Source organism: Pholcus phalangioides, unplaced genomic scaffold (assembly GCF_987345545.1).
Source record: "Pholcus phalangioides strain wild (caught in Gottingen) unplaced genomic scaffold, Ppha-v1.0 ptg000042l_1, whole genome shotgun sequence".
Taxonomy (NCBI): Eukaryota; Metazoa; Arthropoda; class Arachnida; order Araneae; family Pholcidae; genus Pholcus; species Pholcus phalangioides.
The window spans coordinates 22,618,698-23,195,413 of record NW_028301628.1 but is presented as its reverse complement, the minus strand read 5'-3'; the positions used below and the strand labels follow the sequence as shown (position 1 = coordinate 23,195,413).

At 35.1% G+C, this 576,716-nt stretch overlaps 2 protein-coding genes across 3 annotated transcripts; one reads left to right on the top strand and one right to left on the bottom strand.

Moving 5' to 3' along the window:
• The first annotated feature begins 86,270 nt into the window (after nucleotides 1-86,270).
• Nucleotides 86,271-87,578, top strand: LOC149064671 (uncharacterized). The gene has a single exon (XM_089254619.1). It carries the CDS (start codon nucleotides 86,271-86,273, stop codon nucleotides 87,576-87,578), a length of 1,308 nt encoding a protein of 435 aa, XP_089110745.1.
• Nucleotides 87,579-152,650: 65,072 nt separating this feature from the next.
• LOC149064670 (teneurin-m-like) lies at nucleotides 152,651-416,813 on the bottom strand. 2 transcript variants are annotated; one of them, XM_089254773.1, is made up of 33 exons: nucleotides 416,309-416,813; nucleotides 308,720-308,808; nucleotides 289,577-289,639; nucleotides 252,373-252,553; nucleotides 240,571-240,634; nucleotides 234,327-234,514; nucleotides 234,145-234,237; nucleotides 233,574-233,860; nucleotides 231,321-231,432; nucleotides 231,094-231,198; nucleotides 229,196-229,390; nucleotides 225,144-225,353; nucleotides 220,013-220,198; nucleotides 219,572-219,721; nucleotides 218,125-218,335; nucleotides 216,369-216,395; nucleotides 212,189-212,308; nucleotides 206,552-206,840; nucleotides 203,864-204,131; nucleotides 198,986-199,126; nucleotides 197,348-197,597; nucleotides 196,982-197,217; nucleotides 195,428-195,582; nucleotides 192,895-193,599; nucleotides 184,621-184,957; nucleotides 177,074-177,339; nucleotides 170,844-171,152; nucleotides 167,194-168,539; nucleotides 163,031-163,290; nucleotides 160,668-160,863; nucleotides 158,699-159,054; nucleotides 155,595-155,898; nucleotides 152,651-155,486 (listed from the first exon to the last, which is right to left on the bottom strand). In XM_089254773.1, exons 4-32 carry the CDS (start codon nucleotides 252,485-252,487, stop codon nucleotides 155,621-155,623), a joined length of 7,455 nt encoding a protein of 2,484 aa, XP_089110899.1. In that variant the 5' UTR covers nucleotides 252,488-252,553; nucleotides 289,577-289,639; nucleotides 308,720-308,808; nucleotides 416,309-416,813; the 3' UTR covers nucleotides 152,651-155,486; nucleotides 155,595-155,620. The 2 variants fall into 2 exon arrangements, with proteins under 2 accessions (XP_089110899.1, XP_089110900.1); XM_089254774.1 differs by lacking the exon at nucleotides 289,577-289,639.
• Between the last annotated feature and the right edge of the window lie 159,903 nt (nucleotides 416,814-576,716).

The following is a 576,716-nucleotide window of genomic DNA, read 5'->3' as shown; positions in this document are numbered from 1 at the left end:
TCTGGTGCACGGCAAAGTCCTTTTTCCTTGCCTAGCTCCGGGGATTTTCGTGCTACAGGTGTCATTCCAACGCTATTTAGTGTGTTTCAGTATGGAGATCGCATTCCAACACAAAAAACTTGGTGTTGCCATTTGATATTTTCGAAATTTCTCACTGTAACCGTAACTGTTAGAGTGGCACTGTTGTTTTCCATATCATTCTTGAGCGCATACCTCAAAATACCTTATGCCAAAATTTCATTCAGTTTCTGTGAATGGTATGATAGTTAGGGACCCATATGTCGGGGTAGTTTTTTTATAAACACCCCGTATAATTTTTTATTTCAAAACAGAAAAAAAATTAATTATGTGAACTGGAAAGAGAAAACAAAATATGTTAACAATGAAAATTTCAAAAAGAACGCAGGGAACCTTAACAATTTTAACTAACCGTGTAGGAGACATCATAATTATTATATCAGTATCTATCCTCTCCTTCTTTGGACTATGAAACACTATGATAAACAAAAACTTCCCCACCACAGTACTAATTATACTCCTTTAATCGAAGAATTCAAAAATGAAAAATTCAGAAAAGAATTCAAAAATGAAAAAGTCATAGCTAATGTCTAGGGCTCTCATCAGGGAGGAGGGTGGGGGGAACACCCTGACATAGACTTAACACAGAACGTTTCTGAGAGCATTCTTTGGCCTTCATAGCCTAAATAGATGCTCGATCCCCCGACGTTCTGCTATATATGATTATATATATATATTAAAATAAATAAATATATTTTAAATATATACTGTATATAGTAGGAACAATTTTACTTGAATTCTGTATACAGTTCCCGCTATATCAGAACTTTACTACATGCAAGGCTAAATTTGATCTGAAACTCTAATCCCTTCAGAGATTCCTGTATTTTTTGTTGTAAACACGTATTATATGATTTTTTTACATGTTTTTGCTCTTGTGAATCATTAAAGGGAATAAGATTGCCATCGCTCAATGTTCAATATATCTCGATTTTAGAGGTGGCATATTTGATGGAAAATGAACCACAAAAGATCATTACATTTTTAGATCTTCTTAACGCGATGACTATTTTGAAACCACCTTGATTTTTCTCTCATAAGCTGAGAATACTAGAGAGAGAAAATTATATATATATATATATATATATATATATATATATGTATTTTTTTTTTGTAAACAATTAAAATACTTCTGACTTTTTTAAATGTTGATGTATAAATATTTGTATTTTGATTCATAATTTCTATGTTTTTTTTGTAATTGTATATTTGTCATATTATTTCATGTGACATATTCTTTTTGTTTTAATTAGCTTACAGTCAGTCTTTTTTGCAAACAATATACTTTTCCCCTCTCCCTACGCACTTTGCAACCTTTGGTTTAATTATTCTTTTTTCTCTTTGTACTCAACTTCGTATTTTTTTTTCTCTTCGATGTTGCCTTAAAACTACGTATTTATTTGCAATGCAAATTTTTTTACAAATTCTGGGGCTCTTTCCTAAATGAATAAATTATTGTTGTTACTATAGTAGGAACAAAAATTGCACAATGAAATATCTAGAGATATGAAGATAGAGAATCTAGAAATAGCTAAAATAGCTTTTCGAATGACAAAATATATATACACAAAAACGAAATTATTTCAAGAGAAATATAATAAGGGATGGAATTTATGTAAGAGTGGAATGGACCTTATGCTCGTCGTCGAAGGAACTCCAAGCATCTTTCGAAAAAAAAGTAGGTTTTTCTGAAAGGTGCCTATGCCTAATTGCACTAAAAATCCCAAACCCATGTTCCCCGACGCACAATAGTTCATATAACGAATTTAACAAGAAAAAAATATTTTCTTAAAAACTGATGCATATTTTTTAAAAATTCTTTGCGATCCATGTGAAAAATGTAGTTCTGCACATGCTGAGAATTTAAAAACAAATAATAATAACGTTCTGTAATTTTAAAATCATTTTAAGGCGATTACTCTGGTTTTTTTTTCTTGCAATTCTCTGAAATTTAAAGCCAAAATTACTTTTTCTAATTAATTTTTTTCAGTGTTTCTGATATTTACTATTTCTTCGATTGGTTGTACTCAAAATAATGAAATATTGAAACACGTAATGGTGCTAAAGTATTTTAAGCGAAATACTACAAGGAAAATACTTGTTTTCGGAGCACTTAATCCAATGTTTGCATGCAAAAAGAAAATCAAGCTTTTTATTCTAAAAAAATGTCTCCAAAAGTAAAATATGTGAAATTGCAAAACCTAATTTGTACTTTTGATTTTGATTACTGATCAGATATTTCACCCTAGAATGGAATTTCAAACAAAAATTAAAAGAAAACATTGGTTATACCACATATCCGTTAAATGGGAAACAATTCAAATTCAAAGCAAAAATATACCAAGAAAACTCCGAATAAAATTTTCTTCTTTTCCGAAGCCAGAGTATAGCGCCCAAGGCAGCTGTCTACACATAAGTGGAAACATTATACAAATAAAGATAAGAACAAAAAGAGAGAATATAAGGAACAATGAGGAGGTCATTCTCAAGCGGAACCCCCGACATTGTAAAAGACAAGCACAAATGTTTCTGATGATGGCAAGCCATAGAATGACTGAAACTACCATCCGTTCCCCCGACATTTTTGCAATAACAAGCTTTGGAAGTCCAAAATAAGGGACATGGACCTCATTTTTAGAGAGAGATTTCTCATTCAGAGAAATGATGCATATACGGTTAAGTAGTGGTATGTTTTAGTGTGAAAATCATGCTTTTTAATGATTTTTATTTTTTTGTCATCTCGATATTGCCGCCCATGGTAGTTCCACCTGCAGTACCCTCTAGTTTCGTCCCTATATGTACACAAAAAAATTGCATTTCATTTATAATCTTATATTTTCGTAAAAAAAAAAAATTACCATGCATGTAATAAAACGTATTCCAACTCATGAATATCCCTGTAAGATTACAAAACTTTACTATTCAGGACACAGATTGAATTTCAAACATCCCCCCTCCCTGAAATGGATTAGAAAACGCACTCAATCTAGCCGAATTCTACTTGCGTTTTATCATGCCTACTCTACATGATATAACATTTTTTTTTCATCTATTCCTCAATAGAATAAGAATGGATTGATAAAAGGACTGTACGATACCTCGCATGTATATCTGTCCATCACTCACATTCCAGGCTTATTCCGTTTTGTTATTCCCTTATACGTCCTTCTCATCTCTCAGACTTATTTGAAGTTTCCTTTCCTGTTCATCTTTCCTCCGGATACCAAACAAACAGGATTTCAGACTTTTCCCAGAATTACATACGGAAAAATGAAAAGATGCTACGAGATACGGGAAAATATCAACAGTAACTTCATACATAAGTTATCAAATATCCATATTTTCCCTAGATTCTGTCCTAATTATCAATTATTTGCATTTTACAGGATGTTCCTTTAGTTCGTAAATAGTTTTTAAAAAAAATCACAAAAATTGGATAAATACTTGAATGCGATTTGTAAAAAAATACTCTCACGGGAATATATATTTCTTGGCATAAAAAAATATGTTCAAATATTTGTCGCCAATGGACGGTCTAAACCAGTCCGGCAGGAGTGATTGTGGGCGAACCTTACTTCAAACTCTTCTGTATACGAAACGTTCGCAAAGCTTCAGCCGGTGGTTCGTGGCTGAGGTGAAACAACTTCACCACAAATGAATTATAAACCAATGCTATCTCACAATTGTCTTATGTAAGCACTAATAACAGGAAAATTCAGAAACGAGCTGTAAATCGTGCACCCTGCATTTTAAATAGATCATTTCCATATCTGTAAGGATTTGCTTTCCTACAGCTCCATCTATCAACAATTTTTTAATTAAATATTTTTCTGTAAAAGAACAACAACAGCACCAACAATTTGTAAGAATACAGGCGCTCTTACAACTTTCTCGCTTTAAACGATTGTCTGGTTGCACAAAATGATCGCGTAAGACGAAATCACGTGAAGTGAGTTGAATTTAACATGGGGAAGATAAGGTTAAAGAGTTTTCTTCAGAAAAGTACAGGAAAAAAATGAACCCAACTTTTCCAGCAGCAAAATAATTTTATTCCTGAATGAGAATAAATTAAATATTAATATTCAAACTTAAATCTCGTCAATTTGGGCAATAGGAATAAATTTATTTAATACGTTTTACTTTTCTCTTTGTCTTCATTAGTTCTAATTGATTCTAATGAATGTGGATGTTTTCTTTGTGGTGTGATAGGGGCCTGATAACATTTTCAATGTAAGTAGTCAAGATTCAACTGAAAAGCGTCTCTGTGAAAACTTTTGAAGCAAAGCTAGAGAATTATGAATATCTCGCAAATGTAACAGTTCTAGATTCACTAGGATCATTTTCTTTGATTAAAGTTCTGATGGCATTGTCGGTGTGTTACCACAAGTTGATCTTAGTACGATCTGGTGGCATAGATTTGAGCGTTTCTTCCATATTTGCTTCATCTACATCAATAAATCCAATGGATTTTGTTATTTTAGTTATGTCGTATCTATAATTTTCAAGTCCATTTTCAGGGCTAAAATCACACTGAAGACTAAACTTTGCGGGTCGTGGTTTTTTAAATCAACTTCTCTAAATAGCTTTATAATGAAATCTCGTAAAGCGAAGGATAATCGTATTTTTTTTCGCAAACTGCGTTAAAATATACAAATTCCTTCAATTTTTATGAATTTTCAAACTATTTACGAATTTATTTTACACACTGTATATTAAACATAGACGCTCTCAAGTTAATATTATAACTCCAAAAGAAAAAAAAAACACTAATTAATTTCAATGATGAATATAATAACTGCCGGAATTTAAAACAAAAAATTATTGAATTGATATGTATTTTCAATGATTGAGCAAGATGATATAATATTTATTTTTCGTATTTCAAATCATAAAACATACAATGCATGAGAAACCCCTATATAATTCTGTAGAGACATTAAACGGAGAGAATACACATTCAAAATTCATTAAATTCAAAAAATAATTTCTTACACAAACATTTTTCGTCAAAGCTACTGTATATTGAATGGAAAATTAATATTTAAAATTTATATCAAATATAGATAGCAAATATGAAAAGCTTATGATTTATATAAGCAGATAAATGGGGATTTATTTAGTTATCGTACACTATGCACTTCTCTTAAATATATATTATTTAACTTTTGCCTGATAAATTGAAATTTTATTCCATTTGAATATAATTTCTATGAATAATTCGATATTCATTCTCCAAGACTTTCTATTTTTTAACTATTATTATTTTTTTTAATGTTTCGAAAATTATCCATAAATAAAAATATTTAGATATTTGTTACCAAGTGATTGAGCTGAAATATTAATTGCAAATTAGTCTTAATAAGGCAAATACGATATTTCTCAATGCAAATAAATGCCTGTCTTTTACTTGAAAAACTATAAATTTTTATGATTGTTCAAGCTCATACATTTTCAGTGAATTTCATGATTTACAAATTGAGTTCATTAAATGTGAGTACAGTATATAGATCTATTGATTTACATGATTCTTTTTTAATCACAAATATATCATTTATTTTGTATATTTCGCTAATTTGGTTCGATGTTCAATGAAAATATTGTTTTGAATAATTTCTAGAAATTTGAATGTTTTGTATGATTTAAGAATATATGCAACATTGAAAATATTTTCTTCTGACGTTATATTCGGTAAAATGATAACGATATTTCATTTCTGTAAGGAATATCCCGATTTATAAATTTTATTTAGCACACAAACACCTATCAGTACAATCATCTGTATTGGTGGGCGCTTTAACGCATATCTCCAGATTTTCGTTCAGAAGGATAATAATGCCCGTAGGTAAATTCGGATAATTTTCGATAAAAAATACCACGAAATTGTCGCCAAGCCCATCTAAATATTTAAAAATTTTTAGAAAGTTCCTAAAAGCAGTTTAAAAAAAGTTTCCCGCAAAAGATAATTTTATAATAAATAATTATAATAAATACTATATATAATAAATTATATATAGTAAATAATGTTTCTTTATATATAGTAAATAATGTTTGTTTATATATAGTAAGTAATGTTTCTTTATATATAGTAAATAATGTTTGTTAATATATAATTTCAAAAAAATGTTTTCAGAAAGTACCGTAATATTGAAATATATATTTTTTCTTTTAAAAAAAGCATTTTTCCTTCGATTCAGCCATTGCATTTTTAATTATTTCTGAAACAACATCCACATCGATAAATAGTTTTATTATTATTCGAAGTAAATTATCAATTGAATATTATAGGAAGTAAATTTAAAAATAAAATGTGAATAAATGAAATTCTTTGTTTGTGTTTATAATCGTGAGAAAATCCACATTTTACCGTTTTCTAACAACTCATATCCTGAGAGTACACGGATAAACAATTAATTTATTAAAATCGAAGTTCTTGTTGTTTTGTCAAGTAAAAAGAAATTAGTTAAGATAATAATTAAAAGAGATTATGAAACATCTTCGTAATAAAGTCATCATCAATAGATTATTTTTATTATTTTAAATATTTACTTAGCAGATTTGTTTCCAAAAGGTTTTGTGGAAGATTTAGAGAATTACGTTGCGCCGTTTAGAGAGAGAGAGTGAAAAAAAATTAATTAATTCTAGTAAATAATTGTAATTCATAAGCATTCCATGTAGTATTGATTCAATGTTAAAAATGTCATCATAACGCTAAGTAATTACCCATTAAAATATGTTTTTTTTCTATATTTTTGTGTTAAAATTCATTCAATTAGTAACTGTTATTTTCTTTTATCATTAATTACTTTTAGTTTCGGCTAGTAATAAATTGTATTATTGTCCATTAGTATACATGATAATTCCAGTAGGTATGCAAATCTGCAAACTTTCGTAGCGGTACATGGACGTTAGATACGGTTTTCAATTTAACTACGCTAATTTGAGGCTCATGACCCATGTGGCTGACGCATATCTTTATATCTGGTTCGAAATTCTTTCTCTAAACGAGGGGTTCTTAAACTTTTGTGTTCCATCCACCCCTTTACCATTAAAATGGAAGCCATAAACCACCATGCAAAATATTATCCAGTATGTAGCAATTAATGCTGGTCCAATTAATCGATTAATCGGATCAGTTGGTAATCACAGCTAAAATTTTAGTTGATTTAATCGACTCGATCGATCTTGCTATTATTCGATTAAAATTTTAATTACAAGTATGCAATTTAACTTTGTTCAATTTGACGAAACCAATTAAATGTCTTAAATGACGTTCGTATGCATAATACTTCAGATATGTGTGGCCATATTTGAAAATACAGCCGAAGTCACTTTTTAGAATCACGGAAAATGTCATCATTCAGGTATTGTTATCACTTTTGTAAACTACGGGACAGATCAATAGAATATTTAATCGATACGGATTTAATTACGATATCAACACGGGGAGCAGTTTCGCCATTAAATAGTGTTTCGTGAAGTGTATGTGTGTTGCTGCTGCTCCTCTGATCCTGAACGAGTTTCCTGGGGGGCGTCGCGCTGAGCAAAGAATGTCACTGCATAGTGATTGTTAGGAATTGGACTTCACCCGGTTATATACACATTCAACTGTTTACTTGAGCATTTTTTCTTTCGTTAAAGGTTCCATAAGGAATAGCAATGTGGGTATCTGCCGGGTATTTTAAGTTCAAGTCGAACTCTTTCTGCCATTACAGTATCGGGGATATTTGACCATTAGGAGATTGCAGGTGAATATTTGCCGCTTTGCGGTCTTGTATTCAGAGTGACGGACTCGCGTCACGAGGGCTCGGGCTCGAACTCCTCTGGCAGCACTGCGGTAGCCCACTTGGTTTCCTGAGGTTCCCAACTTTGAGGCGTGGATACACGCTGATCTCCCAGTTGAAACAGTCTCGCCACAGAGAGCAACAGACCTAGAAAATGGTACCAATATCAAATCATTACACTTTTCTTTCATAGCTTCAAAAATATATGGCAACACTAAAATTTGCTCAGAAATATACATATGTACTCGGTAAGGTACAAAATGTGTAAACGTCCGGAGCAACTAATTCGATAGTAAATTACCCATGCTGGTATACCGGAGCTGTGTGTGCTAGGTTTTGAAAGAACACAGTTACTTTTGGGACAACAGAGTCACAGGCAAGGAGTTACTCACAAAACATCTCAAGGGTGAAATCGCTGTGGTTAATGATCGACAGGGCCAATCGTCAGTTAAATTATCGCTAGTCACCCTATCCATAACTTTACTGCTGTTGGTGCAAGAAGTTTATTGTTGTTAAAATATAAAAAAATAACTTTTTATAAGACAGCCTTTTTTTTCAAAAACCCAATTAGAAGGTTGTTTCCCTATCTATCCTTAGGCCAAAATGTCTCTAAGTGCAATATTCGCAGATATATTTGAAATCAAAAACGGTGAAAAGTTGGGAAAGAACAGCATAAATGAGAGAAATAGCGTTGTCCGTTAGTTCACAACTTTCCACCGATTTTTTGAATTCAAACATCTCTACGAATACTGCACTTAGAAAAGCTTATGGAGTTTATTTATTTGGTTACGGAGTTTGTATTTTATTTTATTTTTTTCGAAAGCGAAACTATAGAACCTCTTCCACCATGAATAACGTATCTGAGTTCTACACGGTATTTGGATACTTTTTACAAATTGGAAGTATGAATCTTGAACCAACGGTTTGCCACTAAAATGGGACAATTGGAATTATCGGAATCACCATGTATAATACTGAGCATGAAATAAAATGTAAATAATAAGTAGTGGTTTAAGGATTTAAGCTCATGCCCCCCCCCCCCAAAACCTCTCCAAGTACCACTAACTGATTATGAAATTAAGGAATTTAATACTGTGTTATTCCTTTTCAGGGAAATCGATTTGGGCGGAAGTGTGCACGTGAAATTAATCGCTTTCATGCGTATTTAGTGATGTACGTGAAGTTGGGCCTGTCACCTATATTCCAAATTGTAAGTGAAGCGTAATGATGGAATATTTGTACCGTCTTAGGGGTCTGTCGCTTACTGTGGCGAGATTTTTTTAACAAGGAGATGATACGGCCCTGATTAGAAGTCAACGAAATGCTGGTGGCTCAGTCGTAATTTATGAGATTTCTTTTGGCATTTTTGAAACTTTTTAGATCTTTCTTCATCGCGAAATATCAGATAATCTACAAAGTGGTGATTGTGTCCACTGGGGGTCTTCAAATTCAAAATAATTGACAGTTTTGCTATTTTTTCTTCTGCAAATGCTGCCAAATTCGATGTTGTACTGTTGCATAGAAACCAGTTTCGCTATTGATGAATGGTGATACTTTCCGCCTGTGTGCTGATTGTATCGGAGTTATGAAGTTGAGCAATATTTTTAAAGAGGAGCGATACAAATGGATAAACTGAAGCATAAATCACAGTTGTCATATGATCTGCCTTCTCTGATTCTGGAAATAAACGGTGTCCGCGATTCTGGACACGAGATTAAAGAACTCTGTCATATCGTGCACTAGTAGAACAACTGCTCGACGGCCACTTCAACACTCGAAATCGAATTATAGAACAAGCACCTTCGGACACAATGGAGAAAGGACTACTCAAGTCATCCACTGCCCGATTTATTAACAGTTTTCAACGAGTTATTCAACCACTGACACATTTTCACAGGCTCTGGTCAGTTCCATGTCTCGTAGTATAGGAAAAGCATGAATAGAGGAGAAGTTCCAAGTATAAACTACGTGAAGTCTAGGCCGGCTATATGTACCTCCTTTTCAAGATTTTTTATACGTTAATACAATAAAGAATTTATGGATGAAGAGATAGGATGGAAAAAAAATCTTTAAAATATTCCCTGCATTTTATAATACATTAAAGGATAATAATGAAATTAACAAAATAATAAAATTAACAGATGATAATGAAATTAAATAAATAATTTCATTATTATCTGTTTGCTAATTAATAAAGTAATTAGCAAATAAATAATAATATATAATTAATAATTAATAAAAGTTGTAAAAATCGTATTTTTCGAATTGGTGGTCTAAATATAGGTCACCCATATCGTATTTGGAGAAATAAACAAAAAAAAAACACGGTCAGCCTTCTCGCTAACAACACTCATCTAGTTAGGGCCCCCTCCCTCGAAACATCCCTCTGTCTAGTGCTAATAAGATGTGCAAGACCTTCTCCTTCACCACAATGTGATAATTTCATGCCTTTGTTGCAGGACCATATACTAGCTCATTCAACAAGTAGCCTTTACCTAGACCGTAGCCCATATTTTGATCTATTTTACTAGGTAGGTATCCTTAAATCGGTAAAACATCAGTATTTTCAAAGTGAAACGCTTCTTTGAACTCAGTATAAGTTCAATATTTTTAATAATAAATTGAAAAAATTATATCTTTGATTTTCAGCTCTGAGAACATTCTCAATGTTTGATCAAAATAACCTAAAAATGGATGTTTCAAGACAAGGAAAATGAATGAGCTTATGATACACAAACGAACCATTAATTTAGCTCTTCAAAACAGGGATGTTAGAGTTTCATTATTTTTGTTTCACTAACATGCAAACTTGTTTTTATCCAATTTTTTCCATTCCATGTTGTTCTCTCTTTTGCTTTTTACTCCCCATCCCAGTTTTTACTTCTCTCTGCGCCTCTTTTTCTGCCGTCCACGAATAGAACGTAATTGAGTTTCTTCGTATGTTCAGTATCATCGTGATTGATATCCACTTACTCATGGAAACACACACAACCCAGGAAAAAAAAAATTCATCGTATTCTTATCTATGTTTTTTTATTCTTCTTCCACATTTTGATCTTAAAAGTACATCTGAAGAGATTCCCAAGATAACACAAGTAAAAGAAAAAAAGAAACGGAATGAAAAGTAATGTCGAGTTTTAAACGTCATTGATCATTTTCAAACCAGTAAATACCAAAGACTTTTTTCCTCCTCGATGATTCTTTCTGTTCTCTCTCTCAGAATGTAAATTTTCTATCCCTACATCGATTTTTCATCGATTTTATTTATTTATTTATTCATTTTTATTTTGGGATGTCAGATCTAGAAAAAATTAAGAAATATACTTTTCTCTCGGAAATAAAGTTTAATAAATAAAGTTAAATAAAATAATTAAGTTTCTTGCTGTTGAAAGTGCATGGACTCTTAAATGTTATTATTAGATCAGAATCATATTTTATCGTTTTGATTAGTCATTAGTGAAAACAATAGAATATTTGGATCTATTTTTGTATTTTGAAGACTGATAAAAGTTTTAATAACGACTTACCATGAATTTTCTCTATCTTTTAGAAATTGATTTTTTTCACCTTTATTTTTCTTTTTTGTGAATACTGAGAGCTTCCGAACTATAGCAACAGAGTTTTAAAGGTCCTAAAACACACCTAAAGAAACATTTTCCGACATAGAATGCGTAATTTTGTTATGTACCATCTATTTTTGCTCATGCTAAATTTTTGTTCTCTGACGGCGCTGCACCGCAAATACAACAGTAAATGGAAATATGCAAATCTATATCTTTTAGAATGCAGGCTGTTCGATTAAAAGGTTCATTTCTGAATTTTTCCTGTTATTGGTGCTTTTACATAAGTTTTTTTATTTTTTTATTACGATGTCGGCCATGGATGAAGCACTATTGGTGAAGTTGTGTTACTTCAGCAACGAGTCCCCAGCTGAGGTTTTACGAACGTTTCGGACACAGAATGGATTGAAAAAAAGTCCAGATCCAGTGACCCCTGTCGGGAACTTTTTCTTCTGCATCAAAAGAGATGGCCTTTCGTAAGAATAACATTTTCGCAAACGACATTCAAATATACAATTTCTTTCTTTTTTTCTAAATGGTTTTTTAAAATAACTTAAAAATTTATCGGACATCCTGTACGGCACACACTGTTTTTTATACGATCACTTCAATTCTCCTTACCCTCTAACTCAGTGTTTCCAAAAGTGGGCAATATCGCCCCCTGGTGCGCGATGGAATGGTCCAAGGGGGCGATAGAACCTACTAATTCAACATTGGATCCTATGGGTTTACTTGAGTTGAGGGGCGATGAGAGGAAAAAATTTCTGATGAAGGAGGCGATGGAACTATCTAATGAACTAAGGAAATGCTAATCCCTTTACGCACCATTATCTAAGTTGCATTGATGAAATTATTTCAGGTAGGAAGGATTTTCTGTGCACCGGCTTCACTATATATATAATCGTGGCTTACTATAATATTTACTTAAACCGTAAAAATTTGAAAACACCTAAGACTGATTAAAAAACGATGAGGAAGATACATTTTTGACAGAGCTGATAGAGCAGTATAAATTCTGTACAGTAGGTTATTGCGATCATTTTGTTCAAAAGCGGAAAGTATAATTCATAAGATAACATATAATAGTCATATATCTCCATCAGGTATAGTATCATCAATTTAAATATGTATAGGAAAAAGAAATATGTAACATGGAAAATATAGGCGAAAATACCGTACAATGATACTATGCACTAGTATCAAGAATGATATAAATATTCGTCTTTTTCTTTTTTCCTTCTACCGAAACACACAGCATAGATATTTATCTTGATAAGATAGGTTCGTGGGATTTTTTTTATTTTTTATTCTGTATCATTTCTTTTTCACGTAACATTATTTTCGATCCGTATAACCAAAATAAGAAATTATTAGACAAAGTAGGCTGTATGCTGCCTTTCAAAGTTCCGAGTTATCTTCCAAAATGAAAATATGGCGCTTACGCTTTCCTGATTTATGGAGACCCTTTCGCCCTTTCTGTGTATAGCTTCCTTGATATTATTTTTTGTTATTACTATACATTTACTCCTATTTATATCTCATCCGTTATCCTGCTCTCTATCACATTTCTTTATGAGATGGGTACTCAGAAAAACGATCCAGGCATCTTGTCTTTTGAAAATCTGGAATGGCTCATGATAAAACCCAACATATTAGGATAATATATTGATGTAAGTAAATTTTTACCTAGGTTAAATTCTTACTATACGCTACAGTAGGGGGCTTTCAACGTATAGCCCGCGGGCCACGATGTGGCTCTCAATTTTTTTTTTTTTTTTTGCAGTAGTCCACCGACGAAAAGGCTTAAAAGTTATATAATTCATAGAAACGCTGGAAAAAATTCTCAATGTAGGATGGCATTTCAGAATTGGTGAAAGAAGTAATCTCAAAACTACTCTTAGAAAATCTTCCAGAACTAATTTAATGGGAGAACGATGAGAATTATTGAAATATTTATTTTTAGAATTAATGATATCCATTTTCAATGAAAAAGTCCCATCACAATTAATGAAGATCTATATTCAATGAAGAACAATTTAAGAATTAATGAAGGTCTTATATATATTCCATGAAACATAACTTCAGACTAAAAAAATTATATTTCCCAGAAATGGAAAATAATTTCAGAATTAAAAAATAAAATTTCTTGGAATGAAAAATAATTTCAGAATTATTGGAGATCCATATTCAATGACAAAATAATTTAAGATTTAATTAAGATCCATATTCAATGAAAAATTCGCATCAGAATAAATGAAGATCCATACACACACATAATCCATATTCAAATTATTTCAGAATGGATGGAAATTGGAAATTCGTACTTACGGAATCAGTGTCGTAACTAGGCAGGTGTCAGAAGGGGCCAAAATGCAAATTCTTGCACAGGAATGGCTAGTTACAGTACTGTATCGAATAATGGATCAGTGTGGAGAGAAATTCCAGAAGTAGTGAAGGTTTATATTTTGCGTAAAAATAATTTCAGAATGAATGAAAATTGATATTTATATATAAAATATAAAAACAATCCGGAAGGGAAAATAAAATTCTCAAATATTATAGGGTTCCCCTGTTTGAATCGTTGGGTCTTGTTGGCCCACGAACTTCACGAAATTATCTTTATTTTGGGTCGCAATGTTTGAAATTTTCAAGACCCTTGCTGTAGAGCGGGTACAGAAAGTCCTTACCCAGATGTTTTTCTTCTCAACCGTTGGTCTTAAACAAAAACTTTCAATTGTGAAAATGTTTTGAACGAGATCAATATTCATAATATGATGCTTTTACATAAATTGATTTTTGAAGAAAAAAAGACAAATTTAAATTAAATGAAATAACTTTGCTGCGCATTTCGTATGCCGAAATTAACGAATAAAAATGATTTGATGAGTTTGTTTGCTTACATAGCCTAGCTTGGATACTCAATACTGACGTTGCTCACGGAGCTCGTGGTCTGTATGAATAAATGAGGCCAAAGGCCCACTCGTCAGAAAGGAGGCAAGGGTGCATCTCACCCCAACAGGCTGGACCGCAAGAAGCCTAATCGAAGTCCATAAAACGGCCATAATATCCATCAAACCTAGTTGGGCTCCAGGATCCACGACCGGCCTCAGACAAAAAAAGATGGTATCAACGCTCATGTAGTCGGGCAAGGTGGCTCTGCTTCAGCGAAATGACAACAACAAGTCAGGCCGAGATGAGGGCCCTGCACGTGGAGCCTGGACTATTTCCTCGGAATTTATCAACCCCTTCCACCATTCACCAACGGCTCTACTTTCGCACGCATTTCAACTCTTTTCTTGGCAGCTTTGTGTTCACTATCTGTGTCTACATGGCTCTTCCGCCGCTGTACATGCCTAAATGCACCACACGGCTGTTGCTGTTGTAAATATTTTATTATATCTGTTACATAGTTCTATAGTTGGGCTGTTTTGTATTAGTATTATTATTATTATTATGCCTAGTTTTGTGTTGTTATTATTTTTTTCTCTCTCTCTTCTTTTTCTTTCTACTTTTTTTTCCCTCTCTGTTGCCTTGCTTTCCCTACCGGACTGCATTCTGGAGATTTTTTCCCCGGCACGCCCTCTAGAGCAATGAGCTGGTGTGACAGAGCGTTGTCGTACTCGGTTCGTTCAGTTCAGTTTGTTTGTTTTACCCGAATGTGATGTTTGAATCTGACATATGTAAACAGCATACTAACTGAAGTACCAAGATAAACGTTACAAATCTGTAGGTAACGCTTACCTTGGAATGAAAAGATATGCATGAATGTGCAGTTTTCTCACACATTCCTCAAGATAATTTTTGTATCTTCTATTACAATTTTGTGACTTTTATATCCCATTTCATTATATTTCAGCAAGGTGGTTTGTGTGGTGAAAAATATTTATTTTACTCACAAAAAAAAAAAAATATATATATATATATCCAGTAAACATGATTATATTTTTCTGTTGCTCTTACCGTCAAGTATGTAAATTTACATAAAAACTCCACAGGGTAAACTCCATGCAAATGTGGAATTTCCCCTTTCAATTTTCGTGTAATTATATTTGCTATAATTTTTTTTCTAAAATGAATAAATAAGGGAAAGAACAAAATGCGAAATTTCCTTTTTTTTTGCGTGGAATTTGGAATATTTTTTGCATCCCTATGCAAACATCATGAATGAAGTGTATATTAATTAAAATTTAAATATTTGTTAATTCTTTCAGTGAATTATTTGCATGAAATTTATAAAATGAGAAGAGAAATCTAATTCTTAAAATTAAGTGAATTATACACAATTTTTGTTTGTTATGCGTTTTTGTTTTTAGAAGAAATAATATATATATATATATATATAGGATTGTGTCATATTTGCATTAATGTTATTTTTTTTTATCTCTAGAAAGATTCCAATGTGTATATTTACTAAACTGTATATTCTGTGCTTCATATAAATTATTTTATTCTTTACGAAATTACTTCATCAAGCTTACGACACACCTAAAGCAAATACCATTGTTTATAACGGCTAACCATAAAAAATGCCATAGCAAATATTCGTTTAGCACAAAAAACAGTATGAATATTTCAATTTTAAAATAAATTGTACGAGCATCACACATAAGAAAAAAAATGGTTGAAATAATATGTATGTCGCTCCTTGAAGTAGTTGATAATAGGTTTTACTAGGAGTTGATAATATAGGTTTTAAAATGATTGCAGAATAATTGTTTTATATTTCATTTACGGAATAATAATCAAAGGATTAGAATGCTATTCTTTGGAAATTACTTTCTTCTGTTTACGTAACAATTTTGTAGATATTAATTTATTTTTAGATAATTTTCAAGTCTATTTGACATGATGGTTATTTTCAACTATTTTCCTCTCATCATTTACGTCACACCACAGCCATTTTCTGCACACTAAGGACTAATTAGACTGGGATCTACATTTTATTGCCGATTCCGAACGGCAGCTTTTTTTCACTCTGTGAGAGGTTGATGCACTAACCCCTCGATGGTGGACTCCCTGCGGTAGCAATATTTTTCCGTGGTCATGTCACCCTTTTTGTTGTATAACCCTGTGTCAGGAAAGTTTTCTGACAAGGACGAACCGGGTATCGAACTCGCGACACCTCTAAGCATTATTTGGTACTTTATGTGAGTATCTTATCGACCTGGGCTATCACGCCCTGTTTTCCTCTCTGCAGATACTTCTGATTAAAAATGATTCTGACTGTTTAATAAAAATTTCGCTGATACTACTAAATAACCCATGCACCTCTCGTCCGCATTTCTTAGCGTAAATACAAATTTCACGGTATTATGAAATATATGAGTAATAGGAGAGGTTTTTAGGTACCGTTTTAAAAGGACTTCATCAAAAATTTTCTAGATATCTTCGATGGCCTGCTTTAATTTAGAAACTGTACGAAAGCTGATATTCACGTAAACCTTTCAGGCTCGAGCATTCATGTCTTGGATTTTTGAAAATGTTTTGTCATTTTTGATACTCAAAAAATGCATTAAAAACATAAATGTCAACAAACCATTACTTTTTTTTTTCAAATTTAGAAGCAGTGTATATTCGTCTTCACACACAATGTTTTCCAGAATTTTATTGCTAAATTCTTATGTAATAAATCACACTTATCTCGAAAGTACTTTCTCCTGAAATCCATATTAAAACCCCCAAAAGTTAAATTTTAGGTGATGAACTTTGATGGAAGCTCCCGCCTCCGCTCTCCAAAGTTCATATTCATTATACAGGGTGGACAAAATGTCCGTAGAAACTTTAAAAATGAATAGAAACCGGAAAATTAACCGAAATAAAAAAAAGTTTGCAGGGTTACGACTTGATGGGTCACGGGAATTTTTTTAACAGGGAAAAAAAAACAGCCGATAGGTGGCATTGGCACGAGCGACTTCGGTGGAAATATGCAAATAAGAGGGTTATAAGAACTTGTGCTTCTAATCCACAACCAATTCGCCGTTATCAATCGTGTATGTGGACATGCTGCACCCTGCCGTTGCTGGATTTGTGACTCGCCTGCAATGTGTTATTACCTGTGCTGGTGGTCATGTGGAACGCATAGTGCTTTAATAAACGATTTGGAGTCATTCTGTTCGTTACTTGCGTATCTTTTCTTTGTGTCGGTCAGCGCCACCTATCGACTGTTTTCTCCTGTCTTAAAAAGATTCCCGTGACCTAGCGATGCTAACCCTGCAAACCATTTCTTATTTCGATGGTGTTCCGGTTTTTATGGATTTTTAAAGTTTCTACACACACGGACTTTTTGCCTACCCTGTAGTATTAACTCAAAACTTTTACACCATCCTCCAAGTCAGGGACTAAATCCTTGAGGTAAGAAAAAAAAAATCTACTATGAGTAAAAAGTAACCCACACATTTGTGACACCAGGGTATGAAAGTGACATACCATACTAACAAGGCTTCTTAAAACATTCTCCATCGGCTTCGAGTCAAACTGTCATGTTGACCAGTATCTTCAATCCATTGCACTTTCTGAATAGCTAGAGATTGTGGGACGCCTTTGTTGATATAACCGTAGCCTTGTCGTGTTCAAAAACGCTAGGCAATTTGTATCAAAAATTCGATGAATATATACTGCACACACACAGCTCCTATGGAACGACTTGAGAAAAGAGTCGACGATATTTTAAATCTACAAATTCCATGGTATTGAGACACGTCAGTGCCCATGTAGCGTTGTCTTTGAAAATTCGACGATTTCACCGATGTTTCTTGTATACAGGGTTTCCTGTAAGTGCTAATGCGGACTTTATCTTATCAACCATCTGTCGTAGAGGTATGACTCCAGTTTAAAAAAAAAATGTTCAAAAGGCGTTCAGAAACTATCCTGGAAAAACAGTGAGCTAAGTGAAAAAAAACAGAGAATAACAGAATAAAAAAAATCTAAATTTTTAAACGGTCTCTCTGTCCTCTGTTTTTGAATTAGAACGTAGTTGCCCTGTCTCTTCTGAGGCCAGCAAAGACATTAAATGTTGAAGGACCAGACACGCCCCACTGCAAATCCCTTGGGCCGGGATTACACTATAAAAGTTTTGATAAAAGTACTTTTATAAAAGTTGAAATATGCAACTAATAAGAGCATTGGTAACATTCTAGCAAATGCAATCGATCACCTTGTATCGATCGTTGTATTTTTCTAGTTTTATAAATGAACTTTTATGAAACTTTTAGAGTGTAATCCCAGCCTTAGAAAGATATCGAAGTGTTCCCGAAGGATGGATGTGTCCGGCAATTTTATTAAATAACACGTGAGATAGAGCCGCTTCCGACCAGACAACAAAAGTAAATTGAGTAGTATCTTCAACAATCATCCATGTAACAACATCGTATACTCGGAACATAATTATAGATTTAAGCAATTGGGGGGGGGGGTTGCAATAACTATGATTGATCTATAAATTCCGCATTCAACAACCACTGACCGTCCCTCTGCACCGGGAGGCAAGCAAAGACAATTCCAAGTGTCTAATTTTAATATTCAAGTTCAAAAATCGGAGAAAAGTTGGGAAAGGATAGCATAAAATGAGGGAGAGGGGCGTTTCCCTTAGTTCTTGCTGTTCTTTCAAAACTTTTCTCCGATATTCGGAACCGAATATCTTGCTGAATATTAAACTTGGAAACATGGATTTTCTCCTGTTGGCCTCAGGAGATATAGGGCAGCAACTTTCTGATTGAAAGTCATGGGCAAAGGAACCGTACAGAAATTAAGATTTATTATTTTGTGATGCACTATATTTTCACTTTCAGAACTGGTGAAGGTTAATTTTTGAATGTCTTTTAAACATTTTTTAAATTGACACCTCTACGACGGATGGTTGATTAGATAAACGCCGCATTAGCTCTTACGGGACACCATGTATGTGGTAAACGATACATAGTGTTTGTCTACATCAGTGGTTTCCCAACCTTTTTTTGGCCGTGCTCCATCATAGCCTCCCACCAATGTTACACTGTCAGTGCCGTTAATTGCGTTTTGGCAGGAGAAGACCCCCCCCCCCACCCATGAAAATTCACAGTTCATAAATTCCAATTCAAAAATTGACAATATTATTTATTTATTTAATGCTTTGTATCCTTAAATTTTGCGACACGGGGACTTCGCCCCCTCTAGTTCTGCTTGTTTCTCATTTTTTTTTAATTATTGTTATTTACAAAGTAAAAAAAGTCCTATCCACGTGGAGGAAGTCAATAAATATATAAATAAATACTTAGTCAAAAATGCAGTGGTTCTTAACCAGAGGTCTTTGAACAAACTTCAGGGATGTCCGTCAGCTTGGATGAGGGAACAATTAACTTATTATTTTTTACATTGCTACGTATAGAATATTATTTTGTAACTGGGTCTCTGCCCTTCATTTCTCTTCTTTTTTTCGGCACACAGGGATTCACGGATTTCATCTTACTGTCACAAATTGTCCGTGAAACGCAAAAAATTAGGAACCCCTGGTTAAAACCTTTCCAAAGAATACATTGCGAGAAAAATTAAAAGAAAAGAAGTCATCAAAAGATTCAAAAGTATAAATTCGAACTGATTAAATATGGTAGGAGTTCTGAGAAGTTCCAAACATTAACAAAAAAAAAAAGAGAGAAACTCATTCTCAAACTGTCTCCCTTAAAAGTCAAATTTCCACCTCATGGGGCACGAGTCCCAAGTTGTGAATCACCGATCTAAATATAAGAAATTATCATTCCACACACAGTTGAAACGTAATCCAAGTTCTACTGGATGGGGGGAAATAAATATATATTTTTTATTTTTTCTTAACTTATTAAAATCATTGTTTTTAATTGTTGTTAATTTTAATTTGGCTTGAATTACAGTGATTATAAGAATATTATTGAAGGAAAACAAAGTAGATAACAATGATTGGGAATAATAATCTGTAATGCAACGAATTTGATACGTACGCGCTTCTACTTACGGACAGGTTACTTTTAAACCAGTGATTCCCAACGTGGGTGTTAACTCCCCCGGGGGGGATGCGATAGAATGTTCCAGGGGGTGGTAGAAGCTACTGGTATAACATAGGATCTCATGGGGTTAGATTGCGTTGGGGGGCGATGGGAGAAAAAATTTCTGAAGAAGGGGGCGATGGGACAAAAAAAGTTGGGAAACTGTGGTTAAAACTATCGGATCTAAGTTTAATTTTTATGTCACAGAAATGTGCTAATTATCATTTATCATAAATATCTACATATGAGTTTTGTTTCAATTTAGCTTATCGTATATGGCCGTCCAGGTGTGTCATGCGACATTTTACGTCATTGCACACATTCTGGCATGTATGGATTCGTTAGAGATTCCGCATGGACTGCATGTTTGCTACAGCAACTTGACCGTCCATGCACCTCGTACATGTATATGTCGGAATGTGTTATGAGTATACGTGCGACCCCTAACGCATTTATGTTGTCAGAATTGCGATTCCATGCTTCTGAGTTCTGGATTGATTTAAAAGTTTGTGACGTAACAACTCCCCGTAGCGGCTCCGGATGGCGTTTGCTCACATATGTTCCTGTGTCGTTTTGGATTGTTATCGTATGACTGAACTGCCCTTTCGGTTTGGCGATGCTTTTCTGAATCAACCATTAAAAAAGAAAATGCGGAGGTGAATACTGATTTAAGTGTTGTTTCACATGATGAGCAAAATAATGACAGTATTTCTATGCCAACATTGTAATACTGAACAAAAACGGTGACATGACCACAGAAGAAAATTGCTACCGTAGGGAGTCCCACATCGAGGGATTAGTGTATCAACTTCTCGATGAGTATAAAGAAGGCTGCCGTTCGGAATCTGACGATAAATTGTTATTCCCTGTCTGATTAGCCCTCGTGTGCAGGGAATGCCCATGGGACAACAAAATTGATTGCAATGCATGTTACGCATGTTTTACTTTACCAATTAATATTATTCAGGTTGTTACATTGTCGACAAAATCAGAGGGGTGATATAAGACATCAAAAGGAACAAAAATTGCCATAGAACATGCTGTTGCAAACCACGTTTCGTCGGTAAAAATCGCAAAAATACTTATGAAGGGTGTGACGCCGAGTGGGACAAAAAGGCTAATAACGGGTATAAAAAACATTAATTTGACAGCATGATGTCAAATAAATGTTTCCTCTACTTATTATTGGTCTTTTTGTCCCACTCGACGTCACACCCTTAATAAGTATTTTCGCGATTTTCACCGACCAAACGTGGTTTGCGATACCATGTTCTATGACAATTTTTGTTGCTCTTGATACCTTACATTGCCCCTCTGAGTTTGCCGCCACTTCAAAGCTACAAACTCATAAGCTCTCCCTATAGAGATTATAAAACATACGCATAATTTCAGTACATACATTATGTTTGTACGAAAAGTCGACTTTATTGTCCAAAAAGAAGAAACTATTATCAAGTCGAACGAACAAATTAACATTTTCTTAGAAATATTTTGTTATCTCACATTCAACACACTGAATTCCAACACGCAAAAATTCGATTATAATTCTATTTTGTATTTATATTTTAGCATAATATCTGGAAAAATTTACCTTGAAGGCAGAAATACGATCCCTTTTTTTTGGAGTATGAATGACTGTATTTGGGATATCAGAAAAATAGTGAATGCGATAAGCAGATGAAAGTTAGGACAGAAAAAAAAATTACTCTGTGACGCAGATTAATTAATCTCGTAAGTAAAGGAGCATAATCAAAACAAGAAAATAAATTTGCATGGAATGAGTAAGATATATATTTTTCACGAAATATATGAATACGATGGAGAGCGAAAAACAAAAATCATATTTTGAACGTACGCTTCGAATTAAAAAACAAAATAATAATAAAAAAATGGTAATAATAATAATAATGTTCGAAATCTAATTACGTGCAGCGAGGTGGAAAAAAATGACGGAATTAATTTGATATTGCGCACTGTTCTCCAGAAAAGTCCATGATCCTTTGAGTGGTATCTGAAAAATTAGCCTCTTTTTCGTAAGGTTCGATTTCCATTTTACGCTGGAGAATTAATTATTTTATTTATTCCATTATTTTTTGGATCCGATCTTCATCCCTCATCATTGGAAATATTGAATAAACTTTCACCTTTCTTGAAGTGGGTTCGATATTAGTTTCCAAATTTACAGTGAATTTGTAATTATATATGAAGTAGTGCTCGCTCATAATTATTCCTTGATTTCATATGATGATAGATCATTTCAATGATCTTTTTGATAGACCTGCTTCTATTGTGGAAGTACGGGTATAGAGTGCGGTGCCATTATCTCCTGAATTTATTTTTTAGCTTAATGCGTTCCTAATCCAGTGAAGAATGCGCAGTGGATTTTTAGTAAGAGCGTCACGGGTCGATTCGGTGGTTGTATTGACGATCGTATCAGTAAAAGCCTGTAGATCTGCCTCAATTTCAGCAAAGTTGCCACCTGTGGAGGAAGGCAATGTGATTCTCGCGAGCTTATGCTTAAATGAAGGCCAAATCAGAATTTTATTTGGCTTGTGTATGAAGGGGATAATGAAATCCGCTTCTAAGAAAATGGTATTGTGATCTGAACTGAGAATGGATTGCACACATCAACCGACATTGCGAATGTGAGATTCTTCATGAGCACTACGTCTGGATTTTGGCCGGCCTGATCAGGAAAGTCAGTGGGTGCGTTTGATGCGAACAGTTGAATGCCTTTAGGAATGCAGAAATTCTCTAGAACTCTACCCTGTCTGTTTCTGGAAAAATAATTCCAAAGAAACGATTCAGCATCACAAAGTATCACAGGTTACGAGCAGTTGAAGAAATCTGTGAAAAAAAGAATATCAATAATGTTATTAGGAGGCTTGTAGCAAACTTCAATCCTAACCTTCTGATTATTGACATAAATTTCTATGGCTAGAACCTCGCACTGAGTGGAAGCTGGCAGTTGAAGAATTCCATAGTTGATGTATATTTTGGCATAGTTAGTTACACCACCACCTCTGCCAAAACTTCTGCCGTATACAATCATAATTCGCTATCTTGGTAGTGTGATAAACGCGGAGCCAGTTCTTTCCCAGAAAAGCAATATGCTTCCCCTCAGTGTCAAAGATCTCTGTGAACTGTCATATAGAAACTAGGATTTGGGCGTTCCAAGCCATGATCTTAAAGTTGCTCAACACTATGACTTCTAATATTGACAGACTGAGGTAGATGCATTTTGTCAGGACGTATCAAGTCTTTAGACTGCTATAAGCCTCCCTGTTCGATGCTGCTCCGTATGCGCAGGATGAAGAAGATAAGAAATTATTTGTATGTGATAGTTTGGTGTTTGTATACGTTGCGCACCGAATTTGTTGCACTTATAAATTTTAATTTGTTGAACTTATAAATTTTAATTTGTTACACTTATTACACAATTTAATAAGTTACACTTATTTGCCAATTATTAGCTCAGATAATTGACAGTTAGATTCTGTAATCGAATATGGAATTCATTCTTGAATTTTGATACTTCACTTCCTTCGGACTTAGCTCTGTAAATTCCAAATTTCTGTTTAATATTATACCTACCTACCTAATTTTGTCGTTTCCTGGTCCTCATGGGCAATCGAACGACTTACTAACTGCCTCGACGGGCATATGAAGAGAAAGACAAAATTGTGCGTGTAATGTGTTTCGTGTAGTGTGTGTAGTGAAAATGAAAGAACAGAAAGATGAGACAAATTCCGTAACGTCCATATCAAAAGGTTGCAAGAATGTCTTTAATTTAACCGAAGCACTAGTTAACACTCATTCATTCAGCACCAATCTCACTACCCGAGCAAGGGAACCGCTCCACGCTCGGAATTCAAAAAGGGGAAAAACAACTTCAAAAAAATTAAAAAAAAAACACACACATGCAACCACCACCACCATTGGGTGGATCATCAACAGAGGATGGTAGTCTCAATCTAAAATTTTGCTTACTTATCGATCCTGGAATCATAACTATGTCGAATCCTTACCATATCCATAGACAGTGCGGGCAAATGTGCTCATGTTAATGCAAGAATTATAATAACAATTTGCTCTCATTTTATGCAATAGGGACAAATAACATAATGAATCAAAATACACCTAAAAATCATTTGTTTGCGTAACAATCGCACATTTACAATGAGTCCAATAATTGAATGAACGTTAGCAACATACATTTTACGCAGAAATACATTTTTTTATATGTCAATTTTAAATATATCTATATATATATATATATACACTTTTAAAAAGTCTGTAAATTATACAGATAGGTAGTTTATCCCCATTTATAAATTTTAATTTCTTTTTTATTCTTTAAATGTATAATTCGGTAATAAAAATGTAAATATTAGGACATTGTATTCAATTCTATATGATATTTCGCTATTGATGTCTAATAGATGGCGCAGTATACATGCCACAAAATACGTTTCGGAACTTTTCGTTTCCTCGTAGAAATTTCAAAAGAGAAATGGATATTCTACATTAGAGACGATCGCATGACCACTGTGACCAGAATGATTGGTATGGCTGAGATAGTAATCACGAGAAAGGTTTGCACAATACTTTATCCAAATAAATCGAACATTTTATCCCTTCCCGTTGTTAGCGTTTTATTTTGTGGATAGCCGGACAATGAGATGGTATCTTTTTAATCAATATAGTTACATATCGATGTTCGATAGTTTCCGGTGCTATGTTTTTGCTATTTCCGTGCTACGGACGGTATTCCTGGGAAAAGAGGGGGGATGACAAAGTAAAAGGGTCTTTCTCTATCTCTTAAAACAACAAGAAATTCCTCCACTCTTCTTATCTTTCGATATATCGAGACGCCCGATCCTTTCTCCTCGATTCCTCTAACCTTCCGACATGTCTGGTCGTTAAATACGAGTTTGCTACCAAACAGATCATTGAGCAAAAGTCAACGACAAAAGTTTGGATAACAAGTAACTCTATGTAACAAGGGGCGGCATATAGGTAGACAAACATATAGGTTTTGTCGATTTCTTAAGAGAATCTCTCGGAAGGAAAAACACGGAACAATAAGAATTCATTGGCATTCTTATTGTTCCTATTATTTTTCTTTCTCATCTTTATTTGAAGCATTATATACTGCATTCATCATACATTTATTGCTCGGTAATAACTCTGAAATGAGGTCAAGTAAATTTATGCAACATGAAACCCCTTGTAAATCCACTTGAGACTCGATGGAGGAAAAAGGAAATGGCGTCTTATTAACGGATTCTTAAATTAATTTTCAGCAGTACGCATTCCTGTCGTTGCTACCGAGAATTCTTCAATCGAAGATTATCGGAAATGATAGATATATTTCAAGGAATTCTCACATTTTCTCTAGAACAAAGATTTTCTCTTCCGAAATTCAATATCTCTTTCTGTTTTCTTCTTTTTTAGGCCTCTCTTCCTTCTGGAGAAATTGTTTCATATGTTCACTATTTCTCTTTCAGTTGCCGTATACGGTATAATGGAGAGCTCCAGATATAAGCTTCTAAGCTTTTAGAACTGCAATAGAGATTTGGAAGAAATTGGATTGTACAGGGCGATTCAAATTGTTTGTCCACGGGACTGACTGTGTAACCGTTCACTTTAGAAGTATACTTCCAATTATATAAAAACGTTTTCAAAATGACATACAGTTTCTTTAAATGATGTTATTTTTTGGGGCATCGCGCGTACACGGTGGCATCTTTGGGCTATGGGCATCTTTCTCTCAGTCAACCTCGTCGGGCATTTTGCTTGTTGCGGCCTTCCATTTGTATTTGTATTTGTGTAAAAGAATGAAAACATTAACTTTTTATGTCATGTGCTAAGAAACCAAATTAGAGAGTTGCTCTTTCTTCTCAGAAAAAAAAAAATCACATTTCTATGTACAATATTCGATTATATATTTTAAATACGAAAAACCAGCAAAACTATCGGAAAACACTTTTTAAACCTTATTAATGCTGTTTTTTTCACAAGTTATCTTCAGATTTTGAATCCAAATGTCTCAGCGAATATTTACTTAAAAACGTGGGATTTTTTTTTTTTTTTGTTGGTTTTAAGGAGAGATGGGGGAAACAGCTTTCTAATTGGGTTTTTAGCGCGCGGGGACTGTATAAAAATTAACAGGGACGTATAAAAGTTAATGTTTTCATTTCTTATGTGTACGATTCCTCGCAAAAATTACGTCATTTAAAAGAACCGCGTGTCATTTGAAAACTTTTGCCAATTAGAAGTCTATTTCTAAAGTCAACGGTGACGAGGTTAATCCTGCGGACAAACAATTTGAATCACCATGTATATGTTTGAGTCATAATTTAGAGATAGCTAGTGTCTACTGCATTTCCGTAATTTTGGCTGTCCCAACTATTTTATAAAATGTCCCGTTTTTTCCTTTATTTCCAACGGGGCTTACTCAAGTTTTTGGAATCAAGAACTGAGATTATTTTCATGTCTTGGAGTCAAAATTATCGCAACATAGTGGACATGATAATTAATTATAGTCACATAAAAATGTTTATCCTACATAATTATTTGTCGAACATTCAAGTTTTTTTGGTGAATTTTACATTTTTACCCATTGCAGCTTGCTGTAGCACTCTAATTCCCGTAATTGGTGATTTTTCCGCAATTTTATCGACTGTTGCCAACTTTGTTTGCCTTTGAAAATGTTTCTAGATGTAATTGACAACTTTGTTTGTCTTTGACAATTTCTTTTGGATGTAGTTGGTAACATTATTTGCATTTGAGAATTTTTTATGGTAATTGGCAATGGTTTTGTTTGAATCACAATTTGTCGTATTTTTATGAAGGAAGTATGATCGTACTAGGTATTTCCCGTGTTGTTGTATGCGTATTGATACTTTTATACAGGAGCAGCTGCCGCGGGACGGAGGTTGGGCGTTCACTGCTCTAGACTAAGTCAGGTTATATTTCCGTTTTCCTCTTAAACACTGATGGGACTGCCGACGAGAGTATATACAGAAGGCGCTATCTATCAGTGGTTGCTTCAGGCCCGATAGAAGAAGTGTTTCTCTCTGCCGATCCCAGAGAGATTAAACATGCGTATTTGATGATAGTTTTCATGGGGGGGGGGGGGTAGACAACATCTTAGCACTGCGCAAAAGACTACTCTGGGGACCTAAAAAATAATAATAGAAGGACATTCATCTTCGCGGAATATATACAGGGATGTTATAACTGTTTATAAAAAAAGCACATTTTTTAAAAGACTTGTGCATGTTGATGAACGGATGCCAACGTGTAATCGAGTAGAGTGGAATCGGACTAGTGCATCAAGTGATATTGAAATAAAAATCATTAACTCTACTTTAACGGGGTACTTACTACTTGCAAAACTAGTTTTCATGGGCCCCCACTCGTGGCCTGCAGGCGATGTGCGTCTGTGCACCTGCCCATGTTCCCCCATACCTTTCTATTTATATATCATTGCAAGTGGGAAAGTGTGTGTGGGTGAAGTTGTATGAGGGATCCTGCTGCTGGTTGGCTTGTGGCATGGTGTGGGTGGTTTGCTGGTCTTGGACGTCATTGGATTGGATCTCCTGAGACAGACCAGCTTATATCTCCTAGTGGGACAGAGCGGGGGTCACGGTTGGTCTGGTGGCTATTCTGCTTTCGAACAATACTACTGCTTAACCGTACACACACCTCGTAAACATTTGTAACGCATTGATTACATGAAAGAACTTGATGTGTGTGCATGTATACACATGCGTGGCCATAACATATTTTTGTTGTCAGAGTGAAAGTGCTTAGAGATTTCTCTCACTTGACGTGCAGGTGAGTGGTCAGCACAGTGTGAACGTACCTACAGAAAAACCATAGGTGGAATTCTATATCATACTCATTACCACGTGTCTCCACCTCACATCAGGTATTCTGTGAGCATTTGCTTTATGCCATACTGATGCTACCATCTGTCGCTCGTATTTTGAAGTTAAAAAGCAAATACCTACATTTTTATGTTACTATAAGTATCGTGTTAAAGGACTGCGTGCTCTATGCGAGAGACTTTTTTTTCAATGGTAGACTGATTCACATTCAGCATACGAGTTTCGAAACCGCAGAAAACCGACTTCACGTTCACGTACTGTACTCTCATTCACTCCTAATATTATTCAAACTCAGACAAAATTGAGCTGGACGTTGGTACTCTGACGTCGGTGCTAGATTTCCCTACTATGTGATGCAATTTCTGGCTTGAAAGTTCACTATATACAAAACTGAAAAATCATTTCGGACATTGAAAATTTAATTTAAAAAATTAAATCTGACTAGCAACATGTTTGTAGAACGAAAAAATAAATCTTAAAAGTCAGTCCAATCTCAAACCTGAATTCTACGCATGAATGCGAAAAGGAATTCCATAATCCATTTCTTTGATAGATAACAATTCAAGACGCATTCGGCTGAACCCATATACTTCAATCACCATCATCACCACAGCGGGCACAACAGGATTTCCAGCACGTACTACAACAAGAAATCGAAAAGTTTTCGGACATATCCGGTTTCTACTACTTTGCGAGAAATATTTCGGGCATTTTACACGTATTTCTATGGGAAAAAGGAAGAGGTATGTAATAAAAGAAAAGTCTTCTATACTCTCATAGCGTTTGAATCTCGATAACTGAAATAAAATAAAAAAAAAATAAATAAAATTGTGTATGGAGAGAGAGAGGAATTTTCTAGAAATCAAAATGGATTCTTTCTCCATCTTCTCTTTTCTCTGCATACCATTTTTTTTTATCTCTCTCTGTTCTCTTATTTCTTTTTATTTCTCCCTCTTCTCTATATGCTTCTTCGTGTTACGTTGCTTTGCCTTGGGCTCAAGAAATAGCGAATTTTCAAGTGAAAAGAAAAGGCGAAACATAGGAAAAATGGAATTCCGAGAGAGAGAGAGGAGGGAAAAAAAAATTCCAGGGGAAAAAAATTGACTTTTTTCTCCCTTTAAATTCCTTCTTTCCTCTTTCAAACTGAATTTTGTGCTAAGTGATTTGGCCGCAGCACCGATTTTCTAGCTTTGCGTGACTGGCAACTTTTGACTTTTTCAATCGGTTCCATGTACGTGTACCTACGTGTGTGTCTGAGCTTCAGATTTGAGTAGTTTCTTTTTAATTCTGGAATTTAATATGGGGAATCGTTTATTCGACGATGATGACGCTATCTTGAAACTCGCATTAATTAATGTAGTGCGATATGTTTGAGGATTTTTATGAGCCTCGGATTTTCTGTTACTAAATTTTCAAACGTTTTTTTAAGATAATAATACTCTCAACTACAAGTAATTTAAAGGGTGTGGCGTAAATTCGTAAATCTCGTTCAAAAATTCCTAAAAATTGAAGGAATTGGTATATTTGAAAGCGGTGTGAGAAAAAATTACTCTCACAAAGAGGGCATTTGGTTTTGAAGAGAAAGAAACAGTTCAATTTTTTGTCGATAGCGGGTCCTGCGCGGAAGTTTGGTAGGAACGATCGGACCTTCGCCTTTCTACAATCTCTACTGTGTCTGAAACGTCCGCAAAGCTTCAGCTGGATATTCTTGGCGGAGGTAAAACAACTTCATCAACAGCGATTTATCTACATTTGTCAGCATCACAATGAAAACCAACCTTATGTAAGCACCAATAAAAGGAAATGAGCTGTACACCCTGTCTTTTATGCGACTCGGATTTGCATATTCCCACGTAATTTGCTCTTGTACAGCGTGCTCTATCGACGGAAATCCAAACTGAAACTTTTTCTGTACCAAAAAAAATCCCCATCGTGAGAATTACGCAAACCGCGTTCAAGTGCACATCAATTCTTTCAATTATTTATGAATTTTAAAACTATTTACGAATTTATGGGACATCCTGTACATAAAAATGCTGGTTGTGTATTCGAAGTTGTCTGTTTCTTAGGTTGTGTGTACAGTCAACCGGTTAACACGCCACTCCGCTTACCGGGTCACTTTTGGGAAGTCCCAATTGTTCTCAGGCAGGAATTGGCACAGCTGTGGCTCCACTCCGTTCAACGAGTCACTCCGCTTATTAAGTCATATTTTTGCTCTCCCAAGAGTGACTCATTAACGAGGTTTGACTGTAGACCTAACTAACCATCAGAAAGTTATGAAACTATGCGAACGTATTAATGAAGTAATACGGGATGACCGTGTCCGTGAAAGAGACCTGTCAACAAAGCACATTCTTGTAATTGCACAGGTCTCTTGAAGAATAGTCGTCATCGATTTAATGAATATACGTAATTATTGATGGCATTATAGTTATCACTATTATCTTTAATTACAGCTATTAATCCTCCAATTTTAATGATAAAATAATTATTTTCTTGCTGTTGAATGTGTTTCTGTGCTGATTAGATGTTTTGCGTTAAATATTTACCCAGTATTTTTTTTTTTTCCTCCCGTGAATGACATGGTATATCTTCAGAACCGAAAAATGGTTTACCGCCCTATCGATCAAAGTACATCAAGGTTTCTCTTCCGGTTTATCAGCTGCAACTACCTCACAGCTCTTTCGTCTCATAAGCCCTTGAACAGCTTTGACAACTCGGTACACTTTTGTTAACTAACACCAGTAATTAATGGTTTTAATTAGCAAGGCTTGATAAACATAGGAGGAGGAGGAGGAAGGTTTGCGTCTGTACTTCTTCTCTCGCCCTTTCCCTCGATGGTTGTGGAACGAAATGTCCAGTGATGCGTAAGCAAATCAAGTAAAAGCCGAAAATTAGAGTTTCCTCTGAGGTGAAACGTTCGTTAAAAGAGAGATGATTTATGGGTGTTCCGTAAAAGGGGGTGGGCGAGAGAAACCACAATATCATCTAAATATGCAATTAATATGCAAGGAAGTTGCATGAAGAGTCCCGTAATTGATTGGATCCATGATACGCTTGTAATTAAATTCCTATAAGGACGTTGAAAAGGAGCGTTTTCGGTTAGGTTCTGTCCATAATGACCAATCGCCTGCGAAATGTTGACTGGGAAATGGGAAAATTAAAATTGTATGCTTAGTTAAGTAACACCACAAGGGTGAAGAGAGTTATTGATGATTCATTCGCATAAGAATTTTAGTTCATTGCATCATATGGACATAAAAATTCACTCCATACATTTGGATATTTATGAATTAACCGCTATTTATATATGTTGAATAAAAACGTGTTCAGACTGTTACTTTTCTCTGAAACTAAAAGAAAACATAGTAGTTTTACAGTATTCCTGTTTAACTTCAATTTCTGCTTTATTTGACTTAAAATTCATTTACTTAAATTCCTTACACGTTTTCTTATAAAGAAAACGCTAACGCTTTTTAATAGATGTTCTGACGTTTACAACAGATATCCATGTAATTCAATATTTCTTTGTTTACCTACCAAAAATTTAATTTTTTTAAATTTGAGGGGAAGCATGACGTTCAAATGAAAAAGTCTTATTCCCGTATATTTCGTGCTAAAAATGATTTTATTATATTTCTTTATCACTATAATAACAATTTTAGGTCTCTTAGTTTAAAAAATATGTGTTTCAATGAGATTGGTGCCATATTTAGACACCAAGAGGCACCAAACTGGAACGATCATTTTTTGCCTCTGCGTCTCAAATTTCACTGAAAAGCACTTATTATTATTATTATTTTTGCTCTGCAGGCATATATCAATGACTTGTAGCATGCATTTTGCTTTATGAGAAATCATCAATGAATAAAAAAAATATAAACCTGTTTTTAAGGCATAAATTTGCAAAGTTTTCATCAATTTCAACTTTTTTTTGCAAAAAAAAGATCACGAAATTAAAGTCACACACTTTTCGCGGTCCAGTGGTTATTTCTCGAACAGTTGGTTTCAGAAACAACTTTCAAATAGAAAAAATATTTCAAATAATGCCGCCCATCATCTTAAATGCCGTTCAAATGAAAATAATAATAATAAAAGTTACAAAATTTATATGTTTATATAATCTCCCGTCTTTAATTTTCCAATTCAAAAGTTGATTCCCCGTCTCTCCTGAGGCAACAAAAATTTTCCATGTTTCTTAACGCAATACTCAATGAGATATTTGAATTCAAAAAATATCAGAGGAAAAAAGGTAAAATAACAGATTATATAAAATAATGGACACGCCCCTTCCTCTCTCATTTATGCTGTCATTTCCCTTATTTAAATTGATTTTTCAGTTCAAATATCTCAATGAGCATTGCACTCAGAAACATGAATTTTTTTTTGTTTGCCTAAAAAAAGACAAGGCAAGAACTTTTTAATTTGAAGTTAGGGAACAGGGGTGCGGTATAAAGATCTAAATTTTGTAACTTTTATATAAGTAATATTTTTCATCTGATCTCCGCATTTAAGATGATGGGTGACATAATTTGAAACATTTTTTTCCCCTAATTGAACGTTGTTCCTAAAACCAACTGTTCAGGAAATAGCCATTAGACAACGATAACCATGGATACCTTGTATTTAATGTATGTATTAAATAATTTGAAGCATTCAGAGTTCATTCTTTCCCAGCAGACATTCCTTTGTAGAATACGAGAAAACAGCAATTAAATTAAAATTTAGTTTTATCCGAGAAAGTTGTGTTGAAAAAAGTGTGTAAATTTTAATCTTAATGGTTTGGAGAATCGTGAAAAGTACTCACGATGTGTGAAAACTTTTAATAGAGCATAGTATATACAATACAAAATATATACACACATTTGAAATGAATGAGTGGTTGAATGATGATATTAATGATTTTTTTTACTGGAACATTGTTTTTGAGTCATTTGAACAAATTAGAAGGTACGAAACCTCCTAATGGATATAAGTACGACCGAAACAACGATAATTATATACAAATTTTCGGATTTTTATGGCTTCAATATAGAGAAATATTATTATAATAATACGGATGCATTATCACTCTTATTCAGTTTGTACGAAAGAGTGTGAAATCGTACTTATACAGTTTTTTTTTTAAACATTAATTCACATGAAAATTGAAAAAAAAGTGGTAAAGAAGAAGGAAAAGTAATAATAATATATATAAAAGAATATTTTTTTTTCACTGTTCAATTTATGATGGCTTTCACACGCTATCAAAGCCGGAGGAAAAATGTTGCCAACCATAAAAGAAGAACGTTTATTAAAATTGCCCAATATTTTTCGCCTTTCTCATGAGAAGACGAAAAAAGAAAAGCCTGAAAAGCATTTCGACCATTTCTTCTGTGATATACAAGCTAGTATATGTTATGCGTTAGTGTTTTTTTTTCCCTTCTCTATTTTTTAAGATGGAAAAGTAGAGTTTTTTCATAAAAATTTCTTACTGCCCAAAGCATCATTTTCTTCATGGAAAAAAAGGAATTGAGTCGGTGTTTGGTTCTTGTGAATTTTTTTTTTCATATATTTTTAAGGGTTTATAAAATAGTGAATACTTATCACAGCGTTTTGAAGAGAAAAATGGAAGTTCTTATATCTCGTATAAAAATGGGTCTAAAAAAAATGTATTTTCACTTCGAGTTCTATATAAATGGCAAAGTAATATTGCTACAGATGCCTGGATATCTTTCCCCTCTTTTTTTTGCCTTGTCATAAGAAGCACTAAATCTAAATTTTTGTTTCTGTATATCTGTATATATTCTCTTATCTTCTCAAACTATTAGAGCATAAATTTCAGAGTTAGAACTTCAAGATATATGAGAATTATATATTTTCTATCTTTGAATCTATTTTATGTCTTTTCAGAGAAGAAAAGAAATAATATGGTAGTATACTGCATGCATATAAAAACTTACTTATAAAGATTTATCTTAAAGTTTCGTGATTAATTATATTTTGTTGCAAATGAGAGATATTTCAGTATAATAAACCATGAGAGATTGTTTTTGAAAAATTGAAAATTAATATTAAAGTATTGAATTTTAAAAATATAGTATTAAGTAGAGTCTTAATTGAAAAATGCGTTTATATATAGCTGTTTTCAATCATTTAACTGTACTTATAATAGTAATAAAAAATTAAATAACCAAACATATTTCCTCATTTCACATACTTTAAAGATGCTACGGTATTGTACTTAGTAATTGGATTTCAATGCTCTTCATACGTTCATTATTTTCTTGCCGGATACTCAGTTGATGTTATTATCATCTAATATAGGGATTCGGATATGTAGATGAAAATACCAAAAATTAAAATCATGTACGTTATCCTGAAAACGTTTTTGTTATTCGATGTAAGACGAAACGGCGATTCATGACGGTTCTATCGGACACCCAATTTTCAATTAATTATATCATATAATTAAAAAGAAAATTGAAATGGAAGAGAAATTATAAGCAAGGATTATTTTCTCTTCTAATATTGTTCTCCCGTCTAGACAGAAAAGTTTCATGGAAGAAGCAAAAAAAAATTAATGAGAATTTTGCTAAATATAATTCAAAATCATGATAAAAATTGAATTATTTTCCTATTTTAAAATGTATAGGTGAAATTTTCTAATTATTCGCTTGTGTGTAAGAATATATATAGAATTTATATTAGATGTTATAGATAGGAAAAATTTAATGACGTTATGAAAAGTATAGAAATATGAATTCATTTCAAGAAAGAAAGTATTGTATTTTAAAGAAAAAACATGGGACCTTGTGCTTTAATTGCAAAAATGTCATTAGTATCAACGAAAATGTGGAAAATCTGAAGGTGCTTTTTCCTTTTGAACAATTTTGAATGAAATCACACACAAAAATATTTCATTTAAATATCCTATGTTATTAAATTCTTGACAACCATTCGAATTTATTACATCCTCATCAAGTACAAATTTTTAAAAATGTGTACGAAACTTTTCATAACTTTTTGGGATGCTTCGTTTTTTTTATGATTTATTGCGTTTTTCTGTCAATAGAATGAAACATAATTTATCACACATTTCTTTTTTTTTAATAAGTTATTTTACTGTTTATTCTAAGTCTTTATTCTACTGTTTATTATTTTACTGTTTTTTAATAAGTTTACCGTAATTTTTATTATTTTATACAATGCATGGAGTTCATGTTTACACAAATATTGAAACAATATTATTAACATGTGTTGCTAAAAATGTTTCTTCCCATATTTTACAAACATAACTCATCATTCTGAATTATAATTCGAAGCTGCTGTAGTTTGTGCTATGGTTGATTTGCCGGATGTATGCGCGGAACTTCCCGTTTGACAACCAACCTTCGTCCTCTCTCTGAAGAATACAATGTACAACCAACAATAATAAAACTTGAAATGGAAATCAGATTTTGTGGCTTTTTCCCACAGACAGCTAATACAGTATATGTAAGATATTCGTCAACTTTCTGAGTCAACTTTTCTAGCTGTTATAGTCTGTCTGGTTGATTTCACAAATAATTCGCGGAATTTTGATAATCAAACTTCGTCCTTCCTCTGAAGAAGACAATGTGCAACTAACAACAATAAAACTTGAAATTGGAATCAGATATTGTTGCTTTTCTCACACAATACTTTCATCACTGAATGTTTCTTTCCACGGTAATTTTTTAATTTCCTGTCATCTGCTGTTGACTTTCAGAAAGATTTCTAATTTCATAAATTGATTAGCAATTTAAATTTGATTATTTCAAACACGCTAACCGAATCGATCAGCAACTTCAACAGTTTTAAATGGAACCAAAATAATTCTACCGTATCTAATGTCATCGGAAATAGACAGTTCTCAATATATGTACGATGTATCGCGACGATGACATTCCACATTTATACAATTCCAGACGGGGAAGGAATGGAATTTAAGCTTTAGTCTTATTCGTAGAACACCCACAGTTGGAAGATACAACTTAATTTCCTGCAAGTAGCTCTCATCAGCATATAAATTAAATTATCAGCTTCGATTCTTCATGGGATTCGAATTACTTCCTGAAGATCTGCAGCATCTCTTTCTCCCAAAAAGTAGCATCGTGGATATAGTTCTTCATTTGTTTTGCTTTCCTTTAAGTTTGCTTTTATTTCTTTTTCTGCCCCTTTTATCTTACCTAGGGCCTATCTTCGGCGATTACTTGAAATGCACAAAGAAAGTCTTCTCTCTAATTTATGCGATAGATATCGATTTGCGATTTTCCCGAGCAAGAGAAAAGTCCCTGGAAAACTTCGAAAATTTTGGAAAGGAATTTAATCAGGTGAAGTGTAAGAGAGGAAATCTGTCGGAAGCTGGCCCGTCTTGCAGTATTCTCGTATAAGAAATCTTTTATTTTGTTGTTTTCTCCTCCTTTTCTACCTTCTCAACACCTTTAATTGCGTTTCATGCTCGTTCATTTATATTTTTACTAATTTGTTTGCTTGTTTGGGTCAATGAGAAAAGAGAAAACAAGAGATAAAGTATCTCCAAGTACGATCCCCTGGAATTCAATGCTATCAACAAAAGTCTTAGAATAAATCGGGGGATACTTAGTAGGAAAAAGTTAGGGCCGGGTTCAGTGCTTTTAAGCTCTTTCAATCATTCTTTACGGATAGATTAGCTCTTAGAAAACGTATAATGACCTCTGCTGCAGTGAAAAGACAGCTGACATTTCGATTGCTTGAAATTAGAATTATTTTACCCAAAATTTAAATGTATTTCAATTTTTTTACGTATTTTGTCTCAACTCACTGAACGAAATCTACATTCCACATGGCTTTATCTATCGTATGCAACATGAAGCCAAGAACATTTTTAGTATGTGCAAACATATTTTTCACTCCATGCAGCTCATATAGACCTATATATTTGGATTTAAGAAACATATTTTATCCTAGACCAAATTATTTCTGAGATGTGTTCATTTTTTATTATAAAATATGTATGGATATTTTTCGCAGTTTGGTGACTGACGCTTTGTTCAAGTACTTTTTCATGCACATTTTTGACGAACATGTTTTTTTTACAAATCAAAAGTTGTAATACACGACTGTACACACAACACACACGCAGTGCCATAGTGTTTGCTTTTTATTTTGTTTACACAGAAATTTCATTTCTTATAGCCTTTAAAAAATGAAATTTTGATAAATTTTATCCTGAATTTCGATCTCTATTTCTTTATGATCATTAACAGAAATATTTTTTTTAATTATAAGGAAAATGATTCATTGTTTTTTCCGAATGGTACACGGGGTTTCTCAAAATCACAATTATTAAATATTTTAATGAAATTATGTCAATTAATTTACATTAATTACAAAGAAACCTATGCTATAGTATAAGTTAATATATCCATTTTTTTAAAATTTCTCAAATATGTTATTTAACTGATTAATATGCAATTTGATTATAAATCGGAAGGGCAGTCAAAAATGTAATGTCAAAATAAAATATTTATTATACAGTATATATATATATATTATAATTATATACAGTATATATTTATTATACAGTATATACTGTATTTATTATACAGTATAAGTATGTGTGTTAAATAATCTGATGGCGAATAATTTTTAAACCACGTGACTTTATAACAGCATTTATTTATTTTTAAAATATAGTAGGCCTGTGTGTGCGTGCAGTCGGACACACACCACTCTAGTGACAAATAATGAATATTTGACTTAGACGGGCTCCGTCTGTAAAAGATTATATATAGTGAACAAAATTCTCGGTCCCTCGTAGTTAGTTAAAACGTGATTTGACTGTGTGTGTATATGGCGTGTTAAAAAAATATTTCTATATTACAGTTATTTTCAGAGATACTAAATGATATAACCACAGCATGCAGCCAGTCTCTTGCATAGTAAAGTTGGCTTACAATGAATCATCAGATCTCAAAACAAGGCTTAAAGGTCCGTCAGATTTCTCATATACTGTATGTAAACTCAAATTTTCAATTTCTTAATTTTTTAAATTCTTCAAATTTTCAATCATCAACTCAAAATTTTCATTTTCTCAAATTTTCAATCATCAACACAAAATTTTCATTTTCTCAAATTTTCAATCATCAACTCAAAATTTTTATTTTCTCAAATTTTCAATCATCAACTCAAAATTTCAATTTTCTCAAATTTTCAATCATCAACTCAAAATTTCAATTTTCTCAAATTTTCAATCATCAACTCAAAATTTCAATTTTCTCAAATTTTCAATCATCAACTCAAAATTTCAATTTTCTCAAATTTTCAATCATCAACTCAAAATTTCAATTTTCTCAAATTTTCAATCATCAACTCAAAATTTCAATTTTCAATTAAAGTCAATATTTCATGTAGCTATTTCGAATCTCCAAGAGTATAACAAATCTGATATAACAAGCTTTACTAATATATTTAATTGAAAGTTTGGAATTTTGCGTAATATCAAAAATTTTGATATATTTTATAATAATAATAATATATTATATAATAATAGTTTGATTAATTTAATAGAAACAGGTTGGGTTGTATTTTGTAGAAAAAACAACCAAACTGTGCAATTATCCATGTTTCTGAAGAAAGAATTTACCAATATATTTATGTTGCTGCCACCTATCATTATCACTCACTCCTTTTTTTTTTGTTTTGTTTGAGACCATTTCTGTACCTGGCAACTGTAATTTCAAAGGCAGAATTATCTTGTTTTCAACAAAACAGTCGAAGAAGCATTATTTTCCTGGCGATGGAACGAACATCGGAAAATAACCGAAAATCAGCTAATGGTAACTTTAATCGCATAGCTCCATCTGCAGAAATAATCTCCTTCAACATAACAGAGTGTAGTTTTGTTTTTTAGAATAAACAAGCGTATCGGTTACATTCGAGCGAATATAACCAGCAGGCCTATTGATTGTATTTTTTTTTTTTTTTAAATTTTTGTAAAAAATAATTACATCAAACGTTTATCGTGTAATCCCGTCCTTTGTCATAAAAACAAAGATGAAACATACAAGTTTTCAGAGAATTGCATTCTACGGTATTTAAAATCAGTATATTTTGCAGTTGAGTAAGTGCAAGACAAGTGCTTTGTTTTTCTTCTATCAGAACTGTATTTTAAATTGTGTATTTTTCATATTAGCTTAGAGCAGGTAGGTGAAAGCAATAAAAACATTTGCACTGTTTGGAAGCAACCATAATTTTTGTTTTTATCAAATTTTGATGGAGATTACGCATGCATGTATGTTTGAAAATAATAATAATAATAAACATGTAGGCGCACACAGACTGACAGGTAACTGCTTCAGGGCGCAATTGTCTTCCCTGGACAGGAGAAAAAAAATTTACAAAAACCGAATAAGTGGGGACAGCACTATTGGATGATAAAAATTAAGGCATGTCATCGTAGATGAGGACGTCCTGCAACCGTGGATCCGCCCAAATTCATTTTATCGGAAGCCATCAGCATAAATGTTATCATTGAGAACATTGATTTATTAAAATAAAATAAATGTATTAAATGCATTGAGTTCGACCCTCCCATACATAACATTTTTATAAATTATGAGAGCATGTTAGAAGCGGATTTTTAAGATGCAGCTTCATGTTATTTAAAACGTCATCATCGAGTTTCATCTCTTTGCATATAAGAATATTTCTCAATCTTTATCACAACAGCGGGATTTTTTTTTAATACGGAGTATTTTCTTCTTTATACGCGATGTTAAGGATGATGTTGTTTTTGTTGGATGTGCTTAGATTTGTTTTTGCCTCTACGGGACAAGACGTGATCCATCGGAAAGTAATCTATCATTTGGAAGTACTTTTGACTTTGAAATAAGTTCACGTTCAGTTGTAATGCGCTCGATGCATTAAACATGAGGGCGAAAGCTTTATTTTCTTTTCCTCTCTCTCTCTCTTCTTATATATACAATTTTTTTTCTACTGCACTACCTCCAGAGTACTCAGGAAGTTTGTCTTCTTTTTTTTTCTCTCTAACATATATATCTTTGAAGAAATAAGGAGAAAAAAAATAAGGGATAAAATAAGTCAGGTAAATAGGATGGTTTCTCAGCAATTTTTTTTTATTGTAGAGCTTAAAAAGATTGACAAGAGATACTTATGAAGATCAAACACTGATCAAGCTAAGATATTACTCCTTTTCTCTCTTACGAGTGGTATGAGTACTTTATACTGTATGCTACTATGATACAGAAATGTTTGAATTGTATATTGGAAGAAATATTTTTGTTTCCAGAAATTCTTAAATGCTTTGCTGTCTAAATCGATGGAGAGAATGTATAAAAAGAAAATATCATTGAAGTTAACGTTTCTAAATTGAAACTTATGATACACGTGATATGTATACGTCACTTTTGATAAATCGGTGATTATTCATAGTCGCCGGTTAAAATGCATAATCACCAATCGCCTCGGTATGTTTGATAAGTTTTTTTCTACATTAACATTTTACCAGTGGTAACGCATAATTCTCGAATGAAGTTGGTATGATAAATATGTAAGAAATTATGCTAAAATATATATTTATATCAATTAAATTCCAAACACTCATCAGTATCTCATGTAGATTATGAGGACACTGCGCAAATATTGCCATCCTAGTTAGAGTAAATAAGTGTGTTAATATAGAAACGCCTTAATATTAGTCTTGTAATGGTAGCTTTATTCACATTTATCAAAATTTTAAAACATGATCAACATCACTGTACCGAATTCCTTATCTGACTGCAGTTTGAGTAAAATGACTGGTAAATGTAAGTAATTCATTGACGATTTATCATATTTAGCATTATGAGCTGAAAATCGTACATAATAACTGGTAAATATGATAAATTTGCGAAATTTATAAAAAATACCAAAATGATCTGTGATTATGCTGGTAACTTTGAATATTGAAGGGCCGGACACACCCCGTTTCACATCTCGGAAATGCATGATAACAGGCTATCATGAATATACCTCCAGATTTGCACTGTTATCGAAACATAAAAATTAACTTTTCATGATAACACCCGGTCATCAACAACCCAACTAGAAAGTCATTGTCCTGTCTCTCTCCCCATGCCAACAAAAAAAAAATTCCACGTTTCTAAGTGTTGGATTACTCAGAGATATTTGAATTCAAAAATCGAAGGGGAATCAGGAAAGAACGAATTTGGGAAAGAAAGAATCCTCCGATTTTTAATTCAAATATCTCTGCGACTATTGCACTTAGAAACATGGATTAATCGTCATAAAAATTGGTACACATTCTGGAAACGACATGGGGTTTTATTGAAACCATTGAATATAGTTACAAAATGGCCAACAGATGGCGCTGAACATCTTTCTGATCTACGTTCAATTATTAATGTGGTGGAAATAACTGCACTTTTGTATCTGCAATGTAAGACGAGTAGTTTGCACTTTGAAACGGATACTTTGCTCAAAGTATACGCTTTTATAGCGAGATAGAGTAATTCCAACGGAAGGATGTTGCGCAGAAGAATGTCATAGCAACAGTCTTGGTGAAGAACGTGTTGATATTACCAGTGCTGTTTAGTATACGATGTATAGCAGTAGTACTGAAAATATGCTAATTTTACGCATATAAATAATTAGCCGTATAAACTTTTTGGCTAAAATATTCATTAAGTGTCATTTATTTCATTAATTCTTCACCATATTCAAATCGAAACCACGTGCATTTTATCCATAAAATTACCATATTTTAAAAAAAGTACCCCTAGGAAGTCACACACAGTCGCCTTAGAAAAATGACTAGTGACATAATGTGATGCACTACATTAAGTCACACTGCACAGGTAACACTGCATATATGTTCTCGGGGATCCATGATGTTCTTAACTCAGCCACCTCGTTGGGCAATTTGCCTGTTGTGTTGTATTTGTATTTGTATATATTTGGTACAACACTGTATATATATTTGTTCAAACTCCCTACTCACTCCAGTTTTGCCAAGAGGCTTGCGTGTACTTGCTTTTTTTTTTGGGGGGGGGGGGTGAAAATACAAGTATGCTAATCTATCTAAAGAATAGGTACAGTATTGGAAGCCATAATAAATAATGTCAACGTAATGTGTTGCCTCATCTTAGAACCATTTAGCTTACAAGCGCAAACAAGTTTAATAATACTTGAATATAAACAACCCTAGAATTCATGGGTTGGAGCATGTCATTATTTGAACAAGTTACGATCGCGGATATTGTCTGTCGTGTGCACGTTAGAAAAATACTACATGTGACTATGAAAAATACGTAATATGTCAGTTTTGTATGACAATCCCAATAATACACTGATGACTATGTAAATGCATATTCAATTTTGAAACATTAAAAACATTTCTGATTGTGTTCGACAAGTTATTTTTTTTTTTCAAATTTCTATCGGAACAATGAATAAAGATGGTTAATTTAGGATTAACATTTGTATCATTTGAAACGATTTCAACAACCGTAATAATTACAGTTTTCAAAGATATCGAGTAAGTTTCCGAATCAATGTGCAGAAATGCTTTCCATTGCCATTTCGCAACCGAAAACCATCTAGAGTTTGGGCAATCACAAGTAGGATATAATAATATGTTAGAAATTAATCAGTCGAAGTAGAATTTCCATAACTCACATGCCTTAGTTCACAGACTAATGATGATGATTCCAAAACACGAGGGTGAATCATTACTCCTATTAATAACTGTGTAATGTTAGTGGTGGGGTCCTAGGAAAACGCCAATTAAAATAATGGTGTTCAGGGGAAAGACAATGATTCACCAGCACCAATCCAAAGTATTAAAACCAATTACATTTATATATATAGACAGCGAGTTGTCTTCCGACTATAATTACGACCAATTCTCATTGTAAAATATTTACTAAGAAAATCACAGGGTATTATTACATCTGTAAATGGCGTAAAACTTGGGGATAGGAATTGCTGAATACGCGCATTGCAAATTAGCATTTATTTGAATGCATTTTTTTTAACAATAACATCATAAATATTGCCTTGATACGAGGAAAGATCAATTATGGCAACTATAAAATATCTTTATCATAATTAAAGTACAGTCGACTTCGCTTAATCGGGTAACGGAAAATCTGATATCCCGCTTATACTGATGAAATCCTCTGAAACCAAAATTTCTCCCGTAGAGAGAATGTTAAAGTTCCCCGCTTAATGTGACTCATTCCATAACATATCGACTAAAAAATAGAGGGTTAACTGCATGGCCGACTCCGATTTTCTTTTCAAATTCCGCACATGTGCATGCGGTGTCAAGGTATGAGAATACATAAATTTTCAATCACCTGCTCCTCGTATTTCAGGAGCTACATAGATTCCATAGAGTCGGTGTCACTCGGTCGTCACCATCATCACTGCTGCTATACGAGAATATTTGTGTTTTTCCACTTATACAAATTTACTCAGGCAAGTTTTCGAAAGTGTTAATTGCTTATTGGATATTTTGAAGCTAAGCAAAATCTACGTCACAAATGTTGTATTTCATTGTGCTGTTCTCATTTTTATCTTGCGAATTTCTCCGATTTAGATGGAACGCTATTTTTTTACAGATGATATGTCGGGTAATATGGAATACAATAAGAGTATTATCTGAGTTGGGCTAGAATATTTCTCCAAGAAAGCTTCGTAAGATAGATGAAGAAAGGACTGGAAATAATGTGTCCTGTTATATGTAGCCCTACCCCCACTGCCCCTGTTTTGGGGCAGCATAGGAAGATTCCATTCGTGACTCTTATAAACAACCTATGGCACCACCACATCATCAACTGCTGAAATTTTTATTTTTCCTTACCATAGATTCATTAAATCTTGTTTTGTTTTCGATTGATTCGAATTAGTTCTTGTCTTCATTTTGAACCTTTCTATTCCATATTGTCCCACGAAAATAATTTTTTGAACGTCTTTTCCCTAAGTTGTATTATTCATTTTTGAACACGATACATTTGTCTATGCAAAGGAAAGAAACAAAATTTTATAGTAATACGCGAGTTTCAGGTTTCTCTACCATGCTTCAAATTGGAATAATCGAAAAATCAAAAGTGTTATTCCATATTACCCGAATTTACTATATATTTTCTCAGCCACCTCGTTGGGCATTTTGCCTGTTGTGGCGTTGTGTTTGTATATATTTTCTATCCGTCTTTGGCATTGTTGTCATTTTGAAAATTAAAAACTTAATATGACATGAATGTCGCTCTCCACTTGTTAATACAAGATATACGGAAGACTGGATGTTGTGAAGATATTTATTATTTGAGATGTTAATTTTTTAAGGAAGGAAAAAATCGAGGGACATGGGTTCGACTCCCGGTTGAGGTAGAGATGAGTTTTTTCCTTCCTTAAAAAATTAACATCTCAAATAATAAATATCTTCACAACATCCAGTCTTCCGTATATCTTGTAAAAACTTAATATCTGATATTTATTTCATTCTGCTCTGATATATTTCTGCTCGGATAATATGATACGTATATATATAGAGAATATATTTTTTCATATGAAATCTATGCTACAGTGTAAAACTGCAATCTAATTGTTCCCCCACATAATCTGATATTATGTGCCAGATCAGTTTACAGATTTGCCCCCAGTTAAGCGGGGCCGACTTCACATGATTATTTTCGTGAATTTCACAGTAACACAACTTTAAAAATAATATTCAAGTACAATATGTGTGGCATTTCTAATATTACTGTCGTGGTTAATTCGGTACGGGTTTCGTAAAATGTCTTGTTTTTGGACCTAGCCTTTTACGCTAATTTTAATTTTGACAAATGCCTCTATCATAATTATACATTCGTTTTATTCGATAGGGTGTCGTCAACGTTTCTCACTCATACGTCCAAACCATGTTCCACGGTAGTAATAACGTAAATGAATTTTCACTTTGTGATTGAAGCAGCACAGAATGCGTTTTATAATATGATTGAAAAATATTTCATTAGATTAATTCAAATACTCTTTCAATTTTAAAGATAATTAGAATTTGGTATATTCCAACATTATTTGAAATTGTGTTTAAGTTATCACGAAATGCTAGTAAGTTAGAATTTAATATTTAAATTCGACAATAAATTTACTGAAGCTCTGCATGTGTTACGGTAAATGGTATAAATCCGGGTTTTATACACGATAACCGATTGTTATGCATAATCTCATAGCATTTTGGTAAGTTAGGTAAATTTGTATAAATTTATCGCTTTTACTGGTGATTATGCATAGTATCCAAGAGCGTCGTTGGTAAATTTCACAAGTACTAAAAAGATTATCGCTTTTACCGGCGATTATGCACAATACCCAAGCGTCGCGTCGTTGGTAAACATGATGAATCGTACTTTATGGTATACTATAAATGATAATGCATTCATGTATTGTATCATTATATCGGGGTACGGTCGGAAAATTTGTTATCATAATAGTCATTCGATTTTTTTTTTCATATTCATCAAATTGACCTACCACACTTGATTCTTATGCATAATCTCCGAAAAAAAAAGGATGGACTATCAAAAAAGTGATAAATGTATCAAACTTGCCAATACGATTGGTAGTTTGATAAATTTTTAACCTATCTATCACATTTACCGTAACATATGTACCGCATTTCAAACATTTTTGTATCAGAATATTTTCTTTATCTTTACTATGTCCCCCATAATGAAAGAATATCACTAAATTTCTAAGATCTCTCTATCAAACTGAAAGTAATTAAAACTTATAATAAGCGTATAAATGCGTATAAAAATTATAATAAGAGGAATCTGGCCTTCATTACATTGGGTAATCAAATCTGGAGACTACTGCATCAGCATATTTTTTTTTTATTCTTAGCCATTTGAATCGGCATTATGAATTCTCAGTGCAGTAGGTAATATTCAAAAGCGTTGGTGGTAACCTCATAAAATCGGTGAAAGTTTAGTATTATCAGCAGCCGCTGTGGTGGCCGAGTGGTCATAGTGACGGACTCGCATCGCGGGGACCCGGGTTCGAGCCCCACCGTCACCACAGTGGTGGTCGGCTGAAGTTGGTTTTCTGTGGTTCCCAACTTCGAGGCGCAAATGCGAGCCGATCTCCCCGTTAAAAAGTCTCGCCACAGAGAGCAACAGTCCTACAAACAGCACAAATATTCAGTCACTACACTTCACTCACTTCACTTCTGAGATATAGATGGCAGCACTGAAAAATCATACACAACACTAGATACGCACTCAAATTGTTAGGTACACGCACTTACACTTCCGGCAAAACTCACTAGGTAGTAAATTGCCTATGGCAATAGACCTGAGTTGTGCTCGGTTTGAAAAAAAAAAAAAAAAAGTATTATCAACATTATTTGGTATTGATCAGCAGATTCTACGAGTTATTTTCCCTTTTTAGTTGGTGAAAACTTTAACAGGCAGGGCACTCATATAAAAATTGTCATGTCCTGATCTGTCTGCAGAACTAGACGAGTGTGAATTTATCACGAAAAATCGCATAATTTGAGGTCTTAGAGAACTGCCAGTCATTTAACACACACACTAAGCGTATCAATAAAAGCATACCAACTAAATTTGTTTCAGTTACAACAATTTCTGAGCATTAAAAATTTTATCATTATATTTCCAAATCCTATTATAACAGTGATGCTTTTAGTTCTGATTAAAAAAAAGAAAAAAAAAAACCCCGAGGATATAAAGCATATAAAAATATCATCAATACAGCCAATTTTAGTTTAATGCATGAAGAAATTCATTAATTTAAAAATATACTATGTATGCAAATCTTTGTTATGAAATCTTCAAACAATAATAGAACCATTCATTCTATGATAAATAAAAATTATTTGTAAATCATTATAATGCAAACGATCTTTTTCCCCATAAATTTCCGTACGAAATTCCAAGAAAATATTCTTTAAAAATGAGTATTTCTTCAGTTTAAAACGAAATAATCTCAAAATATTAGGAAATGAAATAAAATAGCAAATGGTAACTTATTCTTTTATTATGTGGAAAAGAAAAAGACAGACACGTCATCTATACTTGAGAAATATTATTTTTTTGTAGAAAATATTTTCTCTCAATACACCACCGTTGTTTGGCGTTAAATTCTCATTTGATAGATTCATGATTTTTCAAAATTTTCTCATGCTTTCAATGCGGTTTAATTTACTCTAAGTTAATAAGTATTTTTTAAGTAATGTATTTATATATATTTTTTTTAAATTAAATTAAGGTAATTTTTCTTAAAATAATTTTATAACTTTATTTAGTTTATTTTCAGGTTTTGTTAAATATTAATTCCTTTGGAGGTTAAAAAATTTGTTCTATTACCAGAATATTAAAATTATTTTCTGGTGTTTTTAATTCCAGTATATATCTCAATTATTATTATCCTTTAATAATAATATTACTATAATGTTCATAAAAATTGATTTAAACTGAATTAATAAATTATTATTTCAAATGATTTGTCAGTAATTAATTTTCATATCATGTGTATCATGCAGTTTGGGGCCGTTCAAGTATTACGTCATCATCGATGGGGGGGGGGGGAGGGGGGTTTCCGATTTGCTGACTTTTGATGACAAGGGGGGGTTTGGATAATGCTTGCGTCATCAACCCCCCTTTATGAAAATATGAGTTAGGATAGAGAGGGGCAGAGCTGATGACGAAATTTTGCTGACAGTGGGGGGGGGGGGGGGTCAAAAATGGCTAAAAATTTGCTTACGTAATACTTGAATGGCACCTTTTATAAAAGTACCAAAATTTTCTGCGTGTAATCCACGTGTGATAATTAATTGTGCACATCTGAAGGAATGAAAAATTATGTTTATGACGTTTTTGTGGTAATATAGATATTTTTTTGTTCACTTCTATAAATGTATCAAAAATTCTTTTTTCAGATTTATTATTGAATATTCATTTGTTTTCCTTTCTCTCAGAGAGAAAAAAAACGCTGATCAGTTAATACCCAGTAGTGTGTATTCTGTACTAAGAAATTTCGATGCTTTACCGTATACCTCGGCTAACGAAAACCATTCATTCCAGAATCACATTAGTTAATCGAAACGTCATTTCCTATATGTTTCTATGGAAAAACGCTTGATTAGTTCCAGGTTCGGCCCGAAATATAAAGATAGTCTTTTTAAAACTCCAAAGAAATGCTCTAAAAAGACAAAAACTGACTAATAGATAAAATAAACAACTTTAAATTTAGATAAACAAGAATCTACAGGAACATGAGAGATGCTCAAGATCTCTTTATTTTCCACTATGTACAGAACCAACACCAGCTTCAGTAGACTAAACCCACTCGACTTCGTAAGTGTCCCCATCCATTTGCTTTTGGTCAGCTCGTTTCTGTGTCTGATACATGGGGATAAAAACAATAAGCTCCTAGAACGTCCAAACTGTTGGGTTTGGTGCATAGGACCTTGCAATGAAAGTACAAGAATCCATCAGCATCCTCTGAAAACATAAGGCTTTTTTTGCAATCCGTTTTCTATAAGTTGAATCTTCCATTTTACATGAAATGGTTCAAAAAATTTCAGATACAGAGTTTATAAGTACATATATAAAAAGCTAAGAAATCCAAAGTGTAATTGGGATCTAGTGACAGCAATTCTGTTGATGATTGACGTGGAAATTGAGCTCACGATGCGATTGTTTTATATTAGTAGGAACATTCATATCAATGAATACGTTCGTTAGACGAATCCGCATTCGTTTGCCGAGGCAGAAAAGTCGCAAAAAATATCTTCGTTAGCCGAGGCCTTTGTAAACTAAGGTATCACTAATCGGTGGATTATACGCAGAAAAGTACTGTACAACAATGCATATCACATTAATGAATGTGATTGACACAGGGAGCCGTTTTTGTGGAACAATGATCATTTTATTCTCACGGGGGGGGGGGGCAAATTATATATCGAGGCATTATAAATTCATATGGATTATATCAATCAATATCATCATAAATTGATCATATATGATATTGTATACTATTTTTAAACGATGGGGAAGAAAAACAAATGTTTCAAATAACTCATTTAGGGCCGTATTCACCGACATGGTTTAAACTGTAGTCACAATTTTTGGATAAGAGATCGACACGGATTGATTAAATTCAGGTTTTTAACCACGCTATGTTGATCTCTTATCCAAAAATTGGGACTACAGTTTAAACCATGTCTGTGAATACGGCCCTCACGACACGGTTTTTGATGGCTACTTTTTTCAAATTAGTTTTACAGAAAATTGGTTATAGATTTTTTTATCGCAGTTTATGAGATTGGCCACAAAAAATTATTCCCACAGGTTTATATTTTCTTACTGACGGATTGGTAAAAAGAGATGGCGGGGATGTGCAATATTTGAATTCTCATAGGGAAAGGAAATTCTCACAGTCCAGACATTGGAGAAACCTCTTACATAAATTTTGTTTAGAAGAAAATGATGTCTCGTTCAGGAACATATGTGAATTTTTTTCCTAAAATACCTCACGGCATCCCTGACGGATCTCGAGATCCGGGAGGACCCGGGTTCGAACCCCACCGTCGCCACAGTGGTGGTCGTCTGAAATTTGTTTTCTGTGGTTCCCAACTTCAATGCACGAATGCGAGCAGATCTTCCCGTTAAAAAGTCTCGCCATGGACAGCAACAGTCCTACAGCAAAAAAAATTATTCAATTATTACACTTCAGTCATAGTGAGAAAAATTGATGGCAGGTGGAAGCACTGCACACAACAAGCATTACACAGAAACAAACTATACATGCACACATTCCAACATGTACCAATTCGTTAGAAGTTCCGCAGAGGAATATGGACTAGGTGCATGTGTGGGTTCAGTAGTAACGGTCATCTCACATCATTTCTAAGATGCAGAAAAATATAGCAATGTGGCGGAAAATATGCGGTAATATGATGCAATATGAATAAATGATGATAAAGTAACCACATGATGAGTAAGAGATGCTGAAGATGCAATGCATTAATAGTGATGCGATTGATGCTATATGGATATGATAATGATAAATATAATAATAATAGTGAAATATTCAACTTGAGGTTAAATAGGGAATATAATATGTGTATGCTATGATGTATTTACAATGACGTATGCGAGTGTATCAATTCTGGCAGTACCACACAAAAAATGGAGAGAATATTAGTCGTATAATACAACTATATGTCAAAGATCCGTAAGATTTAGTGTCTCAACATTTGGTCTAAAGTTTTTGAATAAATATCTTTCTTTTTGGTATTGTATATGATGATTTCTTATAAAGGAAATATTTTATATACAGCGTAATGCGTAATACGAATGCGTAAATATTTTAGAAAAATGAAATGAATTGGCATATTTAAATGCGATTTGCGAAAAAGTTATTCTCACGAAGAACTTTTTTTTGGTGATTCAAAAAATAGTCTAGAATTTTGTCGATACGGGACGCTGTACGATAAGTTCATAACAGTAGTGTCCTGAAACTCCGACAGATACTTGAATCTTTCTTGAATCTCTTCTGTATCCGAAATATTCGTAAAACTCCAGTCCGGAAAAACTACTTCACCAATGTTGATTTATCCATCGATGTCAATATCACAACCAAAACCTTAAGAAAGCGCCAGTAACAGGAAAATTCATAAATGAGCTATTAATCGAACACACCCTACTTTTATAAAAGACTCTGATCTGCTCATTTCCAGTCATCTGCTTCATGTAGCCCCACCAATTGACAAAAAGCTGAACTAATTTTCTTTTTAATGTACCAAAAAACATTACCCCCGCCCCTTCGTGAGAATAACTCTTATGCAAACCGCATTCGAATACATCAATTCCATCAATTTTTATATATATTTTAACTATTTAGGAATTTATACCCGGTATACCTGGTATATCTAAGTAGCTCAGTATGTAGCTACTCAGATATACCAGGAAAAAAATGATTCCCGCCTGTGTGTTTATTGTTTCTTACTAGAGTGTTAGTAAGAAGAAATAAATGGTGACGATGCAATACTTAAATCCTCGGAGGAAAACACAGTCCAGATTTCGGAAACCTCACACACCACACATAAATGTTCTTTAGAGGAAGAAGAAGAGGAGATTGTGTGCTGCTGGCGAATGGAACCTATTTTTTTGAGTTTTCGTGAAAGCTTCACCGAGTTAAACGACATAAACAAAAGACATGTTTCCAAAAACTCCAGCTATGGAGTAGATTCCGCACTTAAAGGTAAGAGCAGATTTATATGAAGGTTTAAGTGCAGGAGCAGTTCGCTACTACGTAAAAGATTTTATCACGCGAAAATTGATTTACTCCACTCGCGCAAAATACATTTTTATTTATTTATTTTTTCATCGAATTCTTTCTTTCTCGTTCTACTCTTTCGGCATTTATCGAATTTTTCCTTCGGTTCCCTATTGAAGCTAATGTAATTTAGGTGCCAGAGCTCTTGGAAATATCCCGCGTTTCCTACCGCTTTCATCTTGGAAAGGATAAAACATATCGCTATTATATATATTCAGCAACATTAATACATTTATTTATTTATTTCAGTGTCTTTAGCTACCCCCCCCCCAACACCCCGTAATTTTCTATTATATTGGATATCGTACTTTCTATTGAATCTTGAATAGTGACAGAGTATTTATGTGTGATGCATTTTCTGTGTGATGATGGGAATTGCATTTGCTTAGCATACAGTGTATGTGTACGTATTATAGTAAAAAACCCTCTTTTTTCGGACAATCACGTGACAAAAAGAAAATTGTCTGTAGAAGAGGAAGATTCAAAAATTTACCGTGTTGAAACAGTAATACGTACGGTATAACCAATAACTTAAATGGTTCAATATTTGAAAATGAACCAAATTCTGACTATACAAGTTACATTCAAAGTCGTGAAAGTACATAATTATTGCACAGATACACAATTCATATTATAATAGACTGTATTATATGAATATAGAAATATCCTCTCCATTTGTCAATACAAGATTCATCGAAAGACTCGTTATTTGTGGAGATGAAGATTACAAGGAAGAAAATTCATCACTTCCCCCCACGGGTACTCGAGCCCCGGCGTCTCGCTTGCCGGACGAGTGCTCTACCATCTAAGCTATGGAAGCAGATAGAATATAAGTCCCCGTGGGGCCAGTGATGAATTTTCTTCCTTGTAATCTTCATCTCCACAAATAACCAGTCTTTCGATGAATCTTGTATTGACAAGTGGAGAGGACATTTCTATATGCATGTGACCATCTGGTTGGCCTATGTCCTTCACGAGCTATTAGTTGATTGTTGACGCCGTCCATTACGGTGCCTTTCAACATAAATATACGCTCCAAGGTTGAAATATGCTATCTGCTTCCATAGCTTAGATGGTAGAGCACTCGTCCGACAAGCGATAGGCCGGGGTCCGAGTCCCCGTGGGGGCAGTGATGAATTTTATTCCTTGTAATCTTCATCTCCACAAATAACCAGTATTTTGATGAATCTTGTATTATATGAAGTTTACATACTAAATTTACATCTTTTTAAAAAACTTATTTAAAGTTTTTTTTTTTTTTGCTGAGTATTCCAACTCCATCAAAATGTATTTTAACCTGCGGAACAAAATCCAATGGCTTTCCGTCATTGTGTTGTACAGGAAAATGTATTCAACCCGTCTAGTATAGATCCGGCGATACACAGTTTTAAGATTTAGCATTAAGAAAAGTTTTTTTTTTTGGTAATTCATAGAAGATATTCGTATTATGTTGGATATTCAAAAATACATTCCCAATCTGAGAGAAATCACTATTTCTTATACTTAAACAGTTCACATTCTCATATTAAAGCAAGTTATGAATAAAGGTAATTTATCTTTTCTGCAAAATAAAATTTCCTATCCTATATCAAGCTAAAAAAATTAATTTTTGATCGGGAATTAGTAGAGTTTCTAATGGAGAGAGTTTACTTTGAATTTCTGCGATCAATTTGCAATTTGTTACGGAGGTTCCTATGCGTAAATGGTTATGATTCCTTTTTTATGTAAATGTTGCGGTTTTTCGTGATAAATTTGAATTTACAAGGTGTCCATGAATGAAGTTACTCTGTTCTGAGTTATTTGCAGCCGTAACTATCTTAGAAAGTTATGAATCCTATAAAATGCATTGTAGAAATGATAAAATGAGGAGAGTGTAAAATGCATACTTGAAATATCCACCAGAAGGTGTTTCCTGATAAGGATAATTGTACTCATGCTGGTTTTTAGAAAAAGTTGCTCTCATCCAAGTAGGGTATATATATAAACGAATTTCTTTCTTTTTTTTACAAATAACTGGTGTTGAATGCACAAGAACGGCGCGGGTCTAACCGGTGAAAACCGTTTGCTTAGGAGTAATGGAAACCCCTGGCTGACTTATCCGTCAATCTTGACTATTGCATGACGTCGATATTATTGTGATTTTACCTATCCCGTTTGATTTTTAACGATTAGACATAACTTTGAACGAAAAACTAGCTTCCCCCCCGCTCCAGGATGGGAGACAATGAGTTCGCTCGGCGCTCTAGGCACCTTAGGTTTATCTAGTGAATGATCGTAAACAAAAATATCTGCGTAAGGAACTACGGTACTTATGCAAAATTTACGACGAAATAATCAGTGACCTGAACTTCCTAGTGTATGCCCTGCTTAATCCCAAACTTTTAAACAACACTACTTCACCGTACATGTACCTCGTAAACATCACTCTGCAGAATTCCTAATTAATTAGTTAGGTGCAGGAACACATGTTGTGCGTATGTCTCATGTTATGTTTCATATGTATACTTAATCCATGTTATACTACTGGTGCTGCCATCTGGCATATTTTTTAAGTATCGTGTTGAAGGTCTGCCTGCTCTTTGCGGAGAGACTTTTTTCAAATTGGGGACCGTATCACTTTCCTGCCTCGAATGAAAACTACAGTCGATCCCGCTTATATCGTTCCCACTTATAACTTATTTCCCGCTTGGTACGATAATGTTTTCGTGGTCTCAACTATAAGGAGAATTCTTATTAAGATTTCCCGTTTAAAGCGTTTTCCCGCTAACAACGTTTTTTCCGTGTTGATTTTTTGCAAAACGTTACAAGCGGGATCCACTGTATGTAACTGGACAATTCTGATTACCGCGGCCTATATTTTAATATATTGAGAGTATTTTACAAGCTGAAATAGTGTAGGAAAACATTCATTAGAGGAGAGAAATTCTAAGTTTAGTTTTTAATGCTAGATAAGACATTGTTTAGTTGAATATAACTGGAGAAAAAATAATAATCCGCCCCTCAATCCTGCAGGAGAAACACACACACACACAGGCTGGATGGTAATAATGATATTCAGTTTGGACCCATGGAATTCTCTAGCTTTCATGGTTGAAAAGAGCACTGACCAAAGCAAAAAAGAACTCGATCTGATAGCACCAAAACCCGAAGAGGGCAGCAGCAGCAGAGCGATAGAAAGGACAATGGAGCCTTGCCTGCCTGTGCTCTGGAGGCTCGCCAGAATATGTGGTCAATGAATAGAATACTGGCAGTGAGTCTCTCTGGCTCCTAACTTGATGGAGTGCTCTTAAAAGACGTAATGCGAGAAAGAAAATGCTCTTTAACTTCTTTTTTTTATTATTATTATTCTATTATTTATCTTTTTTTTTCCATCTCTTTTATCTTTTTTTTTCCCCTCGTCCCGTCTCTCACGGTCTTATCTTTCGCTTATTTCTTTCATCGTCATCATCTCTTTATCTTTTTCTCCTTTTGCTCCTCCTTATGATAGTCTTATACTTGGATCTAAATCAAGCTTTTCCTCGGTAAGCGAAAACATTTCTCTCAATAGAAAACTTAGTCTTTTTCTTATTTATTCTTATCGGGCTGGTGGTTTTTATACGCTGGCTAAAATTCTGGGTAATGAGACGGTCTCCCGTTCATTTTTTTTTGGTCTCTTGTCACTGATACACCAGCGACCGCTACATTATAAACACCATAGTAAAAGAGAGGTAATAAACAACGGAAGATACTTCAACGGATATTTGCGGCATCCATATGTTTTTACTGGAATAAATAACATGCATTTTTCTCTCGTCCATTAAAACATCGATTAATTTTAAAGATTCAAGGTCGCATATTGTTGAAGGAGCATCCTCAATCGATGTCTATACAAATCAATGGATGCCGATTATTGGCCTATTCGCCGTATAATATGCTAATCTGATTTGACTCACAGTCATGCAATTCACAGGTAGAAAAATTCACCGACGGCAGTTCGTCACCAGCGAGTGGGTGACCGAGTGATTTAGCAGGTGAGTGGATGGTGGTCGCGTGGTTCGTCACACCGAGTCCGTCACCATATTGTGACGGACTCGCACCGGGAGGAGCCGTGCCCGAACCCCACTTGTGCCACAAAGGTGGTTGGCTGAACTTGATTTTCTGTAGTTCCCAACTTCGAGGCACGAGACCAAGCTCATCTACCCATTGAAAGTCTCGCCATAGATAGCAACGTCCTACAAGGTTATGAATATTCAATCATTAGACTTCACTCACTTCACTTCTGAAATATAGATGGCAGCACTACTGAAACATATGTGCACTTCGTCCATATTCCTCTGCGGAACTTCTAACGGATTGGTACATGTTGGAAAGGGGGCGTATTGTGAGCATATGTGAAGCTTGTTTCTGTGTAATTCTTGTTATAGTGCTGCCTCCTATTTTTCGAACTATGAGTGAAAAGTGATGATTGAAGATTTTACTGTTGTAGGCCTGTTGTTCTCTGTGGCGAGACTTTTTAACGGGTAGATCGGTAGAGGCAGAGGTGAGTTAACTCATCTATGCCTCTACCGGCTTGGATTTGCACCTCGAAAATGGGAACCACAGAAAACCAAATTCAGCCGACCACCACTGTGGTGACGGGGTGTTTTGAACCCGTGCCCTTGCGATGAAAGTCCGTTAATATGACCACTCGACCATCACAGCGGAAATAACTTATCTCTGCCTCTACCGGGAGTCGAATCCGAGTCTCTTGTTAGATGGCAGTACTACTACTACTAAACCACACATGCACGTCATCCATATTCCTTTGCGAACCTAAAAATCAGACACATCATCAATTGCCTAGTCACTTACGTACTCGCGCTTCCGTCAGAACTCACTCGGTAGTATATTGCCCATGGCGATAGACAGAAAATGTGAACGGTTTGAAAGAAAGACATGTGAGTTATTGTGCGAGCGACTGAGTGACCGAATGAATTGGTGAATGATCTAGTGTTCCCGAAGTGCATGTCGTGAACCCTTGGGGGGGGGGGGGGTCGAAGTAGATTCTCCAAAATGAAAACGTCCGAATAAGAAATTTATTTGTCACAACTTGAGTAAAAATGTTCCAAAACTTGTAAATACCTCGACTAAATTGAACAGATACTTTCCATAAATGTATAATGTACTGTAATTTTATCAAACACAGAACGATGTGTAGTGTGTGGATGTATTTGGGAAATATCTAGATATTTTAGATTATGAAAAATTAGTGATGCTAGTGTGATGTTTATGAGCCTCTTTTTTGATGAAGAAGTGAAGCCACTGAAAATTTTTTGGGAGGGCTTAAGAATATCTGGAAGAGGGAGGTGGGGTTTACACCGGGTAGTTGCTACAATAGGAAAATAATTCTGTAGTTGAAAAAACAATTTTGTATAATTAAGCAAGTGTGGCTGTGCAACAACCATGAAAATGATATGAATATTCAAAAAAAAAAAAAAAAAAGAAGTAAAATACATACAATTATTATTCCTTCGGAAGAAACCCGAAAATATTCTTTGACTGGGCCCCCTTTAGTAACACTGACCCTGAGTTCGGTAACCAACTCGACCCCATTACGACGCGCAAGATAGGCATTCCGTCTTACTTTGAGGCTCTGTTGATGACTCGTTAAGCAAGAAACACTATGTATGTTTGACAAACTGTATGGCCCCTCTAAAAACACGAAATTCAGCACAAATTAGTGGGCTTCAGACTACATTGCAATAGTAAAGAATACGCATTATTTCTCAAAAACTAGACCCAATCCATCAAAAGTAGCGTCAGTTTTCAAATCAGCATCTCAAAAATACCTTAAAAAAGGTTAAAACTTCCTTGAGAATTAATTAATTTAGAGAGGATTCGAAACATCATTAGCGGTTTAATCGCCGAAAGGCTGAATGGACACTTGCTTTTTTGTTGAATTCTATTTCTAGAAAAACCGCCGCACACACGTGAAACATTTCGTCGTAATTGAACGCTATAGCGATCGATAGCAGGAACGCTGCAGGCTTACTATCGTAAATATCGATGATAGCTACATAATATACATATAAACAAGTTTTGTTTTATTTTTCTATTAAAGAATTAAAAGATATTCATCCTTATCGTATTACACTTTTTTTTTAATTTCTTTGTCCCTTCATCGCCTTCCTGAAATTCATTGTTTTCTTTCTTCTATTTTTCAGACTTTTATTACTGAATATTTCTGCTTATTTATACGTCGTTTTAGCCATTATTTCCCCGTAAAGTTTTCATACATTTAGCCCCAACTTTTTTTTTTCCTATAGGATCTCATTAAAACGTGGAGCTCCTATTGTTGTCCCGAAGAGGGGAAAAAAATCACTTCAATAGACGAGTTTCAGAGATTTTCAGCGCACAGGAAAAAGGTCATTATTTTGTCTGGAAATATTCAAAATTATTATTTTTTTAATTTTTTTTTTCATACGTATTATTAGGGAATTTACTTTTTTTGTGTTTGAAGAAAATTATTTCACGGCTATTCAAAAAAAAAATCATCAAGAAACTTCTAATTTGCAATTGACTTTTATTTCTATTATATCCGTAAATATCAATGACCTTATCTTTTATGCAATTTTTTTAGATTATTGTATCTCTCGCAATTTCTTTCCCAACAAATTCCTTCTTTTGTGTAATTTAAAAAATAAATCTGTTCCGGTGTATTATTATTCTGAAATGTAAATACTCGTTATTTATATGTAATGATTGCATTCTTCAGATTGTCTATACCGTTTGTGTAAAACGTTTAACAATAGAATTTTCGGATATCTTTTCATGAAAGTCAATTTATGAGCTCCGTGCAACAAAAACCTCAAAATTTCCTAATTCTTAACAGATGAAATATACTTAAGGAATATCGGGCATTGATGTACATGGTGTCCCATAAATTCGTTAATAGTTTAGACGTTGATAACAATTTAACGAATTGGTATATTTCAATGCGGTTTGCGAAAAGTTTTTACAGGAATAAATGAGGGTAAACGACTGGTGGATTAATCACTTTTGGGGAAAATGTTTTACCAACGTTTTGGACATAGCAAAGATTGAGGAAACATTCAGCTCAAACACATGTGATTTGTTTTTGGAACGCTCTCTATCGACAGAAATTTGAAGGAATTTTATTCCTCTACCAAAAATAAATATCTCCCTTTGTGTGAGAATCACTTTTTTCTCATACCGCATTCACATATACTCATGGTCCCCACAAGGGGTGGGCAGGCAAGGCTCCAGCCCTGGGGCACGGGACGATTTTCATTATTTTTTGTTTTTTCACGCTGTAAATACATCATAAGAGAGCCCGCAAAAGATCCCAGCCTAGGGCCCTACTCCAGGATGTGGGGGCCATGCATATACTTACCGTATTTTACCGTATTACAGGAAAAAGCGTGACAGACCAGAGTACCGGGAATCGTAATAACAGTCCCTACATTCTTAGTAACACAAGAGGCACGCCAGTGATTGTTTACTACGAGCAAGAAAGATAACAAAACGTCACGAAGAGTTTTTGGTGAAACAATTTTGAAAGTCATTAACGAAAAATGAAAGCATTTTTTAGTGAATCAGTAAATGATAGCAGGAACTAGAGCCGTAATTATTGTTATTTTGATTCACCTGAACCTCATTTCATTCAATGAGAAAAAAATGAAAGCGTTTTTCAGTGAATCAATAAATAACAGCAAAGATGGGTGAAAGAATCGCGGATATGTTTGAGAGGGAATCGAAGACACAACCTTTGATATGTGTGTACCATGCTCGAACCATTGCTCCAACTGGGGATGTTGGATTCAAGCACAATTAAGTATATTTATTGTTAAACGTCACTAGCAAAGACCACTATGAGTGACGTAATTGATCATCACTGATTTTGCCAAAACACGATGTGCTAAATTTCTATAATGTAGCTGGGAATGTAGCATTTGTTTATAAGCTGCCGGAATACCCTATTTTCCAGCATGCCGTGAAAAACGAGTCACCCACCCCCCCCCCCCTCCCAATTCGGAAAAATTCTGAAATAATTTTATTCTAAATATCCATTGAATTATCTGAATGCATAGCCTGATCCTGGTTAATTAAAACTCGTTATTCTAGGCGTGCCGAGAAAGGACCAATCCCCTAGGACAAGGTTACCAGATTTATCGCCGATTCGTCGAATAGAGATTGCCCACATTTGTTCGAATTAAAGAATGAAACGAGCGCTCGTGGAGAACGGGTATCGAATTAATCTTGTCAGCAGCAACTAGGCAACAAGTTATTCCGATGAGTACACTTGTGCGTCGTAGACTAATGAATTGGCCCGAAAAGAAGTAGCTCAGCGGATTCAGGTCCGTGGACCGTGCAGAACTTGTAAAAGGTGCACTGCGGTCAACCTATAACCCTAGAAATGTTATCGATTACTTGGCGGTTCCAGCGTTGCCAACGTTGTTTCGAACTCAATAATAATGTTTCAACCCAAGGTTCTATTGCAAAAGTTATTTGTCTTGACGTGTACAATCCCTTCTAGAAGTCTGTCGGTGGAGTTCCGGACCACATTGTAGTTTTCAGCAGTCATTCAGGAAAAAGTTTAGATTTTTTTTCTGTTTCTTAAACCACCGTGCAAACCGATAAATTTATAACTAATGGTGGTGAAAACTTCCCAAGTTATATTAATCGTTTTAGTGATTCTATCTGATAGCAATCTAATTCAATAATTCATCAGTAGCGTCTAAGTAAGCCGTTAGAGTCCAAAGTAATCACTTGCTCATGCTTTCTCGGCAATTTTTTTTTTGGCGTGCTTAACAACCCCTCAAAGTTTGAACCATCATCTGTATCATTGTATTTCTATGAAAATACTCCGATTAATGTCAGTGTCTTTTCTCAAATACTGATTGTATATTACATAGGGTGATTCCAATGTCATGGGAGAAAACTTTAAGATGTGATAAAGAGAGCGCGTTCAAGCCCTTCACCAAAAGTAAATATCATGTTTTTCTAACGAATTCCCTGCAATGAATGCAATCAACCGTTCGAGGGTGCAGGGTATTGTAATGTGCTAAGCCTAAAATTCTACTACAAGTAATTATGCCACTCAATCATTGAGTGGCGCAACATAAACTTGATGGCCCTTACACCAACGGAAAACGAACTCCAATCCGATCCAAAAGTTTCATATGCATCCTCGAATGGTTTTTCAGCATATGTTGCAGCAAATCCGTCAGAAAAATATGATATTCATATTTAGCGAGGTACCGTTGAGCAATCTCTAAAAACACCCTCTAGCCTTTGCTATTGCGATTCAACCGCACGTTCAAAAAACTGCTTGTTTAGGTGTCTTATATTACGTCTTAAAGTTTGTCCCATACGTTTAAAGTCACCCTGTATTTAATTTCGTATTTTAATAGACTATTTAGTTTGAAATAATTGAGAATAAAATTATTTTCTGGTAGCATGTTACATTTTACAAATATGTCATTCTCGTAAAACTTGCGTGAATTCTTCGAATTTCTCATCCGTGAGAACATCCTTAACAAAATCCTCTAGAAAATTTTCTACTTCAGAGATTTACACTTTATACTTATGAGAATATTTAGATCCAGAAATGCTGGAATTTGTTTTTTCCCCCCTCTAACTTATACTTTCTTCTTTCACACATGATTTTAAGCATTGAATAAGTCTAGCCGCGTTACATTAATGATAAATGTGACACTAGTTAACAGAATTTTACCAGAATTTTAACTAACACGCTTCCATAACTCTCCTCTCATTTTTCTTCTCTTTTTTTATGTGAAAGAAGTAGTATCTTGTGATGATGAAGAGGTTAGAAATGTGGTTGGAGAGAAAACTCATAATGAGGTCTTGTATATATATATATATATATATATACAAGATACATTCAAAAAATGAAATTTCCATAAAAATTACAGTGAGACATTAAGTACAATGTCCAGTTCTTTCTTTGTTAGAAACAGCATATGAATTACAAAAATATTTTACATAAAGATTGTAATTTTTATACAAAATGTCTTCTTTTACGGAATCAATGTAGATTTTTCTTCAATAAAAGTATACTTTAAAAATTTTATGAATATATTCAGTAAAATAAATGTTTATATTATGTGACATGAATGTCGCTCTCCACTTGTTAATACAAGATATACAGAAGACTGGATGTTGTGAAGATATTTATTATTTGAGATGTTAATTTTTTAAGGAAGGAAAAAACTCATCTCTGCCTCTACCGGGAGTCGAACTCGTCCGGCAATCGAGGGACCCGGGTTCGACTCCCGGTAGAGGCAGAGATGAGTTTTTTCCTTCCTTAAAAAATTAACATCTCAAATAATAAATATCTTCACAACATCCAGTCTTCTGTATATCTTGTTTATATTATGCTTGAAAAATCATATCATCATTAATACTGATGCATCAGAATTTGATCAAAGGACGGGATTACACTATAAAAGTCTAACAAAAGATGTTTTACAAGACTTGAAAAAGGAAATTAAAACAACCAATAAGCTTATTGGTTACATTCGAGAGAATGTAGCAAACACACTCAATGATTGCATTGCTAACACATTTTTAAGTTATAAACGAACTTTTTTAAATGTTTTAATAGTGTAACGCAGGCCTAATCAAAAGATTTTACCAGAATTATTCTGATTTAAATTCTAGAAATACAAAATTTATAGAGGATGCTACATATATTCTAGAGGAATCAATTAAGTACTCCGGAACTGTGTCGAGGGTGACAGAAATAATATGTGAATGTGCGACTGTAGCTCCAGTACTCTGAAATTGTGCCGCTGGGATGTTTAAGCATGCCGCTGGTCACGGGTAACTTACTTGATCTAAAAATGTCCTGCGGGTCACTTAAGAGATCTGAAAATGTGCCGTTGTCCACTTAAATGCGCTGGAACTGTGTCACATGTCACTCAAATGATCTGTAAATATGCTGCGTGACACTCAAGTGATCTGGCAAAGTGCCTCCAACCACTTACGTGCTTCTCAACTGTTCCGCAGGCCACTCAAATGATCTTTAAGTATGTGGGTCACTTGAATAATCTGGAGATTCACAGCGGCCCATTTAAATGACATTGGTATACTCCACGGCACACATAAAAGGAGTTGATTTCATATATATGCTACAGTGAATAAGATAAATGTGGTTGTTATGCATAATCGACGAGCATTTCCGTAAGTTTGATAAATTTCCCAAAATTTGTTACTTTTAGCGGTAATTCTGCATAGTACCCAACAGCCGTTGGTAAATTTGATAATTTTACCTCGATTTTTAAAAATTTGAATTCCTAATAGTAGCACAGATCCATTATGCTATTCACTCTGCTCTATATGTGTGCCACCAACATAGATATTCTATATAGTTTGCCTTGGACAGAACGCACTAATCCCTTAAGGCACAACAAAAGGGGACCATGTACTGTATGTTGTGCCTGTATGTTTGTATATGTGTCATGCTGTAATTGCTTTGTGCATTTATGTACTGTATATGTGGGTGTTAATAAATTTCGGTTTCAGCTTTCAAATTTGCCTATATAAATCACTTTTACCGGTGATTATACATAGTACCTAGTAAATTTATAAAGTACCAGAAAATTATTCCTTTTAATAGCGATTATGCATAATACTGAAGCATCACGTCGTTGGTAAACATGATAAATAATAAAAAATGATATACAATCGAATCCCGTTATAACGAACTCTAAGAGACCGGAGAAATCACTTCGTTATAACGGAAATTCGTTATTAAGGAATTCCAGGTTTTTGCATTGTTTTCATGTAAACGTATCTGGGGGATTAGAAAAGTGTTCATTAAAACGAGATTTTTTCGCTGTAACGGTATTCGCTAAAATGGAATTCGACTGTACTATATATGATCATTCACACATGTATCATTATATCGGTGTACGTTCGTAAAATTTGTTAATTATTATATCGGGATCCGACTGTGTATTCATCACATACTAGAACCATTTAGGATTTTTTTTTGAAATATTTATCAGTCACCAACTGCACTACGTCTTATTATGCGTAATCACAGAGAAAGACGATAAATTTGACGATATAAGTATTTATCAAATTTACCAAGGGTACCTGCTTTTTAAACGGTATTGTTTGCGATTCATTTATCAAACTTCCGAAAATTATTGGTAGGTATGTATATATACATATATGTATTTACCATAACCTATAAGTATATACCGTATATATTTTACCGGTTAGATAATAACCGGTTATTATGTACAATAACTGATTTATTACATTTACCGTAGCATATAATTATATATTAAGAAAACACCAACGAATAAAGCAACTACAACGAATTTAATTTGCCATATTCGTTGGTGTCTTCTTAATATTCTTGGGCAAAGTTAATCAACACTTCCATATAACTGTATATGTTTAGAAAATACAAAATTTTCAGAAAAATTATAGTGAGACGATATAAAGAAATGTTCAGTTCTTTCTTCGTTCAAAACAACACTTGTACTGTAATTTTGAATTACGGAAAATTTCTTCTTTTATGAGACTCGTGTAGATTTTTCTTGAATAAAAGAATACTCTGGAATTTTTTTTGAGTACATATAGAGTGCAATAAATTTTCATATTAATGCTAACGAAACCATATGGAACAATAATTAATATGTATAGCTGGTGAGTTACCATTTTTGTTTGTTTCATCAGAAAATATACCAGAGTTATTCTGATTAAAATGTTCAGAAATGAAAAATTTATAGACTATGCTACGTGAAGAAACATTCTAAAAGAAAATTTCCAATTTATTGGACTGACTACGGTCCCAGCACAAAGTATTTTATACTGCCTTAAGAAGATTGTTCGAAATTTTTTGTCAGTTATCGGTTATTTCAAACACTTGCGAAGAAGCGGGATTCCTATATTGACTGCAACATGTTACGGTAAATGTGATAAATCGGTTATTATGCATAATAAACAATTGTATAGGTAAGTTTGATAAATTTACCGCTTTTACCGGTGATTATTCATAATACTCAAGGGTCAGTAAATAATGTCAAAAAAATGATTACTTTCAATATAGTACATGATAACATATGCACACCTAGTAAATTTGATGAATATCTCAAATTTATTGCTACTACCGATGATTATGATGCATAATATCCTTGTGTAGTTGGTGAATTTTACAAATACGAAAATAAAAATTCCTGAATGAGTCTGGTATAGTTGATACATGTACTATGATGGGTCCCATGTAATGAATTTAACGATTACAATCGTGATCCATGATTAAAGATTCGTTGAATCGTAGAATTTGCTATATGGGAGTTCGTTATATCAGGATATTGTCACGAAAAGGTTAAAATGGAAGTTCATTATGTCAGGGTACGATCATAAAATTTGTCATATGAAACTTTATTATATCGGAGTACGATCGTAAAAACAGTTAGATAAGAGTTTTTTATATAAAGGTCTGATTTTAGAATTCTTATAGGCGTTATATCGTGGATATTTAGAAAAATTCAGTCGGAAAATCCGGTGATGAGACCGATTTATCATATCTACCTATATGAAATCCCAATTATGCAAAATAACCGGCAAATGTGATGAATTTAGAAGGATTTATGATGCTCACGTTCGACTCTTGGGTATTATGCATCATCGGCGGTGAAATAAATAATTATTCCAGCATTTATCAAACTGGTCGTCAACTTTATCAATCTTATCAAAATGGTCCGTAATTACGCATAATAATCGGATTTATCACATTTACCGTAACATATGAAAATTTGTGTATAGCACTGCTTTGTTTCGACTTAATAATTGTCGCGTTTAAGCATCCTGTAGAAGGAGAGTGAGAGTAAAATAACAAATATATTTCTTGGGAGAAACACCTAATTAATTAAAAACGAAATATTATATTATTCTTTTTCAAAAGTATTTTCAAAATAAAAATCAATTAAATAATCAAATTTCAAAAGTTCCCAACACAGGAGACTAGCGCTTGCACGTTCTTAATGAGACTGTTTCCTTTCAAATTAAATGCTAGAAGAATATGAACACATCTTAAAATTACAACCGGAATTTTTTTTTAAGAAAAAAAAAATTTTTTTAGATAATTATTGAACAACCGAAAAATTCCAACTTTCTTCTAAAATAACGTGTTTTTGATTCTAATGATGTCTCCGAGGAAATCGGAAAGAAAGTTTCTCATTTTTGTAATTAAAACACGATTCATATTTCAGAAATCGCTTTATATTTGTTCCCTTTTAATTAAATGTTTGAAACATTCTAAATGCATTTATTTTTTTCACTTAGATACAGATTTTAGATTTTTTTTATTATCAAAGTGTAATTTATTAAAAAAATTGTTAATTTATTAAAATGTCATTGTACACGATGTCACACAAATGATATATATTTTTTTTACATTTTGATTTTAAGATATTCTTTGGAAAATTGTTCGGAAAAAAAATAGAAAATAAAACAATGATAATAAACCTCTGATTAGAAATGTTATACTATTAGCAAAAATACAAAATAACGAAATTACCGTATTTATTTCTTGCTGTCAATAATCAATAAATCTACAGGATCATGAAAAAAACCTAGAAAACTAGACCGTACATACACACAAATTGTCATTCAAAGAAATAATTTAATATTATTAATGGAATTTGAAATGCAAAAATTTACATTTAAATCCACAACATTTATTTTACGATCTGTTCTTTTTTGTAACTCATTGTTGTTTCATTCTGAAAATTTATACTCCAGTTATATACTGAAATAATATATTTATATATAATTAATGAGATTTAAAAGAGATGCAATATATTTGTAAACGATTTTTCTTCCTTTGTAAATTTCTACGATTTAGATTAAAATTACATTAATAACAAGAATGAATGTTTTTTTAAATAGTTCTAAAGCTTTTTCTTAATTAAACTACGTAGAGTTTCTTTTTCTTCTTTAATAAATAGTATCATTCCATATAAATAAAAACTATTTCGAATTATTCAATAACATTTCGTTTTTATATCCATAATGCTTGAAAATAATTTATTTCGAACAAAAACATAATCATAATATTATTAGATTTGAGTAATAAAAATATAGGAACATTAGAAAATATAATACATATATTACTGATATGCATATATATTATTCACAGACTTATATAATCTATTTTGGATAAAAAGGAACTTGTTAATTAAACAATTATTCACTTTTTTCTTATATTAATTAAGAATCTCTACTACACTCGACGAGTTAATGTGTCAAATGCAGATTTCATAAGAAATCTCCATTTTTTCCCAAGAAAAAAAAGAAATCATACAAACTTCAGTTTTTAGCATAAAAAGAAAATAACATCATATGATAATAAAACTCTATTCTAGTTCCTTTTTTGGTTCTTTTATATGCATATCAAGTTGCTCTTTAATATATTCCAGCAGTTCTGTACCGTCTGAAAGAAAGGAAAAAACCAAGATGTGAAGCAGGTAATTGGACTTGTTAATTAAAAATGTAATGACGTCTTACAAAACCAAGACTTTAAAATTATTCCTCCCTCGGAGAACATTATAATTCTTTTTCAAGACATTATATATTTTTTTTACTTTATTTTATTTTCGGTTCTCTTTTGATGATTTTACCGGGTTCATTATTCAAACAAGAAGTGCGTGCAGCTCAAGAGAGAACATAAAAGACTAAGAATAAAATATATAGAAATAAAATCTTAAAAAAATCATAGTATCTAAGAAAAAAAAAAGAACTGAACTGCCAACGGGTCTAGAATTCATTAATTTGCTTCTTAATCCTTTACTGAACTAAGACAATGAATTTCAGCACGGATTTAAAGTGGGATTTGATTTTTCTCTCGAAGAAAATGAGAGAACCCAAAGAAAAAATTAGAAAATTGTGAAGCAACAGTGAAGTATTTATATATTCTTTTATTTTTTTTTTAATGAAAGGGTTGAAGGAAAAACCTTAAATTATGACGTGTTACGTGTTTCTTTTTTTTTCCCTGTGGGAATTATCATTAAGAAAAGCATAATGTTACGCGTTTAATTTGATGCCTCAATACATATGCATACATTTGAGATGTGTTATTTAGAAATTATTTTTTATCTTATATATATATATATATGTTTGGTAATGATCCACGTCAAAATATTTTAGATGAAGACATGAATTTGAGGCTGAATAAAATGGAATAACATAAGAGCTGAAGTAAACATTGAATAAAATCACTTATCTAAACGTCATATCTGTTTTTCCCGAATATTGACAAAAACTATTACGAATTGTATTAATTCCTATTAAATTAATATTGCTTCTAATACTGAGTAAAGCTATTGGAGCACTTGGAGCTATACCAGTCAAGGGGATGACGTCTTATACCAGTATTTTTTTCCAGTTTTTCTAACATTATACCCGAATTGACTGTATTGAAAGCCTTGCTAATGTCATTAAACACAGATTTTACGATTATTTATATCGTTTAAAATGTAATCCATCAATTTAGTCATAACTATTTCAGTGTTCATCCCCCTCCCGAATCCAAATTAACAATGAGAGTAATAATTAATAGATTTCATATAGTTATTATATGAAAGTGCTATTATAATTGTATTGCCTTACCCACATTATAATTGTAGCGCAACTCATATTCATTAGTATCTACATAACTGGTATTATTGAGAAAGAGAGATACGTGGGTAGTTATCTGCTTTGTTACCATTTCTATACATGGGTGAGAGCGACAAATAGATTTTTTGAGTTCGGTATGAAAAATTACAGTACTTCTTAGGGATTTGTTAATCAAGTAAATTATAACTGATGGGTGATGACTAGGGTTAGAATTTTTATGCTCTAAATACTTCTAAAAAACGCTCTATAAAATATGCATTTATGATCTTACAAAACTGTAAATATGCCCTATAAAACGAAAAATATATCCTAAAAAATTTCCCGCTCCAATAACATTAGTTTTAGCAAAATAATATAATAATGAGAAGATATATTATAATAATAATATGATAATGAGAAGATATATAATAATAATAATATGATAATGAGAAGATATATAATAATAATAATATGATAATGCAGTCTAAATTATTTTGAACCACTACTTATTTTGTATATGAACAGAAATTCTTCGGTTTACTCACTAATCTCATCGAGCTAAAATTTCCCTCAAATATTTCCCTTTTGGTCAAGTTTTCCCTCCAAATTCATAATTAATGTGCTGCCATCTATAGGTAAAAATGTCTAGCCAAGTAGTGTATGTAGCTTTAGAAAAGCACAAAATTAAAAATAAATAAATAATTCTTTTTAATCTGATAAGTCTCAAAATTTTCTACAAACACTCGGAAATTCCATATTTACTAATTTTAGCAAATTTTCCTCATGAGCTACCATCACCGACAGCGATTCAGATGATTAATGTATTTACAGCCACACACCAGTGTCGTTGAAGGGCTAGTATTATTCTGCTCTAACAATTCAGTATATCATAGGTGATTGGTTGAAAAATCAGAATTTCGGGATTCTGTATTAATCTCTCTCTCAGCAACGTCGTTCCATTTTTTTGGAATCTTGATAGCATAAAATTCCTAACCCTAAGAGCTCTCGTCAAAGGTGGAAAACGCAAAAACCAGTTTGAAGCGAGATTCGAATAGCGACGGAAAATTTACTTTTTATCAAAATCTGATACATGCAAAGTATGAGTTAAAATTTTGAAAATATGCTCTATCACGTAAAAGTAGCAAAACATGCAAAAGATAATAAATAAATAAAATATGCAAACACACATAGACATCCGAACCCTAAAGATGACACTATATAACCTTGAAAATTCTTGGTGTTAAGCCATCATTTCCTGTAGGTTTAATGTCATTTAGTGACTTGATGGAATTTTCGAGCAGTGTATATAATCAATTGAATTAATCTTAGAATTTCGAATATGTATAAAACCCTGCATACTTATGTTCTTTTTCAATGCATAGTATCGTGTTATTAATGTGTTTCATTGTTAAATTCGTGTTCAACATGCCGAATTACGTAAGAAATGGCAACTTTTATTTCTGACGCTTTGCCAAAATTAGTTTTCCAGTGCCATTTAGAGAATTTTTCAAGATGTTAATGCAGCTCATAAGACTTTTTACCCAACCTATTAACATCAATAAATGACTATTGAAGTACAGAGACCGGCATTAAATGACCTCAAATAACTTCAAATGGGTACCATCAGGAGAGCAGACATTTCACACGTAATGTCCGAAAACCTGATGTTTATCTCATGAGGGCGAGAACGGCGTAGAGAGAGAGAGAGAGAGAGAGAGAGAGGGGGGGGGGGTGTTCTCGTGTTTTACATAACGTAAACAAAGAGCTTAAAATTATCAAATTTTAACGTGAGTGGTTTCATTTCGATTCCGGAGGCCACCATCGCTGGTAACTGTTCATCAAGCTCGAGAGTAAATTTCCCCAATTTTCCTCCACCGCCACCGTTTCCCACCACAACGTGAATTATCTGATATTGGCAGCTACATATTCGCAGATATTTCATTAGTTCTGCTAAAGTGACATTAACTACACGCCCGTTCCTTGTTCAAATGCGTGTCGTGACACTACTCATACGAATCGAATTCCAACGTTCGACCGACCACTTCAATCTTCACCACTACCAGCAGATTCCCCCCATACCTTTAATATACAGTCAGTCGCGTACCCTATACTTCATCTAGTATTTCGCGAGTTGAATATGAATAAAGCGTGGATTTTCCAAACGCCTCCAGATTGAAGCGCCACTCGTTCGTCTATTTCGCCCATTCCTCTGTCTGTCTGGTATACGTATGTAGGTATACACTTATATGCATACCACCCTCTTGCACGATGTGATGAGCTAACCGCATGCATGATTGAGACCTCCATACTTGTGCGTATTGCCAGTTGAAAACGGATGCAGAGATGAATTGTTCGTGCACTGCATGCTTAAATAGGTTTGATACCCATTCCATTACCCGTCCTATCAGAACCGCGTAGTGAAATCGATTCGAATGGAAACCTGAAATATTCTGTTTTCATTAATAAATCCGCATCATGTGCGCGTCTTTAAAAGAATATTGACATTCCCCTTATATGAAAATATTTTACATTTATAACGGGATGTTGTTGAGCAGATATTTATCAATTTCATACCTCACCTTCAGTTCACTTTTTGTAATATCAGTATATCTGGAAATACTGTGTACCAAGAGTGCACAACCTAAACGGTCCGCAGACCATACATGTGCTATTTCTACAGTTTGTGGGCCAGAAACTTTTATATATAGGGTGATCATATAGGGTTACATATATATGACTTGTATTTTACGGGACATTCCGTTAATTTTGGCAGTCTCAATTTTTTCATGAAATATGTCCCGCTTATTCCTTTATTGAACTATAAAAAACTTACACATCTATAAAATGGAGATAATGGCCATATTTTTAATGACAAATTATAGTATAGGCTATTTATTATGATAGCGATTTTGTCATATCCATCCACCGTTATTTATGAAAAAGCATTTTTTTTTTCTCATACACATACATATAAGATGCATTGAGTGCACATGCATATACATGAAAAAAACAATTTTAATCATTTTTTCCCAGTATTTTAATGAAACATTTCATTTCTTTCTCTTGTGTACCGTGTTGTCCTCTTTTTGCAAACAACAGTAATCAGGTATCACTAGAGTGCACTTGATCACCTAAAACTCCCCTTTATTACAGATGTGAATGATTCCCATGCAGCGAGTTCTATGTGAAAACAAGATCACTCCAAAATTTCTTTACTTGTAAGGAGTTACAAATACTTCTTTCAGTTTTTTCCGATTTAATTTCCGATAAAAAATATTTCAATTTCGAGAAACCAATGTCAGATTTGTCCATAGCCTTCATATTTTCCATCGGGCCCAGGGACGTACGCAGGAATAACTAAGGAGTCACAAGAGGTTTGAGGGGGGAACGAAGGGTTTCACGCAAGAATTTTCTTCCTGATAAATTTTTAGTTATTAAGGTTTAAAATCATTTAAGTTAACGGAAATTAATTAAATTAGCTGCTAAAGGTCTTTCGATATTTTATTGTATTTAAAAATATTAAAAAATACTTTAATTTTTGATCGTCTTTGGTGGGACATAAGCCCCCCATGTCCTATGCGTGCATCTTTGATCAGCCTCATTTCATAGAAAAGTTTGGACGACACAAATAACGTTGAAATCTCGTATTATGCGGATCATATGGGGATCTTATATATTCCAGTTTCTGGCCAGCGAGAAGTATAAATATCACATATCTCGCTCGAAAACGGAAAAGGTTGTGAACCCCTTAATATACATATCTTGATTTTTGAGGAATTTCACGGCAGTTATCTTGTTCATTTTGCAACATAATTTAACTCATGCTCCAGATTCGAATCCCGTTGGCAACTCGGTGATGGTCGGTTGAAATTTGTTTTCCAACTTTTCGAGATGCGAGTGCAAGCCCTTCTGCCATTTCAAAAAAGTATTTCCACAGAGAACAGGCACACCCTCAACCCAATACTTAATGTGAAGATTGAAGCATTGTCCGTCTTCACTACAAACTATGGAAGTCAGGTGGAAAATCCAGTATTACACGAAAAAAGCGTAACTCTGAAACCATATAAATACGTTAGAGCCACGCATTTACACACACACAACACGTTCCTGAATGTAAACAAATCATTTGATGTGCATGCAAGGTAAAGTATTCGCAGCGTGTACAGAAATTTTGAGCCTTCTTTATTTAGAACGTCAAGACTTGTAATTACGGAGGCAAAAATTTACGACTCATCCGAAGTTTCTGGACAAAATAAACTAGAGTGGGAGCCATGTTTTGGTTTGGTGGTGGACAAAATAAACTGACGAAAATAAGTGTCTGTGTGACGAACAACATACAAATATCGCAGGTTCGTAAAAAATTGAGTCCCAAACTTTATTTTCAAACAATTAAGAAGTGAGACATCATTTACCATAAACTAATTAATGAACAAAATCATTAGTTTCAAAGTACCTCCTCACAGATATTGGTACTAAGAAATAATCCTTACAAGCAACTAATCAACTCCAGTTACCAGCAAAATATTTAGCAACAAACTTTATCTGAAATACCCGTGATCATTTAAGCAATCTTTTTATATAAGCTTTTTAAACATACATTGTGCATACATTGAATATTAAAGGACCGGACACACCCGCTTCCCATCTCAGAGTGATACCGAAGCTTTTCCGGGAAATGGGTGTATCTGGAAATTTATTATCTTACGCATACAACACAATGTCATTGCCGATCATTATGGTGTAGGAAAAAACAGAGATTCAATTAAACAATACGTTTCACGCCGATAAATGTTTAATTGAAATGAAAAGAAAACCGTGTTATGTACTGAAATATCGTATAAGATATCATGAAACGAAGTGCAAAACCAATGTCAAAAAAATGTATGTAAAATATTCGAGATATATTAAAAAATGTGTGTAAATATCGAGATATACATCAAAAAAGATGATGCTGCTATCAATATTATAATATGCATACTTGAAACGCAAGGATAACTTAAAATAAAAAAATAAAAAATATGCATGTAATTAATTAACTTTCTATTCGACTTTCTTTTATCTACCTGATGCATCATTTGTGCTTCAGGCACTTTTGAAGAACAAGGACGGAAAGATAAAAAAAACATTGTCCATGTCTTTTGTTTTATCTTCTGAATTTTCTCATTTTCTCTTTTATTTTTATTTTTTTCAATCTCTACTCCTTGTTCTGCGAAATTCCTCTTATTCCAGATTTCTCTCATTCCTTTTTTTCTTCTTTGTTCTTCTCTTTCTCGATCCCATCTACGATTAAGCAGTCAAAGGGATCAGAAAATGAGATAGCAAAATCGTTCTTAATTGCTCTCAAGAGAGATCAAAAGACTTGTTACAACAGAAAAGAACATTTTTCTTTCCAACATCTCTTTATGTTGTTTTTTTTTGTCTTTCTCTTTGAATTTCTGAAGTTTTATCTCCCTTTTTTTATCATTTCTTATGTACGTGATTTGCTGAGAAGTCAATTTTTTATATTTTTGTCTGTTTTTTTTCAATAATTCTGATTTAATATTTTTTTTAGCAATTGTCATCTTTGTCTGTTCAACTTCATCAGCATCTGTATATCATGTGAAATTTTTAGTTACATTTTTTTAATACTTATAATGCAGAAATCATAAAGATGTAATGAACGATTGACCTCATGATATTGATTATTTTCGTCTCAAATAAGCATACATGATTAAAATATCAAGAGTCTTTTCATTTTCCATTATTCAATTGTACATTCTTTCATAGTGTCCCAAACCTCGTCGTCCGAGGCAAAGAATCATCCCTCTAATATGCGTTTTGAGAGGTCAAAGACAGTAAGAAATCACTAGTTTTGGACTCGAGTGGTTGTTCCAGTACTTAAGGGAGAAATTTGTGAGGAAACCAATTGTCTGATAGAACTCATGTGGATGGGCATTGCCATTGCACAACATGATAAATATGTTTGATATTAGGTGGCATTCTTGATGGCATGACGTCTCAATGTTTCACATTGTGAGTGACTGCTGAAACCGATGATAGAGAACTCAATCATCTGTTTTTAGTCACCGAAAAATCGGGGTATGGTGTGTCATTACATGGCTCCAAGCTTCCCATGAGAATCGCCAAAACTTTATATGCCTGACATGGCATATAACTTGAAATAATAGATGTCCAAAGCAATTACAAAAAGAAATAAAAGTAACAAAACATTCGCAATAACAATAAATTTACAAAACAGCTCTCTGATATCGCCGCTACGCGACCAGAAGCCTCATTCAGCGCCGTTGTGTGCTTTTCAGCCATGTATCCACATTGCCAACAAGCCTAACTGCCGACCAACGGGACTTCGTTTAAGGAGTCTGCCACTTGAACCCCTTCTTGTCCAGCGCGATTGTCTTCGTTTTACGAAGTTGTCAGCTAACGAACTTCGTGTCGCATTACTTTTAGGGTATCTAGAAAAATATTCTTTACTGTTGCAAAAAAGTCATTAATTAGTAAACATATAAAACATGTCAACCAGTATTTTTGTGCATGAAATTGCATTGATATGAATTATAAAAAGTAACAAAAGATAACACGTGCTATATGATGACACATTTTGTTCATTTTCATGCTGCGTACTGTTTAAAACCAATGAATAACTTTAATTAAAAAATTATAACAGATAGTTATTTCATAGATGGCAGCAGTTCTGTATTTTTGTGATTGATATTTTTTCTGATATTTTTTGTATGTGGAAGAGAAATGCTGCATAAATATTTTCTACAAATACAAAATCAATAGCAGAATTTTTATCGCTCACTTTTATATGCTGTATAAAAGGGCATATAATATATAATTTTAAAAAAATGTATATTATATGTTTACGCTTTTATGCAAAAAAAGGAATATTTTCTATTCTCCCGTATACATATCATCAGGATATAATATTTTGCTAAAAAATAGTAAATTTGTTTCCCGTTTTTCAGAACCACCCTGTCGAAGTCTTTCATGAGCCCTGTTTCCACATAAGGCTGCTAAATATTAAGACCGTGGAAATGTATCGCAATAGATTGACTACACATTTGCATCATGGCTGCCGATGAAAGCATTTCTATGAAATCTCACGCATGTGTGTAATAACCTCCATAATTGTCCATTCATAATTGTCGATATAAAAAAAAAGGTTCTATTTATTTTATATGCCCGCGTCGAACATGCGGTCGTGAAAAAATGCATGCTTGTTCGGGATTTTAACATACTTTGGGCATGCCGGGCATTAGATTTATCCAGCCCTGATGTGGATATTCATCTGGATAACTGGTAGGTAGAGATACGTGAATATTACACAAAAGAAAAAAACCCCAAATTAAAAAATTTTCTCATTTGTCTGCAGAAATGAGAAAAATTTAAAAAATATAGAAGTTTTCAAATCAACAATTTTGCGTTCATTCGCAAAACAAGTTTTTGATAAACATTTTGCCACCGCTGTGGTGGTCGAGTGGTTATAGTGCCGGACTCGTGATGCGAGGATCCGGGTTCGAACCCCACAGTGGTGGTCGGCTGAAGTTGGTTTTCTGTGGTTCCCAACTTCAAGGCGCAAATGCGAGCCGATCTCCCCGTTAAAAAGTCTCGCCACAGAGAGCAACAGTCCTACAACGGTAAATCATTCAATCATAACACTTCACTCACAGTTAGTAAAACTGGGGGCAGATGATAGCACTACACATAACAAGCATTACACAGAAACAAACTTTACGTCAGGTTGCACTACACGTACACGCACATTCCCGCATGTACCGATTCGTTGGAGGGTTCCGCGGGGGGGGGTGGTGTAGCAGTAGTAGGTAGGGGATCCATGATGTTCTTAAGTCAGCCACCTCGTTGGGCAATTTGCCTGTTGTGGCGTTGTATTTGTATTTGTATCTGCAAAATAAGTAAAAAAATCAATTCATTCCGTAAAAATATTTTTCAAATCACAAATTTCGCATTCATCCGCAAAAACAAATTAAACTAACAACACATTTTTTAGGCCTCTATTTCAATTACGTGGCAGTGTATTTAAGTACTGAACTTAGTTGGAAGTTCTAGAATTGAAAGTGTTCACCCAAAAATTAGTGTCTATTACCTTTCCAGAAAGTATGTATTTTCAAAATTTCACGGGAAATTGGTAAAATCAACGTATCGCATTTATTCATCCGATTAATTTCGCATTTATGACATCTATTGTGTAAATACGAAAATTACGTATCCCTACTGTATGGTAACTCGAGTACAGTCAGACCTTGGTTTTGTTCACTGAAAATTTGATCAAAGTTAACATTGAATGATAATGAAATCAGAACAATTTATATGCACACCACATCTGTCTATAAATTATTTTTTGTATTTAAAACCATAGATAAGACGTAATTTTTGAAAAAAAATATTCCAAATATTTCAGTTTTTCAGCATGGATTTAATCAAAAACCATTTTTTCCTATTGCGTTGCCAGATTTATATGGTACTTATGATTGGAAATATTTTCTAAACACACGTTTATTTTGAACACAGTTAAGGTTTCTTCGAATGCGCGCGGGGGTAAATGGGTGAATAAATAACATCCTAAATACAATTTGAAGAAATTTAAGGGCTTACTTTCGGTGATGGATTCTCAAATATAAATGTGTATAAAATCTCCCCCTAGAGATACCGGGTTCAACCCGAAAGTACTCGAGAATTTCCCATGCACTCTACAGCAACAACAACAGCAGCAGCAGCAACAAGGGCTTTTAGGTGCAAGCCACACCCTAAATAATTTCGACCGCGATTTATGCGGCCATAAAAGTGAACATAAAAGCTAGAAAACAGTCGCTTGTGGGAATTTCTGGCCGACCCTCAGCTGTAAACATTCGGCGCCCAACTCTTCCTAAATGCGCCTATAAAAATAAAAAGGATTCAGATCATTAACTTCCTACAACCGAAGTCCCCTCCGTTTTGCCGAAGTACAGCCGAGATGAACATTATCGGGGTCTAGGATGGCTGGAATAAAATCTCGGGTTTAAAAAGAAAGTTTAACATTTATAGTGTGGCAGTTAACCGATATGACGAAGTAATTAATGAATCAGAAACTTCGAAGTGTTGAAACTACAAAAATGGACCACATATTATATTTGCGCCCAATATACACTCTTGTGAACTCTGACCTCTTATTAATAGAAATCATTGAGAGCTCGGTTACAGATCTGGCTCGACCAGAATAGATATTAAGTATTATGGAATCAATGTCGAAATGAATTTTGGGATAGAGTTAAAAAACGATTGTGACGACACCTCGGCTGCAATGTCAATAACGGTCTGTCGCAGAAGTTTGCAGTGATGGTCACTGATGATGGAATAGCTTCTAGATGGTTGCTAAAGCATGTTCCAATAAATGTGATCTACGGACAGAAAATATATATCTCAGAAATATCTATCTATCGATATATCTATCAGAGAATATCTATCTGATCTATCTCAGAGAATATTGCACTTGGAAACGTGGGGTTTTCTTTGCTGACCTCAGGAGAGAGAAAGCAACAACTTTCAAGAAATTAATTCCCTCTCTGGTGAGTCAATACTAGGGAAACACCAACGTGTGTAGACCCAAAATTGCATAAAAGGAATCCCGACTAAACGCGTTTCGAAACTATATGAAGTTTCTTCATAAGTAGTAAAGAAAGAATAGTGAAAATACTCCTTATAACGCGAATTTTCACTATTTTTTCTTTGCTACTGATGAGGGAACTTCATATACTTCCAAAACACGTTTAGTCGTGGTTTCTTTTTGCAATTTTGGGTCTACACACGTTGGTGTTTTCCTTGTATTGATTCCCTTGGCCATGATCGTATAGTGGTTAGGACATTGCGTTGTGGCCGCAATAACCCAGGCTCGAATCCTGGTCACGGCACCACTATTATATCGTGAGTTTAATACGAAATTTTTCATATTGCGTGTTAAATAATGCCTCATGTCTAAAACGCGGCCGCAGATGTAAACGAACTAGTTTCATTAGCACGACATATCATATATTACTAGGAAATTATGAACAGGACATTGCGAAAATAATAATATCTTTTCAATTCGAGAATTGCAATTTAATTTTATTTATTTATTGAAAATACTTCGACACGGTGCATTACACTAAATTCGATACAATTTATATTCAACATGGACACTCTCACTCCAATTATACACACAAAAAAAGGTCACACAATAATTATATACATAGTTTGAATCACTCACCGTCATCTCAGGGCAAGGTTTCCTTCTTGCGTCCCCTACATTTGAGGGATCTCGACCCGGGGTTACGAGGAGAGAGAGTAAATTAACGACTCTTCAAGCGCGACATGTTGATCGACCAGCTCCCCGCAACTCTCTCTCTGGCCTCGTGTGTTCCCAAACCAAGTAGGTGAAGACTTCCCCTATTCGACGAAGGCAATCGCCTGATTTCTGTAAGGGGTTTTCATTGGCCCAGAGGCACAATGTCTGTCTGTAGAATTATGATTGTGTTATGCAAGAAGTACTTATTCGATGTTCAAGTGCGTCTTAGAAATCCCTGGCGAGGGAAAGGAGAGCACACGTGTTGCATCCCTGTATGTATGATGTGTGGTTTGTGGTTTCTCGATGAGAAGGCGAGAGGGAGAGAGAGTGTGTGTAAGGTGCACTCGTGACAACAATTTTTTAATTGGATTTTTGAGGACAGAGTATCCGTAGGAAAAAGTAATTTTTATATTTTGATAACTATACAACCCCTTGCCACGCGAATGGTGTATCTGTGCACTACACGTGTTATTTGGATATATATATTTCTCTAATTCGAATTACGACTGTATGGTCAATGGCTCTCCAGTAAAATGCGTAAAGGAGAATAAAATAATCACCCTATATAATATCATGACTTTGCAACACACACACGAATAAATAAATTCATATACATCACTTTTTTTCTGTTTCTGGCAATGATGTTTTCTGACAGTGACCCTTGCGGGACTTGAGCCGTGTGCGGTTTTAGTTCAATTACGTTCAGGGGTTCTTTGAAGAATGGCAGAAATGCTGGAAAAATTGTATAGTTTAAAGGACCATTGCAAATGAGATTATGACAAGATAAACATTGACCAATGTAGAGAAATTGGAATACCTGTCTGATTCTAACGTCATGAAGCAGAACAAACAATAAAGATGAAGTCGTGAGTGATCAATAACTTTTGCAAAAATCAGAATAACTTTTTTCATGGTATTTTCTGACTGGTCATCGTGTTGAAATTAGAGACAAGAATATGCGTTGAGAAAAAACTTTCAGAACAAAAATTATGAATTGAAGCAAAAAGATTCAGAATAATTATATAGATTGAGAAACTTTACAGAAGAAAATTATTCATTTGGAGAAAATCTACTGGGAAATATTGCTGATATTGAGTAATTTTTCTGAAAAAATTTGTTCGTATTGAGAAATTATTTAGAGAAAAATGTGTGTTTGCACTGAGAAAGCTTCTGGATATTTGGTTATTAGAATTATAAAATAAGTCTTCAAATAAATGAAAATTCAATCCAAATTTTTCTACACCACACAACAAAATACTTCATGTATTATACACGCAATTTTTAACGAAATTACTTCAAGAAAATGCTATTTCGATAGAATCATGTTTCAAAGTGTTCGATTAACTTTATTCATGGACCCGATCGTATTACCTATTCCATTTCAAAGCAGGAAGAAAAATCCTACTACGATAAAAATTGCATTAATTAGGAATCAAAGGGAAGTAAAAGTACATGAAACTAAGAAAAAATAATAATCCTACCATTCCTACGTATGCATTTAAATTTCTTTACTTTTTTGCGAGTTTCTCAGATTTTAATTATAATTATACGAAAGAAGCATCGTTATTTTTCACTGTCTTTCAGAATTAAGCATTCAACTTTGTATTTTAGTTCTCATAATTAGGAGAAGTAGGGGAACAATTCGCGAAACTTCAATCAAAATTATAATAACACAATTTAAAAGGAATAGCGTTACAAGTACTTATAAAGAGATAGGTTAAAGGTAAAAAAAAATTGAAGAAAAAACAGTGAAAAGATAAAGTAAAAACGAGAAGAGAATAATTAAGGCTGAAAAGCGGCAAAAATGTTCCCGCTATTATTTCTTTTGTTCTTGTCGGTTCAACGTTAGTTTCAACGGGAGATGACTGCAATTAAAAGCATGTTTTTTCCCTGGAAACATTTTACGAGAGAAAAAAAAACATGTATATAAACACATAATTATAACGTGTATTCTCTCAGTAATAAGCATTAAATTACTGTTTTGTATCGTATTTCAAAGTTCTCGTGTCTTCTCGTATGTGATGCATCTTGCATGTTCATTATTGGCCTGATGCAAAAAAGAAATGTTCTGAAATATTGTTACGTAAGTTATGGAGAAATTAGAGGAGAATCTTAAGAATACTCATTTCAAGATCTTTGGATGTATTTGTATACAATAATAATTAGTAAATAATGCTGATAACACGAAATTGTTGAAGAAACGTCGTTAGAGCATATTCTAATTAATGTGATCTATGAGTAACGAACATTTGTTTTTTGTAGAAATACTGAAAATATTTCGATATTTGGTATTGTTAGATAGAGCGGATCGTCATTTTAATTTTCACTTTGCTAAGCGGTCGAAAACATCCTTGTTTTCGTGAACAAATATGGTTTCCTTGATGTTTATAATAATAATAACAACAACAATACATGCGATTATTAATCATGGTAATTACAGGAATATGCATTTTCTACAAAAGAATGAAATCATGTAAAAAAAACGCGAAATTCTTATTGAATGCAAACCGTTTGTTAATTTATTGTCAAGTCTCTTTGAATGTTGAGTAAAGTTACACAACCAATTTACTATGTCTGTAGAACTGGCTCCTTTACACCGTACATACTTATGCGGTGAAGAAGAATTTACATGCAAACTTGCTTTTATAATATATTCCCGATTCTATTTATATTATTATATTTAAATATTTATATCTATTTAAATCTACCTTATTTATGAATTAGTTATTTATGTACATTTTTTATTTATCTATAAAAAATTTCCATCTTCGTTTTATTATATCATTTTATTTCCATGTATTTCTACAGTATTTATTTTCCATTACTTATATGAAAAGCAATGAATGATTAATCATATCGTTCAATTAACTCAAGCGATATACTTTGTAAAATCAATATTAACTTTTTATTCAAGAAGTAGTTTTTAAGTAACCTGAGTTTGTGCCAGCATTAATTTCATAAATTTTTGTGCCAGTTGATGTTGATTAGTGCTGATGATAATTGGGAAATTGTAGCTGTTGGGGTTACATTAGGAAATGAGGAGAATATCGCTCAAGTGGATTTGCATCTGCGACATTTGTCAATTTGAAATCGTGTTTACCAATAACTTGCTTTAGAATTACTTTTTATTTTTAATTTTCTATAGTTCAATCCATAAAATTGTATAGATTTTTTTTATACAAATGTGGGCGCTGGTCTAGCATCTTTTTAATTGAAGCAATACATGAGCAAAGCAGTTTAATTAATCAGAGTGGATTTTTTTTATTTAGTTAAAATAGTTAATTATGAGTAAAATATACGTTTGCCTTCATCTTTGAATATAATAAAATTATAAGAACGTAAAATTTTGAATAGTTGATCCATTAAATTTTATTTCGATTCCCCTTAATTTGGTGCGGCTTCATAAAACTCTCTGAACATGTAAAATTCCAGGAGTTCTCAAAAAATGACACCAACAAGAAATCAACTCTTTCTAGATAATGGAGTAATGTGCGTTAATAGTCATATTTTGAACTGATATGACACGCGACCACTACTAAACCAAACATATACCTCGTTCATATTCCTCTATGGAACCGTTAATGAATCTGTGCATGCTGAAATGTGAGTGTTAGTGTTGTGAACATAATGTGAAATTTGTTTCTGTGTAATGTTTGTTATAGTGCTGCCACGTGCCATCTATTTTTTGATCCACGAGTGGAGTATAATGACTGAATATTTGTACTGTTGTACGCCCGTTGCTTTCTGCGGCGATACCCTTTAATGAGAGATCGGCTCACATTCGCACCTCAAAGTTGGGAGACAGAGAATATCAACTCCGGCCGACCAACACTGCACCTTCTTAGGGTATATAATGGTTTTTTTGACCATGTATTTGCCATGTATATTCAAATACCGTAAAACTCCTCTTAACGTTCAACCATCAGATGAGGTCAACCCTGTTTTACGGCCAAATAACAATATCCCTGCAAAAAAGCCTATTTAAATGACGTAATTCTAACCCCCCTGTTTGACGGTCACCTTCAGAAACGGTCACAGACACCATTTTCATCATTCGTTATATTGGACTAAAACCCTGTACGGACACCGATAGCTTAAATTTAGGTTGGAATTATGTTTACTAGATGGCAGCAAAAATTTAATTATTTAATCAAGTTTTTTTTTATACTTGGCTACTTTTAAATGAAATTTTGGCCTGAAGTTTGTTAATTTTTGACACTTCTGATGTTCTCTCGTTTAGTATCAGAAATCACGTGTTGCTGATTGTGCTCCTATACTTTACATTATTGCCCGATGTTTAATATGACCAGCTCTAGTATAACCGTCGTTCTCTATCACTAGGATAAAAAATTGATGTTTGGAATACAGTGAAAAATGTAAAATTGGAGTTCGTGCTATAGCAATTCAATGCCTTGATTAAATACATTTTCCTGTAAACGAAATGACGGAAAGTCATTGGATTAAGTCTTTCAGCTAAAAATACATTTTGAAGAAGTTGAAATACCCAGCAAAACCTACCACACTACAACTGATCAATTTTTCCCAAAATATGTTAATTCAGTATGTGAACTTGGTATAATACAGTACATCTTTTGTAATTTTAATTTCCTATCTATGCAATAAATTATGCATTTTCATGACTTTAAAATCATCTCATCACTGTCAGAATTTCATTCATATTCAAATAAAAACCATTTGAGGTCCTTTTTACCCTAGATGAATAAACTTAAATCAGTGTTGTTCAGTAACTAATTCTGTTGGTAGTCTATCAGACGAATATAAGTTATCTAGGGTTAATGCTCAATTAACACGGGAGCACCTCTTTTAGGGACAATTTTTGTTTGCGTTGCGGGTGTCTTCAAAAGAGGGGTTTTACTGTAAATACGTGACCGCAGAGGTTAAAATTTGAAATAATAAAAATGGAAGTTATAATATATGTAATAATTATGTGCGTGCATTTCTTTCTAATATTTGTGAATATAATACTAATTTATATCAAAATTGTGAAACCGATTTCAGGATTTCAACAATAAAAAAAACGTCGAATTTATACTTATTTTCATAATCAGAAATAATTCGACATGACAACACAATTTACAATGCATGGTTAATGTGCAGCTCTCTATCCCTCTCTATATCGTCTCTAAAATTTCTATATCCCAAGTGTATAACAAGGCCAGAATTATAGATCACACGTACCCGAGCCCAAATTGCAACAAAACTTAACCGGAAAAAGTTTGAGAATATATTGTGTGCGTAATATGTGATTAACAATTACTTTTGTTCGAATAGTGTTAGTTACACACCGATCTTTTAAAATGATTCATTTTTATAATATCGTTGAAAAATGTTTGATTTTGACATTATTAACTAGTCATTAATTTTTTTTTATATAATACGATATTTTAGTCCCACGTTGTCGATATAAAAGGGTATTAGTTCCGCATTATTAACACGTCATCTTTGGTTACGCATAGTTTAAATACATATCAAATATAGAAAATATCAAAATGAATGTCGCCAACAAAAAGCATGAAAGCCCTAGATTTAATGAGAAAAATATTGTGGAAAAAAAAACTCTCACTGTGATTTATAAGCAATTTTCAATGAAATTTTCCAACCAAAGAGGAGAAAAAAAAACCTCATCATCCAGAAAACACCAAACTTTGATTATAACTTCAGATGTTCTGCGTTGTATAATTTTTTTTTAAAATCACCAGGGGAAAGAAACGGACGGAAAAGAAAACAAAGTCTGAAAACTTAATTATTCATGAAAGAAATTGGACCCCCCAATACACGGCAAAAAACGAGTAAAAAAAATCATGTTTCAAAAACTTAAATTAAGTTTCAAGTCTAGTTAATTAGAAACGTGTTGATGCAATACGCAGTGGCATAATCCAGACATTCGATCGAACCGCAAGTCATTTTACGGCTTCATTTTACGTGTAACAAATTCCTTAAAAGAGAAAAAAAAATTATGAAATTAGTTTGAGCACGTTTCAAAAATTGTAAAAAATAAAATAAAATTGAGCATATAAATTGGAGCGCGTCTAATCGAGGAACCATCATGTGTGTGTGGGTGTTTTTTACCGATCAAGACCGTCCTATTCTGAGTTTGTAAAAAAAAAAAATATTACACAGTTTTCCAATCGTACCCTTAGAGATAAATTAGATCAACTTACCAAGAAAGAACGATGAAAACGCGGGATTCTCAACTAAAGTTAATCCATTTATCAGTCCTATAGGGAATAATACTATTAACGCGCTTTATACTCCCTACTTATTACTTTGTTCCCGCCCAAGTGGGGGGTAAGAGTAATTTCCACTTTTTTGGAAAATATATAAGCTCCCGGCAGAAGAGGGGAGGACATGCTATAGTGCTTTTGGGATTCAGAACGCGTGGGTTTGTGTAATAAACTGTGATCTCAGTAGATCCTCTATAATAGAAATACATGAGAATTCAATTTTTTCATTAGAAACAAGTCTTCGCCCATAGTGTTAAAACCATTTTTAACAATGTATCATATACTTTTATCTCCATAAAAAGGTATAAATATAGTTAATAAGTGTGAAGTTTTGGAAAGCAGGTGGAATAAGTCTCAGATACTCAAAGTAGAATGACTAATCATGAATCAAACACAATTAGAAAATCCTGAAAAATTGTAATATATTTTGAAGGATTTCGCTTTGCTGATATAAATTTAAACCGAAGAATATAAGAAATAATTAGATTATTAACGCAGCAGAACTGCGGTTGGAAAATGAATCATTTAAATGAAAATACGCAGTCATTTAAGTATTTCGATTTTTTTGTTAATTATTGGGACCCACGTAAACAATTTCTCGTGTTCCACAGAGTACGCCACGAGGCTTATAAACGCAAGTAACAGTTATTTGTACTACTCAGAGAGAAAAGTTAAAATACAGCGTAAAACAAAAATAAAGGATATGAATCAAATCATCACACTATATGTACAATAACAACATATGATGCCACTTTAAGACGAAATGCACTACCAATATATGCCGTAAGATATTAATGCGAATAGGACAAAAAAAATTTGATTCTTGTATACAAAAATTCACAATACACATGAATAGATAAGATATAAAAAGTGCAACCACACATAATTATGAAAATATTGGAAAAAAAAGTTTAATGAAATATACACTGAAAAGCCAAAAAAACTGGTACTGCCTAATATCGTGTAGGGCCCCCGCGAGCCCGCAGAAGTGCCGCAACACGACGTGGCATGTACTCGACCTACAGTTATTTGACGGACAGATCTATCGTTAATGATAATGGGAAAATACATAAATACAACACTGGAGTGCCTCAGGGGTCGGTCCTAGGGCCGACATTGTGGAATTTGGCTATCAACGAACTTTTAAAAATCAACCCGGGAAAAGATGTCAACATACAGGCCTTTGCCGATGATATTTTGATAATGGTCTCTGCGGCAGTACCCAAACACTTTACAAAAAAGACAAGACATATACTCATGAAAACTCAAGAATGGGCTGACATCTTTGGACTAAAATTCAACAAAGAAAAGTGCGTGATTTCGATTTGTAAAGAAAAGGGGAAAATTAAAAGCGTCCCATCAATCAGATTGGCTAATTTTCCCATTGTATACAAAACTAGCTTTAAATACATGGGAGTAATACTGAACCGGAATTTCACATGGAGTGATCATGTGCACTATATCAAAGAAAAAACATCTACATCACATCACGAATTGAAAAGAAACTCGAGGGCAACATGGGGTACGAAGCCGGAAGTTTTAAAGAAGATTTATTTGGAGGCCATAGAAAAGAAAATAATATATGGTTACGAAGTATGGTTTGAAGACAAATCAACACATAATAACAAACTTCTTCAAATACAAAGGCAATTCTTGTTAGATATAACGAAATGCTATTCGACGGTTTCGTACGAGGCGTTGTTCACGCTAGCAGGTATACCTCCAATCAACCTTACTCTGAAAAATCGAATAAGATGGTATAATATCAGTAAATTGAAAGAGTCTACACAATTTGAAGAACAAATTATAATGAACTCTCAAATACAAGAGCCAGACTGCTCTAATATTCCACCATGGAATAGAATCAAGATTGAATGGGACGAAAATGCTAAGGACAATAACACACATTCTTTTTATACAGATGGCTCTAAAATGTTAAGCAGAGTGGGCTGTGCGTACACGTACTATCATGAAAACAAAAGAACATTGGAAAAAATGTACAGATTGTCAGACAATAGTACCGTCTTTTTGGCAGAATTATTGGCAATATATAATGTGGCAAAACATATCCTTGGAAATAAAATATATGAGGCCCACATATATACAGATTCAAAATCAACTTTATGTGCAATCGGTAACCCAAATTACAAAAACAACAGAGTGCTCATAATGCAGAAGATCTTTAAAAAATTTAATACAAAACTACATTGGGTTAGAGCACACCACGAAAACATTAAAAATGACTATACTGATACAAAAGCAAAACAAGCCACGCAAAAAGATGAAATAGACATCAACAACAAATATACAAAATCATATATTCGACAAGTTATCAAGAAAGACATCCTCAAAGAGTGGCAAGAATATTGGGATGATAGCAACAAAGGAAGGGTCACATATGCTATCTTCCCTAAGATTAGCACCACAAGAATTCAAGGAGATTTTTGTATAAATCAATTACTCACGCAACATGGTGCCACAGGAATTGCTCAAGCTAGGTTTCATGGAAAGTCCCCAATGTGCATTTTCTGCAACAAAGATAGTGGCACCACCCAACATCTTATATATCAATGCAAATATTGGGAAAGCGAGAGAAAGAAGATAAACTTCACAAGCACTAACATTCCAATTACGGCATTGATTAAAAACCAAAAAACAAGAGCCCTTCTTTCTGGTATAATGGACTTGGCAGTGCAAAGGTACTTAGGAACAGAGTGAAATGTTCCCGAGAGAAACAAATAGATTGAAAAGTGGTAATCGGGAGCACCAAATTCCTGCTCGCGGGTTGTTAATGGTGTTGCCCGAGTTTTGTAAGGTAACCTCGGACCAATGGTGCTCCGGGGATATAGAATGTATATAATTTTAACATGTGGATTGAAAAGTGGTAATCGGGAACACCAAATTCCTGCTCGCGGGTTGTTAATGGTGTTGCCCGACTTTTGTAAGGTGAATTGTTAACCTCTGACCAATGGTGCTCCGGTGATATAGAATGTATATATTTTTAACATGATTTTTTTTTTTTGATTGAGAAAATAAATGCTCCCTTCGGGGAACCCCCGTATGGCGAATCACATTCGCCGGGTCGGGGTAAGTAACTCATAATGTCTGAAGTAGTGCTGGAGGTAATTGACATCATGAATCCTGCAGGGCTGTCCATAAATCCGTAGGAGTAACAGGGGGGTGGAGATCTCTTCTGCAAGGCATCCCAGATATGTTCAATAATGTTTATGTCTGGGGATTTAGGTGACAAGCGGAAGTGTTTAAAGTCAGAAGAGTGTTCCTGTAGCCACTTTGTAGCAATTCTGGGGTGTCGCATTGTCCAAGTCCGTCGGATTGCACAATGGACATGAATGGGTGCAGGTGATGAGACAGGATGCTTACGTACCTGTCACCTGCCAGAGTCGTATCTAGACGTATCAGGGGTCCCATATCACGCCAACTGCACACGCCCCATACCATCACAGACCCTCCACCAGCTTGAACAGTCCCCTGTTGACATGTTGGGTCCATGGATTCATGAGGTTGTCTCTATACCCGTACACGTCCATCAGCTCGAAGCAATCGGAACCGGGACTCGTCAGACCAGGCAACGTGTTTCCAGTCCTCAACAGCTCAATGTCGGTGTTGTCGGGCCCAGGCGAGGCGTAAAGCTTTGTATCGTGCAGTCATCAAGGGTACACGAGTGGGCCTTCGGCTCCGAAAGCCCATATCGATGATGTTTCGTTGAATGGTTCGCACGCTGACACTTGTTGATGGCCCAGCATTGAAATCTGCAGCAATTTGCGGAAGGGTTGCACGTCTGTCACGTTTAATAATTCTCGTCAGTCTTTTTCGAGGCTTAGTTCGTCCTGGACTGGAGTATGCGGTAAGGTTTTGGAGACCATACCTACAGAGGGACATAGACTTGATTGAAGGGGTGCAGAGAAGAGCTACGCGTGTCCTTATTGGCACACAGGGCTTGAGTTATGAAGAGAGACTTCATTTTTTGAATATGTTTACATTGGATGAACGCAGGTGTCGAGGAGATATGATCGAAGTGTTCAAAATTTTCAATGGGATGGATAGGATGGACCATGAGCTTTTAGTACACCGCCAATCAACTGCTTTTACAAGGGGACACCAGTATCGATTGGTGAGGGACAATGCAAGGTTATGGTGTCGCAGGGAATTTTTCTCTAATAGGGTTGTTAATAAATGGAATAGCTTACCCCCGGAGGTAGTAAATTGTAACACAATTGACACGTTTAAAAAGAAATACGATAAACATGTTGGGGTAAATCGAGAAGCTATCCATTCTTAGAATAAGACAACCATAAGTATTCTTTATGGGCATTGTATAATATTTTATCATGTGTATATATTGTTTATAATTTGTGTTAATTGCATTTTTAATGGGGTTGCTGTATTTTTTAAACATATGACATCCATATTTTTATGGGCATCTTTTTATCAGCCACCTCGTTGGGCATTTTGCCTGTTGTGGCGTTGTATTTGTATTTGTATTTGTATTTGTCGTTGGTCCCGTTCTTGCATGATCTTTTTCCGGCCGCAGCGATGTCGTAGATTTAATTTTTTACCGTATTCCCAATATTCACGGTACACTCGTGAAACGGTCGTACGTGAAAATGCAAATTTCATCGCTACCTCGGAGATGCTATGTCCCATCTCTCGTGTGCCGACTATAACACCACGTTCAAACTCACTTAAATCTCAATAACCTGCCATTGTAGCAGCAGTAACCGATCTAACAACTATGCCAGACACTTGTTGTGTTATATAGGCGTTGCCAACCGCAGCACCGTACTCTGATTGGTTCCATATCTCTTCATTTACATGCCTGTACCAGTTTTTTTGGCTCTTCAGTTTAGAATATGTGGAAAATAGCAGCATAAATGTATTAAATAAGATAAGCAATTCAAAAAAAAAAAAAAAAACAGCACTCACGAAAGAAAATAAGAATGTACGCAAATGATTATATAGGTACACTGATATTGCATTACTGCCAAAGCCCACCCAAAGTTGGACACTTCACGAACTGACCGGTCCGGTTGAACCGGCTAATGTCGAATTTCGGGCTGCGCTTTGTCGGTCCCTATATGTCGATCCTTATGTATCCCTATAAGTGGATCTCTAAAATATCGATGTTCAGATTCCATATAGTGTTAGGGTTGCCATACTAACCCATAATAATTACGGTTAGCTGTGGCTAATTATAAATGGCCATAATTGTCACCCAAAAAATACGCCCACGTGGTGGTGATCCGAATAATAGGGATCGATATATAGGGGCCTGCCAAAGCCCGATGTAATCCCGAATTTCGGACATTAGCCGGGAGAGTTGAACTCTGGAATTTAACAGTAACATATACACAAGTAAAAACAAAGGAGCCAAACTATTTTTTCACAATGATTTTATGTACATTCAAGATGAACTGCGAATGATCTGCGAAACGAAAATGGGTGATAGACAAGCCCAAGTGGAATCTAAAACACCTTACCAACAATGTGTTACCGTTTTCAAGTTATTGTGGAAGGGAAACGTGACAAGACTGAAAAAACCCCGATTTATGCAGTTTGTGAATAACATACATGCAAACTGGGAACATTTGAAAAGAGCAGAAAAAATTCTATTAGATGTCACCCATTTCCATTAGAATATCTGTATATAATGGTGAGCTACAGGCACTGAAATATTGGGGATGTTCAAAACTGAATTGTCACCTAAATTTTAAATTGTCAATTCGCAAACAGCCTTCTAGATATAATCGATCAAATTTGCCAAAAAATTTTCCATTCCACCAGCTTCCGAAAGAGCCTAGAATAAAGCAAATTGGTCATCTACGTCAGGAGAAATCTAGTCGTATGTTTGCAATACATCACTGAAATTTGCGTTCGTCGATGTAATTTTCGTTGGTTTTGGCGACAATTCGATTTTTAACTTTCCGATCTCCCATCGTTGTATTACGCCATTAAGTACCGATATGATATATACAGAGGTAGTGCCACCTTATAGGGCTTTGCATGGTATACCACAAGCCCTATACTAAGCGCCCATTGCCATCTGCTCGACCGTAAATCAGATGCATATCAACATTCGTGTAGTCAGCCATCCGGTACTCATTGAAACAGACAACTAACTGCTACACGAGCTTACTACCGCAATAGCGCTAACTTAACTCTGCTAAATTATGTGTCCACATGAGCGTGATACTACACGAGCGCATGCGTTTCGCAACGCTGCTTACGTCAGATATGGTGAGCGAACCCATGAACGCATTCAGCGAATAACTGGCATCCACCTCTCGTCTCTTCTGGATTCAGAGCCTGAATGCGTTTATTGCGATTTTCACCCTATCAACGTGGTTTGCTACGCCATGTTCCATTGCAATTTTTGTGCTTCTTGATGCCTACTAACATTACTCTGAGTTTGTCGATTCATTAGCACCCTGTATACATGTAAGAATTAAAGAAAAGAGGTATGGTGAGGGAGAAAAGAGAAATCTTTTTTTGCACCTAGTTTCTTTTATTTTCTTATCTATTATACTGTGTTTTAGTCTTTCATTTGTTATTTTTTCTTGTCTAGTTTTTGTTCTACGTTTTTCTTCCCCTCTCCTTCTTTTCCTTTTTCTAACGTGCGGTTAGGTTAGGCACCTCTGAATTCAGATCCTGCATGCGTTTTTCGCGATTTTCACCCTCTAAACGTGATTTGCGACGTAATGTTCCATCGCAATTTTTGTTACCAAGAACCCTCTGAGTGTGTCAGCCTATTAACAGAACACCCTTTATATTACGATAAATGTTATAAATTGATGATTATGCATAATTGCCCGATTTTTATCGGTTATAATAAGCCCAGAATTATCTCATTTACAGCATAACATATACATTGCATAATATCCGTTGATATTCCTGTTCATTTCATAGGAGTTTCCAATTCCACTCCCAACTTCGAATAGTTAAATCAGTAATATTCTTTACAGATCAATATATATATACAGTATATATATATATATATATATATATATATATTGCATCGTTTGTCAATTTCACAACATGTACAAAAAACATAACTGGATTTTTTGAATGGAACTTCGTCATTTAATATTTTGAACTTTGATCCGATTCTCGGAAACGAAATTTCTAAATCATGTATGCCTGGCACCTGCTCGGAAAAAATAAACCAAAAAACTTAAATAAATATTTAAAAAAAAAGCAGAGGAAAAGTTTTTAGAATGCATCCCAAACCTTTGTTTTACATCCCCTGGAGCTCAGGGAACAAATTGGATGGATATACTTTTTGCCAAGGAAATAAAACAAGTTTTGCAGGAAAAATATCCTTCAGCAGCTGATTGCTCTCGGTATCGGGAATTTGCTTCTAGGATTAAGGGAGAGAAAAACAGAAATTTCATCTGGCAGAAAAGGGATTTTTTTCCCCCCTGTCCTATTTTCTTTTTTCCTTTCGTCCCGAGAGGGGGAAAAAATACTATAGTAAGGATAGGATGAGAGAGGAAAAAGGGGAAAAAAATCTATGTATATAGAAAAAGGCTTGAAAATATTCGGTCCGTCTTTTCATTAGCCGGAAAGCACATGGGAAAGGAGTTGAATGACGTCCGACAAGGTAAGGCCATTACAGCTATCGCTGCCATTTTCGTGGTCGAAAGGAGCTCGAAACATTGAAGTATTGCGACTGAGACTAAGAAGAAGAAGAAGAGCTGTGTAGAGATCTTCTAAGAATGTCACAGTCGTCGATCCAGAAGAGTTTAATTCGAGTCGACGTCTTAAGATGCGATTCCTCTTTTTTTCTTGAGAGAGAGAGCCGTTATTTGAAGTTTAAAGGAAAGTGCGTTTTACTATATCACGACAAACATGGAAAACCCAATTTTATCTTTACGCGGTGTAGTATAAAGAAATACCGTCTGAGAATGCGAAGGAAATTTGTGATAACATTTTCAGAATATATGTATATAGTCTTCTTTTTGCTGTAAGTTGTTAATTTGATTCTGAGATGTATGTACCTAAACGAGAAATTTCTTCTGAGTAGTATAAATGGAATGAGATAAAAATTTTGTTCACAAATTTTCGTAAGGAATGATCCACTTAGTAGGATATTAGACGTACAGGGTGGTGCAGAAGTTCGTGTGTCACAAATAAGTTAAAGATTCATCAAGCAATGTAAAGCAGGTAGACTTGATAAAATTATTAAATGTTTTGCTCTCGCATCAAATATATCTGTAATAATGTCTCAACGACTTTCCAAAATGCATTAATTAATATGAAAAGAATCTTAATAGGCAACAATTTTCCTCCGTACATCCTCACACCAATAACTTCACTTCAAATCTGACCGCCAACGTTGGGATAAATCACATGGTACTTTCACCATGGTGTACTTTCACCTTCTGCAGCTACTTTTATTTGAATTTTTATATTTTCTTTTTTTTTGTCTGCAACCATTGCTTATAATATTTGTCTGGACAACAAAAAATGTTTTGCCTATATTTTTTCTTTTGATTTTTATATAATTATTGAATTCAATGATACAATATCAGAACGTCGGGGATCGAGCATCTATTATTTAGGCTTTTCGAGCTTCAAGATGATCTCAGAAACGTTCTGTTAGGGTGTTCGCCTGTGATTAGTGCCCGAGATATTGACTTCGATTCATTTCATTTTGAATTTTGTTCAATTTTCATATAACGCTTTCAAATTCCAGTTTTTTTTCATTATTAGTTTTGGTTTCAATTCTCCATATATATATTTAAACAATTAATTTTTACAATATATATTAATTGTAAAAATTACATTTATTTACCGAATGAGGACCTTATATGATTTACCGTAAACCTACTTTTAGGAAAGAAATTTTTCGTAAACATTTTTATTACTCCGAAATTATATAATTCACTACCACTAGAAATACAAAATATACCCTCACACGCGACATTTAAAAAAATCATTATTCAAAATATTAATTCTAATAGAAGATGTAGACTCTGATTTTGACTTTTAGGAGAGGCAATAGAATTTATTCACTTTAGTTGTGACGCTTTAATTATGTATATTTTTCGATTGAAAAAAAAAAATTGTTCTTGTTTGTGTTGTCTATTGTATGCGTGCGAGTTTCATTTTTTTCATATATTTTTTATCTAATCTTTGTTCATTTTACATTTCTCGTCATGCATTAAGAACTGTGTCTTTTTTGTGTATGTTTGTTTTTCCTTGATTTTTTACCTTTACGTTGTTTTTTTTTATTATTTGACATTGATAGTTTTGTCTCATTTATGTTGTATGTGTCTTCTTTTGAATGTTTCTGTTTATGTCGTATGTTTCATATATTCTATTCATTACTTGTCATGTAAATTTTCAGACATCCGTACAGGCATTACAGCCTCTGGATGATAAATATGTTTTAAGAAACTAATCTAAATGTTTGTATGTTGAAAATGAACAAATTTGATTTGATTTGATTTATTTAAGGGATTATGACCCATATGTGGGGGGAGGGGGGGGGGTTGAGAAATGATGGGGTCACATTGAAAATTTCTTTCAAGACGAAGAAATTTGCATTTGAAATTACTAGCAATTATCGTGTCAGTATATATATACAGTATATATATTTATTTATTTATGCAAGATCATTATTGTGATCATACTCACTTGATTCTACTTATTAATCAAATATCCATTTTCTTATTAATCAATAGGCTTTTTCAGTGCAAGAAATGAAATCCAATTTCTGGTTTATAATACCGCTGGATTTTTTGCTCACCGAATTTAAGAACCTGAGCGTTTGCATTGGTTTTTGTATCGAAAAACATGATCTACAAGAAATTTACCCTGAACATTACCGAATAACATTCGAATATTAGAAAATAAATAAAAATAAAATACAGCTCGGAATTTCTTCTGAGCATCCATCTTAAAAATATATATACATATTTGTAGAATTAAAACAAGCATATATAATTCTATTCTGAGGATATACGGCAATATGTTGATATTTCGCCCTTTCTGTTGCACCACTGTATCAGAAAAGTTTTTGACAAAGACGATACGGTATCGAACTCGCGAAACCTCTAAACCACCCTTCGGTACTTTAGGCGAGTATCTTATCGACCTGGGTTACCGCGCTCCGCCGATCACTTTACAATGCATTGAAGTGGGTTTTACCATTTCGAACATTTTTCGGAACATTTCTGCTGTGGCCGTAACCGCGAAAGTTAGGTTTCAGTCTTCCATTTCAGTTTCTAGTCCATATTGTTGAAGTTACTTATATCTCGAGCTTCATTTGCATTCGTCAATTTATCTTTGCGGCTGCAATTTAGGTCTCCTATTCCGGTAATTTTATCTTATGACCACCCTGTATTATTTCATTTATTCCCCCCCCCCCCAAACTCCGATACAGTTACGAAACATTTCTCCGATACATTTCTTATTCAGCGAAATATGGTGTTTCTTCTAGTTTTTATTTATAGAAACATCTTGAAACTACAGGTTTCTGTAGCTTTTATTTGTATCGTAAGATCACGTATCGTGATTCAAACTATAAGTTTTTAATATCACAACGGAATTTATGATCAGCAAAAGTCTCCTTTCAAAGAAATAGAACAATTCTTTCTATACCGGGAAAAACAATTTTCTTCGAGATAAAGCGAGATTTTACTGATGCAATTGACATTCTATGTACCAAACTAAAAGAAAGCTTCTTTTTTTTTTTCAATCTCCACGATTACAAATACCAATGAGTATGATTGGGAAGAAAATCAGAAATTTCTCATACTGCTAAGCCATCTGAGTGCTTGACGAACTGGGAGGAAGAAATAGATGACAAAAAATCGCTAGCACTTAATTGCTTCCAGATTGCTCATATTGTCTACGGGATTGGGGTAGGAGGGAGGGGGGGGGGCTCTTAACCTTAGCTGCACTTAATGGCCCTTAACCTGCTCGCATGAAGTACAAGAATAACATGGAAAGGAAGGATGATGATGATGCTGATCATCATCATCATCACCATCATCATCCCATGCTCATTATCCTCCATAACAATGTATTGTATGTATATATTTATAGCATAACGTTTTTTTTTCTGCCTGTCTGGCTTTGGACGCCGATGTTCCCAAAAGTGGAGGGATGTTCCCTTTTAAACATTTTCTTCCTTCTATCCGGGGGGCCCCCTTCTACCTCATCTCTACAGGTCATTAGTAAGGATTTACGGTCCCATCGTGGGAAAAGAAGAGGGGGGAGACCCCCCTCGCAACAACATCACTTTGATCACGTGTTTGGTTCACACCATGAAAATAGGGTTTTCCTCGCGCGTGAAATATGAGTTAGAGAGCATGGCTAAAGTAAGTGAAAAGGAGTGTGTGCGAGGAAGTTCCGACATACGCGTGTACATCTCCTAGCACATGCCTTGGCTCTATCCATTAGACCTAGGAGAGGAACATGCAGATAAAAGTTGGTTGCTTTTTATTATTATTATTTCTTTTCTTTCCCAAAGACCTCCATTATAACCTCCGGTACTACCCCATCAGCACAGTTCCGGAGGGAGTTTTCACTTTGATGTATTGCAGGTCCCTTCGGGGTATCTTCCGCTAGGATGGTGCTATCTCTCTCTCTCTCTCTCTCTCTTCTTTGAACTCAGCTTGCAGTATCAACAAACGGTGTTTCTTAAGAACTAGCGGATCGTTATTAACCGCTAATATCCTTAGAATATGGAATTATGTATAAGCGTGTTATGCGTATCGATTGTTGTAAGCACACTAGTGTGATAGACAGAATGGTACAAAGCATTAGCTGTATGAATGAGTTCACCTTTAAGAGAACCTTTGGGGTTTCTCATTCATAGCACCGTCCTCCCATCAGTCAATGGAGTTCTTGTTGCTACTAATGCCAGTGCGGGAAACATCAGGGAAGTTTGAATTATTGACTTTGAACACTGAATTAACACCGAATATAACATTACATTTTTTTTTAATTCCCTTATGTAATTTTTCTATGAAGTATGCATTTTTTTCTCTCGTTCATAATACTAATTTTTGAGCTCCATTCTAAAACAAGAAAAGAAAAATAATTAAATTAGAATTTCCGATTTGATATTTGAAATTTAGTAAATATTCATAATTAATATATTAAAATCTACTCCTTATTAAAGTATTTCGATAGCATTAACAATACAGTTAATGAGAGATAAACGGCTTTTTCTCAACCCAAGATATCAAGGAAGCAGATATATAATTCTGGATATTATGCTGAGATGAACTCGAAAAGAAAAGTAATCTTATCTTCACCGGGACTCGAATCCAGGCCCTCTTGCAGATCGGGCAAGCATGCTACCATCTACCCCACTGGTGACACGACCCTGTTCCCTTATTTCACTCTCTAACATACAATTATTCCTACGAACGGTCAAAGGAAGAACAAAAGGCAAGACTGCTAAAACAGCGTAAATTCAAAACTATCGGAAAAATGGAATAATTTTGAAGCGGACAATCAAGATCCGTCTTCTTGGAGAGAGATATCAATATAGTTATTAATAAGAGATGGTAAAACTGCTTGTGTGAGGTGAAGAGGGTGCGTGAGCCAGATCGACCGCATTTTCCCTCACCCTTTTCATACATATGTACCTGGACTGTGACGTGCATTGTGCTTCCACAAATGTTTAATTTTTACATTATTTTGTGGTTACTATATATATTTTAATTTTTCCCCCCATTTAATTTGAAAAGTGTTCTCATGTTTGATCAGGTAGGGTGGATGGATTTGATGGGCTGAGGAAGGTGTTGCTACTTTTCCAACACATACCCTTTACGTTAGAGGTTCCGTAAGGAATATTAACGTGGGTATCTGTCTGGTAGTTCAAGTTCAAGATCGACCGCAGTTATTTCAAAGGGACTTCAGTGAATTTGCCCAGTTTTCCGAGTCTGTGTGGCACAGAGTTCGAGAAAGTAAATTTGTGGTAGACGGTTTTTCATACATTTTTAGAATCCAATAAATGACGAGTTGGTTAAACATTCGAGTGGCAATTGGGCGGCGACCAAGCTCAAGTCTAACAAGATAACCAGGACAATATTTGCTTACATTTAGTAACTTTTTGAGAAAACTCGTATGAACCTTTTCCAGCACCAACCCTTTCCAACCCTTCACAGCTATTAGCATAAAAGAAACCCCAAACTCTCCGGTGCAGCATTACATAAAGTAAATCGTACAAGGCTGTCGAATAATTTGAATGCCACACACACAGCAGGAGTTTTTGTAGCTACGCAATAAAGTCAAGTAGTTGTTTCATAGCCATAGCCGCGAAAGCCTGTTTAATCATGTATTTAGCTGCTATTGAAAATTTTCCTGAGGATGAAAAAGGGAGACCGAGATAGATATATAGCTACGGGTTGTTTGGAGTTGAATGTTACCCCAGAAAAAAGTTATTAGTCGTTGCTGCGGCCAGACTCTGAATGCAATGATTTTGGTTCTTTTTAGGTTAACAGTAAGGTAATTAGATTCAAAATATGATTTTTTTCTGTATCTGTAGTTTTGAGTCGCCATCACAGTATCATCCGCTTACAGGAGGATGTTGAGTTCGGTAGAGTTGTTAATTGAGATGCCATGAATATGAGGTTGACAAAAAGATTTTTCAATGTCAGCTAGAAAGAAGGAAAAGGGTGTGAGAGGCAGTTTCTCACCTTGCAAAATTCCCCTGGTGACTGTGAAAGGATCTGAAAGCTCATCGGTGCTTCTTAGTCTTGCTCGGGTATTATTAAAAAGCAAATCGTAAATTTTAATTATTTTATGGTTCATTCCTAGGTCAGAGAGCTTCCATCACAAACTGCTTCGATTAGCGGAATCGAAAGCTTGACCTAGGTCAACGAAATACGCAAAAACTTTGCCAGCGAGCCTTCGAGGATGGATTTAAACCAGTGTTTCTCATCCTTTCTGAACCCAAGGACCAGAAAATGTCTGAAACGGTTCGATGGGCCACTTGCGTCCCGTATTACGGGACATTTCAGTATTTTTAGTGGTTATGAATTTATTTTTATACATTTGTCCCGTTTTTTGAATTACGGTTATATTTATATTTGTATTATTAACTAAAACCGTTAATAAACAACGTTTATATAACTTATGATAATTTTGGGTATGAATACAAATATTCATCTCACATCATCAAGTTAAACTGTTTTCCCTCAATTTTTCAGCAATGTTAACTACAATTGGGGATTTCACTGACTTAATCGGGTGATTTGAACGTATCTTTCCGCCGAATTTTGTTTAAAGTGATTTGCAGCAACCTTTTATTTCTCCACCCTTCACCCCATTTTGCAGTAATTAGCAAATTTTCTTTGATGAGGTATAATGAAACTAAGCATTAAGGTACAGTTTTTATTTGCGCATCCATGTATGAATATTACTATAATATCAATTACAACAATTGCATAATTTTCCATCCAGTTAAAACTGAATTATCAAGTCTGCCTGCAGACCACCTTCGTCGCGGACCACACCATAGGTTGAGAAACACTGCTATAGCGTATATCGGCAAAGCGCCAATGCTTAGCGAGATTTTGAGCTGGCTTGGCGTGAAACCCCAGAAAGACACTCCCACTCGCAATGTCACACCGGAAAGTACGCGCGCCCAACCTCAGTCAAATTACGTGCATAAAATATATTTATTTTAATAAATAGTTATTACCACCTAAAGCATAATCAACTTCCATACAGTCCTCCAACACCCATCATCAAGCACATCCTAGAGATAGAAGGTCTCTGCAGTCTGTTTGTGACGTCAATAATTAGTCTATTTTCCCCCTCAGAATATTCAGGGGAAAAAATTCCCTGCTCGTGCCAGTATTACGTTGTGAGGAAAAAAATGATCGGGCTCAGAATTGGCGATTTCTATGCCCCACATCCAATCACTATGCGATATTTGTGAGCCAATCAGGAAGATTCTACGCCAAAATAAGAAGAAACAATATAGGATGCTGTGTTTCAAAATGTGGCGAACTTGCTGGGTAGTCTGAATGAGGTTTATGGAAAACAATGCCCAGGCCTTCTATCTCTAGGAGGTGCTGCGTCACCATGGTAAGCTGTTACGTTGAACGTTGTTTCTAATTCCCTCAATTTGATGTGGTTTTATGCATCTCTGAACAAGCAAAATTTCAGCATCTCTAAAAAAATGACGCCAAGAAGGAATCAACTATTTCTAGATAATAAAAAATGTGTGTATGTAGCCCTATTTTTCACTGAAATGACGCTAAAAAAGATGAACTTTTCTAACTCTAGATAAAATTATAAATAGAAAGATAAATTTTTTGGTAAAATCGGTTTTTCGACCATGTATATGATACATACACACTGGACGATACAGAGTTAAGTGGAATGGAGGTGGTGGTCTCTTTCAATTATGTTAATTTTGCAAACATTTCTGTACAACCATGAGAGCGGGAATCCAGCAAGTTATTTTACTCGTACTATTTGCCTACAGTTTCATTCGAAATACAGATGACTGGATACCAAGCAAAGATAATTCGACAGAAAAAAGCCGCATCCCTCTGTGCGGGGAATCAAACCTACCAACCCCACACTTTCTGGGCGAATGCTGTACCATTGAGCTACAGAGGACAGACGTTTCCTTTCCTAAGAAAAAAGGAACGCGGCGGTCTTAGTTAGGAAAGTAAATGTCTAGCTAAATGGTGGAGCACGCTCCCAGAAGCCTGGAAAGTGTAAGTTTGGTGGTTCGATTTCCCCCCACAGGGGAATGTGATTTTTCTTTCCAATTATCTTCACTTGGTATCCCAGTCATCTGTACTTCGTACAATTAACGGAGCGGTTCATCGTTTCGTTCTACAGTTTTATTATTTGGGTACATAGTCTTCTTTTGCTGCTGAACATGATTTTATTAAGCGCTAACTGCTTATATTATTAGAATATGGAATTATGTAGGAGTAAAGCGTGTCATGTGTATCGATTGTTGTAAGAACTCTAGTGGGATAGACACAATAAGAGATGCAAATTCGTTCTCCCATTCACCATAAAACGTTAGCTCTATGAATGAGTTCACCTTTAACAAACACTTTGGGGTCTCTCATTCACCGCTCCACCATATCAGTCTCTCAATGGAGCTCCTGTTGTTACTAATGTCACAATGACATGTTCCTGATGATAATTCTTGAATCAAGCCTGCGTTAACGGTATGTGTCTGCAAATGGGAAAGGGTTCGTTGTAGTAGAACCCACTTTATTACTTTAATATTTTATCTAGCACATAAATTAATAAAGTAACTACCACAACACTTGACACATGCGGGCACTGAAATATTTCTCAGAGAAATGCATGCAGCAAGAAGAGAATTAGGTAGCAGTTGTGAAAAGAGAGAAGTAATAAAGTCAGGTAGATACGATACACAATAAATAAGTAATAAACTAAATATTCAAGAGAATTCTTCATCTAATCAAAAAACAGAAGGGAATTTCGATATTGTTATTTATGCTTATCATTTGGTTTTAAGGTGATCATCTTAAGATTGTCCTCTACATATGCTCAACTCTATTTTCCAAATCTCTTTATTTAAAAGAAATATACTTCAATGAGCGATAATAAATAGTTATGTAGCTCTGAAGTACCTCTATCCATGAAAATATTAGAATTTCTAGATACGCATTTAAATTTATACCCCACGAGTATTTTTGTACAAATTCAATTTATACCAGATCTAATTTATACCAGACCTCCAGGCAGAGTTCAGGTTCGTACATCACTAACCTCTCCACGTGTTAAATAAGATTCATTATACGACGAAAAATATATTTCGAGTCCAAGTATAAATAAATTCCATACAAAACCTAAAAAATAGTAATAATGATAAGTATCGGTTTTCGCATATGTGTGGTGTTTCTTCGACCCCCTTTGGCAATACTATATATAAAAGTAGAAATAAATGTCTTAGCTTGGAAACGTGAGGAAATGAAATACTTCCCGGAATAATAGGTAAAAATGTGAATTGGGAAAGGATACTTGGTTATATCCCTGGAGAGAGAGAGGAAACAAAAACAACCAACGGAAACAATGAAAATCAATAGGACGTTGTGTCAGCACCGAAGTCGTTATTTTCCAGTCAGATGGACTTGGTTAGTTAGCGAGTCTCTACTAGTCTCTTTTTTTATATTTCGAGTACATATTTCCGCTATGTGACTTCTATATCCTTTTATACCCATCTATACATATATACAATATTTCCTCTCGACACTCCAAATAAAAACTCCCACATAAAGACACATTGGGCTGTTCGTATATCCTCAGGCCATGGCCGTGTGTTCTTTCGCCGTCAATTAAAGACTGATATAGAGTCCATATTCTTATTATCGGACAAAAAAATATATAGTTGGATGGTCTACACTAAATTTGTTCTCTATCATTTCTCTGACACCGTGAGAGGTTCTCTCTCTCTCTCTCTCCGGTATCGAACCGGGAGCAAAGAAACACTCTAGGAAAATCGGTATAGGGGGTATATAAAACTAAGAGGAAAGTATCGAATACCGATAGCAGGAATATTGATTATAAAATTTTTCTGAGTCTAACTTCGATATTTTCTTGATTAACCACAGGGCTGTTCATCATGGTCCAAAAGACGCGATGAGGTGGTTAGTATAGCAGGAGCTTCAATTATTTCAGATAAGCATTGATTCTTATTCTTTTATTTCACCTCTCTATCTCTCTCTCTCCCTCCTCATGGCTAATATGATAACAAGTCCTTTTGAACGGAACAAGCTTGTTTGTTTCCTTGCATTTTTACCCTTGGAAAAATCATTAGAAAATTTATGTTATGTTGGGAAACCGTTTCTCTGTGCACTTGAGAATTACTTATTTATTTTTTCTTCAGTTTGGGTAGCAAACTTCGATATTTTTCTTCAGAAAGAACACACCTCTATCATGGGAGATTGGATTACCGTAAAGCTCATTATTTTTTGAAGGACTTTTCTGGATAATGAAGGGAATTTCACGTCCGTGGGTTGCGATGTACGTGAGCAGTCAAAGCGTGGACATTAAGCGATTAGTTTACGTGCGTCAAGTCAGATTTTTTTAAAGAATTCTCAGTAGATTAAAGCTTAAATCCGAGTGAAGGGATGAGGACAAGATAATGATGATTATAATTGGAGTTTTCTGGTTGTTTCGTTCTTGAGTTTAATACCGGTTTTATTTGAATGATTTAACAGCAATGAATGTGCTAGTAATAACCATAAATGTCCTTTACTGTAACTTTTAATAACAGTCGTTTATTATTAACCAAATTTGGAAGTTTTCCCCAGGCGTTCGCATTTCTTAAGTCGAAATATCTATACTTGCATATTACAGCAAGGTTGTCATTGACGGCTCGGTTAGAATCCGTTCATCGAGAAATGGAATTAAACTTCTAAATATTCATTTCTTTTTTTTACATTTACAGCTATCGATCAAATATCGATATCAGGAATATTGATTATAAAATTTGCCTGAGTCTAACTTCGATACATTCTTGATTAACTACACGGCTGCTCATCATCATGGTCCAAAAGACTCAATGAAGTGGTTGAGTATAGCAGAAGTTGAACGGAACAAACTGGTTTGTCTCCTTTTATTTTTTTATCCTTCGAAAAATAATTAGAAAATTTGTCATGATGGAAAATCATTTCTATATGCACTTGCGCATTTCTTTCAGCACATTGTACCCTGTACATCCAGAGATTGATTGAATAATGGGAATGATATCGCAGGCCATCGCCTGGCAAGAAATACAAGTTTTCATACATGGACAGGTTCAATCGTGAACATTGCCAGCGAGTTTCAGCTAATGTAATGGAAATGATATGTGTCAAATGAAACCAATGACATATACCATAAAATCAGTAATAAGTCAATAAAAATCAGCAGTTAATGTATAAAATTTAATTCATGACCCTTTCAGACCCTGGTGCCACAAACGTGTAGGTTGCTTTATCTCACTGTAGAATTTTTTTTTATTTTGACCACAATCCCTCTAGTCCTGACTTAAAGGATTGTGCAAGTGTTTAGTTAGATATATGATGAATATAAACTTTATGGACTTCCATCAGAGAGAACTTGAAGATGAAATTTAGGGGGTTTTCAAGATGTTTCAAAGAGAAAGTGCCTCTGACAAACGTGTGATTTATACCATAAAATTCAGCAATAAAATTCTAGAAAAAATTGTAAGTGAAGATGAATATACCTTGTAGCTTTTTCACTGAGAAAATTTGAACGAAGTCAATTATTTCTTGCAAGAAACATTCCCAAAAAATATTTGAAATATTCCAAAAAATGAAAGATCGGCTCTGAGACAGTTGAATCAATAAAAAACAGCAGTAGATGAAAAGATAAGCTGTAAATCAATGAAATCGATAAATAAATTAATTTCAATAATTACTTTGTCCTACTATTAGTTAATGGTTAGCGGTTCTTGTATGCATAGAATAAGCAATATCATCAGAGAGATGAATTTACTATGCCAAGCTTTAGGAAGTAATCTGTTCTCCTCCGAGAATATCCTCTTGGATACATGCCTCAAGCGCACTCACCCTGTATGCAAGAGAGCCGCTGTGGTGGTCGAGTGGTCATAGTGACGGACTCGCATCGCGAGGATCTGCGTTCAAACCCCACCGTCGCCGCAGTGGTGATCGGCTGAAGTTGGTTTTCTGAGGTTTCCAACTTCAAGGCGAAAATGCGAGCCGATCTCCCCGTTAAAAAGTCTCGCCGCAGAGAGCAACAGACCTACAACGGTATAATTATTCATCATTACACTTCACGTACTGTGAGTTGACAGAAAAAACTCATAGTTTTAAAAATTGATTGCAGTTGGCAGCACTGCACATACGGCCCGGAAAATAAGAACATTGCTCCACAGATACCCGAACATCAAAATATCATGGATAAAAGTGCATGCGGGTATGTGGGGTAATGAGGAGGCCGACCGCTATGCAAAGGAGACCACAAAGAATGACAGCTTCACAAATGAAATCCGCTTGCCGGCTTCCGCTGCCAAAGCCAGGCTATGAGGAGACATTATGATGAAGTGGCAAATAGCCTGGGATGATCCGGAGGCTTCGAGAAGGTCCACGCATAAGATCCTGCGTCGCGTGAAAACGTGGAACAGCAAGTGGTGCAGAGAACTGATTATGTTCGTTATTTGACACGGCCCGGTCTCTGTTAACCTCCGAAGGTCCAGGTCCATCCCCAATGATCGCTGCAGCTGTGGTGAACTAGGCACAAAACTCCACTACGCCACATCATGTCGTCACACCAAAGAGTTCCATCTAAGAACTCCCTCGGAAGCCATGGAAGCAACATGGATGGCCAATGCCCTAAAAAGACCGGAGCCGACAAGAAAACTGATCAAACTTGTCAGATTTCTACGAGAAAACCCGGACAAGGCTAAGATTATCGGACCGGACTGGGATGAGGAGAGGTCCACCACCATCGCTGTGGAGCCAAGACGCTCGGCCAGGATGGCAGGAAGGCATCAGCGATACGCCGAAGACTCAGACTCGTCAGACTAGGTCTGACTATAAACTTGTCCCCTGACCAAGCTGAACCCGGTCAACCCAAAAAGTCCTGCGCTGAGGGCCTTCGGTGAACGTCCACTGTACAGTTGTCTTCTCCCCCTTCTTTTATTTATCTGTCATCATGTTTGTATATATTGTAATTAATCTAGAATTTTCTTTTGTCTGTTCTTTTTTTTTTTACTTTTTTTTAAATGTATGTATTCTATGGAAAATAAAGTTCCCCGACACCACCCAGCCCCTTAACCGGGACAAGGGCTGATATTGACGAATGTTGACAGAGCCTGGGTGGTGTACGGTTTAAAAGTAAAAAAAAAGGACTGCACATAACAAGTATCACACGGAAAACAACTTCACGGAAGGTTCACTATACATACACACACATTCCAACATGTACCAATTCGTTAGATGTTCCACAGAGGAATATGGACGAGGTGCATGTGATGTCTGATTTAGTAGTATGCAAGAGAACACGGTTTAGATTTCCGGAGGGGAGCTAACTTTTCTTCCTGGAGGTTCATATCAGTATATAGCAATCAGATAAATCAAAATATAATTAGTTGCCGGTGTGCGTGTTTTTTTTTGTTTTTTTTTTAATTGGGAACCAGAAAACCTTCTGGTGGTTCCTTACTAGAACGTCATTCAGAAATTTTATGAGAATATTTATAAGGTACATCTTTCATAATGATAGATCAGAGTTGTGTGTGTGTGGCAACGCGGAAAAAACAGTTTATGTGATAATTTTTGCGTTGCCACGGCGATTTCTATTCCAAAAGGACGACTTCCATACAGACTAGCCATTAACGTAGATTCGAACTGACGTTTGGTACGTAAACACTAGTCCCACTCAACTGCAAGGCTGCCTGCTATTTACGGCTCATTCATCTTCCGTTCATTCATTGATAAACAGAATTCAACTCCTACGATGCTCAATCATTTCCATTTGCAGCTATCAAATCAAACAGAGGAAATGAAACCTTTTCCCCGTTAAGAAATTCCGTTTGATGTATCTACGATTGCAAATCAGCTATTTGTGAGAAATAATTGGAGATATTTTCCGATACGGAGTATAAGGAGTCAGTTCTTAAGCTGCCATCTTCTATTATCCGGGAATTTTGTAAATTCAATTTTCTCTTCTGAATTTTTTTTTCGATCCCTGGATTTCCAAAAAAAAAACGACAAAATAAATAAAAATGTTTTTTCTCTCTCATCTGATATAGTTTTTTTTTCCTCACATGTTCGGAATGTTATTCGTCTTCTAAGTGGATGTATGTTTCGTTCGCGTAGTTTTCATATGGAGCTAAACAGAATCCTTTAGAATAGGTTTAAATTTATTATTTCGACGTGCCTTATATCTCCGAAAAGTCAATTCCTTATATGTTTATTTATTTATTTAGTTTTTTATTCAGCGTTTCACAAAAGGAATAAATACGGAAATAAGAAACATGGCGATAAGAGAAGACGAGAAGAAAAGAATTTCCAGAACAAGGAGCGGAATTCATCCGATCTTTCAGAATACCGACGACCGAAAAAAGGCGTTTTCCAAGATGTTGTTCGTTTAAATTGAATTCTACGAATACAACATGAAAACAGTTGTGAGATTTTCTTTTACTTTGTTAGAAATTGTAAAAAAAGGGACTTTTGTAAAACAAACACACACACACATATATATATAATTTTTTTAAGTGAAAGAAGAAAAGTGTGTGAACGACATAAACATTTTTTTAGAACTCTCTCAACTTAAAACATCAAGCTTGCACATGGAAGAAATAAACTTCACACATAAAATAATTCGATTTTGACTTTTAAAATTCAAGTAGGATCAGGAATGTTAACGCTTCGTCTACTGACCGTATTAGTACCAGGTTAAATATTTTTTTATGTACTAATTAACTGTTTGAAAAACATTACTTGTTTTACTTATTTGTCTTTAACTAGAACTGAAATGCCTACCTAATAATTTAAATAAGGATTAGTTATTAATATCATTATGTTTTTATTTCTATTCTGATTTTTTTGTAATTTTTTCTCATACTATCTATAATCCGGTAGATCAAGGGTTAAAGTTCAATGCTTAATGCATTATTTTTGAAAAAAAAAATTCATTAAGCATTGAACTTTTACCCTTGATCTACGAATTACTTGAATAATTCATATAAAATATTCATCGTGGTGTACACACACACATCATCATCATTCTTAAATACTCATCATTGACCATGATTGAAAAATTATTTTTTGTAAATAATAGAAATTTTCACGTCGTATACTTGATAGGGATTTCATTACCTGTAAGTGCTGTAAATTCTTCATACAGTACGAGTGATTTTTCAATTATTTGAAACTGATTGAAAATTAAGCCCAAATTTCTAAAAAGCTTTTTGGACTGATTTTATGAGTGAAATTTCTCAGTCGTTAATATATCTTTTGGCAGAAAGACTCATAAGAGATTTCTGAAAAGTGATCAAACGTTCTGTGCTGTTAACGTTATAAGGCGACTGTTGTTGTTTTCTCATAATAAGGTTACCTAGCCATAGTATTTAGATAAGACCGTCCATATATTTTTATATATACCGTTTTACCCGCATTTAATGCTGTTATTTTCCAACTTCCCCCAACTTTTTCGAATTCGAATATGTCAGTGAATGTATATTGCATTGACAATGTGAATTTTTTTCAGTTGGCATCAGGAGACACACAGGGAACACCTTTCTAATTTTGTTTTGGGGCACACGGGAAAAAAGTAGTTATTTATTTTAATAACTATTGTAGTGACCTTATGTTCTTTGAATAGTGAGCACTCATGATGACAAGCATAAACAGAAATTTATTAATAAAAAAAAATAAAATAAGAACGTTAACATGACACGACGATCCTACTCGATCGCTTTTCCACACACTCCCTCTCTCTGTTTATTTTCGAATGTCCAATTTTGTTTTTGCAACCTCCGGTCTCCTGAGGCTTTTCTTCTTCTTATGCTCTCGAGCCTTATACGATATTGTTTCGTCAAGGTTCTCAACTGAGAGATGCGCTACAGAACACTACAACTATACAAACCCCTTGATACATGAATGTAATATCTGAGTACTGCACGTTATTTGAATACTTTTTCTAATTAGAAGTGTGCCTACAGGATCAACGGTTCGTCAATAAAAAGTCATAGCCCCATGTTTGCTATGCACCCCGTATACATGAGGTCCGTACTTTTATAAGACATATGAAATATCCATATACTGTTTATATTTTCTAAATATTGTACAAATTGATTGTCTTCAAATCAGACAAAAACTCTGATTGTAATTTCACATTGCATTATTGTATTACTCAGAGAAAAGACGGGGACATTAAATATAGCTGGGTTGGTTCATTTTCCGCTGCAAATTGTGTGGCTGCAGTTGTTTTGGCATAAGTTTGTTTCGGACGTGGTAATGATAGGTTAACGTGGTGATGTTGGGAGCCGAGCAACAACTAGTGATAGACTGATGTAGTTTATTCCTATCAATTGAAATATGGGAGTATGTACTTCTCCTGTACTATAAATATGGTAACCGTAAAAAAATTGTGGTTTATTCACACACACTTTTCTTCGCAGTTTATGGAAAGAATTTCGATTTTTTTGAAAAATTAAATCGCCAGTGACATTTCTACAATAATAATCCCTTTAAATATTTAAACATTGGTTAAACATGGGTATCAAGTGACCAACTAGACCCTATTTTCGAGAACTCTGTTTTAAGAAAATTAAGTTTACCTACGCATAAGATCAAATCTTATCATTTTAGTATCGAAATTCCAATCATTCATATTTCTCTTCGGTCACTTCGTCGGAAATATTCGATAAGCAAAAAATATCGCTCCATGTCAACGACATCAATATTGAAATTTCAATAAGAAAATGAAAAACTTTAATTGCTATTTAGAGCTGATTTCAAAATTTTGAATCAGTACTGACGAAAAATTCTTTTCGTGCCTTTTTCTTTTATTCTCTGTATCGAATAAAATAGATTTTAATTGATTTTATCTCTTTTTAAGCACAAATGAGGGATTTACTTTTTTCTCAAGCAATTAAAAGAAGAAGAAAAAGATTTTCTGTTTTAGTGTCTTTATTTTCTTTTAGAGAAGATAGATGGCACCTACAAAAATATTAGAGTTTGGGCCTTTGGCTTGCTAACGAACTATTTTTTCTGCACCCAAAAAAAAGGACAATGACATATTCTTACCCCACTCAATAATTAAGTCAAATCATCAAATAGTGTTTGGAAAGTATGCAGCTTTATTCGTCTATGACTGATACGAGCAGTTCAAAGGTTTGTCTTTATGATTAAACATTCAATTATAAATGAGCCATTCAAAGAGTTATAGAAACATACACCCCATATATACTAAGATCGATTTTCATTATCAAGTCTTATTACCAAGAGAACCATTTGATTTCTATGAATGATAAGCGCACCCAGACTGTTAGATACCCACACTCTAACTTCCGGCACAACTCACTTGGTAGTAAATTGTCCATGGCAATAGACCTGCGTTTTGCTCGGTTTGAACGAGAGAAATAAAAGATTTCTATGAATGAACAAATCGAGATTGCCGTTTGTTCAGTCTGTTTCACTTTACCTTACTGAATACTCTTCAATGACGACCGTTGGTCATTCCCCGTTCTACACTGCAATAAACTGCCATGAAAAGAACCTTTTCAATGTTAGAATCACTCTTTCTCTAGAGCTTAATAGGTCAGCTGTGGTCATAAGATCCCAACCTCAATACTTCATTCTACTTTTTTTTTTTTTTACTTTTTCATTTAATTTTTTCCCTTCTATTTCATCCGGGACAGAATGACTTGTATGGACGTAAGAAAGAGAAGAGAAAAAAATTACAGTGAAGCAGTTAAAGAAAATTGCTTCGGGAATTGACCACATGGCCCAAGCGAGGTAAAAGTCGTTTACTTTCAACGCTGTGCGGGAGAGGGGGGGGAACTACTATGGGGGCGTATATAAGGAATGTATGTTGGCCGTGCGGTCATCAGCGTCCAGATCCGGCAACGTCCATTGCTCCCTTATACTCTTGTACTTTCCGTTTCTTTTTTTTTTGTGCCAACCTCTTGTCTCTATCCGTAGTGCTAGTAAGATGTTTATCCTGCATTTTATTCCAGGGCACGCAAGAAAGCATTTATCTACGCGGAGGATTTAGTATAATCACTCGTATTTCGTGGATCCACTTGCCTATTCTGTCACAGTATATTACTCTTACGAGCTTTAGTGTATTTACGAAACTAGCTCGTAGACAGGTTCGGGATTAGCATCAGTGTGAGAGAGAGCCTCCGTTCTTTCCTTTTCTCTATTTTTTTTTCTATAAAATTACCAGTTTTTTTTCCTCTTTTTTTTTAGATTCTTCAATCCCATGCGATTTCAGTACTATTTTCGGTCTTAAAATACTAAATAGTTGGTGTAATGTTAAAGCTTTTCTCAATTGGAACAACAGAAACGGACACTCTCAAAACTTGACGAGAAATTAAATGCCCTACAATCCGTGTCGAAATTATTGTATTAACTCAACAACCACAGTAAAAACAATTACTTTTAATGTAATTATTTAGAACTAATTCTGGCTAATTTAGTTCAGTACACCAGGGGTGTACAGCAATCGGTTCGCAGACCAGAATGCAGTGTATATACTGATCTTGTAAGCTGCATTTTATGGGCTATTCCCGTAATTCCATGTGTATAAAAATAACCCGTCTTTTCCGTCTTTTCGACGAAGCTTACTTGAATTTTTTTCCTTACTGAAATAAAAAACCTTACAATATTTTTATAACATATAATACAATTATTCGTACTATATTATTATTACAATTATGACTATAATTATCTCATAATTGTTTATTATATAATCATTACATTATCATAAAATAAATTATGACAATGTCATCATGTTATAATTATTTTGGTATTTAGTCATATACAGTAACTCCCCATATCAACTTGTTGTCACACTGAACGTTTTTTTCGTGATTTTATAAGTTGTGATTTAGTGCTTTTAGTTAGTCCTGTTCGATTTATGGTGCCTTAGTGCTTCATTTCCAGCATTGGTGGTTTTTAGTGGTAAATAACAACTTTACATACAGTTACACGGGTTTTTCTCAGCCCAATATATCAAAGAAACAGATATTTTCTGGCTTTTATGCCGAGGTGAACTCGGAAAGAAAATTCATCTGTTCTCCGCCGAGACTTGAACTCAGTTACACTCTTGCATTCCGGGTAAGCATGCTGCCATCTACAGAACTGGAGACACGACCCTGCCTTTTCTATTTCACGCATTGCGGAGTGAGGCGCTGAAGTTGAGGCATTAGTTGCCTCTCTTAAGTTCAGCAACTGCCTCAATGTGGAAGGGTACATGAGAAAGCCCAATTATATCAAGGAAAAAAATATTTCCAGGATTTCGTCGCATGCCACAGTGTGCGGCGTAAGGAAGGCAGGGTCGTGTTACGAGGGATATAGATGGTACCATGCTTACCCGGAATGCAACAGGTTTTGGGTTCGAGTCAAGGTAGAGACCAGATGACTTTTCTTTCCTAGTTCACCTAGGCATAAAATATCTGTTTCCTTAATTTTACATTTTACTTTTTGGGGAGGAAATTGGTGATGTGTGCCCCGTATGGATTCTGAGTTCCTGTATTTTTCTCGGGGAAATAAGGTAAGTATATATTATGTTGAATACTATGTTGTGTGTATTCGTACTTTCCCTTCGAAACGCATCTCGCGGGCCGGTTGAAATTCCTCGGCGTTGGCCCTCATGGGTGAGGTGACATAAATTATACCATGCAATACACCATCGCATGAAAGTTTTATTTATATCCGAACGTTAGAAGGAAATATTTATAGGATAATCGAAAAAATAATAATAATCGCATTTGCATGTATCAGATGCTCAAGAATTTGCGCAAATAGATTTGATAAATCTACCCTAAAAATATCTTAAAAGTACAGTATATGTAATACAAACTCGCGTAAGTAATTTGATATGCACATCTCCATTTTACTTATTTCCCTATAAAATTCTGAAAGTTCTCATTTTCCTTTATAGCCCATCCCTCATAAAAATGAGCGTCTAAACTGAAATTAAAGAATGCTTTGAATTACTAAACATAAAAATAGAGAACTAATTTCTATTTATTTTATCGCAAATTCTATCGATAGTACTAAGTATTTGACAGAATTGATTCAAAGCAAGACTAAAAAAAAGACATGCCATACAGGAAAAAAAAAGGAACACTTCCGTATCACAGGAAGATAAAAGGTGCAAGGATATGTCTTTACAAACTCTATCCGTCTTAGATATATCTATCAAAAGGTATATCATGAACATTTGGTCTCAGTTCAGTTTTGGAGGCCAAAGTCGTGTCAATGCTATTTTTCTCCTCGATCCATTTTCTTTCGTGTTTCTGAATCGAATTGAATGAAACCAAGTATTTATCGGAAGATAGATGACTCAAAATAAGTAAAGGGAGGCTTAGATTTGTGTGACATTACAGTTTGGGGAAAAAGAAAAAAGTATATAAAATATATATATAATAAAACAGGGACTAAAGTTTTGCGAAAGTAGAAAAGGAGAAAAAAAAATAGGGAATATAATGTTGGGCGTTTGTATCTAATCGTTTTTCATCTTGGGACTATACCGTGTGACAGATCCGTTAGGCCGCCCGACTTCTTTTTTTCCCCAAAACTAAATTTCTTTTTTCCTTTACGATCTTTCAATTCCCGTCGATAGCATTAGCTGGAAAGTTTTCACTTGGGGACTATTAATCATTTACACAATCATCATGATAAGGATGAAGATCCTTTACTCGTGGCGCACGGTTGTAGGTGTAGTCCTTGAAGCCATTATCCACGGAATGGTTATTTCTCGTTTATCTTTCTGTGTACGATTAAATACGTTTATTACAAGATACGTTTATTAAATGGTATGAAATGAAAAAATAAATAAATATTTCTCGCGAAACGAAACGAAAGTTAAAATTGTTAAAACTTAGAAATATCTACATTAGGGATGCACGCACATCTTTTTCAGTCCGCCGGCTGGATATGCGGTGATTCTATCGCTCGTGGGACAGAAACTTGTAGGTCTATATATAAAGGGTGACCATAAGACCTATATATTTCCTTATAAATGTCACGTTTTTTTTTCTCTTACTTTAATTTCTGAAACCAAGAATCAAGATAATTTTCACAACACCTGTAATTGTCAACTTTACTTGCCTCTTACTTTTTTTTGGCTGTAATAAACAACTTCTCTTGCCTGTAACAATTTCTTTTGGCTTCAATAGGCAACTTCTCTTGCCTGTAACAATTTCTTTTGGCTTCAATAGGCAACTTCTCTTGCCTGTAACAATTTCTTTTGGCTTCAATAGGCAACTTCACTTGCCTTTCATAAATGCATGTACCATTAGAAAATGTAACAGGCCAACGTAATACTATAACTGATTGCCTCGCCAAAAGCGTGAGTAAACCTTGAGATGTGTAGACTCGTTTGACCCTAGATATGTCTAAGAGGTGTTTGCACCCTCAGAACACGTAGAGAGAGAGAGAGAGAGTGCGCACCAAGACGAACTGAGCCTCAGGAAAGCGGAAGAGTGACTTTAAGAGAACGCGAAGCGATATTTTTGAAAATGAAACCGAGCATTCCACTCTTTTTTCAGAAAATTTATGCCGCTCGTTAATGAGAATTCCCAAATCAGTGACCCTAGTTGCATCCGGGATAGTGGCACCATTCAACTCGTAAGTGAAACGTGGGTTGTTCGATCCAATCCCAAAATGAGCGACCGTAAACTTCTCAACGCTAAAAGACATGCTCCATTCATTTGTTCACTCTGTAATCCTGTTTAAGTTGGTCTGGAGCTACTCTCTACTCTCTATCGCTTTGATTCCCGACTAGCCCCATTAGCTTCACGTCATCTACGAATTCGCTAATAATCCCCTTGATACCCTGATCGAGTTTATCGATAAAGTGAAAAAAAATTCACGGATTCAAGGACATTCCTTGAGAGACTCCACATATGACATCTGTTCAATCAGAGAATTTCCTGTTCACCATAATCCGTTGTGACCTATCTCATAACCACGGTTCTATCCAATTCAGCCTTCTGGAAATCAAGGTAAATAACTTCGACGTTTTTGCGTTTTCCGAAAGCCTTAGTCATGTGATCATAGAAGCAAGGTAGTTTGGTCACACATGACTTCCCTTCCTGAACCCATGCTGGGTTTTCCTACAATACGTTATTCTCGTCTATCCACTTCATTTAAATTATCCTTTGATAATAATTTCCAACATTTTGGAGAGGGAGCTCGTCAAACCCACTGCATGATAATTGAGCACGGCTTCTCTCTACTACCGTTTTTTTGATCGGGCGCGGTAGTCCGGTCGATAAGATGCTCGCCTAAAGTACCAAAGGATGTTTAGAGGTGTCGCGAGTTCGATACCCAGTTCGTCCTTGTCAGAAAACTTTCCTCACACAGGGGTACAACAAAAAAAAAAGGCGACTTGACCGCAGCGAAAATTGCTACCGCAGGGAGTCCCCCATCGAGGTGTTAGCGCACCAACCTCTCGATGAGTATGAAAAACAAGCCTGCCGTTCGGAATCGGTAATAAATTGTAGGTCCCGGTCTAATTAGCCCTCGTGTGCAGAAAATGACAGTGGTGCGACAAAAATGATCAAATGATGATCTACTACAGTTTTTAAATATCGGAACCACATTAGCAAGCTTCCAATCCCTTTGGACGATACCCTCAGCAGCATTATTCCTGTAAACTGTGCGAAAGGCCCCAACAATTCATTAGCGCATTTCCTGAGGACCCTAGAATAGATATTATCTGTTCTTGGTGCTTTGCTTGCACATAAATGTTTTAGATGTTTTAGGACTTACACATCTTCCACACCTGAATTCCGTTGAGGTCTTTGTCACCCCCATGCCACAACAGTGTTTGTATATCGCCTTCACCATCAAAAACTGAAGCGAAAAAGTCATTGAAAGCGCTACACATACCTACATTGCTCTCTACCCTAGACCCACTTATCGACAGGGTGGGTCAACTGTAATCTTTTGCATCCATTATTGACGTACATGAAAAATAATTTTCGGTCAGAGATAAAATGTTATCTGCCAACTTAGATTCAACTTTGTTTTCCTATCCCTTTTTTATCGCTGTCTTCAACGCTCTTTTTTCGGCAAATTCTGACAGGTCACCACTTCCACTATTGTATTGTCTGAATGCCGTCCGCTTTTCAAAATAAAGACTACGCAAATTATCAGTGAATCAGAGTTTGTGTGATGAACAAACCCGCTTTTTACGAAAAAAAAGGTATGGCATCGTGCAAAACAAAAGAGAAATTTGTTCTGAATTCTTCCCACTGACTAACTGCACTCACTGATACCCTAAAGTAACCCTTAACTTTCCTTCAATGTTCGAAGTTGATCTTCGAAAACAATGAGCCATTCCTCTATTGTTCTTGTCAACGAAGAAGCTTCACAAAAGTTAGTAACCCGATGATCCCTACAAGAAAAGTTGTCTCCAATTGAAACCATGCTCAACAAGATCCTCAGAACTAATGAGAAGCAAGTCCAAAATATAGAAGTACCCATAGTAGCTCTGATTCCTACTAATACAAGAAATTATAGAGTACCAACTTAAGGAAATATCTCTCATATTGATCGATAGGTTCTCCCAATCGATACCCGGATAATATTTCCGATTCACGCTTAATAGTACCGATTCTCGCAACTATTTCTTGATGATGCAATTCTCGCAACTATTTCTTGATGATGCAATTCTCGCAGCTATTTCTTGATGATACCGATTCTCGCAACTATTTCTTGATGATATCGATTCCTACCAATAATCGCTGGACGGTACCAATTCCCACCAAAGAGTACACCAATTCTTTCTCAATGGTACCAATTATCGCCAAATAGTCCAACAATTCTTACTGATGCGTTCTCCCGGGAGTATCCAGATATGGATCGGGAAACTGAAACTAGTCTTTCGAACCAAAAAATTAGGTCACCTTCAAAGCGCAATATACAAAATACTTTCATAACGACAAATAATAATTAAAAAAATCAATATGAATTCATATGTAAGCGCTAAAAATTGTAATTCACTCTAATAAAATTTTAATGTTGTTTATTAAGGATTAATAATTTTTAAATATTAAAAAATAATTTTTATCCAATTTTATTATTATTTTTTTTAATGTTTTCTTCAAAAACTAGAACATTATGGTACATTTTCAAATTAAATTATAATTTTGTAATTCAATTAAACTAGAATATTCTTTATTTTAATAAAAAATATTGAGCCATTCATTGAAATTCAGACTAGTATAACAAAAGTAAATGAAACGCACACACGCATCACATATCAAGAGAAATAATTAGTGTATATATAAAAATATTTTTCATGAAAATATTCAGAATCTTGCAACTATCCTCACAGATAAAAATAAATCTTATCGAATTATTCTTATCCGATATAGTTCCAATGAAATGAAAAATAATATTTCAAATCTTCCAGTAAAACTCCAGCAAAAGTTTCACATCGCTACCTCTCAATACCTTTTTAATGAGAATTATATAAATTATTCCATCATAATCCACGAAAACAAAAACTTATCTTTCATCTAAAAAAAACAACTTGGATATTTTGATGCATTTCACAGTAATTCAATTTGAGATAAGGATAATATTGTGTAAAACAGAATAAATTAAGAGATAATTGGAATTTTAATTCGTATGCAAAATTCATCTGACACCTCTAGATATATGTTTATAATGAAAAATTAATCATTTTCGATATTGGCGCAATGATGACATGAAAGACTGCAAATATATTTCATAAAAAGTAAGCTTGATAAATGCGATAAAATTATCATTGGGTGCAGTCATTGCTCGTTAAGTTCTTCAAATATGAGAACCGGATAAATTTTTAAAACATAATCAAATTATGAGACCACATTGAAATAAATTTTTAACGTGAGGAATTTACGTTAATAACATTCAATAAACGAGATGGAGACAGACATGAGTGTGTGTTATCTTTAATTATATTCTGTTATAATTCATTCCTTTTTGAACAAAAAATGTTTAAACTTTTCTTTTTTAACCATAAGAAGTCTCAATTCAAATTAATCGGCTTAGTGCTCATTAAGAATCACTCGTATAATGAATAACGGAGAGAGAGAGAGCACCTCACCAGTACATATATAACTTTTTCTTAATGGTTCTCTGTGATATAACGGCCACGTATAACGGAAAAAGAGAGATAATCAGTTTTAATGATGTCACGGAAAATTTTTAATGCATATTAAAGTGCGGCATCGCAAGAAAATTTTCCCCTCATCGAATCTATATAACAATTTTCGAGCCGGAGCGAGAGCCAAAAGCGTAGCAGCAACGGGCCACTATTCAATGCGTTATTTACTGTCAATTAGTGAATACCTCAGGGAGGTTGTAATTAAATTTCCATTCCCCCTCTACCGTTACCCACCTTCTTCGAGTCTCGTGCTCCTTCCGATTCCCCCTACTCCCAAATCCATCCATTTCCAATGGCATCCGGAAGCTGTACGTTGAAGTTAATTAGCTTTGCTTGTCATATGAAGTTAATTAGGTATTTATTCGCGCAGTATTCGTCTCTCTCGCTCTCTCTCTCTCTCTCTCTCTCTCTCTCTCTCTCTCTCTCTCTCTCTACCACCTTTTGCACAACACCTCCAACTCGGGGCTCCCGATCCCGGTTTCGTAGAAAATGGGGGAGAAATCATGGTTATTCTTCCCCCCCCCCCTCTTCTACCAACTCTACCTTTCCTGACATTGAAGTCACGTATACGGCACTTCTAGGAGCTGTGCCACACACAAACGCTTCGGTTATATCTGCTAACAAAGCCCTATACTACTACTACTGCTGCTGCTGCTGCTACCGCCACAATCAACTCGTCTCGCCGTTCAAAATTTTCGTGAGATTCGCGAATTTCACGGCAATTACTATTCACACCAAGGTAAACTTCAATTCCGCTATACTCTGGGACATCTGCGATATCATTAAACGCCATATTCCGTTTTGTAGTTGTTCAGAGAATGGTTTTCTCTTATTCAATTTCCACTCTCATTAAGAGCTTGATGACGGATACGAAATATTTCCCGTCGTATATTCTTGAAAATAAGTTATTGGAAAATTGTTTGTGACATAAATGCACTTATTCAACGGAAATAGATATTTTTAAGAAATTATCTCTATCTACATTCCAAGTATCCTTTTGTCCGGCAGAGCACATGTGGGGTCCGACAGATTACCTCCTTCCTCAAAAAATGAACTCGTCCCCTCAATCCATGTACGCGAGTGCTTGTAATCCATGTGCGCGAGTCTTTCTTAAGTAGCTGAGCTAAAGGTCGTGAATATTATGGTTATTTTTAGAAATACGTCTCATTTTGTTCGCTAATTCGTTTTTTGACAACGGAAACGAAATGATGAAAGCATTCGTTTCTGGTACACCAATGCGCTTCGTTACGTAATTTCGAATATATGTCTCAAAAAATTAGTTGAGAAATGATTGCTAGTCCTAAGAAGAAAATATGCAATTTTAGACTATTTTAAAAAATGCGTAGGTGAAAAAAGAAAGGAACGACAAAGTAAGTGAAGAAGTAATTTTAACCCTTTACCGATTCTTTAGGGATACTCGGAGGTACGTGAAAAATAGCCTATTTTTTCTTTCTGAAATGGACTCGTCCAAACTTTTACTGCTCACCAAACCCCCTATGGGGCCATTCAAGTATTACGTAAGCAGATTTTCAGAAATTTTTGACCCCCTCCCTCCTTTATGCTGATGTAGTACTTGATGTACAAAACAATAGTCAGCTCTATCATGAAGCTTGAGTGGAGCTTTTAAAATCCATTTGATGGGGCATCTACGCTTGTCTTTCTCGTTCCCGCACCTAACGAGTTGTCAATCATGCGTCCCAGCCCTTTCAGAATAATCTCTTATATACCCATGCCCCTCATATCGGACGTCTCCGGCCGTTTTGACAGCTTGCTTGTAAAGCCGCCTACGGCCGGTAAAGTGTTAAATAATAATAGAAATAAATCCATTACGCTGCATTTTAATAACATTTTCGGACCCGGTATTCACAAATGAAAAAGAGAGGGGTGGGGGGGGAGTCTTTTTTCTCATTACAGAAATTCTAATTTTTATCGGGGAGCTCTAATTTCACTGATAAAGCATTTTCAATTTGGGAAGTCAGGGCCGGAATCACTTAAGTTGAAAAATCCATGACTATACCGAAAAAAAGCAGCCACCCTCCCTTGTTTGCGCCCAACCCCCACTGGATCTGAAAAAAAGAGATATTACAACTAAAACCAACAAAGGAGTCACATCGGCCATGTTCGTTGTTGAGTCCGAACAAGTAAAATGTCACGCATGAGCCGATGGGAATGGAGGCTCTCAAAAGTTGACCTAACTCACCAATTCTTACCATAATTGTATAGATCTTAATTTTTTAAGGTAGCTACAACAGGAAATACTCGAGTTGTTCGAAACGAAAGATGGACAAACCTGGCGACAACTTAAATATTTGATATAGTGACAAAGAGGTGGCAACAGTGCATGGGTTTTCTATTCATACTAACAGCATAGAAAACGCAATCAGTCTGAAACGCTTCTGTCGAATAATTACGTAGCAGTTGTGTATGATGGAGAGGTTCAAGGAAGTAAAAACGTGGCATGATTCGATTTATATGAATTAGAAGTCATTCCACAAATGCGATTGATCGGCCGGTAAATAAAAAGTTCTTTGTGGGTTTGTGTGTGTTCGAAACGCCGCACTGTAGAGGTTTTTTTTTAGTTTTTGATATAAGATTATCCTAGCATGAAGTAAGAATGTCAAAATGACCTTTTTATTAAATGAAGACGAATCTGTCTTCTTTCGTCTTGGTGACACAAAATGTCTTCGTTTGAAACTTAACCACTTCGTTAGCAGCAACTCGAAATGGTGACATCTAGTTATATAGGGAGCAGTATAAACATCCTCTTTATAACTCCTTGTATTCAGCAAATGATTTCACTAACTGAAATAATTTTTCATCGGAACTGAATCACACAATGTAATTAGGCTTGCTTAAAAGCCCACAACATGAAAAGAAAATAATGAAAATCACGCGACAGACAGAATAAACCGGTCGAGTTGCTCGCTTCCGAATTCGGAGGATAGATGGAAACAATATACACATAAATAGCATTCCTCTGAACCAAACTTCACGTTAGAACTTTGGTTCTGAGGTGCAATATTATTACACCGCATTTTACCTATTCATACACAGCAGCGCATTCCGCAACAAGTTCCGCAGAGGAATATTCACGACGTGCATGTGCATTGTTAGTTACAATGCACATGTCCATGCTTGGACGAATCCATTACACACCACACAGTCGCCAAAATATTCTCCTTTACTCAGCTGACCCGTGTCTGAAACTGGTTGTTACGTTTCGTGCCGTTACACAAGATGCAAAATAATGCAGTACTGCCAACTTTCAGTGACTCTGTCAAATATTTTTGTTCTTGTTGGTTTTTTCTGTTTCAGCTGAACCTACGTAGAAAACATTTCGGCATTAGCACGTCCAGAACCTTCTTAATTCTGATTTTTTTTTCATTATTTATGCGCATCATGTAAATTGTATTTCATTATTATAGCCTATTCAGCAAAAACTATTTCGCTTATTTTCTTGACTAACGACCTAGAACAATTTTCTCACAAACGTTCAGAGGAAGGGAAAAAAAAAAAGATATCCAAAGGAAACGGGTTAGGCCAAGAAAGAGAAACGATTTTTCAAAAGCGATTAGTAAGACTCTATAATCGATAAAGTTTTCCGCCATTAATCGTCATCATTCATCCTCTGCGAAGGCACTTGCAGATAAATCAAGTGCTTATCTTCCTGTGGAAAACCGAGAGACAAGCCGATGGGCGCTTTTGAAGGAAAAATTGCTATTTGAGGATCTAACCAAAGTCACAGACGAACAACTGTATAAGAGACACGGTAACCACCCTTGATAACTACTGATGCCAACGAAGAAAATCTGATCTCGAAAAAACTCAATACTAATGGTCTATATATATTTTTGTCGTATTATTTCGTAAAGAAACACCGAGGCATGTTATTAAGGTTTATGAATAATTAAGGCACCACGGAAAATCGAAATAGTACAATAAATGAATCATGAATCCAATCAACTTTATACCATTACTACTTTGCACTTAATGGCCAGCAAAGCCACCTATAATTTCGAAATTCATCATGGGCTATGAAAAGCTAAGGAACTGGTATCATATTATCGGGATATTCATAGATCACTCGAGTAACCTGCCGCAAAGTGCAAAGTTCCAGATCACTCAGGTGGCCTGCGGTAAATTTATGAATCAGTTCCGTCACCTGCGGTGTTATTCAAGATCAATGTTGCCCCATTTAATAAAGTTGCCCGCTACACGTTTTCAAACCAATGAAGTGGCCCGCGCAGCGCCTAAACGGTGAACACCCTTAGGCTACGGTATGTGAAGTTGAAAACTTCGCCGTTATATATCTAGAAATAGAGTTTCAAAGTTTTCATGGCATCTGCTATTTTTGCAGAGAAGAGATCACGATGTCATACCTTAAGTGGAGCAGCATTGCCGGTGTTAAATTAAAAGTCATTCTTCTTAAAAACCCGTTTTAAGAAGTTTAAGAGTTAAAAAATAGTTTAAAAACTCATTCAAGAAACGCATCTTCATAGTGCTGCAAGTGCTTATTGTACAAAATTCATTTTTTCTAGCCCAAAAAATAAATAAATAATCAAAATTACTCAAATTTTTAATTTTATATATATATATATATTTATATATATATATAATTAGAAGGAAATGAAAAAATACAGTATAAAATAAATGGAACAATGAGGAGGTCGTTCTCAAGGGGGAACCCCCCCCCCCCACATTGTTCCAAGAAGCAAAAATGTTCCTGATGATGGTAAGCCAAAGAAATGCATATAATTACCATCAGTTCCCCCCGACATTTTTGCAAAAACAAGCTTTGGAAGTCGAAAAAGGCAAATATGAGAAAATACAAAGATTGAAAAAAACTAGAAAGACACGAAAAATACATTAGAAGCACAATATTAAATGAACACCTCTACAAAAGTGTGTTCAAAAAGTTGGTAATAATGAAAAACTAGACAAAACATTATTAATTTTAATTTTTTTGGGAAAAGCATAATTCCTATTGTCTATTCCTTTTAATGGTCTTGCTATTTTATTGCAAGTGCAAATATTGTTATATTCATTGAGCAGCAAGTACTTATAATATAACTTGCAAATAATCGCAAAGTTATTAGCTGCCTTATCAATGACTGCAATAACAAATTTTTCTTGAATGTTTTTAATGCCTACAAAAAGTTTTTTTAAATTTGCCGAAATATTTTTTCTGAAATTCTGGCCGATAACGATGTAAACTTAGATTGTTTTTGATGTCGTTGAAAATATTGAATTTCATTTCTTGGAAATCTTCAACAGGCCAAGAATATTTACGACAAACGTCGGAGGAAATCCTGATGGTAATCCTATGCCTTTCTTTGGTTTACCATCATCAGAAACATTTTTGCTTCTTGAGAACGACCAATTGTTCCTCATTGTTCCATTTATTTCACTGCATTTTTTAATTTTCTTCTAATTTTATAACTTCTAGTTATGTGTATATAGCTGCCTTGGACGCTATACTCTGGCTTTTGAAATATTTTAATTTTTAATTTTTCAACACATTTGGTTTTGAAGTCAGTATTTCTTTTAGAATGTATGTTACGTATATATATAATAACTCAAAAGGAAATTATTTGAAGAAAAATGAATACAAGATGGAATTTTATGGGAATGGAATAGAACCTGTGCAGTGGGTCGTCATCGGGGGGAACCCCATGCATGGGTCGAAAATAGTAGATGTTTCTGAAGGGTGGCTATGCCCGAATGCATTAAAAATGCCAACACTTGTTCCCCGACGCCTGCATTCTCAAAAAAACATGTTGGACGAAAAAATGACAATGAAAACAAAATATGTTGAAGAATACAATACTAGAAAAATATATATAAATACCTTTAGATTATAAGCAAGATGAAGCATGAGAGAAAAATATGAACAAAGTTACTGCAGAAATCACAAGGAATATTTTACAGAGATTACAAAAAATGTCGAAAAATACATTATGAATTCCAAAATCTTGTCAAAAATCTAGTCTAAAATCACCGGACATACCTTGTGAATGGGGAAAACTGTTGTTGGCTTGAAGATTTTTTAGAAATAACGTTGAAGAAGGCGATGGGAATACTGTTGCCAGATGCAGCTTTGGAAAGATTGAGGAGTGCTGTATTGAATTCCTGTTCATTATTTCAAATGTGTCAGAATCTACAGATTTCCGAAATGAGTGTGTTTTTGAATGTTTTGGTGTTGATATTTGAATGTCAGTGGCTTAAACAGCACTGGCTATAATTAGTTATATTTATATTGCTTATATTTATTAATTTATTATGCTTATATATTAGGTTTTTTCATGAATAATACATAGAAGTATTAACCACATTTAGAGAAAGGCCAACCAATGACCATACGTCAATCAGAATGAATCTAAGTAGTCAGGAAAAATATATATGATGAATTTCCCTCTAGTGCTCTGAATGAGTTTATTGGCACTTTCGCAAGATAGCAAAGGCTTTGTGCATGCAAATTAGACAGGGGGACGAATTTATGGCAGGGGACGGATTTCGGACCCTTTCCCTTATCAAAGCATTCAAAGTGAACGCATGATTTTCATTTACACAAAAAATTAAGGGAAATACAGCATTAATTTTAAAGGACCAGATTGGATTTACAATTTAAGTTGAATTTTATGGAACCATCAAACTGTTTCACAGTAAGTAGGACCACAGTGTACTAAAAAGGAAATAGGTGTTTTACTAAATTTTGATGTGAGTTAACAAAGTCAATGCCTGTATGCGTAAATCCGTAGCCCGACTTACGCGAATTCGACTTAAGAAGTTATTTTGGGTCCCGCCTATCACGTAACTTCGGGATATTGCTGTACATGCGTAAAGGTAAGTTTCGAATTTTCTTCGAATGTAAAATTCCGTAGGGTAAAATATGAAATCTGAGTTTACTCAGTCCTCCTACTCTTAAAGAGATTCTCATTCTTAAGTGAAAACGTGATTTTTAGAGACATTTTTTTTTGGTTTAGCTGGAGAGGAGAAGAAGCTTCTTCTTGGTAGATTCTGCACGGGCACGGAATCGAATTTAGTTTGCTTTTCTTTTCATCAGTGGGCTTCACACCTGCTACCCCATGGTGAGTAGGTGATTAAGAATTCCAGTCTTGTCTCGGTTACAAGCGATATCGATTCCCCCTCAAGTTTCTTTTCCTCCCTTTTCTCTTACTTTTACCAAAAAAAGCCTTCGAGGTGAGATTGTTATACGTGTTGTGATGGCAAATAGAATGTCCGGTGCTCAGGAAAATAATATGAACTCGTGTCTGAGATTAGTTTAGATTTTATTGTGCCGGTTTGGTGAACCAGTATTCACGCAAGCATGTCGCTGGAAAACTTTTATGTCACTTCAAAAGAGTTTAAGATATTTGTTGGGACTTTCGCATGATTGTTGTCCCCTCCCAACCCCGTGAAGGGCTTATGATGGCGGTCATTATTTTTCTGCATTATGGTCAGAAACAAACTGGCAATATCACAATTCATCTACAGCAGGGGTGCACAACCTCTAGCCCGTGGGAGAAATGCGACCTGCTAAGGGTTTCCGTCCGGCCCGCAAATGATGCAAAAAAACGTATCAATGCATACAAATACGAATACAACGCCACAACAGGCAAAATGCCCAACGAGGTGGCTGAGAAAAAGATGCCCATAATAGATACGGATGTCATATACAGTTGCCCCCCCCCCCCGAATTCGCGGGGGTTACGTTCCAGGGGGTGACCGCGAATACGGGAAATCCGCGAATAACCGAAATCATAGTTTTTTCTTGTATATCTCGTTTATTGAACAGCATGAGAAAAGCAGGGTAACGAAGAGGTATAAGGGAATGTAAGAGAGGTTGCAGAGATGTTTTCTGAAAGAATATTGTGATTTGTGTTTGCCGTTTCTTCTTCATATCATCAAGTATGTCGGAATGTGATGACAAGGCTTCCTCTACCAATTTTACTACATGTGAAGAGCGTACCATAGAGGGATCGATCTATGTCATGAAAACAATCTATTGCTGATTTGAACATGCGAAGCCCTTCCGCTACATTACTAATGGTGAACTTGGCTTCTAATTCTTTATATTGATCTTCCTCTGGTACCGCTTCAGTTTCAGGAGCAGTTAACAGCATTATTTCCTCCTCGGTCAATACCTCTGAATTGTTATTAATTAGTTGTTCGCCTTCTGTATCCATATCATTGACCCCTTCTCCACCCACCTGTTTCGCTAACCTGACAATGTCTTTTATAGTCTCTTCAGTTGGCTCTGTAGAAATGGTTGTGTCCTTTAGCGCACATTGTCGCCAAAGGCTAATCCAACTGTTTCTCTCTTGGGAGCTGTCACGGCTCTAGTGATGACAGTAATGCCATTAGCGAGCCATCCTAAACATGCACAACTCAAATTTTGTAAACAAAACACATGAATGACGATTTCTGAGTGTTGCAAAAATAAAATTCAATGAAGTAAACAAAAGCCGCGAATATGGAAGCCGCAAATACGGGGGCCGACTGTATTTCAAAATAGATACAACACCATAAATGAATAGGCCGACCATGTTTTTCTCATTAAAATACGGGAAATAGATAGCCCTACGTAATATCACCAATTATCGCAAAAGAATTGCAAGTTACTGATGCGAGCCCAAAAAATTGTGAAAAGCAATCAAAGTTGTCAGTTACAGCCAAAAACTGTCAAGGGTCAGTTACAGATAGAAAAATGCAAGAAAAGTTGTGAAGAACAATAAAAATAATGTGTCAATATTACTGGAGTATCACCATGGCAGGAAATGGAAGACTACTGCAAGTCCCAATGGGTAAAAAATTCAGGAAAAGAAGAACGTAAAAATGTTTGACAAATTATGAGAGATGGATATATTTATGTGACTATATATAATTACTATAATTAATTACGATGGAGTCAAAATTACTATAAAATCATTTACAAGTTTTTTGTGAATTTTATTTTAATTCTTAATTTGGAAGATTTTGGCAAGCTTAGTTGAAAATAAAGGAAAGAACGCACCATTTTTTTAAATAAAAAAATTGGATTGGCCAAAGATGCAGGAATGCCCCTTAAAATGTGGAACATGTGGTCACCTAAAGCCAACACATTCTGGCGCGCGTATCAAAAAGGTTATGCTCCCATAACCTATAGCAAGTAGAATGACGTGAAATTTCACAAGGGACTGAAGAACCGTGAAAGAAGAATTACGGGACTAATGGTGAAGCCGATTCATCAAGGAATTATTTATGTCAAATATTGAAAATTGAAATTTGTTTTCCAAAGTTCTTATCACATCTATATTTATAGCAATAAGTTTCTAATTTAGTTAAATTTTTTGTCGATAGAGGGGGTGAAAATATGGGAATGCAACCCACCGGAAATATGCAAATCAGAGAACCTGTAACTGCTGAAACTTTACGAATGTTTCAAAAACGAAAATAATTGAAGAACGGTTCTGCGAAATGTATTCTGTGGTTTGCTTTGGTATAGCAACCTCTATCAGCAAAACTTTGAACTAAATTTTATTTCTGTACGATTATCTGGATTTTATACGTCGAAAACCATCTGTATTGATTTTAATGCGTATTATATATGCAATAGCGTTATTATCTCCGCAGCTATTTCCTTGATTGGAAAGAGAAATAAATATTTCGAAAAAAATTACAGAAAAGATTTACAGATAACGTATAGATAATAATAAAAAATTAATTTTGTTTTCCTACAAAAAATTGAGTTACAACCCTTACATATTCCGAATAATATAATATTCACTGAAATTACACTCAGGAAATTACGGTACTCTGTAAGTACCACACGCCCTTAGTGTTTCCTTGATTAAATTTGCCGGCGACCCATTGCGTAGAGACTAGGTTACTCTCCGCAACTGACCACTTCGGCGTCCAGTAATTTTCGTTTTGTTCCCACGCAATTACCTGCGACCCTTGCGACCGTCGTTCCGACCAGCTAATCTGTAGCTTCCGTCGGGGATTAAGAAAGCAACGGAATTGGTCACCGAGATATCTATGAGCAGGGGGCAGGGCGGCTAAGGAATAGGTTAGCCGCGATGTCCTTCCTTATACAGGAAGCTTTTCCGAGATTATGAGGACCACCATTCTAATAAATCTGTTCGGATGTATGTTATCCGACAGAATATTGGGTGAATTCCTTAAAATATTGAAATATCTACTCAATTAATATTGTACGTAGACGTATTTGAAAGTTACGGAATACTAAAATTAATACGTTATTTCTATATTTTGTGCTTTCGTGCCTTGTAGCGCACTATGCAGATTTGCAAATCGGTGTAAATAAATAATCAAAGCAATGTGCCCATTTTCCTGTCCCCTAGCAGAAGGACTGACCAGCGCACACGTGCTGAACCCATGTCCCGCTGGACAAATGTGGTCCCGTAATCATCTGATGTGACCCGCGACCTCAAACCTAATTCTGTAAAAATGAACCAAGTGGAATATTGTCAGATCATTTAAGTGTCTTGCGGTTCAATTTCACATCACTTGTGAGTGGCCCGTCTTAGATCATTTAAGACACTCGCGGCACATTTACGTATCAATCAAGTGACCCGCCGCACATTTATATATCCTTGACTGGCACGTAGCATATTCACAGAACACCGCAGCACAGATACAAAGCACTTAAACGATCCGCGGCACATTTATAGATCCCGTAGGATAGTGGGTCTCAACCTTTGTTATCCCGCCGACTATTAGGAAATAAATGCGGGAAAAATCACATTTACAGAACATTGAGGCATATTTCCAGAGCACTTTAGCGACCAACGCCTCATTAAGTGCTTAGATCACTAAATGACCCACGGCATAGCTTTAAGTGGCCCGCTGCACATTCCCAGATCATTTAAGTGACCCGCCGCATGGTTACAGATCACTTCATGACCGGAAGCTTATTTACAGAACACGCTGGTATAGTTCCAGAGAAAGCGACCCAAGGGTCATTTATAGATTACTTAAATGTCTCGCAGCACAGCTTGAGATCCTTCAAGTGGCCCGCAGTACAGTTCCAGAGCAATTAAACGAACCGCGGAACATTTATAGATCACCTAAGTGAGTTTCGGCACATTCCCAGATCACTCAAGTGACCCTCCTCCCCCCTCCTAACCAGATCATGACCTGCCGCTATGTCTCAATGAATAGATTTCAGTGTCTCAATGAACAGGTGGCTGAAGAAGACCTAGTACATTCTGGAAAACTTAAGTGAGCCCCGACACAGTTCCAGATCACTCAAGCGGACCGCGGAACATTTAAACATCACTTAAACAACCTGCGGCGCTTTTCCAGATCAGTCACTTAAAGTGACCCGTGACACGTTTTCAAATCAATCAAGTGGCCCGCACTCCGCTAAAGATTGAAAACCTTTGGAATAGAGCATTATATGCTTTGAGAGTACTCCTTCTGAAATAGAAGTGGTCGCTCGTCAATGATTTCTTCACTTTCAGTAACGGAAAGGAGGTCGCACTGAGCCAAACCTGAGCTTTACGGAGAGGGGTGGATGTGACATTAGTTGGATACGTGACTCTTGCAGAAACACAGTTGTTCCTGACGAAGGGTGAGCTCCTGCATTGCTATGATAAAGCAGACCCGGGGGTAAGTCTTTGTCTTTGGGCTCCTACGACGGACCTTTAAGAAGAAAAAAAAAGAACATGGCTGGGGGAACAAACTGATGTGCAACATAAGGCATTGATCGCATTTCCTTCTTTTCAATGAATAGGAGGATAAATTGCGAGTTTCTCAAAAAGAAGAAACGGTCATTTGGTGGCCTACACTTTATGAGTACCCCACTTTCTTGGCTCTTTATCTGCAATGAGCCAAGCGTGAGCACGTGTTTTTGTAAGTACACCTTATTAATGGATCCAAGTTTTGCCACCCGTGGTGATGCCCAACATACGTTTATAATCACTGTTGTCAAATTTTACAATTATAAATTTGCACATATCTTCGGGGGAATGAGACTTGAATAAATGCTCGTGGGCTACATGAGAAAAATGCGTTAGTGAAAAATCACATTCATTGCTGCTGCTGCTGCAGCACAACCCAAGACGAACTACTTTTCTAGTACAGTAATTGATTTTACAGATCCTCCCCCCCCCCTATAATGCAATACATGGCGTTTATTAGAATAGCGGATCAGCGGGAAATTGTTACCACATTCACTAAGTACGAACGGACTAATATCATGACATTTACAAAAAAGAATGAATTTATGGTTTTATCAGGACTTCGGCTTAAGTTATCAATTTATTTTCGTCAAAATTTTTTTTTCTTTTTTTCATAATTTGAACTAATGATGGCACAAAGTCATTTTTGAGATAAGTTATCGTTATCAATTTCAGAACTGTGTGGTCAAAAGGCTCCCATATTGACAAAAATTTCTGTACTTGAGTTTAGAATGTCCTAATCGGGCCGTAAAAGCCACTATGATTCATGTACGAGTAGCGCTACTTTCGCAATAGCTTTGCTTTAGGAGAAGGCATGGGAAAAAAGTAAAAACAAAATCCCTTTCTTCAGAGTTCAGACCACATTCACAATTCCTCGGCAGGAAAGAAGACTTCTGGGTGTTTGGAACGCACCGTGCATTATGGAAAGTGCCGTAATTTGTGATCCTGAGAATAATTTTAAAAATAATCAAAATTTTGAAACCTGCTATGTTGGGAAGAAAAACGGAGTTGTGTCCCGTTCCGACATGTCCCATTCGACCAAATGAGATATATATGATCATCGTACTTGCATCAGGGTTTTTTCTTATCCATCGTTTCTTGCTATCAGAAATTCCCGTGTATACCGATATAATCGTATAAATCGCACTGCATTGGTCCTCCACGAAGAAAATTTTGATGGGGTCAACGCTATGTGAGGTTACACAACCTAAACAGAAAATACTAAATTTTTAATGACACGTAAAAATTGGGAATGTGGTTCTTGGAGTCCTAATTCGAAGCTATGGGAGGCGCTTCCCTTGATCTTCACCTCTTACAGCAACATAATTCCGACTGATACCAATGAAGTCTCATGAACCATCCCGGTCTCTGCCCGGTGGCCTAAAAATGAGATCTGATAACATTCGAGAGAAAGCATGCAAATGTGTAGGCAGGCATTTCCAACCAGGCAAAGGGAGGGATCTCTAAAAAAGTCACTGCGTCCGAGGCTCCATAATGCTCTTAAGACGGCCTTGCCTAATACACTAACTAATGATAAATAATAATTTAGGAATGCATATGCTCAAGGACTACTACTGACCGTACACGCACCTTGTAAACATTTCTCTGGGGAATTTCTAATAAAGTGGTCACATGACGGCCGTATTCACCAACACAGTGTAAACTGCAATTACAGGTGAAAGGATTGAAGATCGCAACGGATTGGTTAAATTGAGGATTTTAAGCAATCTGTGTCGATCGCTAATCCTTTAACCTGTTATGATTTTGAGACGTGCTGCCATCTGTCTACAGATTTGTTGTTTCTTTCATATTATTTTTGCCTGTTCCTATTATGCGTGAGTTTTAAATGTTGGAGGCCTAATCTCTGTGAAGAATCTTGAGGCAAAAATTTGATATTTTGTGCTTTAAATATGAAAGAATAAATTAATGGGAAACATTAATAACATAACATTAATAAATAGCACACACACACACGTATATTGAATTAATTGAAATTAAAAATTGAAATTATTTTCACGACGCCTCCAACATTTTTTTAGTCTGTGAGGTTTTCTATTCAGCTGTAATTGCTTTTGTTTCGCTATAATTAACAACTTTACTTGCATTCGATAATTTCTCTGAATGTTATTGCAAAACATCACTTACGTTTCACAATTTTTTGTGATGATTTTTGATATCCCGAGCAGATCTCGATTTCTTGTATTTTTATGAAGAAAATATATGATCATTAGAGAGATACGTAAATTTCGCAATTATTATTCGTAATAACGAATTCCAAATGAAAAATTTCACATTCGTTCACAAAAAAAAACAACTCTCAAATAAAAAAAACATAGTTCAAATCAAAAATTTCACATTAAAAAGGAAAACCGGCCGTGTATTACCGTAAAATACTTACAGGGTGATCAGCGAATAAGCCCTTATTTCAAAATTAAATATCTCTACAACAAAGATCAATAGAATTACGTGGTGAACGGTACGTTTATTAGCAAAACTGTAAGAATGTTGTACAGAAATTACGAAAATTTAGTTTTTTTTTAATTTTTTAAAATTTAAAAAAAGAAAAAAAACTGGAGATTTTGGGGTTTCCAAAATCCTCATTTGTGTGAAGAGAAACCACTGCATTCGCCTAAAGTTACTGCATGGGCTGCGGTATGTGAGGATTTTCGGAACCCCAAAATCTCCAGTTTTTTTTTTTTAAATTTTAAATTTTAAAAAATTAAGAAGAAAACTAAATTTTCGAAATTTCTGTACAGCATTCTAACAGTTTTGCTAATAAACTCACCGTTTACCGCATAATTCTATTGATCTTTGTTGTAGAGATATTTAATTTTGATATAAGGGCTTATTCGCTGATCACCCTGTATTTCAATTATGTGCTGTATATAATTTTATTTTTTCCACGAAAATGTCAATAATGCATATACTATGCTATTGCTACGTAAGCTAGTTTACACCTCGCTTATATCATGCACGTCGGTTGTTACGTACACTTCTCGAATCACCTGAGGGCTATGTATAACCGACTGTATAAAGTCCTGTGTCCCCTTAACATCTAACAGAATGTGAGAGGGGGAAAGAAGTGATTTTTGTTGTTCTTTTCAAGCACGCTCACAAGAACTGGCAAAAATTACGGCATTCCAATTTGAAAAAGTTTAAATTATCGAGATTTTTTGGCGAAAAAATAGTAAAAATTCAAATTTTTAGTATTTATTCGTCAATATTGGCAAATTTCGCATTTTTCGCGGTTATTTCGTAAATACGAAGTTTACGTAGACCTAATGATCATCCTAGGCTTTAATAGTGTTTGTTGTGTGTGTACTTTTCCACCGAGACACATTCGCAGGCTAGATGAAACCTCTTCGTCGGCTTCATTTGGCCCATGGGCCGGTGGTTCTGTACGCGTCTTGTATGAGGGTACAAGTTCTACGTAACTCTAAAAACCATTGTCGATTCGACTATTAGCATTCCCCAAATGCCCAAAAGGAATGAACATTCACTAATACGTTCGTTACGGCATTCTGCAACGTTAGCACTACTCTCGAAAATTTTGCTGATGATCGCAATGGGCAAGTGCGTGCGGTCCCTCTGTGCCACCCCCTCTTTCACTCTATCTTACGCATATTTCCTATGGATGGTGGACGTATTATATATATAAAGTGGATCAGAGCCGTAGGAGAAATTCAAGCTTCGAGAAAGGACTTGCTCCACACGCAGTTAATTTAGCTGCTGCCGAAGTGGTGTCCTCCTCCGCCTTTGGTGACAAAAGCCTCCTTTCGTATAAGGAATGGAAGGAAGGGGGGGGGGGGACTATTGGTAATTCATCCTCGCGCGTGGCAGTAGATATCATCTCCACCGTATAGAGAGGGGATAGAATTTAATGAAGTGTAATATGATGTTAATGCTTGTCACACTGCCCATTCGTGCCAAGTTCTCGGCTGCTGGATGGACGTGGCGCGATTTATGGAACTCGGTGGTAGGGGATATAAGGTGAGAGAGCTAGCTCTCCATTTCCTTCTAGTGCGCCCCCCCCCTCCTCTCCGGGACCTGTATTAAATGCTTCGACCGCGCTTTTCTAATACGAAGAGCCTGGTTGCATGGAGGGCACACGAGGGTGTGGTGCCTGTGAAAATGACGCATTCTCCCACTTTGATTAACCTAGAAATGGGACCACGGTTCTGTTACCCGCCTAGAACTATTTACATGCTGCGCTCGGGTTCATCATGCGAACGTACCGCTGCTACGAGGGTATATAATGTACAGGCAGGGTATCGAATTTTCCAGGTGAATGTGTCTTGTTTGACTTGTTAAGGAGTCTGACATGTTGGACAAATGTATTAGTTGCAAGTTGGACAATTGTGCGTGTTCATTATCTCCGCAGAGAACATTAATGTTGGTGCTTTCGGTTATTACTTCAGTCATTTTGGTACTGATGCATTTAAAAATTTACAGGATAATTAAATTTTCTGCTGATTTAAATCAGCATTATCACTTAGCCTTTAGAATATGGATATTTGAGAAATTTTATTGTTTCTAAAAAACATTTTTTCCGTTATTCAGATGGACATCGTAGTGTCTATAAAGGTTCTTATTGTACAGGGTGGGCAAAAAGTCCGTAGATACTTCAAAAATTCATAAAAACTGGGAAAATACCCGAAATAAAAAAGGGTTTGCATGGTTAGCATTGCTAGGTCACGAGAATCGTTTTGACAGCAAAAACCCCACTCAAAAACTGCCGATAGGTAGCGCTGGCATACACGAGTCAAAGAAAAGTTACGCCAATAACGAACAGAATGTCCCCAAATCGTTTGTTACAGCAGTATGTGTTCTCCACATGACTACCGCCACAGGTCCACGTAAAACATTTTCACCAACAAAGCTTTATCCTTCGAACTCAGCAACCTTGCTCACATATACAGTTTACAACGTTGAACTGATTGTGGATTAGGAACGCAAGTTCTCATAACCGTCTCTTTTACATAATTACACCGCCAAAGTCGCTCGTACTAGCGCCATCTATTGGCTCATTTTGATTTTTTTTTCCTGTCAAAAAAAATTCCCGTGACTTAGTGGTGCTAACCCTGCAAACCGTTTTTTATTTCGGTTAATTTTCCGGTTTTTATGAATTTTTAAAGTTTCCATGGGCTTTTTGCCCACCCTGTATGATCCGAATGAATTTAGACATTGATATTTATGGTTGTAATATATGAAATAATATTGCTAACAATCGCTATAACCACGATTATCAAAATCCAATTTATCGGTTATCAAAATCGGATGGTTTTTTTTTCTTCGTTTAGTTATTAAACGAATATCATTCAAGTAAATGCAGTTAAATCTCAATATAACGATATTCTTCGGACAAAAACAAATGAAATACATAAAAATGTCGTTTCAGAGAGGGATTTATCGTTACATCGACATCTCCCAACCATGCTTGATGAGTAACAGTTTCTAACAGCTAAACGGGAAAGAATTTTTTCACGATGGATATTGAATAAGAAATTTCAGCAATACTTAATGGTTGAAAATTTTCAACAGTGCTTAATGGGTGAAATGTATCTAACAATAATTAATGAAAATAAAAACTGTGAGTAATGTTAATTAATAAAAATTTTCAACAATGCTTAATGGGTAAAGATTTTTTCAATGCTTCGGTGAGAATTTTCAACAGTGCTTAATGCGTGAAAAGTTTCATCGAGATGCTTAATGTGAGCAGTTTTTAACAATGCTCAATGGAAAAAAAATTCAACAATGCTCAATTGAACATTTTCAACAATTCTTAGTGGGTAAAAATGTTTTAATAATGTTCAGTGGGTGATCATTTTCAACAATTCTTAGTGGGTGAAAAATTTTCATTCACACATATATTATTTACATGTTTATTATTATACTGGTAATAACATTCAAAAAAGTCATACGTATCCCTCGAAATATACAGAAGAAAAATTAATTTTAGAATCACAATATACTTTGTAATATAATTTGTAATGAGAAGAATTACATGGACAAAAATGTAGTACACGGTATATAATTTATATAAACTATATTTTTCTATTTAGTTTGAGATACATCAGACATATATTTTGAAACAATACATTACCAACTGAATAATAAGCCCCGGATTTCATCTGTACTTATGTATCACGTGACAGAATAAATTCTAGCACCGTATAATCAATGACCAACACCAAAAAATAATGAACAAGAAAAGAAACATTTCGGTACATTCCCGAATAAAATTAAGTTAATTCTTCCCCCCCCCCCTCCATCTCAAAAAATAATAATGATAACATTTGTAACATGGAAAGAGTGTTGTACTTTAAATATATGTATGCATGTACGTACCCGACGTAAAAGAAGAAATAATATTTCTCTATTTGATGTGCGTGACTAATGATACAATTCCACTACGAACGACAATCGCTCTGTAAAGTTCTCTCCTTCCACTGAAATATTTACGTTCAAAGTCAGGCAGTAAAATCTGGCTTCGTGTTATATGTATGGCCGTTAACAGAAAAGGCTATTTAAATATTCACTACGTACTGGAAGAAAAGTGTAGGTTTGGGTACATCTACAAGTACGGCGAGCGCGAATGAAGGGTGAACGCATAAATAAATAAAATATAATAACAATAACAAAAAAAAAGGAATAATAAAAGACGAGTGCTTCTGGTAGAGAACATTAAATGCTAAGATTACTGGAGGAGCGAAAGCACATCGCTTAACAACTGCACGACCGTCAGATTTATTTTCATTGCGCAGAGCATTCACTAAATCACCGAATCGCATTTTCCTCTGGAGTATTTGTAAAGATTTCTCCACACTGTTGGGAATGGTCGTAGGAGGGAAAGTAGAGGGAATCATGTACTGAGCTTCAGAACAAGAAGAAGCGCACACACACGCACTCACAAATGAAATTTAGTGTTTATGTAACATTCCGACTGAACACTTCGAAATTTACACTTTCTCTTAGCTTTAATGGTGTTCACAATGGATGTATGTATTCTCTACCCCCCCTCAACTCCATTTGGAATTCTTATTATTATAAGGTTTAAAATTGTATTTACTCCGTAAGCCCGGTCTTGAAAATGATTCATTGTATAGCTTATCCGACTTACAGTCATAACAATAAGTTATGTTATACGCTTATTTATGTATAAGTACTTTGTTATGATCTAACCTTATTATAATCTTACTGTGTGAGGTGGGATATCTCAGTGAGAACATTGAGTTATGGACGTTATAGTTTTGTTGCAAGATAATTATTTAATTGGTATTTTATGAGCTGTTCATAAATTCAAACACTCGTCGTGTCAATTTCACTTGTAGCAGGGCCAAATACAGTCCATCTCAAAAAGTTTAGGTAGTGCATTTTTCTGAAAATAACAGGAAAAATGCGGCGAGTAAAATTAGCACCTTTTACTAGACAATACCTGACGTATTTCTACATTTAAAGAAAAAGTTATTGTATTCAAAAGTCATAATATACTTTCGGCAACTGCTAAAACCAGGAAAAAATGTAAAAACAAAATAAATAAAATAACGGTGATCACAGGTCACTGCGCATGTTCAACCTTTAAAAAGCATCGTGTTAATATGCCATACAGACATGGAAAAATGAAAGCAACATTAATCAAGAAATGACACATTTTTCTTCACTTTTAAAATCAGCTTGTAACAAACATTCAAAGCAAAAATAAAAGTTTGACTTCAAAAAAAACTTTTTTCAAACAAAGAATTATACTAATGTAAATTAGGCCCATCTAAAGCAAAACTTTCACATGAGTATGGAATCAAAATAGTTCGAATAAATTGAAAAAGAATTAGCAGAAGCAATTGATACAAAAAACAAAGATTGATTTTTGTTTCTCTGTAAGACACAAACAAAAATATATTTCGAAGAGAATTATTTTGCATGTGAAAATCCTCCGAGTATCGATCGAGTATCATCGCATAATAGAACTCATGTATATTTTATAGTTGCATGCATTTATACATGTATATACGAATATATATCGAAATATCTATCGTCTCATTAATTACGCATTTACCAATAAAAAAAAATCGAAATACTAAATGAAAAAAAAACATCGAATGAAAAAACGAAAACTTATTCAAGATTCAAGAGAACAGCTGGAAAATCGAGAAAACGTTATATTGAAAATTCGACAAAAAAAAAATAGAATATTTATGATGATTGTTATTTAATGTTCCAATTTTTTTTTCTTCCCTCATTTCTTTATTTCTTTCTGTATATTTGTATTCCTAGAAATGGAAATTTCTAGATTAAAACATCGAAAAACACTTTTCAACATCCGGATAGATTAAATGTTAGAATACTTTCTGCGTCAGTTATGACATTTGTAATTTTATATTTTTCGTGTTTACTTTATTTCTTCGGAAATTGCGAATTGAAATTTACATACTTTGACATGCTAGAAAATAAAAGTGATAATTTCTATGCTTGATTGGATTAACTATAGTTTCGGTAGGAAATTTTCTGATATAAATGAAATGCATATTTATATGATTAGAGTGGAATTTGTCTCTGATTATAATGTTTTCATATGACAATTAACGATTTGCAAGAATTTATCAATTCTTGAAATTCCACGCCCTCATGACAGGATTAGAAATGATTTTGGTTAATTTGAACTTGATAATTTTTTTTTTCCTCCCGCAATGATGTAAGAGAAGCATCGATATGACATCCTCCCGTTTACAGGATTCTCTTTAAATTCTCTATAAATACCGAAAAGTAAAAAAAAAAATTGAGTGGTTCGTTTAAAAAAAAACAAAAAAACATTCAAGTAAAATATACAAAATATTAGAAAAAAGAGCGAAATTTTCCGATGTGATGGTTGAAATTTAAAAAAATTGAATTTTTATAGGACCGCCAATTAAATTCGCGACCTCTTCGATCAGCGAACTTTACGGTTTTGTCAGTGACGCCGGAGAAATTCACCAGGTAACAACTGAATTACAAAATTTCCAGCTATCAGTACTGCAAACGATATTTCTCAATTTTTGAAACATTTTGAAGTCCTGATAATCGTGAATGAAGAACTTCATTCATCGATGTGTCAGTGAATATTCATTCAATCGTTATACGGTTAAATTACTTCCAGTATAATAAAAAGATACACACAGATAGTAATAAGTTTCCGTTTTTTTTTCGGAGTGGGGGGGGGGGGGGGTGCCTGGATTTTATGCTGATACGAACCTTAAAAAGAAAAGTTTGCTGTCCCCTCCAGGAATCGAACCTGGTTCCTTTTGCACATCGGTTAAGTGCGCTACCCATATACCATAGGTGCAACCTTCCTTTCTTTATAATGGAAACCAATAGCCTACTGCACTATTAATTAAGAATAGAAAGTAATTAAGAATAAGAACGGGATATAAGAGGAACTTTATTTGGTTTTATTCCCGGAGGACACATCTAACTTTTCTTCGGGTGGGAGAGGGGAAAAAACCGTCTTTCCCTTTATATTACAAAGGCTGAGAAACTATCTCCATCGAATTTTTTTGATTCCGAGCCGTATAAAATTTTGAATTTCTGAATTTTCCTCATTGGTCAGGATTCAACTATCTCAGAACAATTATAATTGTTTTCTGATAAATTCTCATATTGCACTTGATTTTCAAAACAAATCAGGTACATATTCCTTTCAGAAAAATTCGGAGAAAAGACAACTATTATGACTAAACGCCTATTTGAGGATTGGTTTTCCAAAGTATAGATGGTGATTCGTGTTGATCAAATTGATTCTATCAATTATTCGTACTAAAACAATCAGCTTCATTTGTGACTATGAATTGCTAACAATTAGTATGGTGCTAATCTTCATAAACATTTGAATGTTTTTTTAAGTAAAAATTAATCATAAAGAAATTTGTTAAGTTAAATTTATTCAAAGAACACAAAATTTCAATAAACACGAATTATAATCATTTTAAGTTATTTGCTTCAATGAAACCTTAAAAGCACATGATTTAGAATGAAGGAAACACATTGATACGTTCATTTGAAGTTTCCAACATTGATGAGTTAATGAATGATGAAATACCGGAAAATGTTTCTGATATTGTAAAATTCAGCATCCTGATATACGACTCAATGGATATTTTTCTATGTCTTCAAAATATAATGAAAGAGTAAATAGTAGCATGCTCTTAGATAGTAATGAGCTCACATAACGATTGAAAATTTATAAAAATTACAAATACTGAAAAATATCATCGAAAGAACACGGATATAATGTGGCTTTACTTGTTACTTTCATTCAATTTTTATTTGTAATATAGTATAATAACCCTTTGGCTCATAAATTACCTGAACTCTTGCAATTAGCCAGATATTTCTTTACTCAAAAGTAAAAGTCATGACTCATGACCTTTCTGCAACATCCTGTTCGTTAACAAACATCATTAGCAAAATGAAGACTCGTGATTACCATTAGAATGATACGCTTAGGGGAAAATATTATCTTTATTCTTCCCACCGAATATATCAATAAAGCTTCGGTGTATTCTTCATTCCAATTTATTCCCCCGCTCATTTATGTAAATGAAATATTAACTTGAAAATGATATCTTATATACACGAGTAATTCACTATTCCAAAACCGTCCTCAGCTATAATCTCGATTCCCGTGGTTTCATGTGTCCCGCTCAAACATGAATATTTCACCACACATGAATTAACATTAAAAGACAAGACTCTTATTTAACGACCAAAAGAGATTCCGAAAACACACGCTAGATTAAATTTTGCTTCCTTTTACGCCACTGCACGCGCATTATAAAGCGAAAAGTTCGCCCACACACCGTGGATTCTACCTCCTTTTTAGCAATTAAGGTTGGCCTGCAAGGCAGAAACATGAGTATATATATATATTATACAATATTTTTCTCTCATCTCTCTCCCACACTCTAATGTAGTTTTCCGGGTGACGCATGTCACCGTGCAGCACCACCATCATCATCATTGTGATCAGTTAAGCGAATAAACTCTTAGTCCGAAGAAAATGGCGTAATGAAATATTCATTATTTAATTGGAGCTAGTAACTTGTAAATGTTACCTAATTTGAATATGGTAGTTAATTTATGTTTTTAGTGTGACGTAAACGCTTTTATCCGTCTTAATATAGTTAGGAAGTTGCTTTAAGTGCTTGCCAAAAACTTCCTCGTAATCTTTTACTTTTTTTTGTTGATTCCCAAACAACTTTTACTTTTTACTTGTTTGGGAAATAATTATAATAATAGTATTCGGATATTTTTTGAAGTGAAATTAAGAAAGAAACCACCACCGAAATCTAATTGTGATGTATAATTGGAATTTCTAGGAAATTATTAATTATTGACATGAGAATAAACGTTTGATGTGTCTAATTTTTTTCGGATAATTATTATTGCATTTATTTAGCCGATAGGTAGCGCTGACATACCTTGTAAAATAAAATATTCGCAAATAACGAACAGAATGTCTGCAAATCGTTTATCACAGCAGTATGTGACCCACATGACCACCACCACAGGGAATAACACATTGCAGTAGAGTCCCAAATCCAGAAACGGCAGAGTGCAGCAGGTCCGGATGTGTACATGACACCTCTCGGCGAATCGCATCTTTCAGTTCCGACAGATTCAATGGACAGGATCGATACACCTGGTACCGTACCGCTCGTACCAGCACCACCTATCCTCTGTTTTTCAGGTTTTTTCCCTGTCAAACAATTTCCGTGATCTAGCGATGCTAACCCTGCAAACCGTTTTTTATTTCGGTTATTTTATTGATTTTTAAGTTTCTATGGACTTTTTGCCCACCGTATATGTATATAAATATACACCCACCCACATAGGACCATGATAAGTATTTTAGTACAAATCACACATTTTTATGTCCTTGGTTGATTTGTTATTTAATTTTTTAAATATGTCCAAGAATTCTTGTCCAACCTGCACCCTGTACAATTTATATACATTTTATTGCATAATTTCCATACACTAAACAAGCATTTTCGTTCTCACGGATAGTCTACGAAATAACTCGTAAGTTGCAATTTAACCAGATAAGTTCAGTATAATTAAACGCTAACAACCAGAAATCGAAATCCCAAAAGTCTTAGAAAGGAGTTTGAGAATATCAGAATATAAAATCGGATTGAACCGCTTTTTACTTTCTATTCCACGTTAATTTTCGAGAGTTCAATTTCCGAAATGTGATGGGGTTCGAAGCTTCAAATCCATCACGGATTCAACTTCGTCTCCACTTCATATCTTCCTCTTAACCTTATTATTCTAATGCCTTTCACTGATTTTCCAATCTGTCGTGAACTGAGAAACAGGCAGGAGTGGAAGACATGTGGGAAGGAACCTGTCCATGATACAAGATTTCTCTCTTTCTCTCTCTCTCTCCCCCACCCCGTCGCTCCACAGTGGAAAACCTTCCTCATCCAACATCTCTAAAGACAAGTTGATCAATGGAGCAACATTTCCCAATACGGATTTATAGCAGCCCAAAGTTAGGGTGGAATGCACATGGGAATCGACAAGATCCTCTCTCTCTCTCTCTCGCTCTGCTCCTCTTCTTTACAACTACCTCCACCTACCATCATCTCAAATCCAATTCAATGTGGTTTCTGACACACAGAGACTTTAAATGGGAGATTACCAAGATTTTCCTCACTATTGGGTGATGGGGGGGGGGGGGATCACGGTGAGCAATCAATTTGCAATTATAAAGTTCATTTGTAAACGAAACAGTTTCGATTTCGTTTTACGGATGCTTCGTTTCACCTCTTGTTTCTATCGCGTAATTAATTGAGTTTTCAGGAATCGGTTCCGCCGATATTTCTTTGAATAGATTTTAAAAAATCGTTGGAGCTTTCCATAATGAATATTTCTGGATCTCGTTGTCAATTTCTGTATCAGAACTTGAAACAGAGAATTATATATATATATAAAAGTAAAAGCTTTTCTTAGTAAGGATTTTGTTTTAATGCAAGCGTACGATCATGATCGGGTAAAAAAACTTAAATGGGTGGGAACTATACAATTTAAGTATGAAATAATTCGGCTTGTTCAGTTGCAAAATGGTCAGATTAATATCAAAAACTGTGTATCATTTATAACGAAAAAATCAGCAATTTCGCAAAAAGAAGTCAAATTTTATCCTGTGCAGAGAAAAGCTCAGACATTTTCTCTAGAACTCTTGCAAGAGTTCTTAGGGGTATCTAAATTTATCTAGACACATTCACAAAACATATCCGAGAACCATACACATACGAGGAGCGGTTCAAAATTAAGGGCCGATCACGTATTAAAAACGAATGGCAATACCGATTGGTTCGCGCATGCGTAGCAGCATTACTTGGTTTGCTGGGAATGTAACCGCCGTATTGCCGTCTTTGGCTGTTGTCTGCCTTAGCAAGACATTGTGTTAAAATGAGTGCGGTAGTAACAAATCCACCCTGTGAAATTCTATCAGTGATTAGATTTCTAAACGCAAGAGTACATAATGTTGCTTAAATTCACCGTCAATTGTGTAAATTTGAGCAGCATCATGTTCCCAGTTTGTCACTGGTGATAGAACGTGGATTTCATACGTCAATGCTGAGACGAAACAACATCCCATGCAGTGGCGTCGTTCCGGTTCACCTAAACCGAAAACATTCACACAAATCCAGTATCAAAGCAAAATCACGGCAACTGTATTCTGGGACCAAACGGGTGTGCTTTTAATTGATTTTATGGAACCTGGAACAACCATTACATCATAAGTACATTGTGAAGCCCTTTCTAAACTGCGCCGTGAAATTCAAAACCGACGACGGCAATGCATGCTCAGGAATTGTTCTCCTTCACGATAATGCACGTCCGCACACGGCTGCACGCACTATGGGAACAATTCAAAAATTCGGATGGGAGATTTTTCAATAACCACGTTTTGATCATCCCTCTTAAAGCTCTGATCTCGTCCCCAGTGACTGGCATCTCTTCCGACATCTCAAAAACTGGCTTGCGTCTACACGTTTTGAGAAAAGTGAGAAATTGGAAATCTAAGTGCAAAACTGGCTGAAATCCCAGGCGGCGAATTTTATGCAAAATGTTTGAAGAAGCTTGTTTCACGATATCAAAATTGTTTGGAACGACATGTAAATTATGTAGAAAAATAAAGTAATCATGTAAATTTTTGAAACAATTAATGAATTTGTCATTTTTTTCAATTGTTTTCATTTCATTACTCATCGCCCCTTAATTTTGTATTTTGTACCGCGCTTCGTAATTCGTAATATTTTTTTTCTCGAAAAACTAAGAATAACCACGTGAATGTTAATCCACTCCCGATTAGCATAAAACGATCTCTGTGTAAAAATATGCGAATTTTTCACGCAACGCTGAACACTGGTGTATCCCTAATAATATATCATTGGGGTAATATCTGCGTGCATTTTGATATCCATCCCCAGAACTTGACACCATCGCGGAATGCAATTAACAGTATTCTTCGACCACTGGTCTGTGCGAAGGCCTGTCAGTCTTCGAAATATTTTGTCCAATTCATCTACCCACTACATATAATTTTAGATTTATTAAACAAAATACCGTCTACATAATTGAAAAGAGAAGTCAGGATTTCACAGCCGGAGTTTTTAATGAATTTCATACCTTTCGGATGGTTATGCCGTGTTCCAGGACTCTTGGACACGGAACACGGCAGCCTGGAACACCCGAAAGATCTGAAATTTACTACGTCTACATATTGCTTGAGTATTTTTTGCCAGTACTCAAACTATTTTTTCTGTTCATGTACTTTATTTTTTCAGTCCACAAATAATTTATCTTATTCATGTATTTTCCCCGATCCACAAATTATTCCTCCTATTAACGTATTTTTAGCCTGTCCCCACATTAGTTTTCATGTTAAAGCATTTCATTCAGGGAAAAACAATTATTTCTCTTGAGAAAATGAAATTTCCTGGATGTTATGCCGAAACAAATATTTGGAAATAAAAGCGATTTGTCTCCTCCGGGAATCGAAACTTAGTTTATTTATGCCGAATATTAGTTTAGGCATAACATCCAGAAAATTCAATTTCTCAGTATATTTCGGGCCGAAAAAATATCATTTCTTAATTATTTCTTGTTCATAATTTTTGTTTTTTTTTCTACCGGTTGGCAAGTGATTTCTCATATCCCCCCCCCCCCGTCCGCAAATCACTTCTTCCCTTTATGTGTTTTTGCTGGTCCGAATATTTTCCTCTTATTTATATATTTATTTTATTTCTTAGCATTTATTTTTTTGCTGTTCTCAAACTGTTTGCCTCATTTATATATATTATATACGGTCCTCAGAATATTTCTTTCATTTATTTACATTAATTGGTCAGCAATTTTTTCCCCCATTAGTACCGCATTTTCAAGGAATTTGCAATTATTTAAACCTGTCCCAGCAGTTGTAAAATGTTGTAAAACTGATGGTTGAATTAAACCGGTGTGTAGCATGGAAATAATTAATATTTGGTATAAGTGCGTATATTGTTCATTTTTATGGCACACAATTGGTGTGAATGCTTTATATTTTATGCTGCAAACGGTTTAAAACCCCGACAACTACTATCATTCGAAGAATTATAACAGACAGCTCTGTTTTAATAGCTAATCGATAGGTGGCAGCAGAAACCCTAGCTGATTGCTATGCATGCGAGAAATCCTAGGCGTTTCTCACATGCATGATAATAGATTTTGAAATAGTATAATAAATAGAAGGTTTTACGTAATTTTCCTTCCATTATTTTTTCCTCGAACGCTCTTAAATTATTTCTCCCATTCAATTCGGCCAGTGAAATTGTTCACTTAATTTCACAAGCAGCCGCTGTGGAGGTCGAGTGGTCATAGTGACGGACACGCTTCGCGAGGACCCTAAATTACCAAAGAAAGTTTAGAGGTGTCACGAGTTCGATAACCGGTTCGTCCTTGTCAGAAAACTTTCGTGACACCGGGGTACAGCAGAAACGGCGACATAACCGCAGAAAAAAATTGCTACTGCAAAAAGTCCCCCCATCGAGGAGTTAGTGCACCAACCTCTAGATGAGGATTAAAAAAAACAAGGCTGCCTTTCGGAATCAGCAATAAATTGTAGGTCCCGGCCTAATTACCCCTCGTGTGCAGAAAATGATCATGGTGCGACAAAAAGGATCAAATGGTCGTTTGAAAAATATATGGCAGCACTATAGCAGGCATTACACAGAAGCGAACTTCACTTTAGGTTCAAAACGCGGACACCCAAATTCCCACATGAACCAAATCGTTAAGTATTTAGTAGTAGTTGTAAAAGGTTGAAGAATACTTCACTAGACAGACCAACTTACTTCATACTCATCATGCATATGCAATTTTTTGTTCCTACATTAGGGACTGGGGAATTACATTATCAAGAAAAAATCAAAGCACCGCAGAATAATTCCTCATTCTAAATTTATGAAAAGCAAAACAAAGTCATCAAATTGCAAAAATACTTGTATATCTAGTTCGTTATATTAAAAATCAATAAAAATAAATGAAGATTTTAGTTCAGGATTTGAAAAAAAAAATTCAGTTGATAGTAGTAACTACGTAAGTTCAGGTGGAATTACTATAAAAAAAAATAGGTAGAGACAAAAATGAAATCAGAAATAAAGTAAATGAAGATAAAAAAATAAGATAAAACCAATAAAAAAACGGGTTTTCGAAAATTCTAGAAACGTTCAAAAGTTCCACCGTTAAGTATAAAAACCGTAATTGGTTTTTAAAAACGCAATAAAACTTCCATTCAACTATCTTCAAGCTGATAAACCTTAAGAGACATAACAGTTCTAGATATATCTTAGGTTATTAGGTAGAAGGAAACGGAACTGTAAAAAAAAAAAAAAAATCGGTCTCGTAACGACCATAGCCAGTACTAATGTTAATTTAAGCTGTCACGAAGCTCACCAGGGAATGAAAAAAAAAGGAAAAACTATATATATTTGTACTGCAATACTCTCTGATAAATTTCACCTCGCACAAGGGAATTACTTTAATAGTTCGCGTCATCATATCAGGTGCCCTACGTGGTACAATTACTAATACCTCCAGTTTACGCATCTAACACAGAAAATGACTATAAAAAGAGTAAGGGAAATTGATGGCAAATGGAATGACGTGATGAGAATTATGTTTAATCAGGACTGCTATCATAAAAATATTTATAGAACGTGGAAAATCTGACAGGGGATCTGACGGGATTTATATATTATTATTACAATCGGGAAAATAACAAAAAAATAATTAAAAGATCTAGCTGATAAAAATAACCATGCTCTTACTGTTTATATCTAATAAAAATATCGGATAATTTACAATGATCAGCCCGGATCAATTCTAGCTATCTAACTCAGTGTTTTCCAGCCTTTTCACAGCTGCGAACTGATGGAAGTAGTTGAGAACTTCAAAAGTATTTCTGCCATTTCAAATGGAATTGGGAGAAATACTTTGATGATCGGTATATATATATATATATATATATATATATATATATAGGCAAAAAAGAAAAACACCGCAGGCAAAAACAATTTGTCGGCCGGTATAAAACTACAAGCAAATAGTGACACTATTTTGCGGACTGGCCCAAAATTACGCAAATAGAAGAAAAAATTTGTGGACAGCCGTGAAACAAATACCACAAATGCAAAAAATGATTTTCAGACCGGCAAGAAATAATGAAAATAGGAGAAATAATTTGCTTAACGGAAAAAATAAAGCAAATAGGAAAAAATATAATTTTAAGAGAGCCACAAAATAAATACCACAAATATTAGGAATAATTTTCGGACTGGTGAATAGTAAATACCGCAAATAAAAGAAATAATTTTCAGACTGGCAAAGAGAAATAATTGGCGGACAGAGATAAAAAATACCTCAAATAGGAAAAACGGTTTTCAGACTCGGTCTGACTAATCAACCAAATCACACTTATAAAAATAACTATGTGCATTGAGACAGTCTAGCTGTAAAAATAATCATGATTTGAGGCTCTCCAGCAAATAAAAATAATCATGATGTGAGCCTGTTCATCTTAATCACCTGGTATCCGCTGATTGTATGGCACCAATCTGGATTTTTCTTGGTGCCCATGGAAAGGTTATACAAAATGCTATATACATGGTAATTCAAACCTCAACGTACAAACTTTTAGGGGAGGTAGAAAACACAAAAATAAAACATATAGGAATGTATGACTGGAAACTTCAACCTGATCAGCTGAAAGATAAACGAAGATGCAGAAATGACTAGCCAGTAATGGGTGGAAAAACTCCTTATTTAGCGATTCTTTACATGAGCACAGTACGCGCACACGTTAAGTTTCACAACAAGTACTGAATATGTTTACCATCCAGTTATGCAAAAAAAAAAATTGTGATTCTGTCCTTTTTTTTTGTAATTCGGTTTTTTTGTTTGCTAACTCCCCTAAAAGTTTGTACTCTGAGTTTTTGAATCACCCTGTATGTTAAAACGAGTTAAAACCATATTATGGATAGTAAAGTGGCCGACTTTGACGATAAAGTCTGGCATTTTCACCAACCACCCTGACGAAAAATTACACATGCACCGCAAGGCGCATCAAAGTCGGGGATATAAAATATTCATATGGTGAGATACATTGTCAAGCTAAAAAATAATCATGCGATGAGCTGATAGAAATAGACAAGATAAGATGATAAAAATAACCATGAGACGGGACTATCTAGCTAATAAAATAATCATGCTATCAGTTTCTCTAAGGAATAAAAATCTTCCACTTGAGAGACCTGAATAAAATATGTATTTACAATCTCAATAATAAATAACGTCCATTTCCATTCATCGCACGTTTCGATCCGGAAAAATTTAATGACAATTTCAGTAAAAGATATTTTAAATAAAAATATATTATTTCATATATATAGTAAAATATTGTAATAGTCAGATTTTTGAGATTCTATAAAAATTCATCTGTTAAACCTCAACTCATTACAAAGAGAATATACAGATAGAAATGCCACAACAGGCAAATTGCCTAACGAGGTGGAACTTGTTTTATTACATAATGCTAAGGAAAACGGTTATCAGAAAATTACTTCTATATTTTCGTTCCAATATTTACAAAAGGTCATTTATGTTTCTTCAGATTTTACTGGAGCCAAATTATCCTGTCTATATTGCACTCGATTTATAACAGATAAATATACACAGAAATCCCGTAAGACCGAAAAGAACCAAAAAAATAACAAAAACCTTAAACATCTTAAGATTTAGCAAAATTTTTCAACCCCCCCCCTTTTTTCGTTGTAAAATCCCAAAATAAAATACCGACAATAAAAAAAAATCGGAATAACGGAGACGAATTCTTCCATTAAATACCGCGTATCGTTCATACTAAAGAAAGAAGTAGAGCAAAATAATTGCTTCTAAATGCTCTAGGGTGTTTAACATTAGTTGAATACGAAAACAAAAATTATTCCGCGTGTAGAAATCTTGTGCAAGAAAAGGAAAAATATATATATTAATCTTACTGAATCCTCCTTTTCTCCCCAAGAGATGTTCTTTAAACGAAGTATATGTTTAAGGGGGGAAAAAATATATGTCTTACAACGGAGAAATTGAGCGGGTTTAGGATAAGGATGATAATAATAATAATATAAAATAAAAAAAAAACAGAGATAATAAAATACATAAATAAATGGAGGAGCAAAGAGATAAATCATTTCCACCGCATATCGTTATCAGATGAAAACACTGTAAACAAAAGAAAACTGTAAAAGAAAACAAAAAAGGAAGAAAAGTTTACGCGGACCTTAAGGGGTGGTGCGAAAAATACTATCAAAAGGAAATGTTTTAAGAAAGAAGACAAAAAAAGAGAAGATAATAAAAAAGAAAGAAGTAAGAGAGAGAGACTTCGTAGAAACGAGAGAAGTACAATAACATACCATTATCTTTATCGCTCATCTTCCTAAATTGCTTTAACGCCCCAATTTTCCTCGCTCCAGAACCTTTATCTGAGCCAAAATGGAAAAAAAAAACAGCTAAGGAAATCAAAAGAGAAAATAGAGAGGGAAAGAAATTCCAAAAAAGTAAAACGGAACTTAGAAACTTAGTGGGGAAAGAAAAGATGCGGAATTTTAGGAGGAAAAAACACGATCCTAAGTTTTGCTATGAATTCAGTGACTTGAAATGAAGACTTGATTAGGGCTCGAAATATCTTTTTTTTTTATCAACGATTCCCTGGACAAGAAAAAATAAGGGGATGGAGAGAAATAAAGAAAATACTATGTTTTTATTTGAAAGAAGAATTCCTAGAAAGTTAATATATTAGAAATTATATACCAAAGAAACGGTGAATATTTTTTTTCTTAGTACAAATGAATCTGTTTCTTTATTTTTATAGTCGTTTTCTTTACACTCTATTTTCGCACTAGATTCTAGTCGATACAGTAGAAACATAGCTGCAATCCATATGGAATGCCTATTCATAATTAAGTATTTAAAAAATAGATATTAATTAAAAATAAGTATTATTTTCAAAATAAGGTATTGCTTTTAAAAACAAGAAATGGTTATTATTAAAAAAATGATAATATCAAAAATTAACAACTTAAATTTTATGGTAAAAGTTTAATTTTTTAATACAAGTTAGTCACATGAATTCATTTACATGTGTGTGATTTATGAAAAAAAAATATTTTGGGGTGAGTATTTATATAATTCTACCTACTCTTGTAGATTATATTGTATTTATACTGTACTTAGTCTAGAAATATTTTTGGGACGATGACATAGATTTAACACTTTAATTAATTTGGCAATATATTGCTTTCGAAAGCAACACGTGTTTCTTATATTTTTCAATTAAAGACATTTTATATTTTGAGCTCGTTTCGGCATCGATGCTTTCATAAGCAACTCCTAAAACTTTATTTTTTTTCTGAGGGTTGTTCGTGAAAATTACGATAATTACCAGCACAATGTAACTCAAGGGCACATATGTCTCCACTGGACAAGCCAAGCAAGAACGATTTTTGGCTCTAGCATTTTGGAAGGAAATATTATGTGTGGAGAAGATGCAATTACTGTTCATTCTTCAACAATGACAGAAAAGTAAGTTGTCAATTGATAAATAACTATTTCAAACTATTCAAATCTATGAAAATAATTTAACCCTGAAGTGTAACATCTCGTATTCTGTTTTACATATTGACAATATTTTTTCCCCATGTATTAGTATTGATGGTACCTCATTCAGTTTTAAAATAATCCATAAAAATTTTTCTTCTATATTTCAATGCTTGTTAATCAAAGGTTTGAAACAAATTACAGAAAAATAAATATAACGTCCGAAATATTAACTCAATTTATATTTTTCTGGAAGAGTGAAATTCATACTTGTTGATAGTATAAATGAAGAGAGTTTGAAAAAATAATTGAGATTGTTGAATGAAACATTGATAAAATTAATGTTTGAATATTTATGAAATTATGTACAGGGATATATGGGGTTTTAGTAAGTTTATATACATTCACTATGACATCGCTGTAACTGCGTCGCAATAAGATTTTTTCTTTACAACAATAGTTTTGCATGGTACAAATTATATTGTTTCCGGAATAATTTATCGTAACTATCTCGCTTCGACCTAGAGTTTGGATACAATGAGGAAGTTTCGTTTCACGGGGAAATCAAGATTGGAATTGATTGTTTTCTTGCTATTCCCCCTTCTCACCCTTTAAATTAGAGACATCGACCATAAAATTCATGAAAAAAATTCCTATATATATTTTCTGTATTTTCCCATTTCTATAGAAACAGCATTGAAATTAGACTTAGAAAACAAAAGATTTGAAAAAAAAAGTTATCACAAAAATGATGTAATGAATGACATTTTCGTTTAATTATTAAGTTTGAAATCACGCTCAGGGAAAAAAATCAAATGCTTTCATGTAAGAATAATAATCAATAATTTATATAAAAGAATAGGGAAAATAAATGCGCACAGTGTATAAAAACGCAATAAAGTACTCAAGGAATCGCTCTTGATTCGTCCAAAGAGAGTAGTAATATTTTCTTCTAAATCATAAAACCGCTGTTCCGAAATGGCAACATTGGCCGTTAAAATATTGAACTACTAAACGATCGAAATTTCCCACACATTGTAAGAGTTTTTTTAGCAATAAAAGTCAATATACGGAGTAAACAACTTCGCATACCTGATTATTATTCCATTCCCATTTTTTCTCAATTTAAATTTCTAATTTTTGATCAATGTATAAATTGTGTTTATTACTGTGATCAAATTGAATTTTTTTTTCAAAGATCAACAAACATGAAAAATATGATTTCCCCAATTTGAATTCGTTCTGAAGTATGTTATTTTAAAAATAATGAATACTTTAATGTATTTTTTAAATCAATTTTTAACATTAATTAGTATATTGTCACTTATTCACATGAATAATTGCCAGTATCATCATGGGCGTGCGAAGTTACAAAAATTTCATATATCTCTCTACTTTCATGTAAATGTGAAAGAAAACCACAATTATACCCTTAATGTTATTCAAATTTGTCTACAATGTATTGATATTTAATTAATTCAATTACTGGTTTTAAAATTACCAAATGAATATTTCTAATGGTGAAAGGTTTTCTATCTTTCTATTTTTGTTGAAATTCAAAAAAACAACTTTTATTTATTATTTTTGGAATTTTTTTTTTAATAACATAGCATGTGTGTATAGAGTATATTAATAAACTTTAATTTTCGAAAACAAAATATAAAAAACTAAATAAAGTTGATAATATTTATTTTAATACATTTATAAAAGAAATTCAATATATCTTATTCAAAAAGAGTACGTTTTTAAAGCCAGTAGTCCCCCCCCCCCTTATTTTAATGAGATAAAGATATCGACATAGTTTAATTGAAAGTTCATTATTTAATATTTTCCTTTACAAATTTAAATACGTTCTCATATAAAACTAATTATATTTTTTTAACATAATAAAAATGAACTAGCTTATGAATTTGAATTTTTTTTAATCAGGAAAAATTGAAATGATATATTTTAATGAAACTCAAAGTTAATCCAATTATATATTATTTTAATAATTTAGTACTACCAATATGAAGGAAATATTCACCATAAAAATGGAAGAAAATTACCAAACAACATTTTTTATTATAAAATTTTAATTTCCAATATGTTGCTCCGAGCTCTAGTATGAACTAGAGCCTTGAAGAATCATACATGAATGTATAGATATATATATTTTTTTTCATATATACATATATGTGTATGTATGTATACATTATTTATATATAGAGAAGAAATAGTGCTGAAGCTCGCTCACATTTTTTTTTCACAAATAATTTGAGCACACATTCCATTAAATTGTGGTTTCAGTCTTTCATACGAAGAAGGCAAGAAATGAAAAGCACAAATTTTCTCATAAACGCACCATGAAAAAGATTATTTCTTCTTTTTTGCGAAAAAGGTACGATAAGTATCTCGCTCGTAAGCATTTGTAAGAAAAACGTGTACATTCAGAGTACATATAACACCATGTACATCCATAAGTATTTTCATTGGTCGTTCATTACATCTTGTTCACGTATAGATAGAAATTGAAAATGATCTCGAATTCAGAATATGAAATTCTAATTTTATCAATTCAGGAAAGACGAGAAATAGCAATTTTTTTTACAAAGACTACATACGCACCGTGCAATTAATGTATATTCTGAGAAGAGATAACTCTTTTTTGCGTCAATTGTTTTGTGTCTCAATTATAGAATAATAATCCCCCCATCTTCTTGATGCCCCCCTGTATGATGCATGATATGAGTATAGAGAGGGTACTTCACACGAAAGATTTCAGAAAGAAGACTGGTTTTAGAATTTAAAAAAAATGAAAAATCCAGCTGATGTGATTTTACTATACTAAATTTGCAATTGGTAAAAATGTAAAAACAATTAAAAAATATTTTTTATTGTTCCTCCAAACAAAAAAAAAATCAACTAATAGAATGTGCCCCTTTTATCGTATTGTACCAAAGTTGTTCGTAAAATATTTGAATATAAATTCCTCGAAATACTTTATTGGTATTTTTACTCTTTTAATTTTTTACGACAAATAAAACATATTTTTCAGGAATTTCAGTATGTAAAACGATTGGCAAAAATCACGAATTCCAACTATCAATATCGTCTATGAATTTTCATCCAAATTTTTCGAGGTGAATTTGTTTCCAATTCAATCCAATCGACATGTTTTTTGATGGCAGGCCATATCAAGTTTTTATTTGCTCTAAGATTGCGTATAAAACTGAGGGAAACCTTCGATGCCTTTTAGAGGATTTACCTGGAAAAGCTTACTTGATATTTGTGTGATGGTCATTTTCCACATAATACTTTTATTTTAGAGCCATTAATTCATTTTTTATTAATCTGGAATGTTTTTAGTGAAAAAAAAAATCTATGATTTCCAGAATCCTGAATGATTCTGGAAATCCTTTTCTATATTTTTCCATTTTCTTTGAAGGAATTTTATATATGATTTTTTCTCGACGAATGGAAGTTATTCGTTGAGATTTCTACGGGAATGGATGCATATAAAACTCTTTTGTTTCTTTACCATCTCTTACAAATGAAAGATTTTTTTTCCAATATAAATTATTTCACATATCTTAAAATAATAAAAACTCTAGAAGAATAGAAAAAGAAATCATTATTGCTGCCACATAAGCAGGTAATTGCCTATGTTTATCAAGTGTTTTTATATTTTAATCCCCATTGACTCCACCCCTTGAATTTTCTAAAATAGTTTTAGTATACCTTCGTAAAATTGTATCGTCTATCACGACATTGTTTTAAATTTTTCAGCAAAATTAATGATTTTTCAAATTCATTGATTGTCATTTTTACATTGAAATATTCGATAAAATCAGAATATGAGGCTCTCCAGATGTCATTTAAGAATAATTGGTGAAATCGTTCAAAGATATTGACTAAGATTTATATTCACTGAATGCAAACGAACAAGATGTAATGAATTTTATTTATAGTTATTTCCAATTCAAATACGAGAAATACATCTTCCACAATGCAATGTCACTTATAAGGATACGACTTCACATCGAAATGGGTATAAAATTTAATACTCTGAGGTAATTCGAATATTTTTTTTGTGTCGAATGTATAAAATCTGACACCTTAGAGACATTGACGCATTTATCAAAAGAAATTATAATTATAATGAAATAAACACGAATTTACAAAAAGTTCTCAATGCCAGCGTATATACTGCCGAATATTAAGATTTTTTTTATTTCACAGGAGGAACATACAGAGCTTGTAATATCGCTTGTTCCGACACAGCAATACTTCAAGGAAAAATAGTCACAATCATATCAGCACGTAGGTCCATTTACATATGCTGTTGTTATCAAAAAACAAGTCGAGTCTGAATCACACTGCAGCATGAGAAATGCTGATTGTGAATGTTCGACAGAGTTACATGGTGACTCGATTTCCGAATAATTATTTACAAAAATTCACGGACCATGACGGACGAAGAGTTCACAATAGTATTATGGTATCGCATTTGTGCGTTCATTGAGAATTCGGTGATTTGATCTGCAGCTCGAGGTTGTTTTTTGCCTTTGGGTATATATACACAAATATAATCGTATATATCATTATATTCATTAAAGGTAAAATCAACCATTTTCCATGGTAAAGTTATCACGTTGAAGGGTTAAGAAGACGAAGTAAAGGGCGTACTCCAGGGTACAGCACTGTGTCCAATCCAATATATTTTCTTTTAGGCCATTCACTAGACGTGATTTCCGATATGAATCCACACTTATACAGAGAGATACGATGAACTTATGAAGTTTTCTTAACGCACCGAACTCGATTGATCTGTTGATCGAGAGACGTTGGACAGATCCGCAGATGGCGTCAGAGAAGCGTGAGCCAAGGATGGACGGAGAAATGTAGTTGATGTTTCTTTGATGACGATGATATTTTTTCCCTAAAAATTCGATACAAGGAATATCGGTAAAATATCGATATAAGATAATAGATCTGTTTAACAGGTTAAATTGAAAATCAATAAAAAATGCATATTCTTTTTTTTTACCTCAAGTGTTATTGAATGTTCGGATTTCAAACATCCGTGTATGCCGTACCAGCTACTAATTTTCTGAAAACCACCGTCGTTGGATCGTCAGCCAATTGGAAGTATTGATCTGTATCGTGGACGCTGGTACCAAAATAGCTCGTTACTGTGCCTTTCTCTAGGAGTTCTTTTGTCTCATCTGCTGTCCATTCCTTGCTTGTTTTGCGGCCACTACGGATTCGATCTGCTTCCATTTGCCAAGCTTCATCTACCGCTTTTCTACGAGCATGTCTAACCAGTCTTTTCCTTTCCTCAGCAGAATTTCCTGGGAAAATTAAATTATAGCGAGATAAAGAACTTCGAATTAACACAAATATAGATGTTAAATTAATCAACGATATCAAGTTGTTGGCAATCTATGGCCTTGATTATTGATCAGAAAGCTGGCACGTACTTTCGAAATGTTCTAGTGATGCTGAAAAGAATAGAATGCACCGCATGGGTATAAATCTCATAGCAATCTATAAGTATGTCATGAATGTTATGTGGGCCGGAGTCTTTTCAATCTTTACTGAAAAAAAATATTCTAGATAGCAGTCACGACAACGGTGCTATCCGTTAGACATTCCTTGAAATTCGTTAGACTTCTCCCCACCAAGCGTTTTCCGCTGAAATTTCCGAACAATACGGGATTTTCTTCACACCGCCCATGATTGCGGTTTTATGTCAAACAAAAACACTTTTATTAACTCTTTTACCTTAATTACCTTACGCTGCGTCTAGTTCCGGACGCCGTGGGAAGCGGGCTTTATTCGTTTATCACCTTTTACCCAGATAACACAAAATCGCAGTACGATTTCGGTTAAGATTTCAACAAAACATAAAATTCCCCAGTGATGACTTCCCGAAATATATATATATATTTGCTCTACCAATGTTTTTCCTATATATTCATTGTGTTGCTTTTTGATCTATAGTTAACGGCAGGCAACCACGAATCGGAAACTTCAATTTTAAATAATCTATATTTGAAGACTAACAGGAAAGTGTTTGATTTTTTTTTTCTACAATAGCAAGAAAAATATTTTAGTTAAATTATGTAGTTTTACAAAACTTGTTTGGACAGCCATAAGTTTTTTCCAAACTGTAAAAATTTAGACCCAAAAACAATATGCTTAAAAATACATTTTGTACATGATCTACATAGATTAATAGGAAATGTAAGATATCACATAAAAGTTCTATTTCCTATGCTTTTAAAATATTCCAATTGATACTTCAAAGGATCATGGGTATTTTGGAATCGAAAGAAATTCCCCCAAGAAAAAAAAAAAATTACTCAGTTCAATTACTTTAAAGTAAAATCTTTGAATAACCAAGCAATGAAATCAATCAATATTCTTTTCTATTCACAGTCTTCGTGAGTATCCGTAAGTATTTCGCGGCTCTCGATAAGGGTTTTACGCTGAAGAGGTAATATCTTGAAGGAAATGCGTTACCACATGTATAGGGGGGGGGGGCTTAACTCTCTATATAATAATAATAATAATAAAATTTTCAATGAAAACATTAATTTCGATAATGGGATAATACAAGAAAACTGCATTAAGGAACATTGTTTTTTTTTTCCCCTCATTTCCCTATAAAACATTTTTTTAAATAAAATTTTGTTGATTTTAAGTGAAAAATGATGTAAAATATTGGAATGAAAGCTATATTTCATCATCCCCGTTTATTATGTATTTTTGAGATGGACGAGTGTAAAATCTGGAGGGAAATATTACCAAGTTTTTGGGAAGGATTATTAACTCCTTGATAATCGAAAAATATGAACGCAGTAGACTCTCGCTAATCCGACACATATTCGACCAGGGTCTGCAGATTAACCGAAATCGCCGAATTATTTAAAGTCGATTTGAAAAAAGACCATTAAAAAAGTGCAAACTTCTGTGCAAAAACATACAGGGCAGGTGTGGCAAGTTTCCCTTTGTTTTATATATTTGAAGAAAACGGGCCTAAAAACGCCGGTTTACTGAACGGGTCGGAGTAGCGCAGGGACGGACTATCGAGAGCCTGCTGCAATCATATATTCCGTTCTATCATTCAAACTAAGGTGACCATATGACCCGTATTTTACGAAACGTTATTGGATATTTTCCTGTAATTATGGCAACCCTGACATTAAAGTGTGTCCAATTTGTACATCGTAAAAATGGCTCATTTTCTCCCTCATTTACAACGCAGTTTTCTTTAATCTTGAATGAAATAAAAATAATTTTGATTGGTTACGACGAAAGCACGAAGTAAACCAGTTTGCAAATTGGCTCGGCGTCACGTGTTGGACAATTTCGCTGTAAATTCACCAGCCAAAGTTCGATTTTCTCTGGTTTTCGAGCTTTAGCCAGCTAGCTCGCGAAATCGTATGGAGTAATCATCCAAAATCGGAGGACATAGAAGTATGACTTCTTCCGAAAAGCAGTAGACCAGATCAAAATATTATTTTCGCAATAATCACAAGAATGAATATTATCTAAAAAATAATCACGATCATGAATATTATCTTCACAATAATCACGATAATCAATATTACCTTCACAATAATTACGGTAATGCATATTATCTTTACAATAATCACGATAATGAAAATTATATTCACACGTTAAACCAGAAGTGACAGATGTTCGTGGATCCTAACGGACCGTCTTGCATCAGCACATCGAATTTCGGCCAAGAATCTCCTGCCGGTTAATTGGACTTTGGCCGCATGTTTCGGCCAGTACGAGAAATGGCGCTCAATTCACAAACTGGTTTGACTTCCATGTATTACATTGCGATAACAAAAAAACGATATCGCATATAAAAACACTTCATGAACATTTTTCGTGAAATACGTTTTAATTAACTGTTATGTGCAGTAGCCCTTAATTCCCTGCAAACTTAGGAATTTTCAGCAATATTTGGCAACGTTTTACAAGTTTGACAACTTATGGTGAGAATTGGCGACTTGATCTTTTTTTTGTAGTTATTTAAGATCCTCTCTCTCTCTCTCTCTCTTCGTATTTTGCTTACTGTAAATCGGAAGCATTTTATTTGATAATGGGGAGTGCGTGTAATGTAACACTTACCTCCATAGCGTATATTCAGCAACAAAGCTGGGCTACGCAGCCTCAAATCGACGTGACTGTCACCGGCGTGCATGGTAACGTTGAACATGGTTCCGAGCCTCTGCAACTGATTCCAATCCTCCTGGACTCTCTTCTGATCACTCTGAACCAGATAGAATGAATCCTGTCCGTGTAAAGAGAAGTGCAGGTCGACGAACTCCGTGTCGTTGAAGACTTCGGTCATGACGTCTCTGAGTATTGGACTTGCCTCGCTCAAGATGTGGATGAACGTACGACCTTCCGTTGTTGACATTAATAGACCATCGCCGAGTACGGAAGGTAAATTGGCGAGTTGAGGCTTGATTTCTGGATGGAACCTGTAGAAATAGCAAATATATCACTCAACTGATATAGCTGATATAGATCTTTCGTAAATAATTTCCCTTCCGATATCTAATCTGAAAAATTCGATAATTTTTATGAACATTCAATTATTTTCAATTATGTTTAATCAAAAATCATTGAACATCCATAAAAAATGATAATTGAATATTCATCCATCAAAATGATGGATCATCGCACACACAATCGATATTCATCAACCGTTTCAAACAACAATCGAATGTTTCTAGGAATAATCAAATTTTCCGAGAAATAATAAAATGTTTCGAGGAATAATCGATATTTTTAGAAATAATTGTTTTTTATGGATATTCTACTCGACTACTTACCTAATTCAATAATTTTGATGAATATTCAATAATTTTTATGAATATTCAATAATTTTTATGAATATTCAATAATTTTTATGAATATTCAATAATTTTTATGAATATTCAATAATTTTTATGAATATTCAATAATTTTTTATGAATATTCAATTTTGATATTTTGGTTGAATATTAAATTATTTTGGTTGATACCAAATTATTTACCCAATTCAATATTTTTCAATTCAAATTATATTTTACACAATAACTATCAAATTCCGTAAGTTTTATGAATATCTAATGATTCATTAAATTGAATAATTTGGATGAATATGCAATATTTTTCTACTTCGCATATGTTTCGGTCAATATTTATATTTCTTAAGATTAAATTCAGTATTTTTAGGATTATTCAAAATTTTTAGATAATAAATTCAAAATTATTCAGATAATTATTCAAAATTATTCAGATAATTATTCAAAATTATTCAGATAATTATTCAAAATTATTCAGATAATTATTCAAAATTATTCAGATAATTATTCAAAATTATTCAGATAATTATTCAAAATTATTCAAATAATTATTCAAAATTATTCAGATAATTATTCAAAATTTTTAAATAATCAATATTTCTGATGAATATTCAATAATTTTCATACGTGAACATGTGGCTATTTTTTACTTCTAAAAATATCTTTTGCTTTTTTGTGCATAATGGAATGATGATTAAAACTATAACTTTCATTATCAATTTATCAAAAACATCCTAGAATAAATAACAATTTATTTTCGAACCCTTTAAAAAATTAAAAAAAATAACACTTAAAAACACTTTAATTAAACATGTGTTTTTTATATATTAAAATACTTTTACTGAATTTTCTTTTGAAACATTCCCATTAGTTTTATTCTTTAAAATTATTTTGGTAAATTTATCAATTATAACACGGAAAGTGTTTTTTCAATACCACTTTAAATCCTGAATATTTATCATGCTCACAATGTAACATCATACTTGTGTACACGGCTCAAAGTATCAGTTTCATTTTATAAAAAAAAAAGGTGAAAGAATATTTGTACAAAACAACTTTCTTTTTTCATATACACATGACGTTTCCGGAGGAAGAATATGAATGTGATTTTGATCCGAGAATCTTCTCCCAGACATATTCAATTTCGCTCCGAAACTCACATGCAGATAGAAAATGAACAGCTCAGCATTTCAGAGAGAGAAAATGGATAAAAGGTTCCCCAGAGTTGCATGTTATATACTCACTTCACCTCTGGCAAAGGGGAATTGCTGAGCCGTGCGAAATTACGCATCACTACTTCGGCCGAGCAGCTCAACCCGGATATGACAGGAAGGCTTTCTATGAATTGAGTCGAACACTTGAAATCTTTCTCGAACAAGTTTGGTGGAACGAGGTAATTATCCATGCTGTACCCGAATACAGAAAGCCATTGGGGCAAACCTTGTTAAAACGAAGAAAGAAAAGAAAAGAGTTACTTTTTTTTTGTCATTCAATGTCACTTCTAATGCACATGAACGAACTTATCGAGGAGGTTTCACTCTCTATGTTTCACTTTTGCTACTATGGTGCAGAGAGTTTCAAATATAAATGGAGAAACTCTTCAAAAGGTGTAAAAAGCGCAAAGACGAATCAATAGAGAATGCAAGTAGGCAAATGCTAACTTCAAGTGCTAGTGTACAGACAGAACGAAAAATGACAAATGGGTGGACTATAGGGGGAGAGTTGCAACTTCCCGGACGCCAAATTTTAGGTGGGAACATAAAACATCGTTGGGAAATTATCGTATTTTAAAGTGGTAGGGATGGCGCAATCTGTTTGCTTCTGGAGGCAAAACAATATAAAAGTCTTCGTTCCGGCCTTGCTTTTGGAAAAGAAAATGTATTCGGTTACAATTGTGACCAGGATGGATACGAACGCTTGTATCTAGTCCCTATGGGGGATTCATACTGCTCGTGTAACTTCTTGAGCTCGCGAGTACGCAATGGCAAGCAACGAGATTGGCTAATTGGTAATTTGTTAAGGTGCGTCTACATATGCGTACTACACGTTGTTCTTGAGTGGTTTGCTAAACTCTTCATCAATGTGTAAAGTTGTCACGGGATATTTAATTGCGAGCCAAGCAACACGCAGTTTACGTGCAAGTCAAACGTGAGACGACCCCTCGACAGCGGGTCCATGGAAGAACCTCGTGGTACTGTTGTCGCAACTGGTTTGTCAGCAGAGCAAACAAATAGGGTACGCAGATGCACCTTGGACATTTTTGGGAACTTACCACCGTGTCTCGACCCATCTCAGCAGCTATAAGGTTCTTTGAACATTCAAAAAGGTTACCATACGCTAGTCATTTCATGTACCCACAGAAGCAGTAATTTGTGTGTGTTTACCAGGCTCCAAGCAAGATGTCTGTACGCTCCACATGAGTGTACGACTCGAGGCTGGTCGACATCGACGATACGATTCTCAAGTTCGAATTTCCATGTGTGCGTTGTCGGGTTAAATCGGCACTCGTCTTGTGTCTTGTAAGATTTTCATTACTAGTCGTTAGTTCCACACATGTATGCACATTAGTCCTCATCGCATTTGCAAACTCAATCTCCTTCGCGTAACGCAGTGTGGTCTGGGTTAGAAAAAACCAGGTGTTCTTCTCTCTGTGTGTAAGTTCAGTGCTCTTCGTGTCTGTAAACTCGGCGTTCTTCCTGTTCATAAACTCAGCCCTCTTCCCGTTTGTGAACCCAGTGCTCTTTAACGTTTTAAACTGCGACCTTTTCACAGTTTTTCAACTCCGTCCTCTTTGCATTTGAAATCTCGGTCTTCATGTTCGTGAATTCAGAATTCCTGCTACTTCAGATGATGTTTTTCTAATTACAGTACCGTGAATGAATTCACGAACAGTCTCGCAGATCACGCGGATGTCATTTGTGTTCCTGCCTCTGGAAAGATAACTGAATCAGCAAGCCTACAGAGGCCGATATGAAAATATCATACGAAGCAACGAATGAGACACCGAGCGACTATATCTAACATGGTATTCCAATTTTAAAAAAATGTATTTAACACATAGTTGTAACTTTTTACAGAGTCATATGTTAGGACTGTTATGTTTGAAAACGTTATTGAAAGTGATGAATATCTGCAGCATGCATCTTTGTAGTATCGGACATGGCGGATGTTTTAGAAAATGCGACAGCGATTCCATGAATACACGCTGTTTACCCTGTGTTGCTTCTCGTGATCGCGTTTTTTGAGCAACGTCTTTGTCTTAGAGCATGTCAAAAGCATATTTTCGGCAAAAAGCAGTCCATTGCCTTACGTGTCCTTGTCCCATTACTCATCCTCTCTACACACTAGCACGTGACAATAGCATTTTCGAAACTGCATTACAATAAGATTTCGATTCGTTTTTGTGCAACGTAGGCTACCCATTATAAAAGTTTGCAATGTACTTTTGAAACACGCTGTACATTAAGATATTATAAGTATCTAACAAGTAGTTCATATTGTATGTATTGCTACTACTACTGGTATGTATTACTATTAGCAGTTTCTGTACATAAATGATGTGTATGTGGGCTGAAATATACATGATACGGTGTTTTTCATTGCTTACCCATCATCAAATGATCTCTTTTGTTAGCCGGTGTTACGGGATCGTTGTTCATGAATCTATAAAGGTGTATGTTGTGCGGTGCCTCCAGAAAGTTCATGACATATTCCCATTTCGGTGTCAGCCACTGAGCGCAGTTCGGTTCATAGACACGTCCTTCGAAGAATACCAGGTTCGTGTGAATGTCCCTGATGCCTCCAAGAAAATCAATATGTAGTAGCAGTGACGGATTGCTGTCTGAATGGATTTTACCAAATGGTGATCTGAAGTTTGATGAAAACATAAATAGTTATGAGTGAAATACTTTGTACTATATATACATACTATGAATACTTTGTACTATATATACATACTATGAATACTTTGTACTATATATACATACTATGAATACTTTGTACTATATATACATACTATGAATACTTTGTACTATATATACATACTATGAATACTTTGTACTATATATACATACTATGAATACTTTGCAACGAAAAAAATAAAATAGGAATTACTAAAGCATAAGTTTCGTGTCAAAAGGAATTTCGTCACGCATTACGTGCGACCACCAAATGAAAAAAAAAAATGCTGCAAGCTGCAGACCAAATATATACAGCTCATTTTGCAAAGGTGAATCGTGGTACCGTATCATGCAGTGTTTAATGTGAGCGATGCCACTCTGCAGTGAGATCTGACATTGTGCGCTCAGAGTATAACAGTGCACATTGGAAGAGGGAGTATTCCAAAATAAGAAGCTGTATGATGCAGGGATGGGCAAATTTATTGCCCGACATAGAAACAAGGCAGGTAAAAAAAAATTGAATGGTCGTGTACATTTTTTACCACATGCCCGACGCGGGCACGTACAAAAATAATTGAACAATTTATGCATCGACGATACTGCAAGTGTCACTGCACATGCGTGAAATTGCAAAGAAAAGTTTTTTTGGCAGTCATAATGCAAATCTGTAATCAAAACATTTTGATGTATTTTCACGGTCTTAATATTTAGCAGCCTGGTGCGATCATAGGCTCTCATATGCTGCAACTGGGCCGTTCTGAAAATCTCACTTCTATGTATATATATATCCTACTGATATTAATGGAAGCAGAGAGAAAAAAAAATCTTAGAATAAAAACGCATTATTGGCATATAAAAAGGTAAAAATATATTTTTTTCCAAACAAAAATTATATGGCCCTATTATACAGCATATAAAGTGTTTGTAAAAAAAAAAAAATTCTGCCATTGATTCTGAACAAATTGTAACAAAAATATTTATTCAAAAAATCGTCAACAAATAAGGCTAAGGAAATGCTAAAAAATTCCTAATGCATTCCGACACGCTTCGTGTGTGTCACTTCGACAGTGTGTCGAAATGCATTAGGAATTTTTTAGTATTTATTGGTATTTGTCTTATTCTTTGACGACTTTTGTGAGTATTATTAGGCAAAGGCATCTACATTTATGCCGCATTTCTCTTCTACACAAAAATATCGAAAAAAACAAAGAAAGAGCAATCAAACACAAAAATATTGTACATCTATCAAATAATAACTAAACTATCGGTTATGATTCTTTTAATGGAGTCAGCTTGTGGATTTTAAATCAGAATGCAACATGAAAACGAACAAAATGTGTTATGATATCATATTTCCTATCCTTATGGGCTGGGAATCTGCCAAAATTCAATTCTGATCTGGTGATATCGTATATTATTTGTTTTATATGTTACATACCAGTGTAAATTCCATGCGCCCAAATACCGGTTCATATATTTTTTATGTTTCATGTCATCTCATGAAAAATAACCATATCAGTTGATATTTGGCGCATAAACTTCATACCGATATGCAGAATTTAAAAAAAAAATCCAATTTTAAATCCAACAAAATCTTGTTCATTTTAGTTCAGCGCATCGATTTCAAACCAACAACCATTTTATTTTGAGAATCTTAACGAGATACGTTTGATATTATTCATTAGGTGACCTTTGAAGATCGGACACACCCCGTTTCCCCATCTGAGAAAGATATTCATTAGGTGACCGCAAGATTCCAGCTTAAAGCAGTTTCTATTATACCAAATTAAGTAAAAATGTATGAAATATAATAAGTCAGAAGAGGTCAAGAGGTTTTGTTCAAATTTTTCTTTCACCGGTTCGCGAAAAGTTTCAGTCAAATACAGCAATCTACAATCACCGGAGGGTTGAAGAACACTGAACTAAACCGTACCCAGTGCCAATATACAGTATAATCTACAGGGTGATCAACGAATAAGCCCTTATTTCAAAATTAAATATCTCTACAACAAACATCAATAGAATTATGCGGTAAACGGTACGTTTATTAGCAAAACTGTAAGAATGTTGTACAGAAATTTCAAAAATTTTGTTTTTTTTTAATTTTTTAAAATTTAAGAAAAAAAACAACAAAACTGGAGATTTTGGGGTTCCGAAAATCCTCATTTGTGTGAAGAGAAACCACTGCATTCGCCTAAAGTTACTGCATGGGCTGCGGTATGCGTCATGTGTGCTAACAAATTGTTCCAAAACTGTAATGTAACGTTCAGTAGTATTCGTTTCTCGCACGAAGAAGGGGCCGATAATGCCTCTGGTGCATGCCGTAGCCCATGCAGTAACTTTAGGTGAATGCAGTGATTAAACTAAAATTGCAAGACTAAATTTTCAAAATTTCTGTACAACATTCTTACAGTTTTGCTAATAAACGTACCGTTTACCGCATAATTCTATTGATCTTTGTTGTAGAGATATTTAATTTTGTAATAAGTGCTTATTCGCTGATCACCCTGTATCTTACACCTTACAATTCGACACTAACAGCTTCTGAATTTTTTTTTCACGATGTTCCGGTTTTAGTGAGTTCTTGTTTGACTCCGGTTTTTATCCCGATTATTCCCAGTTTCTCAGTCGCATGTGATCTGTCTAAGCCAGCGGTTCTCAACATTTTTTGACCCACATAGCCCTTTCCAGTATACAATTTCTATGGCGGAGCCCGTAGGCTTTTTTTTTATTTATTCATCGAAGTTACCGACTTATTTTTATTATTCAAAAATATTGATAATTATTTTTTTTCAAATTTACTGTTTTTTTTATTTTCCTCGAGCGGCCGTGGAGCCCCTCGGAGCACCGGTTGAGAACCGCTGGTCCAAGCTATTCCAGGCCCGTGCCTGCCTACGTGCGGCCCAGTACGGAAATTGGCTACAATTGTAAGAGCGGTGATTTTAACTAGGCCCAACAATGCGGAAAATAAAAATTATCGGTATGACTAGTAATAGATTTTTAACCACATTCCTTTCGAATTTTTGCATTGCTTTAAAAATTTCAATTAAAAAAATTATATCACTTTTGATATATTTTTATGCAAATACGTGTTAATTTGTTTTTAAAACTTTTCAATGTAAGTAAATTCAGTGATAATATAATAATCGGTGTTATGCTGCCATATGCAATCAACTTTGTTGACCATGAGTGAAGTGTAATGATTGAAAGTTTTATACAAATACAAATACAAATACAACGCCACAACAGGCAAATTGCCCAACGAGGTGGCTGACTTAAGAACATCATGGATCCCCTACCTACTACTGCTACACCCCCCCCCCCCGCGGAACCCCCCAACGAATCGGTACATGCGGGAATGTGCGTGTACGTGGAGTGCAACCTGACGTAAAGTTTGTTTCTGTGTAATGCTTGTTATGTGTAGTGCTGTCATCTGCCCCCAGTTTTACTAACTATGAGTGAAGTGTTATGGTTGAATGATTTACCGTTGTAGGACTGTTGCTCTCTGTGGCGAGACTTTTTAACGGGGAGATCGGCTCGCATTTGCGCCTTGAAGTTGGGAACCACAGAAAACCAACTTCAGCCGACCACCACTGTGGGGTTCGAACCCGGATCCTCGCATCACGAGTCCGGCACTATAATTGTATGTAGGCCTGTTGCTCTCAGTGGCGAGACTTTTTGACGGGGAGATCGGCTCGCATTAGCGCCTCGAAGTTGGGAGACACAGAAAACCATTTTCAGCCGACCACCACTATGGCGACGGTGGGGTTTGAATCCACGTCCTCGCAATGCGAATCCGTCACTATGATTACTCGACAACCGCAGCGGCTAATACTGATAAATAACCTTTTTTAAGAAAAAGGCTTCATACCTGTTGATTTTCTTGACGATCTTTCCCTCTTTATCGAAGACAGCAACAGGAGATCCTAAATGATCACTAGCCACAAAGAACTTTTCGGAATCCGTGTTCTCGACGTACATCAGGTGGTTGTTGGTGTCATAAAACAAAGAATAAGTCACCCTGGAATTCGCGTAATGAACGTGGGTCACCTTGTTCTTAGAACTCCTATCCGTGTAGAAGAACTGCGTGACGTTGTTGAAATTCTTCATGGCTATTAGACGGTCCTCTGCGTCGTAATAGTAATTAACATCGTAATTGCCAGGGTTCACGGCACTCACAAGCTGTGACTTGGCATTGAAGGTGAACATTTCGCGACCCCTCGTCACAACGAAACCTCTACCGTCGGTTTCGTAAACATCTCTATCGTTCAAAGAAACGGGTCGGTCTCCGGAATCATATTTGATGGTTATTCTTTCCTGGCCATTCCATATTGAGTTGAGATTACCGTTCGCGTCGTAAAGAAATCGACTCGAACTTTTCGGGCTCGATACTTCGCTGAGAAATCCATCGGGGGTGTACGTATAATTCGTCACCTCAGTGATGGATTTAGGTCCGAGTTTGGTATGAGTCTGGTATACCTTCCCGATATCGTTGTAGAAAACACTCAGCGAGAAGACTTCCGTATTCCATAGTGTCACAGCCAGCAATGATACGAATCCAAAGGAATCATGTCCAATGGTTTTAGAAAACTGACGTTGCTCGTCTTGTATGAAGATATTATTAACTTTCGGCCTGTGAACGATGAACTGCTGTATTTGCTCCAGCGCCATAGATGTAGCACTGTATCTATACCGTGCATCTGTGACCACTTTATTACCAACCTCAAGTTCGATAGTGGTCGATGTACCTTCGTACTTGTATTTATATTTCACGTGGCTAAACCTAGATTTCGAAGTGAACTTGAAGCGCTCTTCGCGGACAAGTGTGCCCTGGTACCGATATTCGTCACGTAGCTCCAGACCCGGGAAGTTCTTCACCCACGATTTGACCAATGTCTTCTGATCAACATAAGTGAATTCCGTCTTCTCACTACCGCAGAACACCGTGATTAATCTCCGGCTCTCGTCGTAGGAGTAGATCACACGCCCTTGGTTTTCCGGATAGAGCTTCGCCAAGATCTGCCCACTGTCGTCAAAATGCAAAACGTAAGGAAACTTCACGCCTGGACTAAGATATAGGAACTTGTAGAAACCAAGAGAAGTTTGCATGGCTAGTTCATGCTTGTGACCATTAGGAGTTATTATAGCATGGAGACCTCCGGCAGTGTCGTACTGTAGGACGTACCGGCTCCCACTCGGCAGTATCATTTCACTAGGCTAAAGATAAAAATATAAATATTTATTTTTATACACACAAAAAACAAAACAATTTTCAAAAATATACACATCTTATTACAGTAGACGCCACTTATTAATATAACGGATAATGTTATCATTGGAGTATTGTTATCACTTTCGCCAAGTGAAAAACATCAATGTATGATAAAATGAAAAAAAATATATCGTTATAGTTATCGGGGTTATTCATGGTATCTTTTTTAATCATTATCAACCTGCAAGACAATGTCGAAAGTCAAATGGTGTATCCCCGCCCTTGTTTATGTACATTTCCGAACACTGTTCACAATGTCTTATTCTAGCTGTAGTTCGTATTCTCTATAATTCATTGTACGTATAGAGCTACTTTGGCAATGGCTTGCCATTATTTTAAATCACACAGTAGAGACAAATGTGATGTAAAATAATACGTCCTTTCTTCACTTCTTGGTCAATTTCTTTCAGTTTTACAGTTATTTGGCGTAAAGGCTTTCTTAGAGGATCTGTGGGAACTTATCGTCCATCAAAAAAAAAAATCGCAATTCGTAAAACACACACACTAGATAATGAGAAACTTATTAATGTCTGAATAATAAAACCTGTAAACTATTTGACCCGCGGTACATTTAAACATCACTTAAGTATCCCGAGGTACAACTATACATCACTTAAGTGGGCCTTTTTAAATCGCCACTGTGTTCAAGATATATCCATCTAGCATTTGTACACCCAGGAAAAGAAAGTATACACATATTTTTCCCCACCCACAGAATTCGGGGAAAAAAATTCCATTGGAAATCAGCTTGAGAATTATTTTTCCCCATAGCGAAATGCGCACTTTTTTTTCCCCCTACTCCAAAGTGGCCGTATTTCGGAAATCGTTGTTAGGATGTTACTTGTAATGTTAAGTATATGGGACGCGTTCGGTTCCAACAAAATTCGGCCGTTGTTCGAAGATGACCGTCGGAGGAGGTTTTTCTGTAGTTCAACCGTGATCTAGGGGCTATCAGTTAGTTCTGCCTATAGTGTCAGTTTTTTAAGGTTCATGCTGCGCCATAATTAGAAAATAAGGCTTACTCGTTATCAAGTCATCCCGCTTATGAAATAATTTCTATTCAGCCCCTGGGGTAAAGTTATACTGAGAGCAAATTAAACTAAGGATATCCCGGACACGTATTCACAGTGATTTCCCACCCAGCATCAGTCCAATAATCTAAAGCATATAAATTGCCCGGCATGACATGGCCTTTTGTTTCATCTAAGCATTCTCATTTGGAAGCTGCAGATGTTAACAATATCGGTTTCTACACCCACAGACGGTAGATGGCATACTAATTGTCCAATTCTAAAAGAAATCACGTCAACTGTGCATGCGCGCACACATTTTTATAACATTTGTGATTTTTTTTATCATTTTCACATCAACTATTTCTCTAAATAAAGGAAGCGCAATCTCCGACCCAAGGGCCAAATGTGGTTCACCAAGTGGTGCAATCTGGTCCGCGGGAGGTGTTCCGTAGAAAAGCATCAACACACACAACACGATACTGTTATCACTAAAATATGACCATAAAAATACTCGAAATCTGTATCCGTACTTAACATCACCAGCTATCCCCAGAAAAACGACAAAAGAGTTGACACTTGTAGGAAAAAGACAGCGAAACTTTTATACACTTTTGCAAAAAAAAATAAAAAAATGTTGAAAATACGTTGCCAATTATAGACAAAATATTTTCAGGGGTAACTAAAGATGCCAAATCTCATGAAAATTTAAAAAAAACAACAGAAATTGCATTAAATAAGAAGCTACTATAAAAGAAGTTGTAAATAATTAAAATGTAATCCTTGACTTTGGTAAAGAAAAAAATGCAAGTTAGCTTCGACGAAAATACGGGAGTAAACGGGACATTTTATAGAAGAGTAAGAATGACAAACATAAGTGAACATCCCGTAATACGGGACACATGGTAACCGTATGTATACCAGTTTCTGGCTTAAACTTGAACTACCAAACAGATTTACCCACGTTGATATTTCTTACGGAACCTATAACGCAAAGGGTATCTGTTGGAAAAGTAGCAACATCCTCCCCAGCCCATCTAGCTGGAGAGCGATATCAATTCCGCATATTTGGCCCGCGGACTGAAAAGGTTGTGAACCCGCGCTCTAAATGATGTCTCAAGTAGCAGCGGCCATGCAAGTCTAAAGAAAGGAAGAGACTGGAGCCTGTGCCAAAAAATAGACTCCAGACGTCCAAAAAAAAAGAAAAGAAAAGAAAGAAAGCAATGAAGTTTCGCTCACCATGTCGATGACTTTTTTGTCGTATTTGTACATGACTCCATCTCCTTGAGAGCTCTTGACGGCGACGAGTCTCCCTTGTATGTCGAAGTCGTAGTTTCTTCTCATTCTTCCTCTCTCCCATTTGGTCAGTCGACCGAATTGATCGAACTGGATTTTGACAGGGGTGATATTCTGCGGTGACTCCCACAATACAGTCCTGGCGTTGATGTCGTAGGTCGCGGTGACAAGTGGCACCTGATGACGGTCGTAGATCACTTCCGAGTTCCGTTCACGGTCGAAAACCACGCTGAAGATCAAGTCACCGTTTCGCTGTGAGGAAATTGAAAAAAAAGAAAATCCTATTTATCACTTGCAGTCAATATTTTGAAAGCCAGAGTATAAATACAGAACCCCACCATACAGAAAATTGGCAAAGCAGATTGTGCATCATTGACATGCAGCTGCTTGGATCAGCTTACATGTTACGATAAATACGGAAAATATGTCTATTATGTATAATCGAAAACCATTCTGATAAATTGTACAAATTACTTTAAATTTATCACTTTTACTGGTGATTATGCATAATCCTCAACCGTCGTTGGTAAACATGATATATAGTACTAAAATCACATTTGCTGTTATTATGCATAATAGTCATTTTGTATTGGTAAATAGGATCAATCGGTTCCATATTGCCCGTGATGATATACAGGGTGTATACAGGGATATACTGCGGAGGACGTAAATTAGCGCTATTGCGGTAGTAAGCCCATGTAGCAGTTAGTTGTCTGTTTCAATGAGTATCGTGATGGTTGACTACACGAAGGAAGATTACGCTGATATGCATCTGATTTACGGTCGAGCAGATGGCAATTGGTGCTTAGCACAGCGGATGTACCAAAAGCAGATTAGGCGTTGTCCGTACCATATTACTTTTGCCACGATCGAGTGCTTCCAGGAATCGTTTTGACATCGTTGTGGACTGCGCAATGACGTCGGCGGCCACAACTTCCAACAACTCTTGTAATAATTAATGAAATAAATCTTTTGGTAGTTATTATTGTACTTTTTTGTCGTTCCAGCGGCATAATTTTAGATTTATTTCTTTCATTAAATTTTCAATTCACTTCTTTCATTAAATTTTCAATTCACTTCTTTCATTAAATTTTCAATTCACTTCTTTCATTAAATTTTCAATTCACTTCTTTCATTAAATTTTCAATTCACTTCTTTCATTAAATTTTCAATTCACTTCTTTCATTAAATTTTCAATTCACTTCTTTCATTAAATTTTCAATTCACTTCTTTCATTAATTTTTAAATAACTTCTCTCGTTAGTTCTAGAAACATTTTGTGAACGTCAGTAACAGGAAAATTCAGAAATGAGCAATTGATCGTACACCCTGCATATTATAGTACTCTGATCTGCACATTTCCAGTGATTTACTTTCGCGCCGCGCCCTCTATAGACTTTTTAAAATCAAGATTAGCAAAATTTGATTTTTTTTTGTACCAACCCTTTCAAAAAAATAAAACTTTTCGCAAACCGTATTCAAATATACCAATTTCATCAACTTTTACGAATTTTCAAACTATTTACGAATTTATGGGACATCCTGTACCTTTTTTGGATTTATTTAAGCTTCTTTATCATCAACAATTTAATGTATATTATATCATACAGTAATCGAGAATTTTAACGTAAAAATGACTTTATATTCCTAATTCGGTTTAAAATGAACTTCAAGTTCGAGTAATTTAAAAAAGAGAGAAAAAAATATTTTTTCCGTAATCATAATTTGTCATATGAAATTTCACAGATGCCAATTTCACATACTTGCCCATTAAAAAAAAATGTTCAATAAATAATCGCATTTTGCAATTTTAAAAGAAGAATAAAGAAAGGCTTTTTTCCTCGAGAAAAGAGGCATTACTTGAATGATTACTCGTTATAAATTGTCGTTAATCAATAAACTAGTTGTAAAAAAAACATATATTGCCTTAAAAAGAAAGCATTAAAGTAAGTGCTGAAGTATAAAAAAAATTATTCACATACATAAGAAAATGCACTTTATAATTCACGTTTTTTTTTTTCTAATGTGTACTTAAAACACATTAAAAAAGGTAAGATACACTCACCTCAACAACATCGAATACGTACGCACTTTTTTTTTTGTTGTTCCAATATCCACGTATCGAAAGTCGATTGATATTTTCCAGCAGATAATGCAGTATTTTGTTGTGTTTTTTTTTTTACTTTTCTCTCTTTTTCCCACATACATATACTCTACAAACTTCCCTCTCGGTTATCTGATAACCTACATAAGTTCATCTTTTGTTACTGCCATCGCTATTCCGCGAGAAAAAGAGAGACGATTGAAAAGCAACTAATCGATCATGTACTGTCAACGTGAATATCAGCAAGTGAAGTAATCAATATATGGCTTTCAATTTTTCTCCTCATTTTTTTTTATAATATGAAATTGGTTTAATTCTTATGCTCGTGATACTCAAGCGAAAATGAACAAATACATATGAACCTGATAGTGCGTATTTCGTTTTCTTCTACTGACAGTGCACCCCTCTTTTGCGGACACCGATGAGACTAAAATATTTGTCCTTATAATAGGAGGGTGGCCATTAATCAGAGGTTTGAAATGCATGCTTTTATTATACTAGAAAAACTAGTACAGTAAACCTCGATAAATCGTCACCCACAAGTTTCCAGAAATTATGACGGTTTCAGCGGAGTGACAACTTAAATGGAGTATCGTCAGTTTCAACGTTTATAATCTTAAAATATTATTATAAACTTAAAATATTATTATAAATTTAAAATAATACACCATTTATCAAAATATGAATTAAAACTACAATATTAATAAAATTTATAGATAATAAAAGACATAAAACGAATTTTTGAACTTTTTAAACGTTTAGTATTCAACTAACTGCATTATAGTTAAATAGACTGGTAAATTTACGATTTATACCAGTATTTTTTTTTTATTTACACTAATCAGAGCAAATGTTACAAATAGTTAGCATTTCTCTGCAACACAGTTTAATGGACATTAGTTATTTATATGCATGACACATTTAATTTCAGTGATTTGAATTTTTCATAAGTAGTGGTACAAATATGCAAATTTTGACTTGAGGGGTCCCTAGGCAGGGCAAAACATATATTAGCCTTCTCAACTGGAAAAAAATATATATCTGGTTTACCAACAAAGATATTTTGTTTAAATTGAAGCCCTATATTAATGGAGGCTCATGCAAGAATTACGTCTAGCTGGAACAGTCCCCAAACGTTTCAAGTACTTCTATCTTTTTAGTCGAAAAATGAACTTTTTCGGCGCCACTATCTTTTTTTGAGCTGTTTCGTTTCGGTATATAAGACTTTTATGGTCGACTTCGAACATATAATAGTGTTGTATCAAAAGCTTTTTCTTCAAAGGAAATCATAGAAATCATCCATTCCTCTTTCTCAAACTTTTCCATAGTGACGAGTTAACCGAAATTAGTGACTAGTAACCGAGGGTTTAATAACATTGTTATCTAATGAAGCCAGACGAGGCCGAGCTAGAATGACGACTTAACCAGAGTGATGACTTATTAGGGTGACGACTTACCGAAGTTTTACTGTATTTGACTGTAAAACAGGGATGTTATCGTATATAATGGGTGATAGTTAAGAATTTAATTTCTTCCGTGACATTCACAGGAAATATATTAATATATTTGTTAAATCTTCAATGATTACTTAATTCAAAATTAATTTCCATTATCATCATGATAAATCAGACAAAGGTAATTTTCCGCGCTTATTAATCAAGCCGTCGTTATCAGCCGAACAGTTTCACTAAAAAAAATATTATAAAAATCCTTATTTTAATCATTATAAAAGCTTCGTTAATAGAAAAAAATAATAATAAATAAGCATAAAAATAGCAAGTTGAAAAAAACGGACATTTTATAAAAAAAAAAGGGAACTCCAAATTAAAAATGGATCTTTTCATTCATTAGTTAGCATGAAATATGATTCCCGACTATCATATCTAAATGTCAAACCTACACAAGCTCAAAAAAAATTCTTTAAAAACTAAAATTAAAAGACAAAAAAAATTATTCTTAAGCCTGGAATTGTCTTGTCATCCTCTTTTTTTTTTACTAATCCTACGTAATAAAAATATTTCTAGAACATTTCTTATATTAATATTACATTTTTTTCTTCTTCTCTTTCTTTCTCAGAAGAAAAGTGAACATGAAAAATCACGTCTTTAGAATTGAACTAGAAATAGAGAAGGAAAAAGAGAACACTTTTGATAAATTATCTGAAATGATTGTAGCTGGAAGAAAAAAAGGAGAAGGTTAGCCTACTTTTTTACAGAATCCCGTATTTTATTTTCATCTAAATTTTTAAAAAATATATATTTTTTACCTTTTCTTTCTTAAGGATATATATGCTTCTTAAATTTTATTCTGTTAAAGCAAATTAAATTCTTAAGGCAAAAGAAGCGGGATATGGAAGAAGAAAGGTGAAGTGTAAGGAAATTCTGGATGCAAAAAGGCTTTTTTCCAAAGACATTTTTCTCTCTATACTATTCATATTATTTCTTTCCCGCCTTAAGTAATGTCATGTTTCCCCACAGGGTATTTCATTAATAATTTTTTCCTCCTCCCTTTTTGCTTCTGTAGGAATAATATATGACTGTTCGGCTTTATTCGTATAAAAGCTGAACTTGAATAAATAAATATTGATTTATTTCTCGCGGATGGGAACAACAGAAACAGGAGAGAAATGAGAACAGGAATTAGAATACATAAAATATGTGGTATAAATATTATACGAACCATAAAAGATTGTGGAACAAAAAAAATTTGTGTATATGGATTCTTTGGATTCCGTAAGAAAATAATTTAGAATTTTCTTTGATATTTTCTTTTGATCGCAAACGAAATATTCAGTTCTAATGGAATAATTTATATTTACTTATACGTATATGTACATAGAGTAAGGACTTCTATCGGAGTTGTGCCAAAATAGTTAGTATATGGATACTTAAAATATATTCAAGATAATGTGACTGAATTTAATTAAATGTTGTTATAATAAGTAACGAAAGTATTAGTTATAAAATAAAGTAATTTGTTTCTTGAATTGTTGTAAAACATACACGAAAGATTGTTACGAGATTTGCTTCGAAACATATTTTTTCAATTCTAATATGAAAAATATATTTGATGTATTTTTCCAATACAATATGAGTTTTCAATAATTTGCAGTCCCGATATTCCTTTGCATATCGATAATGATCAACCCAATTGCCTTTGCATTCATCTGACATGGCCCGCATTCTCAAACTTGATTTTGTAGAAATGAACTAATCGACACATTTGCAGATGACATTAGATACTCGTGGGGCTGCTCCAAATCACACGTGGTACATTTCGAGGTCATTTAAGGATCCAGCGGCATATTTACAGATCAATCGAATGACCCACAACACAGTTTGGGATTAATTAAGGAACCACGCCATGTCTACAGATCACTTGAGAAACAGTTAGGGAGCACTTTACCCTTTTAAGCAGTAATTACAAATCGCTGGAACCCCCCCCCTCCCCCCTTCAAAATGCCACATATTTTTTAAAAATAAAGTAAGATTTCTTCCAATTTTTCAGAAGGTGCGAACTAAGGGATGCAGGGAAAAGTCTTTTATTGAGAGATCTACTTTGCAAAACATGTGGAGATGTCAATTCTAAAATAATAGGCTTTTATGGAGACGATATATCTCGCCATTGCCACTTAAAAACTTAAGCGACTCGTGGTGCAGTTTCATATCACTCAAGTTACCCGCGGCATAGTTCCCGATGACTCAAGCAGCTAATGACACACATACAGAATATTAGAATTATTTAAGTGAATCGCAATATATTTAAAGATCACCTAAGTGATCTGCGGCACTGTTTCAGAGCATTTAAGCGGTCCTTGGTTAAGTCTCATATCACTTGTAACCCGCGACAAGTTTTCAAACCGATGAAGCGGTCCACTCTCTCTTAACTGTTGAGCACTCTTGATGAAAGTAACATCATCCATATCAATATTAAAATGCAATTTCGAGGCAATAGTTACTTCAAAACCAATTGGTGAACAGGAAATTGAAACGTGTAAAACAAAATTATCAGCATATAAATTCATATGTGTATATTTTAGAATAACTGAATTTGTATTTAATGATACACACCTTGAATTTGCGACCGACACGGGTTATTCGACGATCCCGGGATTTGCCCTCGGCGTGTACGAAATAATGCCATTCCAAATATTGGAAACTGTCGTCACTGAGGGCGATCCGTACTCTAGACGGGACGGGGAACATCTCGCTGGAAACTGGATTAGAGCCAGACAGAACAGGATTAGGTACAGTTTCGACATCCACTTTGCTGGAATCTCGTCGCACGACTGTTAAGCCGCCATCCGGGTGTTGAGTTATTCTCTTCTCCGTCGTACCTGCGCATAATCAAAACAAAATAAAAATTCTTGTCTCGAAACAAAAAGGTAGCTGTTGCCATATTCCTGAATGCTATATACTGTATATGTTACGGTAAATGTGATAAATCGGTTATTATTCATATTCGCAAATTGTATAAGTAAATTTAATGAATTAATCGCTTTTACAGGTGATTATGCATAATAACAAAGTGTCGTTGGTAAATTTGTGCAAAAAAACTGATTACTTTCACCGGTGACCATACGAGCCGCTGTGCTGGTCAAGTTTATTTATTTATTTATTTATTTATTAATTTATTTATTAGTGGACATAATGACGAACTAACATCGTGAGGACCCGGGTTAAAAACCTCACTGTCGCCACAGAGATGGTCGATTGAATTTGGTTTTCTGTGGTTCCCAACTTCAGTACCTACCTGAAATAGAAGGCCTACACAAACTGCTCTCGTGACGTCACGCAAGTACTTCATCCCCACTCAGAATATTCAGAGGAAAAAAATTCCGCTGCACGCGGTACTATCATCGTTATGTGGGGAAAAAGAACTATCGGGCACAGAGTTGGCGATTTCTGTGCCCCCACATCCAATCACCGTGCGGTATTTGTGAGCCAACGCGGAAGATTCCACGCCAAAATAAGAAGAAACGAAATAGGATGATGTGGTTCAAAATGTAGCGAACTTGCTACATTGTCTTATCGGTTTACTCTCATGATGTGATAAATGAACTTGCCAACCCGTGCGGAGGCCTGTTATCTATAAGAGGCGAATGTGATCCGATCTCCAAGTTAAAAAGTATCGCCACGGAGAGCAACAGGTCTACAACGATACAATTATTCAATCATTACGCTTCAGTGATAGTTCGAAAAATTGACGGCAGATGCCAAGCTATACATAACGAGCATTACACAGAAATTATTTTCACGTTTAGGTTCACAACACATACGCACACATTTCCCAGCATGGCCCAGGTCTTCGACCACCTGCTAAAATCTCTTCATTGGGACAGCGGCGGACCATGATCTGGCTACAGGGAGGAGGCGATTGTATGAGACATTCATGACACCCATTATACCGAAGTTTGATCGGTAAACTTGATAAAATGAAAAACAAACAAACAAATGGGTCTAGTATGTTTGTTTTATATAGAAGGACCCCGATATAGCCAACTCGCATTTAATGAATTTCACGAGTTTTTAATTGAAATCCTTATTGCATGATCAAATATCGGTTTGTTTGAAGAATTTGTTAAATAGTAGTTTTTATATCAGGGTACGATTGTAAATACTGCTAAACACCTGTTTATTATATCGGAGTACGTTCGTAGAAGTTTTTGGATGATGTTTCATTATATTGGGGTGAGGTCATAAAATTGGGATAAGCGATAAGCTAATAAATGAGAAAGACGATAAGCGCTAATGAAATAGGAAAAGCGATGGGATAACCAATTTGTGAAGAGAAGAAGGTAGAACGAAAGGCAAAGGTAAAAAAAGAAAGGATAGCCAGTGAGAAAAGTGAAGGGATAACGTACAAGGGGATATACAGTTTAATCCCGTTGTAACGAATATCATTATAGCAAAAATCTCGTTCTAACGAACACTTTTCTAATCCCCCAGATAAGTTTACATAAGAACAATGTAAAAACCTGGAATTACTTTGTAACGAAGTGATTTCTCCGATCTCTTGGAGTTCGTTATAACGAGATTCGAATGCATATGAGGGGTAGGATAACATATGAAAGGATAACTTATAAGCTCCATCGTATTGAACCCAAATTGAAATAACATCGATGAAAAACACAATAAACGCTGCAGTACTGATTATATAATGTGTCCTTATATTGAAGCTCTTTAGAAGCGAGGTTTATGAATGTTATTCATCGAAATCACCTTCGATCGCCACTTGCTGAAGCAATTATACGACGTGTCGTTATACCTGCGGTAAATTTTAACGGAGTTTGACTGCATCACGATGATTTTATTTTAAACTTTTTTTTTTCCAAAGAAATCGGAAAATATTTTCCTCTTATCTCCGATTTCTTCAAAAGAAAAGTTTATACACACACATATATTTCTGGAAAAAGAAAGTAGGGAATAGTTTGAAATACCACCATTTATATCATGTTCCGAACATATATATATATTTTTTCCGTTCATACAAAAAAAAGACATATATGATGGCTTTAAGGGCCACATGAGCCGCTGAAGACCCAGATGAAAATCCTGAATTATATGAGCTTTTTCAAGCTATATTTCTCCTCACTGACAGCCATAGTGATAAAGCACCACACATTTCATAGAAAAATAATATTAAAAAAAAATATATATATAATTTTTTTCCCCGGCATATAACTGATTTTTCCGCTATTCCGTTGAAAACAGAAGCGACCCTATATCCAGGACTCGCTCCTTTATTCCTTCTACTCCCGTTCCTGAAATATGTACAAGCAAAACAGATGGGTTGAAAGAAAAGAGGGCGATTGTGTTTTTATACTGAGGGAAACAGACATAAAATATCCGCCTTATATTACCCGTGATCTCACTATATTCTCTGAAATTTTTCATGTTTTCTGCAAAATTGTCTCTCGAAACTGTATAGCCAGTCAGTCTAACAAGGCACGATATAAATCCTAGGTCTACATCCTGGAACACGATCCTAAAAACGTTAACATAAAGTTATTATCAAGAGATTTATGCTATGGTCTTCCTTTTTCTTTTTCTGCCGGATGCAAAAATTCTCCGGTTGCCAATTATTATCTATCATATCTCATGGGAGATAAAGTAATATTTCAATATTTTTTCGGAGGATTACTGATGCATTTTCGGGAAATATATTTTCTCTCCGTTGCACGTAAATATTTTACATCAAATGTATATTTTCATTCAAACACGTGCACGTTATTAATTGTTTTAGAACCTATAGAATGTGGAAGATTCGAGAATCTCGGGTGAATTGAAATACATTGTATGATAGAAGGGGAAATAGAAGTTTTTTGTGGCCAAACATGCATGTTTTTTTTTCCAATAAATAATATATGACAAGATCATTCATTAGCTTAAGTTTTTAAATATTGACATAAATTTATTGCGCAATGTTTTTTGACAAGAAAATGTGAATAGAAATGAGTAATGGCAGCTATAAAATTGTTCTTCTCTTGAATCAAAGATTGTCCGAGATCTTTGATCTGAAATCACTTTTAGTTTGTGACCCCCCGCCACCTATTCGCTGAACACACACAAAATAATAAGAGCACGCACTTGGAAACCCTGATATACGCTTGAACTAAACTCGCCATAACGTAAGTTTTACGAAATCGCATCGTATGAAATTGTTGAATTATGAATTTAGATCAAAACCGGGCGCGGTAGCCCAGGTCGATAAGATACTCGCCTGAAAAACTAAAATCCTTTGGTAGTTTGTCAGAAAACTTTCCTGCCAGGGGTACAACACAAACGGCGACATGACCGCCGTTTGTGCGGTACCGCAGGGAGACCCTCCCCCCCCCCATCGAGGAGTTAGAGCACCAACCTCTCGATGAGTATAAAAAAAAAGCCTACCGTTCGGAATCGGCAATAAATTGTAGGTCGCGGTCTAATTTGCTTTCGTGTGTAGAAAATTACCTAGGTGCGACAAAAATGATCAAATGATCGAGCAAAACCTGGTGGACACGAGAATATGAAAATACGCTGAGGCATCGAACTCTCTGAAAAGTTTGAGTGAGGTCCGTACTGCTCATAAACAATGGGTTTGAAAATACAAATACGAAGTGAAAGGAGGGAAAAGAGAAAAAGTTAAAAGTATGTGTGAGAGCAAGCACACTTAATTGAGCGACTCGACCTGCGCAATCCGAAAATGTCTTATAACAACGTTTCCGAACGCATGGTCCCCCGACCAGAGGTGTTCGTGAGGATTACACAGATAGTCCTAAGGTGTACTTGAAGATTTAATCATGAATGCAAATACAAATACAACGCCACAACAGGCAAAATGCCGAACGAGGTGGCTGAGAAGGCTATATTGCATGATTATTAATTATTTTTATTCTTAATAATTAATTGTTTAATTGTATACCACGGATATCTTTCACGTTGGTTCGAAATTAAAGAACACATATAATGGGTTTGTATACGCCGACTCTTGATTTACATATTTTACTTGTTCATAGTTTCCCGAATGTTCAGAAACGCTGACTTTCAGAATTCATTAATGACCCATAGGTCATCAAAGAATCCTCTAACAACAAGTATATTCGGATAAGAGTCATAGGCAGGGCTGTAACTAGAATTTTTGCCGCCCGGGGCAAACATTATTGAATCGAATTCTACAACTTTAAAATTCGATAATTTTATAGCGGTGTTCTTTGTTCCCACCTAAAACTGCCACCCCCTAAATTTTGCCACCCGTTAAATTCCCCCCGCCCCCCTAGTTCCGATATAGGTATTTGAAAAATACGTGGATAAACACACACACACAAATTGTCTTAAAAACTTCAAGCAGTTAGTTTTTCTTATACTGCACTCTTCGTCATTTTCTTGTGAAGTTTACTGCCATTATTTTCCAAATATTTTTCAATGTCTTTTAATGCTTTGTCCGCCCCTCAGACAGGCGAGCCTGCAAGATAACGATAAGAAATCTCTTTCCTACAAGACATACTTTATCGCAACTCATTCGAGTCAATGACCATTATTAACTGAACGATGAAGTGAAATATGCTAATAAACAATATAGCTATCATGCTTCACGAATTTATTATTTTCCCACGACGATGGTTACCTCGTACGTGCTAGGTAATAAAATTGGAAGGGAAAATAGTATCCCCCCCCCCCCACCAGTGCTCGTCAAGATGCTTAATTCCCAAAAGTATCCAGTTTTACTCATATTCGTTCAGGAGAGGGAAAAATACTCCTTCAAATTTCAGGTAATTTTTTGATATAATTATTACTCTGTTTTTTTTTTTTCGAAATATGAAACCCCTCAATTCTTACGAATGTACCCCTTAAAATTTCGGAATTGGGGGGGAGGGGGGGGGGAGGGGGGGAAGTGCTCTTGAAAACTAGATTTTCGGATAATCTAGTTTTGAAGAGCAATGTTCGGATATTTTAGTGTATGCCACATACGATCACTAATGCAAGTTTTCAAAGAAAAGGTGGGACATGTGACAGTTATTTAAATAATTAAATATATATCCAAACATGTGCTAAATTTCATGTTTTTCGACAAGATATTTAATCCCTTTACGATCACGAACGAAATATTTCGTCCAAACTCCAGTGTAATTCTATTAAATTCTATCAAGTTCTCTGTATATTGTAATCCTTTGAACCGAGGTTTTTCTTTTCTTTCCCGTTTTTTCCATACTCCCTGTAAAGGATTTTTCCAACACGTGTAATGTATCCGAGGATGATGTCACTCTCCGCTATCCATACAAAGGCTTTTAACAGCTGGCTGATGCGGAGATATATTTTAGAAAGAGAGAAAATTCAATGCCCCTGCGGGGAATCGAACCCCCCCCCCCCGTTCTTTCACATTCCGGGTGAAGGCCCTAGGCCACTAGACTGCAGAGGCAACGAATATCTCAATCTTTTCTTGGAGCTCGTATGCACTGAATGGGACCGTACATGGACCGTCGGACCTAACTCAGGCCAAAGCTCACACAATTGCTGACAATGCCACCAGATGACCACTAATTGTGAGTTTGGCCTGAGTTAGGTCCGACCGTCCATGTACGGTCCCGTTCAGTGCACACGAGCTCCAAGGAAAGATTGAGATATTCGTTACCTCTGTAGTCTAGTGGTCTAGGACGTTCACCTGGAAAGTAAAAGGACGTGTGTTCGATTAACCGCAGAAGTAGTTGAAATATCTTCTTTTTCCAAAATATATCTCCGCATCAGCCACGTGTTAGAAACCTTTGTACATATAATGCATATTTTTCACCCTCACCCTAAAGAACACGTAGGGTGAAAAGTGGCATCATTCACTAGAAAAAGAAAAATGTATAATAATCTCGCATATATTATATTGTTTTTTCTTCCTTCATTTTTTTATACTTTCTTTTCTTTCGCCTTCATCCTTTTTTTTTTTCTAACGTGCAGTTAGGTCAGGCCAATGTTTTATCATATCGGATTTATATAGAGATATTTATATGCCGATTCGTTAAATAGAGATCATCCGTGTGTGTTGCCAAAAGATCGAATGTAAAGGGGTTAAGCAGTATGTACTGAATCATCAATTGCTGTTTTGGCAAAAAAAGAAAGAAAAATAAGTCAAGAATACTTAACAATAGAATGCAAGTGTCCTTGAAACAATCCCAAACTGCGCATCCATTTTCGGAAGATAAAAAATTCATTTTAAAAGGATCCAAAAAGCATCCATTAATTCTCATCTTCATAATTTCCAAGTTAAAATTGTAAAAATAAAACACAAAATGAAGTATAATTTACAAAGAAAATTTTCAGACCATCAGTTACAAAAAAAAAGAAGGAAAATTCTAGCAAGAAACAAAGTTTCAAGGTTTAGAAGCTCTCCAAAATAATTGAAAAACAGTCAAAAAAGAAGATAACTGTAACTGCGAACGCCTATAATTGTATAGTTCTAAATACGCCTTTTATTATTATTATTTTGCAAGCGCCTGGAGGATTTTTCCAAGCAAAATATTTTTGTTTCAACTCTTCTCGCCTATCAGTTTGTTCCTTTTCCACTTCCCAACCTATTTCCTGGTATATATATATACCTTTATTTCTCCTTTTTTTTTTCCTCCTCTACCTCCTTTTTCCGGTAACAATCCAGAGGATTCCAGCAGCTTAAATCCGCACAGCGGGATAGATAACTGTGTGTGAGTGGAGGTTCAGAAGGTATTTTTTGCTATTTTTGTAGTTTTTGCTTGCTCCTTTTCCGGTCGTTATCACAACTTCCTTCTTCAAGCTCCCAAACGAAAAAGAACCAAGGGGAGGGAAAAAAAAACAACATGGTCCAGGGGAAAAAGAGGAAACAAAAACTTTCTAAAATGGAAGGAGTTGTGTTCGGACGGAAGATCCAAAAGAAAACAAGAGATAGTCTTGAGATTAGAAGAGGAAAAAGAGACGTAACGGGTGCTTATAGGGTATATAGATATATATGAAGGCCGTCTCTTTCTCTGACGTAGGTGGAAGCAAACAATAAAACCGGCAGTACAGTATAAAAAGAACGAAAATGCGAAGAGCAAACAAGCGCGACGCTTTAGTTGGTGGCACAAATCGTTATATGTAAGAAATAGGGCTTATAATACAGTAAGTAGTGTGACGCCTACCGATCTTCGTGGTGACGTCGGATCCCTTTATCAGCAGGGAAACTGGATTCTTATCGTCTCTGGTAATGGTCACAGAAGCTCCTTTTAGAGACAGATTGTAAGTTAACTTGATGGTCTGGCCACTGGGAGTGATAGACTCTGTCAATCTGCCGTATTCGTCGAAGTTGTAGACGTAAGACCTCCCCGTGCTGTCTTCTTTGCTGCGCAGGAGGCCCGTGCTGCCGTGGTAATCGAAGAAAGTCTTGAAGTTGGAGGGTGTGGTGAAGCTCTGTAACATCATCATCCGGGACATTTCCAAGCGACATTTTCCGCCCTGGGTGTTTTCTATCGTATTTACCTGGAAGGAAAACAAAATGGATAGAAAACAATTCAGTTTTATCCCGAAAATATTGGTGCTTTTTTTAAAGGTTTATTTACATCAAAGTAATATATATACACAGTCGGATCCCGTTATAACGAATTCCAAGAGACCGGAGAAATTACTTCGTTATAGTGAAACATTTCGTTATAAAAGAATTCCAGGTTTTCGCATTGTTTTTATGTAAATTTATCTGGTGGATTATAAAAGTGATCGTTAAAACGAGTTTTTTCGCTATAACGGTATTCGTTAAAACGAGTTTTTTCGCTATAACGGGCTTCGACTGTATATATATATATATATAGCCTATACAGGGTGAATGTACTATCGACCTCCCAATAATTACACGCGGGATTCCTTGTGAAAACTAATATAGAAAGTGTTTACAGTTTTTGATTGGACCAATAATTATTGGTTCAATCAAATTGTAGGGATAATAGCACTTTAAAAATTGCTTACGTCACTTACAAATCCTGAAAAATTCACCGAACGTACACCAAACTCGTCACTTGGCGTTTTTGAAGCTGAAATAATGCTATTAAACCTGACAGAAATCAAGCAAGTCTAAGAAGTGCAAACCAAGTGTATCTGACTTGCACTTTTCCTCAAGAATTTTGATTTGACTTAAGGAGAGAGAAAATTGACACATTTTGGTAAAAAATATTTATTTGTGGAAAAAAATTCAAATGGAACTCATTTGAGTAACACTATATAACACTCCGCAAACCTGGTGATAAATTTGCAAATATAGTGGACGAAGGTAGCATGAAATAATGAGGTTATAGAACCACTCTACACGAACAGAAAACTTCTAATTGGCGAAGTAAAAAAATTCAGCTTTGTTTCTAACGGGATTGCATATATTTCAGTTCATTTTTTCAATTAGTTGCAGCTCACTGCAGAGAGACAAATTTATTGTCGTTGGGTTTCTGGCGCGTAACCGCGTGTTACAAAACTGACACGTCATAAAACTTTGGATCGACTTAAATTTCTACCTTGCGTTGTGAACAGAGGGTAATCCCCCCCATATGGAGTTTATACCATTCTTTTTCATTTTGTATTTTATTAGCTACTGGAGAAGGAACTTAATACAGTTCCGAAACGCGTCTTGCTGGTTTTTTTCTCTTCACATTTTTTATTTACTTTCGTTATTTTTTTCTCACCCAAAAAAAAGCAATTTATTTTTATCTATACGGGCCTATAGGCCTATTAGGGTGAATCGAAAAAGTATAGGAATTTTTTTTTTTTTTTTGCGAAATTACTTTTGGCATGGAGTGGGAAAGTTGTGTCATGGGTATATTAGTTTCCATATTTTTTTTATTCAAATTCATTCATATCTTCCGGTGCCCGAAGCACTCAAAAAAAATAGTTAAAAATTGAAACTTTGAAGAAAATTTATAAAAAAAAAATTTCGAAATTACTTTTGGCCTGGGGTGGGAAAGTTTTGTCTTGGATATTAGATATTATGAAAAGGCAAAAAAATTAGTAGGAATTGAAAAATTTTAAAAAATAGGAAAAATATAGATTTTCGCCTTTTCATAATATCAAATTTATAATTTGGAGTTATGTGTATAAAGCAGCCTTTTTTGGCGCTATACTCTGACTTTTGAAGTTTTTCATTGAAATCTGGGTTTTGTCAGTTGCTCTTTTAATGCATACTATATATATATATATATATATGTTGCATAATTTTTTATTGAAATCCATTCATATCTTATGGTGGCCCAAGCACCCCAGATATAGTTAAAAATTCACACTTTTAAGGAAATGTACTAAAAATTGTAAATTAATGAAAAAATAATTACAAATTTTGCAGAGTATTCAGGTATTAAAGTATAAATTTATAAATAATAATAATTTTATAATAATACATGAAGTGTAAATTTAAAAATCAAAAGCAATAAATCGTAAAACTTATAAAAATTGAACTTATATAATGTTTTTTTTAATTTTATTAATTTGAAGATTTACATATTTGTAATGATTTTTGGTATTAAAATGTTTGATATATTATATATATATATGGCTTCTTGATTTTATCCTATTGAATATGATGCCGTGTCTCTACTCCATACACACTTTCCGACGCCTCAGACACAAAGCAAGGTCATCTTTCAACTGCTTGGATATGGCGTGAATATTTTCACCATTCCTTCCAACTTTTACTATACTAATTAAATGTATACGTTTAATAATAAACAATTTTCCATTCTCTGCCTATACTATTTTCCCTGTGAAATCGATTATTTTACTGAATTAAAACTACTATGCATAAAAATCGATTTTTTGGCAAATATTTAAGTTTCTTGGGGCACTGGAAGAAATTAATTTAATTTGAAAAAAATGATATATTTATGATAGCATGCTTAAAAGACAATTTGTGCACCCCCACGCCGGTTCTTTTATCCACATTTTGATTTTTCGATCCACCCTAATGTGCATGTTATACTATTATTATTTATTCAGGGTGTCCGATAAAAAAGTCCTAACTCTTTCTTTATCTCACCAACCATTCGTCGTAGACGTATTAAAAAACATTCAAAATGTGATCGGAAATCACTATGTACCAGTTTTAAGAGTGAAAATACAGTGTGCCACATGATGAAAAAAAAACTTAAATTTTGATACGGTCACTGTGTCCCGAAAAAAATTATGAAAAAGAAATCTATGTTTGTATGTGGGATATTCGCTGAGATATTTAAATTAATAAATGAAAAGAGGGGGGGGGGAGATTTATCTACACAATGATTTATCTGTTAGTTTATGCCGTTTTATCCCCCTTTTCCCTCTGATTTTTTAAATTCAAACATTCCACAAGGAATTATTTCGTTGGTCAAAGAAAATACATTGATGGACCGGTAAAATCCCGCTCCGTATCTCCAGGAAGAGGGCTCGAATCGTTTTCCGGAGGGAATAAGTGCAAGGCCGAACTGGTGGGGGCGGGGAGGGGGGGGGGCGCAACTGTCCCGAGCTGAAGTTTCATGTGGGAAAAATAATACTGTTCTAAAATTATTCAATTTTAAAGTTGTGTTTTCGGCAAAATTCCTTGTTACTGTCCTGAATAGGTGCATCCGAAAGCCCAAAAAAGAAATTGAATCCTACATTAATGAGAGACCCTCAGAAAGAGACAAGCAATAACTTTTTAATTTGATTTTTCAAGTCAGGGTGTCTATACATGGGAAAGAAAAATAAGGAAGATATCCACATTTTTCTAATTCCCCTGTGTTTTCAAACTCTCGGAGTATGCGGTGATTTTTGAACAAATTATGATCGTTTTTCTTTAAATTGGATCCATTCTTATACGACGAAAGGTAAATTGGGTAAAGGCAGAGTTAGGACTTACAGAAAACCCTGTGTGCCTCTCTTAGTTTTCTTAGATTTTGGCAGAATGATAGCGGCGGGAGTATGAGCTGAAACAATCTCATCTTCGGCACCCCGATACACAAATTAAGGTTCGGACAATGAGTAAACCGGACATTTATAATCCGGCATTCGTGGACTCATTGATATCAGCTTTTTTTTTTTTTTAATGGGAAGCATAAACTCTTAAGAAAAAACTGGATTACAGGGTTCCACTAGTGCCACGAAATGTGTTCCGGTGGAAAATTACCGATACACATAACACAATATATGATTTCACTGATAACATTCCCTCGATGAAAATATGCAAAATCAATATCCTTAAGGAGGAATAAGAGGCATCGCCAATTATGACCAAAAAATGGTCATTTGTCACTTTCAAAAGGTGTCATTTATCATTGAAAAATCGCCAACAGAGAGGAAGAAAGCGCTACCACTAATCTCAATGGATCTAAACGCAATTCACTCAAGGAAATGTTTAGTTTAGTTTGTCAAATATGTGAGATGGATACATACTGTATGTAGCTATATAATAATCACACTCATAGTTTTTAGAGAGATATAGATGGCTTTTTTCTCAGCCAGACATATCAAGGAAACAGTTATTTTCCGGATATTATGCTGAGGTGAGCTCGGAAAGAAAAGTCATCACGTCTCCGCCGGGACTCGAACCCAGGCCCTCTTGCATACCGGGCAAGCATGCTACCATCTACACCACTGGAGACACGTGAATCTGCCTTCCAAATTTCACGCACTGTGTCGTGAGGCGCTGAAGTAGAGGCATTAGTAGCCTCTCTTAACTTCAGGAAAGAAAAGTCAGCGCCTCACGACACAGTGCGTGAAATTTGGGAGGCATATTCATGTGTCTCCAGTGGTGTAGATGGTAGCATGCTTGCCCGGTATGCAAGAGGGCCTGGGTTCGAGTCCCGGCGGAGACGTGATGACTTTTCTTTCCGAGCTCACCTCAGCATAATATCCGGAAAATAACTGTTTCCTTGATATGTCTGGCTGAGAAAAAAGCCATCTATATCTCTCTAAAAACCGTCCCACCCGGGGGCCATTTCCTGAAGTTAAGAGAGGCTACTAATGCCTCTACTTCAGCGCCTCACGACACAGTGCGTGAAATTTGGAAGGCAGATTCATGTGTCTCCAGTGGTGTAGATGGTAGCATGCTTGCCCGGTATGCAAGAGGGCCTGGGTTCGAGTCCCGGCGGAGACGTGATGACTTTTCTTTCCGAGCTCACCTCAGCATAATATCCGGAAAATAACTGTTTCCTTGACACTCATAGTTGTCATAAATTTAAATACTATTTATTATTAATTAAAATATTATAAATAACTGTTCGTTAGAGCCCCATTAGAAATAACGAGAGAACGAGACATTTATATCGAAAATGTCGCATGTCCTTTTGTGACAGGGTGCCTGCCCTTCAGCTCCGACATAAAGATTTAAATTCCTCCCTTTTTTTGTTGCACAGCCTAACAATTTCAAATAATATCCTGTTCACGAGAATATCCGCAATACGAACCAGATTCGATGCCTTAGAGCTATCATGACCCAACGGAAAATACAGATCGTATGAAAAATATATCTATTTCTCATCATTATATAGATGCATCTACAAATCGATAATGCAATAACAGATACATTAATGCATAGCCTGCATTATCATGACAAAGCATTCTCTCGAAACACTGGCGGCACAGGTCCGTTGCGTGAAGTACGTATAGATCCATAAATTATACTATAGTGATTTGCCGTAACACAAACCGATATATAGCAACCCCCAGGGATCTTATTTCCGCAAGTGATTGGGTAAGGTTGGTTAATATCGATCAGGAACATACCGTGATAACGATGGGACCCACAATAGCATGAGGCAGAACCATGAATGCATTGATGGGAATTTAAATGCGTCGGGGAAAGTATCATCAGAATCCATGATGTTACCTGGATGCTTACAGTGCATATAGGTGGAGGTGTTGGAACGGACTAGTTGTTTAATGCTAATTTTAGTCGATCTGAGACATTGAGAAAAGTACACCGATACTCATTATAGCCCATACCTTCAGCGATTCACTTATAAACCTCACACGAAAAGGAGGCAGGCCACTTTACCGCACACCAACTCCGGTCATATATCGTGAATATATAACCAATGGAGTTGAGTGAGAAATGAAGGCTCCATCTATCAGTGGTCGCTCAGGACTTGTAGATAAAGAACTTGATCCTGATCTCTTTGATCGGGTTCGACCCCGTGTACCTTGACGGTAATCGTCATAATGGGACACACGCATCTTATCACTGTACCACTCGGGAACACGAAGGAGGCTGGATTGCCAATTTTAGGCATTTTTTTCCGTTCCTGCCTCATAATGAGCGGCCGCTGTACGGTTGTGTGTGTGGGTAAACTCACGTTGCAAGGACACTACCTCATCAAACTCCAAATCTGGCCATATGGCAATTTACTGCCATTAATGAGATGGATTGGAAATGAAGGCGCGGTCTATCGGTGGTTACCTCAAGCTCGTTAGGGAAAATTTCTTATTTATATCCTTCCTTGGGTTTGAACCTGGGGCCGTGACAGTAACCTTCACGGTGGTAGACGGGCATCTTACCACCATGCCACTCGTGCGCCAGGTTCAAACACTGTCTGCGGCAATGTGGTAGTCACCTGAACTCTGTTTTCTACTGTCTTTAAGGAGCGAATGCGAAATAGTCTTTCGATTGAAAGTTCCTCCGCATCGAGCAAGTGGCTCAAAATATGGCAGACAGATATCAACACCTGTAGAACACGAAAAACTTATAACTCTGATAACAAAACTACGTTGGGTCACATAAACACTCATAACAGACGTTCCAGCATGTGCCAATTCGTTAGAAATTTTCCAGAGAAATGTTTACAACATGCATGTACGGCTGAGTAGTAGAATACACTGAGTGCTCACCACCACTTGCGCCCGCCTACGTAAAACATGGTTGTATACTTTGCCTCGGAGTATGGCCTGCCCAAAGCATGATGCCACCAAGTTGATATGCCGACTCTATTGGTGTATGCATTCAATAACTTCGCGATGGTGACGTTCACTATTTATGAACTCTATTATTCGAAACCCTACCTTCCTACCACTATGGTGTCATTGACCATACGCCCCCTGCTAATTCACTTCATGGCACTTGTTGTGCCCTTTCTCTGTCATTTCACTATTCCAGAACGGCTGCAACCAATTATGTCAATACCGTAGTTATTAATAGAGCTTATATTCAGGCACAGACAACCATGTTGTTTCCGTACGTAGACGTGGAGGAGGTGTATCACGCTATCTTCTTCAACAGGACTCCAGTCCTTGAACCCTCCTTAGCTAAGCATGGAGAAGAAATTTTACTTTCGTCATGGATCAGTCGTAACTTTCGCCAGGGCTTAAATGGGTGAATAGATGATACAGAGTAGTGCAAACTCCCAGGACCGTCTTTGCAATAAGAAAGGACCCTCGGACCTCTACTGATTATACCTGCCACTCAGTTTGCGTACTCACAAAGAGAATACAGACTTTCACGGTTGATGCCATTGAACTTTCAAAGCCGTAGCCGGGATAAATAAAAGCGTTTTATCTACATCTATGGTAAACATTTGGCGCAGTGGCGACGAAGTTATCTACTCAGTCGTATCTGGTATACCAAGGAGATTACTCCGTCGTCATTAACGATGTCGTCGTACATGTAGACAACACTTAATTCAATTCAGTTTGGACAACGGCTCTATAGAGTCCGGAAAAACGTGTTTTTTTAATACTTACTGTCAAAATGTATTAAAATACCCCCTACCCTTTATTTCTGCAGTTACTGTATGGTCCCATGCGTTAAGACGTTCCTTGCACTTTCTGGAAAGGACATGAAATTCTGGAAGGACATTCTGGAAGGTCTAAAAGACAAAGGGCAAGCACACGCTTAACTCGATACTTAGGCCCACATAACACGAATACTGAGGCCCCCTCTGTTCGGTAAACGAGGGAGCAGTCCCGTCTGTTCACTTTCAGTTGCGGCAACGGCTCAACCTGGTTGGCAACTTTACTTACTATGTCTTTTTTCTGGCTATATTTGACACTTTAACTTGCCTTTGGCAATATTTTTGGCCATCAATAGTGACTCTATATGTCTTTGACAATTTTTTCGGCTGTAATTGGCAACATTATTTGCCTTGATTACTTTTTGGTAATATCTCCTATTTGTATGAAATAGATATAGTCAGCCTAGGTATTTATCGTGTTGTGAGCATTCATACATTTCTACCGAAATATTTCTCGCAAGCCAGATTTTACTCCTTGGCGTGCCTCATATGGCCAGCAGGCGCACCCCTCTTCTCTGGGGTCTGTATGGTTCTCCAGTATAGTCCAGTTAGACTGCCCGCGTGAGTTCATCTGCAAGCATCAGGGAAGCTGCCAAGACTGGCGTCTTGGTAACTATTTAATGAGCATTCAGTGCATACCGTAATAACTCAGCCTGATACATATAAATACACACTAACCTAGTAACTTACACGAAAACGATGGCTTACCTGATTGCTGTAATCCCTGAGTATATAGATCTTATTCCCTGCGGCATCAGTCACGGTGCTCAACTTTCCGAAGCTCGTATTCACGTTGTACGAAAACGTGTATATGTCTTTGCCACTCACTGTATTCCTCGTGGCGATGTGCTGTCCGTGACGGTTGAAGACGTATATCTCTTGAGACTCGGGCGAATATATAGCGTACTCGTTATCCTCGTTCAGTTGCGGCAACGATGACGTAACGGACCTTATCCTAAGGTTTCCCTGATCACAGATGTGCAGTCTACCATCGGGCGAGATCGTGATCGACGATATCGTGCTGAGCTTCGTCGTCAGCGACAGAACGTGTTCCTCGTCGAAACACGAACACGACGCCTCGAGACAACTGCATTTCGACTCACCTCCGGCTACGAGAGATATCCGTCCGTCGGATCCGATCATCCGGACGCGGTTAATTGTCTGGGAATCACTCTCGGCGATGTAGAGGTCTCCGTTGGGTGCGAATGCGATGCTCTGAGGGGAGTCGAGGTAAACATCTGTCGCAAGGTCACTTTTCTCGATCCTGGACTGAGAGGGACATTGCAATGATCTTCCGGCGATAACCTTTAGGCGGTTGTCCGGCGTCACTCTCAACACTAGGTGGTCGTCCAATATGTGAAGAGAATCGTCAAGGGGATTTATGGCGAGTTCTGTTGGCCAACGCAAGTTAACCTTAATTAGGAGCAATAAGAAAAAATCCGAAAATTAATTTTATAGTTCACATTAATTCACAATAATTTTTTTTGAAAAATAAAACAACGGTTGTTTTTGAAGTTTGTAAATAGTTAAAAATTTATAAAAATTTTAAGATTTAGCAATCATAATTGAATTCGGTTGAAAAAAAAAAAATTTGAGCTGAATAAAATTACTTGTAGTTTTTGGCAATAGAGTGCGCTGCGCGAAAGCGAATCACTGAAAATATGCAAATCCTATAAATTACAAGTACGATGAACTCTCATTTAATGATTTTTCCCGATCTAAAACTGGTTCTTGGAAACAAAAGGTTTCCATTGTGATGTTGGCATTGATTGCTGAAGTTGCTTTACCTCATCCACGAATCGTCGGCTGAAGCTTTACGAACATTTTGGACACAGAAGGAATTGAAGAAAGGTACTGTGACGAAAGTACTGTGTTTCTCAGCCACCTCGTTGGGCATTTTGCCTGTTGTGGCGTTGTATTTGTATTTGAAATTCTATTGACAAAAATTTGAACTAATTTTTTTCTGTGCCAAAAAAATCCCCCTTCGTGCAAATAATTTTTTTTTTTTCGCAATCGGCATTAAAATATACCAACTTTCAGGTTTTATGAATTTTTAATCTATTTTATGAACTTATGAAACACCCTGTACATAAGTGTCTAATCGTTTTACCATGCTTTGCTTTATTTTATTTTTTGTAGAAGAACAATATGCGTAAAATTAGAAATTTGTATTTGCAATATTAGTAATACTAGTTTGAAAATGCGAAGTACATACACAAAGCAACATTTTTATGGTTTAAACTTTTTATCAGGAGTTTTTTTTCACTTAAATTGCGTTCTTCGCTCTCTTCACCTACTTTGTCAGATAGTGAACTACAAGACAGTGCCCTAGTAATTAACAATTAATTGTTCACTTATTCCATCGTTGCTATCTGGATTGTCGTGATTATCCCGCTAAGCTGCTAATCTAGATAACAAGCACCGGGTCTGGTAGCCAAAATGACACGTTTCTTCACTATATTTCATGTAGGGACCAGTGACTAGTTTTGAGCTAATCTTTTGAGGCATTATTCGGAAAATCATGCAAGAGAGAAAACGTGCATTGAGTCTGATCTTTTGAAAACATGGCGATAATGACCTTAAACACAGTTACTGAAGGATGGAAGAAATCCCCACGTGCGGTAGTTGAAAGGACGGGTGCACTCAAGTCCGAAGGGGGGTCGACTGGATCCCGAGCGTGCTGCTACGCCAATTTAAAAAAAAGTTCTGTTTTTGTCATAACGGATTCAAAACGGAAAACCAAACTAATTCGAATTTAGAACCTTAAGGAAAATATATAATAATAATTTCATAAGCCTCATAAATGACGTCGACGTACACGTTAGTTCATTTGATGTACAGGGTATCCCCGAACTCATAGACCAAACTTTAAGGGAAGGTGAAATACACATAAAAATAAGCAAGTTTGTATTGGAATAAAGAGTCGTAAATGGCATGTGTTAGCGGGGAAAACACGAAATACTGAGTAAATGAAAAAAGTTTTTCATTTACATAAAAACACCAAGGAAATACACTTGTTGGATCGCCTGGATAAAGAGTATTTTGATATCTATGTCACATTAGTAATCCCGTGTGAAGACGACCTAATAACTATGTAGACGCTGTTGAATTGCTCCGTAGAGACATCTCAAAATCTAATTTTTAATTGTATTCGTATAGTAAAAAAAAGTGCTTATTAAAACCAAAACATCATCATTATTTGTTCATTCATTGATTCATTTGTCGTAATAGATATCTATACCTGAGGGAGCGTCAGAGTTACAGAGCAAGGAATCGGCCTCCAACTCTTGTGAAAATAGTCTCCCACGATGGTGTGGATGATATTGCGACTGTCGACCATTCGTATGTTGGTCCCATCTGCAATGTACATTTCGCCCTTCGATGTAATTGCTATGCCTGCAAGGAAAAAAGTGACATCGGGTCATTGACAAATTTGATTCAAATGTCTGTAACGGAGAATCAATTTGGTTTCCGTTCCCGATCATCTCGTCAGTACAATCAGAAATTACCTTAGTAATACAGTCGAGGCTTGATTCTACGAAACTCCAATTTACGAACACGCTCTTTCGAACTGGTTCTCTGTCCCGGACAGTATGCAATGGAGCTGATGTTAAAATCCATCTATCATCCAAATCTATTTTACGAATTCTCATTTCTATTAACTATATATTTTACGAATATTGTTTTTCTTCCACTATTTTTTTTAAGTTATTTTATTCCTCCAGCCTCCTCAGAATTTGTTGCAATCAAATGTAAAATTGAATTCGGGTGTCTACTTCTCGTGAGAGTCAATCACCAACATAAAGGTGTTTTGCGAGCACGTGACAGGAAGGGTCCAATTTTTGGAGGGGGGTGACCATTAATTGAAGATGTTTTGACAACATAATTCACTTTTAGTGCATTATGATTAGATAAACTGTTGGTTACAGGAAATGATATAATTAGGTTACCGGCGGGGCCATTTATAAACCGAATAGATGAAACTCTATTTCATCCAACCGTTTCGCTCGTCTCTTTCTTTTTCGCAGTGTCACCAAAATGGAAAAGATTTCGCTTGGCAGTGGATGAAAAATATAACAATTTGAAAGAAATTAATGTGTGAACACTTTCAAAGACAGAAATTGCCAAAAAAAATACGGATTCAAAAAATTTCACTGAGTATTCAAATCGGAGATCAGCAAAAGATCGTTTCTGTGGCAAGTAAGTTCCAGCCCCGTTCCGCCATCATGAAAATATTCCAGAGAAAAGCGATATTCGCTTGAAATGTTATCCTTTATCATTTCTATGGAATCCTGTATTCACCAAAATTTGCGATGAAGCAAACAAAAATTAGTGATTTTTATGGAAATCATCACTATATAAAGGTGAATGACCAACTCCTTTTTCTTTTAATTTCCCACATTTTTTTTTTTTTCATCGCCTTTCCCATTAACGAGCTTTCGATTTTACGAACTACAGTAATTATTTAGTCCGTACGGGTTCGTAAAAAACGAGCGTCGACTGCACAGTTTTTATGAATTGTTCTGTTATGCCGTAGAAATTTTTTTTTTAATATTCGGATAAATTATTACTTTTCTGCACATATTTCGTTATACTACACAGAGATATAGAGGGATATAAGGTCCTATTTCCATAAATAACAATGATATTCACTTTATAAAACAAGCAAGTGGTACACACAACAAAAAAGACCCTTTAAACTTATCTCCTGTAAAATTCCCCATTTGTGATATGGTACCCTTTACCTCCGGCACCCAGAATTTTTAATTATAGTTTTTATATCTGAGGTATGTACCTTTGGGATACGCAAGCCTGGCATCACCGGCCGATCTTCCATCACCGCAGTTATCTTTATCTCTCGGAAGACATTTCTCGCCGTTTCCGACCACAGCCTCCGTGTTGTTGCGAGGATTGAAGATCGATTTCATCGTGATTGCCCTCAGTATCTGATGGCGTTCCGGATCGGAAATGTATAGCTTTCCGTCAATAGGGCCGACCGTTAGATGATAGCTGTACGATACTTGTGCGGGACTGCATAGAATATGAACACAAAGAAATAGACGTATTTTATTGCTCGCGTGTTCAAAGGAAGACATTTCCTGAACACACACACACACACCCACACATCAATCCCCTACACATTCCTAAGAAATGTACTTACCTAAGTTCGACTAAAGTAGAGATTTGTCCATCTGTTGATATCTTTCTGATCAAGTTGAAATCTCCTACGTATATAGATCCATCTGGCCCACTGGTCAGTGCCACCGGTGCAAGCAACCTCTGATTTTTAGCTGGTCCGCTGCAGCGATCGCATTGTAGAGGTCTCTGCTGCCCGTCGCCCGTGGTTGTGAGCAATAACTTTGGCTTGTTTTTCAGATATATATTATTGCCATCACCTTTCTGTAGGATACCTAAATATCGAAAATAATTTTCAATACGTTGATAACTATCGTGACACTATCTATAACTACTAACACACTATCGTGTGTGTCCTGTAAGTACTACGTAAATTTGGCTGAACGAATATACTTGCTAGAAGTGGATGACAAGGATCAAACCGTGTTCTACTCAAGGCCCACAGTTATTGCAAATGGGTGTGGAAATATTTTATAACCTAATACAGGGTGTCGGGGCTAATAAAATAAAAGCTCATATTGCTGCACCAATCGGGAATTGCTAAAAATTCATTATCCACTATCAGGTCCGCGTATGCGCCCTGTCAACAAAACAACTTGCTTTACAACCCAAAATCAATGTAGTTTTTCCAAAATCAACGCTATTTAAAAAAAAATGTGGCAATATTTCTTTCTTCACTGTTAACCCTTTAAGCGGCAGTGGCGAGATATATCGCTTTGATAAAAGCCTCTTATTATTTTGTGTACTTCCCAATGAAAAATCTTTCCTCTCTACCCCTAAATTTGCACCTGTGGAAAATCGGAAGAAAACCTACTTCATTAAAAAAAATAACAATTTGCAGGTGGGGAGTTTAGTGATTTCTAATTCCCTTAAAGGGCTGAGTGAAGTTTTTTCATTCAAAACAAGGAAAAAAATGGTTTGCACAGCTTTGGCTTACTTGTTTGCTTTCAGGATTGTAGTATTGCTATCAGCTTAAAAACAACAAGTTGTACGTTTGGTGCACATTCGGTGAATTTGGCAGGATTCGAAAATGACAAATTTTTGATGAGGTATAACTCCGTAATTAGTGGTTAAATCAAAAAACTTAAAACTCTTTTCGAATATTATTATTTTTTCACAAGGAATCACGTGTGTAGTTATTGGGCAGTCGACAGTATCCACCCTGTAGACATACATTATTCAACATTTGTTAACTCAAAACTTCGGTGAATGCATGTGACACTCTTCATATGAAAGGTGTTCAGACTGTACGTCGACGCATGCATCTGCGCACCGTGGAATGTTCACCTGGACATGATCGAAACCGGAGTGCCCGGAAAAAAGAAACCATTCAAGTCTACTTCTGCAGAAATTGCAGTTCGATAGACCAATTAACTCATAAGGCTCTTAAAAATAAATTCAAGGCTTTCACGTATGATGACAACAATTCAGTTTCACGTTTTCCTCTTCAAACAATGGGTCTTAAAGGCTTTTCCTTTGCTGTCAGGATACTTGTTCCACAAAGTTTATTTTATTATTTTCTCGTTGCACCTTCTTATATCTGATTATAATAAAAAATGTTTCACAAAATATCAATCCAGGTGGGAAGCAATAACATGGAAAAATGTAAGTTTCTCTTCTTTATTTTTCAATACCTAATTGATTCAATTTCAGAATAAATTACCTTCATGGAAATTGTATTTGTGATGGATGTCCAAGTTCCACCCGCCAATGTCCGATACGCTCATGTCGTGCCCGCTGACCTGTGTGGTTTGTACTTCCCATATTGTCTTCGGACAACTTCGGTACTCGTATCCAACGTACACTAAAACGAAAATTGAAAAAATATATATATATTAAATGGATAGGCTACACAAATGGCATTTAATACAAATATTTTTGTTATTGATTTACAACGCGGTTAATGTTATAGTTATTGTCTGATACTACGGGGGACATTTTCCTTTGAGTAAATAAGTTTAAATATTTGAGTTAATATATTAATATTATTAATATAAATTCATTAAAAACTTAAATATTTTAGTTCCTTTTCCTTTCGGTTGACTAGATTCAAATTTCTTTTTCCGAGAGACTTTCTCTAGGGAATGTATCGAACATACCGTACATAATAAGAAAAGTACTCTGATCCGTATTAGACTGTTTGATTCCTCAGAATGGTGTAATAAATAAAAAGAAATCCAAGTTTGTTTTAGAAGAAAATGAAAAAATGGAAAGATTGAACATTTTTTGCAATCAATTATGTGGAAAGAAAATCCCCGTCGTTTTATACCAACTCCAGTTTACCATACATTGTGTTCTACCTAACGGGATGTATGCTCACCTAACTTGCAAACTCGACTTTGTTATATACTCGACTTTGTCTGCTATAATTATCAGAAACTGTTAGACCCGATGTGATCGCATTAACCGGCGTGTACTGTACCTCCGTATCTCATTTTTACATATCTAAACAGAATATTTTCTTTTACGAGATACGCTCAACATAATGAACCGGGGTTCACTCAGCGAGTACCCTTTTCGTGATCGGAACCCAGTTGGTTTTCAAAAGTGCAGGAACAAACCACACTTCCTTATAAATAACACTACAGTATACCCATGAGAGAAAATATTATCAAAATACACTGTTCCGACGTGTTCTTTATTTCATTTTTCGAAGGAGGAAAAAGAGCGATACGTTGGAGAATCGTTGCACGGCTCGACACGCAAAACGTGTACACTGATAAAAAATGATGGACGAAAAATGAGGAAAAAATTGTTAAGAAAGGCAAAAAAAAAAAAAGGAAAAAGACTAAAGGAAGAAGAATAAGAAAAACACTCGCGTGACCGAAGCTTTTCATGGCGCGTGGTCCAGGCCGTTGATCTCATTTGTCAAAGAATTGTCGATCGTCCAAAAAAGAAACTGGAGCAGGGAAGAAAAAAGAGAGACAAATAATAATTTCTGTACCATACCGATGGGTCGGACAAGATTTTGACAGTTTTGACATTGCCTGTCAAGACACGCGTCTGACCAATTACTGTAAAAGCGGCTCGTGTTCCGTCCACTGCGGTCACATATATTTATTTTTTCTTATCCATATTATTATTAGTGTTATTGCATCTTTTCTTCCTTCTCTGTTCCACCGTCCATCTTTGTTCATATATAAATACACCGTAATGAATTGGTGTAAAGACAGGCGGCCCACCAATAATATGAATGAGTGTCTTTACGTTTTGACATCACTTTAATAGAGGCTGTCAACCCTTTCTTACTCGTCTTCCTTGGCTTTGATAATGATGGGTTAGCGAGACGATACATCCGTTTTTGGTGATAGTTGGCGATATATCACGGGGCTATATTTTGTTACAAGAATAGGACGGAAAAAGTAGGATTCGAGCAAAAAATAAGCAAATTAATAATAATAAAAATTAACGATATAATGGTTTCCAGAATTTATTGTGAAATTCAGCGGTTCTTTAAGAATAGAACAGTCATTGTTGGTCGAACTTGTTTGAATAATCATCGCTGCGGATGTTTGGGTATTAGTTATCAACATTGCTAATACTCGAGAGTTGGTTATAATCAATGCGCACTTTCAAGAACAAGCCATCATTGTGGTGGATTACCATCTTTGTGGATGTTTAAATGTCCATTGTCAATGTTAGGGATGTAAAATAATTTTATTATCTTCGTTTTATACGTTGGTGAATGAGTTATCAATGCTTAGATGTTTAAGAATCAGTTTCGTCATATCGACAAATATTTACATAATCAGTTAGCATTACAAATACAAATACAAATACAACGCCACAACAGGCAAATTGTCCAACGAGGTGGCTGACTTAAGAACATCATGGATCCCCGAGCCATTTTTTTGGAGGCCCTACCTACTACTGCTACACCACACATGCACGCCGCCCACAACCCCCCCCCCCGCGGAACCCCCAACGAATCGGTACATGCGGGAATGTGCGTGTACGTGTAGTGAAACCTGACGTAAAGTTTTATTTATTATTATTATTATTTTTTTTTTTTTGTGGATAATGAATCGTTATCATCGAATAAGAATCTGTTATCATACTGCAAATGGTTAAATAATCAGTTATCATTGCAGAGAATGAATCAGTTATCGTCGCAAAGAATGAATCAGTTATCGTCGCAAAGCATGAATCAGTTATCATTACAGAGAATGAATCAGTTATCATTGAAGAGAATGAATCGGTTATCATTGTTGCCGATGTTTTAGTCTGTTGCCAAAGTTACGGGTCTTTGAGAATCGGTTACCGTAGTTATTGGTGTAAATCTTTGAGAATCTGTTATCAATGTTGCAAATATTTGAGCATATTATCACCATTGGGAAGGAGTTTTCATGTTGTGAATGTTTTCGGTTAAGTTGCCATATGAACGTCGTGAATTTCTCAGAATCAGTTATCATCGTTTTGATTTATTTTGTATCGGTTATCATCGGTGCGAGCTTTTCAGAACAAATTATCATCGTTGGGAATTTTTCAGAATTATTCTTCCCTGTTTCGGATTTTTCAGAGTCAGAGTCCGTTTTCATTGTTGCGAATACCTGAGAGAATCTCTCTCTCTCAGTCATCATATTTTCAAATACCTGAAAACAGTTTTCATACCAGAATCAGTTATCACGGCTGCTTTTTTTACTTACATTCAACTCCATCGTTGCAAATGTTTTAAATTCAATTATCATCTTACGGACTGTTTTAAATTCATTTATCTCATAAGATAGATAATATAATTTACATTATATGACATCCTCACTTTAATAGAGGCTGTCAACTCTTTCTTATTCCTCTGCCTTGGCTTTGATAATGATGGGTTGTTAGCGAGACGATCGATGCGAATATCAGAAAACCAGTCATCCTATTTGGTAATACCTGAGAAACTGTCATCACATAGTGGCTTTTTTTGCATTCAGTTATTATCTTAGCGAATGCTGAATATCCAGTTATCCATCAGAGAGAGAATGTTTAAGTATCAGTTGCCAATGTTGCAATTCTTTAGAAAATTACGATCATATTTCAAACTTAAAATTTTCGGAATGATTGATTATGACAACAGAACCGAAACTTTATTGTATTTATCTCATCCCATCCTTAATCTTTTCAAACGACAATAAAATATACCAGCGATTCTCAACTGGTGCTCCGTGTGCACTTCCTAAGGGCTTGGTGGCCGCTCGAGGGAAATAAAATAAATAGATAAATTTGAAAAATATAGTCAAACTCACTTTTATAACAACATCAAAGATTCAGAAAAATTTTGTCGTTACAACCGAAGTGGCGTTACGACCAATGTCGAAGTTTAAAGACCTTTTAAGTATGAAAAATATAATCAGATGCAATCAAGTACTGTGCACATGAAGTTGTTTTATTATATTCATGGTGATGAACATGGTTATTTGATCAGGAAAAATACGGGAAATCGAGATCACAAATACGGCGGATCATCACGGATTCTCGCTAAAATGTTACCAGTTGTTAGACAAATCCACCAATTCCTTAAAAATAAGCATTATCAATGTCGGGTTCGTTTTCAATGACTGATTGCCACAATCATAAGCACTGCCACTTTTATATATAATACTTGGTTTAATCATAATTTTTCACAATAAACATTAAACTATTAACACGTCCTCTTCGCTTACAGCGAGCCTTGAGTCCACAGGAGCCACTCTCTAACTGAAAGCACACCAAGCTTCTTTCCTCTTCTCCGTCGAGGGTCTTTCTCTCCCTACCCACGCTTTCTAATTCCATCATGCCTCTTCCCGATGGGGGAAACCTTACAGTCGAGATATACTGTACAACAGCAAGTCTGCAGTGAATTAAAATGCGTTTCACAAGAAAGAAGAAGTTGAACAAGGCCAGGGTCGTCTTAACGTCATCACAGGCCCACGGGCAAAGGGATTTGCGGTTCTTTACTTGACTAGGAATACCTACTACCTAATTTCACACTCACAGCAAAAAATTTGACCAGATCTCATTTTCACGTGGCTGTTACCGCACTTGAGGCACTAGGATCGTGACTAGATAAGCCCATGTGTTGAGACGGCACTGGACATGGCAAATATGTGAGATTAATATTGATATTTATAGTCATAATTGCCACATAGACACGCATCCGTCCACCCTATTTTGGTAACGGGAATGACAAAGTAAGCTTTGTTGAAATATAAGAGGCTTTTTAATAAGAAAAAATGTCAGGAACGACAGATTTTACGAAATTTTCCGTGTGGGTATCATTTTTATGCTAATAATTATTATGTTGAAACTGAATAAAACGACAAAAAATATGTCGTGTCGTTATATCCTAGGTTGTTCCGTTTTGATTGACGTTATAACCGAGGTCCGTTAACTTTAACGTCCATTTTGAATTACTGAGAACCACCAGTTACTGAAGTTATATACGAGTTGTCATTAAAACCCAAGCCGTTATAATCGAGTCTTACGGGGCTCTGCCATAGAAATTGAATATTAAAAAGGGCTGCGTGAGTCACAGAAGGTTGAGAACCGCTGAAATAAACGAATAACTTGGAACGCTTACCCGTCGCAGTCGCAACGCCATACACCTTCTGCCTGTACACATTTCTCCTGTTCCAAGCGTAAGTGTATTTGATAGCCGGATCAGCCTCGAATATTTTCTGAAAGAGGATACCTTCGATTGATATCCTGAGATGTATCAGTTTCAAATCTTCCGGGATCGTGTCCGGTGTTAGTTGTAATTGTATAGTGGACAAATATCCTCCGGCTCGGCTACTGTGGTATACCAGATGTATGTCTGTGCCTGGTATTGAAAGGCTTTCCTGTATTACCTGCGAGAAATAATTGGAGAAACATGAATTTTCGTGTACATCATTTTTATCATTTTCGAGGTATTCAAGTAGCTAGGAAAATACCTGCGTATATCGCATCTCAGCACTGTTAAAAATATCATTTCGAACCATATGCTTTACTGAAAAGTCACCGAGTATGGCAATTTATTATGAAGAAAATGCAATTTCATGATTTCTTATCTCATATAAGTAAAAAAAAAAAATTTATATATTCAGAAAGATTAGATTTATGTAGTGTTACTTGAAATCTAAAAAAATTACGTACACGAGGAATTACCCAATCCCTTTGAAAGAATATATCTAAAGCACACACCAGTGTAGTTCTTCAGCATCACTTACGGGAATCGAGAGCTTCCTCAGTGAATAAAGTCAATGTATGTGTGTTACTCGAGTTTCCTGTACGATTTGAATATTTCTCATAAGAAACTGCAACGTGAGATCAGATGCTGTTGTAAACAGAAACTTGTCCTTTTTTTCCGAATTCTTTTCTTTTTCGTCCTTCAACATCTACTCGATGTCCCACAAGGACCTCATAGTCCTCGTCTCCTTGAGTGTTTCCTCTATCTAGTTGCACTTCACGGAAGTCACGGTGAGAGAGAGAGAAAGGAACAACTCTCATGTTTATTCAATGCACGGTGTTTTGTTTAGGGGTAACTTAAAACTCTCTATGTGTGTATGTGTGTGTTCATGTCGAGACGACATTCATGTCAGAGTACTTTCACCGTTTCTCCAGTCAATTCGATGATAAGAACTCAGTGTGCGTCTTATTTCCATCCATTACAGACAGGAGCTCATTACCCTTTCAATAACGAGTGGTATATTTTTATTTATTATGTTTTTTTCATCATTCAGTTCAGGTTTATATTTTTGTAAAATATTTACAGCAAAATTTAGGCTAGAATAGCTCAGGTGGTTGAACATCCTACCAGAAGTCGAGAGAAAGTTTCATGTCAAGTGCCAATTGGTTAGATATACATTCCCGATTTACCTTAAACTTTTCTGCTTCAAAAAGGAAAGGAAGGGGAGAAAAATCCTCTCAAGAGAGTAAAATAGAGAATGCCGGCAATCACAGTTATGGGTATCAACAGCCCTAGATTTATTCTGTGAGCAAAAGATGCGTTACCTATACATAGAAAGCATTTTGACGCTGCTCAGTCAGTCTCACGATGGAAATGACTAATTTGTACGGTAAAGGAAGAGATAACCAGTAAAATAAACGAGCTTGTAGGACACTGTAGACAATAAAATTATTTCTTAAACACAGGTATCTTCGACAGCGAAAACAGTAGTGCCTATCGAATCACTAGAAAGTGTCCAACCCTTATCTGTACTCTTCAGATACTGGTTAAGACCTGCTAGTAACCCCCATTTAACCAGGCAGCGTAAACGTACGGTCCAACAGACCCCCCCCCCCCTTCTTATAGAAGGAATTCATTTTCTCAATTAACGCACGTGAACTCCTTCATTCTCCTTCATTCAGTAGATGCACTTTAGCTAAAAAGTGCTATCCAAATATCAATGTCATCCTGATCCCGACCGGGTTTTTTGAATAAGTGAAACAAGACCAGAACTCATTAATTGCTTCTATGAAGATGAAATTTGGCGGTAAAAGGTCATTTTGGCATCATTTCAAATGACGGAAACAAAGACAAAATACGTGAAGTATTTTCCTGGGACCATTACACTGACCTTCAGAATAAGAAAGAAAATTTATTTCAGTGTAAGAAAAAGAAACCTTGTCAGAATAAAAAAGAAAACTTGGAAAGAAAAACTTTACTTCGTACTTCGTAAGAAAAACTTGTTTCAGAGTAAGGATGAAAACTTATTTCAGAATATGTCTCAAGTTGGCTAAGAACTATTTACTGATCCCCGTAGGTACACCGGTGAAACACCAATTTCGGCAGCTAGAAACGCCGTCGTCGAAAAAATCCTCGAAGACAAGGAGAGAATAAGGGATAAAATAATTATCAGCGGCCATGACACTGACTTGCAATTAATGTGACAGATCAGCTGAACAAAGAGAAGAACGCGATTCATTCAAACGAATAAAACTCTAGATAAGTTCAAGTTTGTGCCTTTGGAATTAACAATGCACAAATTCATTTCTCAATACTTTAATATTATCACTAAAAATAAATATTCGAGTTTGATGGTTCCCACGCGTATCCATACGCTCGAGTTGCCACCCAACTCAAATATTATCATTATCCTGATTTGAGTTTGAGAATAGATTATGAGAGGAGCGTTGGATGGGGGGGGGGGGGGGGCGATCATCTTTTAGTAATATGCATTGACAGTGCTCGTGAAAATTATAGTAATCTAACTGTTAAAAATTTAAATACTGAAACAAATCTTCCCTGGTGACCAGCACATCCGTGAATTTGTTTAATAATTCTTACCTGTGATTCAGCCAAGACGAAGTTTCTTTCAGGACATCCTCCTTGGAACCCGTGCTTCCAGGTCGCGAGAACCACCGGCTTCATGGTATCATAGTCGTGTTGAGTACACACAGGGAACGGTTTCTGATCCGATTCCGCGGGTTTGTCTTCCTTCTGCATCCTCAAAATGACTTTATCGATGACTACGATCTCGTTCCATGGGACCATCACGGTCACAGTTTTCGGAAGGAAAGGATCTCTCTGGAAATGCAACTCGACGGCACCACCGCCGTTCACAAGTAAATCGAACCTGTAACCATATCATTATGTGAATGATACAGAAATGGGTCCGAAACTTCATGTATAGATCACACTGTACATCTTGTATTTGATCAACATTTAAGGATTGAATATGCAAATAAATTTTACAAGTGACTTTTCTATAGTCTGTGACAGGTAGTACTTTTAATTCCACTGAAGTAGGCTACTTAATCGGGCATGCACCTCGTCAATATTCATCCGGGGAATTTTAAACGAATTGGTACAAGGTGGTTATATAAATAAACTGATACTACTCAGACGTATGTAGCACCCATTCTGATAGAGGTATTTAGATGAAACTTGGATATATGGACCATAGGGACGAGAAAGATTCAATAAAAAATAGTTCGATTTTTGACGACCAGGTGAAAAGTTGGTGCCTTTTATCACAGTTTTCCTTTTTATTTTCCTCATGGGTCCATATAATTTACATTTCTTGTTTCAATGAAATGTGTCCAACACAGCGAGAGATACATAGGTCGGAGTAGCGTCAGTATAATTGAGCTGAGTTAGTGTCAATTTAAATATATTGACACTACTCCGACTCAGTATTCGTCAATACTCATCTAGATGAGAGATTTACGCATCAAAATTCAATTTTATTCCTCCAAATTCCGTCGAGGAGTGAAAGTACTCCTTCAAATTATAGAGAAAATTTTAATAGGTATATTTTTCTGTTTTACATCAAAAAGATGTCCCAATTTTTATAAAACTTCTTCCTAAAAATTTAGAAGGAATGAAATTACTTCTCAAAATTATTTTTTCTTATAACACTGCTCCGACCTATGTAACGCTCTCGTTGTGGTGGACGCATTTCCTTGAAACTTGGTGCATTCGTTACTTTGGGAAAAATATAACTGTGCGATATAAAAAAAGCGCCACTTTTTCTCCTGGAGGTCAAAATCGAACTATTTTTTTCCATTGAATCTTCTTTTCCTCCATGTTTCATTTATCATACCAAGTTTTACCAAAGTACCTCCACCAGATTTTTCCCATAGGTAAACATGGGAAGCCAAGATCGTGCAGCAACCCCTTTAAACGCTTTACCGGAGCCAAATTCAAAAGTTTATCCATCCGTGTTTTCACACGAGCCTTGGAACTGGTTTGTTTCCCGAAAGAGCAGTTTCACTGAAAGTAAAATGGATTACTGATTTACTTTTTCTTATCTCAGATGCTTTGAAAAACCACCTTCGTCGGATTTAGAATGTTTTTGTAGCCATTTCTGAAAACTATAATTTTTTATTCCAGCAAAATCACCCTCATTCCCGCAATTTCGACTAAATACTCCAGTTTATTGATGAGCCGCCGTAGGCCGATATGAAAAATTTGTTTTGTACAAGATTTATTATTCATTACTTTTTCGAACTCCGAAAAGCTATCTGCTCTTGAACCATCTAAAAACTAATTTTCTGACCACTGAAGTAAAGATTAAATTGAAAGCCGACTTGCTCGGCTTCAAAATCGTACAGCTTGCGACGGATTAATATCATTGTATGACTGTAATCAGTTCTGACATAAAATCTTGTACCCTTAAAGTCTACCAGAATTCGTTAAAATCCGTCTAGTCATTTCCGTCCGGGAATCTGCCAATGACTGATCAACGTTTGCCGATCCGTCTCCTGCACAAAATCTGTGTATCCTTTCAATCTTCTCATTCGAGACATCTAATTTCTCTACACAAAACGTTATTGTCTCTTCTAGCTGATCCGGCGATTCAGTAGATTGCTCAGGAAAGCGGAAACCCCCCCCCCCCCTATTATTTCTCCGAGAGCGGTTTTCATTCTCGTCTACTTTTTTTGATATATATAATATCGCACCAAATTTCTCTACATAATCTCCCGCATCACATCTTGAATCTGAAGTTGCTGAGACCGCTCATGATTTGCAGCTACAGATCAGATTTCAGCCTATCCAGGTGATTCTTCAGTTCCAATACATTTTCTTCCAATCTTTATACGCACTCCATGAGGTTATCCACACGATCAAGCATTCAATTCAGGAATGCCCTCCCGCATGCCAAAATCGTCTTGAAAACTCAGCAACAACTGATCATTGATCAAATCTCCATCCTCTAAGCGCGAGGTTTTCCGTAAAAAGTTCCAATTATCGGCTACAGGGCAAAGAGTTTTACCTTAAGTCGAAAGGGGGGGGGGGGGGATGGAGAAAAATTAATATTCCTTTGCTTAGAAATAACCAAATTACGTAGATCCAAACTATTATTCATGTGTATAGTATTTTTCCACCTTATAAATTATTCAAGAACATTCTTTGAAAATTCAAACATCCGGACATTCAGTCTTTTGACACTAAATGTGAATTTTTCACTAAATTTGAAATCGGTAGATTATTTAACAAAACTAATTATATATATATATATATATAAGAGAAAAAAAATCAATTTCCTTTGAGGCTAAGCCACGATTATTCGATTCTGTAAATGAGCCTCGAGTATTCCCATTAAATATTAATTGAACACCACATGATGTTTTAATTTCGCTAAAGTGAGATTGAAAACTCATTGTTAATTTACCATTCAGTGAACGACATTTTCCCCCGTAATATCATAATTTCATTTCCAGTTTCTTCAGATGCGTTATTCCCCAAGCGTATTCGTCATAAAATGTTATTTCCTGAAGAGATATGTCGTTGCTCTCTTTTCTTTTCTTTTTTTCAATTGTTTTCCGTTTATGGTAAGATGGTTTTCTTATTAAGTTAAATGAGATTCGTGTATAAAAACTGTTAATTGTAGATAGGAATAAATTGGAAGTAATTATTATTTCACAATCTCAACTGCTCCTTCCTTATTGAATGAATTAAAACTGATGCAATATTGGTGTATATTGAATGTTCAAATTATTTATGTTGATTTGGTACAGTAAAATGAGACTTCGAAGAGCTTTAATGTTTGCATTCAGTGGGAATTAAGGAAGTTGGCTTGAAGTTGAAATGACTATTTCATTTTTTAGAGCTGGTTATAATCATTGCGGTTATAAAATATTCATTTTGAAGAGTTAGATATAATAATTGTGAATTTTGAGTCATATTTTTTATTCTGGAGTTTTGCGAGCCACCTATCATAACTGCGACTGTCAGTTACCATCCTTAAGGATTTTCGAAAATCTGTTATAATCGTTGTGGATGTAAAAGAATCTTCTATCATCCTTGTGTATGTAAAATAATATGTTGCTCTCATTGTGGATGTCGAAGAATCTGTTATAATCGTCGTGGGTGTCAAAGAATCTGTTATAATCGTCGTGGGTGTCAAAGAGATTTTGTTATCATAGTTTTCTATGTTTTAGAACCAGTTATCAATGTTTAGTATGTGGGAGTCATTGATAATCCCGGCCGATTTTTTACATCGAGATGTCATTCTCGTGGCGAACTATTTAGAATGAGTAATCAACATAGAGATTTCCCAAAATCAATTAACATCTCTGAATGAAATATCATCAGAAAACAAATCTCTCATCTTGACAATTCGCTTACAGAACGTTTTGTCTTCACTTCTTTACTTCTCTTTTAAATATGAGTGAATTTTTGACACGCCTTGAGTGGGTTTAAAAAATATTTCGCCAACTCATTTGGTTTTGAAAGATCTCTAATACGCTAATATTTCTATGATTTCGTAAATATAAGCGTGAATAAAAATCTTGAATAGTAATGAATATGTCTAGTTAAATTACACAGGACGTAGTAACTGATATATTATTTGGGAATTCCTGAAACACATAATATCCAGATATAAGAGTTTGCTTATAGAATATATATCTGTTACAGAATATATAGTCTGTTTTTAGTATCAAATATTACTATATATTTGATACCGAAAACATAGCTATATATACTTGTATTATCAACAGGAACAGCCAAAGTCCTCAAAGTCCTCTCCTACTCCTTCCCAAACTCGTGTTGAAACTCCGGGTTAACAAATATTCGTTGATACACGAATCGTGAATTAATGTATCGGTTTTGAATCGTGACTCTGGTGGAATCGAAGGGATTCGCTCCGTGTGGTTTGCGTTCAATGCGTATATGCTGTGTGAAGATTGAATGGCTGGAAAACATTCCAGCATTATTTGTTTTATCGGGTGGAAATCGCTGTAACAAATAGTCCTATGCGTTTATGGGCTGTAGTACCTTTTTAGAGATGGGGGAGGTGGCGGGATACGAGATTCCAGAGACCATGCTTTATTTAGAAAAGTCTCATGTTTTGAAACGTTATTCAGTCAGTAGGTTTTTCCTATATCGTTTCTTATATTTAAACTTCTATTAATCACAGAAAAATTTCAGTGAATAGCTGGGCAGTTTAGTCAAATATAACAGTTTCAGTTAGGTCAAAATTTCAATTATTAGGGGTCTTTCACAAGGTCTTTTGATGACGAAAGCCATCTGCAGTTTGAGTCTTCAACACAGAGCCACTGTGATGATTTCATCGTCCCACCAAAGAAAACAAACGTTTCAGAATGTTAATTGAAGATTTTTTGTGGGTTTTTTGACCTGAATGCTTCTTTTAAATCATTTGATGATACTGGATGCATTTCAAGAAAGTTGCGTAACGAATTAATTTAAACGCTCGTATCTCAGTAAGTATGTGTCGCCTGATAGGCATTTCCAAGACAAACTGAAATATGCTACAATTGTTCTAATACCTCTCCGCTCTAGACACAAGGCTTGCGACACGCTGTCGTAACGAAATTGTTTTATGCTATATCTAGAGAGGTACGCAATGAAAATAAATTACAATTTTATCGCCTGTTAGCTATTCCAAAGACAAATCCTATGATACTCATTTCTTAAGTCATTACCTATAACGTGATTCGAAGTAAATAACGTATTCACGTCAAAACTTGCGGGGCGTGTATATGACGCAACCTACCCCTTATTTGGTTTTCCACGGTAAAGTCCTTACAAGTGTGTCCCAGAAAATAACCAAACTTCATGCTAATTTTCATAGGGAACACGCACCCTACAGTCCAGGCCAGTCAATCCAAGACGTTCACTTGCTCGCCACCCGACAAAATAGACAAAAAAAAACCCTGAAAGGTCAGAAGCTACATTCAGATGCAATAGTGCAGATTGTATTCCTTTTCACACCATCAGACATTTTTTCAGGAACGTTCGCAATCCTACAAAATGGTGAAATATCTACCTCCAAGCACAAGACAGTTGTAACTAGTACGAAATTATGGGTGTCTCGTCAGCTTTCCGTTTGATGGAACCTCATATATATTGCGAACAAGACATCGTTTGAGAATTTGTGAATAGTGATGTTAAGTTTAAAATAGACCATATATCACGATATATATTGTTTCCCATATCACAGAAGCCATCTCTTACCATCCAGTTTCTTGCGTTAGTGTCGAACCAGTCTTCGTAGACGGATCGATGCCAACGCGAACTCCTACCACTCCGCTTCCTGTGGTTCCAACGACTTGACCTCTGATTACACTAGTGCGGCTATTAGGATATTACAAGACACAAAATTGTTAATTTCTCATGTACTCAAATTAGATAAAAATATTATGTAATGAAACAGTAATAACAGTTTCCACAAAGATTAATTTAAATATGCAGATAGACGTAGTCAATGTATGTGGCACATTAATGTCTGTTCATGGCTCATTTCGGCCATTAGAGCTCTATCAAAATCACCTGCACGTCACATGCGCCCACAAAACCGCATGAATCACCGCACACTAACGGCTGTAATCGTGCCTCGAGATCTGCGGAGAGTGGGTGGATATCCATAAAGGCACTATCTCTCACTCTGTCCCCCACATCTATATGCTGTATTCCTCTCCCATTATAGAGATGTAGTTTGGCACCCGTATCTATAAAATAGAGGAATACCCACCGCTTATGGGTATTTATTCCGGGTCGAGGGAAACGGGTCGCCTGAAGCGTAAGTCGATAATGCTAAAATTCCTGTCAATCGACTTTCTTTTTCTCCTGCCACCCTCCGGATACGATTTTGTTTCCAGTTTTGTGATTTTTATGGCGAATAGAGGGTTGGGGTGATTTTAAGAGCTTAATATGGCATCCAGATAGAGACTACATGGTTTTAGGATATGTAGAGTTCCGCATAACGCTGTACATCATCGAATCCAGTTTTGAAATGTTTTAAGGGGGTTCTTATGCGCAAATTTGCAAAAAAAAAAGGCATTTTTCAAGTTTTACATACTATGCAATTTTCTGTGTCTAACTGTGCTCAACTTTTTGTTCTACGTGAACTAAAAATATTTTTTAAATATTTTAATATAAACTGCTGGCAGGCATTACACATGCTAATTTTTTTCACTAAAATACGTTTTCTCAAAGTAAAATTTTTGTTAGATAAGGAAATTTTTTTCGATTACCAACCATTCAAATGTCTTGGAACTTTGTGTGTCTCTCAACACTATGATATTACATACTTGAGCACGAGCTTTTAAGATTTTAATTGCTGGTAATTTTTTCTTGAATTTTAACTTAAAAACATGCAAATTTTTTTAAAAAAATCACCAAAATTTACCCATTGTGTTAAGACACACGCAAAGTTTCAAAACATTTGAATGAGTGGTGTTCGAAAAAAAATGTTCTTTATCTAAAAAGACTTAGTTTTGAGAAAAACGCATTTTAGTGAAAGACATTAGCATTGTGTAATGCCTGCCAGCACAGTTTATATTAAAATATTTTAGTACCCGTAGAACAAAAACTTAAGCACAGTTAGACGCAGAAAATTTCATAATATTTCAAAATTACAAAAATTCAAAAATGTGTTTTTTGGGAAATTTGCATAAAATGCAAAATATTTAGAAAATTATCTAACAATGCGAATAGCATAATAAGTACGAATGACAATGCTAATTCTTTAACTACGGCCAGTAGCAAAATAAATTTAACAGTCAGATGAAGATTAATCATTGATATTTGTTTGAAAATATGGAACGACTTGTAACGAGGAGATGTGATAGAATATTAATCATAGTTTTACATCCGCCTTAGATTAAAACATGGAAAATATTATCACGACATACTAGAAGAGAAAAGAAATTCCTCTCATTGGATTTGGACAAGAATTCGTGGGGATATCTACACAGTTCAAATTATTAATTATTGTTAATTTCCAAATGTTGAAAACCGATTCTAAAAATGTTTCAAGACTTGGTTAATTTAGCGCATATCAAATGGCAAGAATGAAGAGTTTTTATTCACGATCGCTCGATGAATTTATCAAAAGTGGTGTGGCGTATATTCCTCGTGATGTAAGAAATGTTTTACGGAAAATTTCACCATAATATTGTGTTAAAGAAATATTGGTGTTAAAATATCGGACGTGAAATGCCTGTGGTGAAACATGATGAAATGTCACAGAAGAAAAACCGGGGTGAACCATCTGGACCAGAGTTAAATGTTAATGGGGATGAAAAATCTCCGAGTAGGGATGTTAGAGGTAAAGAGTCAGGGAGAAATGTCAGAGGCGTGAAATCAGGGGCGAAATGTCTGGGACGGAATATCGGAGGTAAAATGTGTGACGAAAAATCTGGGGTTAAATGTGAAGGGGTGAATCATCTGAGGCGAATGTAGTGGACGTAAAATCGGGGGTGAAATATCTTGGACGAAAAATTGGCTGTTAAATGTAAGGGGTGAAGCATCTTACCCAAAATGTCGCAGACGGAAAATCGGGAGTGAAATTTCTGGGACGAAAAATCTGGGAAGAAACGTTGGAACGGAATTTGAATTCCATAAAGTGGGAACGAAATGTCGGGAGCAAAACGTTAATGGCGAAACATCCGAGGGATAATATTCCGAATCCCTTAAGAAAAATTTAGTGATTCACGTTTTTTAATTAGAGCTCATACGAAATCGTTCAGCTATATTTCTAGTTTGATAACGTTACATATCTTATAACAGCATTAGAATAATTCGTATATTTTTCATTCCACCGGGCAAAAAAGCTTCACAATCCGAACGTATCGATTGTACAATCCATATACTAGCTATACACCTCTCCAGACACCCAAAGCATTTTCAGTATTAAAAAAAAAAATGCAGATTTTCCTATACTCATAACACAGAATATAGAATCGCAAGATTAATCTCAAATGCACGAAATCCAGTTCAAGTTCCCAAATAATGCATTGAAAAAATTTCAAAACAAATAAATAAAACAAAAAAACAATACATTTTTTCTTATTTTGATTTATGCTACGATTCCGAAACACCACAATCCTTTCTTGAGTATCTGAGAGGGAGGAAAAAAAAAACACTTCCTAAAAACAGTTTTCAAGAAAGCATGTTATTCCCTTTCCCCATCCCTATCCTTACCATGAAAGAAATCACCATCGGAAACCAATTTCGTAGCATGCAATAGAATCTTTTACTTCTCTTCCCTCCTCATCATACCCGGCGACGAAGCAAAAAAGAATACAAAAAAAAAAAAAAATACAAAACATCGCAATATGCAATAGCGTATGCATATCCAATGCACTCGTTCCAAGCAACTTAGTGAATTGTTCGATACGAGCCTAGTATGCGTATGTGTGTTCATAAAAGTGAGGCCTTAAGTCTCTTAGGTATTCCTCCTAAGGAAGTGCATTCGAAGCATTTTTCTTCTGCTTCTTGATTCTTTCTCGTAGTGAAAAAACAAAAAAAACTTAAGAAAGCGTTTGGATATTCAAAAGAGACGAGAAAAACGGGGGTCTCGAACCCTTCCCTGAATTATTCATCGGACATAACAGAACATACTCAGCCAAAAAAAAAACAACAACACAAAGAATAATCCAGACAGATGTTTCTAAATACTAAATTTGCATACATAGAAAAGAGAATTTTTTTTTTCTAGAACATTCGAAAAAAATATTTTCTGGGATCAAGGGGGAAAAAAAAAATCTGTTTCGAGATGGCGTTGGTGGAGAACCTGAAATGTTATCAGTTCTCATCAACAATATCGTATCTGAAGAGGGAAAACACAAAACTCTCTTTTCTCACTGAATAAGGTACTATAATATGTAAGATGGAGAAGAGAAAAGTGAGTAATATATATATATTTTTTTGAGAATATCCAGTGTCGTTTACGTTTCATAAATAATAGAAATTACGAGAATCCTCTCTCCTCACATCGTTGAAAATCCCCGGATGTACGCGGAAAAACCTATCAAATTGTATCTGTTTTCGGGTAAGAAAAAAAAACAAAACAGATTTTTGAGAGCTCGTTTTCCTTGTGTGGTAGAGACTAAATTATTCAGAGTCTCGAGATCGAGATAAGAAAAGAGGAGAGAAAATACTATGAAGAATATATGAGATTGTGTACCATGATATGTACCACATACCATTCCCCTCAACAACAGCACCACCTCCGCCCTCCCCTCTTGTAAACCTCAAACATCTGTTTTTCTTGCTTTTTTTGTGGTTTTATAATACTTGCATGTACGAATGTTCCCGAAAATGTTTGTGTTAACCCTTAAATAGGAAAAATGCTGCTGGGTTTTTTTTTTTTTGCTTTTTTTAAGAAAAAACTTAAATCTTATAGTATTACCTTTTCGTGTAGCGGTTCCAGAACATACTGCAATGGAAAAAGAGAGAGATTGAATTTAGAATGAATAATATGTATAATGTGGAAGTTATGAGAAATGTGTATGAAAAATGTGTGTACATGCATTCATATTTTAAGAACATGAAAAGTAATGAATGTCTAACCTAAGAGTATTCAACCTTTAGAGCGGTACGGGCCACCGTGCAGCTTCGAAAACGTTAGATGTATTGATTTGGAAACGTGTGGCGAGACCATTAAGTGATCTGGAATAGCGACGCGGGCCACTTGAAGGATCTATAAATGCGCCGTGGGTCGATAAAGTGCTGTGGAACTATCCTGCGTTGATACGTATACACCGCGGGTCACTTAAGTGATCTGTAAACGCGGCACGGGTCATTTAAAGGATCTATAAATTTGCCGCGGGACACTTAAATGTGATGTAACTTTTCCGATTTCCACTGGAGTTATCTTGAACTATGCCGCGGGCCACTTGAGTTATAAGTAAATGTGCCGCGGGTCGCTAAAGGGCTCTGGGACTGGAACACGGTGGTTTCTAAATATGCCGCGGATAACTTGAGTGAACTGGCAATGCGCCGAGGTTGTTAGGCACTCGAGCGGCGTGGTGGCAAGATGCTCGTCTACCACCGTGAAGGTTGCTGCCACGGTCCTTGGTTCGAATCTGAGGGAGGATACATATAAGATATTTTCCCTAACGAACTTGAGGTGACCACCGATAGACAGCGCATGCATTTCCAACCCATCTCATTAATGACAGTAAATTGTGATATGGCCAGATTTGGTAAAGTAGCAGTAATGTGCCGCAAGTCACTTCAGTGGAACTATGTCGTAGGTCAATCAAGTGAGCCGCATGTCAGACGATATCGGACTGAGAGACGGGCCACTTGAATAATGTAGAACTACATCGCGTGTCACTTAATTCGTGTGCAAATAGGCTGCGGACCTCTTTAGTGACATGTGCAATATATCACATTAAAATTCACACAAATTAATAACAACACACGCACACATTTACAGGATATTTTTTTATGTTTTAATCATTTTGCAATTTTGTTTTAATTTTGATCATTTTCAGTTGAGGCTGTATGGCCCCATATCCCCCCACGCTTGCCACTTTATGGGTGGGATTCAGGATTTTACGAGGTGATTAGGAGTTGCATGGCCAAAAAAGGTTGGAAACCACCGGTCTGACCCTAATGGTAATTTCCACCGTAAAAACTTCTCATATTGTGTGGGTGTGTGATGGGTACTACCTCATTCATTCTTCAGATTTTACCTAAACAGTTTATGAAAATCCTGTATAATTTTACAATGGAAACCCATAAATATCATTCTTACTTTCATACCGTTATTTTCTGGTATTCAAATATTAATTTGAACACGGAAAAAAAGAACAAGAATAAGTAATATTTCAGATAAACAATTTTTCCATTGAAAATATTGAAAGGTGGCCATAATATTTCTGTTCGCAACACAAAAGTTCGTAGGTTGGTATTGGCAGTGAATGAAACACAGCGCGTATTTTCAGCATTGTTAGTAAACATAATATTCAGTTAGAAATTTGTTGGCAAAGTTAATTTCCCATCGAAGAGAAAACAATCATATTTCTCTGTGAAAGCTTGATATTTGTGATCTAGAACTCATACATATTGTAGAACGATGTACTTAAATATGAATGCGTACGTATAAAGATATGTAATATGTATATGGACCCAAAGGAAAAATTTCCATAAATCTATACCTGCCATTAAGAGCAATCTTCCTCGGTGATCCGCTCCTGAGAGATTCTTCCTCTATTAGGAACTGCATTCGCTCGAAGAAAGACGCGGTGATGGCCGGAGGCTGCTTTCTCAGCAAGATGTCCAAAGGATCGGCAGCGTTCTGGCATAATGAATGGTTTTCGCACTTCCCGCTCAAGCAGCATTCACTGTCGGCGCAGTCTATAAGCCCGTCTAAAGGAGAGGGGGGGGGGAGAAAATTAATTGAAAAGACAGAATAGAATTCTCAGTAAACTTATCATTGCCAAAAAAGATCCCAACAGTTTTACAGCAATACCCCGAAGTTAAGCGACTGATGGGACCGACGACAGCGTGTAAGTCGGGCAACGATTTTGCATACAAATACAGTATATGTAAATACATTGGTTGATATTTTAATAGTAAATTATTCCGCTTAAAAAATCTCCAACCAAAGTTCGAGAAATAAAATTTGACAGAAACATCTCGTTATTACATGGGTTGATGTTTTAATAGTGGCAAAAGTGTTGTGGCGATACGCAGCAAGACCATGTCCTTTATGGCACAAGTAAGCGAAATACCTGCTCTCCCTCAGAGCAATTGGACTCGCCCCCTTCTTTCATGCGCGTGTGCAGTGATAACAGGAGCAAAACAGTTGTGGACTTGCCGGTCGGAATATTGTCGAAATGTTTTCGAATAAATAACAGAATAGCTATAACAGAGTAGTAAAATTTGAATATGCTCGCAATGCACGACAGTCCCGCCAAGGACTACTATTAAACCACACATTCACCTCCTTCATTTTATTCTATGGAATTTATAACGAATGAGTGCATGTTGGAATGTACGTGCGTTTGTTGTGAAACTAACGCGAAGTTTGTTACTTAGACATTTTTGTTGCGTGTGGATATAGCGCTGTTAACTGTGTTTTGAATTCGGAAGCAGACATATTTTCTATCAAGGATTGCAAGCGGCTTGTGGTGCATCTGCATTAGGTGAATAGGAGCGAGAGGGACGCGAAAATGTGTAGGGAAATAGGCCGCTCCCTTCGTATCATACAGAGATTAGGCAGTGTCAACGGTATCCAAAGGCTTCCGTCTCGCTGGGAACACGTTGTAACACTGGTGGTTACATCAAAACCTGCCAAAAGTAGAATTTTGTATGTTTACTATATCTAGAAAATGTGAATAGTTGCCAATACTAAAAAAAAAAAAGTGGAAAAAACGCGTGATTATTGCTCTTTTAAAATGTTAATATTTTACCTACTGGTGTAACATTACTGTACCTTCCAATGACATCATAAAATTTAACTTGATAGTCGACATGAGACAGCAGCACGATTCCCACACGACCGCAGAGCATTCAAGTACAGGCAGTCCTCGCTCTTATTACTTTGAAATGCATAAAATCGCCGAAAGTGACTATCGGTCTGCAAAAAAATATTAAAAATACCTTTGTCGTTATCGGCGCCGTCTTCACATTTCCTTTCGAGTGGAACGCTACAGTCTGGACCATCCCAGTCGTGCTCACAGAAGCACATCCACTCCTCTTCTTCATTCGTCAGGCATTCACCATGGTTGCTGCAACTCTTGGGGCACCCCTCTGTAATTAATTACAAGGACAAACGAATGTACCAAAAACATATTTTGCGCATTGAATAGGTTCATTCGATGAAATAAGTTTCTGATGAATCATTAATATCACTTTGGGAGATGCATAACCTAATGCGGTCCGAAAACATCGATTGGATATTCTCATGCATACTTTATTTCGCTCCACTCCTGCCGGTTTAGTTGAAATTGAAAATAAGAGTTATTTTAATTATTCTGTGCGATTTCGGTTTTTTCTAGGGGAATGATTCAATAGCGACTGTTTTGTTTTGAAAATGTCTACCTAATGTGCAATGCTTTCCATTCCAGCCCTGTATACAGAGACACGTGCCATTCCTGCACTGTCCATTGTCATTGCATCGTTGATCACAGACCCTGATGTTGCACTTGGCTCCTGTCCAACCTTGTATACAAGAACATTTTCCTCCCTCACAATGGCCGTGGATGCCGCAGTCCAGGTCACACTTCTCTGTAAATAAATCATTTATGTTCTTCAAAAGTATGCACTAGGGATAATAATAATTAAAAATTATTGATTGAATAAAGAAGTATGAGGGGCTTATTTACAAAAGGGAGCATTTCTTCAATTACTAAATTTACAGTTGAAATCTTTTCTCCGCAATGGGCTGTTTTGCAAAAGTGGAAACAGCCAGCGTATGGGAATGGTATAAGAATATTTCAATACCATGCCCCATGATTAACATCTAAGGGAGTTATTTACATTAAAACTTGGAAAATGTCCGTTTTGAAAAAAAAAATATAGTAGAAATGGCTAACTTTCGGTTAAAATTGGAATTGAATAGTCTGAAAAATTGGAAAGTGAAATTAGATTATTTTACAACGTTATTTTGCACTTTCGTAAAACTTGCCGTCAAAGGGTAATTGCCCCCTTCCCTCCTCTGGTCATTTCACTTCCAAAAACGTCAATCCCTACCAATATTTCCTAAGGTCTGCAAGCCCCTTTGTATACAAACAGTTCCACACTGTAGCTCTAAAAATATGTTTTCTTCAAACAAATGGTAGTAATTCACAAATAGACTAGATTTAAAAAGTTGATAAGGTTTTCGCGTCCATCATTTGATAAAAATTGTTTTTTCGGGTTCGAAGACCGTCGTCCGTTTGAGTTAGTTCTCAACATTTCCCCAACACTAGTGGTTGGCATCATCAGGAGAATTGATAAACTGGATCAAAGTCAAGTTTTTCTGTTGCTAGATCTTGAAGGGGAAGGTTCTTGTTCTTCTGAGAGCTGGTGTCCAGGATCTGCTCAATTTCAAAGTTTCTTCTCTTCTATTATAGCTGTTTTTGTGCTTGTATATTTCAATAGCCTCTCTGTAGATTCGTGGAAGAAGTGGTCAACATTAGCTATTACCTGTGTTTTGCTGAACTGTACACTGTGGTTGTCGTAAAGCGCATGCTCTGCCACCGCCGACTTTTCTGTTTGGCTCATTCTGCCGCATCGTTCGTGCTCTTTTATTCTCGTGGCCACAGATCTTTTGGTGGTTCCAATATACACCTGACCACAGGTGCACGGTATTCGGTAGATCCCTGGTGTTGATAGATGGTCACGGTGGTCTTTTGCTGATCAACTAACTCAAACGGACGACGTTCTTCGAACCCAAAAAAACAATTTTTATCAGACTAGATTTAGTTACCGATAAAAATTACGACTATCACTGAGCCCTGACCTGGGGCCATTTCCATCGGACTAGGCGGTAGTGAGTACGTTGAACGCAAAGCCTGATTAACGCCCGACGAATTCATAAGTTTTTGAGGTACCGAATAATAAATCTAACCTGTTTTCTTTTATCCTACTTCAATGCTAAATCTCAAGTTCTACACAAATTCACGATAAATAAATAAATTTATATACATATATTGTAATCAAATACGCAAAATCTAACAATACACTGTAAAGAAAAATTCTATCAATTCTACAAATTCCCCATATTTAATTTTTTTTTTTCGATACCAAATAGCTTTATAGTTTAGTAACAAGCATATTTCCTACTAATAAATACAGAATGAAATTCAATTCCACGGGAAAAGGAAGAACAATTTTAGTACCCATTTGCGTGATAATAGAAGAGCGAAGCTCTTGCTTAAAGATCAAATTAAAAAGTCAGCTCTTTTCTCTCGGCTTTTAATAAGAAAAAAAAGAAACCGTTGATTTAAAAGGTAAAAAAAAAATTGCAAGAAATTTTTCTTTGATGCTGACGTTCTTCTCCATCCCGTGATTTGCATGTTGTTAAATACGGACCTCTTTCTTTAGGGCTCTTAACCTTTTCCGATACGTACTAAAGTTTTTCTCACATTGAATTATTCATAAATTTCAATTTGAAAGAGAAAAGGGAACTCTTTTTATTGTTTTATTTCCCCGTTAAAAAATACTGAACGAAAAAAAAAATTAATAGTACCATATTCAGTGGTTGATTACCACGAAAAAGAAAATACTGAAGCAAAAATTTTTAAAGGTGTTTTTAGTCCTTTTTAAAAGCAACACAAACTAATTTGCATGGTTACAGTCCGCAAATAAAACAAATTTTTTTTTCTTTGTTTTTGAAATGTGAAAGAAATTCGGGAAAATTTCTTACGTAAACCCAAGAAGTAATTGCATTTAATTTATTTCATGTTCTAGTATTAGGAATAAGAAAGAAACAAAGTGAGCATAAACTTACATGAAATGCGTCATTTTCTCGGATTTAAGGCTATTTCTTTCTTTCTTTTTTTGAGTGGGAAACGGAGAAATGAAAAATGAGAAACCATATTTAATTTACGGTAGAGTAAATGTTTAATATGCCGTTGCGTTTCATAGAAATTCATTTGAAGAAATTTTAAACTTTCTTTTTTTCTATTTGAAGTTATGTTTTTTATTTTGTTCTCTGTATGTCTTTATGTGATAAGTTGTTTTTTCTGCTTAGCTTTGACGCTTCCGTGATTGTGGAGAATGTTCATATTGTACTTATGGTTCGTTTTTTTTTTTGGAAGCGCACCGATGCTTTGAATTTACTGAAATGCTCTTACATATAAACTGCAAAAATGCAAAAGGTAAAGAAGATTCTTTGAACTGTGGCCCAGAAGAGCAAATACTTAAGAGACAAAGTAAGGGAAAAAGATAAAGTAGAGCCTATAGAGTAGTGGTTCTTAACCTTTTTTTTTCCATCCCGCACCCCCAGTGCAATTCCGCTTACATTCCCGCACAACCTCTGATTTAGAGTTTTCTATTCGTTATTTATCTGTAATCAATTACATTAATTATTTTTTTATAAACTGTTTCACTTGTTATTTAATTTCGTTTTGACTACTGTTGATATTTAATATTGGTTTTAAAAAACATTAAATTAAAAGAAGTTTGTTTTTTATCCTTTTTTCAAAATTTTGGTAAAGGTTTCAATGTATTGTTCTTCACTTATTAAAACGAAAATATACAAGTACGACAATAAACAGGGTGTCTGTAAGCCTTAACTTGGCCTTTATCTCACCAAGCGTTTGTGGTAGAGGAGTGGTTCCAATTTAAAAAAGCTAAAAATATGTTAGAAAATTGCTCTGTACCAGTGAAAATAGTATGTAACAAAATAAAAATTTCAGATATATTTATATGAACACCCCCACCTTAAAAATACCCAATAACAAAATTAATGTCCTGTCTCTTCTGAGGTTAACAAAAAAAAAATTCGCCTTTATTTCATATTCAAATTCTCTGATGTATTTGAATTAAAAAATTATAGAAAAGTTGGGTAAGAACAGCCTAAACTAACGGATAATTTTACACTTTTTTAATTTTTGAATTCAAAAATGTCTGAGTGAATATCACACTTAGAAACATCGGTTCTTTCTTGTTGGCCACAAACGAATCAAAACAACAACTTTATCTTTTTTTTCCTGTAACGTATATAAACGTTGGACGTATATAAAAAATCAGGATTTTATTTCCTGGCGTACTGCATTTACACTCTGAAGACTCACTCATGTCCACGACAGTATCAAATCTAAGCACAGCATGCTTATAACACGAGGTACAATTATGTACCACGAAATAATCTGTATATTAATTTTGTTTTTTCGCAATCGGAATATAAAACAAGGACAAACGCTAACCGAAAAAGAAATTGATGTAACGTGAATTTCATGTGATGCATTTTCACAAGCGAAAGTTGAGAGATAATGTGCCAAAATGTCTGTATAGTTCATGTTCTTTTAAGAATAGCCAAAACTCAATTTTTATCATCATTTAAATTTTCTTGAATAATTAGTAAACATTTTGAAATTTTCTTTTCTATCTCGCGCCCTCAAAAATGCTCTCTTCGGGTGCGGGCTGAAAATAAATTATCAGTAGAAAACTATGAGAAAAAATAAATTGCATTTCTCAGAATAATGAACATTTCGAAGAAATATTTATTTATTTCAGAATAAAAAAATCGAATCCCATTTCAAAATGAGGAAAAGGTAGGTTATTTCGAATAAAAAGAGAAATTTAATTTAGACTGAAAAAAAAAAAATTCGAAGAATAATTTCAGAAAAAAGAAAACTAAAAATTTCTTATTTCAGAATAAGAAGAAAAGTTATTTCGGAATGGAAAAGAAAATTCATTTCAGAATAAAATTTGTTTCGGGGAAAAAAAGGAAATATATTTGAGAATAAGAAAACGATAATTTTCCCAGAATATCACTCAGAGCTATACCTGATAGTATTGAAAGTTCATTCTGGCTGCCAGAAATGGTGCATTTAAAAAATTTCTCAAAGGTAGTTAGAAAATAAATGGTAAAGTAATTTTCGGCCACCATGTTACGGACTCACAGTTTACAATGCAAGCAGGTAAGAGGCGCAAAGAACGCAACTTAAACGAACAAAGATATGGATAAGTTTAATTCAGTGTCTTTTGGATGAAAAAAAATAACTAAAAAAGAAAAATGTATTGCCTTGTATAATAATGTCGAATCAGAATTTTCACCCACGCGCTGTAGGATTAAACTTTAATACCTCATACAAATATTCAGGTGCAGACGAAGTTTCTCTGAAAGAATATCTGGCTATCAGTTGTCATATCAAATCATATTAAGATGAATGTTTTCCATCCCTCATTCTTTTCTCAATCGTGTGCAATGAAAAATCTTATCAAAAATCCGCAAGCCGTTTCAAACGTTGTTTATTTTTCGTTCGTTATTTTGCCTTATTTTCTTCGTGTAAAATTAATGACGGGTGCGTAGACTTCATTTCAATCAACAGCTACCTCCCGTCCTTGATTTGAGAACAGCTGTAACAAATTATGTAAATTTGATGGAGTTTCTATTTAATTTCAACACTCACAGAATATTTTAGTTTGTGTTTTACGTTATTACTTCAATACCAGTAGTTCCAGACACTATTCGAAGTGAAGGAACAAATAATCTCACATAGAGGTTTCTACTCGTACTAACCTTGGGAGCAATCAGTTCCTGTCCAGTCCTCGTCGCAAACGCATCGCTGTTGCTCCAAGTCAAATTGTCCGTGACCAGAGCAATCAGGAAGACATCTCAGAGCATCTGTGTCCGGTTCGCCGCAATCGTGTCCTTTCCAGCCTTTTCTACATATGCACTGGCCGCTAACGCAAACACCGTGTTCCGTACAGTCTGGGTCTAGACAATCAACTGCAATGGAACAACACATCAATTAACAATGATTATGCGTGTATCACTGATTACTGTGTCTGACTTTTGTTGACCGTAAGCATCAATTTCACTGAAATGCATTTAAACCTCTCTCATAATGAGAACAGCCAAAATAATATCCTACACGTAGAAATCCAGAGACAAGCCGACTCAGAAGGTGTTCGTGTGTCCCGAAAAATAGCGCAAATAATTTTACATGCTGATATTTGCTGGATTTATGTTATAATTATAGTAGAACATAATGAAGGACTAATAGAGGTTAAATATTGTCCTTTTTAACGTAAGTCCGGTTTATAATAGAAAATATTCTCATGGGGGGATGTAAAGCGTCAAGTTGTACATCAATAAAAGTACATAGTTAGCTATAAAAACGTTTATTATAATATCAAATTAAAAAAAACAGCCTTCAACATAGGTTTAATTTAAGTTGTACTGATGTACTGCATCAATCTTATTTCTTCTGGTTGGTGACTGGTATGAGTCATCGATGTTTACGCAAAACAACATAACGATAGATGTTTTATCGATGTAAAACTCGTCAGATAAAAATGAGTATATTTTCCTATCATTACAGATTGTTTACTTTAACAGCTTCTAGCTGGAAAGCAAACTAAACGGTCTGTTTAGTTAGCGTCTGGTATTAAACGGTCTGTTTAGTTAGCGTCTGGTATTAAACGGTCTGTTTAGTTAGCGTCTGGTATTAAACGGTCTGTTTAGTTAGCGTCTGGTATTAAACGGTCTTGAATAAGGTCCTTTATTAAACGGTGCCCCTTGCAATACCAATAACGTATCTGAAGTCTTCACGTTATCTGGATACATTTTGTAACTGTCTAGGATCTACGGTTCGCCAGTAAAATGTGGCTTAGCGACTTCCCCGTACGTATCATTTCAGATCGTGGTTAATTAAAAAATAACAATGAAAATAGAATGTTAATATTAATATTCGATTCTTTATACGTAACCCTATGCAAAATCAAATCACACAAATCAATTCTTCAACTTTGTGAGAAGGTCATTGTTTAGTCTATAATCAACTACAGAGAATCAATACGGTACGTGGATTTCTCTCCCAGTGAAAATGATACATCATATTAACCTGGAAGGAGAGAGGAAGGGGCGGGGGTATTTTGTCCAGCTATATGAAGGCGAAAATTCTGTGCATTCGGATATAATATCCCAGAGCGCGACCGAAAATGCGGGCCGGCGAAAATATTCGATCGCGATTATCTCGTGGCTGACTCTGGTGGATCCATAAATCAATTTCAAAGGTAAGCCATGCACATCGCGGGGGAAAATTCGGGCGCAAGATAAAAATTAATGATCCTCTTCTTTTCGGAGGTAATAACAGCAGTGAATCTTTTTCTTCGGAATTGCCCGTAATAAGCTCTGCATTGGAGGTATCATCCGAATCAAATGTGCAGTGCACACACACATATTATTTGTTTCGCTACAAAGCCGTTTTATGCGCTATATGTACACACACACACACATATACACACTCGATCACGTTATGATCATTGATTGCTGTTATCCTCGAAAAATACAATCCGTTTCTCTTTCATTGCAGTCAAGTGGAAGTTCAAGCACGTCACGCTCAAAAGTCATACGAAGTATAATAGGAGATATTAATCACAATAAATCGATATCCTTGCTTGTTATTTATCGTATTGCTATATTTACCAATTCATATTTATTATGTTGCTAAAATAATACCGAATTGCATATTTCTTTCCAATATGTATTATCAAACCACTTGTCCACATAGATTGGAACTGTCACTACTTTACCGTACAATGACCTTAACGAATTGATGCATGCCAGAGCCGCTCTTAGGAATGTGCGACAGGTGCTGTTACACCTGCCGGTGCTCTTTGTGAAGTGTCTCATTATTATAGGAGGCTTTCACCCTAATTCTTTAATTATTCTTTGCATTAATTCTGAATTTTCATCACTATTCCGGAATTATTTCTGAACTTTCATCACTATTCCGGAATTATTTCTTTCATTGATTCTGAATTGCCATCGATCCCGGGATGATTATTTTCCTTGAATCTGAGTTTGCATCAATTCTGGAGTCTTTTATACCCTCAATTCTAAATATTCATCTATTGCGGAATTATTCAATTATTTTTGATTCGTCATACCCCAGAATTTCATTAGTTTCGGGAATTGTTTGCCTCATCAATATAAAACAATCTTAAATACTGTTCGCTAATGTCTGCGGAAAGAAAAGTTCGAACGAAAGACCGACTCGCATTCGCAGTAAGAAAGCCACTGTGTCACCAATAGGGCTGGCAGCACTGAAAAATCATACACAACACTAGATACGCACTCAGACTGTTAGGTACACGCACTTACACTTCCGGCACAACTCACTAGGTAGTAAATTGCCTATGGCAATAGACCTGAGTTGTGCTCGGTTTGAAAAAAAAAAGTCTACGCCAATAAATGTAATCACATCGGGACTCGGGGGTTTCTGATAACAATAACTGAACTCAAGGATGATGCCACTCTTAGCTACCCATAAGGTTTTTCAACAACTGGCTGATGCAAAAGTGAATTAAGTTAGGCCAGAGTTAAGTCCCACCATCCATGAACTGTTGCGTTCAGCGCACACGAGCTCTAAGGGAAGAGTGAGAAACGTTTCCTCTGTAGTAAGTGAACTAGGCCGCTCACCCGTAAAGTGAGAGGAGTTGGATTCGATTCCCCGCAAGAGCAGTTGAATTTTCTCTCTTTCCTAAATCCTTCATTCGTATCAGCCAGTAGTTGATATTGGTATCGTATTAACCGAATTATAACCATATCCGGTAACGTTTCGTTTACAAGTACGGCGACCATATATATCCTGTTTGGTCAAATGAGACCTATGGTAAACCGGGTATTTGAAAAAACGGAACAACTCTATTTGTCTTTACTGTATAATTGGTTGCGAAATGTTCAATCTCTCTCGTTCCGTGTTTTCTTTTTTTTTTTTTTTAAATTCCAAAACTCAAGCTAAATTTCCTTTAAGCTAAAATCCTGAATGTTTTCTTCAATAATATATTGCGAGGCGTTAGAATACAGCTGCCTAATGTATATCATGAATTAATTTTTTTCTTCGTGCAATATATTTCATAGATCCCTTGCAAAATGCCTCTCGGAAAAAGAAATTTGAATCTGTCAACTGAAAGAAACTGATCCAGAACTAAGGGAAAAGGCGTCTTTCTTTTTAGGATGCATTTGCCTTCACCATAGGAAAGCCATTGCATTAGCAGCTCCACACGTACATGCGTACATGTATCACAACGAATACGACGAACCCGATTACCGACAACGGAAATGTTTGCCAACAAGAGAGGGAGGGAGCATATAAAGCCTTTTCTAGCCTCCTACGTATTATTCAGGAAAATAATGAGTTTGATTATACCTTTGACTTCAAAATGCGCAAAAAAAACAAACTTTAGACGAAAAGAAAGATAACATTATCCAAAGTCGTGATAACTACAAACGACTTTTTCCGATGTTATCATATTTGTCCGTTCCGTTTTTTGGAAAAGTTATAACAATATTCAAATGATAACATTACTGATGCTTTTAATAAGCGGTGTAGACTGAATATGAACCCCTAAAATGAATTTCATTATATTATTGGAACCATTATTGAAAAAAAAAAAACTGTAGTTACTTTTAAATGCGGAAGTCAGGTTTCGGAAAATTTGAAAAGAAATGTGTTGGTATTCACTTATATTTTATAGGTACTTGTTGTCTGGTTTTCGGGTTTAGAAGTTGAAAAATGCATGTATATGGAAAGAAACTTCAGGTGAGTGATACTGGGATTATACCTGTTTCGCAGTGAGGTCCCTTGTATCCAGGAAAGCATCGACAAGTTCCCTCGTGGCATTCTCCGTGTCCGCTGCAATCGATCTTCTCGCATTCGTATTCCCTCAGCTGACATTCTTTGCCTTTCCAGCCAGCAGAGCAAACACATTCGCCTCCGATGTACTCGCCCCGGTTGCTGCAAAGTACTGGGCAAACACCTGCGGGAGCAAAAAAAAAAAAATATATTTATAGGTAGCCAACTATAAAAAAAAACGTTTACACGGGCAGGGCTGCACAAATTTATTGCCCGACAAGCCCTGGTCATGCGAAAATTATTAACCGGGCATGCATTTTTTTCCCGACCACATGCTCTACGTTTTGGGCATATGAAAAAAAGGAGAACATTTTCTCCAATTTTTTTTTTATCGACGTTGATGGATGTGTTCCTACAAGTGTTACGAAATAGCATATCCTAATGCTATTCATGGTAAATGTAATACGTAAAGATATTGTATATCATAGATCTTGTTATACAGCATAAGAAGTGTCCAAAAGGGACAAAAATTCTATGATTAATTCTAAAATTGTAGAAAAAATATTTTTACGCGCTTCTTTTCTACACAAAAATTATGTAGGTAAAATCGCACGATAAAAAAATCTTTATTGAAATCGTGATCAATGTTTTCCGATGGATTGTTTCCATGGAATGTATGCAATTATTTCATTTGTTGAATAAATAGAAGATGCTCCCCGACACTATCCAGGATCTTAAGAGGTGAAGAGAGGAAGTTGTCTTGCATAACAGCTGCGTTCATGAGCGGTCATCAATAAATCTACATAAAAATTCTAGAAAACTGCATGTATATGGAAAGAAACTTCTACAAAAAGAAACTATCACAAAAATATGGAAAATTTGCTGCCACCTGTCAAATGAAGTATAAACTATCTGTTATATATATTATATATATATATATATATATATGCATACTGTATATATAAAACAGGTATTAGTAAAAATAAATGGTCCGTTTTTCAAACTGGTTGGACATGAAAAAAAAAGTGTTATAATACTCTAATTTCATGCTTCGAAAAAAAAACCCGGTTGAAATATTTTTTACGTTTGTAGCTATATCATTTTTGAAAATACTTAAAATTATCGCCTGGTAATGTGCTAACAAATTTCCTGGGCGAATAACGTGGGGATCGCGTAATTTTTTTCAAGTATAGAAATTATAGTATAAAACCACGTGTTTTTCAGTTTCATTCTGTACATTGGTATTAAACCAAAAACCATATGATTTTGAGAATAATAACCGATAGTTCTGGGTTTATTCAATAGGTGACAGCAGAAGTCCTAGTTTAAAGAGGTTTCTTGAATATATTATAAGTAATAGCAAAGTATGAAAATATAATATAGAAGGTTAAGAAATTTTTCTCTCTCACCTGTTTTCAAATTATTTCTCTCATTTATGCCAGCTCGCGAGAATTTTCGCTTGATTTAAATGATCCACAACGAGAAAAAGGTTGAGGAACACTGAGCCATATAAGAGCTATACACATCCAATGACGATATTTCTCTTCGGGCATCTATTACGTTAAGTTATATGCCCTGTTAGGCGTGTAAATTTTTGGAGGTTTGTCAATCCCTGATGCACGATGAGTTAGCAATATCTATAAATATCATTTCAGTTTCTAATGTTATAGAAGTTTAATTTCACATTACCAGAGTGGCAATGGATCCCGCTTATAACGTTTTTCGCTTAGTACGACTTATTTTCGTGATCCGATCTGTCTCTATCACACTCATCGATATTTCCCATTTCAAGCGTTCTCCCACTTACAACGCTTTTTCATGACGGTTTTTGATAAACGTTATAAGCGGGATCCACTGTCCATGTATATGCTTTAGGGTTATACTTACGGTATGAGCAAGATTCTCCAGCGTAATCCGAGTTGCATATGCATTTTCCCATCGCACATCTACCGTGGCCATGGCAGTCATAAGCGCATGATAGGCTGGACTCATCTAGAATTATGTACGAAATTATTTCTTTCGTATCGAAACGTAACGGGTATTTCAAATGAATACGACACTAAAACAGTCTAGAAATCCGACTAGAATATAGAACTTGGTATGATAGTCATTACCTGTAGTCTGCATCAGGAAAGCTACTTCTAAGTTCTGATCACCGTCGTTATAAGCTGAAATGTACCACAACCCTCTTTCTAAATACTGTACGAATTCGGCACTGTAAAGATGCTTTGGAAGAAACAAAAAAATAAATAAATAAAATTATGCGTTGGATGCTATAAATGTAGTGATTATACAGGGTGGTAAAGAAGTCTGGACCTGTTTAGAAAAAAAAATTATACATATATATAATGTATATATCTTAAAGGGAGAGCCAAAACGACTAAAACATTTTGAAAAAGAAGGTTTCAATTTTTACTTACTTATTTACTGCAAAATATCTACACGCTTACCTTTGGTGACAAGCAGAATGTCAATCGTATGCAGCATTTGTTGCCATGTTATTTGTATTGCCATGATATTTCATTCATTTTCATGTTATTTGTAGCATTGATATTAGCAAACATGGAAGCAAGGACAGAAGTAAAACAAAACTTTGAAATCTCTTTCAAATGCTTTTAGTATCTCTCAATTTTTAACAACTTTTTTTATTTCTTTTCCTTTTTCAAAACAGGTTCAGACTTACTTACTAACCGAAACGGCGACCTAGTCCATATTCCGAAGAATTTCTAATCGATAGGTGACCTCAGGGCCGCCATTTCAAATTTTTCCAGGAAGGGGGGGCAAACATTTTCCAGGGGGAGGCAAACCACATGTACTCAATGTATGTATATATATATTTGTATATATATATGTATATACACCATTTTTAGTGTATTTTCAAAAGACTAAAATGACCTAAATGATGGACCTGGGTGGCCTATCGGGGAAAGAGTATGACGGGCAGGAAGAGGCAACATGATGTGAATAATCAAAGTATCCAAAAATACACGCGTACAGTTAAAAGCAAGGGCTGCAAAAAAAAAGAGGTACCTTGCTTACAAAATTGGGTATGCTTGAAATTACATCTATCACTACTGGAAAGGAGGAAAAGTACATGAAATACTGTACATGAAAATTACATTGAGAAAATATGAAGTTGTGTACTTGGAAGGATTAGAAAATTAGCGGCTAGGGGAAGAGTTCGCATGCAGATCGGTTGCATTTAACAGGTTCAGACTTCTGGACCACTCATAGTTTAATGAAAGTACAGATGTAAAATAATAAAAAAAATTACACAAACTCAATTAAAAAAGTAAAGTAATAACGTCAATAAAAAATTTTCAAAAAAAAGTTTCTTTTTTCTTCCCATCCATGTTACTTCCATGTTTAATTCCATTCTTTGGTAACACCCATGCTGCAAATAACATGGCAAGAAATGCTAATATAGCCTTGACATCCTGCTGTCACCAACGGTGTGCGCATGTAGAAATTTTGTAGTAAATAAATTAAAAAAAACAAAGAAAAACGTTTTGAAACCTTCTTCAAGTTCTTCCAGCAGCTTGTCTTTGTCTTTAATATATTTTTTGTATTTAATTTTTTTTTCTTCAAAACGGGTCCAGCCTTCTGGTCCACCCTGCGGTAGACCTGTTATTTATACTTGTATACATAACCCTGAAGATGCGAGCCGTTGGGAATCAGAAAAAGGGGTATGCGAAAAATTAGCAGGAATGGCGAAAATAGGAATAGAACAAAATATTAATTATGCTACAATAGATATAAAGGGCACGTGAACTAATGTACATCTTTCAGTGCGTACACCTACCATACAAACTTCAAGTGCTGTGTTCACAGTTAGTTCTACGCATTTCTTGGACATTTCTTCTTTCACACAATCATAATTTCTTTGACTTATTCAAGTGTCACAAATGTGCTCTCTTTTGCGCACACTTATGAGAAAACATGAAAATTAATAAATTAATATATTTATTCTAAATTCGAAGAAAAAATGTATTTATTGAAAATCCAAATCAAATGTGCTGAGATGAATAAAGCTAAGCATTGAATAGCATTTCAACACTGAAAAGGGTTGTATTAACCTGCCCATACTTATCCAATCACGCTGATCCTTAAAAATTATTTCGATGGATAAAAAATTGAGAGAGTAATTAACGGTCATAAGTAAACACCATCATAATAAATCTGGCATAGAAATGACGACCCTGTAATCATGCTGCCCTAGGCGGCCGCCTCGTTGCCTCATGCCTGACGCCGGCCCTGGGTTGACCATCCTTTCAGACAATGGGTTATAGAGAATTATTTGAATCGAAAATAATATTGAGCATACAGACTAACTAAATAAGAAATGATGGAATGTTGATGCAGGTTACCTTGTTACTGCGCACGCTCCTGCCATCATCCGAGGATATAATTTCTAAGAAGTTGTATCTCGTATGCGTCGGCAATTTGTTCCGCCTAGCGAATACTCCGAGCCTTGCACTAACCGGGAGAGTGTAGTTAAACCTTGTCAGAGATGAACTCTTCTGCTTTAGCTGTACAACCCAGTGGCTATATGAAGTGACTCTTCCTTCGTATAACCTGCCGATCACAACTTCGGAATGCGCAACCGTCGTCGATAGATGCGTACTCGGTATCGAAGACGATGACGGAACTTCGACTGCATACGGGAGAAAGCATAAATAGATGCAATGCATTATCATACAGGAAGCTAATGTATGGCATGTTAAGTTGAAATTGTGTCTAAGGTCAGGATTACGCTATAAAAGTTTGATAAAAGATGTTTTACAAAACTTGAAAAACAACCAAAAAGCATATTGTATGTAACCGATACGCTTATTAGTAGCATTTCCAAATTTTACGAAAGAGTTTTAATAAAACTTTTATAATGTATAATCCCTTCCTAATATAAATCTTGAATGAGTAGAATACTTTCGTACTGACCTTTTGCTTTAGGAGACCCTATGAGCAGGTCCATATCTTCTAATAACGGACAGGCATGATTTGTGTCTTGCTGCCACGTAGGTGACGCTAAAACTGAATTTAAAATCCAATTAGAGACGCGTGTTATGGTCGTATCAAAATAATTTGCGAATAACATTAAAATTAAAAAAACGGTCACTCACTGAGGAAGAAGGCAAGAGCGGTGATAAGGGCTAAGGTTACGAAAATGAAGGCGACGGCTGTGCATTTCCAACTGCATTGCATCGACTGGGACTTCCTCAGTTGGAAATGTGAATGGGCAAACTGATTGGACATCGGCCTCCTGAGCATCGGGCCTCTACTTGTTGGAGACGGATAGGCCACGTGATACCTGCAAGCAAAAAAATTTTGAATTTTAAAAAATATATTATAACCTACAAAAATTTACATATGTCCAACATCATGCCAGTCAGTGAAGTCAAAAGCAGCAGAAGCAGCAACAAAAAATGTTGTTCATAATGTTGGTTAGTGACCTCGTTCGATTATTTCAGTGAATTTGTTACTATCTTAATTCCAAAACACACCTTGAAGTGGAGTTGCATCCACTTACAACGTAGTTTCACTATTATCACTGCAGCTGATAAACCTGCATGAATTATAATTGCTTACAATAGTGAATGAATCTCAAATATATTCTGCCTCATTTTCTCATTTTATGAACTGAACAGTTTCTCTCACTTTGAATTAGTTTTTATTCAATTAAATTGATCTCAGACTATTTCATAATGTGCACAATGTGTTAATGAATAATTTTTTCTTAATTTTTGAGAATTTTGGAAAAATAAAAGTATTAAAGATATGTAAAATACAGCACTGGCACATCATAGCACATACAATTAAAAATATGTGTAAAAAAACTTGAAATGAATCAGCATTTTAAATAACATTTTAATGATATTTTTACTATAGCATAATTGTTGTGGCTTTCTGATAATGTTAACAGGCATGGTGCCTCTTTAAATGTTCGTTGTATGATGCGGTGTGAGCTAAAGTCTTTTCTAATGAAATGCTGAATTCCACGTATATCATATATACTCTTTGTAATTACGTGTCAAAACGTTCAGGACGCTCTCATTACGCAAAGGCGCGCAGACTAAGGGTATCCATGAGCGAAACATTTCATATAGACTGATGATGGTTGTACACTGTGATGGAAAACCATTAAGTGTAACTTCCTAGTGGAATAATCAGTAACTACAACACACGCATGCGTGAGATTCCGCCATTTTTATTATTTGTACGTATTTCCATATACATCTCAAATTTATGAAAAAAAGGTTATTAAAGATAGAGTTCGGCCCTAATTTCACAACATCACTAATTGAATAACAATCTATATCCATATTCCATAAACATATTCCATATCTGAAACCACACTCACTCATAACCTAAACATTCAGTTCACATCCAGTGAAAAAAATATATCAACAGGTCTTATTTATGACATGAATGTCGCTCTTCACTTGTTAATACAAGATATACGGAAGACTGGATGTTGTGAAGATATTTATTATTTAAGATGTTAAATGTTGTTTTTTTCCTTCCTTAAAAATTTAACATCTTAAATAATAAATATCTTCACAACATCCAGTCTTCCGTACATCTTGTATTAGCAAGTGAAGAGCGACATTCATGTCATATATATAGCCATCTGGTGGCTCGTCGTTCATGAGCTATTGGCTGATCGGTTCACCGTCCATTGCACGGTTCCGTTCGGCACATATATACGCTCTAGCGAAGGAAAATGTCTATCTCCTCTGTAGCTTAGTGGTCAGAGCACTCGTCCGGCAATCGAGGGACCCGGGTTCGACTCGCGGTAGAGGCAGAGATGAGTTTTTTTCCTTCCTTAAAAATTTAACATCTTAAATAATAAATATCTTCACAACATCCAGTCTTCCGTATATCTTGTATTAGGTCTTATTTATATCAACCAACCATCTTGATAGAATTTCATGGAGCTCTCATATAACATGAAAGTATTTTACAAAAAAAAAATTCATATATATTTAAGATAATAAATTAAACTACTGCAAGACGAATATTTCACGATTGACTGTAAATTTTTCACTAAATGCAAGTAATAACAGAACAATATGAATAACGTATTCTCGAATACAGTTTGGAACCTCATAATTAACATTTTATTCTAGTATATTTAAGAGGTACAGTGTTGGTTTCGGAGAGGAAAAAAACAAAGAAATTGTGTGCAATTCTGCAAGGTGTTTATGACACTTTTTTTTCCCTTTAATGTGTGAAAATTTACAAAAAAAGTAGTGGAACGGTGAAGAAATTTATATTTTCATATCTTAGCATATTCAATATCAGAGATACGCGAAAAAATTGAAATGAAATAAATACATAGTTATATTTACATATATATATATCACATTTTTAATGATATTTCTGCTAGAGTATAGTTTTTCAGGCTGTTTGACCATGTTAAAAGATATGAGACTCTCTAAGTAAAAATTTCAAGTGGCATGATCTGTTACTACGACACACGCATACATACTCACATATGATTTTGCAATTTTTTATTATTACAAAAAAAAAACAATTACGATAAACTTGAGCCATAATAATCCATAACATAACTGATTGAATTTATCACTCCAAAGGGAAATCTAAATGTTTGTTCGTGAATGTGGAATTCACGAACAAACATTCAGTTTATAAATATGTGGAAAATACAATTAACGAGAAGTCTTGAATACATTTTAAAAATTAATTACAAATCAACCAACGGGCATAGAAAGGTGTGGTTTGCAGTGTAATTCGTATCATAACTTATAGAATTGTGTGTTTTCTGATAAACTAAGAAAAGTTCCAATTTCACTCTCAGGTGGTACTGTAAAACGAGAAACCCGACATAGCGAAAAAAAAAAAAAAATGCAACAAAAACCAGCGTATAATTAATTTTTATGATAAATTTGCGTTACATAAAACAATAACATTTAAATATGAGCACCCTTTTTAGCTCGGATAAAATCTGAAAAGGTGAAAATATACTCATGTTGAAATATGGAGTTTTATGTAACGCAAATTTTTTCATAAATATTAATTATGCATTTATCTGGATTGCGTTTTAGGGGCCGTTCAAGTATTGCGTAAGCAAATTTTTAGCCATTTTTGACCCCCCCCCCCCTTTGTCAGCAAAATTTCGTCATCAGCTCTGCCCCTCTGAATCCTAACTCATATTTTCATAAAGGGTGGTTGCTGACGTAAGCATTATCCAAACCCCCCCCCTCCTTGTCATGAAAAGTCAGCAAATCGGAAACCCCCTCTTCCCCCCCCCCATCGATGATGAAGTAATAATTGAACGGCCCCTTATGTATGTCGAGTTTTCGTTTTACAGTGCTACCTGTGAGTGAAATTTGTGAACTTTTTTTAAAATTCATCAAAAAATTCTAAGCCATGATCAGTATTTTAATTCAAACCTCATTTTTTATATCAATTAGGGTTTATTTGTTAATATCTTTCAAAATGTGCTCAGGATTTTTTGGCTATCTTATATGTTGATAGGTTTTATAAGCATTAGTTATCATATATTTTTCATTTTTAAAATCTTCAATTGCTAAGGTTAAAAATAATGCATCAAATTCATGTAACAATCTTTTTTGATGTGATTACAAAATAGAGATGGTATGTCTTCATTGTGGTTACATGGCTAATGCCGGTTCTACAGTACCTGTACTGCCGAGTGAACTAATCTTTTATTGATTTAAACATCTCTGGTGTCTCTCGATTACGTAAAATTTTATGTTTGGGGTTTTTGGGTAGCATATTATCAGTGATTTACCTTATGACATTTCCCCCTTGTTCTTCAATTGTGTTGTGTTTTATCTCGATGAGCATTCATTTCGCAAAGATTTGCAAACAATACTCTCTCCTGGCTCTTCCATTCTTTGCACATACATCTTTACACATCACAAAAACTTGTCTTTTCCCTTCACATACCACCCCTGGTAATCTGTAAATCGCCGGGCAGCGACGGAAACATTCAATTCTGGTCTGGTTATAAGAGTACCTAAGCTATTTGCAAGCCATCAGACATCCTCACTGGGATGGGAATCGACGAAATGAATTAAATTATATTCTGTTTGTTATTAATTTATAAATCTAAGTGAACGTATTTAAAAAATTAATATTTATGGGAGTAAATTAAACTATTGGAAAACGAATAATTCGGGAAATAAAAGAAATAATATATATATAATAACACCGGATGCAATGAAAATAAAAGAGTTACGTATTCTCGAATACAGTTTGGAACCTCATAAATAACATTTTCCTCTCCTAGTATATATAGAAACGTACAGTGTGTGTTGGTTTTAGAGAGGAAAAAAGGAAAGAGATTATGTGTATTTCTGAGCTTCTCTATAAGTTATTCATGCGGTTGCGGATTTTCCTTTCAGTATTTTTTTTTATATATTACTATTATTATTATCCTTGCTTCTTTTTCGAACATCAGGTAGCGGGACACCGAAATCTGTTTTCTTTCTTGCTTCCTTTGAATATTTTCTTATTTTTCTAAGATGTTCTTAGGGTGAAAGATTTCGAGATCTCTGCTGAGAGTAAAGAATAGCTGAGTAGAGCATTTTCTCTTCTTCTTCTCTCTCTCTCCCTATCTCTGTATTTCTAAGCCAAGTTTGTATTTTTTTCTCGTTTTATTTCTTGTCTTTACTAGCATGTCTTGTAGATGCAATATCCCGAAGTCTTTCCTATGCATGTTTTATTCTTATACGTGACTCCACAGCTGAGTCAACAAGGCTTAGAGGATGATATTTACGCATTTGCAGTGTCACTAATACATGATCGTGTGTTATATTACATTTAATTGATGAGTGGTATTTTTCCAACAAACTTGAAATACGAAAATATGAATATTTTGGTAAGACGAATGGCAATTTGAGATTTTTGAAAATTCCATTGGATAGATACAGTCAAGTACATATACTCTGGACAATTTTGAAATTTACATTGAAAAATCAATCCCTCAATGAAAGTTAAAATGCAGAAAAATACCCCCCACACATTCTGAAGGGTGTCTAAGCCTTTTTGTATTAATAACTCGAAAATTTTAGTAGTACATTTAGTACCTAAAATAATAAAATGACGTTTGCACCAAGTTAAGCACGGGTACCCTAACGTCACAACCTTTATAAAAAATCACAGAGTAAGTTTTCTAGTAAAAAAATATCACACGTCACAGCACACATTCAAAAAAGCAACAGACGAAATTAGTAAGAAAAAAAACTTTTTGAAACGATGACAAGAATGTTTGTTTGATCAACCTAAAATCCTGTGCATTCTGTATTTTTGCAATGAAAAAATGTATCTGATCTTACAAACACTTTTTTCAGACGAAATGCGACATTTTTCATCCTTGGATTGCTGACACAATGCCACAAATGTTAAATAACGCTAGAAGTTTAGAAAAGACGTTTCCAAATGTCGAGGCAGCATTGAATCATCATTGACATCATCAATATCAAACTGTTCTAGATAAGGATCCTTTTTTTTAATTAAAAATGATAAAATCCTTAGTTCGCGTAAGTCTTTTACAAGATAAACTGTTATCGCGTTAGCTTTATCGTGTATTGAAAACTGAGATAACTCAAAAATAGTTTTTGATGGCTTTGTCAATGATTTTGCTCACATGAGAAAACAAAAAGAGTATTCACTGTATATTTCATGTGGAGGATTTCACATTACATTTCTCATTTAAAATTGTGCATATATCCTTAGTTTGATGTGTTTACAAACAACATTTGTGTTCTATTTGCTGACATACCAAATCTGTTTGACCAAACTCGAGTGGAGGGGGGGGGGGGGCATCAAGTCTTAGTCGGGAAATGGCTGTTATTAATGAGAGAAGATAAAAAACGATTGATACCGGCATTTTATAAAGAAGATATTACCTCACATTATTCTTAAGGCGAGAAACCTCTCGTGTCCATACTTAATTGTGATGCAAACCTTAGTAGTTCATTAAAAAATATTACCGATTATCAGGGAAACACGTGAAAAACATTTTCTTAACCGAAACACGTGAAAAACATTTTCTTAACGGAAACACGTTCTACACTACTGAAACTACCACGAAACGTTAAAACAGCAGCAAAGGCGATAGCCTGTTTGAAACGTAACCTGCAACAACCATCAGGGTTACCAGCTTATTAAAATAAAATGCCCGAAATGGCCCCAAGTTAGGCCGCTCCCAAGTATGGGCACTTGGCTGTATGGTATTTTTTGGGGAAACTAAAGATGACGATAAAGAGGGAAAAACAATAGATTTAATACTTAATTTGGTTTTTTTTAAATTACTTTCAAGATATAATATCATAATGTGAAATTATTATCGAATGGTTATTGAATCTTATTTACCTTTCAGAATTGTGATTGATGTGGTCCTCTTCTGCGGAGGGAAATGTAACTGGGACATGTAAATCTGCAATGAAAACATACGCATATGCATTATTACTAAATTCGTGTAACGTACACTAAGAAAGAAAAAAGAAATACTTCGTAGATAATAACAATTTGAGTCATCTGTAAATGTGCTGCTTAGTTCATTTTTACAATACAGTCAACGCTCGTTTCGACGACCTTACGTTATAGCGACCATGCCACTGCACCGACCGGTAGAATAAGTCCCAAATGTTTGCATAGAATGGCGATCATGTAATTTTAGTTTCGATATAACGACCCTCCCAATATAACGTGCTTTTTGGACGGGACTAAGAGGATCGTGATATCGAGCGTCGACTGTATGTGGTTTGAGGTCGCATCCACATCAGATGACGCCGACACACTTGATTTGTGGGCCATGGTCGAGTTGCCTTTATCTTTTCTCCCAACTTCTTTACCATCGGCTAGTCTGCCCGAAAATTCTATAATAATAATTGATGTACATAACACCGAAATATCTATAATAAGGGTAATATACCGATTTCCCTCTCAGACATTGCGTGCACAAAACTAGGGAATAGTTATATATCATTTTATGTTTTCATAATTTGATTTGCCAGAGACGAGTAAAACTTATATAAGAAACACACACATAGATGAATGTCGCAAAAATGCAGAATGATTTTGGAAAGTACTCTTAATAATAATTTCAATTACATGCTGAGAGTGGTTAGAGGAAAATCCTTTATCCGCCAGTCACTCTAAGCGCAAGTAATTGAAATGATTACTCACTGTGTCACCGAAATCTTTTTCTGAATTTTCGGGCCGTTCAACTGGAATTTTCACATAAGTTGCACTATATATCTCTGGCAAGTAAATAATTAAAAATAAATGGAACTGATATTTCCTGCGCATGTCCTAAAATGTCCATATCTCATGGAAAACTGAATTGTTACACTTTGAATTTCTTTATAGCGTGCATTCTATAGTATCAAATTATTTTCTGTATTTTTCGGGAAAATCGGCCGAAAACTGCGCATGTTATTAGAAAAAACATGCGAGGAAAATAGAAATTTTTTACGAAAAAGATTTGTATCTTCGGGAATAGCCGTGTTATATTCACGTAAATGCATAGAAGTATTGCGCAATACAAGTAAAATATTCTGTGAATGTTACAAATATTTGCATCTTTTTATGATATAAGGTTGATCAAAATTTTTTTTTAATTGTTCTTCGGTCCCATAAGAATATTCGCCACCAAATCTGCGCTACTTTATCGCACACCAGCTCTAGTCATGTCACCACACAATTGGGTACTGTCACGATTAACAAATTTTGTGGTGATTACAGACGAGATGGGATTGGGAGCTGGAGAAAAATTTCGGGGTTTAGTTAAGACGGATGAATGTACACATATTAGGATGGAGGCATGTTATGTTTTAAAAGCAATTGAGGGAGCCCCCCCCCCCCCCCATCTGTTATCTTACACTTGTCATATTATATACACAGGATACAATGGAAAAAAAAAACGAAATGAAAATCTTATTGTGATATATAAAATATCCATCGGAGCGAGTGATCTCACTTAAAACCTCATTGGTGAGCAAATGGGTTTGATAACTTGCGGACTAGAAGCCAGCATCAGTTTTATTGGGTTGAGCACCTTGCCAATGGGTTGAATGGACCTTCCAGCAGTCTTCATGGTGGAAGACGAGCAAGCATCTTACCCCTCGCTGCACTTAAATGCGGCACCACTGAATCTGTACTGGAAAGTGTTGGTTTAAGTATTATATTCACGTGCCCGAGACATTACGGAACAGTGAGACGCAATAGCTAATTCGCTTAAAACTTTCTGGTGGCCGTAGTAAAGTGACCACTCAGTGTATAAGATACCTTTCAAAGCCGTTCTTCAGTTATGATCAGTTTACACATCGATTTTTGTTTAAATCACCAACCTGAAGATTAGGGAATTTTCCGTAATTTCAGAAATTATCAATCAACAAAAAAAAAAACGTCATAAACCAACTAAACCGATACTAAATTGATTCCAAACAATTTCAAAATTTAAGCGTTTCATTCCCATACAGATGACAGGTGATATAAAGTTATTGCACCCTTTTCGAGCCCAGATGGTCTCCGAATATGCGTATACATTTCGGAGAAGGAAGATGAAAGACATAAACTTTTAAACTGTTTGCTGCTTTTTATTTTTCTGGATATAAGACAGGTAGAAGAAGGGGCAAAAAAAAAACACACAAGTTGAGACGATGGCTTCGGTATGAGGATCGCCCATGGGAAATCATTCGTCTCCAAACAGCAGAAGAAAAATAAAAAATAAATAAAAGAAATAAGGAGAAGAAGAACTGCTCTTTGAAAAGGAATTACCCGGTGGAGTCGGCAAGATCTTTCTGCGTTTCATTTCTAACCCATAGCGAAGACGTGCCCTTTGGATAAAATAACTAAAAAAAACAAAAAAGAAAAGAAAGGAATGCGGATATATATGTATAAAGAAGCCATCACTCCCATGGGACAGCAATGATTTTCGTGCCAGAAAAAGAAAGAGAGGTCCCAACACATACACAGACAATTTCTCTCTTCCCATTGGCCTTTTCTTCCATTTTCTTTCGTTTACGCAACGTTGGGTAAAACTGAAAGACTAGAAAATATATCTCGTGTACAGTATAATGAAAAAAAAAAGAAGAAACCCCCCCCCCCCCACAAAAAAAAAAACAACGAACTATCAGAGAACTTCAGGTTACGTGTGACTTGTGTGAAGAAAAACCGCAAATGAAAGAAGATAATGAATCCCGTGTGTGAAGAAATTATTTTCCCTCCATTATCTTCTAATTATGCACACTTTTCTTTTTTTTTTTGGTTCTATTTCGTTGATTTTCTTTGACGCTATTTAGTTCCGTGACTATCTCCGAAATTAATGAATTTTCAAATTGAAGTGGTTTTTTTTCTAGGTTTAAAAGAAGAAAAGTGGATAATTTGGTTGTTTTATTCTGATAAGTTTTTTACCTCCTTGTTTTTCGCCAAGAAGTGATGATAATTATTTCGAGTTGCCAAAGTTTTGATGTGTACCACAGTCTTACTTTATTTTTTTTGTGAACACTGGCGATACTGGATTACCGACTCGGCATTTTCAGTTGTTCAGTAGTCCCTAGAGAGTCCGATGCTTGTGATCAATTCGGTACTCACGATGTCTTAACACTTCTTATGCGGGAGATTTTCAGTTGTTACGGTAAAGGTGTTTTTATCTTTCCTTCGAGGCGTGATATTGTAACCCTGTCAAGAAAAAGTTTTTCATATACACACTCTCATCTTGTTGTTTACTTATATTTTCTACCGACTTCAATTGGACGGAGAGAAGGATGAGATCGAACACCGTTTCCTTCCCATCGTTTTAAAATGGTAGGTAACTTCCTGCAGCTGAGAAGGGATAAGTCCAGTGGCAAAGTTCTGGCGTTCATTCATTCATTCAGCTGAGAAGAATGAGTTATATATACCACAAGGTTGGACTGAGATCTAAAGAGTTTTTTGTGAGGTGTTATTAGACGCTATAAATGAGCTATAGTTTTCAAGCTGCACTCCAGAGGATGGTTAGTTTGAACACATGTGGGTCTCGCTTTTTTTCAGACTGATATAAGGATATAATCTGCTGATCTCGGTAGTTACTAAACTGCTTGCATCCATTTTTTTGTGACCAACTTTGGGCTATGTTACTGCGTTCAAAAAGTTCAGAAACTTTCTTTATTACGGAAGAGTGAATGAAGAAAGAACCTGTTTATTTCGTGTTTCCTTTTAAGTACCTACCCTATGCAATTATAGGTTTCTGCCACTGGTCATACAAATATGTAAATACGGATTACAAATTTTTCTCTTTTTTTTTGTCACAAATTCTAGTGCCTCACAAACTCTCACTTTTTCAGAACCTGAGATTCGTTGCGCCCTAAGCAAATTCTTTATCCGAGAAAAAAGGAAAAGTCGCATGGGGTCAGATCAGCGGAATAAGCTGGTTGTGAAAGTATCGGAATGTAATGTTTTGACAGGTAAATTGGCTCCAAGACGGGCTTGTGAGCCGGCGCTTTATCGTGATGAAACACCCACGACTTGGCCTTCCAAAGATCTGGTCGCTTGCGTCTCACCGAATCATGCAGGCCTTTAGGGGACTCACCGGTCCTTCCTGGAGGCAAATTATTTGTGAAAACATCACATCCAAATGATTTCACAACTAGCTTATTCTCTCCCCCCCACCCCGATCTTGCCCCTTGTGACTCTTTCCCTTTTCTTCGGATAAAGAAATTGATTAAGGGGCAGCTATTCATAGGTTCCGAAGAAGTGCAGCCAGCAGCGATAAATTATGTGAAAAAGACTGGAGGATTTGAAAAAAAAAAAATTCAATCAGCATTTACACCTTTATGGCTAAAATGCATAATTGCACGGGGTAGTTACTTCGAAGCAAACACCAAATAAATAGATCTTATCTGTATTCATTCTTCCATAATAAAATCAGTCCCGGAACTTTTTAAAAACAGTAGTATGCGTTTTGACACTCTTTATTTGCACGAAGCAGAATTATTTTTCTTTGCTCCCTTTACGGTGCACTCCTTGTATTTGTCTAAATCCCAACTAAACAGCTGTCCCGGAATGAGAAATCATTGCAATTGTGGTATATTTCTTGAGGAAATTCCGAAAGGAATTGAAATAGTTTGGAGAAATTGTCATGATAATGATACCCCTGACTGGGTCCTTTGCTTACTCAGAGCTCCCATGCTATGTAGGCGCTTCTGTAGGAGCCTTTATCTACTGAAATCCTTGAAGGTATCTCAACTGGTATATAAATCACAGGACAATGCCATGATAAGTCTACCCGGGGACACAACTGATAAATCATTTAGGCGGATCTGGTGTCCCAGACAAAGTAATAGGATGGAACCGAATTTTTTCGTTGAAATTTATGGAAGTCGGTAGAAAATTACTGTAGAATATAGGAACGAAAAAGAATACTCGCTCCAAACGAAAAAGAACATTTCGTTCCCCTGATACCAAAGACATGAATGAGCAAAGTTTCACTTCTTGGGTATATGAAATAGTTGAGTCAATAATTTAACTTTTTTCTAGAAACACGAATGTGTATCCCTATTGAGACACACGTAAGAAAACATTCAAAGAAAATAAAACAGATGAATTATGTGGGTAGAGTAAAACATTCTAACCTCATTGTCCAAGTTTTTGAAATTTGCAAATTTATGTTTCTGGCATAAGGAGAATCGTTTTCTTGCTAGTGGCGGCCCAGTATGAATTCCAGTGAAACACGTAATGAACCATGTGAAGACACTATTAGAATTGCATGCCATCCCAGATAAATACTGACTCGCCAAATTCGATTTTCTTTTAGTGATTACCCGTAACATTCTGTAGTTTCATGAATGTATCATAAGATGACATTCACATTTGGGTTTTGTTGATGAAAACATCCATTTTTTTAGTACTTTGCATGCATCTCATACACGACTTTTAAATAAGTCTTATAACTCCATTCAAAGATGCAAATTCCTCTTCCCTCTATGGTACCCGAATATGTACATAATCAACCGGAATACTGTCACTGTTTCTTAGTACTTCTATGCTGTTAAAAAAAAAAAAAAATTGATGAGATGACAAAAAACCTCCAAACACCTTACGCTCATACACACACACAGAAGCATCATCCCTAGTAAGCAACCAGAAGCAGTAATAGGAGGACGTCAAACACTTTTCTGGCAGAATGGTTGAACAAGCAATATCCGGGAGCTCGGGAGATGAAAACGCATTTATATGGAAATTAAGGCCTTAAGATTCTTCCCGACGTTCGTTCTTCTGTCTCCTTCCCCCACGTCCCTTCGACTTCTTCGATAATACGAACCTTCTACGATCCTGAGGAATCGGATGACTCCTATCGTCCCCCAGAAACGGATTATTTCCTGAGGAAGAGAGACAGTTTTACCATAAAACCAAAGTAAAACTGTAGTCTTTCCCCACGTCTCTTTTTTCTTTTCTTTTTTTTTGTATAGCTTTTTCGGTAAACCATCGAAATGGGATCGGCCAGAAGAAAAAAAATCAACACAGTGTTTGAATAGATATATTCACGCAATACGTGTTTTGCCTTCAGTCATATCCCATAGTATTTCTTTTTAAGCGGTACAGTTTGACACGTGATGTTGCTGGTTCCAAAAGGTTTAAGAATCAGATTAAAAGGAGGGGGATGCATATAACCATCAAATAAGATTAATTTGTTATTTTCTCGTTCTGTTTTAATAGTCATTATCATGCATTTGTGATGACCATACTTGCCTCATGATAGCTATGATGACCATACATATCTCTCAGCACCTGGGCTGGACATATCTACAAGAATTAGCATGCCCGACTGGACACATATAACTTTGCCCTTTAATTGACAAGCATTGGAATATGCAGGGCAGAAAACGTTTGAGGGCTTACATTAAGAAAATGAGGTACCCCGAATGCTATTACATGACAAAACACTAACTTCAATATTTCAAAAAAATATGGGATATTGCACTTCAGGGAACGCTCTTTATTTATATATGATTAAAAGATTTAAATAGTTTAATAATGTTATTTATTGTTGGGCTTTGAGTCATTCTGCTGGCAATTATAGAAACTTCATGGCCATCGCACAAGTAAAAGTGGAATGTTTTAAGAGTTGCTTAGAAGCACAATGCCGAAGCGAGCTCGAAATATGGAATGAGTTTACTTAAAAAAAAACATAAGAAAACCACGAGACTTGAGAGCAACATTGCCCTTTATTTGGCAATGTTGCATATGCCCGAATCAAAGTCTTACACGCCCGTAAAATATTGTCACTGGATTTACTTACTTGAGAATTTTTTTAAAAACAAATTTATTCATTTGCACAAAAAATATCAGGAGCCATACACTTTTTTTTCGGAAAACTGAAATTTTCAAAAAAATATGAAAATTCAAAAGGAATTTTGTCACTAATTAAAAATCTAAAATTGTTCAAGATTCTTATTATTATAATTTTCCGCGATGGAAAAGAAGCCACCAAATCACAGTTTATCTCACTGATTCACAGGTTCATAACGGATTTACATTGCGGAACTGCACTTAGGCAGGCGGGGGCCTGGGATAGATAGATAGATAGAACCGCTCACAGCCCCGGACTGATGCAAAGCACCTTACTTCCGTTACCTCGAAAGAGGCAGGGGCCTGGGATAGGTTGCCAGGTCATACAAATGAAAAACTGGAACTAATCCTGATAAACGACAGGGCATAAATCGAATTCACTCATAAAAACCGTCACATCTTGAAAATAAAACTTGCAGTACTAGACGTACTAGTAGTAGCACTTACATGCCTATGTTTAGCTCTGTCTCAATGAAGAGGTCTTAGCTAGTGGTTGAAAACCTGGGCCGGGGGCCTACCATCCCTCCATCTGTGTAAAGGAATCTTTGCGTCAATTTTTCAAAGTATGAGTGAAGTGTAATAATTGAATAATTGTCCCTTTGTGGGCCTGTTGCTCTGTGTGGCGATGCTGTACCCACACTTTTGTTCACATTTATTTCTGTTCCAAAAAAAAACAGTTGAAGGAATTGAATAAAAAAAAATATATATATATATAATTCCAACTGTATTTGTACTTCCAAAACAAATACAAATACAACGCCACAACAGGCAAAATGCCCAACGAGGTGGCTGAGAAAAAGATGCCCATAAAATTATGGATACCATATATTTCAAAAATACAGCAACCCAATTAAAAATGCAATTAACAAAAACTGTAAACAATACATACAGAATATAGCAAATGCACAGCTATCTAAACCACTTTCTTTTTTTTTTCTTTCAAACCGAGCACAACTCAGGTCTATCACCATCTATGGGCGATTTACTACCTAGTGAGTTGTACTGGAAGTGTAACTGTGTGTGTACCTAACAGTCTGAGAGCGTGTTGTTTGATTTTTCAGTGCCGCCATCTATATTTCAGAAGTGAAGTGAGTGATGTGTAATGATTGAATTACATACAACGATTGAATTGATTGAACATTATGATTGAATTTTATACAAATGTATTTGTATAAAACTGTGTATCTGTAAACAAACACAAAAAAGTTAATGAATGACACGAAAATGTAAATCAAATAAAAGTTTTTAAAAAAATCTGAATTTTCAGTATTTTTCTATTTATCCATCGAATTCAATGCATTCTTAATGAAAAAAACAAATTACCAGATAAATAAACGTATTGGATTTTTTTGTTCAGTTGTATTAATGAGATTCTTATCCGTTTGGAAATTTGTAATGATAATACAGGATGAAAGTTAATTTAAATACGGTACGCCACAGCCATAATACAGTGTGATCAGAACTCTACCGCCAATGTAAAAGGGATGATAGTGTACTATACATGTTATCCATTGCTTAGTAATGATAAGATTAAACACATTTCGAACTTAACAGTTTATTAATACATATTAAGGAAGAAGTATATTAAGGGGGCATATTGGTGGGTGCAAGTCGAACTATACTTTCTTTCAATCAGGCGCAAGAAACGTTAGGGCGGTGCACCATCTATACGGACTAGAAGGCACTGCGAATGCCAAAACAAACAACTTTTTAAGGTCACCTAGGGTCACAAATGACTTTTACTTTCAACGCATGCTAAATTTTTTTTGTCACTGACGCCAAAAATATACTAAAGTAACCCTTTGAGTGAAAGGAGAAACATATTTCTCACCCACATAAATACCTTCCGAGTGGAAAAGAAACGATATTTGACACTCATACGAGATAAGCGTGACTGGAGAGAACTTCCCCTCCCTCACATCATGTATGGCATTTACCTGTATCTCTTCATGATATCGGAAAGGTTGCCATATTTTGGCGACTTATCCGTATCTCCTGAATAAATACGTTTCGATCCAAAGTTAAATAGCAATTTTTCTTTGTCTTCACGTGAACGACCACCCTTACCATTTTAGCAGTAGCGTTCTGGATCACCCTGTGCAACAGTTTCCAAGAAAAAATAATGAAGTTTTCATTTTTTATTGCAATGTGTTTGTTGTTTCAAAATTCTCTTTCAGAATTATTTTATCACAGTTAAATATAGAAAAGTGTCAATGAAAAATTATTTAGATATGGCCTATTCTCATACGACTAATATGCTCTTTATAGAAAATTTCTCGACGTCTCCTCAAAGGCTTTCATTAATGATTTGAAAAATGCATATTAATATTACTTCTTACAAAAAAAAAAAGTAACGTACAGAAATAAATAAAAAATTCCCTTCAAATATATTATAGTTGCATCGCTCATAATAAATAAATAGAAATCATAAGATATTCTTCAAGACAAAAACAAAATTTACAATCCCCATGGTATTCACATTCGTTATCTGATGGGAAAGAGTAACACAAAAAAATGCTCAAAACACAATAGTGTCTCAGAAGAAAACTTTGTGTTCATTCTATTCCCTAAAGCAATAGAATAGATACAAAAACTGTTTACACAGAAAAGTGAGTTTATTCCACGAATGGCTTGTATCCTTTCTCATTTGATGACAAGAAAACAGAACAAAAAAAAATGAAATAATAATAATAATAACAAAAGGAAACATCGGAGAAAATCACCATTAGGTGAAAATGTGTTCTTCCCCCACTTCCCCCATATATTTATTTATTTATTTTCTATACATTTTTTTCTCTTTTTTTTTTCAAGATGGTAGTCTCTACTGCTTTCTAGTCTCCAATCAGCACTTGGAGAAATATCTGCTGCTCCATTGGTCTGGAAACTGCTGCCAAGTATTCTCTGTGCGACGAGCAAAAATGCGATGGAGGTACAGGCAAAGCGAAAAAACAAATATATATATATATATATATAACTAGTGAAAAAAATGAAACTTTAGGAATAAGTCAACCATATATATCTGTTCTAAAAACATATCTCTTTTGTATGCGTGTGTACGTGTGCGCGTTACAAAATAATGGCAACGCTGAATTATGGGAAACGAGAAGAAACGAGTAATACACATAAAAAAAAAAGAATACGAGAAAATTCATTTCATTTTCGGAATAATATTTATTATGGTCAGCGAAAATACGAGAAAACTCTAAGGATTGGTTTTTTTTTTTTTTAATTATACGAGAAGGAACAAATGGAGGGATTTTTTTAGTAAATTTTTCGTATCGACGAGTACAATTAGTGCCCGTTAAATAAATATATAATTAGTGGGATGATGTATTAAGAATAATTACATCAAGAGTAATTCGTAATTTCATAAGAATAATTATGAAATTATTGTTAATTTTTTTTTTTCTGTTAGATTATTCAGCATTGGGCGGCATGCCGTTAAACTCGAGGGACATCACGTTTTTGAATGTTCGGATCTGGTTGGTTCCCGCCATTTCCCGGGAAAATTATCCCTGCACGAATTCAACCAATTCAATGGTTTCTTGTTATTTTCTAGAGTTTAAGAATTTTCTAGAATCTGTGAAGATCTTTCTTCTTTATCTTTTCTAGAATCAGGCATGCCGAAAATGAAGTTTTTAATAGTTCCCGGGATACTGGTATCCCTGACTGTTTCCCAGCCTGCCACCTGATGTGGGAAAATGCTTTATTGTTCAAAAAAGAACAGAAATGGAACATTCTATATTTTTTTTTGTGTGTGCAGTATATAATATTATATTATTGTTTCACTGTATATAATAGTCTAGATAGTCTTTAATATAAATAGAGGTTATGTGAAGAAGTTGGCTACTGATAGGTAGTGGAAATTAAAATAAAAGTTGATGGTAAGTATGTTTGTGTGTGTGCTTATAAAATGCTGACGACATTCACCCGCAAAATTGGGAAATAATAATAAAAAAAAGATACATAAGGAAAAAGGCAAGGTAAGGATGCCAAGGTGAATCCGGTAGTGGTCTCAAACGGGATATCGTGAGGATCCAAGTTTGAATCCCGTTGGCGGCACGGTTGTGGTCGACTGAAGTTGCTTTTGTGCGGTTTTCCAACTTCGAGCTGCGAATACGAGCCGTCTGCCATTCAAAAATATCTTTCTACAGAGAGCAGGACGACTCACAGGATCAGACATATATGCCTACTTACGTAAAATGAAAATTCAACCATTTTCATTTCAATATATGGAAGCCTGATGACAGCACCAGCAAGAACACTGAAACAATCGCAACTCTGACGAGATAAATACGTTGGGGGGCCCACATACACTCAAAGCACGTAGTCCAGCATGCACCAATACATTAGAAATTCGGAAGTGAATGTGTAAAAGTTGCATATACGGAGTAAGTAGTAATGGTTTATCGAACACAGGTCTTGCATTCCGGGCAAGCGTACTATCCACCCCGGGAAATAAGACTGCTATAACACACACTGTGGCGTGACGCACAGAAGTAGAGACTTATAGCCTCCTTCCTTAACTTCAGCAAATGTCCCCCAGGTGGCAGCAGAGATAGGGAGAGAGAGAGAAATGTGTATCCCGTGGTGCATATAGACAGCATTCTTACCCGGATTGCAAGTGGACCTGGTTTCGATTCCCGACAGAAACAAGTAGACTTTTTTTTTTGTCTGTTCGCCTCAGTATAAATATCGGGAAAAAACATCTTTCGTTGATTAAGCTAAGAGTTCCCCCCCCCCCCCCACACACACACAAATGATTTGTCTGATTACCCAGGAAAGCACAGTATGATTAGAATACATCTAAATCTAGCAGTATATATATTCAAGTAAATTTACCTGGTGTCATCACACCCGTAGCTCGAGATAACCTGTATTCCGGAAGTTCCGCATCTCTCCCTGAGAGTTTCGACTCTCTATGACCAACCACTGATTTGAAATCTAAATTCGCCATTGACAGTCAGTAGTGATTGTCGCACGTTTCTTCAACACCTTCATCTGCCTAGCAGGCTCATCACACCTTTGAAATAAAACATCCAGTTAAAAACAAGCACGTTGACATATTCATTTCATTAATTAAATAAAAAGTCAATCCTCCAAAATGAAGTAATTGTTTAACACTTTCACACTGGGGGTGACGCCATTGTTCTGTTCCAGCCGGCGGTTGGGTATCAACCAAAAAGCAGCATCGAATACTTCGAACCAGATTCGAAACTAAAGCTCCAAGATTATTATATTAGGTAAGAGTTATAATAGAGCTAGAGCCCAGTTCGATTTTATTAGTTTCAAAATGAACTCCAACGACATGCATATGTTTGCCTATCACATCTGTCATTCTTGGAAAATGGACCCTGCCTTAGGGTACGAACATAATGCAAAATGGTTTCCGATTCTGTGAGTCGGCGCTGTTACAGATTGGTTGACACTAAAAAGACGGACACCCTGCGTGCTCTTTTTGCTCCCATATCTCAAGTAAAAATGAACCAAAAGCTTTAAAATATCTCGACTTTTCCTGAATTATCATATTCTTAGCTTACACCAAAGCTTTTTTTCATTACCTTTCTTCGCAACGGAGATAAGAACGGATATATCTAAAAAGACGTGGGGGGGGGGGGGAGTGGTCTCACTGACCCTCCCATATATTTTAAGACGCGTTCGCCATATAATACTTCCAACATTATCACAACTGATTACGTAACGTCAAAATTCTTCTGATAGTCTTTTTGTGCTTCAAAAATTCCCAATTGTGAGACTTTTTTTCCCACCCTTAATTTTTATCTGCATATTACGGTGAACAGGTGTCTCAGTCTTTGTCGTATTTTCGTCAAGTATTTTCGTCATTTTGTCAGATAATGTTTTTGTTCTGCAATGTAGAAATATCCACGTACTCATGATTGCTGTAGAAATGACGAAAAGACGTGGATTCACAGAAGATGAAATTTCTCAGAATGTAGCAAAGACTGCGTAAGTAAAACTCAGAGGAGGAGTGGTGCTGATAGTTAAAATTCAGAGGAGAAAGAAAAGTATCCTAATCAGAACATTTCTGAAGTATATAGATTATGGATGTGTGAATCCGAATGAAATTATACCTCCAGCAATGCTTCAGCTGATTCAGAATGAAATTATACCTCCAACAATGCTTCAGCTGATTCAGAATAAAATGCTACTAGAAACAATTGATGCAAACCACATTGAAGCCATCACTGAAAACCTAGAACTACACTAAAACGTCGTCTGATATCCATAATTATCATACATCTGAATAATATCTCGTTTATCAGTAGCGAAGAAACTATTGCAGATGTAAGTGTAAGAAATATCGTGGAATCCTCCTCGTCAACAGGACGTTAAAGATTCCAAAATAGTTTACGAGGAACTCATTGCTTATTAATACTGATTCCACATCATTGGAATTATGCGAATTTTTTTTGTCAAATCTAAATCAAAAAGCTTGGTTGAAATCCTTCGGAAAGAACATCGTCAGGTGCTTCCAAGCACGAAAAAAAAATATAGCACAGCACACACATTCGTTGATCATATTCACAACCTAGAAGTGATGTTACACTGAAATCCTATCGGGAATATAGAAAATACAGATCAGAGTCTTCACCCACACTGACGCTCATCAAGAGCACGCACGCATAGCATCCTTTAAATAATGATAAAATATATTAACACAATTCAATGGTTTTACCCACTAGTTCTTCGTGGTATTACTATACTGTCATGAAAATATTATACCATACTGTAAAATATTAAAATTTTTAAAAATTGCAAAATCAATGGGGTCACACTGACCCCAGACCCGTCTTTCTAGTGTTAAAAAACTTGAAATTCAGGTTTTTAGCCAATCAGCAACGATACCGACTCACAGTAACGGAAACCAGTGTGCATTATGTTCGTACCTTCAGGACGTCGCTTTAGAAACCAGCTTCGCCTACTTCAGAACCAACGTTGCTGATGAGTCAAATGTATCTAATATCTTCACGCTGCCAACGTTGTTACCCATCACGTGCCCTAACAGTATGCACAGCGTGATCCAAATGTCAGTTTACATTTTAAAGTTCAATGATTCAGTGAATTATGTAAGTAGAGGGATAAAAATTGGCATACCTGCTAGAAACAACACGTGGTCTCATTGAAACCTTAAAAGAATAGTTTACAAAAATGACCAAGATATGATGCTTCATTTGATTATAAAGTGACAATTGGCATTGTAATGCACCTTTTAGCAAAGATTTTTTAAAGTTAAAAATAGATCAAAAATCTGTCAAGGTGATTTGTTTTATAACATATTTGTATGTTTTTTAAATGATTCGAAAAACCGAGGTTGTTTCCAGCATGTGCGCCAATGTTTATCCCTCTGCGTACATTATTCGGTGAATTACTGAACTTTCAAACGAATGTTAACTGACTTCTGGATCACTCTGTACAGGTTTACTACACCTACCATCTCATCCACCTCCTTAACTTTGGCTATTCTCGCGATGAAAATCGGAGCCACACTACTATTTAGTCGTACATACACCTCGAGGGAGTTTCTACGGAATTATCACAAGCAATAACGTGTTGTTTGTGTTAAGAAACAGCCAGCGTTCCGTTTTCTCTTGACGGTTTCAGGTGATTCAATGGTGTTGTAATAAAATTTATTGGTGTGTTGCCCGTCTGTATCCAGACGGAAAAGTGAAAATTGTGTCTGATAGACGGCAAATCCCATGTTCAAAACGGAGCATCCAATCTAAGCTGACTCGAATCCTGGCCAGTATAGTTCAAAACTAAAATAAGCAATTCCCTTTCTTTTGTGGATCTCCCTTGCCTTTAACAAATGAAAATACTTTATATATTTTTTTTTGACAATTTTACTGCTGAAATTGAAAGCATTCACTCTTACACACTAAATGGTTTTTATTCAGTAAAAAAATCAATGCTATGATTCATTCATAATGGTTGAATTGAATTAAAAGGGAAAATTCAAACATCATTCATAACATTCGAAGTAACACGGAAGTTCATACAATGGCTAGTGAATATGAACCATTTATTTTTGAAAAAAAATAGCATCGTGGCATTAAAATTCAACCAGGATTAATATTTCAAAGGATATTCAATCTGGAACGCAGAGGAAACGGTAGAGGAGGGGAAGAGAAAAGAGAAATCATCTAGTCTTTTTCTGAAAATAACTAATGTTTAAGAACTGAGACAACAAATTTCAAGAACTGACGTCATTGAACTTCAGGAGAAAATCTATATTTTCTTTCGCTGCTTCGAGGATACCCGAATGAAATTGCAAAGTGTTAGGCCGGGATTACACTATGAAAGTTTGATAAAATCTCTTTTACAAAAGTGGAAGAAGATAAACGTTAAGCCTATTGGTTGCAGTCGTACGAATATAACCGATACGCTTATCGGTTTTCAAGTTTTATGAGAAACATTTGTGAAACTTCTATAGTGTTATAACAGCGTTACAAGGAAGGGCCAAAAAAATTATGAAAAAATTATGTGTTCATCGCACACAAAATACACAAAAACAAAAAAAAAATCAGCGGCGGAATGCAATTAATAAAGCCGCTAAAAATTATCAAAAATGATAACAGTTGGATACTCATCGCCTCTTGCGCTTCTTGGCGATATCTATAAAAACTTTCTTTCCTCCAGCTTCTCTGTTCTAGAAAATACTCGATTTCTTTTTTCTTGATTTTTGGTGATTTTTCCGACGATGAATTTTCCTGAAGGGAATTACGGGGCAGTTAATTTTTCCTAAATCCTTTTATGCAACAGCCTTGTTTGTAACGATACTTCGGTTATAAGAGCAAAAATTCACAAAATATTTGACGTTATAATCGAGTTTAAATTTTTTTTCAGCTGAAACTCAAAACATTGTCTTATACACTAAATGATTTTTATTTGGGGTCATTAAAGTATTACGTCAGCATCGATAGGGGGGGGGGGGTTTCTTTCTCAACCCTCTTTATGAAGATATTAAATATTCTAAATGAAATCTTATTCGGTGCGCCAAAAATGGAAAAAATAAAAACTTTCGATAGTTATTCGATACCTGAACTACCATTCTCCCAATTGATATGTCCTGTACAGAGCCACTTTAGTTGATCCCTGCATTCAAGTGGTTCAAATGTTCATCCCTCATTTCACGGATCCTTCAAGTGCTCTGGAACTGTGTCACGCATCACTCAAGGAATCTCTAAATGTTCCATGGATCGTTTAAGTGTTCTGTAACTGTGTCACGGGTAACTTAGGTGATCATTGAATGTGAAAGTGATCTTTGAAGTCTACTTCCGTGATCTGAAAATGTGCCATGGGCCACTTAAATACGCTGGACTGGTGCCACGGGTCATTTAAGCGATTTGTAAATGTGCCGCTTAATTCATTTTCAAAAAAAATTGGGTTTGGGGGGGGGCAGGCCACCTTCAGGGCCACATTTGATGCACGGGTCAAGTTTTTATGATATATGGCTTAAAGGATGGGTGGCAATGAATTTTTACCCTTACCCTTTAAATAGCATTGAAATTAACAAAAATAGATTATAACATAACATATTGATTGAAGGGGTGCAGAGAAGAGCTACGCGTGTCCTTATTGGCACACAGGGCTTGAGTTATGAAGAGAGACTTCATTTTTTGAATATGTTTACATTGGATGAACGCAGGTGTCGAGGAGATATGATCGAAGTGTTCAAAATTTTCAATGGGATGGATAGGATGGACCATGAACTTTTAGTACACCGCCAATCAACTGCTTTTACAAGGGGACACCAGTATCGATTGGTGAGGGACAATGCAAGGTTATGGTGTCGCAGGGAATTTTTCTCTAATAGGGTTGTTAATAAATGGAATAGCTTACCCCCGGAGGTAGTAAATTGTAACACAATTGACACGTTTAAAAAGAAATACGATAAACATGTTTGGGGTAAATCGAGAAGCTATCCATTCTTAGAATAAGACAACCATAAGTATTCTTTATGGGCATTGTATAATATTTTATCATGTGTATATATTGTTTATAATTTGTGTTAATTGCATTTTTAATGGGGTTGCTGTATTTTTGAAACATGACATCCATATTTTTATGGGCATCTTTTTATCAGTCACCTCGTTGGGCATTTTGCCTGTTGTGGCGTTGTATTTGTATTTGTATAAAGGTATTTCCTGTCAAAATGTTTTTTTTATATTTTTTGCATTAAAACATTTTTTTTTTCGTCTGAGGGGGGAGGCTCACGAGCCCCCTATGCCCCGTCTCGCGTACGTTTCTGATCCCACCAATATGCGTTATGAGGTAGGGGACAGTGGTTAGAGTTTTGCTGACTTTTGCTGACAAAGGAGGAGGGTTGTCAAAAACGACTAAAAATTTGCTTACGTAATACTTGAACGGCCCCTTTCATAAAAAAATCAATGAGATGATTTATGTACAATAATTGAATTGAATTTAAAGAAAACTTTCAACAAATATCATTGATAACTAGAACCTTTAGGCACTACAAATGGTCAAAATAGGCAGGCAAAAAGGAACTGGACTCCTTAAATAGAAACTAAAGAAAACCTTATAATTACTAAAATAAATTTATAATTACTGGGAAAAAAAGGAAAATTAACTAAAAGCTATGATATTAAGGGTCCGCAATGTGGCTAATAAATTGACTGCACTCATATTCATACTCGTGAAATTAAAAAAAAAAAAGAAACGATATTTAAAGTGAATGATAGATGACGCTGGAAAACGAAACTAAATTATTTTGATACGCATAAAATCGAAACGGAAGTTGTGTATAAACGGAATTCAATTTGTACACCGTAATAAAATAAAATAAAAACATAAATTAAATGAAATGAAATAAATTATCTGATATTTGATTGCATCGAGTTTCTCTTTTATTAAGCTCAACCTTTATAAATTTCATCAAAATGATTTAACTTACAAGATAAATTTCTCCAAAGAAAGAGCGATTAAAAACTATTCGTAAACATATGCATCAATTCAGAAATCGATGTGTTAAGTCAACACTGTAGAATGCGCTAGTAAAAACTTTTTTCTTTGGCAAAACGCACTAACACATTTTTGTGATCGATCTTCTAATTTCTTAACTAAATTGCACATAATTTTTCCACAGAATTACTGAATACTTAAATAAAATTTGAGAAGTTTCGAAATCCCCCCTCTCCTCTTCGCATTACCTACAATCATGAAAATCAGAATGAGGGAAATCGACCTGTGTCTGTGAGAAACCTTCCATTTTGATGGCAATCGACCGAGACCATGAATTCGTATTATGGGTTGACGATTTTGAACACAAAAATTCTATGAAATTCTCTATTGTAAAAAGATCTAAGGCTCTACAAAATAAGGACTTTAGAATTCGCGAATAAACATAAAACAATATCGAAATAATCATTTACGGCAGAAAAATTTAAAGAAGGCACTTTCTCAAAAAAGTTTGAAAACAGGCAAAAAACACACATACAGAAAAACAACTTAGGGCTCTATTTGAAGTGACAGCAAAGTTTTATAGAATCGGTAATGGCAAATGAATAGGTAAAATTTACTTTAAAAAAATTAACAAAAAAAACATCGTCATTAAAACTCGATCACGATAAATATTTCAAAAGATGTTCAACCTGGAACCCAGATAAAGAGATAAAGAAACGGAACAAAAGTAAGGAAATCCTCCAGCCTTTTTCTAAAAATGCTAATATTTAAGTCCAACAAATAAAAGAACTGACGTCATTGAAAACCAGGGATGCACCTATATTTCCCTTTGCTGCTGCTTCAAGGATATCCGATTGAAACTGAAAGTGTTAGTGAAAGTCTCGAACACAAGAAGTAAGTAAAGAAAACGCGGGGAGTAGAGGATTTAGGTTGGCTTTATCCCAGGATGTAACTCCTTGAAACGGCTTTTATGCACAGTTTCAATTATTCAAAAGCCATTACTTAAACAGGGAGCAAAAGGATGAATGTGAGGTAAAAAGAGGAAGAGGATACAGAAAAAAATAGAAGCTCAGAAAAAAAAAAAAAAAACTTTCTTATAAAGCTATTTCTATTGACATGCCTTGTCTGCTTTTTCCTGAGAAGGCCAAACAACGAAGCAAGTGTAATTGAATAACCTAGAGCAGCCGCGAGTGTTGACACTTAGGATAGGCTAAACCGCAGATAAAAGGGGACTTGATTCGTTCTCGCGTGGCATTGGAAAAGATTCCCCCGTTGGGAAAACTAATAGCCATTGAATTCATTGTACAGATGCCTCAATAATAACTTTCCAATTACTGGAATTCTCCTGCGTCAAGCTTTTGAATTTGTTCTTGTTGATCTATTTGTAGTTTAAAGAGAAACACATTTCGTTGATCAGAAAATTTCAACCAACATCGTCTGTATCCTTTATTATACGTATGTGAATGAATAGACGGTATATATATACTCAGAAAAAATCAGGATAATGGCAGATCTTTGAATGCAACTTGTATTATTATTTTACCTTGCATTAATATCTCATCAATATTTTGTGCTATTAAACATTGGCTACTGTAGGGTGCTTCTGTGAGTACTACTACTTAAACGTATATGTACACATTCCACAGCAGAATTTCCAACAAATTGGCACACACCGGAATACGTATTCTGAGTGGGATCCGGAAATTTCGCCCCGACGATTTATCCATTATATTTCACCCCAGTACTTTTCGTCCCCGGTATATTCCACTCACAGAAATTTGATCCCTTATATTTCGTCCCTCAAAATTTCACACCTGGCTTTTCTCCTGCCCTGATCATATGAGCGACTGACTGACGTGAGTGACCAAGTGATTAGAGTGAATAACCATATAAGTGGTAATCGTATAAGTGAGTGATCGTATGAATTAGGAAGGCCGAGCGAGAATGATAACATAAATAAATAATAATACATGGATACATTAGGGGCACTCAGAAACATGGATATATTTTTTACCTCAGGAGAGACTGGGCAGCTACATTTTCCTCACAGTAGAGCATTTGGTAGTTCGAGGACAGGGGTTCGTATAAAAATTTAGATACTTTTGTTTTATGTCACATTTTATTTCACTCTCAAAACTGGTACATAATCATTCCTGAACACATTTTGAGCAATTTTTAAACTAGAACAATACCTCTACGGCGAACGGTTGAATGAATAAAGGGCGAATTAGGACTTGCAGGACACCCTGTATATTGAGTTTGCTGCCGTGAATTTCCCCTTTCAGTTCCAGCCCTGATGTCACCCATTGAGTTTCGAAACGTTTTAGGAATTCGTGCGATTGCTTCGTTATTTGTTTATATATATATATATATATATATATATATATATATATATATTATATATTATATATATTATATATATATATATATATATATATATATATATATATATATATAATTATATTATATATATATATATAATTATATTATATATATTATACCCGTGCATCAAATACTTCATCAACTATTACCAAAGCCCGGATATTGTTGACCTGAAAAATGTTGAAAAACGAACATAAAAAATGGCCTAAAAACCCAAAAATTGCACTAAAATGAAAAGAAATGCTATTAAAATAAAATGAAAAAAATTAACCGATTGTGTTCGAAAACTGGGAGGGAAAGGTTTTATAGTATAGAAAATCACATGTAAATTTATTCTCAACATTACATTTCATCAAAAATGGCCAATGAAATTTTCAAATCAACAACTTTCAATTTATGAATGAATTTATGGAATCAGAAAAGGAAAATATATTTAAATTTCTGCAAATAAAGTTTTATACCGAGATGAACGTCTTTTTTCTCTGAACATCTGCATATATTACTGAGGACATTTGAAGTAAAAAAAATCCGATTTCATGTCAATTCTCTTTCAAATTGAAAACTTTTAGACATTCCGGCCAAGACATCACAATCTCCAGACATCCTCTCTCAATGGTCATCCATTAGATGCGGACACCACTTTTATACACAAAATAATAATTTTCCCTTGCATAACAAAAGTATGCATTTTAAACCCTGATTAAAGCATTTTAAATCCCCGTCTTTTACGGACAAGTATTTTTGTCCCGCTGGGTTTTGTTCGTTTTTTTTCACCATTTTGCCAAATGTAACAGTAGCAAATTACCAAATTACAAAGCGAAAATAACGTGGTTTGAATTTTTAAACTATCTAATATTCACTTGGCTGAACAGTTTGCGAAATTTTAATGCATGCAAACATTTCACGGATCAAAATCGTTTAGCATGACTTTGAAGATTTTAAAAATATCCTTATATATATAATACAAAAGCTCTCTCTCATGAAAATTTAACTAAAGACAAAATTTACTTAGAATGGGTACTAAGCTTTGCCTGATGTCTATAAAGATACAAATGAAGGGATGAAACCTCACCACATCTTTTTTACTAAATAAAAACTAAAATAAATTACATCCTATTGTTTCATATTACTCGGAATACATATTTTTTTTCATTTTTTGTCATTCTGAAAATCTTAAAAAGCGGAAATATCCTAAAAATGTCCTGGAGTTCGGACAAAGTTCAAAATTGGAGGAAGATGCAAAAGAAAAGAAATGCTAAATGCAACATCCGCGCCTTTAATATCACGAGTATTGTACAGAAATGTAGGGAAAAATGTTCTTTTCCGCTATACTTCTATATACATTTTACAATTTCAAAACTTTCCAAATACTGCAAACTGCTTTTGTAATTTCAGATGTCTGTTATGATCAACATTATCAGAATAATTGAAAAGATTAAGCCAATTTAAAATTCTTTTTATAAGAGTTTCAACAATAATCGAATTTATTTCGAAATTTCTCAGAAATTTCAATTATGAATTTTTTGAAAAATTTCGTGCTTCAATTTTTCGGCCGTATATATTTTGTGTGTACTTAATTTGCTCTGTTTGCTTTCGCAAATTCTGATTTCCTTAAGGTGTTTAGAGGATTTTATCTCTTGTTATGATAATTGGATTTATTTTGATCTTGAAATTATATGTACCCATAAAAGAAATTACAGTTCCATAAATCAGCGCTATAACGGTATCAAAAGCAATATTTACTCAACTACGTAAATATTTTTAGAAGAATGAGTTAAAAGAGCCGTTATTTAATATGAGCAAATACAAAGATATAAATTAATCTGCATATTTGTCGCAGTTTTGAGGTCATAAAACCTTCAACCTGAATAACATAACGTTGCGTAAAATATAGTGTAAGGCAAATCTTGTTCAAATAGTGTTGAATGCTCTTCAACTATTCCATTGGGCCTTTAATATATACACAACCGTCTCAGAACAATAAACGCGTAATTTGAATGTGTCAGTATTATTGAAATCAGTGCACAGTCGTATCATATCGATGTGGCCATCAGGTTATATCCAAGAAAATGGTTTGTAGTCTCCCAACAATGCTTACAGAGTCATGTTCTAGGAGATTCGTCCTCGCGGCATCCAATTCTCTCATAAAATGTCGTTCATCCAAGAAGGCAACCGTTTGCCAATGATCCATTTCGATATTATTTTCAGAATTTAATTCATTTGTACTAGAGTGCTGGGAATCGAGATTCAGGTTTTCAACTGGTTAATCAAAAGAAATTTTAGTCAATTAATAGACTGATTAAATGAATTTTTCTCGAAAGTTATCAAATGCTACCCCTTTATAATAAACATATTATTTATAATTATATAATATTGAATGTTGTTGTAAAACTATTTGATACATTTCACGCACCTCTTCGCTAGATGTTAACTAATATCTATATAGATTCAAGAAGTTCCGGTTGTCAGCTTGAATCAATTGGATATGCTTCACATCGTTAAATCCTGGAATTCCTCCACTTGAATCTTTGCCGTGTTTTATAAAAACAGTTATCATCTAACTCAAACCCCACAGTGGTGGTCGGCTGAAGTTGACTTTCTGTGGTTCCCAACTTCATGGCGCGAATGTGAGCCGATCTCCCCGGTTAAAAAGTCTCGCCACAGAGAACAACAGGCCTATACAACGGTAAATCTTAAGCCATAACGCTCCAATCATAGTCGAAAAATAGGCAGCAGATGGCAGCACTATAACAAGCATTATAGGAAACAAGATTCACGTTAGGTTCGCAACACGGACGTGCACATTCTAGCATGTACCAATTTGTTAGAAGTTCCGCAGAGGAATATGGACGAGGTGCATGTTTGGTTTAGTAGTAGTTATTATACAGGATGGGCAAAAAGTCCGTAGAAACTCTAAAAATTCATAAAAATAGGAAAAATAACCGAAATAAAAAACGGTTGGCAGGGTTAGCATCGCGAGGTCACGGTGATTTTTTATTTAGACGGAAAAAAAAATTTACTAAAAACAGCCTATGGGTGGTGCTGGTACGAGCGACTGCGGTGGAAATACGCAAATGATAGGGTTATAAGAACTAGCGCTCCTAATTCACAACCAGTTCACCATTGCAAACCGTGTATGTAAACAATGATGCTGAGCGCGGAGGATAAAGCTTTGCTGGTGAAATTGCTGTACGTGAACCTGTTCTGGTGGTCATGGGAAACACATACCATACTGCTGTAATAAACGATTTTGAGGCATTCTGTTCGTTATTCGTGTATCTTTTATTTGACTTGGGTATGTCAGCGGGACCTATCGGCTGTTTTTTTAGGGTTTTTTTCCTGTCTTAGAAAGTTCCCGTGACCTAGCGATGCTAACCCTGCAAACCGTTTTTTATTTTGGTTATCTTTCCGGTTTTTATGAATTTTTAAACTTTCTACGGACTTTTTACCCACCCTGAATAATCAGTCACTGATTTCAAAACAAGTTTCGATCTTCTAGAGCAGCGGTTCTCAACCTTTTTTTGACTCGCGGAGCCCTTTCTGGTAAATTATTTCTATAGCGAAGCCCCGTAGGCCGATTTTTTATTTATTCATCAAAACTACAGATCTATTTTTATTATTTAGAAATATATATATATATATATATATTTTTCCCTAATATTTACTGGGTTTTTTCTCCTCGAGCAGCCGTGGAACCCCAGGGGAAAGCACACGGAGCCGCAAGGGCTCCGCGAAACACCGGTTGAAAAGCACTTTTAGAATCTAAAATATCGGAATTTTTTAAGAGAAGTCGAGAAGGAAAAATATGAAAACGTTTGGTAACTTTTACAGCTGTTATATATACTTAGATATATTGTCGATAAAAAAAATTTCTCAAAGATGTATTTTATGCATGGACAGAGCTGCAAGGAGGAGATTAGGCTGCTCTGGTGCCCGACAACAGGGATACTAATTCCACCCTTCAACCTCTCCTTGAACACTACGAGTGGGCGGAAAAATGCGTACTTGCACCGGCTGACTAAGCATCTAATTGCTGCCCTGTGTATGGATATACAGGTCGAATTCTGTTCTAACAAATACCGTTATAGCGAAAATTTCTAATCCCCCTGATAAGTTTTCATAGGAACAATGCAAACACCTGGAATTCCTTTATAGTGAAATTTCGTTATAGCGAAGTGATTCCTCCGGTATCTTGGATTTCGTTATAACGGGATTCGACTGTATTGAATTGGGAACCATGGAATTTGCGCTTGTTGGGGAGGGAGCGTAAGAAAGTAACATAATTCAAGTTTATTTTTTTTTATTTAGTTTTATTGATTAAACGTTCTCTTGTAATATTTGTATTTCGTCTGTGCCTTTGAACCAGTATTTTTGTCTGGACTCTGTGGGAATTTATAATAAAAAAAGTAGGAGTAGCAAACATGTAATAAAGGCATCTTTTTAGCGATAGGTATAGCTAGAACAACACGCGAACATTCCCTCCATGTCAGTGATTCCCAACTCCGGGCATTAACGCCCTCTTGGGGGCAAGGGAATTTTCCAGAGGGCGGTAGAAGCTACGGTTATAACAGGATCCTATGTGGTTAGATTGCGTTGGAGAGAAAAAAAATTCTGTAGAAGGGGGTCGATGGGACAAAATAGGCTGGGAAACTATGCTCTATGTGAACATCTCTAATTTAAAAAACTTGGGAAACGTCATTGAAACGGAAACAAAAGTGGCGAAACATTTGTCATTGTTATATCTATATATAGTTTCTTTTCATTGATGTTAGAGTCAAAGTTCATCAACTTTATTCTCCATTGCAATCAGTCCGGAACAAAAATTATTGAAGTTACGGATCGTGTGCGTGGTTATAACCGAGTTGGACTGTATTTACATAATGCCAGATAGCGAATTTTCCCCTATTTTATTAGCAACACTCTGTTGATGTCAAAAAACATGGCATGGACACACTATTGCGATGTGACTCATCCGTGTTATGAGGAGCGGCTTAGAATAATGATGGCTAAAAAGTCTTAAAAACCCTCTTATTTTTCATATGACTGTGTATCATTTACATTTACAATCTGTTGTAATAACTCTTTCTTACAACAGGCACAAAATGCGTTTCGAATTCGATAGATAATCGCATCGAGCGATGGTAAGTCCGAAATGAAAGGCATTCAACACTGGATTCCAGGTTCACTCACGCGTGTTTCCTTCGTCTCAGCGATACGAGATATCACATATGAAGTGAATTTTCTTGGCAAACAATAATCTTCGAAAACTCCGTAGCCGCGCTGAAAGGATTTGCTCAATGGATACATGAGATTCGAGAACTCAAGTTTAAACTTTCTAAGGAGTCATTAAATGCCTTTGTGGGTACTGTGACTTACGTCAATGACACTAAATTCCACTCCAGATACGTATTCGAGATCGCAAATGCAACTGTAGAGTTGGAATCGTGAAAACAGCGAAGCGTCTGATTGTCAACAACATATGGGACCGAATGCATCGCCTTAACGGAAGCTGTTAAGAGTATCGTATATTTACAAGCGTTCTAGAAATTCTCTAGAGTCCAATAATGGCGTTTTATGGCATTAAACCGGTATGGAAATCTTTGCTTAACACTGTTTATGATTCCAAATGTAACCTTTCAAGATATATGCCATCAATTTTATGTGTGTGAGATTTGTGGATGCGATGGTGAAGTAGGAAAAATTAACAGATATTTAAACATTATAACAATTGCAATACGAATGTTATTTCAATCGGAAAGATCATATACAGGGTGTTCCTAAACTAATACGATTAACTTCGCTAAATTCAGATTAGTAAAATAGGAGCTATTTCACGAGTTCTTAAATCGTACCTTGCTATAACGTACTTCCATTTGACAAATTTTTTATCTTACCCCGATATAATGACCTCCTATTTAAAAACGTCTTCTGTTTAACGAACTTCTACACGTTTTTGTGCGTATGCCGCGTTTAATCGGGATCCGATGTAACAAACTCCCATGCAATGAATTGCACAATCGGGTATTACTAAGGCCGGGATTACACTATAAGCGCTTGGTAAAAGCTCTTTTATAAAATTTGAAAAATACAACCAATAAGAATATCGGTTACATTTGAGAAAATGCAACTGATAATCATATTGGTTGCATTTTTTAACTTTCATAAAATAACTTTTATCAAACTTTTATAGTGTAATCCCGACCTTATCCATATTCAACAAATGTTGTTGTCGTACCCCGATATAATGCATTCTCATTTGAAAGATAAATTGCAATTATTTATCAAATTAACCAGGAACGCTCAAATATTATACAATCAACAGTAAAAGTGATAACTTTTTAACCTTTATCAATTTTGTCAATGGCACTGGGGTATTATGTGGTGTTTTCTCCCCAGTGCGACCTAACCCATAAGGGTAAAAGGCTTATATCCCGGGAGGGACAGAGCTTGGGTCGTGTCTGGTCTGTCGGGGTATTATGCGAAATCGCCAGTATGAATTATGAATTTATCGAACTTTAAGAGATGATTGACGATTATTTATCACAACCGATTCTCACCGCATTCCCTCTCATCATCCGGCATGACGTAAAAATTAGGGGTAAGTTTTTCCAATTTTCTATTCCTCTCCATTCCAGGAATGCCGGGAAAAGTTTGGTCCAATAAGAATCACATGATACATTCAGAAAACCGATATCAATTTATATTCTGATAAAAAAAGCCAATCGGAATAAAGTAAAAGTTTTCACTGTAACATACCTTCCAGAAATTTTGTCCAGGATTTGTCCAGAAATTTTGCAATGATGATAAAATTATTATTTATTTATCGCTCTTGCATAATTGTTACCAGTCTAATACGGAATACAGATACAGGGTTTTTTTTTCATGTTCACTCAGTGTGGAAATATGCTGTCGCTTTAGTATTACAATAATATATTTTCAATCCAATTCTTGCCTTTCTTATTTAAATATTAAACACATGATCAAAGATTATAAAAACAAATACTTTCAAAGTCTAATAATTATTTATAATTATAATTATTTATCTTATCTAATCTACGTGAACGAATATGCTGAAGATGTTGTTGCAGCAAAAGGAAACATTAAGCTAGAATTGTCTGAAAACCGTTCATGGCACACAAGGTTCGAATTAACCAATTCAATTGATCCTTAGGATCTAGATATTTACGAATTTTCCGGAGTTAGTGACTCGAATTTCCCGGCATACCGAAAATACGGGTTTATACGACATTTTGATCTCACCCGCTGCTTTGCAGCATGCCAGCTATTGCGTGGGAAATACGGTATGTATAATTACCAATTTATCAATTTACCGTAACATCACGATGTTACATGTAACAGTGTTTATTCATGTAAATAAACATGCGAACAATATTTATTTTCGTTTGTGCAGAAATTACAAAAATTACGCATCCCGCAAATAACCACGTCCCGAGAGAGAAGGAACCAAAGAATAAATAAATGACAATATCCCTAAGCCATATTATAAAGACCCGTCTCTCAAGGATATTGTTACATTAATTTCTCCATAGATTATACTCGGACACGGTTCCATCGAATGAATAATTTTCCTTCACAAACAGGATCTGCCCACCTACGGTGACGTTATGAATAATGCCCTCCAGATACAAAATTTCCTGACAATTTTCCCCCTTTTTTTTTCTCCTCCTTGTTGCCTCTGGCACAGTGTCACCCAATAACGGGTTCTTCTTAACCAAATAATGGATGGAGTGTAGAGACTAGAGATGATGGATTCACACACACGCACGAGAGCCAGAATCTTTTCCTAATGTCCTCTCGATGCATTTCTCGTTAGGTCCGAAAAGAAAAATAAAGAAAAGATCTTTCTTTCTTTCCTTCTTACTTACTTACTTACTTCCCATTTCCGCTTTTAAAGAATCCTGCATCAGGAATAGATTGCTGTGGAAGAAAGACATCGGGTGGGAGAGACAAAACGGGTACTTCAATTTCAGGATTTTGCCAAAATATGCAGATGTGGGAAAAATAAAATAAGATGAAGGGTAAAAGCGAATGACAGCGATGGAAAATTAATTACAATGATATCAAGTACAGGCTTTGCGTATGTATGTTCCAGTTCTTTCTGACTCGATACCATTTGTCTCTCTCTAAATATGAATTCATTCTCGAGATTTTTTTTTTACCGAAGCATAGGAGACGAAACTGAATATTTCTGCATAAAATGGAAACTAAATGAAGATGGAAAAATATTTATAGGGGATAGTAATTACATATATGAATGGAGTGTGAGGATTATAGAATAGTGATAATATGGGATACTGGGAATACTTCTGAAACACCGCTTCCAGGTATTTTTACCAAATGAAACAGCGATAAAAAAACTTTAGAATGGCTTCGTGATGTCACCGTCATCACGGCTGCAATAGGGGAATATTTGTTTTATTCCGTTCCAGAAATTTACTTTGGCAATTTTGCAAAGGTGTTGAATTATTATTGAAAATGTGCTCAATAATTGTAGAACTAAAGCAGAATATTCATCACAAGTTTTGCATTTTATTGAGCTGTTCTCATTTTTAGCTAGCGCTTCTTTCCAGTTAGATTGAACGCTATTATTTCTTAGATGGCGTGTCGTGTAACATGGAATACTATAAGTATTATATGAGAGGTGGGATATAGAATACATTTTCAAGACGGAAAGTATCTAAGTATTAACTGTGAAGTTATGAATGAAGTTGTAATCACCGTATTATATTATAAGAACTGTTGAACAAGCAAGCAATGACACCCAGGTTCTGTTACATAGATACATGCGCTGTACACAGAGGGGTTGGGCCACGCTGGAGAGAATCGAGCGTGCTGGGCCAGAGAAACCAACCGAATGAGGCCGAGCCCGAAAATAACTTAAATATCGTTATTTTAGAATATAAACAGTGTAGGTCGAAATTTTATACACAGATGCTGTCAAAACCTAAATACAGTATTTATTAATTATGGACTAATTAATTATTTATTCACTTTATCTATTTTTAAATTATTTATTTTATGTATCTACGATTAGTTTGCTTATATTTCAATCGTACACGATAATGTTTCATAAAATTTCGCATATTATATCAATTTAAACTTGAAACCTGTGTTCAATGGAAAAAAATCTCGATCCCTCGCGATTCCGTTGAGAAGACAGGTTTTACTGTATTTTTTTAAATCTTTGTTTACTAACGAGACAGTGAAATCTGTACGAAACGGAACGTCAATAGACTGAAATAATATTCCGTTTTAGACAGATTTCCGTTATATAAAGGTGCAAATAAAAGAACTAATCACTGAACAGACTATATTTTGATTCCGTTTACGACACGTTTCTTCCTGATACAGTGTCCGTCTTAGACAGGTTTCACTGTATTAAGTTTTATCATACGTAATAATGATTTTATGAGTGTTATGTATTCACAAAGTAAAGTCATCTATCTTTCTCATATTAATGAGGGAATTGAAAAACAGCAGATAAATGACTGAATTCTATTATGTAAGAGGAGTGCGGACTGGAAGCCCTTTCCGTATCTTATCGTAGATCAACCCGTGAACAACCATTAATGAAGCAAGTTTATTAGAATAAGAACAAAAACATGAAATCCATTATCGAATTACATTTCTTTTGAGTTCAGTTTAAAGTCTAATTAAGTTTTCAGCATATTATATCTGTTTATATTTTTGCACTCGAAGTCTTAATATATTTCCTTTTTTCCGGAATTTTTTTCCTACTTTATACCAAAATACGAATTCTAGACAGAAAAGGGATCAAGAAATATCCATAAGGAAAGAAAGTTAGTATCGATCTTTACGTGCCATCATTCCTCCTCCTTAACATGCATTATTCCTATGTCATTATACTGCAACAACAACAAGAATAACAAAAAAAGAAAAGAAAAAGCATCATCCCTCGGAGAGACACTATCGGTTTACGATAGAAATATTTCAAGGAAATCGTCAACTATCGTGCAGTTTCTTGCCTCTCATACTCGTTGTTGAACACCGTTTTCCCCTCAGTTCTTCCAACCCTTTTTATACATGCATATGTGTGTTTATTCCGTCTCGATGCGAATGTCCTTTTGCTTTTCGAGGACTGAGAACGAACTATACACACGCAGAAATCTGTTCCTCATCATTTTCCTTCGAGAGAATCTCTCTCCCCCGTTTCCTTTACTTGTTTTCTTTTACCCTCCCCTCCTCTTCCTCTGAGCAAGGAGTTGGATTTCTAGAGGAAAAATTTGCTTTCGCTCCTCAATGAGAGGAAATTCCGGAGAAAAGAAAAAAAGATCTCAAGGTAGGCAGAGAGGTAAAGACAGGATAATATATATATATATACTTGTTCCTTTTAAAATTTCGATTTCGTATTGCGAAATAACAGGGCACGTGTGTAGCTTCGACACATTTGGCGCAGTATTAGAGAAGACTTTGACAGCCTTTCAATAGGACGATTTTCCAAAATATTCCACATTAAGGTGTTTATGTTTATAAATAGGGATAAAGACGTTCGTCAAGTTTTTTTTGTCATTTTGAATTGTTAACTTTTGATGTGATCTATTTCTGTGAAATCTTCAGGATTAATATTTCAGCATTGATGTTAAAAAATCCGTACATAAATCATGTGAAGTCATTTATAACTCGATAATGGATTCAAGCATAATCCTGTGAATACCGAAATCCTGGTTGGCAGGCATCTCATGATTCCGACAGTGATGAAATCTTGACTGTCCTTAATACAAATACAAATACAAAAGCCAAAGCTCGATTTCTACATGGACAGCATGTACATGTTTTAAGAGGTTGGTTCCAAATGTATAATAGTACATATTTTAGTCAAATTTTTATAAATTTTATTTGATAAAAGTTTGGAAAATCAAAGAACGTTCCCCAAATCGCATTATACTGTTTTCAAAGTACCCATTAATTAATGAAAAGCACTATAAATTAATTTTAATATTATGCCGATCAGTAATAGACTTCACACAGCATGAACAATGCACCTATTGCAACATCAACTCCATGACAAAAATATGTTTCAATGTGTCTTTCGTTCGATCCGTCAATTTCTTTTTTTTTTTGCCTCAAAATGATTTATAAAACGATGGCAAGAAATTTGCATGTTTGATCAACGTGAAATCCTCAAATCTCCATAAAGATTCTGTATATTTGCAATGCAAAACTTTATGGATTTCATCTTAAAACCACTTTTTAAGACGAACTGCAAGAATTTCCATCCGTGTTCAGTTTGGTGACATAAAGCCACAAATGTTAGATAACGCTAGAGTTTTAAAAGACAATTGTCCAAATGTTGAGGCAACATTGAATCATCATTGACAACATCATTAACATAAAACTGTTCTGTAGGAAGATCGTTTTTTTTATTGAAAATAATCAACTCACTCAATTTGCTTTACAAAAAACTGCTACTACTTCACTAAACACCAACTCTGGCCATATCACCATATTTCAATTTACTGCAATTAATGAGTTATGTTGGACATGAAGGCGCCATCTACTGGTGGCTACCTCAAGCTCGTTGGGAAAAATACCTTATCTATATTCTTCCCCGGATTTGAAACAGGGACCGTGACAGCAACCTTCACCGTGGCAGATCAGCATCTTACCACCACGTCACTCGGTCGATACAAGTAAGACTATCTTCTTTAGCTTTATTGTATACTCAAGCTGAGATAACTCAAAAGTTAGATGTTGATGGCAATATATTAATGACTAGCTATAATACACGGCGCTGCCCGGGTTTTCTTCAATTATAGGTAGGACTGAAAAAATTGACAAAATGAATGAAGGAATAAACTATGATAATAAACTACATTATGAAGGAATAAACTACATAATACTGGTAGCATTACAGAAGTGACAAACCGTTGTAAAGGCATATGCATGTCTGAAACGCATTGCTAGTGACCACTGTAACTAAAGTAAATATTATAAAGTCATTGTTAAGTCTCAGAGACCTTTGTAGCCCGACAGATTTTTTGCCTGTTTCGGGCATTTGCCCAGTTCTGACGAACTTTTAAATTAATCTGTTGTTCGAGTTGGTTCCCGTTTGGTATATATGCAATATATAGGCAACGATACATCTAAAATTGTTGATCTGTATAGAGAACAAACACGCACAGATGGAAAATCAATTGTATTATATAATATAGATTTTCCTCGTATAAAAGAAAAGAACCTTTATTGAATGATATTCCACGAGATATTTTACATTACATTTCATATTTAAAATAGTGAATATCATTTTTTAATGTGTTTGTAAACAACATGCGACTACAATTCAAGAAACATCCGTCTTTTGTAGGACAACAATGGTAGTCGGGCTTCACAACCAATAAAAAAATATCTAGAAAAAATCCAACATTGATAAGACTAAATCTCTGCAGCACTATTACCATTTCTCGACAAAATCTCGACATTGTCCAAAATCACAAAAAATTACTACACAAAAATTCCTTCAATTTCAAGTGTTTGAAAATCACAATAAGAATAAATCTTGGAAAGCCAAAATCACGACGGTAGAAATTTATGAGGGTACTCTATAAAAATGTGGCGCAAGACGGCATCCTGATAAGCTGAAATGTCGACAAAAATGAAATCTCCAAGCCAAAATCACAAAAATTCTGAAGTAGTCCTGAAGTGTATGAATCAAGAAAATCACTAAATTGTGATAAGTACGGATCACAAAAAATTCCGAAAATCTGATAACAGCATTAATTCATGACATCATCTTAATGCCGATAATGTAATATCCTGCAGTACCACAATCGTGTAAGTCGAAATTCTGACGGTACCGAAATCGCGATAAACGAAATTTCTGACAGTGCCAAAATCGTGATAAGCCTGATACTATCAAAATCGCGATAAGCCTGACAGCTCCAAAATCGTGATAAGCCTGATACTATCAAAATCGCGATAAGCCTGACAGCTCCAAAATTGAGATAAGCAAAAATCTCGACGATACAGATATCTCAATAAGCCTCATGTTGTGGACAACTTTTGAAAAATAGTAGAGTGGATTAGCAATAGGAGTTTGATTAGGATTTTATTTCTATTGTTGGTTATTTTGGAACCAGTCAGGGTTATAGTAGTCAGCATTGTTATCTACCCATCGGCCGTCATATTTTATTTCACATTTTAGTGTACCATAAAATATCTCAACCATGATTATACAGACAAGGACCATCATGGTAGATTATGGTCCGTCGGTATTTTGGAGTTCCTGATATCTCTGTTACTATTCAGAAACATGCTTTATCTTGAGTTCATAGAATTACAAGCAATCGCCATGATGCTATATCATGCCACACAATGTCCCATAACAGAAAATCACACCCACGGTATTTTCTCTATATCAAAAAAAAGAAAAAGAGAATAGGAATTTCCGTGAAAGTTCAGTAATAATATTGAAGTACCCAAACCGGAGAAAATTGCTCAGAAGTTTGTGACCAAGCTAAAAAAATTGGCAATAACCAAGAACTCGTGTGTACAAGGAACAATTTGTTCGTACCTATATACAACTTGAATAATAATAATAAAATAAACAAAAAAATACGTGAAAAAACTCTTCTTTTTTTTTCCCGAAGATTTCACATTATATCAAGTCACGTCCGAACGCCATTCACTACATCCAACCGCAACACGGGAGGAAAAACCTCATACAACAACAACGCGTGTTCATATATATATGGTGGAGAGATATATCCTCTCCCTCCCCAGCAACTTTTCCCACGAGGTGTTGTAAGACATAGGAGCACCTCACATACTGCACTTGTGTGTGCGCCTCTACTTTACCAACTGCACTCAGCAACGCGCCAACTTAACTCTCGGGAAACCATATGTAGTACGTGAGTTGAATACGCAAAGGGTTCTCGATCTCGTGTCGTGCCAGCAAACAACCTCCCTTCCAGAAATGTTATGTGTGTGTGTGGTGTGAGAAGCGCATTGTTACCTAACTTTTCCAGCACAACATCAGTATATCGAACGGACTCTCTTGTTTATTTTTTTCTCTGCACCTTAAATATAAAATCCAGCAGTTACTTTTCTTAGGGTTTTCGGAGCATTTCCAACGGATATATACTGCGGCAGACATCATTCCTTGCTCAATCACTCTACAACCCACCAACGGAGGAACCTAATCGGGCAGAAAATTCGATTCAAGAAACTCCATCCTCTCTCTCTCTCTGAATTTTTCCTCCAAGAACGTTTAGCATTATGCTAATAGCGTGAGTCGTTTAGGTGAATGAAGTGAGCGAAAAAGTATTAGCATGAGAAATTTACTGTGAATTCTTATTGAAGGGAGGAGTATTTTTATTTCTTCTTTTTTTTTTTATTCCTTATCTTTATGTCTTATTCAATCTTTTATGGTTACTAAGAGGCCACTTTGCAATCGTATGTGTGGTAATTTTAACCCTCCTGTTCGTGTATAAAGAAGGAAAGAATTTGCCTTACTGACTGAGACGTTTTACACAAATATGTGTGGAAATGATCACAAACGACATTCAAATACTCGTATTATTCTGTTCGAACGAACGTCTGGAAAAGATGTCTTAAAAAAAAATTTCCAACCTAATATTTTCTAATATACGGGGTGTTTTGTAAGTTAATGCGGCCTTTATCTCATCCAACCGTCATTCGCAGAGGTATAATTTCAATTTCAAATGCTCAGAGAAGAACCACGTTCATAAATTGCCCTGTATTAGTTTCGAGATTGAAAATACGTGTGCAGCAAAATAAAAAAATCTAGATTTTTTTTACCCCGTGTCCACTAACTGACAAGAAAGTTGTTGTCCTCTCTTTCCTGAGGCCGACCGAAATATTATGTTTCTAAGCGCAGTATTCGCTGAGATAATCGAATTCAAAAATCGGAGGAAACACATAAATGAACGAAAGGAATGTAGGCCGTTAATTTTTGCAATTCCTTCATAACTTTTCTCCGATTTTCGAATTCGAATATCTCAGCGAGTATCGCACTTGAAAGCTTGGAATTATGTGATACGGGGCAACTGCTTTCTTATTGGGAGTTAAAGGACAGAGAGAAACGTATAAAAATTTAGATTTCTTTTTATTTTCACTCTCAAAACTGGTACAGGGTAATTTTTGAATGCCCTTTGAACCTTTTTTTTTTCAAATTAGAATCTACGACGGGCTGTTGAAGACCGCATTAGCACTTACAGGACACCCTGTATATGACTTGACAATTTTATTGGTGTTATCTATGTTGCCTGTATATAATCAGGATCGGAAAAACTGCATTCCGATCAAATGAGTGAGTATAATAATAATATAATAATGTGTGAGGAGATTACAAGAAATCATCGTGTTCTTGATCTCCACTAAAATATCGAAATGGTAAACATGAGACCAAAAGAAAATACAGGATGCGCACGTAAAGTTTTTCTAAGAGGATTGCTGTCCATTTACTATATTCATTGAAAAATTACGAAACTTGAGGTACTCGCATCTCCATGAATGGATAGACAAATTTTAGAAGACCCCCCTCCCTCTTGAATATACCACTACTACTACTTAACCGTACATGCACTTCTTACACATTCCTCTACGGAATTTTGATAACGAATTAGTACGCGCCGGAACGTGTGTTCTGAATGCATGTGTGTTCTTGCTGGTGCTGAAATACGTCTTCCATATTTAAATGCGTTCCTCTTTGAACACTAAAAATCTCTGCATAGCTTCGTTGAAGAATTTGATGGTTTCACCAGCAAAGTTCCTTCTTGTAAAATCAACGTCATATTTTTGTGAGTGAAGAAAGCAGGATGTACGGTTCAGTGCACACGAGCTCCAAGGAAAGATTGAGATATCCGTTGCCTCTGTAGTCTAGTGGTATAGGGCGTAGGTTCGATTTCCCGCAGGAACAGTTGAATTTCTCTCTTTCCAAAACATATCTTCACATCAGCCAGCGGTTAAAAAAACCTCTTCTGCGATCCCAACTTCGAGACGCGAATGCGAGCAGATCTTCTCGCTAAAAAGTCTCGCCGCAACAGGCCTGCACATTACACACACGTGTAATGAATTAATTATTCATTCATTACACTTCAATCACTATGAGTTGAGAAAAAACTCATAGGTTGAAAAAATTGATTGCAGATGGCAGCACTACCCATAACAAGCATTTCAAAGAAACAAACTTCACGGAATAGTCACTATACGTACACACACTTATTCCAACATATTCCAATTCGTTAGAAGTTCCGCAGAGGAATATGGACGAGGTGCATGTCTGGTTTAGTACACTGCTCAAAACTATTAGGGGAGCACATGGTTTTAACAAAATTACGCAAAGATGTATACCGATAAGTAACATAAAATGAATCATCCATAATTTAAAGCCTAGCAGGAAACGGAAGAAGAAAACTTCATATGCAAATCAAAGTTCATGACGTCAAAAACCAGAAAAAGGAGATAAGGGCAGAAATCGGGATGTTGCAGAAACGTCTGTCTTACTGCCATAACTGTGAAATTCGATTGCGCAGTATTTGTTTTTGAGACAAGGTGACTTGAGGATGTCTCAACAACGTGATTTACCGGAATCCATGGCGTGGCGTGTTATAGGCAGACTGGAATCCGGGCAAACACAACGTAGTGTCGCGGACGCTGTTGGAGTCGCCAGAAGTGTTGTTGCAAGGCTGCGGAACCGATTCCATGAAACAGGAAATGTTAGACGTCGACCAGGGCAAGGTCGGCCACGCGCCACTACAGCAACTGATGACCGGTATGTACGGTTAACAGCCCGTCGAAACAGAACAGAGAATGCTACCCAGCTGCAAAGACGGTTGCTCTTGGCAACAGGACGAAGGGTGTCCAGCCAAACAGTACGTAATCGGCTTCATGAGGGAGGGCTCTATGCACGTAGGCAATGGTCTGCATTCCGTTGACCCCACGCCACCGTGCTGCGCTGAACAGATTGGGAGCAACATGATTGGAGCCAAGTGCTGTTTACAGACGAGTCCCGATTCAGTCTGGAGTGTGACACCCAACGTGTTCTGGTATGGAGGGACAGGGGCACTCGAAATAACCCCGCATTCGTTCGTGAAAGGTCACAATACAGACGAGCTGTTTGGATGGTATGGGGTGGAATCAGCATAGGCGGACGTACGGACCTGCATATCATTCGGAATGACACTTTGACGGCCCGAAGGTATGCAGACGAGATACTGCGACCTCATGTCATCCCTTACGCTGGAGCCATTGGAGATTCCTTTGTTTTCCAGGATGATAATGCCCGACCGCATAGAGCTCGTCTGGTGGAGAACATGCTTGAAGCTGAAACAATACAGCTTATAGAATGGCCAGCGTGCTCTCCTGACCTGAATCCTGGACGACGCATTGCTGCGCGACCAAGGCCGCCTGTTACTGTCCGAGACTTGCAGATTGTACTTCTTGAGGAGTGGAACAGTATTCCCCAAAGTCTGATCGATAACCTCATCGCATCAATGGCAAACAGGTGTGCAGCAGTCTTAGCTGTTCGAGGAGACCATGCGCCCTATTAAAACTCATGCATCATGTCTAAACAGTACTTTTTTTATCGTTTACATGTAACCAAATTGTTGCCCTAAATCATCTTTTCATGTTTTTTCCATATTTTCAAAGAATTAAAGCTTAATTCCAAATTTTTTTTACGTCTTTTTGCTGTATTGCGCATTGATACGCGTGTACTATCTATTGTATGCCAATACGTGGCTGTCTCGCACGGTTTTCTTCACTTTTTTGCTTGCTCCCCTAATTGTTTTGAGCAGTGTAGTAGTAGCTGTTAGAAACCTTTGTACGGAGAGTGACATCACATACTCGGATAAGTCGTCATCCGGTGTCTGTGTCAGCATTTGTGAGCTTTGTCCTGAGTTAGGTCCGACCGTCCATGTACGGTCCCGTTCAGTGCACACGAGCTCCAAGGAAAGATTGAGATATTTGTTGCCTCTGTAGTCTCGGGCGTGGGTTCGATTCCCCGCAGGGGCCATTGAATTTTTTCTCTTTCCGAAATATATCTTTGCCAGCTGTTAAAATCCTTTGTAAAGAAGGATGTCAGTGAATCTACTAGAGATGTAGAGATACCCCTAAATAAATAGTGAAGTTTGATCAAATTGGTTTCCTGTCTGCAAGAACCTAGCAGGTGTACTAAATTTGCGTAACAGACACCCTCTACTGATAAACATTAGAATTGATTTTTTTTTCTGCGTTAGGTCTAGAGTTCATTCCTCTTTCACCCCTTTATTATACCCTTAAGTGGTACTCACGAGATATCTATCCACCCTAAAAGCCTCTTATTTTAGTATTGACAAGCTCACGTATTTCGTAAAGTTGATTTCTCAACGGAACACTTTTACCCGAAACCGCTTAGATTGCAGCTGCTGGAAATCGCAAGAAAGCTTACTACATGAAAAAACGATGACATTCAGAAAGGGATTTAGTGATTTCTGATGTGCTACTTAAAGGGTCAAGCGTTTGCAGAGTTTCACGAACTTTTAATGGCCAGTTATGAGTGTGAACTTCATCTATGTACTAGGGTAGAGCGAAAAACGCGAAAAAATATAAGTTTTTTCGAAATTATAATTTTTCCCGATTCATTAAGCAGCACCAAACTAACTAGTACAAATTGTCTCTAAATTCTAGCCCAAAATATCATTCATAGCCCATCTTGAATTTCCACACTTCTAGTGAATATTTATTAAAGGGCCTTCTTTATCGTTCACCATGATAAAAACTGTGCTATCATTAAAAATATCATTCAACCATTGAATAATTTCAGATGTGTTACACATATTTCTGATTGTCTATGCCAACCTATGCCAGTACGAAATTTTACACATCTCTAACACTTAATTTTTCGCAAATTTTCAAATAAAAAAATCATTTTTAACATCTTGCGTGCACGATAAAATAGCATTTCATCAATGTGATTGAATAAAAATGTATTCATAATAAAGACAAACTGTTAATTTTATAAAATGAAGAAAATTAACATTTCATTGATTCAACCTTATTATAAATTTTAAAAAAAGAATTAATACAACCCAAGTATTTATGAATGGACTCAAATCTTTTATGAAGTGAACATTTTCTTTCCTTTAATTTTGAATCAATTTCTATTCAATTACATCGATGCCACAGTATCACAGCTGAGGAAGAACATACCGTTGTCTTGTCAGAACCTGGTTCTGCTTATATAGAACATGTGACTCCGGATTCAGAGCAGATATTATACGAAGCATCACCGATCTCGTTACACAGAGAGGGATTACGCTTCCGTCAAACAGCAACCCAACGTGATGGAACGTCAAAATTGAGAAGAAAAATGGTGTAGTTAGACGTGTTGAAATCTTTGTTGGTTATAGATTGTATTGGTTCGTATGCTTATTACATACCAATGAACCTGCCGCTTCATCATCTTTTCCAGGGAATGGATGGGCAGACATCTGGGTCAAAACAATTTTCCGAAACAATGGGGAAAATCCCTGGAAACGCGCGAAACCCTTGTCGTGACAATCTTCGTTTGACTTCTGTTTGGTAAATCTGGAAGGCATTTACTTCCCCGAGGATACTGCCTAGAAATATCGAAGAAGTATTTTTAGTCTGCACAAAGGTATTTCTTCTCAATTTAGGACATAGCAACTGGAATAGAGATAAAAATCGCAAAGACTATCGCACAACTTTCTCACTGACTGAAATGAAATTTGTGATAGCACATCAGCTGCACAGAATCGAAAGCAGGCGAAATCTTTACTCTAATGCACGGTCTATCCGTGTTTAGTTTTTGGCTTCTCCAGCTGTCTAATGCACGGTCTATTATCGTAGGTATAAAGTAAAAAAAAAAATGGTTTTCCTGTTGTTCCCAACCTACCAAGAGATACCCGCTTCCACTATACACGCCTAACCTCAAATATAGCATTATTACGATCCCCTCCTGCTTTTGAGCACCCTCCGAACGGGCTGTGGCTACGTGGGCTCCTTGCGTTAAACAGCAGTGGGCAGTGCCCGACAACCTATAGTCATGGGAAATAAAAATTAAAATTACATGGAAAATAAATATTACCAGAGCATGCTACCGATAGTAGGGATTTTAGCCGAGAACTTGTTTGCAGAACATTGAACTGTCTGACGCGTTTCTTTTTTTCCCCAATGCTGAAAGGATTATGGAGAAAAGAGAAGAATGAGGTCCCAAATATATCCCCAAAAATAGAGAGTATACGATTTCTGTAGCAAAATTTTCAAAGTTCAACTTCGAGAACTTTACCGGCTTTCTACCCACAATCTTATCAGTGCAAACGTTGCTTGCAATGCTTCTCACTCGAACTCACTTGCCCACCTGGAACAGCTTGAGTGAACACTACAGCACTGACAACAGTTTTGACAAGTAGGTGACGTTATGCGATTTGCAGTGATTTTGTGTTTTCGTTTTACACCAATTTATATAGGAGCCAGTCAAATCTCAGATAATCAAGATCTATAAATGAATGAATGCAGAATAAGAAAGAGATCATACTGATAAGAAAATGTACCATAATAAGGGCTGAAATGCTTAAACTGCAAAAAAATATTCTAGAAAACTTATAACTATCTTATACGTGAAGTGAGAAATAAAATAAAAAACAGAAAAATCTCGGTGTTTTTGGGGAGGAGGTCCCTCCACAGAAGTTTTCGGACTATTTCGAATCACCCTAATATATGTCATTAAAATATCTAAATATTTATGACATATTATATGTACTCAGAATACAATAAATCGCCATCATTGTTGGTTGTTTTAAAGTCTAAATTAATACCAATTGAAATAATAGTGACAGCAACATTTAAAAAAAAGACGATATATATATTCATGATCATTTTGAATCATATTTTTAAGGGTTATTTTTGTTGCTTTTTTTTAAAATAAAAATTTATAACTCTACTTATTTTTCATGATACGTGATAATATACTTAGCGAAAATTTCAGATTTTTTTATAAAATAAAAAAATGCTTTTTGAAAAATGAAATTCTGATCTAAGATTAAAAAAATATATATTAGGCTCTATTTTTTTCATCATATATTTTCATCTTACACGAATAAAAATCTCTATCTTGAAAGAGAATATATTCCTTGAGTAATTATCACTTCCACCATCGCTTAACGAGCTTATAAGTCAGTCCCACAAATAATCTAATTAATGTACCGTATGTTAATAAGACTTATCAAGACTGATATCCAGATCTGAACTGAAAAATAAAAAAACATCACACGTGACTTGATTAGAAAGGCTATTATTATTTTTTCAATATGATAAAAACAAAGAATAATTGGTTGTTGTTATTTTTTTGAAATTTTGATTGTGAATAATTTTTTTTCTTCTGAAACTTTGAAATTAATGTTATAAACTCCACTTTTATTTTAAAAAAAGTAATTCATTACTTTTAAAAATCACGTCGGTCTGATTAAGAAGAGTTGAATACAAAAAAAATATCAAGAATCAATTTGATTGTTTTTCTGAATATATTTTAATAAGAAATAATGTATAAATACCCAAAAAAAATAAGAATTTTGCTAGAAATTAATGTTTTCAAAAAGGAAAAAAACAAAAGTGCATCCTGGCAACGGTTGTGAATTCACTTTCTCCAAAGACAAAAATATATTTCTTCAAATTTAGCTTTAAATTGCACTATTTCTTATTCTTCCATTTGAGTAGAAAGTTAAACAGTTCTCATGTTTGAAACCATTAGTGGATTTTCTCACTATAATCACATAATTACATCTGGTTCTAATATTTTCGTTCGGATAATTGGCACAAGACTGGACGGGTCTATATTTAGCCGTTTGCATTTACATTATTCCATCGTTAAATAAACTACGTGAGAAGTAATTTAATCATCATCGTGACTAGTATTTTTCGTAATCCTCAATATAGTGTAGTCTATATATACACACATTTTACATTGAAGTGTGTCTGCATTTAGGACGGTATGTGTTTGTAAGTTAGCATAGTTATATACTGAGAATACAAAAAACTCAGTTATAACGACATCGAATATTCCGCTAGTTTGCTGTCGTTATGACTTAAGTTGACGTTCTCAAGAACTTTTTGACGAAAATGCATTCTAACACTGTGATGATGTTTCAACATCAGCATCTTTGATTTTAAAAAAATCGGGAAATTCAATTCTTAAAGGTGAGATATTACAAATTTTTCACAGAAACTACTGCCCATTGTCGGTGTGATTGCCAAATATTGCTATAAGTAACCCTTGATGAGAAATAGAGTGTTTCACATAAATTTGTGTATAGTTTAGAAATCCATAAAATATTGAAGGAATTGATGTCAATGCATTCGGCAAAAAATGTATATATGTATTCTCAAGAAGGGGGATATTTTTTTTATGCATAGAAAGATAACTGGTTCAATCTTTTGTGCGATAGAGGACGCAAATCACTGAAAATATTCAAATCAGAGTCCTATAAAATAGCAGGGTATAGGATTAACAGCTGATTTCTGTATTTTAATGTAACTACCGCTTACATAAGGTTTACATTCTGATGTCGGCATTGGTGGATGAAGCACTATTGGTGGAGTTTTTGTACCTCAGCCACGAATCGCCAGCTGAAGTTCTACGAACGTTCCGAAAGCAAAAGATATTGAAGAAAGGTTTTCGCGCGGCCCTTCTATAGATAAAAATTTCAACTAAGTCTTTCTGCACCAAAAAAAAATCCCTCTTCATGGGATTTAACATACCAATACACCAACTTTACCACCAATTTTATGATTTTTTAAACTATTTACGAATTTACTGGGCAACTGCAATTTATTATATACATTCACAGCGGGTCTGCATTCATATAAAACGTATTTCACTGTCGGAAAAATCAACATGGCAAATATGCGAATTTTTGAATATTCATTCTAAAACCATTCATAAACCATGAAAATTTATAAATTACGATTCTAGTAAAGATTAAAAATGAAAGTGATGTTTGTTGAGAATAGTCGGAGAACATTTATGTTAGGAAAAATTTACATTATTATATTATTACTGTGCATTTTCAGTTCATAATTTTTTCCCCTGAACTCCCCAGTAACAAACAATTCAGAAACATAAACAATAATTTACTCATTCCAATCACAAGACAATAATCGTAATTATTTACTCCGTATGGACAATATCACGAATAAAAAAATTTCTAATAGTATTTGTTCGTCTCTTTCTAATCCATAAAGCTTGGATATATCTCATTTCCTCATCAGGCCGAATCCCCTCCTAAAAATAGATTCATTTTCCAAAAGCTATCACTGAAAGAAATACTCGGGACCGGGATTAATTCCAAAACCATCTTTACTTGCTATACCCCCCAACATCCTATTCCGAACGAAATACATACAAACACAGAGAGAGAGAGAGATGAAGCAACAAACGTGCCTATGCCCAAAAGAAAACACATCTGTGTCGTATTAGTCTTGATCCCAAAGTTATCCGATCCCAAGCTTTTCATCTTGGCGACCTAATGCCTCTGCTCCTTCCACGTTACCTTCTTTTCCTTTTTTTTCCATCTCCATCCTCACATCCAATGCATAGTGTCTCATGGGAAAACGTTAGGATTTGTCTCTGGGCAGGAGAAGACTCTCTCTCTCTCTCTCTCTCTCTCCTCACAATCCTTTTGGGAATACTCCTCCATCAGGAGCCATAGGCAGGAAAATATCAAAAAGGATCTTTCTAGAATACAGAGACGGATCGTCAATAGTTTTTGTCCCCCCCCCCCTTTTTTCTGTTTAGGATCTTTCTCATACGTCCTCTTACATATATTTTTTTATTGTCTTTGTCCCAGTTTTGTCGCTCCTGTCAATTTGCTCCTTTTACAAGATCCACGACCTGTTTTTTTTCCCCTTTCCTAGATGGCATTAGTAGACATCTCTACCATTGAACAAGTGTTTTTTACTGTCAAGATAACATTGTCACTATGTCATTAAGGTTATGTCGTAATTTTCTTCCTTTTTTTTTACTAGCTTGTTAGGGGCACAAAAACCATTTTGAAAAGGATTTAACGTGATGTCAATTAGATTATCAATTCCATTAACGGGTTCACGCATACGGTCATCGACCCACACATTCACATGGTCACTCACCATCTTGCTTGGTCACTCATACTGTTACTCACTCAATTAGTCACTCATACCGTTACTCACTCAATTAGTCACTCATACGGTTACTCAGTAACTTTATCATTCTCTCTCTCTCTCATACGGTCCTTAACTCACTCACTCACTCATGCAGACATTCACTATATCATTCACTCAATCGCCCATTCATATAGTGATTCACTCAATCACTCACTCATACAGTGATCCACTCAATCGTTCACTCATACAGTCATTCACTCAACCGCTCACTCATACAGTCGTTCATATGGTCACTCACTCATGTAGTCATTCGCTCAATCACTCATTCATATAGTCATCCACTCTGCTGCTCACTCACTTGACCACTCACACAATTGCTCAAGAATATACAAAGATGGATCATCCATAGTTTTTGTCCTCTTTCCTTTTCTTTTGGATACTTCTCATATGTTGCCTTACGCATATTTTTTTTATTGCCTTTGTTCTAGTTTTGTCGTTCCTGTCAATTTGGTCCTTTCATAAGATCTACGTCCCGTTTTTTTCCCCTTTCCAAGATGGCATTAGTAGCATCTCTACCCTTGAACAAGTGTTTTTTTACTGTCAAGATAACATTGTCACTACGTCATTAAGGTTACGTCGTAATTTTCTTTTTTTTTTGTAACCTGACAGGGGTACAAAAACGTTTTAAAAAAGGAGTTTACGTGATGTTAAATAGATTCCACCCTTTGGCAATTACTACTCCGCTTAGGAAAATTCTGATAATGAAATAATGATGATGTAGCTATCTCCCCCTTTACAGGTAATAATTATTTTTTTCTGTTTTTTTCAAGAAACATCACCTGTTCTTTTTTTTTTTTGTGAACAAGGTGCTGAATTTTACATGGAGTCTTGTCTCCGTATAATAATGGGTTTAATTAAGTGTGAATTATCGAATGAAAGCCGTCATTTTGATGTTTAAAGCGAAAATATACATATTTTTTCTTTTATATGATAAACTCAGGAATTTATGTTTTGTATATTGTATAGAATTTCAACAACTGCCCGAAAAAAGTTTTTCAGAGTTTCAACGATGTCTTTCCATAGATTTTCAGAATCAAATCTGTATTTCGTTATCGAGATTGTATTATGGAAACATAAATTGAATCATGAAAAAACAATATTCATGTGATTTTCATCGTACGGTTGACATTCTGCCCTTGTTTTTCATTTTCATTTTTAAAAGAAACAGTCTGAAAGTCTAATGCGAATAATAACTCGCGAAATTTGAATGTTCACTGTTAGTTTCTCCTCACGATTAATGTTGATGCTGTGAAGAGCGTTTAAAGGCGAATCACTTCTCGCTTGAAGATGTGAAGATGAGGTTTGCGAGAGGATGGAGGGTCGATTCCCTGCAGAAGCAGTTGAATTTTCTTTCCTGAAAATCGCATCAGCCAGTTGCCGAAATCTTGTATGGGTCACTTCTCGCTAATTCATAGATCATTTTAGTCACAAACCGTAGTAGTTCCAAAATGTGTTAAATACGTTATGAAATTCCAGCACTAACACCTTTTATCATACAGCTTATCGTAGGTCTTATTCACCATTTAACTGTATCATTTAACTGTATGCATATAAAACCGATTCCGGAAAAACTTACTCACAAGCGAAAAAATCCCGTAACTTACCAAAAAGTTCATTCAATAAAAAAATAATTCGAATAAGCAAATTTTGAATACTCACTCACTTGGTCATACATACGGTTACTCAGTAACTTTACGATTTCTCATAAGGTCCTTAACTCACTCACTCACTCACTCATGCAGACATTTACTAAATCATTCACCCAATCGCCCATTCATAGTGATCCAATCCATTGCTCACTCATACGGTCACTCATTAATACCATGTTACGGTGAAGAATAAATTGATAATTCACCTTAAAAAAATTGGAAATTATAGTACGTTGGAATACACGTCACATTTTTATCTTTTTTTCGAAGACAATATTTCACGCTTGCTATTAATTAGTATTACGCTATAAAATTTACAAATAACAGTAATTTTTTTGGAAATATGCCATGTGTCGCTTAAGTGCTCTGTTACTGTGACATGGGTCACTAAAGTGATATGTAAAAAGAAATATCTGACAACACTCTTAACTGATCAGTAAATCTGCCGCTTAGTTCATTTTCACAAAATTCGATTTGGAGTATCGGGCCACTTCAGATAATTCATAGGGCCACATTTGGCTGGCGGGGCCACTGGTTGAGCATATATATCCTCTATTAACAAGTTGCTCAGACAATCAATAAACTAACTAAATTTCTATATCTCAAGACATCAAATAATGTTTCCTAAACTATAAATAAATAAATACGGCTATATATTTCTACTCCACAAAATAAAATCCTTTCAAATAAATTCAGTATAAACGCGTATCATAACGTATCACCATTAATAAAGAAAAATTCCTTTCTCGAAAAGGCAAATGGTATTGCAGCACTCAATTATACATTTTTTCCTCTTTTATTTTGTATTTGACGAAATAGTCGTTTCGAATAGATCGAAATAGAAAAAAAAATGAAACTACTTTAAATGATTATCATGAATACAAAAAGAGAGGAAAGAGAGAAAAAAAAATCGAGAGAAAACATCTCTAATTGTATTCCCGTAAGTCGCGACAAAAGAAAAACCCTAAATTTGGAAAAAAAAAAAAAGAGTAAAAAAAATTTAAAATTTGATGGCAAAAAAAGAGAGAGAAGGCTGCTCTATACTTTTTCCTCTCATTTAATGAAGTTTTCTCTCCAACGGAAATTTAATTCCTTTCAAAGGTGACTTTTTTATGTATATATATATTTTTTAAGGAAAAAAAAAATTCAAGAAATTCCTGAAAAACTGGGGGAAAAAAAAACAAGGCCATTAAAATATTTTTTTCTTTGCATATGCCTCAAATAAAAGGTATCAATCGTTTTTTTCCCCCTGTGATATCTTCTTTTTCCACATTTCTTACAGAAAAGGTGAAACTAACATCAAAAGAAGCTCGAAATTTTCCGCATTTTTTTTTTTTTTTCGGGAAAGAAAAATAACATTTCAATACTAAAATGCATCCAGCCAGAAATCTTACGATAAACATGTTAAAAGCATTTTTTCCCATTCGAATTTTGAAGAAGAAAAAAAAAATCGTAAATTTTATTCTTCATATTTTTTTCGTAGGACTTAATCGATTACATTTCATTATATGTATATATTTCTTTTTGAAAAAATAATAACAATCTGAATTTTCGATTATTTGGTATCAGACATAGACATTTACGAAATTGAGCTGATTTTCCTTAAAACGAAAGATATTCTTTAATTTTGAAATTTTGAGAGGAAAGTTTTGATCTTTATTTCTTAATATATATATATATATATATATATATATATATATATATAAATTTTAATTTGTTTTCAGCCCTTAGGGAAAGAGAAGGGTATTGCCATTTATGTAACTTTTTCACTTTCTTAGATTTTATTTTTACTTTGAGGATGAAAAAAAGGAACTTTTCACCACAATTTTATTTGTCTTCGCTACACGCTCAATTTCACTACGAACTCTAGACGGTAGATTCAAAGTTTCGAAACATATTATATATATTTATTTTTCTCCGTGAAAGTTTTCAAGAAACTTTAAAGATATAAAATTTTCGTCTAGATACTCTCAAGTGCCATTTTTTGCTTCTGCTATTTCTTTCCGAATAAATCGGTTTAAAATTAAACCGATCGTATCTTGACGGTTTTTAGATAAGACTCACAGAGAAATCTATTGCGTTTTTTCTTTTCTTTTCGCCTTAGAAATTTAATTTTTCATTTTTTTTATTGAGAAATTCACTAGTTCAAAAACTTATATATTTATTTATTTATATTTAATTTTCAATGCAATAGTATTCAATGACAAAAAATTGTGTTTCAGTTTATAAGCTATGACTTATCTCTTTTTACATCGTCTCATTCGAGTGTAAGGATTAGCTTGTTTGATTAATAAAATGCTATAAATATTTGTATAACATGTATTGCTATGCAACGCGAAAAAGGATTTTTTAATCATGTAGAGTCATTATACTGTAGATATGTAATGAATATTACTGTGCAACGAAACATTAATGCCCATATTTTCGTTAATTCTTACTAAATCAAAAAAAAGAAATAATTTCTCTACAACACATTTCCTATAAGGAAAATTTTTTTGATGTAACAAAGCAATTCATTCCAGCAAGATTCGATTTCGTGCAAATTTATCACGAGCTAAAAAACGTTATTTTCTAATGGTTAGTTTTCAGGTGAATGTTTTAAAAAAAAAGTGATTATGTATATTAGGAATTCTGTGAGAATGGTGCATAATGTTTTAAAGAAATTATGTTTATTACTTTTACAAGAACAGAAGTGATGATGGGATTGAACTTTGTCAATTAAGTCTGGATTCATTACGATGAGCATCACACTACAAATGTTTAGCTACTCAATTCGTTAAATGAAATAAAAATCTAAATTACATGGAATCATTATGCGTTAGAAAAAATATTAATTCCCCCTCATTTAAAAAACTATTTTCAGTGTTCGGACTTACTTTCATGTCATTTCTTTCATCTGAAATTTTCTGAAATGTTGATGAAGCAATCTTTGAGAGCATCTGCAAATAACCACAAACTTTCCTTAGAAACAGCATTAAGGGGGGACCATAAGTACATGATACAGTACTTTTTTTATTTCTTATAAATCAATAATGAAAGGATATTCTCTCATGAAAGAGATTAGTTGAAATTCAATACATACTTCTTAGTTTCGAAAATAATTTAGTTAACATATTTTGTTGATATAGGGTTCTGCACGAAAGCAAATTACTGGAAATATGCGTAAAATAGTGATATATAAAATGCAGGTTCCATGATTAACAACTGATTTCTGAATTTACTTGTGTCTGGCGCTCACATAATGTTTCATTGTGATGTTGACATTGGTGAAAAAAAACACTATTGACAAAGACTTGTTTTACCTCAGCCACAGACCACCGGCTGAAGATTTACAAGCATTCCATACGCAGGAGACATTGAAGAAAAGTTCAGTTCCACCGATGATTTGCTTTCTTGCAGTACCCCCCAATCGACAAAAATCTGAGTTAATTTTTTTGCGTACAAAAAATAATCCTCTTTCGTAAGAATAATTTTCCTCAACCCTCAAATATCCTTCAGGTTTTATGAATTTTTAAGCTATTTAGGAATTAACGGGACACCCTATATTTATATCCTTATAAAATCTTAATAAATAAAATCAATATTTTAATGAAGCACTGAATAGTTAACTTGCATATTTCTCATCGCTTAACAGGTTCGAAATGCTTAGATAAATTTTTGATTCTGAAAAATTCTAGAGCACATTGATCAAACTTTGTGATAATTTACTTATTGTTTGCATAAAAAGTAAGATGTATTATCATCAAATACTCAGATAATGCCATTAAATAAAATATTTTTGGATAATTAAATTAACTATTCTTTTTTCCGTTTCACTTATAGAGATACAGACCAAGAGAAAATAAATGATTAGATTTATTCGGATATATTTCTCCCCCGTCGGGTACATATTAGGTTTCCCCATGAGCTTAAAACAATTGCCAGTTCCCGCCTTGGTGAGAAAGCAGCTTAGGTAAGGTACTAGTGATAATACACGTAGTGCTTCGACCGGCTGCGTAGTTTCTCGTAAAAATCAATTAAGTATCAACGTTTCTCTACGACCATTAGAACTTGAGATGAGTTGCGGGAGGTTGGTGGGGGGGAAGGGAGGATTCCACCACGCCTTTGCTGCTCCCTTTGGCCACCCGTCTCTCAACTACCACCAACTTTCATACACATTGTTGTAATAGCTCCGTATGAAAATGGGCGTCTCCAGCTCAGTCTCTGGAACATCAAGATAAGACTAATTGCAGGCATAATGGGGCAATAGGTAGGCACACTCTCACCCCACACACACACAAACTCGCTCACTCTCTATGTTTCAAAGATCAGAGTATGTGGCACTCGGTTTCGTAACCCTCGTTTCTTCCTACTACTGGTTTTAGTGGGGAGAAAAGCACCAACAATAATTACGGCTTTCCCCCCTTCTTGGAAGAGCCTTGTGAATTTTGCATACAGCGCGATTCATTAGCATCTTGCTCTCTCTTTCCGCTGTTTTCCCGTAAGGAAAAATGACCCTTTTTGGTAGATATGGCTAGATTCTGGAAGTTCCGCATAAGTTTGGTGTAAAACATTCTTCCACATAATACGAAAAGCTATTGCATCTTATACATCATTGCTGCCCACCATTTGTAAAGCTGTAAGATGGAAGATGCAGTCGATATGAAACTCATGGTTGTGAAATTCTTCGGTAGTAATGTCGTGAGCTTTAAAATTGTTATTATTTTCATTGCTGCTGTTGAAAACATTCATTAATTCAGGACAAATAATTCAAAACTTCTTCCTCCAAAAGTTTACGTACTTATATTCAGAGGAGCATTTATGGCTTTGCCGCCTGTGAGATACATGAATTTTTGCGCCCCCCCCCCATTGTGGTATAATTTTCTTCCCGATCTTCCCTTGAATTCGCCACCCTGTGCCATAACCCGCTTGCCCCCCCCCCTCTACTCCTACAAATGCACCTGTGGCTCTAAGGTCACTCTTTTAGCTACTCACATGCTTGCACACTGTTTTGGTCACTCACGCACTTGCACAGCGCTTTTTCGTCACTCGTATGCTTGCACATGCTATAGGTCACTCACTGAACTGGTCCCCTGCTATGTAGGTCACTCGTTTGGTTATCATATGCTTGGTCACGCTCCAAGTCACTGTTTTCCGCACTCACGTGATTGAAAACTTCCTAGATCACTCTTTTGGTCACTCACTGACTGGTCCCTTGCTGTCTGGGCAAAGCGGGGCTATAGCCCGTTGTCTGTTAAATCCCCCCCCCCCCCCGCAATTACGCCACAGGCTATATTTGTTCTTGAGTTATGGTACAGGGGAACTTCTGCGTTAAAGGGAAACTAGGTTAACGAGCGATTAGCATTACGAGCAAAAACGTTTAACAATTTTTTGCTCGATTAAACGGGCAGCGACGAGTCGCATAACGAGCAAAATTTTGGCGCTTTGTTTATTTAGAGTTTAACGTGATCACAACTGAACCCAATAACTCTTCGTTTTTGCCAACGCACGTATTCACATACGTACGAGAGACTAGTATTTTTACGCGCACGTTCACGTACACTACCTGAAGATCGTCGGAAAAGCTTGTAATGGATTTAAATTCTGCTTCAAGAAAACTAGGCTCTTTCCATTACTGAACCTGACTTCTAGGAGTTACTCGTGAACATTCAGGTGTCGAAGATATTGTGTCTTTGGGAAAGAAATCGGACTGGACTTGAATGAGGACAACATTCAAGAACTAGTGGCGGAACGTGGCCAAGAACTGACCACACATGAGCTGATCGATCTCCATTGCGTGCAAAAGTAAAAGTTTGTGGGCAGGATCTCTTATCAGGAAGAGAGAAATTGAGTGTGTGAGAGCGGTGAATCTGTTCAACGACAACGCAACTTCCCATTTCCACGAAATCCTCAAAAGGAGACAGAAGAAACAGTCATTGAATGGGTTCCTTTTAAACGTACAGAAAGAATATGATTTCAGCGAGCCAGCAGATAACAATTAATTATTAATCAAATATGACACTTCTGTCAGTCATGTTTATGTGTATGGATGATCGTGGAACGAATCATTCGGATTTAAATTACTTCTTATGGAGAAGTTTGATTCGATACACGAGTGATTTAGATAACGAGCACGTTTACGCGTTTACAGAACGAATATTCTCGATTTTCGAGAATTCTCTTCCGAGTTTTACTGTATTTAATATACAGAGTGTGCGGAAGAAAACGCGACGCTCCCCCCCCTCCCGGTTTTGAATTTGATATCTTGAAAACTGTGTTTATTCGAAGATTAATTCTTTCAACACGTTTGTCGTGCACTGTGTGAAACTTTAACGGCCAGGTCTGATGATATCCCATCGTTACAAATTTTATTGATAGATGGCGCTGCATTCAATGTTTTCTTGTCGCGTCATGGATTAATTTATTCACTACAACCACAAACACTCAGGTTATCTTCCTATACGGCACAATCAAAATGTCGCTTTTTGAACAAGGATCTATCTATCAAGGACAATTTGTAACTAAATCCTGGGAAGATTGTAATGAATTATCTGCAATCTGTCTTGAGAACAACGGAAGGATTTTTGTTTTCCTGTAATATCTATTTTCAAGATATTTAGGTTTAAAGTTGAGGTGCTTTATATTCCAGACACTCTTTATACATATATAAATTTATAATATTTAAGACATATTAACTAAATGTCTAGTTCTACATAAAATTACTAACTAATACTATTTCTTATGAAATCAGTCAAGTAAGAGTTATACACGCTCTTATAGTAAGTGTTTGGTAATTGTGTATGTTAATTTACAAATAGCCTACCTTCCAAAAGTTAAGCACGTGACGGATTTCCTAACATAACGACACCACCTTAATCCCTACTTCTCTGTATTAGACAATTTGTGGAACCCAAGCAGGTGGTACTCGGATGTAAATTTTTTGTTTGCCTCGGGAGAGACAGGGCAATGACTTTCCAACTGGGTTTTCCAGGACAGGGTGTCGTACGTATAAAAAAATTTATTTTTATGTTTTAATTTCATCACAACCCCTTGCAACGTGAACGACATATCTAAGTCCTGCACGCTATTTAGATTGGTTTCTAATTTGAAGTATGCCTCTAGGATCAACTCCAGTAAACTGCGACAAGAGAAGTTATTGCATAACCCTGTAGAAAAGTCTGAATAGGTGAGCTTTAATTATGTATACCCTGTATACCCTGTATACCGACTTCTCTTATACAAGCATTTAATATTTTTTTTACTAGAGGATTTATCCTAAAACTGATGATAACAATAGAGTAAAACACAAATCTAGAAAAATGGAGGCATTTTTATTTAACCAGACCTTGTCTTGGGAACTGATGGGAGTTTTCAGCCTTGAGAACACGAGAGTGAAAGACCAGCTATAGTATATATATATCTTCTAAAGCTATGGAATTTTTTTCCGGGGATACCTCCAACATATGTTGAAAATATATGTATATATAAAATCTAATTTCCACAGCGAAATTATCCGAAGAACAATTTTTCAAATCTTCAAAGGCCGGCGCGTTTTCACTTCACGTTCCTGGAGAAGTAAATTTATTATGGGCTTGAGTCACTTTTGAATTGGATGAAATATGCGAGAGTCGTACGCCGGCTAACACTTTAATTACTGAGTCCCACTTTCCTCTTTCCACACACACCGGTACGAGTCCCACTTCACTCATACAATGCGTACACCCATTGCACAACTATTAATTTCCTCACGTCTTGTAGTACTTCCCCTCCTCATCCTTATCCTAAAAATGAGCAGCTTGCATTTCGGAATTCTTGATTAATCGTATTTTCGGCTCAAAGTATCCGGCAGAAAGAGATCGGAATGAACATTCGGTCGGTATGAACACGGGAGTGGGTCGGAATATCTAGAGATTTCCGAGTCGATGGCGTAAGGAAGTGAAGTGAACACAGGAGTGGGAGGGGAGGGGAAGGGGGTTTTTGAAGAAAAGATACATGAAGTTCCTATTTCCTGTAATTCCACTATCTCCTCTGGAGCCCGGTAATTACTTTGAAGAATATCTCCCTATTCAGTATGTGTTCAAATTGGTAAGAGAAATTCACCATGCACACGCACACACACACAATTGGCCTTCCTCTCATTATCAGCATTCTTCTGGAGTAACAGAAAATTGACATTTTCTGACGTTAATGATTTAATTTCAGAAGAAGAAAAAAATGTTATTACATTTCAGGTATTCAATGAAAGAAAACTCCTCGTCTCTTTATGAGCTGTGAACTATTAATTTATTTCAGACCAGGCATTTAAATACCAGATTAATTACTTACTGATTAATTATATTTGGTACGCAGTAAATGTGCTAAATCCGTTGTTATACGCATAATGGTCCAAATGTCGTTGATAAATTTTATGAATGTTGAACAAGTTATACGTAATGATTGCATGAGGAAATGATACAAAATATCGAGGACAGGTACTGAAATTCGTTAAATAAGAGTTCGTTATATCGAGGTCAAATTGTAGAACTTCGTCAAATAGGGGTTAATTATATCGGGGTACGATTGTAAAACTCATAAAGTCGGAGCTTTTTTTATATTGGGGTCTGATTTTACACACACACACACCATTTTTAAGCGCAAAATCTTGTAAAAATTCGTTAAATAACTAATTTTTTAAATGAGAAATCATTATGCTGGGGTAAAATCCTAAAATTTGTTAAATAGTAGTTCGTTATATCGAGGTCTGATGTCAGAACTCGTCAAATGGGTATTATTTCGGGGATGTTCGGAAAAATTCGTTAAATCAAAGTTAATTGTATCCGGTTCAGTCTCTGCCTCACAAGTATGGCAATCTAAATAATAAGTCTTATCACGACAATGAGACAGATTTATCATGTTTACCTATAGGAAATGGGGATTACGCATAATGATCGACAAATGTTGTGAGTGAATTTGGCACAATTTACCATGTTTGACGACGACGCTATGTTGTTATGCATAATCAGTGACAAAAGTAATATTTTTCCAGCATTCAATCAAATTTACCAACGACATAAAAAATATAAATCCGGACATAATAAATAAATAATGGCTCAGAGTATTTATTAATCAGGTATAAGAATTTCGGTTGTAAATTGTATAACCGGATATAAAGAACTTTGATTTAATGAATTCTTCCGAACATCCCCGAAATAACTCCCATTAATATAAATCCGGTTATTGTGCGTAATATCTGGATTTATCATATTTACCGTAAAATATATGTTAATATTTTATACATTAACATATATAATAACTTTCACGTAAACTATACATAATCGCACGAGTTATTCGATTTAATGCAAGATTTATCCGCTATGAGTTTCTTGAAATGGCAGTGGAACATCTGGAGTAGTTCTCTTGTCATTGTCTGGATGAAGAATATTTCATGGTGCGAAACATATAATTTCCATGTCATGTCTTCCACCCTCGATTCCCGGAAGCCTATTGAGAACTTCTTCAATGGACTACAGGCATCTATTCAACGACTTGCTTTCGGGTCATGTTATAGCTTACCTATAAAGACGATCGATTTGTGTCGTTCAGTGGCTCGTTTCTTTGTAACAATACCCTGCGAGTATTCTTTTCATCATTTTTTAAGTATGAAATTGCGAATGTGTGTGATTGTGTTTTAATTAGTGTTGTATTATTTTTCCCGATTGTAGTAATTATCACAGAATTTAATTTTTCTCTATTTTTTTCCGGCTTGTAAACTGTTGTTTTTTGGAATGGAAATCCTATTTCAGCGAAGATCGGCGGAACTAGGTGATATTACGTCCAAACACCAGTGAAATAAATTGAAACAAGTTATTTGTATTTCTTTCGTCTTTTTTCCCACTATTGAAGCTTTATAGCAACCCTATTATCTACAGAAGTTGCTTTTTTATTTCCCTCTTTTCTTTATAATGTATCGTTCTACTATACAATCTAAGCGTGAAAGAGAACACGTTGGGTGAGGATGAAAAAATGACTCTTAAAAATAACTATCTTATCTACCTTATCCATTATACCTTTTCCTTTTATATTTTTCCTTTCCCATTCCTCCTTTTCCTAACGTGCGGTTAGATTAGGAAAAGGTTAACGGATTTATCGCCGATTCATTAAATACAGACAATCCAAATTTCTCGTACGCGAAATGGTTAATACGTTTTCTATTCTGGACACTAGACTTGCGGCCCACTTTCGTAACGAAATTGTTTTACATTATATCTCGAGAGATTCGTAACGCAGATTGAACCTAGTGATATCGTCAGATAGGCATTTTTTGAGAGAAATCCAATGATATCACTCCGGTTTTAATCCCTCTTCAGGTTTGGGCACTAGGCTTGCGGCCCACTTTCGTAACGAAATTGCCTTACGCTATATCAAAAGGCGTTCACAACGCATATAGACAGCATTGCAATTGTCCGTAAGCTATTCAATTGACAAATCTGATGATACCAATTTCATTATGGCAGTACTTGCCACGCGACTAAAAGCAAAAAAAACATATTCACGTCAAAACTTGCAGCCGCGTCTATGACACAGCCTATATATCTCGATTTTATTTTTCATAAAGCAGTATAATTTTTCCAAGACATTATTTTTGAGAATGTGATACATTCGTCAATGCTTTGCGTCAAGAATGAAAACAAATAAAATTCTCCAAAATAAAGCTCTTCTCAGCATGATCGCCAAGTTCTTTTTGTTATCCATTTCATCGTTTTTGTAAACTTAATTTTCAAGTATTTTTATAGTGAATAGATAGTTTCCCTGGGTAATTAACAAATGATATATATCGACCACAGTTAAATTATATTCTAAAACAGTTTATTCTAAAAGATTTAGGTTATCAAGTGCATTATAGAATGTTATTATGATGATTATATTTTCTGTTTATGAGTATAAGTACACCTCCGTTATAACGACAGTTCATAATCACGAGGAAAATTGTCGTTATAACAGGATTCTGATTATAAGTGAATGCCCATTTTTTGCTCTGTCAGTTTATTCAGATTATAGAAAATTGCTGTTTTATCTGCATTGAAACGTCGTTTGATCGTTTGTGCTAATTATTGGATGAGTGGCCGTATGGATGGATGGCCATATAAATTGGTGATTGACCGTATGAGTGAGTGACAGTATGAATAAGTGAGTGTGGGGGACTGTATGGGGCTGAATGAATGAACGTCAGGGGCTCTGCCACCAGACTTATCCCGTTGTCGAGATCTCTTCCAGTCCAGCTTCATGGCAGAGTCGGGAACAAAGTGAGCGCACCTAACACTCTGAGTGTGTAGCTAGTGTTGTGCTTGATATTTCAGTGCTGCCATCTATACTTCAAATTGTGAGTGAAGTGCAATGATTGAATATTTGCACTTTACGTTGTAGGCCTGTTGCTCTCTGTGGCGAGACATTTTAACGGGGAGACCGGCTCGCATTCACTCCTTGAAGTTGGAAACCACAGAAAAACAACTTCAGCCGACCACCACTGTTGCGCCGGTGGGGTTCGCGATGCGAGTCCGTCACTATGACCTCTCCACCAACACAGCGGTGACTGTATGGGGCTGTGAGAGACCATGAGAGTGATGAATCACCGTATGAGTCACCCAGTGAGTGATCGCATGAGTGACCAAGTGAAGACCATATGAGTGAATAAGGGATGGGTGAGTGGTAGTTGAGTGTAAGCGACTGTATGTATCAATTGGATAGACCAAGTGAATGTGGTCTCTCATACGGTCACAAACTTTATCACGGAAAAGGTCGTGATCAAGTTAGTGACCGTATGAGTGACCAAGAGAATGACTATGAGTGATCAAGTCCTATTGATATCGATGAGACTTCACTTTAAATTGCACAAAAATTCGTTTGAATTAAGCTGATAATTATAAACCATTCTGCAAAACACACACACACACAATAACAACTTTTGCAAAAACTAGTTCCTTTCCATTCGACAGATCAAACAACCACGATGATAAAAATGTGTGTCACATAATACATAGCAATTATTTCAACGTACATGTTTCCATCATAGAAATTAACCAACTTTAATTATCCAATACAATACTTTTATCACGTTTTCAAGAAAGAATTTTCGTTAATTTTAAAACATCGTTATTTTCCAGCATTAAAAACACGGATAAAAACCAATCGAAATCTACTCAAGCAATCAAAGAAAACATTACCTTTACTAAAATTTATGAGAGGAAAAAGAGGCTTATGTACGTAAAACCTCATTTAGAAAACTTTTTCAACCAGAAATGCACACATATTACTATTCCAAGAGAGAGAGAGAGTGAAAATTTGCGATGCAGATAACATTGGAAAACAAAGCTCATTAACCTGTACATCAGCTATTGTTCAATCTACTGACGTGACTCGATAATTACATTCAGAATGCAAGTAAAGGCCTTTCACTCTCTCCCCGTTCCCCCAACAAACATCCACACAGATTTAAACAAACCTTAATGTGTTAAAAATAAGTTCAACAAAAATTGCTGGTGATAATAATCAAACAGTAATTAGCAACTCTTGCTGCTTATTAATGAACCTCTGTCTTATTAGTGCCCGGAAGTAATAAATTAGAGGAGAGAGAGAAAACAAACTCTTCTCTTTTCGGCCCCCGATGAAAGTTTTCGCTTCGAACATCCAAAATAACTAGCAAAAAATTATTTGTTTCGTTCCCATTTATTTATTTTTTATTCCATTATAGTTGCTTGTTTAGAAAGCATCTAGTTTACAGTTGAACATTGAAGATTGCTGATGGATGTACTGCAATACCGAGAGAAAGAACGTGATTCTTATTGTTATGACATTATTTTTTTAAGGTTTTACATAGATTTTAAAATTTTTCTTCTTCCCTTTTATCAGAGCCATCCTGAGGGGTGTGTGACATGTGCAGTCTCACCGTGCCCCACACTTATGGTAATATATATATATTTTTTCTTTTATTCCGGATTTTCATCAATTCCAGGATTCTGATTTTATATCGATTCTGGAATTTTGAATTTATATCGATTCTGGAATTTTGAATTTATATCGATTCTGGAATTTTTAATTTATATCGGTTCTGGAATTTTGAATTTATATCGATTCTGGAATTTTGAATTTATATCGATTCTGGAATTTTGAATTTATATCGATTCTGGAATTTTGAATTTATATCGATTCTGGAATTCTTAATTCATATCCATTCTGGAATTCTGAATTTATATCCATTCTGGAATTCTAAATTTATATCCATTCTGGAATTCTAAATTTATACCATTTTGAAATTCTGAATTTATATCCATTCTGGAATTCTTATTTACCATAAATTCTGGAATTCTTATTTACCATAAATTCTGGAATTCTTATTTACCATAAATTCTGGAATTCTTATTTACCATAAATTCTGGAATTCTGAATTCATAACAATTCTGGAATTCGTATTTACCATAAATTATGGGAAATTCTTCTTTAACGTCAATTCTTGAAATCCGAAATTATATCAATTCTTGAAATCCGAAATTATATCCATTCTGGAATTCTGAATTTATATCAGTTCTGGAATTCTGAATTTATATCAGTTCTGGAATTCTGAATTTATATCATTTTTATGATTCATAGTGTTTTGACATTGCTTTTTAAAGTATTACACAGTTTTTACAATTTCTCCTTTTCCCTTTTATCAGCGCCGCTCTTAGGGGTATGTGACATGTGCGGTGACACCGGGCATCGCACTTATGGTAATAGTATTTTGTTTTTCTCATTTATTCTGGATTTTTATCATTTCTGGAATTCTGATTTTACATCAATCCAGGAATTCTGATTTTACATCAATCCAGGAATTCTGATTTTACATCAATCCAGGAATTCTGATTTTACATCAATCCAGGAATTCTGATTTTACATCAATCCAGGAATTATGAATTTACATGGATATCAATCCTGGGATTCGGAATTTACATTTACATCAATTCTCGAATAATTCCTTCCATATATTCTGAATTTTCATGGGTGCTGATATATCCCAATTATGTTTCTTATTTTCAGTTCGAGAATTCCGAATTTTCAACTCAGACGATTTCTTTCACGAGGTCCTGATTTTCATTGGTTTGGGGTTTCTTTCTTTGATTTACTCAGAAAGTTTCTCCGGCTCGAAATTTTCATTTATTATTATTTTATCAATTTACATTTAATTGTGTCCATTTTTTTTATCTATGGATATTTTTCAGCATTCCTGTATGTTTTGTAATAATGTATGAATTTTTTGATGCCGATTTCTCTCTTCCACAGAATAAATAAAATTTGGACCTCTCCGGTTCTCTATCTTCCGGAGCGGCGGGCGATGTTCTGATTAAGAGGGAGGAGAAGGTTCTCCAAGTTACAATTAGAAAGCTCTTGCTCTGCCTTTTTTGAGGAAAACCAAAAAAAAAAATTATGTTCCTATGTGCAATATTCACTGAGCTATTTGAATTCCAAAATCGAAGGAAAATTGAAAAAAAGAAACAAGATGAAGGAGGGAAAGAAGCGAGCAGTTTACGCAGCTCTGTCCGAACTTCTCTCAAATTTTTGAATCCGCATATCTCAACAAATATTGCACTCAGGAACCTGATTGTTTTTGGTTGTGCTCAGGAGAGACAGGGCACCAGCTTCCTAATTGGACAAGGGGGACTGCATAAAAATTTAGATCTTTTTATTTTATGACACACTATATTTTCACTCTCAAAACTGTTACAGAAAACTGTCTGAACACTTTTTATTTTAAATTGCAACCATACCACCAGGGCCGTTGATGAGGTACAGGCCAAATCAGGACTTACAGGCCACCTCGTACAAAATCCCAACTTTAATTTAAAAATGATTTACTAAAATAATCTTCGAATGTTCGAAGTGCTATTAAATTATTGGTAAGAAGATTGTGTTTCGGTTAGTTGTTTCGCATGTATTTTCGGTGTAAGTATCAAGCACGGATCAGTGGCCAAATAATTCGCCAAAGACATTATCCAGAATGCAACATCGTACAGCAACCATTATTGTCGGACCATCCTGTAACGAGAGGCTGTTAGATACCCGAAACCACAGTTTGAGGGATACTTACCCCGTGTATAAATTTCCGCGTCATGCCACAAAATGCGCTTTTAGAATGATACGGAGGGGGATTATTCCCGCCTCCATCGTGTTTATCCGGAACCGAATCGTTTTCAGAAACCGACCTTCTGCCATCCGGAATTATTTTTTTTCCCATCGTCTCCTCTCACCAATTTTCTATATTCCTCTTTCCTCCAAAATCCTTTCATCCTCTTTTTCCTCTCGGTCATAGTCATCATTTTATTTTATTCTTTCCTCTCTCTTTCATGAATACATATATATTAGATGGATCTTGTCTTCGATATCATCTTCCCAAAAGACATGAGAAGATGGTTGTAAATTTTATTTTTATAGTTTTCAGGAGATGATACTGCGAGATAAGATAGGGTCCATATAAAGAGAATGAGCCAAATTTATGCCGTAAAGAAGACTACGATTTTCAGATTTCTAGGATATATTTTCGTTTATTTGTTATGAGTGTTGGAAATTTTGTTTCATTAAATTAAATATATATATATATATATATATATATATATATATATAACATTAAAAAATTGTTATATATTTATTCTGAATTATTCCCTTGCGGGGGGAGAAAAGTAATAGCCTATGCAAACCTAATTACCGTATTAGCCGGCATGCCACCAAACTTGAGGGACACCAGATTTTGGAATGTGATGGTATGGCTCGTTCCCAGCATGTGGGAAAAAAGAGGTTTATTCATAGTGAGCATGAAGGCAATTAAATCCTTTTTAGTAATAAAGTTGTTTAAGAATCTTCCAGAATCAGTAATTCAATTTTCACGCACGCCGGAAAATACGGGTATTTCCGGCGTTCTGATCCCCTTAAATGTTTCCCGGCATACCAGTAAATGTGGAGAAACTGCGGGGGTAGGGGATACGGTAATTGACTATTTACTTCTCTGTATAAATTTAAACAACATCTATGAGCACCAGGGATTCCATAAGTGAATTGAATTCTGTTGACATCAAGGTTGGGCCACGAACTCAATAGCTGAACTCAGACTCCACAAGTGCTCCAATGCATTTGACATCAACGCTAAGCCAGTCATCAGCCGTTCTCAGGATTCCAAAAGTGTTTCAGTGTGTTTGACATCAAGGCTGAGCCATACGGTCATCGGATTTTTCTCAGATTTCATAAGTGTTTCACAATGTAGTTGATATCATGGTTGCACCCAATCAGCTGATTTCGGGATTCTACAAGAGATCCAATGCGTTTGCCATCGCGACTTAGCCATAAGGTCATCAGCCGATTTCGGATTCCACAAGTGATCTAACGCGTTTGACATAAAGGCTGATTTCAGCTGATTTCAGATTACGCAAGTGATGTATGTAATGGATTGAAAAATCACCACAGATGATCATCCAGATGAAAAATATTAGATAATTGATCCCAGAAAATCTCAAACATATAAGGCTTAGTTCAGCATAACGACGTAATCCCAGAATATCACATAGCCACTACATCTGGCTGACACAGAATTGCACAAAATCACCGTTAAAAGTTTCGAATGGTTTTTGAAGTGTCGGACATCAGACCCCAGGGCACGTCTCTAGTCCTGATCAGCCCAGTAGTTGTAGTGTATGGTCTTTCTTAGTGCATAGGGTGGTTTTTTTGGTTTTTTTGTGCGCAAATGTCAGCTACTGTCATCCCGAGGCATCCTCAAAAAAAATGTCCCTGCCCATGTGTCGTGCCCTGCTACACTGCAATTTATGCAAATGGAAAAATTTACTGACAATTTGTAACGATTTTTACCGAGTTGTTACATGATTGGTGCACACTGTATGCTATAACTGGCAGTTTCTCTCAGAGGAAAATATTTTTGGCAAGTATGTCTGTACGACGGAATATTCGTTTGTCTCTAAGGTCAGTAACTGGTAGTGCTTGGTGATAAGCTAGCAGATTCAGTGATTCCCTCCTCACTAAGTTCTTTTAAATGTCTATATGCATCATTCCTGCCACAGGATTTTTACGACCCAACCTGTATAAGTATCACACCACATTTTCACGTAAACTTTCTAATTTAGATAATCAGATCCATGAATTACTTTTAGGCATATAAAAAGGTTGAGCGGATCCGTTATCAGTCTCCCCATCACCTGATTTGTATTTAAACAAATCACCTTGACGTTATCGATCTGAGTTATTGTTTTTAAATAGAGAATGTGTTTATACACATACACATAAATCCGTTTGGCGATATTTCATTACACACTGTCCAGTTTAATCGACATGCATATAATATTCCAGTCATGGGAAAACTTTCATAAAAATATACAATACATATTTGATTGTAAGAGAGAATGAATCCATTGCTCACTAATGAATTCTAATGTATATCACTGCACAATAGCACTTGTCCTTTCCCACGTGCATTCCATGGACATGTCCTGTTCGGTAGCGCATTATTGTGTGTGTGTATCACTATTCACTTTACAAAACGAAATTCCAGTCTCTCTCTCTCTCCCTCTCTCTCTCTAAGAGATTCACGTGATACTCATTAGTACCGATTCGCTACGTGAAAGAGAGAGAGAGAAGAGAAGCAATGTTGGAATTCTCGGGATGATTCTCAGAATTAGAAAGCGTCTGTTTCGAATAAACACATCATTGTCCCTACCATCAACACTACGCAATCGTATAAGAATGTCTACCACTCCAGGTGGGGGGGGGGGGGAACTATTCCGTCTGTTGGTGAGGGCAATTAAGCACAAATATTCATCACACTTTGTTTAGGAATTCGGTACGGGATTTATTCAATTAAAACGCAGGAGGACTGTGTTTTGGTCTCTCGATTGTTTTCTGTTGGTCAGTAAAATGGTTTTTAGTTAAGAAATATGCATATTAGATGAGATGTTAGTCCAGCCCTCAGAGGGACAAAGGCTAATATTTTAAATAATTGGAATATCGCATGTAATGAATGTAATTTATAATGGAATAGGAAAGAAAAGTTTATTTTTCAGAGATATCTAAATGGAAAGGAGTTAATGCAAAACGATTTTTACATCAATAACTTAAACGCATATTTTTTGTTGGATTAAAAAAATATTGATGCCAAATGATCGTTTCACCTCAGAAGAAAATGCCAAGATCACCTATTCTAGGGGATCAAAATACACGTCTGTTATAAAAGACAAAGACATCATCACAGTAAGCATGGGTGATGAATATTTGACAAAAATGATATATGTTACGGCAAATGTGATAAAAAATGCGGTTATTATTCATAATAACCGGTGAATATATATGCATAGTTTTATCCTAGTGTCGCGTCGTTGGTGAACAAGATGAATTGTACTAAATGATATGTGATACATGGTAATTCCTACATGTATTGTATCAATATATAGGGGTACAATAATAAAATTTGTTATCATTCTATATCGAGGTTTCCGGCTATATTCATCTCTCATGCTAGAATCATTTGGATTTATACCAATCACTGGCAAAGGCGATAAATTTCAAATTTACCAACGGCGCTTGGGTACCATGCATAACCAACGGTAATGATTAATGAATTGATAATCATAAACTTATCAAAGCTAATGAGATGATTGGTAAGTATGCATAATAAACGGTTATATGTATATAACCGTTTATTATATGTATGTATTGTAAAAATACATTGTTAAATATAATAATAATTACAATATTTTTCACTACACTGTATATTGCAGCTGCGTATGACACTGGTATTGGTGAGTTTAGACAAAAATTAATTAATCTGTATAATATTCTACGTTTTCTCTCTCTGTCTCTCTATCTATCTATCTATCTATATATATATATATGTACACACACACACGTAGAAGTTACATTTAGCAAGAAACCTTGTCACCAAAACGAGTGTATTTGACAAAGATATCATAAATCACTTGAAAGAACATAGATAATTGTTTTTCGAAAAATTATGATGCAACTATTGGCTGTACAATATTTCTTGCTTCGTTTCATTGCATCGCGTTCATATATAACATCATTTTATCCTCATAAAAACAAAATCCCCATACACATAGAAAGACATTAACCGTAGCAATATCGAAGATATGAAGGCAATTACACCACAGCTGCATCGTTAGTTCTAATGATCAACTAACATTCCCGCAATAATAAGCAAAAATAATCCTTCATCATGAAAAAACCACTGTTCTTCTCACGTACGCTAGATAGCGATAAATGTGTAGCGATCTTTATATTTTAATGAACATACGATTTATGACTTTTTTTAGGTGCTTTTAAAAAATTTTATTCCAAGCTACAGATTTTCTATTGGTAACGAATGAATATTAATGCATAATCAAAAAACATTCATTAGCAGACTAATTTTTTCTCAACTTTTCCTTTTAATAAGATAATTTTATTCAAATTAATTTCTTTACAAATAAAGAAGAGAAAAACGCGAATCAAACCATGTGGAACATCACATATGTATATATAATTACTGCACCTTGTATATCTTAAAGAAGGAACCTCATGGGGGAACATGGGTGTCAAGCATGAAAATCACTCACAAAACTTGTCGTACCATTAAAAAAATATACATGGTAATGAAAAATAATAAAGTTACGTTCGTTAGGGAGTTTTGAATTTTTTCCCCTTTATTCTTTATTTCGTTGTTAATTGTGTCTTCTTTCGAGAGAAGACAAACTTGATGTGCCTTCTAATTAGGTAATTCGATAATTACTTAGCCATGAAGTAGTGTAGCGTCCGTAAAATGAAGAAGAATGGGACGTGAAGCGTTTAAATAGTATTATTCAGTTATAAATTTTATTTTTCTTGTTTCTTACAGGAAAAACGGGGTTTTTTTTTTTTACCTTATTTGTCAAGTGAAGGAAAAAAAAGTTAAAGGAGCGGTTACGAAAACTCATTGGGATGGAATATAAGGTTGCGGGGTTTTCCTAGAGAAAGTGTGAGAAGATTTAGTGCACAAAAGGAGAGGAAAACTTCATTGAGAGCCCTTCAGGGCATCTTCCTCTTCGAACACTTTTGTGAGTTCTCGCTGCGGCTTTCCTCTAATTACTTTTGTTTAAGTTTTAATTTAATCTTTGCTCTTTTCCAAGAACAATAATAGCAAAACTTCTCCTCACGTGTATACACACACACCTCCTACAATTTTCGATGTTGTGATTGCTAGAGGCTAATTCCAGCTGGTATTAAGAGATCTGTAGGAAATGATGTTTAGGATTTGTACTAGTGTTTAATGTCTGGATAGTTTCGGTTGGGGGAGAATTTATCCAACTCTCCGTGTATATATTCAATTTTCTCTCTGAGAATTTAATGATTGACTTTTCCAAGTGTTTTGAGTTACGGATAGATCTTATCGATATTTTAAATTTCGTAAATACAATTCACTTGTAATATGGAAATACCAGGCTGCTCTAATGCACAAATATATATATATATATATATAATTTATGTTTCAGTTTTTTCCCCAAGTGGCGTTCGAAAAATATTCAATTTTTCAATGAAAAATATCGAAAACTTCAATGTGTGCGTGTGGGGGATAGATGCTATATGGACTTATCGTTCCGATCGCTGCAATGGATTGGTTGTTATAACTAGCTTAGACTTTTCATATACAGTCAACGCCCGTTATATCGCCCTTCATCGCCCCGTTGAAAATGGAATTAGAAGGTCGTTGTGTTTAAAGGAAAACAACATCTAAAAAGGAGATTATTCATTATTATAAAACATTTGAGAGTTATCCTACCAGTCTTTGCATTGGAATGGTCGTTATAACAAGCGGTGAAAGTATTTCAGTTTTATTTACTGGATTATAAATCATTCAATTATAAGAATAATTGTATTTTATTATGTTATTATTACAGGGAACTGCGCTGGTGACGCAGTGGTGGCCGGCTGAAGCTGGTTTGTGAACTTCGAGAAGCGACTGCGCACCCGTCTCCCATTTCAAATAGTCTATTCGGACAGAGCAGGCATACCTACAATACGATACTTACATAACATGAAAATCCAAGCGTTTTCCATCTTCACAGATGGCAGCGCCAGCAAGAAGATGAAACCAGCACAACACTGGCAACATAAATACGTTAGGGCCACTCATAAAAACACACGCTCACATGTTTCTGCATATATCGATTCGTTAGAAATTCCGTGTAATATTAAAAGTGTACGTAAGTAGTTACGTTAGTAGTTACGTGCGTACGTTAAGTAGTAGTACTAGTATATTTACATGTGCAACTGGAACTTTCTCTTTTCTAAATAAATATTGCACTCTCATATATATATATACTTATTCGATTCATATTATTTTTCTAAACATAGGGTTTGCACAAATAAATTGCATGATTTCGAATTTTTTTATATTTTCAAAACTGTTTCATATAATACATTTATAATTTGGGATACATAAAAATAAAGAAAAACATTCAATTTTTTTTCATTGTCGCTAATAGATAGCGGCACTTCCGTAGAACACAGTATTCGAAAGTAAAAATGGTAACAAAATATTTTGTGTACTAGAATATGCTAGGACTACTTCTGTGCAGCGTGCATTTTTTGAAATTTGCAACTGAAAAAAAAGCAAACGAAAGAATGGTTCAGCCAATTTCTGCCACTGCATTCTACGGAAGTGCTGCCATCTAATGAGCGATGCTGAAAAAATTAAACATTTTTCTTCATTTCTATGTATCACAGATTACATCACGCGTATAGTTTAGAAAATATAAATCTTGAAAATCGTTCCATTCATTTGTGCAAACCCTGTATATCATGGACTTTCGACCGAACCTGTTTCTACTTGATATGGCGTAGGAGAATTTATAGCAGTGAGAACTAAAAATGATTTTATCCATTTTCTCTTGCTTTAATTCGCGACGTTACTTATTTCTTTAAATACGTTCAAAAACATAATTTTTATTGAATTTTATAAATTGTAACATATTTTGAATTAGGAAAAATAAAAGTCCACTCACCCTACATAGTTAAGACAGTCGAACCTGAGCACCTTATCTTTAAGATGTCTTTATTATAAATTCTTTTAAGCAATAGCAAGCAGGTTTTCCTGTAAAATCAATGAGAAAATGATTACATCTCACAGCTGCATTTTACAGTTATCAACAATAGCATTATGAGAAAAACATTCAAAAACTTCTTCCATTAATTTACGAAGAATTCCTATGAAATACATGGCAAGCGTAAAAGGTGGGGAGTAATTGCGCTGTACTAGTATTCTCTCTGATCAAGCCTTAGGAGAAATGGTTGCAATCCGGACCTTTCTCTATTGGTCCCATTTAAGATCATCCATACTATTCAGCAATAAAATCGCCGAGTAACTTTGCATATCCAATGATCAACTTTAATGGGTATTTACTTCCCTGAAAGTGATATTATATGTGTACGAAATACCTATTTACCCCAAGCTATGAAATATTGATTAAAAGTGATCGAGATATTACTCAGGTACTTAGATTTGTAATCACCAGTTCAAATCTGCACACAATCTTATCTTATGGCTGGCAAAAATTCTGGCATATTGCCGTATTTCAATGTACTGCCTCTGAATTGCAATAGAACGACTATGAGATTTATTAGAAAAAAATTTGGGGAATTACTCAGCCAGCTAAATGAATAGTTCCGCGATACTCCATGACTCGTGAGCGTATTACCTCGACTAATATGAGCCCAATTCTTACTGAAGACGTCCTGACAAATTTTTAAAATATCCGACATATTTTGGTGAAGCTGCGCACAGTGATACCTCAGCTAAAGAAGATGATTCGTTCCGGAATCACGTTCGTTACCCGAAGCATGATTTATATAGGTTTATTATGGGAAATCGTATGATCCGTTCCAGGTTCTGGAGAAAATTTTAAATTATTTAAAACATCAAAGGTTGCTTTAATGACGACAAAAACTGCTCGAAGGCTAAAATGAACAGCTTCAAAATTGGATGAAGGAGAATCTACAGGAAGATGAGAGATACTGAAAAGGTTTTTATTTATTTTTTATTTTGCACCAATGTACATAACCAATAGCAGCTTCAGTCTACTAAAGATAGTGCGGAGTTCGTAGGTGTCCATTTGTGGAATGAGTTTATAGCTCATTTCTGTGTCTGATACATGCAGATAGCATAGATATGCACCTACAGTAGAATGTCCAGACTGTTCAATTTGATGTATAGAGTCTTGCACTGATAGAAAGCGCGGTCTGGAAACATAGGCTCTCTTTGTTTTTCAGTGCATTTTCTTAGCTGAATCTTTCATTTTACATGAAATGATTCAAAAAAAGAAGTGTAGCTAACACCAACTCCGGTCATATACCGCCATACGGCAGTTTCCAACAAGTAGAATTGGAAGGAAAATGAAGGCACCATCTATCCCCGACGAACCCCGTCGAAATCGGATTTCATGCGTGTTGCCCCTTCTGCACGGACGCAGTACGAGGTTGTTTACTTTTTTTCCACTCCACTCACTCTTCCCCACTGGTCTCTCTCTCTCTCTCTCTCTCTGCTTTTCCACTTACAGTGCCGTCTAAAGAGCATCATGGGCCCCCGGGCGAAGTAATTTTTGTAAGCCCCCGTACCTGGCAAATTCTCAAAAAATTAAAGTACATCCCATTTTTTTGAACCCCTTCTTTCCTTGAGGCCCCCAGGCCGTGCCTGGTGGGTGGACCCATGCGTTAAGACGGCATTGTCGGCATGAACATAACATGTTAACCCCCACCTCCCTCGGAAAAATGAGTGATTATTGGTCATGAAGGAAACCACTTTGAGAGATATCCAGAGAAAACTGCGGTTAAAAGTAGCAGAAGAAATGGGTTGTGATGTTTAAGTAGAAATAGATCAAAAATTATCATACATTTGTTCTAATTCATAGTCACATTGTATTATTATTATTACTGCAAATTTAAACCGATAACAAAAAATTGAAAACCCCCCGATTCAATTTCGCAAGCGTTTTAGTTTTTTAACGCTTTCCCAAGATCATTAACGAATGTATTGGTCTGACGGGGTGCAATCGTGCATTGAGTAACGTTTCAGTGGAATCAATGTCGACTGCTGTCTCTCGCGTTTCTTGCCACATGTTGTCGCTGCCAATGGACGGATGGATGTACAAAATATGATGATATTTTTCTTAACAATATTTGTCCAAATGGGGGGCGGGGAGTATCCACCATCCGTACCAAGTTATTGGAATCAAAATTTAACGAAAAGCTTCTTAAGATTATTCTCTCTAAAACAGACACTGTTTTTAAAATAGCTAATTATGGTAGGTCGATGGAAGCCCTACGTAGTTACGCTTTAAAAGCTAATAACTGCTCAGAGCTTTTGAAGGAATATCATGGACCTCCCGGAAGAAGACGAATAAGAAGATTTGTTCCTTAATCGTAACCGTTTTCAACTATGATTGAGAGCAAATGAACTCGTTAGGCTTCGGAAAGACAAGCGGCCTGATTCCGGTAGGAAGCAATTCATCTTATGAACATCCCTTTTCCATGAGGGGTAAAGAGAGAATCCTTTCTTATTGTTTTTTTTTCCTTTTACTACTTACTCTTCTGCCCTTCCTACTTTGCCACAAACTCACTAATCACGGCTAATGGTCCGATTTAAGGGATCCTTGCTCCTACTAATGACTATCTGAAACTATTTCACTTTGCTCCTCCTCCCATCAATGCAGGTGATCCTGACCGTGAAGAATAGTTTTTCCTAGAGAGATACTCTCCTTTTTTTTCCTTTTAGAAATATAAATTTCTATCCTTTTTTTAAAATTCATTTTAAGTTTGTTGTTTCTTCTCCCTTTTCCATAAAAAATTGAGAAAAATTGCGAAGGATCCGTATTGAATATTGAAAAAAAAAAAATCGACATGATTTACTAGCGTGAATTTTTTTTAAACTCTTCTTTTGTGTCCATGGTGAGAATTTATTTAAATAGTGCGTGCGTGAGTGCGTGTGAGTGTGTGTGTGTGTGTGTGTGAAATCTAGTTTATTAAATTTTTCCCCCTTTACAAAGGTGTTCCGTAAATTCTTAAATAATCTTGAAATTGATCAACATTGAGTGGTATACATTGCCGTTTGCAAAACGATTCCAACGAACTTTTTTTTCTTGGTACAGCAAAAAATATTTCAAAATTTTGTCAATAAAGGACGCTGCACAAAGGACTGAAAATATGCAAATCGAATATAATGCAGGGAATGCGGGATTAACAGCACGATTCAAAGTTTTTCTGAAAATTGGCACTTGCAAAACGTTTTCATTGTGATGTTGACATCGGTGGATCAACTTTTACCGGTGAAGTTGTTTTACTCACCCACGAATCAAAGGCTGAAGCTCTACGGACGTTCCAGACATAGAAGAGATTGAAGGAAGGTTCAAGTCCAATCACTACTGCTCAACGTTCGTGCAGTATATATCTTCGTGCAATATGCTGTTACTAAAAATAACTATACTTAACAAGCAGCACCTCTATCGAAAAAAATTTCTTGCCTCAAGAAACATTCTTCTTTGTCAAGTTCTCTTGGAAATCACATTCAAACATACCGATTTTTTTTTGAAATTTTATGAATTTTTAAATTATTTTTGAATTCATAGGATAGAACACCCTCTACATGCTAGCAATAAATCATAAAAAAAAAATTAACAGCTGATTTTCAAATTTGCTACTGATGAGTTTGGAAAGACTATGTGCAACAAGGAAATGCATGTGCGCACTTTTCTTTTGCCATCCATTTAATGTTGTTTTGTCTCAATGATGTGTGACTCAACTGTGTATACAATTTACCTCAGGGTGTTTCAAACTATGTCCCTTTCAATTCAATTAAGACAATCTGTCATTAATTTTTTCTTTGGGAGAGACAAAAAATTAGATAATGAATTACATAACATTTTTTTCTTTTGAAGAGACAGCTAGCTTATATAAATTAACTGAACATTGAAAACAGTTCAAATACTCGTGAAATTAAAGAATGACACATTTTAATGAGATGTGCTATTCTAATAAACATTTATGAATGTCAGTAGACGAAATCAAATATAAAACTTGAAATACAATACATATTATTCAACCCTTTGCTACTACTTGCAAATGTTCAAGAGGTGATAAATTCAATTGGGTATAAATACCCAGCAGTGTGAATTCTTACCACAGTGAATGAGAGGACACTTGAGTCTACATCCGAATAAATTACACACTACGAAATAATATATAATTATAACATTAAATAAATAATCATTACAATGCGAAATGTAACGCCTCGAACTGAACAAAAATTTTGTTGATAAAACATTGTAATGCAATTCCATTTTATCTCAAACATTCCATTCAAAATAATATAAAATATCCCAATGTTTGAGCTCAGAAATAAACATCAGGATCCCTTCACGAAATTTTGAATCTAGTTTTTTCCAGTTATCTAAACATATATATCGTGAAATATATCATTTTAGAACTTCTTTTTTTATTCCAAATAAAAGTAGCACTTTACCATCAGAGCAAAAAAAAAACCACTATAACAATAATGCATGGAGCACCATACAGTAGAATTCCCTCTAAAAAAATCCACATATATCTTTCAATATCTCGGCAAAGTCACAAACTGCCAACCTCAGCACCCAATTAAAAGAGGATGAAACACCAGTTTTCTGCCCGAAAACATCAATCTCTCTGTCTCTTTTAAGAAAAAAGAAGAAGAAAAAAAAATCACTGAAGTCAGACAAAAAAAAAAAATCTTTATTTTACTTTTTTCTTTACTTTTCGGAACTTGGAAAAACTCAACGGACCATTCGATGCTCAAGAAAAAGCAGTCCGTTTCCTTTTCAGCATTGTAACAACGAGGAATCCATAGTCAACTGCGCGTAAAGAAAATCGAAGCGCTAAAGAAAAATAATAAGAAAATATATATATAAGAAAAAGGAATGAGAAAGAATAGAAAAGAGAGGAAATGGAACTTTTTTTTGTGATTGATGCAACTACTGGCACCCAACCCAAAGGCATCATATGTCACGACCACCTCCTGACAGATGAACTTCACCGTAGGCCCTTCGCAAAAGAAAAAGAGATATAAGAAAAAAGAAATATACGATTTTTCTCTTATTCTCTCTTCTTCCTTCTTCTGGTTTTTTTTTCTCTTATTTCTATTTTAATCCTATATCCAGAAAACTACAGAGATTCTCTTCCTTGAATGCCTTTTTTTTCCTTACATTGCTAATGGTCCAATGTGATATGCACCGAGTGCTGAAGTTCTCAAAGCCTATGTTGTGTTATCTATGATGCAGAGTTTTGATGCATGCCACTCCCTCCCCTAAACCTTTTTAGTTCAAGAATAATATCAGTAAGAACTTTCTATTATTAATGTGATTTATGTTTAATACTATTTTGATTGCTTGTTGTGCCGTATAACACTAGTTGGTGGATCCTATTTATATTTACCGTGTATAACATATTGGTTTTGGATTCGACGATAAATGACAGATTAGGCATGGCACAGTCAATTGTGAAGGCTACGAGGAAGACACCAATGATAAGTGGAAGAGTCGTTCAGAAAGAGACAGACTGCACTGTGTTGCACATGTCTCCTATCCAGGCTGGGACCCAAGCAGGCCCAGCGCTAACGCCCTCCTCCTCCCGAAGAATAGTCATGTACAGAGTTTATCTTAAAAAGTTTATCTTACAGAGCTTATCTTTTTTTTTGTTGTCAACCATTTCTCACTGACCTGCTGGGATTCCTGTGTGTGTGTGTGTGTGTGTGTGTGTGTGTGTGTGTGTGTGTGTGTGTGTGTGTGTGTGTGTGTAAGTGTGTTACAGTAAGTGTGATAAATTCAATATTATACATAATTACCGGTTATTACGCTTAATAAAAGAAACGAACTTTTTTTGCGATTGATGAAACTACTGGCACTCAATCCAAAGACATCATATATGCTACGACCCTCTGCTCACAGATAAACTTCACCGTAGGCCCTTTTCAAAAGAAAAAAAGAGAAAAAAATAAATAAGATTTTTCTCTTATTTTCTCTTCTTCCGGTTTTTTTCTCCTCTCTAATTTCTATTTTAATCCTATATCCAGAAAACTAGAGATTCTCTTCCTTGAATGCATGTTTGTCCCTAACATTGCTAATAGTCCAGTGTGATATTCTCCAAGAAGATATTCTCCAGTGTGATACTCTTTTTGAAGTTCTCTACCTGTGTTGTGTATGGGGCAGATTTTTGATATGCCCCTCTCCTAAACCCTTTTAACCAAGAACAATAACGGGAAGAACTCCATTATTTTCATGAAATAGTGTATTCTTAGATATTTGAAATGCTTAGATATTTGAACTCTTCCCCGGCCGCTAATTTTCTATTTCTTCCTACATTCTCCTCAATGTAGTTTTTATATCATGCTACACTTTTCCCCCCTTTCTAGTAATGCCAGATGTAATTTCATTCATACCCAATTTTGTAAGAAATGTGCATTTCATTTCCTGCAGCCCTAGCTTTTCCCTGCTCATGTATTTTTCGATATATCTTTCACATAATCTTTACTCTTCCTACCCCTGTCATACTATCTTTTACCCCGACAGTGACCTATCGGTTAGAAAGTCTTCGGAAAACGTACTGTGCCGCCGTTTCTGTTAGTATGTAAGTAACATATACACGATTTCTGGTCCGCAAGCATCAGAAATACTGGATATGTGGCCAGCGTGCTGGAAAGCATATGAATCCATGATCTAGGATGACCCGAAAAATTTCGGCAAATGGGTAAAAATAATCAAAGTTGCGTTTGAATGTGAAATACAAGAATAAGAAAAAAGTATATCAGTATAAAAACAAAACAAGGAGGACGTTATACAAGAGAAGAAAAACCTCATTTTAATTTCGCGTGTTCTCATCCATTCTTCGAATAATTCCTTTTCCATTTTTCATGCATTTTATTTTTTTTTACTTTTCCTCTATCCAAACCTCAAACATACACCGCACTTGAATGCTGCTCTGCCAAAAATACTTTGCGTGCTCAAAAAATCTTAAAAGATATATAATTTATTTATTTTTTCATCTAGAAATAGCCATGTAGAATAGAGTTTCCTCGTACTTTAGCAACAGAAGAAAAAAGTATTTTAAAGAAACACTGGAATCCTACTTTAAGACTAAAGATTTTATTAAACACCCCCCTCTCTCTCTCTCTCTCTCTCTCTGCTTTTGAAGTTGGTCACGCTATATGCATAACCAAATGATTTCGCAAAAAGACGGATTGTATGAGAGGAATTTCCTCGTTTTTATTTAAAAAATATAAAAAAAAACTTATACTGTTCTTTATATGATATAATTAATTTGAAAATACACGGAAACTTATCTCTTCTCTTTTTTTGTGTGTGTTTTTAATGATGTTAGACATAGGATAATGCTGGAAGAGATAATACTCGGATTTCCAGGAAAATAACAATAATGATGTTCTTGCATTTTTATCGCAAAGCTTTTAAACAATCTGGAAATCTATGAGAAGGGATTTGTTTAACGATATGTGGCATGTTGTGTAACGGGGAGGATTTCTTTTTTATTGATGTATTTTCAGTCTTTTTTATATATGTTTTGGGGAGTTTTATTTTCGGGATTTTTATGTAAAATTTGTATTTGCTTGTCAATTACTCTGTATTGTTTTATAATGTTGTTCACCTGTTATTGTCATTTAAAAAATATGGAAACGTTTATACTACTCAAATCTTAGTGATTATTCATGTTTTTCAGAAGCATAATCATTCAAAGTCAAATGAATTGGCATCGTGTATACATACTTCTTACATATTCGGTGTTCGAAAACAATGTGATGAATGTCGTTTTATAAAGTACAGTAATTTCACACTTATGCACGTTTCTTTCAGTTATAAGGCAATTTTCTGCATTCCCGATCAAAGATATATCATATTCATTTATACGCTTCTCTCACTTATGCATATTGCTTTCTTGTTCTCTTGCACCGATGCATAAGTGAGGCATCACTTTGTATATATATATATATATTTATTTTTTTTATAATAGTATTTTTTGGGATTAGATACAATTTTTGTGTTGCTTTACACAAGCACAAGTTCAATCTAAGATTATGTTCTTAAAAAGTTTAGTCACGACTGTGCTTGTGCTGTCAAAATACTGTGACGGTGTAACTTATAAGCTTTGCTTAGCAATCATTAAAAAAAATTTTTGGAGCAATATTTCATTGAAAATCGTGAAAAACCTTGCCTTTTTAGGATTCGGCCTATATTCATTATACATACTTGACTCATTTGGATTTTTTTTCATATTTATCAAGTTCACATATTACACTAAATTATTATGCATAATCGCAGATAAAGGAGATAAATTTCAAGTATTTATCAAATTCACCAACGACGCTTGTGTATTATGAATATTCAAAGGCATAAGTGGTAAATTTATCAACCTTACCAAGACGATTATTAAGTATGCATAGTAATTGATTTTTCACATGTTCTGTAGCATATCTTAGTTATAAATGTGAAAGCATGTATACATGTATGTTTGTTCTTTATACGAATCCACATGGTTGATCGTCTCACTCCAAAATTTCTTTAGAATCCTCCAGTAATCTGTAGAATGCGCCGTAAGCATATTCCCACCTGAAAAATATGTTTATCAAATTATTTTTTATTGCAGAAATTTCTCGGAAAATCCCTTTTTTCACTATTTTTTCATGTTTTCAATCAGATGAAAAAAAATTTTTCCAAAAATTTTCCACATAAAAGATGTGCATTTTAATGGGTTTTCAAATAACGGAGTCAAATAGGTTTATGTTCCACACCAAATCTTAACTTATGAGTGCAAATGTTGCTTTGATCATGCATATTCTTCGGTGTGTGTACAAGTGTGCTGCTGCGATCAGTGTATTTTTTTAAACGAGTGATGAATTGATCCGTGTATATTATGCTTAAAAATAATTAATAAATACAAAAGTATTTTGGACTTTCTAATTATTAAATCGTATTGTCACGTTTAACAATATTGGATCACTTTAGTTCAGATGAGCCCGGAAAATACTGGCCTATACATATATAATTCTTTTACCGCCTGGGCAACGTCGCCGGGTATCAGCTAGTACACCAGTAAGATGCAATGTATTGATAAATTAAAAGAGCAGTGCATCTCATTTCAAAGTAAATTTCAAATTATATCTATGAGTTTTTGTGTAAGAAAAATTTAAGATCAATCTCATCAACGCGGAATAAATTACTCGATAACAGGTGCAGCACTCGGGCCGTGCGACCCGTTTGGCCGTACAGGTTGGCAATATCAAATATACGTCTAAAAATTAATCATTCAAATATTTTAAACAATAAATTCTCGAATTTTTTAAACTTCCAACAACTTATACGCATTTTCTTTAATTTATTTCCATCTCCTAATTTAATCGCAAAAACATTAATTCCTAGGGATTTAGAAAATTAGATTAAAGGTGCTTATAATCAATATTTTCAGAGAAAAATATATAAAAAAAATTATACACACATTTTCTTATTATTCTGAATACACAATGAATCGTAAAAAGTAATCTCCAACTTAATGTCGTGTTTGTATTCCAGTAGAGGAATTAATATCTTTTTTTACGGAATCGTTAGAAAATATTAGCATATTTAAGACTTTCAAAATTGAAGCTATTGTACCGAAACTTATCGGATAGGGAGATTGAAACAATAAGTAATGCAAAACACCTTTATAATGTCACTAACTTTAGTTTCAATCACGGATATTTTCCTCTCTTTCTACATTCGGGCTAAACCTCTTCTAACGTAGAAGATTTAATTAAAAATCAGGAAACGAATCTCGGCTCAGGAAACGGCATTAACGTTCCAGTACGTGTTCCTAGATTTTAAGAACAAATACTTTAATTTTACTTGGTGGAAGAAAATATTTGATTTTCCTCGTTGAATCTAATTTGACTTACTAATGTAATAAATCAAAATCGCTTCTTCGAGATTAACATTCGGAGAAATTTTGTTTTCTCTAGTTTATCTCGTTTTCCTTCTTTCTTTCATCTAGTTTACTTTATCTTTAATATACGGAAAAGCTATTCATGAGAAGATGAGATTTCTACGAAAACGAATTTTCTTACGAGATCTCTAGAAAATGTCTCGATGGCTGTTGGAGTACTGGATCAAAGCGTATAAGGAACTTTTCCCTGAGAGAAATATGTTCTCAAGATTTGCTCTACCAGAGGAAAAGTTTCCTTTTAAGGTGAAGACAATCGGTAGGGGTACACTGAAGAGAACGTGAACGGAATCTCTCTCTCTTCAGGGCTTCCTCTCTGCACTTTGTTATATTTTCATCAAGTCATTCTCACCCCATACTTTTCTATCTTCAGTTCCCAAACTGATGCCGAAAACGTAATTAGTTTTCTGGTTGGATGTGCCAAAGTTTCTGGCTTGATAGAAAATTGCATGTGAGTGTGTTATCTGTGAATTTGGTGTTTGGAATATGAAGACGGTTAGATTTTCTAGTCATTGGCATCTACATTTATCACAATAAGCTTCTGTTCCATAGTTTTCCAGAGTCGTAATCTATTTTTATAAACGCTATAAAATTGAAACGTAAGATTCTAGGATAGGGATAATTATGATTACACATTGTCATTGAAAGTGTTTTAATTGCAGTGTTGCTAGGTCACGACGGAGATTTCAAAAATTATTAATTTTAAAATACTCTATGTACAATATATTCTATACATTCGTAGCCTAGATTGTTTGCAAATGAATACAATATAAAAGAATTGACACATTTAAATGCGGTTTTGTGAAACACTCTCACAAAGAGAAAATTTTTGTCAATAGAGAACGCCACATTGGTGATAGAACCTGCCCTTACTTTAATCTCTTCTGGGTCTGAAACGTTCGTAAAGCTTCAGTCGGTGATTTATGGCTGAAACGAAACAACTTACTAACACGATGGTGCTATATCATAATGCTTATATTCTTCAAACAATCAACTAATTATTCCTCATAGAAAATGTTTTAGGAAAAATTTAATGAAAAAAGATGTTTACCTTATAACGTTTTTTTTATACTTTATAATTTTATTAACTTAATTATAATTAATAAAAAACAAAATTATAATATTCTTGCTCGCACAATAAACTTGCAAGAGAAATTTTCCTAAAGAGTTATTTCTATACAATTCCGTAATAATGTAGTTCTTTGCGTAAATAGACGAATATATCTCCACTCTTCAAAAAAAAAAAAATCACCGTAGGCGCCACATCAGCGTAAGCCACGAATCGAACGTTTCCGGGATGGGGAATCCGATTTTCATGTAATTATACTTCTCCTGTATTTTGCTAACATACGTTTGTTAGAAAATGCTCAGAGCCGACTAATGAATGAAGCAGGAAGGCATTTTAATTGGTCCATTTTTTTAAAATAATTTTACACGAGAAAGTCTGCAGTCAATTTTTAGGAGATTATTTTATTCGAAACGAAACATAAGGTAAGCACATCGAACTTATAATTTTTTTTAAATTACAAGCTGGCCAGTGAGCTAGTACATTTTGTAAAAAAATCAATTAGAGACTCTTCACTGTGTTTTATATATACTTTACTGGATCAGTGGACAACAAATCAATAATGTGAAAATTGCGCTTTCGATGCAAACAGTATCTATCCATTTAAACCGATTCAAATGAATCATCAAAATGTTTCTTTTGATTTGGGGATGCATTTTTTCATCATTCATGTGAAAAAAAAATGCTATATAAAGAAATTAATATTGGTGATACCAAATATATGTTTCTATTTTCTAGCGTAACCCATTATCTTATGCCTATTCCAATAAAAACGTGATCACTAATAACATATATACTCGAGTAATTGCCATAATATCCATGGAATTCATTATTAGAGATAAAAACTCTCAGCATATTTTTATAGCAATTTCATCTCATTACATTAAACAAATATTCTTTTTGCATGAAAATCCTAATTTATATAAATCGGTATACAAAAGCGACAATCTATTTTGATAGAAAAAATTTACATTATATCGACAATTTGAAACTTCTTAATTTTTTCCTTTCATGTACTGCATGGAACAAAAATTAATTGCGAAATAGCCTATGTTAAGAGTGAATAGATATAATTTATAAATTTCCAACACATAAAAACCACGTGGAGTTTTTTTATGATCACAAAATCCATCTAACAAAGAGAATTTAAATTTTTGAAGAGGAAACTCTCTGCAACAACAACAATTTATCTTAATACACGAGAAAATTTTGTTTTTAAGCTTTAGTACAAGACAAAAAAAAAATTTTTTTTTCGCCATACAGATTAAAAATAATAGGTTGATAACAAAGGACGTATATTTCATTTTACTTTAAAATTACCCCGAGATGCTAAACTGACAAAGTCATTAGCAGAAAAATAAAAACATTAAAATACATTCTGGAACGATTTTTTTAGGAAAGTTTTATATCCAAACACGTACGTGATAAACGAATTGGGAACAATGTTGAAACAAACTTATATTGAAATTGCGCTTTCGATCCCAATGGTATCTATCCGCTTTGACAGGATCAAACTAATCATGGAAATGTTCTTTTGATTTAGACTAAAGTATTTCTTCATGACTCATCTAAAAAATTCTACATAAACAAGTAATTACGACGATTTTAAGAATAAATTATTTTGTCTAATGTAATATATTTTCTTATGCTATTGCATTTAAGAAATTGTGAACACGCAAAAAAAAATATTTGATTGATTATCATAGACGCAATTTCTTATTTGCGCTAAAAAACGCCAAGTATATTTTTCATAAGACATTTTATATAAGACAGTTTTCTTAATGATCTTTCTCAATACCTAAAAAAAATATGTTTTACATAAAAATCATAATTTATATAAATCGATGTACGAAAGAGACAATTTATTTTAATACAAACACTTCACCTTATATTCATTAAAATGAGACACACACACAAAAACCTCAAGGGTTTTTTGTTTTTTCATGTACAAAACAAAAATTAATTGCAAAATAGTCCATGTCAAGAGCAAATACGTATAATTTTCTAAATTTCTAACACATGAAAATCACGTACATTCTCTTGTGATCACAAAATCCATCTAACAAAGGGAATTTAATTTTTTTAAAGCAAAAAAAAAACTTTACGATAACATCAGTTTATCTTAATACACGAGAGAAATTTGTTTTTAAGGTTTAATAAAAAAAAAGAAAAAAACATTTTTTTCTATACACAGATTAAAGATAATACGTTGATAACAAAGGATGCAGAATATTTTTTTAAATTTTAAAATTGCCACGAGATAACAACTTTCAAAGTTATTAGCAGAGAAATGAAAACATTAAAAGAAAATTTCTTGAACGATTCCTCTTAAGAGAGTTTTATATCCGAACATGTACGTGATAAAAGAATTGGAAACAAAATAACAGAGAAATCATCAATTAAGGAAATGGAAAATACTGTCGCGCGCATATCAAAAACAACAAACTTATTTTTATGCAATTTTTTTTTCTCTTAAAAATATTTTAATTTTTTTTTTCTCTTACTTATATTTCGTTTCTTAATATTTTTCCCCCATTCCTTAAGAAAGAAGTGAAAGTCATTTAATTGTGTATATTTTTTTACGTATTTTTTTTTTCTCTCGGGTCCCGTCCACCTTATAATTGGAGACTGTAATTAAGAAGAAGAATCTGGAAAAAGTAATTACTTTTCACGCTGGGAGGCTGAAGTATGGCATTGAATATCACTTTTCGTTGCAAACTGGAAATGATTGCACGGCACAAAGGAAGAGAGTTAATGAGTTTGCTGCTGCTGCTGTATATATTCTACCCTTTTACTCACTCCTTTTTTTTATATTTTAGTCCAGTTTATCCCAAAAAATATGATGGAACATTTTCTAAGACATTTTTTTTTTATCTGGCTAAAGTGATTTTTTTTCTCCTTAGGTATTGCCGTTAAATGTACCTTATTGTATGGAAAAGTTTGTAACGGGTGAACGATGAGTATCGCTTTATTTATTATGTATTATAAATGTCATTAGGAATTGGTCCACGTTTTCATTTTTGTCTAATGATCGAATAATGTATTTCTGAATATTTTCATGAAATGATGACTATCTGGAATACAGAGAATTCGTTTTTGTGACACTAAATCAGAATTTTCTAGGTCTTATTATAAGTTGGTGGGTTGACCAATATTCTTTCTATATAACAAAAGGTATAAGCATATGATGTGAGATTTCAGGTTGATTTAAAGACATACGTTTTTTTTTTATCCAACATAACTCTTTGCGAAACGTGCTTATATCTCCATTGGAGACAAGGCAAGAGTCATGTGATATAGCTCTAAAAGAAAGTAGTGAAAGTGAACATAATTGAAGGATAAAAATAATAAAACACTTTAAATGCCAAAGAAATATTCTTCCACGTTAAAGTGCGACTGAGCAATGTTTTATAAACTTGTCAACATGAGCAATGACTGGCGTAGTCGTAACTGGTTCAAAAGAACGTGTAAAGAGGTCGGAAATGTGAACGCGTCTCTACGGGCTAGGAGGCATCCAGACAATATCGCCTTACGGCGTAGTCCTTACGGCGATATCGGTCATTGTTAAGTAAGGATCACAGAATGCATTCAGTGAATTCAATGGATTTTGGAAATAAACCCTGATGTGCTTAAGAATCTTTCATAATCTGCCTTGAATTTTCCGGCATGCTCCACACCAACTCCGGTCATATCGCCTTGAGACAATTTCCAGTTAGTGGCATTGAATGGGAAATGAAAGCACCATCTATCGGTGGTAGCCTCAGGCGTGATAAGAACTCGATTTCGATTTTCTGCCGCCGGATTCGAACCCGTGATCTTGATGGTAGCCTTCGTGGTGGAAGACGAGCATGTTACCGTTGCACCCATGGGACGGGACGTTACTCCGGCTGGCTAATCGCGCTCGCTGTGGCGGAGAATAGGGTACGCATTTCCGGGATCCGGAACTTTCGCCCCCGACATTTCGTCCCCGACAGTTTGTTCCCGACATCTTGCCCCTGGAACGTTTCGTCCCCGTTACATTTGACCCCCGGAAATTTCGCCCCTGGCGCGTTTGGCCCCGAAAAATTCACACCTGACATTTTCACTTGTCCTGAACGTATGAGTGACCGTATGAGTGATTGACTGTGTGGGTGACCGTATGACTGACCAAGTGAGTGTGAAATGAACTGTAGGAGTGCGTTAGTGACCGTACAAATGACTAATCGAGTTGCAGAATGACTCACCACGTGAGTGACCGTATCAACTAGTGTACAATTGACTTTATGAGTGAATGACCGTATGAGTGACCACGTGACTGACCGAATGGCCGTATGAGTGACCAAATGAATGACCTCATGAGCCACCAAGTGAATGACTGCATGAGTGACTAAGTGATTAACTGTATGAGTGATCAAGTGAGTGATCGAGGGATTGACCGTGTCAGTGATAAAGGGAGTTACTGAGTGATGAAACGTTTGAGTGAATGAGTGCCCAAGAGTGAGTAACCGATTAAATCTTCCGGGGGCTAAATGTACCGGGGTGAGATGTCGGGGCGAAATTTCCGGGACCCAAATATACTGGGGACGAAACGTGCCAGGGGCGAGATGTCGGGGACGAAATGTCGGAGGCGAAATATCGGGGGCAAAGGTTCCGTGAACCGCATTTCCAGCGGCATGCCTCCTACGCATTTCTAAGGATAAATTCACCGTCCACGTATTTCTAAGGGTAAGTAAGTATCCGTAGCAATTCAAAAGATAAATACCAGTCTCGTACGCATTTTGGCAGGATATATACGCCTCCTAATCACTTCAAAGGGTAAGCATACCTTTTACGCATTTCTAGTAGCGAAGAGAGGGGAAGCTAAAGGAAATACCAGTCTCGTACGCATTTTGGCAGGATATATACGCCTCCTAATCACTTCAAAGGGTAAGCATACCTTTTACGCATTTCTAGTAGCGAAGAGAGGGGAAGCTAAAGGAAGCCTCAAAATTTCTTCACCTCCGAAAGAGATGTCTACAAACATAATTCCTTTTCACCATCAGTGACAATTCTCGAAATCCCCATGCCACCTTGATGTAAGTGCAGAATTACAGCAAAACTAAATTTTTGTATATTTTGCTTTATTTCCAAAAGGAAAACTTTGAAGAATATGAATATCGGAAGGATATGAATATAATATAATCGTACCACGTATTTTAATATAAACCACCACAGAAACTATAAAATACAAGCTATACTACAGAACACTTTCCGAGAACAGAACGCGAGGGTTACTTCACCTCATATCAATATAACTTCGATGATAAAATTCTGCTCACCTCGTAAAGTAAGTCTCCTTGCAATAAGTGAATCGACGCGAAATACGTATAATTGTATCAACGACAGGAGAAAAATTCCATATCGACATTAAAGGGAAAACTCTTGGAATCATGAGAAGAATTCCTTTTCATCCTAAAGAATCAAATCCACACGGTTCCTCAGCGGGTGGAGACAGGAGAGAGAGAGAAAGATAGGGTCCCCGAGTTACATGATAATTACGATCAGCGGGAACTCGGGGAGTCCCAACTTTCATTAGAATTGACATCAAGACATTGAACGAGTACTCGAGAAAATTTATCGAACATTCCCGTCCTACCTACCATCAATAAATTTAACGAATTTTCCAGATACATTTCCATCGAATATCTCTGTTTCCTTTCTAACAACTTATTGTCATTTTCAAAAGAAAAGAGATCTTTTCCCCCCTTGATTTTGAGATATTTTCCAAGATGTCTCGAAGAGCGAGAGCAACCCCCCCCCCCGCTCCCTCGCCCTCAAAAGGGAGGGGGGAAGGACTCTCACCCCTCCCTGACTATCGTGTATGTTTCCGTGGAGTAAGAATTTGTTGAATTCGAAAGCAAATCACTGAAGCGTGTTTGGAAACTTTGTTGCTACTTACGACTTTCTACGTTTCATTTCCTGCTGTAAGGAAATGAAGTGCCGGTATGGTGTGGTGTACGGTTGCGTATAGTCAGTATCTAGTCGATGTATTGTGTGTGTGTGTGTGTGTGGGTGTGCTGGTGATCTTTCAACCAGCACCCAACTTTCTCTTCGCCCGACTCGCAGCAAACGAGAGCGAACCTTCACCGTGGGCTGTCGATTTCGGAAATTACTCTGAACAATGGATCGGTGAGATTTTATGCTAATTTCCTTCCTCCGCTGCAATTAAGGAACGAGAAATGAGGGAGGGAGGGTCGGGGATGTTACAGAGCACGGAATCGGGATTTGGACTAATAACTAAACTATTCCGAAATATATTCTTCCTTTTTTTTTACGTCTGTAAAAATCTTTTGAGTATCACGGAATCGTAATTTTGGCAGTTTGGTAAGTGCTGGCACGTGTTTTGAATGACTTTAGGAAATGTGTTTTGTAAAAAAAAGGTGACGATTTCGAACTTTTCATTGGATATTACTTTCGGCAGTTAAAGAGAGAAGTTAGTAAGTAATCGTGTTGAAAGAACTAGAATTGTAAAAATCGAAATAGTTCTAAAAATGTCTATCGAGTTTCGTTTTTCGAGAATAGATTACGAATTTTTATCAAATATTCTGCTAGTTTCCTCTTTCTTAAGAGATGTATTTTAATGGTCGCGATGCACTTAAATTAATTTTTGAAAGGACTTATTTGGGATTTATAAACGCATAATAAAATTTCATAACAATATTAAAAGAAAACATTGATAACATTCCAACAATTTATATATAATAACCAGTCATATTCAAGAGTATTTACGATTAACTGAGGAAGACTTTGTAAACTTGTGATAGTAACGTTCTTGTTGATGTTTCTGAAGTGGCTTGCTGAGCTTGTAAAAGTATGATGGAGGATGGTTCAAGTCAGTGTCTTGCAACTTTTTTTCTATTTGCGGATCAGCAAAATAAAGTGACCAAACTCGCACGCCGGCATAAATAGGAGAAATAATTTGAGAACTGGTGAAAAATATAATAGGAGGAGAATTTCCTAACCTCCTATACTCTCATTTACATTAAAAAATCTACCTCATGTCACCTATCGAATGGAAACAAAACTGTGTGTTAAAATTCTCCAAATGAAATTCACTGCAGAATTTGAAAGCGTAGGGAACACATCACTGGACGGAATAACTGAGTAGATGAGCTGCCATTAGAGCTGGAAGAAAGGATTCAAAGATCGCCGTACGTCTTCCTTTACTTAATACAATTATTATCCTGATAACTAGAATTGACAAGTTCATTTTTCGTTGGAGGATGCATGTGTATTAGGGGTGAGTTAGTTACATAAAGACGTCAAAGTAAATACAGTCAAACCTCTATTTCTCAAAAAACTCTATACATACAACCCTTCCTCGGTTACGAACTTTATTCGTTCCTTAAGTCTTTTCATAAATCGAATTGTTCGCTAACCGAAATAATTTCTCTCATAGGAATCGATGGAAAATAAATTAATTCATTTCTGGGATCCCGAAAATTCATATTAAGAATTTTAGGAATACATTTATATGTATGTATATTATAATGTTGAGTGTTGTGTTTGAATCATTGTGGTTGGCAACGCTGATACTTTTTGTGGCTCGACCCTCGACACATCAGATCATATATAGATCTTGGGTCACTATAATGGATATTTGCATTGATTTTCTTTCCCCCATTTCATTGTGTTTGTTGTCCTCTGTCCATGCTTCATCTTCCCCCCCGTTTGTGCATCTGAAAATTTATCTGAAAGAAAATTTAACTCCTTTTTCCGAAAAATGGCATTGAATGCATGGTGTGGTGACTATGTAGCCTGAACTGCGATTTCGTGTTTTAATAGCATCACATAAAGAATATCAAAGTACTATGAGGAACTCTATGCAACTGATTCCCTCATACATTTATCAACACCACAATGAGTTATGCCGCGACACAAGCAAACACAATGCACTTTGGCAAAGCAAAGGCTATATCACTGACCTTCTATTCAATAGATAGCCATTCTAAATGATTTCAAATATCATTTTCGGCGCTTGGCAGCATGTCAAACAGCACCAATAAGATCCCGGCTGTCCACCATTGTTATTAAACCAGTAACCGGTCTATTGTTATTTTACTGTCTATGGCTAACGGTACACTGGATTTGACACGTAATTGATCATATCCATTCTTATAACGAGACCAATATCTAGATACGTTAATCATAATACTAATCCAATATATATTTTCCCTTCATAAGAAAAAAAAGTAATCCTTCCTGCAATAACTTTTTCCACCAACACCAGTGGTTATTCAATGCATTGTATCCAGAGGAATTACAACATTGCCGGGAAAGTAGCCAGTGAAGGATAAAAATGGTAAACACTGTTAATGCCAAAATAAAAACCAAACACAGTTTTTTTCGATAAAATGTGGATTAGTGCTGGGCTCTCATCATGAGGTTCTAGGCTCGAACCTTTCTGGTGGCACAATGGTGGTTAGCTGAAGTTTATTTTTTTGCGGTTTTCCGACTGCAAGGCGCAAATGCGAGCCAGTCCCTCATTTGAAAAAAATGTCTATCCGCAGACCTTCAACACAACATAACAAGAACCAAATAATAAAAGAAATAACCAACAAAATAAAAGAACCAATTAATTGATAAATGCAAATTAAAAAAATAAATGGCAATGACAGTGCTATAAAAAGTCGATAGCAGGTGGCAGCACTACACATAGCAGGCATTGCACAGAAACAATCTTCATGGTAGATTCACAACACGTACACGCACATTGCAACACGCACCAATTCGTTAGACGTTCCGCAGAGGAACATGGACGAGATGCATGTGTGGTTTAGTAGTAGTAGTAGCGCTGAAGCCCTTTGACCTTTGAAGACCAGACACACCCCGCTTCCCATCTCAGATAGATATCCCAGCGTTCCTGAAGGATGGGTGTATCCGGAAAGTTTTATAATAAACAACAAAACATTGTCGCCTCGGACAATGGCAACAAAAATAAAATATACGGGGTGATTATAAAAAAACTATCCCGACATATGGGCCCCTAACTATCATACCATTCACAGAAACTGAATGAAATTTTGGCATAAGGTATTTCGAGGTATGCGCTCAAGAATGATATGGAAAACAACAGTGTCACTCTAACAGTTACGGTTACAGTGAGAAAATTTCGAAAATATCAAATGGCAACACCAAGTTTTTTGTATTGGAATGCGATCTCCATACTGAAAAACACTAAATAGCGTTGGAATCGCACCTGTAGCACGAAAATCCCCGAAGCTAGGCAAGGAAAAAGTAATTAGAGCATTAATGTTCGTTTCATTCGTCACACCGTTTCTTCGGCTGAGATCCCAGCCTGATTAGTCCTCCACAAGGTCATGTGGAAAATTTGTGAAACACAATAAAATGCTTTATTTTATGCTGCTTCTCTGTCCTTATTGGTTGTCCTCACTTTTAGCCTATCTACCGCCGGGGATTTTCATGCTACAGTTGCCGTTCGGACGCTATTTAGGGTTTTTTTATAATCACCCTGTATATAAAAATGATCGTCAATCTGAGATCATATAACAGATATTTAAAATCGAAACAACAAACGCCGATAGGCAATCAAAGTCATAAACACTATAATAAACGAGACGACGGTGGTACTGACAGGGCACTGTCAGTCCTGTCAGTGTCACTGTTGTGGGACCAGGATTTTAATACAAAGTCTCATCGAAAGTTATGGGAGCTTTCGTAGATGCATGTTACAGCTACGGTTATTCAATGCCGCCTTCACAACACACGAGTGTTTGTAAGTGTTTACGTTGAATACTATCTATATTATAGCGTTTTCAAAATCAACAACAGTCAAAATGGCTGCTCTGGCCGTCCTAATGTTAAACCAGTAGCCGATTGTTATTTTACTGCCCATTGCTAATGTTACGCTGGATTTGACACGTAATTCATCGTCCCCATTCTTATAACGAGACCAATATCTAGATACGTTAATCATAATAGTAATCCAATATCGTTAGAAAAATTAATCGTTACTGTCATTTTTCATCAACACCCCCAGTACCCATTCAATGCATAATATCCAGAGGAATTATAACATTGCCGGGGAAGTAACCAGCTAGAGAACAGAAATTATGTAACAGTCTTAAATTGCAATATATCTAGTCTTGAAGCATTCTTGACAAGGACAAAAAAAAATGGTTGATGTGGGAGGAATGGATAAATCCAGCTGTTACCAGACTTAAATACTTCCGTTTGACATAGTAGATTACCATGATATTTTTCACCTTTTTTTCTCCCTTGGGAAGTAATAGTTATTTTTCTTTCCTTGTCTTTTGGCCTTTCAGCTATATATTTCGGGATTAGCAAAAGAAAAAGAAGAATGTATATGAAGAGAAATAGTAGTGAAAAAAATGAGGTTGCAAAAAAAAAAAATGAAGGTGAATGGCACAATGTATGCGTTACGGCAAAGCCCAATTACCTTTCACTCTTGCTATTCATAAACTTGTCCAACTTTTTAATTAAACTGTCGAGGGTACACACATCAAATACTGCCCGGCTCTCTCTCTCTCTCTCGCTCTTTTTTTCATTAAAACACTTTCCTCATTAAGCTGCTCAAAAATAAAACACAAGAGAGAAAAGTGAAGAAGAAAAAAACATTATATAATAAGAAACCTCTGGTGTTTTGCGCTCTTTTCTGAACTTTACCCTTCCCCTTCTAAATGCTCTCAAGTTTCCAACTTTACATTTCAAGGGCTGTAAAAATAGAAACCTCTTTATTTTTATATCAATTTTTTTTTTTTACTAATTTTCCAAATTTAAAGGACACGTTTAGAATTTTTTGGTAGAAAAATCCAAGGAAAGAAGGATTTTGATATTTTTGTATTTTTTGTAAGGTTTATTATAAGCTATTATTACTTAATTAATCCCATCACCTGATACGAAATATATATTGTTAACACTATATTAGAATAGATATTAAACATCCACTGTTTTAAATGAAAACTCTCGATTAAAGCTTTTCAAAACTTTTTTTTAAGATTTCATAGTTATTCGATAATTTTATTTAATTATTAGTACTGGCTAAAGTTAACTTCGAGGAAACATCATTTCTTCTTTTTTGAAATGAAAACTTTCATCACCAATGGCTTTGTAGTGGATTACAGCAATGGTTTCTAAGAATTTTGATTATTAGTAATGATTTCTAAGAATTTTGATAATTAGCAATGATTTCTAAGAATTTTGATAATTAGCAATGATTTCTAAGAATTTTGATAATTAGCAATGGTTTCTAAGAATTTTGATTACAGCAATGATTTCTAAGAATTTTGATTACAGCAATGATTTGTAAGAATTTTGATTACAGCAATGATTTCTAAGAATTTTGTTTACAGCAATGATGTCTAAGAATTTTGTTTACAGCAATGATTTCTAAGAATTTTGTTTACAGCAATGATTTCTAAGAATTTTGTTTACAGCAATGCGATTTTCACGATATTGAATTACAGCATTGGTTTCTATGAATTTTGATTGTGATTTTGATTCAGCAATGGTAATTATGAATTTTGATTGTGATTTGATTCAGCAATGGTAATTATGAATTTTGGTTTTGATTCAGCAATGGTAATTATGAGTTTTGATTGTGATTTTGATTCAGCAATGGTAATTATGAATTTTGATTGTGATTTTGATTCAGCAATGGTAATCATGAATTTTGATTACGGTAATTGTTCTGGATGATTTTGATTACACCAATCGTTTGTGTAAGAATTATGTTTACATTAATCGTTTGTGTAAGAATTATGTTTACATTAATCGTTTGTGTAAGAATTATGTTTACATTAATCGTTTGTGTAAGAATTATGTTTACATTAATCGTTTGTGTAAGAATTATGTTTACATTAATCGTTTGTGTAAGAATTATGTTTACATTAATCGTTTGTGTAAGAATTATGTTTACATTAATCGCTACAAAGAATTTTGATTAAAGCAATCGTTTCAAAGAATTTTGAATTCTTTTACAGCAATGGTTTCAAAGAATTTTGAATTCTTTTACAGCAATGGTTCCAAAGAATTTTGATATTTTTATTACACTAACAATTTTAATTTCAACAAGGGTTTCTAAAAAATTTGATCAGAGCAAAAAAAAAATCGCAAACATTTCGATGAAATCAATTGTTTTCAAGAATTTTGATTAAAGTAACAACTTCCTCGTATTCTGATTAGATAAATCGTTCCTAAGAATTTGTATTACAGTAATGGTTTCTGAGAATCTTGATTTGATGGAAATTTATATTTTTTACATATTCTTTTCAGTGATTCCTACATAATATTCTCTTACACTCACAAACACAAAAGTATCGAAATTCAAATTCTGATTATAATTTTTTTTTTATTATTCAAACTTTTAAAAGTATAAAAAATACTCTGCTTGCGTTACATATAATAAAAAAAATAGTATAAATAATCTAAATTCTGCGCAAATAAATACATTTCCTCGCATTGAAAAAAAAAGAAGAATTCCCTACGAATGTTTTTTAATAATAGAAATTTTTCATTTAAATTAAATTGAAATTTAATCGGTCACGAGTAACCGAATCAAAAATGTAACCAAAAACAAACCTTCAAATACCACCAAAGATTCTTATCATTCTAACTTAAGAACATCAAAGGATAAACAAAAAAGATATTTCCCGAAATTTATACGATACTTGGAACATATTTTAAGATATATATTAACTGAAGATATTCCTTTTTTTAAAAAAATATTCTACATATATAAATGTATATCAGGATTTCGTTCTAGATTTTTCCACCGAAAACTTCCACGTCATGAAATTTAAAAGAGTTAAATACAAAAAAAAAAGCCAGGATGACTCGGGAAAGCAATTTATACATGAAAAATTAACAGTATCAGCTACGGGAGGGTGAGCAAACAGCTTTACGAGACTTCTTCACTTTTAATTACTTCAGAAACATCCGATGCAATGTAATAACATGCCTGAAGGGATAGACGAGGGTGACTGCTAGAAAAGGTCTGGCAAAGAAAACTTATACGTACGTCACTGAAATGAAAAATTATCATCATCGCCGTCGCTAACTAGTTAAGGGCAATGGCATTTTACACTCTGGCGTCGAGATCTTCTCTATCCTCCTCGTGAGTTTTTCACTTTTTTTTTTTTTTTTTAACTTAAATATTTTCCGGGAGCTCTCTTGCCTCTTTATCGCTATTTTAGACTTTCATTTTAGAAAGTCACTTTCAAGCAACAAGAAGCTTTTTTGGTTTCCTTCTCCTGCTTACGAAAACGTCTAATGAAACGCTGCAAATCTTGAAAAATCTGAAGAAAAATCTTAATTACAACGTTTTAAGGGAAAGTTGTCAGGGAATTTTCAGACTTTTATATTATTTTATCACTGGGTTTATTGAACTTTTAGTTATCAATACATAATTAACATCAGTAATACTCAGTTATAAATCGCTTAAACATTTTTAAAAGAAAAATTGTCCATTATTGAAAGTACTCTTAAAGGATTAACACTAGAAAGACGGATCGCGAGAGTATACCTAGAAAGACGAGATGGGGTCAAAGTGACCCCCCACCCATAGTTTTTTTGCAATTTTCGGATACCTTAATGTTTCAAATCACGGTATATCATTTTTAATACATAAGTAGAGTTATAATACAAAAAACAAAGGGTGAAACCACTGATCTGTTAATATATTTTGTTTTTGTCTAGCACTCAAAGCATTCTGTACAAATCGCCTCTCTCGATGCACATTTGCCGCACACTGGTTTTTTGCATTGCGTACTAGATTGAAGTTTTTTATTGAGTGTGCAGTTCCTTCTCAATTGGCATTTCTGTCGTTTTTTGTCTCCATCAATAGGTGTTTTGCATTTTATCGCATTTTGAATTGTAGTTTTCAAGTTGAAATACTCAGCACGGAGTTCTTCACATAACTGCAATATATGTAAGCTCTCCGAGTGATATTTTTTCCTGTCACTTGTTTGTACAAAATCCAAGCAATTATCGCTGACATATCTAAAATGTTAGAAAATACATGCATTGGCCAGTGACGACTTCCAGTCTTGGTCGTGTATAATCGCACCGTTTGATCCACGATGTCGACTCCATATTTAGTTTCGTTATCATAGGCAACTGTTTCTGGGGTCTTTTTCGACAAGGTGCCATTTCTAACGATTTTACGTTTCTTATTTCTCAATGGCGTTCTATTTTGTACCAGCTGATGCACGATTGGAGAAATGATTTTATTTTGATTTAAATCTTCGTCATCAGAACCGCTTCTTGCTTCTCCACAGTTCGGCGTAGGGTAGATCTCATGCTCTTTTGCACTTTCATCATCACTGCTTCTAGAGTTTCTCTCATCTAATCTTTGGAACTCATGGAGTATTTCTTCTTCAGTAAATGTACGTTTTCTCGCCATTTCTGAACTTTTTGAAGTGATCACGTGCACTCAAATTTTCTACGTCAAAGGACAAACAATTTATCGGATAGTATGGAAAGAACGCTTGACAAAAACCAAAAATTACACACCTGCTGACGGACACTTGCAGATAAGAATGGGACGAAAATAAAGGTCACACGGAAGGTAAAATGCAAAAAAAGACTTTCAGAAGGATTATAACCTATTTAGAAATCAGTTGTGACGCGATAACAGTAGTATTTACCGCATAATGTGCTAGGATAGGTCATAATGGAAAAGGAAGGGTCATAATGACCCTAAAATGTCATAGCCTCTGTTTGCTATGCACCCTTTATATTTATCCGCATGAACCACTGCAACACCAGTAATAAATTAACTGGCCAGCGAGGAGTTCGTATCTTGTACTTGATCACATTCACCTGCAGTTAGGGACCATTCAAATGTTACGTAAGCAGATTTTCAGCCTTTTTTGACCCCTTCCCCCTCTTGTCAGCAAAAGTCAGCAAAACACTGTCCCCCCCCCCCCCGTCAGCAAAATTCCGTCAGCAGCTTAGAATATTTCATATCTTCAAAAAGAGGTGGTTGATGACGCAAGCATCCTTCATACCCCCCCCCCTTTTCATCAAAAGTCAGCAAATCTGAAACCCCCTCCCCCCTCGATGCTGACGTAATACTTGAATGACTTCTTACGAAGTACAATGTAGTTGTGGATGAAACCTCAGCCAATAAAGCAACTTCTACTACAACAACTACTACAAAATCGTTCGTGAACGTCGTATACATTCTTAAGAGAAATTTCTAGTGAATCGGTACATGGAATACGTGTCCTGGGTGTATGTTTGGCCAAGCAGTATTTATGTTTTCAGAATTGACTCTTTTCCATGTTTCGTAGTGAAAATTACGAATGCTTGCATTCCCAAACATTCAAAATTTTCAATTTTAATGTTGTTATGCAAGTATCGTGTTGAATCTTAGTCTACCTATTCTCTGCGGATAGGCTTTTTAAATGTCAGATCGGCTTGCAATCACGCCTTGGAGTTGGAAGACCAACTTCAGCCAACCACTTCTGTGCCGCAAATGTTGTTTGAACCTGAATGCTCACGATACCCACATGACCGCACTGCTGTAGTTTGACTATATGGACAAAACTTTAATTATCAGAAGGATGGCAGCACCTAAGGCTACAATTATTCGGTGCGTATCAGTCGCGGGTAGGAAAGTATGACTCGTCGTGCAGGTTTATTTTATCGTCCCGGTCTTTACGGAACAGGCACCTTCTTTTAAATATTATTTGGCTCTTGGGAGTGGTGATCGCCTCCGAAATCCTCCTTCTCGATCCTCGCCTGGTACGTAGCTGTGATGGATGTGTTTCCACAGAGCGTATTCATGTTGCCATAGTTGTTATTGTTCCGTATCCTTTTGATGCAATCTAGCTTCCATATTTTGGAGTACAGATTGTAAGTGCTTGAATTTTCATGCTGTGTAAGTATAATGTTGTTGGTCTGCTTTCTCTCTGCGGAGAGACTTTTTCAAATGGGGAAAAAACAACTGCTAAAATAAACTGCACTGCACTATACTAACTGGCTTTTATACGAGTATTAATTTTATAATAGTGTACTGAAAGATTTAGAGCTTTCATCTTTTAAAGTAAAATAGAAGGCAATGTTGTGTTTCTCTCTCGAGAAAAATTTTATGTACAGACGAAATTCATAACTCGAGAAACCACTGCGTTATAATACCGATAACACCGAATTTTATTCGATTATTTCAGGTACGAGTACTTATAAGACGCCGAAAAAAATAGTGACATCTGAACGCTTAGAAATTCCTATAAAAGCAATTTCCAAATAGTTCATGAATTAATCGTCTCAGTCTAGGAATCCGTTGCTCATTATTTCAAGAATATTATTCACGATGCGATATCATATCTTTTTCCTAATTTCCAATTTCCCCGCTGAGAAAAACAAAATTCTATTTACACCTTATATACGGAAGTATTGAAGTAATTTTAATATTTATAGGAAAAACATGGATCTAATATTCTAGAAGAGAGTGCTTCCTGTATAAAATACATCTACTTTCGATTACATATCTCTATGAGAATAAATGGTTGGGACCTGTATTTGCTTAGAAAATACAGGTATCAGAGTGTGTGTGTGTGTGTGTTGGAATACATATATATGCGAGGTTTCTAACGCGAAGTAAAACGGAATTCTGGAGAAGAAGGTAGTAAAGAAGAAAAAAAATGAAAATTGCTTTAGGTATAAAAAAAAAGATATAGCGTGGGGTATCTGCTCAATAGAAATGATATCTAAGATACTTTTTGAAAAATCTGAATGTTTACCAAACAGAATAAACCTTTATTTTGGCTACGCTTTATACATATACGTATCTACCTATATATATATTATTTTTCTCGGTGAATGGGAAAAGCATCTCCTCCCTTATACCTGAAGCAAAACCGAATCCGTAAATTGAAATCCTTTACGTAAATATTGCCTTTAAAAAATTGTGTTTTATTCAATACGGTTTTTTTCTCAAAGTGCAGTCTATAAAGTATGATTCAGGATGATCATAATTAAAATTTCCTTCTGAAACTCTTGGAAAATGGAAACTTGGGGACGCACGAAATATTTAAAAATTTTTGAAATTGTATTAAACCAAAAACACTGAGACGCTTTTTAAGCATCGTAAACTGTGATTAAGTATCATGGACGATTGAAAGTACTTCATCAGTTACTTAATCGTTGCGTTACGAAATTTCACCTTTCGTTCCCCTTTTTTAGCACATTAATTAGTCTTTCATCACGTTATTTCATCTTCATAGAGACAGTAAACCATTCTGAGCCAAAATTATTTGAACGAGTTTGGTCGTGCTGGATTTGTACAGTTCGGTTCTGTGCTTACCTTTTGAAGCAAACATTTTAGAAATCATGGGAGAACGTGCATTGGGTTGTGAACTACTAAATCCATTTTCTCCATAAAAAATGTTTTATGGCTAATATAACGCTTGTTTCTCTACAGCACTCTAAAGATAACAACTTGAAAGCTTCTATCACTCCTACTGCTTAACTGTACATGCACTTCGCAAACATTCATCTGGTGAATTTCTAAAGAATTGGTACATGCCGGAACGTACGCACATTCTGAAAACATGCATGAGCCTATTTTGTCGGAGTGGTGAGTGCTTCATGTTCTTGTGGTGCTCTCATCTGTTTTCCACTTTTCGAAGGGAATGCAACGAAATTTTTCAATCTTCAAGTTATTTAAATATCGTGTTAAAGGTATGTCTGCCCTCTGCGGAAAGACTTTTACAAATGGGAGACCGGCGCGCGTTCGCTTCTCAAAATTTGGAAACCTCAGAACACTAACTTCAGCCGCCGGTCATTCCACCAGAGCGCGGTCCTGTAGCTCTACAAGTCTTAATGTCTGCCTTCACTCACCAAATAACTATCTGTTGGTTCGGGCGCTGAGGTGAATATGGCCAATTGAGTTCTCAGCTCTGAGCTATGAAGTACTTGTTTTCGATAATTTCTTTATCTTGACAATTTTTTTCTGAAAAAATTACCTTTAACCGAGATATTTTATCTTCACGGGATATTAAATATTCCGAAGAAGAAATTTTGCAATTAATTCAAGAAAAAAAAATCATACGAAAACGTGTATTGGGCAACGGTTTATGATCAAAATGACACGTGTTTCTCAGAAGGATATAATTGGAGATAAATAATATAAATATTCTGATAACCACCTTAACGGTGGTTCAATGATGGTGGATCAGTGATGTTATTGCGAATATGAGCAATTTTATACGCATTTCTCAATTGTTATTAAACTTATATATATAATGTATATATATATATATGTGTGTGTGTAAATAATTCAAAGTATACATACTGTATATACATATTCTCCTCGTATCACTTCACAGCTGATATAAAGGACGAAAGAACCCGATGAAATCATGCGCAATACGCCATTGAAACAAGCATTTAGAACGTTCATCCAAGAAGCGAGTTTTGACCTTATTTGTAGAAGTTTCAGCTAGTACAGGCAGATATAATTCAGAGATTCCAAGTTGCAGTTACACCGACCCAGCATTATGAATGCCGAGATCGTCCAGGCTATCTCTTCTTTCTTTGCGAACAACGCTACTGCGGTACTAACATTCTGCATGATCATCCTGTATCACTGTGCTGTAGTCAGGACTTTCCAGAAGATTGAAGAGTGGGCTAGAAAGCCTCAGTGCTCGAAATATCCGCAACTAACGAAACCAATCTTGCCGAGACTCGTTTCTTCTTCCGCACTAACATCAATGCTACGTCCACAAAAAACATTGCCGTATGATCCTACCGTTAGAGCATTCGGGTTTCGTCAAGGAAGGCCACTGCAGCTCACTCCGAGGCTGAATCCAGACGTCATGAGATCGATAGATCTCCTCCAACCGGGACGTTACGTGAGCCCTCAGCTACAAGAGTATGCGATGTTCGCCGACACAAGCTCTGCGCCCCTGAAAGAACTTCGACGTCCAGTGGTTACCGATGACATCTCGGAAGAGGACAAAGAGCTTCTCGAGCAGGCACTGCCATCCGCACAACGAGGTGTAATTCTGGCGAACCCGAAACCACAGGCCGTCACCACAAACGAAACAGAGGAGAGTCAAAACCCAACTTTGTTTCCATCTGAAGCAATAACTAGTGATCACAACATCGTCATGTCACATACGCATGTCTTGTCACGCAGTGCACCTCCGAACGTCTCGAAAATCGTGGAGAAGATGCAGGGTAAATTGGTCTCCATACCGCCAGCCAAACCCAAAGAACTCGCATGTTCCAGGAGTTCGGGCCGAAAGAAATCCTTCCCAGAACCCTTGGAAAAGAGCATCCACTTGCCTCTCACGGACATCATGCAGCACACGGAAGCCCAAGCCCGCAAAACGACCTCTCGCACTGCATCCAGCCTGAAAGTGAAGCCTCTCAAGCGAGTCAATCGTCGTTGATGCGATCAGTACTGTACAGCGTAATACACGAGACAGAAAAACGAAGGAAATTATGCCGGAGATAATGAACTCAGGGACTCAAGCAGAATGAAATAGTTCAAACAGAGAATCAGAATAAAAATGCGTTTCCAAACTAATCTCTCTCTTACCAATCTCCTATTTAGGATGAATTTCATTAATTTCTCTCACTAAAATTGAAACACTGCAGCTTTTGGTGCTGAATGGCCAGTCTGCCCGCACCGTTTCGTATTCAAGGACTCTTTTCAAATTACGCGTAATGTCGTGCTTGATGTAACATAACCCCCATATTTCCTGCTTGAAACTATATTACTAGTTTTATGAGATGTTAAGGAATTACCAAAATCTTAGTGTGCGAATTAACCGTGGGTTCGATCCGAAGGAAGGACATAGATTAGGGATTCTCAAACTTTTTCCACCCGAAGTTTCCCTTTTCCTCTATTCAATGCTTATCCGCGAGCTCGCCAGCTTCTCAGAGCTGTTTAACAAAGCGTATTATCGAAAAACCTTTGCCAGGGGCGCCGCGGGGTTGGAGACGTACCAGGGCGCGGCGGCGCTCAGTTTCAGAACCCCTGATATACAGTAGATGATAAGTTAATTCCCTATAGGACCTGATGGGGCCACAGATAGATGGCGCCTTCTCAATTTGTTCTCACAAAATCTCCTTCATGCTCAGGACGGGTACGAAAGTATAGTAGCCATCGCTTGAACGGATATCGAAAATTTAAGCATATAATATGCGATTAAGCGGGGTATTCGATTATACGGGGAACAATTCAATAGTCGTTTAACACCATTAGCATAGTCTGTACATTGAAAACTGATGAAGGATCGAATTAATAAAATTTCTGGGACAAATCAGACATTAAAAAGAAATGAAAATTTCATTAAATTAGAACGATGACAATAAGATTTTTACTTTTATTTTCAAATTAGCGCTCTCTATGGGCCAGATATGACAAAAATAATTTTAAATAATCATAATCAAATATACCATCAAATTCTGCTCCAACGGTAGCTGATGAGAGTAGTCCTAATTTAATATTCCGATACCCTTGAACGTCCACTTGTCTCCTAACCAGACCATAGCTCACCGCTCTTCCTCAATGACGAGATTTTGGCAGGTGGCCGAAGATGACCCCTGCCATGCTGGAGTGAAGTCTGTTTCTGTGTAAGCGTGGGGCGTTCTTTTCATGGAGTTTTCGAGCTATGAGTGAAGTGTAATGATTAAATAAAATTGCATCGTTGTAGGTCCGCTGTTGCTCTCTGCAGCAAGACTTTTCAAGGGGGCCATCGGCTAGCATTCGTGCCTCGAAGATGGGAAACACAGAAAACCAACGGTGGGGTTTGAACCCGGGTCCTCACGATGTGATTCCGTCGGTATGACCACTCGACCATAACAGCGGCTAACATCCACTTGCCGCTGATGGGCATGTGCTCTGGGACAGGGGACAATATTCGCGAAGGTGGACTATAGCGAAGCTGTAAGCGCACTCGCTGAATTTCCGGCTGATGCCTGTAAAGAAATCCTACTTCCACATTGTATCCAGTTGTTCTACAACCAGTATTAATTAGGGGATAACTATCTTCACCAATTCGGAGGTTACGGAAAGTCGATACCATGCTCATTTTTGGAGAAATCGCTCTATTTGGCGCAGGTTCGGGATATCGTCAGTACCCATATTTAATATGCATTTAAATTAACGAGTTATATTTAATTTTTTTCGCCCGAATATTCAGTTTTACCACAACGTTAGATAAACTCTCGATAAAGAAAGACGAAAGTATATTCGGTGCATGTCTCTGATATCGTGATTCCAAACAGCCCCGTCCTGACATTTAATTCCTTTAAACCCTATGGATCAGAATTCCATCTACTATAAAACTTCATTTATCAACTTCGAAAAGCTGCTGCTGTAGCCGACTTCGATTTATTGCTGAACTGACACGAAAAAGATCCGCATCTCATTCGAATATTTCGAATCCCACCCTCTAAGTTTATATCAAGCTTCCCACTTTTTTTTTACTTTTCATTTCTCCATCCTTTTTACCCATTGAGAAACATTCACGAGGGGTTTTCATTACAACAGCCCAGTGATATTACACACACGTGGGAAAAGACCTCCTATTTCCTTTTTACTGCGACTACCGCTACTCAATTCTCGAAAAATTTCCAATCCTGGCAATAACCATGGTGCATGTATGAGGTGATGTGGAGTGAGAGAGAGAGAGAGAGATTCAGTGAAGAGGGGCGGATTGTAGAACTGCCAAAATGAGATTTTGATAAGCTCCGAGCCATCCGTCTAAAATGAGCTCAGATTGATCTACGATTCGGTGTCTTTTTCATCCTTAAGAGAAGAGGAAAAAAAATACTGATATATATTTTTTTCCGAAGAGAAGAAGCAGCTTAGGAAAAATTTCCACAACTTAGGAATTTTTCTCATTAAAACATCCTATTTGATCTCTTTCCGTTTTTATTTTCTTTTTATCCCTTTGATTCTTTGTTTCCTATTTGGTTATTCAAATCATTCTGTCTATAACGAGATTTCCCCCCATTCATGCTCTGATAATACTTATCACTGAAATATAATATTCTTCATTTCTTTATTTATGGAATCAGTATTATTAGATAAATATACACCTGTGCATTTTTTCATATATTACATGTATTTTTTTTTAAATCTTTTCAATACACTCGATAAACTGTTTCGTGTGATCAAGATATTTATGTGTGTATATACAGGGTGGGCAAAAAGTCACATTGCAAAATTATATTGATTTTTATTGTTTATTTTGTACTCGTCTAAAAATCATGCAATATGCATGGTGGGCAAAAAGTCCGTAGAAACTTTGAAAATGAATAAAAACCGGAAGGAAAATCAAAATAAAAAAAGGTTTGCAGGGTTAGCATCGCTAGGTCACGGGATTTTTTTTTAAGATAGGAAGAAAAATAACTCAAAAAATAGCCGACAGGTGGAGCTGGTACGAGCGACTTTGGTGGAAATATGCAAATCAGACGGTCATAAGAACTTGCGATCGTAATCTACAATCAGTTCACCGTTGTAAACCGTGTATGTGTACCAGCTGCACGCTGTCGTTGCTGGATTTGTGACTCGCCAGCAATGCGTTATCCTCTGTGGTAGTGGTGGTCATGAAAAGGCACACTACGGCCCCGCCTATAAATATAGAAGTATTCAATCATAACACTTCATTTATAGTTTGAAAAATAGATGGCAGCACTCCAAACACTAGATACACACTCAAACTGTTAGATACATAAACACACACTTCCTGCACAAATCCTCCAGTAGTAAATTGCCCACGGCGATAAACCGGATTTGTGCTCTTTTAAAGAAAGGAAGTAAACACGTTCTGCTGAAATTGGTTATTCGTATTTTCCCCGCATTATATTGCAAATTCGAGTTGGCCTCGCATTGAAGAACAAGTCTCTCCAACGATAGCAATCATTCTCATAACATACAAAATTCAGAATAATACAACACAGCAAAACTATTCTGCAGAGTCGCTGCTTCCAAATTCAGAAAACCGATAGCAGTGGTATTTGAACATATAAAAACCGCACCAATGAATGAATGAACGCCAGGGGCTCTGCCACCGGACTTATCCCGTTGCCGAGATCTCTTCCAGCCCAGCTTCGTGGCAGAGTCTGGAACAAAGTGAGCGCACCTAACACTCTGAGTGTGTAGCTAGTGTTGTGCTTGATATTTCAGTGCTGCCATCTATACTTCAAATTGTGAGTGAAATCTAATGATTGGATATTTGTTACGTTGTAGGCCTGTTGCTCTCTGTGGCGACCGCACCAAAACACATATTTCAGAAACAACTTAACGTCAAGTACACATCGCATTCCAACATGCACCTATTCATTAATAGTTAGTTCCTTAGGAGAATGTTTATGAGTAGCGTGTGTGGTTTAGTAATAGTAAAAAATACAGTTAATCACACCGTATTTATTTCTTAAATTAAAAAAAAAGAAAGAAATTCGCAGTCTTTTGCCAATTACACTTATGCGACATTAAAAACATCAAATATCAATTTAATTAAAGCGCATTTCTGTAATCTCATCCCGTATTTCTTTGGGGGAAACGATAATTAATAAAAGTTGAGCTTCAACCCAATTCGACTCTTAGTTAAGAAATATTTTCGCCAATCGTGGCGCTTACGGCTACAAACGCGTTAAATATTAATGAGATATTTTTCTCTTCTTCTCTCAACATAACTGCAATCCAAAGCGTTCCAAATAACGAAAATAATATTTATTACATTTCAAAAGAAATGATAGAAAAAAAAACAGTAACAGAAATGGTGATGAAATTTGAACTGACGGTCAACGAATTCGAAGGATCTAATGTTTTAGATCCAAGAACATTTCGGGAAAAAAAGACTGACGGAATGTTTCGGTTTCGGAGGCAAGATAAAGCATTAATGTTTGATATCAATTTCTCCATTTCCCTCTGAAAAAATAAATTGAAAAAATAAAACTATTTCATTCGATTTTTCTTTTACAAAATTTTCTTCTTCCGGACTCGACCGTACATGGTATCATATGGAGTAAAAAATTATTTTCTTTTGTATACAACTATCTCCCGCTCGCTTCTCTTTCCCTGTATATGCCCATAATCCTGAGAAGTTCTATAAAAATAAAAATTTCATTCCGGTACATTCTTTCTATACTTCTTTTGTGTCTGCAAAGAGACATAGAGGAAGATACTTTCCTCACACAAGGACAGATCTTAGTAGCGAAAATATCTCGCAATGACTGGCACTGAAATATAAGAATTCTTCTTTTATAACTTCGGTTATATTGTTGCTTGACGGTACCTTCGGCTGCACCTACGCACTGTAAAAAAAACCTCCTCGTATATCTATCTCAATGTTATGTACACGGAAACATTTCTGATACATCCTTCACTAATGTTCAAGTAGCGGAATATTATTATAAGATTTTTTTCTCATACAATATCGTGTCTTCTCAGTTGATGTCGTCAAAATTTCATAACATGGTACTGGAAGAAATAACCATAATCGTAAAAGAAAATACACACGTATGGTACGTTATGATTTCTTTAAATTTATTTTTTTCTGTATTCTTGTAATACAGTCAAACTCGGTTATAACGACATTGAATATTCTGCAGAGATTCTTCATTGTACTCTTGGTGTCGTTGCAGCCGAGGTTGACGTTTTCCAGGACCTTCTTAAGCAAAAAATATAGTTGAATGCTATCAAATAATCAAATATAATCATACCTCGTTAGTGGGTAACTCTGGGAAGAGTAAAAATATGACTCTGTAAGCGGAGTGACCCGCAGTGCCTCGCTCGTTTGCGTATTCTTTCTTTATTTTTTTGTACCTAAAGAGGCGCAGAGAAAGATACTTTCCTCACACAAGGACTGATCTTGGTAGCGAAAACATCCGGCAATGGCTGCACTGCTATACATATAATAATTCTGTCATAGCTTCGGTATTATTTCTGTATGACTGTACATTCAACTGCATACACACACACTGAAAAAACACCTCGTATATCTCTATGTTGTGCACACGGAAACATTTCTGATAATTTGTTTTCCATCATTTCCTTCCCTAACGTTGAAGTTACAGAAAATAGTGTACTACTTACTGATATTTCTTATGCAATTACTACTGACATTTCTTATGCAATTGCTACTGACATTTCTTATGTAATTACTACTGATATTTCTTATGTAATTACTACTGATATTTCTTATGTAAATACTACTGATATTTCTTATGTAATTACTACTGATATTTCTTATGTAATTACTACTGATATTTCTTATGTAATATCGTGTATTAATGTCAACAATTCATATTATGGCACTGGGAAAAATGGCCGTAATCGTAAAACAAAATACACGCTATATAGTACGTTTCGATGTCTATAATTCTTTCATTAATGTCCATTTTTTTATATGTCACTTCACTCATAATGCGAACTATGGATGGCAGCAATTAATCCGTAGCAGCAGCTATGGATGTAAAATTAGACACAACACTAGATACCCACTGAGACTTTTACTTCAACACACTTCCAGCGTAACTCACTCGGTAGTAAATTGCCCATGACGATAGGACCGGAGTTGTGCTCGGTTTGAAAGAAGATCAAACTCGGTTATAACAACATTGAAGATTCCGTGAAATTTCGTCGTTATAACCGAGTTTGACGTTTTCAAGACATTTCTAAGCAAAAAGTATAATCAGATCCTAGCAAATGTTGCAAAAATTATGATTTTACAGCATTATATTTAGAGTGACCATATTTGATCGAAATACGAAGTACGAGAAATCGGAATAATAAATAGGGTATATCGCATATGCTTGCCAAAAATGTTGCCAATTGTTAACGAATTTGCAAAATATTGCTTAAAATAACTCTTGGCGACAAATACAGTACTACGGCATACCAGCAGTGATTCAAAATGTATTACATGACATTAATCAATGAATATTACATGACATTAATCAATGAATATTACATGACATTAATCAATGAATATTACATGACATTAATCAATGAATATTACATGACATTAATCAATGAATATTACATGACATTAATCAATGAATATTACATGACATTAATCAATGAATATTACATGACATTAATCAATGAATATTACATGACATTAATCAATGAATATTACATGACATTAATCAATGAATATTACATGACATTAATCAATGAATATTACATGACATTAATCAATGAATATTACATGACATTAATCAATGAATATTACATGACATTAATCAATGAATATTATATGATACGAATTAATATATAAATAATAATGAATTATTATGTGATATGAATTTATTCATTCTATATTTTTGGTCATTACATATTATGGTGATTATTATGTATCGTTACATAATTATGGTCGATTACATTCACGATCATATTCATAAAAACATAATTTATGAATTATGCAAATCATCTTCACCCCTGATTCTGATGCATATTCTGAATTAACGTAAATTTCGTTGAAAAAAAGGAACGCTTTATTTAGCGGAAAGAAAAAGTCGAGAAGATACTTACATGCATGTCGATGAGCAAGTCGGATCGTCAAACAGAAAAATTATTCATCAATCATTGCGTGCTTTAATGCATTGCCCAATGCATCCCATTCTAGGAATCGTTTGCCATAACGCCATACAATTGTACGAAAAATTAGTCATTATACCTGAGGTCGATGTGTTATTGATGTCATAAAAAAAGACCATTAGCATTATTCTCTTTAGGAAGCAGCTGGGAACGTGAATCGTTGACGTTACAACCGAGGTCGGTATAACCGAGTTTGACAGCATTTTACTAATATTTTGTGGGCGAGTTCTGAACATTTTGATTGCAAAGAAATAAGTGATGATATAATCGTAAACATTTATCATTGGGATATCGCAAATACCTTTTATATATGAAATATATATTTCGATTCCACCTAATACATTAGATAAATTATTTTTATTACCATATAAGTCCAGTACTTTTTCCATTAAGTTACCAAATATACAGTACTATACGATTCCACGCAATTACTACGATACTCAGCTAATATTTTTCTTCAGGTTAGCTGGTCTGTAAATTAGATGTCAAGGGTGGTACTAAGTTGATAATGGAGTTGGTAGAATGCCAAGCCACTGAGTGCTACTCGAAAACGGTCCTTTGGATAAAGAAGGCAAGCAAAAAAACCAGTGAAATGCGCACTGGACGAAAGATTTCAATTACCGTATTTCTTGGAAAAAGCACAGCAGCTGAAGAAAACATCGGAAAACGAATTGTTTAACCGGACGTAACCAACGCATTTATTCTCACAATAAAGGTCTAGTTTCGCTGGTAATAAATATGGGGTGAATGGGGGGTCACATCAGGCGTTTCTTGAAAACCATTCAAAAATGTATTCTTAGGCATCAGAATTTTCTGAAACTTTCTTGGCCTACCAACACCATTCTTGGAATGAAAATCATCTTCAAGTCATTTTTCATCGCAACTACATACCAGGCGTATGTATTCGTGGGGGGGGGGGGGGGGATCGGTACTCCCAAGAGCCGAATAATATTGGGTAAAAAAGAGATCCAGAAATTTCGCCTGCCCTGACCGTTTAAGTGACCAAGTTATTGAATGAGTGACTGTATGAGTGATTAAGTGTATGAGTGACTGTATGAGTGATTAATTATAAGTCGATGAGTAACCGTATGAGTGAGTGAGTGACTGTTTGAATGACCAAAGTTCCTGACTGTATAAGGGACCAAGTTGATGACCGTATGAATTACCAAGTGAATTGTTGACTGTTGTCATGATCAAGTTAGTGACCGTATGAGTCACCACACTCGCTTGGTCTCTGATACGGTCACATATACACATCACCCAGACATACACACCCACTCAATTTATCATTCATACGGTGCTCTCCCATTCAATTGGCCACCCATACGGTCACACTCGTATTCACTTGACCACTCATATGGTCATTCAGTCACTCACATGGTTATTCATGCAGTTACATATTTGGTCACTCACTGGATCAGGGCAGACGAAATGTCCAGGGTGAATTTTTCGGGGCGAAATGTATCGGGGACGAAACGTCAGGCTCGGAATGTCGGAGGCGAAATTTCTGTGAAATGGCTTCTTCATGAAAATCGAGGCGATTTTCATGAAGAAGCCACTTCACGGAAATTTCACGGCGATCAAATAAACCTGCACACAATGTATCACTATTCCCTACCCATTGGCATGGATCCTGCGACTGCTACGCACCCAATTCTAGTCTTGGGTGCTACTACTACTACTACTAAACCACACATGTACCTCGTCCGTCTATGCGGAACTTCGAACGAATTGGTGCATATTGGAATGTGCGTGTTCGTTTTGTGAACCTAACGGGAAGCTTGTTTCTGTGTAATACTTGTTATAGTGCTGCCATCTACCACATATTTTCCGAAATATGAGTGAAGTATAATGTATGAAGATTTTACCGTTGTAGGCCTGTTGCTTTCTGCGGCGAGACTTTTTAATGGGGAGATCGGTTTGCATTTGCACCTCGACGTTAGCAACCGCAGAAAACCTTAGGTGCTGTCTCTCTCTCTCTCTCTCTCTCTCTTCTAGTAATTTTGGTATCGTGAGCATCCAGTGTCGCACACTATTGGCAGCACAGTAATGGTCCACTGAAGTTGGTCTTCCATCTAAGAGGCGTGATTTCGAGCCGGTCTCCCATTTTAAAAGCCTCTCCACAGACATTCAACATGACACTTCCATAACAATAATGGAATTTAAAACTTTGAATAATCGGGAATACAGGAATTTGTGATTTTCCCTTCCAAATATGGAAGCCAGATAACTGCACCAGCATAACACAAAACAAGTGAAACTCTGAAAACATAAATACATTTTTGCGAAACATACTCTCAAAACACACATTCTGGCATACACCAATTCCTTTGAAATTCCCCGTGGAATGTTTGAGGCGCTTGTATCATTAAGTAATGGTAAAAAGTAGTCAAACCAATTAGCCGCTGTGCGGTCAGGGAAGTATCGGTCTGGACTCTCTTCGCGAGGATCCAGGTTCGAAGTCCTATTTGATGATATGGTGGCGGTCGGCTGAAGTTGTTATTCTGCGATTTCCCAAATTCAAGGCCCGATTCGCCCATTTGAAAAATTCTCTCCGCAGAGAGCGGGCAGACCTTCAGCACGGTAGTTCAAAAACAACATGGAAAGTCAATCATTTCCCATCTTCGGTTCAAACTATGGGAGACAGATGGCAGTGCACGCAAGACCAGGAAACAAGCACAGCACTGCCAGCATAAATAAGTCAGTCCACACCACTTGTATAAGGCTTTTTTTGTCTGACAGCCAGAATGTTCAGATCAAAATGGCGAATCGGAATAGCGGCAGTTTTCTCGATAAAGGTTTAAAATTAATCATGAAACATCGATCTGAGGTTGAGCATGAGGATAGTGTTGTTAGTGAATTATACGTAAGATCTGTATGATCAACATGTAGTGTTGTTGTTATGGTATAAGGCTATGTCACAGACCCGGGCGCAAGTTTTGACGTGAATACATACCTTGTATCTTGAATTGCCACAGGTAAATAGGTGTTAGTAAGAGTAGTATGGGTAAGTAGGTATTGACTTAATGGAATGGGTATTATCGGATATGTTTTTGGAGTACCTGAATGCCAATACCATTGGCTTTTATATTTGCGTTCCTAACCTCTCCAGACATAGCGTATAACAATTTCGTTACAAAAGTGGGCCGGGAGCCTGGTACAGAGACCTAAAGAGGTGTTGAAACGAGGTAAAAAAAATCACTGGATTTGTAGTAACAAGATATACCCGCGGGTATCAATACACAGATACATTCTGAATACTACCTGAGATATGAGCGTTTAAATTATTTCTAAACGCAACATTTTTCGAATGCACGCAATGAATGAATGAATGAACGCCAGAACTTTGCCACTGGACTTATCCCGTTGCTGAGATCTCTTCCAAGCCAGCTTCGTGGCAGAGTCTGGAACACTTTATTTTGTGTCAAAAAAGAAGAGAAAAAAACATACACAATTTTTACAACATATTTTCTCCGGACAATTGGGCACTGTCTTAACTAACAAATTTTGTGGTGATTACAGACGAGATGGGGTTAGGAGTTGAGTAAAGTTTCGGGGTTTCGTTAAGACGAATGAATGTGCACATATTAGGATGAGGGCTTGTTTTAAAAGCAATTGAGCCCCCCCCCCCCCACATGACATCTCATCTGTTATCTTACACTTACCATATTATATACACAGGATACAAAGAAAAAACGAAATGAGAATCTTATTGTGTGAAATATATAAAATATCCTCGTTCAATACCTTATGCTGAGCAAATGGGTTTGTTAACTTGCGAATACACGCAGTATCGTCTGATGATTTAAAAGACGTATTCACGTCAAAAATTCTGAAGAACGGGGGGGGGGGGTGCAAGCGATGGCACAAAATATTTGGGAAACTGATCTACAGATAATAATTTATAATGTTGTATATTTCCCATGCGTTCTGCTCTATTATTGACGCACCGTGGCTCCTAGGAGACACCACTTTCAGGGATGCGCAATAGGCTTCTGAAATTATGTTGCAATAAATGTCTAAGCCTTCACCTCTGTAAAATGCCGAATTTTATTTTTTTAACCTTCCTCTACGTATCAATAAAATAATCTTTAAACCTTGGGAACGGTAGAAATTTAACTTCTCCCCCCCTTGATACGTTGACATAAAAAGGAAAATAAAAGCAGAGAATTTTCCTTGAGAGAGCTCTTCACGAAGAAACATTTTTATTATAAGTATTTCAAATATTTGAAGTACCGCTTGGAAGACAGCTTCACTTCACTAATTTGACAAGCGACGTGATTTTTTGCCCGTTCTGAAACGCAGTTACTCCCATTTTCGAGATATTTAGGATATTCAAATTACCATTGTTTGGTTTCAGATTTTCTAATTAATTACTTTTCTATTATTTCTCTGGATTCACCGAATTTTGTCTTATTATGTAAAAAAAATAAATAAATTATCATCCTCCGTCGTTTTCCGTTTCTTTTAATGCGATATTAATTTGGTTTTACTTCAGTGAGAAATTTATCAAAGAAAACAGAAAATATAATCAAAATTTAATACGAATAATTTCAATAAACTTATCAAATTAATAATATTATCGAATTATTTTTGACGAACCATATTCTGTGAAAAATTAGAATGAATTTCTTATGAAATATATTTCTCCTCATTACCGATTGTGTCGTTTTTATAATAAATTATGGTCTACTGCTTATTTGAATTGCATACCTTAATTACAATAAATTTCTTGATTATTTTTCTTTTCTTTTTTGTGAAAGGTATTCAAATAACCAATTTGATATTTTTCAAGTATTTAATTATGTTTGAAGTGTTTTATTTTTTCATCTTCATAATAGAATAATATCAATTATTTATGCATATACAGTGTTAATCAAGAAATTACTGAGATAATTAAGGGAATTACGAAAGTAAATATTTTGCGCATAGAAATTAAAACTATCGTATGATAATCACATTTTTATTGCAACTAATTTACTGGCGATGGCTGGGAAATATTCCGATATCCAATATTCACGGTTTGAAATTTAAAAATAAACAAACGTTTGTAATAACATTTATTTTTTTACGGTACTTAGTAATGTATTTCTCTTGAGTTTAAATTTTCCTCGGTTTCTTTCTTTTAATAAATAGATAATCACTGTTATGAGTTTGCCTAATGCAGTAAAATAGAAAAAATAAATTTGATTGGTTTTCTGTGGTTCCTGACTTCGAGGTGTGAATACGAGCTGATCTCACCCCGTTAGACAGTCTCGCCAACAATCTTTCAACGGTACAACTATTCAATCATGACACTTCACTCATGTTAGATAAATTGGTGGCAGATGGCAACACTATTGCAAGCAATGCATAGAAAAAGAATTCACGTTCGGTTCACAACACATTTTCCAGCGTGATCTAGGTCTTCTTCGGCCATCTGCTTATATATCCACTCTCAGACAGAGCTGTGGATTTGGTTAGAAGGGGGAGAAAATCCCCAATTTGGAAACATCTCTCCGCAGAGAGACAATACTTTCAACATGATACTTACATAAATTACAAATCCCAGCATTCATCATCTTCATTTCAAAATATGAAAGACTTTCCTTCCATTTTCAAACCGAACACGGCACAGGCTCTATCGGCTCTAGCCAATTTTAGCCATTGCCCGTGGGAAGGAGAAGGAACGTGCCGGAGTAAAACATTATTATATGTAATAATATGCACTTACACAGAATCTCATACACATAAAATACTACAGAACAAAAAACAAAAACAGTACAAATACAAAAAAAATAATCAAGAAATGCGAAAACACAAAACAATACAAAACAAAACATACATATAGATAAAATGCATAAATTGGGAAAACAAAAAAAAGGGAAAAGTACTAAAATATATAATATATACGCAAATATACACATGTATATAGAAATATAATTTTTCATCTAGAGGGAAGTGAATATGACAAAAGGATGAGACAGCGCTGCAATGACTGATTCCTATACTGAAGCATCATTCACTCAAGAGCCCCTCGTTCACAGACACCTCAGCATATGAAAGAGGCGGTCGCCTGATTCTTGAGTTTCTTCGGGGACTTATGGTGATGGTGCTTGGTTTGACTGTAATGGACGATGGATGTCTTCGTACATGATTTGGATTTGCTTCCATAAATTTCACCAAGTTTGCAATCTTTATTATTAAAGCTTGCCTTTTTTGGTATCTGCCCCATCCAATTGTCAATATTTCTAATTGCTGGAGCATGTTGGTGGTATGGTTAAGTAGCTGGCCATTGGTGGCGTAATGCAACACGTTCCCGATTTTTCCGCATCTACAGTGAGGACTTCTGGAAGGTGGAGGTGCTCTGCAAAATTAGTTAAGAACATTATAACTGATCTTTTCCAGTTCAGGCTTTCCACCTTCACAATCTTCACTATATGGTGAACTTTTTTACTTGATGTTTCTTCATCATCCCATTTATTTTGCCATTCAAGCAAAAGGGTTTTTTTTTCACATGACTACCTTAGCTGATGATTGCGGTAGGAGTATTGTTGTTCCTTTGTTCCCCATTTTAGTTGTTTGTTTGACCAGCTTTGCTCATTGCCGCACAGGTCGGCGTGTGCTCTAACCCAAGATTGTGGATTACTGTGGAGCAATTTTATACTCTGTCTAGCTATGTTGCTTGTTGACAAGGGGGTTGCTTATTGCTTTCAGGCTGAACAACCTGTCCGTCAAAATTTTAGAAGAGTTGTTGAATTTCGCTGCATCTAACGTTGTTTTATAAATTACGAGCAACTCTGCCTGGACACTGCAACACTGCGTTGCCGTGTTCTAGTTTTGTTGCCCAGCTGTCTACGAATAAATTGGTTTTTGTTTTCACAAAAGCTGCCATTGCCCCATCCTTAGTTTTAGAACCGTCTGTGTAGTAGCAATTGGTGGGGTGTCGAAGTCAAGATCTAGTTCATGCAGTTCAAAAACCACTTCTTCTGGTAATAGATATCTGCGTGGATGTAGTCCAATCTTTTTTTTAGTCCTTGCTATCGGGTATCGGTGTTTCTTCTGGTAGTTCAACCACCTTATTGAAGAGCAGAAGTTTGATAGTTTTTGTTTCATAGTCTAGCTTCATGCTGAGAGGGGGATGCCAGTGATGACACCAATCCCAAATTAGAAATTCCACAGAGAAATGTGTACGAGGTGTATGGACGGTTGACCAGTTACACAGTACTGTGCATCGGCACGTAATACTTCACAGGTCAATCTATTCAGTTCTTCTACGGTTCTTCACGTTTTGCTCGTTATGCACTACCACATATCGACTCCGGTAATATCACCAATAGCTATTTACTACGAATAGAGTTGGATCGGAAGTGTTTGTCTCTTGCGAAAGCCTCGACGAGTCTCGTACTAAGAATGGAGGGAAGTTGCACGGGACATATTGAGAAGTCGCCATCTATCGGTGGTCACCTCTTATCTACGTCTTTCCCTGGACTCGAATCCACGAACCTGACGATAGCCTTCATAGTGGGAAATAAGCATCTTAGCACAACGTCACTGCGGCGCGTTCGTTAAGCACTGGCAGCAATTCTGCGTTAAACGTCCAAGAACAAATACAATTTGTTACCTCAAATCAGTTCTGGCTTCTACAGAAAGTATGCAGACTTCAACGTAATACTTACACGACATGAAAATTCAACAATTTATCATCTTCTTGGTACTGGATGACAGCAACAGCAAGAACATGGCACAAGCACAACTCTCACAACATACTCGTATAAGGGGCCACGCATGCACTTATGACACACGTTCCGGCATGTATCAATTCATTAGTGATTCTGCAGATGGGGGAATGTGTACGAGGTGCACGTGTGGTTAAGTATTAGTATTAATATTGTAACTGACGAAATATTCAGTTTATACCACAAATGCAGTTCCATTAACTTGGATTTGAGAATGAGAAATTGATCTGTATCACTCAGATTAATGTCTGCCGAACCAATATTCATATATTAACTGTATTGGATGAAGTTAGTCATTTTTTTCTGAAAATTCAAATCCCAAATGTTAATGAAATAAAAAATAATATCAGACTCATAAAAACCCGTCATGATACGTTCGCGTGACAACACCTAATGCTTACTCTAAAAAATGGCTGTATTTATCCGAAAATCCCTCGCTTAATGGCACAATTCTAGGACATCTCAACAGCCCAAAAAACATCAAACCTATTTTGAACGTCATTTCGGATACTTAAATGCCATCAAATAACCAAACACATCGATTCTTATAAGTATAAATTATGATCCATGCACAAAATATAGTTTGAAATACACAAAGCGTTCCAATATATCTTGTATTTTCGATATTCCGATTTCCTCTAACAACGAGGAGTATAAGTTTACGACAGGCAAATGATAAAATCGAAATATCCTAATGCTTTACCCTTGAAAATAAATAGATAAATAAACACACACATTTCCGTGACTTGAAATCAGACACGACAGGAAAAGCGCGAAACGGGTTAAAAATACGATCCTGTCGTCCCCTAGCACAAAACAATTTCGTTCTTATCTGATACAATCCACCATCGATATATATAAAGCATAGCCTCCATGCCATTATCGAACATCGAACGGGAAAACTTTCTCCCAACGATAGGTAAACGAAGTTAAAAAGGGGTAAGGTAACCCCTCCCCCCCTCCTCCTCTTCCGCAGAAAATTCCACACACACAAAATATCTATTTTCTTGGTTTCCCTCCTATACACAGACCAAAAACTTTAACCGTTGGATATATCGACTATTCTTCCTTTCCCTTTTCAAAAAGCCCGAGCGTGGATTTGGAATTCCGAGAATCCCTCACACATACAGGCCAAGCTCCCTACTCATTGCATCTCCGAAAGATCGATTCCGGAACTAACACTGTACACTTTCAGATGAACATTGGTTTAAAGAAGAAAAAACAAAGAATATATACCATGGAGATAAAGAAAATAAGAATCCCTGGGAGACAAAAAAAAAAGGAGTGAGAAACGAAAACAAAGGGATTACCAAAGTTTTAACAAGAAATGAAGAAAGAAGTCAAGTCATTGCGCAGATGGAAGAAAGGAACTGAAGAAAAAAGTGAGTAAGGAAGAATACGATTCTGTCTTTGTTTGATACATATATATCTGTGTGTGTGTGTGTGTGGGTATATATACCTCTTTCTTACTCTATTGGACTCTTTACTTACTTGGTATCGAACTGTGGGTGAGGTCTCCGTCATAAGTAAGCTGGACTGATGGAGGATTTTGGCTTCGAAACTGATGAGGAAGATAGAGTTGATGATGGCAGGAGAGGGGTAGTCACGTATTCCTATGACCGGAATACGTGATTCAGATTAGCTATCCTAACTTCCCCAGGTCGGGACGTGCCTGGTCGATATCTGGAAAATCCTCAGCTTCCGAAATCCTCTTCCCATCTCTTGATCTCTTTCGCTAACCTCTTATTTTCTAGTGCTTTATGTTTGAAAAATAGAGATGTATTCAAGTATGTATATATATATATATATATATACAGACACACACACACACACCTTTTTTCTTTCTTTAAGGGAAAAAAAAAATTTTTGTGTATTTTTGGGAATAGGAGAAGAAATCGAATTTCTTCACGATTTTCGAAAGAACAAGATTTTATGTTTATTGTTCCGTGAAATGAACATCGGTATTTTCTCTTTAGTGATTTGAAGGCTATTAGAAAGGGTAATTATTTGAATTACCGTTATTTCTCATTTGCATAAGTGACGGGGTGTATAAACTGTGTAAAAAACACCAGCGGGGGGATAAAATAATATCCATATGAATGTCGAAGCTTTGTATATGTCACGAGTTTTTTCTAAAGAAAATAACCGTCATGATGTTATATATAGTGGTTCGCATAAGTTTCTTTACCGCCACTACTCAAAGTTTATTAATTTTTTAGGAATCATGTGTTTTTTCGTATACTGTGTGGATATTCGAAATTTACCATTTGAATCACTTTGACATGTTTGTTGATAACATTCACTACTACTACTGCTACGTAACCGTACACGGACATCGTACACATTCCTCTATGCAGAAATTCTATTGGTACATGCCTTAATTCGTGTGTAACTCCTAATTTATGTTGTAAGATTTGTGTTTGTTTAGTGTTCTTGTTGATGATGCCATCTGTCTTTCATACTTCGAGATGGAGATAGTAAATGCTTGAATTTCAATGCTATGTGGGTATCATGTTGTAGGTCTACGTACTCTCTACGGAGAGGCTATTTCAAACGCGAAAAGGCTCGCATTAGCTTCTTCAAGTTGGAAAGCTGCACGTTTGAAAGCACACTGAACGTTGAAAGATCGGACGCAAATCAAAATTCACATCTCAGAGACACATCGTAAACTTCTTCTAATGAAAAAGCGCAGAACACCATTTTCAGGCAACCATAACTGTAGTGACAACGGGGTTCAAACCTTGATCCTCACAATGAGAATCCAGAAGTATGACCACACAAACGCACAGCGGTGGTGGCATTCGCTGTATGAGCCCAAGCAAACAAATATAATTTTGCATTCCCATCCGCCTGTTTTGAATAGATTGTCGAAGTGGTTGCAGGTTTGACAAATATGCAACAGCATTAATTTTGATGCTGGAAAGAACGACGTCAATCAGAAAAAGTATTTATATGTCCGCTATATATAAAACAGATATCCCTTTACAGTAATAATTTTGTTTTCTGAAACTGAGATTCTGAGTTTCTTGGCTTTTGGTGAATGCCTATGGCTTCATTGCTGATGATTGCTTGGATTCATCTACCTACTGCCGGGAATTCCTAAAACCATATTATTACCTTTTGTCGATTCGGTCCCTATAAACGGAGACAATTTCTTAATGAATATCCGACGGGGACAGCTCACATTTGATGAAACGTATGACAGACCACATTTCCCGATAGGTGGGATTCTGAATCACTGCCGCCCTTGTAAACTCTTGCTACTCGAACCATACTAGGCGTAAAAATAACAAAAAAATTACGAGTTCTAAAGATCAGAGTAAAAGTCGTAATTGTCAAAGTATGCAGTGAAACTTTTTTACTTATACATTACGTACCATACTTTAAGAGCAACCCACGTATATTAGCAAAGAAGACACATCTTTATAGGGTTACTCGCTTTGACTTTTGTTCACTGTTCTTCGCTTTCTCTTTGTTTTCTTTTTTTTACACTCCACGCACCATCAAAGCGTATAAAAGTCAAATCCGACTATACAAAATCAAAGAGACGCAACGCAAGCTCTTTTCAGGAATCCGTCGTCGGTGGGTCCTCTCAAGTTTTACGTTCATCTAGTGCGCATTGCTTGGTGTACGATAAAAGTTAGCTTCAGCCATGCATATGGTTGGGAAATCTCAGCAAACCACTCAAGGACAACGCATAGCGCACATCTATAGACGCGCCTTTAACGTTTGTAGATAACATATCGCCTGAAGACATCTTTCTTGGAGAGCAGTTATATCCCCTTTCGTTACTAAGAAATATTCAGCATTTATGGGTTTTGTCCAGAAAAGGCAACAGAGAAAAATATCCAATAATTCACAGCTTGTATAAGCCGGTCTCCATGGAGAGAAATAGTTATAAATTTTTCTGGATGATACACATTTCATAATGTAAAGATTTATTATGATGAAATCGAGAAATATTCGGACATATGAATAGAAAATTTAGCATCATTCAAAAGATTCCAAATTGTTATACCCACAATCCTGTTATTTTTCTATTTCCATCCCTAGAAGGGTCGTCGAACCAAATAAGGACCGACGAAACGAATAAGGACTGACGAACCAAACATATGATTAATGTTTCAAACATGAATAAATGTAATCAGTATGATGGGAGGGAGAGAAAAAAAAAAGCTTGACCAAAGCTTTCAGTGCTTTTCATCGATGATTTCCCCTGTAAATGATGCGCTCAAATGGAAGCAGAGGAGAAAGAGGAAGATTTATACACTATACACATTTTTTCCTCATGTTTTATTATTTTTTTCAGAGATGATGATGATATCTGTCCGCGCATTAGAAGTGATGAATAAGCGTAAGAGTTTTTACTCGGAAACGCATCAATAGATTCATTCATATTTTAGCAGTGCCTTTCCACACCCGCGATGGCAATCCAACGTAGTAAGAGGATAACCACCCTTCTCCGCCTGACATAACCGTCCATGACATGAAACACTCAAATATCCTTTCTTTTTAATGAAAGACACCAGCAACGCACATACATGCACACACCATACACGCGCAAAAGCACAGATTCGCGTAGACGCTCTTCTTCCAATTTATGACTTGATTAAGCGGCTTGTCGTAAAAGTAATATTTTTAGATAATAGCACACGCGGAGCAGAGGAAAGGATATATAATTTATGAAGGAATTGCATCGTTTTAGAGAGTTTGGCTCTCGGCCTATCTCTCTTTCTGTCTGCTTCTATTTCTATGTATTTCCCGTCATCCTGTCTGCTAGTGGGAAGAGTTTTGTCTGAGAACCAGACACATATGACTGCACCGATTCATAATGAAATTAGTATCAACGTTCCAGACTTCCACATTAAGCCGAGGACATTTATTCATTAATTTGTAAAGAGTTATAGCATGTTACTTCACAGTTTCTCGACAATTTTTCATTCTCCTGAACAATTATGTGTGAACTTTGTGTCATGTTTTCATAAAATGGATAGCTTGTCTCTCAGGATTTTGATTTTTTATTCCACAAAAAGTACATGATTTTTAATACTATTTTATATTTTCGTGGTTTTTTTTTTTTTTAGTTTTTATTCTATTTAATGTTCGTTGATTCCCTTGATTTTTTTTTTGCTTTTATTGATTCTTTCATCCGAGTTCTCAACTTCCTTAAGTGTCAAGTTGACGATGATGAAGATGGCCTTACTTTAGAAATGACCATTAAGCTTATTCGTCACTTTTCGCAGCAGCTCAAGTAGCGTATGACGTTGGCGACGGTGATTACGCGATGTTAACGCTGCAGAAAACTTTTCATCCTAAATTAATGATTCATCATTCGTTCATCAAGCGAAAGTTCTCTGTCTTGTATCAATTTGAATTATGCTGATTTTTCTGAAACGGTGGTTAAGTTCCCTATGCATTCAAAGTTTCGTATATCTATAATCATTTCCCAACAAGAGCTTACCTCTACACAAAACCAAGATTCTAAAAACTAATTTTGTAAATATTTTTGAAAATAATTATAGAAAATAAATTTTCAGATAAAATTGCATTAATTAATCAATGTATATATATTTTTTAAATATGTAATTGCAAAATGTTTTTACTTAAAATCACCCATAACTCTGAAGAATATTACCGTGATAACCTTCCGTTATCATGAATAAAAAATCAAAACGGGATAAATCCATCCCAGAGACCACCCATGGAGAAATTTTCCCCGGCTCCGAAAACAATTCGAATAAGCGTCATTGTTTTGGAATACAATGTAAGACGCGATGTTAGAACTTAGAAAAAATATATAATGCGTTACTGATTTTTTGATGACGAACTATGAGGAGAATAATTTTGCATTCAGATAAAACTAATGTTTTAAATTTATTTTTTGTGTTTTTCATTGACATTTGGCTCATAAAGAATAGTTCAGTTCTCTATGCTCACGGAATAAATTTCAAATGAAATCAATGCCTTCATCGCAAGTTCCAAGCCACTACTGCTTGGTAGCTGAATTAAATTAAGTTAAAATAAGCGTGAAGAGCACAGACAGAAAATATTTTTTTTCCGGCGACATTAATGTTGGCTATCTTCAACATGTGCAAACATATCCAACATTACCGACCAAATCCATCATCCAGGATTGAAGCCCATGAATATAATGTACGGAAAACTTATACAAAGGCTACAACAGGCATGTTGCCCAACGAGGTATCTGAAAAAAGATGGCCATAACAAATATGGATGTCAAATAAAATTAAAATACCTAAATCCCCAATATTAAAACATATATATCGGAAATAATCAATACAGTATAATGCACTGCTCCTACAGAAGATTATGATTGTCTTAATCTAAATATGGATAGCTTCTAGATTTATCCCACTGTGTTCACTAACCAGAACATAGCCCTCCACTCTGTTTCAATGAAGAGATATAACCGTTATCGCAGAATGCCTACTAGGCCATGCTGGAAAATGTTCATATATGTGTTGTGAACCTAGCGTGAAGTGCACTTTTGTGTGATGCTTCTTGCACCGCTGTGAAGCTTATCAAAATGATCGGCGATTATGCATAATCACGAGATGTATCACATTTACCGAAACATATACATCTATGTCTTGCCTAAGACTCTTACCACGACTGACGTTAACACACTGCCAGGTGATTATCCGGTAATGGATTAACCGTCACAATCTGACCTCAAAATCTAAAATAATCGTGAATCCTTTCACAATAACAGATATCGTCTTATCAAATATGTCTCACTTGAAGTAAAATATCTGAAATAATTTTCCTCTAATTTTCTGTAATTTTATATACCGTAATTTATTATTTTGTTTATTTTCTTAGAGGATCAAATTCACTTCTGCAATCATACATATAACTCGTATTTTCTCCCTCCATTTTTCGTAGTGCCTCTACTGAGACTGATAGTTCCTAAACATCATCAAAAAGGATAGAAATCTTCTTCGATCAAAGGCAGCAGCATATGCGAACGAAATATTTCGGAATTCCATTCATAGAAACTTTCATTATATATTCGGTGAAAGAAATGAAGTGTAGCATTTCGAGCATCTTAAAAAAAAAGAAAACAAATTATATGCTCTTCCCGTGGAAGCCAGTTGCGAAGGATGATAAGAAGAGAAGAGAGAGTGAGAGAAAGAGAGATATTATAGAGACCTTTCAACATCCAGCAGCTAGTCTGTTCTGATGATGAATGCTTTCAGTGTACGAGAGTCTTTTTCTACCTCTACCATTACGTGCCGAAGAAAGAAGAGATTCTTACCCATAAATCATTTAGAAATGTAAGACAAGGACGTATGAACAACATCATTGCGTCTGTTAAGGAAAATTTCATTCACTACCATAAGACCAAAAAAAAATGAACGTAGTAAGAATGAAAGAAATGTTCATCCCATATACATCCAAAAGAAAATTCATCCAGTTTTCTGTAATCCATAAATTATTCGAAGAAAATGTTCAAGACAGAAACTTAATTTTCAAAGATTAAACGGAAACTCAAAGGCATTTCCCCATTCACTCAGAACTAAGTTTTTCAAGAATAAAAAACGGAATAAAAATTTAGAATGAGTTATTTTTACGTCGTCGTAATGTCTGGTGAAAACATTCAGTCTAGAGATATTTGCTTTAACATTACAACGAATCAATAATGTCGCATTACATCTCTCTCTTGACTCTTTTTAAAAAGGTATTCACGTTCGAACTCTTTCCGATAACATAGAAATAATAATGACGAGTCGAAAAATTAAAAATTTGCATTTTTTTTTATTTATTTTCTGAATGCAATTAATTTGAACTCGGAATCTTAAGTACATGACGACTTTAAAATACATTATTGAAATGTCTTGAATTAGAATTTTCTGGATTTTTTTTTTAAAGGAAAGTGTCTCGTGAAAATTTTTCCAAGTGGCTCTTTAAGTCGAGCATGAAAAGGAAAGGTGAAAGAAAAATTAAGCTTTTGCCATTTGGTACAATAACTTGAAATGTTTTAGCGAAAAATAATAATTCTTCTTATTTCTTGAAATAATTTTATTTCGCGATGGATTTGACTTTTAAAGTTTTTTTTTTTGAGGTATTTTTCAATTCCAAATGTCATGGGTTTTTGATGGTATTTCAATTATTTCGACTCACGGTCGTAAATTAATTCGAATGCGCTTTCCTCTTTTACGATAGATATTTTTATTTATTGATTCGTTATCTTAGGAATTTTATATTTCTCTTTCTAATTTTTTCCTTCCACTCATTTGGAAACTTGTTGATTAGTTATTTTAATTAATATTTCTTTTTTTATCCATCATTAATTTCATAAATGTCTTTGTATAGTGTGGTTTTATTAATTAAAATATATTTTGAGTAATCGGGATGTGCATTAAAAAACAACAAAAATACTATGGAATCCGCAAATAAATATGGTGACGATTGTGAGAGGGAATATTAAAATAATAATGCTGAAGATAATAATATATGGGTCGCAAGATAGAGATGACATGACGACGAAAGTTATAATAACTATTCTTATAACAATAAATTATTTTTTTATTAACGCGTTTAATCATACGAGGCTAAAGTAATAGCGATGCTCATCGTTATGGTTATGATAAAAACGATTTTCCCGTGATTTTATCTTATGGTAACGAGGGTTACATAATAAAAGTGGTTAGTGTCATAACGAGATTGAAGTCTTGAGTAATGCCCAACTTGAAAGCCTTGTACTAATGTCCGGAAGTAAGCAAAAATTTTACGGATTTCTTCAGACGAGCGAACACATTTCTTGGGGAGGGATCAGCAAACACATTTTTTGCGATGATCAAACGTATTTCTGATCATACCCACGCCTTCCACTGACTACTTTGAGCTTACAAACATCTTGCGCATTTTCTTTGATGTTAAATGCATTTGGGATAAGAGCAAAGAGATATTTTTGTTGTGATGAGTAAATGCATTTCTAGTCATACGCATGTTTCTTGCATACTACCAGCAGTACGGAAATATCATACGTATTTCCTCGGATGAGCAAAAGCATCTCTCGGGATTATCAAACGCGTAGCAAATGCGCATGCCTGTTGCCAACTACTAAGGGTACGCAAACCTCGTACTTAGATTTACTCCATCACACACTATATCCGGCCATATCCCTATAATGCAATTTATAATCTGTGAGTTGGAAATAAAGGCACCATCTACCAGTGGTCATCTAATTAGGGAAAATACCTTGTTAACTTTATTCTTTCCCCAGGTTCGAACCAGGAACCTGATGGCAGTCTCCACGCTGACAGACGAACATCTTACCACCACTCGACTCGGGAGCTTGTGCTCTGGCACTCGGAACTTTATACCATGACCCACCGGTCAATTGAAGAAAATATATAGCTTTATTAGGCTTGAAATCTGGCACGTATTTCGCGATGCTACCGTGCATTGCACGTAGTCCTTGTGAATAAGGATACTATCTTGAAATTATAATTTGACTTATGTTATTACCGGAGGTTTTAACGCGCTGTTGCATTATTTATATATTTATTTATTTATTTCTGTAAAATCTAATTCCTTTAGGCCTGCTACAGGGAATTTTTGGTCTCTTGAGTCTACGAAGTGTTTACATTATGTCTGCATCTATTTTGTTCATTATGAATTGGTACGTGTGTATTATGTGTGTATCTATTTTGTTCATTATACGTTAGTATTTGCGAGATAAAAAAAGTATAACTTGAGATGGGCCTCGAGCTAAATTAAATTTTTTCATTTCTCCAGGAATGCTTGAAAGGTAAGAGAGCTCTACTCAACAGTTTAAATTCGTGATACATCCGAAACAAGATTTATATTTCACGAAACAACTCTTTTGAAAAAATCGACTGTTCGTGAGAGAAAATGTCGCGTTTTTAATCTCACTTAATTCATAAAAAATAACAGCTGTTCGCGTGAATGAAACATTGAAGGTGGGATGCAAGAACCTTTCCCAGGAAGTTAATAAAATATCGAAAAGTTCGTATAAAGTATAGAACATTTGGAAGATCCCAAACGTTACATATGCAATTCTATCGCGTGAAATATTCCCGAATTTTATAGGATATGGGCAAAAAAGTAAATCAAAACAATGGACTCTAAAGTACTCTAAACGGCTGAAATGACTCCGAAATTTCTCCATGATCCATCAAATACCATGCTTCACGTGCTTATGATCGGTAGGAATTTTCCAATTCTGTCGAGACTTTTCCTCTCTTTGAGAAAAGTAAAGGAGAAAAAAAAAATCTATGAGTGGAGAAATAAGAATAAAAGGAAAGAAAAATACACGCAAAGGTTTGGAGCAGAGGTAAGTACGAGTATATAAATCATAAGTTGCTTAGACCATCGCGTGTCAGAATTGAATGGCGGCGGAAATGTCCCTCTGGAGTACTCTTCTCCTCTCACTCTCTTTCTGATACCAGCCATGGAACGTTGAGAGACATTCCTGGTTGATTCAGAGCAGTTCGTGGCAAGGGCAGGTTGCGAGAAAGAATCAATAGATTTGCTGAAGGTTCACAAGAGAGAACCGGATCTTCTCGAAGAATAACATACTATAGATCTGCTACACACTAACCAATTGATTGTCCTATTTCTTTTTCTTTTGTAACACGTGAAATATTTCTACAGAGAATTTTTTTTTTTTTCGCCAAGTAAAATAAAGCTCAAAATAATATAGAAAATATTTTTATCAATAGCTATGTGTATTTTTCGGTAATTTCAGAAATTCTTATTGTATGGTATCACGAATTTGTGGCTCAAAAAATTATGTCTACTATGGATTATGCAGACTGAAAACGGTTTGCAAGTGTAGATTCACGGTGTCCCATCAATTAGTAAGTAGGTGAAAATTTAGGAATTTGTTCAGCATATTTCCACTAATTAGCTTTCGTGCATTGTCCTCTATTGACAAAATTTTGATTATTTTTGTGGTACTAGCAAAAACCCTTTATGAAAATAATTTTTTTGCAAAATGCATTTTCACATACCAGTTTCTCCAATTTTTATAAGTTTTAAAACTATTTACGAATGGAATACCCTGTATATGAAACTGTTGATATTTTTGTTGCGTATTTTGTATGATCAATTTTGATAAACATACTTTTTAACTCTATCGAGGTATTACTTCCATGTTTCCATTATAGTGGGGTTCATTTCGAGAAATCGCAAGCCCTTTACTCTCCGTTCCTTCCGTAACGGTTCATAGTACATTTGCGAGGTTGGAATATGGAAAAAACTTTTTCAAAGGAAAAGCATAGTAATCTTTAGCTATATTCTTCCTGAATATAGCACTAATCATTGTGCTATATTCAGGAATTCGTGAAAATATGATGAAATTGTATTGACTGGATTCCGTGGCTGACTAACGAAGATGAAAACCTCGCGATCATGTGTAAATGTTTCGCAATATCTACTTAAATAATAGGAGCCAGAACGTTGTCGAGATGATATTTACATATTTTTTTGGACAGAACACTAAACAAAGTACATAAGAAAGACAGATGACAAAACAAAAATTGACATATACATGCATCCACTTTGTGATCTTCAAGGAACTTCTCGTCCTTTGAGAAGGTCAATAGTAATTTATAATAATGCAACGAATAAGGACTACAAGCCTTTACAAATGACTGTCTTCTCGATCTCTCTGGTGCACACACTGATTTTGAAAAAAAAAAAAGATAGAGAAGTAAAGGCTTATATAGTCTTTATTCGTTGCAAAATATATGTATACGCTATATTTTCACCTTTTCTGATAGTTATTCCTTTTCCCCATAATTAGAGATACCAGCAATGCCCATATATTGTTTGCTGAATATTTCATTTTCTCTCTTTTGGCTAAGTTTCCATGCTTCTTGTTGTGTTTAATAATCTCCTCCTTTTCTCTTTAAATCAACACTATTTCATATATGTATATAACAATACGTTTTTTTCAAGTAGTTCCCACTAACTTCGATGCATCAATCTGCATTCAGCCTTCCACTAAGCAACATGTTTAAGAAGAAGATGATCAACTACAGTCGAATCCCGTTTTAACGAATACCGTTATAGTGAAAATCTCCTTTTAACGAACACTTTTCTGATCACTCAGATAAGTTTACTACATAGGAAAAATGCAAAAACCTGGAATTCCAATATAAAGAAATTTCGTTATAACGAAGTTATTTCTCCGGTCTCTTGGAGTTCGTTATAACGGGATTCGACTGTACATACATATTAGTTATGATGATATTCAAGTTAAGAGGAAATGTTTCTCTACGTATCATACACCCAGAAGAACAATGTTAGAACATGAAAAATCGTTCATAATAGTTATGACGCAGGTGCATAATATTCACATAAAAAATAGTTATGGTTAAATGACGATAAAAACTTGAGTATTATAAAATTTAAACATTCTAAGAGCTTACTTGACAATTAAAAAAAAAGAAGTAATTATTATCATTTTTTTGTTCCTTTACTTTTATGAAAATATAATACTAACTATTATACTAACACTTTTTTTGTGTTGTGACGGTATTCTTCTAGGTGTGCGGTATATGTCGCCATCTGGAAGACTTGATGTCATCCACGATCGAAAAGCTTATTGCAGCAGGAAGAAATATTCTATCTACTTCTGTATGGTAGTGGTAGCGCATTTAACTTGAGGTCGTTGATTCGAGTCCCCACAGAAGCAGGGGTAATTTTTCTTTCCAAAAAACAGTATCTTCACATAAACAGTCAGTTTTCAGTATATCTAAGTATTAAATTTCGTGAATTATTTTATTTACAGTCGATGTTGATGTAAAAATAATAGTAATGACTGTTTTAAGCTTCGAAACTTGGTGGCATGCTTCCCACACAATATTTTAATCATTGGTAAATTTTCTCTTTGAAGAACAAATATATAGTCACAAATATATACAAACCACTGCTTCCTAACATATAGCAGTACCTGGCTATGGACTTCGAGGCGCGAATTCGAACCGATCTCCCGCTTAAAAAGTCTCGACAAAGAGAGCAACAGGCTACAGAGAACAACGGTACAAATATTAAATCACTATACCTCACATGCAATTTTAAATATAGATGGCAGCACAAAAAAATTCACACACAACAATATATACGACTCAGAATGTTAGTGCACACACTTAAACTTCCAGCACAACTCAACCGGTAGTAAATTGCTCATGGCCATAGACCGAAGCTGTGCTCAATTTGAAAGAAAGAAAGTGCTCAGTTATAAGGAAACTGAACAAACAATTTTTTGAAACACACTATATTTACAAATTTTCCATCTAATGTAGTTTTTTTTAGTAAATTAATTAGCTTTAATCTTTCAAAATCTCGAATGACGTTCAAATATTCCAATTTTTATGTTCCAACCGTTAGCATAAAAATAAAGCTCGTTTAAATTTCTCACTCTAAGTGAAAAGATATTTTTTTTAAATATAAATCTTGAAAACCATCTCAAAACAAAACTCCTCATTAAGAACCACTGTATCGTCAATGTAACTATTTTTAGAGTTAATCTTAATTCCCCTTCATAACTTCAGCTCATTAGGATGTCATCTTTTCTAAATTTATCAAAATATTATCTTTTTCAACAAATATTTAATCCCGTCTCTTATAAAAGAAGTCATTTATCGGCATAAAAAAAAGGGAATTTATTTAAAGAGGAAAAATTATATCGGATTAATTACAGACAGAATTTTTAACGTAAAATATATTGGAAAAATTATAAGTTACAGACTTTAGGCTATTTCCGTAAATTACAATAATTTTGAAACGATGTACAATAAAATGGAAGAAACATTCTGTATGCTACGGTGAATGTAACAAAGCGGTTACATGTGCATAATTGTAATTCGTCTCGGTAAGATTGATATACAGTCAGATGTCGTTTTAACGAATACCGTTATAGCGAAATTCCCGTTTTAACGAACACTTTTCTAATCCTTCAGAAAGAACAATGCAACAGCTTGGAATTCCGTTATAATGAAATTTCAATTTAACGAAATGATTTCTCCGGCCTCTTGGAGTTCGTTATAACGGGATTCGAATGTATTCATCACTTTTACCGGCGATTATGCATAATTACCTAAGCGTACCTGATAAATTTGATAAATACATGAAATTTGTACCGGTGATTATTCATTATACCCTGGTGTGATAGATGAATTTCATAAGTTGGGAAAAAAATCCCCTTTGAGTTTTTATTATATTTTATAAATATAGCTGGACCCCGATATAGCGAGCCTCTAGAAGTCATATACACATAACTAGAAATTATAAAATTAGAAGAAAAATTAAAGGATGAAAATTACAAAAATAAACGGAACAATGAGGAGGTCGTTCTCAAGGGGGAGCCCCCCACATTCTTCCAAACAGCAAAAAATGTTTCTAATGATGGCAAGCCAAGAATAGTCATAAATATACCATCATTTCTTCCTACATTTTTGCGAAAAACAAGCTTTGGAAGTCAAAAAGCAAATCTGAGAAAATACAAAAATTGAAAAGGACTAGAAAAAAACCAAAAATACATTAGTAGCACAATATTAAATGGATACCTCCACTGGGTGTTAAACACACAAATGTCGGGGGAACTGATGGTAAATTGATGACTATTCTTGGCTTACCATCATTAGAAACATTTTTGCTGTTTGGAACAATGTGGGGGGCTCCCCCTTCAGAACGACCTCCTCATTGTTCCGTTTATTTTTGTATTTTTCATCTTTTCATTTTTCTTCTAATTTTATAATTTCTAGTTATGTGTATATGCCTTTGGCGCTATACTCTGGCTTTTTAAATGTTTTAATTTTGAATTTTTTAATACATTTGGTTTTTAATTCAGTATATCTTTTAGAAATATATATATATATATATATATATATATATTTCCCTGTATGATGCATACTCATACGGTAAATGAGGTAAATCCGGTAATTATGCATAATTGGGTCGATCATTTTGGTATACTCGGGTATTATGAATACGGGTACTTATTTTCTCGTTGGTAAACATGATATTCATCGTACTAAATTCATCACATTTACCGGTTATTATGCATAATCACCATTTTGTATTGTTAAGTATGATAAATCGACAACATTAGCATGATCAGATTTATTATTCAAATAACCGTACTAGAGTCTGAACCGGATATAATTAACTCCTATTTAACGAATTCTGAATTAGAACCTTAATATAACGAACTTTCATGTAACGAATTTTAAGATCGTACTCCTATATTATGAACTCTTTCTTTTAAAATTTTTTTCGAGTGTATTTTTTCGATCATTATATTACGAACATCATTGTAATGTGTGTATCATTTATAACAGATTCCTTGATATAATGAATTTTTACAATTATTTGCGCTTATGCAACCAGAATTCAATACAACAAACTTTTATTTGACGAATTCTATAATCGTGCCTCGATATAACGAACTTATATTAAAAAACTTTATTATTGTGTACTATGGTTTAATGTGTGTGTGATCGCATTTACAAACCTTATCTGTAACTACAACCAATGACGCTTGGGGACAAGAGGATGTCAATATGTATAAACACTGGAGAAAGTGATAGTTTTAAAGATTAACAAATTTACCAATGAGACTCGGGTATGTATTATCGCCGGTAGATGTGATAATATTTTCAGCAATTTTTCAGCATTTATCAAATTTACCAACGGCACTTGTGCATCATGCATAATGACCGATAAAGGAATAAATGTATCAAATTTACTGAGTCGAATGGTAATGATGCTTAATAACCGGTTAAGTTATGCCTAATGCCTTGTATATATAGCTATATACTGTATATTTATCACATTTACCGTTACATATACCGGAATTTTTTACTTTATTTTGAAATTTCAAAATTTCCGTCATAATGATGAAAAATTTCACTGAGTACGAATCCTGACAATGGTGTATGTGAAGATAGTACACCGTATAACAATATGCATTTTTATGTGGAATTTCTATCCAAGTTGGAGAATTAGCACTTGAAAGAAAAGCTCAAAAAATGTTTTTATTTTTCTTTCCATGGTTTTGTTTATCGGTTGAAGCCGAGATAAAATTGAGTCGCCATTTTTTTTTTCTTGATGTTCCATAGGAATTTATTTTTTTGTTGGTTTTTTTTTGTTTTATTATTATTTGTTTGCGTCGTACAAACTTATCTCGCCTGAGGCAGGCTGTTTAGAGAGTTTACATGGTGGTTTACGGAGGACCATCAATCTTTACGCGGTTCACCTGGATAACTCCTTTTCCTAGTTTTTTCCTTCTTCTTTATTATTATTACTGTTATTTTTCAGTCTTTCGATGTTCGTAAAAAAATAGGAAGAAACTTCTACTAAAGTAGAGGAAAACAGAAAAAATATATAAACTGAAACATAAAAAATATATAGATCGTAAAAAAAACATCCTGTTGCTCCCTTAATTGACTTTCTTTTCAAACTATTTTTTTACTGGATGTTTTTTTTCCAGGATATATTTTGTTTCTTTCTAGTCAAAGAAACACCAGGGAATGAGTCTCTCTCTTCCTGATGTGGAAATATTTGGAATAGTTTCAGTTAAAACTGAATGTAGAATGGCTACACTTTTGGTAGAATGGGTAGATAGAATTAATTTTTTTTTTTCTCGTGAAAAATTGAGTCAGCGAGTTCCATGCGTTGATTGAGATGGAATTTGAACAATAGTTATTTTTGGTTTATTTGGATTTCAAATATTGACGAATAACTATTTTATTCAATTAGTAAAAAAAGCAAATCTGATCGTGGAATATTAAATTTTGGTCAGTGTGGATTCCTGGAAACTCAGGAAAGACGTTATTGAATCAGTGATAGGGAGCCATTAGTTAATGCGGTACTAGAACCAGAACCTTCTGGACGTTTCAGTTTTTGTCCATATCGTTATCGAAGCTTGAAATATCATCATCTTTAATTATGAGTTTTGTGCTTCACGCTGGGTTACTGAATGGCGATGTTGAATTTTTGCGATATTCGTACATTTTTTTTTTAATATTCATTAGGCAATTTATCTTTTATGCAAGGTAAAAGTGCAGTGAGGTGTATGTCCCTGAATCTTGATATGCAATTATGAACTTGATGTATTGATTAATATAAATGTAGAATTTTATAAATTATATGGCACATTTTATGTTAAGTAGTTCAGCTGATTTTTGACATATTTTAGGATTTTCTTTTTGGATTTAGCATGTTTTTATTTACGTTACGAAAAGTGAAAATAAATATGTAATTTGAACATTTCCATTTTTGAAATCTCCTGCACCCCCCCCCCCCCACATTTCATAAACGTGTCACGACTCACACTTTGTGAGACACTTTCAGATGATAACCATGCATATGTTTTTCTTTCTCTTTTTTTCGGTCAGTTATCACATGCCCCGTTAAATTTTATCTGACTGTTGCGACACATCTCGGATTTTTAAATTTACCAAACCCATTGGTTTTTACGAAAATATAGTATTCTTTGTCCTGCGTTAAAACTTCACATCCGAAGTTTAGTTTGCTCTTGTCGTTTTAATTTTTAGTTAGTCGATGGTTTTAGACACAACTTGACCGAATTGGTACTTCCGCTAAAAAAAATCAAATAAAACTTAATTGCTTTCAAAAACTATTCCTTAACTATCGAATCAGGAGACAATCATTTTAGTAACATAAGATAGTGCTCAGGTCATGTATTCGTCTTTTCTTCCTTATACGAGAACAAATTCTATTTTTAATTTTTTTTTTTTAAATGTCATTTCTTCGCTTGAGAAGAAAAAGGGTGAATATATACATGGAATATCATCTTCAACACCCACTTGAACCCCTTGTGGAATGATTTTTGAAGATGAGTTTAGAGACAAAACACATTTATATCTTTAGAAGAAGGTAATAGAAATAAAGGGATGGCACGGAAATTTTTTAATCCAATGGATTATAATGTTATTGAAAATATTCGCCTGTTGCTGATATAGTTTTTTTCTCGATCCAAATGATACTTATTTCTGCGATTCGAACAATTATTAACGATCATGTAAATGCATTGTAAGCTAAAATATATAAAAAAGTACTCGAATCAATTCTTTAATCATCTGGATATTGATAACCCAAGAGACAATTGCACTCAGAACATCTTTGTCAAGTTTTCACTGTTTCTACCATAACCAAATATGCTGCTGCTGCCAATTTTATCACCAAATGTCCCTTTTAGAACTGGAGACATGCCGCACATGTTCCTCGAACCATGTTAATTCTGTGTGCGTGTGTGAGAACACATGTCACTAGCATACTGTTTTCTGCTGGCCGATATTGGCTACTAATCAGATACACAAATGAATCTCAATACAGAACTAATCTCCGGACTTTGGAGTAAAAGTTGGAGAAAAGTTTCTTATGCACATGGTGTAATGGTATGATGATTCAAATGGTATTCTGTCGGTATCTGAAAATTAATTTTTATAGCATTTTGTCCACTAAGAATTTTACCGGAACCTCACCCAATATACCTGAAAGTACAAGATTTGTTGAGACTGGCTATTTGTGCAGATGAAGATTACAAGGAAGAAAAATCATCTCGAACCCCGGTCTTTCGCTTGCCGGACGAGTGCTCTACCATCTAAGCAATGGAAACGGATAGAATATTTCAACCTTGGGGCGTATATATGTTTAAAAGCTCCGTACACACATGGACGGCGGCAGCACACAACTAACAGCTCGTGAATGACATAGACCACCATATGGCCACATGCATATAGAAATGCCCTCTCCACTTGTCAATATAAGATGCATTGAAAGACTGGTTATTTGCGGAGATTTATTAACAAGTGGAGAGGACATTTCTATATGCATGTGGCCATCTGGTGGCCTATGTCATTCACGAGCTATTAGTTGATTGTTGCCGCCATGTACGGATCCTTTATACTCTCCAAGGTTGAAATATTCTGTTTCCATAGCTTAGATGGTAGAGCACTCGTCCGGCAAACGTGAGACCGGGGGGCGAGTCCCGGTGGGGGCAGAGATGAAATTTTTTCCTTTTAATCTTAGATACGCCATCTATTTTTCCTCTTCATTTATAGTATAAATACAGATATAGGGTACATCAAAATTCATGTAATGTCATTATTCATTCAATGACAAAATGAAATTCTTACAGAATTCTGTTTGATCACATAAAAAGAATAGACACAACCTATTCATTATAGGAAAGTAAATTTTCAGACTGTATCATAGCAAACACAGCTGTTATCTATAGACTATATTACCCACGTTCTCCGTTATACATTCATAATTTTTTCAGTGCGCCATAGTATATGCTATGCCTTTCCTTCTTCCCTTTTTTTTTGGAAAATGTCCGGGAAAACTTCCCGAAAATTCACCCGCCTTACATAAATACGTCCTCTCATGCATTAGTCATAAGTCCATATGGCTCTCATGGAAATACGCTGTACTTCCTACACACTTCTGTGAATAGTCGCGTAGGATATAAAAAAAAAAAGAGGCGCATTTTTGACTACAAAACCCGAGATGTGGGAAATAGACGTATTCTGACCACCGTACATTTTGATATATGCGTGTGTATATTATTCTATACACACCATCTCGCACACAACTTCATTCCTCTTTTTCATTCCTTGCACAGTACTTTCAAGACCATATGCGTCCATTTATAGTATATAGATAATGGTCTGGGAGAGAGAGAGAGAGAGATTTTCCTCTCTCTCCAGAGAGATATGGAGATTCTCTTTTTAGGAGCTGTTTCACGGAACATATTTTTTGGGAGCTGAATATGAAAAGTTTTGATGTGATGGTGAAATCTTATGTACAATTACAAAGTACAGTAAAATCTCCTCTAACAGCCAACTCCGAACAACGATAATCTCTGGCCAATTTCCACATTTTGTTGAAACCGAACGCGTCCCAGACTTAACGTGAGAAATAAACTTCGAACGACAACCACTTTCCACATGGAGTTGGAACAAAAAATACGCATATCGCTTTGTGAAAAATAATTTTCAATGGAGTTTGTTCCAACTCAACTTCTCTTTGACAATTTCTTTGGCTATAATTGGCAACTTTAGTTACCGCTGATAATTTTTGTCAGCGATATTTGGTGGTGATTTCCCGTATTTCCCATGAAAGATATGCGATTATCCTTAGCCTTTTACCACTGATACTTTGTTACTGGAACATCTTTCGCGGGCCGGATGAAACACCTTGGCGGGTCGCATTTGGCCCACCATCGGGATATTCTAAAAAAATTAATTATTGCAACCCTCTGGGTGCTTGGAAATGAAAAAGCTATTATTTTGGGGCATCACTTTTTGGGGGGAATGATTTTTACGATAAAAAATTCTACAATAGGATCAGAGTGAAGTGGAAAGATGCCTATAGTTTGTTTGATGAAAGAGTGCTCAGCCTATAAGAGAGTGCGGGCCACTTCATTGGATTTAAAACCTGCCACGGGTGATTTAAGTGATGTGTAACAAGGACGCAGGTCACTTAATTTATCTGTAAATGAGTAATAGATTGAAGGATCTGGAACTGTGCCTTGTACTCAAGTGATCTGTGAATCCTTTGGGATTCAAGCCAAGGATCACTTAATCCAGTGTTTTTTAACCTGTCTGAATCTAAGAACCAGTAAAATACGTGAAACAAATCGACGGACCACAAACTTAGAACGCGACGTTGTCCCGTATTTTACGGGACTGTCAGAATGGACAGATTTCTTTCTGTTCCGACTATTTTATGCACTTGTTGCTTTTCTTAATTATTTTAATTTCTAATGCTAAACTCGTGAATAATTATAATTTTTATAACTTGCAAATCATATTATCATAGTCATGGCTAAATGTAAATTAACAGCGATTTCCAGTTGTTCATTTCCTAAGCATTTGTTATTTTTCAGCAATTTCAGCAACTATTATTGATTCATGGCTTTGTTTGAGAAACATTATGTCAACGTTTTTGGTGACAATCAATGATGTCGAGTACTTATGCTGCATTAAAGATCCTAGCTTCCTGTATTTTACTTAATGAATTACGGTCACCAAGTCATGACAAGTGATTTTTTCAAGAAATACATCTTATTTTACTGTGATTCAGCAGCTCTTAACTTTAGCAAATTCCGGAATATTTAGCAAATTTGTCGTAAATTGCACTTTTTAGCTACAATTAGTGATGTCCCGTATTTAGAGTAGCAATTCTCCGCATTTTCCTTGATGAGATATGGTGACGCCAAGTATGAAGCTGCAATTTTTATTTGAACCCAAAAGGATATTACTAATATCAATTAAACCAGTTGAAAGATGATTTCACAATTGATTTGGAAGTAAATTATCGAGTCTGCCAGATTACCTGTTTTGCTTTGTCATCGCCACGGACCATAGGCTGAGAAACGCAGACTTAATGGGATTGGTGCACGCAAATTTTTCAGAAAACGCATTTTTATTATTTTCAATTTGTAAATACTGTAATTTTTTTTTTCTGCCTCTAACTGCAATCAGTTTTTGTTCTACCCTGCACTAGAAATGTTCTTAAAATATTTTAACATTAACCGCTGGAAGGAATTAGGTATGCTAATGTTTTCTATAGAAATGCTCTTTTCCTCAAAACTACGTTTTTGGTCAGATAAGGAACATTTTTTCCAACATAAATTGTTTAAATGTCTTGAAATTATGTGTGTCTCACAGCACTCAGGTGTTACATGCTGTGTAACAATGATCTCTCATTAAAATTACACTAAAAATAACCATGGTAAAAAAAAAATATGTATGGGTGAATTTTGGTGATTTTTGAAAATGATTTGTTGAAATTAAAATTCGTAAGAAACAAAAGATAAATAGTCACTGAAATTCTCTTAATTGCTAAAAGCCTCAAAATTGCAGAAAAATGTTCACAAAATTTGAGAGAAAAAACTTGAGGGCTAAAGTGAGGAAAGTAAATTTTTAAATGTTCGTTTATAAAAGCAGTGGATTTTTCCCATAAGAAAGCATAAAAAGATAAATTCGTGCACCAACCACCTGAAGTGATTTGGGAAAATGCTCAGACCACGTAAGTGGTATGAAACTGTATTGCAGTTGCTTTGAGTGGTCTGAAAATGTAAGGCTGAGTTCAGTTGCACAATTTTAGGTCTTAGGGCGCGGACCACACCAAAAGATTCGGAAGTCCACATTTCGCCCATTGGCAATGTGTTTAGCGTGTATGGTATAATGGATATACGATTAAAACATCCCAGCATGACGCCAGAGTCTACATTGTACGATGAAGAATTTTAAGCATTGGATTTTCTTGGTGTATATCTGACGCAATATGAATATTTCCAGTGAATTTCCTGCTGCAACTCCCTCTATCGACAAAAATTTGAATTAATTTTTCCTTAGGGAAAAAAAAAATCCTTCGTTGGAAAAAAATTTCGCAAATCACATTCAAATATATTAATTCCTCCAATTTTTTGAATTTTCTAACAACTTACGAATTCATGGAACACCCTATACGTAATACAAAAAATTATTTCCTGAATTCCATGAATATTTGCTCAACATTTTATATATATATCTAATGTATCTTCTTAAAAATTATGATTTCATTTATTCCTTTTAAACACCAGCGGAACAATCGTATGCGACATGATCTCTCACCAAGACATAGCAACCACATAACAACAAGAAAATCTGTCATCTACGAAATATTTATTCATTCGAAAGTACACTGGTTGTACATTCTACATGTAACTTCTACACGAAATCTCTTAAAGAATCTTGATTGAAAATTTATCTCGCCAATATCTCCCACGAAACGACGAGAAATTTCCGAAAGCTTTCACACACATAAGTAGCACGTAAATAGTCACACTAAAGCTGCTAAATACCCCGGAATATCTCACGGAATTTTCCATTCTTTCACACAAGTAAATTTCCCCCTTTTAATGAAACTTGGCGAAAATTCTTGGGACCCATATACACATCACCTCCCCCCTCCCATTCAATCTTTACGCCGAAATTCCCGGGGAAAGTGTCTATACATATAATTCTCAACACACACACACTCTATCTTTCCCTCGCTTTCACCAAACTAGATTCGATGGCGTCTAGTGTAACAAATTGGCGACAAGGTAACGTGGTTAAAATTTCCGTTAAAATCTCGTGTTTTCCCGTCATCCTAAAATCTACCAGTAAAAGTCTCGTGTTCATCCGAACCGCTTCCCCGAGTCATCCGGTTATACGACTATCTCAGGGATGAGGCTGGAACGGATACAACCGTCTCAGATGATTAAGTTATAGATCTTCTAAAAGTGCAATTCATTTTCAATTGGGGACGCTTAAGAGACGTTTCTATAAACCTTTAATCACAAATCCATTCTTACCAGTAACACCCTCTCATTTATTCGCTGTTCCCTTGCTCTCGAATACAGTGATACCTTGGTTTACGAATTTTTCGGCTAACGAAGATATTTTCGTGATTTTTTGCTTTGGATAACTAACATTTTTGCTGATATGGATGCACTTTCTAGTCCAGGGATCTCAATCCTTTTTGGCTGGTTAGACCAAATCGAGACTTCCCACGAAGCCCGCGGGCCATCAATCCCTGTAATTTAGTAGCATCTCAATGGAAAGGCCAATTTGGCCCTGAGTTCAACAGGGACAAAAGTAGTTGAAAACTTTTATTTATTCTGAAATTATTTAATTTATTAATTATCAATTTTGAATAGTTCGGAAATACTTTTTCACTAATTCTGAAATTTTTTGATTAATTACTGATTAAATTGATTTATTCTGAGATTGATTTTAATCTGAAATCAATTTAAATAATTCATTAATTATTTATGTCGGTAATTCTGAAAAAAAATTGTTTTCCTTCTCAATATATCTTGGAAGAATTTCTTTCAATAATTATGAAATTACCCTTTTACTGACTGCGAAAGAAATAATTTCTATCGAAAATAGCGGAACTATTTTTCTTATTGATTTAGAGTTATTTTTATTCACTAATTCTGAACTTATTTGTTTGAAAAAATAAAAAAAAACAATTCAGTAATTCTGAATTTTGATAAATCCTGGAATTATTACTTTTCATTAATTAACCGTTTTTAAATGTTTTCAATCACTATCTGAAAATAGGTGTTCCATAAAATAATATTGATCTCCGACTTCTAAATGTGGCCCGCGGGCTATGCGTTGAAGAGTCCTGTGCTAAAGGATGCAACCACGTTGTGAGCTAAATTTCTCACCAATCATCATCAAAATTACTGTCACTTCAGCCCAATAAATTCATGTTCAACTCGAAATCATTTCCCAGATATTTACCTCTATTTCTGTTTCTGAAAGTTTTTGAATCATTTTATGTAAAATGAAAGATTAGCTAATAAAATTAGGTAGTGAAGGAAAAAAGAAGATTATGTGTTCTTAGAGCACGCGTTCTTTCAGTACGAAACTTTTAACATGAAGGTTTTGACAGCTGACTGATGCGAAGATAAATCTAGGGCAGAAAAATTCAACTGCCCTTGCGAGGACGTGTTCCCGCAAGGGCAGTGAAAGTTTCGTCCTCGCATTTACCGGATGAGCATGCTAGACCACAACGCCACAAAAACCACGAATCCTCCCTTCTTAGAGCTCGTGTGCGCTGAACGGGACACGTAATTGCAATCTGCATTCTTAACAAAATGCATTAGTACGCCGGTGATTGGTTATTACGAGCAAGAAAGATAACAGAACGTAACGAGGGGTGGGGCTTTTGCCGAAACTGAATTTCGAAATTTATTAACGAAAAATGAAAGCATTTTTGAGTGAACCAATAAATGATAGCAAAGATGGACGGGAGAAACCCCCCCCCCTAATTTGTTTTAGAGGGAATAGAACACACTAACCACTGCTCCCACTGCTGATGTCGAATTCAAGTACAATTAAGTATATCTATTGTTAAACTTTGCCAGCAATAGCGGAGAGTGACACCATATTCAGATAAGACTTTTAACATCGAACTGAACCATCTGGACATTACAGGAGCTTATCTCTTCCACCTGCATATATCAGATAGATAAATTAGCTGACTAAAATGAAAGTATATGGGGACATCTATGAATTTCACTGGGTTGTTTCAATATAATGCTGGTGCTGGTAGTGTGCATAGTGAAACCTGTACGAAAATGAACGTCTCAACAGGCTGAAATAATATTCCATTTTAGACAGATTTTAAGTTTCATAAAGGTGCGAATAAAAGCACTAATCATTGAGCAGACTATATTTTGATTCCAACAGGTTTCCGTTTCATTCAGTGTCCGTCTTAGACAGGTATCACTGTAATAAGTTCTCTAGTATGTCCTATTTCGCTGTAAGTTCTCGTTTGCCAAACTTTGAAGTTCATTTTAGAATTAAGTCAGTTTTTGTCTTTTTTATAGCACTCTTCCGTGTTTCAAGAAATTCGTCTTTGCGTTTTGGACGGTACTTGGAATGGTTGGACTCTTATCCTAAGGAACAAGATTTGATCCCCATTGACGTCCAGTGGTGGTCAGCTAAAGTTAACGTCTACAGTTTTCCAACTCAGAAACGTGAATGCGAGCTGGTCTAACATTTGAAAAGTCTCTCCGCAGACAGCAGGCAAACCTACAACATGATACTTGCGTAACATGAGAATTCAAGCATTTACCATTTTCACTTCAAAATTAGGGAGGCAGATGTCTGCTCCAGCAAGAAGACGAAACAAGCGCAACTGTTACAACATAAATATGTTAGGGGGCCCACACATACATTCAAAACACACATTCCGGTCTGTACAGATTCAATAAAAACTCCGCAGAGGAATGTGCACGAGATGCATGTGTGGTTAAACAGTAGTAGTAATACTTGGAACGGATTGAACGGTTTTTAATAGAAACATACAGGAAATCACGTTTCGGATAACAAAGATTTCGGCTTACAAACGTGAATCCGGGACAAATCATCTTCGTCAGTCGAGGTATTACTGTACCAGCTATTAGATTGGCTTTTCTCTCGTGAATGCCACGGTAATAAACACACACAAACACACTCGTGAGACTCATACATACATCTCAGCTTTAATTACGAATTACTTCTGTGTAGCACGAGGCAATTCCTTTTCACGACACAGCTGGCGGTAATTCAAGCAGTCGCCTTTCGTCGACGAAAATGTCTTCGGAAAAGAGAGAAAAGGGAGCCGTCGTCTCTCTCTCTCTCGCACACACACACATATCAGAATATTATTTTCGTCTCAACTAGGATGAAGGCAAGATGAAGACGAAGGGAACAACAACAAGAATGGAGAGAATGGGGTGGCTCGAATGTCATTAACTTGTTCCCAGATAGAAGGTTGAGGAGGCAAGAAGCGTGGACATGCACTTCACTTTAGGAGGTGTTCGGAAGGTTCGAAGCACCTCCATTTTTCTACACGCCCCCCTTTCCCAACACACCCCTGGTCGTTTTGTTTTCATGTGTCGCACGTTTTGCTTTCTAAGCTAATGACATAATATCGATCGTTTTTGGATAATGTGGAAATTCTAAATTTAAGGCATCTGACTTCTGTCACCTTAGGAATGCCGGCCGTCATCACGGCACCACCGGGTTCCTACTGTATAAAGACATTAAGAGAATTTTTTTTTTCTCGTAAGAAAATGGGGGTAATGAAAATGGAAGCGGGGGATAATGAAGCTTTGAGTTCACGTTTAATGAAAGCGATGATGATGATGATGTTGATGTGATCTAATTTTAGGGCCGTAATTTTTGTATTTGGAAAGTGGAGTGGAATCCCGTTGATTTTGTTTTTATTATAATGTGATTGTTGTTCTAATGTTCGTTATAGAAGATGCAATTCGGGAGAATATTTCAATATTGACAAGGAATATATTATCGGGATATTGCTAATAATTAACTTGATGGAGCAGTATAAATATTCTGTACAATGTGTATAAATTTTAAAATATTATTGATGACAGTAAAACCTCTGTTTTGCAGATAATCAGGGGTTTGAAATGCATACTTTTATTATACAAGGGCTCGTAAAACGATTATTTGTTGTTGTTTTTTTTGGTACTATACTTGCCGTACTGTATTTATTATTGTTGCCACCTACTGCAGAGGCTTTTAAACGTTTCGTTATTTTTTTTTCCGTTTTTACTCCCTCTTTTTGTTTGCATATATATTTATATTTTCTTTCTCCTTGTAACGGGGCAATTGGCCCTAAACAATAAATATTATTATATATATTTTAAACGTTTCGCAATTAATTGCTGATAACGTTTTGCATTCAATTGCTAATAACGCTTTGCATTCAGTTACTGATAACGTTCTGCATTCAGTTACTGACAACGTTTTGCATTCAATTGCTGATAACGTTTTGCATTCAATTGCTGATAATGTTTTGCATGCAATTGCTGATAACGTTTTGCATGCAATTGCTGATAATGTTTTGCATTCAATTGCTGAAATGCTTCATAAAACGTTTGTGGGACAATGAGGCAGTCCTCTCGTGTAAAGACTGATGATGTTGGGAAAGTTGACATCGCAGATAAGGGGGCATGTTTACCTAGGGCATGTATCATATACCAACTTACATTGTGATTTGGTATAACCGCAGCACAATTGTGCTGAAACTGCAACCACCAGTTCTAACCAGTGAGCGATCAACCTACTTTCTTGTTGGACATGAAGCTATGAATGATGGCTTCCTTGTTCTTTTTAGTTTTTTGTAACTATCATTTTTTACATTTGTTTTCTTCTTCAAAATATTGAGTGCACAAAATTTTTTTCTGCATTTTTGTATTGAAATAAAACATTTGTAGTTACTAACTTACGTTTATTCCTCAGATTCTATTAAACATCATGCTATGCCAGCTTGCCCCAGATTTGTGGTAAGTTTGGATAGTTCTCAACATTTTTTTAAACTGATTTGACAAAATTTTTATATCATTTTAAGTGATATACGCGTTGCCCTTGCGCAAAAGGAAACGTTCGTGCGCTCTTGATCATGTAACTGTTCATGAGCGATCAAAATAATAATAATGAGAGTAATAAATAAAAGTAAACGAGTCTGATGTCAGGTAACATAAAAATGTGGAAACAAAGCTGTTAATTTTTGCATGGGCTGTGCAACTTCAACATGCGATTAATGTGCAAGAATAATGAAAAAAAAAATTGCTCAACCATCATAAATTTCACTTATCAGTAAGAAATTAATACTTATTTGACAGTATCATATTATAGACTTTCTCATACTTAATTTGACGTGATTATTTTACATCTTTGTCATATCATGGGATAACTGAAAAATGTTTTTGGACTAAATAGAGTAAATAATGTATACTAAATCATGTTTTTACTGAATTACATCACTTTTTAGCTAATTTCGAAGCTCATTTTATATTCATAAACAAATATAGTTTTCCATGATAAATATGCAATTGAACAACATTGAATAAGCGTAGGGGGAAAAGCCCCAGGAATCGAAAAAAAAATTCCCGTGTTTTCGCTAGGAAACACTTTTTTTTCCAGTGTGGGTCAATTTGACCCAGTTCGCGGTTCTAGGTATACCGAAAGTGCCACGGTTCTAGTGTTAAAAGCAAATATTTATTATGAAGTACTTGCTAAAAGCTCAAAACCACTTCTCGTTGTTATAGTGTAATTAAATTAAAAACCCTTTGGATGTGGAATGACGATGTTCGAAGTCAAATTTTTGGATATCATATCGTACTTGAAAATTCAATATTAAAAGTCATGCACTCTACTACTGTTGAATTTCATAACTAGCAATATAACTATGTTCCATATATTTAGAATAATTTGCATTTTAATTATAAATATAGTTAAGACTCAATCAAAAATCCCTTCATACTAACAAAATATTTTAAGAAATTGATATCGGGGTATCTCCCATATTTACAGTCCTTTCCTCTTTGTAGAAGTGCTTGCTGTCAGGTAAGATAAATATGGAGTTATTAATAAATAATACCAGCCAATAAATATGCACTTAGATTGACTAAAAACAACCATTTAACATTCCATAAGGCTCTAGAATATCTATCTATAACGCATCTCTGAATTATGAAATATCGGCACAGAGATAGAGAAGAACACACTCTGGATAAATATTTCAATATCTTTCAAAATTCATCATCCAATTAGAAACGAAAGATTTCTATCCCTTTTAAAAGGATGGAACCGTTCGGAAATAACTCATGAGCGCAGACTTCACGTAGCCTCGCAATCAAAATATGGTCTGAAATGCCATCCTCCCTAGTGTCAGCCATAAACATCCAAGGAGGTTTTTAATTTGTTCTAGGGTATCTTCACCGAATGGCGAAATGTGGGAAATATTTAATTCCCGAGCACCGGGGAAAAGAGAAATATGAATTACATTTGAACGACTGCTGCATCCGGGTCGTTAGAAAAGGTCCGCTGGTGAACTACGCATACACATATGCCAAATTCAAGATAACATTTTTACGAGATCTTCCAGTCATTTATTGAAATTAATGGAGAATCTTCCGACGGTGAAATGAAACGTGAAACGTCCTGTAATCAATTTGAACTCGGGGAAGAACAAGAAAAAAAAAATTATATATATTACGTTTTCTTCTCTTTTTTTTATAACATTTTTCCCATCGGAGTTGATCCTTTGAATTCTTTTAAATAGAATATTTTCTTTACTGCTTTCTCCTCTCTATTTTTCAAACTGTGCTAAATGGGTCTCATTTTTATAGGAAGGATCTCCCGTAAAACGCTGGCATTACCACCGCAATTATTGCAATTGTTTCTCGTCCGAAGCGATAATTAATCGTCGAAAAAAAAGATATATAAAAGAAACGTAGAAATATTAAAGGAAATATAAAACCAGAGAGAGAGAGAGAGAGAAAATTCCATTTCTTTTTTAATGTTTTTATTCGATATATCTGTCCTTTTTTTAAAGAAGAACGATCTTGAAGTACCTAGGAATTCTTCTAAACGGTGTAATTTTCTATCAAGTGAATAACATTTTATTTTTAGAAAATTATACAGCTTGCGGGGATTCCCGTTTTCATTGTGATTCTTTTTTTTTCATATTTAAAAATTCTATCGCATGTGAAATATCTTCGAATGTTTTGATATGTTTTGTTAGAATTAGGTAGATAATTAATCAGAATCGGTGGATTCTCTTGATTTTTCTTTGCGTGAATGTGGAATGAATATGTTATGAACATATGTGGGGAGAGAAAAATTCATTATGATTTCGAAAAGAAAGAAAAAAAAATATTTTCCGGTTTCTTATTCCACGTAACGAATGAAATGAAAAATTTGATCAGATATTCCGTGAGAATTTCCTATTTAGTTTTCTTGATTCAATTTATTTGCAATGAATTTGCTCTCTCATACGTCCAAATAAACGGTTTTAAATGTCAGTCTTCTTGAAATTCTATTGGTAAACTATTCAGTAAAACAGTTTTTAGGGTTGATTATAAAGAACAAGTTAAAACAAATTAGAAATTTCGTTATTGAACCAAAAACAAGTGTCAAATAATGAACAATATTAGCGTTATCCAGTAAAACCTCAATCATTTTGAAGCAAATTGGCATTTACAATAATTTTTTAATTAAAATTTATAGAATGTTTTGGAAAAAAATGTATTTTTTTTTATTTTGATTATCATCTTTCTTTGTAAAACATTCAGCATCAAGTCTGTCTCGAAACTAATAAATAAACAAAGATATTTTATTTGAAATTGAAATTATTTTTATAGCAGCAAAGTTGAGAATTATTAAAAAAATAACTTTATATGAATATAAATTTATAGATTCAATTCTGATTTGCCATTCTATACATAAAATAACTAAAAACTATTGGTGTTTTTATTTCAATTTTTCTGGAATATTTCTTGCTTTTATTTGTTTTTTGATAATCGAAGAAAACTATTTCAATTCCCTAGAAATAAAAGTAAACGTAGTCTATAATAGAAAATCAATGAATAATAAGAATTTTTTTAACGGAACGCACAGTTGCATTTTAAAATAGGGAAAATATATTAATGATCTCAAAAAAACCTCTAAAAAAAATTCCCATTATTTATTCCGATTCTGTAAAACAAAATGTTTTCATATACTAATCTTATCATTTTATCACACATGGTCAGAATATATGTATTTTCAGAACGTTGTCCTTGTCATTATTTCGGAATATTATATTGGATATTTTATTTCAAATACAAGTTCAGCAACAGACAAAATGCCCAACGAGGTGGCTGAAAAAAAAAGGTTTCGAAACTAATTTCGAAGAAATGTTGCTAATGTGCAGAGTAGTTGATATTTTTTTATATATTTATTCGATTGCAATTTAACAATTATCGTAATTATTTTAAACATTAACAAAGAGATGCTGTAAACTTAAAAAAAAAGGTATTTCGAAATTATTTAGTTATATTGTTTTCCTTTATGCCCCTCCATCATCTTCCTATAATATTCAGTATCATAGCCAGTTACGGATTTGATTTTGAATAAACTAATTTCATTCGAATTTAAAATTATTTACATGAAGTTTCATTATTTTAAAGTTTTAAAATACTTTATTTGGGTCTCAACTTTTAGATTCAATCTTAATTGGCTTTCGTATGCATGAAATACCTAAATATTTTGGACGTTTTATTTTCAATTGGTCTGTATTTTTATTATTCTTATTTATTTTTTTTATAATTAATGAAGAAATGATATTTTCATTTCCTAGAAATAAAAGGAATGAAATATCAAAATATACTAATAAATAATCATGGTTTATAATAACGAATGAATGAAATCATAGGAATTTTGAAACACATAAATTTTTAAGAAATTGAACACATTAATGACCTCAGAAAACCATTTTTAAACTTGTGCCAGAATACAGGGTGATTCAGAAAAGCTGGGAAAAACTTACTATATTATGGGGTACCTATTAATGGGATAGTACACAGCAATACAAAAAATTGTCATCAGAGAATACATGGTCTAACATGAAACGCGTTCGAAACCTCCACTCCGCAAACGTTGAAATTCACAGGGAGAAAAATCACACCATCCATACAAATGTAACCTGGGGAACGAGAAGAAACCGTATGCAAATCTACGTCACACTGAATAAAAGGCGCTTACTTAGTATTACTAAATTGCGGCATTATCCCGTACGTTACAACTGTTAGAATGGTTGCACGCTGAAATAACTTCACAGGGTTTGCGTCCGCGCCATTTATTCATTGTGACGCAGATTTGCATACGGTTTCTTCTTCTTCCACAGGTTACATTTGCACTGATGGTGTTCTTTTTCTCCCATAAACTTCAACAGGAATGCCGTTTTAACGTTTGCAGAGTGGCTGTTTGCGTTTCATGTTAGGCCATGCATTCTTTGATGAAAATTGTTTGTATTGGTGTGTACTATCACCTGTTCAAATTTTCGCATCTTTTCTGAATCACTCTGTATATCCCGACTCTGTAAAATAAAATGTTTTTACACTAATGGTTTCGATTTTTGTTTCCGTCGAAAGGATTTTTTTTCCTTTCTGCATATTTTGAAGCTGGGGTTGAACCAGGCTCATTTATTCCCTATATGTTATTGTTATCAATTTGCAAGGCTATGTAGGAGATCACAAGACTCCCTTATCCCTAAAAATGTCCGTATCAAGCTCACAATGTCATTCTCGGGACGTAATAGTTACTATATACCATGTAAATATAACACTTCCTTTGCAGGTTTTCCCTACAGTGTTATGCGCAAGGTTTGAAAAAGTCCCTTTCTTGAGTTCGTTGTCAGATTGTTTCAACTAAACACATTAACAATTTCTCAGCCCGAAATCTTTTACAACGGAAAGACATCGAAGTCTGTTAATGTCTAATCCCTGCCTTATGAAAAGTGCCGTAATCCAACAAAAAATCCTGTTTTATTGAATAAATGAAATAAAAATTTGCAATTTAACGCTCTGAACCTCTTATGTGGAAAAGAAAAACTGAGTTATCCCGTTTGAAACTCTTATGTGGAAAAGAATTATCCCGTTCCCATACGTCCCGTTCAACTAAACATATATAAAGAAAGATGTCCTTTTCACTTTTTAATGCAATATTTTAATACAAGACTGGTAATATCTGGAAATTATGATGATTAAGGAATAAAATTCATCTCTGCCTCCAAGAAGACTCGAACCTCGGACTCGCGAATGCCAGATGAGTGTTCTCATATAGGGACAGATGGTCATGGCACGTTCAAGCGAGATTTTTCGGGGATACCGTTTTTAGTTGTCGAACGTTCGAGATTTTTCATGGATATAGTTTTTAGTTGGTTATTGTTATCAGAAGCTTTCCCGATATGATCGCGTAAAGAGACATGCACTGTAATATTGTTATTTCTCTATCTTTCATATATTTACAGCTGTAGAAAACATAAATGTTACAATTTGTAAATAAATAGTTTAATCATAATCAGATAAATGATAAAATAGTCCTTAAAGTGGAGGCATTTCAATTTTTTTTTAAAATTCAAATTTGCTTAGATAATAACCGCGTATCATTCCATCAAAATTTATACTCACTAATATTTGTTTCATATTAGCCATACGGACAATTCTACCCCTATAAGCTACTTTAAGATCTATTTATTGCAATGATATACCTTTTCGACATAAATTTTCTATTACCAGTCCCGAAAAGTATACATAGTAAATTCGTCCAGCGATTTTTTCCATTAGTCCACCACAGATTTTTTTTCCTTGTAGCAAAACAAACTCCTGGATGTTTGTTCTTTTGCATAGTTAGGCACGATGCCAACAAAACAACTTTACAGACGTCACAGAGGACAAAAAAAGAAGAAAATTCTTAGAAGACCATGTCCAGCTCATTTTATAACACATAGCCTATCATAAAAAAAAAAAAAGAATTCCACAGAAAATAAAATTCTAAGAACAGTAAAGATAAGAAAAATTCTTAAAAAGAAGAAGAAAAAAAACAACAACATAAGATTGCATTTTTAGAAGCAATAGCAATTTGCATAAGAGCGCAGACATTTTTAGTACTATTTTCCTCCATTTCTACTTATTTTTTCTGCTTCGGTCATGTAAAGAATGTTGTAAATATTTTATTTTTCTCACATTCCTTTAATACTTTTATTTGTTTTTTTTTTTCCTAAGAAATTGTAATAAGAAGTATTTTTTTTTTTTTAAAGGATTTAAGAGAGGAAAGAAAAAAAAGCAAAACAGACGCTCAAGTTTTGTTATTTCTTAGCATCTCTGGAATATTACAGACGTTTCTTTTTTCCCTCCAAACATTGTTATTTCATGGAAATATCTTTTATGTTCTTTGGGTTTTATTTTCTTTTATTGCTGCTATATTAAGGAAGTTTATTTTGAAACTGCATTAGGAATGTTTCCTGTTTTGAGGTTTTTTATTAGTATTTTACACTCAGTTTTTTTCTCTTTTATATCTATTTATGAATATTTGAAATAGGCTGTAATTTGTACTTCTGAATGTATTAACTGAACTTTCCATTTTTCTGTGTGTCTTCTTACTCCACGATAAGGAAGAAATGAGAGTCATGTTGGGTTTTAAACAGTAGGCGCCGCTTATTGTAATCATTGATAGCATTCAGGTATTATTATCACTTTTGAAAATCATTGAAAGGACTAATATCATAACATGGGAAAAATTAGTAAAACGTTATCGGGATTTCGGTTTATGTCATCAATTATTATTTTTTTTTTCGTCGTGGAAAGTTTTTTTTAGCATTTTCAAGTTAAAGGGTTCAGCCATACCTATTTTTTCTATGTAAGTGATACCCCTTCTTCCTCACCGTTTACAAAAAATTCCGTAATCAGTTCACAATATGTCCAAATCATATCATAGTTTGGCGCTATGATTCATGTGAGTGTAGAATAATTTTTTCAATGATCGTCCCACAGTTGAGGCAGATGAATGTAAAAAAACGACATACTACAACATTTTTCAATATGGGAAAGAAAAACTGAGTTTACCCGTTTTTATACATCCTGTGAGGGACCAAGAGGGGCATATGGCCATCGTACTTACAACCGGGGTTTTTCAGATACAGTTATCGACCGGTTATTGTTTTCAGAAACCATGAGTCCCGATATGGCCACGTTAAGCTGCACGCACTGTATAATTTTAAACTGGAAAATATACGAGATCAACCGTAGATAAAATAATATGAATGGATATCGACGCATACACATATAGCAATGGCAGAACAAACGCTGATAAATTGATATTGCGACGATATTATGCCATCAACTGATTTTGTTAAATATTAGTTCACGTTTATAACTTTCTGTTCATGTTAAACAAATTGGATTGTGACTTATAATTTGTAATCGAATTAAATCGAGGCATATATCATCGTTCAAATTGCGTTCTTTGCGCTGTTAAGCTAATTTGTCATATTTACAATTTCAAAGTTTCATGGTCTCTGAGGAAGTACTTCTCTTATTTCGTAGCTTTCACAGAAACTTTCTTCGTCGGCATCATTTTTTGACTCTGAAACGAGTGCCCACAGACAAGTTTCGTTTTTATGGGAAAACGTAATTGGTTATAATTCAATATTTTGAGACATAATCCGAAATCACGTGAAAATTTGCTTCAAGCTCCGATACACAGATTCGTTTCTCTCATCAAAACAGAAATTTATGACCGAAATGACACGTGTTTTTCAACAGCACTATGCAGATAACGACCTGAAACTAGGCTACTAAACGTCACTGAGGCATGTGAATTTGTATTTCCGAAATTCATTGTTACCTTCACTTAGTATCTAGACTTCCGTAATTTGTATGAACAGCAAAGAGAGTGACAATGTTTCACCCTCGAAATTTTGGATGAATAGTCTTGAACACTATTGAAAAATCAATATTTTGATAATTTCCGAATGAAAAGTTCATATTTCTATTTTCAAATGATGCAAGCTTTCTAATTCATCAACAGAAAAATTATTTTTTGAAACATAACGACGCGAATTAAAATGTCACCATACTTGCAAATGTGGAAATATTGTGATTTATAAAAAGGCTCCAATGTACTTCCCGTAAACTTTACCATTAAGACAATTCTTATGGAACTTCAGATAGGAAGAAGGAAAAAAATCTACGCAGAAAATCTGGAAGCAATACTAGACCATGGAAGAGTAGATAAACTTTGCCTACTATTACTTAGAAAACCACCAAAGAATAAACCAAATACAAGGAAAATACTATGAAATGCATTCGACATACATCTGATGCATTTCGACAAGCTATATAAGCGTGGCGTCTTCAGAGGATAAAAAAAAAATATCACGCTAACCGACGATCCAACTTGACCAAGTCAAACGCTCGAGTGAAATGTCCCAGTCCAATGTCGTAACATGGGTCACGACATTGGACTGGCAAAATGCATTAAGAGTTGAGTATGTATATATTCCATGTTAGAATACTAGACTAGGCTCATGCTATAATTTCTTTGAGTAGATTAAAAATGTCTTATACTACATAAAGAAAACTGTCCATGTGTGAAAACTAGCTAAAACTGTTATCAAGTGAAATGCTAAAACACTTGCATGTTCTCGATCTCGATCGCAGAGAAATTGACAGTTATAGACTTATAAACAGTAAAGCATAAGATTGCTCAAGAATCTCGAAATTTATTTTCCCGACTTCAGACGTATGAGGCTAGGAGTTTTAACATTTTGTTCATATTTTTAAAGGGTGAAGGAAAATATATTTTTTTTCTATATATTTTAGAGTCTTTCAGACTTTTCTCTTTTCAGGAACTGAAGCAAACACACGTCAACCCTCGCATTCTACTTTCTATATATATTTACATAACAGGAATTCATTTTTCATTTCTACATAACTTGAGACATCGTTGTGACAGTTTATTTTCTATAGAAAATTTTCTCGTTTTTTCTCCCCCAAGGCTAGTATATATTTTATGTACACATTTTTTTCTTTCACATATACTCCGTGTATATATATGCTCGTATATTAAGTATATGTGAGTGCGACATGTTTTCGGCTTTTTCATATTTTATCTCATCACTTTCGGAGAACATTTGTCCTTAGCTTCCTGCAGCGTGTGGATATTTCTTTTAAAAGAAATGACGCTGTCTGTAATGTTAGTAAATTTCTCGTGATAGTGTTAGATATCTTTCAAATTCGAACACGATATTTTGTAGGGCAGGGATCTTGACATATTTCATGTCTATGTCTTTTTTCCAAACTATGTTACCGTTATTTCTTCATTACGTGATTTTTTTAACACATGGAAATTCAAGAATATATTATGGGTGATTGAAGAGCAAAACTAAATTTTCGTTTTTCACGTTGATTTTCGGAAATTTTTAACGTATCTTCGAAGATTTTTCCTACCTATATTATTGTGTTTCCCTGTTGATTGCTTGTAATCATTTTTGTTTTAGAATACGTACATATTCAAACATACTCTAAACATACAGATGCGAAAACGAACCATGGCAGACTGCATTCAATTCTATATGGGAACGAAGACTTTTGAAATGTCTGAAAACACCAATGAAAGAACTGTTTTGACGTGATGAATGGGAAAGTTCCGTTCTTCCCCATAGCCATCGATAAGACTGACCATCCATGACAGAACGATATTAAAAAAAAATTGAAAAAAAACCTAAGTCAACCTTTCTTATACACACATTCACCTGCACAATAGCACAGACAGGGTGCCCATTAAATTCGTAAATAGTTAAAAAATTATAAAAATGCAAGGGATCGGTATATGCGAATGCGGTTTACAAAAACGTTATTCTCACGAGAAGGGATTGTTTATGAAAACGTTTAGTTTTAATTTTTATAATAGAGGGTGTGTTATAAAACAAATGTCAGATTTCTGCACCTGAACCTTTCTTCAATATATTGTGTCTGAAACGTTCGTAAAGCTTCAGCCGGTGATTCACGGTTCAGATAAAACAGCTTTGATAATAGTCCTTGGGTCCACCAATGTCAAGATTGTGATAAAATCCTTACGTAAGCAACAATAACAAGAAAATTCAGAAATGAGCTTTTGATCGGACACCCTGCATTTTATAGTATTCAAATTTGCAAATTTTCAGTTATTTTCTTTCGTGCAGCAACCTCTATCGACAAAAAAATCCAACTATTTTCTGGTTTTAATTACTTTTTCGCAAATTGCATTCAAATATAGCAATGCCTTAAATGTTTTATGAATTTTTGAACTGTATGAGAATTTAGGCAACACCCTGCACGCATGCGCAACCATGTCTTTTATTATCTTCACAAGCTCTTATAAACCACCACTAAGCTGTCTGATACCCTTCTCAGAGCCGGAAGCGGCATAAACGTTGATTTATGGTATGGTATATTCAGATGGGTAAAATGTCAGTGTCCAATTCATTATGACTTCGCCATGACAAAAATCGGCCATGTCCAATTTTTGTCCTCAGTTTCTTCGATCCTCTTTGGTGTGTGTTTTGAAATAATAGAACAGATTTGATTTATTTTACACTCGGTGCTGTTTCATTTGGTGCTTCTGGATTCGGTTGCAGAATACTCATTTTGAATTCCTCTTATAAATGATCATTTGATATTACGGTGATTATGTGAGCTAATCGTGCTAAGTAAACTCCAAAGCACGATATTCAAATGATGTTTGAATTCCCGTGAGCTTCGTATGTGTTTCACTGTTTCACAAGTTCAGCCATTTCCCTGATGCTCGTTTTAGTGCTTCAATCATTCACGATCAACCAGCATTGAAGATAACAAATTCCAAAGATTTTGTCCTTATATTTTCCAAAGTGAATCTTAAGGGATCTCATCTAACAATATGAGGAAAACTCTCACTTTCAACCATCTTTATTTTGTAAATCTCCAGTTTTAATAAACAATCACACAGACCGGAGAGAAGGATCTTCTATTGTTATTTCTTTATTCTCTCGGAGGGAGTGGAGGTTGAGAGGAGAAGGTGACGTAGGAGAGAGAGAGAAAGAGAGAGAGAGCAGAATTTCTTTTTTAATAATGATAACGTGATTCATATATATATATACGTCACAACAATATTGTTTGTTACCTACATACTTGGCTACTCATACGGTCACTCAACCATTCACTTGGCCACTCATACGGTCAATGCAACCACTCACTTGACCCCTCATACGATCAAGTGAGTGGTCTAAATATTGGCCATTCGTATAGTCGCTTACCTACACACTTGGCTACTCAGACGGTCACTCAACCACTCACTTCGCTACTCAGACGGTCACTCAACCACTCACACACTGACTTGGCCACTCATACGGTCAGTTATTCACCTATGTCACTCACCCAATCATACACTCACTTATATGACCATTCATACGGTCACTCTACACAGTCTGTCCCTTACGATCAATGCAGGCGAAGTATTCAGGAAAAATATCCGTTAGCGAAACGTCGGGGGGAAAAATTTCCGGATCCCGGCGAACATAGACAGTACATGACAAATCTTGATCGAGAAAACCCCAAAAGCGATAGAAAAAATTATTTTGATCGTTTCCGAAAACTGTGCTATGGAGGTCTGCCACATGAAAATGAAAAAAAAAAAAAACATGTGTTTTAAATATGCAATGCGTATCTCATAAAATTGCACTCCTTGCTGTTGCCAGAAATACTACAAATTATGTGAAAGTTTTGTTTTGACATTTTATTTATTTATTTTTTTTTTTTTTTTGAAACCCCCTCCCCATTTTGTGTGTGCGTGTGTATGTGTTTTTCTAATATTTCGTTTTTTCGTTTTAGTTTGTTGATGTTGTTTACTAATAAGTAACTGTGTTCCTTATTATTCATTATAAATTTGCAATGTATCATCCAGTATTGGTCTCTAGACCCCTTGGCTGATTTTTTTGTTTCATCTTGTATTTATGTAAAAAATTAAAACAATAAACAATCTCAAATCTCTCAAAAAAAAATAACAACCTTTCAATCAGGGCATAAATAAGCGTCGCACTTTAAATACTTCACGTTCCGGATACAGAAAAGATTGAAAAAATAGTTTTGTATTAAATTCTATGTTTCGAATTCTTGAAGCTCCCTCTATCGACAAAATGTTGAACCGATCTTTTTTTTTTCTTACCAAAAAAGAATCCCTCCGTGAGAATAACTTTTTCCCAAACTGCGTTCAAATCACCTATTGCTTCAATTTTATTAATTTTTAAACTTATAGGTTAACAAACTAAAGTTGTAGAATAATTTATCCTAGAAAGAAATATAAATGCAAGAAAATAACAACGTCGTTTTTTCCGATTGAGACTTTCAGCATATTATGGTGAACTGACGCCAAACTATGCATCACCAGATTTGCGAGTTAAATTGCTTTCGAAATTTAAAAAGATACAGAAAATTGGCCATTCAGTCACCTTAATTACGAATTTAGGGGACACCCTGTATAAAAAATTTTTTTTCATGCTACAACTGTTAAAAAAAAAAAATGTGTTAAAAATGCCTAAGTATAAATCTGATTATTTTTAATTCAAATCACAGTCAGCTAGTTGTATATTTGAAATTTATGAGTCAATTTCTTGGATTTTTTGTTTTATTTTTGATTAGAAATCGACAATAGGTGAGCATTTGCGAAGTACCACAAGCCCCCAAATACATGTTTTCAAAAACGTAGAAGCCATTGTGGCTAAACAAAGAAATACGGCATATATACCGAATGGGGAAATTTATATTGTTTACTGTTCGATTTACTTTAAGACATAACTTCTTTCTAGAAACGGGCAGGAAAATGTCCGTATTGGCTGCCGTATTTCCTGATTTTTAACGTTACCATTCTTTTCCTAGAGGGCTGATGTGTATAGAACGTTCCGGACAGGACGAAAATGTGAAATACGTTTCCCCGTTCCGAAAGACAGGAAACAGCAAACTTGAAAGAATGGCATGTGAAAGGTATATTTATACGCGTACCATGTACATATACACTGCATATCCTCCTAAGGAAGTGCATTATATGTATATATATATATATATATATATATATATATATATATATATATATATATATATATACATATATATATATATATATGAGTGTGGGTGAATGTACACTGTATTCGTTATTCAAGTACTATTTGGATTTCCAAGGAGATGGAAGTTACGCAATGCTAAAAATAATAATAATCTACCCTACTATACGCTCGTATATACAGTAAAATATTTTACTATCGCCATGTATACTATACATGTATGGAAGGAATATTTCAAAGCATATTTGTCACAAGCCATATCCATACGAAAAATATATCCTGTTTACATACTGCATATTTTAGATTGGATTTCCGAAACTTTCGTTGTTGCGATCAGATCGCGTTCAGGAGATTTGTTTCGGACATGGATGATGGAAATGTTAATTATTCATATTTGACAAATATTTTATAGAAATATGCACGGGTGCACAGATTCGCACTGGCAACTCATGGATCAGAAATAAATCGCACGCGATGTTTGCAAGCGCAAGGAATTTCATCGATCATATCAGAGCAATATTATGCAATCTCGACATATCTATTCATACATATCAATGCTTCTCAATAATTCATGCATCCAGTATTATTTCAGTATACTATAAGCAAGTATGCGCGACACTTTCGCACTCCCTCTCCTTCATAAAGTAACATATTAACATTTAACTTGTTTCTACATATCATTTGATAAATTTCCAAATCCTGCGTAATTAATCACTCAAATCTAATACGTAGTTTCTTTGGAACTCTTACTTCAGATTATTAATCAGATACGCAACGTCACGGTAAACATAAAAACACATCTATCAACTAAATTAATATTTTCAAAAATATCCATAGTGTATAATAACTTGATAGTTTTTTCTTTGTGCATACCAAGACTCATAGATATCGTCTTTTTGGATGGCTTTTCTATTATGATCTGCCTAAAGATTGGTAAGCTAACTTTCGATATGTGTGGCTGACTATTGCTATAAATATGTAGAGTGCTCGCATGGTAATATGATTTCTGCCTCAATTGGGAGTAGCATCGCTGTGTCAGGATGGCAGGCAGACGAGGAATGAAGTTTTAAAGTAAGTTTTTTTTTTGTAAACTCTGCACGTCATTTGGTGCAACGCGATCGTGTAATCGTCCTCCCTTCCAAGAGCCCAACAACAAAATAGTAACATTTGTAATAATAATGAAGGATTAACTACCTCGACACCTTTTTGACATGAAACATTACGTAGAAAAAATATTACATGAAACTGTTGCTAAGTGCCAAATTTACTTATCTACTTAACTTGTATCATCAACTGGATGGCTAAAGCATGAGTTTGAGTAAAATGGGAAAAATTAGAGACCTTCACACATCCAGCAGTGGATTAAAAATGGTCGATGATGATGATGGGTATCTATTTTAGACCATGCAGGTCGAATACTAATACAGTAATTAAACACGCGCTTTCTTGTGTAAAAGTGATACGGAAAAGTAATGACGCATTAAAATCTATGAAGTCACTTTCGAACCCTGCTAAATTCAGTGAACGTTAACCAGAAATATAACTTGGTTTTTTTCAGTGATAGCAATGCTGTAACCCTGAGAGTAATCAAGAAAGTTTAAGCTGTTTGAAAACCAGTTTTTCCCCCTTACTTCAAAAAATTTGACTTAACAGTGAAGGAAAAAGAATTACCACATTTTGGCAAAAACGCATTGATTTTGGGAAAACAAATTTTCCCAATAGACTATACAAATCACTTTACAAATCTGGTGTTAAGTTTGCCAGTATAATGGGGAAAGGTTATCCGTAATAACAAGGTTAACATCACTCTTCACGAAGAAGAGAAAGCACCAATCATGAAAGAAAATAACTGAACTTCTAACGGGGTTGAATATTTTCATTTTCAATTTGCAGCTATATCCCCTGCATGGAATTTTTTTTTTCGTTGGAGTGCTATTGACCGTTAGAAAACTGACTAGTCACGAAATTTTAAAGTGTTATAATTCCTTTAACATTCGTTCGATCCTAAAGCGGAAACCACTTTCACATATTAGTTTTTCACGGGAATCACGTGTGTAATATCCTCGTGAATTTCATAATATCCACCCTGTATATCTTTACTTACGGTAGACTAATACCTACAGGAAAACTGTATGTCTACCTGTACACAGACAATACCTAAATTTCCTACTGAGAATTGTGTTAAAACATTTATTCAGCGTATCAGAATTTGATTCTGTTTGATGAGCTGGAGCTTGAATTAAGTCTGAAACTATTGAAATGCTATCCGAGAACGTGCACTGCTATTTTATTTTATAGGTTTATTGAAGAACACACTTTACCCAATGCGATAGGACTGGAGTTGCGCTGGGTTTGAAAGAAAGAAAAGGAGAATACACGCACCCTGAGTGTAACCATAAGTCCTGTTTACGGCAGGGCCATAGTTGGAAACCCACTACACTCAGTCAATTTTGAGTCGGGCTTCTTTTTTTTTTTTTTAGGAATTCAGCTTCCATACTTTCAGAACAAAAATCGTTCTCAACAATGCTGGTTCCTAACCGGAAGGTCGACCTGGTTTTGGGGCTGCATTGGTGAATTTGTAATCGGCGAGGTTTTGATTGTACTGTAGTAATTATGATATTATTAGCATCTCTATCAGGTGATAATATCTGAATATTCACGGCGATTGGCGATGGTTAGCTCGATAAAAAACACATTATTAGAGCATATTATTATTGTATGGGAAAATATAATATTACATTTCGATAGTTAGCAAGATAATCATTAAAAATATTTCCTTTTTTCCGATTTAACGTAAACTTCCGATTAGATATTATTCACTGCAAGATTCCAAGTAGTGTTTGGAATTTATGCAAACAACATAAACCTTAGTAAATATGCAAATAGATATACACATAGTAACTTTATGCGCGATAGATACACTGAATTAACAAATTATGGAATAATAAAACTCTTTATCAGATTAAGTTTATTTTAGATTTTTATCTCTATCTAGTCTGTTTGATCTTTTTCCATCGAAAGTAAATACATTTAATGTTTCTTCGTATAGGAAGAATTTTATTTTCCTCTCTCTCTGTGTATATATATGTAGCATTAATTTTAAAATGTAGTCTCTTCTTCTTTACGTAGGAGAGGAGAAGATTAAACAACATTTTACGGGAACTGTTTTAATATTTCTTCCTCGTAGTAAATAAATGACAAAAGGAGAAGATTTTTATGTGTTTTTGTACCGAAGTCCAAAGATCAGACATAAGCAATTCGCTTCCTTTTTTGCTTCGGAAACAGCACAGAAGACTCCGGGGTTTTTTCTTTTCCTACCGTGTACATATATATATATATATATAAAACCTGAATTCTGAATTCGAAAGAATTCCAAATATACTGTGTGTATGTTCCGTACGTAATCTGATTTTCTAGCTTCGGTTTTTAGAAGTATGTCTTGTGTTATTAGATCGAGTGTTCAAACACGTGCACTTTCCTCCTGGAAGTTTCTGAATTATGAAATATTGAAAAAGCAAAAGACTCTCCACCCGTCAGAGAAAATATTTTATTTTCTTGGGACTACATCCTGATATAATGCGATATTTTGTGTATTTATTCTAGAAATCAAATATCTCGAAAAATTTCCAGAATTTCTATTGATTTGAATTACTTCCGTTTCATTTAAAATTCTAAATTATTAATAATCGGAATTTAATATCTTAATGCTGAATTAGGTATGTTTACACAAACTCAACAGTTTTTTTTTTGTATTGTGATGGGGAAATTATTTTTACACGTGACTGTATGTAATCTATTAAGAGACAGGAGATTGGGTGGGATTAGTTACCCAAACTTATTCGGTACGAAATTACTTTTGCAAAACAAAAGTGTTCGAAAATTACTGATGAAGAAAGTAATTCAGCTTTGTGTAGAGATACTGAATTGGAACGAACGCTAGAACTTTATCACCTTACTTACCCCGCTGCTGAGAACTTACAGCCCAGCATCGTGGCAGAGCATCTAGTGTTGTGTTTGATTGTCAGTACCGTCCTCTATATTTGAAGTTGTGAGTTAAGTGTAATGATTCAATAGTTGTACCGTTGTAGGCCTGTGTGTGCGTGGATGCGTGCGTGATTTTAACGTGTATATGATGTCAGAATCATGTGTGGATGCATTTGAAAAGTACTGCTATCTTGAGTATTTAAGGTTTTTTACAAGCACAATTAAAACCATTATAACGAATTCAGATTCGACACTGGTGAGAACATTTTTGTGAGTAGTTTTTTTCCCATAATTAATTACATGAAACATTTCGTCCTTGATCTGCTTTTTTAACGCTCTATTTGCTGATAACATTTCCATTTTTAGAACTGATATTTCTTTGCAAAATAAAAGTTTTTTTATATATTGTCAGTTCAGTACCAACTAAGTTTGGTGACGTTTAATCCATATTGGTCTCTCACAAGGACTATGGAAGAAAAATTCTTCTATCCACCACATGTGCACATTGATATTGTTAATTCGATATTTTTTCACTCATGAATGCTGCCATCCATGTTTATTCATTATGTGTTGTCTTGAATGCATGTGTTGTCTTGTATGTATGTGTTGTCTTGTATGTATGTGTTACAGAAAATATTGTTTTTCAAATGCAGCCCATCTTGAGTATGTATCACTTATCTTGCTCATCAGGCTGTTTATCGTATCATCGTGAGTTGTAAGAATGTATCGAATTATAGTGACGTTAATAATGGTATTACTGCAGTTGAATAACAATCGTGACAGTTAGAAATTCGCCAATCGGTCCAAAAACCGGAGCCGTACTCACACCTCTCAGCGAACCAGGCAAGGAAATGTCTGGACTGACTTTCTAATGGCAGCCAATCATTCGGATTAAGCGCCCTGGGTCTCCACGTCCGGGACAGCGACTAATATTTTTCCTCGCACCACGGTCATTTTCTGCACATGGAGGATTATTAGACCGGCACCTGCAATTTATTGCCGATTCCGAACGGCAGAGATAAATATTTAGCCTTTTATTTTACTCACAGCGGGGCTGGTGCGGTAAACTCCCGATGTGGGACTCCCCAAGGTTCCGATATTTTTCTATGGTCATATTGTCGCCGCATATGTTTTCTCCTCGTCAGGAAAGTTTCTGACAAGGATGAATCGGGTATCGAACTCGCGACACCTCTAACCATCCTTTGGTACTCTAAGCGAGTATCTTATTGATTTGTGCTACAGTGTTCCCGGACCTGCTCTGAACGGCATGTATGATCACTCTGGATGTATTCTATTAAACCTATCGAAAAAGTAGTAGCGCAATTTTTCCCTCTCATTTAAGTGGTCTCTGGCTTCAATAAAAACCCCGGCTCAATACGGAAAAATATTTAAAATCAGATCAGTGATATATGCCAAAGCCAGAGTCGTGCCCAGTCTAGACATTCGCAAATATTTGCCTTCCCCGGACACAAAGTAGCAGCAACGGATAGGCTACCTACGCACTGGCCCCGCCTGTGACTGTTGGCGTTCTTAGATCAATGCGCGGCCATACTGATTGGAAAATCGGGAAGAATGGCGGAATCCTTCTTGACTTGGCCGAGAGGTACCTCCTTTGAGATAATGCTTTGACTTGGGCTGGAGGTACTTCACCACACACCAATTCCGACCATACCGCTATAGTGCAATTTACTGTCGTTAACAATTTGGATAGGAATTCAAGATGCCATCTACCGGTGGTTGCCTCAAGCTAGTTAGGGAAAATATATTGTTATCTATATACTATTCGCCTGGTTCGAACCTAGGACCTGACGGCAACCATGACGTTGGTAGACGAACACGCCACTAGGGTGAAAATTTTCGGGCTGGAGGCTGAAAAGTACAGATCGTCGTTTTCGACCAGTCTTCCAATACCTTTCAGCCTCAAACATTTCATAATCATTGCCAATGAAAGAGCGGCCGCACTACTCCCCCATAGCCAGCCTTGGAACACATAGGGCCAGGCTGGACGTCAGTGTGGCCCTAGCTTTATAGAGTTAAGAACAAATTTCGGAACGGAAATCAAACTCTCGGTCTCGATCTACCGTCAGCGAAGTACATATTTCAGCGATATTAACACGGACATGTTACGTATTTTTCGAATAAAGAAGCTTTTTCGAATAACACATAAATTGATTTGGAATTATATTTCGACCTATTCAAATGAAATGACACTATTCAATTTTATCCGAGTGATATTTTGTTAAATTTTCAAATACAATTCTACTTTATTAAATAATGCAAAATGATAATAATAAAAAGAACCAAAAGAACCAAAGAAATTCATTCCGATTTGTTAATCAAAATTTTTTTCTAGAAAAAATGAAATGATTTCATTCGCAATTTCTTATAAATATTATTTATCTCAATATTAAAATATGAAAATCCTCTGATAAGAAATTCGAATTCCTCAGGTTTATTTTTTTATTTTTGAAAAGAATAATCATTTTTTTTAGAGATATAGGAACTATTTAAAGAATGATTCCTCGGAATAATTCGGAAATATTCAGATGAAGAAAATTAAATACTCGCCAAAGCCACCTGTTCGGGACAAAATACGAGAAAAAATTTTTGCAATTTTTTTATATAATTATTTTTTCTGAAATTTTATCTTTTCCTCCCCTTTTTTTATGTGAGAGAAAAACTACTTCGAGGTGAATTCTTCTATAATTTCTTAGTATGCATTTCACACATTAAGAAATACTTTGAAAATTTTTTTTTGTTGGAAACTTTATAACCGGCAAAACAATTTTTTTTTCATATTTCTTAAAAAAAATGTAATGCAAGATGTGACGATGCTGTTCTCACAATTTTTAGAAATATTTAAAAAAAATATATAACAACATTTTTTTAGATATCGAATGATATTTTTCCCTAGAGTGTGTGTGTGTGTGTGTGATTACTACATTGTGAAATGCATCGATCACAAAATAGTTTAAATTATTTTATCACAACTTGTTTAATTAGTTAATCTTATTTATCAATGAAAATATTTGATGGCTTCTATCTTCCCATTTCTGAAACGCATAGAAATATTTTTCACAGTGTGTTCGGAAATAGTGCGTAATCTCTATGGAATAAGAATCTTTGCTCGGAGTAGATTAAGGGTGTTCATCCTCTAGAGCCCATTAGTTTTCAAGGAAAACGCAGAAAAAAAGTTAAGACGTCATATTCAGCCTAGAACCGTGTGTGTCTGATTTGAAGGCTGCCATATTATCAGATGCGACTCGAATGTTTTTTTACTAGCCAACGAAGAAGAAAATACTTAGTTTGTTGAACCCAATTCACTAGAGACAATATTTATTTTAACTTATTTACCGTGTGGACAGGTTTAATTCGCAGTTGTCACCACAGCTGTGTGTCGGATTCGTTCAGCCATCCTACGGAACATAAAAGCATCTTTTGATATTCGCGGCGGACATTTTGAGCAGTGTTTCATGGAAACAATATCAAACGCTTGCATCGCGTAAATTTTCTCTAACATTTAGTCACCTGAAGTTGGTTTACGTAACTATCCTTTACAAAGTGTTGAAGAACTGTATATGTACAATGTTGGGACTTCTCAAAAAGTTGGAACTCTTCCCTCGCAATCAGAGTGAGTGCACTAACCAATTCACCACACTGGAACTAATCCTTTCCTCTTTTATATCGTATATGTTACTGCCAAAACTAGAAGTGCGACCAATTAGTGAAGTGGCCGAAGAACCTTCGCCAGATTTCGATGTGCCGATGTAATATGATTCGGTAGGCGCCAAGTCCATTTTTTTCATCGCCAACGTGTGATAACATGGCTATATATAACAGCTGTGTTGAATTAGCTCCATGTGACAAGAGAGGAAAAAGAGAAATTTGCAAGAAAGAACCATTTATATAATAATAAATACATATAGTTTCTCTGTCAAATTTTGAAGAAAAAAAATGATTACCACATCGTTACTGTTTGACGCGTTGCCATAGCTAATGTGGACAAAATTAATTAATATGAAAAAATGCGTCAACTTGATGAGACCTCGAATCATGTCTTACGATATCTCACTTCGACCATGGATCTCTGGCCACTTCGCGAACAGGCTGGCCGAAGCCCGAAATTCAGAAATCGGACTGGTTAATTTACAGCGAAATTGGCCAATTTGCAAACTGGCAGTAACAAATATATGTCTAACGGAACCATGCAATTCGCATGACTATTAGGACCGTGAAAAAATCAGATTATATATACGTCTACAATACCTTGACTACACATTTGCATCATGACTGCCAAAGAAAGCATTTGTTGGAAATTTCACGAATGCTATATAGGAACCACTTGCATCGTCGTCGATGAAAAAATTTAAAAAAAAAAAACCCGAAAGTTTTATATGCATTTTCTTCATGATCGTTTCGGGCATGCGGTCGAAATAAAAAAAAACATGCCCGGGCATGAGATTTGTGAGCCCCGATACGTAGATGAAGTAATCAATATTACAGCTTAAAATACGAACGATTATACGTTGAAAAAAAAACAGTAATTAAAAACTGCTTTATTTAAAGAAATTTGTTGGGATTATTATACAAAAAAAATGTTTAATAGGATTAATTCTTCAAAATACATAAGTCAATCAAACTTTACTCAATAATAAAAAAATAAATAAACTAGGTTTTGAGTGAAGAAAAGTAAAGCAAGTGCTCGATGTCGATATTCTTAATCTGCCCTCTTCGTTATAACGTCCCGATTCTGATACGAGCAATCGGTTGAGCGCATATTATTGAGTGCTGAGGGGGGCATCCCTCTATGATGGATGACACTAATCTGAATGTCAATTACGTGACACAAAACGCTCTTAATGAATGATTACCCTCTTCGACCGAAACGCCCTTGCACACAGAAAGATAATTCCCGCAAGAAATGCAACTCCACTTCTCTGGGAAGAAGAAGAACAAGTAGAAGAAGCTTTCATTGGAGGTTTCTTCGCAAGAATCCCATCGAACTAATAACATCGGTCAGAGAATGAGAGTGTGATGGGTGCCCTTTTCATCAGCTTCCGTGGATTAACATTATCAAGAATGTTTTTTAAATACTCTGGAGCATTTCTTGGCTCGAACAGTGTTTCTTTTAATAAGAAGTCAAGCTCAGTTGAAAGAGTTGATGGAAGACGTGTTAAAAGGGAGATATGATAATAATAATAATAATAACTGCCCTAGAACAGAAAGCTGTTCAATATTAAATGTTTTCAAGATTATCGGGTCAGAATATACAGAATACAAAATTTAACTTGAATTTATTCTGAAATAAAAACCGTAATGGATATGGTTTAAGGATTCTAAGTCCGCTAATTCCTTATGGCGTCAATAACTGATATTGATTGCTCTTTCTCGTAAATACCATCTTAGATTGTCTTAAGAAGGAAAAGTTACGGCTTTTTAGTATGATGCGCATCTTGTAATACCAGACTTGGTGATAACACCACCGAATATTCGGAGAAACATTGTCGTTATTACAGAATTTGACGTTTTAAAAACATCTTGTTTTTTAGTAAATCGGTACGATAGGTACAAGAAACCGTCGATCCCCACCAAAAATGCAGCCAGTTATAAGTGACATTGAAAATTATTGTTTAAAAAACCGTTGGGAGGAAGTGCTACAGTATGTGCGTAGTGAATCAAAATTTACTTTTGCATACCAAATTTGGGAGATGGATGGATTTTGGAGATGGATGACGTTATATTTCATCAATATAACATAATTCATTATGTGCCTCATTCATAACAACATAATTTGTGATTTATGAAACCATCTTTTCATCTCCGATTTAAATAAAGATTACAAATTAAAATACGCTTCGTTAAATAACGGGTAAAAACATGAAACAAAGAAGTCGAGAAGGGCAAAATCATGAGGAAAATACGAAGTTGACTTGTCAATGAGCTAGTCTGGAATTCAAACATGCAACGTGTTTAGTATCGAAAGAATAACTTGCAAAAATTTCGTGAATGTGATGAACTGCAATTCTAAGAAAAACGTGTCGTTATATCCGAGGTCAGTGTGTCTCCATAGACGTTACAAGTAAGTTATGTTATATGTTCTGTTAAAATTATTCTCTATGAGAATCAGCCACAAGAATGCTAACTTATTGATATAAGCTTCGTTACAATCGATGTCGAAATAAACGAGTTTGCCTGTATAGTCTTACTTTGCTTTTCTGCAATATGATGATAATGACCGTGATGTAACAGAAAAGTGAAGATTATTTGTTATCATTTTAATAGCAATGAAACAGAATTTCTAACTACAAGGTTCTAATAAAAAAAATTTAAATTTTTGTTACATTATAGCGTTGATGAATTTTTATGTGTAGATGGTGATATTATTACACATGATTTTGGACGTATTCATAAAATTTTGAAAGGAATTACGCTGTCGTTATGAGATGTTTCTTCAAAATAATAAAAAGATTCACACACTTCTTATACTCGTGATGCATTTAGGAAAGCTTGCAGCACGTAAATTGTAATTTCTGTTGGTTCCTTTTTTGTCTTCAATTTATTTAAATAATTTATCAAAATATATTGCGTAGAAATATAAAATACGAACGTGTCGATTTGTCTATGTTTAAGATAAAATATGAGATTATTAATCGAGAATTGTCTATCTCCAGTTATCGAAACAAATTATTAATTTTCTGTTTTGTTAGGGGAAAATGACTCGAGGAAATCTTGGATTTTCTCAAAAAATAAACAACAGTGATATTATTCAAAAATGAAGAGAATCCTTAATCCAAAAATCCCATAAAATAATTTAATATAGAAATATCGTTTACTTTTACTCGGGAAAAAAATAACTTTCTAATAGTATCGGATATGAATACATTTTATAATACAAAAATCGCGATGAAGGTACTCATCAACATCCCTTGGGCTGAATAGAATCTTATCGGATCAAGTTGGAATAAGATTATGATTTTATATCATTCTATTCTATCGTATTTCAAGAGTATTCCCTTTATCTTATTGTAACTATGAACAGAAAAGTTTAAGCCTTATAAAATGTATTAAGCAACGAATTTCTCGGAATAAGTCGGCGAAATAAAACGTCAAAAGAAAATTTCAACGTTAGTGCCGGACTTTCCCCAAGATAAAATTTTAATCCCAGTAATTAACGTTTCTCCTTGATTTCCAAACACTAATATTTCTTGGAAAATGCTGGATGCAAGCTCAGGACCGATTCCAACTATTTTAATGAAATTTAATTAGAAAGGGTATTTAGATGTCACACTCTAAAATATTTATAATGGATTTCTTGGAAATCGTGATTTTTAAAGCAAAAATAAAATTAACGTGCCGAAATTATATTTATAATAACGTAAGAGAGGAGTGGAAAAGGATGAGTTAAAAAAATACCGTATTTATTGACCGAATTTCAGTGACGTTTAGATTCGACTGCTTAACATCATGGGTATCGCCTCATTAACGCTATAAATCAGGGGATCTTAACATATGGGTCACGACCCAAACTGGGATCACAGGAGCTTCCGGTGAGTCGTATAAATTCACCTACAGGCAGAGATTCTCGCGCTATGGGTTACGGCCAAAACTTGATTCGCGTGGCTTCCGAGATCGGTCGTATAAATACACTTACAGCCAGGGATTCTTGAGCTAAGGATCACGATCCAAACTTGATTCGTAGGGCCTTTGAGATGGGCTGTTCAAATCTTTTCACAGCCAAGGATTAATTAGCTATGCGTCATGACCTGAATCAAATTTGTAGGGCCCTCGAGATGTGGGTCGTACAAATCACTTTACCGCCAATGATTCTTTAGCTTCATGCACCTCAACCATATTTCCCTATCGAAAGAATTGGTAAATGCAGGAATATGCGTATTCGTGAGCCTATCGTGAATTTTTTTTTCTGTGTAATACTTGTTATAGTGCTGTTATCTGCCGTCTATTTTTCGAATTATGAGTGAAGTAAACTCAATGAATATGCGTACCGTTGAAGGTATGTTGCTCGCTGTGGCGAGAGTTTTCAACAAGAGATCGGCTCGCATTCGCGCCTCCATTTGGGAGTCACAGAAAACGAATGATCTGTAGCGTACCGACCTGAAGAAAAATATTGTGATGCGAGACTGTGTGTGTGACGTGAGACTGTTCGGTAAAAAAAGGAAATGATTATGACGTCAATCAGGCTGAGTTTTTCCTGTACTCGATTCTTTATGAATATGCTAATTTTTACAGCGTTGTTTCAAAAGTATATAAGAGGACTAATGCAGTTTTTTTTTTGCTCACTCGATTTTTATTTGTACTAGCGCTGGTCGTCTTATTCAACTAGTAATTTTAACGTTTTAGCATTTTACAACTGTTTGATGAATTTTTTATTAATCCAATTTATGTTCTTAGTTTGAATTAAAACCTTCTAATTATTATGGAGTTGTGTAGTGCTGCATTTCGCCTCAGATTCTTTAGCTATGGATCACGACCCAAACCAGATTCTTAGGTGCTTCCGATATGGGCCGTTAAAATACACTTACAGACCTGGATTCTTTAGCTATGGGTCACGACCCAAAATAGATTCGCATTGACTTCCGAGATGGGTCATACAAATCCACTTAAACCCTGGGATTCTTGAGCTATAGGTCAGGACCCAAACCTTATTCACAGCGGTCTTCTAAATGAATGGTACAAATTCACTTACAGACCATAAATGCACTTATTGCGTTACTGATTTCACTAATTTCGAAATAAATGTCCCGTAGATCGCGAAGCTGGTTGTCTTAGCTTTGGGTCACAAAAACATTAACTTTGGGCTTAAAAACATTAAGAACCTCTGCTATGAGTTGATAAATTATAAGGAATGTATTTTCAATTTATCTGATTTTTCATCACGAGACGAAAATCCTTGAACGTTTTATTATCCTTCCAAAATTCTTTTACTTATTTTACGGCAGATTCGAATTTAACTAAATATATCAGGAAATAAATTTTATTCTTGAATTTTATTTTTCCAACTGAAATCGGCGACGACTCTTTTTTTCTTCCCTTGATTTTTCTCGAATTCTGACGGTCACAGATGTCGAGAAAAATCTCGGATTTTTTTTTTTTTTTTCCTTTCATACAGTACGTACTCGTATATATTATTATTATTTCTTATTTCTTCTTTGGAACTTTCTCTCTCTTCTCTTATATCGAGTGCGTACGTAGCAGCAGATTTTGTTGAGTGTTAGAACATGTTCAACTTGAAACGTGGACATTTGATGTATCGATCGATGTTGAGGAAAATGAAGAGCTGTCGAAAATCTCAGCATCTTTACAAGAAACTCACATTTGCTCGAAATGAGAGAGCGTGTGGAAATGAAAGAAAAAAATTCACTTTTTTCCGTTTTTTTTTTTTTTTTTGCTCTTTCCACAGATGTAAAAATCTCATTAAAAAAATGCGAGTCGGGGGAACTTTCTAGGCACTTATTTCAAAGCTTACTTGTAAGTGGTAATTGTGATAAATCCGATTATTACACATAATAAATAGTTATTATGCACAATAGCTGAAGTGCGTTTGATAAATTTCCTTGAATTCCTCACTTTTACTGGCGATCATAAATAGAAACGAGGCGTCAGTTCGTAAATTTAATAAATTTCCCTAAATTCATGATTTTTACTGGTGATTATGCATATTATCCGAGCGTAGCGTCGTTAGTAACCATGATGTATCGTACCATATGATGTACCATGCATGATAATTCACACATGTGTTGAATCATTAAGTCGGGGTACAATCGTGAAATTTTTAAACATAATATCAGGGTCCGACTATTTTCATCATAGCCACTGCCAGGAACAATGCTAAATTTTATAACTTCCGATGCCGAGTTGGAAGAGTATGGAACAAATTACCACCAGATCTCGTATGTTCATCTACATATCATAGATTCTGTCACTCTCTCAACGCTTCTGATCTTTCAACATTTTTAATGTGCTATGCATTTTAGTTCATGTCGGGTTTTATTGGTGCATATATGCTTGTTTTATTTATATAACTTTTTTTTTCCATCAGTTCTATTGATTATTTCACTTTGGAATTACATGTGATGATTTTTTATTTACTTTTCTTTGTTTTTTTTAAATATATATATATATACATGTATTTTATTCTGATTTATATATTGAATTTTATTGTGTAAACATGTTTATTTTATTGTTGTTTTGTGTTCGGGGATTTTTTATTTATTTTTTTTATTTATTTTTTTTTATTGGCGTCATCTTTTATGCATTTTTCTCTTTGTATATATTCGTGTGTATGAATGTGTACTGATGTTCCCTGCCGTCTCTTTCCAATTTTATTGATTGTTTGAATAGTGCACCTGTGGAGTTAGAGCCTACTGGCCTTGCACAGGTTTGTATATAATAAATAAATAAATAAATAAATAAATAAAATACTTAGACTGTTATTAATGTTTTTTTTTCATATTTATCAAATTTACCAATTACACTAAGATATTATGTATAATCATAGATAAAAGCAATAAATTTAAATATGTATCGAATATGTACAAGCATATACATAAACACATTCAACATACACTTTTGACCTCAAGGGACATGCCTGATTTTTCTCCGCTTTCATTCAAATACATCAGTGAATATCGCTCTTTGAAACGCGAATTTTTTGTTGGTCTCAGAAGACACAGAACAACGACTTTGTTCGTATAAAAAGTTTATATTGTTTTATTTTGTCCCACACTGTATTTGCACTCTTAAACTTGGCACAGGGTGATTTCTGAACAAATTTTGAGCATTTTTTGAATTGGAACCATATCTCTACAACGAATTGTTGATGAAATAAAGGCCGAATTAGGACATACAGGAAATCCTAAATATCAGCTAGTAGAAGATACAGTGATCTACCCAATGATATCTAAAGCTGGGTACAGATTGGCTGTGCCGAACCAAAAATAAACCTGCTTATATACGTGGCTGAACACAGCGTGGGCGATTGTGACGGCAAACGAAGCCGCCACTGTGTAACTTTGCACTCAGATGAACACGATCTATCGGGCGTCAGGAAATGCATAAAAATAAATAAATAGGCTCCTTTCCTTCTCGGCCATTCTATTTGAACTATTTTTTTTATATTATTGTTATTTCGGACGAAAATAGCTTTCAGAGCACAATGACGGGCACTGGCGCTTCACACGGAACAAGCGGCTCGAACACAAAACAAATCGCTTTTGAGCACTTTTCTAGGCTAGTCTGAACCTGACTGAATGATAGAACTTCAGTCTTAGGAATACAGTTGACCGTATCGTTGACACTCCCTCCCCCAGTTTTCTCTTAAAAAAGGAAGTGTCGTGATGGAAACAATCTTCGATAATCATAACGATTATTCCATGATTCGACAATGCACAGCTACCGGTTCACTACATTTGAAGACAAGTTGGAACATACGGCTTGCATGCAGACATAAAATACGTTTCTATCGGCCAGAACACCCATAAAAACTGTAAGAAATGCTTCTGATTATGTGCAAAATGCAAGTAGCGCACACCAGGAACTTTCGATGACCTCGGCCCTTATTCCAAGAACCAATCGCCTTCCAAAAAATAATTGGGACAGGCTGTCTCTCAGACACTGCCGCAAGTTTTGCCGCGAATACATTATTTTTGCCCAGCATCACGTAATAGGCACTGGTATAATAAAATCGGTATCATTGAATTTGTCTCAAAATATCTATCAAACCATAACATTGGCTTCTATTTGCATAGCGAACGTCTCGAGATATAGCGTGAAACAATTTCGTTACGGATGTGGGCCGCGAGCATAGACTTAAGATATAAATAGACCGCGCACGCTATTCATAAAACTTGTCGAACGTGAAGAAAAGATGAGCAGCATTGTCGGGGAAAGAACAGGTTCTGCGCTATTACATTTGGCGCGTTTTCGCAGAAGCTAGGATGTTGCTGTAACGAAATTTGACTCAATTCGATCAAGTTGATGAAAACTTTCCTTCATTTTTTCAATGAATTTCACTCATTTTTATGTGAAATATTTAGGGAGTATCGGATTTGAAAAAATAAATTCTATAAAATAAATAAATATTGGAAAACGGAATTTTTTTATTTTCCATTAAGGGATAATTCTTAATAATTTCTTAACACATGGGTTTTTAAATTTTAATTGAATATATAATATTTGAAGGAAGTGAATATAAACAGTATAAATTTCATGAAATAAATTTTTTTGGCACAGTTTTTAATAGCTTTCTAAATATCTATACACACACAGGAAACAAAATATTGTATACAACAAATATATAATGTTTATGTTACTGTAAATTTGATAAATCCGTAGTGCGCGTTATCTTCAGAAATTATGCACAATAGTTGGTAAATATATGCATAATTACCAATATTTTTAGTAAGTTTGATGAATTTCGTAGCATTTATCACTTTTTACGAATGAATCGAATAATTCTCAAAATGAAGTTAGTAAGTTTGATGAATATGGAAAAAATCCATGCTGAAATATCACTTTATTTCAACAACTTCGTTCTGCCCGTATGAGATGCGTGCACTACACATATTTCGCCATAAAAATTAAATTAATAATAAATGCGAAGATAGAGAGAGATTTTTTTTCATCGGCTTAGTTCATGTTAGCTTTTGCTGTATTTATCAGCATATGCAAACATAACCGTTACGAAGAGGGGTAAAAATACTATTATTTTTAGAGGTTGTTATGCATTTTTATGCAAAACTGCAATTGTCTAGAGGGGGGGGGGAAGTTTTCCTCACATTCTATTTAAATAGAATATTTTTCATAAATTTATCCTTCTGAAAAGCATATTTTCTTCCAAGTTGAGCAAAACTCGAATGAACTCACCAGCTCGCCAAATCTTGCGGAGACGTATATTTCAATTAAAACTTCATAAAACTCACAATTTCAATCATTTATTACCAAAAATTCTATTAAAACATTTAATAATGGCTCATGACATTTGAATTTTACCAAAACTTGGAACTTTAATTGAATTAAATCCAAAATGGAGTCGTTAAAAACTGAGATTACGTCAGAAATCCATTGCATCGTCAATTTAATATTCCAATTTTTAATTTATAAGAAGGGAAATAAGCAAAAAAGTACTCCTTTGTGAAAGGATAATGTTCCTCCTTTCCTAAACCGTTCCGAACATCCGAAAGCTGCACACGTGGTGACCATTCTAATGAAAAATAAGACAGCACTTGGAGATCGTCATACGAATAGCCATAAGGAAAGCATTGCCAGCGAGATTCCCTGACCAGCCTTTCGACTGGAGTCACGTGACTCCGGATCTTTGCTTCACATTGTAACCCCTCGCGCGCACTCTATAGTATTATTACTCTGTGGCCGCGAGCCTGGTGCCCAAACCGGAAGAGGTATTCAAATCAATCTAGCATAATGGGATTTGCCTTAACGCGAGGTATACCCGCAGACATCGTAAACACTGATTGATGTATTCTGAAAACTTCTTGAGATACGAATATTTACATTATTCAGTTACTACGCAACTTTTTGCGAATGGACCCACTACTCTCAGATGATTTAAGAATGATAGGTCTATAACACACCGCATATGTTCTTTGGACCATGCCATGTTCAAACAGCTTGAAAAATTTCTTAAGTGGTTCTAAAACGAGGGGCTTTTGATTGGTTTCATTGGATCCGTGAGCTCGGATGAGAAAATTAATTTCTTGTTTTTGTACACCATTATGTGTTGCATATTATTCTGTGGGGGGGGGGGGGTGTCCATGGCGTCCATGGTCCATGGTCTTCGTCTTACTGGTGCAAACATTCCGTCTAGCTAAAAAGGTTTAAGAAACCCCTTCATCAAACCAAGATTATACGTTTCGTAAGTACGTAAATCATTGCATCCCTCAGCAAAACAATGAAGGGGGATTTTTCCCCCTCAAACACACTCTCTCTCTTCACTGGCTTCATTTTCCACAACTGGCAATTTTTCGACATATTAGCAATAATTGACAATTTTATTTGGGCACCCTTGACATCTTTTTTGGCAACGATCGACTTTTTTTCGGTGATATTAGCGCAACAATTAGCAATTTTATTTGCGTACTTTTGGCATAATTTTTGACAATAATTGGCGATTCCCTGTAATTTCCTAGGGGAAATATGTTCAGCCTATTTAAGGTATATTTTTTTAGGTCTTTTCGGCATATTCTATGTTTCTCAGGGCAAACATTAATTTTTTACGGCGCATATTCTGCCCTTTCTTTAGGTCATAAAAGTCCTAATCCTAATTATCGTACACATTCCGGCCGTGTAACAGATGACGTCGTTCACGGGATAACCCAATGCTTATTTTCATCAAATTATCAGTTTCAAAATTTCTCCAAATATATATATTTTTAGTCAATGGTAAAAATGTACTACACTTGAAAAAGTGTTTATAACTCGTTCGGCCTTATTAAAAAAAAGGAAAATCATATATAAACTGCATATATATTTAATTTACTTTTTTTACTACGGTTATCTCGAAGCAATTCATCAATTTCTTTTTCCACCGGCCATCAAAAGCTCTCGTTAAAAGTGAAAAGTTGTTGAGATTAATGGCTCTCGTAAGCGTTAATGGCAATAACAAGATTGATGGTCAGCCCGTCTTTCTCTTTTATAAGTATTAACATCATGATATCTGGTCTCGTGTAAAAGCTTCATTCAATCGTGGTTAATCTTCTCGAACAAAGATGCCGGTGTGTAGCGAAGGGAACGGTATAAATTCTGGTAATGATTGGCCGGAATCGTGCATAATAATCAGCAATAATGAGTGTTTTGGGTACTGGTGGGGGGGGGGGGGAGTGCTCTTTTCTCCCGTACCCTCAGATCAGTTTGATTGATTCTAGCTTTCCGATTCGCGTTCTTCTAGATAATTAAATGCAAAATACATCTGAAGAAGTTACGGTAATCGATACGAACTTCAAAATGTGTTTGAATGTTTTGTCTATGCCCTTTTTAAGTGCAAGGAGTAAAGAGCAAAAAGATTTAAAACTGATTTTGCGTAAATCTGAAATCAATTTATCTTCCATTTATAAAAAAAAACTTGCTTAATGTCTATTTGAAACTAATTTTATTTACGTTGATTTAACGTTTTTTTTTTTTTCTTTCAAACTGATTTGACGTTTATTTGAAAGTAATTTGACATGTATTTGTATTTTACGATTTGACGTTTATCTAAAACCAATGCGAGGCCTACTTATAATTTTAATGATTTTATGTCTATTTGAAAGTAATGTGATGCTTCTTGTATTTCGGTGCTTTTTAACGTCCATTTAATAAAATTTTAATCGTACATCAATCAATGCATTTGAGCATTAGGTTCATGGACAATAATCGATTTTCACCATTAGTAATTGCAAACTGAATTGATGTTAATTTCAAGCTAATTTGACATCTATTTCAAATAAATTTGGCGTCTATTTCGAACTGGTCTGACAGAACTGATTTAACGCTTGTTTCAAACTGTTCTGACGTCCATTCTAAACTAATGTGACATCTATTTCAATTTTTATTTTTTGACGGTCATTTCGAAAATGAATTGATGTTACATTGAAATTTGTGTCCTATTTCAAATCGATTCGACGCATATTTAATGCCAATCCGACACTTATTTGAAGCAAACTTGAGTGTGTGTGTGTGTGGAATTAATTGTTCGAAAGTGAATGCGAGTTTAATTTCAAACATTTTGTTATTCCCGATTTTTGTTTCATTAATTCAATGTGCATTCTTATTCGACAACTACGAAAAAGTTTGGTCATCCATTTTCGAGCTAACAAAGTTGATCATTTCGAATTCTCTACCGACACTATTTTAGATCTAGAAGTAAACATTTTTAAAATGTTCGAAAGTAATTGTATTACTTTCTCATATGGAATTTCACATCTGTAGATATTATCGTAAATATAAATTGTGGGATAACCAGATAGATAGTAATACATTCCTTTGCAAAAATCACTACAACGAAAAAGTCAGTATTTTTCAGATAACAATACGTCAACGCAAACACCAATCAAGTGGCGATACGTAAAGAAGTGCTATAAAGTAAAATATGAGCTTACGAAGAAAAAAACTAAAAGATTTCTCAGACCTAAAACACCTCAAACGAGGAGAAGCATGCCATGTCGATGCCTGGGATACCCGTTATTTCATCCCAATTAAATATCAAAGTCCTTCTCTCTCTCATAGCTACCCTTAAAATTCCTTTTAGCGGCCAAACACTAAATCAAATCGCAAAAAAGGAATCAAAATGAAACGTTAAAGACGTAGAAAAATTGGTATAAATACAGAATTAATTAAACAAGTTCAATTATTCCGATGCCGCTTTTTGATTCGATGCCCAGGCTTACAGTTGGCGCAACCATAAATATACTGTTTTCCCAAACCATTATAATAAAGTCACATAACGGGTGTATTAAATCGTATAATAATTTTACACAGAAGAAGTGTTTTAAAATAAATAACTGTGAAACCTCGATATAACGATACTCTGCGGACTGAGAAAAACATCGGTGTAGAGAGGTTATATCGAGAGGTAAATTATCATTAGTCGTCACCAAATTTATGCTGTTGCTGTCATCTCTCCTGAATTATCTTTGTCAGTGTACCACCATAAAATCCATTTATAAGCATTTATTTTCGAATCAAAAAATTCTAATTGATTTGTTGGACAATAAAATTTACACACACACTTTTGCGTATTACCCAGAAAGTAGCTTTACGGCAACTTCATTTACCCTTCCAAACGGTATATTGTTGAAAATACCGATTTTACTAGACATCCTCGAAAGAACAAAAACTCATGATAAATTTAATTTATTACATAGCAGTTAATTTTTTGTGCGTAATATAAAAAAAATCGTTGTAGCAGTTTCAAAATCTTAAAAAATATCGTAATAGAGAAATTTATAGTAGTAAAAGATATCGTTGTATCGAGAGTTTAAATTTACACTATAGGCAATTCCAAATAAGATCTGAAAGAAAGCATCGCTATAGAAGGATTTATCGTAGTGTAGGATGTCGCTGTATCTGGAGTAGTTTAACACTAGACTTCAGGCAATTCAAAACCAGATTTGGAGAAAAAAAATCATTTTTATAGAAGGATTTATCGTTATATTGAGTATCGCTGTAGCGAAGTTTCACTGTAAATTAAAAGTCTTCGATTTGTACATATCTATGAAATTTATTCGCATACTTCATATGAGAGAAATCAGAGAAAAATCCTTACCTCGAGGACTAAAAAAATCACTCCTCAGACTTCAATAACTGATAATTCACAGACACGAATAAAATACACGTCGACCAGTACGTATATAGTACGTAAATACAAAAATCATTCCAACACACTCCTACAGGTGTTCGTTACTCGAGGAATTCGCTCTTCCCCGAGTGTTTTTTTTTAATATCTACGTCGATGAATCCCGATAGCAGAGAGGAATACGTTTATATATAATTAATGTATCAGGAGGGTCAGTGATTTTCACACAATAAATAAATGTTGGAACTCACACGCACACACACAGTTGAAGCACACGGACCATGCTATATAGGATAAATTTCTTTTCACGGCCGATAAGATAAGGAGAGAAGAAAGAAGTGCTCACGCGCGAGAGAGGGATGAGCGACTCCAGGACATCTGTTGTCGTCTATTTGGTGGTCGTCGCTCTCCTCGCATGAGAGAGAGAGACAACAACTCGCTATTCGGGAGCAGGAATCACGAAAATACGTCCCGTTCCCGGGTTTTTCCACAATTTATGTAATAACGACCATCTGCGAAGCGGAGAGGGAAGAGCTCCGAGATTGATCAGATCGCCAACCGAGCCAAATATATCCCGCCAATTTTTTTTTTTTCCTTTGCTACAGATATCCAAATTTATACTCGGTTTCATTCTGAAATATATATATATTTTTAACATATTTTCCAAATAGTTATAAAATTATGGATTCGTCAATCCTAATGATGTTTGGAAAATTAATAGAGAAATTTAGTGAGATAGTGTATTTCACTGATAATGTTCGACTAATAATTTTACTATTAATAATTTCACTGATAATTTTAAGAGTATTATATGAAAACACATGAAATTTGGGAGAAATTGATAGAAATTTAAAACCTCATTGCAATTTGTCATAATGTATATGTTACGGTAAATGTGAGAATTCGGTGATTATGCGAGCATCGTTGGTAAATTTGATAAATGTTAAAAAAATCACTTTTTCCGGCGATTATGAGTAATATCCAAGTGCCATCAGTGAATTTGATAAATGCTCACTTTTATCGGTGATTATATACACAGTCGAATTCCGTTTTAACGAATACCAGTTTTAACGAACACTTTTCTAATCCCCCAGATAAGCTTACATAGGAACAATGCATAAACCGAGAATTCCTTTATAACGAAATTTCGTTATAACGAAGTGATTTCTCCGGTCTCTTGGAGTTCGTTATAACGGGATTCGAATGTAGTAACCAAGCGTTGTTGGTTGTAGTTATGGTTGTCAAGTGAGAGTTAATTACCGGGCAGGTAATAGAAAGGTGTGGAGAGGGGAGCAACTGCCCTGGGCGGCAAAATTTAGAGGCGATATGGAATAATTGAATTTTAAAGTTGTGGGTGCGGCAAAAATCCTAGTTACGGCCCATTACGGTTCATTATATCTGGAAACAACCGTACAATTTGTGAAATAGATGTTTGTTGCATCGATGTTTGATTGTAAAATTCGTCAATTAGGAATAAATTATGTCGGATTCCGACTATAGGAGTTTGTTATATTGAGGCCTGCTTGTATACGCACATGAACTTGTAAAAGTCCGATAAATCGAATAATTTGTCACATGAGAGTTTGTTATATTGTGCTACCATCGAATTTAGGAAATTTGTCAAATACAAGTTCGTTATATCGAAGACAGATTTCAGAGTTCATCAAATAGAAATTAATTGTACGAGTTATTTCGGCAGTGTTCAGAAAAATTCATTAAATCGAAGTTCATTATTTCCGGCACGGAATCCACTCATATTTACGGTCATCTGAATAATAAATCTTATCATGGCGATGGGGCTAATTTATTTAATTTACCAACACGAAATGTTGATTATGCATAATAACCGACAAGTGTGATGGATTTAGTACGATATATCATGCTAAACAATCACGTGTTAATCGCGTGTCAATCACATAATTACCGGTGAAAGTAATAATTCTTACCATTTAACAAATTTACCAAGAACACTCAGGTATTACGAATAGTCACCGGTAAATTGGATAAATTTGGCGAAATTCATCGAACTTCCAAAAATGACCGGTTGTTATGCATAATATAATCGTTTCATAACATTTATCGTATAACACATATAATCATTAACAATTATGCGTAATGTATATAATTTTATTAAGGGGGTGACTTCAAAAATACTTCATTCAATTGGAAATAAAATACTAAAAATTTCGTGTCAATATGTTAATTTGTTTTTTCATAATAAAATAAATAATGATTTATGGTGTAAATGTATACAAGAAAAAACGCTTTGAACGCGATTTTCTCAGATTGCAGTTTTTGAGCTCATCCGTGAGATTTAAAGAAAACTACTGCCCCAAAAATTCTGAAATTTTTCAGAAATGTTTATTCAATATGTGTTAGTAAAATGAACTTCGAACTTGAATATCAGACGTTTCGTTAGAATTTCATAAATTTCTATAGTTGGGAAAATACATAAAAATTTCAAAAATCTAAATTCGACATTTTTCTAAAAATACTTTCCGTCAGTCAATTGCTAAATCCGAGGATTGCTTTACTGACACATGTCGAATCAACATTCCTGCAAAATTTCAGAATTTTTGGGGCAGTAGTTTTTTTTAACCATGTACGGATGGTCTCGGAAACTGCAATATGAGAAAATCGCGTTCAAAGCATTTTTTTCTTGTATACGTTTACACTATAATTCATTATTTCTTTCTTTTGTTACAAAAGAACAATTTAACCGGCTAACATGAAATTTTCAGTATTTTATTTGTGATTGTAATTTTTGAACATTCGACTTCATTGGTCGTGACACTCCTTAATTTATTTTATTTAATATTCTACATATATAAATCGGTGATAAATTCCACATAGATTCATCGATTCTGTGGTGTTTGGTTAGAACATGATAACTCCAAAATCACATTTTTGAGATATAAGCTAGCGCTCTCTCTCTCTCTCTCTCTCCCCCCCCCTCTCTCCCCTCTCTCTCTCTCTCACACACACACACACACACATATTGTTATTTAAAATTCAGAAATAATGCATACACACAAATGCAAATGAAAATATCATACATCAGTATGTTGTTTAGCCGTACGCACATATTTGTGCTTTTATCTCACTTCTAATTAGTTATAATTAGCAAAACTTACTACTAGATCACAAAACAATTTTTGGGAATGTAATGTTCTGAAGAGAGAATTGTTTTTTTTTAAATAACTCTAGTACTTCCCCTTCAAACCCAAGCGTTCATTTTTTGGAATTTTCAAAATGTTTTTTTTCGTATTTCTGATACTCATGCATTAAAAAATGCATTAAGAACATAAATACAGTATTAGCAAATTTTCCTTTTTTCCTTTTTTTTTAAATTTCAATTTTTTTTATTAAAGAAATAATTTATTTCGTTCAGCGTTTTTCAACCAATGGATGCAGGGTGTATTTATCTTCACTTGCAATGTTTTTCCATAATTTTCTTGCTAAATTTTATGTAATAAATCACAATTTTCCCGGAAGCACTTTCTCCTGGAAGCCACCAAAAAAAAAAAAAAATTCTGAAAGTTCAATTTCAAGTGCTGGCTTCTGATAAAAGTTCGTATTCACCATATATTTCTAACTCAAAACTCAGACAAGCCTCCAAGTCAGGATTTAACACAATTAGGTAAAAAAAAAAGAAATATCTACATTAAGAAAAAACAACCCATGCATTTGTGACACCAAGCTCTGAAAGTGTTATATAAGAAATTAATAAATGAAATTCAGTGACTCAATATACCTCAGGGATATATAATTTTTAGTCTCTGAGAATATTATATGAAAAACAAGTTCGAGGAAAAATGTTAAAAATGGAAAATATTGCAGTTCGTTGTATCGTATAATTCATTAAATACTAAATACTCCACTCAAAGCATGGAGATCCTGAAAATAATATTGAATTTATCCGAATTTTTTCATTATAATATATACGGAAAATATCGAAGAATTGATTAAGAAAAACTTTATTAATTTATTTTATTTAATATTCTACACGCAAATAGGTGATAAATTGCACTTAAATTTATCAATCGTGAGCAGAGAATGGTTTATGAAATTTAGTGTTGTTGAAAATATATTTTTTCGAATAAATTATAGTATCGTATGACTTCCTCAACAATATTCACATATTTCTCTCCCATGATGTTTTCATTAGATGACTCTGTACTTTGATAAAACATGTTTAAAAAAAAATTCCAGCCATTAAATTTGTATCTATGGGAACGAAATATTTAATGCGAATTCACGTTGATATTACATCCATTTCAATAGAATGTTAAATGTCGAATCATATAATGGCTCTTATTTCCAGTCTCAACTACACTCACCTGAATAGAAATGTTACGGTAAATGTGATAAACCGGTTATTGTACATACTCACCAATCGCCTCGGTAAGTTTGATAAATTTATCCTTTTAACCGGCGATTATGCATAATAACCAAGTGTCGTTCTTAAATGTCATAAATGCTTGAAATTTTTCGCCCTTATTTGTGATTATACATAACAACTTTGTGTAATTGGTGAATTTGATAAATATGAAAAAAATTCCAAACGAGTCTAGCATGTTTGATGATTATTGTCGGGCCCCGATATAATGGTATAATACATGCATGAATCATCGTGTCTAGTATATCATTATAATACAATTTATCATGGTTACCAACGACATAACACTTGGATATTAAGCATAATCGCCGGTAAAAGTGGTTGATTTAGGAAAATTTATCAGTCTTACCAATGACGCTTCGATACTACGCATAATCACCGATGAAAGTGATAAAATCCAGGAAATTTACCAAACTTACCAGAACAAATAATAACCGGATTATCACATTTACTGTATAACAGCAATACTAAATGAATTTTTTTCACCATTGGTTCATGTGAACTGCCTGTGGGGCCATTCAAGTATTACGTAAGCAGATTTTCTGCCATTTTTGACCCCCTCCCCCTTGTCATCAAAAGTCGGCAAATCCAACCCCCCCCCCGATGCTGACGTAATACTTGAATGACCCCTGTTCTCGTCTCTATGGATTTTTTTTTTTTTGTATATGTCTTTAAAAAAAAGAATGTTGTCATTATTGTATCTGCAATAATATGAATGCAATATAATTATTTCTCGCATTCTGTATTCACATGTGTTGCTGCGCAAAATAAATCGATCTAGGCTATCTATCTAATGGTTGTAATTAAAATTTAAATTTTCAAAACTACACTGCTGGCCACCCAAATTGCAACACCAAGAAAGACAAGAGATATCGCAACAATATTTATTTTGTAGATAACATGTTGACCAAGCATCAAATGATTAAATTTATAGACTTCTGTGAAGTGTGGTTCCTGCCAAAATCAGTAGCCAGAGTAGCCGCCATTGTTGGAGATCACCGCTGCCACACGCCTCGGCATTGATTCAAAGAGACTTTGGATGTGTTGTTGGGGTACAGCAGACCAAGCAGCTTCCACGCGTTGCCAAAGTTGATCTGGTGTGGCAGCTGGGGATGTAATCTGGGTCAATCGTTGAGCAACCATGGACCACATGTTTTCTATCGGCGAAAGATCCGGAGAGCGAGCTGGCCAGGGAAGCAATTCAATCTGGCGATTGACGAAGAACCTTTGGACAATGCGTGACACGTGTGGTCGCGCATTATCCTGTTGAAATATGGCTGTGGGCAAGCCCTGAAGGTAAGGAAGGACAACTGGCTCCAACACCTCGGATATGTAGCGCTGGCTTTTTAAAGTACCGGCAATGCGTACTAGAGGAGTGCGAGAGTGATATCCAATACCACCCCATACCATAATACCCGGTGCAGGACCAGTGTGGCGGTGCATAACGCAGCTGTTCAGCATCCTCTCTCCACGGTGTCTCCAGACTCGAATCCGACCATCGTGGTGTTGCAGACAGAATCGTGACTCGTCAGTAAAGACAATTTCATTCCATTGTGCCGTCCACATCCTTCTTTCATCGCACCATTGGCGGCGGAGACGTCTGTGGTTCTGCGTCAAGGGTAGACGAAGCAATGGACGTCTTGCGGATAGACCACTCTGCTGTAAACGGCGTCGAATGGTACGCGCAGACACTGGATGATGCGGTACAGACTGAATGTGCTGTGCTATGGTTCGTGATGTGGCTGAGCGATCCGTCACTGCCATACGCACAATACGCCTGTCATCACGTGAAGTGGTGCACTGAGGTGGATGCGATCGAACACGTCGGTCCGTCGTACCCTCCTGCATCCAACGATCACATATCCGCATTACAGTTGTTTGGTTTCGTCCAACACGACTACCGATTTCCCTGAAAGATAATCCACAATCTCGGTAGGCCACTATCCTTCCTCTGTCGAACTCGGATACTTGATCAAAAGATGATCGCTGTTTTCTACGAGGCATAATTGATCGTTATTTTGAAAAAACCACAAGAAAAACACAATTGCCGTACTTCAAATCGTCGAAATCTCCAAGCCTTAAATAGCTCTTTGAAGTGGCGCCACAGGCGCGCGTGATGTGCGTCTGCGCTGAAATTCTAATCATTTGCATATCTCACCTCCGCTAATGCATGTTGTAAATTTCATATTATTTGCATGCTTCCTTCAGGGTGTTGCATTTACGGTGGCCAGCAGTGTATTTGAAATTAGTTTCAATTGAAAACATTCACTTCATTGTTTTAAAGCTACATCAGATTAAAATAATTATTTTTTCATAAAAAATGTACAAAAATGTGTGTAGGAAATATATCTTCATAATATAATATAATGAATATATATTTCCTACTAACTTCATAGTGGATATAAAAAATATTTTTATAGCCGTCTCTTTCAATACGATCAACAGAATACGCGCTGATTTTTCTCAAAGGTGATAAAATATGACATTCATGAGCCTCTTGTCACAGAACAATTAACCACTTCACGTACAAGACTTTGGCAAAAAATTTGAATTACCTCTGACGAATCGGCGATAAATCTGGTGACCTCGTTACAACCTAATCGCAAGATAGAAAAAGGAAAGCGAAAGGGAAAAAAACTGTAAAAGGAAAAAGTGCAATACATAAGGTAGCTACAAGAGAGTTTTTTGGAGACACTTTTCACTCTCACCCTACCTGTTCCCTTTCACTCTTACATGTATATATTAGAAGCATACATTATATGTGTGGAAAAAAATCATTAACAAGAGTATAAAAAGAAAAAGCAACTTCAGTTCAGAGGATTACTATAAAGCTTTGCGATGGTGAAGAGAGAGCAAAGAAAACTCAGAGAACTTGTTTGAATCAATTCCACTGGCGCTCATAATATTAGTTACGTCCATGATAGTAATGAGTATAATATGAATTAGAAAATCACAACTATGTCCATGGAGTTTCAGTGCTTTTCAAACTGTCATATCTTGAAAACTGTGCTACTGTGCTGTGCTTATATATGCATGAAAATTTTAGATTGATAACTACAAGTAGAACTAACCTCTTTTCACTGATAATAATGTTGATGAGTGCTGCACTGCTTCAGAAAAAAAATTGTTGTAAAGGTAAAAAGGGGAAACCCCCCCCCCCGGAAGAACGTATAAGAACACGCGTATTTTCTGACGTCAGCGAAAGGAATTAGAAATTTTTTCATGATGGCGTGCCAGTCGAGAAGCTCAGTCATACGCTGTGATTAAATTTTAATACATTTTTTTCAGAAAGTCTGAAAATACCGCACAGACACCATATTTATCGGACACTGAAGGAGCGAAGTATTTGATCTCAGTGGAACTAGTCAGTAATGGTGTGTCACGAAATGGCGAGGATAATTAAAAGAAAGATTGAAGAGTGTGTTGGTTAAAGTTTCATAACGAAGCCCGAGATATTAAGGACTGGAAGCTTGCGCAAGAATGTTCCTTTGTATTACAAATCGTCAGAAAAAAGGCGATTGTTCACAGATTTTACATGAAAAAAAATCTCTCTGATGTACGCAATTCAGAAGAAATAAAACTTGCCTCGCACACGTCGAACTTATCGTAATGAGATTTTTTTTAAAATCATATGTCCGGTATATAAATTATAAATGAAACAGCACCGACAAAATCACCGTGAATTGGCTAAAAACCCATGCATCCCTCAATGCTAAATGGGATGAGGATGTTTTCTCTGATGAGAAGCAATTTATATTGACTAAGTAGCATTAAATATTACTCCTCTATGCAATGACAGAACATATTTTGGAAATATAGGCATATCAAGACAGCTTTGACAGTTGTTTGAGGCACCTCTCATTGCATTTAGACAGTTTTTGTTTAAGAATGGGTCAGTACACGTTTTAAAGTTATTTATTAATGACTTATCTCTATCAACGACATCCCGAAAGATAAAAATTATGAAGAATAAAGGTGACTTAATTTTTTCATATAATTTTATTTTGTGACCTCAATTTTTTTTTAACGTTTTGATCTTTACTTTATAATTTAAAACTTATACAATTTTACATTTCTACTATAATCGGGCCGCCTTTAGTATACGCAAGTCCCGTTCCGAAATTAATTTTGAGCCTCCTTAGTCCCGTTTTTATATCTTTTGTGCAGGGAGGAAATAGCATCCCAAAAGTCATGCATTACTACAAAATTTACAGGAATGTTGAAAAATACCTCTTTACCAATAATAATCCAGAATCAATCAAATAAAAAAAATCCCTGAACTGATGAAAACTGGGAATTAGACAGAAAAATCCCAGAATTGATCAAAATTCAGAATTTTAATGAGGAAAATTATTCAGGAATCGATGAAAATTCATAACTAATGAGAGAAAAATCCCAGAATTGATCAAAATTTTGAATCAAAATTCAAAATATCCCAGAATTGATGAAAGTTCGGAATTAATCAGGAAAAATCCGAGAATCGAAAATATGTTTTACATAAACATGTATGTCTGTTTATTTTTTTCAACTATATTACGTTATGTGCGCCCCCCCCCCCAAACCGCGGTCCCGGTGCGACCACACATGTCGCACACCCTTAAAGGTGGCTCTGACTTTAATCTCAAGAATTTTCCTCTGAAGCAGTGCAGAATTCATCAAAATTATTTTTACTGGAAAATGCCAAGTTCTGCTTTTAATTATCACTCTAAAATTTCCATATACAGGGTGTTCTGTTAATGGACCGACAATCTCAGAGGGTTGTTTGTAGGAACATGGTGTCGCAAATCACGTTGAGAGGGTTAAAATCGCGAAAAACGCATGCAGGTTTTGACGTCACGCTGGAACGACAAAAACTACAATGATAACTACAAAAAGATTTATTTGATCGATTATAACAAGAGTTGTTGGAAAAGGCGGCCGCTGACGTCATCGCACATTCTACAAACGGGACGCAAAAACGGTTCCCCGACGCGTTTGGGACCAGGTATGCTTTTGATGTCTGCCGCAGCGACGACAATCCGAGCTGTGATCCTCCGCGGCATCCTTAGGCATCGCATAAAGAGTGGTTTAAGGTGACCCCATAGATAAAAAAAAAAATCACACGGATTAACATTCGAAGAACGTGGAGGCCAAGCAATGTCCAATCCAAATCCTTGGGTATGTAACATCGATTTGCGTTTTCAGCGATTTTCACCCTCTCAACGTGGTTTGCGCCACCATGTTCTATTGCAATTCTTGTTCCTCTTGATGCCTACTAACAATCCTCTGAGTTTGTCGGTCCATTAAGGGAACACCCTGTATTTACATCTACAGGTTTCGAGTGATTTTTCGGTACCCTTAAATTTTTTTTCCACCACTTTATTGTAATCGTTACATTATGACGACCGGTACGATTCGTCCACGTTCTATTCATCCCTGTTATATTTTCCATCCAAAATAATGACCTGCAATGACTCAAACCAATATAACTATTTTCTAACCTTGATAACATTTTCACTGCCACAAATTAAATATTAATTCTCTCAAAATGCAATTTTTTTATGTTCGATAAAACGGTCTGCCAATATAATGTCCGTTTTCCGTGGAACGAGGCGGGGGGGGGGGGAATCGTTAAAGCGAACGCTGGTTGTATATCAGTCGAGACCAGTGTGAATCAACTTGGGACCGAGTGCTCCCCCCGTGACACCGGAATATTTCAAGAGGGCCATGGGTAAAAATCAAATGCTAGAAAAGCTATCACAAGTGGCTAGGGGGGCCGTTCAAGTATTACGTAAGCAAATTTTTTGCCATTTTTTTACCCTCTCTTCCCCTCCCCCCCCCCGCTTGTCAGCAAAAGTAAGCAAAACTCTGACACCCTCCTCCCCTTGTCAGCAAAATGTCGACATCAGCTCTGCCCCTTTGAATCCTAACGTATATTGGTAAGATCAGAGACAGGGGAAGGGGCATAGGGGGCTCGTGCACCCCTCCCCCACGATCAATCAAAAATTTATTTTTTTAATGCAAAAAATATTTTTTAATTGGAATTTCGGAAAAAAATATTTTTGTTATTATAATCAACTTTTGTTAATTTCAATGTTATTTGAAGGCTATTAACTCAAAATGTATCTTTAATAAATTCATTGGGACCCACCCTCTCAGCCATATAATGATAAATGGCATAAAGGCACTTGGCCCGCGGACCAAATATGGCCTTGGGGGTTACCTGATGCGGCCTGCCCTCCTCAAACCTAATTTTGTAAAAATGAACTAAGCGGCACATTTACAGATCTCTTAAGTGGCCCGTGGTACAATTCCAGAATATTTAAGTGGCCCGTGGCGCATTTTCAGATCACTTAAATGACTGGGGACAGAGTTCCAGATCACTTAAGCGATCCGTGACACATTTAGAGATCCCTTGAGTGAAATATGATGTAGTTTTAGAGCACTTAAGTGGCCCCCAGTGCGGTTCCACATCACTCAAGTTACCCGCGGCACATTCTCAGATTATTTAAGTGATCCGCGACATATAATTACGGATCACTTGAGTGATGCGTGGCACAGTTATAGAGCACTTATGCTGCCCGAATGTATTTCCAGATCACTTGGATCCGCGAAAAATTTAGAGATCACTAAAGTGACTCTGTAGGGCAGTTGTCAATAGTGGGGGGGGGGGAAGATGTTACTTCAAGTGCCCACAAAGTATCGAAAGGTTTTTCTCGTTTTTGGCTCACCCAGTAAGATGTCATTAAGAATATTCATATTTTCATAAAAAGTGATTGATGACGTAAGCATTATCCAAACCCCTCCCCTCCCCCCCTCCTCCTTGTCATCAAAAGTCAGAAAATTGGAAACCCCCCCTCTCCCTCCCATCGATGATGACGTAATACTTGAACGGTCCATAGGAGAGTTCTGGATTTTTTTTTTTTTCAGTTGTGAAGAATTAAACTTCTGAGTGAAATGTGGGGAGAAAAAATGCGGCTACTTTCACAAACCTTGCTGAAATGCTCATAGAACTTTTAAAATAAATTACATTGGGGGCTTGTATTTCTGGTCCAGAAGGACGGGGGTATATCAATTTTGCCTGGAGTCCACGTTATTGTTCATAGGGTCTCCCGCATCACTAAACAGGAGCTAACTAATGGCGTCCAGTGCTATTATTTTTACGTTTAAGTATGTAAATATGCTTCTTTTTTAGTAGCGATTACTATCAGCTAATAGACTTCCAGAAAATTCTGGAGGTTCTCAGAACACCACTTCGACTGAGGCCCATGATGTTCAGACTACTACTACACGACCATACATGTACTTCGTACAGATTCCTCTGCGACATTTCGAACGAATTGGCACATGCCAGAATGTGTGTTCTGACTGTATGTGCAACCCCAAACGTTATTCATGTTGTCAGAATTACGCTTGTTTCGGGCTCTTGCTAATACTACCATCTGGCTTCCATATTTTGAAGTAAAGATTGTAAATTCTTGAATTTTCCTGTTATGTCAGTGCCGTGTAGTAAGTGTGCCCCCTCTCTGCGGAGAGACATTCTCAAATAAGAGACCTACTAGCATTCTCAACTCTAAATTGGAAAAGCACAGAAAACTAACTTCATCCGACAACAACTGTGTGTAAACGGGGTTCAAACCTGGATACTCCCGATGAGAGTCCAGCGCGACACCCATACGACAGCACAGCGGCTGATGTTGAGACCGCATAACATAGAACATGAACAAAAGAGCCTTCGCTGAACTCTAGCTCAGGATAAATATAATACAAGGTGGTTATAAATAAACTGACTCTACTCGGACGGATGTGGTGCCAAATCTAATGGAGGTAGAGTGATGAATCCTGGTATACAGGATGTATGGACCATCAGAAATAGAAACATTCTTTGAGAAATGGTTTTATTTTTTACCACCAGGGGGAAAGTGGCGTTTTCATATCACAGTTATCTTTTTCCCATCGTCTAAACAACATATATATCAAGTTTCATTGAAATACGTCCATCACAACTGGCACTACATACGTTGTATATACTATTATTACTCCGACCTATGTAGCTCCAGTTGTCGTGAACGCATATTATTGAAACTCCATATACACGTTATTTGCACCATGAAGAAAAAGATAACCGCAATAAAAAAAAATCGTGACTTTCGCAATTGGTGGGGGGGGGGGGGTTGCATTCAAGTATTACGTCAGCAGATTTTCGGTTATTTTGACAACTCCCCTTCTTGTCAGCAAAAGTCAGCAAAACACTGACTCCCTTCCCCCCTGTCAGCAAAATTTCGTCAACAGCTTAGAATATTTCATATCTTAAAAAAGGGGTAGTTGATGACGTAAGCAACCATCAAACCCCCCCGCCCTCCACCCTTGTCATCAAAAGTCAGCAAATCCGAAACCCACCCCCCCTCTCGATGCTGACGTAATACTTGAATGATCCCTGTTCAGAAATTTAAATTTTTTTTTTTCCATTAAATTTTTCTTAACCCCGCCCCTCATGGTTTATATACACCATAATACACCAAAGTTTATGAAATACCTCCATCAAAATGGGCGCTACATATGTCCGCGTAGTGTCAGTTCATTTATAACCACCCTGTTTAATCACTGTGTACGCTGATAGGAAGTCCAACTTGAGATAGATACCAAATCTTAAATATCCCAATTGTTCAAATGCCGTGGCCAAGTGGGTTCCCGGGTCAGCGTGGATTGTGATTGTTATTATATATAACCTCTGAAGACGGCACCCACAGTGTGCCGAAATGTAATAGGAATTTCGTATTTTCCGGTGTATTTAACTTTTTTTCGTTGTTTTTGTTTTGCGATTATATCAGGCAAACGATATTATTTTTGCCTTTCACCATCACTCACATTTTCTTCACAAACGCTATTCGTAAGATTTAGATTTTCCATCTGATAAAATAATTCATTATGATGGTATAGAAAAATTCATGACATTTTCGCTGAAGAATTATTCCCGCTCATAACAATAATAATAATATAAGGAAAGGCTTCGGTTCGATGAATCTAAAAGAATAATAAAAATAATAATAATAGCATAGCCCCCCGAAAAGCTGATCATATATTTACTAAGAAAACAACGGAGAAGAACTTCTTGTTTTAAAAGGTGAGAAAATATCCGGGAGTTTATACAAGAAGTTCGAACTTTATTTGTCCGTTTAGGCTCCGGTTGCGATGCCCACTTCTAACGAGCTTCATCGATTGGGAAAACAGACACCAGAGGTCGCCTCCGGGCTCAAAACCCCTTTCCATACAAAAGACTATACTTTTTCTTTTATTTTACTTTTTTATTATATATTGAGCATACTAGATTTTTCTCGTTCACATCCTAGATGGAAACTGAGAAGTTTGCCTTTGCTTTGCTTCTATTACTTTTTCTTTTTCTGTCATAGGTTGAGTTTGTTAGCTGAGAGTGAGAATACTGTACTGAACAAAAGAAATAAAAAAAGTGAGGCAAGAAAGATTTAGCAAAATTGCCCCAAGGAAATACAGCAAAGGTTTCTTTGGGAAGCTTTGCAAGAGAAACGAATGAGTATTTTTAGTATTTTCTTTTATACTCTATGCGGTTTCTCGTATCTGGACATTTTCGCTTTTTTATCATTTTGTTTTATTTATTTTTTTGGCTGTGGTCAAATAAACAGAGATAGAAACTAGTTTGTTCTCGTTAATATCTATGTTCAGTTTGGTCCAATGACATTTGTTTGGTTAGCATCTAATACAAAAACGGAAACTAACTCTATCTATCCCAAACACAACCAATGAACCCTATACTAATTTTTTTTTTCTTTTACCCTAACCACGCGCTAATGGAATGATACGTTGTATTCATTCTTATAATCCGATTGATGATGTGTACGTGATCATCGTTTAGAAGCGTTTGTATGACGCGTTTCGGTATTACTGGTGATTATTGTGGAATCCCGTTGTTTGTTTTACGTGGATTAGGGAACAGATTGGATTCTAATGTGGAGATATTAGATTTCTATTGCTAAATAAGGTTGGGAAAATTGTCGGCATTTCACGTCCCGATATCAATTTAGTTAGAGCTCCTTAAAAAAAGGCTGATGCATTCGGCACTTTTGAGCGATACGTGACGTCAGTATTATCTCTAGCGCTCGAGTGGCGTGGTGGTAAGATGCTCGTCTACCAGCGTGAAGGTCGGCGTGGCGGTTCAAACAAGGGGAAAAGAAGACAGATATTTTTCCTAATGACCTTGACGCATTAATGGCAGTAAATTGTGATATAGCGATATGACCAGAGTTGGTGTTTGATGAAGCCAACCGTTGTTTCTTATCCTGTTTTTCTATTAGGCGCCACCTGGAGAAACAGATTAGGGTTTTTACTATTTTCTTTCATGATCTGCGGTTACTCCCATTTTTTCTTCTTTTTCTTTTTTTTTTTTATGTTTTTGGCTATTTTCAAATAAGCAGAGATAGAAACTAGTTTGTTCTCATCAATATCTATGTTCAATTCTGTCCAATGGCATTTATTTCGTTAGCATCTAACACCAAAACTGCAACAAACTATGCGTGCACACACGCATGTGTGTTTGTTTAACCCTCACCACGCAGTAATTGACTAATTGGCTGATACGTTTTATATTCAGGCTTATAATCCAATTGATGTGTACGTTATTATCGTTTAGAAGCGTTTGCGCGACGTGTTTTCCGGATTATTGTGGAATCCAAGTTATTTGTTTTTTTACGTGTATTAAAAAAACAAATTGGATTCTGATGTTGATATACTTGGTTTTATTGCTAGAAGCGATTGGAATTTGATGACTGGTGCTGATATGCTTCACATTTCACGTCCTGATATGAATTGCTTATAGCTTTGTCAAACCCTAGACTGACACCTCCGCCATCTTTGAGCAAAGTGTAACTTCAGTGTTATGACTAAAACAAATTGCTATACCCTACCCTGCGTTCTTAACGATTAGACGTCGCATGGAGCGGGAAAACGAGTTTTTGGTCAAAGATGGAGAACGACGAGTCCGCTCCCCTTTCTAGCCATGTTGACATAGTTAAGGAAAATTCCAATTTCTAGGAATGGGCAGGGACTGGTAGGCTGATTTTTGAAATCTTGTCGCTTCGCATTATACGGTCATAGCAAAAATACTTTTTAAATAGTTTCTGAAATACGCCATCAGTTCATCTGTATATAGTGTTAGAAACACCATCCGAAAATTCAATAAGATGAGGAAAATAAATATGTTGATTAATTTTTGGACCCTGGGGGAAAACTGCTCCATGGGCATGTGACCCAGTTGTCGTTGCGTAAAAAAAAGGCACTGCTTAGTACTATTACTAGTATTAATTTACAACTGCTCAGCCAACTCGTTGGGCATTTTGCCTGTTGTGACGTTGTATTTGTATTAATATAATAACGAATGGTTCTAATCAAAATATTATTATTCAAAGCCCTCTGGAGATGAGAACAGTAAACTAAATAGCAGCAAACTTCATGTGGTTCGTAATGCAAGTTCGTATGGATTTCGCGGGTAATTAATTTTCAAAGCAAGTTAAAAAAGTTATCAATTGAGCAAATATGATACTTCTGTGCTGAAGTTTTATAAGACAAATACATTTTATGGCATCGTATATTTTATTATGCCTATATCTCTTGTTTACAATTATTTTTATTGTGTTTTTAATTGGGTTGCTGTATTTTAGAAATATATGACACCTTTTTTTCAGCCACCTCGTTAGCCATTTTGCCTGTTGTGGCCTTGTATTTATATTTGTATTTGAGTGATTTCTGTGATAAAAATCACCATGTAATGTTTTAAACTTTCGCGAAGTAAAACAAATTAATCACAACATTGTTTACCTTTAACCCAATTTGGTGCTATTCCTCCCCATGAGTTCTGCAAATGACAAGGAAATTTAAATTACTCTTTATATCTGTAACGGTAAATATGATAAATTGGTTGTTATGTATACCTCGCTAATCATCTCGGTAAATTTGATACATTTTCACTTTGAGTATGCATAATACACAAGCATCGTTGTTAAACTTTTTGAATGCTAAAACAAATATTATTTTTACCGGTGATTATTCATAATACCCAAGTACCGTTGGTAAATTTGCTAAATGCTAAAAAATTAACACCTTTACCTGTGATTATTCATAATTCCCAAGCTTACCTGGTAAATTTGATAAATACAGTGGATCGCGTTTATAACGTTCTCTCATTGAACATTTTCCTTCTTAGAACGACTCATTTTCATGATCCCTACTCTTCTTAATACTCATAGAGATTTCCCGTTTGAAGCGTTTCCGGCTTGCGGCGTTTCTTCATGGTAGTTTTTTGGAAACGTTATAAGCGGGATCTACTGCACTTGAAATATATCGCTTTTTACCGGTGATTATACCTAATGCGCTTGTGCACATGGTGAATTTGATATGTATGAAAAAATAAATTCCCAAATGAGGCTTGTATGTTTGATAAATATCGCCAAACCCCGACACAATGGACTCCCATTTAATGAATTCCATGATTTAACGATATTTTTTTTCGAATGTGCCTGTGCAAATATTTGTGCTGATAATGATTATTTCATCGATTTCATGAATAAAAATATTAGTTTTATGTCATTCGTTAGATCGGAGTTCTACTGTAATTTGAAAACAGGCAACTTTTTCTAACATTTACTTAGTGAGTAAGAAAAGATGACTGGAATAGATCACCGCTTATTTGTTCGTTATATCGAGGACGATCGTAAAATTTCTTAAATAGGAGTTCATTATATCCAGGTCTGATTTCAGAAATCTTCAAATAGGAGTAATTTCAAAATGGTATTTGTGCATAATAACCAGTGAGTGTGATCATCATACATTAATGATTGGTAAATGTAATAAGCCACTTACTATACATAAAAATCGGTTATTTGGCATAATCGTCAATAGTCTCTGTAAGTATGATAAATTGTTTGTCATCTTTACTGGTGATTATGCATAACAACTAAGCGTCATTGGCAAATTTGATAAATAACACAAAAATTTTATCACATTTACCCATGATTACATATAATACCCAATTAAAAATTATCACTTTCACCGGTGATTACGCATAATGCCCTACCGATTTTTTTTTTTCATTCAAAAAGGTCTCACTATATCGAGGTTTGCTTTCAGAATTCATCAAATAGTTTTTTTCTAAATGGCGTTTATGTATAATAGCCTGTGAGTGGGATGATATAGTACGGTTTATCATGTTTATAAATGATCCTTGGGTATTATACATAATCACTGGTAATAGTGATAATTTTTCAGCATTTATCAAATTTACCAACAACGCTTGCGTATTGTGTATAATCGCCGGTAAAATTTAGGGAAATTTATCAAACTTACCAAAATGGTCGGTGGTCATACATAACAACATATTGTTACGCACAATAACCGGATCTATCACATTTACCGTAACATATATATATTTGCATATGCGTAATCAACAGTACGCAACAAGTCTGAAAAATGTATTTATCACTTCATCCTCATTTCTTTGGATGAGTAAACTCTAGATTTTTCTGAAATAACATTTGATAGAAATCTGGAACAATACAAGTCTGGAATATGATATGCAAACATTGGCTGCTTCACATACAGAGATATGCACACACATATACTTGTATCTATAAATAATTCTACAGACTTCTCTTTCTCTTTTTTCTCGAAAGTTCGCAAAAATGGATTCAGATCTATTTTAAAAGCTGTCAAGTATCACTTTCTAAAAGAAAAAAAAAATAAACAATAATAAATAGAGAGAAAAGAAACCTCAATTCTGAGATTTCCATGATGAGATTTATCCGGAATACGTTCTGCTCATGAATAGATACAGGCGCCATTTTTCATCCGAGCTCATAAATATTTCTGTAAAGTAGACAGTCATCCGAAGAGGAGAAACGAGAGAATTCATACTAAATCTATATATTTGAATAACTGGGAGCGACAAAGTCAACACGATCGAGCAGCCTTGTAGGACTTGTGTGTCTGGGGGAAATGCAGTCTGAATTCCACGAATCCGAAAACAGTGTTTATGTTCTTCGAGGATTCTTATGGATGCTCTACTGAATGTTTTTGTTTTTTTTGTTTTTTTAGTTTTTGATTCTGTGATCAAGATTTATTCAAGACCCGTGACATTATGTTTATGTACATTTCCAGTGAAAATATTCAAGAAAGCATTTCGAGTATTCTAAAATTTTAATTTTAATTATTTTTAATATTTTTTTTTATTTTATAATATGTTTTATCTTTGAAAATTCTGATCAATATTTATTCAATGAAAAAATAAATCTCTGATAATGATTGCTTTTGCAATTATTATCATGCAATGACGTATATAGACGCGAATACATCTGTGAAATTAGCTATTCGGCCAAAGTGATAAAATTTCAAAAAGAGTTGACCGATACAGTTTGAATTATATGAATTATACGCAGGGTAACTGTAATTAAATTTGGCGTGTTCTAAGCTGTCTACAATCTTAAACAACTATCAGAAATTTATTGAACTTTTGAAAATGTATTAATGCGGAAGGATGGAAAAAATTCATTTCCGATATGTTTCACAAATTGCGTTTTTTGTGTTTTAAGTTGACTACTGTAAGCGGGGGTGGCACTCGGTCTTAATTTGTTTTCTTAAAATTTAACGCCAAGCTAGAGTAACTAGCTGTTTTAACTTATTGAAAACTGCCCCAAACGTTCTCCTGTGCAGCTTCCAACGTCAACTGAATGCTTATAAAGGTAACAATTAAAATAAATAAACTTGTTGGCACTACAACTACGCAACTAGATCGTAATTAAAATATTTAATGTATAAATTATGTTTGCTTCATCTAAAAACTGTTACTCTGCTGGGTGACTTTCAGAATCTGATGAAGAAACTGATATTAGTGACATTTTGTCACTCAATTCAGATGCAAATATGACATTGTTTGATCTTATTGAAGAAATTGAACTTTGGAACAAGAAAAATTGGCTACCGGCACCTCTTTCCTTCCACAAAGACGAGTATGAATGCTAAGAAGAACACTGGCAATACTGGTAATTCACCACTTCCTGGAACGAGCAGAAGGCATAAAGAGGTTGTTACGTACCACGTAGACCAGTTGGTAACTTTCAAAGTACACTGCACCCAGGAATCATTACCGAAACAACGCCACAAGGACACACGGTTACAGTAATGGAGAAAAAAGTCAATCTTGAAGTGAACCACACAACCAGTCGAAATTATGTGCAAAACTGAAGAAGTTCTGTTTGCAATTAAACCGCCTTGATCTTTTGGCAAGCGAGTCATTTTCCACGTGCCTGCTGTTAAATGATAAGCTATTCAAGTTGATGCAGAGTTTCAGAACCCTTGTTGTAAATAATGACCCTGAAATGGTCACACAGCGAGAGAGAGTGACATAATCGAAAACTTTTTTGTCAAACTAGGGCCATATCCTGTACAACCCGGCTAATTAAACGCGAACGGTTTATTGCCGATTTCAGAAAGCTACGCTCAACTTTTTTATAAATATCATTCATCAAGAGATAGGCGAGTTATCCCTGGGATACCTCGAGCAAATTTTATAGAACGATAGACATTCATGTTATTATATATTAGTCACTTTCTCACATTTTGGAAGGAATCAGACTCCTCAGCACAGTACGTCTTAAGTAAGGAGTAATAGATTTGAATACTCCGTACATAGTCCGTGGATACGAATATAAAAGTTATCTATAACATTTCTTTTAGTAATCAGAAATCAACTTGATATGTGAAGGTCACATTCCTAGATATTAGTGACCTGGTTAAGACAGAGGGCTACAAAGAAAAATATATAGTCCAAATAGAGGTCCACGGATTGAAAAATTAAACTAGAGAATGTGTTAGGAATGTTATTCCAACAATCGAAAATTTGAGAAATATTTCTTTCCAAGGAAAGTTGTATTTTTCCTCAAGCAACAACAACTCGGGCAATTGAAGTAGCATCTGTCGTTGGTATTGAACGGGCACGAAATTTAATTTCAAGATTAATTTTGTTTACGTCTTTCTTTTTTACTTCTTTTCTTTCTTCTTCTTTTAAATTCTGCCCCCCCCCGCTAGTTTTTAGTTTAAAACAGAGTTGTTGTTTTTTTCCCCCTTTTAATCTTTAAAGTTGGGATTTTCTTTGAGCAATATTTGTATCGAAATTATGCAAATCATATCCCGCATCTGTGCGTCTCAGAAAAGAAAAAAGAAACAAATCCCCTAAGGACTGACACGAAGTTGGGAGAAATACTGGCACAAAATGCTAACCGGCATCACTTAAATTTATGCCGATTTTCAAATTATCAACGCAACACTTCGTCTCAATGCTTGGTAATTTTTTTATTTTATTTCAAGAATAAACATCGTGTTAAATCATGCTGAGAATATTTTCTCACCGTGGTTTTAATCACAGATATTTAGGTGAAATGTCTTGGATGTGTGATTGCACTTGCGAATCTTCCTTTAGGTGTGAGGTCATTTCTAAGAGTTATCCACGAGCATACTCTACTCACAGTCACGATAACAAGAATTCTTTCGGACAAAGACATTTCGTTATAGCACATGCTCTAAATTTTATGATTTTAATAATGAGTAGAAATGGTTATTATCATATTTGAGGATATTAATGAACAAAAACTCACAATTATGCGATTTATTTTGGGGGATGCCTAGGCTGACCATATTTCCCCGAGAGAAATACGGGACATTGGGATTACAAATACGGGAAATCGCCAATTATCGCCAAAAATTACGCCAAAACCGAACAAAGTCGCCAAATATTGTTGAAATAACGGAGAAATCACAATGGCGGGAAGTGCAGCATTACTGCTAATTGCAGTGGATTAAAATGAATTCCACGGAAAAAAATTTTCTCTAAGACAAATGTGGGAGATTCATATACTCATTTATAGTTGCAGTTATCATAATATAATTTATAAGTTGAAAATAATTTCAATCTTTGACTTCAATAAAGAATAAAAATTCAAGTAGGCTTCGTGCAAAATACGGGAAAAACCGGGACACTTTTGCTAAAAAGTCGGGACAGCCAAAAAAACAGAAAATACCGGGACTGTCCCGGGAAATACGGGACGTATGGTCACCCTAGAATATGGGCATCCCGGATGCCCATATTCTAGTAAGGAACCAGTGTTTTTTACATCAACAAAGTACGTGTTTCGAGTTCTTCCTGACGTTGTTAATACTATTCTTCATTTTAAATTCTACGTCATCAAAACCGAAATTTTAGATATAGTGCGCACCAAACGCAAATATGTCTTTGAACATAATTTTCAAACGTTTTTATTCCCTAAGGACGATGCCGCAGACACACAGACTAGTCTATATTAAACAAGAGTTACCAGACAATCGCGGAAAAGGGCTAATATCCCGGGAGGGAAAATGACTGTTCCTTGTCTGGTCAGGCGGACAATCGTGCATCACTTCACGAACAAGCTGTTTTTTCCTATTAATAACAATTCGGTTCCTCCGTGAAAAACAGCGCTTGTCTAACAATTGCCTGCGAGTCTTTTAGATTTCGGAGTTCTACATGTTATTTGGATATTTTTTCTTATTGGAAGTACGCCTCTATGATCAACAGTGTGGCAGTAAAATGCAGCTACGAGAATAAAGTAATCGCCCTGTAGCGTTTCCATAAAAGTCATACTTCCTGGAATCATCTCCATCCTCACAGATCGAAAGTATGACAATACTTGTAATACTTGCATGTTGACGATGACTTTCCACTTTCTCTGCATGGAACAATTGAAACTCAGAATACATACGAGCACACAAATTTTTAACATCATCCGATCATAATTTTGTTAACAATAACACACGAAGCTTGTGTATTATGTTAATATCCCAAAATATGATAATAACCATTTCTACTAATTATTAAAATCATAAACTTCAGAGCATGGGCTATAATGAAATGTCCGAAAGAATTCTTGTTATCGTGACTGTGAGTATGCTCGTGAATAGCTCTTAGAAGTGACGTACAGATGGCAGACACATATGTATGTACATCGTTGATTATACGGAGTGATAATTTTTCATTTAAACGTTGATTAATTTGTAAATTAAAGGCAAGGTAAATTTTATGATTAAATAATGCATTTTATGTTTTTATAACTGTTAAAAACATTGAACATTGAAAAAAGACACATTTCATTCAAGAAACCAATAAAATTCTACGAAATCTGTGTGGATTCCAAGTCAGATTAAAATTTTGAGTATTTCAGACAATCCGATGATATCCATTGAGTTGAACGCATCTCATGCATGGAAGTAATTATCATTAATCATTAGTTTACTTATTAGGTGCTAATGCATATCACGGTGTGTCATTAGTTTCAATCCTGTTGTCGATTAATCTAAATTAATGAGCCTCTATCGAACTTCGACACTGATTAGCATCGGTTCGTAATTTGATTTGCAACTTATCTAAAATCATCGAATGCTTAATTGAATTCCAAGAGAACTGAACTTTCCTACGCTTTAACCATCTTCAGTCATCAGATCCGGGGGTAGGTACAAGGGAATGTGAATATATTTGGGTTAATTTTTCATTCGTCGGAAAGGGGACGGGGTTATGATGGATAAGGTTCAAAACCAAAAATATGTGCATGTTTCACCAAATTTGTTTTATATTTATAGATTTATATTTCCAATAATTATGTTACAGATATGATACATCGTAAGATTATTTATTACTCAACAACGCCGGCATTTAAATTGTTAATTTTTGTATGAAAGTCTGCATTATCCGAATCGCTAGGTAATCTTAGACAGGCTACATATCAAATTGGATACTTGCCAACTACTACGGAACTCCCGTAGTTTCTAAGGATTTCTACCATAAAATACGGAACTACGGTGAATCGTGGAAATACTACGGAAGTCTGTTTTTTTTTTAGAAATAGAAACTTCTTTTGTTCAAGGATTTCTTTAAATCCCATCATCGTATTGAGTACAAAATGACGTCACTCAGTCACTCAAAGGCAGCACCTCCAAAGAATAAATATCAAATAAAAACAAATCAACAATTGGCATAAAAGGTGCGGTTTTGCACTAAGATAACTCATCCTGGCCTAGATCTCTCTTTTGATAAATTAAAGAAAGTTTCACTCACAGATATTGCCGTAAAACGAAAAACTGGAGATCCTGTATATAAAAATTGATTTCCCGTGTGTTGTCCGGATATGTGTACGTTCTCTGTAAAAATCCACAATTTCATACCAGTCTTTGCCAAATTTTGGTTGTGTACCAAACTGGACCCAACTTAAACGATAGGCTGCATTAAAAGTTCGTAATAGCTCGGTAAATTCCCGATAGCGGTCGAAGAACTGTCCAGCAATAACGACTTTTAGAATGTCTACTTTTTTAATGTTATCTTGGTTCCCTTAAAAGGTTTTTTCTTAGTGTTCCCTTTTTTAGTGTTCCCAGTATATGAAGAAAACCCTCGAAGAGTATATGAAGATAACCTGGACAGTGTCAGGTATTAGTGCTATTTTGATAAACAACGTGATCAACAATTTATTCCTGAAGCTGAAGAAAATTGATTTGAATGTAAAAAAAATTCCGTTGAAATTAGAAACATTACTTTCAGTAACAAAAAGTTTTCAAATCACTAATGGTCACTTGCATTAAAATTTCTTTGACGGATCGTGTGCATATATAACAAATGAGAAAAAAAAATTAACTTTTCATGCAGTTCACGTGTACTCAAAAATCTAGATAGAAAGTTATTGCCTAAAAATCCACGTTTCTTAGAGCGATATTTACTGATATATTTGAATTTGAAAATCGGAGAGAACGGCATATAAAATAACGAAAAACGCTTCTTCAAATCATTTACATCAGGGAATATCGTACTTAGAAAAGTGGAATTATTTTGTTGGATCATTGATCATTTTTTTCGCACCACGGTCATTTTCTGCACACGAGGGCTAATTCGACCGGGGCCTACAATTTATTGCCAATTTCGAATCGTGTCCGGAAAATTCACCGCCAGCAATTCACCGACAACAATTCACCGCCAGAAAATTCATTCACCGCCAGAAAATTCATTCACCGCCAGAAAATTCATTCACCGCCGGAAAATTCACCACCCAACAATTCACCGCCATGCAATTCACCGCTAGGACAATTCACCGCTAGGAAAATTCACAGCCAGAAAATTCACCGCCATGCAATTCACCACTAGGAAAATTCACTGCTAGGAAAATTCACCACCATGCAATTCACCACTAGGAAAATTAACCGCCATGCAATTCACCACTAGGAAAATTCACCAACTAACAAGTCACCGACAACAGTTCGATGCGAGTCAGCGTGGGAGTGAGCGATTGAGTTACTGACTCAGTGAGAGAGGAGTGAGTGAGTGACCTAGTGAGTATGTGAGTGAGTGAGTGACCTACTGGCACGTCAATTCAAAACTTTTTGCTACTTGTTAGTATGTTTCTAAAGTCAATTTATGCTGACACCTGTTGTCCAAACAATTTTATAGTAAGTTCTAATTACGTAAATTTCTTTGGGACGTCACCAGAAAACGTCACCTGAGTAATTTGTATCTCTCAGTTCCCAATGGGGACACATGAAAGTTGAAATTACGCGATAAGAGCTCGTAATCGTGGATCCACGGGTTGAGGGAGGTCCTTGGAGAGTTTCCAGGGGATACCCGTAAGCTTGAATGTGAAAACAGCCAACTTATTGTTTTTGTGTGCATTATTATACATCGGATGCTATTATAAGTGAAGGGGTCCATGGACCTTCATTTAATTACTACAGAGTGTCCGTAGAGCACAAAAAGTTAAGAATCCGAGCTGTAAAGGGACTTCCGCCATTTAAATGTCCGATTATCGCGATTTGAGTGGCGTTCAATGTGATAATCATGAGATGATGCGTCGCATCAAATCACAGGATTGTCTACTGCGAGTAAGAGGGTGTATCCTGATTGAAGGAAAATAAATTACAAAATATGAATTCTGCAAAACACACAATAAAGTCGTTATGTTGAAAATGAATATTTTACGGCCATCACAAACATCACCAATGGACAAAGAAACGTTACTCCGAAGAAAATGCGTTAGAATTAATTGTGTGTTTGTAGAATAACGTCAAATTCTAGCAATGGAGAGGGCTTTAAAGTGTCATTGTGAGAACTTTCTCTTCGCCGTTATTTTTTACAGCCGATGCCGTACTTGGGTACCACAGCTCAAATATGAGACTAGGATTTGGTCTGTAGTTTCTCTGGGCTTGGCTGAAGTTAATTTTCTGTGGTTTACCAACTTCGCGTGGCGCGAATGCTAGTCGGTTTTCCATTCGATAGTCTCTCCGCAGAGCAGGTAGATCTGCACACTTTACTTTTATTACACAAAATTTGAAACATCTTGGATTTTCACTTAAAAATATGAAAGCCAGATAGCAGCACCACTATAACATAGAGCACGCATAACTTTGACAGCGCTATAGCCATACATATACACTCAAAACTCACATTTAAGCATGTAACCAATTCGTTAGAAATTTTTCACAGGAATGTGTGTACTTATTGAAATTATACGGTCAAGTAAAAGTAGTAGCTAACATATATACAGTGAAACATCGCTACAACAATACTCGATATAACGATAAATCTATGCAGTGATATTTGTTTTTAAAATATTGTTGGGACTTTCCTATAGTCTATATAACGTTAACTCCTCTCGATACAACGATTTTCTTTACTACGATAAACTCCTCTATAATGATATATTTCTATAAAGATATTTTGAAAGCCGCTCTACACAAAAATATTCTATGTATTTCTCTCACTCCAAATCACCTTCAATATATTCATTCAATATATTGACATATTAAATTCCTCACCAGTGTTTGTGCTTTCGAGGATGTTTAATAACATCGGCATTTTGCACTGTTTTACCCTCCGACAGTGAATTTGCCGTGAATCTACCTTCCGCTTTCAGCATAGTACATAAAAGTTCTATTCAGAAAACTAAGGTTAAGCAGCTCTAAGCGAACTTTATTCATCAACTAATCATTTATAATGATTTGCCAAGAATAAATGCATGGCTTTACGGTCAACATCACCAATTCAGAAGAGATGCCAACGACATTGATATTGATGAAACCCGGTAACTACCCGCTTCACATCTCCAAGAAGAGGTTTAAGGAAAACAACAGCATAAATTTGTTGGCACCCAACGAACTACCTCCCGAAACAATATTTCTTCTATGTTCCTGCAGAGTATCGTTATATCGAAATTTCACTGTATATAGCCTACATTACACTGTATATATTGGTGATCCTAGAGGCATACACCCACTTACAAAAAAAATCCAAATAACGTGTGTAGACACCTTAAATACGCGATTCATATTGCAACGGTTTGTATATTTATTAAAATAAAAAAATAACTTTTTATACGGTCCCCCTTGTTCTTTAACTTCCAGTTATAAAGTTGTTGCTCTGTCCCTTCCGAGGTGAACATTAAAAGTATCACGTTTCTAAGTGCAATATTCGCTGAGATATTTGAATCCAAAAATTGGAGAAAAATTTGCAAAGAATAGCATAAATAAATGAAAGAAACGTTGTCCCTTACTTTGTGCTTTTCTTTCCCAATTTATGCCGATTTTTTTTTTAATTCAAATAATTCAGTGGATATTGCAATTAGAAACGTGGAATTTACTTTGTTACCCTCAGGAAAGACAGGGCAAAAACTTCCTAATTGTTCTAATGGGGTTTTTGAAGACAGTACGTTCGTGTAAAAAGTTAGTTTTTGTGTTTCAATCCCTTGTCATATGAACGACGCTATATGAATTATACGTCATATGAATGACGTATCTGAGGGCTGCACGTTATCCGGATACTTCTTCTAATTGGAAGTATGACTCTAGGATCAACGTTTGCATGTAAAATGTTGCCTAGAGACCCATCGTTACTACAATGTAAATACCTTCTATTGCATTTAATAGAAATTTTCAAATTCATTATTTAAAAATTATGTCAGATAATTAAATGAAATTATAGTTTGATAATAAATCTAAAAACTTTTGTCAATTCTTGTGGTATCATTATGTAGATGATTTGACAATTTCTCTTAGGAAAAAAATAATGCTTAATAAGCTTATATACTTATTTTCGATTAGAAATTTTTAAAACAATTTTAAAAAGATTAATTCTTTTCGAAAAGAATTTTCCAATGATCGCAGAATATAAATGCAAATTATCTGCACGTAAACGTAATATTTACACATTTATATATATATTTGTACGCAACCTAATTCGTTCTAAAAAATATATACACAGAACGCAAATGAAAATATACCGGTAAAAACTGCCGGAGTAGTAGCACCAACAAGAAAATATCTGGAGAAAACAAGCCCATTGCAACTACAGGCGCTATAAATTGGATTTCCCTCAGCTTCTGGATCACAAGTAAGCGGCTTAAATTATTTGCTGTGTGTATATGTGTGAGGTTGTACTCTCAAGAGTATCCAGTATCGTTCGTGTGAGTCGTAGTACGATGGATGAGACGGAGACTCTCAGAGAGAGAGAGAGATCACGGTTATCTGATGCGCGTTTCTAAGATTACCTTAAGAACCTTAGATTCTCCGTCTGTTGACTCATCAAAGACGAGATGAAGAGATCAAAGGACAGACATCTCTGATTAGCTAAACGTTGTACTGAATCTGCAAGTTTGGGATAACCCATCTTACTTATGTGTGTTAACACCCGGAATTCGGACAGACTATTTTGCCTCACCCATTGACCTATATAACATATATAGTTTGCTTTTCTCCTAATGAAAGAACTTGAATTTGTCCATTTAATTTTCAATTACTATAATTCACACGAGTACAAGAAATCAATATTCTGTTACCCTTTCTGAAATCTGTGCCACAAATGCGTGGGTTGTTTTTTTTTCACTACTACTTCTACTTAACCACACATGTACCTCTTCCATATTCTTCTGCGCTACTTGTAAGGAATTGGCACATGCTGGAATGTGGGCGTACGTGTTGTGAACCCAACGTGAATTTGTTTCTGTGTAATGCTTGTTATATGTAATAGTGCTGTCATCTAACCTCATCTTTTCTAAATATGCGCTTTTTCTAAATAAGTTTAATGATTGAATATATGTGTCGTTGTACACCTGTTGCTCTCTGTGGCGAAACTTTTTAACGGAGAGATCGGCTCGCATTCGCTCCTAAGGTTAGGGAATCACAGAAAATCAGATTCAGCCAAACACCATTGTGGTGAGGTTTTTCTCACTGCAGAAATAGAACAGTATCTATTTGCAGGGCTCCAGGGGGGAGGGGGAACCCTGGCTTTTGAAAATGCACTAGAAATGGTATATATATATATATGGTGTATATATATATATATACATACATTGAGTACATGTTCTTTGCCCCCTCCCCCTCCGGAAAAAGTTGAAATCACCTATTCGATCATTCTGACCTATTTCTGCCCTTGTTTATGTTCAGATGTTTTGTAATTTTGGACAAAAGTGATTGTTGTGACAAAGACTAATCCCGTGTGCCGTTACTTTAAAAAGAGGTTCGACGAAATTATTTTTTGGGATCTCGTAATTCGTGGCTTCATTTTCATTTGACAGTCCACTGACAAGGTTTGATGTGTCATACTCTTGCAAAAGTTGCGAAGAGATTGCATGTGTGGGGGAATAAGAAAACCGTGATAAGTCGCCCAATCCTGAGCAATGTAAAATACATAAGTGAGGTAACTTTTCGATTCCAATGGCATTGTGCATTGAATGAATTAATTTTGTTCATCAACGCCACTGATTAGTAGAACAATAAAATTTTATAATTTTTTGCAGAAATATCCCCTGTCCGTGATTTGAATTCTGTGTGTGCATGGTGCTCAAAGCTAAGATTCCCTCTGCTTATCAATTGTACAATAAGGTTTTTGCTCAGTCGAAAACATTAGGCCTCTCAACGATATTAGTTAAATATCTCTATATTTAACTATTATCGTTGTATGACCACTACCGTCATTTTAGGTAAAACAAATTTACTACCAAACTAAGAAACCTAAAACATTTATATTTTAGCCTTAACAGGATGAGGAAAGTGAATATTTCTCTTTCCCTCTCAAATACCTGAGATAAACCGTTTGGATGTTATGGCATTCCGCAAAAAGTCTTTGCGGCGAAAATGACCGCTTCCGTCGTCCTAGTGTTAAAGGATTAATTTTGAGGGGAAAAGTATTAGTTATGGTGGATATGAAGGGGGGGGGCTTAATCAGAGGGCAGAACTTGAAGTTGAACTTTCAGGGTTTTTCAGATGGCTTTCAGGAAGAAGTGCTTCCGGGATAAGTGTCATTTACTACATGAAATTTTCAATAAAGTTCTGGAAAAATTTGTATGTAAAGATAGAGAGAGAGAGATGAAAATATACTTTGCATCATCTTGGCTGAAAAATTTTAATGAATTGAATTGTTTCTTTAAAAAAATAGAATTGGAAATTTGAAAAAAAATTGAAAAAGTAAATAAATATTTGCGGACATTTTTATGTTTTCAATACCTTTTTTGAGCATCAAAAAACTTGAAATGATTCAATAACCATTGAATTATTTTAAATATGGTTCACATATTTTTGATTATATATGATATCGTATGCCAGTGCAAAGTTTTACATATGTGTGAGATATTTATACTTAATTTTCTACAAATCTTCAAAAAAAATTCATTATTAACGCCTTGCGCACATGATTAGATAAAGAAAACGTTCAGTTCATAAAATGTTGAAACAGACTGAGACTTCATTGAATATTAATCTTATTTAAAATTAATTTTGAAATTTTAAATTAAAAACAAAAATTAATTGAGATGAACCTCAAATCTTTTTCGTCATTTTATGAACTGAACAGTTCCTTTTATTTTTTGAATGAGTTTTTATTCAATTACCTTGATGTCACGCTATTTTATCATGCACCCAAGAGGTGAGTAAGGTAATTTGTAAAACTTGAGAATAAGACATAAAATTTTGTACTCGCATAGTACAAGATATGTGTGCCAAATTTGAAATAATTCAACATCAAATATATGTGTACCAAATTAGAAATAATTCAGTTGTTGATTATTATTTTTACGTTACTTGTACTAGAAAATATTTTTCACCATGTTAAAAGGATGGAGACCCCTTAATATTAAACTGAAATCCCGATAACTATGAAGGATTTTTCCCCCTATGATCCATCGACATACGTCCGAAATTTGCGGCAGTGATAGCAATATCAGTGATTTCAATAAGTGACGTCAACCATAATTACAATTTCGGTTGTCCAAACTTTGTCAAAATGTGGATACATTTCTCTGTAATCTCTCTAATATAACCAACAATAATTTAATTATTATAATGGTTTCACGTTTAAAACTATATATATATACCGAAAAATATTCCTTTCACTTAATTATTACTCCATGAGTATTAATTGGAATTTATCCTCTAGATCAGTATTACGTAAAGGAAACATCAAGTTTCATAAAACACCACCATAACCCGGAATCGGAAAACATTATCGTCATGGGATATTTCAAAGTCATACCTATTGCCAACTATCAGCATAGAGGAAACTTATCCTGGAAACACCGATATTCTCTCACAATCAAAACGTACATAAAGTTATCCTTCGAAAATACGAAACGCGTAGGAATATTTATTCATAGATTATTATTATATATACTAATTAGATTTCAATAATAAACGCTGATGCAAGAAGACAGCGATGGGAGGACGGAATAAAAATTGTCTTGCGACCACTGTGCGAAATGCACGTCTCTCAACGAAAGTTTCGCATTTTGATAAACAACAGAAAAGGGAAGCGATTTCCTTTAATAATATCATAGCGATCCGTAAATTTGATTATTTCTCATCGATATCCGAGAAGGGAATTGAGTCTCTTGTGATTCCGATGCGATAAAAGTCATCGAGAAAGAATCGTCATTGATATGTCACTGTATATCTTTTATTCAAAAGAAAAAAAAATCGTATCATTACGTCTAATTGAATAATGCGACTTCAAATACGTCGGGAATGGCTTTCATCCGAAATTCGAATGCGTGAATGTCTAATATTTTTTTCTCTTTTCTGTTATGAATCGATGCATAGAATCGATGGAAGGGGATACATATTTTGGTTTACAAAAATGCATACGGTAATCAACGGAAATATATTAATAACATAATTCAGTTTTTTCAGTGGAAAATACCGGGATAAATTTTTTTTTTGATTCCCACGAAGCTTATGAGTTCTATAACTATGCATAATTAATGATATATTGAAAAAAATTATTTTATTACGACAACTTATATTTTTTTTTTCGTATTCAATATCAAAAATACAAAAAATGTAATTAAAGTTAAAATGGGTATAGATTAATGATATATATTTTTGAATATCATCAATTTGTGCCAAAAGTTAAAGAATCTGAGAATGATGATACGGTCAAACACACATGCTGATCATCATAACAACGGTATGTCAAATTCCAGAAATAATTAATGATTAAAAGTATTTTTATATGATGTAAAAAGGAAAAAAAGTGATTTTTTTTTCATTATTTAGTGCCGAAATTGCATAATTCAGTACATAACATGTATGTATCTTCTTCGCTCCCCCAGGCAGGGCAACATAACGTTTTTAAATGTTTTTAACGTTTCTTTCTTCGAGTAATGACCTGAGATACGCATATCTGTAGCAAATTATTAATAAATCGATTAAATTTAAAAAAATGAAATTTTCTTTCAAGGGACATTTTGACGTGCAATAAACACGAATCAAGCAAAAAAAAAAATCTGTTAATTCCCAGTTTTGGCTCAGGTGAAGAGGATATACGTGGCATTTGGAAAATAAGGACAATTTAGATATTTTTTTTTAATTTCAGAATGCAGGAAGAGCAAATATTTAACCGCCCAACTTTTGCTTTGCAATTTCATAATTTTATGTTATAATTATACATTAAATTTCCTCTTGTTTTGAGTTGTAGTGAATATTTGTTTTCTAATGTTTTGTTTATTTTTTATTTCCCATCTGACGTTAAGAATTTTGTCTTGTTTGTGTTATATATGTTTTTTTTCTCTTTTTATATTCTGTTTATTTTGCTTCTTTTATCCGACATTTCTTTTTACAGTGAGCACAGGCGATTGTTTGCTTCTAGGTGGTGAATATGTGTTTTTCCGAAGCTGATTGCGGGATTTTTTGTTCTCTATGAAACTAATAAACTCGGCTTTATTTGATTATTTTCAATTTAAATATGAAAGAAAAGTTTCCTCCTAAATGAGCCATAATAACACTCTGTCGTGAGCGACTGATCTAATTGGCACAACTTTCCCTCAAAACCTTACCGAACATGGAGCGGTGACCAAAGTGAACTGCTAGGTTCATTGCGCTCGATTACGCAGCTTTTTTGAGGTAATTTAACCCTCTAATGCACGGGTTCGGTCTGTAAGGCACATGCACAGGCATTTACCAACAGGTGAAAGGCACAAAATTTGTTCGACTGGTTTTTTATGTCCAATACATGGTTTTCTGCGGAAAATTTTATATCTTTCCTATCATTGACACCCCCCATAATGATGTTCATTACTTGGCAGTTGTATAAATGAACTTAATTATGTGTTTATTATGTTCATGAATGGGTGCCCATCAAGCACATTTCGAGCGACGGAAGGTTATAACAGTGATAGTAGGCCTAATACGGCCTTTCAAATTATCTGTCTTGTCGGACTACCTTCATTCCAACAAATATACTTTTGCAAGTAATGCTCAACGAAAGGTGTATCCGAATAAGTGATATTTTTAATTAAAAATGCAGAAAAATGACTTTTTTAAAGGGCGTAATTTTGAAACGAATTCCAAGTAGTGAAAGAAATCGAAAAGATTCAAATGAGCTAAGAAGCAATAACAATGGAATTAATGAGATTTTTACTAAGATTGAATTGAAAATTAACTTTGTTACATGAGCATTCCGTTTCTTAAAAAAAGTGTTGTTCGCACATGCGCAGCGAGTATATGGAACATATCAAAAATCATGAACTGTCCAAAAAGAATGTGGATCAACCGGCGTTTATATCAAACTGAATGATATTGCAATCTTTTTTCGGTTAACAGATCACCTTCATCTATGTTTTACTGTTAGACTCATAACGTTTTCGGATAGTGCGCTTAAAAATTTGTATCAGTCCTTATGAAATATATAAAAAAATGTATTCTCAATATCATATTTTATTGTGCACATTCCAAAGTATTACTTCGAAAAACGTGATTCAATGGACTTGATCGGTAGAAAACTTTATATACAGTAATTTATCACGCACCGGGTGTATGTAATGACATCAAAGTGACTTATAAATATTTCGTGAAATCGAAACAAACGTAATCCCAACCAGGTTTACGTAATGGGTACTCTGTCGATTTTAAGACCGCAGAAAGGATTTCGAGGTTATTTATGTCAGTCTAACCGAAAGCTATACGTTCAAAACTCCAGATAAATCTTCGGGAGTCAGCAGATATCGAAAAAAAAATGTTTATGCACAGAATATTTCCGCATAATTTGTCTCGTTATATTGAGTAATGCACATACTCCCTCTAAAAGTATACAAATGCATCATGGGTTTAGTACTTCCGCAAACCGAGTTCACTTATTTTTAGGAATTCTTTCAAAATGATAGGCCAGACCAATTCATCAATTAAGATTACGATTACGTATCGCTGCTCTGAATATAGTTTGTTGATATATCGTTATATATTACGGAAATCGTTTGCTTAAAAGTGTTTATCTTTCAAACTAAATATTAATCTAAACGCGGTAAATATTTCGTAAACGAATACATAAATATTAATGCATTATATCAAACTATGAACTGAATGGGAATTTTAAACTAACGGTATGCCCCATGAATTTGTAAATAGCTTGAAAAATTCAAAAAAAAGTTGAAGAAATTGGTTTATATTAGTGTTTTTAACGTTTCTTATTTCGCGACGCACTTGAATGAGATTTTTAAAAAGGACAGTTTAAGGATTTAAATACTAAACCAGACAAAAAAAATTTATATTGAAGTAAAAATATAGTTTACATTCCTGAGAAAAAAACTTAATTAAGTTACGAAATTATGTTTGTACCACTTCAGAAATAATTTACTTCAATTTCTTTCCAAAGAATTTCTTGGTACACCTTAGATCCTTTCATGGTACACCAGTGTGGCCTGGCACAGCGGTTGAAAAGTGCTCGTATATTTGAATGCTGTTTGCAGAAAACTTATTCTCATGAAGCGGGATGGGTTTTTTTTTTCCGGCATAGGAAAACATTTAGTTCAAATTATTGTCGATAGGAGGAACTTCATCAAATTTAATAACAGAATTCAGGACCTTAATCTTTCTTATATCTCTTCTGTGACCGAAAAGTTCTTAATCTTTCAGCCGGAAAATCGTCGTTGAGGTAAAACATCTTCAGCATTACTGCTTTGTGTATCAATGTCAAATCATTGATAATTTTTATCGCACCACGGTCATTTCCTGCACACGAGGCCTAGTTAGACCGACACCTAGAATTTATTGCCGATTTGGAACACGGCATCCTTTTTCTTATACTTACCGAGAGGTTGTAGCGCTAACCTCTCGATGTGGATATCTCTGCGGTAGTAATTTGTTTCTATGGTCATGTCGTCCTTTGTGTTTTATCCCTATGTGAGGAATGTTTCTGACAAGGACGAACCTGGTATTGAACTCACGACACCTCTAAATATCCTTTCGTACTTTATGCGAGTATCTTATCGACCTAGGCTACTGCGCTCCCACCAATGTAATAAACCATCATAATGAAAACTTATGTTAGTGCCTGCCAGTAACAGAAAAAGTCGCTGTTAATTCACAGAAAAAGTCGCTGTTAATTCACAGAAAAAGTCGCTGTTAATTCACAGAAAAAGTCGCTGTTAATTCACAGAAAAAGTCGCTGTTAATTCACAGAAATGCGCTGTTAATTCACAGAAATGCGCTGTTAATCGCCCACCCTGTAGTTTATAGGACTCTTATTTAACTATTTCCATTGATTTGCTTCGTGCAACACTCTCCATCGATAAAAATTTGAATTACATTTCCTTCTGTAGCAAAAAAAGTGAGTTTTAAACTATAATGTAGAATCGATTTTGATAAAAATAAATTTATTTGCATAAAAGTGCAAAACAGTGGATCTTAAATAAAGATTTTATCATTACAACATTTTGTGATAACAGTGAATATGAATTTTAAAATTTTCTCAGTTAATTTTTAACGTATAAATTATTGATAGAAAAGAAAAGAAAAATCTTAATTATTAGATACTTATGAAATTATTATTACAAATCCAAAGGAATGTTATATACGATATACTTGACGCATGAAGACATCGTTCATAAAAAGAAAGTAAAATGTATATTTTATTATATTGGTACAACTTGATGCACATTTAATTATATATAAACAAATAAAGCAATTGAAAATATGTGATGTAGGGGAAAATTCGACATCATGAAGTTACTTTATAATTTTTTTTTTCAAATCCTTATGGTTTACAGTGTTCAATTTGATATTATCTTCAATTTGATTCAATAAACTAGCTCAATTACTTAAAATGATTGAATTCACAACAACTTACTTGATTTAAAGATTTACTATAAGTAAAGTAAATTTCTAGACTAAAGAAATTTCTTAATTTCGTAATGAATATATGTTTCTAAAATTTAAATGACAATATAATGACGGCAAATATTCTTATAATTAGTATATTGAGGGATGAAAATGTTAATATTTATTTTTAATTTAATAATGATATTTAATATTCGAACTGATATTATATACGCATTTAGTATACGATTATTTTACCAGGAACTTGTAAGTTTTCTTATTGGAAACATGATTGTTTTTCCTTTTATCAGAAAATAAGGAAAGAATTGAATTTTTGTATGGTTTTTACCAATTTTTGTGAAGATTTGTGCATTTGGATTATAAAAAATTATCGGCAAAAAGAAGAAAATTGAGCTGAGAGAGGTTTTTTTCCCAGTAAAATGAAAATTACGGAATTTTAAACATTGGAATTTTCACTCGGACTCCCATTAAAAATAATTAAAATCGTTGCAAGTTTTGGCTCTTTTCATTGTTTCGAAAAATATTCATATCGCAACATTTGTGTGAATACTCGTCAAGATATCGATGATTGAATTTCTTACATTTTGCCACTTTACGTTTTTCCACTTTTGGCTGAATTTTTTTAAAATTTATTTCTTTTTTGCATCAAATGTAGAATTTTAATTTCCAACAGGTGTATTTCCTAAAATACATCATACATTCTCTTTACATTCATTTTTCATACATTTTAGTGACAGCACAGAATAATAAATAAATAACTGAAATTAAGTCTTGAAATTAGATTTGTTTTATATCTACATATATACGGGGTGATTATAAAAAAACTATCCCGACATATGGGCCCCTAACTATCATACCATTCACAGAAAGTGAATGAAATTTTGGCATAAGGTATTTTGAGGTAAGCGCTCAAGAATGATATGGAAAACAACAGTGTCACTCTAAAAGTTACGGTTACAGTGAGAAAATTTCGAAAATATCAAATGGCAACACCAAGTTTTTTGTATTGGAATGCGATCTCCAACGCTATTCCAACGCTATTCCAACGCTATTTAGTGTTTTTCAGAAATGAAAAACACTAAATAGCGTTGGAATGGCACCTGTAGCACGAAAATCCCCTGAGCTACGCAAGGAAAAAGTAAAAAGGACTTTGCCGTGCACCAGAGCATTAATGTTCGTTTCATTCGTCACACCGTTTCTTCGGCTGAGATCCCAGCCTGATTAGTCCTCCACAAGGTCATGTGGAAAATTTGTGAAACACAATAAAATGCTTTATTTTATGCTGCTTCTCTGTCCTTATTGGTTGTCCTCACTTTTAGCCTATCTACCGCCGGTGATTTTCATGCTACAGTTGCCGTTCGAACGCTATTTAGGGTTTTTCACAATGGAGATCGCATTCCAATACAAAAAACTTGGTGTTGCCATTTGATATTTTCGAAATTTTCACACTGTAACCGTAACTGTTAGAGTGACACTGTTGTTTTCCATATCATTCTTGAGCGCATACATCAAAATACCTTATGCCAAAATTTCATTCACTTTCTGTGAATGGTATGATAGTTAGGGGCCCATATGTCGGGATAGTTTTTTTATAATCACCCTGTATATATATATATATAAGTCGAGCATTTCTAAGTTATTTCCCATTAGGCACCATTTCTTACGAGACAATTCATCAATGGATCATTCCTATTCATCCAATAGCATCAATTTTCGTTTATTGTTTTTTTTTTAAACGGAGGGTCTTAAAACTGATCTAGCGCCAATCATTTCGTTCTCGTCTAACAGAAAAGAGAAGAAGTACAAGGCACACTTTATCCGTCTATCGTAATAAAGAGCCATTTTGTCTGTTTACGCCGCTGGAACGCGATTACTCCATTGTGGGAAAAGATTTTCCTTCCAGTAGATAGACGCCATTTTACAACCCCTTCGGAAAGATAACACATCCGGATGCCGGTTCAACAAAAAGGAACAAGAGGAGAGGTATAACGTAGATCGTAATGTTTCTGAAAGGGAGAATTCGCCAGGCTGTTAGTCGACTCTAACATCCTGAAGAATCAGCTCATATATATATATATATATATATGTATAGAAGACCCGGGTTAAGACATTCGTAACGACCCTTTGCAAGGAAACCCCGGTATTGCCCCATAAAAACAGATGGCATTTCATGAATTCGGCTACAGCACTAAATTTTACGGGCGGCGGTGATGAAATCGCATCGGGATTAAGGAATTTTTGTCTGAGAGACAATTTCTTCAAGAATTACAGATTTGCGATTTCGAGAATTCTTAGAATGAGGATAAAGTGTTCTTGATGAATTTTCCAGGAAGATTTATGTATCGATTGAACTCGAGAGGATCCAATTCCAAGTAGTGGAATTCCCATAAACGTGAGACTAATGATAGTATTTTGAATTAAAATGGACTTGAAAGTGAGACATTTGAATCGCACATAGCGCCTAATCATGTTTGATAACTTTGTGATCATTTTATCATAAGCTTTCGACTGATTTTGTCGCAACATGAAAACCGTGATTAGTGATACTGGGGTTCCAACGAGTAACGATAACCCGCCAGCCCCTTCTATCAATACTATGCTTGTTCTATGTGTATCATAAGTTTATTATCATAAGGGGCCGTTCAAGTATTACGTAAGCAAATTTTTAGCCATTTTTGTATTAGCCATTTTTATTATTTAAACTTTTTATTTTCAAATTTACTTGTTTCTTACTTTATTCGAGTGGTTACGGAGTGCCAAAGGCTCCGCGGAGCACCGGTTGAAAAGCAGCCCTAAGGGACAACCGTCCTTCCAGGAGGCCAAAAATATTAAACACGAGATTGATATTCACCGCCGCAGTTCGATAGATGAAGTGCGTAACATAGTTGCATATCAACATGTATGATAATTATCAATTCTGTAATTTTTGGCAAAGAAACATATGAAAAACGAAAAATTGCTTATCCTGGTAAATATACCTAACAATATGATACCAAAAAATATCATATACAAAACCATTCAATTTTGTATAGTTAGTGAACACATACATATGCACATAAATTGTGTTAATATGTTTTCATAATTTAAAATATTTTTTGCATAATTATACACTTGAATTTAATGAAAGTGATTATTTGTCATCTGGTGTTTTAATTGAAATTTAATCATTTATTTGGAAGCAGAGAAGGCAAGAACTCTTTTGAAATAGGTATTTATTCGTTTCTGGCACTTCAAAAGCATGTTTAATTCTCATTGATGTTCTACCTGTTTTCAAAGATAACCAGTCGGTGTTTCGTATTACAAGGTTTATATATCATAAATATATAGATGACAAATATTTATTACATGACACTGGATATTATTGCTATTTTCACTGTCTGTCTGTCTGTAATATCACGTCACATATTTTGTTGTAAATATTGTTCAGTTTTTGTATATTGTTCTGCTAAGCTCCATCCCGTGCACAAATTCGATATAATTTATAGAATAAAAAGTTTAAAAACATCTTTCAAAATGTTTCATCGATCAAGCTTATTAGTCTATATAGAATGACTGATTTGAATCGAAGTTTATTAGCTAGTTTATCACAGTATATATTTCATTTCAAGTCGTCTTGCATTGTTATTCCTAAATATTCATATGTACATACTCTCTCTATTTTCTAGCACACTTCACATAAATTGATGAAAACAAGAAAATAATAATTGGAAATAAAAGAAAACGGAATAGATACTCTACACGGAAATACATATTTTCCACTTGATATAAGTAAGAGGAAAAAAATATTTCAGAAAACTCACCACGCACGACAAATATCCCCCTCAAACATACATATCCGACTTCTTACAATTTGATCTACAGAAATAAAACATTCAGTCCTTACCATAAATATCCTGTATATAGGTGACATAAATATACGTATATATCACAAAATAAAATAAAACCAGAGCCGCAGGAAATTACTACAGGAATATCAGGAAATTGAAATATCGAGTTTTAGTTCAGTCTGAGGGATAAGGAGGAAAATCGGGAAATGTCAACTTTCGAAAGAAAGTAGAAGTAGAAAATATTTCAGCTATTTCTCAGAAGAATATATATATATATATATATATGCGTAATATCGAATTTCTTCGCCTTGAATATTCTACTTTGTTTTGCATATTCCTATTCACCATTTTTTTATTCTTTTCTTTTATCATATAACGGAATGCACATTTTTTTTTCTCCAATAACGGGCTTCTCTGCATAAAATATGCTTGATTTATGACGTTTGTATCGCCATTACTGCAGACTTTGTACCAACTGCTTCCATGAGATGTCAAATTGCAGCATGTGACGCCATTTATTTTTTCGGATTTTTTTTTTTCTCTAAGATTTTTTTTCTTTGATTTTATATATTAGCTGCTCACTAATTACTTTCAATGATGTGGAATTGATTGCATGGGGTACAAGAATAAAAAAAAAAGTTTGTAAGAGTATCGATTTTTTTTACGCTCTTTTTTTTTGTGATCCATCATAATTTGTATCGATGATGCGTTTTTTTTTGATATGATGAAAAAAAAAATGTTTGATCGATATATAGGAATTGTTCGATCTTGTTTTGATTACAGTTTTTAAAAACAAAGTTATTTTTCTTTGCAGTATTTGAAAATTTGAATATTAGTCGTTCGGAATATCGTTTGAACGTATTTGCATATGGAGGAGAATTTCTTGGCAATTACCGGTAATTTTCTGTAACATTTCTCCACTATAGAGAATTTCTTTGTTTAATAATTTTGATGCGTTGGTGTTGATAAAGAGTCAGTGAAATATCAATAATTCGATTTAAAATGTGTAAAGGGACATTGCATTATTACGCATAAAATTGAATATTTGCAAATTATTAGTGAGGACTTTAAAGCCATTCCCTGCTTTTTTTGTGACACAGAGTGAAAACGTCTAGCAATTGTGCAATGAAAGATCTTCAATCCCTTTCCAGCCATTATAGAGCATTACATGGTCGGAACACCCTCTAAACATTCAATAGTATGTGATACCAGCATTGACTTCTGAAGCTGAAGCATGTCTACCAAAACGGCGAACAACAGGAGAGGGTGTGGAAAACTTGGTATTATATTGTCTATTATTTATTTGATTTTTTCCTTTTCTTCTTTTTTTTTCTTTCTTTAGCAAGCAGACCTTCAACACGATACTTATATAACGTGTTAACTTCCAAGGAATGACCGCGGCTTCAAGCAATTCTAGGCTTTTCCTCAAACGATAACAAAACGAACTTTATTGAACTTGGTTCATTCAAAATGTGTAATCTCAATTCAACTGCTTCCTACCCCATTCCTCAATCAATCAATACTCCTCTCTCTTACTATTCGAATTTACATTCTCCAAACAGTCGCTCGTTGTCCGAGCACAAAGTCAAGATACATCTCTTCGTTTTCAGCAGTTTCTGCTCAATAGCTTCTTACACAGGAAAATTAAAGAATTTGTAATTTTCTCTTCAAAATATGATGGCATTACCATACAGATGATATCAGTACCAGTGTAAAACGAAAAAAAGCATAACTCTGACGCCATAAATATATTAGGGCCACGCATCAACTCAGAACATTCATTCTGGCGAATAACGATTCGTTAGAAATTAAATAGAGGAATGATTACAAGATGCTTCAACCTGTAGTGTACTGATCATTCTTGGTGATTGTTGCAGAATATTTGAGGATCAAATGAAGGTATATAATGTCATTGAGAAAATTCAATATTTGAAATGTAAACAAGTTGGGCACACCTCTCTAAAATTTAACAAAATACTAACTATGAATGTTCAAAATCGGTTTCCCCAAAATGTGAAACGTCAAATAGATCGTGGCTAAATGGTTCCTTGCTGTCGCAATGACTCACTAACCCCCTAAGAAAATTTCGAAGTGTTTTCGGGTTTCAGTTCTCTTGCAGAATGAGACTTGATGGAACTTCTACATCCCTACACAGATTCTTAGAGTCAGCCCGCAATATTTGTTTATTAAGTTATTGTATCGCTGGAAACACTGCATAGAGTACGAAGAACCATTTCGAAAAAGTAACACGCACCACAACTTGAGATGAATTTGGGACATAATTCCAACAGTCAGATCCCGAATTTCGTAATCCCAGAATTTCGACATTTCAAAATAAATGATATTAAAAATTATTTAGCTATTTTTAACATCATTAATATTTTTATAGCAATGATAGGGTATTGTAAAAATGCAATTATATTACAGTGATTTCATGCATACAGGCCGCACTCATCACTTTTTTGCAGAAGCGATAATTTTTTCACTTGCAAACCTTTGAATTTTGCGGCGTATCTACTACTACTACTATTACTTAAACTACTCACATGCACCTCGTACACATTCCTCTACGGAATTTCAAACGAATCGACACATACCCGAATGCGTTTTTTGAGAGAATGTTTGGCCCTAACGTATTTATGCTATCGAGTTGCACTTGCTTCGAGTTCATGATGCCATCTAGCTTCCATTTTCTCAAGTAAAGATGGAAATGCTTGAATTTTCATGTTTTGCAAGTATCGTGTTGTAGGCCTGCCTGCTCTCTGCGGAGAGACTTTTTCAACTACTGAAAATCTATAGCATAGGAGTATCTATTGAAAATCACTGTAATTTGTTGTCTCTTGGATCGTTATCAATATTCCTACTTTCTTCCACCATATCTCGTGGTTTGCAATTGAAGAGAAAAATCTAAAATTGTGACCAATCATTCGAAAGTTACATTCTTTACAATTTTTTATCAGTAACGTTTACAAGCCTTTTATTTTACGCCAAAATATCTTATTGGTAAATAGATGAATCTAAGTTCTTTATTTTTGAAAAAAAAATAATATTGAAAATATTCTTATTCAATCTTAAAAATAAATGAGGAAGTATCTATGTATGTATGTATGTTTGTTCTTCATACAAATCTACAATTTCCGACCTATCGTCGCCAAATTTCGCATATATGCCAAACAGGACCGGGATTGAACCTTAGGTTACTTTAAAAGTTTGACAGAGCTGGGAAAATTCCCGAAATGGGCGGAATAATAGTTCCTGGGCCTCAACAATCACTTTCGGAATTTTTACTTTGGTCACAGTGGTTCGCTAGCAATGCGTTTCCGACGTGCATACGCCTTTACAATGGTTTGTCACTTCTTTGATGCTGTCAGTATGATAGTTTATTCTTTTATAAATGGTTTGTCACTTTTTCAATCCTCTCAGTAATAGAAGAAAACGCGGGAAGCGCCGGGTATTATAGCTAGTATTTTATAAAAATCAAATTTAATTTGAAATAGATTTTGGCCTTCTCAAACCGACTCAGAGTGGATAGTAGATATGGCAATAAACTATCGGGACAGTCCTTGTAGTATTTTATGCAACCATTATACAGGGTGCATAGCTAATAGCGCCCGCCGCAAATTACAGGCATGCTTTCAACTAGAAAAAGGATCGAAATAACGCCTGGACCTTAGTTACGTCATTCATACTATGGGTTTTATAATTATTTAAAAAAAACTAAACTTTTTATACGGACACCATCTTGTCAAAAACCCAATTAGAAAGTTGTTGCGCTGTGTCTCCTGAGTCCACAAAAAATAGTACACACTATTCGCGCTGAAATATTAGGAGGGGGGAATAGGAGAAAGCTCTGGGAGAAACAGCATAAACTAACGGTAAAAAACTTTTTTCCTCATTTTTATGTTGTTTCCTACCAACTTTCCTGAGATTTTTGACTTCAAATACCTTAGCGGATATCGCACTTGAAACGTGGAATGTTATTAATTTGCTTCACGGGAAACACCGCAGCATCTTTCAAAGGTTTTTGAGGACAGGTTGTTCGTATTAGAAAATTATTACCTTTTAATTTAATTACTATACAACCCCTTGTAATATGAAATGATGCATCTGATGTACCTATAAGTTATTATTTGGATACTTTTTACAATTGAAAGTATATCTCCAGAATCAATGGTTCGCCAGTAATTTGCTGTGCGATTTGTTAGCTATGCATCCTGTTATAAATTGATATTTCCTGCTAAGGTTTTCTTGCGAACTAACTCACACATAATACAGCCCTCAACTCATCATAACATAGCATTGTTCTATGGTTCAACTGTTATAGTCTCTTTCCAATCACAACGTTAAGATGTATTTTCACCCGCATAATGTAAACTGCACAATATGCCTAGAAAAGATGAATTGGGGAAATATTCGTCGAAATACGTCATCGCCAATCAAAACTTCTGATGAAACATGGTTCTACTCAGCAAATATTCTACGCCAGATGATGTATAATACAACAGAGGCAGCTTTTCCAAACTTATCTCAATTCTTTATTCATGAAAATACGGGATATTATCCGTTAGTGGGAGGGACGATAATAAAAACTCAGTCATTCGGGCTTATCTATTCACAAATATATATGTATCGCAATTACAGCATTGAAAAAGAGACCACCATCTTTTGGTATAGCAGGACTTTTACGACCGGCAGATAACACAAAATAGGCTTAGAAAATAACGTTACACATATACTCACGCAAAAATCATTCTCTCTCTATTTATATACATCGTATATCCTCGAAAGGATGTTGGAATTCCTCGACCATTCTCGATATATACTCTATGTATAAGAGACATTGGGTCGTCTCTACGCGATGATAAAAATATTTCCTCGATTTTGGATGAAATCTCAGCAAAGCCTTAGATATCGCTCGTAAAAAGAGTTTATCCGCAAATTATACTCGGAGCATTTTGGTGCGTTCTCGATAAAACTGAGTATTGTGTTATCCGACTATCTACGATGGAAAACAAACAGGGGTATTTTTGTATTCAGAGAGAGAGGAAAAATGTTTACATGTCTTGTTATGTGTTTAATGGTTTTTTTTTATATCTGTTATACAGGGTGTCCTGCAACTCCTAACTCGGCCCCTATCTTATCAACCTCTCGTCGTAGAGGCATGGTTTCAATTTAAAAAATTCTGAAAATTTGTTCCGATATCACCCTGCACAAGTTTTCATAGTGAAAATACAGTATGTCACAAAATAAGAAATCTACATTGTTGTATGGTCGCCTCCACTGACCTATAACTTTCAATTGTAAAGTTATTCTGCTGATTCTCTCCTGAGGGCAATATTTTATGATGCATACCAACCACAGGCGTTGGCAGAGCCGCACTAAAGAGTGTGCGACAGGTGCGTGCGTTCACACCGGGCCCTGCGGTTTGGGAGGCGAACAGAGGGCACGGTTGCCCAGCACTTGCAGTAGCAGAAGTGAAAAAAAAAAACCATGTACCAAATACATATGTGTTGTGGTAAACAAGGTGTGTGAGCTTCAACTGATTCGATTCTGGAATTATTTTCTCATTAATTTTGAATTTTCATCACCTCTGATATTTCTTTTACTTTTATTTTGAAATTCCTAGATTCTGATATTTTCCTTTCCCATTAATTTCGAATTTTCATCAATTTTGATTTTTTCCCCTTCATAAATTTTTAACTTTCATACATACTTGAATTTCTTCGTTCAATTATTTCTGATTTTTAAATTCATCAATTCTGAATCTTCATTAGCCCTTTCATCACCCTCAGATCATTATACCCTAATTTTCATTATTTCTTTTATGAATTCAAATTTTTTTTTTCAATTCTTGAGTTGAATTTTCATCGATTCAAAATTTTATTAATTTTCGTGTTATTTTGCATTTTAATTTTTTTTTTGAGTTGGTGTTTTTTGAGCATTCCTGCATATATTCTGTGCTTAAATCTTTGGATGCTCAATTCTACTCTTCCATAAAGTATAATTTTATAAATTCGGGTTAAGACCAGAAATTATATTCGCATCAGGCTCAGCGTCTGGTAAGGGCAGCCTTGGATTTTGGAAGAGGGTTGAGATGAGATTGCTAAATTGCTAAATGCTAAGTGGTGACGGTAGTGCAATTGCATCTGACTCCATATGAATGAGACGTACTTGTAGATACATTATCTTTAATTATGATGCTATATAGAAGATATTATTTACATGGTACATATATTAAGAGAGAGAAAGACGACGTTGGTGCATCTCGTGTGAGAGCTGGAGCTGAACTGATGTTCTCACACACATGGCCCTTCGGACCGGTCACGTGATCATCTCGTGTTTCAGTACAGAATGTACTGAGATTCTTTCACGTGACCAGAGCGTGCTTGTTAAGAGAGAGCCAATGCACAAAGTAAAGTAATAATAATAACAATACATATAAGAATATATATTGAGGCTCTACAAGATATTCCAACTAACGACGGATCCTTGGGGCTTGAGAAGCTTTTATTCATTAATGTCACTACATTTTAGCTACGAAAAGAAGGATGAAGAATGAAGTAATTATCAAATCATTCTGATATGAAATTCGTTAGACATGAATATTATTCTTTTATTATTATGTTTTACCTGCAGTATAGCCCGAAAAAAGCAGTGGCGTTGCTACAGGTGTTAACAGGGGGACGATAGATGGATCCCCGTGATCGTCCATGGACAAATCGTACAATCACCAGCCAAGGGTTAACGAAAAAAAACAGAAAACCACCTTCATCAATGGTAATTAAAATTTCACAAACTCTTTAATGTCATTAAAATCTATACAAACTCTAACCAGATCCGATTTCAATTCGTAATTTATAATCGAATTTAATAATTTAAACTTTTAAAACCTAGGACATAAATTCTGAAGCTTACTGTCAAAGGGGAAAAAAAACTTCGTTCGATCTGATAGGTTGATACCATTAATTAAAACGGTATTCCTGTAAATTACAAAAAAAAGGAAATAGAGATGGAAATTATTACCGTGAAATAGATCTCGTTTCCGTATCATATGAAGGTAATTTTCAGTTAATCCTCCATATCAGAGATAATCGCCGTTCTAATTACACGTCAGTTTTCAAAAGGGGGAATAGAGGGAGGCAGAGGGGAAAACTAATAAAGTATTTACGAAGTGATGGTGGGAAAACTCCAATTTTCATGGTAATTTCCGTGTGCCCTACAGGATATTTTCCGATTTATTATTTTAGGTTCTTTTCATCGTACCAATTACCAGCTATTGCGGATAATTTAAGGCTCTCTAGAGATCGTAGACCGAAAGTATCGTAAATTCAAGATTATCACTTTGGTCCTTTACTAAGTCTCCTCTTCCCCCCCCCCCCACCTCATTCGCGTGATTCCATGAAAATTTTCCTAACCAATCTCCTACGCGTTACTCCCAAAAGGAGGTCTCAACTGCGAGATCTTTACTCGATTACCGTTAATAGCATATAGAGCGCACTTTTGTGAGTTTCGGTTCGTGTTGTTGCCTTTTAGCGAGAATTCTGCTTAATTCCCGTGATATATACGCCGATGCTTATCGCCATCGAAAATCTTGATCTTCGATAATCATTTCATTTTTTTTTAATTATTTTTCAAGGGGAATTTTTAATCTTTTACCGGGAAGTAATCCCATGTTTCTATAGAATTCTATGTTAAGCCCTTTTGAAGCTATTAAATAAATTGATGACACTTCTGTATATCTGGGAATTTTCCAGTAGATAATTCCAATCAATATGTAATACATAATAGCATGAGAATTATTTTTATTTATACGTATAAGCTATGATAGTTGGAATTTTTTTTGATGAATTGTGTGCTCATGCTCGCGATTTCTTTGAATTTTTAGTATTTATCCATAGCATTCAACACCTGTATGTTATCTAAATTTCTTGTAAAGCTCTTTAACATGATCAAATGATCCTGCCTGCGCAATTATTGTTTTTTTTTTTTGTCAAAATTTAAATTCGCAATGCCATTTTTGTCTAAGCCATGGTTCATGATAGTCGAAAAAAAATTAGGGTTCAGACAAATTTTTCTGATGTCCAAGCAGAGATTTGTTTCTCGTAAAAAAATTCATATTTCTTTAATAGTATTTTTAATAACTTCTCAGGACCTGATTTTTCCGTACTGGGGTCCTAAAAGTAGTTTTGTTCACAATCCTCAGTGTTTAATATAACACATTTAGGGTTTTTTACGTCCCTGAGCATTCGCATATTTCACGCTACCATGTCTAATTCAAACTCGAAATCATTGAAATATATACTCACTCTAGCGGTAAATTCCTCGACAATAATTTTTTTCCAGATCTTGTTTGGCATGGACTACAGGCTGTTCCAAATTGTTCACCCATAAGACTTTCTTCGCAACCGTTCACCTTAGAGAAGTATACTTTTGATTAGAAAACTTTTTTAAACTACATGCAGTTTTTAAAATATCGTGATTTATTTGAGGGGTCTATGCATTACAATTTTTTGATAAAAAATTAACTTTATATTTTGTCACGCTGTTCTGAAAAAAATCAACTAGAAAGCTGTTGCCCAGTCCCTCGTGAGTCTATCAACAAAAAAAACCACGTTCATAACTAAAATATTCGCTATTCGCTGAGATATTTGAATTTTAATATTGTTGATAATAAAACAAGGAACTGCGTGAACTAACGGACAAGCTAATTATGCTGTTCTTCTTCACCTTTCTCTGATTTTCGAATTCAAATGCCTATGTGAAAATCACTTATAGAAACGTGGATCTTTTTAAGCCTAACACACGTACATATAACGCAGCGTTTCATTTCGACGACAAAAATTAGTTAAATTATATCCACCACATGGTCTTACATCCGTAATGCAAAACATTTTTAGAGAATATAACAAACAAAAATGCACAAAAGGAAATGTATGTTTGAAAACTGATGTATGATTGAAAGTTCAATACGTCAAAAATGATTGAAGTGACAACTGGTAGACATATAATTGTTATTAATCTATGTTTTTTTCCAGATAAACCTCGACGTTACATCATGTTTCACAATATGCTTAGCTTATTATTCACTTAAATATCGCTTTATAACGTGTTTTTCTCACATTACGTTCACCCTCTACAATAGCTGTGCAAGCTTCAAAATTTCTCTGAATAAAACAACAATCGAAACAGAAACTGTTTGTTATAAAATAATGAAATTTAAAATTTTTTGATGGAGTATTTGTCTTGTCTTTTTTATGTACAGCTATTTCTAACAAATTCCAAATAATTTCGCCTTCATGTTATGGACAGAATTAATGCTCTAGCAACTAAACTTTTCGTTGTTCAAAGCATCGAAAAGCAGAATCCTGAGAGAGGATCCCATCGAAAGCAGAGAGAGATATGAAATATTCGCCTACTAGTCAAAGATTTCGGAAACCAAAATCCGCATTAGTTGAAGAGCGAAACAAGAATGAATCACCATTTTGGAAAAGCTTCGTCACACAGACCCTTTTTAGAAAATTTTCTACAACATTAATTACAGCATGAAAATCTTTTGAAGCCCATGCTTTAACTCTCTGTAAAGTCGATCTCGCAGAACTTTTACTCGGAAGTAAAACGAAAGTTCCGCCGGTTCCAAAAGCAAACGATTCATCTTCTGAGTAAAGCCTGGAGAATAAAACTAAAAATATAACGCACACATACACGTGAAGGACTACTACCCTATGTACTTTAAATCGAGAAAAGCAACACTGGCAAAAATAAGAATGAGGAAGTATTCTGTGTGTATGGCGTGTGTTTGAAATCTTCACGGGATACCGGACAACAAAGTATTGTATATATTTGTCGCAGGTTCACAGTTCAACGGAGCTGAAATATCTTTGAGGAACTTCACCTTTTGATCGGATCCCCCCCTCTCTCCTCGAGTTTTCCTGTAATACTTTTATACACAGTACAACGGGATTCGAGACAGAAAAGGAAGAGATCCAGAACTCGAAAATAAACTGGTAACAAAACTTTTTGGGTCTTCGGTGTTCTCAAGTTCGAAGTCAATCTTTCAAAGATGAAGCTTCAAGCTCTTTCGGGGAATTTCTCCTCTTCTTCGATTATATTTGTCGAGTTCTTGTCTGGAATATGTTTGAATACCTTATGGAAAGATTATAATCGTTGTTGGCATTGATAAATGTGAGTTTTCCTGTGTTTCTATGTGTAAAGTTATTTGATGTTATGTAGTTCAACTGAATTTCATTTTAAAGGTATCCGGCGCTGCTTTTCTTAGCATCTTTTTATAGAATGGTACAGGAGAGAATTTTAACTTTTTTTTAAATTTAAATTGCCTAAGAATGGTGCTAAGTTTTGAGACAGCAGCAAAAATTAGACAATGAGAGAAAGCTTACTAACCTCAAAAAAACAAATTAGCTACAGTTGTCGATAAATATCTTCCTTCTACTTTACATATTTCAAGGTGTCAGGGCAGAGCATGCCAATGAGTTAGAGTTAGGAACATTATTGCATTTCTCAAAAGACTGAGTGCCACTGTACATTTTTTGTGAATAACTTCTCGGAGTCGCATTTACATTTCACTAACACGAATGTTAGTTAAAATGAGTGTTTTATCACACAGGATCGTCAATTTTTAAATTTTTTATGTATACTCCTTTCGGAAATGTAAGACATTTTGAGTTACCACAAATCATTTGCAAATAATTTGGGACAGATTGCATGTTCAGACTAAAGTTGAACAAACTGTTTCATAATGATATAAATGGAACTTCCGTAATGGGGGTATCGTCCATATTTTCAAACTAAAGCTTTTCTTTAAGGATCAAAAATCACCTTCACAAACAAATCAAATTTAAATTTAGGAGGCATTTCCTTCCGTTATTGGACTTGGTTGATCACATTTCTCATTTCCCCGTGACTCATTTTATTAACATTCATTTCACCAATTGGAACTGAAAATAAAATTGACTAAAAAGATTCTTATATATGACAGAATTTTATTTTCTATGTTTCTCTGTCTCACCTGCCGTGCTTATGCTAAGAAACGCAGCAATGAAAAAGTACAACATACTGATACAAAATAATACTTTTCAATATTTCCAAAAAAATAGAGTTGCCGGGAAGTCCATGCATTAAAATAAAGATAATTCTGCCTAATCATTCAGAATAACGTAATTATATTCTGTTTCACGTCAACTAATTCAATAATTACACGTCAATTCCTCGGCTAAAACTTAGATCTATTATTAGACCATGCGTATATAGAACTCTGCTCGACATTCCTCTTTAACTCTTCATATAATAAGATTTTGGGAATTCTTAATCATGTTTCTTGTCAGTTTGCGTATATTTCAATGATTATGACTTCATGAAAGTTATTTTATGTCCAAAATGTTTGGATTATTTTTTTTTAATACATCACACACATCACATACAATGTTTCTCGGCCGTGTTATATTACTTTATTATGATGTTGCTTCTTGTTTCTCTACTTTCCCGTGAAAGCATAATTGCATATACGCGTTGCTTCTACTTCCGACCACGATAATAGCATTTGCTTTTGTGTGATGTTAGGCAAAAGGACCATCTAAAAGAAAATAGGAAAAAGGGTGTTGTTGGCTCTGCTCCGCGCTGTACTAAGAAAATAAGGGTTATTACTCAAAGCAGAGTTCCTCGCGCGCTCCAAACTAAAGTTCATTAACTAGAAAAGAGGAATAAGGGGAAGGGGTTAAAGAATTCTTCTTGTGCTTTTTTTTGCCTTGTTTTAGGCCTAATTGCTGAATAACCTCCCTCTCACTATTTATCCACCCCCCCCCCTCCCGTTCTTTACACTTTATTCTATTAGCACCAGGCATATGTAAATCGAATTAGGGAATCTATTAAGGATTAAAACGACGTTTTCTGGACTTCGACTGAAGATGTTAAGAGTCAAGACGCGTGGAAAGACTTGCATCTTTCGTCTTGTGTATGTATGTGCTTCAAAGTTCGTAGTTATAAATTAGTTCGTAGTTATAGTTTCTTTGAGGTATGACATATACGGTGTTTGCGATGCTCTATCTGACAAAATTTTGCTATAAATTTACCTTTGTTATGCTTCGTTTATGAAGTAGTACCGTAAACTGGGATGACGATGGAGCTACATGATTGGTCTATTCGAATTTTCTTAGAATTCCCGCTCGTAATGAATTTAAGCCATGGCGTTGCGATCGGTGATGTAGATATATTATCGTTCATTAATATATTTTTGGAGACCCGAATGTATGTGGCTTCCTAGAAATCGAAATCAACAGTGGGCTCGATTTTGTGAATAACTCTCGCTTTCTTAAATTTAAATCTGTGTCCCTCTTGCCAACAGTGAGCGGCGATGGTCGATTTTTCACATTCCTCATTCTCATCGCAGCGAACGTGCTTCTTATGTTCTTTGTTTCTACCTATAATTTCTAGCCCTCTAAATTTTGCTTCCTCTAGCCGTGGTCGTGTGTAGAGCAAACAGATCTTATGTACGATTTACTAACAGCACTGTCCTAATGCTCAACCTCGGATATCCGATGTTTCTCGATTAATTTTAAATCGTTAACTGAACTTTTCCGAGACGACATTCTCATCTGAACACTTAGGCCAGGGCCGTCTTAAGAGCATCATGGGCCCCCGGGCTAAGTGGTTTTTCTGAGGCCCTACCAGATAAATTCTAGAAAATTTCAACCAAATCTCATTTTTGTGAGGTCCCTTCTCTTCCCTTGAGGCCCCCGGGCCGTGCCCGGGTGGGCCCATGCGTTAATACGGCACTGCCTTAGGCGGTCAGGCAAAAGAAGCTTTTCGCCAGTGACGAGGTCATTTCGTACATCCCACGGAAACTTTTACCAATAACATAAAGGAAGGAAAAAAGCAGAAATATGGCACATTGTCAAACACGTATAAACAACGAGCTTGAAAGGTACCAGCATAAGGGTGGACCAGACGCATGTCTTTCCCCCATCACGAGAGTTGAGGGTTACTTTGAATGTTTTTAATGACTGACTGACGAAGTCAGCTCTTACCAGCAGAGATCACATCTCAAGGAGCTCTCTTTCACAACAATTTTAATTTTTCAATCTGAATTTATTAATTTTAACAATAATTTTATACTCAATTTCTTATAAATATCGTAGTATCTTCTATACATAAAAAAAATATACAACGTGTCTCATAATTTCGTAAATAGTATAAAAATGCATAAAAATAGAAACAATTGGCATATATGAATGCAGTTTGCGGAAAAAATATTCCCAGAAAAGTATATTTTTCAGTTGAGAAAAATAGTTATTTTTGTCGATAGATGGCACTGTACAAAAAACAAAGCAAATCACTGGAAATGTGCAAGTATAAAATGCAGTGCGATTTACGGCTCATTTCTGACGACATGAGTGCTAGGACTCTACCGTTGGACTTACCACGTTGCCGAGAACTTTTGGAGCCCAGCTTCGTGGCAGGGTCTGGAACAAAGTATGTGGGCCTAATAGTCCGAGTGCGTATCTAGTGTTGTACCTGATTTTCAGGGCTACCATCTGTATTTCAAATTTCGAGTGATTATTTGAATAACTGTACCGTTTTAGGGCTGCTGCTCTCTGTGGCAAAACTTCTTAATGGACCGATCAGCTCGTATTCGCATCTCGAAGTTGGGAACCACAAAAAGAAAACTTCAGCCGACCACTACTGTGAATTCGGCGGGATTTGAACCCGGATATGAGTCCTTCATTATGGTCACTCGCCCATGACAGTGGCTGAGGATGTACAATTTACATGTCGGCAGCTGATTTCTCAATTTTCCTCTTACTCGCGCTCACATACCGTTCACATTGCGATGTCGACATTCGTGGACAAATCATTATTGATGAAGTTTTACCTGTGCCACGAAATGCCGGATGAAGGAAGCTCTATGAACGTTTCGGAAACTGGAGAGATTAAAGAAATGCCCCTTTCCAGTTGCTTTGACGCACCGCTCTCCATCGATGATGTTTCATCTAATTTTTTGCGGGTGCTTTATTATTATTTTTTTTCAAACTGCATTCAAATATACCAGTTCCTTCAATTTTTATGAGTTCTTGAAATATTTACGAATTTATGGAACACCCTGTACCTCAGTTAGCCTGTACACCTTGTACATGATCATCAACACATGCTGCAAGCCTCAAAATATATGTTTTTAAAACCTGAGCCCCGCAGTGGATATAACTCAAGAAATGTAATACTTTTTTCTTTCGGGAACTGTAGCTTTTCCCCTCCAAACTCCCCCAAACCGTTTACAAATGAGCAGCAACGACATCCATCACCCCTCGCTTATTTAGCGAGAGACTTACTAGTTCCGATATGAGCGACATCAATTCCAAAGTATTCATATTAATGAGAATTAATGAATCCTTTCTGTCATATTTTCGAGAAAAAAAAAGATTAGTATCAGTCACAATGTAATTAAAAAGATATTTGTTTCTTTAAATAAGCCTGCACTTAACAACTGTGTGTCCTCCACCCCTTTACTGTTTTTCCTGATAAAAGAGGACCTGAATAATTTATTTAGCTGGGAATCATTGCTTTTGTGATACTATTATCATCGTTCGTTACTTGAGGGACAGAATTCGTGGAATTTTCTCTTTATCTCGTTTATAGTGGTATTGGAGAATTCGAAGATAATAAATTAACACGAGAATTCAATACTTGGACTGACATTATATACCCATTTCTAGATTACATCAATGGGAATTTTTCTCCATTAATCCTACGAGACCGATGCTTGTTGAGCAAAACCTGAATGTTCTGGACCTTGTTGTTTCAGTTCTTGCAACGACTTATCAATTGGATTGAGGTCAATACTCTGAATGGGCATAATAATCATTTCACACGCAAGTCTTATTACTTTATGCAAGATGTATGTCTGTGTGATACTCTTTTATCGCCTGAGACACTTTTAAACCGCTGTGCCGCGACACTCTGGTGTGCCGCGTAAACTTCCAAAATAGATTGACTATTTCCAAATTGATTACTCCAAACATGTAAGGGAGAATCAAATGAAAGCGGAACAGTTGTTATAATTTGGTTTATTTTGGTATGAGTGCAGTGAAACTTTGTTAGAGGTAGAGTGGGTGTAAGGAAGACAACTCCCAACTGCCGAATGGACATCTCTTACTTAGTCGAGTGTAATCACATGATGTGTGCAGGCGCACGGCCGACAGTATCATTTAACAGGCAATCGGTTGTTTTTCATCTGCCTCTGCTAAATTTTTGCGACTAAAGAAGCCGTTATCTGTTTTTTAGTGGGAGAAGGAAATAGAGTTCGTGAAGTACATCAGCGAACGAAGGCAATTTACGGTGAACTTGCATTGTCATTAACTCGTGTGCAGGACTCGTTTCCATTCTGCATTCACTTTCCTTAAGAGGAATTTCTCTACAATGATGGCATAAACTGAACGGAAACGCACCCACACCTTTTGCTGATGTCCCTTATTGCGCGTCGTCTGTTTGTGTTGATTATCTGGTCGATTTCTTTCAAAGTGTCCGTAATGACGAGATGAGTTTGGCCAGATTGTGTACAATCATCCACAGATACCCCGTACCTGCCAGAAACGCTTGTGCCAGTCCTGAACACGAGTCAATGACAACGCATGTTCTCCGCACGCGGCCTTCATCTGGAAATGAGAAGTTGGAATGCACGAAGTGCATTCCAACTCCTTCTGCCATTAAAAAACGGATAACACCACGTTGCTCTTCTTTACCCTCAAACATTCTGCAGGCGCGGATGAAAAACGACCGATTGGGTGTTAGATGATACTGTCCACCCACTACTAACGCATATTCCGCGAGACTACTTAGTTCATACATACTTAGTTCATTCTAACAAGTTCATCCCGTAGTAGGGGTTGCCTTCCTTACTATTACCTCCTAACTACTAATCACACTGACCGAGGATCCCACTAGGGCTAACTCTTGGTTCCTCAACGCAAAAACTACGTCTGTTCACTTCAAACGCCGTGGTCAGCAGAAAGCTGAGAGCTTTAAGCGTGTAGGTCTACTGCAACTCCCCGGTTGGTGTATTCCGGTGATTCCCAACGTGGGAGCAATTCGATTTTTTAAAAAGGAAATTTGAGTTTTTCTATGAAGCCTGTGGAACCTTCCGAAAAAAGAACTGCCTTCATTTTTTATATCAATTCAAATTTTTAATTTTTATGAATTTTCTTGACGACCTATATATTCTTTCTAAGCGTAAGGGGTTTGACCAAGGGTTCTTAATATTGAATTTTTATTGCATGGAAAATTTTTGTCAGTTAAATTAACTCTATGGACCACCTGTGAACTAATAAAATGAAGAAAAATGAACGCCACGAACTCATTAAAAAATTATATTATGTGTACAGCAATGTAAAAACAATGAGTTAAATGCTCAAGGAGCCCCAGTTCCCCACGGAGGACCCCTGATTAAGACCCACTGCTTTTGACTTAGGCCGGGATTACACTAGGAAAGATTTGGAAAAGTTATTTTATAAAATTTGAAAAATGCAACCAATAAACGTAACCAATTTCTTAATTGATAAAAAGCAAAATAAAACTTTGTTATGAAACTTATGAAGTTTCACCACGGGGTGGGAGGGGGGGGACCCCCCGACAAAATGGGACATCAAGATTTCAGAGATGTTTTGGTGGAGTGGAGCCTAAAAAGGGTTGGGAAGCACTGGTCAATTCGAATTTCTTGTAGGTCGAAATGCAGGAGGAGGTTTGTGTTTCCCTATATTTGTTTTAGTCGTTGATGATTTCTGAGTATTATTAGGCAAAGCATATGTACTTTTTGATATTTATTTGTATTTCGATGTCTCTGAAAAAATGAGCTGCAGAAAAGACGCATCGGTTATATAGCTTGATAGCACGCGTTATCAAATTCTGATCTCTTTGTAAGGCATAATCCACCGCTGCGAGTGATAGTGTGGGCATCGTACTGGACTCTTGCTGCGAGGAAGTCCTTGCTTGCTTTCCGGTGGTGTTCGACCGAAGTTGGTTTCTTGTGGTTTTCCAAATTCAAGGTGAAAATGAGAGCCAGTCTCCCATTCGAAAAAAGTATCTTCCCCAAAGATGACGCATACCTATAACACGATACTTACGTACCACAAAATATTGAGGCATATGTCATGTTTTAAAGTAAATGGAAAACATATGGCAGTACCAGTGTAACTCTGACAATACAAAACGTTATTACAACGCATATATATACGGACGCACTTGTAACCGATAAGTTAGAAATTCCCCACGGAGATGCTCATACGAAATGCATGTACAGTTACTTAGTAATGGGAATGAGAAAAAAGATGGGAGATATTGATTGTTATTCTGGTGTATATCTTACAGAAAGTTTCCAAACTTTGAGGCGCATTCCCCTGGAGTCACAGCAATTTTCGAATATTTCAAACATCACAAAATTTAGTTCGAAATGGCAGCGGCGTCGGATTGACCACCGATCAATGAACAGCAAAAGCGCACGTATCGTCCAAACTCAGCCGGCCTAAATAAATACCTCACTCTCAAGCTTATCACTAATAAACATTCCAAAACGACGCGTGACGTGAAAACGAATTCGTTCGTTTATAACGGTAACCGAATCCGCATACTATTAAAATATTAATGTTCCTTCAAGGCAATGACGATCAAAATGACTACTATCTCGCAAGAACCAGAGGTTGCGGTTATGGAATAAACTCCCGCCTCGTAATCGGCGCGATAATTGCCGTTAGTTAAAGTTAAATTAATTAACCATTACCCGAAGATACCGAGATCGTAATTTTAGCCATCTAAAATTTTAGAGACATTCCAAAAATTATTTATTCCCGGCATCACCCTCTCTCTCTCTTTACCCACCCCGCTGGTATCCTCCTCCCTCTCTTAACATCATCGGTGTAACTAGCAATTTTCGTATCTCCCAATAGGTATATTTAGAGATGCGCTTACACTTCAAAATTAGTCGATTCCGATCGTAAAATTTCCTGGAAAAGCATTAACGGTTACCCCAAAGGAATTTCCAAGTCAGCCCCCGCTTCAATTATCATTAGCCGTTTGATGGTACTGATGTCTTTTAGCCCCTTGAATTCCTGAGTATAATATGAGCACCTGGTGTAATTCATTGCAGAAATTTGATAATATTGCGAACAGTTAAATCTTAATGCAATGGATTCTTAATAAGAGGGAAAATTTCTCGACACGTTTCCCTCTCGTCTTCATTAAAATTTTTCCGCACTGCTATAATTGTAATTAATGCAGTCCACATTGGCATAATTTAAGCTTTTCTTCGGTTAAATGTTATAACTGAATGGAATTTTCGGTCATGAAATAACATGTACTTAGTCTAAATAATTATTTTATATAATTACGTGTTGTATATCTGACTCATGGACTAATTGTTAGACAGTTATATTCTATCAGCAAAATAATTACATTCAGAATTTTTCTCAGCCATGACATGGATTTCACAATGAAGATTCAGTATAATTAATTAAGCAGGCAGCGCTCGCATTAATAGTCGAGGATGCGTCTGATAGGTTCCCAATGTTCATTTTATTGATATTATTGAAATAAATGTAGGGGAAAAATGATTTTTCGTTTGATTCAAAAATCCCCTATTCAAAATTATCTAGTTTTCTTTGCTTAATTTGTATTCTTTGTTACCAACAGCTGCCCTGTCACGTTCTAAACTGCAAGTCATGGTTTCTGAGAACAACGTCATCGCTTACTTTGGCATTGCGTTCGAGAATTTTTCCGTCGGCACAGTTTTTGGCAGTCAAAACTGCCTTTCGCAAGTTTTTAACAGCTAGCTGATGCGAAGATATATTTCGGAAAGATAGAAAATTCAACTGCCTTTGCGGAGAATCAAACCCACACGTCCTTCCACTTTCCGGGTGAATGTCCTAGACAACGAGAATAAAGAGGCAACGAATATCTCAATCTTCCCTTGGGGCTCACTGAATGGGACCGGACGGTCGGACCTAACTCAGGCCAAAGCTCACAATTACAGACAACGCCACCAGGTGGCGACCAGTTTTTCTAGGAATCTTGTATTAAGAAGTGGAGAAAACATTTTTACATACATAGCGTGCAGTGCGAAGTGGTTTATCCCCGTACCCCTCCCTTCTATCCCGAGGAGACGGTGCTTCGATTTCCCCACCGCAGCACATAGAATTTTGCTATACAATATAATAATCTCTACATCGAACGCAGCTCTACCTATGCATACTTTGTAGAAATATTATTTTTTTTGAAAATTTGGAATCACTATAGTAAACAAGTATCTTCTCCTAATATAACGGTATTAAATTTTAAATCACAGAATATCGAAATTATTTGAAGCATTCTCCCACCCCCGTATATACAATAAATTTTGAAAAATAAAAAAATAAATGCCTATTTTATTTTTGACACACCCTCGACAAACGCTATTTCTAACGAATCTCAAAACGTCATATAGTCCTAGATAAATATTAATAATACGCCACATCTCACGATCGCGTATCAAACAAACACCACTCATAAAAAAATATAAAAAAATAAATTTAAAAATACGATATAGGAATCGTTATCACGATACCAGAAAAATAAAATCGATTCACTTTTTCGATCCCCTTACCCCTGAAAAAAAAAGCACTACAAAAAAAATTCAATCATAGTTTTCATGACGGAAAAATAACATCGGGTAGTCAGGAAATTGAAAGAAGCATGAAAAGGAAATTAAAATAGTGATTTTTTTTTTCCCAAGTTCTTCTAAAGCAAAATTCCCTGTGTAGCCCTTACAGTATATTTGCTGTACTGTAGCATACTTAGGAAGGCATTAAGGGAGAAAAATTCTAGTACAAAATATCGAGATTTTTTTTTTTTTTTACTTCTTTCCATGAAAAAAATATGAGAAAAATCCCTCATCTATTTCTAGTCTATCGAATTTCGCTTGCCTGGAAATTCCCTTCATTTGTTTTCGGAATTTTCTTGTTTTTTTTCCCCCTTCCAGTATCATTATTATACTTTTTTGTTGTTGTTTCTATGCCTTTGCTTTTACTTCATTTCCCCTATTTGGACGCACAGCTTTCTGTCAGTTTACCATCGTTCGCCCAATAATGGCTCAGTGCATAAAACGAATGTGATTTATGACATTTGTTTCACCATTACCGTCGGCCACAAAAGTATCCCCTTCCCCCAGGTATCGAACTTGCATTTTAGTCGGCTTCTCCATATACATTTCATTTTCTTCCATAGTCCGTACTGTATTCTCCTAATTACGCATTCCACTGTTGTATTAAGCAGAAATATCGGATTGGTGCATTCTTATGGAATCAAACTTGTTTTCTAGATTCGAAAGAAATTATTTGAACGACTTTTTATAAGGTATTTATCCTGGATAAATGTGCAGTAGCTCTCGTGTACTAAAGAAACGTTTATTCCTTTATTTTTGCATTTTAGACGGAATTTTTACTTTTAAGGCATTATTAGAAAAATGTTTATCTTAAATACAAAAATTATTAGAAAATTTCTATTTCAAATACAAAAATTATTAGAAAATTTCTATTTCAAATACAAAAATTATTAGAAAATTTCTATTTCAAATACAAAAATTATTAGAAAATTTCTATTTTTAGACATTATTAAGGGGACTATTATTTTCAAGGCCATATTATTTTTAAAACAATTAATACGGAATTTTTTTTGAAGATATTTTGCAGACATTATTAAGGAAATTTTTATTTTTGAAATATGTATAATTAGAGGACTTTTATTTATTGGTTATTTTTTCGACATTTTTACTAGAATTTTTAGTTTTGAGACGTATTACTAAGAATTTTTCGTTTTCGACACAATTTGTTAAAAAAATTAAATTTTACTTTTTAATATTATAAAAGCGATTTTCTAATTTTTTTAAATACCATCAAAGAATTTGAACATTATTAGAGAATTTTTGAATTGTCAGAATTGTCAGTTTTTTGATATTAAGGATATAATAAGAAAATTCAAAACGAAAAGTATAATGTCATTCCTACGCCTCAGCACCCAGTTAATACAAAGAAGGGTTCCAGGTCCTGAGGTAAAAGAAAATATTTTTGAAACACTCATTTATTTCATGTAAATATCACTTGCTTTTTGCTTTTGAATTATTTTCTTTTGCTTTTGAAATTCTAAAAACCCATTCAAATGGAATCTTGTTTTCATGATACTATGGGTACGTTTTTTTTTTTTTTTACTTTGAAGCCATTTTTCGGAATATTTTCATTAAAATGTACAAATTGTGTTATTTTTATATTCTGAAGTGTTTTCCCTGAACAATTTCATTCTCCATGCATGCACGAACTCGGTTCGTAAGTCATGTCCCTTCGAGAATTTTATCACACTCGTAAAATGTTTGGAAATTTATATCTCCATACTTAAATACGTTAAAAGATGGGAGATTATGCAAGGTGCATAGGTAACAGGTCGTATGTGTGTGACATTTTATTGGCAAACTGTTGATCTTAGAGGCAGGCTTCTAATTAGAGAAAGTTGTCCAATTCATGTATACTACTCAGATATGGCATTTGTGTTGCAAGGGATTGTATAGTTATTAAAATAAAAAAAAACAACTTTTCATGCTGTCCCCGTGAACCCAGATAATGAGAAATTGTGTTGCCCTGTTTTTCCTGGTGATAACTAAAAAAATCCCTCGTTCCTATGGAAGTTCCATTTAAGTGCAATATTCATTGAGCTATAAAAACGGAGGAAAATTAAGAAAAAAAAACATTAAAAATGCGGGAAACCGTTTTATCCGCATTTAATACTTTTTGTTTTTCGACTTTCCTTCGTTTTTCAAATTTTAATACTTCAGTGATTATTGCACTAAGAAGTATTTTTTTTGTTGGCGTCAAGAGAGACAGGGCAACAAATTTCTAACTGGGTTTTGGAGTACACGGGAACTGTATAAAACATATTTTTTTATTTTAATAACTATACAAATTCTGGAAAAATAAATAATATATCCGAGTACTACACGTGAATTGGATAATTTTTCTAACTGGAAGTATACCTCTAGAATCCACGGTTCGCCAGTAAAATGTTATACACCCAGTTATCTATGCGCCCTGTATATGTGGAATGGTGTATATGTAACAAATTTACATAATCAATTTGGATGTGATTATGATTATCGAAAAAATGCTTCTACACTAACCAAAACTATTATTTAAATTGATATCACGAAAGATATTTTCCAAAGATTTTTTTCATATAATTTTATTCCTCTCCAAAATTTTAAGGGGTATTTTCGTGAAAAGAGGGGTATTTTTTTCTTATTAGGTAAGAAATAATTCCAGAAAAAAAATTACCTAAAATTTGAAGAACTATTTTCACTCCCCAACGGAATTTGCAGGAGTAAAATTGAATTTCGACGTGAGAATCTAGCATCTAGATGCGTATTGGCGAACACTGTATCTACAGTAGTTAGTTTAAAATATTCTTGGTATGTAAATATGCTTTGCTGAAATATAAAGAAGAACCATCAACGTGAATGACGAGCGTAATGATGAAAAAATGCGGGTATGAATTTAACGATAAAATGATGCGTTTCTGTTTAAATGAACAATCAACGCGACGCATATATCAACATACCCTATAAAATCTTAATTAATCGTGGAACACAAATATTTTTTATCGTTGAGTAAAGTCAGTGAAAATTGATTCTGAAACTCATATTTTGAATATCTAATAACAAAAATGCTTTTTAGTTTCCAGAAACAAATGTAGGATTGATACATCATAAATCTCTTATCAATAGATATACAGAACAATATACAATAAGAAGTATATTAGTGTATTTGTTAAATACGCTAATAAATACATTAGCAAAATTTCTATCGTCCTATAAGATTATAAATAGTCAGCTGATGCACCAAGAAATACCGTAAACAAGTATTAACCTTGGCCCATGTATTTCATGTTTATCTCTAGAGCACACAGTACCTACTGTTGGAATCTTTCACAAATTAATTATGCAAATAAGGAACTTTATTTACTAACTTTCGTTTGTATAATACCGTAATAACAGTCTCATTGTCGTATATCCCCAGTATAAGCTCATTACGTTGGCATTTACTTGATACGAAATTCGTACTAAATAACTTCCTGCATAATATACGGCTATTTAAATTAGTCACGGTTAAAATCCAAAGTTATCTCAATATTTCATTACATTCTTATAAAAATTCCATACAAAATGAAGAGATAAGAACAAGAAAACCCTGGCATAGAAATAGCGGTGCAAAAAAACTGTTTATATTTTGTATACCCTTTTATATTACCTTTTTAATGAAGATTTACATTCACTGCACGACGAGGAACATCCATAAATCTTCAAGTTAGAAAATTTGTCTTTTCTGGTAAAACCAGGGAATTAACAAGAAGTTAAGAAGAGGGGGGCCCCGACATCAACAAGAATAAGAATAAGTCGAGAGATACAGAGAGACAACACTAACAATGAACGACTCTTTCTAACTAATTCTGAATGAAACACGGAAAGCTATTTCATTCCTTTCTTCATTCATCTGTCTCTTCTCCAGAGAAAATAAAATATAAAATGGGGGGAAAAAAACATTCTTAATGTTCCTCAACGAATGAAGCAATCTTTTACCGTATTTTGCCGTCTTCTTTTACCCTCCAACAAAACTGAGGAATTTTCACGAGAGATTGTCAAATCTCATTAGTACGTGAGAAAGCTAAGCTCTCTCTTTCTCTCTAACTCTGAAAATCTGAGCATTCAACAATTACAAAACACTTTTCCTACAGAACTTTTCGAGAGAGAGAGAGAGATTCCAGCACGGAGAGGATTAATTGCATCATTTCTGTGTCGAGAAGTATGCGGAGGAGAAGTCTTTTAATTAAGAATTTTATTGTTCAGCGACAGTAAGCTCACTTATATGTATGTGAATGTTTATATATATATATATTTATATACAGATATGCATAATTCCAGGAATGAATATATAGATTTAAAAAAAAAATAAAGCGAAACGCGTCTGTCTCGAAACTGGGATTAACTTTATTAAGCTTTGAGATAGATGTTGCTGTTTGCAACGATTTTCAAGTAATTACCGGCTCGTTTTGAACTTAAGAAAAACATTTCAAAAACTGAGTTTTTGCGAAAATTTCTATGCGTTTGTTCTGCATATACATATATGTTAATTTTTAACAGATTTTATCTCCAGTTATACATTTTTCTGCAGAGAAGATTCAATTAGAATTAGGAACGGTTTTAAATGCATATTACTTGCAGAGGAGTGAATTAATTTTCCTCTACGATCAAGAAAAATTCACAAATTTGTTGGTCCCGTGTGTGTATTTAATATTTTAAATAACGATATATGTTTCATTTACAAAATAACTTATGAATATGTTATATACATCTTTCATTTCTCGTAATTTTCTATTATTTTCATGGAAACTGTTTTCGTTCTTTTTTTTTATGTATCATCTACTGCGGGGGGGGGGGGGTGAAGTTGTTTTACCTTAGTCATGAATCACCAGCTGAAGGTCAACGAACGTTTTGGATTCAGAAGAGATTGGAGGAACATTCGTGTCGAACAACTCCTGTTAGACCGACGTGCAGCAGTCTCTATGGAGAAGAACTTGAAATAATTATTTTTCTGTACCATAAAATCCCCCATTGGGAAAATAACTTTTTTGCAAACCGCATTTTGAAATGGTATATCATTTCCTTTTTGGGAATTTTTCAACTATTTATGAGAAACCCTGTATTTTGATGTGTTTTGTAAATGCATTAATTTGATCTGTGTATTTGGTATTACAAAAAAAAAATTATAAAAAATTCAGGCCATTATTTTTATCATCTAGGCTTATATTTTCCAAGAGCGCCAGAAAATTTAAAGTATTTCCCATCATAATAAATCATGAACTTAGTTCCAACTATCTACCAATCAGAATTTTCATTTATCAACTGTTGACACACAAAGAAAAACGATAAAGAATATTCTCTTCTAAATGTATTTTAAGCTAATCCAATTTCCATTTAAACTTGCCCTTCCCTGAAAAATGTGTGCTGTTAGCTGATTTTTCCTTGAAATTAAATATTAATGTCTTTCAAATGCTCTGTAATATCAATTAAGAATGTAAGATATCGCACTCGAATGAAACACCTTGATGTTTCATTTCTAGGAACAGGTTTCAATTCCTTTAGAAGTGTGGGCATCTTTTTTTCAGCCACCTCGTCGGGTATTTTGCCTGTTGTTGCATTGCATTTGCAATTGTATTAGAAATAAGGCAGCTAACCAGTTTCTGTGTAACAAGGTAGCCTCTTAAATTTTCTCTCAAGTCTTTATGAAATTGCGAAATTCGGCGCTGCTTGAGGCTTCTGAATCAGGTGATGTTCGAAGTGTTTGTCACAGGATTGAGAACGCTGCTTTTTTATTTCCAACTTTTCACGGCACAGGACCTGCTGAAAAAATACGCAATCGAAAAATGCAGTTCAATTTTTTTTCTTTTTTTTTTTTTGGCAACAGACATGTGATAGTGAAGACGTGTTCATCTTTCGCTTCACGTAAAGTTTTAAATTTTGTCTTTTTTCTTCTCATTAATTTTGTTGTCTATTATTTTAGTTTTATTTATAGCTTCTCCTAAATTCTAAAGTTGAGACAAATAATCATTATTTATTCGTTTCAATTAAATCATAATTAAACTATGCTTTGTAAGTCATGCTCAAAAGACATCGTGGTATCTTCCGATCAAGTGCAGTGGCCGAAGTGTGAATCAGAGTACCATCTCTTATGCGGTGGTATCACTGAGAAGGATTTTCGCAAATTTTCAGCCGACAAAAATTAAAAAATCGCATGTGCTAGCTGCCTCCGGGAAACTACCGTAACAACAAAACCTTACGACGGCGAAACGGTATCATCTCACGAAATTTTCAAGATGTGATTATGAAATAGAACAAAGAAATCGAGGAGTTTGTTTCGAGTCAGATGGAAGAGTTCAGAAAAGTTATTGATTTCAACAATGATTTTATATATATATATATATATATATATATATATATATATATATATATATATATTTATTTATTTATTTATTTATTTATATATATATGTATAATCATTGTTGAAATCAATAACTTTTCTGAACTCTTCCATCTGACTCGAAACAAACACCTCGATTTCTTTGTTCTATTTCATAATATATATATATATATATATATATATATATATATATATATATACGGGGTGATTATAAAAAAACTATCCCGACACATGGGCCCCTAACTATCATACCATTCACAGAAACTGAATGAAATTTCGGCATAAGGTATTTTGAGGTATGCGCTCAAGAATGATATGGAAAACAACAGTGTCACTCTAACAGTTACGGTTACAGTGAGAAAATTTCGAAAATATCAAATGGCAACACCAAGTTTTTTGTATTGGAATGCGATCTCCATACTTAAAAACACTAAATAGCGTTGGAATGGCACCTGTAGCACGAAAATCCCCGGAGCTAGGCAAGGAAAAAGTAAAAAGGACTTTGCCGTGCACCAGAGCATTAATGTTCGTTTCATTCGTCACACCGTCTCTTCGGCTGAGATCCCAGACTGATTAGTCCTTCACAAGGTCATGTGGAAAATTTGTGAAACAAAATGGAATGCTTTATTTTATGCTGCTTCTCTGTCCTTATTGGTTGTCCTCACTTTTAGCCTATCTACCGCCGGTGATTTTCATGCTACAATTGCCGTTCGAACGCTATTTAGGGGTTTTCACAATGGAGATCACATTCCAATACAAAAAAACTTGGTCTTGCCATTTGATATTTTCGAAATTTTCTCACTGTAACCGTAACTGTTAGAGTGACACTGTTGTTTTCCATATCATTCTTGAGCGCATACCTCAAAATACCTTATGCCAAAATTTCATTCAGTTTCTGTGAATGGTATGACAGTTAGGGGCCCATATGTCGGGATAGTTCTTTTATAATCACCCTGTATATATATCTATATCTATATATATATATATATATATGTGCTGAAAAAACCAATCGAATCTCTTCAAAATACCAACACACGGGCTTGATTTCTAAAAACAAAATTCTCACGACCAAAAATGCCAAAATAAAAAAGAAATTGAAATATTTTTACGAGAGTATAGAAGCAATTCAAAAACTGGGAATCATATTCCTCAACCAATCTGAGATAATTCCAGCTCCGTGGAGGGTGCATGCACTGTTCTGCAGGAAATAATAATCATCATCAGGAAACAACATCACGGCCATAAACGGATGCACCGGGTCAGCAACGATGAAGAGGAAGGCTGTGGCATTGACGGGTGTTTCCAATGGAAGTAAGGATATACCAGAAAAATGATCCCCAGACCGTGATTCCACAACCACCTGACTGAACAATTGTCAATCATCGTGCTGCTTGCGACACACACAGATGCTACCAATCAACGCCATGGATAAGAAATCTTGACTCGTCAAACCAGGCAACTTTCTTCCATTCATCAAGTGTCCAATTTCGGCGTTATCTAGCCCCCCGCTTTCGTCAGTTATGCAGCGAAATACGAGGAGCTTTTTTTGGTCACCGATTAAGATCCGTCTTAAGTTCACGGATATACTTTACGATGATTCTGAGTTATATTACGCTGCAGTTTGTTGCTTTATGGCTCTTCTGTTGCTGTGCATAATGCGTGGCACCTCTTTCATTCACAAACGATTTTCGTCCATTATTTTGCTTTCCCCTCAAAGTTCTTTGGCTTAGCTGCCATTCTTTGAACATTCTGGATACTGCTGTACGGGAAAAGTCATAAGAAGCGGAGATACTAGAACCACCCCTTTCTGGCGCCCGCAATCATGCCTCGTTCAAAGCCACTGAAATCTCTTGTTTTCCTCGTGAACAGACAAATTGCAACTTTACTGGTTCTTCTGACCAGGAAAAAACTTTGTCAGTAAATTTGGTTTATTACGTCAGCGCACGTGCTGCACGAACAGTTGAAGTTTGAGTGACTGGTTGGTTCTCATTTTTTGGCTCTGAGTGTATGCGTGTATTGAGTATATGTTCTTTTCTCTCTCCCCCCCCCCGGAAAAAGTTGAAATGACGGGCCTGAACAATAACATCATCGATGATATAATAGCCACTCCTCGAGTATCACTTTCAATAAAGAAGGACCATACTAAACAAAATGAAAGTTCGAAAAATTAACGCCTCTGATCTAAATCTTACATTTCTAGGCACCCGTGTGTACTTTAACTAACATGTCACGCCAGAACTGAAAAACAAAATTGTTGCGTGAAACTTTGAAAGTTTGATCATAACTTCAAATACTGCTGAACTCTGGACGGAAAGATCTTTTTGAGAGCTGATGATACATCCAGGATTTTTCGAATAACATCTGAGGAGGATTTACATCCATTGACGTACTAACCGACATAACTGACTCCTCAATCCACTTGTGTCGCCATTAATGCCCTGGATGATTTGAAAGGGTTTTTGCAAGCCGACAATCTGTAAGTGCAATTACAATACTTTTCATGTTAATAGTCTGAATATAAGGACAGTTTCTGATGATTTAATAGTTTTGTTGTCTCACTGTATATAAATCAAATATCAATACTGGTGTTTTAAGAAATCTAGATATGTAATAACGAAATCTATCAATATATCAAATTGAGGGCTTTGATTTGTTTTCTGTTGCCGAGAAAATGATAGATCGGGGAAGGGGTACAATAGCTGTATATACATGTAAATCGGTATAATTTACGCAAATAGAAATTAATGCACTTTTGTCAACAGCGGAAAATGTTTTTTATATTCTAAATATTTAAAAATTGCATTAATATCAATACCACTCGCATCACTTTACGATCTCTAACTTTAATATTGAGTGATAATCATTGCTAAAAAATTGAAAATTTGATGGCATTATGTTGAGAGGTGCTTTAAATATGTATTTGTTAACTAATAACCCTGACGCACAAGAATATTTGAATAATTTATTTCAATTCGGATACCAATGTTTAAGCAATGAACGCACTAGAATTTGAAACATTTCTACATGCATTGAACAAATTTTTTACTCAAAATCACAGATTATCATTTGTTTCAAGGATATTTATAACTGATCACTGTCCTACGCTTTAAAAATTAAATTATGATCGCGACTCGGCTTCTAAACCTCCCGAAGACCTCTCTCTAATACGACTAGACAGAAATAAATTGTGATCCTATTTATCTAGTTACAAATACAAAAGGTTGAATAACGTGGATCTGGATGTAAAATATAAGTATATTGCATTGGCTCTAAATTCAGTTCAAAATAGCTTCGAGTACTTAACATATCGGAACAACAAATATAAAAATAACTGGATGACAAATATGAAATTTTCGTTGTGATCAAAGAAAAGAAAAATTATATAAGAGACTGAAAAGATATCCTCATGATCGAATGTATAAAACAGCTAACCACTGTTTAGCTAATACTTTGAAATTGAAAATCATAAATATCAATAATGAATACTACAAACCGACATAGGGGCGCGGTAGCCCGGTCGATAAGATGCTCGCCTAAAGTACCAAAGGATGTTTAGAGGTGTCGCGAGTTCGATACCCAGTTCGTCCTTGTCAGAAAACTTTCCTGACACAGGGGTACAACAAAAAACGGCGACTTGACCGCAGCAAACATTGCTACCGCAGGGAGTCCCCCATCGAGGGATTAGCGCACCAACCCCTCGACGAGTATAAAAAACAAGCCTGCCGTTCGGAATCGGCAATAAATTGTAGGTCCCGGTCTAATTAGCCCTCGTGTGCAGAAAATGACCGTGGTGCGACAAAAATGATCAAAATGATCAAACAAACCGACATAAATGGTCGTTTGTGAATAAAATTATTAATCATAAAAATCAGACTAAGTATTGCCAACGCTCTCCGATGCTGAAATCTTCGCAAGTCATTTCAATCTGCATTTTAAAAAAAGCAATTGCAATAATTCCGATCACACTTTGGCGATGATGAATATAAAAATCATTTATGCTAACCATGAATTCCTTTTTTTTTTGTATGACGGATGGTATTAAATTCAAGGCCCGACGTCATTTCCTAATAAATTTTAATCTGATTACGATGGAAACTAGTTTTTCTATCCAAAAAGTTCTCCAAAAATAATATTGATTGCCTGATTAAATTTATAAATACCTCATATCAGTAATTTCATCGAATTCTTAAATTATGATCGTAGACTGCCTGCGTTCGCGCCTCGAATTTGCAGCAGAAAACCAAATTCAGCCGGCCGATTTATGCCGCCAACGGGGATTCGATCCTGGATCCAGCCATCACCTTCTATAGCAGAAAGCCTCAGCGCTAAGCTCGTGACGTCACGGAAGTTGTCCATTTCACCTGTAGCCATTGGTTATAGCAGGCCGACGTATGCGAAATCTTTACCTTTTTTGCAGTATGTCCTTAAAACGAATGACTTCAGTGATGTCACGAGCTTTGCGCTGAGGCTTTTTGCTATAGAAGGCGTTGGTTTAGCACGATGCCCAGACACCCGCACAATAGCTGGATTTCAACCTACAAGTTGATATACCAGTGTTATATACCGGTGTTATTGCAAATATATCCGATACATTTTTTACCGAAAATTCATTATTTTATTTTCCCTGCATTTCCATTATTTAAATTTGATTAAAAAAAAACTCTATTGACAGTGAACCCCAGAAAAAAAATTAAATACGTACGCTCAATACGAATTAGTTATAAAGTATTTAATAATAAACAAAATATTTTCCTAATACAAAATTAATTAAAATATACATTTATCTAATAATTATAAGAAGAAGAAAAAACTGTTATCATTTCTTCCCCTATTTCATTACCTTCCAAAAGAAATGGCAATATGTAAGAAGAGAGCAGCGCGAAAAAGGAATAAATAATCTCAATCAAGGTCTTTGGATGCGTTCGCGAAAGAGAGAGAGAACGAGAAAAATTGGAATAAATATTTCAGATAATTAATTTTTGCTGCGTCGGAAGGAGCCTGGAAAACGTTAACGTCTTGTGGCGTTCCCTAAATTGAATTTTTCAGGGCTTTGGAGGAGGAAGGAGAAAGAATCGACGAAAAATAAGCAGACCTTGAGAGACTTTTAGTAGAAAGAAAGAAATGGCTTCTCTCTCTCCCTCTCTCATTGCTATGAAATGTTCTCTCACTGGGTATTTTCAATCTTTATCGTTCAGTATTTCACTTCCATAAGAAATAATCAATAAACCATAACATTCCCCATCTATGATCTATATCAGTATTTTAGAAGTTCGTTCGAAATACCAAAACAACTTTGATTATAATTAATAAACTCTCAGAAATACCCAGCATTACTCTGGTACTATATGTGACTTCACGTGACTAAAATAAAGCAATAAGACCGCTGTGTCCACATCGGAGAGGGCTGTCAAGATACTGCTTATTCTCGTGCCCCCGAGGGAGTAGGATGGCTTCTTGATACAGTGAAACCTCGAAATAACGGTAATGTGTGGACCGAGAAAAAATATATTTATATGGAGTGGTAGTATTATCATTAAGCGCTACCAAATTTATGCTGTTGTTGACATCATTTCTGAATTTACGTTGTTTGCACCCCTCCCCCCATAAAATGCATTTTATTGGCAGCAAAATATACTAATAGAGTAAGTGATGAATAAATTTCAGTTGGTTGTCACACACTATGAAGTAGTTTCCCACACATTATTTGTGTGTACTACACAGTAAGTAGCTTCACTGTAACTTTTCATTGGATTGCAAAATGCCGACGTTATTAAACACCCTCGCAAGAACAAAAAAGGGTAGTTTTAAGTGTGCCCAGAATGAGTCGGAGAGAGTGTTAATCACCTAAAATCCAGTTTGTTGTAGCGAGGTTTTACTATATTCTTACTCACAGATGTCTAAATTCACCTACAGCCACTCACACATATCACTTAAGAGTATTGCTGGAATGGGCAGCAAAAATTTTGATCTGATAATGACAGCAGCATATAATACTTAGTAATAGGTTTAAAATATTACATAAAACTTAATACAGTCGAATTACGTTTTAACGAATACCGTTATAGCGAAAATCTCATTTTAACGAACACTTTTCTAATCCCGCAGATACGTTTACATAGGGGTCATTCAAGTATTACGTAAGCAGATTTTCAGCAATTTTTGACCCCCCTTTCCTGTCAGCAAAATTTCGCGTCAGCAGCTTAGAATATTTCATACCTTCAAAAAGCAAAAGGGGTGGTTGATGACGTACGTTGATGCAACCTTCAAACCCCCCCCCCCCTTATCACAAGTCAGCAAATCTGAAACCCCCTCCCCCCGCGATACTGACGTAATACCTGTATGACTCCATAGGAACTAAAATGTGGAATTCCTTTATAACGAAGTCATTTCTACGGTCTCTAGGAGTTCGTTATAATGGGACTCGACTGTATTGCATATTGCATTCATTCATTAATACAAAACACTATTATTAGTATAGAGAGTTTGAACGGTGACTGGAAGAGAGAAAAAAATTTTGAAAAAAAAAAGTATTATACCCAGGCCTCTCGGCAACCTACGACTCGCAGGTCACCGAGTGACCCACTTGAGTTCCGAAAATGAAGTATAAATTACATACAGGTATGTAAAGTATATACCCGAAACACGTCTTAATACACTCATTTTGGTTGATTTTGATCCGCAGCCAACAAAGGTTGCCGACCCCTGTATTATACATTACAATGAACATTATAGACGTACTTCGCACAGTATTTGGTATCATTTGGGAATGAAAACCAATGAATTTTCATTATTACATACTAGCACATGGCGCTGAACGTGTGACAAATCAAAATTCTTTAAAGCAGCGTTTCCCAACCTATGTTCCGCGGACAACCTCCGATCCGCGACGATGGCATAGGTGTTCCACAGGTAGACTTGATAATTCGATTCTAACTTCATTTGTTGTATAACTGATACTAATAATATTCATATAGGCTCAAATAAACATGGTATTTTCATATTCAGGTTCGCAATACATCATGAAGGAAAATGCATGAAATTGCGATCCAAAATTTGGGATATCACTAATTGTAGTCAAAAGATTCAATTTACGACAAGTTCGCTAATTATTGCAAAAATGAGTGAAGGATAGAGAAATAAAGGACAACTACAAAAATCACAGTGGGGGAAAAAACATTAACGAAAAAAGCATTCAAATGACCAGATGAGCATATTTCATAAGGAAAATTGGATTCTCGAATACAGTAAAATACTGGAAGTCTCCAGGTAAATTTGATGAAAAAAGAGATCCAGAAAAATCAATTTCTCAGTATATTTCGGGCCGAAAAAATACCATCTCTTCATACGAAAACGCCAATTTGGTCGAAAATTGCTGTACTTAATGGAGGCTGCTATCTCCACTCAGCTTCACGCTACTAATGCGTGTTATAAGGAATCGAAAAGTGTGTCTCTGGTGTATTGGTTAGAGCACTCTCTTGCCCGGTATGCAACGGTACCCGGGTTCGATTCCCGGAGGAGGCAAATCAATTTTCTTTCCAAATATCAGTTTCGGTATAACATCCAGAAAATTCAATTTCTCAGTATTTTATTAGGACTTTTCTAACATTTTGTGACGCTAGGTATTGCCATGCCATTGTTAAACTGGCAGCAAAATACCAATAGTGAATAATCGTGTAAATAAGCATGAAACCAGCTGTGGGTGTCTTCCTTTGCTGGAAATTGATTACAATGATTGGCATATTCAGAAATCTTCTATAAATGGTCGCGTCCAGTTTTAAAAAAAAATTCAATGTGACAATATTGCGTTCAGAAATTCATCTGATACCGCGCGAAGATGACTAAAATAATCTCTAAAGAAATTACTTTTAGTGTCAAATATAGTCTTAAATGATGCAAAAATTAATTATAACCACGTCATTATCTCCATCGAACATAAATATTTCCTTCATCCTCATATATAATCTTTCTACTGAAATTCAAAATAGTTTTTCTTCTCTGGTCGTCAGATCACAGAGACATGATGAATACAAAAATTTCAGATAACGGTTAATTGGAAATTTTATTTCTCTCACGTTCATTAAAAGTTTAAATGTAACCTAATATGGGTTTCATGTAACAGATCCAACATATTTTCACATTCAGTTACGTTGCTGCGAAATATTTTCATTCGGGCACAAAAGAAAATGTCATTAAAAGCTCGAGAGTGGGGGGGGGGGGGGGGACCTGTTTAAAGTATTTAAAAAGATGAAAAAATTCGTTTCGCAACGATTTAGTTTTCTCAAGAGCCAAATTAGAGTTCCCTAATTGCTCGTATTAAAGAGCTGTATACTGTCTGATAGATTATATATGTTACCGTAAACGTGATAGATCCTGTTATATTAGGTATAATAACCAGTTGAAACGCATAACTGACGACCATCTTGGTAAGTTTAATACATTTCACTAAATGTATACAATTTTATCGATGATTAAGCATAATAACCGACCGTTGTTGATAAACATGATGAATCGTAGTAATTCACTACATTAGGCGGTTATTATGAATAATCACCATTTTGCATTGATAAAAATGATAAATTGGTCTCATTGCCGTGATAAAATGTATTATTTAGAGATGATAGTACGTGTGAGCCAGAATCGTATGTAACCAACTTATATAACAAACTCCTATTTAACAAGTTTTACGATCGTATCCAGATTTAACGACCTCCCATTTTACAAATTCTTCGATTTAATGAATTTCATTCAATTTAATGAATTTTCATTCATCAAATCACGATTTTAATCATTGAATCATAGAATTTATCGAATGGGAGTTCACTGTATCGGGATTCGACTATATAAAACCGAATAGACTCATTTGGGAATTGTTTTCCCACATTTATTGAATTCACCAGTGTATTATGCATGATGACTAGTAAAAGTGATAATATTTTTAAGCATTTATCAAATTCACCAATAGCACTTGGGTATTATGCATAATCACCAATAAAAGCAATAAATTTATCAAACTTACCGAGATTGGCGATTATTATAATAACTGATTCATTACACTTACTATATAACATCTAAAATATTCTTGTAATTGTATAAGAATATAGTTTGCTTTTGCAATACATTGTTAATGATTAATATTCAATATTCCATCCCCTTAAACAAATAGCAATCATGTAATTTGAACAAGCCATAACGAATAAATATGGCTATAGGTATTTCGGGACACGTAAAAATATTACCAGTTGTATATGAACCAGACAGCCCTCGTAAATCTAAAGCAATAAGAAAGAAACCGTTTCCATATAAAATGTAACATCACAGAAGAAATTACGTCGTAAAATATTTAATTAACTCGTCCAAATTGATCCTACACCACCTGGTGGTACACAAAAGCCCTCAAAACAATGTCCTCTTTTGTACTTCTCCAACGGAATGTTTCTCTCCCCCCTTCACCGTCACCAAAGTGAATTTTTACCTGCTACACTCTATTACTTGGAAACAATAGCCTTTTCTCGTCGTCGTCCCCTTGCCATGCCATAACACTTTGCTACTCCATTAAATTGGCCATTCATGACTAAGTAAGGTTTTCCAAGGCAGTAAGAAAAAGATTTAGTGGGCGAAATTTCGGGTGCGTGATTAACCAGTGGCACGCGCAACCATCCGCATATCACGCAAAAATTCGACTATTTTCAGCTTTAAAAGCGCAAGATTCAACTTCTGCTTGTCCCATTAACCATCACGCTATACATAAATATATATATATATGGGAATATATATATATATAGTTTTTTTCCCTTCATTTTTCCTCTTTCAACCAGTAATTATTCCCCAACGAAATACAAGAAACAAATTTTTACGTCTCGAATAGTCACGCTATAAAGTAACGTCGGAAGCTACGATGATTCAGAGAAATGCAATGTTACGATTTCTCACCGGGATTATTGATCACAGATTAAGATGGCTTGAAGTCTTGTTAACTTTTCAATCTCATTCCAACAGCCTTTAGGTTGATCATTATTTCTCTGATTCTATATACTACCCATCATCATCAGATCTTCGAAAACCTCTCTTACCAGGCGAAAATTTTGAATAGGTAATGACTTTCAAGCTTAAAAGTCTGCAAAAAATTGCTGAATTCATAAATCTTTCTTCGACAATATTCGAAGCCACTGTGTTGTCTCTTGGTCATATCGATTGACTCGGGAGGACCAGGATTTGAATCCGACCAGCGTGGAGGTACAGTGATGGTCGACTGGCAGTTAGTTCACTGTGACTCTTAACTTCATGACGCGAATGCATGACGATGTCTCTGTTAAAGAGATCAACAGATCTACAGTACAATGGAACCAATATGCAATCATTTATCTTCGATTATAGTTTGAAAAATAGATGGTAGCACTAAACATCCCCGCAAAACATTAGATGCACTTTCAGACTGTTATGTACAGATGCACATTTCCGCCACAAAACGCATTCAGTAGTAAATTTTTCGTGGCGATAGACCTAAGTTGTGGTCGGTTTTAAATAAAGAAAGACTGTGTGTATATCTTCGAGTATGCCTGCCAAGGGTCAATATTAAAGTGGGATGAAGTATATCGGATTCTAAAACATCACCAAAAATAAAATTCTCTGTTTCAATACTCATTTCTCTCTTTATTGATTGGATTAAGATGGTTTGAAGAATATATTCTCTATTTTATTGAGCTTCAATTATGCTACATCATCAATCTGCAGGTTGGTTACCTAAAACCATTAAAAATAAACAATGGTTACCTAAAAGCATTGTTTATTTTTTAGTACATAATTAAGAAATCAGAAAAGATAAGGCAACAGATAAGAAATTTAGAAAAGAAAATACAGTATAAATATGTTTATTATATATATATATATATTAATAAAGAAAAGTTTTTGTTATTCACTCTGAACATTTGAATATTCATCTTATGACTCTGCAACAGTTGATGACAATATTTGATGATAAAATGTTGCCAAAGATTAATAAAGAAACGGATTATTAATTTATCTAACCTGTCGAAAGTGTGGTCGATTATGATGGAGGGGGGATATTGAATTAGAATTTGTTAATAGTAAAAAGTCCCCAAAATTGAAACTAAGTTTCATAACTCGTTCATATTTAATTGATTATACTAAAGTAGTTTGTAGTCTCGTTAACTTTCAATCTGATTCTACAGTCTTTAGGTTGATCATTATTTACTGTTCCTCATCTCTCTCTCATCAGGTTTTGAAATCCGAAAAATCCTCTTACTAGGTGACGAATTCATTGATCCTTCTCTCATGCTGTATAAACCTAGAAAAATAATGATGAAAAAATCCTAAATTGATACAATCGTTCTGAGACAATTTTGAATGTGCCCGAAGACCGGTATTGCAGTGAAATTCAGAGTATCCAACAGTGGAACGTCACCAAAAACGAAACTTCGTTTCGTATTCGTTCATTCTGATTGTGTCATTGATTAGATGCGCAATGGGTTTTTTTTCTCACCAATGCATAAACTGGGTCACCCACGGCCCATATTAAAATATAGTATTCATTTTCTTGGTTTGGACGATTGGAATTGTTATAAAGCTATGTAGAGAAGTCTGTAACTTGAAAAATTATATTTATTTTTAAACTTGACATTAGAAGTTATTTTTGGACAGTCGTTACACTGTTGGCGTGTTCTTCTAGATTGCCTATTGCATTTTCAGCAGTATTTACTAGCGTTTCTATCCTTTTGGCCTGGGTAACCTTTTTATTTTATTTTTATCCGGTTGATGGCCAAGAACAGTCACACCACACATTATATAGCTTTCCTCACGAAAGCCAGATGAGTTGTAGCACTTCTCTTCACTCCATGTGTGACATTATCAATTCTTTTAAGGTCCTTTAAAACGAAGTGCCTGATATCTGTGTGGTGGCGTTTGGAGTTTGCGTTTTGCTCTGTGTAAATAATAAAAGCGTTAATGGCTGCAATATCGGCTGGAACAGGAACCTAATAACAGGGCCAACGGCTAACAATGACTTTGGCACTTGCAAGTTTAAGTCCGTGGATCCGTAAGGATAGTTAAGTCCGTATCAAATACACGGGTTCGCTCATTCGCATAATGCTTTTGGCTTATTCTGGAGAATTATCAAATTACAGAAAATAATGCGAAATATGCATTTGTTTAAGCGCTCACTCATATTCCAGATACTTTTATGAAGCAACAGTACAAGCAAGCAAGAATACAGATCATTGTATCACCTATGTATGTACGCGTGTGTGTATATATATAAAGAAATATATATAAGAAAAATATTATCTTTATTCATGATATTCTACTGTAATTTTCACAAATGTTGCGTTGTATAATTAGCAATGAAATTTAAAATAAGAACTAAAAAAAGTTGCGTTAAAGACATACATACTTGAAAACTATTTTCTTGTAATGTTCATATCTCGCTCTCAATATTTAATTATTTCGTTTCAAATTTTCTTATAATTTTCACGTTGTTAAGTTCCCGTAGCTTACGTAGAAAATGAAATGAATTTATTGAAAACTCCAGTTGTTATTAGCAAACAACTTAGGACCAAAAATGGAATTTTTAGAAAAAACATCTGTATCGGGTAAAATACGTAAAATTTTCATGAAAATGCATACAGACATTGAAAACAGAAGTTAAAATATTTTGCGAAAGTAACGAGACATCTGAAATTTCTTCTGATACAAGGTTGATCAAGAATATATTTTTCTTATTTAATTTTTTGTCGGTCTCCTAAATATACTCCTGACTAGATTTTTCTTATACTGAAAGTTTCGAGCACTTTCTAAAAATTCGAAAAACGTATGGCTGCTTAGAGCATAGTGTAACCTACAAAAGGTTTATAATCTTATCAAAACAGCTATATTTCCTCGATATCACAGTTTGATCCACTTCCATCATATTTGTCATCCGTAATATCGGAAATCACTATGATAAGTTCTGGTGGGTTTCTGTAGCATCAAGCGTATATCTCCCAGATAGTATACGTACCCTATAATAGTTATAGCCAGCACGGATCTAGTTAACCAATCAGAAATCTCAAGTGGGGAATCGGACGCTTGACAAGTTTGGTATCGTGCGAAATGAGACAAACCTGTCAGTGTTGGCTCATCTTCAGAACCACTCCTGAGTCAACAACGAGCATGCACGCACCCGAATGACAACACTTCATATATATAATACGGGACTGTTCTCTATGATGATCGTGACACGGACGCAGAGAGCAATACTGGAGCTGTAATGCATTATATTATAAACATGTACACGTACAGACGGATCGTTATCGGTATGATGGCCATGGCTCCATTACTGGATATGGAAGCCTGAAAATTTGAGGATTTGGATACGCTTCGCTAATATTGACATGCCAATGTTCGTCAACGATTGTTACAAATGGCATTATCATATTATAGTTCACAGACACAATTTGTTATCAGTTTAAGATCGATAATCGAGAATTAATATCTTCTTCATTCGGGATTTTTCGTGAAAATTTCACGAAATTTTCAAATGGGTCCTAATGAATATTTCAGTTTTGTTTAATTTACGTAATGTTTTATTATTGAAAATTCCAATTCCCAATTATACTAATTCTATCAAATATAAAAATGGAAGTATTCACCAATTATCTGTCTACATTGACAGTTATTCCAAGTGAACGCTATTTGAGAAAGTCTCTCCGCAGGAAACAGGCAGATCTTTTATACATGATACTTACATAACATAAAAAATTCAAGAATTTACCATCTTTACTTCAAAATATAGATGCCAGATGGCGGCACCAGCAAGAACACGAAACACGCACAAATCTGACAATATAAATACTTTAGGAACACATACACACACACACACGTTCCGGCATATACCGATTTAGAAATTCCGCTCAGAAATGTGTACCAGGTGCATGTATGGTCTAAAATTCCCTATTAGACAGATATTTTTTATTTTGGCATTGTTAAAAAGCAATAGAAAATTCAATTTACAAAATTAAAATTGTTTGTTTCAAATTTTTTTTTCAAAAATCATCACGTATTTAACTATTTTAATACAAATACAACGCCAGAACAGGCAAAATGCCCAACGAGGTGGCTGAGAAAAAGATGCCCATAAAAATATGGTTGTCATATATTTCAAAAATACAGCAACCCAATTAAAAATGCAATTAATAAAAATTTATAAACAATATATATCCACGTGATAAAGTATTATACAATGCCCATAAAAAATACTTATGGTTGTCTTATTCTAAGTATGGATAGCTTCTCGATTTACCCCAACATTTTTATCGCATTTCAAAAGTTAAAAAGAAATTACATTTCATGTAATTTGATTTAAATAGTTACTATTGTTTTTATTTCTTCTGCTCGAGAACTTCTCATAAAATTTTAATATTAACACCATTTGCACGAAAAAATCCTTTAAAAAATAAATAATTCTTTAACGTCATCGTGAATATTTCCATTAGATTACCTTTTAATTACATTTTAAACAGGATAATATAAAATGTTATTGATAATTCAGATTATATATATAATTTGATAAAAAGAACATTAGTTGACTAGGGATTTTGTAATTGCAGCATAAATCGAATATGTAAAAATTATGTTTAAATATGTCTTGAATATATTATATTTAAAATATCGTATTTGTAGCTGAAAATATATACATCATTAATATTAATGAGTACATTCTTGTATAATTTGCTATGATTAACGAACTAAAGATCTGTTAGCGAACAACTATCTGTCAACATATTTAGTAGAATAAAAATATTAAGTATCCTTGTTTGACTTTTCGGTACTTAAATTTTTAAAATAATACACGCATTTATTATATTCCAGTTTATTAGATATTTTATGTAATTTGATTTTGAATTGAAGTTGGATCACGTTAGTATTTATATTGTGAATATGTTTTTTTTTATTTCATGATATTTTGCATTATATATATACAGGATATCAGTAGAAACTTTAAAATTCATAAAACCCGGAAAAATAACTGAAATACGAAACGGTTTGCAGGGTTAGCATCGCCAGGTCACAGCAATATTTTGACGGGAAAAAAAACTAAAAAAACAGGAGATAGGTGGAGCTGGTGCGAGCGACTTCGGTGGAAACATGCAAATAAGACGGTTATAAGAACTTGCGCTCCTAATCCACAATCAGTTCACAGTTGTAAACGGTGTATGTGGGCTGCTGCACTCTGCCGTTGCTGGATTTGTTACTCGCCTGCAATGTGTTATTCCCCTGTGGTGGCGGTGGTCATGTGGAGCACATACTGCTGTAATAAGCGATTTAGAGGCATTCTGTTCGTTATTTGCCTATCTTTTTTTTTTTTTTGTGCACGTCAGTGCCAGTTATCGGCTGTTTTTTGAGTTATTTTTTCCTGTCTTGAAAGAAATTCCCGTGACGTAGCGATGCCAATCCTGAAAACTATTTTTTATTTCGGTTATTTTTCCGGTTTTTGTGAATTTTTAAAGTTTCTTCTCGGACTTTCTGCCCACCCTGTATACAGGCTGAGCAAAAAGCGCTGGGCACATTTTAAAAAATAAGAAAAAATTAACCGATTGATGTAAAAAGGTACTACTTATCATGGACTGTACTACTTATGCACAACTTATCATGGACTGTACTACTTATTCACAACTTATCATGGACTGTACTACTTATGCACAACTTATCATGGACTGTACTACTTATGCACAACTTATCATGGACTGTACTACTTATTCACAACTTATCAAGGACTGTACTACTTATTCACAACTTATCATGGACTGTCCTACTTATGCACAACTTATCATGGACTGTACTACTTATGCACAACTTATCATGGCCTGAATAGGGTTATGATAAATCAGAAATAGTTCAAAATTTGCTTTTATATTTAACACACTCGAGCACTGTTATAGAAACATAGTTACATTAGAGCCACACATTCTGTCATACCAATTCGTTAGAAATTCCTTAGACCCTTAGATCAAAATGTACGAGGTACATGCACGGTTAAGTAGTACTTTTTAGGGTTATGCAAGTATGACGTCTGCATCGAGAGGATAGTATCGGATTTGTTGACTTTCAATCACGGGGGCGGGGTTGAACGATTCAACAAACACCCTCTATGAAAATATTAATATTATTTAGGTTCCATTATAAAATATCCATTATTAATAAATATCCATTTCCGCGTATTTCTGTGTGTACTTATTTACTATTCAACTGGGTAACTTGACCACGAGTGGTGTGGGACTGGGACCACCTTGCGCGATATTCAAAGAGCAGACACATTTGCAATAATTTCATTAAATAGCACCGATAGCTAAATAAATAGAAAGAAATTACCCGAAATTACTCAAATGTTTGTAAGCAGTCATCCATTATCACTGACTGCTTAAAATCTCTGAACTTAAAAAAGAAACCACGATCAAGAATGCATAAATGACAACCTATACCACTACATCAATTCATGCTCAAAACTTATAACACAAGCAAAAAATATAGTGTGCTCAGTTTACTATCAAGGGAAAAATTATCCCTGTGCATCCATAGCAGAGTTCACTACAGAGTGTCAGACAATGGTGGTTAGACTCACTATGTACATTTTTGAAACGCAATCCCAAGCATGGGCGTAATCAATATGTGAGTGTATATGTGGGCTGACAAATATGTGAGATGGATATTTATAATTTTTATAATGAAATTATCATATATAATTTTGTATTATATAAAAACGCTGTATATTCACGACAATAGAAAAAATTACAAATTCGAATAAGTATCGTTGAAAAACGGGACATATGTATAAAAAAATCGGAACAACGAAAATTACAGGAAAGTAATTCCGTAATACGGGACACAAGTGGTGTGTCAAACTGTTTCAGACATTTTACTGGTCCTTGTTCTCAGAAACATTGAGAAACACGGTCATCGTAACTATATGTCAGTGGAAACCCCATCTTTTTTTTTTATGGCAACTGGTTTATTTGCATGTATCCAGGAATTTTCGCCCACACCCTGCGTTTCTATAATCTATGAAATAAATTTTTATGTTTTCCACGAATAGACTGAATAGACTGATATTTTATTTTCGCCTAAATTGATTTGATTATTGAATCTGTGGGTTTTGAGTTTTTAACGGCATAATAAATATTTCATTATATAACTCCCATCACAAAGATCATTGTCCCCTATTAAATATAAGCAGTTTTGTTTTTAATACGTTCAGCAAAACAGTAATTTATTCAACTATTCTTAGTGTGGGATTTTCCATATCGTGAATTTGTTCTGATCAACTTTATCCGTAAGGTCCGTTTTTGAAGAAAACGTGTGTATATAAAACGTTATGTTATTTGCATTTTCTGTGAAGCAACGGGATCACAGCTGCTCCTGGGGTTACCAAATAGTTCTCAAAGCATCAGAGAGAAAAAAAAATTTTGGGTAGACATTTTATTAGATTTTTCAACGTGGAATGCGGACTTATTCTATTTTGAGTTTTCGTTATGTACATTAAGTATTATAAAGTATGGATAAAACTTATATGTCCTTGAAGAAACTTGAATATATTTCACCTTTTCGGGTGTGTATTTATTTTATAATCTTCTCTTTTTCATACGTAATACGAAATTCTGGAATTTTCAGATATTTTTCCCCCATTTTTAAATTCTGCGTCCATGAATACAAGAAATAACTATTTCAATATGCTTTGAAGATCAAAATATTACTTCAAATAACTTATGTTTGCAATTTTTAATTGATATAAATTTCTTGAAGTTATCACTGTATATTTGTGTTGGTTTTTTCTCGTATTTATTTTCGTTTAAATGACATTATTTTTCCAAAAAATGTAAATTAATATTTAGATGAATTTTCAATAAAAATGTTCAAGATAGATTGTTTTTCCATTTTCCCACTCCTTTTGGGAAATGAACATAAGTATTCGAAGCATCTCTTAATGCAATCTCATATTCATTTTTATAGCAAATTAAAGAAAATATACTGCTTAATAATTTTTGTAACGATGTTTTTTTTTTTTTTTTTTTTTTGCAATAAGAATTTTTGCTCATTTCTTTGCTCAGAATGTTTTTTTTTGTGTTTCGTTGTTAAAAGCACGATTTTTATTTATGCCCCTGGAGCTTTCATTATTGCTGCACCTACATTAAGTTTTATTTAAAAAAATACCGTGTGTCCAAAAGAGAAAAAAGCAAAGTACCTGAAAACATATTCAAGTATCAACTAATGATTTTTATTTATGGGAAAACTTGATTTACGGAAAATTCCCTGTAAAAATTCATCGCCACGCAATTCGTCAACGGAAAAATCACTTCTAGGAATTCACCAACTGGCAAACAATTCACCAAGAAATTTTCATCAGTTGTTGAGTGACCGAGGTATTGAGCACGTGAGTGATTCACCGAATAAGTTGATGAATGGCATGGTGAATGCGCTAGTTAGTGACCGTATGAGTGGCAGAGTGAGTAAGTAACTCAGCGAGTAAGTAAGGGAGCATATGAGTGATTCAGTTAACTGAAATCACTAAAGTGCTTACCTGCTCAATCTCTATAAATCCTTCACTTGCTCACTCACTACAAATCCTTCACTTGCTCACTCACTAAAAGTCCTTCACTTGCTCACTCACTATAAACCCTTCACTTGCTCACTCACTATAAATCCTTCACTTGCTCACTCACTATAAATCCTTCACTTGCTCACTCACTATAAATCCTTCACTTGCTCACACACACAATCTCTAACTCCATCATTCATCTACTCAATCATTTGCTCACCTTCGCACTGCTGACTTGATCAACTACTCACTTGATTACTCATCCACTCACCTACTAGGTCATTGTCGATGAATTTTTCTACCGGTGAATTTTCCTGCGGTGGGTCGTCAGCGATGAATTTTTCGCACATGAGAAAGAATATTTTAGCTATATATATACTATTATTTATACTATACCTTACGTATTTGTGTATATGCTGTGAGTATGTCATGTTAAGTACTGGGTGGGCGAAAGTCCGTAGAAACTTTTTCGAAAGGTTTTCACACAATCATCTCATTGTAGTTTGAGTTCTTTCTAAACATGATCTACAAACACTGTTTTATCCGCAAATACAGTGTATGTTATTTAGTGTATGTTATGCTGTGCATGTTATTATATATATATGTATTTTTACATCTATATCTTTAGAGGCATCTTTTTTAAGGCGCTTTGAAAGCCATTTGAATGTTGTGGCCTCTGTATTTCCATTTGCGTTTAATTTTTTCAGCAAATGTTTTTGTGAAATTGCATTCCAAATATTCTGAAAATTTTTTAACATTTTCTAAAAATGTAATTGTTTTTAGAGTACCAGGTTATGTACGTAATCGTTCAAGCCTGCATTCCTTTTCCGTTTCACAAAACTCTTACTAGTACAATAGAAGTCAATGTGTAAATTTTGCTTCTTCTCACTAATAATGACAGAATTTTCTAAAGTCTGAGACGCTTACAAAGTATGCTGCGTAAGCATTAATTTTGCAGAGTGAAGCTCTCATTCGACACGCTCTTTCCTCGAAATTGTATTTCCGAATTTAATTTCAATCTTCAACACGTGATTTCAACTACGAGAATATCACCTAGATGATGCTGCTGCTGCTGATTTCTGATCGCAGTTCCTTTTCCAACTGGTTATTAAAACCAGAAAACCAACGAAGTAAAATTCCATCGCCATCTTTGTGTGGGCTGAGTGAACGCTGCGTTAGTTTAATATACTGCGTTATTAAGCGCGTGTTATATCCTGGCATATTTCTCATTTTCGCTCTGGTTTCTCAACTGAGGCACTTGTCATTCCGGTTGGAAAACATTTGCAGCGGCGGCATTTAAAATTTCTCATTCGTTCGCGCTGGAGTCCCGACAAATGCGGGCATTAAACCAGCACAAGCGTTCCCGTTTTGCAGCAGTTTTCATCTCCTCGGTTAATAAACTCGCGTGTGTTTTGGTTTATATGTGTTCCACCTAAGAGTTCATTTCACGATTGTAATTAGCTCAAAGGCACGCGGTGATTCCGATGTTATCTGGATAAAGTTTACCTTATGGAGTGTCATTATCTCACTTAAAAGTTCTTTTGAATGTTCAGTTGCGAGTCTGAAACTGGGCTCGGAACTATTAAGAAGATGAGGATTATTATCTGGTTGAATGGCAATACGAAATTTTTGTAGATAAATGTTACGTATTCAGATAACTTGAAAGAGAGAAAATATTATAGAACTCTTTTTGAGAACCTGATTTTACCCCATTTACGCCATCTACCGACATATATGTAACGGCATAAAAAACACGAATACAAACCACCACAGACAAACTTTCGGACGCGGTGGCTCAAGGAACAACGTCCATAAAATTATAGATGTCAAAAAATGTTTATAAATCCAGTAACCCAAGCCAAAAAGAATATTCATGAATATCACTAAAAGCATGAAAATATAGAGTATCCTGTGACTGCTCATGTTGATATTATGAATAGTGACAAATGCAAATTTTTATGGTTCACTAGATGTCGTAAAATACCGGACAGACGACTTCAAATTGGTACACAATCTTTAAGCCCTGTTAGACAAATAAAATACTTGGGCTGTATCCTCAACAAAAATCTATCTTTCTGTTCTCACATTGATCATGTAATAAACAAATCTAATAGAATTATGGGTAGGCTCAATCGCATCACATTTCCACAGGCAAAACTTTCATTAAAGAACAAAATTATTATTTTTAAATCCATAATAAGACCTACTCTACTCTATGCTTCGCCAGCTTGGGCACATGCTTGTAAAACGAATATCAGAAAACTACAGACTATGCAGAACAAAATACTCAGAAGATTTGTCGGAGCCCCTTGGTTTGTTCGTGGAATAAACATCAGACAAGACTTGGACATACCTCACATATTCATATACATTAAGAAATTAAACAATGATCAATTCGAGCGAATGTTCAGTTCCCAATTCGAACATCTGAGGGAAATTGTTGACAATGATGCTGACTGCTTAAGGAAATATAGGAGGCCCAAACAAATTGGCCGCCTTACATGGGAGAGTTTGTAAAGATGTTTTCTTCTACAAATCTCATTGTATACATACTATTTTAATGCATAAATTCTCTCATTCAATTGTATATACTCACATTACTTGCATACTATGTATCCACTTTTGACATTTATTCGCATCTATTCGATTTGTATCTTCTCATTATTGGATTTTGTATATACACATATATTTCCCAATTGAACTTGCATATTGAACTTTGACCTATATATGATGTACATATGAAAAAGGTGTAAAAAAAAAAAAAAGAGCGAGAAGACTCTTTTTGAACTTTGGATTGTTTTGCTTATACATAAAATTTGTCGTCAATAGTAAATCCCCATTAATTTCTGATGCACTGAGTTGAAACAGAACTTTATTACCTGTATTGCATTTTTGATGTCATTGCTGGGGGTTTTTGCGTCACGACTCCCATGTGCTGTTTTTCTCCCATTCCACTTCGAATAGATGTTGCTAGCTGCAGATTGTGGGACCTGCTTCTGTGAACTGTGATGACATTTGCCTGCTTATAGCCAGATCATGACTTTTAACCAATTTGACCAGTTCTTTTTACATGCACTACACATTCATGCAAACACATATCTATCTACAAACATGTACACATTTTCTTCTTCACAGGCCTTCTTGGCCAGTTTTTATGCCGGCAGTTGGCCCTCGCGGGCTGGGAATCGGCTCAAAGTTCAATTCTGGTCTGGTCTGATGTTGCTATTATTTCATCAACTGTTAGTTATTCAGGTGTACCTTCAATTTAAAAAAATGCTCAGAAGGTGTTGAAAAATTACCGTGTACCTGTTTTGAGAGTGAAAATACCGCTTACGTCACAAAATAAAAAATCTACAATTTTATATGGTCCCCAACTAGAAAGGTGTTTGAGGACGAAGTCACTCTTAGCTATCCATACAAAGGTTTTTAACAGGTGGCTGATGCGAAGATATATTTAAGAAAGGGAAAATTCAACTGCTCTTGCGGGAAATCGAACCCACGCCCTATACCACTAGACTACAGAGCCAACGAATTTCTCACTCTTTCCTTGGAGCTCGTGTGCACCTAACGGGACCGTACATGGACGGTCGGACCTAATTCCGACTTATCCGAGAGTGATGTGGCTCTCCACTATCCATATGAAGGTTTTAACATGGCTAAAATGATGCGGAGATATATTTAGGAAAGAGAGAAAATTCAACTGTCCTTCGATTCCCCTCAAGGACAATCGAATTTTCTCTTTTCTAAATACATCTTCGCATCAGCCAACTGTTTGAAAACGGAAAAAAACCTTCGTATAGAAAGTTGTTGCTCTCTGTATCCCGTGACCAACAGAACAGAAAAAAAATCCCATGTTTCTAAGTGCAATATTCACAGACATATTCGAATTTGAAAAACGAAGGAGAAAATTTGTGGAAGAACAGCATAAATGAGGGAAAGGAGCGTTGTGTCCGTTAGTTTTTGCTGTTCTTTCATAACTTTTCTCCGATTTTTGAATTCGAATACCTTGGTGACTATTGTTGCACTTAGAAACATGGAATTTTTTTTTTTCTGTTAGCCTCACGAAATACATGGCAAAAACTTTCTAATTGGAAGTTTGAAGACAAAGGCACCATATAAAAATGTAGATTTTCTTTTACTTTGTTACGTACGGTATTTTCACTCTCAAAACTGGTACAGGGAAATTTTCCGGACAGATTTTTTTTTTAATTTGAATCATGCCTCTACGACGGGCGGTTGATGGGATAAAGGCCGCTTTACCACCCTACAATCCCTTGCAATATGAATGGCGTATCTGGTGTGTGCGTTTCTTGGATAATATTTACAATTCGAAATATGCTTCTGGGATCAACGGTGCACTAGTTATTCCAGGATAATGAGACTTGTCTATGCACCCTGTGTACATGGTACATCCCGTAAATAGATTGCGGCTGCGGTGGTCGAGTGGTTATAGTGACGGACTCGCGATGCGAGGATCCGAGTTCGAACCCCACAGTGGTGGTCGGCTGAAGTTGGTTTTCTGTGGTTCCCAACTTCAAGGCGCAAATGCGAGCCGATCTCCCCGTTAAAAAATCTCGCCACAGAGAGCAACAGTCATACAACGATAAATCATTCAATCATAACACTTCACTCATAGTTAGTAAAACTGGGGACAGATGACAGCACTACACATAACAAGCATTACACAGAAACAAACTTTACGTTAGGTTGCACTACACGTACACGCACATTCCCGCATGTACCGATTCGTTGGGGGTTCCGCGGGCGGGGGGGGCGGGGTGCATGTGTGGTGTAGTAGTAGTCGGTAGGGCCTCCAAAAAATGGCTCGGAGATCCATGATGTTCTTAAGTCAGCCACCTCGTTGGGCAATTTGCCTGTTGTGGGGTTGTATTTGTATTTGTACAAACTTTAAGGGGAAGTAAACAACATCATAGGAACCCATGACCGGAAACGTCAACATACGTCGCTGGGCGGCGCTGTTCATGGCAGCGCAAGAGGGCAAATGCTTGTGATTTTATCTGATTTTCTTTTCTGCAAGCTTCCCTTTCCGAATATTGTTGAATGCTCCTCTTTCGGCGACTACTGCTAGAACGAGTAAAAACCGCATACTCTCCCAGTTGTTGTATGGCATACTGTGCCATACACTCCAGTGCTGTTCATAAACAGCGCCGCCTAGGGACCATACGCCAATGACATTTCTGGTCATGGGTTTTTATGTGTAATTCCCATAGTTTATACCTCTATTTATGAAACATTCTTGCATATAATGCACTGCACATAAGGAATTGTGGTTTTAATTGTCCAAGGATTAATATATTTTTCTCCCCCTTTAAACATGCCGATTGTGGTAGAATTTACGACACCTGGGGGGGGGGGTTAGCTATTCCATTTATTCACAAACCTGTTGCATCCGGGATAGTGACACAACTCGTAAAAGAACAGAGGGTTGCTCGAACCAAAATGATCGACCATGCACTTGTCAACGCTGAGCATCATGCTCTTTTTGCCCATGTTCCAATTCTGTTCAAGTGGGTCTGGAGCAACTCTCTATTGCTTTGATTCCCAACTACCCCCATTAGCTTCACGTCATAATGGGATAAACTTCAATGATTCAGGACGCAGTATAATTTCCCATACATGTAATTCAAAAACAAAAAAGTGCATCAACATTTTACGAGAAATAGCTAAAATCATACGTATTTATCAGAAAAATAATCGGAATAATAAATAATAAAGATGAGATTTCGAAATATTTTACCCGTTCATGAACGAAATGTTTATCTTGCAAAATGACACAAAAATAATTATTCAATCCATCTTATTATGTTACGGTAAATGTGATAAATCGGTTATTATATATACATTATAACAAGTCATTATGCATACTTACCAATCGCCTTGGTAAAGTTGGTAAGTGCTGAAAAAATTATAACTTTTACAGGTGATTATGCGTAATACCGTTGTGTGTAATTGGTAAATTTGATGAATATGAAAAAAATTCCAAATTAGTCTAGTATATCCGATGAATATAGTCGGATCCCGATATAATAATAAAAAAATTCACGATCGCACCCCGATATAATGGTACAATACATGTGTATGAGTTATCACGTGTAGTAAATCATATAATACTTTATTATTTTTACCAACAACGCGTCGATTGGCTAATCGGTGATGCATAATCACCGATAAAAGTGATAATTTTTAGTACTTATTAAATTTAGCAATGACGTTTAGATATTGTGCATAAATTCCTTTGAAAGTGATAAATTTAAGAAAATATATGAACATTGCCAAAATTCTCGGTTGGATTAATAACTGGATTTATCACATTAAAATATACACTGAATATATACCTGAACATATACACTGAAGAGCCAAAAAAACTGGTATACCTTCCTAATATCGTGTAGGGCCCCCGCGAGCCCGTAGAAGTGCCGCAACATGGCATGGACTCGACTAATGTCTGAAGTAGTGCTGGAAGTAATTGACACCATGAACCCTGCAGGGCTGTCCATAAATCCGTAGGAGTAAGAGGAGGTGGAGATCTCTTCTGGGCAGCACGTTGCAAGACATCCCAGATATGTTCAATAATGTTCATGTCTGGGGATTTAGGTGGCCAGCGGAAGTGTCTGAAGTCAGAAGAGTGTTCCTGGAGCCACTTTGTAGCAATTCTGGACTTGTGGGGTGTCGCATTGTCCTGCTGAAATTGTCCAAGTCCGTCGGAATGCACAATGGACATGGTGCAGGTTATCAGACAGGTTATCGAGAGGTACCTGTCACCTGCCAGAGTTGTATCTAGACGTATCAAAGGTCCCATATCACGCCAACTGCACACGCCCCATACCATCACAGAGCCTCCACCAGCTTGAACAGTCACCTGTTGACATGTAGGGTCCATGGATTCATGAGGTTGTCTCCATACCCGTACACGTCCATCAGCTCGAAGCAATTGGAACCGAGACTCGTCAGACCAGGCAACGTGTTTCCAGTCCTCAACAGTCCAATGTCGGTGTTGTCGGACCCAGGCGAGGCGTAAAGCTTTGTGTCGTGCAGTCATCAAGGGTACATGAGTGGGCCTTCGGCTCCGAAAGCCCATATCGATGATGCTTCGTTGAATGGTTCGCATGCTGACACTTGTTGATGGCCCAGCATTGAAATCTGCAGCAATTTGCGGAAGGGTTGCACGTCTGTCACGTTTAATTATTCCCATCAGTCCCGTTCTTGCATGATCTTTTTCCGGCCGCAGCGATGTCGTAGATTTAATTTTTTACCGGATTCCCGATATTCACGGTACACTCGTGAAATGGTCGTACGGGAAAATCCAAATTTCATCGCTACCTCGGAGATGCTTGTCCCATCTCTCGTGCGCCGACTATAACACCACGTTCAACCTCACTTAAATCTCGATAACCTGCCATTGTAGCAGCAGTAACCGATCTAGCAACTACGCCAGACACTTGTTGTGTTATATAGGCGTTGCCGATCGGAGCGCCGTACTCTGATTGGTTCCATATCTCTTTATTTTCATACGCATGCCTGTAGCAGTTTTTTTGGCTCTTCCGTTTATATCACCTGTAAAAATGATTTTTCCGCAAGTATTCATTTTTATGCGGCAAACACGGCATTACAGGTTTCCTCAACTTCACAAAAGTCGTTAAAATAATACAAATTGGTATAAGTATTTGTATCGTCATTAGTTATAGTTAAATAAATGTTACTGCCACAGTCCGAAATTGGCAGTTCCGTTGTAAATCGACTTTGTCGATGTCCGAATTTCGGCTTTTGGCCGCCCAGTTCGCTAAGTGGCCGGAGATCCCTGCCCAAAGTTCGATAACAAAAGACATGATTCGGGGTCATCGCCAAGTTTGCGTTTTTTTCTTGATAATTTTGGCCACGTTAGCTATGACAACCCATTATATCACGGTCACGTTGCGGTAATTATTGTTTTTCTTAAAATTTTGACACACAGAAAAAAATATATACTAATATATTTGTAAATATAAAATATATATAAATGTGTGTGTGTGAAATTTGAAAGAAAACTTGCAAAGCTATTAAGCTTCGCAGTTTTTTGCTCACATTTTTTTCCTCTCTCGTTATATCAAGCTAAAACCAATATAGTTACTATATATATATATGCCATGTATTACATTAGCGATGAAAAGTTGGATTTCGTGCCTATCGGACCGTCCTTCATTAGCGCATCGAACTTTAGCCAGGGATCTCCAGCTACTTCGTGAATTTGCCGGTCAAAGCTCAAATCATTTCTGAAAATTGGTCTTCTTTAGCCAAAACTCTTGGCCAATCCGTGAATTGGCAGTGTTTCGGGCAGTACAAATATTCCGTCATTAATTTTCACTCACTTCACTGCTGAAATACAGATAGCAGCACTGAAAAATCATGCACAACGCTAGCTACACACTCAGACTGTTACGTAAACACACTTAAACTTCCGGCACAGCTCACTAGGTAGTAAATTGCCCATGGCGATAGAACTGCGTTGTGCTTGGTCTGAAATAAAGAATTTCGGGCTTTGGCAGTAATATAATCATGTATAGACCCATCTTTACGCTCAAACATAATTCTCAGCAATTTTACATAAGTTAATCTTTCTTAAGTTTGGTACGTGCTTCTGAAATCCACAAACTTTTCTAAATGCATCTAAATAATATACCGTATCCGCTTTCAATTATCATGCAGTTTTAAATTATAAATATCTAAAAATTTTAAAGCAATGAATAAATAGACTGGATATTTACCTTTCCAAAATCAAAAAATATAAAGGCAGACTTCACAAAAGATTGATATGAGTGTTTTGAGATGTTTAAATGGATTTTTCATCTGGAAATTAATGGATTCTTATTCTGTAAAAGAGAATATTGAATGAGTTTAGGGAACTATTCAGCTTTTCAAATACTGAGTAAACAGTTGCTCAAAATATTTGTGCTATTGTTATTATTTCCCTTCTCCCAGGTGATTCATTTATATTCCAACCATTTCCGTTGTCAGGCGCGAGTTATTATAATAAACGTAAAGCGCATTAAATATTACTTCAAATTAATTCATATCTAAGGTTAAAATATGATATTTGAGAGGAAATTTTTGAATTTTTATGAGCGCGATAAAAGATTGCACTAAAATTACAGTATTACTTACATCCTCACGATTCGTCACCCCGGATTTACGTAGTTTCGTCGTAAGAAAAAACTCAAAATTATTATTTTTTTCATATATACATACATTTTTAGCAAAGCTAGAAGGCTTTTGACGCCACTCACGGGTTGAATTAGGTGGGGAGAAAAACAGGAAATGTTCTCAGGTGGTAATCTGGAGGAAACGGAAAATATTTGGCAAAACTAAAAACTGTAAAAATATCTGGCTTCTACAGTGGAGGATGCATTAAAAATCAGTTTTTCTCACGACTTCTCCACTACTTAACGTAACTTAAGCAAACACACATCCCGGTTGCATTTTGCCATCGTATATTTAGGATTTTAACATGAAGTTATGCTTATATTGGCTAAAATCACAATTACAACAAAAATAGTCGGGGCTAAAGAAAAAAGAGGTTTGAAATGTGCTTAATGCAGTCAATTCGTACCATGACTGACGGCGTAATTCAGGAAAACTTTACCAATGGTAATCCTCTCCATTTTTAGGGAAAGCCAGGAGGTAAATTTTCTGATTTCTTTCATTATTTCCTATCTATTTCACACTTTTTGTTTTTTTATGCTATTCTCTCGGAAAAACATTTCTCGGACGAGACGACGGAAATGCGGGGTGACCTAATTCGTGGTTCTACTGGGGTCATTCAAGTATTACGTCAGCATCGAGGGGGGGGGGGTTTGGATTTGCTGACTTTTGATGACAAGGGGGGCGGAAGGTTTCAAGGTTGCTAACGTCATCAACCATCCCATTTTGAAGATATGAAATAATCTAAGCTACTGACGAAATTTTGCTGACAGTGGGGAGGGTCAGTGTTTTGCTGACTTTTTCTGACTGGGGGGGGGGGGTCAAAAATGGCTGAAAATCTGCTTAAGTAATACTTGAATGATCCCACTGTACTATCCTACCTCCTCCTCCTAACCAGAACAAGACCCGCCTCAACTAGATATAACCACGTGATCAAAGTGTACTATCCCAACGACTACGCAATGAACGGATGTAGAATCTTACTCTAAGAGAGTACAATATATAAAAACATTTCGAAACCCTTGTCTTTTAAGTAACGTCATTTAATGACGTAATTCTCGTCTTCGCCAATGACTGCGTCCCCATGTTAAAATCCTGTGTATAGGAGGGCAAAACGCTCCCTGGTTCATAACAGGAAAATAAATTTATTATCAATAGAGTGTACCAATTTTATCTATCAATGCCAACCTCACCAGCATCCTCTTCAATCTCTATATCGACATGAATCTGAACATTTTATTTGTACCAAAACAAATCCTTTTTCATGAGAATAACTTTCTCGCGAACCGTAATTTAAGTTTTTTAGTCATTCGATGGCATTTGAATCAGAAATATTCTTTTCCTATCGATTCTTAACATTTAATGTTTTTTGATCGTTTTAATAATATTCTAATCTGGGATATCCTTTCCTCATTGTGATATAAATGCTCAAAAAATGGTCCTGAAAATATTCACGTCTCTAATGATATATTCGAAGACACAGCTTCGAACATTTATGTATCGATGTTAAAATGATATTTCTGATAAAAAATATTATCCAGTCATTCTAAAATAAAACTATTTATCCATTTTAAAGTTGTAGATTGTCTTTTATTGTTATCTTAAAAGAGTGACGTGAAACTGATCGGGAGTTATATAATTTCTACATAGCCTAGCCATTAGTTTTATTGTTGCAGAACGAGTAGATGATTGGACTGAGATAAGGTATGAATTCCCTCGAAGGTTTTTATTATCAGTAAAACAATGTGCCTGAAACCATAAAAGGGAAAAAATAGTCCATTTTTCATTTAGAGAGTTTGCCCTGGTTGTTCATAAATCTTTATCTTTTTCTAGGGGGGAAGAGAGAGAGAGACTTTAGGATTTGGTGCGTTAACTTGCAGCACGGTTCTTCTTTTTTGCGGTTTCCACTCACTCACCCCAACGTTTTATTTGGCCCATTCCGTCCATCAAGCCAAGTTGGTTCCCTCATCGCTTCAGCAAGTTTTATTTCTTTACATTCCGCTCCATTGGATCAACTGCAGTTTGGGTTCATTTTCTTGCCCACCAACTAACGGTTTATACGTTTGGGATTGAAACCCGGGGAGAAGTTTTTCGGTACATCAAATAAATCCACAGAAATAAAAGATTAAAATGAATCGGCTGCAAATCCGGCGAAATATCAGAAATAAAATATCTCACTTATAATCTCAACGTCAAAGTCTCTTACTTGCAACTTTTCTTTTTTGAAAGCAGAAATCTGAAATTAAATCATGAATTTGTTATTTATGTGCTATATTAAGATGGTGCATGTTTTGGGATATGATAATATTTTGCCTTGTTTCCATGATTTCTGTTTTTTTACGTCATGTTTATTAAAATATTGGCTAAATAAACTAGGAAGACGTTTTGAAAACTCAAACTCACGACAATTAATTCGATTTTAAAGATCTCTTAAAATACGGTGGTATAGCTATGCTTAAAAGAATATCGGAGTCTGTATCGCCTTATTTTAATTGGATTTTATTCTTCAAGAAAGTTGTGGAGAGTAAATAAATGCTCTGAATTCATTCTGATAATGCCGTTTTTAATATTTTAATTTTATAACTGTCATGAATATGATGGTCTTATAAACTGAGTAGCCACTTTATTATGACCACCCGATATTTTTAACCCATTTTATCCCATAGTCCAAATGAGTTATTATGGTGACACTAGAGAGCTAGGCTAATATAACAAAAAGAAAAGCTCTTATTTCACCTGAGACAGTAGTAAAGGTGAATTGTTTGTGAAGATATTGAGAGAAAAAGTGATTTTACGCACCTTCAACGTGGGGTATTTGTAGGAGCTCATGGCAATGGAGCGAGTATCGTCGAAACCGCTGCATTTATAAAATGTTCAAGCGCAACTGTAGTTGAAGTGTTTGAAAAGTGGACTGTCAGGTAAAAACCTTTGTCTCAACGTGCAACTTGTGATCATCAACTGTGTTTCCAGACTTGTGAAAGACAACAGAACGGTAACAAGAGAAGGAAATTGCGTCAGATCTTGATCAAAGATCGTTCCAAATGATCGTTAAATGCACTGTTCACTGCACAATGCATCGCATGGGATATGGAAGCCGAAGGCCAGTTTGAACACCTTTGCTATCGTCAGACAACGAGAAAAAGTGTCTCGAATTTGCACAGGAACGCAAGGATTGGATTGTTATGTTGTCTTATGAATCATGTTTTCAGTTACACCGCGCAGGGGGGAGAGTGAGATTTTGGCAAAAGCATGGACGCCAAATGCATTGCTACAACCCTTCAAGCCGGTGGTGGAGGCAATGTGATGGTTTGAGGAATATTTTCCTAGAATGCTTTGAGCCCATTAATTCGTGAGCATATTGTCTGACTAAGACATCATATCTAAGCGTCGTTGCTCTACATACTGGAAAACCTCTTTTCCGGACACCGGTGGAACAAAAAAATTTGTCCGTAAAAGAGAGGAGAGACCGTTAATCAGGGATTTGAAAAGCATGGTTTTATTATATATGGGGAAATTATTTTTTGACTGTAAAACAGGGTCACCGCATCGTGGGGGGAGGTGATCTGTTAAGAGTGGTTTTATTGAACATCTTTTTATATTCATTGTTTATCCCAGTAGCGATTGCTACTTTCAACAAGTAATGCTCCCTGTCGTAGTTCTGGTATTGTACAGGATTGGTTTGAGGAACATGAAGAAGAGTTTATTTTGCTTAGATGATCCCCAAAACCCCCAGACCCCGATTCATCAAGCATTTGTGGAATAAGGTTTAAAGAGCCATCAGACATATTCACCCACAACCACCGAATCTCAAAATATTAGGAAGTGCTATTCATTAATCATAGATATCACAAACGACCTATTATCATCTTGTAGATTCCATGCAAATGTGTTCAAAAGAAAAGGACTTCATAGACTGATGTTTAACTGGTACTTCATGAACGTTCATGCTATACTCAACTCAACGTATTTGTGAACAGAAGGAAAAAGTTGTGAAAAGTGTAACGTAGGATTTATAATGAATTATTTTCAATGAAAAAATATTAATTAACAAAAAAACTTCCATTCAAGAAATGTCTCTGAAAAGAAAATATTTTCGATTATAAAATTTCATGCACAAAAAAATCTATTTTACAAAAAATTTCCTTCATAATCGAATCTTAAAAAAGCTAGCATGAAAAATCATTTATGTACATTGATTAATCATTGATTTAATCATTAAAGTACATTGTCGTAATCTCATCAATGAGTATTTTTCTCTTCTTTTGAATAATAATTTCTCTGATTTTAATGAATAATTTCTCTGATTTTAATGAATAATTTCTCTGATTTTAATGAATAATTTCTCTGATTTTAATGAATAATTTCTCTGATTTTAATGAATAATTTCTCTGATTTTAATGAATAATTTCTCTGATTTTAATGAATAATTTCTCTGATTTTAATGAATAATTTCTCTGATTTTAATGAATAATTTCTCTGATTTTAATGAATAATTTCTCTGATTTTAATGAATAATTTCTCTGATTTTAATGAATAATTCCCCTGATTTTAATGAATAATTTCTCTGATTTTATGAATAATTTCTCTGATTTTAATGAATAATTTCTGTCATTTTCATGAATAATTTCTCTCATTTTAATTTTCCTGCATGCGTTAAATTTTCACCGTCAATCATTTTCAATGCATTTACTCTCATCTAAAGTTTTTGTATAATTATGTTTTTATAATTATATTTTTGTATTATTATTTTGTAATAATATAATATTTTTTGTATATTCATGCATGAACTTAATATGATTCTTTATACATAAATATCAATTTCGAAAATAATTATGAAAGTTCACGTTTCTGATAATAAAAATCACGAAAAACTGAAGTATATAAAAGCACTTATTTCTTCAATAATTTTTCATGAACAAAATCCACCAGCAGACATCAGCTCATCTGCATAACAATCTTCGATGATGTGGTATGCTGCCTGTAAACGATTCATATTTGTTTTACGAATTACACAATTTGCGACAAAACATTCCAAGTAAAATCGACCATATATAAATATAAATAATAATTTAAGTTCCATTCCTGTCTGTATTTGAGAAAAAATAATAAATATATATCTCCAATATATATCATCATAACCAAAAAATACGTTAATTTTATTCTCTCTCATCTACACACAAAGACAGAAAACTTCATTGCTTTCTATCCCTCCCCTCAGTACAATCCCAACACATCAACATAATCTACTCTTTCCTCTCTTTCGGTTCAAGTTCCTTTAAACATCACGAAAATGCCGGACTTTTTTATCGTAATTTCTGCATGAAATTTTCATATTCATTCATATTTTATTTATTCAATTTCATTTAAAATCTTGGTAGTCGTTCATATGTGAAATTTTCATTGATATGTAAAATTTCATTAATATTCATTCATTCTTACATGAAGTTTTAATAATTCTTCGTGCATGACATTTTTTGTAACAATTCTTCATGCATGGACTTTCCATAATTCTTCATACATGGCATTTTCGTGATGCTCCACACACACACGTTTCTGAAAATAATTTCCAAGGTAGAAGTTTTCGTTCATAAAAATGACAAAATACATATATTGAAAACACTTATTCCTTCCTTCACCAATTCTTCATGAGCGAAATCGATATCAAAGACAGCAGATCAGATCACCAAAAATTATAATCTTCGGTGATCTCATGTACTGTCTTTGAACGATTAATATTTGTTTTACGAATCACGAAATTTTCGCCAAAAAATTCCAAGTAAAATCAACCATGTATAAATAATAATTTGAGTTCTATTCCTGTCTGTATTTGAGGAAAAAAAGAATAATGATATATATCTCGTATATCATCATATAACCAAAAAAATACATTAATTTTATTCTCTCTCATCTGCAGAAAGAGGGAAAACTTCATTACTTTCGATCCCTTCAGTAACTAATCCCAACACACACACCAACATAATCTACTTTTCTCTCTTTCGGCTCCAGTTCCTTTCAGCATCACAAAAATGCCATTTTTTCCCCCTCGTTTCGTATATTCAATTCATAACATCGAGTAAGTAAAAAAAAAACGATACGTGGCAAAACAAAAAAACAAGACACACAGAAAACTAAAGGAAAAAAGAAACAACAAAAAATAAAACTATAAGACGGTCGAACACGACTTCACGTCGTTCATTAACTATGATCAATGGATCCATCGTGTGTCATAAACGCAATATTTTTATCGGTTTGTGCTTTATTTTGTCAGAATAAAGACGGTTAAATGAGGGAAGAAATACGGTAAGGTATAAGACAAAAAATGGGTGACGTATAGCGTCAAAAAATTTTGCACAAAATAGCATAAAAAAGTAATAATTCCATGGATTTCTGCGATAACTGTAGTCGGAGAATCATCATCCCATAGAAAAAACAAAAGGAGTCTTATAATAGGAATTTCAATCTTCATTGCTCGATATTTCCCCAAGAAAAGATTACCTCTAATGATCTCTAATCCAATTCCAAAAGATTTCGGGTAAGAAAAAAAATGTAAATTATTCTGTTTTTTATGTCCTACGGAAACAAAAAAAAATGTCAAGCTATATATTTTATCTCTATCTACCTATCTTTTTAATGATAAAATATTTTCTGATTTTATATGCTGGACATTACATTTGGAAAGGTATTGAATTATACAATTTTTATTTTACTAATAGTTGTTGGATTTTTAATTTCACAAATAAATGCACTGTACGTTGTATTTTCTTGTACTGACTAAAATAAAACATACCGTATTTCAACGTGTACAAGGACACCCTAATTTTCCGATTTTGCCCCTGTGAAGGGCAGGTGTTTTCCCAAAGCTTAAAATTTGGGAAAAGAAAATTGAAAACAGTTGGCCCCTCCCCAAAAGTGTTCGAGATTACTTTGTAGTTGTATCATGAACTACTGATGAAGAATTCAAACACTAAAATTAAATTTGATGTATACGTAAAATTAATGTGCAATAGAGAGTTCTGTTATGAAGAAAAGCTACTCATTCAAACAGTTGCTCTGTTGGTCTATAAATTAAAAATTACTAGTATAAATCAAAGTGTACAGTACCCCTTAAGCCGTCATAACTTTTCGATAACTTGAGGTGACGACTTATCGAGGTTTTACTGTATTTCACTTCTCATTTCACATTTATTCATTAACAAAATTTATTATGAACCAATAAAAAGTATTCTCTAATTTTCTCGATAAGTTTTCAACATTTTCAAGACAAAACTGATTTCACTTTCGTAAAATGCTCCAAAACATCAACAAAAACATCTGTTTTCCTCCTAAATCTCTAGCGAAGAGAAGACGTATAAAGTTACACGCAAAATATAAGAAAAAAAAATTAAAAACAAAAATAAGGAATGTTTTATAAAAGAGAGGAGTTAATAAAAATTCTCTTAATTCCGAAATGAAAGCGAATCAAGGAATATTCGAGTGTTCAGTGGATGCTAATTAAAGTCCTGAACTTTGCGGAGCTCAATATTTCAATGGAGAAAGAGAGAGAGCGCCTCTTGTCTCTTTCCCACTCGTACTCATTAATCGTACTGAGGAAAGTTGGGACTTGTAGCAACTCGTTACCGCTAATGAGCAGAAACTGACTTTCAAGTGGTGTCAAATACAGTACCGTCACTACCGCCGCTTACGCCACTGCCACCGTTTCGGTGTATTATGGACCGCGACAGTGCACCGGATGTGGAGTAGGTACTTCGCTAAATACCATCCAGCGAGAGAGAGAGGAGTTGTAAATAACAAAGAATGTATCGAACGAGTGTCTGTTTTATTTCAGAATATCGAATGTACGTATCCACATCCTAGTGCACTGGATCTACGAATACATTATTCTACTCCTTAGGAGATAACAAAAAAAATGTTTTCAGCTTTTGAAGAAATTGTTGTGCACTTTGTTAATTGTCCCTAATTACCCGGACTTCTTTATTGGGAAATAGTGTTGACTTACGCGTGTATTTATATTCTAGACACTCTTTATAATAAATAGTTGACATTACCAAGTATGTATTTTATATTTAATGACTATGCATATCAAACTCATATGTTTTTTTACGTATTATATAGGGTGGTTCTAAATAAACTGAAACTACTCAGGCGTATGTTGCGCCCATTCTGATGGAGGTATTTTGATGAAACTTGCTTATAAGAAACGTGGATCGTAGGAGAAAGAAAGATTCAATAAAAAAGTAGTTGAAGTTTTTACCACTAGGTGGAAAAAGTGTTACTTTTCTTTTATCTCAATTATCTCTTTTCCCCATAGTCCAAATAACGCATATACCGAGTTTCAATGAAAGACGTCCACAACAACTGGTGCTACATACGTCGAATTAGGGGTCAGTTTAATTAAATTGACGCTATTCAGCTTAATTATACTCTGACACTACTCATCTGAAACTACATATTATACTGAGAATACTCTCTCCGTATACCGGACTATTTTTTTTCCATATTTATCAAACTCACCAATTACACTAAAATATGCATAATCACAGATAAAGGTGATAGATTTCAAGTATTTATCAAATTTACCAACTGCACTTGGTTGTTATGCATAATCATCGGTAAAAGTGATAAATTTACCAAACTTACCAAGACGATTGGTAAGTACGCATAATCACCGATTTATCACATTTACCGTTACACGAACATACGAACAGACTGCTGTACGTTCAGTGCATGGCGGAAGCGTATGAATCGTAGAATAAGCTTGTCAGCGGTTTCGAATCAAATTTATCAGTGAATATTGCACTATAACGTAAATTTTTTTGTTGGACTCATGAAAGACAGAGCAATAACCTTTAATTGGAAGTTAGGGGATAGTGCAGAGTATTTGCAGCTTGGGCTTACAGAGTTGGGGTGACATGAGTCCAGCCCAGGGGCCCGAGACGATTCTCGTCATTTTTTGTATTTTCTTCTTCTATAAATTCATTATAGAGAAGACTCAAAAACCCTGGCCTCATGACTTGCTTATGGACCCTGCTGCAGGATGTAGGAGCCATGGGGACGAAGGCGAAAATTTTTCGTACCTCAACACCAGATGGACAGCAATGGATTCGCATCTGCGTTGCTGTATACCATGGTCAGAATATACAATCATGGATACATGATTCTTTACAAACCTCACGCATAGAGTTCTTATCGTATACAATCATGTAGATTGTCTTCATGGTATACGATTATTCTTATTCCCGTTAAAGTATAAAATGACGTAGACTCCCTCCTTACGATATACGTTCATCATGTTGCACCAGCTTTAATTACTTGATTTCATGAAGTAAATGCTAAAACTGCACAAAAAAGTGAAGGGAATAAAATTTTCAAAATATCAAGTAATTACTTAAGGCGCACAACAAATATTTTTAATTGAGATTGAAAAATCAATTTCACCTCCCAGAGGTGTCACGTAAGAAATGAAACACTCAGCAAAGATTGCAAACTTAGATTAGATCATTGGTAAGAACTTCTTGTCACCACCCATTCCCACTCCATGCCACCGCCCCTCCTCACACACAGACATACTACGGGGAGTTTCTTGTTACACCTAAGGGCTAGAGTTCGAATTCAATTAAACATAAATCTATTCAAATTGTGTGAGGGACTAGCTCCAAGCGAGACAAATTACTTGAGTTGAAATAAGTGCTTCTATGAATAGTTCTAGGCGTGGATGGAGAATTTAAGGAGAGAGAATGGAATCGTTAACGGCACTGACACACACACATACATTCGCATTTGTTGTCCTCTCCCCCAGCCTCCTATCCTCTTTCATACCTCCAATGCACGCTACGAGCTTTTGACTCTAAAAGCGTGGAGTAATTTAAATAGAACAACACTGGTAATTGTTCGCAACTGCGGTCCACTTATTCAAATTATACTCCTGGAACCGCAAAGGGGCAAGGACAGCAGCAGCAGCAGCTCTCTGTTCATTTTCTCTCCGTGTCTGTCTCTTACCTCTTCATGCCCCTACCTCAGACAGTTTTGTACGAACAAGGAGGCCAAAACTTCCACGAAGAGTTCCGTACTGCAATAAGACGCTCTTGTGCCGGAAAGGTAGAGAGAGAGGGATAGAAGTACAGTTTTCCATGCCTCCCATACCTTTTGAATGGATTAGAACTGCTTTAAAATCGAGGCTTAACCTCGCCATGCACAACACAAACATTGCGACGATGTATAGGGTATATTGCATAAATCCCTTGTAACGGCTTTCAAATTCATTCGGCAGAACAAAAGTTTTGATTTGATATTAATTTGTGAAAATTTTATTGCGCTGGAATTCATCCGTTGTTTGTTATTAACAATGGTTGTCATCGCGGGTTTCCGAATTTAATAAATGTGTAGATGACTTTTGTTCTAAAAACAAAAACATAGTGTCGTTCGGGAATTAACATTTGAATAGTCTCTATATTTGACGTTAAAGACACAGTTCGTTTCATAAATTACAGTGAATGCTGAAAATTATTCTCTACTATTTATTTTATATTGTTTTGGTTTCGCTGAAATTTCCCCAAGAATAATGCCTATTGACACTATGAAATTCGATACAATTTGTTTGAAAAGATGTTTACAAAAATCAATATATTTTTTTACGGCTGGACGGATTTGAATATTCAGTTTGATAGATAGATAGATGTATTTACACAACACAGATGAATACAAAACAAAAAATCCAGGTATTAATACCCAGCATTCCTTTTACATATAGATAGATAGAACCACTCACAACCCCGGACTGATGTAAAGCACCTTACTTCCGTTTTGAGGTCAAAAAGAGGCAGATTTGTGTCGGAAAAGTTAGTAGAGATTTACAGTGGTAGCTCTCCGTTCTCGCAAATATCGAAGAATCACTCGCGTCGTTCTCCTCATGAAGACAGCCATCAAGCAACACACAAGCCATTTGACTAAAATGTATAGCTGAACCCAACCTAATAATTAGGGAGAAAAATTGCACGTGCGCCCAAAGGCACAAAAGAGCCGGAGACCGCAGTCTGGGATTTTGAAAGAAGTGTGGAAAAGACTTGTGGGCAATAAAGAAGAAGAAGTTGGGATGTTGTAAAGATGAATGCAGATGTAGGAGAGATTTGAGAATGGTCTAAATACACAAAATATACAAAATATATACATACAGCGCCTCCTCTGTGACGGGAAACAAAGAAATAAAGCCTCCGTCCCCACTGCTGGGCAGTTTTGTTTCCCTTTCCTTTTACGGAATATGCAATATACAGTACGCACAGAAAACACACAGTCTCCACTGCGGCGGGAATAATCAAACAGAGCCTCCATTGACATTGCTGGGCATTCACATTTGAATTACTCACATACATTATTTACATTACAAAAATTCCCCTTTCTTTTATTCTATTGGGAATGTACATAAACATTACTTCGGAAGTAATCATTCGTTTTTATACATACAATAACCACAAAATCATTAATTAATTAGGCAAAGACAAAAAAAGTCAGATTCATGGGAACGAGCAGGCAATTCACATAAACCACTGCTAATGAACAAAAAAAAGGAACTTGGTCATGATTATTGTTGTGTGAATGTAAATTTCTCTATTGGGTTTCAAAGCATCAGATCTTTAACGGGAATTCAAATCCCCGTTTGCCAATTTCGGAAATTCTATCCTCTACTATTCGGTTGAGAGAGGTGTCTATTCAACTTCAGTACATGGTAAATTATCCACGTGCCGACTGTCATTAAAAACATTATTTAATACCGTAAAAATCAGGCTGTCCAAATATTTCGGAGTTTTTAAGACGCATTGGAAGCAGAGAAAACTATTTTGGGTCGTTTTTGCAGTAGAAGAAAAGTTTTTAGTAACATTCACCGAAAATAAATACTAGTTTTGGACACATTAGCTGAATGATTCGGTGAAAAACATTAGCAGAACAAAAAACTAGTCTGGGCCAAAAAAAAGAACAGGTTTGGGAAATGATGTCGGAAGGAGTACTTGTTTGAGCATTATTGGCAGAAAAAGATGAGTAACTGGTTTATGCAATAATGACCAAAGAAGAACTTGTCCCAAGTAATATTGGCAGAAGAAGAGGGGGGGGGGGATTTGTTTTGAAAGAAGAATTTGTTCAGAGAAATAGTTTCGAACAGTATTCACCGAATAAGAGATACTAACCCCCGGACCAGCAAACATAGTTCGCCATACGGGGTTCCCCGAAGGGAACATTTATTTTCTCCACAAAAAAAAATCAACTTTACATCTTACCCCAGGAAGCAACCATTAACAACTCGCGAGCAGCAGTTTAGTGTCCCTGGGGTTTATAATAATTACTTCCCTTAAGTATTACATTTTACATTGTAATTATCACACCGTAGATATACATTCACATATCATCATATGTCCCTACAATCATTTGATCTTTCAACAAATTCAACAAGAAACCCTATACATATTCGGGTCAGCTGAAATATACAAAAGCAAACCAGTCCGTCAATCACCCAACATTTTACGAGATCGAAGAAAACTGTGATACAAGTTATATTTGAGTCAATTTATTCATTATAATATACAGTACTAGATATTAACATATATTTTATATGCACTGCAATACGCATGTTATCACGAGCTAGAAGATTACATATTTTAGTAAAAATCAGTATATGAAAAATTCAAAGAAATGTATTCACAGAATAAGGAGAACTTGTTTTGACATTATTGACAGAAAAAGAACTGATTTGTGCAATATTGGCAGAAAAAGAAAAGAGTTCGTACAATGCAATATTGGAGAATAACTTGTTTGGAATGAACTGGTTTAAAACCGGTTTAGGCCACATTGGCTCCTCAGTGATGCTTTTACCCACCTTCTATCATCCTCCTTTTCCTTAAGGTATTGGGACTTAATTTCTATCTATGATTGTTCTTCATTAAAATTTACAATTATTTTTGGGTTTGCATGTAACCGTAGGCGTCTGTTTAATTCTCGTTTGCATAAAATGGTGTAGCGAAAATGATCAAAAAAATCTCTATTTCTCATCACGTCTCGAATAATTTCTTCTCCCATCAGACACACATTTTATGAATCGGTGATCCATAAAATTCATACGAGTTTTATTTTATATTCATCAAATATTTTCGAAGTTTCAAAACGAATAATAATAATAATAATAATTCGAATATCACATTATATCACGTGATGTGATTTGATGTCGGTTCTGTTAACGGTAATTTGGGTGACTACATATCATACGAACGGGCTCAAAAGGGAGGGGGGGGCACACATCGAATTATGCGTCTTTTTCTCTGCCTTGTCTTTTCCAATTATATCAGGCATTCGATGATCAATGGACCTAAAACATTCCCCCCCCCTCTAAGATATGAAAAAAGAACGAAGAATAAAAAAACTAATTGCTTCTCATATCCAGATGATTACAAAAAAATGAGGATCCTGTTTTATATATTTTTCTAGGGTGACTTTTCCAACTGCTGATCTTCACGGTGGATTTATTCCTGTCTAAATCATTTCACTATCTATTTATCTCTTCGCTTAACTGTTTGTGTATGAGATCTGTATAAAAAGAACACAAAAGAAACCCCCATTTCAACGAGGTTTTGATAGGAAAAGAATGTTGTATGATTTATTTGCATGACACTCACTTGAATTGCCGCGTATTGTAATTCTCAAGCGTCAACAATTACTTCATGAGATTACAATGTGTGTACTACAAGGCGTATATAATTGAGAAATCCCCACCCCCCTTTTCCCACTGCAAGTATATTCATTAGAACACCTAGCATGATGGATTCGTAAGCTGTAATGAGTTTTAACTAATTAACAGAAATATATTCGCATCACATAATGTAGTCTGTCCCAACCTTTCTAATTTCGCCGACCCTCCTGTAGCGTTAGAAGATCAATTTCGACACCAGTCTCCCATAAAATATGAAAAAAAAATGTTTTATGTATTATCACAAAAATTAAATAAACAACATACAGTATGAATGTTCCTGCGGACCTCTTACAAAGTACTCACGTATCCCCACGGACCACAGGATGAGAGACACTGATATACTGTGTGCTTTGAGTACATTCATCAAGTTCGCTTGAGATTGCTCGTTGGCTCGCATTTGTGAGCCGTCTGCAGCCGTAGCTATTCCTCAAGAAGCATGACGTAATTTTCGTTCATTAATGTTTGCTTGGGAGGGTGGAGGGGTTGGCACACGATCTTGACTGCTTGACTTACATGCTTTTCTATCGGAGAAAAATCACCTGCTTTTGAAGAACATTTAAAAAAAAAATTCTATTTATTTTAGGCAAAATTTACAGTTATTATAAAATAAAATACTTGGGAGCCTCTCTAACAAACGTATCATTCATATTCTTAGTTTATAAAAAATTCTGTTAGTCTGATATACGAAATATTCTGGTGATTTCTTGCTTACATTTTAACGTTTCGGGACGTATTTGAATTATAGTGTTATAGCCAATTTTATACAGTTTTTATTATTGTATTTACCCTTTGTACAGTGCTGCCTACCTTTAGAATTTGTAATTGTACTACTTTCTGTAATATTCCTGATCGGGGTATAAATTTTGTCATATAACATGCAAATGTTTGTTTTACCCCTTAAGTCATGGTTGTCGTCAAATGCATTGCAAATTTATATTTATCTTTATTATTCTTCTAAAATGGTTCTGACGAAGATGGTTAGCTATCGGCCTGTGCAATGAAACTATAGCAGGTTGGTTGCGCGATTACAAAAATTGTAATGTTTACCATAATTTTCATAAATGGACGCCCTCTAATGAAGGAATGTTTTAAGACAGTGCCGAATTCTTTATAGCTTCCATTGCATAGTTAATTTGATCATTTTTGTCGTCACAAATTCATTTTCTGCACATGAGGGCTAATTATAACAGGACCTACAGTTTATTGCCAAATCCGAAATTCATCGTTCGATATTTTTTTCCCTTTTTTCATACTCGCCGAGGGGTTGGTGTACTAAACCCTCTGTGTGGGCGTCCCTGCGGTAGCAATATTTTTCATTGTGGTGATGTTGTTGTCGTTTCTCTTGTCGTTCCTGTCAGGGATGTTTCTGAGAAGGACGAATCAGGTATTGAACTCGCAACACCTCTGAACATCCTTTGGCACTTTAGGCGAGTATCTTATCGACATTAACTACCACGCCCACTGCATAGTTACAGCTGTAAACAAATTACAATGGGAGAATTTTCAGAACTAGTCGTACTCTTGGCTCTTCCTGAAGATAAATAAAATAGATAAAATTGATTGGCTAATCATAAGCCCATCAACATGTAAAATTCAGCCATTCAGAGGAGAACTGTTGTTTTAGACACACAAAAATACGTTTGGAAAACTCATCTGTTCGACTACGCCCTGTACTCAGAAGAAAAAAAATGTGTATACATTACCACCCATCTTCAGACTTTCAACATGATACTTACATAACATCAAAATTCATAATATAAAAAAGAGGCGGAAACACCAGCAGGGACAGGAAACAAGCGCATCATAAATACGTAAGGGCAATACATATACATACTCACACAACGCGTTGCGACATGTACCTGTTCGATAGATTCAATTTCGCTGCCATTCTGCAGAGGAACGTGTACGAGTCGCATGTACGAGTAAATAGTAGTAGCACTCCCAAAGCCAACTCACGTGGTCTTATACCGTTTCTATCCTACCCCTTAGCCATTCCAACGCCCTCCACGGGCACTTTGAGAAACATCGATGTAGATATTCGGCGATAAACGTGCATGTCTCCAATTGGAAACGAATACGTGTTATATCATCCAACGCGTCTCATAACGATAACAGTCCATTCCTTATATGTACAGCATCCATAGCTCCTACTATGGATCCATCATAGCGGATTGGACGAAGAATGACGATTCAGATGGTGACAGCAACGTCATCTTTACTGACACGTATCTCATCCCCTTCCTGTCAACAACGATATCGCACTCTATTAACATGAGCTGCAACGCACATTCCTAGATAGATATATGAAACATTTGTATGATCCATCCGCGGGCTGTTACGTTCGACACAGGGCATTATTGCTATAATACAGAAGGTGTGTTATAGTAAGGCAAGAGTGTGTGTGTATTGGCACGTCCGAAATGGCGGTCACGATTACAACGCCTGGTAGCTATTACTCCCTCGTCAATGCGATCTGTCAGTAGCAGGTCCAATAATCGTGAAGAGGATATTATCAAGCTTTCCTCATACGTTAGCGTTTCAGTTATTAGTTGTGTCATACACGCGCGAAGTTTCTCTCTCCGCTGAGCAATACAGTCTCAATATACGAGGTTTTCCGCATTTTATGAAGTGTGGGCTGATCTCCATATACAGAACAACCAAAATAATTCCCCACGAGTCCACATCGAAAGATATTTACGATCTCATATTCATTTAGACAAACATCCTTCCACTGTTTTACAAAATTGCTTCTAGCCATGAGAAATAAAGTCGGCCACACTTAATCGGGTGATGAATAAATACATACCCCCGTTTAAACGGATAAAATCGCCTGGAACCAAAATTTCTCCCATAGAGACAACGTTAAACTTTTCCGCTAAATTGGATAATTTCAACTACCTCATTCTTCCACTTCATTAGACGGCACGCCGGGTAATATCGAGGAAGGCCAGCATGACGGAAATATCCGTATTTTCGAGTAGAGAAGAAATCCGAATCACATATTCTGGAAATATTCTTGATCGTGTCTCTTGCTATAAGATCTTTATTATAAAAATCCATTTAATTGGCTAAATACATACTAAACCTCGCTTTTTCCGTCATGCCGAGGACGGACCAGACCCGAAAACAAAAAAACTTGACCTGGTGCCCCTCGAGTTTGGCGGCATGACGGATAATGCTGGGAAATAAAGTACTTTCCCCTCGCTTAATACAGTATTCCTGTGATTCCCAAACTGGGGGTCACATAAAGGAGCTATAGGCAGCGGTCTCGAGAAAGATTTTCCATCTTAAAATAAATTCATTTTATTCTTTCAACTTAAATATGTCAAACTTAAAACACACCTTAACTCTTAGTTGTGCTACTTATTATTTATGTACTCACTCACTGGTCAAAAGTAAAATACAGTCGGCCCTCGGTGTTCGCGAATTTCATACACGCGATTTTCGTATGCGCGGTCTCTTTCTCAGTTTTTTTTTTTTACACTGTTGAGATGATAATAATTATCGAACCGGATCGAAATAAAGCTGTACGTGTTAAATAAACGTTTAAAAAATCCCTCCTAAAGGTTATTTTTGGTGCTTCTGGAAATATTTATACAAGACTGTTGTGTTTAAATGTTCCTAAAAGTGAAAGGAAAATTTGAAATATTAACAAAGGTTTGCTTTATTGCTGCGATTTCCCGTTATTAAGAGATCAATGAATCTACAAGCAAATACATCAAGAATTCGATCAGCCATTGCTATATTATATACTTGCTACTAGGTAGCCCTGGATTCACATGCCTCTCATGTAGATAGTATTGTTTTTTCTGTGGGTGCGATAAAAAAGGTATCCAAGTTATGTACTGAATAACTTAAAAACTACGGCCGTCATTACTGTATCTGCAAATCTTTGAGGTGAGAAGAATAAGTCACGTCTCCCAGTAAAGTTCAGCTTTGGCAGAATCATTAACTGCAATCTACAACATTTGTAATACGTATTTGGCAATATACCGATAATTCCCTCTACGAATAAAATAAATTGCACGAACTTTTTGTTGACAGGATTTGGTAAAAAGTAAGACAAAACTGAGAAAGTGGGATAATTTACCGAAAGGTAGGAAAAGTGGAACAAGTGTGTGAGAGGCCTGGGTAGTGATAGATAGCCCTGTTAAATTTTAATTAAAGTGTTTGACGAAATCATGTAGTTGCAGATTTTGATAATATAGTAGGAAGCCCTACAATCACTCAACTTCCATCAAGACACAGGTGGATGTATCCGCTGGAGATACACTTACAATCGCGAGCACTGACGTATCTCGACCAGAAAAAAAAAAAAATTCAAAATAACTCGAAAATGCAGAGTTGATTATGCACATATAACAGCATCTATACAGCGTCATCTATCGATCTAATTTTAACATGTTTAAAAAAAAGGGGGAAAGGACACCATTACAATTTTGAAGACAAAAAATGTGCTTCTAGTAATACAAAAATTATTCAAATATTTTTTAACACAATAGTTGCAAATATTTATTAATTAATATATATAATACGTAATACTTTTTATATAAAACCAAGCGTTAAAATTTATTAAGTCGCACATGTTACTTAAAGTATTCTAAAAGTGTGAAACCATGCAATCCCTTTTTGCGCGGTTTCCAGTACATTTAATTTATATATTTTTGAATATGCACATGGATAGCGCTACTGTTTTTCAAAAAAAGTTAAAATATTTACAAACACCGTGGATTTTTGCAATGCCTTGAAATTGCGAAAAGAGGATAAATTTGAGTTTGTGCAACAAATTAAAAAAAATGTTTTAACTTAAAAAGAAACATAAATTTCCTAAGAGTATATGGAATTTCTCAAGCTCGGGTGTCAAGTCAAGCGTTATGAAAAATTCTGATGAAAATGTAACGATTGGCAAAATAACGTATTTCGACGGTGTCGGCCCAGTTTGAGAAAAGGTGTTCTTTAACGGCTTTAGTAACGACCAAGCTGTATTGCAATGGTTTCATGCTGAAATACACAAATGTGAACTGCGCCACGATTCAGAGAAAGTTTCCAACGATTTTAAAAACTGTGAACATTTTTCTTCTTCAAAAGGATAGTTACACAGATAACAGCAAAGGAACAATTAGATATTTAAGACATTGCAAAATATGTAAGATATTTTGTAAACAATATTAACGGCAATTGAAATGTTCCCCACAAAATTGAATGTCCCGTTTAATGAGATATGTCCTGTAGCCGTTGATAGACGTTTAAGCGGGGTCCACTGCACTTACAGAATATTAATTACAGAATATATATAATAGCAATTTCATCCCTGCAGTGGCACTGTTTCAAAATGACAGCTTTTGCCAAGAACTGACGCATAATTAACTAATCTGATGTCTGACTTTTCTGAATTGACTTTTCTGATGCAGTATGAGTATCTCTACGGATACTTATTACCCGAATGGGTTCAATATGGGAGGTCCGACTGACTACATTGTATCTAGCAGGCGGGCTATGGTTCCTCCCCGGCGGAAGGATGGATTCAATATCTAGATCTGTCGAGATTTTGATTCATTTAGCCATGAAGCAATTTAAAACTAGTTAATTCAGACTGATTCTATCAACTCTTTTCTGTATATATAAAAGTATATTCAGCCTTCTCAGAAAAAAATCACTCAATGATTTTAAATTTTCATACAAACCCTTTAGGGAACTATTCGGCTTCTGTTCAATCCTCGGCAATGTTATTTGGTATTTTTTAAGGCTTCCTAAATTATTCAGCATTCGTGTAACTTTTGAAATCATTAAGTTTCTTTGTAATTTGAAGTTATTCATCTTCTGTATGACCCTCGATAAAGTTATTCAGTTTTTGAACAGTCTTCAAAAAAGCTACTCATGCTTTTCAAACACGATATTCAGCTTGTAACAATCCTCCAAGACAAGGGGCTATTCAGTTTTTGTACGGCCCTCGAAGATGTTATTGAGATTCTTTACAGCCCCCCCAAAGTTATACAACATTCCTTTGGGTTTCAAAGACGTTATACAGCTTTCGTTGAGGTTCCGAAGACGTTATACAGCTTTCGTTGAGGTTCCGAAGACGTTATACTGCTTCCGTTCAGTTCTCGACGACATTTTTTATACGTGCTGGTTGCGAGGACGTTATACAGCTTTTCTACGACCAGAGCAGAAGTAATCAAGCATTCATAGAAGAAGTTTTGTAATGTCCTCAAATATATTATTCACCTTCATTTCGGTCCTCGAACATTTCATACTAACATAGGATCCCCCTAAGTTCTATAAATGCTCAATTTAAGCCAATCAGCTGCAAATATATTAAAATCCAGGGCATGGATGGTAATCCTTCTGCCAACTACACGCCCATGCTCTCGAGCAACTTATCCAGCTTTCATTCGGGTAAATTTATTCGCAATATTATACGGTTTACAAAAGTAACTCTGTGCCAAATATAGCCAGTAAGCCAAAAAATTTGCTCACCCTATGGCTTATATGCACACTCAATACATGCCAATGGCTTAACGTGAGACATAAATCCTAATATTTTAAAATTGAGATTTGAATAATATAAGGATGAGGATTAGAAAGAAGATGGGGCGTTACCGTTTTAAGTATATAGAGCATTCTAATTCTAGAATGCTGAACAAAGCCGGTATTCAAGTACACCATAAAATGATGTCTCAACTCTTCTTCGTTTCTCCATCTCGAATATTCAAACCGCACTAATCTCATATACATCCCTACAAATATACATCATCAATGTACTTGAGAATTCTCGGTAGTGGCGGAAATCTTTTCCAGTGAAATTCATCAATCATAATTTATAGGCGAATCCATCCTCCTCTCGTAATAATGTCCCCCCACCCATGCTATGTCTCTGTCGTAGAATTCATCAGATGCCTCTCGGCAATCCCTTCACCCGACAACAACAACAAAAAAAGGGAGAAATATATTATATATAAACCCCCATGAGGCACTCGATCATGATTAATTCTGGCAAAGCAGTAAAAATGTCATCGCTAAGAACGGATGGTATGTCGTTAATATTAAATATGAGATAGTCCGACCCGTTGATCTGTTTCAGCGACGAAAAGTCCCCACCAAAAAGTTTTGTTTCAACATTCCCATGATTTTCTAGCACACTGTTCTTCAACCGCTGGCCCGCGGTCTGATGCCGGTTCATGAAAAGTTTCGTTCAATTGATAGGGCCGGTACATATAATTTCAAATTCAATGAACATTATATATATATACCGTCTCTGTCCGTTTTTATTTCCCAGTGAGCAGAAAGTTTCCTCCAATTTATTTATTTTTCACCGGTCCGCAAATTATTTCTCCTATATTCACGGTATTTTTTACTGTTCCGCAAGTTATTTCTTCAATTTATGGTACTTATCGCCGTTCCTCAAAACTTATACGTCCCATTCATTCATTTTCTGCTTCTCCAAATTATTTTTCACTGTTACGAGTTATTTCTTTTATTTCCGATTTTCCGCAAATTATGTGTTCAATTTCCTGTATTTTTGGCAGCTATGCAAATTGTTTCTTCACGAAAAGTTAGAGAACACTGCTTTAGAAAGCACGCGAACAATTTGGTAAATACGGCATGCGGTCGAATTTTATTGGAAAATTTAAGATCATTCAATAGAATTATATATCAGTTTCGACCTGCAATAATTCCTGATCTTTGGTTTAAATTATATGGCTAGTCTTAACATTAGTTTAAGATTCATAATAAGTATTCGAATAACGAGTAGACTTTAGATACATCATTCATATTGCTAGGGGTTGTGTAGTTATTAAAATTAAAAAACAACCGTTTATCAGACACATTGTCCTTAAAAAAACAATTGGAAAGATGTTGCATTGTCCCTCTTGAAACCAACAAAAAACATTCTACGTTTCTAAGTGCAATATCCAATGAGAGATATTTGAATTCACAAAACGGAGAAAATATGGGAAATAGCTGTATAAACTTACAGACACTGGTTCTTTTCCTCGTTTATGCTCTTTTTCTTATCTTTTCTCAGATTTTCGAATTCAAATATCCCACCAAATATTGTACTTAAAAACATGGCATATTTTTTTCTTTGGCCTCAGGAGAGACACAGAAATTACTTTTTAATTGTGTTTTTAAGGACAGGGTGTCCGTATAGAAAGTTTTTTTCTTTGTTTATCTATACAACATCTTTGCATAACAATTTATCTAATTTTCTATTGATTTGTGTAGGGCGGACTTTGTCTTCTTTGTATCACATTCTGAATGTTTATTTCCATTACGCATGTATTTTTTATTATGTGTTTGTATGGCCCCTTTAATTAATAAAGAGTAAATTTCACGAATTACTTTTGCTATTGTTTTACTTTTCTTTGTACATTTTTGATTACTTTATTGTATTTACGATATTTCCATATTCATGGTAATTTTCAAGCAAATGAATAAATAAAATATGCAAGCCAGAAGGAATGAGAGGTATTTTATTATTCGCATGGCCTATGTTAAAATGCAACTTGGTATGGTCTATTTCAAAACAGTCATTTAATTTTTTTGCCTATGGTCCAGTGAATCTGATATTTATGATTGACGTGCTGAACCACCATATTCTTACGAATTGATAATCGAACCAATATCAGATCACTTAGGGTCGGTGTTATCCACCGACATGGTTTAAAGTATAGTCACAATTTTTTGATGGAAAATGGACACGAACTGGATAAATTCAGGTTTTTAGCCAATCCGTGCCGATCCCCCATCCAAAAATTATGACTATACTTTAAACCATGTCGGTTAATACCGTCCTTATTGAAGAACATGAGAGATGTTGTGACTGAACCCTTTCAGAATTATATATACTTTCTTATCCTTTTTATACTCAAGAACCGGTGAAATTCAGTGAAGAATTTCGCAGACCGACATGAATAGAAGATTTAATTATGCGAACAGGCTGGAAAAAGAACAAAATTCCCTAATTTTCTGGTGAAAAAAATTTCCTATGCTTTTTTTCCAAACCAGTGTGTAGAATGAAAATTTGATAAAAATAATTCCAAAAATTTTCTTCATTTTCATGTTGCAGACTGGTGTAAATTTTACGCGTCACCCAATAACAGTTACTGTGTTTTTATTTCCATCGCAGCATTTCAACAATTACATTTGGGTATGTCAAATACAAACAAAAATTCAACTTAAAATCAAAGGGAAAAAGCAGACGGCCCACTACGATGGGCATAAATTTTAGACACTTTCATTACATATGCGAAAAAAAACGTTCAACTGAGACTCCTGCCGCCAGTTTTCAAGTAAAACCAAAACTATCTGTAATAATTCCTACAGTGAAATTGGTTGTTGGTTTGAAACTGATGAGCACAGCGTACATGTAAACAAAAATATGTAGTAAGATATCAGCATAAAGCTTATGCACCATAATCTTGGTTATGTTTTTATCTTCACCACAGAGTTTTAGTTCTTATTTTTCACATGCCAAATATGAGTAGAGTTTAAACTACTGAGCAATAACATATTTTGCGGCTGACAACAGACTACGGTATGCATTCTTGTTTATTTTTTGTATATGGAGGCCTGTGTTCCAGTGAAAACGCCAGTGTGTATATTGCAATTTTTTTCAAACCTTTTATAGTAGTACATCACTGAATAATTTCGCAGACCGGACGAAATAGAATTTTCGACACATTGCAAATCCCAGTTTCACAAACGTACATACCAATAATAAATATTTGGAAAAATTCAAAGTTTTTATTCTGGAACTTTCTCACAATAAACTTCCGACCCCATTTCGTCTTTATATGAGATTTCGGTGGAGAGAAATATTCAAATACCAACATACACTGCATATTGATCGTGACTACGTCACTGCCGCAACGATTTGACTTATATATATATATATATATATATATATCTCACACGCATATACGAATTTAATTTTGACCATTCTACACAGAGTTTCAACTCGGATATAAAGTCCTTGTTTGCTTTCCTGCCAGGAATTTACTCCCATCACTATGAAGACGACAGCATATTAAATTCATAGCTGCCTGCAAAACTGACAGCTCCGAGAAAATAAGAAGGATAAGACCGAGAGAGAAAAATATTAGAAAAATCTTCTTAGAAATATAATATGAGATATGTGTATCGCAGATTTATGATGTTACTCAGTTCATTTCCAGAATTTTATTATTATTTTATTTTATGACAAGTCAGTGAGATATTGAACAGAAATAAGGATTTTTATATCTCTCGCATTCAAATAACGAGCGATCGAGGCACCGATTCTGGTATTAGAACGAAACCAGTATCAATTTGGGAACGCGAAGTTTCGAGTTATTTTGAGATTTTTGCTTGTTAGGTGAATCGCATAAATATAACTTGACAATATTACTTGTATATTGAGTACCGGGATTTTCGTATTACCCTCCGAGGGGAAAAAAATTGTCACCATGGAAATTGCAATAGTGCTGCAATTCCTGAATTTTCACGTAAAAAGGGTTTCATTGTACACACTCACCAGGGTAATTTCAATATGCTTTGGCATATTGGCCCTATTTTTCTAGGCCGCATTCATTTGTAGTCTTCTTTTTATACTGAAATATGGTTCTACTCTCCTATTGTGTTAATATAAAAAAACTACAAGATTGCAATACTTTTCCAATACAATGAGAACTCGGCTAACGGAGAATCACGTTTCTTAGCTGAAACGCGATTTTAGTACGCCGTAGATTACTATGGAAAATCATTTAATGCATTACAGGTACTGCCCAAAAATTAAAGGAAGATTTTATTTTTTTTTAGAACAGCGAGAAGCGCACGATAGAAGAGACAAAAATTGAACGAAGGCTAATATAAACATCTTCAAAATTGGAAAAACAAGAATAATTTATAGGAAGCAGAGACACTGAAGATCTCTTTATTTTTCACCATGTACACAACCACCTCTACTAAAGCTGATGTTGGCACAATACAGTAGAGTTTTTAAGTGTCCCCCCCCCTAATTTTTGTTCAGCTCATTTCTGTTTCTGATACACGCAGGTAGTAAAGATAAACTCCAAGAATGCCCAGACTGTTCAGTTTGATGCTAAGAGTCTTGCACTGAAAGAAAGGTGCTCTATAAACATAGGCTCCTATTTTTCACTGCATTTTCCATTGTCTGAATCTTTCATTTTAAATGAAATTAATCAAAAACTTTCACAAAGGGAAGTGGAGATACATCTTGCAAAAAATTCCGTGGTGGGCATCAGTTAATCGAGTGCGACTGACAGTACTTCTGATTTTTATGATAGTTTCTCTAAAATCCTTTTGAATATTGGAACAACATTAGCAAGCTTTCAATCGCCCTGGGACGATACTCTCAGCAACATCACTCCTGTAAATATATGCAACGTGCACCAACAACTCATTATTTAATTAGCACATCATCTATATCGTAGCATAAATATCATCTGGTCCTGGTGTGACTCCGAGTTTTATAGAGAAAAACCCCAACAACAACAATTTCCTTCCTAAAATTTCTTATAAACCTCATATGAAATAACACCCGCAATTGATTAATTCCTAACGTAGAGTTTGAATTGAAAGTATAGTTTAAATTTTATTAGATAATAAAATTTAACATATACGATATCCACGTATACCAAAGATTCCACGACTGTCACGTAAAGCCATACAAAACAACAACACTTTAGTATCAATATGATTATTCATTTTTTTAGAGAGTTCGTTATGCTTCGAAACAGATATATATTTTTTTCTTTCATTTTCATTGCGTTTATTGGTGCATGATACCAAGTTCAGATACGAGTTCGTTCATTTCTCTGAAGACAGAAAGAGAGTCTGTCCTTTTAGATCTTGTAAACACGGAAGTTCTCCTTTATTCCGCACCAGAAGTTCTAATTCGCTCAGATGCGTAGGTCCACGGCTTCGATTGCTTCAGAGCTGTCATTTGCATATTCAAATAAGACGCTTGAAACGTGCCCTTCTCTCTCCCTGTACCTCTCATCTTCCTCTTCTCTTTTCATCTTCAAGAAGAAGAGCAGCGAGAAGTGAGTTAGAGAAGAATGCTGAACTTTAAGTAAGGATACCATCCTTATTTTTAAAAAAAATATATGTGTGTGTGTTTTTTTGGTTTTGTTTTTACCCTTTTATGCATATCTCTGTACATTCTTCACGGGTCTATGCACAGCTGTGATAAACAAAAACTTATCTTGCGCTTTCAATGTTGGTTTGAAGTATGGAGTTATATCCGCTTTTTTTTTTTTATTTAAGAATTAAAATACGAAGGGGAAAAAGTTTTTTCAAGTTATTTATTCACTTTTACGTTTCCCACAGGGCAAATATATATATTAGTTTTTTTTTCCCTTTGCGTAGGGATTCACTATTTCCTTTTCCGAAAGACAGACTTGGAATTTTTGAATATTCCAAAACAATATGAGTAATTTTTTTTTCATTTTAAAGCTGGTCCTGGACGAATGGCAAGTTGAATAAAGTGTATGATAATGTTTTATATGTATTATAATATTTATATACAGGTACGGCATGAAGTCTGAAAACCGGAAAAATAACTGAAATAAGAAAAGGTTTGCAGGGTAAGCATCGCTGGATCACGGAAATGTTTTTGACAGGAAAAAATAAACTCAAGAAACAGCCGATAGGTGGCGCTAGTACGAGCCACTTTGGTGGAAATATGCAAATGAGACGGTTATAAGAACTTGCGCTCCTAATCCACAATCAGTTAACCGTTGTATACTGTGTATATAGACCTGCTGCACTCTGCCGTTGCTGGATTTGTGACTCGCCTGCAATGTGTTATCCCCCTCTGGTGGTGGTCATGTGGAACACATACTGCTGTAATAAACGACAGCGGCATTCTGTTCGTTATTTGCGTATCTTTCCTTTGACTTGTGTACGTCAAAGAGAATACGCAGACAACAGCTCTTCACCTGTGAGTGAGTGACCGAGTGGTTCAGAAATTGAATGAATATGTAAGCAAGCCGAATGCGAGCGAATGAGTGGCTGAATGAGTTGGTGAATGAGCAAGCGAAAAAGTCAGTGTTGAGTAATTTCACGAGTGACGGAGTGAGTATGTGAAAGAGTAACCCCAAAAGTGGCAGAGTGAATGGCCTGTGATTGGTCGAGTGAATAACCGTATGAGTGAACCAAGTGAGCGATTGCATATATGACAGAGTGAGTGAGTGATCGTATAAGTGATCAAGTCAGTATGTGACTGGCCGAGTTAGCAAATAAGCAAGAAAATTAGTGATCGAGTTAGTGGGTGAGGTAGTGCCCGAGTGGCATGGTGGTAAGATCCTCGTCTACCATCGTGAAGGTTGTTGTCAGGGTCCCGGGTTCGAACCCAAGAGAGGATATAAATAAGATATTTTCCCAAAACGAACTCGAGGCGACCACCGATAGACAGCACCTTTACTTCCAACCCATCTCACTAATGGCAGTAAATTTCAAGTATAGCGATATGGCCAGAGTTGGTGTTTGGTGAAGTAGTGGATGAGGTACCTACTGAGTGAGACGTTGAGAGAGTCATTGACTATACGAGGTATGAGTGCTCTCCAGCATAGTCCAACCCCTCGGGGAAAATTTCTTACATCCCACTAGGGCCTGGACCTCGCGACTGACCTTGAAGTGACTATATGAGAGTCCAACTGAGTGGGTGAGTGACACTCGCTCATTCACTTGGTCATCTGCTCACTCACTAACCCCTGACTTAGTAGATATCAATCATTCACTTCTCTCTCACTCACTACGTCGTTTTGTCCAAGAATTGCTTGTCGGAGAATTTTCGTAACGGTGAATCGTCTTTCGTGTCGGTGGATTGTTGGCGATGAATTTTCCAGGCACGATTATTTTTAAGGGGTCATGGAATATCTCAAAATTTGTTTCTCTACTTAAATCTCAATTATTTTTTCACCAAAATATTTGATGGATTAAACGAGAAATGAACGTCTCCTCAGATGAAGTGAGGTAACTCACTTCAATAAAGGTAAGGTTACTCACTTCAATAAAGGTAAGGTTACTCACTTCAATAAAGGTAAGGTTACTCACTTCAATAAAGGTAAGGTAACTCACGTACTCCTGTAATGAGGTACATAGGTTCTCGATCTGATATATGACGGGACTAGTTGTCCAATACAAATTTTCGAATGATTCTTTTCAACCAATCTCCCAGTTTAAGGTGAATGTATCTTGGCATTTTTATAATTGCCATTAATAAGGCTGAGAGATTGAGCTGACTCACTTTTGTTTGCTCGCGGTTGTTTACCCCAGTCCCAGCCGCACAAAAATAATTCAAATCATAAAATATCTTTCAATACCTTGCACTGTGACGGGACAATGAAAAATGGAGCCACATATATATTTGCTTTCGATACTCAGTCTACATCTTTATCGAATCTCTATGCAATTTTAGTAGCACATGTGATGATATCCATACTTTATTTGTTTCAAGAAATATGATTTTTCTAATTCTCCTATTTAAATTTTCTTACCGTTTTAAATACTATTAATTAATCATTTTGTCTATAAAATTTCATTTAGTTTAGATATATATATTTAGTTTATTAGATGGAATATATAAAATATTTGCAATAATAACGCTGATTGTGTGTGTTAGCATTACGCTACATAATTAGCCCATTAATGTCTACCAATGCCAATTAATGCGTATTAATTTACGAAAAAGAACATCATAACAATGTGGAAAAAATGACGTGACTATTCATAGAGGATCAGTGTACAAGGTTCCCGCAAGTTCGTAAATAGTTTACAAATTCATAAAAAAATGAAGGAATTGGTGCATTTGCATGACGTTTGGGAAAAAGTTATTCTCACGAAAATGTGTGTGTCTGTGTTTTTTTGAACCGGGAAAAAAACCAGTTCAGATTTTTGTCTAAAGGGAGCGCTGCACAAGAGAAAATTATGAGTGATTGGACCTGAACTTTTCTTCAGTCTCTTCTGTGTCTGAAACGTACGTAAAGCTTCAGTCGACGATTTGTGGCTCAAGCAAAATAACTTCACCAATAGTGCTTTATCCACCAATGTCAACATAACAATGAAAATTTTATGTAAGCACCAGTAACAGGAAAATTCAGAAATGGGCTGTTCATCGTACACCCTGCATTTTATAAGACACTGATTTGGATATTTGCAGTCATTTGCTCTTGTTCATCGTCCTTTGATAACAATCTAAACTTATTTTCTTGTGTACCCAAAACGAAAATCTCTCATTGTTAGAATAATTTTTTCTCAAACCACATTTAAATATACTAATCGCTTCAATTTTTTTATGAATTTTCATACTATTTACGATTTTATGAGACACCCTAAATGAAAGAATGTCAGAACTTTGCCACTGGACTTATCCCGTTGCTGAGATCTCTTCCAGCTCAGCTTCGTGGCTGAGTCTGGAACACTTTGTTTTGTGTTAAAAAAGAAAAAAAAAAACTTACAACATATTTACTCAGGGCAATTGGGTGCTGTCGCGATTCACAAATTTTGTGGTGATTACAGACGAGATGGGTTTGGGAGTTGGAGAAAAGTTTCTGGGTTTCGTTAAGACGGATGAATGTACGCATATTAGGATGGAGGTATATTTTACAAGCAATGGGAGGGGGGCACCCATGTCATCACATCTGTTATCTTACACTTATATCATACACACAGGATAAAAAAAAACGAAATGAGAATCTTATTGTGAAATATAAATTATCCATCGGAGCGAATCATCTCGTATTAATACCTTATTGGTGAGCAAATGGGTTTGATAACTTGCGGACTAGAAGCCAGCATCAGCTTTATTGGGTTGAGTTCACTCGCTCTGGTGGATTTGATGAAAATATACAAAATAGAAATATTGTGTGTGGGAGAATATATACAATTTTAAGGCTCACCCGTGCCATCTCGGTAAGCACCTTACTCGGTGAGCAACATGTATATATAAGACAATATGAGTAAACACGTGTGTTGTGGATATGAAATGCATGAAGAACTTAAATAGAAGTAAAGAGAAATACACGTATTCACACATTTATACACATATATATAACTGCCAGCCCGAGTCGTCTCGCTCTAAACCTATTTTGGTGAGCAATGTAGGATTAGTTTAAATGGAGGATTGTCTGTGTTGAGAGAGCCTAAGCTAAGGATTAGCTTCGGTCTTGTTGCTTTGGTTGACTCGCTCTGGCTGGTTATATTTATTAAAGAAAAAAAAATTAATATATGTAAAATAAAAACCACATGTAATGGTTATTATGAAACTATTCGAGCCCTCCCGCGTAGTACTACCTTCCCAATAGAAGAGCTGAATGGAGTACACTTGTGGTTATCGCATTTACATCATTGTTACGGCAATGTCGCAAAAATTATGTTCGGGTCCCGTTAGTACATGCTATATGTTGAACATATAATGGTTATGTATTAGTAGTGGCAGTGCTGTGGATTATGGGACACCCTGTGTGAAGAGCGAAATTGATTACTATCATCGAAACTACAAATTAAAATCTTGATTTTTTCATTACTCCTTCATTCCTGTGAGACCGTAAATACAATTTGGTGATAATATTTTTCACTTATTGAAACTTAATTGAACTATTGTACTAATATGGGGGGAAAAAAGTTAAAATATCCCCCTATTAGCTCGAACTAGATGTACCTGATAGAACTCGGACGAAAGACTAATACAGAGTTCGAAAATTGTCTCCAATAGCACATACAACGAACAAACCTGAACGTTCCCCTTAACAACAAATCACCTACCAATTTGAGGTTGAAGTACGTACTTGAAGTACATTGGATCGATTAATATATGTGTACTAACTGTGGAAAGATAAGCATAGGAGAGGAAGGGGAGAAAAAATAAATAAATCGACCTCGGATGATAACGAGAACTTTTACTCATTAGTGTACAGACTAAGTTCTCCTTCATGTTCTTCGCGTGTCTTGTAAAGAAAATACTCCCCTATGAAAAAGTCAGTGTTCATTAGGTGCTAATGTCTCGAAGTGAATACTGAAACCTCTACAGGAAATGGCCATTCACCGTCCTTAGGGAAATCTTTTGTGAAAATTAGCCATTAACAGTGTCGAAGAAAAGCCCGCGTCAAGTCCAATACATTCATTCGCCTGATAGTACAGCACAATTAATCGGTTTTCTTTCCGTCTTTTCATCCTAACTATACTCTGACGAAATTACTGTTTGGTTACCACAATTCTCCACTCATAATTACTTTCGATTTTGTTTTTCATCATTGTTATTGAAATTGAATAAAATTTAATGAATTGGTGTGAATTCACCATTCTCATAACTTATGTATTGTTTCACACGCATGCATGGTTGCTACACAAAATGAATATAAATTTTTAATATTTTATGGGGAATCTTGTATATAAATATGAGAGTATGTCTGTATGTATGTCTGTTCTTTATACAAATGTACAGTTTCAGACCGATCGTCGCCAAATTTTGCATATACACCAAACAGGACCGGGATTGAACCGTAAGCTACTTTAAAAGTTCGTCCGAAATGGGCGAAAAACCGTCGGGCAACAATGATTCCTGCGTCACTTTCGGAATATTTACGTCGGTTACCGTGGTTCCCTAATAATGCATTTCAGACATGCATATATGCCTTTACAATGGTTTGTCACATCTTTTATGCTGCCATTATAACAGTTTATTCCATTATAATGGCTTGTCACTTTTCCAATTCTCAAAGTAATTGAAAAAAATCCCGGGAAACGCCGGGTAGTTTTGCTAGTAATAATACATGTATGAAATTACTTACACATAAATGTATAGTGCATGGCTTTGAGTGGATTTTACAGATTTGCTAGTTAGATTTGTAGCCAATATTATTGAATCTAATCTTTTGAGGTTTCTTATACACGATGACAGAGATAATATTATGCGCCGAGAGGCGTGGTGGTAAGATGCTCATCTTCCGCCGTGAAGGTTGCGTTCTGGTCTAAGGTTCCAACCGGGGGAAGAATATAGATAACAAGATAGTTTTCCTGGTGAGCTTGACGCCATACCAGCGATAGATGGTTCATTTCCAACCCAACTCGTTAACGGTATTAAATTTCAGTATAGCAAAACCCCACCATCGCCATGGTGGTGGTCGGCTGAGGTGCGAATGCGAGCCAATCTCCTGTTAAACAGTCTCGCCATGAGAGCAACAGGCCTACAGCAATACAATTATTCTATCATTACACTTCACTCATAGTTAGAAAAACTGGTGGTAGATGGCAGCACTACAATTAACAAGTATAACACAGAAACAAACTTCACATCAGGTTCACTACACTACATACACATTCCAACATGTACCAATTCGTTAGAAGTTCCGCAGAAGAATATGGACGAGTTTCATATGTGGTTCAGTAGTAGTAGTATTATAGCAATATGGCCGGAGTTGGGGGTGGTAAGTAGTTTTATACGATGACCGTTTGATAAGTAAGGTAGAAATGTTTACTTTTTTTGGAAAAACTTGTATTATATTCAACATATTCTTCTTCAAACTCAACACTTTTTCTTGTGAATAGTGTTCCAATTTTTTTATCCCATCAGAAAATTGCATTTTCTTTAACTCTTCAAAAAAAGTCATTTGCAGCTGCGGTGGCTTTTTTATTTGATGACAAATTTCCTCCAACAAGCCAAACTTTCAATGTTGGGAGCTGGAAAAAGCCACGTGATACCAAATCCGTAGAATTTGGGGGATTAGAGATTGATGCAAAACCTAATTCGTGGAATTTGGCGATTTCAATGAAGTATCTGTGAGATGGGGGCATAGACTTCATCAGATGAGGCATTTTTGTGGGTCAATCTTGGCTGAAATATCGCACCTAGAAACACAGGTGATCACAGCAACTTTGTGTGTGGCTAGCGTTAATGAAAATATTCCCCAATGTATTTGTCAGAAAAACAACTTGATTAAACATTGTTGGTAACTCGAGAGGTAAGAGCTTAGGCAATTTTGCCCATCGCTCTGACACCAGGTAGTATAACAGGAATTATGGGTCACGTATATATGAAGAAGTATCCCTCGATGCAGTGCATCTTAATGCATGGTCCCAGGCACCACAAGAGAAGAGAAGAATATCTTGGGTAAATAAATTTGTTGTTTTTTGTATTTTTTTAGTCAACATAACATTTCCACTCGAATTTTTATGCGTCATCTATAAATTATTTAATTATTTAATTTTTTTAAATAATTATTACTATTTTAACCACGCACACAACAAAAACCGCAGATAATTTGCAGAGGCATGCAATTCGCAACAAGAAATTCCAATACTATGCTAACGTGTAATCCGGGGTAGACGTTAGCATAGTATCAGAATTGTATAGTCATATTATATCGCATTAAGGATACGGTTATCTTTTCCTTTGTGCGAAAACTTCTTGCATCTTATAATCTACCATTTCCATTGAAGTTCGCCCAGAAACAAAATAGATATGACCATATGAATTAATGATGGTAAACTTCCACAATTTTTTTTAGAATATTTAACAAATAATCTTAGTGTACTTGTTCCCTCATCGTTCCTTCTATTATCTTCGTATACACATATAGTCCTGATAATCTAAAATAATCCAGATTAGTCCAGATATCATAATATATCAGTTCATAGAATATTATCCAAAACAATTGAAAACATTACTCTTTGAAAACAGAAAAACTACCAAATCTTTGAACATATTAAAATTTAAATGGATTAATATTTATTATTGCGTTATTCAAAAGGCACAACCGTATTTCTTATACTTTTTGGGGTAATGCAATAATCCGAAACGTAACAGGTTATAATCGGATTAATTTATGATCCACACCCCAGTGCAATAGATAGTGATTATCATTTATTACTTTTTAAGGGATCAAAAATTTCCAAATTCCTCATTCCCTACTGAATGTAAAGGGAATCCCAAAAGATTTTGTCGGAATATCAGATACAAATCTTAAATTTTCATTAACGATTTAAAATGTAGATTCTAGAACATTAGTGCATAATTGTTTGTTTATGAAATTCCCATAATCCCCAGGAAAATAGAGAAAATCTTTGAAAACACAATGAAGAGAACGTAAGATTTACATATTTACAAATACAATTGAATATATGTGATAATCCGGATCATTTCTGTCGTTGTTATACAAAAAAAAAAGAATATCGAAAATTATTTTGTTTATTTCTCAGAGATGAAATATATATGCTACGGTAAATGTCATAAATCGTTCGTTATGCAAAATAAATAACCTGTTATTATGTATAATCGCCAATCATTTTGGTAAGCTCGATAAATTTGTCACTTTTTACTGGCGATTAAGCACCGTCGTTAAATTTGATTAATGTTTAAAAAAAATAATCACTTTGTACCGGTGATTATACATAATACCCGAACGTGCTTGCTAAAGTTGGATAAATACCTAAAATTGATTGCTTTTACCGATGATTATGCGTAATATCCTAGTATAATTGGCAAAATATATTCCCAAACTGGTCTTGTGTATTTCATGAATAAAGTTAAAACCCCAAAATAACGAGCTTCCATTTAATAATTTAATGGTTACGCGATTTTTTTTTTCTTCGAATCCTGTCCTTGTGCGAATATTTGTATCGATTGCAACTTCGATGTAATGAATTTATCGTAAATTTTGTTCAATAAGAGTTCATTATATCAGAACATTTTCGTGAAATTTGTGAAATGAGCGATCATTATGCCGGGGTACAGTTGTACAATTCATTAATAAATAATTTGTTATATCGGGGTAAGATCGTAAAATTTGTAAAATAGTGGTTCGTTATATCAAGGTCCAATTTCAGAATTCGTCAACTGCGAATTTGAGGAGTTATTTCGGGAAGTTTGAAAAAGTGCATCAAATCGGAGTTAATTAATTCCGGTTCAAACTCTGTCAGGGGCGCGGTAGACCTGGGGGTCTATTACGCTCATGTCGTTATGCTCGCGTTTCAAACGTATTTGGGGTTTGCGGTGCATTGTGGGATAGATTTACGTCACTATTGTAAAAGGTTGATTTTTCTCACTGCGTTACTAGCGATTTTCGTTATCGACATCACTACGGCAGCCGTTCGCTAACGAGAACCGGAGACCACTCGTTACACTCGCGTTACGGGAATAAACATGGCTGCCGCTCGCGCTTACCTGTTGCGAATGAGACGAGAGCAAAGGCGACGATCTCGTAGGATCGAGCATTTTATTTTAAGAATTCGCCAGGATGCCTTCGCAGAGTTTCCTGATGTAAAGAGTTTTTTCGATTATTTCGGCTAACGAAACCTTTAGTTTGGGACCTCTGCGAAGAACTTCGAGTGGAGTTGGACCCTCTGAGAACTGGACCCTCAGGTTGATAAGATACTCGCCTAAAGTGGCAAAGGATGCTCACAGGTGTCGCGAGTTCAATACCCGTTTCGTCCTTGTCCAGAACCTTTCCTGACACATGGGGTACGACAGAAACTGTGATAAGACGCACAGTGAAAGATTAGTACCACAATGATTCCCACATTGAGGGGTTAGCGCACCAGCCTCTCGGTGAGTAGGAAAAGAGGCTGCCGTTCGGAATCTGACGATAAATTGTAGGCCCCGGTCTAATGAGCCCTCGTGTGCAGAAAATGACCGTGGAGCGGCGATAAAAATGATCAAATGATCAGACTCTGTCTCCCATGTACGGTCATCTAAATGATTAATCTTATCATGAGGATGTGACAGATTTATCATATTTACCGATATGAAACGACGATTATATATAATAACTGGCAAATCTAATGACTTGGGTCGGTTCGTCACATTTACTGACTACGCTTGGGTTAGGTACAATATAATCACCGGTGAAAGTGATAAATTTAAAGAAATTTAATGAACTTACCAAAATGGTCGAGGATTATTAATAGCAACCGGTTATTGTGCGTAATAACCGAATTTATCACATTTACCGTGCCATACATATTAAATGCATATTTTATAACGTTTTAAAACGTTAAAATATTTTATAAACGTTACCGTAAAGTATATATTTTACAGTAAATGTGATGAACCGACACATAATAACCTATTATTATGCAAAATTAAAAATCGTCAGGTAAGTTTGATAAATTCATCATTTTTACCGGCGAATATGCATAATAGCTTAGCGTAATTTTTGAATTTGATAAACATGAAAAAAAATTCCAAATGAGTCCCCGATATAATGATAAATTTTACGATAATACCCCGATATAATAATATATGAATTATCATGTATAGTCCATCATATGCAGTACGATTTATTATGCTTACCAACGACACGGCGCTTGGGTATTGAGCATAATCGATGGTAAAAGTGATACGTTTTAGTAGTTATTAAATTTACCGACGACGCTTAGGTACTATGCATAACCACCGATAAAAGTGATCAATTTAGGGAAATTTATCAAATTTATCATGACGAATGGTAAGTATGCATAATAATCGGTTACTATGCATAATAACCACATTTATCACATTTACCGTAAGGTATATAAGAAAGCAATTTTTATTCGAATTTATTCCCCGCTATAATACCTGAGACTGCATTAGCGATGTAATCCTGTCATTAGTTTCAACGGATATAACATTGATAAATCGCAAATATGGCCGATGAAATAGAATTTTAAAGATATGAATTGCAGCCAATTACGATTCCATTAGCCTTTATTCAAGATTATGGGGATCCTTTGAAAGAGAATATACTTATGGAGGGGAAAAATCCTCTTACGAAATGCGATTTTATCTGTTTGCATTCAGAATTCGCTTTTGTTGTGCAGCTTTTTTTTTTTCAGATGAATGTATTCCGAAAAGATTGCTATTAATGATGGATATGCCATTTATATATTTCTCTTTTATTTCCCCTCAATTCTTATTTTAATGATGCGGTCAAGATTAAGATTCACTAGGGAAGCATTTTGCCCGAACTTTCTTTGATCATTATGAATGTAAGTGAAGCTTTTCTGCTGAGCCAAAAACATAAGGTAGATGCTCCTGCTTTGTAAAAGAAACTAACGGTGTATTTTTGAAGATTTTATTGGATGCATTATCGTTTTTTATAGATTAATTTGTTCTTTTATTCATTTTTTTAGCTAAATTAGGGATGTTCAATCCATGGATCGAGGGCACATTGTCCATTCAGCTCCAAGTCAATACTGGTAGCACACACTCGTTCAACACTTCTCAGGCATAATGGCATGTGGCTCTTCAGAATAACCGTTTTTGCCAAAAGTACTCCATCCAATCCTGATCCTTCTATTTATTTCATTAATTATTCCGTTGTCCATGGCGATTTCTTGCGCCAGGTATAGATAGATAGATAGAACTGCTCACAACCCCGGACTGATGCAAAACACCTTACTTTGCATCAATCCGGGGTTGTGAGCGGTTCTATCTATCTATCTATGTGCCAGGTATACATACCTTTCTACTTGTTCTATCTCTGTGTTGCTGAGCAGAAGTAGAAGAAGTAAAAACCTATGTACACAATTGTCAATTGTCATAATTTAGTTTATAAATCATGAAAATAATCCCGTTTCTTGTATTGGAAAATTCAACCACGCTTTGGTGAAAATAAAGGAAAAACTGTGCCATTTTATAAAAAATATTTTAAATAAATCCCGAAACTTTCCAACAAAATACGGGTCATATGGTCACACTTTATACGTTTCTTAGAGTTAGAATGTAACTATCTAACATGAATTACGAATGACGATGCTTTTCACAATGTATGATACGTTCTTCAAATTCCCTTGTGAAAGTCTTCTGGCAGAGGAACTGTGAAAATGCGTGTACTGAAGAAAGGGACTTTATTTACTTTGTACATGCTTCACTATAGGAAAGAAATTCCAAAAGAAACGCTACACGTACAAGCACATGCATTAGAGCGGTTATTACGGCCCATTATAAACTGAGCAAGAAAAATTTTGTCAATAAAGGAGCCTACTGGCCTACATTATCTTGCATATTGATAACGATAACTTATAGGAAGGAAATGAGTGTAGGTTCCACCATTGCTTCAAAATGTAAAAAAATTAAAAAAAAAAAAAAACTTTCAACGAAAATTAAACACATAACATATTGAAACAAACCGAAGAGTCCTGATAACAATAAACGATTTTTTTTTCTATTTTTTTCACATCTGTTCCGTACTTTTCAAATGTGATAAAAATACCCGTCTGCTAACATTATACGTAATTCTAATAACATGATACGTGATTCGGCGTCTATTCTGTAATTTTCATGGACTATTTTTCAAACAAATATTAAAACTGATGGGTTTTTTTCCGAATTCAGTTCGAATTCCAGCATGTTTTATTTCATTAAATATGCCCAAACTCTAAATAAGATACGGTTCTAAGCATGGAATCTCGAAAATCAATAATTTGACAAAATCCCATTTCAAGATTTTTTCTTCTCAGATCATGGATTTGAAAAACAAGACAGACTCTTGCCATGGAAAAAAGGAAAGCTTTCCAAATTACTTACTAGCAAGCCACAACGATACAGTGAGATTTATAGAATCGAAATTTTTGACCCTTCTAAAATAGAAAAATAACAACCATACTCTCAAAAAACAAATCCTACAAAACTCTTGTCAGTAAACCCCGTTTAATTCTGGTCTTTTCAACGTTGATTTATTCTAAATGAGTCGACAAGCAAATATTCTGGTCCAGAACAAATTTGAAATACAAATGAGGCCTCACTAACAAGACTAACTTGAATTCAAACAGACAAGGAGAAAAAAAAGAAACTTAAACGATTCAAAGATTAACTTCTTTTGTGATCGTAATATCAAAAAGGCAATTTGCGTACGTAAGGTTCATTTCTAATCTGTAACTAAGCTGTAAATTTATACAAACGTGGATTTAAAATTAAATCCTCGACACTCATCTTCAGAAAAGATTTTTACTTTCTTATCAGTATCTTTTTTATTTGGGGATGAATAAAAGATTAATCTAATTTCAAATCCCATTTGCTTTGTGAGGCCGTAAATAATGGCAACGAATGTCAACATTATTGTGTGATTCTTATTCTTGTTTTGTGCATGGCAGTGGGACTATAAAGGTTTTTTGAAGAAAAATAATTTATCTGTTTCGATCTTTTTCTGGAAAACGTTGAAATTTTTTGCATTATTTCCTATCGCATGTTTCATGTTTTCTTACATTCCGCGTTTATCGTATTGGTCATTGGTAGTTTATATCTCATGCTTGCAGTGGCCGGGAAATGCATAGGAGTCTTGTGTACCCCTATAAAAGTGAGCGTACCCCTTCCCCCTCCCAAAAAAATGCACAAAAGTCATGCGCACCTCTGAAAATTCGTAGGAAATTTAGTACATCCAGGTACAACCGAAACGGAGACATGCCACAGAAAAATATTGCTACCGCAGGTAGTCCCACATCGAGTAGTTAGATCACCAATATCTCTCGGTGAGTACAAAAATAGCTGCCGTTAGGAATTGGCGATAAATTGTAGGTTCCAGTCTAATTAGCCCTCGTTTGCAGAAAATGAACGTGGTGATACAAAAATGACCAATGATAGTACACCTAGATATGTGTACGAGGCTTCCGTATCAGTAGAAATACGAGAAATACTTGAATCTTTCTTCCCATGTTGGTGCAGCAGAAACGCGGCATGATAGTCACAGAAAACTTGGCTATCGCAAAAATTCTACAACCGAGAGGGTTAGAGCAGTGATGGAAAATATTTTTTATTAGCGGGCCAAAATGAAAAATGGCAGGACAATATAATTCATTACAAAACTGAAGAAGAACTGAAAGAAAGATAGAGTCAGATAGAACATTTAGTGGGTCGTAGTTTGCCCACCACTGGGTGAGTGCGTCAATTTCTCAGCGAAACTTTAAGGAAAAACTAATTATCGAATCCTACCGTTTGAAATCGGTATATTGCAGGCCTCTTGCTAAGTTAGCCCTATTGGGCATGAAATAACTCTGGTTCAACAAAAAAATCCCCAAACAGTCACACCAGATCCAACTGACAACGGTCATACAAAGCACAGATAACTAAGTAGGATGTAAAGATCAATTGCAGTGTCTGGCGAATCGTTGATCCTAGAGGCATACTTCCAATTAGAATAAGCGACCAAATTATGTGCAGTACTCAGATATATCATTCATGTCGCAAAGGGTTGTACAGTTATTGAAATAAACATTCTAACTTTTCATACGGACACCCTGTGCCCAAGAACCCAATTAGAAATGTGAAACGTTTCAAAGTTCAGTATTCACTAAGAGCCTGGAATTTGAGAAACGGAGGAAAGTTGGGAGAAAAAATAGCGTTATATACTGGTAAATAACTTTTCCTCGCATTTAACACTGTTGTTTCCCGACTTACCTCCGTTTCTGGAATTCAAATATTTCAACCAAAATTGCACTTAGAGACGGTGCAACAGCTTTGTAATTAGGTTCTTGAGCTCAGGGTGTCCATATAAAAATTAACATGTTTATTTTAATAATTCTACAACCCCTTGCAGCACATGCATGGCACTTGAGTACTACACGTTAGGTGTGGATACTTTTCAAATTGGAAGTATGCCTCTAGGATCAATCAATGGTTTGCCAGTAAACTACCATACGCCCTGTTTCCTATACACCCTGTATATATATTTCGATTAAAGACACGGATACATACATAATATATAAATGTAAAGGGAAAATGTTCGAGTTCTTTCATAAAAATGGCCAATATGGCTTATTTTGGTCACATGTATGCAGGCAATATAAAAAATCTTGGAAAACACATTTCAATGGAAATCAAATGCAAGAATTGGCCGGTCTCTAAAGCCTCTTGCATGTGAAGGCAGTACTTCAGCCGTTTCAGCTCATCACTCAGCTTCGTAACTTGTAAATTATGCAGTTTTTATGAGCCTTTTTTTTTTTTTCACAGTAGGCTCAGGAACACGTTGAACGGTAATTAATATGATGAATACGATGAACGGTAATGAAATAACGATTAAAACATTCTGCTGATTAGTCGTCATTTCACTTCTTCATCAGAAAAACTTCATAAACGACACGATAGAGTCATTAAGGGGTCACGTACCTTTTAACATGGGGAAAAGTTCAAATGCCATTAAATTGTAAATTCCCTTTCCATAATAATTCATCTTCACATCGTATCCAGTTATACGTGATCTGTATGAATACCGAAGAGTGGCATCATCATCTCTCTCAGAACAACATAAACTTTCACAATTCCAAAAATACATGACCACATAGGCTAAATAAATATCTTATATGCCTCTAAATATACACATCCACGCAGTGTTTTTCCCTCTGAAATTTTCACAAGTTTTAAAACGGTACTGAATTGTATAATGACGATTATTTTTGCATATCTGCGGTTATTGCCGAATCATGGATTCTAAAAAGTAAAGCATAACGTAGTAGTGCTCAGACTTTTGTCACCTGCGGCTCTCTTGCTCAATCACTTCAAGACATAAATAGGCATACAAATCAATATTTCTAGCGGGCCGTGGCACCCGTAAGAGCCGCGAGGCGCACTTTGAGAACAACTGGTATAACATCATTTTTACTGTTCACCTCTTATGTTAGTCTGGAAAAATATTTTACGAAATACAACGAAACAGTTTCTATATACCGCGAAATACAAAACACAAATTTTGTAATATTTCCCTCAAAAGCCGAAAAACAGTTCAAACAAATAAAATTATACATTCAAAATATGGTATTTGTTTCCCCTCGTAACGAAAGGTAATTTATGTTACGAAGCCTTAATTAAAGTCACACAACGTAAGAAACATCTCTCAGGGAAACGGAAGCACCAGCGATCAAAAACACTCGCGATCCCAATGCCGTGTATACGTATAACCACATCCAATTCCTCTGTTAAAAACAATTACAGGCATTAATTCGAACAATTCCACTAAATATTTTATTGTTACGATCCCATTCATTTTCAAAGAAAGTCAAGTAGTTTTGAATTATTACGGGCAACGGAACATTAATTAAAAACACTAATAAAGAATTTAAAAAAAATAAAATGAAAGCGTAATGAAAAGCGTATGCTAAATAACCGTTCGCGCTCGCTTCCAACGAAATAAATGCATTAATTTACGGGCGAAACGACTCCAGAAGAGGGGGGCAAAAAAAAGTTATTACAACCAGTAAGGAAATAATTTCTGAAGGAAAATATTTCGCCCCCCGTTACAACCTCATGTTTAATTCAGAAAGAAACGTTTTTCGGAAAAGAGCAACATTTTTATTTGCGTACTCCATCACATGAAAACGAGTCTCTCTTTTAGACCTGATGACTATACACATCCATCTGGTTATTCCCTTTGGTGAATGGCAAAAACTAAGATTTTGGGTTTTGTAATGGAATTTTAATAACGGATTGAATATGTTGCCAGAAATGCGTCGAGAAAATCCCCACTTGCGATGATTTGTTTGTTTTTGGGTTGTTTTTTTTTTCTATTTGCCATGTCTCATATGTATCCCTCGGCTCTCTTGAAGATAGTGTTTTCTCCGGAAACTAATTAACTTCACGCATCAGTAAGGAAATGGTATCCCGGATTCCGAAAAAGAGGAATACACAAATATAACACAACGAATTCAGCTTTTCCTTAGAAATCTAGTATTATTTTGATAGTGGATATACAATCTTGATGTCTTTCTCCGGTATCTCTTGCGATTCTTTTCTTATTGAAGCGTTCACACAAAATATGTGAATGTTATTACGTGTCTTTTTTTTCCTCCAATTTTTTTTCTATTAAAATTGGTGGCTGAAATTATATTTATTGAAAATGTTTATCATTTTAGAGTAAATGGAAAAGAATGAATGTGGCAAATTGGTTATCGTTGGGTTTTATGCATTCCATCATAAGTTTTTTTTTTAAATATTTTTTGAACATTTTATTAAATTTTAATGTGTCGCATATTACGGTTTTTTATGCACATTTGGTTCTCATTCAGTCGCTTTACCTTGGAATAACTCGTGAACCGTTTATTCTAGATATATATTCCAATTGGGGAAATTTTCCAGAAATGACGTGTAGACCTAAGATATGCCCTTCAAGTTGCAAGGAATTGTATAATTATTGAAATACAAAAAATATTAACTTTTCATACGGACACATTGTCCTAAAAATCTGAATTAAGTTTTGTTGCTCTGTCTCTACAAGAGCCCAACAAAAAAAATTCTACGTTTTTAAGTGGAATACCTAATTAAATATCCAATTCGCTTACATATTTCAATTCGGAACATCTGAAAATCAGGGAAAGAACTGCATTTGCAGCGTAGAATGAGCTCGTCTGTAAGATGATGCGGTTATTTCCTTCATTTTCAGCGATTTTCGAATTCAAATATCTGAGTGAATATTATGCTTATAAATATTTATACATTTTTTTTCATTGGGCTCCTGCGACAGGGCAACATCATTCCATATAATTACGGGTTTTTTTAGACAGACGGGTCAATTAAAAGTTTAATTCGATGGTGAATTTTTGCTCTGCTAAGGTATATGCAATCAATCGGATTTCTGGATATTATGAGGGAAGGAACAGGAAAAATACTGTCATTTCTCTCCACAGGAAATTGAACCTAGGGCCACTTGTGTCTGTCCATTATACCATAGACAGGCGGTAATTTTTTCCTTAAAACACGCACATTAGCGTTACTTGCTGAGTAGAGACCTTTTTAACTTCAGCTAATAGCCTCTAGGCCGAAGCTAAAAAGAGGCTGCAGTCTCTATTCAGCAAGTAACGCTACTATGCGCGTTTTAAGGAAAACAAATGGTGTCTCTATATGGTATAATGATCAGTGCCTTTGCCCGGTATGCTGAGGTCTTGGGTACGATTCCCGGTGGAGAGAAATTACATTCTTTTTCCTGTTCGCCTCGGCATAATATCAAAGCCTATTGATTTCATTTCAAAAATTTAATTGCTTTTTATTTCAATAATTATACAACCCCTTGCAACATGAACGACATATCCGAATACTACACGTTATTTGGATTATTTTGTAACTGGAAGTATGCCTCTAAGATCAAAGGTTCACCAGTGAAATGTCATGCGCCCTTTATATACAGCCTCTCCCCGTATTACGAACCGGATCTCTTCCAAACATCATCGTTTAGTTGAAATTATGCTATTTGGCAATAAATCGTTCATTTAAAATCAGAATCAGAAACGAGCGACAAAATTCTGGTGAAAATATTTTTGCTAAATATCCTCAAAGTCATCTGTAATCCCCCGAGAGCATTGAACAATTCAGTTCGATCTGAAATATTCCATAAGAGTTGAGTATTTGTGAGTCAGGGAAAATGGCTACGTTTCAATTTAGATAACTATCTTCGAAATTCACAAACATTCTCGGCATTTTTAGCAAAAATACCACGCTGAAATAAATAAGTAAATTGAATAATCTCAGGTTTTTTTCCCCTCAAGCTATAAGAAAATCGTCAATGCAAAGGGAGGCATTTCCGACCTTTTTGTCAACTCATCCCCCATAAAACTTTAACCCCTGAATAAATAAACAAATAAAAAAAGATACAAGAACGTGAAACGACATCGTAGGGTTCCGGAATAAGGAAAATCTCATTTTTCCTATATATAAGGTCCTTTTTTTTCCTCTCCTGACCTTCATCCTTGTCTAGGATACGTATTGTATTGAATTGCAAACTTACGGTTTTTTGAAAGGCTTTACGAGATCAGGAAGACGTGTTCAAATCCTTAAATCAGACAGAACACGATGCGTGTATGTGCGTGTTTTTTGCCTGAGGTACGACAGCACAAGTATAAGTGAATTCCAGTCACAGATTTCTTTTCCCGTTTATTCGAACATATGTGAATGAAACATTGAAAAGAGGAAGGCTTCCTTTTTTTTAGTTCACAAGACACTACAACAATTTTTCTAAACGAATAAAAAGGCACGTTATATCATCCAATCACATACAGAACATATGGGAAGAGAATCAGTATTAAGTTCAAAGTAAAAACATCTATTTATGATGAATGCATTGACATTGAAATATGAACTCTAATCATTAAAAATGTCAATGTCTGCAGTTGACTTGCCATTTCGCGTTTCAGAATTGAGCAAAGCAAAATCTATAACTAATTACTAAACCGCAGATGCGCCTAGTAAACATTCCTCTGAGTAAGTTCTCACGAATTGCTGCATACAGATTTACAGGTGTACGGTTGCTGAAGGAATCGTCACAAGGGATTGGAAGCTTGCTAATGTGGTCCCGATACTTAAAAATGGTAATAGAGAAGCAATGACTTTGACGAGATCCCTCTCGGGAATTATTATCAAAAGGCGATTGGTGAAGTTGATAGACGAGAATGGTGTATTGTCGGGTATTCAGCAGGGGTTCAGAAAGGGTAAGTCATGTGTAACCAACTTCCTTTGCATCTATGATCACCTGACTAAGGCTTTCGGTAAGGGCGAAAATGTCGTTGTTTATCGTGATTTCCAGAAGGCATTTGATAGGGTCCAACATGGTACACGAGATTAGGATCGGGGGGGGGGGGCAACTTGCTCAATTGGATAGAATCATGGTTAAGAGATAGGTCACAACAGGATATAGTGAACGGGGAATTTTCTGATTGGACAGGTGTTACATGTGGAGTCACTCAAAAAATTGCACTTGGCCAGCATATTTTCTTCACTTTCTATCTATAAACTCGATCAAGATATTGATGGAATTGTTACAAAATTCGCAGATGACGTGAAGCTAATAGGAGTTGTCGGGAATCAAAGCGATAGGGAGATGTTCCAGACAAACTTGAACATGATTTCAGCATGTACTAATGAGTGTAGAGTGGCCTTTAGTGTTGGTGGCCATGGTTCTTAATTTCGGTTAAAACAACCCACGTTTCTAACTTACGAGTTGAATGTTATTACTAAACCTACTGCAACTAGGGTAACCGATTTGGGAATTCTCATTGACAAGTGACTTAGGTTCTCTGAAAATTGTTCAGCGGTGGTAAAAAAAAAATCGAATAGAATTCTCAGATTTATTTTCAAAAAGGTGTCTTCGCGTGCTCCTAAAGTCATTCTTTCGCTTTTCCGAGGCTTGGTACGTCCGGAACTGGAGTATGCCGTAAGGTTTTGGACACCATATTTACTGAGGGACAGACTTGGATAGATTTGGTTGAGGAGATGCGGAGAAGAGTTACGCGCGCTGTTGTTGACACAAGGCTTGAGCTTTGAAGAAAGACGTTTAAAGACGCGTTTCTTGAATACTTTTACATTAGAAGAACACAGGTGTCGGAGGGGGAAAGATGGGATAAAAGTGTTTAAAATTTTCAACGGGATGGATAGAATGGATCATAAGTTATTAATACACCGCCAATCAACCGCTTTTTACAAGGGGGCACCAGTATAGATTGGTACGATACTGGTGTCGCTGGGAGTTTTCCTCTAAAGGGTTGATAATAAATGGAATAGCTTACCCCGAGGGTAGTAAATTCTAACACAACTGATACGTTTAAAATGAAATACAATAAACATATTGGGGTGAATCGAAAAGCTATCTCTATACTGTATTATATTTTCTAATGTATAAATAGTCCTTAATTTTTATAATTGCATTTTTAGTTGGATTGGCTTATTTTAAAAATATATGACATCCATATTATATTACACTATAAAAGTTTGTTAAAATTCCTTTTATAAAAGTCGAAAAATGCAACAAATAAGAGAATCGGTAACATTCTAGCAAATGCAATCGATATTGGTTGTATTTTTCCGAGTTTTATAAATGAACTTTTATGAAACTTTTACAGTGTCGTCCAGGCCTAAGACAAAAACAATTGAAAACAACTGCCATAGTAGACGTAGGGGGGAAACTGCTATACCTCTTGATCATGGTAAAACTTGAAAAAGCTTTACAAATTCATAGAAATTGATCGAAAGAAGCATAAAGAATTTTTTTTTCAATATTTTAATATGTTTTACATTTTTCTTTCCCTTCAATTTTCGATTATCTTGGGCCGCATATCCCCCCTGCCCCCGTGTGTGTGTCTTTTATGGGGAGAGGGAAACAGGATTTTACAACGTGCTTAGCTGGGGCGTGACGAAAAAAGGTTGGTAAACACTGTGCTAATGAAATCATGACAGAAAAATTTATGAGTGATTTCGCATGTATATACTTCCATTCTTACCGAGTGATTGTGAGCTAATCCCTCCAAGATGAAATACATAAAGCATTTTTTTTTCTCTTTTCACCTATGAATCAGGAAATCTTCGAATAAAGCAAACACACTATGATATGTCTAAAAATCCAGAATCAATTATTTTCTTGTTTTCTCACTTTCCATGATGCCAGCGCAACACATCAGTCCTCACATTTACAATGTTTACGCACAACATAACTATAACTATACTCATTTGTAAACACGCCACATTCCTGTAACAATCGAATCATCCGCGGGCACCGTATAATTCAAGAGAAGGATTCCGAATGTTGGGGGGAACATTTCAAAGTTATAATAATGATTCGTGGAACTCCCCTTTAATTTGAGGAGAGAAATCGTTTTGCGTATATGTAAGGTGCATACATGTGTTGTACACCTCCCATTCGGGTACTCGAACGATATTGTGCGCGGATTGAAAGCAAAGGCCTGTTATCATGAATCCTGCTCACACGTGCACCTAATTATAAACTGTTTAAACGTCGTCATAGATCTAACGCCGACACACATATACATCGGGACGTATATATCCGACCTTCTCATAACTCTCCCTCTTCAATTTACAGTTGTTTCATCAATCCCGTTTTCGTAGGCTTCTACAAGGATCATTGCCGTAACGTCGCTACACATATTCTAACACGGAAAGGGTGGGGAACTGCATATATGTGAGTAAGAGTGGAATAGAGAAGGAGGTTGGTGTTGGCTGTGGACGTGAAGATTCTATGCCCAAGGAATAGCTATATAGGGAGACATACAACAGACATCAAGGAAACCTTGACAAATGGTTCGGGGAGACAGAGATAGAAAGGATATATATGTTCTATGTAACATGGTGGGAGTGTTTCTCTTACGTTGCTTGTTTCAGGCACGACACATACTGTTAATTATCGCGCTGTCCGTCACGTGATTGGATGAATCTGGACAGAGAGCAAAAAAAAAAAAATCGGAGTAATAAGATTGATTATCCTCTGCTGCATGGATAATAATGAGTAATAATCATTTTTTTCCCGTTCAATAATTCCACTGTAAAGGAATAAAAATACGGGTGAGCTATTGTGACTGAAGGAAATTCATTAAAACCCTTCTTAATGGACACTCCTCAGATGCGGTCACCTCTATTTTATGGCCAAAGAATTATTTCCCCGTGCATAACAAAATTATGTTTTTTCACATCCGTGATTAACAGTCACCCCTCTTTTACGGACGAATTTTTTAGTCCCACCAGTGTCCGCAAAAGAGAGGGTTTAATGTACGAAAGTCAATCGAACGAAACGCGTTTGAGTGGACATTATATAAAACATGACAAAAAACTACATATTTTTTTGGCTTGAGAGAATAAAATACAGGCTCTTCCCCCAAGTTGATTGCAACGGTTCACTTTAGAAACTTACAGAAACGATTTGAAACGATGTGCAGATACTCAAAATTTCTTTCAGAAATCGGAGGATTAAAAACAAGGAAATTCGTTTTCTGAAAAAAATACAATTGTCTCTCGTGTGCTAAAAGTTCCAACTACAGCCGACGACTGTTTCGAAATCATTGAATTTTGGTTTATTGTTCAAAGGACATATATTTTGACTTAAAGAAATGTCCTCTCCACTTGTCAATACAAGATTCATCGAAAGACTGGTTATTTGTGGAGATGAAGATTACAAGGAAGGTAACTCATCACTGCCCTCACGGGGACTCGAACCCCGGACGAGTGTTCTACCATCTAAACCATGGAAGCAGATAGAATATTTCAACCTGGGAGCGTATATATATATATGTTTAAAAGCACCGGACGTGGACGGCGTAAACAACTAATAGCTCGTGAATGCCATAGGCAAACCAGACGGCCACGTGCATATAGAAATGTCCTCTCCACTTGTGGGGGCAGCGATGAACTTTCTTCCTTGTAATCTTCATCTCCACAAATAACCAGTCTTTCGATGAATCTTGTGTATTTTGACTTATTGCTCAAAATTCATTATTACTTGGTTGACTGTTCACAAGTCAGTACTGCTAGAAGAGAAATTAAAAGTGTATTCTTATATATACTACAAAGAGTTGATTTTTCTTTTTTTCCAGTCACAAATTTGCGGTGTGATTTTTAACCCAAGGTCTCGAATGCTTGGCTCTCGTTTATCTATTGATCTACTTCTCACACAGAACCAATTAAATAAGGATTAAGATGCACAGATGTTCTGAATCTATCAAATAACCGATTCCCAGCAGAGTTCCCATAAGTATATCGTCATGACACGCTCAATGCAATAACATCAAGGTAAAAATATATATATACGGCACACAGGTTAGAGTTTTCCATTTATTATTTTTCGTAGATAAATAGTATAATAGCATCCGAGTTAATTAGGTTTACAAATCGTTCCCTTATGGAATCTTACCGGCCCACAAAACTTTTGAAAAGCAATCGTCAGTGCAGAGAGAGAAAGTGAGAGGAAAACCAAGTTAAAATTAATGATTTGAACTGATTACGGCAACCGGACAGCTTTGGCTCATGGCTTCGAGGCAAAACCTCGAATTTGTTCTGTCACCGGAAAAGCGATGTTTTACTTTGGATGTTTACCAAACTGAGGATGTGTGTTTATTCATCCTCCGGTTAACGTTTACTCGGCTAGTTTGAGAAAACCCACTCCTAGTCCGAGATTTAAATTCTAATATTCTTATGTGTTTTGAGTAGCTATTCATCAGGAGCAATACGTCATGATTTGGGAGGGAGGGAGGGACGTGCATTTATACATCATTAGACGTGAAAACCTCGGATCATACTCTGCCTCGAAGCTGCACAACGGGAAAGAGAAAACAACGGGGGAATAGTTATTAAACTCTGGAGAAATTTGTCTCGATTTCTTGGGGCAATGAAATGTCGGCGAACCGAGCCATTCTTGAACTATTCATGCAATTAAAACTTCCAGTATAAAATGCATATGTGGGAAATTCTTTCCCATTGATTTATCATGAACAAGTGAATCCGTATTGATAATGAACGGATTCGAACCTTGTTTGTACGGTTGGGTTCAGGTATTTCCTATGCTCCAAATAAATTGAAAATTCGTGATTGAATTCAATATGTTGATATGAAAAAAAAAAAAAAAAAAAACCTTTGCTAAATAAATATATATGTTTTTAACGGTACTTCTAGAAACAAAAACTTCTGAAAAGAAAAATACAATAAGAATGATTTTTAAACAGTAAACCAAATCACGATGACATTTGAGAAATAAACCAACCTGCATTGATTTCTTCACTGTGAAAACCACTTGACTAGAAAACGATGAAAACGACTTATAAACACTAAACACCCAATGCAACTTCCGAACAGTAGACATCAAAAATAACTCCTGAACAGTGAACATTCAAAAAACTCCTATTACTTACATTACTTCACACTCCTGAACAGTAAAATAACCAAAACAATTTCTAATCGAAGAGTAAAACCCAAAATGATTTCGGAATGAACAGTAAACAGCGAAAATTGTTTCTAAAAAGTAAACGGATTTTTGAATAGTAATCATTCAAAATATTCCACATGAACAGAAAACAGCCCGAACGTTTATGGTTGAAGAGTATAAGGGAAAATTATTTCTAATCAATTAACGACAAAAATTATACCTGAACAGTTAATTAACCGTGAAGGATTATAACGGGAAATCCGACCTACTTCTGAACATCGAAGACCAAGCAATAACTTGTGAGCACTGAACTTGATCCACAAACACAAAATTTACACATATCTCGCTTCGAATTTAAAAGATTAGTGTTATAGTGTATCTAGGAATACACAAACACCTCCTCCGCTTCCAAGTTGCACATCTCCTGCTTATTTAAAGGAGTGCACAAGAACACTACGTACACTTAAAGGAGAACGCATGCATCCTACTCATTTAAAGGACAACGCATGCATCCTACGCATTTAAAGGACAACGAATGCATCCTACGCATTTAAAGGAGTACGCATGCATCCTACGCATTTAAAGGATAAACACGCCTTCTATTCATTTCTAGAAGTAAACAAGACTTTCACGCATTTCTAGTAGTACGCAGGAATTTCCCGTATTTCAAAGGGGTATGCAAATTTCCTACACATTACTGGGGATTGTCGTGAAGGATCCTACGCTTTTCGAGAGAACACTTCAAGCATAAAGTGTTGGGTACCATATTTTAGTGTACGTGGCAGAACTGGGAAAAATCACTCAAAAGAACTTAAATATTCATTCGGTTTGGTTATCATGAGTTTGGTCCTATCTCAACAATTAACATCTTATTTTTCAATGCAGTTTTAAAATCAACTAAAGCTTTTTTTTTCTAACCTAGCACATCTCAGGTCTATCGCCATAGGCAATTTTCTAACTAGTGAGTTGTGCCGGAAGTGTAATTGTGTGTACCTAACAGTCTGAGTGCGTATCTAGTGTTGTGTATGATTTTTCAGTGCTGCCATCTATATCTCAGAAATGAAGTGAGTGATGTGTCGTGACTGAATATTTGTACTGTTTGTAGGTCTGTTGCTCTCTGTGGCGAGACTAATCAACTAAAGCTGCATCTATCAGTTTTAATATGTTTATTCTGTGAGTCTAACGTGATCATATTTCATTAATTAAGTTTCATTTCGAATCATTTACTGGCTCGTAATAAACGTTTCTTTTCATCATTATGGTTTCCTCGTCCCATTATTAAATGATTTTTTCCACTGTGTCTTCATAATTTAGGTAGCCAGCAAGAAAAACAAAATTGACTTTAATATCTCCCTTCGAGATGAACCAACCTTTATATATACTACCAACTACTTTAGGCGAATCCATTTTCTAAATAAGTTTAAAAATGTGAATTTGACGTAAGAAACATCTGCCAAGGCTTTGAAAATTCGGCAATTATTCAAGAGTTGGGGGCCGCCATTGTGTGTGTGTGTGTGTTGTTGTTGTTGTTATTATTAACCATTTTCTCTCCAACGTAATAGCTTTCGACGACAGCTGGAAAGAATTTTGCAGGTTAATCTCTTTAAGCAAATAATTTAATGACATACCTTTTAAGTTAGTCTTTTCTCTTCCAATAACATGGCGCCTAAAGTAAAATTTTCCCTTTCAGAAGTGAAGATTTTCTCTCTCGCTCGCACTTTTGGAAGTTCCGAAGATTGTGAAGATTGCGCCGACGTTAGAAATAGATGAAGTCAATGTTTGGAATAATTTGTTACAAAATGATGAAATACAAGAACTTATATCAGGAAAACACTATATTTTTCAGAGTTAAGGGAAAAATATATGAAATTTTGCAATCTCATTTCAAGTCGTCGATACAATTTTCCATGTCAATAATATTTATGAAAATGGCATGGTATATTATTTTGCATATGTTTTTGAAGTCAAAAATTTATTCATATCAAACTAATAAATATACGGAATGCCCTTAAGTCTTAATTCCGCCTTTATCTCATCAACCACTCCTCGTAGAAGATAGTTTCAATGAAAAAAAGAGCTCAAAATGCGTTCAGAAATCACCGTGTACGAGTTATGAGAATGAAAATACAATGTGTCACAAAAAAAAGAAACATAAATTTTCATATGTCCACCCTGTCCTCAAAAACCAAATTAAAATGACACTGCCCTTTTTTTCCTGAGACCAACAAAAAAAATTCCATGTTTTTAACTCAAATAATCACTGAGATATCAAAAGTTGGGAAAGAACAGCATAAATGAAAGGGAAAAAAACGGTATCCGTTAGTTTATTCTGTTTTTTCTCAGGTATTTGAATTGAATTTGAATTTCTGCGGAAAGTTTTTAAAGCAGCTGTCGACAAGGCACATGCGCGACCTTGTTGGGAAACTTGGCGTGATCCTCTATCGATGCTGCAACATTTTCGTAACTCACCATGTGTGACTCTTTGATTATAAGCTATTGCTCTTGGATGCCTTTAGCCCAAACAACCTTTTTATTGTAAACATATGGAATAAATGCCAGCATTCAAAAAAATTTCCAACATAATCTTCATCAAAAACAACTAGAAACCGGGATTAAAACAACCAAAATTAATTTTATTCATTATTCGGATGACCATTCGTCCCATATTTCCGGGATGTTTCCGTGTTTACATGTAATTTAATAATAGACTACTGTACACAGTAAAAGTTTAGAAAAAGCGTTAGCCAACTAGATGGGTATTTTTTTCAAACTAAACAGCCGGAAAAAAGACCAGATCTAGTTGGGAAACGACCAAGTTGGCAACACTGTTGGTTTGAAAGATATATTCTCTAAAACATCGTGTGCGAACCGCTTCATGATTCCCCGAAATGAAAATTTACCGTTTGGAAAATTCACTGACAAACAATTTATCGGCAAAGTGACACAGTGATCGAGTTCGTCAGATAGTGAGCAATTGATTGATCAAAAGTGAGTTAGAGAGTATGTGAGTGACCAAATGATTGAGTGATTGAGTCAGTGCCGTCTTAACGCATGGGCCCACTCGGCACAGCCCGGGGGCCTCACAAAATTGAAATCTGGTTGAAATTTTCCAGAATTTACCTGGTAGGGCCTCAGAAAAGCCACTTGGCCCGGGGGCCCATAATGCTCTTAAGACGGCCCTGGATTGAGGAAGCAGATGAGTGCGTGAGTGAACAGGTGAGAATGTGAACAAGTGAGTCACTCGTTCACTGATAACAATTGCAAGTCGAGAATAAGAACTCAGTTTCCAGCATTTCCACTAACCGAACCAAAACTGACATGATAACAAAGTTTTCAGACTCTGCATCACAAAAATACATGTTCATTATCCCTTGAAAAAAATTCCTATATCTTGTTCATTTTCTTATTTTCTCTTTACTTCGCATGAAATCAGGGACAGGAAAATCAGGAAAACACTAGGACACGCTGTTACCCATTCTTTAATATTTTTTTTTAATTCCTTAAATACACACGATTTCGATTCCTCCCTCCCCGCGGAATGAAGTAATAAATGAACGAGAAACCATTTTTGTTTCTGATGGGGTGTAGCAAAGTTTTTAATTGTTTCAAGTCGGGGTTTAAAATCCCTTTGTTTCTCGTTATTTCCCAAACGAAGGGGGAAATTTCCAATTTTTTTCCCCCAACACGAGGGGATTTATTCCCGTCAAAGTCATTCCCACTTACAACTCCTCCCTCGGTGATCAAATACCTGTTATGAGAAATGAGCGGAAAAACACGTTTTTTTCCCAAAAATCTATCCTAGATTATTTTCCCGCTGTTATTGCTTTTGATGGAAATTATTTTTAAATTACGGGGAAATTGTAAGGAAATAATTTTTTTTTTCCCTCGAGAAGGGATGGAAAAGAAATGAGCATGGGCCTTATTATGAATTTCAAAACTGCGCTTTTATGGTGGGGATCGATTTCTTCTTTTCAGTTGTATTCTGCTTGATTCCTATGCATGGAGTTTGAATTTATGTTACGCTTCAGCTTTAAACATTGACTTTGTATTGTACCCTCAGTTTTTAACTCGAATCAAAACTTTTATTTGCTACTTCATACCTCAAACTGAACCTCAACTCTTTACTAGAACGGAGACTCAACTTGAAATTAAACCAACTGGGAAGAGTTAGTCTTGAATGAATTTGAAGCTACAATTTGAACTTGAACCCACTTGAAACTTCAAGCTTGGACCAAATTAAACCTCAAACTTGAACCCACCTATTACAACCTTAAACTCATGCCAGAATTAATATTTGAAGCCTCATACTAAAACGTACTTAAAACATGACAGTTGAACCGAAATCAATTTTTATCAAAAAACTTAAACTCAAATGAAACTTTTAACTTGATCCCACCTAAAACCACAATCTAGAGCCCGAACGAATGTGATGCCTAATTTTTAGACTCACTTTAAACTTGGAAACTAACGTAAACAAAAACTAACTTACAACCTTAAACTCGAAACCTCGAACCAGAAGTAAAGCTCAATCTTAGAACCTGGAACTTCCGGACCAAAAATCCTAACTTGGGGACCTCAAACTTAAGGTTCGGCAAGATCATAACAGCTTCTGTTTTCCCTGAAGAGAGATCCAACAGCACTTTCTCTGTCGTGGGTACTTTTTTTATTTGTTTCACGCAAATATTCCTATTATTCATATTAGTAAAAGAATTCTGAATAGGTATATTGTTAAACATATAGTTGTGCTCTGGTTTCTCTCCGGAAGGGTGGTCGTTTTTTAAGGGAAGGGACTTTTAAAAAAGAGGAAAATCTTAACTCAAGGGTCTCGACGTATGACTGTGTTGTCAAATCTGTAATCAAAATCTCGGGATCGGGGTATCAGAAACCGAAAGTTCCGGGACTTTTCATCACCATCCGTCACGTCATATGGTCAGGTTCAAACTCCCATCTAAACCACTTCAACACACACACACATATTTATTCAATAAAACCCCGTACAACCACACCTTAACACCGTATAATATACATAGAACTAAACAGTATTTCAAGTACTAGATTCCGCGACTAATAAATTCAAAATTTAAAAGGAAAAACTCTTAAAATACAAATATATATCCAAAATTTGTCAACAATAATAATCAAGGATTCCTTCGATATAGAAATTATATTTAAACATGCAAATTGATTGAACCCCTGTTTCAGAACAAAAAAAGCAATCTTAGCAAACAAATATTGATGATTTAATATTTATTCAAGAAATTTTGACGTATACCTAGAATTTGATTTCCATCGAATCAATATTTGCTTCATTTCTGTGTAATTTTCCCACTGGTTCTGAATTCTTACAAAAATATTTCCTTCCAGTGTTCAAATTTAAATTATAAAACAAATTCAAAATTCAATTTTAGATATTTACAAGAAAGAATTCAAATACGTATGTTTGTTTATACGCGCACACGTCACATTCAAATATTTATAAGATAATCGAAGACTTTGTAAACATAATCTACAAAGCGTCTACCAATGAGTTCACTGTCAATAAAACGTGGCTTCTGATTTTTTTTTTCCAAGTACTAAAACGCATGCAGGCCAATTTCATACTGTAAATACTTACGCAAATAACGTGTACGCATTGTTAGATGGAATTCTTAAATCTAGAAAGTTTTCGTAACGATAAAAGTGTATTATGTTATAAAAATATTAATTTTAGTGACGAATAAATTATGTTTTTGTTAAGGGATGTATCGGTATTATAGACATTTTCATTCACCTCAATATTAGCACACAAAGAGAGGTATTGTTAAATATATTTACTACAAGGATTTATTTTTATGTATAAAGAGGGGAAAACCTTCAGGGAACAACTAACAATACTTTTTAGTCGAAAATAGTTTTGTTTACTGTATATCTTGGACGATTTTAGTAATTAGTAAAATTACGGTATTTGTAAATATATGAAAATAACGTTGGGATCATGGGGGAGGGTAATATAATCATCTCCTAAAAAAAAGTGATACATAAAAATAAATCACATAAAATATTTTAATTCAATAATAACGAGAAAGAAGTGGTATATTGGGTATACACGAGTTTTGGTATATTTATGTTTTCATTAAATATTCAGCACGTGTTTGAGAATTTGAAATTTTCTATATTTCCATTCAGTATCATCAGCTAAAAATAATTCTTCATAAAACAAAGCTATATATAAAATATTTTGTTCCATCAGAGTATTATATTTCTCCGTATTTTAATTAAATACAGTATTCTCTGTCTCTCTCAACAGGTGTTTGAAAATTTATCTTTATCTTTGTGTTTCTTCATTATTAAGAGCTACATTTTATGAAAGCGTAGTACTGTAATTGCGATGTCGTTAATATACTATTATTCGAAAAACATATTTATCGCAGGATTGTTTGAAATAAATCTTAATAAAGCTTCTATATCGAGAGAGAGAAAAAGTATTTTCGGAGCTGGAAACACCTGCTTAAAATAATTTGGAATACGTTATACAGTGTTAATATTTACATTATTTACATAATTGTTTTAATTTATATATTAGTGTAGATTACGTGTTGTTATTATACGCATTGTTCTGAATGTATGCATATGTATTTTTAATTGATGATAACAATTTCTAATGATGATATAATCGCCGATGATGAGTTTCTGTCTTATCATTTCCGCTAAATTTGTTATTGTTAGGCTTTTGTGTTATGCGCACGTTTAAATAAGAAATATATAGTTCTGTATACAAACTAATTTTTCTGTTAAGGTCTATTTGCACACTACGAGACTCTCTCGTATCAGTTAAAAAAATATTCTTGTCTCTGTAGCCTTTCATTCACACTCATCAGGCGCAATGAAAGATCTGACCCGTCAGTCCGATTCCAGTCATGTTCCGGTTTCTCTGCGAAGAAATTTTTTGGAAAATCGAGGGTCCTCCATTTTCCAAATTTTAAATAAAATTTATTTTTTTTATTTCTTCCCCTCACTACTATGCTACTCATTCCTATACTCACTTGCTCATTTCTTCGTTCAATCGTCACTCCTATGCTCACTGACTTGTCATTCAATCATTCCCATACTAACTAACTTGCTTACTTACTACTTCTGTGCTTACGTGCTCACTAATTTGCTCATTTAAGTGAGTCATCAAGGGCGGTATTCACCGACATGGTTTAAACTATAATTACAATGTCTTGATAAGAGATCGACACGGATTGGCTAAATTCAGGTTTTTAACCAATCAATGTTGATCTCTTATCCAAAAATTGTGACACTACAGTTTAAATCATGTCGGTGAATACGGCCTCAAGTGAGCATAGTAATGAAATGAATGAGCAAACCAGTGAGCAAGTGAGCGTAGGAGTCGTGATTGAGCAAATAAGTGGCAAGTGAGCATAAAAATGACTGGATGAGCAAATCAGTGAAGAAGGAAAGCATATGTGTAGCGATTGAGCAAATAAGTGAATGGATGAGCATAGTAATGAGTGAATGAGTAAAGAGTAAATTAGCAAACACGTGAGCATAGGAGTGCGGATCGAGCAAATAAGTGAGCACAGAAGTGAGTGAATGAGCAAATCAATGTTTATTGGAGTGAGCTATGAAAAAAATCAATGAGCAAATCAGTGAGAGAGATAATGACTACAGTCGAATCCCGTTTTAACAAATACAGTTATAACGAAAATCTCGTTTTAACGAACACTTTTCTAATCATCCCAGATAAATTTACATAGGAACAATCGGAAAACTTTGAATTCCTTTATAACGAAGTGATTTTTCCGGTCTCTTGTAGTTCGTTATAACGGGATTTGACTGTATTATCATCAGTAAAAATTATCATAAAATGGTTACAAAAAAAAAACATGGTGCAGTGATATAAATAAATACCGCGTTACTGTGAATGTGTGTGTGTACTGATAATTAAAACGGTTTGACATATTGCAAAACTTTATCTCTTTTTTAATGTATATGTCGAATATACACTTGACTGATTAAATCAGATCGATTCTACGGACGGCAAATAACGTGATTCGATAGACACAATGCAATATCGAGGGATAATTATGTTATTATGTTGAATTATGTTAAAATATGTTAATTATGCTTCGTGCTTTCGCAATTCACAGATGAAAGCAATAATTATAATTTGATATGAACAATGATTTATGATCTAATGTTCAGTCATGTTTCTCTCCCAGAAAATCTAATCTCAGTTCTAAATAAATTCAATTAATTCCAGCATGCACTAATAATTGATAATATGCACTAACATGAAAAATTCCTAGTATGAATGGAATCACAATGGTTTTTCATTAATAAAATAGCAATATCTATTAGATGCTCTTTATATATGACTTCCGCACTTCATGCAAAAACCCCGGTTTTTCTAAAAAAAACATGTTTATATCGTTTGAAGCAAGTTCTGAAGCCAACTTCAATTGTTTTTTTTTAGCAATATACATTGCAATATGCTCAGTATATATGTAAGCATTACATTTCTTGCAAAAGGTTCTTGTCTTGCGGCTGATTTTGATGAACGCATTCCATTCCCGTCCTCATCATCGGAATGACTGATGTATCGTCTTTGAAATCTGCCAATTGTTTTCCAAGTGAAGAAAGCTTTTTCGTGTGTTTCTGACATTCATTTGTGCTACCTTCTTGAAATAATTGTCAAACAATGTATGTGTATGCGCTGAAACCACTCGCATCGACTACGTTGTGAAAAAAGTACCGGTGATCAATGTATACCAACTATCATTTTTTTGTGTTTTTGTAGCATCGAGTCGTTTGATCCATGGTTTATCTACACCAGATTTTGTTTTGTTGTAATGCGGGATTATATATGTCTTTTTGTTGTGGTGTTGTATTTCCCACCTCGGTTTGACTGTGCGTTGTGCTGAGAAGAGTGGCCGTTTTATTTTTCTTTGCACAGCTGACCGTTGAATTTGGACCAACTATCATTGAATCTTTCGGAACAGGAATCCAAAAAAGATTGCTGTTTACTGTCCTACGTGAAATTAATTTTAATTTTTTCTATGCAAGTGTGGGAAATAAGGCCTTGAAGCACAGGGAGACGAAAAACTGCTACCTGTTGTGAAAAATCTGATCTTTCATTGTTTTTCTCACAAAATCCCCATAGGGGTCCAATGGACCCCATTGGTATTGAAAGCTACAAGTTTGAATAAGTTAGGCTTAATTGTAAAAAATATGAATAGCCATTAAAAAAAAAGAATGAAAAATAGAAAAAGTCACAGAAGCTTGGCTCTCGGAAATGTACAGTGTACTCACAAATTGAGTTTTAATACAAGAGGTGGGTTCCCCCATCCGTAATATAAGAGTTTTAATATGACTTATTCTTATAACTTATATATTTATACAAATAAATATTAAAATGATTCACAAATTATTGCTAAATTCAAGTTCACAAAATTCATGCTATTTCGAATATTAGCAATTTATTCGTACGATAATATTTTAACTAAAAAAGCTTTGCTCTATATAAATTCAAGAAAAGTTGTTAATTTCATGAATAAGTTGATTAATATTATTTGTAATTTTTTTTTCTTGAAAATCAAAATTAATAACTAAAGCTAGGATTTTTATGCTCTAAAAACTTCTAAAAATGCATTTATATGCTCTTAAAAAACTAAATATGCCCTATGAAACGAAAAACATGTCCTTTTTTTTTTAATTCCTATCTCAAATAACATTAGTACGATATGATAATGAAAAGGGTTGATGCAGTCTAAACAATTTTGAACCATTACATATTTTGTATGAACAAAAATTTTTCGTTTTATTAACTAATCTTATCGAGCCACCAATTTCCATCAAAAATTCCCCTTTTGAGTGTTTTTTGCCCGCAAATTCAGAATTAATGTGTTGTCATCTGTAGGTAAAAATACTTAGCCAAGGTGGCTATAGAAAAAACATTGAACAAAATTCAAAAAAAAATTAAATAATTATTTTTATTTTATAAAAATCTCAAAAATCTCCCACAAACGCTAAAACTCCCCCATATACCAATTTTAGTGAATTTTTCCCACGAGCTACCATCACGTCACCATCATCCGACGATTAATCTCTTTTTACAGCCACCCACTGTATAGTGTCGTATTAGGGTTAGTACTTTTATTCTCTAAAATTCCATTGTCATTGCTGATTGGAAAAAGAAAGTGAGTTTCAGGAGTTTTTACCAATTAACAACGACGTACTATTTTTTAGTGCATGAAAATCCTATCCATAAGAGCTCTCGCCAGAGGCGTGAACAGAAAAAAAAACCAGTCCGAAGCAAGATTGGAGTAGAGCGGAAGAAAAATTATTTTCATCGAAAACTATGAGATATACAAGATGTGCCTTAAAATTGAGAAAATATGCTCTATTATATATATATATATAGATATATATATATGCTATATGCAGAAAAATAAAGAAATATGCAAAGACATATAGAAATCCTAGCCCTATTAATAACATTAAAGGCTCAAAGAGTTCAGTTGATTATTTTCGTAAAGAAATATAACTTATAACTATGGGAAACATTTCTTCTATTATAATGCATTTATTTTGATGCGATGTAAATTTAAAAATCATCGGATACATTCCATTTCGTTCCAAAGATTCTAAATTTCTGTCACTTCAAGTTTTTTTTTTTTTCCTGGAGCAATGGCCTCGAATAAAAAAGAGCCACGTAAAAATTTTGCATTAACATCCATTGAATATGCGAAATTTGTGTCGTATTCAAAGGAAATATTCTATAATGAAAAGAAATTGATTTTTATTATTTCAGAATGCTTATATAAAAAAAAATTGTTTAAGGATACCACTTTTTTGTTAAAATTTCCCTGTCATTAAATATTCATTAAATTGATATATCCTTGAAGAAAAAATTTATCAATTGAATATTTTAAATACGTTAGTGTCTATAATTGCTTTATAAATATATACTTGAATGTAGAACATAAGTTTGGGTAAATATTGAAATTTACTGTTTATTTTAATGGAATACAAGAATTCTCGAATATGAGAAATTTAAAAATATATTGACGTCCCTGGAAATACAATATTTATTACTTTATTCATTAATGTTTGAATATGGAATACACATATCATGAAATACTGGTAATTTATTATTTACATATGAAGTGTTTTACGATGTTTATTCTCATACAGATTTAGATATATACAAAAAGACGTCACTCTCCACCCTGGTAATACAACAGATACGGAAAACGCTGATAGAAGAGATATTGGTGTTTTAAGGAAAGAAAATTCATTTTTTCCCTCACGGGACTCGAACCCCAGTCTCTCGTTTGCTGGACGAGTGCTCTACCAACTAAGATACGAAGAGAGGTAAAAAATTCTTCCCCACTCTCTTCACTGGAGCGTATGTATTTGCTGAGTGGCTCCGTGGAATTCACGGTGATAGCTCGCAAATGACATCAGGCCTACCAGATGGTGGCGTATACGTCATATACGGTGTATACACATCATTTAGGTGACCCGCGATACATTCACGGATAACTTGAGTGACTCGCGGCAGTTACAGAGCACTTACTTGGCACGCAGCATAGTTCCAGATCACTTATGTGTAATTCAGTATAATATTAAGCTGAGATCGGTCACTTTAATTCCATTGACACTACTCATACATATGTACAATATGTAGCGTCCATTCTGGGGGTATTTTGATGAAACTTGATATTTACATAACTTGAACCATGGATTAAAAAAGGCGCCACTTTTGCCCTGGTGGCCTTAAACTGAACTATTATTCTATCGAATCTTTCTTTTCCCCCATGGTCCATATATTTTACATAGCAAGTTTCATCAAAATAGGTACATACGTCTGAGTAGTGTGAATATAATTATAACCACCCTGTGTATTACGCGCTGTTTTTGTTTTTTTTTTGCATCTGAGCTTAGGCCGTTATTACATTGCAAAAGTTTTAGAAAAGTTCTTTTATAAAACTTTACAAATGCATCTAAGAACAGCTTATCTGTTGCATTCGCTCGACCACGTAGTCACTTTCACTATGCCGTTATTTAAGGCCGGAACTACACTAGAAAAGGTTTGATAAAGGATCTTTTATAAAACTTGAAAAAAAACAACCAATTAGCGTATTGGTTGCAATCAGTCCAATGTAACCGATATGCATATTAATTAGATTTTTTTGTTTTATAAAAGAGTTCCCGAGAAAGAGTTCTATCACTTTTAACGTGTAATGCCTGCCTCTTTTAATTAAAAAGTTATTTCTGGTCAGAAGGACGAAACTATTACTATGCGTTCAGTAAATTTTTCGAAGAAAATTTATTTTCGCCACTGAAAGTTATTTGAAGATAATAAAACAAGCAGGACGGGATTACACTATAAAATTTTTATAAAAGCTATTTCATAAAGCTTGAAAAATTCGACCAATAAACTCATCGGTTACATTCGAGCAAATGCAACCGATGAGAATACTGATTTCGCTTGTCGCGAGTTTTATAAAAGAATGTTTTCAAAATTTTTATAGTGTAATCCCAGCCTAAGTATTTATTACCAGTATTTCCGTTTCTTTGATAATTCAATTAAAAACCTGATGGGAGAAAGAGGACGGGATTCTCCTAATAAAGGCTTTGAAGGACTTCACCGACGTAAATAAAAAAAAGTAAATTAATCTAATGCATGGTAGAATTCGAGAAAAAAATTATTAAGTCTTTGATCTCTTTATTGAAATTAGCATTCGAAATTATAATACTTTGAAATGAGTTGAACTTTTTTTTTCTACAAATTTCCTGAGCTCTCAGATAAAAAAAAAGTGATAGGAGAGGCAAATTAATGATGAAACGGTATCAAAAAGAAGTTAAATTATTGAAACAACGATGAGAGGTAATAATTGAACTCTATGAGAAATTATAAAATAACTATAAATTCCGTAATTGAATTAATTTTTGGTCGATGATTTTTACATTTTTAACATTTTATATAAGTAAATATACACGGGTGTTATGTTGCAGTCAATGTGCAAAAACTTGAGTATTTTGGGAACTTGTCAGGCTTCGTACTTTGACACTGATTATAATATGCACTGATATTCTTCAGCGTTTTTCACCTGTGAATCAGTGAATATAATTGAACAGTTAACGTGGACCGGCAGAAAGTGAACACAAATACAAAGGCCATAACAGGCAGAACACCCAAGGATTTGATTGAAAAAATTGCGTACATATATATAGATAGTTTGATATTGTCAATTATATCAAACCACGGCAACCCAAAATAACAGCAATTTTCACGAAAAACAGAAAGAAATAATAATTGTGATAAAATATACACTGCCATAAAAAATAATGGTTGTCTCATCTAAGTATGGATAGCTTCTCAATTTTATCCTGACATGAATATCGTATTGTTAATGCGTCAATTGTGTTAGAATTGACGACTCCCGGAGTTGAACTATTCCATTTATTGACAACACTATTATACAAAAACCTTCACATAACATGGAGTAGTCTCTTACCAATCAAAACTGGTGTCTACATACTCGATTGACGGCGTATCAATAATTCGTCGTCCATCCTAAATTTTGTCTGTACTTTGCCTGTAGGTATGGTCTCCAAAACCGCCCAGAATACTCCAGGTCAAGAGTAACTAAGCCCCGGAAAAGCGAAAGAATGACTTCAGAGACCGCGGAGAGAATAAATAGGATAAATAATTCCCAGACCGGTGGAAACATAAAAAATTTGAGGACCGACAAAAATATATAAATAGGAGAAATAATCTGAGAGCCAGCAAGAAATGCACAGTGGAAATAATTTGGGGGACAGAAAAAATGTTAGGGGTTAATAATAAATATATACAGTGGAACTTCGTTTAATGAGCTTGATTCGTTCCACCAACGTGCTCGTTTTCCGAATAGCTAGTTATTCGAATCAAACTTTCCCATAGGAAATAACGAGAAATTGGGTAATTCGTTAAAAGAATATTCATTCAGATAAAATTGGCATTGAATCAATAATTGAACACAATAATAGTAATATAATAAATAATTCAAGAAAGTAAATATAAATAACGCCATAAATAAACAAACACTACTATAATGTTTACAAATTTACTTACTCTAAACGACGAGAGACAGTAGAACTACCGTTTAGGAAAACTTAGGGACTCACTGTTGTTTGTAAACTTACTCTTTTTGTGTGGCATTGAAAAAGAATCTTATCCAATGATATTTGCTTTCATTCCTTTTTGGGATTTCTCGGGAATTGGAAATTGCAGTATTCATTGCACAGATTCATTGCTCGTACACTGCTGCAGCTTTATTTGCGTGGTTCTTTTCTACAGAGTTTTGCACAGATTCCCATATTCTACACAACTTTCTAATCTCATTTTATGTGTTTAGGGATTTCTCCTTACTTCTCTTTTACTCAAAATAGATACCGTACATAAACTCTTGCTGGTGGGTGCAAAAGAGATCAGTCACTTCATCTACTAGACATGTTCCTACACTGGTTCTTGAATAGCATATTCATGCACCTCCACTCTAGTCCATGGTCTATCCCCAAGCACGCAATCTCTCCGAAAACTGGCGGTTCCTGTTCATGAGATAGCCCCTCACAAAGTGGCATTCAGTAATGCAATCATCCCACAGCTTTCTCCAAGCAGAATTTAAAAAAAAACATCAAGCGCACATACGCATGGCTACAATGCTACATCTAGTTGTTTCGTATCATAAATATTCAAACTCTTACTTGTGTTCATTTCCCGTGTGAGGCGCATTTACCGAAGGCTCTTTAGGGGGAGAATATTATCAACTAATGCGAGTGTGTGTGTACGAGATTCCATCAGCTCAGTTGTGATAACGCAAAAATCAATGAACAAAAATCAAAACTTATGTTGCAAAATTCGTTCAAAATTTTTGCTCGTTATGCGATTGCTCGTTGACCGAAGTTCCGCTATAGTAGGAACATAAGTTGTGGTGTGAAAAATCTAGAGATATATGAAGATAGGAAATGAAGAAATATAACTAAAATAGCTTTTCAAATGACAAAAGCGCTAATGCTGCTCACTTATTCATTTAAAAAATATGTATATACAAGAAGGAAATTATTTGAAGGAAAAAAAAAACAAGAGGAGGAGAATTCATGTAAGAGTGAAATAGAACCTATGCAGTGTGTCGTCATCAGGTTGAAACATGGACGAAAAATTTTAAAATATTTTCCATTCCATGAAGAACTAAATAAACATTAAAAATAACTATTGGGCAGGCAAAAAATAGTTGAAAAGTAGAAATAATTTTCTGGCAGGTCAAAAATATACAGGGTGTCTACTCTTACCGTTGTCCAATGGCTATTTCCTGAACTGTTAGCTTGCAACTGTTGGCGCCTGAACTGTTGACAACTTTCAATCAGAAAAAATGTTTTAAATGATGTGGTCAATCATCTTAAATGTCGGAAAAAGTTACAAAATTTTAACATTTATACGGTTCCCCTGTCCTTTAACTTCCAATAAGAAAGTTTTTTCCCTGTCTCTCTTGAAGCAGCAAAAAATTCTCATGTACCTAAGTGCAATATTCGCTGAGATATTTGAATTCAAAATTGGGGAAGGGTGGGACACTACACATAACAAGCATTAAACAGAAACAAACTTCATGCCAGGTTCTACTACACATACACGCACATTCGAACATGTACCAATTCGTTAGAGGTTCAGCAGAGGAATATGGACGAGGTGCATGTCTGGTTTAGTAGTAGTAATTTGCGGCAAGGGAACGTAGCTCTCTCTATGCACCTGTATATAGATTGCATTATATACTGTCTTTCCAACAGAGCACACAGCTCTTGTCTATCGACATTGACCATTTACTACCGAGTGAGTTGTGCACCGAGGAAGTGTGTATCTACCTAACAGTCGATTGCGTATCTAGTGTTGTGTCTGGCATCTATATTTCTGAAGTGAAGTGTGTGAAGGGTGATGGCTGAATATTTGTACCGTTTGTAGGCTTATTTCTATCTTGTGCGAGCCGTTTTAACTGGGAGATCGGCTCGCATTCGCGCCTCGAAGTTTGGAACCACAGAAAATCAACTTCAGCCGACTACCATGCATTTTATCAGAGATCTTTAGCATTTTCCTTGTCGAGAGCACTGTCTCTACCGGTCATCAAGAGATCCTTTGCTACATATGTATTTTTGTTCGCACAAATCAAATGTTTTTGGCTTTTTAGACTTCCTTTTTTAATTTTTGGTTTTGTACTTTTTGGTACGTCGTATTTGTTGGATGTGCGTCTCTGCACTTGCCCATGTTTCCCCCATGTCTTTGTATTGATATATCATTTCATGCACTACAAGTGGGGAAGAA

Bases quoted from the DNA above. Each gene is read 5' to 3' on its own strand.
- LOC149064671 (XM_089254619.1), top strand. From the start codon at position 86,271: ATGGGAGTAATACTGAACCGGAATTTCACATGGAGTGATCATGTGCAC.
- LOC149064670 (XM_089254773.1), bottom strand. From the start codon at position 252,487: ATGGCGAATTTAGATTTCAAATCAGTGGTTGGTCATAGAGAGTCGAAA. The intron at 197,218-197,347 runs GTAAGTACATTT...TATTCTATGCAG, and splicing joins TCTACTTTAGTCGAACTTAG to TCCCGCACAAGTATCGTACA. The intron at 160,864-163,030 runs GTAAGCAATGAA...CGTTTTAACAAG, and splicing joins AAGAGATCATTTGATGATGG to GTTTGCCCCAATGGCTTTCT.